The following is a 475047-nucleotide window of genomic DNA, read 5'->3' as shown; positions in this document are numbered from 1 at the left end:
CATTCACACACACACACACACACACACACACACACACACACACACACACACACTCAATTTTAGTAGCTCCAAATAACCTGACTGCATGTTTTTGGACTGTAAGAGGAAACCAGAGCACCTGGAGAAAACCCACACAGCGACAGGGAGAACATGCAAACTCCACACAGAAAGGACCCGGACCGCTCCACCTGAGAATCAAACCCAGGACCTTCCTTATGTGAAGCAACAGTGTTAAATTACACACAGTGCAGACAAAATAAACATAAAAACAAGGATAAATACAAAGACAATATATAAAGGGGGCATTTTTTGGACCTGAAAAGTAAAGGGATGTGATCAAAAGATAAGTGTGGTGTTGGCAAGTACACAGTAGTAATGTAAAACATACTATTACATGCTATTACATTTAGCTATATGTCATAGCTATGGCATAAATTCAGTGGTCTTAATGGACCTCGCTTTGTGCACAAGTGCATGATGAGTTAATAATGGTATGTATGGTATTTTTTTAAATAATACATTTGATATGCTTATTAGCAATAAAATTGTAATTTCTAAACACAGCGATCTGGTCGACACAAACAGAGCTGCTGGACTGGGATCTGGTTACATGCAGGTGGTTTAGCATCCAGTGCGACGAGTCCATGAACAGCAGCAGTAAATCTTACATAACTGATCATTTGCACAAACATGGGACAGAGTTCATGATTTGTTAAAATATTTGACTCATGTAAAAACGAGACATGATTTAAAGATGTGACAGTTAATTATTTTCTAAAAAATGTTACAGAAGTTACACTGCCTGGCCAAAAAAAAGGTCACACACTCTAATATTTCATTGGACCACCTTTAGCTTTGATTACGGCACGCATTCGCTTTGGCATCGTTTCCACAAGCTTCTGCAATGTCACAACGTTTATTTCTGTCCAGAGTTGCATTAATTTTTCCCCAAGATCTTGTATTGATGATGGGAGATTTGGACCACTGCGCAAAGTCTTCTCCAGCACATCCTAAAGATTCTCAATGGGGTTCAGGTCTGGACTCTGTGGTGGCCAATCCATGTGTGAAAATGATGTCTCATGCTCCCTGAACCACTCTTTCACAATTTGAGCCCGATGAATCCTGGCATTGTCATCTTGGAATATGCCCGTGCCATCAGGGAAGAAAAAAATCCATTGATGGAATAACCTGGTCGTTCAGTATATTCAGGTAGTCAGCTGACCTCATTCTTTGGGCACATAACGTTGCTGAACCTAGACCTGACCAACTGCAGCAACCCCAGATCATAGCACTGCCCCCACAGGCTTGTACGGTAGGCACTAGGCATGATGGGTGCATCACTTCAGCCGCCTCTCTTCTTACCCTGATGCGCCCATCACTCTGGAACAGGGTAAATCTGGACTCATCAGACCACATGACCTTCTTCCATTGATTCCAATCTTTATGCTCCCTAGCAAATTGAAGCCGTTTTTGCCGGTTAGCCTCACTGACAAGTGGTTTTCTTAAGGCTACACAGCTGTTTAGACCCAATCCCTTGTGTTTCCTTCACATTGTGCGTGTGGAAAGGCTCTTACTTTCACTATTAAACATTTCCCTGAGTTCTACTGGAGTTTTTCTACCATTTGATTTCACCAAACGTTTAAGTGATCACAGATCACGATCATTCAAGATTTTTTTCCGACCACATTCCTTCCTCGAAGATGATGTTTCCCCACTGTCCTTCCACTTTGTAATAATGCGTTGGACAGTTCTTAACCCGATTTTAGTAGTTTCAGCTTCTCCTTAGATGTTTTCTGTGCTTGATGGATGCCAATAATTTGACCCTTCTGAAACAGATTAACATCTTTTCCACGACCACAGGATGTGTCGTTCCACATGGTTGTTTAATAAATGAGAAGCTACTCACTGCATCAGTTAGGGTTAAATAACATGTTGCCAGCTGAAACATAATCACCCATGCAGTAATTATCCAATGGGAGGCTCTTACCTATTTGCTTAGTTAAATCCAGGTGGTGACCTTTTTTTGGCCAGGCAGTGTATATATAACAGGTGGGATTTTAAACTAAATGTGCTAATTCATACAAAATTGTCAAAAATATCAGAGATGTGATAACTGACTCTCAGTCGGGCTGTGTGTGCATGCAGTGATGAGAATTAGTAATTGCACACTACCAGAATATTTATATTATTGCATCTGTAAAATTGTGTAGATGTAGAAGCACTGAGGCACACAAGAGCAAAAACAATGTTCTGCTGTTTTATTTTGCCATCTGGCGACAATGATGAGGAAGTTGGATATTTTTACAAAAGAAAAATAGCATGTCTCTTCACAAATATGAATATTTATTATTATTATTATTATTATCATTAAAGGTGAACCGTGCAACTTTGTTATTCAGGAAGTTTGTATTGAACAAGTAGCACTTGGTGTCACTTAGTACCCTTGTAGTAGCTCTCATGTCATGTAGTTCCGGTGCACTGCCACTAGAGGACACTATGAATGCATTTTTTTGTAGCTTTTAGTTCACAAATCGAGTTCTACTCTAAATTACTGTGAGCAAAGTGGATAAAAACTCAAATTTTGTCTTCATTTAGCCAAAGCATGATAGAAATAAACTGGTAGACCTATTAAAAGCACATCAAGGAGTGGGTGTTGTAAGAGTTTGTGCTGTGCTATAAGTGTTCATAAGTTATTTTGATGACTATCAACAATACAGGTTTAGTATTTAGGAGAGATGTCCACATACTTTTGGTCAAATTGTTTATATAGTTATTTATGCTTGTTAAAATATGCATGCACCCTGATAACACATTCTTCTTTAATTATAGTTTTAGTGTTGCATTGAGTATTTAGTGTTGACGGTAGTATGCTATTGCGATTAGCAATTAGCCATGACTAAGCATTTTATCTACACATAACCTGGAACTTGGGAACTCATTCTAGAATTGCAGGCTTTATAAAAGCAATTTAATGTCTTGAAAATGAATTTGGAGGAACAAATATGGTCTCGGACATACAGAAAGCTTTGATATACAAGATGAACGCAGCTATACATGACATTTCTACATTTGTCTATCCAGTTCAGCCTTGTAACCTATTAGAAACCATTTTTAATGCATTTTCTCCCGATTTTTAGCGTGTCTAATTTTTACCCAATTGCATTACGCTTCCGCTCTACTGGTGCTGACCCCCGCCCCGATTGAGGAGAGCAAACTTACACACGCCCCCTCCGACACGTGAGCAGTAGCCGACTGCATCTTTTCACCTGCACGAGGCGAGTTCATATGCGGATCAGCCTTGCGTACGGAGAGCCACACCCTGATCGCATTATTCCTCTACTCTTTGCAGATGCCATCAATCAGCCAGGAGAGGTCATAATTGCATCAGTTATGAGGTACCTATCCGGCTCCCTCCCTGGATGAACAACAGCTCAACGTTGTTCATGTAGCCACCCAGCCCAGCCGGATGGCAGAGCTGAGATTCGATACGATGTATTTGAAAACCCAGCTCTGGTGTGCTAGCGTATTTTACCACTGCGCCATCAGAGCGGCTTAAAAACCGATTTTAACCAAAAAATTTTAACTCTTTGCTGCTTCACTACTTTTATAAGGGCTTTTGCTGTGTTGGTTGAACTGTATATGATAGTAAAGCACTGTACCTTTAAAGGTCAACACATCCTGCAGCAAAGCAGTTGTGCTGTTGGTTACAGTAGTTGCAGAAGTTCAACAAAGCTTTTTAGTCACATTTTTCAGTTTTATTTTATTTATTTATTTATGCATTTTCTCCCTTTTTAGCGCATCCAATTGCCCAATTGCATCATGCTTCCTCTCCACCAATGCCGATCCCTGCTCTGATTGAGGAGAACAAAGCTAACCCACGCCCCCTCCGACACGTGGGCAACAGCCATATGCATTCTATCACCTGCATTTTGATGAGTGCAGTGCAGCTCAGGGTTATGTAGAGACACACCCTGAGAGCACTCTTTTCTTATCTCTGTGCAGACGCCATCAATCAGCCAGCAGAGGTCGTAATTGCACCAGTCATTGGAGAGAGACCCCATCCGGCTTAGTCCCGCCCATATGTGAACAACAGGCCAATCGTTGTTTATGTCGCCGCTCAGCCTTAGCCGGTAAGGCAGAGCTGGATTCGATACCATGTATTCGAGATCCAGCTCTGGTTGCAGCGTGGGCTTTTCACCGCTGCGCCACCTGAGCGGCCAGCAAAGTTTTCTTAACTAAAGTTACAGGGTGTAACAGGGTGGGTCACGCCTTGACACTGAGGTGAGCCCTGTACCTGCACAATTTATTTTCTGGATTTTTCCCCTTTATCTCTCCATTTAGTCATTTTCAATGTTTGATTGTGAATTCTCTGCCCCCCTTGAGTTGCACAGGCTTCTGGAACAGTCCAGGATATTGCATATCACAGCGGAAACAAGAAATAACCCAGTCTGACCTTCCCTCTGTAAGAAATCCCGACGCTGACTCTCCCTCGGTGACGCGCTCTCTTAGCCCCGCCTTCTAATCTGCGCGCTTGCCATTCACAGGGTGCGGTTCATTAGTTCCGGGTTCTTTCTTTCTCTATTTAAGGTTTCCGTTTTCACTGTTCGAGTGCGAAGTATTTGATTTGCCGTCATACCGAGCGATACCTTTTCCAGTTACCTTTTCTCCTGCTATTTACTTCCGTGTTTATCTACGTCGGGTGAGTGTGTGCGTGTGTGCGTAGTGTGTTCAGTTTTACGTTAGTCTGTGTGTTTCCCAGCGTTCTCCTACACGCGCGCCCCTTCTCCTTTCCCTGTTCTCCTTAGCATTAAGTTAACCTGTGTTTAGGTGTGTGTGTGAACTGTCCTGGTCTCTGTATTGTTGCTCCAGTGTTTTGTTTGTTTAGATCCATAGGTTTCTCACTCCTTTTCCTCTTCCTCTATCGCTGTTTGTTTGGAGCATTGTTTGTACTCACAGGTGTTTTGTGTTTGGCCGGCTGGGGCTGAGTTAGGTCTCACCCTAGCCCGCTCCTCCGGCGCGTCCCTACCTGTGCTTGTGTAGTTCGTCCTGTTTTCTTTTTTCGTTATCATTAACATTTCTCTCTTTCCTACTAACATCTTCTCTGTCGGTGAACTAACGCTCTCTCTATCTCCCCCTACTAACTCTCTTACTTTTTTCCTATCCCTCGCTCTCCCTGTACTTCTCTCTCACTCTACTTGCTCTCGGTCCCATCCGTTGGCCGCCTCGTTCAGTTCACCACCTCTCTGTCTCTTACTGTCCTATCTAGGTTTTTCTGTTAGTTCTTAGTAACATTGTTTTTTTTTCTCTCCAGTATTTCCTCTTTTCTCTCGTCATCCATTTCTTTGTTATTTTTTGCCCTACTTCCGCCGACCGTATTCTTTTGATTCCTGTTGTACCCTAATAAACATTACGTGTTCTGCATCCTCGTCTCCAGACCACTCATTAAGCAGTATTTGACACCCTCCCTCAAACATGGCAAATTGTGTTGGTGTAGATGTCCGGCCAGGTCCGCAGACCTGTAACTTGGGTGGGTCCTCCAATTTTGTACTGATAGTTAAAGGGACTTGACTGTAAAGCATTACCGGTATATCTACATTTCTGAAAATATGTGTTAATGATGTTTTGTATGTTGTTTTGTGTTGTTTTTACCAGTTCATGGTAAAAAAAAAGCCTTTCAGTCCCTCTTGCAGGTCCTGCGGACTGTGCTTGTGTAATACATCAGTGATGACTAATATTCCTGTATTCTTGTCTGTGTGGTTTAGCCTTGCAACGGTCACGTCCCAATCTGTATTTACACACGAGACACACAGCCGATATCATTGTGCAGCAGTTATTCTAGTGTGTCTCCTTGTGTGATTAATTTACACTGGATCAAGTTTGCTTCTTAAGCCGCTCACGGGCGGCACGGTGGCTAAGTGGGTAGCACTGTCACCTCACAACAGGAAGGTCCTGGGTTCAATCCACAGGTGGGGCGGTCTGTGTGGAGTTTGCATGTTCTCCCCATGTCTGTGTGGGTTTCCTCTGGAAATTCCGGTTTCCTCCAACAGTCCAAAGACGAGCAAGTGAGGTGTAATTGTGTAATGAGTAACTACCTTTCCTGTCATGAATGTAACCAAAGTGTAAAACATGACGTTAAAATCCTAAGCTGCCCAGGTGGCGCAGTGGCAAAATACGCTAGCACACCAGAGCTGGGTTTCCGAATACATCGTATCGAATCTCAGCTCTGCCATCCGGCTGGGCTGGGTGGCCGCATGAACAACGATTGGCTGTTGTTCATAGTGTCAGGGGCAAGCCGGATCATAGGTCCTCATAACTGGTGCAATTGCGACCCCTGCTGGCTGATTGATGGTGCCTGCACAGGGCTGAGGAATAATGCTGATCAGGGTGTGGCTGTCCATGCACAGTGCTGATCGGTGTATATGAACTTGACTCGTGCAGGTGAAAAATGCAGTCTGTACTGAGCAGGGGCATGTGTCAGTTGAAAAGCGTCCTCAGTCAGCGGTGGAGGGTTGAATCAGTGGAGGATGCAATTAGGGTAATTGGACATGACTAGATTAGGAGGGGGAAAAGGTTGGAAAAAACAGAAAAATTAAAAAAGAACGAAAAAAAAGTTTGCTTCTTCAAAGTGTCCTGCCTTCAAAGACCCCTGATTAAAAAAAAAACACACACAAAGTTAGCTTAGTTTAAATATGCCATTCACATCCTGTACCAGACCCCAAACTTACAAATACTCTGAACGTTTGACACATACTAAAAGTGGAAGGAAGTATCAGTTTGACAAGCAAGCCCCTGCTGTAAGAAAAAAGAAAAGCGGTTTGGGGAGGAGCCTATTTCATGTGAACACACACATAAAATAAAGTGCTGCTCCGCTCAACAAGTAAAACTGATCAGACAAGTTTAAAAACAACTAAAAAACAGTTAAACCATTTTTAAAACAATGGCATCCCTCTATACAAAACGTTATCATGGGGCAAACCCGCCTCTCTCTTTCTCTCTCAGGGACGAGGGAAAAGTCCATATTCATAAGTTTCTTCCTCCTCCAGGTTCTCGTGTTCTTCACTTTGTAGATCTGTGGACAGAAAGTAGGTTTTGAACAGAACATCAAGGTTTTCATTATAGAATCATTACCTGACAACTATGTCATCAATAAATTCCATTAAAGGAGTAGTTGTATACCTGTGTACAGTTTTGCTTTTGCTCCAAGTATAGTCAATAATACACCACAATAATTTCATAAAATTGCAGGCATATACTTTATTACAAATGTAAGTAAAATGGTAATACGAGAGGCATGTATGAAAGTTTTTAACAAGGCGTGTTGTTAAAAGGACATGCTAAGCTGCTCAGGAGCAACAGCGGTCTAGCACTCAACAGACACAACTGATCTTGTCTGAGGAAGGAGTCCTACTGTCTGGTCAAGGCGTCAGGACAAGTAACGAAGAAGGTAGCACGGTAGGGTGTTGTGCGCACTCTAGCTTGCGGCCCGTCTTGGCCAGTGAGGAAGGTGTGCAGCAGACAGGGGTCACCAGAGCGCACAAGGGAAATAAACATAACTAAATCAGGTGCCAAGAGGGGGAAAGCAAGCAGAAAGGTGGCACATACCTTAGTTAATCAGCAACGTTTTCTTAACACATGAAATTACTATAAATTTTAGCTTTCGGAGTGAAATATTCAAATCATGTGAGGAGTTAAAGAAGTTAGGAAAACAAACATGAACTCTGAACATACCCACATGACTACATTTGGCTAATAGAGAACAATACACCAAACTAATACTTGTACTAAAACTGTCAGTCTGCTACAGAATAACTGTTTCTGTTGATTAATTACCTCACAATGTATTTATAGTGTGTGTGTGTGTGTGTGTGTGTGTGTGTGTTAATGCTCTCACCCTTTTTGCTGATGAATGACAGATTAGCGCTGAACCCCCGGGCGGAAACACTGCTGTCACTTCTGAACTGCACCAGCATCACTCTATCATAGCTCAACACCGGGGGAGGAAGGATATGTCCACACACCAGTACTTTAATCATACACAAACCAGACAACTACATTACCCATTACCAATGCATTGTTTGATATCAACTTAAACTATAATTGTGTATTTTAGTTTTATAATGATCGGCTAATTTGCTGCTCATTAAGCACAGCATGAGCTAAAGCTACTTAGCGATGCTAAATTACAACAAAGGAAATGTTTCAGTCTTGTGGAGTTACCACTAGCCACATTTATGCGCATGTTTATCCTGGATTTTTCCGGACACTGACCAGCATTTATGTTTTGGAAGTGTTAATCCGGGGTTTTGCTGGTCACTTGTTTTGGACGTGTTTATCCTAGATTTTGCTGGTCATCAACCAAGGGTTATTATGTTTAATCCTGGATTCTGCTGGTTGAGACCAGTGTTTGTTTTGAACACATTTATTCTGGTTTTTGTTGGGCGATGCCCAGCATTGTTATTAGTTAAACACATTAATGCTGGTTTGTAGGTAGAGCAGTATTTGAGAGGAGAAACCAGTTACCTAATCTTTTCTGTGTTGTATTTCTCACAGGCAGTAGTTATAGTAGATTATAGACCATCATTTCATTTCATATCTTTAATTTAATGAATTGCTTAATCCTGGTCAGGTTTGTGGTGGGGCTGGATTCCCCGGGAAGCAGGAACACCCTGGACAGAGAATTCCTGCGAGACAGTTCCTGCGAGAAGCAGGAACACCCTGGACAGAATGCCAATTCATTTACATTTACATTTTTGGCATTTAGCAGACGTTTTTACCCAAGGCCCCTTACAGTACTGTGACAGTATACAATCTAAGTAATTGAGGGTTAAGGGCCTTGCTCAAGGGCCCAACAGTTGCAACCTGGCAGAGGTGGGGCTTGAACCGGCAACCTTCTGATTACTAGTCCAGTACCCTAACCACTAGGCTATCAGGTCTGTGTAGATGCCCAGCAACAATGAGATTCAAGCCTGGTTCTCAGTGGTGGTGGGCAAGCATGACAGACAGTTGCGTCACTCCAGTGCCTCAAAGTTCATCATGTAAGAAGCAATGCTGATGCTTCACACACAATTGTAGAACTACAAAGTGCTTTTATATGGTAAGTGGAGCTGATAAAATGGACAGTGTGTGTAGAAACAAGGAGGTGGTTTTAATGTTATGGCTGATCAGTGTACACTGTTGCTTGACCTTTACTGTTCATTTATTCGATCACCAGATTTCAGTACTATAACATGAGGAGAGGAAGAGCAGTTTCTGATAGCTTGGTACTTTACCCAGTTGTTCTCTTGCCTCGAAGTCTCCAAACACAGACAGTGAGTCATATTCACAGCCTTCAGAGTCTTCTACATCAAAGTCAGCAAAGTCAAGCTAAACAGAGACAAAAACATAAACTCTCTGTAAATACAACACTGTGTTCTTAATATCACCATTAATCATGACTGGATTTTACATTTACATTTACATTTTCGGCATTTAGCAGACGCCTTTATCCAAAGCGACTTACATTACAGTTACAGTATACAGTCAGAGCAATTGAGAGTTAAGGGCCTTGCTCAAGGGCCCAACAGCAGCAACCTGGCAGTGGTGGGGCTTGAACCAGCAACCCTCTGATCACTGGTCCAGTACCTTAACCACTAGGCTACAGCTGGCCCCAGATGCAGATCACATGTCTTTTTTTATATATATTTTTTTGTTTATGCATTTTCTCCCTTTTTAGCGCGTCCAATTGCCAGATTGCGTCATGCTTCCTCTCCACCAATGCCGACCCCCTCTCTGATTGAGGAGAACGAAGCTAACCCACGGCCCCTCCGACACGTGGGCAGCAGCTATATGTATTTTGTCACCTACACTTTGATGAGTGCAATGCGGAGGGTGTACGGAGAGACACACCCTGACAGCACTCTTTTTTTGTCTCTGTGCAGGTGCCATAAATCAGCCAGCAGAGGTCGTAATTGCATAAGTCATGAGAGAGTCCCTATACGGCTTTAATATCCCACCCCTATCTGAACAACAGGCCAATCGTTGTTTGTGGGGTTGCTCAGCCCAGCCGGCAGGCAGAGCTGAGATTCGATACGATGTATTCGAGATCCCAGCTCTGGTGTTCAGAGTGTGTTTTATCGCTGCGCCACCTGAGCGGCTCCAGATCACATGTTTTTAAATGACTAATAAATAGATAACCTATTAAGAACATAATGATAACACAGAAAAATGTGGAAAAAAAACAGATCTTTATCATTTAGTCATGTATTTAATTTCAGTAACTGCGTTATTCTCATCATGGTGGTGGTGAGTCTGGCCTATGCAAAAATGGCAGGAATACTCCCCAGACAGGCAGCCAATTTACTGCAGTACAACATGTACTTACACTATAACTTAATCATTTATTTACACCTTTCACATGTTTTTGAGAGGTGAAAGGAACATGGAGTTGTGCAATGACCTCACCAGTTGCTGCCAAAACATCAATTCTATGTAGGAACGCCACTGAGTTCTCTGGTCTGAGCTCATCTCAGATGGACCAAGGACAATAGAACCAACGTGCTACGTTTTAACCCGTTTTCAGGGTAAAAAAAAAACATTGAGTTTGCCATGCCAATGACTATATGGGCCATCCAGGCTGTTATCAGTGAAAGGTGAAAAGAGCCAACATCAGTGATGGTATTGGGGTGAAGCTGTTTTAACATCTTTTGTCTTTTGAGTTCAAATGCTCTTTTCAATAAATGGTTACAAGCTGCCACAGAGACACCCTGCAAGCTTTATGAAAAGTCTTCTCAGACATGAGCTCTGAATTCACAAATTGCCTTTGGTTTTGAGATAAAATTTCCAAGAAACTCCTGGTTGGGTGGTCAGGTGTCCAAACACTTTTGGCTGTATAGTGTAATTGTCTTGCAGTTACACTGTCAATTGAGCGCTGCATTATTAATGAAACCATGAATGGAATCAGATCAAATGTCTGTGAATCTTCAGAATGAACCACATTAGCTGTGAAGTAGGGATGTTAAAGTATGCAAACTGATCGAGCTGGTAGTGCTAGTGCTGTAGTACTTAGAAAAGTCTGTGATGTACCAGAGCTTTGCAGTGTACACTATATGAACAAACGAATTAAGACCTTTTGCTGTTCCAGCATGATTGATTATAGTCATTTCTGTAACCATTCATATATATTCTGCTCTCTAATAATGCTCCGCACGCGATGGATAAATGTTACAGCCAGCTTTCAGCATAGTGATGAAGCATCACTCACTACTCCCTACACCGTTTGAAATTCACTTCATTTGAACATTTTCATTACCTTTGGATTGGATTCTCACTTACGTAGTGCACTTCACAGGAACAACTGGGGTGAATGGAACGCTGCTACAGAATTGGCGCGAATGGTTGAAATACCATTCGCGATAGAGACGACTCGGACTCTAGCTTAAAGACTTGTGACTTGACTTGGACTCTAGCCTAAAGACTTGTGACTTGACTCTGACTCTAGCCTAAAGACTTGTGATGACTCGGACTTTAGCTTAAAGACTTGTAACTTGACTTGGACTCTAGCCTAAAGACTTGTGACGACTCGGACTCTAGCTTAAAGACTTGTGACCTGACTTGGACTCTAGCCTAAAGACTTGTGACTTGACTCTGACTCTAGCCTAAAGACTTGTGATGACTCGGACTTTAGCCTAAAGACTTGTGACTTGATTGGACTCTAGCCTAAAGACTTGTGACTTGACTTGGAATCTAGCCTAAAGACTTGTGACTTGACTCTGACTCTAGCCTAAAGACTTGTGATGACTCGGACTCTAGTCTAAAGACTCGTGACCTGACTTGGACTCTAGCCTAAAGACTCGTGACTTGACTCGGACTCCAGCCTAAAGACTTCTGACGACTCGGACTCTAGCCTAAAGACTAGTAACTTGACTTGGACTCTAGCCTAAAGACTCGTGACTTGACTCAGACTCTAGCCTAAAGACTTCTGACGACTCGGACTCTAGCCTAAAGACTAGTAACTTGACTTGGACTCTAGCCTAAAGACTCGTGACTTGACTTGGACTCTAGCCTAAAGACTCGTGACTTGACTCGGACTCGATTATTGCACTGTGCAATCCTGCCTGACAGCCACAAGGAAACACTGGGCACAAGGCAGAGGTCCATAACCATGCTTAAACACTCACACAACACAGTTTTTCACTTCGCTTCTCTTTCTGGAGTATTTAGAGGAGAAAATAAACCAGCTTGTTTTGGAAGGTGTAAAGGAACCAGAGTACCTAGAGGAAACCCACACTGACACAAAGAAGAAGGTGAAACTCACAGATCGATGGAGAGGATTGAACCCAGGGCCTTGGTAACCGTGTGTTATGCAGCACCCAATTTACCAGTAATAAGCTGCATGACTTGGAAGGATTTGAGTTCAGTAATTACGTAGTATGTTCTGGAACATCTGGGACGATGTTGACGATGTTGACTCTAGTGGAAACTGATATCTCGTTCCCTCTGACCAAGAAAACTGATCGCGAGTCTCCACTCTTACTGCATATTCAAACAGCCAATGAATGCATTCATGAGCAGGTGTCCAGACTTCAACTGAATGTGCCTGGCCCAAACCCTTTATACCAACCAGGCCCCATTACCTTGATGATGTGACCCTCGTGGGCATAGAATAACCAGCGGCAGTGGGCGTTGTTGCTGTAGGGTTGTGGGTAGTCAGGACTCCAAATGCCCCCCTGGGACTGAAACAGTGCCACGGTGCCACAGTCTGGCCCTGAGCAAACACAAAAGACATGGCATTGGTGAAGTCACGCATGGTAACACACACACACACACACACACTCCTGGTGTACAATGCCAGCTCCTGTGCAATACAAACAGGGCCTGGTGTTGCATTTCTTTCCGCCAGGGGTCACGCAGAGGAGAGAGGGACAACGTGGAGGTTGTGTTTTGATCTCCTGATCTCAGGGGACATGAGTCCCTTGTCCTCTGGCACTGCTGTCGTTATGGTGGAGGTGCTGCTGGCACAAAGTCTCAGGAGACCAGTTTGAGCCCTGGCACCTTAGATACAGTGTGTAGAGCTAACCAGGATCCCTCCAGATGCCAGACATCCAACTGCCTGGAGAGCCTAACACAATATTAAACCACATGCTGGGCCACAGCAAGTGAAATGATAATCAGCACTCCAGATTATCCAGAAAATGTTAATACCTTGAGAAACAAATATGATATGTAGTGTTTTAATATACTGTCAAGGACATAAAGTCTATAAGACATCTAAAGGAGTCCTGTAGTATCTGGTTACCAGGACATTACCAGAAAGTCCTTTAACTTCTGTATGTTGTGAGGTGGATCATCCTACAGTACGGCCTGGTGCCTTGACCTACACAGGCCATCCATATAATCTTGAAGAACACAGGATTTGTTGGACCATTTGACCTTTCAATGCTCTGATGTTCAGTGCTGATGACTACATGCCTACTGTAGGTGCTTTAAACAGTGCAGGAGTTAAAACGGTCACTTTGACTGACCTGTGATTATGCAACTCCATACACATAAAGGTTAAATACACTGTGTTGTGCCACATACACCTGTTTACCCACCTGAGGTTAAAACCTGTAAGTCAAGACTGCTGTGCAAACATTGTTGTTCCTTCTAGATATGACAGGAATCTGGAGCCCAAAAGTCTTGGCTGCCCAACAGTTTGTGCCTTGTCCTCCTCAGACCACTGCCAGTGGGTACAAACCATCAGCTTGTGAGCATGCTGTGTTTTTTTGGCAATAATTTAACCCTAGCCTAGCCATAATGATTTGGCCTTAATTAAAGTCACTCAGATGTTTATGCTGCTCATACCTGCTGTATTCAACACGTGAACTATGAGTTACTACAGTCAACCTGACAAATAGTATATCCCTGACCATGGCATGCAGAAATGTTATGAAATATGCATCACTGTGTACATTTTTGTCTGGTGGTCATAATGTTTTGGCTCATTAGTGTATAGATTAATAGGGATCGCCTGCTCTTCAAAGCATGTACAAGTCATATACTGTTGTCTCGTCTTTCATATTTGTGAAAGCTCTTTGTAAGAATCCAACACTGGCCGATGTAAAGATGCGGCGGGCAGCTTTCACGTGTCAGAGGAGGCGTGTACTAGCCTGACGCCCTTTTCAGCTAGTAAGATGTCACCAGAATGCACATGAGAATTGAGTACAGTCATACCTTGTGACTCGACGTCCCTAAACTCAAAATCTTTGAAACTTGATGCCCTTCGTCTAGAAAGGCCGTGGCAAGCACAAAAATCACAAACGCAACGCAGCAAAAGTTTTCCACACTCAGTAGGAAACAATGGCACAGCCAGCACTAAAGCGGTGTAGTTGTGTAGTTTTTAGTGTAAAAGCAACCCTGTTATTTTACATAAGCCTAAAATATATGCAGTTCCACGGGACCACAGGTTTCCCATACATCCTTATGGAAAAAATACCTTGAAACTCAACGTCTTTTAAACTCCACGCCACTCCCAGAACCAGCTGAAGTCAAGTTTCAAGGTACCACTGTATATTCTAACTGGGACCAAATAAAAAGTAAAACCAGTCAGTAAATAAAAATTTGGCTCAGCTTTACCTAAATGCAGGCGAGTGGTTTGGTTATTTTTTGTCTTAGTGCCCCAACTGGTATAAGCACCCAAATTGCAACTCACCCAAAGTGTAGTCATCCTCGACAGCTCTGAAATGGATGGAAAAGCCTGAGCCAAACACACTGAAATCAGACACGAACTGGAGCTTGGAGGTGTTGGAGTGAATGAGCAGTGAAGCAGGGGGCTTGTGACCACACAGTCGACCTGATCAGGAATATAAAACGACATAAACATACACATTTACATTTTTAGTACTTAGCAGACAGTGCTGTTGGCTGGATGTTTTGGGTTGGTGGACTTTTCTTAGTCCATCAGTGACAGTGAGGTGTTTAAAAACTCCATCAGCGTTGCTGTGTCTTATCCACTCATACCAGCACAACACACACTAACACATCACCACCATGTCAGTGTCACTGCAGTGCTGAGAATGATCCACCATCTAAATAATACCTGATCTGTAGTGGTCCTGTGGGGGGTCCTGACCATTGAAGAACAGGGTGAAAGCAGGCTAAAAAAGTATGTAGACAAACAGATGGACTACAGTCAGTAATTGTAGAACTACAAAGTGTTTCTATATGGTAGGTGGAGCTGATAAAGCAATTAAGGGTTTAGGGCCTTGCTTAAGGGCCCAACAGTGTCAACCTGGCAGTGGTGGGGCTTGAACCGGTGACCTTTGGATTACTAGTCCAGTTCCTTAACCACTAGGCTACAACTGCCCCCTAATAGATGTATGATTAACAGTATGTGGACATCTAACCATAAGTTTTTGGACATCCCGTTGGCATTCATGTAAAGTTGCCCCCTCCACCCCATTTGATGTTGGAACAATCAATCTGCCAACTCACCCACAGTAATAAAACTATTAGGATTTTAGGTGCAAAGGAACTTTTGCCTTTCCACATCTTCCTCACCAACAGGTAGGTCTTTTTCTGCAAACACCGTGAGGTGGTCACTGTGGCACAGTGGATGATCCTCTATGTCAAACTTGATAAATTCCAGAAGAATTATTTTGCCGTCTGGCACCCTAATAAACCAGGAACACATCCTGTCCACAAAATAACAGATACGATTCAGTCATTCTGAACATCTTATAAAGAGAAGAGCAGTCTGAATGAGAAACTCACTTTGTGGACTCACTCATTGTTCCTGTAATGAAGACCTGGATGAGCTGGGTGTTGGATGATTCCCTCTGTGCCTCTTAGAACTTCACCTCCCATGGTGCACTGGAAGCCTGTGTTTCCTATAAAAAGGCATTAAAGAGCTAGATGGCAAATTTTTCCTGTTAGCGCTTTTTCACCAAAAGAACCCTGGTTCTTGAACCGGTTCTGTTCAGGTTTCTTCAAACCTTGGTGTTTTGTAGAGAACTGACCCACGTTTCCACCAGTTTTTGGGAACCATAAAGAAAGAAAAGAGCACTAACATGATGGCAGAGCATGCAGATGAACTGCAAGCATTTGTGTTCTTGTTACAGATGTTTGTTATAATGCAAAAAGCATCGATCAGCTATTGGTGATAAGAAGACGTAGACGTGTTTGTCGCAGTTGTTGTTTTCTTCAGTTCATTGATGTGAGAAGCGTTTAGCTGATTTGCTCAGCGCTCGGCTTCAGAGATAAACATCACTAAAGTTCCACGACACGAACATCCGTCTGTGTGTAATAACCATCAAACCCAGTCTTAAATACAATACATGTAATATGTACTGTATAATATGTATCTATGTTTAGCTGTGTTTACTTCACATGGCAGAACCAGTTCAAAATCAAGTTCGCGAACCGGAACGGTGCCAGATCCACGTTGGTGGAAAAGGGGTATGTGAGAACCAGGCCCTGTGTACTGGGGCGTGTTTAATACTAAGCTGAGGTGAACCTTTCTGGAGCAGCCATTCAGTGAACTGAAAGACGTGAGTAAACACTGCAGGAGAGCTTCTTCTTGTTGGCGGTTTCATCCCGTTGTTGACCCAGCTACGTCCGCACCCTTTGCCCCATGATGTGATCCCAACTGCAACCCAGCGACCATTGGACCGCTGGCACACCAAGGGACCACCTGAGTCCCCCTATGACACAGACACAATAATTTTCAAAACAAAATGTTCAACAAGCCAGGCAACATAATAGAGTATGAATTTTATACAATATTAATGATTAGAATCATTTTTCAAACAGAGTAATGTTTACATTTCCAACAATCAACAGACACTTTTATCCAAAGTGAATTACAGTTTTGACTAAATACGATTTTAGCAATTGAGGGTTTAGGTGGTGATTGGGCTTTAAAAGGCAACCTCCTGATTACTAGTCCAGCACCTTAACCACTAAGCTACCACTGCCCTTAGCTAACACTGCCGTGTTATTAAACTGACAAGCCTGAAGTAAACAGTCCTTCTATAATGTCAATAGTTGCATTTTAGTTTTTGTGAAATTACATTATATGCCAAAAGTATGTAGACACGGCCGCTTAGGTGGCGCAGCGGTAAACTACGCTAACATACCAGAGCTGGGATTTCGCATACATCGTATCCGGCGGGGCTGGGCGGCTATATAAAGACTCGTGACTTGACTCGGACTCTAGCCTAAAGATTCGTGACTCGACTCTGACTCGTATTTTGTGACTTGTGAACATCTCTGCCACATAGTTTATGTAAAAATAGGTGTCTACCTGGCAGGCATCTTTCCCTCCTCTCTCTGGTCCAGCACACAGTGCTGTAAAGTTCTGGAGTCCTGGTTTTACAATCTGTAAAACATGCTGGCAAATAGCTGGATCCACCAGGTCTAACTGTACCTCATGAAGAACTGCAGCCATGTGGCCTCCTGAAAACAGAGGATCCCCCAAATGGAACAAAAATTAAATCATTATAACCTGTCAGTTGTTTCAGGTTGTACCAAAGTTTTGGTTTCCTTTTCTTACTTTCTTTTCTCCGGCCCCATCCAGCAGCGGTGCATGTGGTCTTCGGTGGGAAGATCTCACCAGGAAGAGGGAGACATACAGGCTGAGCAAAGTGACCTGCCAGTGATATGCAGTAAAAATTAATACAACAAATCAATTTGTTCTGCTTTTATTAGTCAGAAAGTGTAGCTTTGTAGCATTTTCGGAAAACAAAAGCTCTCATGTAGATCTGGTCAAACTGAATAAAGAGTGTGTTGATGTGAAATTTACTGAAGTGGATGCGTCCCCGCAGCTCCAGCAGAGCGATGTCGTAGTTCATGGGAAAAGTGTGTTGATACTGCTCATGGATTATCACTCGCTTCACCTCAAACCTCTGCTCCCCCCTGTCCACCACCCTCTGATCATAATCACCCACAACTGCAGCCACACCCTGCAAGAACCTGCTGCAGGAAGTAAAAAAAAATACAGCACAAATCAGAAAAGTATTTATAAGTACTTATTTTACCCGAGTGGCCATTATTATTATTGTTATAATTATTGTTGTTGTTTAATACTTATTTTTTACCCGAGTGGCCATTATAATAATAATAATACTAATTATTATTATTATTATTATTATTATTATTAATAATAATAATAATAATATTATTGTTATTAATATTATTTTGTTATTATTTTGTTATTATTATTTTCACCCGAGTTGCCATTATTATTATTATTATTGTTATTATTATTGTTATTACTTATTTTTTACTCAAGTCACCATTATTATTATTTTTACCTGTGGCCATAATAATAATTATTTTTATTAATATTAATTTTATTATTATTATTATTATTATTATTATTATTGTTGTTGTTGTTATTTACTTATTTCTTACCCAAGTCACCATTATTATTTTTTTTACCTGTGGCCATTATTATTATTATTATTATTATTGTTATTATTATTGTTATTATTATTGTTATTATTATTTTTATTATTATTACCAGAAATTATATTATTATTATTATTATTATTATTGTTGTTGTTGTTGTTGTTGTTGTTATTATTATTATTGTTTTTATTATTTTTATTAATATTACCAAAAATTATTTTTTTATTATCATTATTGTTATTATTATTATTTTTATTATTATTATTATTATTACCAGAAATGATATTATTATTATCATTATTATTATTATTATTGTTGTTGTTGTTATTTACTTATTTTTTACCCAAGTCACCATTATTATTTTTTTACCTGTGGCCATAATTATTATTATTATTATTATTATTATTATTATTATTACCAGAAATGATATTATTGTTATCATTATTATTATTATTATTATTATTACAAGAAATTATATTATTATTATTATTATTATTGTTGTTGTTGTTGTTATTTACTTATTTTTTTTACCTGAATCACCATTATTATTATTTTTACCCATGGCCATTATTATTATTATTATTATTATTATTACCAGAAATTATATTATTATTATTATTATTATTATTATTATTACCAGAGAGGATATTATTATTATTATTATTACTATTACTTTTAGGCTGTTGTTTTTATTATTGTTATTTTTAGTAGTATTTTTATTACAATTTGTTTTATTATTACTGTTATTATTTTCGTTGTAGTTGATGTTGATCATGATAATACTGAGAGTAAAAGATAAAACGGCAGCACATACTCAGTGGCAGCAGAGAAGCAGTGAGCTGCAGTCAGAAGCCAGAGGTCAGTCAGTACAGCGGCTCCACAGAAATGTGAGCCTTTGTATTTGAGAGATACCTGTGTAAGTAATCACACAGAACAAACACATTATTCACCTGTACAGACTTCTGTACACAACCTCACTCAAACACTTCTTATTAAAATATGTAATAAATACATGCACTTTCTATTTATTTATCATGTTACATGATCAAACAGATACATGCCAGCCAGGGGTGAGAGCCATAGGGCGCCTGTGAGCCTCCAACAATCCTCAGATGTTGATTGAAGCTGTTTTTTATCTGTGGTGAGCCACACTTTGTTCCTAAATAAAAGGTTTGTAATGTTTTATTAACATTCTGTACTATAATAAGCATTAAAGATCTAAATGATACTGTTGTTAAAAGCAAGATGTTCTTACCGTTAATTATGTTAAAGAAGCTGGAATGTGAATGGCACACTAGATAGAGAAGTGCAAACGTCCAGAGGGTTGAGAGAGCCATCCTAGATCCTTAGTGAAATGCCTCCACTAAAACTGGAGGCATTTATATAGGACTTGGGGGGTGTTAAAGTGGCTGACGTCTCTGCTATTAAACTAGTAACACAGAAAAGCCAAAAAATACAATTATACTGAGAAATGGAATTAGATTACATGAGATTAGATTCTGATGACATAGATCTTAAGCAATATTAAATATATATTTGTATGTATTATTAGTGATGTCACAGTTGTAGAATGGGACAGATTTAGGGGTAGATTGGGTGTCACAGAGCAACATGTGTCTTAAGGGCCTGGGTTTACCCCTTGCCACAAGTTCCTCTCTGTGAGGAGTTTTGCATGTTTTTCATGTAATTTACTGGATAGCCCAGTTTGCTACCATCTCCCACCTCTAACCTCTAACCACATGCAGTAGGTCAAAATGCTTATCTGAATTGCCCCTGGGTGTAAGTGAAAGAGTAAATACACGATCAGCCATAACATTAAAACCTTGTAAACCTTGTTTCTACATGTTATCAGCTCCACTTACCATATAGAAGCACTTTGTAGTTCTACAATTACTGACTGTAGTCCATCTGTTACTCTGCATGCTTTGTTAGCCCCCTGTCATGCTGTTCTTCACTGGTCAAAGCCACCACAGAGCAGGTATTATTTAGGTGGTGGATCATTCTCAGTACTGCAGTGACACTGACATGGTGATGGTGTGTTAGTGTGTGTTGTGCTGGTATGAGTGGATCAGACACAGCAGCGCTGCTGGAGTTTTTAAATACCGTGTCCACTCACTGTCCATTCTGTTTGACTTTACATCTAGTTGGTTCACCTTGTAGATGTAAAGTCAGAGACGATCGCTCATCTATTGCTGCTGTTTGAGTTGGTCATCTTCTAGACCTTCATCAGTGGTCACAGAACACTGCCCATGGGGCGCTGTTGGCTGGATATATTTTTGGTTGGTGGACTATTCTCAGTCCAGTAGTGACAGTGAGGTGTTTAAAAACTCCATCAGCATTGCTGTGTCTGATCCACTCATACCAGCACAACACACACTAACACACCACCACCATGTCAGTGTCACTGCAGTACTGAGAATCATCCACCACCTAAATAATACCTGCTCTGTAGTGGTCCTGTGGGGGTCCTTACCATTGAAGAACAGCATGACAGGGGGCTAACAAAGCATGCAGAGAAACAGATGGACTACAGTCAGTAATTGTAGAACTACAAAGTGCTTCTATATGGTAAGTGGAGCTGATAAAATGGACAGTGAGTGTAGAAACAAGGAGGTGGTTTTAATGTTATGGCTGATCAGTGAATGGGTAAATGTGTAAACATTTCACACCCAGATTGTTAAAAGGTTGATAAACATACATGACTCAATGAATCATTATATAAATAAATGAACTAATGAATAAAGGATTCAGGACTAATTTCTCCCCGAAAGTTCATTACTATGCGCGGCTATTCACAATACAGGAAGCTGCGAGCACCCATTAAAACCCAGACAAAACACATGTGGCCAGGAGAAAATGCCCGTGGGCTTAAACACACCAGGAGAGATTTTAATGAAGGTCAAAGATGGAACGTGATACACTCCGAGTTTAAGTCTTAAACTGGTTAGGTTTCACTCAGTCAGTAAAACGGAGAGCTGATGGACGTCCACTTTTACCACAGCCTGTGATTCAAAAGTCTTACAAAGACAAGTCAAGTTAAATCAACTTTATTTATATAGCACTTTTTACAATAGACATTGTCTTAAAGCAACTTTATAAAATCCATGACCAACAGATACAAAAACCCCTGTTGAGCTAGCCGAGGGCGACAGTGGCAAGGAAAAACTCCCTTAAAATTACAGGAAGAAACCTTGAGACCTTGTTTAAAAAAAAAAACCATTGTAAAATGTATTAAATAAATTGTTGGTCTAATAAAATACACAATAGGTTTTTCTTTCAATCCAGTGTGAATAACATATAAACATTTACGACATTTAGCAGACACTTTTTTCCAAAGCGACTTACAATTATAACCCCCTAACCACCTGGAGAACATTTGGAAGCTCCTTCACCAGGATTAATACATATTGTGTAAAAATCTTTCCAACAATGGCAATACATTTTCCCAAACCAGATTAGATTTTTTTAACTGGTTATGAAACTTTAATGTTCATTTTTAACCAAAGTCAGTTATGTGATAAGTAGTGTAGATATTGTACATTATTAGTTTAAGTTATTTGTTAAGCCTTACTAACAATGCAAACATCTGACACAAAGTGACTGATATAATTTGTTTAGAGTTGACAACAAATTGACATTTTTGGATAAACTATTACCTTTAGAATGCCTATTACCCACGAATGCCAACTTTTGTTGTCTCAAAACAACATATTAATAAAGATTTATTACATCACACATTTATTTTCAAACAAACACCTTGAAACACTTGAAACTTTGGAAAACTTACCAGTGCTGAAGTTTGTTCTATCATGGCGTTAATGTGGGTTTTAATTCATCTTTCTAGGTTTAGCTGCTGAACAACAAAATAAAATGTAGCCGAATGTTGCCTGACCTTCAAGTGTAGCATCTGCAGGACTGTCTGTCCATCTACAGTCATAATGTACATCCAGTACAGTGAGTATAGATTCATCCCATCAATAGACCAAAATACTAACCATCACTACCCCTTGGACATGCACTTTATAGACAAAAGTATGTGGACATCTGATCGTGAGCTTGCTGGACATAACATTACAAATGTATAGGCACTAATAATAACCTCTTTTGTAACTATACCAGCCTTCACTTTTTACAGAAGACATTCCACAAAGTATTGTAATTTGTCTGTGGAAATTTGTCCCCATTCAGTCAAAATAGCATTTGTGAAATTAGGCAGTGATATTGGTTAAGAAATCCTGGCTCGCAAACAAGAATGCAATCCATGTCAAAAGTGTTTATTAAGGTTGAGGTCAGGGCTCTGAGCAGGCAGCTGGTGTTCCTCCACACCACACACCTGATTGCCAAAACATTGGAAGCATACAATTTATTTAATATAATGCTGCTTTATACATCTTAGCAGGTGGTTGACATCTAAATGCAATAATTAGAAGTGGTGTCTGTGTATGTAATAAGCTTAGCTTGTATGTAATAAGCTTGTATGTCTGTGTATGTAATAATTAGCCAATTAAAAACTGCATTTAAGTTCTTCTAGTTGCCTGATGTTTCATATGTGTCCTGCTAACTGATTTAAAACCAAGTTATCAGTTTACCTTCTTATTTGGAGTGTTTCAAAATGGTGTAACTGAAATATTGTTTAAACTCTTTATTCTTTTGGCCCTGTTTTATTTTTGAGTAAGTTGCAGGCAGCAAATGTGTTAATTTGTTTGTTTAAAGTTGGGACATTTTGTAAAATGCCATTAAAACAATAATCTGGGATGTTATATTTCTTAAACCTTCATTAAACTGACAAAAGCACAAAGAAACTTTAAGACTTTTAATCTTTTGGCTGATCAACTTAATTGTATTTTGTGAATATAATCAAATGTAGAATTTGATTCCTGTTGTGAGGTAATCTGTCCATGAGACTAAACACTCACTGTTCTGTACATTGTATTTAAATATGTATTATGTATAAAAAATAATGGCTGGTTTGTAATGTATATTTTAATTAAACCTGGGGATGAATATCTGGTAATAAAAACCTCAGTTCAGTGCATGTTGGGTATAGGGTTTCTTTTTTAACTTAAATTTTAACTGGTTTATGGTGTTTACACCTCTACCTCACCCCGACCAGACAGGAGAAAGAACATAAAGTCATGGTGACGCAAAATATGGTGGTACATAGGAATGTACTGACAGGTTCTATCAGCAGTGACGCAGCTCTGCCTTATTGTCTCTACATGAACCGCTTTACATGCTAAACTCTCCAGGATAACAGTGGCGTTAGACACTCCTGCTGTAAACAATGATCAGCTCGTCCTGCTACCATATCCAAAAGGAATCTCCAGGGTGACGTTACCTGGCAACATCACTAAACCTCTGTAGTGGTAATTATGGACTTCAGCAAAAGCTAAGAAATCTCAGTTAAACCCACACAGAAGGTCTGAATGATCGTTAGAAGAGCTATTTAAGTATTATAAACTAAAGTTAAATATCATCTACACTCCTATTCAAAAATAAAAAGCAGACTCTACCCAAAATATCAAAACCTCCTGCTTCTGCTAGTCTCCACAATGAATCTTTAGTCACTATTGAATTAAACACACACACAAGACCTTGACCACTCTCTCTCTCTCTCTCTCTGTAGCACCATTTCTTTTCAACTTTTGCTGCAGTTAATTGTCTAAGAAAAGCTGAATACTGTGCACATGGAAAATAATTTATATAAACTTTTCATACATGAGTAACAGTGTGATGATAATAAAATGTTTAATATAAAATATAATATTTTTTTCTAAATAAGGTGGCCAGAAAGAAAGAATCTGGAAATCCCAAAGCTATACCAAGCAAAGCTGACCACTATTAGAAATGTACAGTCCTCAAGGGCAGTTAAGAAGTGTAAAAGGAATTTAAAACCTCAAGAAACAAGATTCTTTTAAAAACAGATGTCATCAAAATGTTGTCTTGCAAGTTTTCTGTCCAGAAGATGTGTTATTTCTGATGGTTTCTCCTTAAGAATAACATCAAGGGCAGAGTTTTTAACAGAATATAAAAAATTTGGTTGCAAATGGTTTGTATGGAGTAATGAATTATAATTTCAATTATGTAGTGGTGCTTCTGAGAGGTGTTTAAAACCCCTGTATATTTTATTGTGTAATGTCTGCCATATAGTGTCCATATCTTTTACAGACCCCCACCGCACACTGGCTGCACTCACCAGGTCGTTATTATTATATTACAATATTTTTGTTAAGTAAAATATTAAAAGTGAGGTAGTATCTATAATATACTGTATATATATATATATATATATATATATATATATAAAATTTAGCACACACCCCCCCTTTGAAGGAGCTCAAAATGTTCTTTGCACTGGGGCCCATGAGCTTCTAGTTACGCCACTGCATGCTAGCCTATTAAAACCAGCAGATTCGTGACAGTGGTGTGAATGTATTTGTGCTTTTTATGGTTGCTTGTTATTGCTTTTTTGTCTCGCTAAATGATCTTAGGACATCTCAGGAATCACTGGGTGCAATGCAGTAACACAAGGTCATCGTTCTCCCAGAGATGGGAGAATCCACCTCTGGGGATTCGACTCCTGGATCCCAGTGGTAGTGCCACTCAAGTACCCACATCATCCAGTTCACCAAATCAAAATATATATTTCACACCCTTTTATCTGCATGATACAAGTAAGCAGTGAACATCTGCTCTTGCCATCTAAAATCATGCTCATCAGGTGCAGGTGACATTGATTTTGCTTTACAACTTGTCCCTTGAGGTAAACCAGCATTTTTCTGATTAGTTCTGTTATGAGTGTATGATGTATTACTATTGTTACTATCACCTTCTCTCAACCTCATGTTTAGCTGCAGGTCACTTTGTGTTTTCTGCACTGATGTATCTCACACTTGTTTCTGGTGAGTTTGTGGAAACTTGTAGCTCTTGTATCAGTGTATCTTGTATCTTGTATCAGCTCCTCCATCAGCCCTGTGGGTAAACGTACTTTTGTATGTCACATGGACATCTTCCTCGCTTTGGTTTTTATCGCTTTCTTGAACTGATGACTTAGAGAGCAAGCAGGCGACGTGGAGCAATTATACAGGGCTTCATGTTTTGGACCGGTTTAACTATACTGTATAGCACAAATAATGTTAACATCCTTACAGGTTTTTCAGCCATCTGATAAATGATACGCTGTCAGCTTCATGACAGCAGTTCTAGAAAGGCTCTTTCCTGTTTCAGACTGCTGTACTTAAAGCAATGTCTATAAATACATGCTTACATAATTCAGACATATATAAGTACTGAGTTCTAATGAAAACATTTGGGATGAATAAGAATGATGATTATGAACCTGGGCTTCTTATTTAACATCATTGCCTGAAATCCATAGACACTAAATCAATAAACTCTAAAATCTTGTAGAAGGAAATATTAACTCCACAGTAATGGAAGAGGATGTCTAACACGCTCATAGTCAAGTGTCCACATACTTTTGGTCATATTGTGTATCTTTATTTTTAGTTATTCATTTTCACTATTCGCTTCATCCTGGTCAAGGTCACTTTGGGTGTTATTCTCGTCCAAGCATTGAGGTTGACATTGAGATGTTTGAAAATCCCAACAACACTACTGCACCTAAAGCGCTCATACAGGTACAATGCACACTGAATGTGTTGTTTCTTTTATTAGGATTTTAACGTCATGTTTTACACTTTTGGTTACATTCATGACAGGAACGGTAGTTACTCATTACACAAGGTTCATCAGTTCACAAGGTTATATCAAACACAGTCATGGACAATTCAGTGTCTCCAATTCACCTCACTTGAATGTCTTTGGACTGTGGGAGGAAACCAGAACACCCGGAGTAAACCCACGCAGACACGTGGGAGAACATGCAAACTCCACACAGAAAGGACCCGGATCGCCCCACCTGGGGATCGAACCCAGGACCTTCTTGCTGTGAGGCGACAGTGCTACCCACTTAGCCACATTGGCACCCCACACTGAATGTCATTACCATGTTTGTGTCATTGCAGTGCTGAGAATATGGTCAACCACATGTATAAAAAAAATCTGGTCAATAGGGGTCCTATGGGAGTCCCTTTTGAATGATAAATGGGGTAATAATGTACAGACCAGCAGTAACTGAAAACCCACAAAATGTAACTGTATTGTAGGTGTAGCATATAAAACAATCAAGGAATGAACAAAGCAGATCGGTACAAGTAGGTTCTTCATTCTTCTTCTTCCTTGGCCTTTGTCCCGTTCGGTTGCGGGGTCGGCTCTCGGCAGATCATGATTCGCATTGATCTGGCACAATTTTTATGCCGGGTGCCCTTCCTGACACAACCCTCCCTATTTTATCCGGGCTTGGGACCGGCACTACAATGCACTGGTTTGTGCATTTTAGCGGCTAGGTGCATATAGGGCAATTCAGTGTCTCCAATTAGCCTGGCTGCATGTTTTTGGACTGTAGGAGGAAACCGGAGCACCCGGAGGAAACCCACGCAGACACGGGGAGAACATGCAAACTCCGCACAGAAAGGACCCGGATCGCCCCACCTGGGGATCGAACCCAGGACTTGCTGTGAGGCAACAGTGCTACCCACTTAGCCACCATGCCGCCCACTTAAGAAAGTGCTCATTGAGTGTATAAAAACAAACAAAAAAGTGCTTTCACCTATGTGGCAACAGTTTGGGGAAGTATTATCCTGTTTCAGTATTTTGGCCAGTTTGGCATAAAGTGAACTGCTTTTTAAACATTTCTGAAGGAATTGAAATGGACAGGCCAGTTAGACCAGGCCAAACATTAACGTTAGAAGTGTATGCTGTGGTTGTGAAGCATTTACCACTGAAGTGTTAACGTGTTAAACTACTTTGGAAGGAAGGACTTTAGCAAGATCCTTTACTTTCATCATAATTACTACCTGTTGCACAACCAGTGGCAAGTCTTTTGTATTAAAACCAACTGGAATTTCCATAACTTGTTTTTTTATATAGTCTTTTAATATAGTCTGAATATTTTTTTCACTAATCAGATTGTTTTTTAATCATGTTTGTTTATCCATATGAATGCCCATGTCATTATATGACACTCACATTATGTTACTTATGGTTTAAGGACCGATTCCTGTATTTGGCCACATAAACACATTAATTCTCTCTTATTCAAAACAAGACAGACATGACAATGCTTATCTATGCATGTTATCTATGCTGAGGTGCTCGTCTGTTCTTCATCAGACAAAGATAAGGGGGGATTTTAAAACCTTAAGCATCATCTGAGAATGCAACACCTGTTATATTATTAAACATTAGAAATACACTTCTACTGGCTTCTATTCACATCTCTGGTCAGTTCCTGTGAGGGGTTTTGCATAGTTTTTCTGCACAGGTTTCCTCTGGGTGCTCCAGTTTCCTCTCACTTCCCCAAAACTGGTCAGTAGAAGGACTGGTTTTTATATTGTGCCTTATAAGGATTTATTTCTGTCTTGCTCTGAGTGTTCCTGGGTGGCTCTGGGCCCACTGTTGGGAATGAATAAAAAATAAATGAAATCCAGCACAAATACACAAATAAGCGGGGTGGCGGGGTGGCGGGGTGGCGGGGTGGCGGGGTGGCTCGGTGGGTAGCACTGTTGCTTCACAGCAAGAAGGTCCTGGGTTCGATCCCCAGGTGGGGCGGTCCGGGTTCTTTCTGTGTGGAGTTTGCATGTTCTCCCTGTGCCTGCGTGGGTTTTCTCAGAGAGTCCAAAAACATGTAGTCAAGGTTAATTGGATTAGGGTTAATTGGTTAATTGGTCCAGGGTGTTACTGTGTGTTTTGCGCCCACTGAAAAGCTGGGATAGGCGACCCTAATTAGATAAGCAGTTAATAAAGTGAGTGAGTGTTTGTGTTTATTTATTTATCTGAAACTTTTGGGGTGGCATGGTGGCTCGGTGGGTAGCACTGTCGCCTCACAGCAAGAAGGTCCTGGGTTTGATCCTCAGGTGAGGCGGTCCGGGTCCTTTCTGTGTGGAGTTTGCATGTTCTCCCCGTGTCTGCGTGGGTTTCCTCTGGGAGCTCCGGTTTCCTACTACAGTCCAAAGACATGTAGTCAAGGTTAATTGGATTAGGGTTAATTGGTTAATTGGTCCAGGGTGTTACTGTGTGCCTTGCGCCCACTGAAAAGCTGGGATAGGCGACCCTAATTAGATAAGCAGTTGATAAAGTGAGTGAGTGTTTGTGTTTATTTATTTATCTGAAACTTTTGGGGTGGCATGGTGGCTCGGTGGGTAGCACTGTCGCCTCACAGCAAGAAGGTCCTGGGTTTGATCCTCAGGTGAGGCGGTCCGGGTCCTTTCTGTGTGGAGTTTGCATGTTCTCCCCGTGTCTGCGTGGGTTTCTTCTGGGAGCTCCGGTTTCCTACTACAGTCCAAAAACATGTAGTCAAGGTTAATTGGAGACACTGAATTGCCCTATAGGTGAATGTGTGTGTGTGTGTGTGTGTGTGTGTGTCTGCCCTGCGATGGACTGGCACCCCGTCCAGGGTGTTACTGTGTGCCTTGCGCCCATGGACCCTAACTGGATAAGCAGTTAATAAAGTGATTCATTTATTTATCTGAAACTTTTGGGGCGGCACGTTGGCTCGATGGGTAGCACTGTCGCCTCACAGCAAGAAGGTCCTGGGTTCGATCCCCAGGTGGGGCGGTCCGGGTCGTTTCTGTGTGGAGTTTGCATGTTCTCCTCGTGTCTGTGTGGGTTTCCTCCCACAGTCCAAAGACGTGCAAGTGAGGTGAATTGGAGATACACAATTGTCCATGACTGTGTTCGACATTAAAAACTTGTGAACTTCGGAATAATTACCGTTTCTGTCATGAATGTAAGCAAAGTGTGTAAAACATGACGTTAAAAATCCTAATAAATTAATTAAAATCTGTAACTTTTTGGGCAGGATCGTGACGTCAGCGCTGGCTTTACTTTGCATTGGCTGGCAACCCGTCGGCGGTGGCGGTTGCGCTGGTTGAAGCTAAGCTAATGCTAACAGTAGAGTTGTAGCGGATGGATGAGCGAGTAACTGAGAGGAATCATCGGTGCTGAGCGGAGCTGCGCCGGCTGCAATATTCAACGCTGTGGATTTTGTGTATGTGAGGTAAGAGTTGCGCTGTAAACCGGGTTATTTTGGGCTGAGGGTTGATGTTGGTGTGTTTTATGTGTATATATTGCGTTATATATTAATAAACGGAGTGATTGAGCTCTGTACTGTGTAACGTTACTGCGGTAAGAAAAAGCGACGCCTGTGACACCAGCGCTGCAATTATCACCTGAGCTAATGAGGCTAATTACTGCTCCTAAAGTTTATACTCATCTCTGAGAAAACACTTCAGAAACACACACACAGCAAACTCACACACATCATTTCACTCATATTAAGTTTATTACTAGAAAAAAGTTGGAAGCGATATTAAACGGTATGAGAATTATCGCGATACTTGTTGATTTTGATATAATGTCTCTCAAATATCGCGATATTTAATTGCTAGGGGTTTGCAAACATATACAGTACAATAAAAACTACTACAAAAAGACCTACTGCTTCATCTATTTGTATTATAGTTTACATTAGAACCACCTCCTTGTTTCTACACTCACTGTCCATGTTATCAGCTCCACTTACCATATAGAAGCACTTTGTAGTTCTACAATTACTGACTGTAGTCCATCCGTTTCTCTGCATGCTTTGTTACCCCGCTTTCATGCTGTTCTTCAATAGTTCTTCAGGACCACCACAGAGCAGGTATTATATAGGTGGTGGATGATTCTCAGCACTGCAGTGTCCACTCACTGTCCACTCTATTAGACACTCCTACCTAGTTGGTCCACCTTGTAGATGTAAAGTCAGAGACGATCGCTCGTCTGTTGCTGCTGTTTGAGTTGGTCATCCTTGAGATCTTCATCAGTGGTCACAGCACGCTGCCCACGGGGTGCTGTTGGCTGAATGTTTTTGGTTGGTGGACTATTGTCAGTCCAGCGGTGACAGTGAGGTGTTTAAAAACTCCATCAGCGCTGCTGTGTCTGATCCACTCATACCAGCACAACACACACTAACACACCACCACCATGTCAGTGTCTCTGCAGTGCTGAGAATGATCCACCACCTAAATATTACCTGATCTGTGGGAGTCCTGACACTTGAAGAAAAGCATGACAGGGGGGTAACAAAGCATGCAGAGAAACAGATGGACTACAGTCAGTAATTGTAGAATCACAAAGTGCTTCTATATGGTAAGTGGAGCTGATAAAATGGACAGTGAGTGTAGAAACAAGGAGGTGGTTTTAATGTTATGGCTGATCAGTGTATATTCTACTGTTACAAACATTTAATAAACTATGATATGGGGGACATTAATTCGTAAAAAAAAATGTATGGGGGCAAATCTTGTAACTATTCACCTTTTAATTTATTTTTTAGGATTTCTAACGTCATGTTTTTCACACTTTGGTTACACCCAGGACCATTGTGCTGTGAGGCGACAGTGCTACCCACTCACCCACTGTGCCGCCCCCTACCTATTTACTGAAACAAAAGTGTAAAATAAAGCAGCACTACTGCAAAAATCACCTGTTCAAATGATAGAACTACTTAACTGTGTTCTCACATCTGTGATGGTTCAGAAAGAACAGACATCAACATTAAATTTTACTGTCCTAATCATTTTAGACCAGAAATATCTTGGGAAAGTTGGCTTATTAAAAACAGCTATTTTTATTATTTGGTGACAGTGTTCCATATGTTAGTAATGCATCATCCTTTGCCGTCCTTCTGTTTGTGGATTTGAGCTGAACCTCATGTCAGTGTTCACACTGTGATATCTTGACTCATTTCAAAATTTCTGACCAACTGTTCATGGGGAGCCAAAGATTGTGTCACATCATGTGTTACAAAACCACGATTCTTTCTCACGACCGAAGAAAATGTTTTACACTGAATAATTTTGTCTGACAGGAAAAGCCGGTCGATTTCAAGTGCAGATACCAAACGATGCCTGACAGCAGTTAAGACTTCTGCTTTATTTGATTGGTTGGATTGGTTCAATAATCGATTTAATTGGATTTTCTTTCCAATTGATTCTCATTCAGTTCCCACCAAGTGTTTGTTTGTTTATTAGGATTTTAACGTCATGTTTTACACTTTTGGTTACATTCATGACAGGAACGGTAGTTACTCATTACACAAGGTTCATCAGTTCACAAGGTTATTATCGAACACAGTCATGGACAATTTAGTATCTCCAATGTACCTCACTTGCATGTCTTTGTACTGTGGGAGGAAACCAGAGCACCCAGAGGAAACCCACGCAGACACGGGGAGAACATGCAAACTCCACACAGAAAGGACCCGGACCGCCCCACCTGGGGATCGAACCCAGGACCTTCTTGCTGTGAGGCGACAGTTCTACCCACTTAGCCACCGTGCCACCCTCCCACCAACTACCTGAGCCTCCTCGCCACCCTCCCACCAACTACCTGAGCCTCCTCTATCACATGACCTACCAAGATGGAAGGGAAAGGGCTAACACATGCTTCCTCCTAGACATACACTGTTCAAAAAATAAAGGGAACACCTAATCATTACAGTTTAACACCAAGTTAATTGAACTTCAGGGATTTAATCTGTCCAGTTAATAATCATAAGCATTGGTAAATCGATGTGATGCAAATTAAAGTGACGGCAGGTACACTGGAGAGGCAACATCAAGACAACCCTCAAAAAGGGAATGATGGTCCACATGGTGGCCACAGAAAATTACTCTCATCTCATCCTTCCTGACTCTTCCTGATTCTTCTCTAGTTTTGCATTTTGTTGTCCTTGTCACTATTGGTAGGATGAGGTGGTACCTGCAGCTCATTCAGGTTGCACGAATAGTCCAGCTCCTCCAGGATGGCTCATCCATAGCCGCCATGGACAGGCCCATAGAAGGGCATTAACCCAACAGCAGGACCAAAATCTGCTTGTTTGTGTAAGGATACGGAGAACCCTTCAAAATGACCTCCAGAGCCCTACAAAATGACCTTCAGCGGGCTACAGGTGTGAATGTTTGTGACCAGACTGTCAGAAACAGACTTCATGAGGGTGTCATCAGGGTCCGACATGCTCTAGTGGGACTATCCGCCGTCTTATCAGGAGCACGCCCAGACGTTGACGGAGTGCATACAGGCACATATGGGCCGTAAACACTGGGTTGCTTTGATGAAATTGACGCACATTGGATCAGCCTGTGATTTCAATTTTTTACTTAGATTTTTGGTGTAAGTTTGAATCCAGGCCTATTGATTGATGATGTTAGTTAAGCAATAGAACACGAGAGTTGTGTGTTATCGCAAATAACATCACAGCTATGATGATCTACAGCACTCGCCTTCAGCTCGTGCCTGCGACCAAATCATAGCCGTGATGTTATTCGCGATAACACACGACCTCAAGTGTTCTATTGCTTTTATACAACAGTTTTTACAAAATAAAGAAAGAAAATAAATCAAAGAAGCCCTGAATTTCATATTGAATATGCTTTAATATTGACAATACCTTCCGCCAAAAAGTAGTTCCACAACGAATGAGTTGCTGCTATGCAACTGTAAAAATTTCCTACCCTGCCTTAACATAGTAGGCTAAAAAAGGCATATAGTTTAACACTACAAAGTAACGCTAGTTTGGAATAAAAATAATAAGCGAATATGAATAAGCGAAGATGAAAGGAAATGATGTGCGTTTGCTGTGACACTCTTCTTCAGAGTCTGGCCAAACGGGCTGCAGGTCGAATGTTATCTGAAAGTCATCCATTTTTATCAATTTCTGGATGTGTATGAGCACAAATAGGCCGACAAAACAACCGGCGGCTTGTGTGCATGAAGCTTGTCGTTACTGGCAACTCGTCAGCGGAGTAATACAGTTGTGGTGTGAAAAGGCCGTGCTGTTATCACGAATATCAGCACAGTTAGAACGCTTCTCAACCAATCAGATTGTAAGGTCGGAACTAACTGTTGTATAATTTGTATTTAAAGTATGACAGTTTTTAGCAGTATCACTTTTGTTCATCGGGATCTGACGTGTAATTTAAGAGCTCCCTACATTTTTTGAGTAGTATATCAAGCTAATTGCCCTGTTCTGTATAGACAGATGCTTGCTGATGTTGGGTTCATTTATAGGGACGAGAAAAATGCAAGTGACCTAGTGGCACAGCAGTGTATGTGTCAAACAATAATCATGGTCCTGGGAACCTGGGTTCAAGTCATGCGTTGATTCACTGTCTGTGAGGAGTTTGGCCTCTTCTCCTGTGATTGGGTTTTCCTTTGGTAGAAAGATTGGCTACTGTAGACAAGGGTCCCAGATGTTTGCATGTTTAAATTTTTATAGTAAACGTTCACTGAAACTAAACTATTAAATAAAGGAAATGACAGAAACTATATACAGTGCCTTGCAAAAGTATTCAGCCCCCTTGAAGTTTTCAACCTTTTGCCACATTTCAGGCTTTAAACATAAAGATATGAAATTGTAATTTTTTGTGAAGAATCAACAACAAGTGGGACACAATCGTGAAGTGGAACGAAATTTATTGGATATTTAAAACTTTTTTTAGAAATAAAAAACTGAAAAGTGGGGCGTGCAATATTATTCGGCCCCCTTGCGTTAATACTTTGTAGCGCCACCTTTTGCTGCGATTACAGCTGCAAGTCGCTTGGGGTATGTCTCTATCAGTTTTGCACATCGAGATACTGAAATTTTTGCCCATTCTTCCTTGCAAAACAGCTCGAGCTCAGTGAGGTTGGATGGAGAGCGTTTGTGAACAGCAGTTTTCAGCTCTTTCCACAGATTCTCGATGGGATTCAGGTCTGGACTTTGACTTGGCCATTCTAACACCTGGATACATTTATTTGTGAACCATTCCATTGTAGATTTTGCTTTATGTTTTGGATCATTGTCTTGTTGGAAGATAAATCTCCGTCCCAGTCTCAGGTCTTTTGCAGACTGCAACAGGTTTTCTTCCAGAATGGTCCTGTATTTGGCTCCATCCATCTTCCCATCAATTTTAACCATCTTCCCTGTCCCTGCTGAAGAAAAGCAGGCCCAAACCATGATGCTGCCACCACCATGTTTGACAGTGGGGATGGTGTGTTCAGGGTGATGAGCTCTGTTGCTTTTACGCCAAACATAACGTTTTGCATTGTGGCCAAAAAGTTCGATTTTGGTTTCATCTGACCAGAGCACCTTCTTCCACATGCTTGGTGTGTCTCCCAGGTGACTTTTTATAGATATCTTTGAGAAATGGCTTTCTTCTTGCCACTCTTCCATAAAGGCCAGATTTGTGCAGTGTACGACTGATTGTTGTCCTATGGACAGATTCTCCCACCTCAGCTGTAGATCTCTGCAGTTCATTCAGAGTGATCATGGGCCTCTTGGCTGCATCTCTGATCAGTCTTCTCCTTGTTTGAGCTGAAAGTTTAGAGGGACGGCCGGGTCTTGGTAGATTTGCAGTGGTCTGATACTCCCTTCATTTCAATATGATCGCTTGCACAGTGCTCCTTGAGATGTTTAAAGCTTGGGAAATCTTTTTGTATCCAAATTTGGCTTTAAACTTCTCCACAACAGTATCTCGGACCTGCCTGGTGTGTTCCTTGGTCTTCATGATGCTCTCTGCGCTTTAAACAGAACTCTGAGACTGTCACAGAGCAGGTGCATTTATACGGAGACTTGATTACACACAGGTGGATTCTATTTATCACCATCAGTCATTTAGGTCAACATTGGATCATTCAGAGATCCTCACTGAACTTCTGGAGTGAGTTTGCTGCACTGAAAGTAAAGGGGCTGAATAATATTGCACGCCCCACTTTTTAGTTTTTTATTTCTAAAAAAAGTTTAAAATATCCAATAAATTTCGTTCCACTTCACAATTGTGTCGCACTTGTTATTGATTCTTCACAAAAAATTACAATTTCATATCTTTATGTTTAAAGCCTGAAATGTGGCAAAAGGTTGAAAAGTTCAAGGGGGCTGAATACTTTTGCAAGGCACTGTATAGGCAGTTGTAGCCTAGTGGTTAAGGTACTGCACTAGTAATCAGAAGGTGTCTGGTTCAAGCCCCATCACTGCCAGGTTGTGGCTGTTGGGCCCTTGATCAAGGCCCTTAACCCTCAATTGCTCAGACTGTATACTGTTACAGTACTGTAAGTACTTTGAATACAGGCATCTGCTAATTGGATACTAATTCCCATGTTTCATTTCTTTTGCCGGTATCACCACCCTCACGCTGGTATAGACGTGTAAATGCACAGCAGGGGTCGCAATTCCACAGCAGCAAAAACACCCATTCGACCTCCATCCCTCAGTCACGAATATTTTGAACTTGAGAGCTCAGGATCTCAGCAGAGGTGGGTTAGATTTGGGTTTGCTGGAAGTTTGAAATGATGCTTAGCTTGTTATGGACTAATCCTTTCCCCTCCTCAAGGGGCGGCACGGTGGCTCAGTGGGTAGCACTGTCGCCTCACAGCAAGAAGGTCCTGGCTTTGATTCCCAGATGGAGCGGTCAGGGTCCTTTCTGTGTGGAGTTTGCATGTTCTTCCCGTGCCTGCGTGGGTTTCCTCTGGGAGCTCCGGTTTTCTCCCACAGTCCAAAGACATGCAAGTGAGGTGAATTGGAGATACTAAATGGTCCATGACTGTTTGATAATAAATTTAACTGATGAATCTTGTGTAAGCAGTAACTTTCTGTCTTGTCATGAATGTAACCAAAGTGTAAAACATAAATTAATTCCCCTCCTTAAGTAAGTGTGAGCTTTAGAAAGTCTGTTGGTCTGTCCAGGCTGGTTTCGTGCTCCTCATACTTAAGACTTTTCCTTCACTTGAAGATCACGACTGGTGCTTTGGGAATATTTGTGTTCTAACTTTGTGCTTATTATGGAGCTGTACTCATGATTCCTATTTTCATGTTTCAGCTCATTAGTTGCTCCTGTAACCATGACGATAAAGCTTAACTAATCCGATTTCGCCCTTGCTGTATTTTTATTTTTCAAGGTTGTCAGTTTGTGTTTTCCTCACTAGTTTCACCATGCCTTTTTTACTAGTACACTTTTGAACCAGAAGTATATGGACTATATATAAATTCTGGAGTTTTTCTGGAGGAAACCCGACCTCCCAGAGGAAACCCACACAGACACGGGGAGAACATACAAACTCTACACAGAAAGGACCCGGACCGCTCCACCTGGGAACTGAACCCAAGACCTCCTTGCTGTGAGGCAACAGTGCTACTCATCGAGCCACTGTGCCGCCCCTTGAGGAGGGGAAAGGGTCCATAACAAGCTAAGCATCATTTCAACCTACCTTTGGCCAAAGTCTTGGTTTAAAAAGACTTTTGAAGAACCCTGACTTCAATCTTAATGAAATCCAACCCAGCCTTCTTGCCCTACATCAATGTTTGACCTTACTAATTCTGTTTTGACAAATTAGGAAATGATTCGTCCATCTGGTGGAAAGTTTTCCCAGAAGAGTGGAGACTGTTATAGCAGTAAGTGTGGGGCGTATATTTATATCTGTGGTTATGAAATGGTAGTCCAACAAGCTCAATGTGTTTACTTTTGACCCTATAGTGTATATCTCTCTTGCTGCATCTCCTCTTCAGTAAACCTTTCCGGTGAACAGTATCCGTCGCTGCCAGAGTCCGATTCCCAAGTGACTCTTCGTAGCACCGTATGCATATGTTGCATCAATTATTCAAATCTAGGACGTGGAATCCAGGGCCAATTTGCAGCCACCGATCTGGTCGCTTCCTAAATCAGCTGCACTGACTGTGGTTGCACTGTTATGTGTGTGGAGATGAGAGTTGGTGATGCTGGTCAGACCCTTATGGAGGATATAATGACTTTTTGTCTCAGACTTTGTCCCGATTAGGCGTGCTTAATGCCAGTGTCGCTGCAGAGGAAGCTGCCCCGCCTGCATTCTCTGAAAAGATGCTGAGTGGATTTTTGGATGAGAATCACATTGCACAATGCAGCCTCGGTCCGTACCTGCTCATGATTTGCTTCAAAATTGCTTGTAAAGATACACTTTGTAGAATTTTTTAACACTACAATTCTATATATGTGTATGTGTGTGTGCTATGAACAGTTTCTCCAACTCATGTCTATTATGTGTCTACTAATTCTGATTGTAAAGCAGGCTTGGAAGTAAAATGCTTTCATGCCCGAATGGGCACAAATTCCCACAGACCCACTCACTAAATTTTCATGAAAACTCTTCCCAGAAGAGGATGGGAGAGCAGCGCCTTTATAATGCCCATGGTTTTTGAATGCAATGTCCAACAAACTGATGGTCAGGTGTCCACATACTTTTGTCCATAAATTGACATGCATGTGCATAGAACAGAGAATTTGGACCCTCTAATTGTACACAAAATGACAGTTTCTTCTTGACCCTGGCAAGTGACCCCTACTCTATGTCTGCTGTAATAAGTGCAGCCAAGCAAACCCTATTTATATGAGCACCAAATAGTCACCAGCTGTAGGCAGTCATAATCACTTAATAATGAACAGGTCATGCTGCATCAATTCCTTGGATATGCTTCCAACTTTGCCGATACAGTTTAGGGAAGGCCCTTTCCTGTTCCAGCATGACTGTACCCCTGTGCACAAAACAGCTCGGCTTAAAGAAACTCCAGTGACCTGCACAGAACCCTGACCTCAGCTCCACTGAACAGCTTTAGAATGAACCAGACCATTAATCAAGGCTTTTTTGACCAACATGTGCCCAGCTATACAAATACTGTTTTGACTGAATGGGCACAAATCCCCACAGACATAATTCAAAGTCTAGTGAGAAGCCTTCTTAGAAGAATTGCTGTAGTTATCAATGAAAAGATCACATAAAGATCACGTTTTTAAAGATAAAGAACAGATTTTAATACCTTTTTTTTATGGAATGTCCATCAAGCTCATGATCAGGTGTCCAAATACTTTTGGCCTACTATACTATAGTGTTAAAATATGAGATTTATCACAGAAGTTACTTAAAGAGTCTGGACTGCACTGAAAAAGTTCAGATTCTAGATTAATTGTATAAAAAGGCTTTCAGGCCGTCCATACTGCTTGTATTATTTACTGTACAAATTACATTAAGGAGGAAATGAACTCCCACAGCAGAATGAGCTGCAGTAAGTGCAGTCGGGATCTCACTCATTTTAAATCTCACTAATAAAGTCAGGCTGTGATCTTAAAGTTTTTACTGAACGACGTGTCACTCGAACGTCATCGTTTTGTGATGGTTGGCTGCACAGACGGGTCAGCTTTCTCCACTGCCCTCTGTCTCATGTCACTTGTAGCAGGCTAGTCACTGATAATACAATCCACATCGTCTTGTTCTTATTCCAGCTTATTCGTGGTCTTCCTCGTCTTCTTTTCTGTCCTGTCATAACATGTAACTTGTAGGACTTGATGTGCTTCAGTAGGTGTTTTTCTGTTCTGACCATCTTGTGAACTTAAACACTGACACTGTTAAAAAAATTCAGATGACTTAATTAAACAGTAGTAGCTCAGTGGTTAAGGTACTGGACTAGTAATCAGAAAGTTGCTGGTTCAAGCCCCGCCACCACCATGGTGCCACTGTTGGGCCCCTGAGCAAGGCCCTTAACCCTGATTGCTTGAAATGTATTCAGTCACAACTGTAAGTCGCTTTGAATGAAAGCATCTGTTAAATGCCGCAAATGTAAATGTAAAAAGGGTTTCAATTACAGTAGACCCTTGAGTTACGAACGGTTTACCATATGAACATTTCAGGTTACAAACGATCTTTTTCAACTTAATGTACGAACAAATTTCGGATTGTGAACAGAAATTCGCGAAACACGTGACGTCACGAACAAGTTCACTCCAACCGTGAGCGAACATTCGGACAGCAGACGATGTTTTCTTTATATTTTGTAAAATTTAATATTAAAATGTCCCCAAATAATGTGCAGAGAGAGCGTAGTGTTGAGAAAATGAACAAATCTATTGCTATTTGTTGTGTTGTATAATTACTCCTGCCAGTAGCTGTCACTGTGTATCAGACAGAGGGGACAGTGAGTGAGAGAGAAGAAGGAATTCTGCTCAGTAAAGTAATCTTTCTTTCGTGTAATTACATCTACAAAATACAACACTATTGAAATAAAGAAGGAAATAATAGAGAAATATGAGAGTTATTGTTGTTTCTGGTAGATACAATTTATATAAAAAGAAGGAAATGTATTCTGGTGTATGGTACAGCACACGTACTGTACTGAAATGTGATGTGTGTTTTATGTACAGTACTACTGTGTATTGTTGTTTATTATTATTTATTACAGGAATGTCTGTTCTATAATTTAAGGGAAAATATACTTGTATTTATAACAAAAAGAGCATTTAAGACATTAGAAAGGTTAGGTAAGGGGGGGGGGGTTCGGGATGTCTGGCACGGATTAATTCTATTTACATTATTTCTTTAGGGAAAAATAGATTTAACTAACGAACATTTTGACTTAAGAACAACCCTTCGGGACCAATTAAATTCGTAAGTCAAGGGTCTACTGTATATTTGTCTGAAAAAGCTATAAATCCATTTCTTAGTCTTTAAGACTCCACCAAACCACAGTGAGAGCTCTTATCTCCAATAGGGGAAAATATGGCCAGTTTGTGCACATGTATTCAAGGGCTCAGTGACCACTTATCTGAGAAGTCACAAATAATCTACATTAAGTGTCAAAAGAGGTGCAGATGTATTTTGCCACAGCTAAGGTCACAGTACCACTAGGTAGAATATGAGATTAATAGGAGGTTAGCAAGAAATAAACCACTGCTACACAAGAGAAGCATCAGCTTTTAGAGCAATCAAAATTTGAAACTTGAAACTAGATTCCTGTTGTTTGCTGAAATGGAACCTCGCCCACTGGTCCACTGTTGTTGTAGCCTGTTAGCTATAAGACTGTATGTTCAACTATTTAGGTTACTGTATCCATCCGGTCAGCTCAGACCAGTCTGGTCTTTCTCCCCCTACTTTTTTCTTTAACAAGGTGTTTCCACCCAGTGAACTGCTGCTAGTGTTGGTTTCTGATCATTCCACCTTGTACACCCCATTTTTCTCAATGACAAGGTTCCTTTCCACCCTATAAATTGCTGCTCACTGGATGTTTTTTCAACATTCGGTGTACATTCTAGTAACCACTGTGTCACTAGAATGAAGCAGCAATTTCTGACCAGCCCTGTTGGCACAAAAGACCATGTGGCTATAAAACACCCCCCACCCCCTGTCCTCGATTATTATGTTTGATATGAAAATCACCTGAAGCTCTTTACCCCTGATGGCTCATTGACTCTCTACATCATTACATGAATAAACAGATATACAGATGTTCCTAATAAAGTGGCCAGTGAGTTTGTCATTTATAGTACTGTTTGTGAAAGTGCTCGAGCTTCTCAGCCTTTACAGAGAGAAAGTTCAGGTCATCCAGTTACACTGCTGGCATTACATATCTGAGACCGGAAATTACACCCAGCGTTTCAGACGTGACGGAGCGTTTCAGTTACATCTTCCTGGATAGCATTCAGTACAGCCTGGACGCCGCTGTTGTTGGGTCTAGTGCTGAATTAGAAGCCTATTAGCTAATCTATTAGCTAGCTTAAGTTTCAGTAGCACCTTTTGTGGTTCATGCTTATGCTGTAGGCTGATCATATGCTAAAACAGTGGTCCCCAACCACCGGGCCGCAGACCGGTACCGCACAGAAAGAATAAATAATTAGAGATCGCTACATCAGCAGTGAACACACTGCTTTCATTTCCAACACACTGGTGTTTATCGTCTCATATCACCCCCAGGTGGAAGCAGCATCTCGCTGCAGCAAAAAAGCTCATTTGTGAGCAGTTTAGTTATTCTATTTTAAATCCTTCCGCCCCGCCAATCTGTGAAATTATATCTTGTATGAAACCTGTGCGTGGTTTTTGCTGTGCTAAAACAATATGAATATTTTTTATTGGATAATATTAAGTTTTGTAGTGCAAGCATTTTGTTTTCATTTACGTGCAAATCGAAGTATGGGAGAATAAGAAGGGATTGGTAGGACTGTGCACATGTCAGAGGGAGTGTGTGTAAGGTGAATATACACCCTCCTAGGACGTCGGGGTCCCCAGCATTGGATTGGCTACGCTAAATAAGAAGATAAAGGGGTAAAATGCATAAAAAATATATAATTACGCATTGTTTTTTTCTTTTTTCTAACCTGCATTGTAATGAATTTTTGAAACATCATTGTTGATTAATGTCCTGATGGAGACACAGTTTGCTGTAATTTTATGTATACCATTCATGCTATATAAATGTTATGTGAAGCAGCAGAATCACACTGTCCCAGTTTAAACGTACTAAATTTCACTGTGCCTCTGTCGGATGCACAACAACCTCGCTGGCTGAGGACGGCTGTGGGCTAGAACACACCTCCTCCTCCTTCTCTGTAGTTGTCTTTTCTTTAAATCTCTGTGTAGGAGGAAAAAATTACATTGTAATTGTAACATTTTATTGGTATTGGTATAGACATAACTGATTGGCACAGTGGCTCAATAAGTAGCAGTATCGCTTCACAGCAAGAAGGTCCTGGTTTGATTCCCAGGTGGAGGGGTCTGGGTCCTTTCTGTGTAGAGTTTACAGTTTGTAGAGGATGGCTGTGGGCTAGAACACAGCTCTTCTGAACTGTGTGAAGGCAATCGAGCGCCATAGTCTTATCTCATACAGAAGACCACTGCGCCACCTAATCATCCATGTCAAATTATGTTTTATATAAAAACTAAAAATGAAAAACAGCTAAACATCATTTGAAGAAAGTAATTTTATGGTAGCATAATATATCAAACTAAAATAGGCCTTAAGGTTGCCAAATAAAAAAAATACAGCAGAATGTTTCTTCTTCAATGTATAGCAAATTAATAGCAGCAATTTGGGCACGGTGGCATGTTGGCTCAGTGGGTAGCACTGTCGCCTCACAGCAAGAAAGTCCTGGGTTCGATCCCCACGTGGGGCGGTTCAGGTCCTTTCTGTGTGGAGTTTGCATGTTCTTTACGTGTCTGTGTGGGTTTCCTTTGGGAGCACAGGTTTTCTCCCACAGTCCAAAAACATGCAAGTGAGGTGAACTGGAGATATAAAATTGTCCAGGACTGTGTTTGACATTAAACTTGTGAACTGATGAATCTTGCTTAACGAGTAACTACCGTTCCTGTCATGAATGTAACCAAAGTGTGTAAAACATGAAGTAAAAATCCTAATAAATAATAAAAGCAGCAATTTGAAATAGAGACCTGGACTGTACAATCTTCCATGTGCCCAAAACCCCCCTTTCAGTTTACTTCTGGCCTTGGTCGTCCTCACAGATGCAGCCGCTGTTTGACAGTAAATACAGTTTTACTTCTGTGTCAGCCAAAAACAAGCTGCTAAAACAGCACATTTGAAATAGGCCTGCAGAACCTGTTTTACCCAGAATGCTTTATTACTTCTTACACCTGGTATGAGGACGTTTTTCTTAGTTGTAGGTGAAGAAGTTTTACAGCTGTAGAATCTTTACTTGCCTTGTATTAGTGAACATTTCTCTCCAGAAGGAATGTATGAATTGTGTTTGTCTGACGTATCAGTAGTAGCAAGTGGAATTCTTTTTTACCTTGACCCTGTCCATCTTACAGCAAGTAACAAAATTGAGAGCCCTCGTCATCAAAACCAAAGTCTGTAGTTTTCTTTAAAGCTCTGTGCAGGACATAATTGTAATTGTAAAATTTTTTTGGTATTCTGACAATGCAGTCGTTTCTTCAAATGTTACCATTTTCATGCAGACTTGACGAACTCACAACATCTAAAAACCTTTTTTAAATACAGTGGTACCTTGTAACTCAACGTCCCCTAAACTCAAAATCTTTGAAACTCAACGCCCTTCATCTAGAAATTTGTACCCTTAAAATCAACGTTTCCCATAAACTCAACGTGTTCACCTTTTTTTTTCTTTTTTTAAAAATTGATTGATTTTATTTCAAATTAACAATGAACAGCCACTTTTTTCAGCGCTTGGCTTGAGCGGTGCAGTGAAATGTCATCTAAGTATGAATATGAGATGAATCTGCATTTGTGTGAAATGACTGTCAAATCCAGTCTGAAAGCTCCACATAGTCTAGTAACGTTAAGCAGGTTACACAGATTCCCAAAATCCCTTGCTGTGCACTCACTGTGTAGTGTGATTACATGCATTCTGATATTTTATTGTCTTTTTGTTATTTTTATATTTTACTTAACGAAAACATTGCCGTGTTTTTTTTTTTTTTACTTTTGTTATCGCGGCACTTTACCGCTAGCATTAGCCACTTGCTACCGTAGAGGGTCGGCTCACCTAGCCGCTGTCCGGTGGGGATGTTACGGGTCTTTTGCTGTGCGGTGGTGGAGGTGTGGGAATAAACACACACGACAGGGTAGAGTCACTTTAACTGTTTAGTCAGGACTAGTTACAGCACTTTAGATCGCCTAGTTCCAGAACCCCAACTTCAATGCTGGGACCATAAGGCGAGACTCATATACAAAACTAACTGCAGAACGTCCGAACGCACATGTATAAACCTGGTGCTGCATTCTGATTGGCTGAGCTGAATGTCACTCACATACTAGCTCTAACGTTCACGTTGCTTAACTGAAACCACCAATCAGAATTACGGCAGCTCGTTTATCTGGCCAATCAACAGTCAGAAATATGAATAACGCGTAAATGATTTTGTAAGCTTCCCCATTCTTATTAACCAAAATAACTAACAAAATAAATAAAAAATAAAACAGCCAATCCGGGGCCCTCAATTATTCGGGGCCCCTGGGCTGAAGTCCAGGTAAGCCCGTGCATTAAATCGCCCCAGCCGATACCGATACCAATACCTATTTAGAATGATGGAGTTAATGAGTTGGAGGTTAATAAATATTTTTGCAATGTTGGTGTTTTGTTGTTATGTTTTGTAGAGAACGATCAGGTCAGAAATACTGTAAAACGTGTGTGTGTGCCGGTGTATTCTGATATAAGCTATATTATCCCCCTGTCCCACCTGTTTTCACTCCTCTCCTGCATTTCCCCTCACACCGTATCCTGCGTTCTCATTGGCTGTTCGACATGTCACTCATTCGCAGTCGCACATCTCAGATCAGATATCTGACGTGCTAGAAAACTCGAGTGCTCGGTGAGCCGGTCGGATCGAGTTGTTGGATAGTTCACACTTTTTGATCAGTTCAGCCGAGTTTTGATCGCCAAGCGAACGCCGAGTTGCTCCCGAGCCGGCAAATCTAGCGCCGACCAGTCGCCGAGCGAAAATCAAGGCAAAAGTCGTGTAGTGTGAACCAGGCATAACGCAGCAACGTGCACTAGGCTCACGGTATCGGATGTTTAGTATCGGAGCCTCGTTTGCGAGTACGAGTACAAGTTAATGAGCGCGGTATCGGGCAAATACCCGATACCAGTATCGGTACTCATGCATCTCTAGTTATGATGATCATCCCATAATTTAACTGGGGCTCAAAGACGTTCATAGCGAAGAAGAAAGATGGCGGAAAATGTTATGATTAAGTACAGCCCTAAATAACGTTATGAGTAACTTTGTGAAGAACAACAGAATTAATTCTTATTTTAAAAATTGTTATACCTGTGGCGATGTGACGTCATGCATCACATGACTGTGGTAAGTTGGCAGACATAGTACGTCTGAGATTGCGTGTATACTGCACGCTTCCATACTGAAAGAGCGTACTGCTTTACCGACTGAGCAGTGCACACTGCCTCCAATCTAGTACGTGCTGTTTAAGTATAAGATTTTGGACACAGCCAATGTCTGTGGACAGTGTCAGCTTTGTTCCTGCATATCTAATTATGACAGACCTGTTTTTACATCTGACCATCTGGACAAACTTACTTTCAGCACGAGGAGTGATCAGTGGATCACAATATGTATCACATTATTCATACTAATTATGTTGGCACATTTTGGCTGCCACTTTTCACTGGTATTTTTTGTTGTTGTTGGATTTTTTTATTCAATACATATTTGTTCTCTGCTGGACTGTCAGATCTGAATGTATTTGCTGGTGCTGGTTTTGGAAAGTTGAACTGTTAATCCCTGGAATTGGATAGTCTGCTTTTTGCTGGTCTTGTTACAGGGCCACTAGAGAAGCTGTGTTATTGTGGCCATGCAATTAATTGCAGGCAGTAACATCACTCTAATATAATCCAAATTTTTCCTCTTTCTGCTGCTGCTGTATTTGGAGGTCGCTACAGTGGATGATTCTGGTGTGCGTACTTAATTCGGCTCAGTTTTTACTAGAGATGTATGAGTACCGATACTAGTATCGGGTATTAGCCCGATACCGCACTCATTAACTCGTACTCGTACTCGCAAACGAGGCTCCGATACTAAACATCCGATACCTTGTGCCTAGTGCACGTTGCTGCGTTAACGCAGGGATTTTCAACCTGTGGGGCGCGAGTGCCTGACCGGGGGACGTGACATTACGAGATTTTTTTACTTCTAAAACTAAAGCAATTCATTTTTCACCCACGGGAGACAGATTGAATTATTCTCACTGACCACGCTCACACGCACATTTAATGTTATTTAGTTCCGTTTGACAAAAAAAAACCCTTCAAAATAGAGCTCACAGTGAAGATAACCGGTTACAAAAGCGTTAGTTATATTACAAGTGTTATAGGACGTGTTTGTGTTCAATACTCTGTTCACAGTGTCGATACAGGAGTCGACTCATTTTAAGCGCAGCATAAGTTTCTTTTCTCAGTCATCTCTCCGTGTTTACTGTTATAATAAATGATGCGGTTGTAAATAAACACCAACTACTACAGAACATTTTGTGTGACTCGCTTACCTGATAAAGCTCAGGCTTAATTATACTGGTTATTACCACAGAGTGGGAGCCGACTCAGAGTCGTTTACGATTTACCGAGGTGAACCCACGAATGGATGTGCCGATAGAATCGGCTCAGATGGGATCGGACTGTATTATCTTTTTAAAGTAAATATTTCAATCAGCAGAATCGCATCGCATGTATGATGTGCACAGCGTTAATTACGTGCGTTTATTAATGATGAACGTTTACGTTAGCTTGTCAGAAGCTTTCTCAATGATGTCTGTGCAGTGTTTTTTTTTTTTTTTACAATTAGTGATGGCAAGCAACTGTTCCACTGCACTATTTTACACTAAAAACTACACTATTCCATAATGCTCCAGATTGCATCATTTTAAATAGGTATCGGTATCGGCGAGTACAAAAATACTTGTACTCGTACTCGGTTGGGAAAAAATGGTATTGATGCATCCCTAGTTTTTACACTGGATGCTCTTCCTGACATGATTTTTATCCGGGTTTCGGACAGGCACTGAGAGCGCACTGACGAGTGCATTCGTGTCAGTCAATCACGTCTCTTTGATAGCACTGCTGAGATTCAAACACAAGTGGTGCAATTAGTGGACAAGGGTGCGCCACTTGAGCGCCCCTGGTGTTCTTAGTCTACACAGGGATGGTCGAACTGCGAAGCCACTTGTCGGTGCTGGTCCTAAGCCCAGATAAAATAAGGTGGGTTGCTTCAGGAAGGGCATCCAGCGCAAAACTGGGCCAAATCAGGTATGCAGACCAGACTGATCCACTGTGGCATCTCCTAAATCAGAGAGCAGCTGTATTAGCGGAGCTATGGTACAATAGTTTATAATGACCAGGTTAGGTTTATTCTGGTTGTGTTGTAAAGACTGTAAATGTATAATATCTATGTGAATAGGTGCGTTTCTGCTTCTATTTACTATCAGCACTTGGAAGATATGAACTGGAAACCTGTGAAGAAAGGAATAAAATGGTTTATTAAATAAGTCTAGCTATGGTTTGAGTCTCGGCTCTGCTATTGGCCGGCTGGGGGCCATCTAGCGGGCACAGTTGGCAGCGCCTGCAGCAGACACAAATTGGCCACCGTGTCTGCTGGGTGGGATGACCAGACTAAGTGGTCGGGGTCTTCGAACACTGCGCAAGGACCCTGCCTAGCAGACAGAGAAGGGGTCCGCTAGGACTGCACACGCGTCGGAGGACACGTGAGCAGCATGATGCCCTCCTCGAACGCAATCAGGGATCCAGGGAGCAGCAAAAGAAGCTTAGTTGTTAAGGTACTGGACTAGTAATCAAAAGGTTGCCGGTTCAAGCCCCACCATCGCCAGGTTGCCACCGTTGGGTCCTTGAGCAAGACCCTTAACCCTCAATTGCTCAGATTGTATACTGTCACAACTGTAAGTCGCTTTGGATAAAAGTGTCCACTAAATGCTGAAAAGGTAAATGTAAAACACAAATTGACTACGCTGAATCTGGAGAAAAAGAAAGAAAATGCATAAATAAATAGAAAAGAAACATAAATAAATCAAAAAAAATTTTTTTATGCCGTGTTCTTGCAGCCAGGCTTTTTCACTCCAGATGTTTTTTCCAGCTGATCAGCTTTATAAAGCACAGACCAGCTGAGACGAGAGTAGTGTGGCCCATGTTCATCTCCAGTGCTGGAGGAAGTTACTCGATCAAATATTTCACCAGCGCTTGTGAAACGGACTGAGAGCATGCCTGGTTTCATACCGTGCGCCACTTTCCTCTCTACCGCTTTACTTTTTAAAGCGCCGCTGGGCAAAAGTGACTCGCTTCACTTGCTAAGCATACAGAAAGGCTAATAATTGTTATTTAGGGCCTCAAGCAGATGGAAGAAAAGGTTGCAAACTCGCCTTTAGCAGAGCAACGATTTGATCAGTCTGGTGTTGTAGTGATTTTTAAGTGCATTTGGTTTTACAGAAGCACAGCTGTCACATAAACACATTATTTTTATTATTTATATAATTAAACACAGCAGATCAGATATGATGATGATTTCATTTATTACAGTATACACCGATCAGTTATAACATTAAAACCACCTCCTTGTTTCTACACTCACTGTCCATTCTATTAGCTCCACTTACCATATAGAAACACTGTAGTGCTACAATTACTGACTGTAGTCCATCTGTTTCTCTGCATGCTTTGTTAGCCCCCTTTTGGCCCTGTTCTTCAATGGTCAGGACTCTCCCAGGACCACTACAGTGCAGGTATTATTTAGGTGGTGGATCATTCTCAGCACTGCAGTGACACTGACATGGTGGTGGTGTGTTAGTGTGTGTTGTGCTGGTATGAGTGGATCAGACACAGCAGCGCTGCTGGAGTTTATAAATACCGTGTCCACTCACTGTCCACTCTATTAGACACTCCTACCTAGTTGCTTCCTCTTGTAGATGTAAAGTCAGAGACGATCGCTCATCTATTGCTGCTGTTTGAGTTGGTCATCTTCTGGACCTTCATCAGTGGACACAGGGCGCTGTTGGCTGGATATTTTTGTTTGGTGGACTATTCTCAGCCCAGCAGTGACAGTGAAGTGTTTAAAAACTCCAGCAGCACTGCTGTCTTATCCACTCATGCCAGCACAACACACACTAACACACCACCACCATGTCAGTGTCACTGCAGTGCTGAGAATGATCCACCACCTAAATAATACCTGCTCTGTGGTGGTCCTGTGAGAGTCCTGACCATTGAAGTGCAGAGAAACAGATGGACTACAGTCAGGACAGTGAGTGTAGAAACAAGGAGGTGGTTTTAATGTTATGGCTGATCAGTGTATAATAAATCAGTTAGATAAAGTTGGTGATATGTTTACAAGTTTGCAGCAACAGTTTAGGGAAGCTCCTTATCTGTTCCAGCATGACTGTACCCCTGTGCACAAAGCACGCTCTATACAGACATGAGGAAAAGCTTGGTTTAAAGACAGTGTCTGTGTCAGCCATGTTCCAGCAATATCTAATTATGCCGGACCTGTTCTTACTGCTTCCTGGATTACATCTGACCATCTGGACCTAAATTACTTTCAGCACAGGGAGACATCGATGCACATGAATCCTCATGTTAACCCCGAACACCTTTGGGATGATTCGGAAGGCCGATTGCGAGCCAGGCCTTCTTATCCAACATCGGTGCCTGATGCTCTATTGATTGAATGGGCACAAATTTCCACAGGCACACTCCAAATCTTGTGGTAAGCCTTCCCAGCAAGGTGAAAGTCCAAATAACTAAATGGTTTAGGTAAATAGGATGTCTAACGAGCTCATGGTCAGGTGTCCACATACTGTGAATTTCAACAAACACTACAGTATTTGGACACTTGACTATGAGCTTGTTGGACGTCCCCTTTAAAAAACAAATGGTATTAAAATAGAGTGACCTTACTGTAATAATTTCAGCTATAACAGCAGCCACTCTTATGAAAGGGCTTCTCACATGACTTTTGTATGGGGTGGCTCGGTGGGTAGCACTGTCGCCTCACCGCTAGAAGGTCCTGGGTTCGATCCCCAGGCTGGACAGTCCGGCTTCTTTCTGTGTGGAGTTCTCCCTGTGTCTGCATGGGTTTCCTCTGGGAGCTCCGGTTTCCTCCCACAGTCCAAAAACAGTCAGGTTAACTAGACACTGAATTGCCCTATAGGTGAATGGGTGTGTGTGTGTGTGTGTGTGTGTGTGTGTGTGTGTGTGTGTGTGTGTGTGTGTGTGTGTGTGTGTGTGTGTGTGTGTGTGTGTGTGCCCTGCGATGGTCTGGCACCCTGTCCAGGGTGTTACTGTGTTCCTTGCGCCCATTGAAAAGCTGGGATAGGCTCCAGCACCCACCTGATGTTGGTCAAGAAAGCCTCAGTTGATGTTCTAGTTCATTCCAAAGCTAAATGCATAGGGCAGTCATGCTGGAAAAGAAAAGGGCCTTCCCTAAACTGTTGCTGCAAAGTTGGAAGCATATAATTTCCTTTAAATAATTGTTTTAATACACCTGTTAGCAACTGCTGTAGTTTATACACACAAATTTAGTAATTAGAAGGGGTGTCCCAATACTTTTGTCCATATAGAGTAGATTCACTAGGTACTGGTTATTAAATGGTATTGTTAATGGTAACAGATCACCAGTTTGGTAATGTAAGGTTGCCGTTGCTGGTTCTCTGTAACAGTGTTCCTGATGCTCTTTGTTTCAGGTGTGTGACCAGGTTGGGTCAGTGCGCTCAGGATGGTCACCATTCCAGAGTACTACACAGACAAGAATGTGCTGATCACTGGTGCTACAGGCTTCATAGGCAAAGTGCTGCTGGAAAAACTGCTGCGCTCATGTCCCGCCATCAAATCCGCCTACGTCCTCGTACGGCCCAAAGCGGGCCAGTCGCCCAGCGCTCGGATCACAGACATGATCAACTGCAGGGTGAGTACAGGGCGGCGCTGGCTGGCTTCAGGTTTCTTACTCGGACGTGAGGTCCGACTGGAGCTTTTAGAAAGTTCTGCAGTAGGGAAACAATTGGGTGTAGCATCAAGATCCAACCATCATTCTTTATGCTTCTTAAATACACTACAGTATATTGCCATACGTATTTGGACACCTGACCATGAGCTTTTTGGACATCGCATTTTAAAAACAAATGGTAAAAAAAATAGACTGACCTCTATAACAACAGCCACTCTTTTGAGAAGGCTACTCACAAGACTTCGAAGTATGACTGTGGGGATTTGTGTCCATTCAGTCAAAAGGGCATTTGTATTGCTAGGCACTGATGTTGGTCAAAAAGACTCAGTTGATGTTCCAGTTCATCCCAAAGCTGTTCAGTGGGGCTGAGGTCAGGGCTCTGAATTTTTTAATTTTCATTTCTTTATTTATATTTTTGCTATTTTGTTTATGCAGGCTACTAACCAAGGTCCTTACACAGTGTCGAAGACCCCACCCACATCAGTCTGGATTTTTACCCTCCCGGCAGACTTTAAATGGCCAATTTTTTGTCTGCTGCAGGCACTGCCAATTATGCCCGCTAGAGAATGCCCAGCCGATCGGCAGCAGAGCTGAGGTTCGAACTCGGGAGTTTAGAATCTCTGCGCTGGTGTGCTAGCGGAATATCCCACTGCGTCACCTGGGCTCCCGACTAGAATTTTTTTTTAACCGAGCACAGGGGTACAGTCATGCTGGAACAGGAAAGACCTTCCCTAAACTGTTGCTGCAAACTTGGAAGCATATAATTTCCTTTAAGTAATTGATTTCTTACACGTTAGGGATTGTTGTGGCTGAAACACATGAATCAATAATTAGACAGGGTGTCCCAATACTTTTGACCACATACTGTGTATAAAGATTAAACCCCAGTGTTACTGATGTGCGGCACCAGTATGACAGAGCACCCTGAGGCTTTGTTTGCATTTACATTATATACGCAGGTTTTATCAGGGTGGGTAAAACCAGTATTTCTGGTTTAGTTAACTGAAGCATTTTCTGGTTCAAATGTAAACGCATGAAGGTCTTTGGTTTCCTTACACATCCTAACATGCAGAAGGTGTATTGGCTATGTTGTGCCTAGCTCTGAGCGAGTGTAAATGAGTGTGTGCGCAAGTTATATTCCTGTCCAGTGTGTATTTTTGCCTTGTCTGGTATGCACCAACCACGATCCTGACCAGGATGAAGTGATGAGTGTAAACAAATAAATGAAGGTGGTTGTTCTATTTTGGCTTTTAACAGCAACATTGCTCATTTAATTTCATTCTGATCAACTGTTTTATCCTGGTCAGGGTTGCTGTGGTTCTGGTTCCACTGTAAACACTGGACGCAAGACAAGAATACCCTGAACAGGGTGCCAGTACATCACAGGGCTTCGGCCATCCCCCGCTTAGCCATAGCCTATGATGTCTGTGTAGATGCCCAGCTGGCTGATAGTGGTGGCCTTGTGCACTGAGCGCCAGCACCATTGTATTCAAATTTAAGACAGTTAAATGCAAAAAGCAGTTAAATACACTAAATGGCCAAAAGTATATGGACACAATACTCATGAATAAATGTATTTCTAAAAGGTATAAAAATCAACTATGTAAAATAATTTAATTACTACAGACATTATAAAGAGGGCTTTTAAGTGTTCCAGCATGGCTGTGGTCCTGTCCACAAAGCATGGTTCATAAATATATGGTTTGATAAGTTTGGCATGCACTAAACCCTGACTTTTCGATCCTGGTCAATCCTATTCAGTGCTTGGACAATTAATTGGAAAACAGACTGTGGGTCAAGCCTTTCTGTTCAACTTCAGTCACGTAATTTACAAAAGCTGTTTTGACAGACTGGGCACAAGCTTGTCATCATACTCCAAAATGCTGTGGAAAGCTTTATCAGAGAGGTAGAGGCTGTTATCGCTGCAAAGAGGATCCAACTACATATAAATGCGGACGACACATTTACATTTTCAGCATTTAGCAGACGCTTTTATCCAAAGCGACTTACACAATGAGCGGAACACGATGAGCAATTGAGGGTTAAGGGCCTTGCTCAGGGACCCAAAAGTGGCAACTTGGTGGCGGCGGGGCTTGAACCGACAACCTTCTGTTTACTAGTCCAGTACCTTAACCACTGAGCTATTACTGGCCCTAACCACACGGTGGCTAAGTGTGTAGCACTGTCGCCTCACAGCAAGAAGGTCCTGGATTCTTTCTGTGTGGTGTTTGCATGTTCTCCCCATGTCTGCGTGGGTTTCCTCCCACAGTCCAAAGACGTGCAAGTGAGGTAAACTGGAGATACAAAATTGTCCATGACTGTGTTTGATATAATTTTGTGAACTGATGAACCTTGTGTAATGAGTAACTACCGTTCCTGTCATGAATGTAACCAAAGTGTAAAACATGTCAATAAAATCCTAATAAACAAACATATGGACGTATATGTATGTTTATAGAATAGCAATTGTGTATTTAACATTATTAATGTCTGGATCCAATCAAACAGCTTTATTTCAGATGATAGATCCAATCTTGATTTAGGGATCTACTTTAGTTCAACATTATGAATGTAGATTTTAAACAAACATCTTTTAAATAAAGATGCTGCCAGTATCTTAAAGCTCGTCCTGACAACATTAGTGTCAAGACCGACAGCCACTGTGGTTCTGATGTTATACAGGGACAAGATGCAAAACATCCAAATAATTTTTGTTGGAAAAATAAACATTTCCATGCAAATCAGCGTCTGCAGATTTTAACAGGCAGTCAGACTTCACGCTGATGCAAAACAGCTTCGCCGCTTGTTTTTTTAATGCCTGCTTGTTCCGTCGTTCATTATTTATATGATACAGAGGTGTGATTTATTTTCACCTGTTCGGGTTTGCGCTCTGCGATGTGTAAACAGAACTGGCGCTGAGGGTGGTGAGGGTGAGGTAGAATTCTGCCTTCTGTAGCGTCACTCTCAATTCAAATGAAATGTCACCTGTTGGAAATTATGAAAATGACTTTTTTTTTTAACCAACAGCATTAATTGATTGACGACTTTTTCATCTGTCTTTACTTCATTAACATCTTTAGCATCACTAATCAGAGCCGGTTAATTCAAAATATAATGTGGCACTGTTATCTAGATTAAGTTGAGAAAAAAAGCTGTAGATACCTGCAGTGAAACACTTGGTAAATAAAAAAGGAAATAGTTAATCTGAACCAATAGTAAAAAGTATTCTGATCAGGACTAAGGCAAAACTAGACTGAATAATCTTTGTGTACACTGATCAACCATAACATTAAAACCACCTCCTTGTTTTTACACACACTGTCCATTTTATCAGCTCCACTTACCATATAGAAGCACTTTGTAGTTCTACAATTGTAATTCTACTACTAGTCCATCTGTTTCTCTGCATGCTTTGTTTCATGCTGTTCTTCAATGGTCAGGACTCCCAGGACCACTACAGAGCAGGTATTATTTGGGTGTTGGATCATTCTCAGCACTGCAGTAATGCTGTTGGAGTTTTTAAACACCTCACTGTCACTGCTGGACTGAGAATAGTCCACCAAACAAAAATATCCAGCCAACAGCGCCCTGTGGGCAGCGTCCTGTGACCACTGATGAAGGTCTAGAAGATGACCAACTCAAACAGCAGCAATAGATGAGCGATCGTCTCAGACTTTACATCTACAAGGTGGACCAACTAGGTAGGAGTGTCTAATAGAGTGGACAGTGAGTGGACACGGTATTTAAAAACTCCAGCAGCGCTGCTGTGTCTGATCCACTCATACTAGCACAACACACACTAACACACCACCACCATGTCAGTGTCACTGCAGTACTGACAATGATCCACCACCTAAATAATACCTGCTCTGTAGTGGTCCTGTGGGGGTCCTGACCATTGAAGAACAGAGTGAAATGCTGCTAACAAAGCATGCAGAAAAAAGTCAGTAATTGTAGAACTGCAAAGTGCTTCTACATGGTAAGTGGAGCTGATAAAATGGACAGTGAATGTAGAAACAAGTGGTTTTAATGTTATGGATGATCAGTGTATGAGAACAAGTTATTACTTTTGTATTATTGGTATTCTGTGGATTACATGAGTTTTGTTTTGAACCTTTTATATAAGCACCACATGTAAGCACATACTAATGTTAATTACTCAGTTAGTCCATTTAATTGTATGTTAGTTTAAATAGTTGGTTCCTTTTGTATACAGTGGATATAAAGTATCAACACACCCCTGGTAAAATATCAGGTTTTTGTGATGTAAAAAATCTGATTTATTTTCATCTTTAATGTGACCTATGACCAGTGCAATTCAATAAAAAAAAAAAAAGAAATACAATTGTTTAGAGAGAAAAATAAAAACACACACATCTAAAATAACGTGCTTGCATAAGTGTGCACATCCTCTTATAATTGGGGATGTGGCTGTTCTGGGTCAGAATAAACCAATCACATTCAAGCTCATGTTAAGTAGGAGTCAGTGACACCTCCCATCATATAAAGTGAATCTTAATATCCCCATATGCAGTTTAGCTCTTCTAGTGGGATTTTTATGTTGTTTATTTATATGCATCTTATATCAAACGTCACACAGTCCGCAAAAAGCTTACAAAGAACCAAAGTGATCTTCTTGTTGAAAAGTATCAGTCAGGAGAAGGATATAAAAATTGTTGCATTTACCATGGAAACACAGAGACGACGTCCTCAATTGGATAAAATGTGGCACAACTGTGTCGTTACCAAGAACTGGACGCCCCTCCAAACTGATGAAAAGACAAGAAGAGAACTGGTCCGGGAGGCTGCCAAGACCCTACAGCAACAGTAAAGGAGCTGCAGGAATTTCTGGCTTGTACTGGTTGTGTAATACATGTGACAACAATCTCTCCTGTTCTTCATATACTTGGGCTGTGGGGTATGGTGGCAAGAAAGAACATCCAAGCCCTGCTACATTTTGCAAAAATCTACATTAAGGTTGCATGTGGGAAAATGTGTCACGTTCTGATAAGGCCAATGTTGAACCTTTATTATTAATTCCAAAAGCTATGTTTGGCACAAAAAGGAGTTCAGGAGTACTTCAGAAAAACGTTGTCACTTAACACAGTGTACACTGCATGGCTATCAGCAAAAGCTACAAAAGTTTACATCTGTCATGACATGGGGATGCACCAGTGCCCACAGCACAGGGTGGCATGTACATGTCTGAAGGTTCCACTGATCCATTCAGAAGTATATATTGGGATTTTAGAGAGCTGCTATTAAGGTTTTTCCAGTCCACTATTATTTCAGTAAGACAGTGCCAGGCTATTATCTGTAGAGTTGTGGCACTAATAGTGAAGTGCACTGATGAGGACTGAGGTGAAAACTGGACTGTAATTCCATTAAAATAAAAAAAACATGTTTTTATGGACTATTGGCACAATGTTATGGAGTTCATTAATTATTGGTATTGCATTGTGTGAGTTTTATTTAGGTTAAAAGTTGTTTAGCTAAAATCAATAAAGCTTTAGAGCATTTTATATTCATTCCATTAGTTTACATTCAGTGTGAAGCTTTATTATATTTTCTTGTGGTTTATTAGCTGTTACAACTGTTACTGCATAGATGGAAAAAAATCATGTTTTCATGGCTGACCTGGCTGGACTATAGATTATTGAATGTGCTCTTTACTGTGCATGCCTCAGCTCTTCGACAGATTAAAAGTGGAGCAGCCAGATTTTGCAGAGAAGATCGTGGCGGTGAACAGTGACCTGACACAGCCCGACTTAAACCTGAGTAAAGAGGACCAGAACACGCTGACTGACTGCATCAACATTGTGTTCCACTGCGCCGCCACCATCCGCTTTAACGAACCCCTCAAGTAAGACGTGACCTTTTATATTTCTTCATGTTCTCGCCCTGTCACTGTTTACTAACGAATTTACTGTTGATCAAGGTCATCTCTTCTGATTAAAGTGTAAATAAAAAAGACAACCAGTATAAACGAGAGACAACGGAAAAGTGAAGTGTTTGTTTCAATGCTGCTAAAGGTGGTAAAACAGGTTATTCATTTCAGGAGGTGCAGGGGGGTTTGTTGGTGGTACAGGGTTTGAATAACATTAATCCCTAAATTAATAAATTAATTGTTTTAAATATGTGTTGTGCTTTTTTTGGCAGGGATGATGCTAAACCCAATTAAAATGATACCCTTCTTCATTAAACCCATAGAACAAAACAGCCAGACTTTTTATGTTAGTCTAACTTGTAAATTATCCTATATCTATTTAAATTATAGTAAAACAGCTTTTGGATTGCAAATACTCAATAAACTTTATGGATTTTTTGTAAAAATATGCTACTATTGGGTGGCGTGGCAATTTTTTTTAATGCACAGCTTTAAATGAGATAATCCAGGTTTAGATCTCAGCAGTGTTATCAGTCGGTTGGGCAACTACACAGACATGATTGGCATATGTCTGGGTGGCTGAAGCCTTGCAGTGGATTGGCGCCCTGTCCAGGGTATTCCCGCTTTTCATCCAGTGATTCTCATTGAAACCGGACCTGCTGCATTCCCGACCAGGCTAAAGCATTTGATTGAAATGAAATAAAAATACATGCAAATTCCTAATTTGATGCATGCAACACTTTCCAAAAATGTCGGGGCAGTTAGTGCAGGTTCTTCAACCAGACAGCAGAGGGGACATTTGCACACAGTTGCGGCAAAATACTTTTCAACCTCCCTCAGGCACAGACAGTTGTGCCCGGCCAGGCCAGTAGCTCTGGTTCCCCTTTAAAACATGGACATAGTTGAATCATGTATTTAGCTCAATAATTGCTCATTAGTGCTCATTATTTGGAAATTAATAAGAATCTGTTTCAATTTAGACTTTGTGCAGTCCAAATCTTAAGCTATGTTGACCTGATAAATGTTTGTGGTACAGGTCCGTATCTTGTATCCCCCCCACCCCCAAAGAGTCTCCACATTTATGTCTTTATGAGTTCAGCTCCTACTATTAAAGCTTTGCAGTTAGAATTGTGTTTGTGTTGATTAGAGACGCCATGCAGCTGAACGTGCTGGCCACACAGAAGATGCTAAAACTGGCACACAGGATGAAGAACTTGGAGGTGTTTATTCACGTCTCCACGGCCTACGCTAACTGTGACCGCGAGCTCATCGAGGAGGTTGTCTACCAACCACCTGTCGATTACAGAAGGCTAATAGACACACTGGAGTAAGTCATTCTTAAAATATCTACATATTTCTTCTCTTTTTTTCTTACAAATTCAAAGAACTTGGGGCTGAGAGTAAAATGCAATAAAAATGCATTTTACATCATTCTACGTGCGGCCCCCGAGAAGAAGACATGTCTCTGTTCTGATACTTTGCTGCCTACTAAGGTGCATTATTTCGAAGTGATAATCTGACTGAATAACGAGGGAGCATCTGATGCTTCCTTAGCGTTGAAGGCAATCCCAGCATTCAGTGCAGCACAACTTTTCTCACAAAAATGACAAATATGGCAGATGAATGCAGAGCAACCAGAGGAGTTCTTTTCAAATGTACAAAAAAATTCTAATTGATTTTTAATGAATTTATTTGCAAATCCAGGCTGGTCAGTGACAATTGACCATTTTCAGTACACAGAGGGAGATGTTAGCTGCCATGCTAGCTGGTTGTGCTGCCTCACCCCATTGGTTTGAATGACCGGAGGCTAACAGTACTAGCTTAGTAAGCGTAAATGTGGTGATGTAATCACCTTCAAGGAGTGCATCTAAATAATCTGACTTGTAAGTTAGGCAGCTGCCTAGGCAGTAGGCAGCAGGCAGCAAGGCAGCTCACTAGGTCTTCAGTGCAATATATAGCAAGAGAGAACCCAGTTAAGCAGCTAAAGTGTTATTTCAAGAAGGGATTAATAAAAAACAAATTCACTTACAACAACCACAATTGTTTTTTTAATTCCCAAATGAGTCTCAAAACTTCCACAAAACATGTGACCTTTAAAACTGCATTTACACTCGCACACACAGCTTAACTTTATGACTGAGAATGCACACTTTATGACTTTTGCTCTGTATGAAATGTCATGTGCAGTCTTGTGTTTTCTGTGCAGATGGATGGACGATGAACTGGTCAGTCTGATCACCCCAAAGCTGCTTGGCGAACGGCCTAACACATACACGTATACCAAAGCCCTGGCAGAGTACCTGGTACAACAGGAATGTGGGAACCTCAACGTAGCCATCGTCCGACCTTCCATAGTAGGAGCCAGCTGGAAAGAGCCCTTCCCTGTAAATATCTCTCACGCTGCTGTCACCTCATACCATGTGACCTTGGCATTACTAGAGCAATACTGTGTGTCTGTGATTGTTGTTGTGATTCTGGAATTCGTTTCCACGTTAGGGCTGGATAGACAATTTCAACGGACCCAGTGGAATCTTCATAGCCGTAAGCGGTCTTGTTTTATTTATTAGCATGATAATGGTGAGCTTCCTGTCAGATTTTCAGTAGATCGACTGACACTGTGAGGGCGTTTTTGTAAATCTGTTGTGTTTGTGCAGGCAGGGAAGGGCATCCTGCGCACCATGAGGGCGTCCAACAGCGCCGTCGCTGATCTCGTGCCAGTCGACGTGGTCATCAACACCACCCTGACCGCCGCTTGGTATTCAGGCTCACAAAGACACACCAGGTCAGTGGAACGCCTGCACACGTAATGATCATTATTTTCACAGTCCTCCCTTTACCCTTTCCAGCTAGGAAGAAACCAAACAACTGCCTTTGCCCTTTGATTCTCGTTAAAGCTTTGGAGCTTCAAAGGGCTCTGAAATAAAGTTTTTTTTTCAAAGTGAAGAACACTTGCCCACCCCGCCCTCATCGCTTCAGTGCTTCTCATATAGACCGTTTCAATGAGGGTAAACAATAACAACGCTACTGCGCATGTCTGGTCCTTTCGCCTTTCCGGTAGCGCCACTTTTAAACATCCATCCAGCTGTCAACATGACGAGCTCGTACTTTGCGAGTCTCCCGAACGCGGAACAAACGCGATATAAGCAGAAATTAATGATAGATCATCAAGTATCTTTACCAGCCCCTTTTGAGGAGAATTTAAGAAGACAGTGTTTTTCTGCTGACATAAAACGTTTGCCTGAGGTAACATTCATGTAACATACCCAGCCGTGTGTCACTACCTTGTTGAAACGGAGCGTGTTTACACCAGAGAGGCAGTGAAAGCATACCGCAGTTTGAACGCATACAATTAATTATTAAAATAATTATTGTGTCATCTCCCCTTTTGTGTCTGTTGAGCTAAGAGCTATTATAATATGATAAAAATATGACAAACCACAGTGAATTACGTATCATCTGAATTAGAACATATTAGCTAATGCTAAAACGATTTTTTTATAGCCTAACTGGAAATACATGAAATATTTTACAGTAAGCACAATGAATTCATAAATAGTATGTTTACTTTTTGTATTACAAAAGTAGAACAATGTTTCTTTACAGGTCTGCGTGTCATTTAATAATTAAGCTAAGCTAATTATTGCAGCTAATTAAGCTGTTAATTTAATTCCATATAGTGACATTTACCCAAAATATAGTCCTATAAAGTTATGGCTTTTAAATCGTATTCTAGGGAAAATGTTAACTTTTTAAGGCTAATGTTAGGTTCATGTTTATTCTGTTCTATTAATACAAATATTAAGCGCCTGCGTATTTTAATACACGTAAGCTAAACGTCAGGGACATTTATTATGTATATATTATTTATTATGAAATAATATATATTACATTTATTATAAGAGTTGATGGTGGGTATCCAGTCGTCTCTATTTACAGCAGCAATCCAAGCGTTTCGCTGTGCGTTCTTTTTGAAATCTGTTCACCTTAATTTCTGAAAGCAAGTTTGTACCTGGCCTGAGGGAACATCCGCCAACCGAACAACACGGTCCTAACTTTAATTTAGACATACTGTCAATAAATCAGACCTGAACTAACGCAAAAGAATGGAAGCAGTTGTGCTCAATCGCTGTTGTTCTGAGCGCTGTTTACCACCAAGCGGAAGCGTCTTAGGAACATCTACGTCACTTCCTGGACTCATGAATATTCATTTGAAATGGTCTATAGTGAGTGAGTGAGTGCGTTATGAACAAGGTCCATAAGGTGCATCTACAAACCTTTACTCTCATAACACAAACACACGCTGCATCTCCAATTGCAGGTACACAAATCACATGGACCATGTTAAGATTTGCATGTTGTAGCCCACTGGACTAACAGTAAGAGAATCAAACAACCATGGAGCAAAACAGGGTTTAAACAAAGTCAATAACAACCCAACTGAACAAAATTTTTTGCAGGCCGAGAAGTCTGTTGGTGTACAACTGCACGACTGGGGCAATTAATCCATTTCACTGGGGAGAAGTCGGTAAGAATTCTCGTCATACTTCAGAGTTCACTTTGAGCATTCATGTGCTTATAATACTAGTGTACGTAATACCTGTGAGTGAGTACTATGTGCAACTTCATTCGTTTACAAAGTATTTAACCTTGGCTTTGAAAATAAAAGCAAAAGCAGGAAAAGTAAGGCCAGGGGAAAAAAGAAGCAAAATTCAAGACCCACTACTGTCCTCGGATTTCGAGTTATGATGCCAAGTTCAGGTATTCATCTTGCACTGAAACAGCGAGCTTTTACACCTGCGTGCACAGACGAGGCTGAATCATAAAGTCTGAATAAGATAGGACACTCACTGTCGGTAAGCAAACAGCTATTCATGAGCAGGTCCACTCTTCATGCATTCTGATGTGGGCTGCATTCTTTTGAGTTCTCATTTCTTTTTATAGGTGAAGCAAACAAACCGTGTCCTAAATTTCAGTTCTGAGAGTGCTGACGTGTCTCACAGAGGAGCTGTTTGCTTTGTGGTCGTCTTTAAAATGACAAAAGCTACATACAAGCTCACAATGTATATTTACTGACTATACAGAAACTATATCCTCCCAACCATTAGCTTGTTGGAAATCCCAATTCAAAAAATAGGCTTTAATTAACAGCCACTCATATATTTACCATAAATACCCAATGTGACATACACCGATCAGCCATAACATTAAAACCACCACCTTGTTTCTACACACACTGTCCATTTTATCAGCTCCACTTACAATATAGAAGCACTTTGTAGTTCTACAATTACTGACTGTAGTCCATCTGTTTCTCTGCATGCTTTGTTAGCCCCCTTTCCAAAAGTATAAAACATGACGTTAAAGTCCTAATAAACAAACAAACATATAATTGAAAGTGTATTATTTATTTTAAACACCTGTTAGGATGATGTGATTAAACATATGAACCCGATTATTAGAAGTCAAGTCAAATTTATTTGTATAGCTTCTTTTTTTTTATTTTTTACAATAGACAGTCTCAAAGCAACTTTACAGAATCCAGGACCGACAGACCAAAAACCCCTGTTGAACAAGCCAAGGGTGACAGGGCAAGAAAAAACTCCCTCAAAATCTCATCTTATCTTATCTTGAGAGGTACCAGACACAGCAGGGACCTCCATCCCTCTATCTTGGGTGGACTGGAGAATGATTTGAATGAATTAGATTTACACAAATCATACATACCCAAAAGTAATTTAAACTAAAAGTTCTAATTAGTGAAAAGAATAAACAAGCAATTGGAGAAAGTGTCCGCATACTTTTGGCCATGTAGTGTACATTTGATGGGTGAAAGGTAAAGTCACACTAGGATGCTAATGTGTGACAAAAGTTGAAAATGCAGAGCTCAGACCTGCGCTGGGTTCTGCACTTTCGCTCTCACTGTGTCTCTCATCCTGTCCCACATGCTCCTGTTTAAACGTTGTACTGTATTTCCTCTCTGCAGAAAACTGTATAAACATGACATTCAAGACCAACCCGTTAGAGCAAGCCTTCAGACGGCCCAATGTTAACCTGCGCTCCAACCCCTTTACCAATCGGTACTGGACGACAGTGAGCCACACCCTTCCTGCCCTGCTGTACGACGCCTATCTGTGGCTTACAGGGCAGAAGCCTCGGTAAGATCCCAGAGCCATGACGTTTTGGCTACTTTTCTTTTTTGTGGTGCATGTGTGTGTGGTATAGATTTACCAGCTGTTTAGAATCAATCGTCCAGCTTTTTTGGCTGCGTAGTTTCATAGTGTTAATTTGATGCTGGTGGTGTCATGGAGTAATGCAGGAGGATGCTTAAGGGTTTTTTTTTACACAGTATTCATAATGCCATACATGTAACCCAGTGTGTTGACATGGGGTTAAACCTTTAAATAAACAAAACAAAAACAATTAGGTAGTAACCCTTGTTTTACAGTTACATGCTGGTGTTGGTCTGAAGTCGCTTGTGGTTTATGGAAGCAAAGATTCCTAAGAGCTCTAAACTGTTTAAATCATTACATTATCAGATCTGATGCATGATGTCAGAACTATTAAAATTATTATCAACATCATCCATGGAAAAATTCACTTCTTTTTGACTACAGTCCAATTCTTCCGCATTTCTACACAGCATGAACGTACTGTCAATTGAAGTAATCATGCATGGAGTATGGCGCAGATGTAATGGGATTTTAATGGAAAGTTCCTGGGGTTGAATTTCCTTTGTAGTTGTTGTGCTGTTTCTCAACATTTTTACCATCAGTTTATGTTCATGTGCCATGAGAAGACACGATTGTTCTGGTTGTTCTCTAAAACCGTTTCCCTGGTGATGCAGGATGATGAAGACGATCACGCGCCTTCACAAGGCCATGATGGTGCTGGAGTACTTCACCAGCCACTCGTGGGAGTGGAACACGGACAACGTTGCCATGCTCATGAACCAGATGGGAGCTGAAGACAAAAAGGTTTGTGATATACAGACACACACACACACACACACACACACACACACACTCACACACACACACACACTCACACTCAGTCAGTCACAATAACATGCAGACCCATTCATTCAGCACACAAACACAGTGTGTGTGTTCATACAGTGTGTTATTGTCAGTGCTGAATGAGTTGTGTAAGAGGTCTTTATACAAGCAGAGCTGAAATGGCATACTTGGAATTCCATACAGAGAAATATCTGGAGTGTGTTGTTAACGGCACACACACACACACCCTGAGTTTCACTACATGAGTGAAAGTATTTGGACACCTGACCATGAACTTGTTGGACATCCTATTTTAAAACCAACTGCTATTAATACATTGACCTCTGTGAGCTCTTTTAAGAGCTGCTTTTCAGAAGACTTTGAAGTATGTCTGTGGGAATTTGTGTCCATCCAGGCAAAAGAGCATTTGTATGGCTGGACACTTATGTTGGTCAAGAAAGCCTCAGTTGATGTTCCAGTTCATTTCAAGGTTGTTAAGTGAGGCCAAGGTCAGGGCTCTGTGCAGGCTACTGGAGAGGCCTTCCCTAAACTGTTGCTGCAAAGCATCATTTCCTTTATATAATTGATTTATTACACCTGTTAGTAGTAATTCTTTTTTTCTATATACAACCCCTGGCAAAAATTATGGAATCACCACTCTTGGAAGATGTTCTTTCAATTGTTTAATTTTGTAGAAAAAAAATAAATCACAGACATGCCACAAAACTATCATTTCTCAAACTGTCAACCCTCTGGCATTAAGAAACAATAAAAAAAGAAACAAATATAATAGTTGTGGTCAGTCACAATTGCTTTTTTTTAGATCAAGTAGAGGAAAAAAATATGGAATCACTCAAATCTGAGGGAAAAATTATGGAATCATTAGAAAACACTGCACCATTATTACTTTGTTGCACCACCTCTGGCTTTTATAATGGTTTAAACTCTCTGAGGCATGGAGTTAACTAATGACAAACAGTATTCTTCATCAATCTGCCTTCAACTGTCTCTTGCTGTTGCCAGATCAGCTTTGCAGGTTGGAACCTTGTCATTGACCATTTTCTTCAATTTCCACCAGAGATTTTCAAATGGATTGAGATCCGGACTATTTGCAGGCCATGCCATTGACATTATATGTTTTCTTGAAGGAAAGTTTTCACGTCCTTTGCCCTATGGCAAGATGCATTATCATCTTGAAAAATTAAGTCATTATCACCAAACATCCTTTCAACTGATGGAATAAGAAAAGCGTCCAAAATTTCAATGTGGACTTTGGCATTTATTGAAGACCATCTCCCCTGTGCCTTTACCCGACATGCAGGCCCATATCATCAACAACTGTGGAAATTAACATGTTTTCTTTAGGCAGTTATCTTCATAAATTTCATTGGACAGACACCAAACAAAAGTTCCAGCATCATCACCTTGCCCAATGCAGATTCGCGATTCATCACTGAAGATCACTTTTATCCAGTCACCCACAGTCCACGATTGCTTTTCTTTAGCCTACTTTAACCTTGTTCTTTTCTTTTTAGGTGTTAATGGTGGCTTTTGTTTGGCTTTTCTGTATGTAAATCCCATTTCTTTTAGGTGATTTCTTACAGTTCAGTCACAGACATTGACTCCACTTTCCGGCCACTTGTTTCTCATTTGTTTTGTTGTGCATTTTCTGTTTTCAAGACATATTGCTTTAAGTTTTCTATCTTGATGCTTTGATGTCTTACTTGGTCTACCAGTATGCTTCCCTTTTACAACCTTCCCATTTTGTTTGTACTTGGTCCAGATTTTAAACACAGCTTACTGGGAACAACCAACATCTTTTGCGACATTCCACAATGATTTATCTTCTTGAAGGAGTTTTATAATCCTCTCATTTGTTTCAACTGACATATCTTGTGTTGGAACCATGATTCATGACAATCTGCTTTGTGCAACAGCTCTCCGAGGTGTGAGCACTCTTTTTAAACTGAAGAATAATTAGCAAATCTAATCTGCTGCAGATGTTTTGTTTTTAAACTGCAAATTACAGAGTGATTCCATAATTTTTTCCTCAGATTTGAGTGATTCCATATTTTTTTCCTCTACTTGATCTAAAAAAAAGCAATTGTGACTGACCACAACTATTATATTTGTTTCTTTTTTTTATTGTTTCTTAATGCCAGAAGGTAGACATTTTGAAAAATGATAGTTTTGTGGCATGTCTGTGATTTATTTTTTTCCTACAAAATTAAACAATTGACAGAACATCTTCCAAGAGTGGTGATTCCATAATTTTTGCCAGGGGTTGTAGTGTCTCTGTTGGTGTCAAAACATCATAATATTTGTTTAATAATGGATAAAACGGCACCTGGATGGCACAGCGGTCTATTACACAAGCCTACCCCTCACTGAGACCCTGGTTTGAATCTCGGTGGTGCTTATAGGCTGGCCGGGCATCTGCACAGGAATAGTTAGCTATGCCCTGCTTTATGCCCAGTGTTTGCAGAAGAAACCGGAAATTAAATAATCCATAAGAGGCACTCGGCTAGCTCACCACCACCGACACCCGGGTGTTATCTCGGTGTTATTAGCCAGCTGGACGTCTGCACAATCATGATTGGCTGTGTTTGTGAAGTGATGGCCGAAGCCCTTTTGAAGGATTGGTCCCGTGTCCAGGGTGTTCCTGCCTTGTGCCAAGTGTTTCCCCGTGAAAAAGGACCTGCTATGACTATGACCAGTATAAAGCGAATGATAAAAATGAAATGAAATAATCCATTAAGAAATCTGACTTTGGACAGTTGGGATGGTTACGTGTTTGTTTGGTGTGAAAGTTATTATTTTAATCAAGATTTGTTTGAGGCCTGAATGTGAGATTTTGTGTTTGGTTGTGTGCAGATGTTTAACTTTGATGTGAGACAGTTACATTGGGCTGAATATATGGAGAATTACTGTATGGGAATGAAGCAGTATGTGCTGAACGAAGAGTTATCAGGTCTACCTGCTGCACGCAAACATCTCAACAAGTAAGTAACAACTACCACTAGACTGGATGAGGATTATTGGGGCCACCCACCTGCAGTTCTGGTCAGTGTTTACTTCATGCTGAAATTTTAAGCCCTTTTTGACCAACGTGGAACTGGTTCCATTCCATTTTGCAAACCTAATTTTAATGCATTTAGTGCATTTTCACTCAAATAAACGTTTCTAAAAACAGGGATGTTTGTTTGTAGATGGAACCAAAAAATAGTAGGTTTTTTAGCATGAACCGAGACATCTCTGGGCGTGTTAAGCTGTAGAGGAAAAGGTCTTGATGATGGTATAAAACATAACCCTAGACTTTCTTACTAAATGACTAAACAGTTTAAAACTTATGTTAGAAAGAGGAATCCTGATTTGACGCTCTAGTTCACCTTTAATCATAACAGCCGTGCTATCGGCTGGCTGGGCACCTACACACAGACATGATTGGCTAATGTCTGCCACAGATACGATTGGCTAACATCTGCTGGGTGGGAGGGCCAATGGATTCCTCATCACTGCTGCAATTACAGCTTTACAGCTGCTGTGGAGAAAAGTAGTTAGATATGACGTGTTTGGGAGAAAAAGGGAAAAATGCATAAAATAGAATAAAAAATCACAAGAGCTAAAATTCTACAACATTCTGCTTAAAGAAACCTTTTTCGATTGTAGTATTCGTGATGTAATAAAGTAATTCTGCCTTCTGAGGCCGCTCAGGTGGCGCAGCGGTAAAAACACACTCTAGCGCACCAGAGCTGGGATTTCGAATACATTGTATCGAGTCTCAGCTCTGCCATCCGGCTGCCATGGGCTCAGCGGCCACATGAACAACGATTGGCCTGTTGTTCATATAGGGGTGGGATATTAAGCCGGATAGGGACTCCTCAAAACTGATGCACTACGACCTCTGCTGGCTGATTGATGGCGTCTGCACAGGGCCTTGATCAGGGTGTGTCTCTCCGTACACAAGGCTGATTCGCATATATGCACTCGCCTAGTGTGGGTGACAAAATGCATACGGCTGCTGCCCACGTGTCGGAGGGGGCGTGGGTTAGCCTAGTTCTCCTCAAATCAGAGCGGGGGTCGGCATTAGTGGAGAGGAAACGTGACGCAATCGAGCAATTGGACGTGCTTAAAAAGTCGGGAGAAAGAGGGGAGAAGATGCATAAAAAGCATATTTAAAAAAAGGAATTCTGCCTTCTGTGCTACAATCTCACCTTTAACCTGTCCATAGTCAACATTCCAGAAGTTAATTCACATTGTTACAGCAAAACAGGGAAAAATTTCAGACATTCTAGATGTTTTCAACCCACCTGTGTTCTGGCTCATCTCTCTTTCTCATCTCTAGATCTTCATTTCCAAAATGTTTACAGTAATGAGCAGGAACTTTTATTCAGTTTTATCTCGGAAGGCAGCAATATTCACATGCCAACACACTGATCCTAGACGGTAGGGGTTGAGGGATTTAGGTAGCGGATTTGCTTGCCTTTAGGTTTATTATTGTATAGCTGGTGTTCCACCTATGGGGACAGTGGTAGCCTACAGGGTAGGGCTTAGAGCTATCAATCGAAAGATTGTCAGTTGAAATCCAGGTTTTGCTATGCAGCCACTGTTGGGCTCTTGAGCAAGGCCCCTAACCCTGTCTCATCCAGGGGCGCCGTACAATGGCTGACCCTGCGCTCTGACCCCAGCTTCCAAACAAACTGGGATATGCGGAAAAAGAATTTCATTGTACTGTACACCTGTATATGTATACATGACAAATAAAGACGTTCTTCTTTTATTATATGGATGTTCTTGTCAGTAAACAATGTCTTAAATCTAGGAGATGCCAGCATGAGGTCACTGTTGCTCTGTTTTTTTTCCCAGGTTGAGAAACATCCGCTACACCTTTAACACAGTCCTGGTGATCCTAATCTGGCGCGTCTTCATCGCCCGCTCGCAAATGGCACGCAACATCTGGTACTTCGTAGTCAGCATGTGCTTTAAGTTCCTTTCCTACTTCAGGGCATCCAGCACTATGAGATACTGACCCTGCTCCAGCTTTTCACCGCGTCCCTCCTCCCTTCGTCCTTTCTCACTCCTGCAATAGCTATGCATACGGCTAGAAAGCTCCACGGCTACACTGCTACAGCTGGTACCCTGGCTCTGAGCGCCCCGGTGAGATGGCCTGTATGACAGCTTTGTGGAAAACATGGTGTGTCTGGGGCTCGAGGATTGTTCTCTGATACAGTTTACACGGATCCATGAGTCGGTTCCTGAACTTATGACCTTAATTTATCAAGCACAAGATGGGATGGTGGGACGTGGTGCTCTGTGCCTAATTCTGATTACGCTAAGTAATTATAATGCTCTTGCACTCTCAGAGATCTTTAATTACCTCTAGATCAGCAGCACTCTATCTTTTTGTTAGTAGATTTATTTATGTATACGTTTGTGTGATAGGAATGAAGTGATTGTCGTGCTGGGACAATCGATGGGTGAACTAACATGCTAATCCTGAGGGGATTTTGTATCGCTGCATATCTTTCATTACTCGAGTTTTTGCCATAATTAATTTCAGTTTTGTGTTTTGTAGCTGTAAATAATCTGTCCATCTGGCTTGATGTTTGTTCCATTTATAGAATATAGCTGTGAATGACACAATCTGTTAATCCTTTAAAAGAAACCTGTACTGGTAAGATCTGGTAAGTTGTGCAACCCCCCACCCATTCAGTTTTCCTCTCAGTCTAGTCGTATCCAATTACCCATTTGAATTTCCTCACCTCTGCTGCTGCATAACTACTCCTGATTTAGGAGAGCCGCGACCATCACATGCATGCACCGATCTCCATTATCCCCCGTCTATGTCAGAGGCCATGGATCAGCCAGCAGAGGCTGTAATTACAGTAGTTCAGTAATCACACTATAGAACTTTGTATTACCAAAATAATAGCAGTGATTTCGACTGTCTGGTTGAGGTGCCAGCACGAGTGGTGATGGAATACGTAGGGCAATTACTGACTGTAGTCCATCCGTTTCTCTGCATCACCCTGTTCTTCAATGGTCAGGACCCCCACAGGACCATCACAGAGCAGGTATTATTTAGGTGGTGGATCATTCTCAGCCCTGCAGTGACACTGACATGGTGGTGGTGTGTTAGTGTGTGTTGTGCTGGTATGGGTGGATCAGACACAGCAGCGCTGCTGGAGTTTTTAAATATCGTGTCCACTCACTGTCCACTCTATTAGACACTCCTACTTAGTTGGTCCACCTTGTAGATGTAAAGTCAGAGACGATCGCTCATCTATTGCTGCTGTTTGAGTTGGTCATCTTCTAGACCTTCAACAGTGGTCACAGGTCGCTGTCTGATAGTTGCAACAAAATAATCAATCATATTTTTTCTAATATATTTGTGTACTGTAGATTATCAGAACTTAGTCTTGCTACATTAGCACTGAGCGAGATTTATTGATGAGAGGAAAAGGCTTTAGGAAATCCCATGTATAATGTATGTTCTACAGTCGCACACGCTTCATGTTACTGTCATTTTCAGTCAGATCACGTTTCTCTGAGGCCGAGACGCTGTAACGTCATACTGGACAGTGCTTACTGTGTGCATGGTTTAAGCTCTTAGCGTTCACTTGTTCACTTTTTATGAAAACATGATGTAAAATTGGAGCTTCTCTCATTATTACGTCGTCTGTCGAAAAACACTGAGCTAGTCAGACTGAACCTGGAAATTCCAGGGTTTCAAGGTACCACTCATCACTTCACTAAGGGAAATTCACCTGAATGAAATCCTCAGGGTTTGAAACCTATGCAGTAAATACCAGCTAATACCAAAGCTTCATTTGAAACGTATGTCAGAGCAAAGTGGCAGCGTGGTGGCACAGCTGGTAATGAGGGAGCGGCGCATATCCAGGGTCCAGGAGTCCTGGGTGGGATCTTTGCCCTGAATCATTGACTGTGTAGAGTATGTGTGTTCTCCCTTGGTCTGTATGGATTGGTTCGTCCACCTTTCAAAACATGCAGAAGGTGGATTGGCTGCTCTAAACTCTCCTAAGTGTTTTTTTTTCTATTTTATTTATGCATTTTCTCTCAGTTTAGTGTAGTCGGTTTGTCTTCCGCTGCTGGGGGATCCCTAATTTCAGTCGAGGTGGGTATATTGCTGCTCACGCCTCCTCCGACCCGCACGCAGCCGGAAATTTTTCACTCATGCACTCTGCACAGGCGCCTCTTATCTGTCAATCAGGGTACTTACACAGCGTTTGAAGACCACACCCACACAGTCAGGTTGTCCCGCCCTGGCAGAACTGTGTCTGCTGCAGGCACTGCCAATTGTGCTCGCTAGATGGCGCCCAGCTGACCGGTGGCCACGGCGAGTTTAGAACCGAGGAGTTCAGAATCTCGGCACTGGTGTGCTAGCAGAACCAGAACCCGCTGTGCCACCTGGGCGCCTTCTCCTGTGTGTTTTGGCCTGCAATAAATTGCTACCTATCAAGGAGATTTTTTTTTTTTTTTTTTTTTTTTTTTGCACCCTGTTTTGGGTGCCGACTCTTGTCAGGGTTAAATGACCCCAGCCCGGACCCCAGCCCTTTAGTCCTTGTCTGTGGTAGTCAGCGTTTTCAGGTGGTGCCAGCCCCACTGTTACTCTTACCAGTTTAAAGCATTTATTGAAAATGAATGAATGCTGGTCCAGTACAATTCATCAGTGCCCCTATGTGCTGACCATCTCTGCCACACACACAACACCCACTTTGGCTATAGAGTGTCACAGGGAAGCAAAAGCCTCTGACACTTTGCTTAGAGCTTAGGCTCATACGTAGGAACACGCTATGCTTTTTCTATATTCCACCTTTATGTGCTCTAAGTGTTTTGGCCTGCAGGAAATTGCTGCCTATCAAGGAGGTATTTTTTCTTTGCACCCTGTTTTGGGTGCCGCCCAACTCCGACCAGGATTAAGTGACCCCAGCCAGGATTAATTGTTAGACATAACAGGGCAGCACAGTCATGTGTGGTAGGTACAGTGGGTACCATCCTGGTTCAATCCTTGCCTTCAGTCCCTGTCTGTAGGAGTCTGTGTTTTCAGGTGGTGCTAGCACCACTGTTACTCTTACCAGTTTAAAGCATTTATTGAAAATGAATGAATGCTGGTCAAGCATTTATTTTACAGTACAATTCATCAGTTCCCTAATGCACTGACCATCTCTGCCACACACACAACACCCTCTTTGGCTGTAGAGTGTCACAGGGAAGCATGACGGAGAGCTTCGGCTCACACGTAGGAACACATTATGCTTTTTCTATATTCCTCCTCTGCTCATGCCGTTTGGTATGAAGGTTCTTTAGTGGCCCGCAAAAAAACCCTGACCTCAACACCTTTGGGATGAAGTGGAATGTCTTTTGTGAGCCAGGAGTTTTAATTTAGCATCAGTGCCTGACCTCACAACTGTTCTTTCAGATAAATGGCCACTGATTTCCCACAGACAGTCCAAAATCTTGGAGAAAAAAAAGTTTTCCCAGAAGAGTGGTGGCTGTTATAGCAACTCTGTAATAACGCACAAACATGGGTGACATTTCTCTGGTGGAACTGATGCTCAGCTTGTTTTTCTGTGTTCTCTGATCTCGTTCTGTCTGTATGTTTGTCACACTGTTGAATGTTGAATGTATGATGGGTGTTTTTACAGCTGCGATGTTCACACAGCTTTTTCTCCTGCTGCTACAGCATGCTGATCAGATACTGAGGCCTTGTCTAATCTAATACACACACATTATATTTCAGCTTAAAGTGACAAGATGAAGAGTTTCTAAAGATGATGGTCAGAACCATCATGTTACAATACCTAGACATTAATATGGATCATTATGGATTATGGTCATTTGATTTTCCAACCATGTGCCAGTGAATTATACACCGATCAGCCATAATATTAAAACCACCTCCTTGTTTCTACACTCACTGTTCATTTTATCAGCTCCACTTACCATATAGAAGCACTTTGTAGTTCTACAATTACTAACTGTAGTCCATCTGTTTCTCTGCGTGTTTCACTGCAGGGACAGTGACATGGTGCTGGTGTGTTAGTGTGTGTTGTGCTGGTATGAGTGGATCAGACAGCAGCGCTGCTGGAGTTTAAATACCGTGTCCACTCTATTAGACACTCCTACCTAGTTGGTCCACCTTGTAGATGTAAAGTCAGAGGCTCATCTATTGCTGCTGTTTGAGTCGGTCATCTTCTAGACCTTCATCAGTGGTCACAGGATGCTGCCCACAGGGTGCTGTTGGCTGGATATTTTTGGTTGGTGAACTATTCTCAGTCCAGCAGTGACAGTGAGGTATTTAAAAACTCCAGTAACGCTGCTGTGTCTGATCCACTCATACCAGCACAACACACACTAACACACCACCACCATGTCAGTGTCACTGCAGTGTCACCTGCTCTGTAGTGGTCCTGTGGGGGTCCTGACCATTGAAGAAAAGCATGAAAGGGGACTAACAAAGCATGCAGAGAAACAGATGGACTACTGTCAGTAATTGTAGAACTACAAAGTGCTTCTATATGGTAAGTGGAGCTGATAAATTGGACAGTGAGTGTAGAAACAAGGAGGTGGTTTTAATGTTATGGCTGATCAGTGTATGTTCCAGTGGTTCCACATTTAAAAAATAAATAAATACATAAATAAGTATAGGGTGCTTGAGTGTCGCAACGTCCATTACAGAGTGTTTAAATGCAACCGAACCACTGACCGCTGATAAATGCGATCCCTGGGACTGGTAGGGGGGTGAAGTCACATGGAGCTTAGTGTGGCTCTCCAGATGTGATATGACTCTGTGTGAACCACACACTGGCAGGTGATCAAAAGCAGCCGCAGATTGGACACGTGTCTCAGGGGCGTCTGGTGATCTGGCTCTCTCACAATCAGGAATCGAAAATGATTAGATTGAGAGTAGGGGGGGGGGCGGGGGGCTGCAACCTACCCAAAATTGTAACATCCAGTAACTTGAAGTAATTGCTGACTATATTTAAGTTTCAGAAAATGTAGTGCAACCTGATTTATATCATTGTCGTGTTGACATCCCTCGGATCCGGTGAGCAGGTTTCTGAAAGTCTTTATCTGACTGTATGATGTTTCCTGTGGACGATGATATTATTGCCACAGGTTCATGTCTTTAGGAAAATCAATGGGTGCCTTGTGTTTGTAAACCAAAACTGGAATCAATAATGTAAACTCTAGAACTCTGTGGGTTTTAATCTGGTTTTAAGTCTTTGCTGTCCTGTATGAACTGTAAGTCATTTGTAAATGTGATACATGGAGATTAAAGGATGACCACGACCAGAATAACTTCTGATGAGTAAATCAGTAATGATCATCACATGCTGAAATGGGATTTAATCCAAATCAACCATGTGATGTGACTGCGTTCCCACGTGTTGTGTTTATTAGGTCGTCCAATACTGCCCTCTAGGGGACATCAGAACTCTTACAGTCACAATACGGTGACTTTACTGTATAAAACACAATAACTAAAACGAGAAAAATATATTTTTAATATGTTAAAACAAAATACTGATCATACAGCATTGTTAAAAATCATTGGACAGTCGCCCTTCTTTTTCTTTTGGTAATTTGTCACAATTAAATGTTTTAACGTACAAACCAGGGGTGGGCAAACTTTTTGGCTCAAGGGCCACACTGGGGTGGCTAAGTGGGTAGCATTGTCGCCTCACAGCAAGAAGGTCCTGGGTTCAATCACCAGGTGGGGCGGTCTGGGTCCTTTCTGTGTGGAGTTTGCATGTTCTCCCCGTGTCTGTGTGGGTTTTCTCCGGGTGCTCCGGTTTCCTCCCACAGTCCAAACACATGCAAGTGAGGTAAATTGGAGATACTAAATTGTCCATGACTGTGTTCGGTATAACCTTGTGAACTGATGAATCTTGTGTAACTACTGTTCCTGTCATGAATGTAACCAAAAGTGTCTGTCAAATTCAAATCCTTTAAAATCCTAATAAACAAACAAACAAACAAGGGCCACACTGGGTTTTAAAATTTGACAGACGGGCCATGAATTGATATAAATTACATGTGAAACTCGTTACCTAAGTACAGATTACCTTACCAGACCTACCTTATTCAATTCAAACGTGAAGAATGAATATCTGTGTGTAGGGGCGACAGACGGGTGGCACGGTGGGTAGCACTGTCACCTCACAGCAAGAAGGTCGGTAGTGTTTGGATTGCGCCATCTAGTGGAATCAAGACTCAGGGTATTGCTGGAAAAAAGGCAGTTGTCTTTAGTATTCAGAACAATTTTGTAAATACTCGACAAGCAGGATTAAACAGCCTAATCCAGTCTAATAAAACCTGGTAAAAACTATGCTTAAAGCAACAAACAATATTCTGACTGGAAATGAATCAGTAGAGTCATGAAACAGAGTCATTTTCTTTTATTTCTTTTTTAAACAAATGAAAAAAGACACCTAATTAACAACTATTAAACATACATTGACATAAATGGAGTCATTAAATCAGCAGTTTTACAGAAACTTACACAAATCTAATGTCTTAAACAAATTAGTTTCTATTCCAATAAATAGAATGAATGCAGAGAAACTTGACCCGATGAGACAAATATCAGAGGTGGAAAGTAACAAATTACATTTACTCGTGTTACTGTAACCGAGTAGTTTTTTTGTGTACTTGTACTTTTAAAGTAGATTTTACAACCTGTAATTTTACTTTTACTTAAGTTTGTTTTGTATTAAGAATTGTAATTCGCTACATTTTAAATAACATCCGTTACTGAGTAACTGGGAAACTGCTGCAGTGAATTCTGGGATGGGAAATAAACTGGTGCTAAAATAAAGGAGCTGTAATCTAGGTATAAAGTAGGGAGGGAAGGGTGATTTTAAAAGTTTAACATGTTTGGAGTTTGATGTTTCGTTATTTGACAACATAGTCTGATGTCAAAGAATGGCAAAGTTTTGTCTGACATCTTGAAGGTTTTCTTTGGGTCATTTAGTGAAAGTCACAACACTTGTAACCTTGACTTGTTTAGAGTTATGAGATTTGCAGTCTGACTGTTGTTTGGTATTTGTTGGTGATGAAAAGAAGGCTGGTCTATAGAATCCACAATTAATGCCAACTTCAGTCATTATACAGTCTGAAAAAGTTTTATGGGATGGTCTGTACTAAAGTGACACATTACACATCCCTAAATGTTTTAAATGTTGTATCAACATGTTTTTTTCTATTATATTTAAATTAAAAACAACTATTGTGAGATTTATATCCACTTGTCCTGTTTGCATTACACAGGAGAGACACCCCCCCCCCCCTCCTTCTGTTAAAAAAGTAACTAAGTAACGTTTACTCTGAGTACATTTTAAATGAGTTACTTTTTACTAGAGTAGATTTTAGACTAATAATTTTACTCGTACTTAAGTAAAAATACTTGAGTAAAATATTTTAGTACTCTTTCCACCTCAAATACCCACACTATCATTCAAAATGTTTTATCTACTGTCATCTATTATTCAGACATATTATCATTTAATAATGAGGGTGTTGGCCAGTGATGAATTAGTGCCCTGTCTGGGGTGTATTCCTGTATTCCTTGCACCTATTGTTTCCATTTGACACTGGACCCAACGTGACCCTGACCAGGAAGAAAAGGTTGTTGAAAAATAAATAAATAAATGATTAACATTATTCCTAATGAGTGCAGTACATAATGCTGTAGACATATCTCGATCAGTGGTGCTCAATGAGAAAGAAACAGGACAGACACACTCTTAACACTAGGTGGGGCTATACATCGAACAGGGAACTGTGGTGTGTATTATGGTGGTATAAGTATCAGGTGCAACAGTGTTGTTGGGTTTTTAAAACACAGTGCAAAAGTAGGTGTATGTAATAAACCAGGCTATAAATATGCCGAGTTTATTTTGCAGAGAGCCGGAGCATAGCTGGTATATGGAGTCAGATGTAGCTTGAAGAATCTAAATTCTAAGTTTTATTCATACAAAAAGTCATTTACATTCTGAAACGTTACCTTGCATAAAAACACAACAGTATGTGCAGCATTTTAAATAAGATCCACTATATACAGGGCTTATAGATGCTCTCTCTCTCAGGTAGCAGTCAGTTCTGATCTCTGTTTGATCTCTTCTGCTTCAGGCACACTGATTTTTGGCTAGGGGGAAAACAGGAAAAATGCTCTCATTATTTATTTTACATATTGCATTACTGTAATTAACATCAACTGTAGACGTGCCAGATATGAGAAAGCATACTAAACATACAAATCCCATTATCGTTAAACGTGTCAATTCATTTATAGCTTCAATTAACTGATAAATGTACAAAAATTTACTTTTAACGTTTCCTCTGGCCAACTGGACTGTGTTTTGTAAATATAAACACATTTTACATTTGAAAAAAAAGTTGGAACAATGAAAAAATGTATAATATTCAAGCTGCACTGTTTTGAAACACTCACAATATGCAGGTGAACTGGTAACAGGTAAGGGAATCATGATTTGGTCTAAAATGGGAATCCGACAAAGGCTCATTTTTTGCAAAGATGGTTGTGGCTTACCACTATCTGACAAATTTTGTAAGAGAATTGTTATTCAGTTCAAAAAAACATTTCTTGCAACGATTGCAAATAATATCACCATCTACTGTTCAAGATATCGTGAACAAATTCAGGAAATCCAGAACTTGGGGGCTTAAGAGTACTAAGAAGTCAGCAGCTGCATCAAGAACTGCAACCTAAACCCTATTACCAAGAGAAAGCTGTACATTAGTTTCATGCAGTAATGCTGAAGTTCCCTGGGCCTGAGCTCATCTCAAATGAACCAAAAGACAGTGGAAATGTGCTGTGGTTAGGTGACTCATTTTGCCTTGTTTCTGAGAAAAATGGATGTCGAGTTCTCTATCTCGAAGACTAAAGAGGCCATCCAAACTGTTCTCCGTGAAAGGTGCAAAAGCCAACTCATGGTATGGTGGTGCATCAGTGATCAAGGCATGGGTGACCTGCGTACGTGTGATTTTAGAGAGACATTCTTCCATCAAGGCAACATATTCTCTCCCTTTTTTCTCCCTTTTAGGGTGTCCAATTGCCCGATTGCATCATGCTTCCTCTCCACCAATGCCGATCCCCGCTCTGATCGAGGAGAACGAAGCTAACCCACACCCCCTCCGACACGTGGGCAGCATGCCGTATGCATCTTATCACCTACACTTTGACGAGTGCAGTGCAGCTCAGCACTGTAAACGGAGAGACACACCCTGAGAGCACTCTTTTCTCATCTCTGTGCGGGCGCCATCAATCAGCCAGCAGAGGTCGTAATTGCATTAGTTATGAGAGAGATCCTATCCGGCTTAGTCCCGCCCATATCTGAACAACAGGCCAATCGTTGTTCATGTGGCCGCTCAGCCTTAGACGGCAGGCAGAGCTGAGATTCGATATGATGTATTCGAGATCCAGCTCTGGATCTCGTGATATTGGACATTTTTGACAGAGATAAATAGAGAAGAAAATACTTGTTCTTGTATAAAATATTCCAACTTTTTATGGTTTGTATGAAAGTATTAACATTTTTGTGTCCAGTCATTCATTCACAGAAAGATAACCTTTGTGAAAGTCATTAAAATTCCAAGACTGTCATGATATACCTGTTCGTTAAAAGCTTATTTAAACTTTAAATTTGACACCTGACACTCAGATCACACTGGAAAATGTATGAAACCTTGCAGTCATTCTGGATAGCCAGCTATCACTCTTGGCTTATGTTGATAACTTAAATTCAATTATGTTTTTTCCTCCTCTACAACATCAGAAAGATTTAGCAACTCAGATTCTTGTCCAGACTTTTATTATTTTATCCTGGACTACTGTAACTCCTTCATGACAGGTCTCCCCATGTCCACTATCAGACCCTGCTGTAGCTACTGTGGCTACGGTGGCTAAGTGGGTAGCATTGTCGCCTCACAGCAAGAAGGTCCTGGGTTCAATCCCCAGATGGGGCGGTCCGGGTCCTTTCCGCGTCTGTGTGGGTTTTCTCCCACAGTCCAAAGACATGCAAGTGAGGTGAATTGGTGACACTAAATTGTCCATGAGTGTTCGATATAACCTTGAGAAGTGATGAACCTTGTGTAGTCAGTATCTACCTGTCTTGTCATGAATGTGACCAGAGGTGTGAAACATGAAGTTTAAATCCTAATAAACAAACAAACAAACCTGTAGCTACTTATGTACATATGTTCAGTTTAAAATAATCATGCTTTCTAAAAGCAGTTACCAAACACTGTACCTCATACCCTTTACACAACAAGTCTGGCTCTTATTGATCCACCCCACAGAACTCAAGAAAAACAGGCATCAAGGATCTTCTCTGTACAAGCACCCAGATGGTGCAGTGAACTTCTCCTGTCTGTTCAATCAGACTCTTACTGTTTTTAATAAATTACTCAATATATGTATAAGCAAATGCCTAAATGGAAATATCAACCCTAATCTTCACTGTGTGTGTGTTTAGTGTGTGTGTGTGTGTGTTCACCCCACATGCTTGTATTGCATATGAGACACTTCTCCAGTGCACTGCTGAGCGTTTCCATCTGCTGTGCTGCTAAATCAGGGCGAGGGAGTCGGTAGGAAAAACTCTGGTGATGACAGAGAGTGACGCACTGTTCCATGTGTATATCTCACATCCTGGTACTTTCCATTACTGAACCAAGCCAGAACTTCCTCACCACAAGTGATTCTATGAGGTGGCAGGTAGGTGTATGTGTGTTGGGGAATGGAACAGGGATTGGGGTGTTTGGATCACTGAACGCTTCACTTAAATGCAGGATGTGTTGACCTTAAAATAATTACATACACACTGGTCACTTTCTGTATACACACAATGCCAAGGCAGCACACTAACACACTAAATAACAACAACAAAAAGGAATTTTCTTGTTGGCCCCATGTGAACTTCATAAAATTATCGTCCAAGATGTTTGGAGAGAAAATTAGGAAATTAGTAATTACTGGTTTAGATTTAGGAACAGATCCATTTTAAGAACTGAATGAAAGCAGAAGAATCTGTGATGTTAAAAATTTAAATTGTTACAGTTGATGTTGAAAGTTTACATACACCCACAAGGCCGTAATCACGATTTCCCAATATTTGGATTTGCTCAAAATAACCCCGCCCCCATGGCCACCCAGTGTAGTAATGTAAAAATGATAATTATAAAACGGATAGTTCCGGTCCTAAAATCTGATTGGCTGAGCCGCGTTCAAAGCCGTTGTAAAATCCCCGATAAACGCACACCTATGACCACCTCACATCATTCCATATTAATACGCCACTGAAAAGAAAAAATTAATGTTATTTTCGCCCTCATGTTGCCTAGCAACAATACAAAAATGTCATCCCCGTGCTAAAATCACAGTAACGCACGGCCTCTCGTGGCTTATTGCTTTAATAAACATATTCCATTCACTAGCTCTGTGTAATGTCATGATCCCTCAGTGTTCCCTCTAGATTTCAGTCATTTTTCTCTTCAATCAACTGTCTTTTTCTGTGACTAAATTATTGAAACACATGCTTCTTTAATACTTGATTAATTGCCCTGTAGGTTTGGTCAGCTGTGTATTATTTTTACATGGTGAATCTCTTACGCACTTCTTCTATTGTAACTGATGTTAATGAAAAGTTAGCCTGTTATTTAAAGCCAAAGCCAATTATTAAACCTGCAGCAACATTATTTTAGTTAATTAATGTTTATTATTAATTGATTTTAAGAAAAGGCAGTGTGGATACACAGTAACATGGCCCATGAGTTTAGAGCACGTGTCAAACTGCCAAATCCGGCCCGCCACATCATTTTATATGGCCCGCGAGAGCTTAAACGACGTATGATTGTCTTAAAACACACTGTAAAATCATACATAAACTGCATCTCCCACAATGCATGCCAATTTTGTGACCCGCAAGGTGACCACATCCCACCACTAGATGGCAGTGTATACAAGTTTGTGCTTCAAAAAGAAAAAACAGTACGTCTCTTGTGTTATGAGGCCGTGTCTGTGGTAAAGGAGTACAATATAAATGTAGATATACATTATAAATATACAGTATAAATTTGGCATTTTGACACCAAACACAGAATTTAGCCTCCAAGAAAAACAACAAATTGTCCAAGACTTAAAAGGCAGACTGCAATCACAGCAGGATACGTTACAATCGGCACTTTGAGGGCCACCATAATGCAGATGTGGCCCTCTGTGAAAAATGAGTTTGACACCCCTGGTTTATAGGATATCCCAAATCCTCCATCTTTTGTAAGTGAGTGTTTCTCTAGATGTGCAGATTTCAACTGTCTTTTTAATTTGTTTAATTGTCCCTTAATCTTATCATGTATTGGTCATTTGTTTTGTTCTATAGTTGTTGTTTCCATACATTAATTAACACCGTAAAGGTTAATAAACTCTGTATAAAGTAAAATGTCTTTAAACTCTGGACAGAGCCATTAAAAATGTTAGTGACCTACTAATAAATTTGAATAACAATAAAATATTAATAATAATTTTAAAATGGTTGTCTGGTCACCTATTGTTGTCTGGTCACCTATTGTTGTGTAGTCACCTATTGTTGTCTGGTCACCTAGTGTTGTGTAGTCACCTATTGTTGTCTGGTCACCTAGTGTTGTCTGGTCACCTAGTGTTGTCTAGTCACCTATTGTTGTCTGGTCACCTATTGTTGTCTGGTCACCTACTGTTGTCTAGTCACCTAGTGTTGTCTGGTTGCCTGCACACTAGCAGCACTCTACACACACCTGCCACCAGGTAAGACTTGAGAGTCTTGCACGTGGGTTTACTCCGGGTGCTCTGGTTTCCTCCCACAGTCCAAAGACATGCAAGTGAAGTAAATTGGAGACACTAAATTGTCCAAGACTGTGTTTGATATAATCTTGAGAAATGATGAACCTTGTGTAACTGGGTAGAGTGACTACCGTTCCTGTCATAAATGTAACCGAAAGTGTAAAACATAACGTTAAAATAATAAACAAACAAACTGTCACTGTTCATATTTTTGTATTTTATTATTGTTACTATTTGCACTGTTTTTTCTTACGTTATATGTATATCTGCAACTTTTTAAAATATATTGTACAGTATATTTATTATTGCTATTGTTTTCTCTTTATTATATTTCCTAAATATGTAACTAAGCTTTGGCAATACGGATGTCTATATTTGTCACACCAACAAAGTTACGTGTTATGAGTTTGTGTGTGTGTATGTAGTCGTACCCCAATAGTTGGCACTCCAGTCCTGCAGCACATGGACAGTGCTCATGAGGAGCTTCCTCGTCCCACATCAGCAGATCCAGCAGCTGGTTTGGCTGATCGCGGCAGCTCTGGCGCTCCTGAGGCCGCGGCCTACAGACAGGATACAGCAACGCTACACAGAGAGAGAGACAGACAGATCTGATTAGTCTGATCATTTTTACTTATGGTACCTCATTTAAACACTTTTAAACATTTATACACGTTATGTGAAAATTATTAATGCTGTCAATTTATATAAACCTAAAAGTGAATGTTAAAGACAAAACATGGATGAAAATGTAATAACAGGGTGACAGGATAATTAGAATTATACTGTATGGGATTTAAGTATCATGTTTCAGAGTAATAAGTCCGTGCACCAGCAGTCATGTTACCACATTTAGACACTTCTGTCTTTACACATTTTGAAACAGACACTTTCGTCCACCGTGACTTTAATTGTGAATTAATGCAGTGAAAGCAACTGAGGGTTAAGGGCCTTGCTCAGGGACCCAACATTGGCAACTTGGCTGTGGTGGGGCTTAAACCTGTGGTTTTTCATTTCCTTTTATTTTCAACACTGAGCACAAGGCAGGAATATTGTGGACAAGGCGCTAATCCATGGCGGGGCTTCAACTAAGAGACTCTCTGACTTTACATCTGCAAGGTGGACCAACTAGGTAGGAGTGTCTAATAGAGTGGACAGTGAGTGGACACGGTGTTTAAAAACTCCAGCAGCATTGCTGTGTCTGATCCACTCATACCAGCACAACACACACTAACACACCACCACCATGTCAGTGTCACTGCAGTGCTGAGAACGATCCACCATTTAAATAATACCTGCTCTGTGGTGGTCCTGTGGGGATCCTGACAATTAAAGAACAGGGTGAAAGCAGGCTAAAACAGTAAGTAGACAAACAGATGGACTACAGTCAGTAATTGTAGAACTACAAAGTGCTTCTATATGGTAAGTGGAGCTGATAAAATGGACAATGAGTGTAGAAACAAGAAGGTGGTTTTAATGTTATGGCTGATCAGTGTATATTGGTATATATGTAGGTGACTTTTCTGTGTCCATATAAATATTGACTGCACCCATTAAGAAGTACTTGAGGTTGCTTAGATAGTGCAGTTGTCTAATAAGATAGCCCAGCCCTGCTGAGATCTCAAGCTTTAGAGTTTGAATCTCATGTGGTACACATTTAATAAATGGCTAGCATTTGATGCTACTATGATTGTAGGTGGAAACATGATCTGCTCACCTCAAAAACACTAGAGCCAAACTTTCACTGAATGCACTGTCAAAACAATGCAGTAAAAGAAACATCTGCATGAAAATTTCATTTCTCTAAGGGAGGAAAGAAAAACATCTGAAAGACATGAAAAGGAGGGCAATGACAGGTCGAAAAACACAGAAAGGGAAATAAATTGTAAAAGAAGATAAAGGTGGATGGTAAATAGAGGGCAGACGATCTGGAACCACCACAGATTTGTGAATGTAGGAGTGCAGTATTGTTGCTCCAGCTGTTAATCTTTTCCCACTGAGCTGAGGCCAGTACCAGGGGACCAGTTTTTAAGAACTGGCAGCATTTATACACTTTAAGAGCCAAGTAATTACATCATTATATGTAGGAGATGTGATGGATGACCTCCTTGTTGAACTTACAGTTTCAGGAATACAGTCAAATTAGTTAGTCAAATTAGCTCAGGTGGCGCAGTAGTAAAAACACACACTGGAACCAGAGCTGGGATCTCAAATACATCGTATTGAATCTCAGCTCTGCCTACCGGCTAAGGCTGACCAACCACATGAACAACGATTGGCTCTGCTGGCTGATTGATGGCGCCTGCACAGAGATAAGAAAAGAGTGCTCTCAGGGTGTGTCTCTCCATACACAACGCTGAGCTGCACTGCACTCGTCAAAAGTGTAGGTGATAAAATGTATTCGGCATGCTGCCCACATGGGTTAGCTTCGTTCTCCTCAATCGGAGCAGGGATCGGCATTGGTGGAGAGAAAGCATGATGCAATCGGGCAATTGGACGCCCTAAAAGGGAGAAAAGGGGAAGAAAATGCATAAACTAATATATATATATATATACTGTATATATAATTTGTTAGATCTACATTATAGAGCTAAAAGTACGTGGACACCTGACTGTGAGCTTGTTGGACATTTCCCCATTGTTAAAACTTTGGTGTTTATATTGTGGGAGCCAAAAGTCTGAGACAGCTAGTGAACATGATTCTATGTAACATTTTTCTTCAATTTAAAACAATGTGTTTTATTACAAATCACATAATCACAACATTTTGGGTGAAAAATTGAATGGAAGAGAATGAATTCATGAATTTTGAATCTTGTTAGTATTTGGTGTGCCATGTTTATAATAGATGAACAATTGCTGGAAATATACGAGCTTCTGATGAATAGATATGAGCATGCGCTTCAATGGCAGTAATCAGATAAAAGGAAATCCGAGCGTTTGTATTAAGGGATTGATGTTGTCCATTTCACAAATGTGCTTACTTGCTGTTCAGTAGTGCCAAATACTGCCCGCTCAGGTGGCGCAGTAGTAAAATACGCTAGCACACCAGAGCTGGGATTTCGAATACATCGTATCAAATCTCAGCTCTGCCATCTGGCGGGGCTGGGTGGCTATATGAACAACGTTTGGTTGTTGTTCATTCAGGGAGGGAGCCGGATAGGGACCTCATAACTGGTGCAGTTATGCTGGCTGATTGATGGCGTCTGCACAGAGTCGAGGAATAATGCGATCAGGTTGTGGCTCTCTGATGCTCTCTGATGTGCACAAGGCTGATCTGCATATGAACTCGCCTCGTGCAGGTGAAAAGATGCAGTTGGTTGCACATGTTTTGGAGGGGGCGTGTGTCAGTTTGCTCTCCTCAGTCGGGGCGGGGGTCAGCATGCGCAAAAAATCAGGAGAAAAAGGGAGAAAATGCATAAAAAAATTAATAAATAAAGTAGTGCCAAATTCTCAAATATGTGGATTTTTTACATTTAAATTTACATTTTCTGCATTAAACTCTAAGAAACTCTTATTCAGAGCAAATTACAGAAAAGCTTTCACAGTAAACATTACTTTACTCCAGTTCAAGCAGAAAATGGTCCATGGATACAAATCTGCTGAAACCCTGTTAGAACAAAGGAACAGGTGGGGCAATGGAGCAGAAACGTAATGTAAAATAAAAACATTTTCATGGTCTCAGACTGTTAGCCATCATTGGACGTATAGCTGCCCCTCCCCTCACCCCTGCTTTTGGAAAACATTGGGCGTTTGACGTCTCGTTCCGTGTGTGGTACCTTTGTGCATGGCGCAGCAGTGCAGTGGGCTGCAGTCACTCTGGTACTGGCAAATGGTACCAGATTGTCCTCTGGTTTTATTTAGTGTACAAACCCCCCACACACACAGCTGCTCAGCACAGCACTCCTCATCCTTCACACACTCCTGCAAACACACGGACGGCAATAGTAAAAAAAAAAACACAATAAGAGTATGACATAGTGCTTCTGAATGTGAAGACGTCTCTCACCTCGTTGGTGGATTTGCAGGGGACGCACTTAGACCTGCTGATCTCATAGAGACAGTAACTGTCTTTCTCACAGTCTTCATCGATTAAACACTTCTGAAGAGAGACAACACACAAACACACTGTGCTCAGGACTTACAATATATGGACAAAAGTTTTGGAACATCTTTTCTAATTAAATTTTGCTTTGCAGCAACAGTTTAGGGAAGGCTCTTTCCTGTTCCAAGATGGCTGTGCCTATAAAGACATAAAGAAAAGCTGGGTTTAAAGGAACACCAGTGCCCTGAACAGAGCTCTGACCTCAGCCTCACTGAACGGCTTTAGAATAAACTGGAACTGAGGCTTTCTTGACCAACATCATTGCCCAACCATACAAATGCTCTTTTAACTGAATAGGCAAAAATTCCCACATTTTGCTCTCAGAAAAGTTGCTGCTGTTATAGCTAAAAAGGTCATATAGAGGTCACTCTATTTTAATACAATTTTCTTTTAGTACAATTTACTCATGGTCAGGTTTTTAAATTAGTCATAATAGGCTTGCAAAGAGTTTGCCATGTTCTCTCTCACTCAATAGGGTTGTTCTTTAAGGACTCCAGTCTCCTCCCAAGACTAAGGTAGTAAATGGATTGGCTACTGTAAATGGTCTCTAGCTGAGAGCAAGTGAATACAGGTGAGTGTGTAATGGATTAGTTGTACAGGGTGTATTCCTGTCATGCACAGCCTGCCCAGTGTTTCCACATTAGGGTCTGGACCCACCACATTTCTGATCAGTATCAGCACTTATTTAATTTTAATAAGTAGATGAATGATTTTTGCACATTTGGTCTCACACTCACAGCAGTAAAGTACTGTGTGTGTGTGTGTGTGTGTGTGTGTGTGTGTGTGTGTGTGTGTGTGTGTGTGTGTACACAGTCCAACGCCCCTAGATCAGGAAATTCCAAAGTATCATTTCTCCTCCCAAGCAAAATGGAGTGAGTCTCAGTCCAAAACATTTCACTTTTAATACCTGAATCCACCTATTAAGCCTGTAATAATAATAGTAATATCAACAACAATAATAATCATAATAATATTAATAGTAATAATAATAACAACAAGTTTAAAAGTGAAACAGTGAGAAAAATCCATATAAACACAGATACATGTGGAGCTTTCAGAGTGAATCTGACGGTTATGCAGATTCGTCTCATATTCACACTTTGATGATGTACTACCTCACCGCTCAAGCCGAGCGCTGAACAAAGCGACTGTTCACTGTTAATTTGAAATTAAATAAATACATTTTTAAAAAACAAACTGAACACTGAGTTTAGGGGACGTTGAGTTACAAGGTACCACTGTACTTCAAATCACACATAATGATTTTTGACTTTGTACTTTGACATACACAATATGGACAAGAGTATGTGAACACCCTCCCAATATGTGTGCGTTGCCTTCACCCCAGACAGGGTTAGTATAAAGGGTTATATGAAATTCAACTTGTAGTAAATTAGCTTAATCTCACACTAAAAAGAAAATTAAAACCCTACCTTATTTGAATTCATTTTAATCCCAGAAAAAAAATCCATCATCAAAAAATGTATAATTTTTAACAAAACCGCGTGCCACAATTATTGCTGTTGCTGTTTACCTAGTGCCAAACATTCCTGTACTTTGTGCAGTGGGGGGAAAATCACATCTAATCAGAATTTAGCATCACATAGTTGTTGCCAACTAGAAAAATACAGCTGTGGAACACTTATCAGATCTACTCTGACTGAACTCGGCTTGATTATAATGTGTTCTGCCTGCATGTGGTTTATATTAAACTGTTTGTAGGCCATTACAGACAGGAACCGAGTCAACATACAGCCATGATCAAAGCCTGCTACAGTTTGGACTGGCGTGGGAGGCTTTTCTAAATAACTTACCTCATGAAAAAGAGACAAAACGTGAACAGTCTGGCAAACATTTTCTGGACACCAAACACTGTCAAGCCAATTGTCAACTAAAAAAAGTAAACAGCATCTCTGTCAAGTAGAGCTTCAGTCCAGTCATTTCTGGATAGAACGATTCAGAATTCAAAGGCCTTAACAGTAAAACATAATCCCTAAAAAAATCAGATTTTCTGTTATTACTGAACGTGCTCTAACAACTGATGCCTCTGTTACAAATCTCAACATTTTAAGCCAATATGGTTGATATCATGGTCCATCTAGATCTCTTTCTGAAATGTTGGAAAAAGCTGAGACCAATACTGTTTAGAAACTGTTTGATTGTTATACATCAAGTCTCTTTTTATTTTTTCTTTCTGTTCTACTCACAAGAAGGTCCTGGGTCCGCCCCAGGTTGGGCGGTCCGGGTCCTTTCTGTGTGGAGTTTGCATGTTCTCCCCGTGTCTGCATGGGTTTCCTCCGGGTGCTCCGGTTTCCTCCCACAGTTTAAAGACATGCAAGTGAGGTGAATTGGAGACACTAAATTGTCCATGACTGTGTTTGATATAACCTTGAGAGGTGATGAACCTGATGAGAGGTGATGAGTAACTACCATTCCTGTCATGAATGTAACCAAAAGTGTTAAAAACATGACGTTAAAATCCTAATAAACAAACAAACAATCCTTTTCTACTCAGAAGTGTAAAAAAATAAAATTAAGCTAGATTAAGTACCCACTAACAGTGATCTGAGGAGACCATGAACCAATGACACCCAACTCACTGATGTCAAAGTACTTGAAGAGTACAGTGCCTAGTACTGACCAACAGGAGAACCACTGAGGCTCAGATTGCAGATGATTGTAATACTGGTGATGTGGTAAATGTGTGACACCACACAGTACATCAAATCCTTTTGTGTATGCAGCTACGTTGTTGCAGGCCAGTCAGAGTTTCCATGCTAACAACAACAGACACGCAGGCATTGGAACTGGACAGAAGGAGCAATAGAAGAAGGTTGACTGGTCTGACAAATCCTGTTTCCTTCAAGATCATGTGGACGGCCATGAACCTTCATCATGTATCATCATTTATCCGTGTAAGAGAAAGCACCAGAATGCACTGTAGGATGATCCACCTTGCAACGTACAGAAGTTGAAGGACCTGCTAATAATGTCCTGGTACCAGATAACCACATACTTTTTCAGCTGTCTTGTGGATACCATGTTTCGGTGGGTCAGAGCTGTTTTGACAGCATACACCGACCAGGCATAACATTATGACCACTGACAGGTGAAGTGAATAACACTGATTATCTCTTCATCACAGCACCTGTTAGTAGGTGGGATATATTAGACAGCACGTGAACATTTTATCCTCAAAGCTGATGTGTTAGAAGCAGGAAAATTATCAAGCATAAGGATTTGAGCGAGTTTGATGAGGGCCAAATTGTGATGGCTAGACAACTGGGTCAGAGCATCTCTAAAACTGCAGCTCTTGTGGGGTGTTCCCGGTCTGCAGTGGTCAGTATCTATCAAAAGTGGTCCTAGGAAGGAACAGTGGTAAACCGGCGACAGGATTCGAAATTTCTGAAGATGTTAATGCTGGTTCTGATAGAAAGGTGTTAGAATACACAGTGCATCACAGTTTGTTGCGTATGGGGCAGCAAAAGGGGGACCAACACAATATTAGGAAGGTCATAATGTTATGCCTTATCGGCGTATTAAATGAGTGGTTCTAATGTTTTGGCTCATCAGTGTTCTTACACCAGGACTGAGTAAGATCCAGGTTCACTTCAGACACCTCATACACACTATGGTGTAATTATTAGGCATGTATGTTCCTGCAAGATGACTTAAGGTAGGGCTTAGATGTTTGGTTTGATGGAATGTGGTACTTGGTCTGAAAAGTTTGAGAACCACTTTCCTACAGGAAAACATACCCCCATGGTAAAACAACAGATTAAATTTGATTAAATAAAAAGCAGTGAGGGGTTATAAGCACATGGCTCAGAAAACCTTCTCAATGTTAGAAGTCTATTAAATATGACTGGAAATGATCCCACTGGCACCAGCTTTAATGTAGCATTTTTTTTTAATCCCTTCACAATAATTATTTCATGGGTTGATTTTGGTTGAGTATGTTGTCCAAACTATACATATTTATATACTCATGTGACAGATGGGGTGTGGTTTAGCTGAGGGCTGCAGTAAGACACAGATTGGGGGATGAATGTCATGTTTAATCAGTGGTTACACGTGGTGGCTCTAATAACCAGCCCTGTTTAACCTGTGCATTTATCCTCCAGCTTCCAGGTTTAAGCACCAGTTTAACTTGAGTGGCAGCAAGGAGAACCACAGACTCTTAAGTAAGCTTTCACAATTTCTAGCACTTCATTAACACATAACAAACTGGAAAGCCAATTTCTTTTTTGTGGTTTACTTTGAATCCACTAGAGCCAAATGCACCTTGATGTTTGTGATTTATCTGCCGTGGGCATAAACATCTTGCATTTTTAAAACAGAAAGGCTTAATACTCATTTAGTCTCAGCCCCCACTTAGTGTAAACAATAAAAAGCTAAACTGGTGAGCAGACCACCCAGTGACAGCTATGAGAAACAGGACCATCTTTGGCATTACATTTTTATTGCCTGGTGTTGGTGGAATAATTCTATTATTAAAAATATGTCATGCTGGAAAAGACTATAAAACTCTGCTTTAAATTAAGGCTTGCTGTGCAGTGCTGTGCTATCAAATCCACGTTGGTAACGTGGTGAAACTGTTGGCGCCATGTGACCATTTTGCCATACTAATCAAACCTGAATCTTCATGCATTCCTTCCAGACTGCCTAATCACACCACAGCCAGAGACGTACCACAACAAAACCACCAACAGCTGTACTGGCACCGCTCACATGCTCTGTGGTAGCGTAGGGCATTATTTACTGCTGATCCACTGTATATTGCTTTCTTTGGTGTAAAATGGAACACACAAAATGTAGGACTGTGTATGGCGCTTGGCTGATTTGGCGGCACATGTAGGAACTATTAGGTGACTCATGTCTGCTGGCGTGTTAATAAATTTCCCTTGCAGTTGTGTTTCTGACCCAATAAAGTTACTCAGAGTTTACAAGCAGCGTTCGCACATGGTACATGGTACAGGTCAAAGGCTAAACCAAGCACCGAATGACTCATTTTTAAAAATCAGGGCAGTGGAAAGTGTGGGAGTTCTGAGTGAACAGGGGATCGAGTTCAAACATGCACCACTGGCATGCTGGTTCAGAGTTATAGCTCCTCGCAGCGTGTACATGCGGTTTAATGGAGCAATTTGGTTACTGCTGACTGATCCTCCAGTGATATAAACAACTGCCCCCGAAAGTTCTGAAATACAGTGTAACGTCCCACTGATAATGGAAATGTTCTGCATAATGGAGTTTGAATAAATAAAAAGTAATGAGGGGTAATAAGCACATGGCTGCTCAGAAAACCTTCCTCAATGCTAGAAGTCTATTAAATATGACTGGAAATGATCCCACTGGCACCATCTTTAATGTAGTATTTAAAAAAATCCCAGACATTACTTCATGATTTATAATGAACAGTTTTGGTTGCTTTACAAGAACTGCATATTTTAAATTTGAGCACATACACACATTAACATTTCCAGCATTTAGCAGAAGATATATAAAGTATGTACAGTGGTACCTTGAAACTCAGCGTCAATTGGTTCTGGGACTGCCATTGAGTTTAAAAGGTGTTGAGTTTCAAGGTATTTTTTCCCATAAGGATGTTTGGGAAACCTGTTAATGTGCTCCATGGTCCCGTGGAAATGCATATAAAATTATGGGGTTGTTTTTGACACTTATACACTGAAAAACACAAATATAATATAAAAACTAAAATAAAAAGCTGATTTTCACAATTTCTCAGAACCCCGAGCTGTAACACAAGTTTAAAAGTGAAACAGTGAGAAAAATCCATATAAACACAGATACATGTGGAGCTTTCAGAGTGAATCTGACGGTTATGCAGATTCGTCTCATATTCACACTTTGATGATGTACTACCTCACCGCTCAAGCCGAGCGCTGAACAAAGCGACTGTTCACTGTTAATTTGAAATTAAATAAATACATTTTTAAAAAACAAACTGAACACTGAGTTTAGGGGACGTTGAGTTACAAGGTACCACTGTACTTCAAATCACACATAATGATTTTTGACTTTGTACTTTGTACTTTGTACTCCCAATATGTGTGCGTTGCCTTCACCCCAGAAAGGGTTAGTATAAAGGGTTATCTGAAATTCAACTTGTAGTAAATTAGCTTAATCTCACACTAAAAAGAAAATTAAAACCCTACCTTATTTGAATTCATTTTAATCCCAGAAAAAAAATCCATCATCAAAAAATTTATAATTTTTAACAAAACCACGTGCCACAATTATTGCTGTTGCTGTTCACACTTTGTACAACCTCCCTTTGCCAGTAAAATAGCGCACTTAGTCTTCTCCTATAGCACCCATAACAGCTCACCCCACAGGCGAGGATTTAGATCAGGGACTAAGATAATCATGGCAGAAGTGTGGTTTTACGTTCACTAAACCATTTTTGTGTTGATCTGGACATATGTTTTGGATCAATGTCCTGCTAGAAGATCCAACAACAAACAGTTTTTAGTTTCTTGGCAGACAGATTTTAATTAAAATATCCTGGTAGGTCATGCAGTCCACGATGAGGTTACCAAGGGCCACTGGATGAAAAAATGCACCACAACATTGAAGATTGAAGACCCTGAACTATACTTAATTGTGGGCATCAGGTTCTTCAGTTCATCCTTCTTTTTAAAAATCTTGAACCATGTTCTTTTATCTCGTCTGACAAAAGAACATGTTTCCAGTAAAAGTTACAGTTGCCTTTAACAAATTCCAGGTGCCTACATCTGTGGATAGATGACAGAAAAATTGTTCTCTGGTGGTAGTTTTGGAGACCTACTGACCCCAAGATGCTAATCTACAACACTAATTGCCAGGGATTTTTTGTGCTTTTTTAACATTTTAACACCACTGTTTTGGTGCAAAACAAACTTGGGTCCTCGTCCGGTCACAGTTCAAACTTTTTTACTTGTTGCACTAACTGTAGATTTGGTAGTTTTTAGTTGAGTAGCTCTTTTCCCACTGTTGTATGACAGTCAACACATGTTTTGTTTATATAAATTGTCTTTGACCTTTGACACAGTGCAGTTACCTGTGTTTGTGTGTGTGTGTGTGTGTGTGTGGAGGGAAGGGTATAAATGGTTCAGTTACATTCAGTTTTTTGAGCAAGAGGATTGCATTACGCTTCCTCTCTACTGATGTTGACCTCCACTCTGACTGAGGAGAGCCGTGACTTATGCACACCCCTCTGACACGTGTGCAGTAGCCGACTGCATCTTTTCACCAGAAAGAGGTGAGTTCAACAAGCCTATCGTTGTTCGTGTAGGCATCATCCTGCCAGGTGGCAGTGCTGAGATTCGAGCCAACGAGTTCGAGATGTCACCTCTAGTGTACTAGCGCATTTTACCGCTGCACCACCTGAGCGCCTATTTGTGATTATTTCTCATTTCTTCAGTGTGTGTGCTATACAGATATCACTCCTAACTATCACTTAAAAGTAGAACATTACAAATGTTTCTAAAACAACAATTAAATGAGAAATCCAAGACCTGAAAGCAGCAGGAACAATGTACAAGATGCAGTAGATGTACGGTAACATGAGCATTAACACAACAGCATTTATGGTCTTACATCCACACATTTGTTAATGCTTTTACATTTAAGTACAAAGTCAAAAGACATGATGTGAGCACCTAAAGTCTAATTAATGCACGGAAAGTCAAATTAATAACAATCATAATTTTTTTCCCCTACTCTATATATCAAATCTTTACGTATTTTGTTTTGCATTAAAAAAGTTAACACAGACTTTTGTCTAAAGGAAAGAGAAATGTGTAGATTTTATTTTCATGTACTCACATGGTCGATCTCATTCCAGCTGCTCTCCTGAATCAGAGTTGTGAAAGAATCAGAACCTCCTGACTCACTGCCTGTTTCCTTCAGAGGGAAAAAACAGTGAATAAATTAAAATCAGCAAAAGTTGGCACTCATTAGGGACATTTCATGAGCCAATTGGAAAAAAAAGGTTGTATTTTGAGATCATTCATACTTGAGCTAATCTGTGTGCAGGGACATTTTTTCTACAGATTTAAGAACCATATTACAGTATAACCATAGGGTTTTATTGTATGGAAATACCATTTACTGTCAGAAAAAGTACTGTTCAGAGAAGTGCACATGTGCATTTCACTCATTAAACATTTTCTTTTCTATTAGCAACATTTGAAAAACCCAATTCTACTAAGACATAAACTTTTGAACAACAATATAGGCCATAATTACAAAAAGCACAGTAAACAGGGTTTTTGATTGTTCTAAAAAAGGTAGATGCTTTAATGAAAAGGTGGGTGTTCAGTCATAAATTAAAGGCAGCTGGAGACACTTGGTGCTAGTCCAGAAAAGAGCTCATATTTTAACCAATGGGCAGTGGTAGCTCAGCAGTTATGATACCATACAAGTAACTGTACAAGTAAATTACCCACTGTGGGGCCCATGCGCAAAACCCTTAACCTTCCATTGCTTGTATTTTATTAAGTTCTAATTGTAAGTCTCTTTGGTTAAAAGCATCTACTAAATGGCACAAATGTAAATGTGTAGAAAAGGTTTAAAAGTGCTTTTTTTTCTATTTTATTTATGCATTTTCTCTCATTTTCTTCCAAGTTAGCATAGTCAATTAGTCTTCCGCTGCTGAGAGATCCCTGATTGTAGTTGAGTATATTGCTGCTCACGCCTCCTCCAACCAGCGCGCAGTCCTTTGCGGAACCCTTATTCACCTATTACGGTCCTCCTAGCGTTTGAAGACCCCACTCACATAGTCCGGTCATCCCGCCCTAGCAGATACGTGTCTGCTGCAGGCACTGCCAATTATGCCTGCTAGATGGCACCCAGCCAACCGGTGGCAACGCTGAGTTTTGAACCAAGGAGTTTAGAATCTCTGCGCTGGTGTGATAGCGGAATATCCGGCTGCGTAAAAGTGCTTTTAAAAAGATGGAGGCTAGTCCATTCAAGGCTTTGTATAAAAGTACTGTTTTAATATGATGCAGGCAGTTACAGGAAGCCAGACGAGAGATCTAAAAGACAAAGTAAATTACGTTATCGGCTCACCTTGGTTCCTGTCTTGTTTTGGATGTGGTACTCAAAAGGCAGAGGGTCTCCATACAAAGATTTGGAAGTCTCGTTTATCATCTAAACATGGTGCACACAGGAAGACAAAAGATAAGTATGTATGTACCTGTATGTATGAGCAGTGAAAATAGCAACAAGGTCAACACAAAACATACTGGTTTATTCTACAATAATAAAATGATACCAGACTGTCAAACCACATGATGGCAAATTTACATTTAAATCTCTGAGCTTTTTAATTATCTTGAATAATATGTTTTTCAAGTCACTTTCTGTATAATATTGGTGGTTTTGAAGTGAATAATAACTGTTATTGTCTGTTAGTGTTTACCTGACCTGCACTTCCACTAAATCAATGTCATTTCTTGCTTTTTTACTCCTCATAAGCAGTAATCAAAAAGAAAAGCTTACCCACTTGGGTTAACATAGGAAGGAAATTAAAATAGAGTTAAATAATATACATTTAAATAAGAATGATTAAGACCTTGTGTTTTCCATGTGCACCAGTCATAGAACTTTAAAGAGATGTAAACATTGTACAGCTGAAGGTTTACATACACAGGAACATGTACTGTCATACCAGTCATTACAGTCTTGGGATTTGTATTATTTATGTTTTATTTTTGTGACTAGATGATTGGGACACTTCTTTATTTAAAAAAATAGAAATTTGAGTAATTTTAGAAGTTTGGGTTTCTGAAAATATACAAACAACAGACCTAATATTTGGTTATATATCCATGAGCTTGTTTCACCTTGATCAGACATGTTTAAAAGCAAGTTTAGATTGTTTGGACAGCAAAACTTTTTGGTTAGTTCCTTTATTACTTTTGACCTTTATTACTGTTAAATACTTAAATACTGTTCCATATACACTGATCAGCCATAACATTAAAACCAACTCCTTGTTTCTACACTCACTGTACTTTATAGTTCTACAATTACTGACTGTAGTCCATCTGTTTCTCTGCATACTTTGTTAGCCCCCTTTTATGCTGTTCTTTAATGGTCAGGACTCTCCCAGGACCACTACAGAGCAGGTATTATTTGGGTGGTGGATCATTCTCAGCATTGCAGTGACACTGACATGGTGGTGGTGTGTTAGTGTGTGTTGTGCTGGTATGAGTGGATCAGACACAGCAGCGCTGCTGGAGTTTTTAAATACCTCACTGTCACTGCTGGACTGAGAATAGTCCACCAACCAAAAATATATCCAGCCAACAGCGCCCCATGGGCAGCATCCTGTGACCACTGATGAAGGTCTAGAAGATGACCAACTCAAACAGCAGCAATAGATGAGCGATCGTCTCTGACTTTACATCTACAAGGTGGACCAACTAGGTAGGAGTGTCTAATAGAGTGGACAGTGAGTGAACACGGTATTTAAAAACTCCAGCAGCGCTGCTGTGTCTGATCCACTCATACCAGCACAACACACACTAACACACCACCACCATGTCAGTGTCACTGCAGTGCTGAGAATGATCCACCACCTAAATAATACCTGCTCTGTGGTGGTCCTGTGGGGGTCCTGACCATTGAAGAACAGGGTGAAAGCAGGCTAAAAAAAGTATGTAGAAAAACAGATGTACTACAGTCAGTAATTGTAGAACTACAAAGTGCTTCTATATGGTAAGCAGGTCTGATAAAATAGACAGTGAGTGTAGAAACAAGGAGGTGGTTTTAATGTTATGGCTGATCAGTGTAGTTTGTTTGTACAATGAACTTGAGGCCTTAAGTTGCACAAAATAGCTTTTGTAAATTTGTACAGAACTTTCTAGACTTTCCTGATGTAATAATTGTGGCTTAACTATGGGTGCAGACAATCAAGCTATATTTATTGTATTTATTTGGACACACAAAGTCATAAACTGTGGTCAATCATTGCCATGACATTATAGAACTTCAGACACAAATTCATAAATTTGCTGTATGTACATTTTTGCTCAAGTACTTTTTTTTTATTAAACCCAAAACAAAGCACAGTGGTACCTTGTAACTCAACGTCCCCTAAATTGAAAATCTTTGAAACTCAACACCCTTTGTTGAGAAATTTGTACCCTTAAACTCAACGTGTTCAATATATATATATTTATTTAATTTCAAATGAACAATGAACAGTCGCTTTGTTCAGCGCTCGGCTTGAGCGGTGCGGTAATACGTCACCAAAGTGTTAATATGAGACAAATCTGCATTTGTGTGGAATAACCATCAAGTCCACTCTGAAAGCTCCATGTTTCTGTGTTTATCTGGATTTTCCTCACTGTTTAACTTTTAAACTTGTGTTACAGCTTGAGGTTCTGAGAAATTGTAAGAATCAGCTTTTTATTTCAGTGTTTTTATATTATACTTTTGTTATTTTTAGTACATGTGTCAAAAACAACCCCATTATTTTACATAAGCCTAAAATATATGCAAGTCCATGGGACCATGGAACACATTAACAGGTTTCCCAAACATGCTTATGGAAAAAAAAAAACTTTTTTAACCCAACGCCAGTCCCAGAACCAACTGACATTAAGTTTCAAGGTACCACTGTAAATACATATTTTCCTTGTTTAATTAGGCTTACTTAAAATGCCCACTTGTTGTATGGGCTAGAAGGGAGTATGGAGGCACAAATGACTGACAGTGCCATTCCCAGTAAACAACACATAACAAGGAGTCTAATTAAGCATTATTAGCTTCAGCCATAGGGGTCCTTTATGTACCAGCCTTGTGACCCAGTTTTTTTTTCCTGTCCTGTCATTTCCTTTACACCAAGATTGAAGCCAGGATCAGGGCCTGGACCTGCGTGGCTTCTTGCTGAGTTTTTTTTTTTCGTTTTCTTGTTTTTATTTTCCCAAATGAATTTGGTTGATTTCTGTGCAACATCACAGGTGCTGGGCTGCATCTGACACCTTTGTGGCAAGGCTTTCACGACCCTGTTACATCTTATCACTACAGACTGTGTCAAAATAATATGTTTTGGCTGATCCTATATGCTTAGGGTGAGGAAACAATTCTAACATTTTATATAGAACTACTTTTCTTATGTGAAATATACTTGTAACAATGCAGTACAGTCAGTTTACCTGCTCTAACAAAAGTAAATTTATTCTTACATAAGTGTTTTTTTACTTTTGTGTCCTCAGAGGCACTTAATCCAACCAACAGATTTGATTCAATGTTAAAATGAGCACAAACCTGTTCTGACCGTGTTAGATAAAGGATGAAAAGTTGGTTTCCTACCTGATGGACAGCCTCCTCCAGTTTCTGCTGTGTGTCCTCCATCAGTTTCACCACCTCCCTAAACATTTCATTTACAGTTACTTGTCCCAGAGGTACTCGAGCAGCCAGGGTCTCACTAAGGTCCAGACGACCCTTCTGATCTCCCTTGGTAAGACCGATACAGAGGGACAGAACAGTGAGGAGCAGCATTGCTGTGGTGGAGCAGAGAGACTCAGTTCGTCCTCGGCAGGGTTTCACTGGAAACTAAGTAAGAGAAGAAAAAACGAGACAGGAAAAACCCTCTTGGCTTCCAGAGCAAGGTTTAAATGCCTGGGTTATTAAAGCGACAGAGCACCATTCCTGTGTCCCTTCTGTAACAGGACCTGTTAAAGTGTTACAGATCACAGCATTTGAGTTCAGGTCTTTCATCCACACATTTGTTAATGCTTTTACAAGCCAAAGACAAAATACTTGATTTGTACACAGTCTTATTAATGCACTGAAAGTATGATATAGAAGCACTTTGTAGTTCTACAATTACTGACTGTAGTCCATCTGTTTCTCTACATACCTTTTTAGCCTGCTTTCACCCTGTTCTTCAATGGTCAAGACCACAGGACCACCACAGAGCAGGTATTATTTAGGTGGTGGATCATTCTCAGCACTGCAGTGACACTGACATGGTGGTGGTGTGTTAGTGTGTGACCAGACACAGCAGCACTGCTGGAGTTTTTAAATACTGTGTCCACTCACTGTCCACTCTATTAGACACTCCTACCTAGTTGGTCCACCTTGTAGATGTGAAGTCAGAGACGATCGCTCATCTATCGCTGCCGTTTGAGTTGGTCATCTTCTAGACCTTCATCAGTGGTCACAGGACGCTGCCCACGGGGCGCTGTTGGCTGGATGTTTTTTTGGTTGGTGGACTATTCTCAATCCAGCAGTGACAGTGAGGTGTTTAAAAACTCCAGCAGCACTGCTGTGTCTGATCCACTCATACCAGCACAACACACACTAACACACCACCACCATGTCAGTGTCACTGCAGTGCTGAGAACAGCATGAAAGGGGGATAACAAAGCATTCAAAAAAAAAGATGGACTACAGTCAGTAATTGTACAAAGTGCTTCTATATGGTAAGTGGAGCTGATAAAATGGACAATGTGTGTAGAAACAAGGAGGTGGTTTTAATGTTATGGCTGATCAGTATACATTTACATTTTGGCATTTAGAAGAAGCTTTTTTATCCAAAGCAGCTTACAGTAGTGTGACGGTATACTGCTTAAGCAATTGAGGGTTAAGGGCCTTGCTCAAGGGCCTAGCAGTGACAACCTGGCAGTGATGGGGCTTAAACCAGCGACCTTTTGATTACTAATCCAGTAACTTAACCACTAGGCTACAACTATATGTCTCTGGAAGTGTACTAGTAATATGAAACACTATTGTCCCAAAATATAATTGTTAATTTGGTGTTTTGTTGATGATGATGACGATGATGATGATAGACAGAGCTTTTTAATACACCAGTCCAAAATCCTCTGTTGGTGTTTAGTTAGGTTAGGATATAATGACTGCAAAAGACATGCCACAGTTATTATCATCCCATCATCTTTACACTTTTCAAACCATTCAGTAAGCTCTCATGCCACATAAATAGGGGTCGTGGAGCAGCCTCGTCCTCCCCAATCAGGAGCAGGGACCAGCATTAGTGAGAGGATGATTGACGGGTAGAAATTGGATGCGCTAAAGTGGGAGAAAAAGCTTGTGAACTGATGAAGCTTGTGTAACCAGTAACTACCGTTTCTGTCATGAATGTAACCAAAGTGTGTAAAACATGACTTTAAAATCCAAATAAATAAATATTAATATACAGTGTATCACAAAAGTGAGTACACCCCTCACATTTCTGCAGATATTTAAGTATATCTTTTCATGGGACAACACTGACAAAATGACACTTTGACACAATGAAAAGTAGTCTGTGTGCAGCTTATATGACAGTGTAAATTTATTCTTCCCTCAAAATAACTCAATATACAGCCATTAATGTCTAAACCACCGGCAACAAAAGTGAGTACACCCCTAAGAGACTACACCCCTAAATGTCCAAATTGAGCACTGCTTGTCATTTTCCCTCCAAAATGTCATGTGACTCGTTAGTGTTACTAGGTCTCAGGTGTGCATAGGGAGCAGGTGTGTTCAATTTAGTAGTACAGCTCTTACACTCTCTCATACTGGTCACTGAAAGTTCCAACATGGCACCTCATGGCAAAGAACTCTCTGAGGATCTTAAAAGACGAATTGTTGCGCTACATGCAGATGGCCAAGGCTACAAGAAGATTGCCAACACCCTGAAACTGAGCTGCAGCACAGTGGCCAAGATCATCCAGCGTTTTAAAAGAGCAGGGTCCACTCAGAGCAGACCTCGCGTTGGTCGTCCAAAGAAGCTGAGTGCACGTGCTCAGCGTCACATCCAACTGCTGTCTTTGAAAGATAGGCGCAGGAGTGCTGTCAGCATTGCTGCAGAGATTGAAAAGGTGGGGGGTCAGCCTGTCAGTGCTCAGACCATACGCCACACACTACATCAAATTGGTCTGCATGGCTGTCACCACAGAAGGAAGCCTCTTCTGAAGTCTCTACACAAGAAAGCCCGCAAACAGTTTGCTGAAGACATGTCAACAAAGGACATGGATTACTGGAACCATGTCCTATGGTCTGATGGGACCAAGATTAATTTGTTTGGTTCAGATGGTCTCAAGCATGTGTGGCGGCAATCAGGTGAGGAGTACAAAGATAAGTGTGTCATGCCTACAGTCAAGCATGGTGGTGGGAATGCCATGGTCTGGGGCTGCATGAGTGCAGCAGGTGTTGGGGAGTTACATTTCATTGAGGGACACATGAACTCCAATATGTACTGTGAAATACTGAAGCAGAGCATGATCCCCTCCCTCCGGAAACTGGGTCGCAGGGCAGTGTTCCAGCATGATAATGACCCCAAACACACCTCTAAGACGACCACTGCTTTATTGAAGAGGCTGAGGGTAAAGGTGATGGACTGGCCAAGCATGTCTCCAGACCTAAACCCAATAGAACATCTTTGGGGCATCCTCAAGCGGAAGGTGGAGGAGCGCAAAGTCTCGAATATCCGCCAGCTCCGTGATGTCGTCATGGAGGAGTGGAAAAGCATTCCAGTGGCAACCTGTGAAGCTCTGGTAAACTCCATGCCCAGGAAAGTTAAGGCAGTTCTGGGAAATAATGGTGGCCACACAAAATATTGACACTTCAGGAACTTTCACTAAGGGGTGTACTCACTTTTGTTGCTGGTGGTTTAGACATTAATGGCTGTATATTGAGTTATTTTGAGGGAAGAATAAATGTACACTGTTACATAAGCTGCACACAGACTACTTTTCATTGTGTCAAAGTGTCATTTTGTCAGTGTTGTCCCATGAAAAGATATACTTAAATATCTGCAGAAATGTGAGGGGTGTACTCACTTTTGTGATACACTGTACGTAGAATAAATCATTTATTTGTTTTCTCTTACTGTTTTTTGCAAAGCTAACCTTATAACTCAGACAGGGTGCCAGTTAATCACAGAGCAACACACCTACATATTTACTTACACCCAGGGGCAGTTTAAAGCAGCCAGTTCACTTTCTGCATGTTTTGCCAAGTTGACAAAAACTGAAGTACACAGATGAAACCTATGCAGACACGGTGAGAACATGCAAGGCTTCTCACAGCAACTGGAGGCAAAAATCAAACAAGCTGTCTATGATCCATGCTGCTGTGTGGCACCTACACTATTACCTGTTCCATTGTGCTCAGTCACTCACTTGTTTATCCTTATCAGGGTCGCGGGGGGGTGCTGGAGCCTATTCCAGTTGTCAATGGACGCAGGGCACATTCACATCTACACACACACAAACAAACATCTACGGGCAATTTTGTATCTCCAAATAACTTGACTGCATGTCTGTGGACTGTGGGAGGAAACCTGAGCTCCCAGGGGAAAGTCATGTGAACACGAGGAGAACATGCACACAGAAATGACCCGGACCGCTCCACCTGGGAACCATACCCAGGACCTTATTGCTGTGAGGCAACAGTTCTACCCACTGTGCCACCCAGACACTGTACTGTCTATTATTATTGTTATTATTATTATTATTATTATTATTATTATTATTATTATGGTGAGCTCAGGCAGTATAGTGATGAGAGCCATGCTGCTGGTAACAGCAGTCCCTGAGTTCTGAGGGTTTAAATTTCAGGCTGGGCTCACAAACACAGAAGGTACATGGTGTTACGAGAACCTAGCCAAAGGTCCAGGGGGACATATCAGTGCACCCTTAACACCAGTGCCAAGCCCAGATAAACAGAAGGGTTTTGTCTGAAAGGGCATCCAGTGTAAAAACTGTGCCAAATAAAATATTCGATTGAATGATCTGCTGTGATGACCTCTAATGAAAGCAGCCAAAAGGAATCATTCATTCATTATTAATAGCAGGTGATTAGTCAGATTAACTTTGCATTGATTTGTAGAGACTCTGCCTTCAAGCAGTGGCAAGTACACCCAAACCAAGCCAAAAAGAAACGCCTCCTACTAAAAAAAAACAAAGCCAAGCATTTAGTACTCCTCCGTTCTATTGGTGTGTGCCAAACGTGCACTTTTCCACTTAGAAATATAATGACTTAAGGCAGATGTTATTTTCCACATCTGTATACACCAGGGCTTGTTGTTTTTGCACTAGTTTTGTTCAGAATAAGGGGGGTTTGCACTACAACCCTATCTCATTCCTCCACTCTGTGTAGTTGTTGATGGACTTATCTTACTAACAGTTGGATTACATCCTGCATTGGCATTTTCAGTCAGTTTCTCTATTTATAAAATGTTTTCCTCTTGCAGCAGCCACATTTCTGCTCATAATTGCCTTAATAGTTAACAGCTATTAAAAGTTAAAATAAGTCTGGACCTCAGCTCAATATGACGAAGACAAAAGTCATGACAATAGGAAAGACCAATAACTTTGCCATTGATTATGAACATGTTGATGTGGGCAGCTTTTGCTTACTTGGATAAATAAAGTACACCAAAGGATCCAGGTCTAGAAATACACTATATTGCCAAAAGTATTCACTCACCCGTCCAAATCATTGAATTCAGGTGTTCCAATCACTTCAATGGCCACAGGTGTATAAAACCAGGCACCTAGGCATGCAGACTGCTTCTACAAACATTAGTGAAAGAATGGGTCGCTCTCAGGAGTGCATGTGCAACAAGTCCAGTCATTAAATTTCCTCGCTACTAAATATTCCACAGTGGACTGTCAGTGGTATTATAACAAAGTAGAAGCGATTGGGAACGACAGCAACTCGGCCACAAAGTGCTAGGCCATGTAAAATGACAGAGCGGTGTCAGCGGATGCTGAGGCACATAGTGCGCAGAGGTCGCCAACTTTCTGCAGAGTCAATCGCTACAGACCTCCAAACTTCATGTGGCCTTCAGATTAGCTCAAGAACAGTGCGTAGAGAGCATCCAAGCCTTACATCACCAAGCGCAATGCAAAGCGTCGGATGCAGTGGAGACGCGTTCTCTGGAGTGACAAATCATGCTTCTCTGTCTGGCAATCCGATGGACGAGTCTGGGTTTGGCGGTTGCCAGGAGAACGGTACTCGTCTGACTGCATTGTGCCAAGTGTAAAGTTTGGTGGAGGGGGGATTATGGTGTGGGGTTGTTTTTCAGGAGTTGGGCTCGGCCCCTTAGTTCCAGTGAAAGGAACTCTTAATGCTTCAGCATACCAAGAGATTTTGGACAATTTCATGCTCCTGACTTTGTGGGAACAGTTTGGGGATGGCCCCTTCCTGTTCCAACATGACTGCACCAGTGTACAAAGCAAGCTCCATAAAGACATGGATGAGCGAGTTTGGTGTGGAAGAACTTGACTGGCCTGCACAGAGTCCTGACCTTAACCCGATAGAACACCTTTGGGATGAATTAGAGCGGAGACTGTGAGCCAGGCCTTCTCGTCCAACACACCTCACAAATGCGCTTCTGGAAGAATGGTCAAACATTCCCATAAACACACTCCTAAACCTTGTGGAAAGCCTTCCCAGAAGAGTTGAAGCTGTTATAGCTGCAAAGGGTGGGCCGACATCATATTAAACCCTATGGATTAAGAATGAGACGTCACTCAAGTTCATATGCGTGTGAAGGCAGACGAGCGAATACTTTTGGCAATATAGTGTATGACACACACACTTTGTAAAGCAAGAATAAAAGAGCTGGTAAAGATCTTCAGATATGATGATTTGTCACAACGATCAGAAATATCCAGATTACTGTCTGCTCTGTGGTTCTTTATGGATGTAAAAGCGAAACAATAAAAAAGCAGGACAGAAAGAATATAAATGTTTTTGGACTGTGGTGCTGGCGAAGACTTTTATAAGAACCTTGCACGGCAAATAAGAAAATGAAATGGATCTACCACACAAAAGTGAATTGGTTGTAATTGTAACTGTAAAATTGTCAATCAGAACATGCTACTTCACAGCTCGACCGCCAGATATCACCATTTAAAGGGTACAGCATTGATCTGACGACATCTGCCGGTAAAGTAATGAAACAGCATGTACACATTTTTCCTTCATGTTTTACCACCCTGGTCAGGGTCCCACAAGGAAGCATTTACAGCTGTTATAGCATCTTGTTATGAAGATGCATTTTAGCTGCAAGGACTAACAATCTGGTCTCTTCCCGTGCCTTTACAGACTCGTTATTACTAACTAAACTCATTATTAATAACCAGAACTGAACTGTTGTTTACATGCCACACTGCACTTTATACATACTGTACATTGCTATAATTTCATTTGAAGTTTTTATTATTTATTTATCTTTGCTATTTTTTTATTTTCTGTATATTTACAAAATTCTGTCTAGCGTGTTAAATTTGTACATTATCTGCAGAGTCTTGTCTGTATATTGTATTGTTTGTATATTGTAGAGAGATAACAACAGCTGAAAATAAATTCCTTGTGTGTGTAAACATACTTGGCAAATTAAGCTGATTCTGATTCTGCTTACCTCAAACTGAAAACTTCTATGTTATCAGTAAAGGATTATGGAGCTCAAACGCTGCCATAAGTATTTGAATCTGAATTTTATAAATTTGAAATATTTCAATCTGAATTTTATACATTTGAAATATTTCAATCTGAATTTTATAAATTTGAAATATTTAATGGCGTAATTTATAAATTTGAATTTTAACAATGCTTTTTTTGTGATTTGAACTTGTGAGGTGGTGAAATTTGCTGTTGAAAAATTTTCATTTCAAAATTACAACTTGCAATTTTCAGATTTTAAAAATTCAGATAAAAAAAATTCAGATCTCACAGATTCAAATCTCAGAAATACGAATTCAAGTTTGAGGTGAAACATCCGGGTTTCCCAGGAAAAGTAAACTTTCCAGAGCGATCGAACGCAGCATTTAACCAATCACAGCGCTGCCTCACCTGCGTTCATGTCTGTGGAGGAGAAATGAATCCCAATGAGGTAAGTGCATCCAAAGTGTCAACCTCAACTGACCAGATTAGTCGAACCAGGTGTGTTAGGTAAATGAGGTAAAGACTGAACTCTGAAGTGCTATACGGCACACCAGGAAAGAAGTTTCACAACATTTCTGAACTCCCCGTTTTAATATGTGCAAGCAACGGAATATCCATGCCTTCCTAAACTCAGACCAGCTCGTGCCAAGCAAAACTCTTAGCTAACCACTACCAACAAGCTAGCTAACGCTAACTAACCTTACCCCGCGCGTTATCACGCCACCAGCGTTACATAACGCAAAATATAAAACTTGCCGTAAAGCACGTTGAGTATTTACCAGAACTATAAATAATTAGCTGACTGTGGATCTGAAGAACTTTGGATGCACTTTCCTCATTGGGATTCATTTCTCCTCCACAGACATGAACGCAGGTGAGGCAGCGCTGTGATTGGTTAAATGCTGCGTTCGATCGCTCTGGAAAGTTTACTTTTCCTGGGAAACCCGGATGTTTCACCTCAAACTTGAATTCGTATTTCTGAGATTTGAATCTGTGAGATCTGAATTTTTTTTATCTGAATTTTTAAAATCTGAAAATTGCAAGTTGTAATTTTGAAATGAAAATTTTTCAACAGCAAATTTCACCACCTCACAAGTTCAAATCACAAAAAAAGCATTGTTAAAATTCAAATTTATAAATTACGCCATTAAATATTTCAAATTTATAAAATTCAGATTGAAATATTTCAAATGTATAAAATTCAGATTGAAATATTTCAAATTTATAAAATTCAGATTCAAATACTTATGGCAGCGTTTGAGCTCCATAAAGGATTCTTTACATAAATTGTTTTTGAATAGCACACTGGTTATGATTGATCCATGAACAATGACTTCAGATGCAGGCACTGACTTCTGCAACTCTAAATGACAACAGACCAAGGTTAAGCAAATATTAAATACTGTTACTCTCTCCACCCAGTAAATATTGCTATCACGGCCTTGCATTTGAAGAATGCCTTTATTGGTCATATATAAACATACAGTTGTAAAGTACAACAAAATTCTTTCTTCGCATATCCCGGCTTGTTTGGAAGCTGGGGTCAAAGCACAGGGTCAGCCAGTGTATGGCGCCCATGGAGCAGAGCTGGGATTTGACTTGGGAGGAAAATAGTCGAGACAAAACTCTCCAAATGTGTAGAGCAGGCTTTCTACATCTACAATAAAAAATAATTGTCTACAAATGTATGAGGCATTATAACTTTCAATCTGCAAATGTGACACTATTTGCACATTTCTTTATCACTGCCTTCAACCTTCTTGTGTATCATATAAGCATATTTTAAATCTTCTAAGTTTGTTTGTAATACCTATTTGTGTTCTGTATTTTTATTATTTTTTGTCCTGAATTAAAGAAATCAAACTTAAGAAGTTTATTTAATACAGCCATAATGCACTTCAACATTTGTAGCGTTAGTTTGCATTAGCTAGTAAATGATGTTTGAATACTTTTTATTGCTATTGGTGCTAAGTATTTATTTATAGATTAAATGATATATTCAGAAAGAGGTTATAAAAATCATACAAAACTACAGTTCACGTTTTTAGATAGTCAGGTGAAAGTTCACACATACTGGACAGCCTTGGAATTAAAACTCTTCTTATTTAATTGAAGATTGTTCGAAAATAAATTGGTTACAACATACAAACAGCATGCTAAATTACACATTCGGTGGTAAACGTTCTGTAATGTACATTGTGGCATTGTGGTTGGAACAGCTGGTGACTTCTTAGTACCAAATTAAATAAGGCTAGTTTGGCAACATCAGGCAGAAAACCCAAAGTGTTGCCCTATGCTAAAAAGTATGATTCTCTATGGAGGGATGTAATCAAAGAACTATCAAATACAAGTTTGTCTGGAATTAAAAACCGCCAGAATTCTGTACAGTCAAGCAAGTTTTACAAGAGTACTGTACTTTCTGTATTACCAAATTATTATTATTAATCCCGAAGGAAATTAAGGACTCAGTGGCAAGTTACAAAGATCAAAAGTAATAATACACACTATAAAGATTCACATTATACAAACAAATACCTGCACAATCACAACAACAAACTACAACAGCAGGGCCTGTGGGTACATATGGAGATGTTATTTTGGTATACAAGGCTGGTATAGATTGTATCAACTGTAAAGTATAAATTATAAAGTGTACAGTGCAAAGATAAAAATGTGTATATGGGTGTGCAAAGAGGGGCATGTCTGCCTGTCTGTGCACAAATGTGCACACACACACATACATGCTGTTTGAGTTGGTCCGCTTCTAGATCTTCATCAGTGGTCACAGGACGCTGCTCATGAGGCACAGTTGGTTGGATGTTTTTGGTTGGTGGACTATTCTCAGTCCAGCAGTGACAGTGAGGAGTTTAAAAACTCCATCAGCGCTGCTGTGTCTTATCCACTCATACCAGCAAAACACACACTAACACACCACCACCATGTCAGTGTCACTACAGTGCTGAGAATGATCCACCACCCAAATAATAGCTACTCTGTAGTGGTCCTGGGAGAGTCCATTGAAGAACAGCATGAAAGGGGGGTAACAAAGCATGCAGAGAAATAGATGGACTACAGTCAGTAATTGTAGAACTACAAAGTGCTTCTATATGGTAAGTGGAGCTGATAAAATGGACAGTGAGTGTAGAAACAAGGACGTGGTTTTAATGTTGCTGATCGGTGTACATTGTCACAATAATAATAATGTGTGTACATGATTTCTTTCTAATGCAATGCATGTAAACATTTACTGAATGTTCAGTCAGTATTGTGGACCTTGTTTATATTAATCTGAAGGTTTAGATAGACGAACCTGCCCAGTGTGTTTCGTTTTAATTATTACTCCAATTTAGACTCAATGCATTCTGTAGGAATTTTATCCCTAATTCTGATTGGATGTGCTAAGTTTAACCTCTTTTTTGATTGGACACGACACACTCCTAAGTCCCGCCTATTCATATAAATAGCATGCAGGTTGGCTTTTGCTGACTATAACGATATGTGTAGCTGAGTGTGAGGTAGCACTGCAATTACCAAAGTTCTCTCACTAGTTCTGTTTAAAAACACTCACTAACTACAAAAAATTACGGATTTGCACGAAACCCGACAAAAACAAAGGCACTGGATTAGAAGCTAAGAAGGAAATAAAGTTACAGGTGGGTAAGTTTAACCGAGATAAAACTTCCTCAGTGTTTTATAGTGGATTTAAAAAGCCGTTTGCTAACATGAACGTTAAGTCCGTTATTAACGGCTCTCTGAGGTAAATTTAAAATTACATTATAACACAACTAATGTCAAGGTTACTAAATAAAAAGCCTTAAAATACCATAAATTACATGCTAAAGTAATACTCAATGTTTAGTATTGTTGGCAGTATTAATCTGAATATTTGAACCGCAGGTGTACAAACATGTACAGGCAGGTTGACTGAATTATTTAATAACTTATTTTTTAGTAGTATTTATACGACTGTGTGAATATTTCCTCTTATATAAACCTTTGTACAACTCTAAATAAATTTTTGTGGTATGTTGGTTTTATATGTAACAGTTTGTCTACACACACTTTACAGGAACTGGCATTTTCCCTTATGTAAAACAAAATAAATGCATTAATACATAGATTAATAGTGAACTGTAATTTCACACTTTATACCTTACAAAAGAGATTATAAATATATTGTGTTTAATGTGTGAGTGTGTGAGATATCAAACGGAATGCTGTGGGTTAGAATCCTGGGCATGTTGGACCCCTGAGCAAGGCGCTTAACCATCATTGTGTAGCACAGTCAGCTCACAGCGAAAAAGTCCTGGGTTTGATTTCCAGGTGGAACGGTCCAGGTCCTTTCTGTGAAGAGTTTGTATGTTCTCTCTATGTCTGTGTGGGTCTCCTCCAGAAGCTCCATATATCTCTGTATCCTAAAACCCCTTTCATGGTTTTAACGTCCTTTAATAAGTGTTTTAAAACGTACAAATGGCGCGCCATAGAGATCTAAATACAGAGCTTATAATTCCAATAAAACTCAACCAACCAACCAATCAGAAGCTTTAGTTTCCTCTCACAGTCCAAAGTCATGTAAATTAGGTAAATTGGAGGTACAAAATTGGCGCTGATCGTGCCCGACACTGGATTTGACCTGTTGATTCATGTGTAACCTTTAACTACTTGTCCTGTCTTGAATATAACCAAAGACATGACTTCAAAATATGACGTTAAAATCCTAATAAATAAATAAACTCTTGTCTCCAGGGCCGCCGTATGCTTTGACCCAAGCTTTCAAAACAAGATGGGAATCGTGAAAGGAACGTTTCGTTATACTATGCATGTGTGTATGTATGTATGATGAATAGAGGCATTCCATCTACCCATGATGGATCCATTTATCCGGGACATATTGTGACTTAATACATCTAAGCGGGCGGCACAGTGGCTCAGTGGGTAGCACTGTTGCCTCACAGCTAGAAGGTCCTGGGTTTTATCTACAGGTGCAGCGGTCCGGGGTTTTTTCTGTGTTTGCATGTTCTCCCCGTGTCTGTATGACTGTTTGACATTGTGAATTGATCAATCTCGTGTAACGAGTAACTACCATTTCTGTCATTAATGAAATCAAAGTGTGTAAAACATGACGTTAAAATTCTAATAAATAAATAATACAACTGAGCAATTAAAAGCTTTGAGTTAAGGGCCTTGCTCAGGAGCCAAAAGTGGCGGCATGGTGATGGTGTGTCTTGAACCAGCAACTTTCTGATCATTAGTCTAATCAGTATTGACATTAGTGTGTCTAAAACTGCTCAGCATATGTGTTTTGGGACTACTTTAAAACTTTCCAACCGGATGTAGAGCAGGACAAACGTGCAAGAGAAATGAATTTGCATAGCACATGATAAACAGACTTTTAACACACTGGTACATAAAATTGTGATTTCCTAAAAAATCACCAGACATGATTCATTACTGCTCAGTCACAATTAAAGAAAAATTTGAGCTTCATTTAGATAAAAAATGCTTTTTTGTACAGTGTTTTACACAGATTTTTGTGTCCTCTAACAGCTGGTCTGAAGATGCACATGAGGGTGGATACTAATTTTAAACTTGCTGTTATGGGTATTTTTTTTGCATCTAGCGTGAAACTGGTTAGAGACAACCCGCTCAGGTGGCGCAGCGGTAAAAAATACGCTAGCACACGAGTTGGGGTTTCGAATACATCGTATCGAATCTCAGCTCTGCCTTTCCAACTGGGCTGGGCGGCAGCATGAACAACGGATTGGCTGTTATTCATAGGAGTAAAAAGTCGGATCATAGGTCCTCGTAACTGGTGCAACTGCGGCCCCTGCTGGCTGACTGATGGCGCCTGCACTGGGCTGAGAAATAATGCTGATGGGGGTGTGGCCCTCCATACACAGTGCCCGTCCGTGTAAATAATGCAGTCTGTACTGACTGTACGTGCCGGAGGGGGCGTATGTCAGTTGAGAGACGTCCTCATTCAGCGGTGAAGGGTCGAATCAGTATAGAGGACGCATTCAGGGTAATTGGACACGACTAGATTAGGGGAGAATATTGGGGGAAAAAGTGGGAAAATGTAGTGTGCTTATTGCGTAACTGGAAGCAGTTTGCTTTACTTACTTGTACTTTCTTAGCCATGTACCTGCAATGCAAAACCCAGTCGTTAAATGTCTTGACTGATACTTTTTCTTTTGTCAAACGAATGAACTTAGAAATGTTTGGAGGTCCTCTAGGAATACATAAACTCTTTATCTCATATGAAGTAAAGCACACATAGCTCTCCATAGCATGCTGCTAACTTCTAGAAGACATGTTGCATGTCACCGGTGAGGGCGAAAAAAATATACCAGCACAGTGGCCTTACGGTCACATCCAACAGCAGCGTTTTACCCTCCATGAAGAGGGAGGGCTCTCTAAGGGAGGGCTTTGGCTCTGTGCTTAAGGTCACAATTAGTGTTAGTCAGCTGCGGAAGGCAATAAGCTCTTGTGGAAGCCTCATAGCTGTCTAATTCGACAATTGGGGACCATTCATCACTTGGTCAATTATGAGTCTGTCATGTACATATACGTAGATTACTGTATAGATTAACTTTAGAAAGTAGATCTCTAATAACCTATAATACTCATCCAGCAACTTGGGCATGTTGTTGCAGAACTAAAATAGACAACAAAGAAAAAAAAACCTAGTCTAGGCAGCTGTTTGGATGGAACACTAAAGGGTGTGGCATATTTGTTTGGACTTTGAATTTTAAAACAGCTAGTTAAATAAACGTCGGCAAAATTGCTGGCTATACCATAAATACAGATTATAAGAGAAACTGGAATATTGTAAGACTACCGTTCAGTCTGAATCAGAGGGAAAGCTTTACACCGTTTGGCTTTTTTACTCTTCAAAGTTTTAGGTGTGCCAGTCAACACATTGCTGTTGGCCAAGCAGGCAGAGGCACAACTAAAAACATAACACACATAGTTTGAATTCAATAGGTTACCTGCACTTGTCAGGAACACGTATGTCATGGCAGTCTTCAGTTGTTCACTATATTGCTGTAATTATTGCTTGGGTGATGCAGCAGGAAAATACACTAGACCACTGTTGTGGAGAGCTGAGGTTTGAATCTCAGTGGTGCTGTTGGCTGGTCGGGCATCTACACACACGATTAGCTATATCTGGGCAGTGGGGTTTGAACAGCCTGGCCATTGGGAGGTGCCAGTCCCAAGCCTGGATAAAAGAAGCAGTGTAGCATCAGAAAAGGCGTCCTGTGTAAAACTGTTCCAGATCATATGTGCCGACCAACAGGATTTTCTGTGCCGACCCTAAATTATGGGAGCAGCTATGGGAAAAATAAAAGTTAAGTGAATGTGGTATAATGGATGAGAAAAAGATTCACATTTGGTGTTTTGAAGCTGTGAAGAATTAGTAAGTAGCTAGAAATTAAATGCACAGGCATTAAAGTCAGATAGATCATAACATGAAATTTATAAGCACCTAAACTAGGTTTTACCTTATTTTTGTTTTAACTATATAGATTTATGCAAATATATGTCCGTTTCTGAACTGCTGCATGCAACACTTTCCAAAATGAGACCGGGACAATGTAGGATGGGAAGTAGTTATAAGTTGTAATGTCACTACAGACTGCATTAGGCTTGGGCACAAAAAATACTCGTCTTGTTATTGACCTGAACTTAGGCTCCAGTCATGCAGTTGAGTCTGATCTGTCTTGGCTTATGTAAAGTATTGCAGATAATTCCTGATGGCCCTGATGCTTTGTTGGTTAGTCCTGTTTTTGTGACTTGAGTGCTTACTGCAAGGACAGCTTAAATAATTCAGCATTTAGGATAGTTATTGTCCCTGCTGTTGGGACTTGTAACCTAATCCTCTTGTGCATGTGTTTGTTAGTGCCTGGGTGCACAACTACAGTTTTGTAATTGTCTTTGTGCTAACTAACCTTGTGCTGGTTATTTAAAACTTGCATTGGAGCAAATGAAATAAACACTGGAACAAGTTGCAATTTGGGCCTCTGATGCTGGAGTATACCTCTGATTCACTCAGTATAAGGAGGTTGGCCCCTGTGCAGAAGGCTTTATTGTGGTGCATTTACCTGTGATGCATTTCATGTTGCTCTTAGATAAGCTTCACTTGTGTTAGTCCTAAACTAGAACTAGGAACTCGGCATCATCATCATGAACTGTTGCTGTTGAGTCTCCAGTTAAGCAAATGCTGTCGATTGGACAAGATTTTTTAAACTTGTTTTGATCACAATCCCAAGTATGAATGTGTAAATGTTTTCGTATGTGTTTTTACTGTTCCAGTAGTCGCTTGGGCTGCATTTCCCATGAGACTTCAAATCCACCTTTAGCCTCCAGACACAGTGTAGAATGATCAGGATCACGTTTAAACGTCTCAGCATACCGAAAAGACCAAAATCCGAAGTTAACAAACATTGCCTTACCCTGCTGCCACCCTGCCAGTTAAACAGGACAGGGTTACATTGGTGGTTAAGGTACTGGTCTAGTGATCAGAAGGTTGCTGCTTCAAGCTCCACCAGTGCCAGGTTGCCACTTTTGGGCCCCTGAGCAAATCCCTCAACTCTGCTTGCATTGAATATGCTCACAATTCATGTTGCTCTTAATAAACATGCCTTCTAAATTCATTAGAAGTTAAATGCCATGTTAACCAAGATCTTTAGTAGGAAAACAGGATCAGTCAGTTCGATATGTCACTCAAGCACCTTTATGATTAATATTATTATTTTGAAAACATTAATCTGTTGTTAAGACTTAAATGTAAATAATTGTGACTGCTTTTGTAGTATAATTGTATCATGTTTTGTTTGTTTTTTTCTCTTTAAGTCCTAAGATTGTTTACTTTATAAGTGTTAGGGCTTTAGTCTGAACCTCCTGTAGGCTGGCAGACGGCTGAGCGATCACACCCTACTGGAAACTGAAATATGAAGCTCTGCTATTCTGAGCTATGAGACCACCTAAAGGCTCCAACATAAGCCAGTTCTAAAACTGAGGGCAGTGCTGTGGCTAGGCCCGTCACATTTATTACCATTTTCTTGATGGTTAATTGTCACAACCATAATTAAGATTAAGATTGTTAATTTAAAGTTTCTATATTTTAATTATACGATATTACACGTTTAGTCAGTACTAACGCTCATACATTTAAAATGTCGTTAATCAACATGAACTATTTTAATAGGAACGCCTACAATTCTATCGTGAACAACAAAACTATGGTTGCAGATTGTTCATAGTTTAAAGGCATAACCAAAATTTATTAGCTTTCAAACCCCCCGGTAAGTGCAAAAAAACAGCTTTGCTGCATTGATTAGAGAATGTTGAGCAGACCTGGGACACTCTTGTAAACACATGCAATAATGCACCACCCTGTAGACCCATGTTCGAATCTCAGTAGGTCACGACCTTGCCTGGTGCTTAAAGACGCTTGTTTGAGAAAAAGAAGGCAGGGTAGTCAGGTACCTGGTGAAGGTATACATAGAAAACAGTGTGGTCCTTCCTTCACGTTGGAGCTTGAAGTAAAAATCCACTGTTGGCCGATGACAGCTGCACATGTTTTGGAGGAAGCACTCGCTAGCTTCGGCTCAGCCAGTGTAAGTGTTGTGTGTGCAGCTGGTGCTGTGAGATCAGTTTGGAATTCTCAAATACTTCATTACTACATTGGAAGAAATTAACATGAAGGCAGGTTAGATTATTAGAAATGTATGGAATGTGTATGTGCTGCTGCTTGCTTAACTCATTCAGCGTTTTACATAAACAACTAAACTAGTAAATTTACTGTGTGCAGGTAGGTTGATTAATTTCGTTTATATGAACTGTTCTTATTTATATTACTCATCCTACTGTGCTGTGCTGCGTTGGCACATCACTGTTCCAGCCAAGCACCCATTTCCATATCATCAGATACATCGATTAAGAACTTAATCCCCTAGAGACATTGTTATGGACCATGAGTATAAACACTTAGTGTAATGACGTAGAACCTTTACCGTGTCTGGGTTAAACTTTGTTTCTTTGTGTCTGGTTCTTATTTGGTTTCTATTAGACAGATTTCTCAGAACTTAGTGATATGTGGGCAGCCAGATTGTTGACAGCAGTGAAATTTATACTTTATGTCCAGAGCACTCTGACTCCTTATTCACCCACAGAGTCTCAGAAAACAAACAAAACCCAGAGTTTATTTTGTCTGAAAATAATCTTGGTGCTCTGTTATGTAAAATGGTAACCCTTAAAGATCTGAAGACGGTCATAAAAGACCTGGAGACAGTAATCGAGATGGAGTTGCTTGTTTGTGTTTTTATGCATTTTAGAAACAAGTTGTGCAGCTTTGAGTTCTAAATGATTATTTAGACAGAACTGAATACAAGCATGATTGTTGTCTTTACAAATACATTGCTCCAAATAATAATACGTACACTATTAATACGTACGCTATTTCCAAATTGTCTGGATTTGAATTATTTCTGAAGCGTTCTGATCTTTTTTTCTTGCTGCATGATTGGAATGTATTGCTTTGCTAAAAAAAACAAAAAGAAAACTTTTATTAAGTCTACTGGTTTAAATACAGTATATTTATACACTGGCTGGCATGGTGGGGCAGTGGGTTGCGCGGTCACCTCACAGGGTTTTCAGTGTATCGTTTGCATGTTCTCCATGTGTCTCCAGGGGCCAGCTGGAGCTACTAATGTGTGGGCGTGTGAATGTTAGTATGTGTATCTGCTCTTTAATGGTGTTTCCTGCCTTTTGCTCAATGAATGAGAGCCGTTGTGACCCTTACCATGATAAAGCAGTGGTAAAACGGGCAGAATCACTGAACAACATTTGGTTCCAGAATGTCATTTAACTTTGGGGCATGTGTCCTCACATCCTTAACTTTATCTCTGAGCCCAATATGTTTAGAACCTGGTGTACATGGGATCAGCAAGATTGTTATTACAGGACACTCAAACTCCAAATGTGTTTAGTGGGTTATTTATTTTTTAATTAGCTTGGAATAAGGCAGATTGAGTTTTGCTGTGTATAGTGTATTAGGTGATCAGGTCATTTTTCTTGCACTTTATTTAAATTGAAAAAGGGCAACGATATAAAGATGCAAAAATGAAAGATCCTATTAAAATGCTTTAACATAGCAGCTGCCATATGGTTCATAAGTCTTTAAAACTTAAACATAAAACAGTAAAATGTTTACAATATCTTAATTTGTTAATATATGTATCTAACCAAAATTTTACACAGTGTAAAAGCACACATATGAAGACAGACAAAACAAAAACTGGACAAGAAAGACTTTGATCTGGTCTTTTATATATATATATATATAAATATAAAAAAGAAAACACTGAATGATCCTGCCATGAATGTGACCAATGTGTCGACATGGTGTTAAACCAGTAAACAAACAACAAACTTTTGGGCGGCACGGTGGCTAAGTGGGTAGCACTGTCTCCTCACAGCAAGAAGGTCCTGGATTTGATCCCCCAGGTGGGGCGTTCCGGGTCCTTTCTGTGTGGAGTTTGCATGTTCTCCCCGAGTCTGTGTAAGTTTCCTCCTACAGTCCAAAGATGTGCAAGTGAAGTGAATTAGAGATTAAATTGTCCATGACTGTGTTTGATATAACCTTGTCAACTGATAAATCTTGTGTAATGAGTAACTACCGTGTCTGTCATGAGTGTAACCAAAGAGTGTAAAACATGACGTTAAAATCCTAATAAACAAACAAACTTAAACTTTTACACAGTTTATGTAAGTTCGTGCAGAACATTTTTGAGTGGTCTCAGCATTGCATTAGCATTGTGATTGTTTCTCATAGCACAGCATGTGTTGGTTTTGCTATAATAAAATGTTCCCTGGAATCTGCACCAGTTTAATCTCTCTGTTTTTCTCAGTTCACGCTTGTTGGCCACTTGTCAGCATTCCGAAGTTCATACCAGCTTAGCTTTCCTCCTCTTTTTCTCCTCTGGCTTTTTGTTCTTGGCTGCTGGTGCAGAAAATGGAATATCATTATTTATTATTTCTTTTTTGAAGGGGAAAAAAGTTGATTTTAGCTGTTTTAAAAACAGCATTTTTTCCCATCCTTTAAAAAATGTAGTCCTCCAGCTTGATATGGACACATTGCTGTTTTTCTGACTGTTTTGGCTTTTATTTAATTTATTGGGTTTTTTGTTGTTGTTGTTCTGACATTGCAGAGTATATTGTAATTTCTCCATATACTCAAATTAAGAATCCCCACAAAAAACACGTCTGCCAAAAATAAGAAACCTCTAGAATACGTGCATCACTGTTTAATCAGGACAGCTTTGTGTTTTGGTTGTTCTTGGCTTTCACATGTTTACCTGGACAATGTATATAACTTATACTGTATACATTCTGTAGGAGAACTTTAGGGAGTGTAAATGAGTTCAGCTGTTCTGTCATTGGGGTGCATTTCTATTGCACGGGTGGCACGGTGGCTAAGTGGGTAGCACTCACCACAAGAAGGTCCTGGGTTCGATCCCTGGGGGGCGGGGGCGGGCGGTCCGGGTCCTTTCTGTGTGGAGTTTGCAAGTTCTCCCTGTGTCTGTGTGGGTTTCCTCCCACAGTCCAAAGACATGTAAATGAGGTGAATTGGAGACACTAAATTGTCCATGACTGTTTGATATAACCTTGTGAACTGATGAACCTTGTGTAATCAGTAATGATTGTATTCTTCAGATATAGCCTTCTAGTTTGAAATGCTATTAACAATAAAATGAACAAAAATTTTAACCAGTGCCTGAGTGCTAAAATTATTGTTCGTTGTTTGGGGCAACATGTTTATTATCTGCTTTACTTCTAGGTCAGCAGGCTATCAGTTGTTGTTAGCCTGAGCTGATGTAATCTAACTCTTTCCTTTAGACAACAGCATGCATGGTTCATGTTGGTCTCGGATTACATTTGTTTCATCCCACACACTGTACCTTTAATATTCAGGTAGCATCCCAAGCCTAGACATTGAAGCTTTATGTGCATTACACTACAGCCCTTCATATTAAAGTGGAAATATTTGTCCTTCTAGGTGAGGTCACAGGTTTTGCCATGTTAGCGCTCTTGTCATATGTGGACATAGTCTTGGTGCTGAATTGATGAACTGTGCAGGGGTGTGTACAGTTCTTTGATGGGAAAACCTCAAAGTACAAAGTGATGCATATAGAAAGATCACAAAGGGCTGGAAGTGAAAAGGTGCTGTGCTGCTGACAGGTGACGTCGGTGGCATGTCTAAGTTCGATAATTCACTGCAAACTCGAGAGTTCTTTATTGACGATCATGAAAATAAAATGACTTCTCAACAAAGTCTTGTCCAGCATTTATATCATCGTTCCATATGTGGTTAGTTGATTGACCAAGATTGGTACATCTATTGGTGCTAATATGTAAGAAGGCTTGTAGCCTTTTATATGTTCCTCCATTCATTAATTCATTTTAAATATGCACTTAATGGCTTTATGGATATTCCGCTAGCACACCAGCATCAAGATTCTGAACTCCTCAGTTCGAAACTCGGTGTTGCCACCGGTTGACTGGGTGCCATCTGGCGGGCATAATTTGCAATGCCTGCAGCAGATACTAATTGGCCACCGTGTCTGCAGGGTGGGGGCCGGACTATGTGTAGGTGGGTGGGTCTTCATACGCGGAAGAGACGCCTGTGCAGGATGCAGGGGCGAGAAGAGGAGGGCTGTGCACGTGTCGGAAGAGGCGTGTGCAACGACCTGCTCTCCTTGGATGCAATCTGGTATCTCTCAGCAGCGGAAGACAAAATTGAGTGCGCTAAATCGGGAGGAAAGTGGGGAGAAAATGCATAAAAAAAAAAGCACTTTATGAACCTGCTGGATGCAAAATGGATACTCCAGACAGTGTCTCAGTTTATCACAGGCCATCAATCATGCATTTTCCCAACCCTACCACCACCTAGGCACAGTTTAAAAGCAGTACATCTACTAGTATGTTTTTGGGAGGTGGGAGGAAGCCAGAACACCCACATTGATGGTAATCAGAGGTCCAGTTCAGTCCAAGGTCCCAACAACTCCCTACACCCTAATGTTTTGCTGCACCACAGTGTCACCCAAATCAATTACACTTACTGCTTAGGCTTTTATTTAGACTGGTCATAGAATAATAAAAAAAAAACATTTTCACCGGAGTAGCAAATGTTGAACCTGAAGTACGATGATTCGATAGATTCAACAGGTTACGGCCCGTGGCGTCTGATGTTGTCTCTTGTGAGTACAGTCCTCATTTGCAGCACGAGCAGATTGTAAGCTTGCTTGCTGGTTCCCACGTTGACATATTTGGGGTATGTTTAAATATAGCCGTGAGCACTTTCCCAGGCTGAACTCGCTGCTGGTCATCTGTGAAGTTCATACATTAGTGAGTCTAATGTAAATGCACTTGCAGAGCATTTGGTTGAGGTTAAATTAATGTTAATGCTGATGAGGGGTAGGATGGTGGGGGGGGGGGGGGGGGGGGGGTAAGGGGGGTAGAAATGAAAGCTGAAGAATGTGCTGAGATGTAGAAGGGAGCAGCTTTATGTTTAGGTCTTTGCTGCTAAGTAAGATTTCACTGTGGGATGATGATACTGCAATTCTATATTAGAAGCACCACAGCAATGAAATGGTCAGTTAGTTATAAGGCCTTGCAGTTCATTTTTCACTGGGACTGAGAGCAAAGTGCCAGATTTGTAGCTTTAATCATGTTGAGAAATAGCTATAGCTTCAACAATAAAAAAAGAGACTGGTGTATTGCATCTACTAGTACATTTTTTGTGTTGCGCAGCGGTAAAAAAAACTCTAGCCCACCAGTGCTGAGATCTTGAGCTCTCAAGTTTGAGTTTCGGCTCTGCTATCAATCGACCGGGCACCTACGCAGACACAAGGTTGGCTCTGTGTCTGTAAGAGGTGGGACAATGGCTGAACAGGGTTTTCTCATAACTACTACAATTACGGCCTCCGCTGGCTAATCGTTGGCCTCTGCACACATGTCGGAGGTGGAGTGTGACAGTTGTGACCCTTCTCGGTCAGGAGTGGAGGTCTGCAGCAGTAAAGGTGAAGTACAGTCAGGTTATTGGAGACGACTAGATTGGAAGAACAACTGGGAGAAAAATGCATAAATACAAAATACAAAAAGAAGACTTTGCCTTTATTCCATGATGTGTAATCTGACATTGGAGAGGAAGTCTCTGTTTGATTCCTGATTAAATATGTTTGTTCTTTACTGATTACTGTAATCCTATCAAGCATGTAACAATATTAAGCTAAAATGACTGACCTAACAAACAAATACCTATTTTGTGGCTTGTTTTTGTGCAGAACATGCTGTGCTGCTGCTGATGTTTAAGTCGTGTGGACAGGCTGTACCCTGAAACACTTGATACGGTTATTAATACACTGCTAGTCAGCCTTGTCAAGTTGTATGATCTGTGGCTGGTAAAATGGTGTAGCTGAACAGAAGCTTTATTTTTGTTATTTGTGTAAACTGTTTGAAATGCAATATTATAAATGTTGAAATGTAGAATAAATGTAGAAATGCAATATTATAAAAATATTATAAAAAACCAGGCTCGCTCGACTTGAGCCTCCATCCAGGACTAAAGGAAGACGAGCATCAAGGCTCTTCTCTGTTCTAGCGCCCAAGTGGTGGAATGAACTTCCTCTGTCTGTCCGAACATCTGAGTCTCTTGCTGTCTTTAAAAAGCGATTAAAAACCCACCTCTTTACTAAGCACTTAAGCTGACTTGTACTTATTTACTAACATCTTGTTCCATCCTTTTCCATTTCCAAAAAAAAAACACTTATAACAGGTTTTAGCAGATTTGTGTTCTTCGACTGTTGTTTACCTAAACTCTGGATAAGAGCGTCTGCTAAATGCTGAAAATGTAAATGTTTTTTTCTAGTGACCTGTAAACAGTGGTGCTTTTTAATCATCCTTCAGCATTGTTAACTGTAGAGATTAGTTAAGCCATAACATTCTAAACTGTCCAGTATTAATCAGCGCTCAGTAAGTTCTGTTCCTTCTGCTTTTGTCATCATTATCAGTTCTGTACGTCAGGAGCTCCAAAAACAAAACAAAAAACATGGACACAGTTTGTGATAAACAAATAATCTTGATCATTAACTGTCAATTACGTTAATTTACTTTTGCAGCATTTAGCAGAAGCAACTTACATTTATGTAGAAATTACATGTATACATTTATGCATAAAGCTTAGATTTCCTCCACTTGCTCTCAGCTGCCTTTAATTCTCTTCTGTTGCTGCGCAATGCGTCTGAAAGCCAAGGAGCAGGGTGGGAAGGTTTTCCTCGTTTGAGGGAAAGAGGACAGAGATGTTAAAAGAGAAAAGAGTAAAGTATTAGTAGCAGAGTTGAGTGGAAGGGTAGCAAGCATGTGCAAGCATCAGTGAAGAAGAGGATAGAGAGTGAATATTTCGGCAAGTTGGAAGAGTGTATGAAGTTTCCCAATGAGGCCTATAGACCACAATAATAGGAAGGGTTATTGGGAAGGTAACAGCATGAAATTCAAAGGATGAAATGTTTAGATGAGAGGTTATTATATAAGGAATTATACTGTGTTTATTTAATAAAGTATAAAGTCGTTTGACATTTTTATGTGATGCCATGAGCTTGTTGGTTGTCAGTTATACGATCACCTCACGACCCATTCCCCCCAGAGACGCCTTTCCAAATATCTTCACATTCTTTAAAAACAAAAGGCAGAATGAATGGGACAGTAAACCACAAAACAAACTGTACGAAATAGAGCCAAAAGTAGGACAAACATATACTAGAATGGACAGTCGGCTAAACCAAACCATCCTCACAAGATGCCGAATCGGACACTCTAAGCTAACGCACAAGCATCTCCTCACCAGGGAAGATGCTCCAACCTGCCATCGATGTAAAGAGGGACTAACAATCAAACACATACTGATAGACTGCAAAACACTAAACTCAGAAAGACGAAAAACGAGACACAAAATTTGCTTAAATCTACAGCACCAGGGAAAATAATTAATTTTTTTACATATTTAAATCTAAAACATCTTTTACTATTTGTTTTGAATGACACAAAGTGAAGAAGCAACTTGAGTATCGCCGTATAAATGACCCCAGTGTGTCGGTACGGCGCTAAGACTAATCAATCATATTGGTTGTCGGTTAACCAGTGACTAATGATGGTTGGTTATCAGTTGAAAGAAATTTGCATCCCTAGTTAAAACATTTTTTATCATACTTTCCCTATTTGCTTTTTATATTTGACATGAAGATTTTTAGTTTTTAACCACCCTAATGTTAACTGTTTTTAATTTTAAAGTAGAGATGGGACGATCGGGGTTTTTGGCACCGATTGCGATCTCCGATCTCCTTTCAGGGCAATCGGACGATAGTCGATGCATGCAATTTTTAGCGCAAAATCAGCAGTAAATAATAAAGTAACCAAACAATTATTTTTTTCACCCACAGGAGACATATCTTATTAGTCTAACTGACCACACACACACACACACACACACACACACAGACACAGACACAGGTTTAATGTTATCCAGTTTAGTCTGAAAAAAACTTAAAAAGAGCCTCACAGTGAAAATAAACCGAAAGCAACAGCGTGTGTGTGTTTCTTTAAAAAAAACGCTTTGTTCACAGTGTCGCTTTAAATGATTCTGATTCAGGAGTCGAATGTGACGCGTAAGTTTCTCTCTCCGTTTTTACTGTTATTAATAAATGCTGTGGTTTTAAATAAACACCAGCTACTACAGAACATTTTGTGTGACTTTCTTACATTAAAAAGCTTCATTAAAAAGCTTAATTAAACCGCTATTACCACAGAGCGGTCACTGAGTCAGACTCGTTCCGTCTGTGGAGCTAAAAGTTCTGATTACCCTAAAAGTTTAGCAGATGATCCTGAACTAACGAATTTTGTAATGAATAAACTTTTGCCTCTGATTGGCTCTGTAACGTTTTCTGTTCTCATCTACATCACAAGTAAGAACCGCTTACGATTTACCAAAGTGAACCAGGAGTTTATATAACGTGCTGATAGAATCGACTCAGATGTGACCGGGTTGAATTATCTTTTTAAAGTAAATATTACAATCAGCAAAATTACATCGTATGTATGATGCACAACGTTAATGATGTTATTTTAGGTCATGAAGAGCTTTCACGATGGTTTCTGTACGATGGTTGATGAATGGTGATGTGATGGTTGGTGCTTCGTAGCTCAAAGTCTGGATCAATCCACTGAGCTGTTAACTTAACGTGATCTTTATATATCACACGATCGGATCGGCTACTTTTAGGAAATATCGCCGATAGCATATTTTGATTAAAAATCGGCCGATACCGATTCATAGCCGATCGATCGTCCCATCTCTATTTTAAAGTTTTGATGATAATAAATCTTTTGGTCAGTAGATATACCGGCAACATTGTGAAGTTGGGACAGGTCTTGTTTACCACTGTTGCATTATCTTTTCTTTTAACACCACTTGAATTATTTGAGAGCTAATAAAACAGTTGATATTTGTTAAGATTGTGAAATAAAATCTGTACCTCTAATCTGCAGGTGTGATCTAATTATTCTGTAAATCTATTTTCTCTAAGGTATTTAATATTGTTGCTTTTGTTTTGTTTGTTTTCTCTCTAGCACCCTCCAGTAATGCCAGCAGCAGCAGTCTTTTCCTGAACGAGCTCCCTCACTGCCAGGGACGAGCAATGGGCGAGAATGAGGACGAGCGGAGCAGTCAGGCTACCCAGCTCTTTGAGACATTTGTTCGGGCCTCCACTTGTAAAGGCACCCTTCAGGCCTTCAGCTTGCTGTGCAGACAGTTGGAGCTTGACCCAACCAATCATGGAGGCTTTTATAGCAGCCTAAAAGCAGCAATTACCTCCTGGAAAGCCAAAGCACTCTGGACCAAGCTGGACAAAAGAGCCAGCCACAAGGAGTACAAGAAAGGCAAAGCATGCCCAGATCTCAGGGTACGTCAGTGCTACTTAACTTACTAAACTTGGGTTTGATTTACTGTAATAAATGGCTTTAATGGAGTGTATGGGAGAACTTTAAAGATGCTTTGGTGGGGAAACGATGCAGTTTTAGCTTGTGTAACAGAAATATGTAAAGAACTAACTAAATTAAATAAGTGAGCACACTTTCTGGGTGGTATTAACTTTTGTTGTATTGAAGCTCTAATATCAAATACCCATAATTGGCTCTTTTCGACTGCTGTTTACTATTGTTGTGCATTGTGGAGCAAATGTGGGCCAGTTCTCTGATTTAGAAACAAGGTTCTAAGAAACCTGATTGGAACCAGTTACAAATATTGAGTTACACCGATCAGCCATAACATTAAAACCACCTCCTGGTTTCTACACTCACTGTCCATTTTATCAGCTCCACTTACCATATAGAAGCACTTTGTAGTTCTACAATTACTGACTGTAGTCCATCTGTTTTTTTTACATACCTTTTTAGCCTGCGTTCACTCTGTTCTTCAATGGTCAGGACCCCCACAGGACCCCCACAGAGCAGGTATTATTTAGGTGGCGGATCATTCTCAGCACTGCAGTGACACTGACATGGTGGTGGTGTGTTAGTGTGTGTTGTGCTGTTATGAGTGGATCAGACACAGCAGTGCTGCTGGAGTTTTTGAAAACTGTGTCCATTCACTGTCCACTCTTAGACACTCCTACCTAGTTGGCACTCATCTATTGCTGCTGTTTGAGTTGGTCATCTTCTAGACTTTCATCAGTGGTCACAGGACGCTGCCCATGGAGCACTGTTGGCTGGATATTTTTGGTTGGTGGACTGTTCTCAGTCCAGCAGTGACAGTGAAGTGTTTAAAAACTCCAGCAGCACTGCTGTGTCTGATCCACTCATACCAGCACAACACACACTAACACACACCCACCATGTCAGTGTCACTGCAGTGCTGAGAATGATCCACCACCCAAATAATACCTGCTCTGTGGTGGTCCTGTGGGGGTCCTGACCACTGAAGAACAGGATGAAAGCAGGCTAAAAAGTAAGTAGAGAAACAGATGGACTACAGTCAGTAATTGTAGAACTACAAAGTGCTCCTATATGGTAAGTGGAGCTGATAAAATGGATAATGTGTGTAGAAACAAGGAAGGTGGTTTTAATGTTATGCCTGATGGGTGTATTTCGGTCAAAAAAAGCTGAGACTCTTTTTAAAAGCATTAATGCCTTTAAGGTGAGCCATTCATTATTTCAACTGTAAGAAATGGCCTTTTACATTCTCTGCTTCCTTAATTTTCCGTTAACATTGCTTATTGTTATAATCACAATTGTGGTCAGTTAAGACACGTTCTCAGGTGAAAGACTTGTCAGTACCTGTTCTGACCACATATGTGCCTAAACTAAACCTTACTTTACTCTGTGTGACGTGAAGCGCTAATCGTCTAAACAGAAGTCAAATTTGCAGCCTAATTCAAATGAAACAAATTTTCCTTCCCTTATTTGACAGTTGAATCAGTTTGGCACGATACAGGCGATCTAATTTGGTCACTTCCGTGTTGTTCTGTTTTCATGGACATTTATTGTAAACAGGTCAGAGGTCAGAAGTTACCATGCAGTGGTTATTAATATGTAAAAAAAGTTAAAGTTTTTTTCTAACAATCTTAGTGTTATTATAAGATGATGAGCCGATTTCTACCCTTATACTGGGACGTAATTATGTAATTATGAGTTTAAAATGTAGTCTGCCCTGAGACTGACACAATCTATATATTTATTAGTATTATTAATATGAAAGTTATAATAAATATCATACATCTAGTTAGTGCTGGACAATAATTCAATATCGATATACAGTATGTCGCGATAGAAAATGTTTCAATAACGGTGATATGATTTTTAAACAAATTCGATCGATATACATGACGTCAGTGCGTGATTACGTACGCCACAGGCATGAAGGCCAGTGCTTAGCGTTACCGCTCTGATTACACTCCGCTACCTACAACACGGTGGATATTAGCAGCAGAATGAGTTCAACAGCTGTGAGTGAACGAGCATCCAGTCAGGGGCGGAGCCAGGGGGTGGTCAGTGGTGGCGGCCAGTGGTGGCCAAGGCCACCATAAATGAATCTTCGGCCGGCTCCCCCCACCACCGCTTTGCTGGCGTTACTTTTTTTCGGAAGCATTTTTGCTCGCAGGTGTTCCCACAGGGACGCAATTCAAGAGCGCACCTCAAGCAAGTAGTTCTCCACCAAAACAGTGCAGTAATACACTCAACATAAACGTCAACCACCAACACTATTACAGAAGAAGTACTACTGAGTACTAATACTACTTAGTAGTTGAGGCGCACTACGAGTTAAAGGCACGAACAGGCTCTGCGCGTTCCAGTGTTGCCAGATTGGGCAGTTTTCCTCTATATTGGGCGTTAAAAAAAAAAAAAATTTATTAGCAGTTAAATAACACTTCTATTTAAAAGAAAATATTCAGTTTTAAGAAGCCCCAGCATTGTAGAAGGATATTAAAAGTAAAGTCAATTTTCAATGCTGATTTGGCTTAATAGTGTTGGTCAGTCTGTATCATATTCTTGAAAGAAAATTAAAATGTGTTTTCCATGCATTCACACTAGCATGTTCTGGGGTTCAGATGAGTCTCATCAGTACACACAAGTTTGCAGTCAAATGATCAAGTATTGCAAAGGAATATCTTTGAAATTCTTCTTCGTAATGTTAAGGTTATAGGCTATATTTTAGTTTTTCACTTGTCAGGGAAAATGAGAAAAAATAAAAAGCTTATTATGCTAATTCTACATGGCACTCACTGCCTGTATAGGTAAACGAGTGAGTGACCAAAACATTACTAGATCCACAGCAACTTGCCACATAATAAAATAAGGTATCAGACAGTTTCTGTGCCACCCCTGTGTGAGCAATGGTCTCAGTCTGGCCACCCCTATGAAAATTGTCTGGCTCCGCCACTGTCCACAGTTGAAAAAAAACAGATGAAATAGCTGATAAGAGAGGAAGGACTAATTCATTGGTGTATTCAGCTTTATTTCTTGCCAGAAACCTGAAAAGAGGTTTGCAGGTACAGGCATCCAATTTTTGTGTTCTTGGCAGTTTTTCTGACATCTGTATTATTCATATCGATATCGGCATTATATCGTATCGACCGAAATAAGAGTTATATCGTGATATAAGTTTTAGCCATATCGTCCAGCCCTACATTTAGTAAAAGGTTTTCCTGATCAGGTTAGAACTGCAGCTCTCTCACTGAAAGCTGCTGAACACAAAACGGGTACAAATCATCGTACAACTCATCGTACATTGAAAAGATCTGTAGATCAGCTTTTAATTCACATCAAACTTTGCATTGATCCAGTAATAGTTCCTTTACAGAACAGATATACAATAACAATAATATGCAATAGAAAAGCTAGATATACAATAATTAGCTTTTGATAAACTAGCAATATTATTTTGCTGCTTCTTCTTGGCCTTTACTTATAAGGTCATTTTTTGTGGTCATATTTACATAGTGTTCACATGACTTTCCGAGGTTTTGTTAATCAGATAATGTGGTTATAAAACAATGAAGTCTTAGAGAAAGCAGTCTCTCTCTCTCTCTCTCTCTCTCTCTCTCTCTCTCTCTCTCTCTCTCTCTCTTTTTTTTAATTAATTCTTTTGTAATAAATAAAATAAAATGTTGCATAAAGCTGTGTATTGCTAATGTATGCCAACTTTGGACCATCGTCATAAAGAATTGTCATTTCTGATTGGCATGTAGATGTGTGTTAGGTTTTATAGGTAAAAGGTTCAGAAGTAGATTGAGTCAAAAATCGATCACAGTTCCAAATCAATGCATGTAGCTGAACGTAACCATGTTAAAGTAAACTGAACATTATTGTCCACATTCACATTTTTCATTTGCTTAAATTAAAATAGGATAGGATAAGTATAGTTAACACTAAGAAATGGAAAGGACAGGACCTATTGTTTAACAGTAAAATGAAACAGTAATATAAAACCAGCAAACCTGAAAACAAGTGCAAAGATGTTTCTGCATCTTAATGCATATTTGGTAACATACTCTTTAGTGTTAAAATAGATTACACAAATAGTAACGGTAGCTTTGTTTAGTAAAATGCATTATTTCATTTCCTCAGTCATGTTTTTACTCTTCATGTATTGGACAAATTACGAAAAAATACTTATAGACTCGAGTGAACTCAAGTGTGCTTGATTTGTTTACCTGCTAGGTTTGTTTAATTACTATGTTCTGTTTATCTGTTAGTGGCCCTATATAAAAGATCATCTATGTAGCCAAAAGCATGTGGACACTAGTTTCAGACATGTACTTTACTACAAGGTGTATAAAATTAACACTCTTTTAATGGCTGTGGTTGTAGAATAGAAGCTCTAACAAGTTTCTAATTATGAGTACATATGGATATTTGGCCAGATAGTGTACAACCTCAGTGCAGTTAAAAACATGAAAGTCCACATGACCTGCCGTTATCTCCCAAGAACCTCAGGACGTCAGAGAAATGAATGGCATGCACAAATGGCCTTCGTAGTGCTGATAACAGCTGTATGATTAATAAAAAAAAAGTCACACACAATTGGCATATTGACTGATGTGTTTTTTGTTTGCTTATGCCACATGGTTTATGGACACTTGGATTCTGCAGGTGTACATCATTTCCTTAAAGGATTCCCAATGCCTATGTATGGTGTTGCCATACACTCGCCAGTCTGCCACACCTATCTAAGTTTAAAGCCATATTTGGTAACATATTTTGAAATCTTTTATTTTATTGATGCAGCTGCCATGTTACAGGGTGAACAACACTGATGAATCACACCATAATCATACACACACTCCCTGTAGAGTTAATCATAAGATCATACTGATTACCCTTTGTTAACTACCTCTGAAGTGTGTCTGCAGGTGATGGAACTGTTACCATAATGTCTGTTTATATTATGCAGTCAGGCTTGGTCCACATTGACATTTAAATGTTGCGTGCAAGACCTGAAGCCTTTGGGAAATAAACATTATGGGATTATGAACTTGTACTAAATATTAAAAATAACCAATAGACCTCTCGTTGGTTGCAGTACAGTGTTCTTTAATACTCATGGACAGACACGTCATGTCAGTCTTGTTCAGTTTGTTCCAAAAGCTTTGATTCAAACCTGATTCAGCATTCCAAACGCAGTCTTAATTAGGGTTTTAAGTCAATCCCTTGATAAAACACCCACTTGTGTCTACGATTTATTATTCTGACTAGTATTTCTGCCCTGAGCGTAATACCGCCACAATTTTGAACATTAGTACAAGGTTTGGTTTAAAAATGCATCACCTTTTCTAACCCAAACTATTTTTGGTCAGTATGGCAGGACAACCTCATTTGTTTTCTGTGACCAGAAAAAAAAAACCTCTCCTTTAAAAGCCTTTTTTACTTTGTCCAGATAATCAACAACAAACTGCAGTCCAGCTTTAAAGTGCTGATTTTGGAGCAGGGGCATAGCAGTATAAAGCCTGCTTGATTGTAGACATTGACACCTGTGTACCAGCAGCTCAGTTATGGCAGACCCGACTCTTGGTGGTGCTAACCAGACAAAATTTCTTGTAGCATAAAGTAACTGGGTTTTCTTGCTGACTGTATGAATGCTTGTGGCTTTGGAATAGCATGTCCAACAAGCTTATGGTCAGATGTCCATATAATTTTGGCCATATAGTATACATTCTACCTTACAGGTATATGTAAACTCTTTACTTTAACTGCTTTAACTATATATATATATATCTATATATATATATATATATATATATATATATATATACAGTGTATCACAAAAGTGAGTACACCCCTCACATTTCTGCAGATATTTAAGTATATCTTTTCATGGGACAACACTGACAAAATGACACTTTGACACAATGAAAAGTAGTCTGTGTGCAGCTTATATAACAGTGTAAATTTATTCTTCCCTCAAAATAACTCAATATACAGCCATTAATGTCTAAACCACCGGCAACAAAAGTGAGTACACCCCTTAGTGAAAGTTCCTGAAGTGTCAATATTTTGTGTGGCCACCATTATTTCCCAGAACTGCCTTAACTCTCCTGGGCATGGAGTTTACCAGAGCTTCACAGGTTGCCACTGGAATGCTTTTCCACTCCTCCATGACGACATCACGGAGCTGGCGGATATTCGAGACTTTGCGCTCCTCCACCTTCCGCTTGAGGATGCCCCAAAGATGTTCTATTGGGTTTAGGTCTGGAGACATGCTTGGCCAGTCCATCACCTTTACCCTCAGCCTCTTCAATAAAGCAGTGGTCGTCTTAGAGGTGTGTTTGGGGTCATTATCATGCTGGAACACTGCCCTGCGACCCAGTTTCCGGAGGGAGGGGATCATGCTCTGCTTCAGTATTTCACAGTACATATTGGAGTTCATGTGTCCCTCAATGAAATGTAACTCCCCAACACCTGCTGCACCCATGCAGCCCCAGACCATGGCATTCCCACCACCATGCTTGACTATAGGCATGACACACTTATCTTTGTACTCCTCACCTGATTGCCGCCACACATGCTTGAGACCATCTGAACCAAACAAATTAATCTTGGTCTCATCAGACCATAGGACATGGTTCCAGTAATCCATGTCCTTTGTTGACATGTCTTCAGCAAACTGTTTGCAGGCTTTCTTGTGTAGAGACTTCAGAAGAGTCTTCCTTCTGGGGTGACAGCCATGCAGACCAATTTGATGTAGTGTGCGGCGTATGGTCTGAGCACTGACAGGCTGACCCCCCACCTTTTCAATCTCTGCAGCAATGCTGACAGCACTCCTGCGCCTATCTTTCAAAGACAGCAGTTGGATGTGACGCTGAGCACGTGCACTCAGCTTCTTTGGACGACCAACGCGAGGTCTGTTCTGAGTGGACCCTGCTCTTTTAAAACGCTGGATGATCTTGGCCACTGTGCTGCAGCTCAGTTTCAGGGTGTTGGCAATCTTCTTGTAGCCTCGGCCATCTTCATGTAGCGCAACAATTCGTCTTTTAAGATCCTCAGAGAGTTCTTTGCCATGAGGTGCCATGAGGTGAACTTTCAGTGACCAGTATGAGAGAGTGTGAAAGCTGTACTACTAAATTGAACACACCTGCTCCCTATGCACACCCGAGACCTAGTAACACTAGCGAGTCACATGACATTTTGGAGGGAAAATGACAAGCAGTGCTCAATTTGGACATTTAGGGGTGTAGTCTCTTAGGGGTGTACTCACTTTTGTTGCCGGTGGTTTAGACATTAATGGCTGTATATTGAGTTATTTTGAGGGAAGAATAAATTTACACTGTTATATAAGCTGCACACAGACTACTTTTCATTGTGTCAATGTGTCATTTTGTCAGTGTTGTCCCATGAAAAGATATACTTAAATATCTGCAGAAATGTGAGGGGTGTACTCACTTTTGTGATACACTGTATATACTTATGTACTTATATACTTATATACTTATATACTTTTATTTTATTTATTTATATTTTTTACAGTGTCTGATCATTGGCGCTGGCCCGTGTGGATTGAGGACGGCTATAGAGTTAGCCCTTCTTGGAGCTAAAGTAAAGGTCATTGAAAAGAGGGACACCTTCTCCAGAAATAACGTCCTCCATCTGTGGCCGTACACTATCCACGACCTCAGAAACCTTGGTGCTAAGAAGTTCTATGGCAAATTTTGTGCTGGAGCCATAGACCATATCAGTAAGTGCTAGTTTGCAATCAATTGGCCTACTACATGGTCAAAGGTATGTGAACAGGTGCATTAGCTAGACCCATTGCTAAATGATGTTAATATAAATATAAACACCCTGTGTTTTTACGTTTCTTGAGTGTCTTGAGGTTGCTTTCAGCAATGAAATTATTGTCTGTCTTTTTTTTCCTGCGCAAATAAGACCACGCCTCACAGCAAAATTATGTAAAATGTGTCTCAGGCTGGTGGTAATGCAAATATATTAATTCCATGAGCAGTCTGGGTCATTACTCTGGCTGTACTGTAGTAAAACAGTCAAATATCAAATCATATCAAATCCTTAGCCTTTGTTACATTAAACTTTACATAAATGAAGTCTAACCAGCTGTATTTTATGCCTTAAATATCTTTATGGCCAAGATTGGACTAAACGCCAAACGCCTTCACAGACACACGATTGGCTGTGTATGTGTATGGGTAGGAACAGTGGCTGAAACTTGTTTCTTGATGCTGGTACCGTTAGTGTGGCCTCTGCTCACTGGTCGAAGTGTCTGCATGGGGGGGGTGCGGACAGCCTCAGCCCTTCTCTATGTGGGTGGTGGCAGCAACAAGAGGGGATTAATAAAGGATTGATCAGGAATGTAAATGTTCTCAAGTAAAATCTGAAGGTAGAAAACTAGAAATCTGTTTACATATTTCAGCAAATCTTCTCAGGTTGTTCTTGTATCTAAAACATTTCCCAATGTGTGGTGCTTTTGTTGTTGACCTGTTGCTGACTGGTTCTTTGTGTTTTTTGTTCTGTGGTCAGGTATTCGTCAGCTTCAGCTGATCCTGTTGAAGGTGAGTCTCATCTTAGGGGTGGAGGTGCATGTCAACGTCGAATTTCACAAACTTCTGGAACCACCTGAAGAACAAGACCGTGATGGTGAGCAGCTTAAATGGTTTGACAAACAGTTTATAAGGATTTGATCCTCAGGCTGGGCGGTCCGAATCCTTTCTGTGCAGAGTTTGCATGTTCTCCCCGTGTCTGTGTGGGTTTCCTCCGGGGGCTCCGGTTTCCTCCCACAGTCCAAAAACAAGCAGTCAGGTTAATTTGAGACACTGAATTGCCCTATAGGTGAATGGGTGTGAGTGTGTGTCTGCCCTGTGATGGACTGGCGCCCCATCCAGGGTGTTACTGTGTGCCTTGCGCCCATTGAAAAGCTGGGATTGGCTCCAGCACCCCAACCCCCACCCCATGGATAAGCTTGGACAAGTGGTTAAGAAAGTGAGTGGAAAAAAAAATCAACAAAAATCTGTATTATTGTATTAATATTTCAATTTCATTTTACACCAGCTGCTTTATGCTGCTCCGGGTCTCATTGGGTCTTGTTACATTCATACATGGACATGGATGCCAGTCCATCACAGGGCTTTGACGAATGTTCTTACAGTTTTTAACAGCTTGAATACCATCTCCCCCCATATACCATATACAAAATATCAAGTGAGCAGAAATTCATTTACTCTTTTGCGTATTTCATTGCAGTGAATATTTGATTCGCAAATACTAATAATATCAGACACTTTTAAACTTTTGGCTCTTGAGTTAATTTGCACTTAAGTAAAAGTACTGATACCTTCCTGAGAAATAGCTCAAGTATGAAAATTACACTAATTACTCGGAACATTCGGGTGGCTCAGTGGGCAGCACTGTCGCCTCACAGCGGGAAGGTCCTGGGTTTAATCCTCAGGTGGGGTGTTCTGGGTCATTTCTCTGCGGAGTTTGAATGTTCTCCCTATGTCTGTGTGGGTTTCCTCCGGGTGCTCCGGTTTCCTCCCACAATCCAAAGACGTGCAAGTGAGGTGAATTGAAGATACAAAATTGTCCATGACTGTGTTTGATATAACCTTGTGAACTGATGAATCTTGTGTAACTAATAACTACCGTCTCTGTCAAGAATGTAACCAAAGTGTGTAAAACATGACATGAAAATCCTAATAAACAAACTAGGAACATTCTCATCTAATTTGACATTGCATGTTTCTCTAATAAGCAGCCAAGACAATTATAAGCACTTATAAACAGACATTGACTGAGAATTTGTTTTCTTGCTTAGGCTTCTTGGCTCAGGCAGACTGGAAATGAAGTTTGATATTGCTCGTTTACGTGTGAATAGTTTAGAAATGACTGTACATGAGTGGCTGCAGCTCTGACCGTTCGAATGTTTGAATGGCTATATGTACACCAGCTTTTCAGAATAGCACAGGATGGATTTCTTATTTTGTACGTGACAATATTTTAACTGTATATAGCCTTGTCACCAATAGTTTATCAGCTATTTACTTTGCTTACAAAGACAACCACATACAAATTAGCACATTGGCATTATGTCAGCAGTGTTTGATATATGGTTGCATAATTTGTGCAGCTAGTCCTGCAACCTGTGTGTTAGCTTGTGTGTTACTGTAATACAAGCTGGGGCAAAGGGTAGAGAGAGTTTAATATCGGGGTGTTTGAATCTGTCCAGCTTTAGAGATGTTTTTACCAGACACAATATGTGTTCTACAGACGTGTGTTGTCATAGTATTCTAGTGTTTGTTTTTTCCAGGACTTCAGTACTTTAATTAAATATAATAATTAAAGTATAAACAGGGATCCCTACTTCCTCAAGTACTTTACTGGACACTACACTACGTCGTGAACACCACCAACACCTGGACTGCACACTGGACCTATTATTTATTATTCATCATTTATCATTTGCACTGTTAATACCATCAACACCCCAGATTACACACTGGATTGTTATTATTTATCATTTGCACCTGCACTTTACACAACTGTCATATCTATATCTGTCTATATATACTGTATACACACACACACACACACACACACAAGATTCATCAGTTCACAAGGTTAAATCAAACAGTCATGGACAATTTTGTATCTTCAATTCACCTCACTTGCACGTCTTTGGACTGTGGGAGGAAACCGGAGCCTGGAGGAAACCCACACAGACACGGGGAGAACATGCAAACTCCGCAGAGAAATATATATATATATGTATAGTTTAGTTATAGTTATTTAGCATAGTTACAGTTGTATAGTTATTATTTACACATTTTTTATTTATATTACTATTATGTAATATACCCAACTAATCTTTTATTATTATTACTGTTGTTGTTATAATACATACCCATTGTTTATTCATATGCTTATTATTATTGCTATTATGTATATAGTACATGTACATAGATATAAATTCATATATGTAAATAGCTATAGTTATAACTATATATTCATATTCATATTTATTATAGATATGTTTACCCATATTCTCTGCTTTTCATTGCACAATGCTACTATTTGCATTTTTGGTAGATGCTAACTGCATTTCGTTGCCTTGTACTTGTACTGAGCAATGACAATAAAGTTGAATCTATCTATAAACATAATAATTATTAATATAAACTTCAGTACTATCCTTAATTTTTTTGGGGATTATTAAAGTATCTAATCATCTATCTATTTATCTAAAGGCTTCATGGAAACATGCCTCCATTCCCACACATGCATCACTGCATGGTTTATGATAATAGTGAGAAGGTTTTCATCGCTCTTTGGCGTCATTGCCACTCACTGCTGATGTACTGTGCAAATGATAAGCTTACCACTCTGCTCTATATATAGACTTTTGGCTATCGGGTACATACAGCAACTCTTAACTGTCACTTCTGTCAACTAAAGGCAGTCCTGCTTCTGTTTCTTCATTACCGTCACACACGCACCTCTATTTTCCATTAAGCTAATGTCACGTTCAAGTCCTTAAGCTCTGGAATTCTCCAGAACACCTGAATGATGATGAGACAACAACAACAGTTAGTTAAAAATGAATGAATATAAAAAAAATCTAACAAAACCTGTATAATTATTGAATTTATATTATTATTTAATTTTTATCCTGGTCTGGATCACAGTTGGTCTGGTTTTATCCAGGCTCATGAATACACCCTGGACAGGGTGCTAATCCATAGAAATGCTACTGCCCTTTCCTCAGACATAGCCGTTCAAGTTTGTGTAGATGCCCGTCTTGCCCATGGCATCCCTGAAATTCAAACCCAGGTCATATCTGTGGTGGGCCAGCATAACACACCAAGTGAACTTGTCTTGGTTCTGTTAGGATTTTCCATGACACTTTTTGGGTAAAAAAGGGTTTTGATCATCACGGTAGGCTGTGACGATAAAGAATCATTGACCTACCACAGTCACCTGCCCCTTAGACATAGTGCACACTACATGAGTTTGATTTAAACTTCTTGGTGGTCAACTCATGCCTAAAAGTGCCTAAAATTTCCCTTAATCAGTTTAGTTAATGTTTGTGTTTGTTTGTTTGTTTGTGTTTGTTTGGGTTTGTGTTTGTTTGTGTGCATGTGTGTACATTAATTGTAGGGACTGGATGGAGGGCAGAACTTCGTCCTCTGGGTCATCCTATCTCTGACTTTGAATTTGACGTGTTAATAGCATCGGATGGACGGAGAAGCACACTTGACGGTAAGCCTACACAATAAACTTGCTATTTCCAACACTCGTAACTTCACAGCCATCAAACCAGCATCCTGACCAGCTGCCAACCCCACAGTCCTGATTATCTAAAGGTCATGATAGTCTACTCCTGCACTTGAATCTAACATGTCAGAGTCACATTTTGGGCAAAAAGATAACATGGACTCTATATACTGACCTGAATATAGTTGTTAAATGATCACAAAAACATAAAATAAAATGTTTACAGAACCTGTAAATCTCTCTCTAATATATACTGTTAAAGCTTTTGCTGTTAATTCTGGTAATACTTGATGTGGAACTTCAGATGTGTTTGCAGGTAAAGCTTGACTGTAAGACTTGTACAGTGGGCACTTAAGTGAAACAGTAAAATGTGCCAGCCCACCAGTGCTTGCAAATCTCATGTCTGTGCCTGACTGGCCTGTGGTGCAGTCAGCAGCAGTAGAGGAAAGATATAACCATTGTAACTGGTTTCAACTAGACTGGGATAGGAAGGGAAAAAGTGCATACATAGTATAGAAAGATGCCCAGCTGGCTGATGGCACCATAAAGATTTGAACCCGGGCAAGCGTAATAGATCGCTATGCCGATCTAGTGCCTCAATATTAACCAGAAAGACACTAATTTAATCTTCTAATAAAATAGCTGTTTTCTTGTTATATTGTTCACTGTTATGTTGATACAATCCTGAAGAATTTAATGCATTTATAACCTTTAACCCCTCAACACTAAACTCTTTAACTGCATAATACAGGCAGTAAATTCCTAAAAAGCACCTATTTTTTTTGTATTGTAATATTCACATCCATTTTTATTTGTATGTATATATTTTTTTTTTTCTTGTTTTTTTTTCTTCTTTTTTTTCTTATTCTTAATCCTTCCTGTGGATTTTCCTGTCTTTTTGCCTTGACTTCAGGATTTAAGAGGAAGGAGTTTCGGGGTAAGCTTGCAATTGCCATTACAGCCAACTTTGTGAACCGCAACACAACAGCAGAAGCCAAAGTGGAGGAGATCAGTGGTGTGGCCTTCATCTTCAACCAAAAGTTTTTCCTGGAGCTCAAGGAGGAGACTGGTGAGTTAATCTTTTTGACCAAACCTCTGTTTACTGATAAATTAATGACATGCCCTGATTTTTGTATTAACAAGTTGAACTGCAGGGCGACACTGGTCATCGCAACAGAAAGGGCCTGGGCTCGATTCCCTGGTCGTGCAGCCAGGGTCATTTCTGTGTGGGGTTTGCATGTTCTTCCCATGTCTGTGTGGGTTTCCTCCGGGAAGTCCAGGAAGTCCAAAAACATGCAGTCAGGTCAACTGGAGCAACTAGAAACCGACGTGACCTGTGCATGGGTGACCTGTCCGGTGTGTATTATGGCTTCTGACCAATGACTCAGACCCACCGTGACCCAGACCAGGATACAGAGGTGGTATAACAGACAGTGAATGAATGAAAAACTGCAATACTCCTTAAATCAAATTAAAGTTTGGCAATTCTAGTGTTTCACAATCAAAAGGTCACGCCCTGTAGCTCTGTCTCATGCTAGCATGAATACATGCCTTTCAGAATGAATGCACTAATTATTTCACTCTGTAGTTCCCTAAAGCCATGTATTCAGTGCACTTTATGTAACCAAATGAGTCATTAGGCTTGTTTAATGTAAGACGGCTCTAAGATTAAATTCCCCCAGACACCATGAAAGATTGTTAAATGTTATATTTTCTTTGATTTTTAAACAGGGATTGATTTGGAGAATATTGTGTATTACAAGGACAACACACACTACTTCGTTATGACTGCAAAGAAGCAGAGTTTACTGGAGAAGGGTGTGATCAAACATGTAAGTAATAACACAGTCTCGTATCACTCTAAGCCTCTGATGTTTGAGAGCACTCTTTACAAGCTAAATGGAGAATTTAATGAGAGGAATTGAACCCTCTCTGATTACCCTGGTTATTGCATATTTGTCACAGTGAATCATTTTGGATCATTAGAATAAATGTAGGTAAAATATGCTAGCCCACTGCTGAGGTCCAGGGGTTTAAATCTCAGCTGTGCTGTCGGCCGGCTGGTCAGGCGTCTCTACAGCAACCCGAACCATTGCGAAGTGTACTTGTCATTGCCCTCTTGATGGCCGTCTCAAGCCCAGGTAAAAATGAGGAGGACTGCATTGTGAAGGGCACCCTGTGTAAAACTTGTGCCAAATCAGGTACGCATGCCTGAATGATCAACTGTTTCGACATCTAAATATGGAAGCAAGAAAATTATCAGACAGTCTTCATATATCTATAGAAACGCTGCCTTGATTTACAAAAATTCCAAAAGGGAAATATACAGTCGAATCCGGTTAATTGGACCACCGGTTAATCGGACCAGCCGCTTATTCGGACCGAATCCTAAAGTACCGAAACAAATCCTATTATGTACGTGTAATGTTATTCGCTTATTTGGACCAAAATTCCGTTTAATCGGACCAAAGAACGTGAGAGCGAATAAGAAAAAGAAGCCACAAGTCGCCACTTAGAGCGGCTGCAAAGCGGGTCAGCGAGATATGGGAGGATTCCTGGTTGTGTTGACAAGAGCAAAACCAGCGGGAGGTGAACACGCCCACCACTTTCTTTCCCACAACGAAGCACCCAGTAGCCAGCAGCGGGGTTATTGGATCCATCTGCATCTCCGCTTTTTTCGGCGAAATGATGTCAAGCGTAAACAAGAGTGCAAGGAATTCCCTCCTGTCAATCACGATTAAAGTCTACACGAGAAAGCTATCATTCCACTATCATTCCTTGTAACATAGGGCGTGTTCGTGTAATCGGACCAGCCGGTTATTAGGACCAAAACGATCGCGTCCCGATGTGGTCCGATTAACCGGATTCGACTGTAATAAGATATCAGTATTTTAAAGGCTTCAAAAGGATCTCTAACGCTCTAGAACTACACCCACCAAGCCACAGTAAGCACAGGCACTCTGAAGAGTGGTCAATCCACCCAAAAATGGTTTGCCTGCTGAAATTTCTCAGACGCCTCATTCAGGAAGTCACACAATTTCTCTGGAACACCATTTAAAGAATTACAGACATCTCTAGTTTCAGCTCAGGTCTGTGTTAAAACTTCACATAAACTCCACTAGCTGTTTTTTTCTGGCTAATTGACATTTACAGCTCAATTTTTATTAGCCTCACTACAGTTGAAAACTGTCCACAAGCTTCCGTCATGTCTTGTGGACCATTTGCTCTCCAAGAAAATTTGAGGGAATAAGCAAGTGGTGTTAAATGAAACTTGATCTAAAAAGACCATCATTCCACTAAAGCTCAAACAACCACCTCCAGCTGCTACTGCACTCTGGGGGTTTAGTGTCAGAGTGTAATGATTGCCTTTTCTTTCATTGCTTATAAGTTCCCTACACTAAGCTTGTTGCTGACCTTTCATTCTTATTTGGAATGTAAATATGTGTTTTTATTTTTTAGAAGAAACCAGCATTTTAAATACCAAAATGTATCTAACCGAGTCGATCTTTAATCCAATTTTACCACCGTCTTTGGTTTTATAAGAATGTGGTACATTTACAGTGTTTAGCAGATGCTTTTATCCAAAGTGACTTTTCCAAAGCAATTTTTAATTAATACAGTTTAAGCAATAGAGGGTTAAGGGCCTTGCAGGGTTAGTCAGAATTGAACCAGCAACCTTTTGTCCAGTATCTTAACTGCAGAGCTACGACATCCCCGTGTCAAATAAGCGCTAATTTAGGATAGCTCTAGAAAAACTTTTATTTCATTCATTCAATTTAATCAACACTTTATCCTGGTCAAGGGTCATGGCAGGTCCAGCTCCACCAGGAAACCCTGAGTCCATTGCAAGAACACCCTGGACCGGGTGCCAATCCATCGCAGGGCTTCGGCCACCCACCCTTTCTATCTTTAGACATAGCCAATCAATTCAGGGTATAATGAATGTGTGTCATGTCAAGGGTGTATTCCTGCTTTGCACCCTGGATTTTTAGGTGGTATCATACCCACTGTGACCCTGACCAGAATAGAGCACTTGGTGGAAATGGGTGTGTCCTGGTACATTTATTGTGTTTATTCAGGCAATGTTTCATCTGTCTGGTAAAATCATAAATGTGCTTCTACTAGGACTCACCCTAGCTCAGCCTCACTGACCAGCTTTGGAATGAACTGGAAAATCAGTTGAGGCTTTCCTGACCAATGTCAGTGCCCAGCCATACAAACGCTCTTTTGACTGAATGGGCACAAATTCAAAGTCTTGTGAAAAGCCTTTTCAGAAGACTGGCTTTTGTTATAGCTGAAAAGATCACATTGACACACGTCACTATTTTAATAGCAATTGTCTTTGAAACGAGATGTCCAGCAAGCTCTTGGTCAGGTGTCCAAGTACTTTTGGCCATATAGTGTACCAGGTAATGTGTATGAAACGGGTTATTGGTTCATTCTTAGAAACATTTCTAGTCCATAATAATTTTTCTAGATTTGTTAGATGAGTATTTCCTGAATGTTTATTAGCACTGGCTGAAAATCATGAACAAGATTTCTGTCCTTCCAGGACTACATTGAGACTGAGAGACTCTTGCATAGTGACAATGTCGATCAAGAGGCTCTTCTCTCATACGCACGTGAGGCGGCTGATTTCGGCACTAACTACCAGCTGCCATCACTAGACTACGCCATCAACCACTATGGGCAGCCTGATGTGGCCATGTTCGACTTCACCTGCATGTATGCATCAGAAAACGCTGCGCTCATAAGAGAGAAGAACGGCCAACCGCTGCTGGTGGCTCTGGTCGGGGACAGTCTGCTCGAGGTGGGTGTTGTTGCTCTATTATAATGGACACATTGGGTCTGTTCGAAAACATAGTGAGCTGCTTTCCTAGGCAGCTGTCTGAGTAGAGAGGATTCTAATAAGATATCGAACTCATAACACAGGTTATTCAGACACACTACTTAGGCAGTCATTTTTCCGAGTTCACCTCAGTTTTTGCTTACTAAGCTAACACAGTTAGCCTCAGGCCATTTAAACCAATGGGCTGAGGCAGCACAACCCGCTAGCACACCAGCTAACTTCTCCCTTTGTGTACTGAAAACTGTTAAACTGTCACAGACACACCCAAATTTGCAAATAAATGACACTTGTACACTGTTATATCAATTAAAAATGACATTTTATGAGAAAGTTGTGCTGCATTGAATGCTGGGATTGCTTTCACTGCTAAGATAGCATTGGATGCTCACTTATTATTCAGTCAGTTTATAGCTTTAAAATAAGCACCTTAGTAGGCAGCAGTGCAAGCCATCTAAGAATTCGGACAGCCCTCTTCTTTGGATGACGTAAAATGCTGTTTTTGTAGAGAGATCACTAGGTTTTCGGACAGACCCATTGACTGTAAGGTGCTGGAGATATAGTAAGGTGCTGCTCATATATCATATCATAGTTGAGCCATTAAAACTGCCATTTGTATAGATAACTAGCTATGATTGTGATTCGCACACACACCCCCACACACACAGCACTGTTTAATCTCACATCATGTTACACTTGGTGCAGAGATTTTGTGTCCGGTTAAAACGTGAATTCTGTTTCTCAGCCCTTCTGGCCGATGGGGACGGGATGTGCTCGAGGTTTCTTGGCTGCATTTGATACTGCGTGGATGGTGCAGGGTTGGGTTCAGGGAAAAGCCCCTGTGGATGTGCTGTCTGAGAGGTCAGAATAATCATTAACTGCCATAAAAAATATGCCACTAAAATCTTACCTTTGTATAGAGTAAAGCTTTTAACAATGAGTGTCTTGAAGTGTGCAGTATTTCTAATGAAGTGTTAACCTTTGACTTAAACTACTTATTTCCCGCTATTGCACGCCAGTTCAGTCTTGGCCAATTGGAACTTAACTTTCTCTCATCGCTGCCGCCACCTCCACTGCCGGTTGCTGCTCGCTTCTTTTCACCTGCCAGGGGCAGGGTCTCACAGAGTGCAATATTGCACACAGAGGGCCTCACACCTCCACCCCCTGTGCAAGTGCCTCGACCGGTCAGCTGAGGTCACACTTAAACCAGTTACAAGAAACCCTGTTTCAGCCATTGTCCCGAGCAGGCACCAACCTGTCAATTCTGTGGTACTGGCTGATAGTGGAGCTGACATTCGAACTTGAGAGCTCGAGATTTCAGCAGTGGTGGGCTAGCGTGTTTTACCACTGTGGCACTCGAGCTCCTTCTTTAAACTACTTTTAATAGATACATACAGTAGAAACGGTATTTTTAACAGCAGCAGTGATGCAACCAATGCATCATATACACAGATGTTCTATAACCACTGCACTCAGTAATAAAGGTCCTCTTCCTGTCAATTCCCAGGGAGAGCATTTACCGACTGCTGCCTCAAACAACAGCCGAAAACATCACCAAGAACTTTGAACAGTACACCATAGACCCAGCGACCCGCTACCCCAACCTCAACTCTGCCTGTGTCCGACCACATCAGGTCACTTCTCTCATCTACACTGAGCAATTTTATTTATTTTTTTGCATTAAACCAAATAAACTTTGATCTTAACCATGTTTGGTTTTTTTTCCCTTTAATCCCTCCACTAGGTTCGGCATCTGTACATTAATGGGGAGCAGGACTCTGGATCTTTAGAACATGGTGGACCAACACGCAGATCTGTTAATATTTCTAGAAGGGGTAAGCCTTTTTATATCAAAGGAAAAAGTCTCTGGGTTGGGCAGCGCAGCAGCCTAATCCACTAGCTTACTAATGCGACAGCAGTGCTGCTGTCCAGGCAGGGTGTTTAACAGACACAGTAGGTTAAGTCTGGTTTCTCTTACAGTTTCTTTCTGTATTTTAAAGGATTAAAGGACGTTTTTCCATGCCACTGTTGCCCTTGGCTTGCTCAACTGGGGTTTTTGGTCTGTCTGTCCTGGATTCTGTAAAGACAGAGACGGTGTCTATTGTAAAAAAAACGCTATACAAATAAACTTGACACAGTTGGCATATTTAAGAGCTGAAAGGATGGATTATGGGTTTTCCGCACTGCCTTGCGAATTGTGTTGGGGGATTTCACGTGAAGCATAGCATGACTCTAGATATGTTTGAGAGTCTCTGTGTGGTGGTTTTCTGCTGGCTGGTGAAAAGAAACGGCCAGCGACTGCACCGTGCACTATGAACGAGGGTAGAAAAAGGGGCAGAGGAATTACAATAGGGAACTGAAAACAACTATATTGGAAGACAGAAGGGCAAAAAAGAAGAATCTGGACTAGAAATCCCAGGCTTAGGTGCAGCTTGGCTGCTCAACACAGTTGGTATTGTTTCATATATAAAAAACAGACACACAAGCCTAAAGGCAACATGCAAAGCTAGCTTATCTACCATGTACGTATGCATATGGGGGCGAGACGTACATAAAGTATAAAAAACATTTATTTGACTACTTATTTAGCAACCTGGCAGTGCTGGGTCTTGAATCAATGACCTTCCAATTGCCAGATCACTAATACCTAAACCACCTGTGTTATTTTTCTGACAGTCTAATGCCTAGTTCACACTACACGATTTTTGCCCTGATTTTCGCTCGGAGACTGGTCGGCGATTGATTTTCCGGGTCGGGAGCAACTCGGCGTTCACTCGGCGATCAAAACTCGGCTCTCAGTCGCTATGTGTGAACTATCCAACAACTCGACCCGACCGCTCGGCGACCGGATCGAGTTTTCTAGCACGTCAGATATCTGATCTCAGATGGGCAACTGGGAATGAGTGACATGTCGAACAGCCAATGAGAACACAGGATACGGTGTGAGGGGAAATGCAGGAGAGGATATAGTTTATATCAGGATACACCGGCACACACACATATTTCTGATTTGATCGTCCTCTACAAAACATAACACCCACGCTGCATTGCAAAATTATTAATTAACATCCACTTTACTGCAGAACAAGCCATATACTGTTTGTGTTGCCAAATCCACTCATTTATTTATTTTTCCTGTTTGATTTTACGCTGCACATCAGACCACAAACACTTTGATCACTCGCTACTTGTTGACGTGCATTTTTGGACGTGGTGTCATTAAAACCCTCCTCACTTCTCACATGTGTTTTTGTTTAAAAGAAGAAAAAAAGGAGACCAGAGAAGCTCACCTGCGATTCCAGTTGGTGATGGATCGTGTAGTGTGAAACCCCCTATCGCCGATCAGTCGTGTAGTGTGAAATATACACCGACTGAAAGACTCCCGGGTGCAGAAGATTCAGTCGTGTAGTGTGAACTGTACAGCGACCTGACGACTTGGAAAGTCGTGTAGTGGGAACTTGGCATTAATGTGAGCTCCTCATCTATGCAGTTTGATTTGACTTGTGCATCTCTTCCATCCTGCAAGCTGTATGAAACTGTTCTTAGAATTATATTGTTTTAATGGGACGTCTGCTTTAAATTGAACATTTGATTAGAAGGTCATACCTGCCCTGTTTAATGGCAGTTTTCTGTTTATGCTTAACCAACTGTGATTCAGGGGTGTGACTACCAGGGGGCAGGTGCACTGGGGCCCATGGCATTGTAGCGGCGATATGTGAGTGACATTCAGCTCAGCCAATCAGAACGCAGCACTCGGATTATACATGTGCATTCGGACGTCCTGCAGTTAGTTAGTTTTGTATATGAGACTCGCCGTATGGCCCCAACATTGAACCCAGTAGGTAGTTCGGGTGCTGGAGCTAAGCAGTCTAAAGTGTTGTAACGCTCATTGAAGTCCTGACTAAACAGTTAAAGTGACTCTACCTTGTCGTGTGCCTTTATTCCCACACCTCACACCTCCACCACCGCACAGAGCAAAAGACCCGTAGCATCCCCGCCGGATGAGCAGCACTCGCAGTGGCTAGGTGAGCTGATCCTCTACAGTAGCAAGTGGCTAATGCTAGCAGTAAAGTGCGGCGATAATGATTTTTGAACACCAAGATTTTTGTTAAGTAAAATATTAAAACAACTAAAAGACAATGAAATATCAAAATATACAGTGAGTGCACAGCAAGGGATTTTGGGAATCTGTGTAACCTGCTTGATGTTACTAGACCAGTATAATAAATATAATGTAATATATGAAATTTGTTGAGAGGGGCCCACATTTTTTTTTGCACTGGGGCCCATGAGCTCCTAGTTACGCCACTGCTGTGATTCATTCATGTTGTTATGTACTTTGGCTCTATGACACTCCATTATACAATAATCCTGCCTCTAGGCATCAACAGCCATTTCTAACCACTCCCAGACTCGGATGTCCTGATGTTTCCTCTTTTCTGCCAACATTAATATCAAATCACAGATGAAATGAGTTCACTGTATTTACTGTTATTGGTAATTGGCAGGAGTTACTGCCAGCTGCAAAACCAGTTATCTTGTCAGTAGCAGGCCCTGGCTCTTACACCTCTGCCTGCACCCCCTCCAATCATCAGAAAGGATGGTTAAAGTGATTATCTTTGCTTATCTTACTTAACTACTGTATGCGACTTCACTATACTCAAACTTGTATTACAGCCATAACATTAAAACCACCTCATTGTTTCTACACTCACTGTCCATTTTTTCAGCTCCACTTACCATACAGAAGCACTCTGAAGTTCTACAATTACTGACTGTAGTCCATCTGTTTCTCTACATACCTTTTTAACCTGCTTTCACCCTGTTCTTTAATGGTCAGGACCCCCACAGGACCACCACAGAGCAGGTATTATTTAGGTGGTGGATCATTCTCAGCACTGCAGTGACACTGACATGGTGGTGGTGTGTTAGTGTGTGTTGTGCTGGTATGAGAGGATCAGACACAGCAGTGCTGATGGAGTTTCCACTCTATTAGACACTCCTACCTAGTTGTTTCACCTTGTAGATGTAAAGTCAGAGACGATCGCTCATCTATTGCTGCTGTTTGAGTCGGTCATCTTATAGACCTTCATCAGTGGTCACAGGACGCTGCCCACGGGGCGCTGTTGGCTGGATGTTTTTGGTTGGTGGACTATTCTCAGTCCAGCGGTGACAGTGAGGTGTTTAAAAACTCCAGCAGTGCTGCCGTGTCTTCCAGTCATACCAGCACAACACACACTAACACACCACCACCATGTCAGTGTCACTGCAGTGCTGAGAATGATCCACCACCTAAATAATACCTGCTCTGTGGTGGTCCTGACCATTGAAGAACAGCATGAAAGGGGGCTAACAAAGCATGTACAGAAACAGATGGACTACAGTCAGTAATTGTAAAACTACAAAGTGCTCCTATAGGGTAAGTGGAGCTGATAAAATGGACAGTGAGTGTAGAAACAAGGAGGTGGTTTTAATGTTATGGCTGATCGGTGTATATATTACACCTGTATCCCCACAGTGTGCAGATATTCACTCATTTAGAGGAAATTTACTAATTTTTACAGAAATTGGTAGCTAATTGAAAATCTATTGCCAAGCCCTCTGTTTAGAATATTTTTTGACCTTAGAGGTTAGCTACTGAAAAAATATATCTCACTCTTTCCACTGTTGCAGTGCAAAAGCTCTAAAGCTCCACACTAAGTCAGACACTAGCTGCAGAACCAGCACTACCTAGAAACCTTTTTCCATCAAAGTTGTGCCAGTCAGTGATGGTGAAACTGCTTTGTGTTGGCAGAGTCAGAGGTGCGGCCCAGCCGGCTGTTGCTGTGGTGTCAGAAGCAGACGCAGGGATACAGAGGAGTAAATGTTACTGACCTTACAACATCCTGGAGGAGCGGCCTCGCCCTGTGTGCTCTCATTCATCGCCACCGCCCAGACCTCATGTAAGACTAAAACGCTCACGTACACCTACTCCTGTTCTTTATTGTATCCATAAACTGGTGAATTTTATATAAACATTCTTACCAGGAGGGAAATGAGTGAGCAGAATCAGAAAAGTAGAGAGCTGCTGTTTCCTTCCAACATACACACCCAAGCTTGACATCAAAGTCTGGCTATGTAGCACATACCTCAGCAGATTTCACATTTCCTTTTCAGGCCAAGAGACTGTTGATGTTATTCACTCACACACAGATCTTAAGTTAGATCATTTCTTAGCTTTATAAGACTTTATTACTTATCTGTCTGGCACATAGTCAATCATATAAGTCCAAGCAACAGTGTTGTGGATGTTATTTATACACTCATTTTACCATGTCAAACAGTTCAGCAATTATTGTGATGGAAATGTTTCACAGACACCAGTATTATTTACTCTGTTTCCAGAAAAGTTGGGACATTTTGTAGGAGGCAAAAATAAGAATTTGTGATTTGTTTATTCTCTTGTACAAAGAAAATAATTCCAATGTTTTGACTTATCAGTGCACCAAACAGATGTAATTTATAATTATATACTTACGAAATACAATTCAGTTGGTCTATTATGAGACTGAATCCCAGCTGTGCTATCAGTCGGCCGTTGTCTAAACAGAAATGATTGGCTATGTCTTTTGGCTGAAGCCTTGCATTGGATTGGCCCCCTTTTCAGGGTGTTCCTGCCTTGTGCTCAGTGTTTCCCAATGCCACCAGACCTGCCTCAATCCTGACCAGGATAAAGCAGTTGAAATAATTATAAATGACTATACACCAGCGAGGCATAACATTATGACCACTGACAGGAGAAGTGAATAACACTGATTATCTCTTCATCACGGCACCTGTTAGTAGGTGGGATATATTAGGTGAACATTTTATACTCAAAGTTGATGTTAGAAGCAGGAAAAATGGACGAGCGTGAGGATTTGAGAGAGTTCAAGAGCATCAGTCAGAGCATCTCCAAAACTGCAGCTCTTGTGGGGGGTCTGCAGTGGTCAGTATGTATCAAAAGTGGTCCAAGGAAGGACCAGTGGTAAACCGGCGACAGGGTCATGGGTGGCCAGGGCTCATTGATGCACGTGGGGAGCGAAGGCTGGCCCGTGTGGTCTGATCCAACAGACGAGATACTGTAGCTCAAATTGCTGAAGAGGTTAATGCTGGTTCTGATAGAAAGGTGTCAGAATACACAGAGCATCACAGTTGCAGGGCTTTTTGTGGCAGCAAAAGGGGGACCAACACAATATTAGGAAGGTGGTCATAATGTTATGCCTAATTGGTGTATATAACTTTTAAACTGATCACAAGACCACAGCAGTGTTGAACCTGAGTACAGAGAGGTGAATTTGACCCTTTTTCGTCTTTCTTCAGTGATTTTGACTCCTTGAACGAGGCAGACAGCGCTAAGAACAACCAGCTAGCATTTGAGGTGGCTGAGAAGGCTCTTGGCATCCAGCCACTCATCACAGGGAAGGAGATGGCAGCAGAGCAGGAGCCTGACAAGCTCATAATGGTGCTCTACCTGTCCAAGTTCTATGAGATGTTCTGTAACTCCTCCCTGCCTCCTTTGGGTAAAACATTATCTGTACTGTTTTATACACTCACTAACTGGGGTGAAATTTTACCATGAACTAGCAGACTCATTTAGAACTTATGGTGACAAATTATGGAAAGCAGATATCAGGTTCTTGTATCTTGTAGCATTTCTGGGATTAGTTAGCAGTTAAATTAAGTCTTTCTCATACTTTTAAATTAGGGCTGTTAATTAACGCGATTAACGTGTTAACATTTTTATCGCGATAAAAAAAAATTGAGAATACAATTTTTAATCAAATGATTTTTATTGGGCTGTGTTTGTGCCACTTTAAACATGCGTCACTGTGGTAATTTGCGCTGCTTTAACACAGCAATATTGTGTTTATACTGTATAAGGATAACACGAGTCCTTTTCCAGTTTGCGGTCGTGAGTTACAAATTACTCAACCTGCTGCTACTACATATTGTGAAATGTAGGGTGTTTCTAATAATAATAATAAAATCACCACTAGACAAAATGACAGTTATTAAGTATCATCTTTGGTCAGAGCACGCCTTTGTCTCGTCAGGCGTCTGCGCGCACGGATACGCGTTACAAGCAAAATGAGCTCAGACTCAGTGTAACTTTATTTCAGATGAATTTGGATGGAAAGCCCATGAACTTTAGACGTCGTGGGAACATTACAAACACTGTCATTAAATGGGTCGCAATGGACTGTAGACGCTTTAACATAGTTAACGATGTGGGTCGACATGACGTTACACGTGTTGCATCTAGAAATGGTTCATTGTAGTACCCTGAGCTCCTGTTTTCAGGAAAAGATCCTCACTTTTGCCAGATAATGTAAACAGACTTGTAATAACTTTAAATAACTGGCTAAAAGCTGGGTAGCTGTTAACAACTCTATATAGGCATTGGCTGGCTTTCTAAAGATAATTTAGATTTAATAATTTTTTTCATTTTATTTCATTCTTGCTTATCACGATTAATTTGGTTCTTTAATCACGATTAATCTCGAATAAAAAAATTTGATTGTAAATGTATTTGTATACCTAAGACACTTGATTATGTGGCATTATATGGCCAGGGTGCTTCTCTCAGATTTAATGGCCTGCTGTTTCAGAAAGTAAAACATTTTTTTTATTTCTTCGACTTTAATTAAAATTCTCACACAGATTTTGATGCAGTGCCTCATACTGTTAATTTTCTTGTAATTATTTTTGAATTTCAAAAATTATTTCTACACTGAAGTATACGCTCCTGTTTAGGAAAAAGACAAACCTGTTGGCACTGACTTAAATTTAGAAGCTCAGCCAAAATGCAGGACCAATGCAAACCATCTAACTTTGTTCACAGTTATGCTAGAACAGGAAAGGGCCTTTCCTAAACTGCTATAGTTTATAGGCATATTAATTTTTACAGCTGATTTAATTGTCAGCAGTGATTATGAAACAAAGCATAAACTCGGTCATTTGGAGATGTGTAGCACATGGTGTAGCAGTGGTTTTAAAATCTGAATCTAGAATCCAAATCAACTTCTGGTTTTAATTAAACCACTGTTTAAACTTGGGTATAGGAACGTTCTGTTCTCTTAGGCTGTGGTGGGAACTAGATCTGTTTTTTCCCCCAAAAAGATGGAATGAAATATTTTGTGGCTGAGGTTTAGCTCTGGAGAGTAAGAAAGCATTTTAAAAATGTGGACTCAGTGTGATGGCCAACAAGCACATGCCTCAGCTTTTTCTTATTGTTTGTAAGGCCTAATTTTAAAATAACAAATTAGTCTTTAGTGCTGTTAGTGAGCTGGTCTGGTGTTATGGTACCAGCAGTGCCTGAGTTCTGGGGGTTCCAAGCCAGGGCTGGGCTCACACATACAGAAGACATCTGCTGTTACTTGAAGCTAGCCCATATCAGTGCACCCTTAGCGCCGATCCCAAGCCCATTTAAATAGCAGGGTTGTGTCTGAAAAAGCAGCCGACATATGTCCAGATATTTGTCACAGTTTATATGATCCACTTTGGCGACCCCTAAGAGGAGCAGGTGAAAGGAATCATTCAGTTTGTAGTAATCTGACAATGATGCTGGTTCTTGGGTTACTACTTGCCAGTATCAGTTTGTGTGTCCAGAATCCCCCCGTCAATGTATTATATTTCAGTAAATTATAATAGTCATTTCACTATACCGTTATTGCTGTGCGATGGTTGGCTGCACAGATGGGTCAGCTTCCTCTAATGCTTTTTGTCTCGCATCACTTGTAGCAGGCTAGCAACTGAGAATGCGATCCATGTCGTAATGTCAGCTTCTGGGTCCTTCCACAAGTCCTGTCATAATCATAATACTACCTGTAATGTTGTCATGTGGGTGCCTCATCACACACCCAAAGTAACGTAACAATTGTCAAATATTAGGCTTTTTTTTAACCCATCATAAATTATTATGGTTTGTTTATTGATATCAAACACCAGACACTAAACAGAATTGTGCTCTTGCTTGGCTTACAGGTGCTCAGAAAGAAACGACTAAGAACAACGATGGCTATTTATCAAAGCCCAACAACTCTATTTACAACTTCATAAACTCAACACAACCAAGGAAGCGCATTCCAAAGGTAGCCTTACTTTCATAAACATATCCTTGGCTGTGTCCGAAATCGCATACTTCCTTACTGAACAGTACGCGAAAGCAGTATGCGAGAGCGGTTAGTATGTCCGAATACGTAGTATACATTAAACAGTACGCGAAAAGTACCCGGATGACTTACTGCCTGGGCAGCCATTTTTGAGTATGCAAATGATGCACACTTACAGTCCGATAATCTATCCCATAATTCAACTGGAGCTGCAAAGGCGTTTGTGGCGAAGAAGATAGATGGCGGAAAACGGAGTAACACTTTTAACGTTATGAATAAGTACAACCCTGAATAACGTTATTAGTAGCTTTGTGGAGAATGGCAGAATTCATTTTGTTCGTTTTTAAAATTGTTATAACGCCGCTCAGGTGGCGCAGCGGTAAAGTACGCTAGCGCACCAGAGTTGGGGTTTCAAATACATCGTATCGAATCTCAGCTCGGCCTTCCGACTGGGCTGGGCGGCTGCATGAACAACGATTGGCTGTTGTTCAGGGTTAGAGGGTAAAAAAGTCGGATCATAGGTCCTCATAACTGGTGCGACTGCGACTCCTGCTGGCTGACTGATGGCGCCTGCACAGGGCTGAGGAATAATGCTGATGGGGGTGTGGCCCACCGTACACCGTGCCCGTCAAGTGTATGAACTCGACTCGTGCAGGTGAAAAATGCAGTCTGTACTGTGTGCCGTAGAGTATGTCAGTTGAGAGGCGTCCTCAGTCAGTGGTAAAGGGTCGAATCAGTATCCGCTTGTTAAGTGGCGACGTGTCGACCTTATGATACGTCACATCCGGGTCCAAGTTGAGTCCCTCGTATTTTCAATATGCCACAGTGCTGTGTCCCGTACTGCTTCAACAGGTCCGAGTCGAAAAAAAAACTACCCAACTGTCTTTTTACCGCTTTCCTTGTGATTAGATATCATGAAGTAATATTTTTGTTCATAATTCAATGTAAAAACGTAAACTGTCATTGTATATTCATTACACGTGTTTCAAGCTTTTTTTTTTTTATTTCATATAATAATGTGAGATTCTGGAATAGTACTATATAAGCTATAAGCTATACTGATTAAAAGTAAAACCAGAGTTAGAAATGTCAGTTTTCATGTAATGAATTAAAAATATGATCGCTTACCTCTTGATGAGGTGACATGAAATGAAATAATGACATGAACTTTTCATGATATTCTGATTACCTGAAGCGCACTAGTGTACTGCACATCTTGTCTTATTTGTATCTTAATGTATGTTTCTAATATACTGTATATATAATATATGTATATAATAAGACCTTTTCTCGTCCAGACCGCTATTGAGAAGGACTAGACATTTATGACTCGGGTAATGTTTGTAAATCCAATTTCCAACGACAGCAACACGAGTTCCTTAAGTTTTCCACAAACAGAATTTATTTTAACTTTCTTCTTACATTGACTTATCCGTTAATCCAAGTTTCTTATAAAAACTCACTATGTTCGCAATTGGCGTATAACAAACAAAACTACGATCATAAATCTGTTGCTCCACGTCCTCTTTCTTTTCGTATATTTGATAAATATTGTCGGTATATAGAGTCAGTACAATTCTGCCCCCCCGCAGGCTCCACCGAAGAGGACTAATAAATAACAGCATACACTGATTACCAGGAAAAATCATCAATAGCTGAAATACCAAGTCACCTCAAATAAGTATTATTTAACCAAACAGAAAATATTTATGACAATAAACATAGATCATTACAATTAGTGCAATATGGATCTTACAATATATATATATAAAAAGGTTCACAGGTTTAGCCATAGTTGTTTGCGTTTGCGATTAGGTTCGCTTGGCCCCGGAAATGACGCGTGACGTCACACTTAACAAGCGAATAGAGGACGCATTCAGGGTAATTGGACACGACTAGATTAGGGGGGGAAAATTGGGGAAAAAAGTAAAATAGAAAATTCTAAATCGTTATAACTGTGGCTCTGAGACGTCACGTGACGTTGGTAAGATGGCAGACGTAGTACATACGAGGTTGCGTGCATACTGCAGCACTTACGTACTGAAAGAGCGTACTGCTTTACCAGCCGAGCAGTGCATACTGCTTTGAATCTAGTACGTACTGCTTAAGTATGCGATTTCGGCCGCAGCCCTTGTTTTTTTGTTTTTTTACACATCTGACTGATGTCTACTTGTGGGTGTGTCCTTACATGCACACTTATAAGCTCATTTATGATCCAATTGAAACCATTTTTTACATCAACAATTTTTCTTTACAATTTCTATTTTAATTGTCATGTAACACTTTTTTATTCAAAGGATGACAAGAAGTCTGACATTGATAACGACAAAAAGAGAAGAAAAGCCTTCAGCTACTTGGAAGAGGTGTGTTTAAGCAAGCACTTGCACTTGTAGATGTGTCTTCCCTATGTAATCAAGTTTGTTCCTCATATCACATCTCATATGTAATTCTGCTTTGTAGCTGTCCTGTCAGGGAGGTCTGAGCACAGAGGAGAACGGCGAGCACAAGGAGAATAAGGTTCGCTCCATGGCAACACGTCTCCAGGCCAAGTTTGAGGAGAACGCACCCAGCTCCACCCTGCGTCGACAGGTAGCTCTTTGATGATGCAGCTTTTAACTAAACCAGATCTTTATTATGTTTTTAAATGTTTGGATGTAGCACTTCTGCAGTAAATGCATGCTGTTAATGATCATCAGCAGCACATTAGGTCATCTCTTGAACTGGAACTGAATTGTCCAGGGCTGAGTCAGTGATGTAAGTAACCAGTAATGGACATCCAGTCAGTATCACAAAACAACAATGGAGAGTTTACTTTTAGCCCCTTTCATCCAACGTGTAATGGGTTCCGTTTGTGTTTGTGCAAATTTGAATCCTTTGGTGCATTTTCACCAAAATAAATAGGTTCTGAACCGGAGATGTTTATTTCCAGCTGAAATCAAAGAATATGACGTTTTTCAGCATGAACCATGACGACGTTTGTGGGCGTTTGTATTGTTTACTTGTGTTGTGTGTTGAGAAACACCCTGCATTGATGCTGCATCCTTGGTTCCAGTAAAAACTGGGGCAAACACAAACTGATCCTTTGAATAGAACCAAGGTTCAAAGAAACCTGGACAGAACCAGTATAAGGGTTATTTTGATGAAAAATATCTGTCCGTAATCAATTCCTGGGCTTAGTGTTATGCTAATTAATGGTCTTTGCAAAACTGGTACCTATATATATAGAAACATACAATATGTAAATAAGTACTCAAACTAACAGTATTTTGGGAACAATTGTGCGTATCCATCTTTAACCAGACTGGTATAAGAAGCTTTGTTCAGCTATGCGGTTTCAGCAAACTGGTATTTCCTGACTCTAAACAAATGCTGCTTATGTTTGATCAACTGGGAAGGAACTCTTCCTAATTCATTCACATTAATGTGTGGTAAACCACTTATCCTGCTTGGTGGTGGCAGGGCTTAAACTAGGGATGTCCCGATCCGATCTTTGAGAATCGGGGCCGATCAAGGCATTTTTTAAGTGATTGGTATCGGCCTTACTAAAGCCGATCCTAATCCAGATCCTTCGTTTTACGTCAGCATGTCTGTCCGCTGTGTGGAAATCCTTTACGTTGGAAAGTGAAACAAGTCCAACAGTGAAGTGTAATGTCTGCAATGTGAGCGTTTCACGAGGCGGTTGTAGCAGAGCTGCGTTCATTACTGTAGAATTTTACTGTTTATATGGTGTGTGAGTCGAGGATCACACCGGTTTACAAAACAATAACTTTTAATCCGAGTATGAAAACTTCAGGACCACAACATACAGCTTTTACGAGTTTACGTGTTACAAGACTGAACGACATCTCAGTATCAAGCACTCTGATTGGCTTAGTTATGTAACCGAGCGTCGTAGTGATGCACTTACTTAATAAAGAAATAAATACACGGTATATTCACAAATTGTCGGGAGCAGAACACTTTATTAACTTCTTCTGTTACGGTACTGAATAGTGGACAGCTAGTTATCGCGTTAGCCAAGCACGCTATTCCATGCACTATGGAAGCCTCAAAGGGTCAAAACACACTCACTTCGCGTAGAAACGTCCATCAAAACATTGTCACTTCATTTTGAGTGTTCTAGTTTTACTACTACAATGCTGCACTAAGTTTGTTTACTTTTATTTTGTACAAATAAAAGAACATTAAGCAATAGCTTGGATGCAGGCAATTTGTTAAACATATACATTGGATTAATTTGAATAACTGTAATGTACTTTAAGTGTGAACTGTGTGAACAGTATTATCTAGTTCTTATCTAGACAATATCTAGAAAATACAAGTATCAGTTTGAGACTCGCTATCGGATCGGGATCAAAATTAATGATCGGGATCGGGAACAAAAAAACGTGATCGGGACATCCCTAGCTTAAACCCGTAAACCTTCTGATCAGTAGTCCAGAAACATAATGACAAAGCAATGTGTTAAAAAAAAAAAACAGATCACTATATTATATAATGTAATAATACTATTAAACACTATAATACCAAAAGTATTTGGACACTTGCCCATGAGCTTGTTGGACATCCCAGTTCGAAGACAAATAATATTAAAATAGAGTGACCTTTGTGTTATCTTTTCAGCTATAATGAGAGCCGCTCTTTTGAGAATGCTTATTACTAGACTTTGTATGCATGTGGGAATTTGTGCCCATTTAGTCAAAAAAGCATTGATGTAGGTTAGGTTATGTTCCAGTTCATTCTAAAGCTGTTTAAAGGGGCTGAGGTCAAAGCTTTTCTTTATGTATTTATAGAGCCTGCTTTTTGCTCAGGGTCAGAGTCATGCTAGACAAGGGAATGGATCTTCCCTAAACTGTTGCTGCAATGTTGGAAGCATATAATTTCCTTTATATAAATCATTCATTACACCTGTTAGCAACTGATGTGGCTGAAACTCAAGAATGAAAAAAGAAGCAGTGTCCCACCCAATACTGTTGTCCATATAGTATATTATATATTATTAAATCAAAACTAGATAGGGTGTATAATGTAGAATTATTACTGAATCAATTTATAGATTTGTTTAACCAACTTTGCACTTCAACAGTGTTCAAGTATATTAGCAAGCTTCCCATTATTAATAGGGGCTAATGAAACCGGGTAGGGTTGCAAAGCGAACTTGTGTTAAAACAGTTTGCTGAAATGTTTAGCAATAATAAAAATCTCCTCCTCATGTCACAGTAATCTCCATTCAGACAAACAGCCAGCTGACTGCTACTTATCTCAGAGCTTCATAATACCATGAGATTACAGGATTGTGTATAATGCCTAATATAAAGCTAATCGTTTACTTTGTGCTGAGGGTTACGTGAAGGCAGCTGCTGTTAACACATTACTGGTGATGTCAGCTACTTGTCATTATTTGAAATAATTGCAGTATTTCAGTACAACAGTTCTTGTGTTTAATGGTTTATTAACTGTGTTTTTATGCGTTCATGTGTAAGGGCATCTCGCAATGCTGTGTTGTGTAAGCCTGCTATGTTTGATTGCTCTTTCAAGACTTTTTCTTTAGGGTTAATCAAATGATCACATTTATAAGCTGTTTGTAGACTGTGGCTAAATGTTACCTCTGGATATGGAATACAGTTTGCATTCAACGTTCATAACTGAATTGTTGATGTTTATAAATGATCATTGTAGTCACTTTGAGGAGTTCAGCAAGTCCACCAAATTGTGCTGTACATACAAGAACTGTAGTGGACAGTTAGTTGTCGTCTCTATGTACTATGGTGTTTGCGGATGACATTGTAATTTCTAACGAAGCTGGTTGAGAGGAGACTTTAAAGATTGAGGTAGGTTTGAGAAAAGAGGAATAAAAGTTAGCAGTAGTGAAATGGAGTACAGGTGCATGAATGAAAGGGAGAGCGGCAGGAAGGTTAAGTTGCAAGGAAGTTGAGCTGATTAACATGGACGAGTTTAAATAATTATGGTCGAGTGATGGAGTGTGCAGTAGAGCGGTGAAGAAGAGAGTGCAGGCAGGGTGGAGTAGAGTGACGGATGATTTGTGATAGGGATCTGATAGAGTGAAAGGCAAAGTATACAAAACAGTAGTGATGCTGCTGTGTAATATGGCTTGTAGGCAGTGACAAAAAGACAGGACAAGGAGCTGGAGTGGTGGAGATGAGGATACTCTGATTCTCGTCAGGATTGACAAGGATGGACGAGATTAGAAACTAGTTTATTAGAGGGACAGCCCAGGTAGTATGTTTGCAGACAGTGTTATGGGTGCCAGATTGAGATGGTTTGGGTGTGTTCAAAGGAGGAATGAGTGGGTGCTCAGGGGTGCTTAGGATAAAGCTGCCAGGCAGGAGGAGAGGAAGACCAAAGGGGAAATTTATGGATGTGCTGAGAGGACATGCAGGTGGTTGGTGTGACAGAGAAGGATGCTCAGGACCTCAGATGGGAGACGAACGATTCGCTGTGGCCACATCAGTAAGAAGCCAAAAAGATGAAATTTCAATGCTGCGTGATATCTTTACTGCTTTAAACCTGGAGGCAGGCTTGCAACATATGTGTTGAAGATCACCTAAAGTCTAAATATGTATAATTTTAGTTTTGCTCTAACCCCCTAGACCCCTACAGTGGATTCAGAAAGTATTTTGCTGCCATATTTGCCTATTTGGCCTTCCTCTCCCTCTGCTGCCTGGCAGTTCCTCGTCCCTCCTTTGCACATGCCCAAATCATCTTAATCTGGCATCCCTGTGGATGGATGGATGTAACCCTATGGATGGAGCTGACACTCAAATTTCCTCCATGGGGATCAATAAAGAAATCTTATATTTAAAAATGCTTGTCAAGTTTTAGTTCCACCTGTCGTCTTCAGCATTATAGGAAGGTCCCCTATAGGAAGGTCCCTTTTTTTATGGATGGATTGATGCTTTAATATGTCTCCTTTTAGACAATGCATTTACTTCAACACAGCCTACCACAGCAAAAGTAAGTTTCCCAGTATAACAGTAGCTAATTATTATCTCACACTTTATTAGCTAAATCATATTGGAGCATAAAAAGGAGAACAAACTTCAAATGAAATCCTAAGCGTTAAAATCATGCAAAAATCACCACTGTTTGTCTAAATGTATTTTTCTTTTTTTCATTTACATCTCTGTCTTTCCTCTCTGTGTCCTTCCCCTCTGTATCTGCTTGCTCTGTTGGCTTCACAAACCAGTCGGAGACTGAGTCTGATTCTTCTTCTGCTGAAAAACCTCTTTCTTTGGACATGACTGAAAACCCTCGCTTTGCTAAGCCCACAGTTCAGCCCCCTCCCCCACCCAAACCAAAGTGGCAGGTATGCTCAGTCTAGGATTACACCCACACTCAACCAGCAACATCAACTTTTATTAGTTTATGGAAAGCCGGGATTTCACTACACGACTTATAGCTGAGACGATAAGAACAGGGCAAAGTCTACAAAAACACTACACACACCTTATAACCAGTATATTATATAAATACAGTTAGGCTCAGTTAGCTTACACCAATAGCAAACTTTTATGGGAAGGAATCGTAAATGTCAAAACTGAAACTTGTGCTTAAGTAGATAGTTTGTGGTATAGTGATGTAATTGGCCCTGGGAATCTCCAATGACTACATGAACTACATCATGCACTAGGGCAGGGGGTCCAAACTTTTTTTGTTGGGGACCAGGTGTAGAAAAAAAATGCAATAACAGGCCACAAACAAATTATTACTTATTAGTGAGTAATATTACTCAAGGTAGTATTACTGAGTAGTATTACTCACTCAAGGCCTACTTGATTACTATAAATGACACGTCCGTTTTACTGGAGTGACTAAGTGATTATCTTTGTCAGTCTTGTGTAAACTAAGATCTTACTCACCAGTAAATAATCCCAATGAGAACATTAATTTATCAGGAAACACTTGCTGTTATGATGAAGTGTAATAAACAAAAGGAAGTTCAGACAAATGTGTGTAGGTGTAACATCGTTATTTTTATACTGGGAGTTATGGGGAAAGCAGATAAGTAGCTTTTTAGATGTGACAGCGACATCCAGTGTTCCAACTAGAAATGTCCTTTTTGAACATGCTTAACAGTGGTGCAACTTTCATTTAAGTTTTAAATTGCCTCCCGGCCGTTTCAAAAGTGGTAACTGGCAGAAAATGGCCGTAGTTTGGACACCCCTGCACTTGGGTGCTGAAGCCATTATTTTGTACTGTATGTAATGCCCAGTTAGTACAGCTTATTGAGACACACTTTGGGATTCAGTCATTTGAAGTCATTACCATAGAAACCAGTGTTAATGCGTTTGTGTTATTCATGTAAGTTGATTCAGAAATGTACAAAAAAAAACACTGCCTTAGTTTAAGGCCCGACTTTCCTAGTTTAAAGGCCAAACGTGTGTTTTTTCAGACTTGCTGCTGATTTGGTACAGTTAGCATTACAGAATGTAGCTTGCTTGGTGGGAAACAACTGCACCTGATTGCTTAGATTGATTTTAGTTGAACAGTTTATTGCTTTAAGCAGGTACTACCCGTTAACTTTATCCAAAATTCATAATCGGATGAAGCCTACACTGCCTGTTTCTAGTCTGTAATTTTTTGTGGCCGTTAAAGTCAACAGTTAGCAGTTAGAGCTTAAAAAGTAAACACATTAATGTGATCAAAGCTTCCTAAAGTGGTTTACAGGTACATGAAACACCTTGGGGTGGTACCCAGGTGACCTTAAATGAAAATACAAAAATTCACACACAGTGGTACCTTGAAACTCGACGTCAGTTGGTTCCGGTACTGGCGTTGATTATAAAAAGCGTTGAGTTTAAAAGTATTTTTTTCCATAAGGATGTATAGGAAACCTGTTAATGTGTTCCATGGTCCTGTGGAACTGCATATATTTTAGGCTTATATAAAATAATGGGGTTGTTTTTGACATTTATACACTGAAAATAACACACATATAATATTAAAATACACTGAAATAAAAAGCTGATTCTTACAATTTCTCTGAACCCCAAGCTGTAACACAAGTTTAAAAAAAGAAAAATCTAGCTAAACACAGATACAGTGAAGCCCGAAATTATTCATACCCCTGGCAAATTTTGACTTAAAGTTACTTTTATTCAACCAGCAATTTTTTTTTTTACCAGAAATGACACAGGTGTCTTCCAGAAGATAATAAGATGATGTACAAGAGGCATCATTATGGAAAAAAATATTTCCCAGCTTTTATTTACATTTGAACAAAAAGTGGCATGTCCAAAATTATTCATACCCTTTGCAAACTGTCACAGTCTATGGGAAAATCCAAAGTTCTATACCATTCCAAATAGTCCAAGCTGTTCTAAAGCATCCTAATTACCCTGATTCATTGGGAACAGCTGTTTTAATCAACTCAACAGGTGAAAAACAGCAACTCTCTGCAGTTGGTTTGTGGACAGTCATGGCTAAGACAAAGGAGCTCACTAAGGACCTGCGGCTGTGCATTGTGGCAGCTCACAAGTCAGGAAAGGGCTATAAGGCCATATCTAAATGTTTTCAAGTTCCAGTGGCTACAGTGCAAAGTATTATTAAAAAATACAAGACATTCCGCACTGTGGAAAATCTCAGAGGACGTGGTCGGAAGCCAAAAGTGACACCTGTGCTGGCCAGGAGGATAGTGAGAGAGGTGAAAAAGAATCCAAGGATCACCACCAAGGCCATCCTGGTGAATCTGGGCTCTGCTGGTGGCAACGTCTCAAGGCAGACAGTCCAACGGACACTGCACACTGCTGGGTTCCACGGACGCAGACCAAGGAGGACGCCACTTCTCCAGAAAAGGCACACAAAAGCTCGCTTGGCCTTTGCAAATGCTCATCTGGACAAAGAAGAAGACTTCTGGTCTTCTGTTTTATGGTCAGATGAAACAAAAATTGAATTGTTTGGCCACAATGATGTATCCTTCATTTGGCGTAAAAAAGGAGAAGCCTTCAACCCTAAGAACACCATCCCCACTGTCAAACATGGTGGTGGGAACCTAATGATTTGGGGGTGTTTTTCAGCCAATGGACCAGGGAACCTAATCACAGTAAACGGCATCATGAAAAAAGATCAATACATCAAGATTCTCAACAACAACATCAGGCAGTCTGCAGAGAAACTTGGCCTTGGGCACCAGTGGACATTTCAGCACGACAACGACCCAAAACACACAGCAAAAGTGGTGAAGAAATGGTTAGCGGACAAAAACATTAACATTTTGCAGTGGCCCAGCCAGAGTCCTGACTTGAATCCAATTGAGAATCTGTGGAGGGAGCTAAAGATCAGGGTGATGGCAAGGAGACCCTCCAACCTGAAAGAGTTGGAGCTCATCGCTAAAGATGAATGGGCAAAAATACCAGTGGAGACACGCAAAAAGCTGGTCAGCAATTATAGGAAGCGTTTGATTGCTGTAATAGCCAATAAAGGCTTTTCTATTAATTATTGAGAAGGGTATGAATAATTTTGGACATGCCACTTTTTGTTCAAATGTAAATAAAAGCTGAGAAATATTTTTTTCCATAATGATGCCTCTTGTACATCGTCTTATTATCTTCTGGGAGACGCCTGTGTCATTTCCGGTCCAAAAAAAAAATTGCTGGTTGAATAAAAGTAACTTTAAGTCAAAATTTGCCAGGGGTATGAATAATTTCGGGCTTCACTGTACATGTGGACGCTTTCATGATTTAATGATTAACCAATGACTATTGGAATAAAATGGATTTACCAAATACAGTCCTTGCTCTGGGGACCAACAGTGGAAATTTGGCTGTAGTGTGGCCTGACCCAGCAACCTTCTGATTACTAGTCCAATACCTTAACCATTAAGCTGTCACTGCCATGGTACTGTATTGTCTCAAAAAACAAAACTGCACATGCTCAGCATTTATTTACCTTTTAGTTTCTGTACACAGATTGGTCTAATGCTACAGTTCCAGTTGCAGTCTGAAACATTATGCAAATGTTTTGTAAGACATTCTTCTTCCCAGATCAAGTAATGAATTTATATTTAACTGGAATATTATCTAGGTTGTTTTCAGCCATGAGAGCTAACACATTTATAGAAATTATTGGTCAGCAGATCACATCCTATATGCTACGTAGTGTGGAACTATACAGTTAGTAGTGCACCATTCATTATTATTTTGAGCTCTATATTTAGAAAGCACAGATTTTTTTTTTTTTTTAATTACTGGTTGAATTGATGAATTGGTTTTTAGGTCGTGTGGTGAATTCACGGCTTTATACCCATTTTGTAATTATATTGGCATTGGTTATGCATGCCATGTTTGAAGTTATTCTTCTCTTTTTGTTAACTTTTTCTTTTCAAAGCAAACTGGTACCTCAATCCTGTGTGAATAAATGTTATTGTGTGTGTTCGCTGCCAGCCATCTCCTTACTTAAGACTCCTTGAGTCTCAGATCCAGCCTGGTCACAAACATGTACGTGATGACGTCCAGCTTCCTCACCAACACACTCAAGTCCACTCGGCTTACTCTCAAACGGCTGACCATCCTGCTGATCAGATGTCAGAAGCCCACTTTACTTTGCATTTCACGAAAACCCAGTCACACACTCAAGCTTCTAAACCTCAGTCTACCTCTCAGTCTCCCTCTCGGGCTTCAGAACCTCGAACCAGTTCTGCATGCCTTTCTGTCTCAGCTACTCAGCTTGTGACTCTGAGCCATGTCCTTCAAACCAGCCAACCTTCAGACACCTCTAGTTCCCCAGAACCCCTCCTCTCATCCACATTCGCTTTAGGAGGGATGCTCCAACGGCTGCAGATACTAGAGGAACAGATCACTCAGGTGAATGGCATGATGGATGATGATGCATGCACTAATGAGAGCCATTTAGTAACTGACCAATCTAAAGTCATGCCTCAGTTTAATCCCTGCTTATCAAGCTTTTTAGCTGATGCTTCAGCATTTTTGTAATATTTTTAATAAACAAAAGACACCGTTGGTGGGAATGCAACACATGATAAACTAGAGGAAGCTTCTTGAACTAATTTATAGTTTATCATTTCTTGTCTTTTTTTTTATTCATGTAGTTTGCTTTTATTCTAACAAGTAATATTGTACAGTTGGTTTATTTTTTTTGCTGAATGTCCCTCCTGACAACCTTCCTGTTTTTATCTGGACTTGGGAATGGCACTGAGAGCACAATGACATGTCCACCTCCCAATTGCTAAGCTGTTGCGTCTATTAGCAGTAGCCAACAGCATTGGTGAGATTCAAACCATGGACTCCCAGAACTCAGCAGTACTGGATTAGTGTACTTTACCACTGTGCCATCCCAGCAACATATTAAATAATAGTATTAATATTTAAGAACATTTAATATGATTTTAGAAGTTTTTTGGTGCCTTATTCTTACATTTTGCTCGTCTTTTTCTTTATAATTTCCTTTTTCCTTTTTTGCATGGGGTTTCTTTTAACTCTTTCACCTCAGATTTCTCCTTATTTTTTATTCTTTATCATTTTGTCTTGCTTGCTTTATCCATTCCTTTAAATAGATAAAAGTTTAAGCTTTCTTTACTATGTCTTTGGTTTGCTATGGTTTGATTTGGTTTGCTATCCTATACTTGGTTTATCATCCTAAACTTATGCCTAGTTCACACTACATGATTTTCGCCCTGATTTTCGCTCGACAACTGGTCGGTGCTAGATTTGCCGGCTCGGGAGCAACTCGCCGTTTGCTCTGCGATCAAAACTCTGCTCTCAATCACTGTGTGAACTACTCAACAACTCGAGAGCCACTCGGCGACAGAAGTTAAATATCTAGCTTGCTAGATATCTGGATACGAGTCGGCTGACTGGCAATGAGTGTGATGTCAAACAGCCGATGAGAACGCAAGATACGGGGTGAGGGGAAATGCAGGGGAGGAGTTGTGAAAAGGTGGGACAGGGGCACACACTCGCGTCACTTCTCGCATTTGTTTTCATGAAAAAATTTACTTTGGGAGACCGGAGAAGCTCGTCTGCGATTTCAGTTGGTGATAGATGGTGTAGTGTGAAACCCCCTATTGCCGATCAGTCGTGTAGTGTGAAAGCCACATCGACTTGAAAGACTCCCGATTACAAGAGATCCAGTTGTGTAGTGTGAACTGTACAGCGACCTGACGACTTGGAAAGTCGTGGATTGTGAACTTTTATGCATTATGTAATATCATTTATGTATATAAAAAGTTGAATTACTCTGGATTTTCCTGTGACAGCCAGCATAACATCTCCTGTATTTGTTTCCTAAAAGTTAACCTTTAGATTAGTCAGTTTGAATTTGGCTCACAACTCCTCCATTTAGAATTAAACGTCAAAGAAAAATCACTGCTGCAGGTCCCAGCTGTTTGCCTCACGATACCAACGGTCAATTTATGCATGCAAGTTCCTGAGCTTTTGCTGGCTTTGATTTGTCCTTGAAAGAACATGTTTGAAAGGTTTATTAAGAAGTGCATTCTCTAACTGATCTTCTGTGTCCTTGCTGTACTGTAGAGAAGAGCTCAGACTGTAAGTGCTGGAGAGTTCAGTAGAAAGTCTATAAGAGAGAGAGCAGAACAGCTCAGCTTCCTCTTCTCTGGAAAAGTTCCTCAGGTGATAGTCAGGATACAGTTTGCACCAATAGCAATTTGTAATCAGGAGCAGCTGATGTTACTGTTTGCATTGTTGCGTCTCTAACTAACCTGTTCCTAACTAAGCTCTTGTGCTTTTGGGTTCTGTGTGAGGCACAATTTTAGCCTCCGCACGTCAAGCCTGATCATTGCACAGGATTGATTTTATTGTTCAACCAGATATTTAATTTCTGATTAAATGAACAGTCAAAAGAAAAGTTAGGAATGTTAGAAACAAACGGCAACCTTGTGGTTACAAGAAGGCCGGTACTTTAACCACAGAGCCACCACTGCCCCCTTTTTGTGTCTTAACCCTTTTTTTTTTATAGGTGCTTTGTGTATTTTAATTGCGAATGTCGTAACTAAGATTTTCATTTTGTGCCACTCTGTTTATTGTCTAAATCACATATGCTAATATCAAGGCCCGCAGGCCAAATCCGGCCTGCCATGTCATTTTATGTGGCCTGTGAGAGCTTAAAAGACGCACGATCGTCTTAATACACACTGTAAAATTGTACATAAACTGCATCTCCCACAATGCATGCTGATTTTGTGGTCCGCACAATGAACGCATTCCACATCAGTTTTCCATCAAGTGATGTACATTATAAATATACAGTATAAATTTGGCATTTTGACACAACACAGAATTTCGCCTCCAAGCAAAACAACAAATTGTCCAAGACTTAAAAGGCAGAGAGCAATCACAGCAGGATACGTTACAATCGGCCCTTTGAGGGCCACCATAATGCAGATGTGGCCCTCGGTGAAAATGGGTTTGACACCCCTGGTCTAAATCATCAATGCCTGTTTTTGATTTAATTACATACTGAATGAATTCTCACTCTCATCCTCTCAGTCGAGCATAAAGGCATGGGAGTGTGTGTGTGTGTATGTGTGTGAGCATTTTCTTCTTTGAACAATACTAATGAATGTATGAATACTACAGATGCTAAAAATGCACAGCCAACTCATTAATAGTCCAAACTTCCATTATTTTTATTTATTTTATTATTTTTGTGTCATACGAGGATGGTTAAAAATTAACTTGTGTTTTAGAATTGCGGTCTTGGTGTTTTGCATGATTACATTTTGGTGTTTTTATTTTATTTTATTGTCATTACTTCTCTATTTTATTGTCCTTTTTATTCATGCACATGCCTTTTCAGCTTTCTATTTCTATAGTTAAAAAAAATCATTCTGTTCATTTTGCTACATTTTTTTTTGTTCATTAATCCTTTTTGAACTTTCTGTCCTTTCATAGGCAGATAGGTCTTGTCCTGCTGCTGTTAAACCCCTTTCATCCCCCTCTGTCCCTGAGCATTCGACCCTTTCCTGTGTGCTTTCTCCTCTTCCTTCAGATCAGCACAAACAGGTAACCCTAGAACCTTCCGAAATCTTTCCCATTGCTCTGTTTAAGTCTGACTGGATCAGTGCTCAGGTTTATATTTAAGGTTAGGTTAGGTGTTAAGCCGTGCCAGGGCTGCATAAGGGCACAGATGGTACTGTGTGGGCTAAACAGGTCTAAGCTCCTGGAAACTCAAGTTAAACCTCGCCTTTAATCAATTTCTTCCACTTACTCATGTTACCTCCCACCTCCCAGAGTCATGTCTGTCTGTAGATTGTTACTTTTAATTGCCTCTCTGACGTGACTGAGTGAGTTGGTGGATCTGTCTGTAATGAAGTTCCACACCAGCCATGATCAGAACCAGAATCCGATTATAGATGAGGAATGAATGTAAGAAAAAAGTTGCCTATTCATGTTCAGTAGATGGTTTGTTGTTTTAGATAAATAGGAAGCATTTGCCTGACTCTCTCGGTTCACTTTACTGTTATTCTTTCTTTTTCTTTCTGTTTTTTTCTTTTTTTCCTATTTTCCTTCCGATTTAGCGCACTCAATTTTGTGTTCCGCTGCTGAGAGATACCAAACTGCATCCGAGGAGAGCACGTTGCTGCACACGCCTCTCCCGACACGTGTACAGCCCTCTTCTTCTCGCCCCTGCACTCTGCACAGGCGTCTCTTCCGCCAATCAGGGTCCTTACACAGCGTATGAAGACCCCTCACACATAGTCCGGCCCCCACCCTGCAGATACGGTGGCCAGTTAGTCTCTGCTGCAGGCGCTGCCAGTTATGCCCGCTACATGGTGCCCAGCCGACCGGTGGCAACACCGAGTTTCGAACCGAGGAGTTCAGAAACTCGGTGCTGGTGTGCAAGTGGAATATCCCGCTGCGCCACCTGGGTGCCCTAATTGTTATTCTTTATATTTATAGCAAATGTTGCAGACCAAAGTAAGTTAAAATTATGACTACAATTTGAGCAATTAAGGGTCTTGCTCAGGAGCTCTGTAGTGGCAACTTGGCAGTGCTGGGGCTTGAACCTGCAACCTTTTGACTGCTACAACCTTTACTCATAAGCTCTCATTTTTTAAAATTGGGTGTGTATGTTATGCTTCCCATGTGAGTTGTTCATTGGGAACTGAGGTGTACAGATAATCACAAGAGTTCTCCACTGCTTTAGTGTGTCTTCCTGAAGTACTGTTACTTGGATAATTGTGCTCGTAAATTGCTTAATGATTAGGATTTACAGTCTGTTGTAGTGAAGCTTCAGATTGTGTCTCCTGTTTATTTTAGTGTAATGGACATTCTGAGTCACAGCAAGCGACTCACGATCACCACGAGTCAAAAAGTCAGTCTGAAATCAAACGCATAGAATGCCTTGATCCCTCCAAACAGGTATTTGTTTTTAAGTGAATTGCATGGTTGGTAAAAGACTGTTGGACTGATCATATACGTTTATGTAGGCCTCTTGATGCATGCTCAATAATCCAGGTACACAAATCCACAAAGTTGAATCAGTTCATCTGGACAAAAGTTTGTTGTCGAGAATGTAGGTATTATGTAGGTATTAAATTGTAACTGGGTAGGCGTGTGCCTGTATGCTTGAGAGTTTCATTAATTTCATCCTTTATTTCACTTTTTAATTTTAAAGGACAATACAAGCAACACTTTAGGTGTTCGAAATCCTAGTAATTTATTTACTTTTGAAAATAACTTCTCTCATTGTGTCTCTGCACTGTCTGCCATATTTTTTTATTTTTCTGTGAGAAAAGTTGTGCCGCACTGAATGCTGGGATTGCCTCCACCGCTAAGGCAGCATCGGATGCTCCCTCGTTCTTGAGTCAAAATAGCGTTGAAATTTTAAGATACCTTACTAGTGAGCATGTTAAGGCATCTAGGACTTCGAACAGCCTTCTTCTCGGGAGCGCGCACAGGATGACGTAAAATGCCGTCTATGTAGAGAGATCACTAGGTTTTCGAACACACCCATTGTGTAGTAAAAGACACGCTTGTACTTTAGAAAACTATATAACATCTACTTAGTTTAAAATAGGATGTCTTTACTATGTTGGTTCATATAGACTCTGCATGTTTATACACTTTCATTTCTAATCCTCTTACACATGTCTGTGCATCTCTAGATGTTTTCTTTCTCTTGTCTCTTAGCTCTTTGAAATGTTATCCTCTTGTTTTGTCTCCTTCTCATTTCTTTTTCCATCCCTACTGGGCTAGAGGACAGTAGGAAAGGTTTCCTCTGTGATAGGGGTAAAGGCTGCCACGCTGGCAATTCTTTATGAAACTGATCACAGACCCAACAACCCACATACCCTCTCACTGGTAAGCATCTTATAAAAGGTCCTGACTGCACTCGGGGGAAAACACTGCACATGGTTCACAACTACAAAACTGGCATTATATTGTTGACTCTAAGAAGTAATTAGATTTTCCTTATCGAGAAATGATCTGTTGGTGATTTCCTTGAGCAATATCAGGAGCTGTTTTTAAACTGCTTGATTGCCTAAAGACATCACATCAGACTATCATTATTCATTATAAGAAAATGTGGTTGCTTTGTTTGTTGGCTGTCTTTTAGCAATAAATCTGCTATGATCTTATATACTGAAAGGAAAATGTCTTTGTATATGACAGGTGCTCGCAGTAGATTTAATTAGGGCTGCCTCGATTGGTCGACCTAGTTGATGACGTTGACACATTTCTATATTTTAAGTCAAGTCAACTTTATTTATATAGCGCTTTTTACAATAGACATTGTCTCAAAGCAACTTTACAAAATCCAGGACCAACAGATACAAAAACCCCTGTTGAGCAAGCCGAGGGCGACTGTGGCAAGGAAAAACTCCCTGAAAATTACAGGAAGAAACCTTGAGAGGAACCAGACTCAGCAGGGCCCCATCCTTCTTGGGTGGCCTGGAGGATATTTTAACTAAATACACGATTTACACAAATCATACAAACACAGAATTAAATGATCTAAAAGTCATAACTGGTAATAAATAATAGTTGTTATCCGCTCTAGTCTTCAATAAAGTCTGTAGTGATTTCTTGTCGTTGCAATTACTCCAGACCAGTCACATCTGACAGGAGCAGCATCGTTGTCCCGGCAGTCCCGACTTTAATCCTTAACCTCGGCGGGTAAACAGGTTTCCATCAGAATGCCCTCGGGGTAAAACAACAGAGAATGTAGTTAATAATGTACAATGCTAGTTGACAAACAGTTTTACAGAGAGTTTTAGACTCCGGCAGCCCTAATTATTACAGCATAACTAAAAGGGAGAGCAAGCAGGTAACAAGGTCATGAAGGCTTTCACAGGACATCAGCGCCCATCTCCCCACCGTCATCAAACCTGAGTGATCGGATAAGAGAGGCAGAACGACAGCAACCCAACATCCCTGATCACCACAAGTTTCTATGACCAAGAACCCCCAAGCTCTGCGCCTTTGTCTATACTAATCAAAAGCCTGAGAAAATAAATATGTTTTCAGTCTAGACTTAAACATTGAGACTGTGTCCGAATCCCGAATAGAGGCAGGAAGATTATTCCAAAGTTGTGGAGCTTTGTAAGAAAACGCTCTTCCACCAGCCGTGATCTTTTTAATTCTAGGAACTATAAGTAACCCTGCATCTTGTGAACGAAGTGGACGCGCTGGGTTGTAGTGATTAATAAGTTCACTCAGATACTGTGGAGCCAGACCATGTAGCGCTTTATAAGTTAGTAAAAGTATTTTGTAATCAATGCGAAATTTAACTGGCAGCCAGTGTAGAGATGATAGAACAGGAGTAATATGGTCAAATTTTTTAGTTCTAGTTAGCACTCGAGCTGCTGCATTTTGAACTAATTGGAGTTTGTTTAAGGATCTACCAGAGCATCCTGTTACAAGAGCATTACAATAATCTAACCGAGAAGTTATAAACGCATAGATCAGTTTTTTGGCGTCATTAACAGATAGTATATTTCTTAATTTAGAAATGTTACGCAAATGATAGAAAGCAACTCTAGTAATATTATTAACGTGTGTATCAAATGAGAGATCTGAATCTATTGTGACACCTAAGTTTTTTACATCTGGGCTGGGAGTAACAGAGAACGTGTTTAAGTTTAGCACCAGGTTAGACAACTTGTCTCTTGCAGCTTTACAGCCAACAAGTAAAACCTCAGTTTTATCTGAATTAAGTAAAAAGAAAATTACACGACATCCAGTTTTTTATGTCGTTTACACAATCTTCTATCTTACTGATTGTGTCAGTATCATTTGGTTTGGCTGATACAGTGTATCACAAAAGTGAGTACACCCCTCACATTTCTGCAGATATTTAAGTATATCTTTTCATGGGACAACACTGACAAAATGACACTTTGACACAATGAAAAGTAGTCTGTGTGCAGCTTATATAACAGTGTACATTTATTCTTCCCTCAAAATAACTCAATATACAGCCATTAATGTCTAAACCACCGGCAACAAAAGTGAGTACACCCCTAAGAGACTACACCCCTAAATGTCCAAATTGAGCACTGCTTGTCATTTTCCCTCCAAAATGTCATGTGATTTGTTAGTGTTACTAGGTCTCAGGTGTGCATAGGGAGCAGGTGTGTTCAATTTAGTAGTACAGCTCTCACACTCTCTCATACTGGTCACTGAAAGTTCCAACATGGCACCTCATGGCAAAGAACTCTCTGAGGATCTTAAAAGACGAATTGTTGCGCTACATGAAGATGGCCAAGGCTACAAGAAGATTGCCAACACCCTGAAACTGAGCTGCAGCACAGTGGCCAAGATCATCCAGCGTTTTAAAAGAGCAGGGTCCACTCAGAACAGACCTCGCGTTTGTCGTCCAAAGAAGCTGAGTGCACGTGCTCAGCGTCACATCCAACTGCTGTCTTTGAAAGATAGGCGCAGGAGTGCTGTCAGCATTGCTGCAGAGATTGAAAAGGTGGGGGGTCAGCCTGTCAGTGCTCAGACCATACGCCGCACACTACATCAAATTGGTCTGCATGGCTGTCACCCCAGAAGGAAGCTTCTTCTGAAGTCTCTACACAAGAAAGCCCGCAAACAGTTTGCTGAAGACATGTCAACAAAGGACATGGATTACTGGAACCATGTCCTATGGTCTGATGAGACCAAGATTAATTTGTTTGGTTCAGATGGTCTCAAGCATGTGTGGCAGCAATCAGGTGAGGAGTACAAAGATAAGTGTGTCATGCCTACAGTCAAGCATGGTGGTGGGAATGCCATGGTCTGGGGCTGCATGAGTGCAGCAGGTGTTGGGGAGTTACATTTCATTGAGGGACACATGAACTCCAATATGTACTGTGAAATACTGAAGCAGAGCATGATCCCCTCCCTCCGGAAACTGGGTCGCAGGGCAGTGTTCCAGCATGATAATGACCCCAAACACACCTCTAAGACGACCACTGCTTTATTGAAGAGGCTGAGGGTAAAGGTGATGGACTGGCCAAGCATGTCTCCAGACCTAAACCCAATAGAACATCTTTGGGGCATCCTCAAGCGGAAGGTGGAGGAGCGCAAAGTCTCGAATATCCGCCAGCTCCGTGATGTCGTCATGGAGGAGTGGAAAAGCATTCCAGTGGCAACCTGTGAAGCTCTGGTAAACTCCATGCCCAGGAGAGTTAAGGCAGTTCTGGGAAATAATGGTGGCCACACAAAATATTGACACTTCAGGAACTTTTACTAAGGGGTGTACTCACTTTTGTTGCCGGTGGTTTAGACATTAATGGCTGTATATTGAGTTATTTTGAGGGAAGAATAAATTTACACTGTTATATAAGCTGCACACAGACTACTTTTCATTGTGTCAAAGTGTCATTTTGTCAGTGTTGTCCCATGAAAAGATATACTTAAATATCTGCAGAAATGTGAGGGGTGTACTCACTTTTGTGATACACTGTATATACAGCTGTGTGTCTGCTGTATTTCTGCTGTGTGTCAGCTGTATTTTAAGTCTGCATCGTTTTTAAAACTATGTTTATAAATTATCCTTTTTAATTTCTACAATGTTTCCATTCATATAACCATTCATATGATTCCCTCAGCACTACTTGCTGCGTGCATGACCTAAGTCGTATTTGGTCCAGTCACTGGTTGCCGGCATTAAGCGCAGTCTTAAAAAATGCCATCTGCAGCAGTCAGAGGCCGATTGTAAAGAACTTTCAAAAAAAAGTTTTCAATGACCCAAATCATCAAAAGTTTGGGAATACTTAAAACAAAAGGTGGTTTGTACACTGTGCAAAGCTTTCATGGTACCACAGCAGCACTAGCTCCATGTTGCACATCTATATTGTTTCATTAAGCTTCTTAATCGCAGAGACCTTGGAATACCATATTCCTTAGCGAGTTCAGTTAGGGCGCATGAGACGCCGCAAAACTTTTACTTCTATATTGTTTCATTACGCTTCTTAATCACGGAGATCTTGGAATATCGTAATTCTTAGAGAGTTCAGTTAGACCGCCGCACACTTTGCTCAATATTAATACAAATACAGCCTTGTAGTTATACAAAATATAAACACTGTATATAAAATAAAAGAAGCTTAAATAAGAGTCCGAATTAATTTTTTGGAGGAAAATTAATTGTTTAGATTAATCGACTAATCGATAAAAGTCTATAGATTCATCAATAGAAAAATAGTTTAGTGGCAGCCCTAGATTTAATTAATCACCCTAGAAGGAATTGGGTTGCTTTGAGTCTTTGAAAGAACTGAATTAAGAGTTCAGCATGATAGAAGAGAAGCACAATTATGTTTCGTATGTATTTGAGAGGTATTTGTAGGTTGAGAAATTATTTGTATCTGTTTACTGTTGCTAAGAGTGAATTTCACAACGTTTGAACTGTTAACTTCATTAACATTGCTTGCATGATCGTTCTAAGCTGCAATACCCATTCCAGTCTAATAAACACATCCTCCTGGTTTTTCTGTGTGTGTGTGTGTGTGTGTGTTAATGGCAGGGTAACCCAAGGAAGGAGTTTGCTTCAGGAATGGGCGGCAGCGACACCTGTCACTTCTGTAAGAAGAGAGTGTATGTGATGGAGAGACTAAGTGCAGAGGGCTACTTCTTCCACAGGGAGTGCTTTCGCTGTGACGTCTGCAGTGCCACACTGAGGCTGGGCGGTCACGTGTTCGACCAGGGTACGCTACCCACACCAAAACTTCCAGATGTGCTACATAGTGTGTATCTATATACTGTATATTCTATAACTATAACTTCCGGTGATTGAAAGACTGTGAATCACACTCTGTACTGTAATTGTAAGTTATAAAAGATTGGTGTCTTGCCAAGGTCAGAAAGAAACCTCAGACTGTCCTTTTGTGGTCGAATTTGATCCAAGAATTACAAAGGAAATATACACCATTGTTGACCCCATTAGAGGTTTAATATCACCATGAGCTTAGAGGCTGGTGTGAACCAAAAACTCAAATTTCTGAATGCAAAAGTATCTACACCCTTTGTTCAGTACTTTGTTAAAGCCTGTTTGGCATCTATTACATCTGCGGGTGTTCTTGGATACATCTTTACCGGCTTTGCACACCTGGATTTGGGAAGTTTATCCTATTCTTCATGGTGATCCTTTTTAGCTCAGTCAGATTGGATTGCTCCCAACCACAGTTTGTTGTGCCACAGCAAAGCATCTGAATGCTTTTGTAAATAAGAGACTCAAGTTTTTGAGATTTAATAAATTTTAATAAAACATTTTGTCATTACGGGGAATTAGTTTAGACTGAGGGTTAGTAAGTAAATGGGTCGGCCAGGCTTCTTCATAAACTACATCTCCCACAATGCTTGTAACCCACAAAGTGACAGTATCCCGCCACTAGATGGCAGTGTTTCCACATCAGTGTTCAACTAAGGTGGTTTTCAAACAAGTGGAGTTGAGAAATATCTACATATTTTGCCAAAATGTCCCTAAGTATGCACAGTTTAGCCTCCAAGAAAACAAACTGTCCAGTAATTAAAAGAGAGACTGAATTGGCAGCAGGATATGTCAAAAAAATGAGTTTGACACCCATGTATTACAGTTCTCTTTGGGGAAAGAGGAAATGAGTCCAATCATTCCAGTACTGTTTCAGAGCCTTGGACAGTAAACTTGTAGAATCTGTGCCAGGATGAATAGAAGCAGTTCTGATGTCTTGTATCAGTCAGACACCTTGCCAAGGCATAATTTTGGTTTCCTTTTTAATTTGTCATCCATCTGTACATATATTTTGTGTATTAAACTATTCTCTGTGTGTATTAACTTGCCCAGGAATTATTTAAGGCTTCATTTTTATTACATTATCTCACAATTAAAAATGCATCCTTTTGAGCCGCTCAGGTGGCGCAGCGGTAAAAAGAAACGCGCTGCAACCAGGGCTGGATTCTGAGAAGCGTGGTATCGAATCCAGCCTTGCTTTACCGGTTCGAAGCCGAGTGGCTATATGAGCAACGATTGGCCGGTTGCTCATGTGGGGGGTGGGACAAAGAACCGGATGAGGGTCTCTCTGTCAGAATGCGATTGCGTTCTCTGCCGGCTGATTGGAGGCGCTTACACAGAGATGGGAGAGGGTGCCCTTAGGGTGTGTCTCTCCGCATGCAACGCTAGGTGGCGCCAAACTCGTCAATGTGTGGGTGGCAAAGATGCATCTGGCTGCTGCTCGTGTTTCGGAGGGGATACGGGTTAGCTTCAATCACCGTCAGGGCAGGGTTCGGCATAGACAGAGAGGAAGCACGATGCAAATTGAACAATTGGATGCGCTAAAAAGGGGAGAAAAAGGGGTAAAAATTTAAAATAAAAATAAAAAAATGCATCCTTTTGTTGAAAATGGGGATGACCGGACTATGTGGGTGTGGTCTTCAAACGCTGATTAAGGACCCTGATTGGCACATAGAGAGGCGCCTGTGCAAAAAGTGCATGGGTGAAAAAGGGTTCCGCTAAGGACTGCGCGCGGGTCGAAGGAGGTGTGAGGTGCAATATACCCACCTGGACTGCAATCAGGTATCCCCAGCAGCAGGAGTCAAATTGACTACGCTCTATTGGGAGAAAATGAAAGAAAAACGCATAAATAAAATAAAACGCACAAAGAAAATAAAATGCCCACTGACGCAATTTTTTTCTTTTTGCAGGTAAATTTTATTGCAAGCTGCACTTTTCTCAGCGCAAAACCAGGCTCCGAAAACAAGAGGTGATATTAATTCCTGCCATGCTCTTCTTTAATCAGTCTCCGACCAGCTGTTTTATAGCTGCTAAACTCTCTGCTGTGATTCCTCCAGGTCCACAGAGGTCACGTGTCCATGCCTGATAGCACCGATGGCTACTCATCCACCAGCAGCCTCAACAGACATGCTTCAGGTACCCTGAGTTCCCTGTTTAGAATAAGGCGGCACGTGGGCCGTCTCGCCCGCTGGATGCATGGCACTGCCCGGGCTTTACGCTTACACCTCAGAGAGCGGCAGGACGACTATGCCTTCCTCTGTGAGCTGTTGGGTCTGGGTGTACCCCTGCTGTTTATGCTGCATGATATAGCAGACCAGATAAGCCAAGAGGGGAAGTGCATGACTTTAGCATAAGAACCAGCATAGTATTGAGCAGACTTTTTTAAAAAGCTGGAAAGATTCTGCTGCGCTCTGTGTATTAAGGGTTTCGGGTTGGTTAAGATGCTCGTCTTAAACCCTGTAGTCTTGCTAACTGAAATGTAATCATTTATGATCCGCAGTTATTTGCAGTGAAGTATTATGTCATTTAAGCTGAAAACCCTGACACAGGGTTTTGCTATTATTATTATTATTATCAGTATTACTATTTAAACTTATGATTATTATTATTTAAAAGTTAATTGCAAACTACAAATGTACTGTTAGCTTTTATTATGGTCAGAAACGTTACCTGTGTTTGTGTCCACATGTGATTAACAAAGATCACTGTGTTCACTACCACAATTCTGTCTTAAAAGTATTGATTTTAAAAGTGATGTATTTCATTTACAAGCACTTTATCCTGGTAGAGTCGTGGTGGGTCTGGCTTCCCTAAAATCACTGGGCACAATTTAGTAACACACCCAGGACAGGAGGCCAACAATCACGGGGCCTCTGCCACCCCCCTCAGACATAGCCCATCATGTCTGTGTACAGACACCTGATTGGTCGATAGCTCTGCTGTGGATTCAAACCCTGTATTCCAGCAATAGTGCGTTGCCTGTGCGCCCAGGAAAATAACATTTTAAGGACAAAACAAATACAGTTGTCCATGTTACAATTCATACATCTGATGTTTGATGGGAAAAAAAACTAAACGCTTGAGACACAAAGAAAAGTTTTGTCTCTGATTAAGCTTTGTGATTTTGCCAAAGCCCTTAGTGTATTCTCAGATGCCACGCCTCTTATAATCAGAGGCCGTAAGTTATATATATTATATATAATTTTTATACCAGTTTTAGTATTTGGCCAAATCGACGTATTAAAGTGAAAATGCACTGACAAATCTGATGCTGAATTTCAGTACCTCAGTAGCCGACGTTTGTAGCCAAAACGCTGGATTGTATTGGGTCAGGATCCAAACTGATCATGTGACATATGCTGTTAATATAATAATAATATATTTCTTACAGTACAATCTGCTTTAACTAAACACTTTTTGCTCTACAAAAGATATATTTATTCTGCACATTTGTTTTTGTGACGTTATCTAATGATTGGATTGAATACATAACTATATCTTTCACATCGCACTAAACATAGTATTTAGAACTATAACATGATTTAGGACAAAGCCCACTTTACCCGCTATTATTACTTTGTCATTGGCTCAGTTCGGCTTATGAAATTTAAGCTCAATGTTCGTCTTACATTTGAATAATTGAATGATTTGTTTTGGCTTCTCCTATTGGGGTCACCAGAGCAAATCATCTATCCGCACATTTAATAAGATACAGCACATTTACGCTGGGTGCCTTTCTTGATGCAACCCTTTTATTTATCCAGACATGTGACCAGCACTAAGGGTGCACTTATATGCCTCCCTCACCCGTTGGCTTGGTTCACATAATACCTTTCACCATAAAACACTTGTGTGTTTCTTTAGACGTCACAATTAAGTAACTATATAATAATTGTAACCATAATATTGACTTGTCCTACAGTTATTCTTTCTCTGTTAAAAAGGAAGTATTAAAACAAAGTGGTGCATCCTTACTTTCATAAGCTGATACGTCTACTCTGGTGTGGGTTGCATGAATCTGAGTAGACAAAAGCTACAGGACCAGTATTGTGAACCACTTCTCTACAGGGTTTAAGACCTACCCGTGTGTCTGTATTAATACTTCTAACACGGTGTTGTGTTGACTGAGTGTTTACAGATTTGAGGTAACCAGTATTGAAGCTACTGAAAGCACTTAACTGTGAGGAATCATGTAGGTCAGAGCCACCCTGGTACGAGGTCTGTTATTCAGGCTCTGACTTGCTTTTTTCCTTCAGCCTGTTGTGTGCAATGGAAATGTCAGACAGTATTTATATGCTTTGTTCTTCACAATGATGAACGAGTTGGGATTCTTTTTGACAGTGTATGATGCCTGTGCAGTATTCAGCATAAATTCTATTTCTAAATCTTCTTCCTTTTTTCCTCATTTCACTTTTTCCATTCTCTTTCACCCCATACATTAGTCTGTTTCAAGTTTCCAATGCTCCAACCCCTGATCGGCTGAACCGTGGCTGCAGACGGTGATTCACTGCATGAGGCAGGTGATCAGGGTCTCTTGCTTGTTAACCACTTACTAAACATGTCTCTTCCAGATGTGCCGTGGGTCTCCTGTATGAACCACTTGAAATCATTTTTGAATGTCTATCTGCCCATAGTTGCACACATGTGCCCTGTTACTTGCATAGCTAACTTACTAACAGAAGCACAAATGCCCTTTAGCGCGCAGTCATGCTTGTGTAACACGTGAAAGCATGAAACTAAACAGCATGCCTCCATGCCAATTATATTTCACGTGGCGTAACTCCCCACTTTTTCTTGTTCTTCTGTTTGTCATGTTGCTCTCTGTTGCAGAGGCTGATTTACTATCCAAATCCCACTCTAGACCTCTGTCTTGTTCTGAGGTCACCACGTAGCAGAAGATCCTAGTGCTTTAATATTCTTTAAGGATGAATTTATTTTTTGTAAATTTAGTGCCATTATGATTCCCTGCAAATCTGTACATTTATGGCACAAGACAAATGTATTTTTTTAATTTCTAATTCAAAGCGTGTACGTATGAAATAAATTTATTTTCAACGAATTTCTGCTTCTGACTTTTGTTTAACAGTACTTCAGTGAGCAATGAAAATAAAGACAGTAGATGTATTTAGCAAAGCATTTGTGATGCTTGTTGGAGAGCATAAATGGGCTAAAAAGGGCACTGTGCCATTTTTCATCTGCGCAACAATATACACTTACCCACAGGGCCAATAAACATTACCCACATGTACTACACAGTGTAACCATTTCTGTTCCTTTTTTAGAAGACTACACCTTCACAACAGCCCGGAAGTGTTAGCTGTATGGGCACTCGAAGGCCCATAAAGCTCAAAGTCGTCCATACTTTAGACTCAATGCTAAACTCCATCTGTGGTCTAAAGGGTTTTGGGTCTTTTCTTTGGGTCTTTTGGGTCTTTTCTATTCTTTGTCCATTCTACAGTCGTTTTTTAATTGTACTTTTTATCACTGTGTCCAAAAAGTGCTTTTAAAAATGTTGTTCTTCAGGAAATATGACAATCTGCTGGGTCAGAAACATACAACAGCTTGGATTTGTTAATAATAATTAATAATTATTACGCACTAAGAAATCTATCTATTCACAACCAAAGAAACGATTTGATCAGGTGATCTGTACCAGATGCCGCAGTTGACACACACGATTAATGCATTTATACCTTGTAAGAGGGGAGGCTTTTCCATTCTGTGATACCTTCAGAATACCTCTTACTATTTAACACATGCTGACTGGGTGTACTAAATACTCACAGGAATAATGACAATCTCTTGCAGTACCAAAGACCATGACAAAAATCTTTAACCAAGCCAAAATAAAAACAATTCTTAACTTCTTGATGTTCTCGCATTTAAAGAACAACATAATAACAGGACTTGACAAGAATGTTAGACTGACGTGAGCATTGTGCACTCTTCTTGCTGTGAATATAACCACAGTATAAGCTTGGCGTATAAATAAATAAATAAACCATTCATCAATAGTATGCAGAAATGCCACAGAGTCTTGAGGCTTGATCTCAGATTTGCCAAAAGACAGTGAACACGTGTGCTCTCGTCACGAGTCAACGGTTCCGCAGATGTCGAGTTCTCTTTGTCGGAGACAGTGAAATCAGTGAAAAGCAAACATCCGTCATGGTATGGAGGTGCTTTGGTGCTCATGGTATGGGTGACTTGCATAGGTACCATTGACACAGAGTCGTATATTGGGAGTCAAGTGAGACCCATTCTGCCGTTAAGATGAAGTCTTTCCCAGAATCATTCTGCAGAGTTTGTGCTTGACTGGCCTTTCTGCAGTCCAGATCTGTCTCCAATTGAAAATGTATGGTGCTGCATGAAAAGGAGAATCAGATAATGGGGACCATGAACTGTTGAGCAGCTGAAGTGTTCAAGCAAAAATGGACACAAATTCAACTCGCAAAATGCAACAGTTAGTGTCCTCAGTTCCTAATTAAAAAGTCGCTCCAATAGGAAAGGTGGTAAAACACTGGGATAAACACATTTCCATCCCAACTTTTTCTGTGTAGGGAACAGGCATCAAATTCCAAATGTGTTTATATGTATGGAATACAATGATCAGTGAAAACATTGGATTTTCTTTCTACTTCTGTCAGTTAAATGAAGGTTTAAGAGAATTAACAAAGATACTAAAGTGTAAAACATGACTGCAATAATCCTGTTAAACAAACAAAATAGAAACAACAGTCATCGGACAGTGGTGCTGCTGTGCTGTACAGCTGTTTTTAAAGGAAACACATTTTAAGCGAGCCACTCTATATGCAATAACCACGCTATTAACGGGCTGTTAGCCTGTCGTGCAAATAGGCCACAAATAATTTAGAAAACTGATCGTTAGCTTATTAATATTTCAGATAAAATTAAGTTCTAGATGATTTACACAAACGAACCACCTACACGTCATCAGCGATTATCTGCGCAACCATCACTGGACATCTAAAATATTCCACCCCATTTTATTTATTTTTTTGTTTTCTTAAATGCTTATTTAAAAAAAATGAATTTATCATGCCTTCACAATCACAATAAAAGTTCTGCACTCAAAGCTGGGCAAAAGTATTGGGACATCCCTTTTAATTTTTTAATTTCTGTGTTTTAGCCACAACAATTATTAACAGGTAAAAAAAAAAGTTATATACAGGAGATTATTTGCTTCTTGCTTGGAAGTTTAAGGAAGGTCCTTTCCTATTCCAGCATGACTGTTTTTGAGCACAAATCAATCTATATAAAGGCATGAGTCTGGTGAGAAGCCTTCTCAGAAGAGTGACTACTGTTATAGCTGTAAAGATCACATAGGTCACTCTATTTTTATGCAATTTGTTTTTTAACTTGGATGTCCAATTTGCTCACGGTCATGTGTCCAAATACTTTTGGCCATGTAGTGTATAGAAGGTTTGTTTCTGTGAAAAGGTAAGATATGTTCCCTCAAAAATAATGTCAGCTTTATGTGAAATGTGAGCAGCGTTCGACTTTCACCTTAGACTGGAGACTTCTGTCAAGTCAAAGACGTTTTGAATGACATTGATTTTACTCTGTACCATCATGTAGTGCAAATATTGTGTGTACATGTGTGTGTAGAAGCATTAGAGGTCTGTGCATCGAACAAGACGGAGAACAACCACATCCAGAATGGTTTGGTGGACTGTGAGAGTATGAGCGAGAGTTCAGCTGATCCTCGGCTTTCAGATCTTCCAGACCTCATCAGCAACAGGTTGATTTGCTGCATCATTTTGCATCATGTCTAGTACACTTATGTTTCATAGTTTACTTAGTTCAGGTCCTGAGAATCAGGAACATGATAGCAGGCTAATACAAACCTCTCCAGGACAAGAAGTGTCACTTGCTCCTGGGCTTTAAAAAAAAAACTGCTATCATGTATGCCTTAAGAAAAAAATGTAAAAATAAATTTTAAAAAGTAGTTTAAACCAAGGATTTAATGGAAAATAACTGTAAAATGGAAAATCAGTGTAAAGCCTAAGCTTTTTACGCTGCAACGAAACGCTGCTCCCACCTAGTGGTGATGAGTGACAATAACACCCGAAGAGTATCGGAAATTTAATTGCTCTTGTAGCAATCTCTAATTATTTATTCTTTCTGTGCAGCCCAGTAATAAACAAGGAGGCAAACCCATTAGTAAGGTTGTATGGTTGGGTGGGGTTAGAAGGCTAGCATGTGCTTTACTATTAACATGTTTACACCTCCACCTGTCTATAGGACATGTGATCCTTTAATTAGCTAAACACACACTGATCTATATTCGTTTAGCCCACATGGAGAGAGAGAGAGAGAGAGAGAGAGAGATTTGATTATTATGTCTATAACAGTAGAGTAATTTGTCTTGCTTTTCATCAGGGTTTGTGATTCTGCTGTTCAGAATCCTCCAAGGGAGTCACTTCCTCCAACCTCTACTCAGCTCAGTAAAGGTAAACATACATGCACCGCAACTCCTCTCCCTCTCCTGCATAAATTACACTCTGTTAATTCATTTTTATTCCAGTTCCAAATTTGTTGTTATTATTACAGTGGTACCTCGAAACTCAACGTCAGTTGGTTCTGGAAGTGGCGTTGAGTTTCAAAGATGTTGAGTTTTAAGGTATTTTTGCCCCATAAGGATGTTTAGGAAACCTGTTAATGTGTTCCATGGTCCTGTGGAACTGCATATATTGTAGGCTAATGTAAAATAATGGGGTTGTTTTTGACACTTATACACTGAAAATAACACACATAATATAAAACACTGAAATAAAAAGCTGATTCTTACCATTTCTCAGAACCCCGAGCTGTAACACAAGTTTAAAAGTGATAATCCAGATAAACACAGAAACATGTGCAGCTTTCAGAGTGAATCTGATGGTTATTCCACACAAATGCAGTTTCGTCTCATATGCACACTGTGATGACGATTTAACGCACCGCTTTAGCCGAGCGCTGAACAGAGCGACTGTTTGTTGTTAATTTGAAATTAAATAAAAACATTTTTAAAAAACAAACTGAACATGTTGAGTTTAAGGGTACAAATTTTTTTGACGAAGGACGTTGAGTTTTAAAGATTTTGAGTTCTAGGGGACATTGAGTTACACGGTACCACTCTTTTATTATTACTATATAGTTAAAATAATAAGTATTATTAATACTAACAAAGTACTAACCCTAATGTTATTACCAAACCTCTTCAGTACCTCTTCTCTTAATCATACATCTTATATTTGTTGTTGTGTGGTAAATTTGGACTTTATTCAGGGATTAAAACTTTATTTAAGGCTATAAAGAGTCAAATGTGACTGATGATTTGTGAATGATGATGATTTGTGTTTTGCAGCATTACCTCCGATTTTGGTTAAGACCTACACCACTGATCAGGCAGCAGGCGGAGACCCTGCTCCAGCAGAAGAAGAGGAAAATTCTGACTTTGAGGAAATAGATGCACCTGTAAGAGAGCTGAAACACACACACACACACACACACACACACACACACACACTGGACAACTTACCAAAACATTAGCTATTTTTATTAATTCCATATCAAACCTCATTTCTTTGATCTCACATTTTTAAAATAGATTACACGATAAATTTGGTGTTGCAGAATCAAGTGCGACATCGCTCCACCACTAGAGGGAGCCAGAGTGTATGTTAACGGTATAGCTGTAATTGATGCTCGATATGGATTCAGCTCGCAATCTAATAAAACGGTCAGGACGTTGGTGCAGCTGATGGTGTCACAAAGCAGCAGGGGAGCTGTAAGCATTTTGGGCCCCGTCACCCCCAAGGCCACGCCAGCCTTGAAAATATAACACTGTGCATACAGTGGAATTTGTGATGCAAGACAGGTACTCTTTACAAGAAAAGTGCAATTACATATAGCATCCCCCGCCTGGGGATCGAACCCAGGACCTTCTTGCTATGAGGCGACATGCTGCCCCAAAAATATTTTTGTGAGTGACTAACACAGGCTTTACACAGGCCTCACATGCTGGACTTTTAAAGCATGGTAACCTATTAAGAAATTGTATAATTTGTGCACTATTATACAATACTCTACTGTACTCAACTGTACCCAATCAGCCATAACATTAAAACCACCTCCTTGTTTCTACACTCACTGTCCATTTTATCAGCTCCACTTACCATATAGAGGCACTTTGTGGTTCTACAATTACTGACTGTAGTCCATATGTTTCTCTACATATCTTTTTAGCCTGCTTTCATGCTGTTCTTCAATGGTCAGGACCACCACAGAGTAGATATTATTTAGGTGGTGGATCATTCTCAGCACTGCAGTGACACTGACATGGTGGTGGTGTGTTAGTGTGTGTTGTGCTGGTATGAGTGGATCGGACACAGCAGCGTTGCTGGAGTTTTTAAACACCTTGTCCACTCACTGTCCACTCCTACTTAGACACTCCTACCTAGTTGGTCCACTTTGTAGATGTAAAGTCAGAGACGATCGCTCATCTATTGCTGCTGTTTGAGTTGGTCATCTTCTAGACCTTCATCAGTGGTCACGGGACGCTGCCCATGGGGCGCTGTTGGCTGGATATTTTTGGTTGGTGGACTTTTCTCAGCCCAGCAGTGACAGTGAGGTGTTTAAAAACTCCAGCAGTGCTGCTGTGTCTTATCCACTCATACCAGCACAACACACACTAACACACCACCACCATGTCAGTGTCACTGCAGTGCTGAGAATGATCCACCACCCAAATAATACCTACTCTGTGGTGGTCCTGTGGGGGTCCTGACCATTGAAGAACAGCATGAAAAGGGGGCTAACAAAGCATGTAGAGAAACAGATGGACTACAGTCAGTAATTGTAGAACTACAAAGTGCTTCTATATGGTAAGTGGAGCTGATAAAATGGACTGTGAGTGTAGAAACAAGGAGGTGGTTTTAATGTTATTTATGCTATTTCTAGACGCATTTTGCTAAAACTTTGAAGTAAACTTACTTTCCTGTTTTTCCAGTATAGTGAAATGTGACGTTATTGTCTATAATCTCCTATAAGCTCCAAATGCAGTAAACTGAGATCAAAATGTTGGAGTGGGACATTATCAGATTGATCATTTGTTTTTGCACTGATTAATCAGACTGACCGTTTAGGTTTAGTATGATGCCACCTTTAGTCATACTGAATTCATTTTGCATTCCACAACCCAACAGGAACCTGTGACGACGCCTAACACCCAGGATTCAGACTCTCACTGCCCTCCACAGGACAAGCCAGAGAAACCAGACTTGGTTGATTTTCCCCTCTATCGCACTCATGGAATTAAATCCTCCCTAAAACCCAGCACTGCCTCCACAGAGGAGCGTCCTGACGATCAGACCTCTGTCAGCTCTAAAAAGAAGCTCACTCTGTCCTCTCTGGAGAAGGAGAGGCTGCTTAATTGGGACCTGGCCACTCCCGGTCACTTTTCAGCCACTGCTAAAGCCGTAGATCAAGTACTGAAGCACAGCCAGAGCAACGGAACACCTGAACATCTGAGCAAACCTCAGAAGAAGCCAGAAGCTCATCTGGAGCAGAGGTCAATCCCCACTGAGGCAGACAACAGTGCTTCACTTTCAAACTTCCAGGTGTTGACTAGCTTCATGAGGAGATCTTTCACTGGAACAACGGACAAACCCAAAGTAATCAGGAGGGACCTTCCCCTCAGAGCCAGGCCTCTGTCCGAGGGTTCTTTCAGCTTCGCCTCTGTGTATAACGGAGCGGAGAGCGGAGAACAGGAACAGATGCGCTCAAGAGCAGCTACTGGAGAAAGCCGGACCAGAAGGAGTGAGATCACCGCCATGCTGGAGCAGGTTACGATTAGCAACAGGCCATCAGGGGCTTCCAAAGATGACATGGCCTCACTGCCACCGAGGAAGCTCAACTTCTTCTCATCTATGCGGCTGAAGAGGAAAGAAGGAGCGGACAAGGTCAAGACGGACAACCAGGAAAAAGACATCTGGACCGTCCTCTCCAAATTACGAAGTAAAGGTGAGGAGACTCATTTCTTGTTGAGTGTAGTGAAGTTACTCTGCATTACAGACATGTAATGGAAGATTATGAACAAGTTTAAAATATAATTACATTTCAGGATCATTTTTCTTTCTGAGTTGTTGGCTGCTGTTTTTACTGCAAGTTTTGGGATGTGCAGACTGCCATCATAGAACCTTCCATCACAGCACTAAGCTGGAAGGAGATTTTAGGTTTTTTACTACAGACTTATCAAAGTGATTGCCAGCCTGGTTGTGAGACTGGTTTGTTAGCTTCTTGAAGGCAATATTGTGTAACTGTTGTTGCTTCTGCAATTAGGTCACTTGTTGAAAGTGTTGACTTGTTGTTTTTTATTAGTCTTTTAGCACACTGTGAAATGGATAAGAAGATTCATGGATGTTCAAGGTGTTCTCTGTGGCTTTGAACCTGTTTAATAAATTTGTCCCTGAAATCTTTTTACCATCACAAAAATTACAGCTAGATGTAAAAGCTTCTCAACCAACAGGATCTTTTATAATAAAACCAGGTTCAAATTGCCTAAGTTTTTTTTGCAAGCAGTATTCATTATTAGAGTATTCATATATAGAATTCAATAGTATTCATATTGTCCCTAATCACCACTAGGTGGGATTCACACTGATTTTTCGTTCTATAGTTATTCTATTTTAAATCTTTTCGCCCCCCCGCCGGTCCGTGAAATGATGTCTTAAATGAAACCGGTCCAAGGTGCAAAAAAGGTTGGGCACCGCTGCATTAGATAGTCTATCATTATAAACACTTGCTAAACACTACACCTATCTGGTCCGAACATTCATTAATTATTTTAAAAGCTATTTTATAAGCTGAACTTTGGATACATAATTACTGATGGTAGCTCATAGTTTGCTCTTAAAAGCCAAAAGTGTCTTGTGATCAGAAAGTGTACACTGATAAAAGACTAGAGGAAGATTAACACATTGAGACTAGAGCAGTTTTCCTTTTTATGCACAAAGTGTCTATCTGCAACTAGTGTAAATAGGGTTTAAAGTTCAGTAAGTTTAAACAGCATTTAAAAATCCCAACAGCACTGCTGCACCTGCTACCATTATCCCAGTACAACAAGGAGTTGTGGATTTTGATTCCACTATAATTGCTAATTTTATTAATTATCCATAATGTACAAGTGAAAACTTGCTTTTAGGGTTAAGAAAATCATTAAAAGTCAATAACTGAAATACATTATATATATACGTATATATTCAGACCTCTTTGCATATTTTTCACAACAAAAATCAAACCATTAAGTCCTAGGAACTGTCTGTGGACATACACAATTAAATTGTGGCCAGGCAAAGATCAGGGCAATGATATTAAGCAATATTTAGAATTTAAGGTTTCCCAGGCCCACGCTGACCAGAATCATTTTGAAATGGAGGAGTGGGACATCCAGCCAAATTAGGAATCCAGGCAAGAAGTGGCTTGGTCAGGGAGGTAAGAGAGAACCCAATGTCCAATAAACTGATTGGTTCTGGAGATTGCATTGTAAAGTCCAGCAAAATTAGGGGAATTAGGGAACAAGGTCAGTGATTACATTTTTGACATTTTTGTTTGTGGGCTTTTCCTGCATCTATGATTACAGGAAATCACTGGTGAGAATCCAAAAGTTGTTCTGAAGTGCGTGTTCATTTTTCTGTTAGTGACACTGACATTAGCTCAGTCAGACCTGCCAGCTGCAGCGATGCCAAAGCAAGACCTAAACTGCATAGTTAATCTTTCTCTCACTAAGTAGACATTGTGTCTGTTGTATTTCTTAGGCTCTTCGCAGCAGCAACTGGAAGATGAGGATTATTCTTCCAGTGAAGAAGACCAGGAATCCAACTTTTTCAGGGTAAAGACTTTTTACAATTATCATCCTTCAACCATCGTTTTTGTAATAAAATCAGATTCTGCAGTTAGTGGCCAGACATGCCCGCTTTATACATAGGCATGTTATATGGGCGCAGCAGTAAAATACACTAACCCACTACCGCTGAGATCCAAGGAACAAATCTCAGTGGTGCTGTCTGCTGGTCTGGGCCTCGGCCAACCAACTCCCCCCACTTCCCAGCCAAACGTCACACCTGATTATGTTTAACTGAAAATCGTGAACATTAGTTTCTTATTTGTATTATTATTTTTCACTACTTAACTTCGCAGTAGCTGTTTTTATGTTGAACCATCCCTCTGTGTATCATTTCTCTGTTTTGTGCTGTTTCTAGTCTAATGCCGAGAGACGGAGGAAGCAGCAGGAGAAAACCTTAGTCCTGCAAACCAAGAGAGATCAGCTGAAGCGTCTTCATAGGGCTCAGGTACTTGCTTACACCCTCCTCACACACCATGCGAGTGTTTGCTGTGCATGTTGATGTGTCTAACCGTCAATGTTGGTGTGTGTAGATGATCCAGAGGCAGCTGGAGGAGGTTGAGGAGAAGCAGAGGGTTTTAGAGGAGAGGGGTGTAGTGCTGGAGAAGGTCCTCAGAGGAGAAACTGGTAAATCACACTTTCTTTTCCTATGTACTGTGTTGCATTACAGGCTATAGGATTTTTGCAGAGGAAATAGGACAGTGTTGGATTAAAAAATAGAAATAGAAAAGTGCCTTGTGGTTGGCATTTTGGAATCTCAGTTCTGCTACTGGCCAGCTAGGCGCCTGTATGAACAATGCTTGGCTCATACAAGGGTGGGAATGCTGGAGGGGATTCCTCATAACTGCTGAACTTATGACCTCTGCTGGCTGATCAGTGGTGCCTGCACAGAGACAGAGGATAATGGAGATTAGTGTGGCTCTCTATGAGTGATGCGAATCACCTCATGCAGGTGAAAAGAAGTGGTCGGCTACTGCACGTCTGACATTTTTTCTAAAAATTGGGAAAAATGCATTTAAAAAGAAATGAATTAAAAACAATAACAATAAAGACAACATTTTTGTAAATATACAAGTTTTAAATATTCAAGGTAAACATACAATCAGCCTTGGATACAAAAAGGAACTTTCAGGAAAAGCCCAGTCTTCATGAGGGTGGATGGGTTCCTGATTTTTAATTATTATTGATGTCACATTTACAGGTGAGCTGGTGATATCGTTAAAAGATTTGGGTAATCCAAAGAAATCGCATGTGTGTGAATCTCCAGGGCCAAATCTCTTACATAGCACTGGCGCACCCAGGTGGCACAATGGGATTTTCCGCTAGCACACCAGTGCCGAGATTCTGAAGTCCTCAGTTCGAAACTCGGTGTTGCCACCTGTTGGCTGGGCGCCATCCAGCGGTCATAATTAGCAGTGCCTGCAGCAGACACGTTTCTGCTAGGGAGGGATGACCGAGCTATGTGGGTGGGGTCTTCAAACGCTGTGTAAGGACCCTGATTAGCAGAAAGAGAGGCGCCTGTGCAGAATGCATGGGTGAAAAAGGGTTCTGCTAAGCACTGTGCACGGGTCGGAGAAGGCGTGAGCAGCAGTATACCCACCTTGACTGCAATCAGGGATCCCCAAGCAGCGGAAGACAAATTGACTACACTAAATTGGGAGAAAATGCAAAAATAAAATAGAAAAAAACTGCCATGCTTCAATGATATCACCAATAATTAATATTTAAAATTTATTAAGCATTGTTTTAAAAAAAAAAAAAAAAAAAAACCTTGAGAAACGTCTTGCAGTCATCAAATTTGAAAAAGCCTATGTTTATGTATAAAACAATATAGGGAAAACATCCGAACATATTTTACTATCTTCAGTTCACAGAGAAATTACAAATCACAACGTTCTGTATTAATTTTACATTCTGTTCCATTATTACTATGGATTGAGGTTTGTACTCCAACAGCATTATAAACCAAGTGGTATTTCAGTGGTTAAGGTATTGGATTAGTAATCATAATGTTGATAGGTAGAAATTTAAAGCAGGAATAGTGTTCATATCAAACCTCTCTACTAATATTTCATGTGAAGTTTAGTAAATTAATACCTCAGGGTTAATACCACTAATTAACCTAGCTAATCCATGTTCATTGTTGTCTCAGCCATTAGTAATCGAGGTGAATAAAAGTAGAGAATGCAATTTTACTGGCTGAATCATAAGCACTTGAACAGCCTTGATGTTTTTATAACCGTTTAGCTACTATGAAAACAGCAAGGTTAACGTTTACATGGATTTGTCCTTCCTTTCCTTTATCTTCTTGTTTTTGTACGTAGCTTAACCATATTAACCAGCGCCGTACACAAACTGTGCTTCAGTGTGTGGGGGTTTTAAAAGAGGGCAAAATTAGTCATTTAAATAGTCGTGGTTTGTATTCACAGCAAACGGCCACTTAGAGTGTAAATTGGGCTGAAATGACTGTAAAGATAATGGGTTTTGTAAATAGGTTGGAAATAGAAAAAGTGTCTCCAAATGGTCTGAAAATGTGAAGATTCATTATTTTAGCAAATGTTGACATACGTGTGGGTTATTAAAGCTCACGATTCTTCCGGATTGAAAAAGGTAACAGTGCCTGTCTGTGTAATGAGGTTCTAATCCCAGCCATAAAGGCTGACTGTGTTTGTCTAAATGCAAATTGAATTTTTAAATCTTGTATATACACGTTATATGGCCAAAAGTATGTGGACACGTCTCCAAATGATTAAGCTTAGGTGTTTTAGTCACACTAATTTGTACCAGGTGAATTAAATAAATTATATAATTATATAGAAAAGACAGCACCCTTGTAAACAAAGTGAGGTCCAAAAACACATGGTTTAACAAGTTTGGTGTGGAGAACATAACCTTTGAAAACCTTTAGAAGTTATTGGAACTGCTAAGAAGCCAGTCATTCTCACCTAACGTGTGTCAGACCTCACAAAAGTTCTTGTCTAAATGGGTACAAATTGTAAGTTTTTTTTTTTTTTTTTTTTTTTTTTTTTTTTTTTATAAATAAAAATTACTGCAGAGAAATGTATTTACCAAAGATTATTTCCGGTAAGAACAGGCCAAAATAATTTTCAAGCATTTCACATGAAAGAAGAGAGAAAATGGTTTGGACACATTGTCGAGAAGCACAAACCAAAATCAATGTAGACGATTTTAATCACACTTAATTGAGTGACTTTTCTCAGCTATCCTGTTTTATTTCATTGGTCAGTTTTGTGAGTGAGAGTGATGGCAAATTGACGCCACCTTTAATTGCAAAGTGCTGAACCAATCAGCTCCTGGGCATGGATGGCTTACAGCACACATGCAGCCTTTAAACTACTCGGGGGCCACGATCATGAATTTCTAGTTTTATTGTTTTGCTCTTTAAATTAAAGATTGTGTGACATCAGACTTTTTTTATTCTGTGTAAATAATCAGTCTGGAATAACTAAAAATGCTTTAAGCTGGTTGGACAGGCTCTTAGATTTCTTAGTATCAGCTAATACACATTTCATACTGAGTAAAAAGAAAATGTAGGTATGTACAGGGGTTGGACAAAATAACTGAAACACCTGTCATTTTAGTGTGGGAGGTTTCATGGCTAAATTGGACCAGTCTGGTGGCCAATCTTCATTAATTGCACATTGCACCAGTAAGAGCAGAGTGTGAAGGTTCAATTAGCAGGGTAAGAGCACAGTTTTGCTCAAAATATTGCAATGCACACAACATTATGGGTGACATACCAGAGTTCAAAAGAGGACAAATTGTCGGTGCACGTCTTGCTGGCGCATCTGTGACCAAGACAGCAAGTCTTTGTGATGTATCAAGAGCCACGGTATCCAGGGTAATGTCAGCATACCACCAAGAAGGACAAACCACATCCAACAGGATTAACTGTGGACGCAAGAGGAAGCTGTCTGAAAGGGATGTTCGGGTGCTAACCCGGATTGTATCCAAAAAACATGAAACCACGGATGCCCAAATCACGGCAGAATTAAATGTGCACCTCAACTCTCCTGTTTCCACCAGAACTGTCCGTCGGGAGCTCCACAGGGTCAATATACACGGCCGGGCTGCTATAGCCAAACCTTTGGTCACTCGTGCCAATGCCAAACGTCGGTTTCAATGGTGCAAGGAGTGCAAATCTTGGGCTGTGGACAATGTGAAACATGTATTGTTCTCTGATGAGTCCACCTTTACTGTTTTCCCCACATCCGGGAGAGTTACGGTGTGGAGAAGCCCCAAAGAAGCGTACCACCCAGACTGTTGCATGCCCAGAGTGAAGCATGGGGGTGGATCAGTGATGGTTTGGGCTGCCATATCATGGCATTCCCTTGGCCCAATACTTGTGCTAGATGGGCGCGTCACTGCCAAGGACTACCGAACCATTCTGGCCGCAAAAGGAGGCCCTACACCATACTAATAAATTATTGTGGTCTAAAACCAGGTGTTTCAGTTATTTTGTCCAACCCCTGTAGATGCCCAACAGGCAGATAGCACCACTGGGGATTTGAACTCTGGATACCAGTGGCAGTCGGCTAGCACAGTTTACAGCTGCAACAAAATGTTTCAATACCATCAAATGTTTGTACAGCACGATCAAAGCTTTAATATCGATTCAGCAGTAATAAAAAGTCAAACGGTTTATCCACAAGATTCACAACAAATATCCAGTGTTTGGTTGATTAAGTTCATAATCTCTAGATGATAAAGAAAAAACTAGGACCATACAGTTGAGCCATAGTACTACATCGTACCTTTTATTAGTGTTTTACCATTTTGTGTTTTGTGTTTCAGAGGACAAGTCTGAAGATGAGGGGGGGGCACTCCTGCAGACGTGGTTTAAACTGGTTCTGGAAAAGAACAAACTAGCAAGATATGAATCAGAACTCATGATTTTGTAAGTACTTTTCTATGTCTGTAAAGCATGGGTGGAGTTGGGATGAGGGTGACATTCTGTAGCTCATCAGTTTTATTTGTTTCGATGTGCATAGATTAACTTGGTGCTGTTAGAACTTGAGATTATTGCAGTTACCCGGGTGGTGCAGCAGTCTAATATGCTGGCCTGCTACAGTGACAGCCTCAACCCTTTTTGAATGGGGGTGGGTGTGGCGGCATTTGAAAGAGAGATATAATCCAGATGGACATGACTGGATTTGGTAAAAAAGGGGAAATCAATAAATAATTGAACAAAAAGGAAACACTGGAATACGCTGGACATGTTGCCAATCTATCACCGGACTCCCCCTTCCCCAAACATAGTTAACACCAGCCAGCCAATAGCACAGCTGAGATTTGAACCAGGATTTTGGCGGTGGGCTAGCGTAAAATGCAAGATGAAAGGATCAAAAGCTCGGCTGCATCAGGGACATCCTGGCACAGAAATCACTAAACAGTACTGCACATCTCAAAGTGCTTCCAAACAATCTTATATAAAAAATATGCATAAACCTGAACAGCTTCAGCTACAGTATGTTTAAACAAACTCACTGAGGGTTCAGAGTTTAGATCCGAGGTTCTCCTCTCATCTTCAAATGCAATATTTTGTGTTTCAGTGCTAAGGAGCTGGAGCTGGAGGACAGACAGAGTCGACTGCAGCAGGATCTTAGACGTCAGATGGCCAGTAAAGGTGAGGAGAAACTCCCTCCTCTTTACACTTCTCTTTATTGTCTAAGCACAGTAACACGGTCTGGTTCTGCTAAAGAGGGAGATGTGAAAATTGTTCAAAGCAGCACTCACGTGTACGTTACACATGCTGTTTCTCTCACATGAGCACTGAGTGAACATAATTAAAGAAAGTTGATGGAGGGGAGGTATGAACCAAGTACCCTTATACTTTGTGGGACATGCACTATCAGCTGAACCACTCTGAAATATTAACAGATACCTGGGGGGCCATTTTCAGTCACTAAATTATAAATCCATATATGTTGGGTGCTCAGGTGGTGCAGCAGTCTTACACTCTATCCCACCTTGAACCTTGAGTTCAAATTGTTCAAATCTCAGCTCTGTTATCATCCAGACAGGCACTTACACAGACTTGATCAGTCGAAGAGATTCATCATTATTGCTGCAAATGCAGCCTTGACTGGTCGATGGTACTTGCATGGAGATGGTGTATGATAAAGATCATTGTGTGATTCTCTGTACTACACTCTTTGTAAACCTGCCTTGTGCAGGTAAAAGAAGCGATTGATTGCTGCACATATTTCAAAGGGCGCACATGTTAGGTATGGCCCTCCTCTGTCAACTGAGTTATTGGAGAGGACATGCTGCAAATAAAGTAAGTAAAAGTGTGATGGCCGAGGTATTACTGCCTTGTGCCCAATGTTTCCCAGTAAAACTGGACCTGTAAGATCATGTACATAGTCTGCTTTTAGAGTGCATGGGGTAGAATGTAGGCTCTAGTAGCAGCAAACCTTTAAATGGGAAACATTTTCAGTCTCTATATTATAAATGCATTTATGTTGGGTGCTCGGGTGGTTCAGCAGTCTAACACTATCCCACCACTGCTGAGTATTCAAACTCTTAAATTCAAATTGTTCAAATCTTAGCTCTGCCATCGGCCAGCCGGGCACTTACACAGACGTAATCAGTCGAAGTAATTCCTCATTATTGCTGCAAATCTGGCCTCTGCTGGCTGGTTGACTGTACGTGTATGAAGCTGGTGATTAATGGAGATCAGTGTGTGACTCTCTGTACACCATGTGCCTTGTGCAGGTGAAAAGAAGCAGTTGCTGCTGCTTATATTTTAGAGGGGGAACATGTTGTAACAAAGTTATTGGAGAGGTCATGCTGCAAATAAAAGAAGTAAAAGTGCGATGGCCGAGGTATTCCTGCCTTGTGCCCAATGTTTCCCAGTAAAACTGGACCTGTCTCGACCCTGACCAGGATAAAGCAGTTAATCAAAATGAAAAATTAAAAAATAAAACTAAATAAGATTGTTACACAGTCTGCTTTAAAGGTGCATAGGCTAGAATTTATGCTCCATCCTTCATGTTTTAATTGTAAGCAGTAAAGTTGGGGGTAAAGTGAAAGACTCCTAGATGTGACTCTTTGTGAATAGAAGATGGAATGTAAACAATCTGGTCGTCTTTGGTGTGTTTTTGTGTTAATTGCTATATTTGCTATATTTGCTTTGACTGAATGATTAAACAATTTGTTTAGTTGCTCAGAAATTTCTGTCTATATTACGGTAGTGATAAAATCTTTTTTATAAAACGGATAGTTCCGGTCCTAAAATCTGATTGGCTGAGCCGTTCGAAGCCGTGGTAAAATCCCCGATAAACGCACACCTATGACCACCTCACATCATTCCATATTAATACGCCACTGAAAAGGAAAAGTGAATTATGTTCGCCCTCATGTTGCCTAGCAACACTGTTAACGAACTACCTGGGGTCGCGGAAGAATGCTTTTTGTAAGTGTTTTTATAAATTAAAAACATTTATAAATTGAACATTGTTGTATTTTATTATATTTTATGTTGACCGCCGTTTTATAAAAGCAATAAGCCACTCGAGACCGTGCGTCACTGCTATGATTTTATCACGGGGAAAGACAACCTTCCCCGTGATAAAATCGCAGTAACGCACAGTCTCGAGTGGCTTATTGCTTTATTTCTGTACACATGGAATTTTACTTGGGAAAACAGAGTGTGTTGCATTTACAGATTAACTTAAAGCCCTGGAAATAAAATGTATTGATACATTATTGTTCACAGTGGAAGAGAAAACCTGTTACTGTTTAAACATCAAGAAATCTTGGTGCTCTGATCTTGTACTCCAGTGTTGTAATATTAATAAGGTTTACCTTTTTTCTTGTGCAGACTATAAAAAGAACTCTGGGGACACAGTGGAGGAACAAACTCTGCTGGCGGAGGTGATGAAGGTGGTGGAGGAGAGGGATCAGTTGGTGAGCTTGCTTGAGGAACAGCGGCTGCAGGAAAAAGCAGAGGACCATGACCTTGAGAGTCTCATCCTCTCCAAGGGTTATCAGTTTCACTGGACCTAAGAGAGAGCGTCATTCATGAGGAAAGAGAGAGTAAGACTGCTTGTACTAAAAAATTGATTCATTATTTTTTTATGCTGCTTTCTTCTTGATTGTACTTGTAAGAGGTATCACCAGTGTGAAAAAAAAAAACCTGATAGAAAGGTTAAGTGTTTATCATGTTTTTTTTTAAATGCTTTATCTTGGTCAGGGTCGCGGTAGGTCCGGCTGCCACTGAGCACAATACAGTAACACCCCAGACAGGACACCACCCCATCCCACCTTCCCCTTCCCCAGCCAATAATGTTTGTATGTAGACAACTAACTGGCCAACACCACTGATGGATATTCAAACCCAAGCACCCAAATGCTCATCCTGGCTGTTTTGCAATGGCTGTGCCACTTCTTTGCTGCTGTGCTACATTGAGTGGCGCCCACACACAGATTTACCACTTTGACACTTGTTTTTTACCACTTGCCACAAATGCTCTGTTGTCTGAATGGGCACAAATTCTCACAGACATACTTCAAAGCCTTGTGAGCAGTCTTAAAAGAAGAGTGGCTGCTGTTATAGCTAAAAAGATGACAGAGGTCACTTTATTTTAATTCCATTTGTTTTTTAAATGGGATGTCCAACAAGCTCATGGCCAGGTGTCCAAATACTTTTGACTTAATAGTGTACATTCTCACAATGATCTATTACTACTAATTGTGTTTAGGAGAAATGTCTCAAAGGGTCTCGTTATGAATGTGATGATAATATATTAGCCTGGTATCTCAGCTGGTAGGTTGAAGTGTTGCCCCTTTAATACAGCGGTTCCTAACCTTTTTTGCACCATGGACCTTTCATATAAGATATAATTTCACAGACCGGCACGGGGATTTAAAATAGAATAACTATAGAATGGAAAATCAGTGTAAATCCTGTGCTTTTTTTTTTTCGCTGCAATGAGACGCTGCTCCCACCTAGTGGTGACTGGGGACAATAACACCCGAAACGTATTGGAAATTTAATTGCTCTTGTAGCGTTTCTAATTATTTATTATTTCTGTACGGCCCAGTAATAAACGACCCATGGACCTGTAACGGTCCGCAGCCCGGTGGTTGTGGACCACTGCTCTAATACACTTCATTTCTCGTCAATGCTGTTTTAAAGTCTGTTTCTTTTTGTTTGTAAACAGATCTCTGCTGGACGTTCTGTCTGAACAGGACGCGTGAAGGTTTTTATGCTGTTAAGACGAGCTGCAGACAGACATCACGTCATCCATTCCTACCGTCAGAAGCACTGACTGAAACAACTCACTTTCTTTTCACCAGGGAGTGACATAAAGAATCCTTACTGCCGATAAAAGAATGATCTGAAGTGCCTCGTTCTGAACCACATGATGGGTTATTTTTGTTTTTATAACTTTTACATTTATTAAATTAAAATTAGCACTAAACCACTTTACACTGGAAGAACAAGCTGTCTCTGTAGTGATAAAAATAGTTGATTTTCACAAGGGTGCAATAATAATGAATAATAATGTATGTGTTGTTGCTCTGTTTTGTTTGTGTTTGAATGTAAATCTTAATGGTAATTGGTTTTTTGTGTTCACTCAGTCTGTAATTAATTTATAATCTGAATGCAGCCAAATGTTGCACAGTTTCACTGAATAAAGGCAGCAAGCATTCCTTGCTAATGTTTGATTTTAAAATCAGCTGCAGTTGTCTGATTCGAACTTGGGTAGTCCTGCAGACTCAAACTTCGACTAAATTAAAGTCTGGAGAATCTGTCAGGGTGTTACAATCCTTTTCTAATTCTCATCAAAGTTATTGTACCTTGTTCGACTCTTTTAGGATCTGAAGAGTGAATGATGCTTTTGGCTGCTCCTGTTAGGGGTCGCCACAGTGGATCTGTTATATCGGCAGTACGTCCATTAGTACTGGATATAATAATCAGAAGGAGACCGAGATGTACAGTTAGCGCAACAGGTGCATGTTTACTCGCGTTTTCCACAGTTTACAACCACTGACGAGGAAGCGAACAACATATCCCAGCATTCAGTGCATTACCACAACTACGGTATAACAGAAAGGTCAAAGCTTACAAAATACATCACAGGATCCTATGTTAGCATATTTGATTTTGCATTTTTAACATCGGATGCCCCTCCCTAGGTTTGGGACTGGTGCTAACGGTGTTTCTCCTCAATGGCTTAATTCGTGAAACACCATACACCTCCTGTATTCTGTACTTCTGCTTTTAGGAGCCAGTAGTGTGTCTTTTACCATTATGCCACACAGTGGTAACCCTAAATATGCGGTCGAATTATCTGCTGTGGGGAGCCCCAAATACAGGAGCAGCCGAAAGGAATCATTCATCAACAGCTCTTTTCTGGTCAGAATCTTAGCTGGGCAGGTTTCACCAGGAAACACTGGGCACCAATCTATCTCAGGGCTTTGACCATCACCACAGACATAGCCAATCATGTCTGTGTAGACATGTAGCACTGTTAAGATTCACACCCACAAGCAAACTACATAAAATGCAAAGTCTTTTTTCTGAAAATATGTACTTTCAAGCTTGGCCATTTAGGTTTTAAGACATTTCATGTATGTTATGGAATGAAGAACTCTGATTTTGATGCAGGTGGAAAAGTTCTAGGTTTGTCTGAAGTGAGACTAGTACTTGGAAATGCAACAGGACACAGACCACTATCACTCTACCTATTTTAAAGGTAGTAGCAGCAGCAGCAGCTCAGCAGTTAAGGTACTGGACTGTTGATCGGAGGTTTAAGCCCCACTACAGCAAATTGCCACTCAACAAGACCCCTGACCCTCAATTCACTTGCGTTGCATTCGGTCACAGTTGTAAGTCCCTTCGCATGAATGCATTTGCTATTCTGAGCTGGTGTTTTTTTTATTATTATTATTTCTCTTGATCTTGTGTTCTGTCTTTAATGACAGTAAAAGTAAGTGAAAGCAAATTAAATCCTTAGGAAAAAAAAAAAAACACACAACGTTGCCTAAAATAAATGTACCGAATTTAGAGCCACTAAGGGGGGCAGGTTGATGAGAGCCTGGAGAGGTGCAGGTATGCATTGGATAGAAGGTGAAAAGTTAGTTGGAGTAAACTGAGTTCATGTGCATGAATGAGATAAAGGACTTTGGTTTTGGAAAGGTAGAGTTGCAAGGAGCTGAGGTGATAACAAGAATGAGTTTAGATATGTAGGGTGGAGTCTACACAATAATAAGAGTGTGGTAGCGACGTAAAGAAAAGAGTGCAGACAGGGTGGAGTAGGTGGTGGAAAGATTAAAAAAAAAAACATCCAGACTGTTATTAGGTGCAAATGCCAACATCTGTTATGGTATGAGGTGCATCAGTGCCCTTTGCATGGGTCCATAATTATTTCAGCAAGACTGCCTTGTTTTGTTTACAGTACAACAGTGTGGCTTTGTAGACACAGAATGTGTGTGTTTAACTGGCCTGCCTGCAGTCCATATCTATCATCTTTTAAATGTATGGTGCATCGTGAGGAGGAGAATCGGACAACGACGACCACAGACTGTTGAGCAGCTGAAGTCTTGTATCAAGCAAGAATGGACAAAAATTCCTGTTATTAGTGTCGTCAGTTATCAAACCATTAAAAAGCTAATTACTAGGACATGGGTAAACGGCTTCTGTCCCAGAATTTTGGAGTGTGTTGCAGTCATCAAATTCTAAATGTGTTTCTATTTATAAAATACAGTGAAGTTGATCAGATTAGTAAAAATATTTTTCTTTCTATTTTTTCAGTTAAAGATTCAAAAGAACAAATAAATCAGATTTTTTTATTTTATGGAGTTTTATAAAACGTCCCAACTTGCCTGAAAATGGTGGTTGTATAGCCTATACTACAATATACCATAACTAGGGCCCTATTAAATTCACAGAAAAATGTGCTTAATTTTAAGCATGGACCTCGTTTTTTAAAAATCACAGATTTCACAGATTTTTAAACAAAAGTGCCACATTTCACGGTAGTCATTATTTACAGATCCGTAAATACTCATCCATGTTTTGACACCCCCACCCCAGCCCACCCCAGTGTCCACATAATCAGTTGGGGGTTTTTCTTAGTTAGTTTTGTCTAACCGATTGCAAATGAAACCAAGCTTCTTTACAGTTTGCTATGTGCTAAGTTATAAAGGAAGAAATAAACTCTACATAGACAAACTATTAGGAGCAAAATACTTTACTGTTTTTTGTAAAGCGCACATTACACAGAGATGATCACGTGTGTAGAGAAGCAGACTTTTCCATTGATTATGGAATCCCCAAAGTGACAAAATGCACTCAATACGTAAACACACACATCAAACATTGTCAGCACACTGAACCAAAGAAAAGTCTGTTACACTAACTTATGATGCCGTAATGTTGTGTGATTGCTAGGATTGTCTCATACTGCGCCTCGTATTTCATATGCTACGCAAATAAAAAATTTTACATCACTGAAAACAATTCTTACATTTTCAGTTTCAAAATAAATTGCATACTACACGGAAAGCGCTTCATGGACGTGGATTAAGTACTAGAGCTGGGCGGTTCCTGAATCACCCGGGTTAATGATTCGAATCTTTGTACTGAATCAGGAATCGCGAGTCCCAAATCTCAATTAACCCGCATCCTATGAATCCTCTGAGCTGCTGCTAAGTACACAAGGCAAGTGAGCCGACTCACCGGAAACACAGCGGACTCACTCCAGTCCGTGAATCTAAGTAATAAGCTAAATATTCCAATAAACAAGCGCTTAAACACACTGGTGTTCGTTATGTGGCTGATTTTATGCACATGCTATTATTATTATTATTATTATTATAAATATTTTCTATTATTATTATTAATATCAGTAGTAGTGGTAAAGGTTAGTAATGCAGCATATTCTCTTGTAAGCAAAACAACAACAAAATATAGTTATATTATAATTAAAATGCAAATGCTTACAGGCTACTTTAGGACTGTACCACTTAAGGAGTATCATCCCAGCTAACAAAATTATGTTCTGAGAACGTTTCCCAAACGTTCCATTTTGGTTGTGGGAACGTTGCATTGGAATGTTCCCTCAACGTTATTTTGTCCAGTTTTCTTGATGTTCTCAGGGCGTCTCTGCATTCTCCACCTGCAAAGTAAACAAAGAGGTTTTTTAAGTATTTCTGCATATTTATCAGTACATGTAAAACATTTTACACTGTGACCAAGTCATTCTGGGCAGCTAAAATGCAAAGCTTCCTTGAAGTTATGTTGCAGTCTTTAATTTAATTTAAGTCTTCAATGTGCAAGAGGTGTCTGTGGCTCTTTTTTAATGGTTGAATTACTCGTATGTGTGATTTTACAGTGAAAATCATGAAATAGCATTATGGCGGTATTTAATATGCCATAAAATAATTAAGTAAACAAAATTAAGAAGGGAAATCATACTAGTGTTGTGGATGTTTTAATATTTATTTAAATATTGATTTTTTGTAAATGTTGTTTCTGTTTTTGTATTTTAAATAATCCAACTAAGCAATTAATCAAAAACATAATCACCAGATTGATTAGGAAAATAATCGTTAGTTGCAACCCTACATGTGAAGTGAAGCATTTTTGTTTTGTGCATACACGTTAGTTTAGGATTATAAACTGTTCAGACAAATGTAGGATATATGTCACATTAAAAAGCTATGTGTTAATATTTTTATGTAATTAATCTTCTTTTTACTGAGAATAGTCCACCGGGTAAAAGTGTCAGTATAAGAGTTGTAGTATGTAATGTGTAGTATGTATGTTGTTTTGAAGCAATTTGATGAATATTTTAAAAGCTATTGAAGTTATTAATCTGCTGAATACTTTAAATGCTATTGAAGTTATGAATAAAAATCTGTTTTGTATTATGTAATAAAGGGTAAAAGTGTCAGTATAAGAGTTGTAGTATATAATGTGGATTACACTAGATAAAATACATTTTGTTTTGGAGTAATTTAATGAATATTTTAAAAGCTATTGAAGTTATTAATATGCTGAATACTTTAAATGCTATTAAAGTTATGAATAAAAATCTGTTTTGTATTATGTAATACAGCGTAAAAGTGTCAGTATAAGAGTTGTGGTATGTAATGTGGGTTACACTTGATAAAATACAACTTGTTTTGAATGCATGTGATGCATATTTTAAAAGCTATTAAAGTTATTTAGACATGTGGCCATTTTCCTGGAATAAAAAAAAAACTGTTTTTAATTTTATATTTTAAACCTGTAGTTAACAGAATGCTACAATAACTAAACACAATGGCACAAATGCAGGGTTTTACCTGGGTTGTTGGTGGGCTTAGGTGGTTTAAAGCACACATATAACCTATTATTTGAAAGAAAATGTTGGACCTCCAGTATTTTAAGTGTAACATGCAGGTTAACGTCCACATTTAATTAATGTGTACCGATATGTGTATAGATTTGTCATCCTAGGTGAATTGTGTTGTAAGAGATGTTAAAAGCATTTACAAACTTCTCTATGTTCATTTCTAAGTAATATTATCTGTAAACCTAAAATCATTAAAAGTCATAAGTTTATAATAGAGCAGTTCAGCACAATAACAGCACTATAAACTAAGCAATTGCACCAGTCTTAACAAGCATTACTAAGTATTTAAAATGCACAGTGAGAAAGCTAATGTTAACGGTTAGCTAACGTCCCAAGTTAATTTGAAAACATTTCATGCTGATACCTGGGTTGTTTTCGACTTTCTACAATGAGCACTTATTTTTAATAACATTTCAGAGATAATATAGTTTTTCATGTTTATTATTATTATAAACTGTTGAAGTTTAGCAGGGCATGACAAACGTCTTTTTTTCATTTCTCACTGTAAGTAGACGACAACAGTTTAGCCGTCGGTGAGATCTTCTCAGATTCTTTTGACCTTCAATAAGTACTGACTCAATAACACATGTGGCAGGAATTTCATCTTCACAGAAGTACACAAGCACGTACTTTGGCAGACTCATGTTTCAGAGTAAAATAACTGAAAACACGACATTTGTGTTTCGCTTAAAGTTCTGTGTCGAGGCAGAGACGGTGGGTTAAAATAACGGTCTCAAGTCCAGTGCGGATGTGCGCATGTGCAGAACGAGGTGTCCGACTGTCCGTAGATGGAGACTGATGTGCTGTGTAAAGAAGAGAGGTTTGTGCAGAATAGACATAATAAAAGGCGCTATAAAGTCATTAACTGAATGATATGTAATGTAATATTTGTCCTGTATAGATGGGTTCTGATAACCGCAGTTTTTAGTGCAGTTTTTATAAAATCATGGAAAATAATGGTTTATCTTAAATATATTATTAAATCAAATATTATATAAAGCAAAACTGTTCAGTAGGAAGCAATGAATTCAGTCTTACAGTGGTGCATCTATATATATATATATATATATATATATATATATATATATATATATATAATTTTTCCTAATATGTATCTAAAGAATATCACACACATACTCCTTTAAAATTTTGTTTAAAAAAAAACATTAAAACAACGTTCATATAACATTACACATTGAACAGAATATTTATCAAGGTCACATAACGTTTATAGAATGTTCTATTAACGTTATTGTGAGAACGTTTGCTCATAACATTAGGAGAACTTTCACGTAACGTTAGTGAAAGTTGTGGGAACGTTCCCTGTTAGCTGGGATAGCCCCCATGGAAATTTATTGACTGTTTGTTTTGGTGCCACTGTGGCTGCCTGATTGGGTGAAGTTACCAGTTACCCTGCAGCTTGTTGTACCGATCAAGATTCTTCTTTAGGAGCAACAATGTCTAAACTTAGTTTATTATTCAACATTTGTCTGACATTCGGCATTCCGATCTAAATAAGTGCTTTAAAAAACACATAAGACTTATTTTATAATTTCTTACACGAATAAAAATAGTCAACATACTACAAAAACAATTTTATGTTAATTTTAAGATTACGTCTATTTATCTAAAGAAAGGTTATAATGAAACCGTTTATCAAGCTCCCACTTCATCTAATGAGTTAGGGACCGTCATCAAACTAACTGAGAAACGTAGGAGACATTTGCTCTGCACTTATCCAGACTAATAAATCCATTTAAATCTTGTATATAATTTGTATATTTGAAATATAAATTTATTACAGATTTATTGATCTTTATTTAAATGTAATGTAAAAGAAATACTATGTTATTTAAAAAAAATAAGGTGTGTGTAGTAGGTGAGAAACATTGATGTGTTTGTGTAAAAATTGTTTGACATTAATTCATCAAATCATACAAGATTTAAATGGATTTATTAGTCTGGATAAGTGCAGAGTAAATGTCTCCTACGTTTCTCAGTTAGTTTGATGACGGTCCCTAACTCATTAGATGAAGTGGGAGCTTGATAAACGGTTTCATTATAACCTTTCTTTAGATAAATAGACGTAATCTTAAAATTAACATAAAATTGTTTTTGTAGTATGTTGACTATTTTTATTCGTGTAAGAAATTATAAAATAAGTCTTATGTGTTTTTTAAAGCACTTATTTAGATCGGAATGCCGAATGTCAGACAAATGTTGAATAATAAACTAAGTTTAGACATTGTTGCTCCTAAAGAAGAATCTTGATCGGTACAACAAGCTGCAGGGTTACACAAACTACAGCATCATGCATGTGTGCAAACTGTCTCTCCATCAGCAGATACGCTTCCATCAGCTATGCAGCATCTGAGGTAATGAACTTTTCTCGTTTTAACGACATCCTTTTCTCGTTTTAACGACATCCTTTCTCGTTATAACGACATACTGACGGTATTTTTTATTTTATCTGTGTGGCAGTAGTACGCTTCCGTAGATACTACTGTATAAACTACAAAAAGTTAGCTGCGAGAGTAACAATATTGGATGAGAACAGATTTCTGTGTAACAGCGGTTCTGTTGTAGCATGCTGGAGCGTGGTAACAGATTTCGACGGGAACATATTTTAGTGTAATCAGGCGCTGAATTCTGTATCCATGACGCGGCGTTCACATGCGCGCTTTGGCCTTTGGAAATAGTGGGCGTGGTTAAATCCATATAAGGCCAGACCATTGTGAATCTCTGCCGGAGGGAGGGGGGCGATAATCCAGGTCTGAAGGCGTGGCCAAATATGTGGAATTCCGTTTCCGTTTCTGGGATTTTTTTCCACCCGAAGCAACAGTGTGAGAAAGTGAGATAATAAACATTCATTTATTTCTTTATAAAAGTTGAGTTTGTTTGTAAGAGGTGTTTGTAGATGATGGCGACCTCTCCACAGAAGTCTCCCTCCTCTCCCGGTCCGCTGTCTCCCTCTCAGAGGAAGAAAGATGAAACTTTCCTGGGGAAGCTGGGAGGGACTCTGGTCAGGAGGAAAAAAGCTAAAGAAGGTAAAAACACACCACAGCTGCTTTATTATTATTATTATTATTATTATTATTATTATTATTATTATTTACAGTGTTTTATTTACTGTGTTAGAACACAGATATACACCGTTATTTAAACAAATGTTTATTTGTTTATTAGCATTTTAACGTCATGTTTTACACTTTGGTTACATTCATGACAGGCAGAGGTGGAAAGAGTACTAAAATATTGTACTCTTAGTAAGTAAAAGTACTATTACTTTAATGAATTTTTACTTAAGTAAAAGTAAAATAAAAAAAAAGTACAATTATTAGTCTAAAATCTACTCTAGTAAAAAGTAACTCATTTAAAATGTATTCAGAGTAAACGTTACTTAGTTACTTTTTTAACAGAAGGAGGGGGGGGGGGGGGGGGGGGGTGTCTCTCCTGTGTAATGCAAACAGGACAAGTGGATATAAATCTCACAATAGTTGTTTTTAATTCAAATATAATAGAAAAAAACATGTTGATACAACATTTAAAACATTTAGGGATGTGTAATGTGTCACTTTAGTACAGACCATCCCATAAAACTGTATAACCACTGAAGTTGGCATTAATTGTGGATTCTATAGACCAGCCTTCTTTTCATCACCAACAAATACCAAACAACAGTCAGACTGCAAATCTCATAACTATAAACAAGTCAAGGTTACAAGTGTTGTGACTTTCACTAAATGACCCAAAGAAAACCTTCAAGTTGTCAGACAAAACTTTGCCATTCTTTGACATCAGACTATGTTGTCAAATAACGAAAGATCAAACTCCAAACATGTTAAACTTTTAAAATCACCCTTCCCTCCCTACTTTATACCTAGATTACAGCTCCTTTATTTTAGCACCAGTTTATTTCCCATCCCAGAATTCACTGCAGCAGTTTCCCAGTTACTCAGTAACGGATGTTATTTAAAATGTAGCGAATTACAATTCTTAATACAAAACATACTTAAGTAAAAGTAAAATTACTGGTTGTAAAATCTACTTTAAAAAGTACAAGTACACAAAAACACTACTCAGTTACAGTAACGCGAGTAAATGTAATTCGTTACTTTCCACCTCTGATGACAGGAACGGTAGTTACTCGTTACACAAGATTCATCAGTTCACAAGGTTAAATCAAACACAGTCATGGACAATCTTATATCTCCAATTCACCTCACTTGCATGTCTTTGGACTGTGGGAGGAAACTGGAGAACCCGGAGTAAACCCACATAGACTCGGGGAGAACATGCAAACTCCACACAGAAAGGACCCGGACCGCCCCACCACCTTCTTGCTGTGAGGCGACAGTGCTACCCACTTAGCCACCGTGCCTCCCATGATGAGAAGTTTGTGAGACTCAGTACAGTAACTTCACTCCAGACTCAAATCCTCAACCACACACTGTGTGTACTCAATTTACATTTTACATTTTTCAGCATTTGGCAGACACTTTTATCCAAAGCGACTTACAGTTATGACTGAACATGATTTTAAGCAATTGAGGGTTAAGGGCCTTGCTCAGGGGCCCAACAGTGGCAACTTGGTGGTGGTGGGGCTTGAACCGGCAGCCTTCTGATTACTAGTCCAGTACCTTAACCACTGAGCTATCACTGCCCCTAGAGTCCCACAGTTCCTCTAGATTCACACAAACACACATTTCTAATTATATCGTAAGAGAGTTACACATTCTTTAAATAAGATAAGATAAGATTCCTTTATTGATCCCCATTGGGGAAATTCGAGTGTTACAGCAGCTCCAGCACAGAGTAAATAGTAATTAAAACAGAGTAGACTAATATAAAAATAAAATAAAACTTTATATATACACTGATCAGCCATAACATTAAAACCACCTTGTTTCTATCAGGTCCACTTTTATCAGCTCCACTTACCATATAGAAGCACTTTGTAGTTCTACAATTACTGACAGTAGTCCATCTGTTTCTCTACATACTTTTTTAGCCTGCTTTCACCCTGTTCTTCAATGGCCGGGACCACCACAGAGCAGGTATTATTTAGGTGGTGGATCATTCTCAGCACTGCAGTGACACTGACATGGTGGTGGTGTGTTAGTGTGTGTTGTGCTGGTATGAGTGGATAAGACACAGCAGCACTGATGGAGTTTTTAAATACCATGTCCACTTACTGTCCACTCTATTACTCCTACCTAGTTGGTTCACCTTGTAGATGTAAAGTCAGAGACGATCACTCATCTATTGCTGCTGTTTGAGTTGGTCATCTTCTAGACCTTCATCAGTGGTCACAGGACGCTGTTATTGTATTATTGAGAGCTGGGGTTTGAATCTCAGCAGTGCTATTAGCCGGTTGGGTGTCTACTCAGATATGATTGGCTATGTCTGTGGGGGAGTGGCCAAACAGTTTAGCCATTGGGAGGTGTACTTGTAAATGTGCTTTCAGTGCCGGTCACAAGCCCGAACAACAAAGGAGGTTTGTGTCAGGAAGGGTATCCAGAATAAAACTGTTGCTAAATCAGGTGTGCAGACCAGAATGATGCACTGTGGCAACGACTAATGCAGGTACAGCTGAAAGGAAGAATTATTAATATTGTTTTATAATTATTATTATTACTCATTGTGTAGTAAAGGGAAACAGTCATGTTTGTGTAAATGCTGTGTAATGCCAGCCACAAACCATTTATAAGCAAAAAAATCTAACCAAGGCTTGAGGTAGTTTAGCATTTGTAGTTACAAGCTGAACTACAGCAGCAGGTCCTCTTTTTGTGTAAAATTCTAGTCATGTAGCAATTGGGATCTACCATGTTTTCATTTTAATGTTGCAAAGCTGGAGCGAAAGGGCTTCTGGGGGCATTTCTGTAATGTGTCTGTCATCAAGAGTGTAAACAAGCCAGTCTGTGTTTTCAGATGCTGTTTATTAAAATATATGATTCCAGTGTTCACATTGTTTCAGTGCTCTTGTTACAGTGCTGTATAAAGTAAGGTCCAGTGGTGGAGTATGTGTGTATTCTAACCATGTAGGGTAATGCTGGGTGTACAAGCTCTCGGTGCTAATGATCCACAGCTGAGGTACAAGATGTGACAAGCTGTATATTCACACTCCTCTTATTTAGGACAACTTAAGCACCATTGAGATTAAGGTTTAAATGCTGGCATTTAAAAAAATAAATAAATAAATTGAAAAAAACACCCTGCTGTCTTCAAATTCAATAAATCTATCTATCCACCTTCCTTTCTACTCGTCTGTCTTTTCATCTAGGCTTCTCATCTAGGCTATATATCCACCTATCAATCCACCCTCCTGTGTTGAGCAACAAGTACTTTATACCATACTAAACTTCACACATAAAATAATTCAAATATAATGATGAACCTGGTGCTTACCAGGGAACGACAGTGTAGGATTGTAGAACATGACGACTTGTTGTGGTCACAGAATATTGTAATAAGATGATTATGTAGTAATTCTGTCTGGGCTTTGCGTAATGTATGACAATTTCCTAAACTGAGTCACAGTGACTTGTCAGCGCTAACTGCAGAATTAATATGCCAGGTTGGATCTGCCTGGTTTACCAGCCCTGAAGTGCATGTACATGACCACTCACACACTGCTAAATCTTGCAATGGTGGTTTTTAACCTGAAAACTGCACTGGTACTGTAAATATAGATGGACCGAGACTGTACGTCAGTAATCTTTATTAATTTTCTTGTTGTTGTGTTCGCTACTCAGCTTGTGTTGCAAAGCTGATAGCAAAGGTCCTGCTGAAAACTACCAGGAAGTTTGGGGAGGGGGGAGGGGGGGGGGGGGGGCTTAGGTGTTACACAGCAGTGTTAAAAGCATGTCATGCATGCGGATGTCAGTGTTGACACTGAGCTGAGTCTGAAATGGTGTTGATTGCAAGGATGTGATGCTCACTAGGAGGATTTGGCGATCCAGCACAGAATGTTTCCTCTTTAGGCATTGCTGCAGTAATGCATGCTGGGGAATGGCAGGGGTGAAGAGCTCACAGCCTTTAGACGTGTTATTGACAGGGGGGTGTTTTGAACATCGGCCTCAAACTGCTCCTTTTGTTAAAGTAATAAGTGTTGCTTGATGAGAGAAGTCTGAGTGATGTGTATTGTTTTCTTACATTTTGTCATGTACCAGGTTTATAATATCATAATGTTGCATTTAATATATTTCCTAACTGTTATTTGACTTTTTGAATGGCAGGCTAAGTTAAAATAAACCACATATTTTAACATAATGAAAATAATAATAGAAGTAGTAGTAGTAATAATAATACTAATATTGATAACAATGTCACATTTGGGATTAATTGATTGTGAGCCAGACGTCCTACATCAATGTCTTCTTAAATGCTACTTTGACTGAATAATCACTTATTTCCTCACTCCAAAATCTTGTGGAAAGCCTTTTATAGATATAATTGTTACATTTTCACATTTATATATTGTTTTAGTGCCACATTTATATAGCTATAAATGTAAATCTTTACAGTGTGTACTATACTTTTGATGTATGTAACAAGCTACTGAGGCCTTAATTTTCTATCTATCTATCTATCTATCTATCTATCTATCTATCTATCTATCTATCTATCTATCTATCTATCTATCTATCCTCTATCTATCTATCTATCTATCTATCTATCTATCTATCTATCTATCTATCTATCTATCTATCTATCCTCTATCTATCTATCTATCTATCTATCTATCTATCTATCTATCTATCTATCTATCTATCTATCCTCTATCTATCTATCTATCTATCTATCTATCTATCTATCTATCTATCTATCTATCTATCTATCTATCTATCCTCTATCTATCTATCTATCTATCTATCTATCTATCTATCTATCTATCTATCTATCTATCTATCTATCTATCTATCTATCTATCTATCTATCTATCTATCCTCTATCTATCTATCTATCTATCTATCTATCTATCTATCTATCTATCTATCTATCTATCTATCCTCTATCTATCTATCTATCTATCTATCTATCTATCTATCTATCTATCTATCTATCTATCTATCTATCTATCTATCTATCCTCTATCTATCTATCTATCTATCTGTAGCCTAGTGGCAAAGGTTGCTGGTTCTAGCCTCACCACTGCCAGGTTGCTGCTATTGGGCCCTTGAGCAAGGCCCTTAGCCCTCAATTGCTCAGACTGTATACTGTAACTGTAATGTAAGTCGCTTTGGATAAAGGCGTCTGCTAAATGCCTAAAATGTAAATGTAAATATCTATCTATCCATCTATCCATCCATCCATCTATCCATCCATCCATCCATCCATCCAACCATCCAACCATCCATCCATCCATCCATCCATCCATTTGTAGTTGGTGGGGGGAATGTTGCAACTTATGAATAATGCAGTTTAGGATGCCCAACAAACTTATATTCAATATTATATTCAAACTTATATTATGTCCACATACCTTTGGCCATGTACTATAAACAATGACCTATGAGATTGGATTTAATATTGTCTCATCTAATCCTGATTGGAAAGGTTCAGTATCAGATCACTACCGAGTTCCAGACAGTAATGAAAGCTTTTATACTGGTATTGTAAAAGAAAATAGCAAAAAAGTTCTGCATTTATTTATGAGGTTCTACTTAGTCATCAAACACCAAATGACATCATGAAAAGATGCACAACAAACACAAAACTGGCATAAATTGTTCATATGTAATCCCATTTGTTGACACAATTTCTTGTCCTGCTATATTTTCTGTAGTGTCCGAGCTGCAGGAGGAGGGCATGAATGCCATAAACCTGCCTCTAAGTCCCACTCCATATGAGCTGCATCCGGAGGACACCATGCTGGGTGAGTCAAGCTCAGCATCAGCACAAACACACTCGTGTAATAAAACACACTGTGTTTCCATTCCTTGTGACGCCACTTGTATCATGTAAATTTCACCTACATGTACAGCATGTGGTTTCTACTTTGTGTCCTGCTTTACAGTCATTGAGTCTTTGTCTTTATCTGTGTTCCAACAGAAGAGAATGAGGTTCGAACCATGGTGGATCCTAACTCCAAGAACGATCCCAAACTACAGGAATTGATCAAAGTTAGTATGAGAAATGCCTAGAAAGGTTTGCATTTTAAATGCTGATAAAAATTCAAGTGAGCTGTACTGTACTCTTGAGGAATAAACACTCATTACAAATTCCTACAGGTCTACAGTCAGCTCCAAAATTACAGTGGATATAAAAAATCTGCACACTCATGGTACAATGCCAGCTTTTTCTGATGTAAAAAATAAGACCAAGATAAATCCTTTCAGAACTTTATTCAGCTTTGATGTGACCTATTATTTGTACAATTCAATTAACAAGCAAACTAAAAATCATTTAGAGGGAAAATTAAAATAAAAACCTAAAATAACATAAGAAGGTGAAAATAAATCAGAAATTATTTATATTGATCTGATTTTTTTTATATAAAAACCTGGCATTTTACCAGGAGTGTGTAGACTTTTTATATCCACTGTATGAGCACTGTTAGATAAGAGCACGTATGTATTATATTGTCCTGCTGAAAAATTTAACCATGACCATGTTTTAGATTCCTGAGGCTGTCAGGTTTTCTTTAGCAATCTCTTGGAACAATCATGGAGTCTCTCATGCCATAAATCCTTAAAGTGTTTTCAGCACCTTTTGGTGGAAAAAGCAGCCCCAAAACATCATAAGTATCAAATATATAACTTTTGAACTACATAATTTGCCTTTAGAAATGGTCCAAGCTGCTGTATCATCTAGTAAACTTTAGTTGCTTACAAAGGCTTTCTTCTGACATGCTTTTTTAAAAGAGAAGTTGCCTGTCATCAAATATTTATACCTCATGGAAAGAAGTCATCTTGTATTATCCTTTAAGAGGTCCTAAACACTTAAGATGTAAGTTTTATGTCAATTTTAGTCATAGTTTGTTCCACTTTAGATTACAGCATGGCATCACACTGCTGGAAATCTTTTAAGTGACATTTAGATTCAACATGCCTGCATTTATCAATATTGAGTGTCTAGTTCAGTTATCAATATCATTCGGTTAATCGACATTGTTCTACTGCTTATAAAAATAACTTGACTGCCAGTTATTCGTTTAATCACATTTTACTAACATGTCTCAATCAGGTGCTCATCGATTGGATCAATGACGTGCTGGTTGGTGAGAGGATCATTGTAAAAGACTTGGCGGAGGATCTGTACGACGGACAAGTTCTGCAGAAACTCTTTGGTGAGCGTCAACTCACTCTAAATCAGGACTGAAAGACACCAAGCCAACTGCTGACCGCTGACTAATTTTGCCTGTAGTTTTTGTGGTGTTCCCTCCTGCCAATAGCACTGTGTGCTAGGCCAGCATTTGTTTTGTGTTGGGGCGAATAGGGGAATTGGCTTAATCCAAAAGATGGAAAAATCCCAAAAATGACAAACTGACACAGAAAAGGCTTGGACTCAACAAGACCTGAGAAGATGGGACAGAGCAAATGTTTGACTTGTATATTTTAAGGTATGACCGACCACAACTTCACCATTAGTGAAGTAAAAATCTAATCAAAGTTAAGAGCTTATTACATGACTTTTATTTATTTATGCTGGATGTGTCAGAGGAGGAAGCAGAATGTGTAGAGTACAAGGATTTTTTACTGATCAAATATAACCTACTAAATAATAACTCAGTGTTCTTATTCTGTATTCATATTGTTATGTGTTTTGTTATGTGTATCTCAATCTGCAGAGAAGTTGGAGGGGGAAAAGCTGAACGTAGCAGAAGTAACACAGTCGGAGATCGCTCAAAAGCAGAAACTGCAGACAGTTCTGGAGCGCATCAATGATGCTCTCAAAGTTTCCACCAGAAACACCAAGTGGAACGTTGACTGTACGTTTCTTCATTATTTCTGCACATTTGTAAATCAGAAATGCAAGTTGTGCAGGTGTGTAATTATCAGCTAGTCTGTAAATAACCACAAGATCTTGTTTTCTCTATTCCTGTATTAGCTGTTCATGCTAAGAGTATGGTGGCAATCCTGCACCTGCTGGTGGCGCTGTCTCAGCACTTCAGAGCTCCAATTCGCCTTCCCGAACATGTCTCCATACAGGTGGTGGTGGTTCAGGTAGGAATTTTTGCTCTTACTTTTTGCGGTGTTATTTAAGATTATCGTGCTGTTAATTCCCCACTCACCAGAAACATGGTGAAAGTAAGTAAACTGCTCTAAACTAAATGTGAATATTAGTATGTGTTGACAGGGCTTGGTGGTGTTTTGATTGGCGAGGATTTGTGCCCTTGGCCAGTTTGTATTGGAGCCATAGTTCCCAGGTGGCACCAAACCCATTGGACACTTGGCCAAAATGAAGCGGTTTATACAAATAAATAAACACAAATAAATAATCTTGTCTTCAAGTGTTGCAATAGTGGATCATTCTGGTCTGCACACCTAATCTGACACCTTTCCTGACTAAACCCTCCTTTTTTTCATCTGGGCTTGAGACTGGCATTTAGAGCACACTGACAGGTGCACCTTGCAATGGCTGGGCTGTTCAACCACCCCTCTCAGACATATTCAATCTGTCAGTGTAGATGCCCGAATAGTCGATAGCACCGCTGAGATTTAAACCACGGATCTCAGCAGTACTGTTATTGCGTATTTTACCCCTGCCCCACTAAAATAATTCTTTACTCTTTAGGCTATGAACACCACAGCCTGACACTATAGTTAAGCTCTTCTTCATGACTTACTGTTTGACATTTAGAGTGTCAGGCATTCATGAGATCACCCAGATGTTTCCTGTCTTCTCTCAATGCTTTTATTCAGTATTATGTGTTTTTTGCTTTCTAAATGTCAGAAGCGGGAGGGAATTCTGCAGTCTCGTCAGATTCAGGAGGAGATCACAGGCAACACTGAGTAAGTACTGAGAGTCAATGGTTCTCGAATCTTTTTCAGTCCTGTCCATCTGAGACTCAAACCCTAAACCTCCTGCTCGATACCAGAATAGTAAACATGGTCTTGATTCATATAACCATACCGTCTAAGGTAGATGTTACATGTGCTAGTTAAATCTGTGTACATGTGCACAATTCTAAATGCACTATATGGTCAGAAATATGTGGACAACCTTCTGATTATTGAGTTCAGGTGTTTTAAACACGCCCATTGCTAAGAGTATAAATTTGATTCTATCAAATAAATGATATTCTTCTCTGTAAACTTTTATGTGTATCATCCAGAATCTAGATTTTTACATTTTGTTGGCTGCACAAGTGCAGTTTCCTCAGGGCATAAGGCTACTTGGATGCAGCAGCCTGTAGCTCAAATGTGATGTAGATGTTTTCTATTAGTGAATGTAATGAAGTAAATTAAAACTCAAAACTCACCTGCTGCACCATTCAACATACACCTAAGTCTATGTGTACGCCAGTGTGGGAAATAGGACTCTGGACAGTTCTAGATCATACTCACATGTCACTGTGTTTTTTGTTTTTTTTAAAGGCCATGGGTCATTTTAAACCTCTATACACAGTTAAGTCAAAACATTAGGACCACCCACCTAATGCGCTTTCAAAACAGCTCTGACCCACTAAGACATGGACTCCACTAGACATCTGAAGAAGTCCTGTGGTATCTGGTACCAGGACATTACCAGCAGGTCATTTAACTTCTGTATGTTGAGATGTGGATGTTTTACAGTGCATCCTGGTGCTGTCTCTTCCACGGTTAAGGGATGTACATGCGCTACCAGCAGCCCAACATTTAATATATCCCTGACCATGGCATGCATAGTTAGTACAGTGAGCATTTCATGTTTTGGCTCATTTGTGTTTGAAGCTTCTAACAAACAGTTGTTGAGAGGATATTGCCTCTAGAGGTAGTGTGGTACTTGGTAGTTAGTCTCAGGTCTCATTCTAGCTTCTTGTCTGGAGATTGTTTTGTAGCTGAGCTGTTGTTGCTCTTCAGCATTTCTACTCGGCAGCACTTGCAGTTGATTATAAGACTTGATAAATAGGTGGCACCCCATTATTATTGTACAGTTTATTGCTGATGTTACATACACAGCTTACAATAAAACATTTAGTCCTGGAATGTATCATTTATGACGCCGAGAGACAACAGATTCCAACAGCAAAGACCACTAAGGCACTATTCAACAACACAAAAGCAAAGCACTCCTAAAATTCCTGTCAATAACAAAACTAAAGCAACACATATGATGCACGTACATAGACAATAAACACAACTTCACAAATTAAACCAGAATAGAGAATAAAAGACATATCACGATCTTTCCTGCCTTGAACATGGCCCAAGGGCAGAATTAGCTAAACTAAACACTAAACTAAACTAAAAGAAGAAAAACAAATTGAACCCAACGATGTGAGAGCTTACACTTCTGACAGTGTAGTGAATATACAGGGGTTGGACAAAATAACTGAAACACCTGGTTTTAGACCACAATAATTTATTAGTATGGTGTAGGGCCTCCTTTTGCGGCCAATACAGCGTCAATTCGTCTTGGAAATGACATATACAAGTCCTGCACAGTGGTCAGAGGGATTTTAAGCCATTCTTCTTGCAGGATAGTGGCCAGGTCACTACGTGATGCTGGTGGAGGAAAACGTTTCCTGACTCGCTTCTCCAAAACACCCCAAAGTGGCTCAATAATATTTAGATCTGGTGACTCTGCAGGCCATGGGAGATGTTCAACTTCACTTTCATGTTCATCAAACCTATCTTTCACCAGTCTTGCTGTGTGTATTGGTGCATTGTCATCCTGATACACGGCACCGCCATTGGATGCACATGGTCCTCCAGAATGGTTCGGTAGTCCTTGGCAGTGACGCGCCCATCTAGCACAAGTATTGGGCCAAGGGAATGCCATGAAATGGCAGCCCAAACCATCACTGAACCATCACAAACCATCACTGATCCACTGATGGTACGCTTCTTTGGGGCTTCTCCACACCGTAACTCTCCCGGATGTGGGGAAAACAGTAAAGGTGGACTCATCAGAGAACAATACATGTTTCACATTGTCCACAGCCCAAGATTTGCGCTCCTTGCACCATTGAAACCGACGTTTGGCATTGGCACGAGTGACCAAAGGTTTGGCTATAGCAGCCCGGCCGTGTATGTTGACCCTGTGGAGCTCCCGACGGACAGTTCTGGTGGAAACAGGAGAGTTGAGGTGCACATTTAATTCTGCCGTGATTTGGGCAGCCGTGGTTTTATGTTTTTTGGATACAATCCGGGTTAGCACCCGAACATCCCTTTCAGACAGCTTCCTCTTGCGTCCACAGTTAATCCTGTTGGATGTGGTTTGTCCTTCTTGGTGGTATGCTGACATTACCCTGGATACCGTGGCTCTTGATACATCACAAAGACTTGCTGTCTTGGTCACAGATGCGCCAGCAAGACGTGCACCAACAATTTGTCCTCTTTTGAACTCTGGTATGTCACCCATAATGTTGTGTGCATTGCAATATTTTGAGCAAAACTGTGCTCTTACCCTGCTAATTGAACCTTCACACTCTGCTCTTACTGGTGCAATGTGCAATAAATGAAGATTGGCCACCAGACTGGTCCAATTTAGCCATGAAACCTCCCACACTAAAATGACAGGTGTTTCAGTTATTTTGTCCAACCCCTGTATAATGCCCATGATTAATACAATTCAACCAAAGATGCAATGTTCTCATTTTTTGTGTGTGTTCTTTCTTGTAGGGCATTATCAGGCAGACATGGTAAGTGTTAATAACATTTTATTACCCACATTTTCCCTAATGCTCATAATCATTGATAAGCTTTGCAGTACATTTTTTATCCTAAATGAAATCCTGATTCATCTTCACAGAGCGTGACGCATTTGATACCTTGTTTGATCATGCACCTGACAAACTCAGTGTGGTGAAAAAGGTACTGTGGCATGTCATGACTATACATTATAATTAATACTGTAAAGCCGATAGCACTGAATCAAGCTAAAACGTTTGTATTTGTGTGCAGACACTCATCACTTTCGTCAACAAACACTTGAATAAGCTGAACTTGGAGGTGGCCGAACTGGACACGCAGGTACCACAACCCAGCTACTAATTGGGTTCTTGATGAAATCCTTTATGAACCATTTCATTAACTGTTGAGTGTGTTCAGTTTGCAGACGGTGTGTATCTGGTGCTGCTGATGGGACTCCTGGAGAGCTACTTTGTACCACTTTACAATTTCTTCCTCACTCCTGAAAACTTTGAACAAAAGGTGAGAAATCAGAACTGACTCACAGAGACTCACGTTGATTCATCTTGTACTAAATTTATATTATGTAACATAAGAAATAGTCTGTAACCTGTCTGGGGTTTCTGCTTTGTGCCCTGTGTACTGTACCCACTGGTACAGTGGCTCGGTAGGTAGAACTGTCACCTCAGAGTGTGTGTGGGTGTCTGTGTTGGTTTCCTCCGGGAGCTCCGGTTTTCTCCCACAGTCCGAAGACATGCAAGTGAAGTGAATTGGATATACAAAATTGTCCATGACTGTGTTTCACATTAAAACTTGTGAACTGATGAATCTTGTGTAACCAGTAACTACCTGTCCTGTCATGAATGTAACCAAAGTGTGTAAAATATGACATAAAATAAAATAAATAAATAAAATAAAGTGGATCCGCTGCAACTCTGACCGGGATAAAGTGGCTGATGAAAATAAAATGATAAAAAGGATAAGTGTTTAGCTACTCTAAATGAGGAGAGTGCACTGAAAATGTCCAGCAAAAAAAATCAGCAGGTACACCAGACCATGTGGGTGCAGACTTTTGCTGTACAGCTGTAATCTGCATCTGCACAGGAAATGAAAGAGTGACACACAGATGAGTATTAAGTTGAAGAAAATGTCACTCGGGTTGAATCGAGATGCAGGTTTGAATATTTACGTACATTTATGTATATGTATATGTACAGTTTGAGGATGTCAGGGAACAGCAGTGCTCTATTATGGTAGCCTGTCACTGCTGAGACCAGGATTCAAATCTCAGTGGTGCTATCGGCTGGCCTGGTGTCTTCTTGGAATAAAATATATACTGATGTGGTTTCTTCATAACAGGTCCATAACGTTTCATTCGCCTTTGAGCTGATGCAGGACGGAGGTCTCGAGAGACCCAAACCAAGACCAGAAGGTAAATACAGCACTTAAGATGTCAATTTTAAAATTGGTTTAATTTAGAAAAAAATTAAGTTATTACTTTAAAATTACTCCTTGGTAATACACTGCATGGAGATTTTTTACTGTTGCTGCTTTAATGTATTTTCATATGAAATGATATTTTAGTTACTTATTTTAACCATTGTTCAACTAATCACATGGTTCTGCCTGGGGAAGGGAGGTCAACTAAGGTTCATTGCTGTTGTTCAGTTGCAAGCTATGCTGTCTGGTTGAGGTGCCTGCACTAGTGGTGGAGCACTATTACACAGAGCTTATAGCATGTCTCACCATAAATGTTACTTCTCTTCATGAGACCACACCACTGACCGCTGAATAAATGCAGCCAGCAGCCAAGTTGCCATTGTAAGGCCCCTGAGCAAGGCCCCCAACCCTGAAAAGCTTGCATTGTAATTGTTTACAATTTACAAGTTGCTGTGGATAAATGCATCTGCTGAATGTTGTAAAAGTCTTTTTAACTAAATCAAAGTTGCTTTGGATTATGCTGAAAGACAAACTTTCCTCCTAGTTTATACATTGTGGTCGAACGCAGCACATTTTTACCAGAGATTTGTCTGTCCTGTGCAACATTCATGTCAATCCTAAGCATAGTCAGTCTCTTCTACTGAAAAGTGTCCCAAAACATGATTCTACCAACACCATGTTTTACCGGGGTGATGATGTTTCTCGGCTGACGTGCCTTGTTCAATTAATTACTGTAAAATTTTCCAGTATTAGGATTCTTTCAGAAAGAAGCGAATGTTTATATTGTAAAGATTTTTGTTTGTTTATCTTAGACATTGTGAATTGTGACCTGAAGTCGACGCTGCGAGTTCTGTACAACCTCTTTACTCGGTACAGACACGTGGAGTGAACAGAGAACCTCGGCGGAACCTCTGACCATTTCCAGAATCATTTCAGCTAATCAGCCCTACAGGACTCTATAATGGAGTATTGTGTGAGCTGTTCAGTAGCTTTGCTAACACTATGTTGCATATAAAAGCTTTATATATTAAGAGTGTTGACTGACTGTAGGTAAAATATTTATGGTTCTAGCATTCATGTGCAGAATTGCATTCCATGGTGCCAGGGTTTGTGCTTCTTTATTCCAAAGTGCCTGAAATGTATTGAACTTCACAGTTTTTCTACGTCGTTTTTATGAAGCAGTGTTGCTCTGATGAAGCAGTGTTGCTCTGATGAAGCAGTGTTGCTCTGATGAAGCAGTGTTGCTCTGATGAAGCAGTGTTGCTCTGATGAAGCAGTGTTTCATGGAGACCAAAACATTTCAGGTCGTCTTTATCGTAATTTGACTGAACGTTATGTACACAGTTCAAACAATAGCAAAGATCCAGTTATATATTTACAGTATTTTACATAAGATGTGTTTGTGGCTTTAGTTTTGCACTAAAACTACGTGGCTAAATTAGCTAATAATTATATGCAGAGGTTTTTTGTTTTTTTTAACAAAATGACGTTGATTTTTCTAACTGAAAAGAAGCCATTTTTACAAGTAGCACATTCAAACACTACACGTTTCTTCTAATCATATGATGCAGTTGCTATTTATTTGCACATTTAAAAGAATAATACATTAAGGGTAATAATCACAGTTTAGGCACCTCCTTTAGGTAGAACTCTTTTATGTCTTTATACATTTCTAGCAGCTAACAGTTTGTATTTTTGATTTGTGCTTATGCAAAAATTTATTTTCTTTTTAATAAGGAAATTAACAAAACATGGTTTTATCTATGGGTCCCAGACTAATCTAATTTCTTCACCGCTGCTTTAGAGTCTTATCACATTTCAAGTTGTTTTAAAAATCAAGAATGTTGCATTTATGTCCAAATGTTAAACCCGACCCTTAACCTTGCACAAACCAATTACTGAAATAAACTTGATAAAAATGGACTAAAATAATAAAAATCAAGGAATCTCTATCAGTGCTAATCTTTTTATTTAGCAGTTTTATACACTATATAGTCAAAGGTTTGTATTGCTGTTAAAGTAGTTGATTTAAAAAATTGGAATTAATAAAATGCTTCTTATATAATCAAGGTCAGTAAATATGTGGTTTCATGTGTTTGTTATGAAGGAACTCCAGTGGCCTCTCCGTTCCTTCACCTCACACAAAACTGCTCTGCTGGAGGGGAAATGGGGAAATGGTCTGCTCAAAAATTAATCCATAATGCTAATTATTTACTACTTTAGAGGTATCAAATCTGCTAACAACGGCTTTACAGCAAAATACCTGTTATTAATTTGTGCTGTTCGAAAACTTTTTCCTTTTAATTTATGTTTATTAAACATATTTTCACATGTACATACATATTCTTACCTTTTTTGTTCAAATTTATAGTCAAAAGACATGTATAAATATAAACTTAATGTATACACTAAAGCATCCACTTCGAAATCTATAAAATAGGTTTTAGATCAGCAGATTCCCCCCTTACTTCCCAATCTGGTCACTTCCACTCCCTATTGTGATTCTTCTTCCATTTGCACCACCCTCGTTTTTGCTTGAGAGAGCAGCAAATTTTCACACGTCCCTCGACATGTATGCATGGCTGCTTCTTTTTACTACCCAGCAGTGACTTACATTTACATTTTCAGCATTTAGCAGACACTTTTTATCCAAAGTGACTTACATTGTTAAGGGTTAAGGGCCTTGCTCAAGGGCCCAACAGTGGCAACCTGGCAGTGGTGGGGTTTGAACCAGCTTCTGCTTACTAGTCCAGTACTGCCCACTAGGCTACAGCTGACTTCCCACACAGTCATGCTATGCATCATGTGAACCAGTCCAAGAGACGGTATATCACAGAGAGAACAATCCCCATCCGACCTTCCCTCGATCAGATACGGCTACCTGTCTCAATTGTAAAAACATGCCGCACTGGTGAGTTAGCATAGTAGTGCCCCTAACATTTACATCATATGTAAATCAAGTGTCAACAGGATTCCACAAATTGTTAGGGTCAGGCAATCAAAAATAATGTAGGATAGATGGATAGATGGAATGCCTGTATTTGCCATTTATACATATACTAATAAACAGAACAATGAAATTCTTCAGTGGAACAGGGGTCAGAGTGCAGATTTGGATTCAGACCTTGCCATCAGTCTGTAAGGAGTTTGACCCTTTCTTTGTACTCTATCTGCATGAGTTTCATCTTGATACTTTGGGGGTTTCTGCCCACCTTTCAAAACCATACAGAAAGACTCACCCAGCTTCAAATACTTTACCATGAATAAGCCCAACATAAAGTATGATTTATTTGGTGCAGTACATTTGTGCTAATGCGTCTGACTGGCACTGACGATGTGAAAGACTGTGAAAAGACATCAGACTGATTGAAAAGTGGTTGTTTGCTACTGGAAATGTTCTGCTCTCCGTTGCTTTCTGTGGTTGACAGGATGGATCTGTGTTGTGGAGAAATCTGTCAGAATGCATCTGATTTCATTTGTGCTCTTGTTCAGCAGAGCAGAGATACAATCAAGAAACAATGAAACACTGAGAGAAAAGGACTGTCTTTGTCTTTATTTCTTTTCTTGGTCTGATGTCTGAGAATAAAACTGAAAGACTGTGTATTGCTTTATTATGTAAAATATTTATTATACTGTATTATTATAACATATAGTCAATGTGTTTTAAATACCATTAGTCAAGGTCAAGTAAAGGTAAACTTATTTGTGTTTTTTGTCCTCTGGAAGTGCCAGCTCAGCGATTCTGAGGACTGTCAGGGAACGTTTGATCAATAATGATTATTTAAAATTAGGGGTTTTTAAACTGATTCCAGGGAAAGAAGAAAGTGGAGGCAAAATCTAATACCTCTTATCATTGCAGTAAAACATTTATTACTGTAGGGCAATCAGAGACATTTTTAAGTGACTGATACTCAAAAACTGTAAAAATGATCAGTAAAAAGTCATTTTGGATGTGGACTAACAATGTAAAAACTATTTGATTTCATGTTGCCTCTAAACTAAGGACATCTCAATCTGATATCACTTGTACCCCTGACCGACTAGACTATCAGGTACTGTTTTGGCACCGCTGGTCACAGCATTTCCTCCATTCCTTCCTCGATCTTGCCAGTCTTCTCCATGTTGGTCCCATCCGTATTCTTATCTCGTCTTCCCATCGTCATGGAGGCCTTCTGAGTGGCCTTTTCCGCTCGCGCGGGTACCACTCAGCAACTGCACAGGTCCACCTGTCATCAGTGAACCGTGCGACGTGTCCGGCTCATCCGAGCTTGCTCTTCCGGTACTCTGCGATAACGTCAATCACTCCACTTCTAGCTCTGATCTCCTCGTTCTGGATGTGATCTCACAGCGATATTCCCAGCATACATCTCTCCATGGCCCTCTGCGCCATCACCAGCCGTTGTTCTTCTCTCTTCGTTGTTGCCCAAGTCTCGCTTGCGTATAGCATTGCAGGCAAGACTGTGCTGTTGAAGAGGGCAGTGCGGGTAGCCGCATCCAACTTTCCCTTTAGCACATCCTTGATCGAGTTGAACGCTCTCCATCCTGCTCTTATTCTGCGTGAGATCTCCTTCTCCATGTCACATCTCATATTCACCTCCTGTCCCAGGTAAACGTATTCCTCCACCTCCTCTATTTCTTCGCCTCCTACTCTTATCTGGCCCAGCGCTACTTCTTCAGATCGCATGAACTTGGTTTTCATGCGGGTGATCTTCAGGCCGACTGCTGAGCTTCTGGTGTTCAGCTTACCCAGCATGTTCTGTAGCTGGCCGGTGCTTTCTGCGATGACGACGATGTCATCTGCAAACCGGGGGAGGGTTAGTAGCTCACCGTTAATACATACGCCTCCATCCCAGTCGATGTCTCTGATGACCATTTCGAGACAGGCTGTGAATAGTTTTGGACAGATGTACTGATCTGATATACTGGTCTTAACTGGTATTTAACAAATTTTGCAATCTGATCTACTGATATTTTATGCCGTGATGCTGACTAATATAAATCTAAAAGATTAAGAACACAAATTGTTTCAAACCATTAGTTTCACCATCACATAAGTTGGCTTGTTTGATGTGAAGATGCCAGTATCAGATCAGTATCATCTGATACCCAGTTCTGATATCAGGATTGGATTAAAAGTGTCTGTCTGAGGGAGGGAAGGTCAAATTCTGATATTGAGAGGTTAACATTACTACTAATCATTTTTTAAAATATTTTGGCAGAACTGGAGTTTAGTTTTCTGGTGCACACTTGACTTTTTAGTACAGCTCACATGTTCTTAATAGAGTTGAGGTGAGGACTCTGGGAAGTCTGTTCCGAAAGCTTAATTTTAACCTGATATAGCCATTGAAAAACAGTTTTGTTGTGTGTTTGGGGTCATTGTTTTGCTGAAACAGCCAATTGTGCACCAAATCAAGAAATTTTAATCTTAACCTTTATCCATCTAGTGAAATCTTACACCGGCCCACAGAAAACCCAATAAATTACCAAACGTCAGTCTATAAATAGCTACAGGGAGGACACACTTCTGTAGACGTCATTTGAAAGATTGTGACATTTTGAAATGTGTTTTGGGTTTTTACCATGAAATAAACAGCTTATGTTTCTTGTTTTTTTGACATTATTACATGAAACCAAGCTTTTTCAGTTGGCTTTCAGTCTCTTCTGTAACAATTTTACACCTGTGCACAGAAATAATTATTAATATATCTTTGTTTCATCTGACCACAAAACTCTTATCCAAAAAGCTTTTTGCATTTTCAAAGGTGCCAACATTAGAGCAGCGGCTTCTTTCTTGCATGGCTTTTTACCATCCAGACCATTTTTCTCTCTAGCATTTCACTAACATCACAAGATGCCCTTTGGAATATTGTAAAATCACGCTGGGATTACATGAATTACCAGATTTTGCACAAATCTATGTAGTCCATGCCATTCGATGTAGTCCAGATTCAACTTTTTACTGTAATTGTCATGCTGACGGAAAGAAAAAATATTGTATTTGTGAAAAAAGCAAAACAGAAGTATGTTCACCAGTGGACCTTGACTTTTGACCCCACTCTATATCAGGGTATTTTTTACCTTTACATTTTGTAATGCGTTTTGGGTTTTACCATAAAATAAATTGCTTATGTTTCTTGTTTCTTGTTTCTTGTTTTCTTGACATAAACAGCTTTTTTCAATTGGCTTTCAGTCTCGTTAGCATTCGTTTCCTTGTGATGTGTGAAGAGCATTGTGCATCACGCGTACGCGCTCCACACACCTCTCTGCACCATGCGGTGTGTTTTCAGAGGAAAAGCTGCATTAACAAGTTACCAAGCTGTTTTGTTGCTCATTCTTCAGAGCCAATTACAGAGCTAATTGCACACCTCCATCTCAGGCTCACTGTGAAAACGAAAGCAGCATTATTGATTCTTCAAAGCTTTTCACATGACTCCGAGTTCACAGAATTCAGTAAGCTGTTAGATACACACATACTACAGAAAATATGACATGTATTAGTTGTAGAAATAGAAGGCCACAGGGTTTTTTTTTATTTCAAAATTAAATTAACAAGCGGTAAAGTTTATAGCAGACTAGTCCATAATCAGAGTCAGACAGGCTGCCAGGGGTCAAATCCAAAACTGACTGAAGAACAAGAAACTAAAGAACCTAATAGCAGATCTGAATTATAGCTTTAATAAATGCAAAACTGCAAGAAAAAAAACTATCACTAAGGTATCAAAGTAAAAATACTGTCTCTTCAAAATATTTACCCAAATAAAAGCACTGACAGTGACACAACCCATTTTCTGAAAAAGTTGGGACATTTTGTAAAATGCAATTAAAACGAACAATCAGTTATTAGTGAATTCTCTCAATTGAATCTTTATTTAATTAATAAAAGTAGAAAGAAAAGATTTCCAATGTCTTCACTGATCAACTTCATAGTATTTTGTAAACAAAAACACATTTAGAATTTAATGCTTGTAACACACTCAGAAAATTGGAACAGGTTTGTTTTCCACTGTGTTCTATCACCTTTCCTATTATTGGGACTTTTTAATAGTTTGGGAACTGATTGTTGCAGTTTTGTGCCTACTTGCTTGATTGCTTAACAGTCCATGTTCTTTCCTTGTTGTCTTTTTCTCCTCTTTATGATGCACCATACATTCTGATACATGATGCGCTATGTTCTTTTCTTCTTTTAATGATACAATGATGTGCTTTACAAATAATAACCAATTTGGTCTCATCTGTCCACAGGAAGCTCCCAAAAGGATTGTGGCTTCCTCAGGTAAGTTCTAGCAAACTTCAGTCTGTCTTTTTTATGTCTTTGTGTGAGTAGTGGGGTCCACCTGTGTCTCGTTCCATAGCATCTCATTATAGACGGATAGTTTAAGCTGACGCTGTTGTGCCCTGCATCTGCAAGTTCTTTTTACACTATTCGAATAATCCTTTGTTGCAATCCTCCATTTTTTCTCGTTTGGCAGCGTCCAGGGAGGTCAGCTGCAGTGCCATGGGCAGTAAACTTCTCAATAATGTTGCACACAGTGGACACAGGAACATTCAAGTTTTCTAAAGGACTTGTAGCCTGGACTTGTTTATGCTTGTCCTCAAATTGACAATCTTTGGACATTTCCTTGTATGTACCGCACTGAACATGGGTAAAAGAAAGGAGAGCAGACACCTGGTTTCTATATTGCCAGCATATGTTACTTCAAACAGAGTGTAAGTACAAATGAATGGAGTATCACATGACTGAAATCCAGTACAATTGTTCTTATTATTCCTTACCATTTTGAGAATGTGCCAATAATTTTGGCCTTTAGCCTTTTTATGAAAGAAGTGCAGAGGTGCCTGTATTTTTGGCCATGACTATATTTACACAGGGTGTATTCCTGCTACATGCAGTTTGCTGCTTCACTGCAAAAGGTACAGAGGTATTACACATCATAAGGGTTTTAACTGATCCACAGCCCTAAACATAAAGACACAATAACTCAAAACTGCTTTCTGAACAATAAAGGTTATAGTGCCTGCATACAGTATCCAAGCCAAACGTTTGGCTTGAACTCTAAAGAGACTTTAAAATGGCAAATTCATCGGTCGTACTCTTATGACCTTGGAAAATCAAAGCAAAAAATGGACCAAAATTGAACCACAATGCTGCAAAGAGCTAAGAAAAATTTACTGCAGATGTCTTAAAACTAGAACTGCTGACAACAACTTCACTTCAGTTGAACAACTTCAACAACTTCCATTTGGGATGTTTTAGTGGTCCCCATCAGTTTGTTATGTTTTTAAATAAATAAATTTTTTCTCTTCGTATTTCCAAGTACAAAGTCAGATGCCAGACCACCGCTGTAAATCCATATACTTTGTAAATCTGTTCTTGCTGACATTTAAGGTGGAATAAAGTCATTTGGTTTTAAGTAAGAAGTGAATTGTCTAAGCCTGGTTATGTAAATCTGATCTGAGTTGATATATTTAAAAGTATTCTTCTCCATTTGTTACATTCAGGCAACCTCAAAACAAATAACTCTAATGGAATAAAATGAAATGTAAGTGATTCGTGCTGTAGGAAATAAAAGCCTGAAAATGGAAGCTTATCAGTCAACATGGCACTAAACTGGATTTCTGAATCTCAGTGGCTCTGCCGGTCAGTTTCTTGAAAGCATTTTAATGTTGTGCATTGCTGTATCATCCTGGGTTATCCTATTTACTGCACTCAGCCTCGGGTCCCTCTGACCACAGGGGGGCAATCCTTTACCCAGAAACCCTATTCTGCTTTAAAAAAAAAAAAAAAAACCCCATTAACCGTAAATTCTTTGTTGCTGGAGAGAAATGAATTCTATCATTCAGGAAAACAAAGGATTATTGCAAACTGATACTTTGTGTGTGTGTGAGTGTGTGTGTGTGCTCACACAATGACTACCTCTTTACAAATAAGGACAAACACTCATGTCCCCACTTGTAAAACGGCTATATAAAATATATTATTTAATAAATCATTCTAACACACTTTGTTCTCCATCGACCTCAACTACAAAACATCATTATGGCAGTAATTGTTCACATCTAAAATAAATCAGCACACAATCAGAGCTGCACAGAGATGAAAAACAGCATTTTAAGACTCTTAAGAGGTTCATAACTGGATTTCACCTGTTAATGCTGTTTTGGTTTTTCAGTGCCCCCAGTTTAGGACTTTAATGGAGTTAAAAATAATGTCAGTGCCGACAATCCTTCAAACTTGAACAGGTTTTGTGTACTGTTTAGTTAGCATTTGTTGTCTTAAACTGATATCAATATCAGTTTGACCCCAGTCTGGCCATTGGTGATGGTGCACATGGGCACCCCCTGTCCAGCCAGTGGTGATAGGTGGGCATTCCTGGTGCTTCCGGTGGTGCGCCACAACAAATTGTTGAGCAAACAAATATGATGTTAATCTCTAACCCCTTGATTTCAGCCAAGCCAAACAAAAACATTAAAGAAGTTCATACATTATATTTATTGCCACAGCCTGTATGTAAAGAAATCATTATGGAAACATGAAGAACTGCACAGTGAAGCCAAGGGATGACCAGAGATCTTAAGGGAGTAGAAAACAAGTCTGATCCCTTAGTGTTTTTTTTAACACCGATAAGTCATGACTTCAGTAAAGTCTTAAGGAATATCAGTCTGTCACATGACCTGTGGTAAAGTCTCTATTATTGTATAGAATGACAAATGCATTTGCAACTGGGTGAGCATTTAGTTTAGTGGGTGAATGGGAATGGGATTAGATCAGAGTAAACATGGCAGTAATTGCCATGCAAGACTTCTCCAAGAAGCGAGAAAGAGGACCCCACTGAGAAGGATGGAAGGCCTCATTATCCCTATCAGATTTCCAAAAAATATATCTGTAAACGCTGTTTGTGCATCTAACGAACAGAAAAACTCATACCACATTTTATCTCTGGTATTCAAACTGGGTCATTCACTTCAAAAAATCTGCAGTGTTGTGGACTGAAATGGCATAATTGGTCGAAATCATAACGTAGTAAAGTGGATGGAATTAATGCATCTCTGCAAGAGCTATAAAACATAAAAATAAGCTAAATTAAATACTGATCTTTATCCAGGATGTCAAACAACTTCATTTCTATTTGGAAAAAGAAAGAAATTGAAATAATTATTAATAATATTAATAATACTAGGCCCTCAAAGTGCTGTACTGTACTGTGTACTGTGCAAAAGGTAGGAAACACCCAGAACAGGTTGCCAGTCCATCACAGGGCAAACACACAGGGCAATTTTTAGTAGCTTTAATTAACCTGACTGCATGTCTCTGGACTGTGGGAGGAAACCAGAGCTCCAGGAGGAAACCCACACAGACATGGGGAGAACATGCAAACTCCACACAGAAAGAACACAGACCGCTCCACTTGGGAAATCAAACCCAGGACATTCTTGCTGTGCGGTGACAGTGTTACCCACTGACTCACTGTGCCGCCTCCATAAATTTTTTTTTTTTTACTTTTTTAGTTTTACAAAAAAAAATCTGTCACAATCAATTATAATGAGTAAAGGTACAGTGTATCACAAAAGTGAGTACACCCCTCACATTTCTGCAAATATTTTATTATATCTTTTCATGGGACGACACTATAGAAATAAAACTTGGATATAACTTAGAGTAGTCAGTGTACAACTTGTATAGCAGTGTAGATTTACTGTCTTCTGAAAATAACTCAACACACAGCCATTAATGTCTAAATGGCTGGCAACATAAGTGAGTACACCCCACAGTGAACATGTCCAAATTGTGCCCAAAGTGTCAATATTTTGTGTGACCACCATTATTATCCAGCACTGCCTTAACCCTCCTGGGCATGGAATTCACCAGAGCTGCACAGGTTGCTACTGGAATCCTCTTCCACTCCTCCATGATGACATCACGGAGCTGGTGGATGTTAGACACCTTGAACTCCTCCACCTTCCACTTGAGGATGCGCCACAGGTGCTCAATTGGGTTTAGTCCATCACCTTTACCTTCAGCTTCCTCAGCAAGGCAGTTGTCATCTTGGAGGTTGTGTTTGGAGTCGTTATCCTGTTGGAAAACTGCCATGAGGCCCAGTTTTCGAAGGGAGGGGATCATGCTCTGTTTCAGAATGTCACAGTACATGTTGGAATTCATGTTTCCCTCTATGAACTGCAGCTCCCCAGTGCCAGCAACACTCATGCAGCCCAAGACCATGATGCTACCACCACCATGCTTGACTGTAGGCAAGATACAGTTGTCTTGGTACTTCTCACCAGGGCGCTGCCACACATGCTGGACACCATCTGAGCCAAACAAGTTTATCTTGGTCTCGTCAGACCACAGGTCATTCCAGTAATCCATGTTCTTGGACTGCTTGTCTTCAGCAAACTGTTTGCGGGCTTTCTTGTGCATCAGCTTCCTTCTGGGATGACGACCATGCAGACCGAGTTGATGCAGTGTGCGGCGTATGGTCTGAGCACTGACAGGCTGACCTCCCACGTCTTCAACCTCTGCAGCAATGCTGGCAGCACTCATGTGTCTATTTTTTAAAGCCAACCTCTGGATATGACGCCGAACACGTGGACTCAACTTCTTTGGTCGACCCTGGCGAAGCCTGTTCCGAGTGGAACCTGTCCTGGAAAACCGCTGTATGACCTTGGCCACCATGCTGTAGCTCAGTTTCAGGGTGTTAGCAATCTTCTTATAGCCCAGGCCATCTTTGTGGAGAGCAACAATTCTATTTCTCACATACTCAGAGAGTTCTTTGCCATGAGGTGCCATGTTGAATATCCAGTGGCCAGTATGAGAGAATTGTACCCAAAACACCAAATTTAACAGCCCTGCTCCCCATTTACACCTGGGACCTTGACACATGACACCAGGGAGGGACAACGACACATTTGGGCACAATTTGGACATGTTCACTGTGGGGTGTACTCACTTATGTTGCCAGCTATTTAGACATTAATGGCTGTGTGTTGAGTTATTTTCAGAAGACAGTAAATCTACACTGCTATACAAGCTGTACACCGACTACTCTAAGTTATATCCAAGTTTCATGTCTATAGTGTTGTTCCATGAAAAGATATAATGAAATATTTGCAGAAATGTGAGGGGTGTACTCACTTTTGTGATACACTGTACATTAAGTGAGTGATCGGTAAGTGACTAGTGTGTGTGAGTGAATGAGTGAGTACTGTATATAATAGTGAGTTAGTTATATGGTGAGTGAGTTAATGATGAGGTGAGTATTGTATATAATAGTGAGTGAATGAGTGAGTGAATTAGTGAGTTAGTATTGTATATAATAGTGAGTAAGTGAAAGTGAGTGAATTAGTGAGTTAGTATTGTATATAGTGAGTGAGTGAATGAGTGAGTTAGTATTGTATATAATAGTAAGTGAATGAGTGAGTAAGTATTGTATATAATAGTGTGAGTGAATGAGTGAGTTAGTTAGTGAGTAAGTATTGTATATAATAGTGAGTAAGTGAATGAGTGAGTGAATTAGTGAGTGAGTATTGTATATAATAGTGAGTGAGTGAGTGAGTGAGTGAATGAGTGAGTGAGTGAATGGGTGAGTTAGTATTGTATATAATATTGAGTGAGTGAATGAGTGAGTGAATGAGTGAGTATTGTATATAATAGTGAGTGAGTGAATGAGTGAGTGGGTGAATGAGTGAGTATTGTATATAATAGTGAGTGAGTGAATGAGTGAGTTAGTGAGTGAGTATTGTATATAATAGTGAGTGAGTGAATGAGTGAGTGAGAGTAAGTATTGTATATAATAGTGAGTGAGTGAATGAGTGAGTGAGAGTGAGTGAGTATTGTATATAATAGTAAGTGACTGAGTGAGTATTGTATATAATATTGAGTGAGTGAATAAGTGAGTGAGTATTGTATATAATAGTGAGTGAGTGAGTATTGTATATAATAGTGAGTGAGTGAGTGAGTGAATGAGTGAGTTAGTGAAAGAGAAAATGTGTGTGTGTGTGTGCGTGAGCGAGTGAAGGTGCTGGTGAGTGAGTGAGTGAGAGAGTGAGTGTTGTATATAATATTGAGTGAGTGAATGAGTGAGTGAGTATTGTATATAATAGTGAGTGAGTGAGTGAGTGAAAGAGTGAGTTAGTGAAAGAGTGAATGTGTGTGTGTGCGTGAGCGAGTGAAGGTGCTGGTGAGTGATTGAGTGAGAGAGTGAGTATTGTATATAATATTGAGTGAGTGAATGAGTGAGTATTGTATTTAATAGTGAGTTAGTGAGTGAGTGAGTGAATGAGTGAGTTAGTGAAATTTTGAATGTGTGTGTGTGTGTGTGCGTGAGCGAGTGAAGGTGCTGGTGAGTAAGTGAGAGAGTGAGTGTTGTATATAATATTGAGTGAGTGAGTGAGTGAGTATTGTAAATAATAGTGAGTGAGTGATTGAGTGAGTGAATGAGTGAGTTAGTGAAAGAGTGAATGTGTGTGTGTGCGTGAGCGAGTGAAGGTGCTGGTGAGTGAGTGAGTGAGTGAGAGAGTGAGTATTGTATATAATATTGAGTAAGTGAATGAGTGAGTGAGTATTGTATATAATAGTGAGTGAGTGAAAGAGTGAGTTAGTGAAAGAGTGAATGTGTGTGTGTGTGCGTGAGCGAGTGAAGGTGCTGGTGAGTGAGTGAGTGAGAGAGTGAGTATTGTATATAATATTGAGTGAGTGAATGAGTGAGTGAGTATAGTATATAATAGTGAGTGAGTGAATGAGTGAGTTAGTGAAAGAGTGAATGTGTGTGTGCGTGAGCGAGTGAAGGTGCTGGTGAGTGAGTGAATGAGTGAGTGAGTATTGTATATAATAGTGAGTAAGTGACCGAGTGAATGAGTGAGTTAGTGAAAGAGTGAATGTGTGTGTGTGTGTGTGTGCGTGAGTGAGTGAAGGTGCTGGTGAGTGAGAGAGTGAGTTTTGTATATATTATAGTGAGTGAGTGAGTGAATGTGTGTGTGTGTGTGTGTGCGTGAGCGAGTGAAGGTGCTGGTGAGTGAGTGAGTGAGAGAGTGAGTATTGTATATAATATTGAGTGAATGAATGAGTGAGTGAGTATTGTATATAATAGTGAGTGAGTGAGTGAGTTAGTGAAAGAGTGAATGTGTGTGTGCATGAGCAAGTGAAGGTGCTGGTGAGTGAGTGAATGAGGGAGTGATTATTGTATATAATAGTGAGTGAGTGAGTGAGTGAGTGAATGTGTGTGTGTGTGCGTGAGCGAGTGAAGGTGCTGGTGAGTGAGAGAGTGAGTATTGTATATAATAGTGAGTGAGTGAGTGAATGAGTGAGTGAGTATTGTATATAATAGTGAGTGAGTGAGTGAGTAAGTAAGTGAAAGAGTGAGTTAGTGAAAGAGTGAATGTGTGTGTGCGTGAGCGAGTGAAGGTGCTGGTGAGTGAATGAGAGAGTGAGTATTGTATATAATAGTGAGTGAGTGAGTGAGTGAATTAGTGAGTTAGTGAAAGAGTGAATGTGTGTGTGTGTGTGTGTGCGTGAGCGAGTGAAGGTGCTGGTGAGTGAGAGAGTGAGTATTGTATATAATAGTGAGTGAGTGAGTGAGTGAGTATTGTATATAATAGTGAGTGAGTGAGTATTGTATATAATAGTGAGTGAGTGAGTGAGTATTGTAAATAATAGTGAGTGAGTGAGTGAGTATTGTATATAATAGTGAGTGAGTGAGTGAGTATTGTATATAATAGTGAGTGAGTGAGTGAGTATTGTATATAATAGTGAGTGAGTGAGTATTGTATATAATAGTGAGTGAGTGAAAGAGTGTGTGTGTGTGTGTGTGCGTGAGCGAGTGAAGGTGCTGGTGAGTGAGTAAGTGAATGAGTGAGTGAGTATTGTATATAATAGTGAGTGAGTGAGTATTGTATATAATAGTGAGTGAGTGAAAGAGTGTGTGTGTGTGTGTGTGTGCGTGAGCGAGTGAAGGTGCTGGTGAGTGAGTGAGTAAGTGAATGAGTGAGTGAGTATTGTATATAATAGTGAGTGAGTGAGTATTGTATATAATAGTGAGTGAGTGAGTATTGTATATAATAGTGAGTGAGTGAAAGAGTGTGTGTGTGTGTGTGTGTGTGTGTGTGTGCGTGAGCGAGTGAAGGTGCTGGTGAGTGAGTGAGTAAGTGAATGAGTGAGTGAGTATTGTATATAATAGTGAGTGAGTGAGTATTGTATATAATAGTGAGTGAGTGAAAGAGTGTGTGTGTGTGTGTGCGCGTGAGCGAGTGAAGGTGCTGGTGAGTGAGTGAGTAAGTGAATGAGTGAGTGAGTATTGTATATAATAGTGAGTGAGTGAGTATTGTATATAATAGTGAGTGAGTGAGTGAGTATTGTATATAATAGTGAGTGAGTGAAAGAGTGTGTGTGTGTGTGTGCGTGAGCGAGTGAAGGTGCTGGTGAGTGAGTGAGTAGTGTGTGACGTCACTGCTCGAGCGCTGAAGCTCCGCCTGGATTCGCTCGTTCACCGTGAGCGCGTTCATTTCATTCCTCTCTCATTCCACACATAGTTCACATCGCTGTACAATAACTCACTGTTTACAGCGTCTAACTCGTCTGATAGCTACTTTATATTTACTTTATATTTACTTTAATTCACTTTATATTTACTTCACTGCAGATTAAAGCGCGAATAAGCGCTCAGAAACACAGAATCGTGAGTTGTGAGGTGAGTCCGATACTACAGCTGCACTTCTGAGCTCCTGCTGTTTTATATGAGAGGGAACAGTCAGCTTTATTCTAATGGTTGTGTTTACAGTGCTGGATTATAATTTATATTATATATTAGTAGTATAACTATGTGATGTGTTTACAGTGCTGGATTATAATTTATATTATATATTAGTAGTATAACTATGTGATGTGTTTACAGTGCTGGATTATAATTTATATTATATATTAGTAGTATAACTATGTGGTGTTGTGTTTACAGTGCTGGATTATAATTTATATTATATATTAGTAGTATAACTATGTGGTATTGTGTTTACAGTGCTGGATTATAATTTATATTATATATTAGTAGTATAACTATGTGGTATTGTGTTTACAGTGCTGGATTATAATTTATATTATATATTAGTAGTATAACTATGTGGTGTTGTGTTTACAGTGCTGGATTATAATTTATATTATATATTAGTAGTATAACTATGTGGTATTGTGTTTACAGTGCTGGATTATAATTTATATTATATATTAGTAGTATAACTATGTGGTGTTGTGTTTACAGTGCTGGATTATAATTTATATTATATATTAGTAGTATAACTGTATGATGTGTTTACAGTGCTGGATTATAATTTATATTATATATTAGTAGTATAACTATGTGATGTGTTCACAGTGCTGGATTATAATTTATATTATATATTAGTAGTATAATTATATATTAGTAGTATAACTATGTGGTGTTGTGTTTACAGTGCTGGATTATAATTTATATTATATATTAGTAGTATAACTGTATGATGTGTTTACAGTGCTGGATTATAATTTATATTATATATTAGTAGTATAACTATGTGGTGTTGTGTTTACAGTGCTGGATTATAATTTATATTATATATTAGTAGTATAACTATGTGGTATTGTGTTTACAGTGCTGGATTATAATTTATATTATATATTAGTAGTATAACTATGTGGTGTTGTGTTTACAGTGCTGGATTATAATTTATATTATATATTAGTAATATAACTATGTAATGTAGATTGTGTTTACAGTGCTGTATTATAGTTTAATATTATATATTAGTAATAAAACTTTATGTGATGTAGATTGTGTTTACAGTGCTGTATTATAGTTTAATATTATATATTAGTAATAAAACTTTATGTGATGTAGATTGTGTTTACAGTGCTGTATTATAGTTTAATATTATATATTAGTAATATAACTGTATATGATGTAGATTGTGATTACAGTGCTGTATTATTAGGTTTAAGTTATATATTAGTAATATAATTTTGTGATGGTGTGTTTACAGTGCTGTATTATAGTTTTATATTATATATTAATTAAATAACTTTGTAATGTTTATTGTGTTAGCAGTGCTGTATTATAGGTTTCTATTATATATAGTAATATAATTGTGTGTAATGTAGATTGTTTTGCAGTGCTGGATAATAGTTTATATTATATATTAGTAATATAACTATGTGGTGTTAATTGTGTTAGCAATAACACTGTATTATAGATATACATTATATATTCGTAATATAACTATATATGATGTAGATTGTGTTTACAGTGCTGTATTATTAGGTTTAAGTTATATATTAGTAATATAATTTTGTGATGGTGTGTTTGCAGTGCTGTATTGTAGTTTTATATTATATATTTGTAATATAACTATGTAATGTAGATTGTGTTAGCAGTGCTGGATTATAGATGTAGATTATATTTTAGTAATATAATTTTGTAATGTAGATTGTGTTTGTGGTGCTGTATTATAGTTTTACATTACATATTAGTAATTTAACTATGTGATGTAGATTGTGTATAGTATTATAGGTATATATTTTAATGTGATTGTATGTTTACAGTGATAATTACAAACATGCTCAGGTTAAGGTTTGCTGAGGATATGTATCTTTACTTTAAATCAGGCTGTTGTAAACAATAACTCGTACTTTTAAGCTAGTTTTTCATTCATTCAAGTTTTTCTTGTCTTTACAGCTAACTGGGAGTTCATTACTTCACTAACTATACTTTCAGATATTTTTCAAACGTTTCTTTTTTAAACCCTGGATATAAAATTGGATAAAAAAGACCTTCAGTGAAAACTACAGGTGGTTTCTTCTTTCTCGTAAGTTACTTTCTTTTATATATTATTTAAAACTGTAATTGTAAATCTGCTTTATTATAGTTTAGTCAGGTCTATGGTGTTACTTGTATCCATGTTTGTAAAAAGATCACAGAATAAAACTTGGATTTTCCTAACTATTTATTTATGGTTTTCCATATTTAATAAGTGAATCATAAATAATTTTATATAAATAAATAAATAATTTAACTACCTAGATGGCTGAATTAATTACCTTAATAAAATTATTGTTATATAATAACAATAACAAAGGTAATTTAATAACAATGATTATTTAATAACAATGATAACAATGAAATTCAGTAATAAAGGTTATTGAAATTGGGAATTCAAAATTGTTTTATATGTATTGTTTTATATGGTAAATTATATCTATAATAAATTTGTGTTTGAACAAATACCTCGTACCTTCATAATTACATTTTAATCTTATTTAGATAGTGTACAGACTGTATTTTCTGTAAGGGCTGTATTGTGGTTAGGGTTGTAATGAGCTTGGGGCCCATATCGGAAACACTGGATGCATTGTAAGAATGCACTCTGGGTAGTCTCGCAGGCCATTATTCATCCACCTACTTTTCACTTACTTATACACTGTGACTGAAAACAGGGACCTCTGTTACTTTGCCCATAAATCTGGCAAATGCTGATTAATTTTCAATTGTATTCCACTGTAGCAGCACCAGATCATGTTGAATAATTCAGACTGACGTTTGGCTAAGTCCAGTTTTCCTAGAAATCTGATGTATTTACTGATAGGTCAGAGGTTTGTCTTTGTGGCTGAGCACCAGCTCTTGAACTTGCGCTATGTTGTCATTGGTGTGTGTGCTTTGGTCGACTGTGTTGCTTTCGTCTGTTATAGCTTCCAGTTTCACAGATCTTGCGTAGCAATTTAGAATTTTTGTTACGAGGTTGATCCTCCTGCGGTGAATCCTACTGGTGGGTAAAGTTGCACACGTGTTCAGCTTGAGGAAAACACGATTCATCAGACCAGGCCTAGTCCTGTTCCAGGGCCTGTGTCCTCGTTATAGTAGATGTATTCAATACTGGTTAGCATGGGCATTTTGACTGGCCTGCCACTACACGGCCCCAGAGAGAGTAGGATTTGATTTGTTAATGTGTATTGTGACACGTTAACCTCATCACCAGTAATAAATGATCTGCAATTTGAGCCGCAGTAGCTCCTCTGTTGGCCTTCGTATCCTGTGGCATCAATGAATGCTGGCTGGCCAACAGCCTGTTAGGGGCTCACAGCTTGTCCCCAAGTGTCCCAATATTTATTAAATATCAGTCTGATCAGTTGTTTGGAAGTGAAAATGAAGAAATTGCCTGATTGTTTGCTAAAAGTGTATCATGGTGTTAAAATATTAGATCATTAATATCGTACCATATCACACAGCTTTACTGTATTATTACCAAGAGTTATTAAGAAGTTGGTAGTGAGCGTTTTAATTAAGTTATTTTGTGTAGAATTTCATAAAATATAATTTAATAAAATAATCAAAGCAGTAAAAGAGAATTATCTAACTCCTCTACAGGAGTCCCTGTGAGAGCAGAGTACTGTGGAAAATGGGGGAAGGGAAGCAGCCTTATTGTTGCTCTCTGAGGGTCTGAATCACTCCACAAATAGCTCTTTTCTTCTGCTGACATCTGGTTTGGTGTCAAAGACTAGTGTTGAGAGAGCTGCTGTGTTCAACATGCTGCTGTGTTTAGAGAGCTGCTGTGCTTAGTGCTGCTGTGTTTACAGCTCTGTGCTGTGTATAGAGCTCTGCTAAGTTTTGTGCTGCTGAGTTTAGTGCTGCTGTATTCTATGTATACTATGCAGTGCTCAGAGTGCTGCTGTGTTCAACATGCTGCTGTGTTTAGAGAGCTGCTGTGCTCATAGCATTGCTGTGTTTAGAGCTGTGCTGTGTATAGAGCTCTGCTAAGTTTTGTGCTGCTGGATTTAGTGCTGCTGTATTCTATGTATACTATGCAGTGCTCAGAGTGCTGCTGTGTTCAACATGCTGCTGTGTTTAGAGTGCTGCTGTGCTCAGAGTGCCGTTTTGTTGAGGCTCTGTGCTGTGTTCAGAGTATTATGCTGGGCTCAAAGTGCCTTTGTGTTTAGAGCTCTTTGCTGTGTTCAGAGAGCTGCTGAGTTTAGTGCTGCTGTGCTCAGGGTGCCAGTGTGTTTAGAGCTCTGTGCTGTATATAGAGCTCTGCTGAGTTTAGTGCTGCTGTATTTAGAGTATTATGCTGTGCTCAGAGTGCCGTTGTGTTTAGAGCTCTGTGCTGTGTTCAGAGCGCTACTGAGTTTAGTGCTGCTGTTTTGAAAGTGCTGTGCTGTGTAAATGTTCACTGTGTAATGTGTTCACTGTGTTGCATGCTGTGCTGCATGCTCACTGTGCTGTGCTCACTGTGCACTGTAGTTACTGTTCTGAAAGCTCACTGTGCTGGGCTCCCTGTGCTGGGCTCCCTGTGCACTGTATTTACAGTGCTGTGCTCTCTGTGCACTGTATTTACAGTGCTGTGCTCACTTTGCTGTGCTTACTTTGCACTGTATTTATTTGCTGCATGCTCATTGTGCAGCGTGTTTGTGGTGCTGTGTATTTACTGTGCTGCATGCTGACTGCTGTGTGCGGCCTGAGCTGCATGCTCACAGTGCTAAGTGTTCACAGTGCACTGTATTTACTGTGCCACAATTTAGTGTATAAAGTGGCATAAAAAATCGAAAGAATAAATAAATATTTATTGTGCTATGTGCTCACTGTGTACTGTATTTGCTGTGCTACGTGCTGACTGTGTACTGTATTTACTGTGCTACGTGCAGACTGTTTACTGTACTTACTGTGCTACGTGCTGACTGTGTAGTGTATTTACTGTGCTACGTGCTCACTGTGCTAGGTTTTCACTGTGCTACGTGCTCACTGTGCAGTGTGCTTTTGTCCGATCAGAGCAACATGTGTTTTTTGTTCTTTCTGTTCAGTGTCATGCCGGCAGCTGGCTTGAGCTGTGCAGGTGCCAGATGGTGTGTGCTTGCTATCTGCTAATTTAGCTTATCAGTTCCATTATGGTCGGTTTCTCTTTAACGTCTGTGTGTACAGAAAGGCCGGACGGTGGAGTCGTGCAGGTCTGGGATACGAGCGAGTGTAACAAGAGCCGGCAGAATAAACATGATTGTGGTGTTGGCCTGTATTACAGAGGGTTCGGGTAGAATGTGTTTTTGTTTGTTTTTGATGGAGGAGGTTTAGAACATCTGGCTGTTACATGTTGCAGAAATGTCATGAGTTGTGAATAGACAAACCTGAAGGAGATGGGCTTAGGGTATTTTCAGGGTGTCACTAATCTCGTGAGGCCCATCGCCGTTCTCTTTATGATACTTGCATCTGGGGAATGTCCAAGCCAAATACTTCATTAGGTACATCTAACTGGTAAGCTACACCTACTATAGATCTCACTCAAGGCCCAAATAACCAAACTATAGCTCTCTTATTTTGCACACATTATGAGAAGAACCAATTTTTGGAAGAAGCCATTAAGAACCATTAAGAAGCCTGGAGACCCAAACAGTTTGTTTGTTTGTTTATTATTATTTTAACATCATGTTTTACACTTTGGTTACATTCATGACAGGAATGGTAGTAACTCATTACACAAGGTTCATTAGTTCACACAAGGTTATATAGAACACAGTCATGGACAATTTTGTATCTCCAATTTACCTCACTTGCATGTTTTTGGGCTGTGGGAGGAAACCGGAGCACCCGGAGTAAACCCACGCAGAAAGTTTGCATGTTTTCTCATGGGGAGAACATGCAAACTCCACACAGAAAGGGACCCAAACAGAAATCAAATGTTCTGAAGAAACATAATCCTTATAGACGCCAGGAGTTTAATCAACTTGACAGCACTTAATAATAAGAAGAAGAGGAAGAACGTGGTGCAGCATCTATTACACTAGCCCACCACCGCTGAGATCCGGGTTCTATAATAGACGCCCGACTGGTTGATAGCACTGCTGAGATTCAAACACTGATCTCAGTGGTGGTGGGCTAGTGTAATAGTGTGCAACCATTCCTTAGATCACACAATTTTATGTTCTGTTAACTGTGACAGACCTTGCTGTAGCATCATCAGGTTCTGACAAGGCTGTAATCACAATATCTATTGAAGAGGACACACCCTTAATTTTCAGACATGTTTAAAATGCCCCTATCCGGCCACTCAGGAGGCGCAGCGGTAAAATACGCTAGCACACCAGAGTTGGGTTTTCGAATACATCATATCGAAACTCGGCTCTGCCATCCGGCTGGGCTGGGCGGCTGCACGAACAACGATTGGCTGTTGTTCATAGGGTTAGGGGCAAGTCGGCTCATGGGTCCTTATAACTGGTGCAATTATGAAACCTGCTGGCTGATTGATGGCGCCTGCACAGGGCTGAGGAATAATGCTGATCAGGGTGTGGCTCTCCATGCACAGTGCTGATCGGTATACATGAACTCGAGTCGTGCAGGTGAAAAATGCAGTCTGTACTGAGCACGTGTTGGAGGGAGCTTGTGTCAGTTGAGAAGCGTCCTCAGTCAGCGGTGGAGGGTTGAATCAGTGGAGGATGCAATCAGGGTAATTGGACACGACTAGATTAGGGGAGAAAATTGGGGGGAAAAGGTTGGAAAAAAAGAAAAAAAATGCCCCTCACCAATATACTGATAAAAATATATAAACAAAAATTCACTTACTAGCTTTGTGTAATGTTATAGTCGGTCAGTGTTCCTGTCAGCTGTTGATATGGCGGGAATGTTTTATAATGGCAAGGAACCCCCCTTCACCCTTCCTGGTAGATTCGCCCCCACCCCAAATCATCAATTCATGATTCTGAACTTGTGATCTCCCAACAATATGACCAAACCTAAAGACTGCTCCGCTACTCCAGAGCCCCAGTGTTGGGTTTCTGGTTTTGAGGATACTATCTGTACTGATTGATTGGCGTTGGTTTCGTAGACCTTTTCACCACCATGTTGGCTGTTTGCCTGCGATGTCTTTGTACCGTTTGATGCTTCAGTGCTGCACTTCAGACGAGCTCAGAATCAAAAGCTCCGTCGGCCTTTAATTCACACTCGGGCTTCAGAGCAACAGCTGCCTCGTGTCTGCACTACAGGGTTAGCCTTTCATTTCGGATTAGCGCTTTATTTAAGGGGTTCAACGGAGATCAAGACTCGACTGATCATCTACAAGCCCTGGATTTAAAGTGCAGAACCATAAAGGCAACAGGGCAACTTGCAGCGTTTTGGATCGCTTATTAATTAGAACTTACTGAAGCTAATCATCAATGAGACAGTTTGTATTTATTTATTCATCTGTTTAGACATACTTAATACCTCCTTCATACATCATTAGATTAGAATTTACAGTGTGTGTAGTGTGTTCTTAGGAATAAAAACCTTGGCTGACACATCACTACTGAAAAGATCACACCACTGGAGTTCAGTGCTGCACCGCTGGGACCAGCGTGTAGCTTTTGTTGACTGCTTAATTGATGGAAAAACGACGTAAAAGCAAAGAACACTGGAGATAAAAAGGTTTCACTATTTTAGGTCACGTACTATAATGATATTTTTCAGTTAATGTTCAATGACAACGAAAGCCTGCTGGTCTTATTATGCCAAGTTCACACTACACAACTTTCCAAGTGAGCAGGTCGCTGTACAGTTCACACTACACGACTGGATCTCTTGTAATCGGGAGTCTTTCAAGTCGGTGTGGCTTTCACACTACACGACTGATCGGCGACGGTGGGTTTCACACTACACCATCTACCATCAGGGCTGGACTGGGAACAAAATTCAGCCCTGGACTTTTTTCTTGACCAGCCCACTACAAGCACATCGCGCCACACATATCACCCATAATCAAATGTTAGATGATTGATATTAATAGTTTTCATCTTGCCACTAAAGTTAATAACTCACTATAATAAAAAATTAAAATAATAAAAAAATAACTACAAACAAATATACTGTATATATTTCCAACACTTTCCTTTGGGATTAATAGTTCTATCCATCTATCACACACATAAATAAATACAATTTCTTAAATGGTTCTATTGGATTTCCCCATCCTGTCTCATTAAACCGCAAGAAATAAAATTAAACCTTTCTTTCATTAAACCTTTAACACTGGTAAATATGCTTTATTCGCACTTTTATTCACACGTGATTCACGTTTGTTCCAAATTAGTGCATTGCTCCGATGAGCAAAGAAATAAATACTTTATATGTTGACAAGGGAAATTAACCATGTGAGCTATACACATAATCACTCTAAAAAATGTACTGAACAACTGCATTTTCCTTTCTGTATTATAGAGGACAAGATAGTGTTTACTTTTTCTGAAGAGCAGAGACTAATGGTACCATCTCAAATTATATCCACCGCCCTATATAGTGCACTATGTTGGACATGACATCATAGAACTTTTACAAAAATCGTCCTTAAAACGGCTGGTTTAAAGCCCCTGATATCCAACAGTAGCTTAGATAACTACTTATTAATCATTCAGCGACTGTTAAAAGAAATGTTTTGTACTGTTAGGAAGTACCCTAAGTAGGGCATAGGCGACATTTGAGATGGGCCCACAGTCTCTCCTTAAACGGCGTTACTAACGAAGCAGAGTCACTGAACACTAACTTTTCCTTTTCTGCTCTCTGGCTGTGCTGTAGTTCCTCACTGCCAAACAGATTGTCCAGTTTCCTGCACTTTTCTGCATCTGCTTGCAGCTTTTTCTGTTTTTTATCACGGGCTTCTTCTGCACCTCCTTTATGCTTTTTCGACCCTTTCTCTATCTCGCACTCATTCATAGTTTTTGTACCGGTGGTTGTGATTACGGTTTATCCTGGGGGAGGGACATTTCTGTGATTGGCCAATGGACATGCAGTGAGGATACTGTGGTGGGCCAATGCACACTTCAGGATTATTATTCAGGAATATTAAAACAGAATTAATTTTTCACTCTCTCTCAGCGGCCCACATACAGAGCGGCCCACCGGGAAAACTCCCGACCCTCCCGATGGCCAGTCCATCCCTGTCTACCATCAACTGAAATCGCAGGCGAGCTTCTCTGGTCTCCCAAAGTACGTTTTGTCACGAAAACAAACGCGAGAAGTGACGAGAGGTTTAATGATACCACGTCCAAAAATGCACGTCAACAAGTAGCGAGCGATCAATGTTGTTTGTGCGCTGATGTGCAGCGTAAAATCAAGTAGGAAAAATAAATGAATCCGAGTGGATTTGGCAACGCGACCAGCAGGGATTGTTTTGTTCTGTAGTGAGTTGGAGGTTAATAAATATTTTTTGTAATGCAGTGTTGGTATGATGGTTTGGCGTGGACGATAAGTTCACAAATATTGTAAAGCTTGTGTGTGTGCTGATGTATTCTGATAGAAACTGTATTATCCCCCTCACCGCACTCATTGCCAGTCGCAACCGACTGATCAAGATATTCAACATGCTAGATATCTCTCCTCAATCGCTCGGATCGAGTTGTTGAACAGTTCACACACAGCGATTTAGAGCCGAGTTTCGATCGCCGAGCGAACGCCGAGTTGCTGCCACATCTAGTGGCGACCAGTCGGCGAGCGAAATTCAGGGCAAAAATCGTGTAGTGTGAACTAGACATTATAAAACGGATAGTTCCGGTCCTAAAATCTGATTGGCTGAGCCGCGTTCGAAGCCGTTGTAAAATCCCCGATAAACGCACACCTAGGACCACCTCACATCATTCCATATTAATACGCCACTGAATAGAAAAAATTAATGTTATTTTCGCCCTCATGTTGCCTAGCAACACTGTTAATCGAACTATTTTGCGTCGCGGAAGAATGCTTTATTGTAAGTTTATACACAATAAATACATTTATGAATTAAACATTGTTGTATTTATTATATTTTATGTTGACCGCCATTTTATAAAAGCAATAAGCCACTCGAGACTGTGCATTACTGTTATGATTTTAGCACGGGGAAAGAAGTTTTAGGCACTCCACTTCGCGTCGTGCCAAAAACGTCATCCCCGTGCTAAAATCACAGTAATGCACGGCCTCTCGTGGCTTATTGCTTTAATAATAAATATCTAATGTGTGCTTGAATGAAGCTGCTTATGGAGTCCTGGGTACGCCTGGCTGGTTGATAGCACTGCTGAGATTCACACACTGATCTCAGTGGTGGTCGGCTAGCGTAATAGTGTCCGAGCATTCCTCAGATCACACAATTTTATGGTCTGTTAACTGGGACAGGCTTTGCTGTAGCATCATCAGGTTCTGACAAGGCTGTAATCACTTTATATTTTGAAGGGGACACCCCTCCCCCCAATAGTCAGAAAATACCCCCCCCCATATAAAGATATAAAAATATTTAAAAAATGCACTCACTAGCTTTGTGGAATGTATGTTAGTCCCCCCCCCCCCCCCCCACACACACATATTGATATAAAAAATCTAAAAGAATGCACTCACTGCAGAATGTTAGAGTCTGTCAGTGTTCCCGTCAGTTTTTGATATGGCGGGAATATTTTAAAATGACTGGGGACCCCCCCTTCCCTCTCCCCAATGTTCAATTCATGACTACAGCACTGGGTTCTGAACTTGTGATCTCCCAACAATATGACCTGGGTACACACCAACACGGGGTGAATAAGGGGCGTCAGACACATTTTACTGAGAGGTTGTATTAAAGAGTTTTGTGCTATCAATCAGAAGATTGTCGGTTCAAATCCAGGCTCTGCTATACAGCCACGGTTGTGTCCTTGAGCAAGGCCCCTAATCCTGTCTGCCTCTGGGGTGCCATACAATGGCTGACCCTGTGCTCTGACCCCAGCGTCCAAACAAGCTGTAATATGTGAAAAAATAATTGTATTGCACATGTGTATACACTTATCAGCCATAACATTAAAACCACCTCCTTGTTTCTACACTCACTGTCCATTTTATCAGCTCCACTTACCATATAGAAGCACTTTGTAGTTCCACAATTACTGACTGTAGTCCATCTGTTATTCTACATATCGTTTTAGCCTGCTTTCACCCTGTTCTTCAATATTCAGGACCCCCAGAGGACCACCACAGAGCAGGTATTATTTAGGTGTTGGATCATTCTCAGCACTGCAGTGACAATGACATGGTGGTGGTGTGTTGTGCTGGTATGAGTGGATCAGACACAGCAGTGCTGCTGGAGTTTTTAAATACCGTGTCCACTCACTGTCCACTCTATTAGGCACTCCTACCTAGTTGGTCCACCTTGTAGACGTAAAGTCATAGAAGATCGCTCATCTATTGCTGCTGTTTGAGTCGGTCATCTTCTAGACGCTCATCAGTGGTCACAGGACGCTGTTGGCTGGATATTTTTGGTCGGTGGACTATTCTCAGTCCAGCAGTGCTGCTGTGTCTGATCCACTCATACCAGCCCAACACACACTAACACACCACCACCATGTCAGTGTCACTGCAGTACTGAGAATGATCCACCACCTAAATAATACCTGCTCTGTAGTGGTCCTGTGGGGGTCCTGACCATTGAAGAACAGCATGAGAAGGGGCTAACAAAGCATGCAGAGAAACAGATGGACTACAGTCAGTAATTGTAGAACTACAAATTGCTTCTATATGGTAAGTGGAGCTGATAAAATGGACAGTTAGTGTAGAAACAAGGAGGTGGTTTTAATGTTATGGCTGATTGGTGTATGGCAAATAAAGGCGTTCTTCTAAATCTACTGTTAGGGTACTTAATGGGTACTTCAATTCAATGAGATACAGATTAAATGTTGTTGTTTTATGAGCGGATGTACATGTGCTATATTTTTAGATGTAATTACTGTGAGCAAGAGTTAATTATTAAAGCAAATTATTAGTCAGCTTTATTTTAAAATACATGATGCTGCAGTAATGATGACCACAAATGTAAATTCTAAGTCGAAAACAATTATTTAACATGCTTGTCTTATTTTTTCGTCAACCCAACACCCACTGCTACAGGCCACTAAGCAAACGTGAAACATGCAAACATTTACTGGCGTCAGATAAGGAACAGGGTCGGGGAAAATTCGTATGTAATGAAATTTGGGCTGGCTGTTTGTCAGCGTAACAAAAGCCCAGTAGGAGTGTTTGTGTGTGTGGCAGGGCTGCGGGTGGCCGTCTTTGTTTGAGGGGATCAGGAACAATAGTGTGTGCTGAGTGGCCCCGGGCTACAGGAAGCCTACGCCGAGACCGGCTTACTGACAAAAAAGTCTTTAGCCTCGCACACGCACACACACACACACACACACACCAAACCCGCCTAACATAAAAATAGGGACTGAATAACATGTATACTAACTTTGGGGACACAGTTTTTATAGAGATATAAGATAATTATTGATCTGTTATTTAGAGAGTAAACAATATAACTATTATTTAATTAAAATGTCAATACTAGAACTCTAAAGTGCAGTAAAAAAATTAAGGTCCCACATTGGGACAAAGTAAACCAAAAATTGCTGAACTTTTAGGTCTTGATGGTCACACTGGACACATGTTTAATAGAAAGTGCCTACAGAATTATGATCTGTATGATATTTATGTGCCATTATGTATGTAAATGTATCGTCAGAGACGATCGCTCATCTATTGCTGCTATCTATTGCTCATCTTCTAGACCTTCATCAGTGGTCACAGGACGCTGCCCACGGGGCACTGTTGGCTGGATAATTTTGGTTGGTGAACCATTCTCAGTCCAGCAGTGACAGTGAGGTATTTAAAAACTCCAGCAGCGCTGCTGTGTCTGATCCACTCATACCAGCACAACACACACTAACACACCACCACCATGTCAGTGTCACTGCAGTGCTGAGAATGGTCCACCACCTAAATAATACCTGCTCTGTAGTGGTCCTGGGAGAGTCCTGACCATTGAAGAACAGCATGAAAGGGGGCTAACAAAGCATGCAGAGAAACAGATGGACTACAGTCAGTAATTGTAGAACTACAAATTGCTTCTATATGGTAAGTGGAGCTGATAAAATGGACAGTGAGTGTAGAAACAAGGAGGTGGTTTTAATGTTATGGCTGATCGGTGTATATTAGCTTATGGTTTTGACATGGCTGTGTCCAATCAGAAATGCGGATCAGATATCAGATTTACACACCGGATCGGTGGAGGCCCAGGTTAACAGCAACCTGAACAGGACAGGGCACCCCATCACGGGGCTTCGGGCATTCCCACATCAAACATTCATGCCAATCGGGTCTTCGTAGACACATGATCGACTGATGGCACTGCTGAGATTCTAACTTGGATCTTGGTGGTGGTGGACTGGCGTAATTTTAAACATATCTTTGTTCATGTCCATAAATATGAACAACATATTTTAGTTGCACCCTCTCACCCCTGGATTGCATAGTGGAGTGTAAATCCAAATAGGGTGGTAAAAAGGCCTCTTGTATTGCTTATCTCTTACACACTACATTTAAAATTTGGATAAATTTGTTTTTATCAAATTTGTGTGCCACATTTCATAGACTTCTTTAAGTAGTCTAGTATTTAGTCTAGCAGCCTCCCTTGCTAAGGAAACAGCTCAAAGTCTTCTCCTATAACACTTGATGAGAGTGGAGAACACATGGCAAAGTATCTGAGGTCGTTTCTCTATACAGAATCTCTCCAGATCCTTTAGATATACAGATCCACGAGTGTGGACTCTCATTTTCCCAACTGGTTTTCTTTCTGTAGAGAGATTTTTTTCATCAGTCATCAGTTTATGATAGAACAACGTTGTGTCACTGCACATTTGCCATTTGCCAGCATTTTACCATCTAGTGAATCTCAGCAGCTGGGCAGAAGCACACCTGTACACAAATCTCCCAAACAAGGATACAAAAGCCTGTACCATGCTTCCATCTCAACGGTCTTTCTAATGGTCAGATAGGTGCTTTAGGTTGGGGGTTGAGACTTTTGGAAAATAGTCTCTGTTCTGGTTCAGAAAACTCACCTCGCCCCTCTACAGTGATTGGTTAGTAAAGGTTTTGCTGTGACTGTGACTACAGTACCAGGGTTATGGGGACCTGGGTTTTATTCCAGCCCCCGGTCTGTCCACAATGAAATCGGTTGGTTCAAACTGCCCCAGCTGTAAGTGAGTGAATTTGGAAAATAGTGAAAGTGAGTGTGTATGCGAGGGTAGAAGTGTGTGCTTGTGTAATACACCGATCAGCCATAACATTAAAACCACCTCCTTGTTTCTACACTCACTGTCCATTTTATCAGCTCCACTTACCATATAGAAGCACTTTGTAGTTCTACAATTACTGACTGTAGTCCATCTGTTTCTCTGCATGCTTTGTTAGCCCCCTTTCATGCTGTTCTTTAATGGTCAGGACCCCCACAGGACCACTACAGAGCAGGTATTATTTGGGTGGTGGATCATTCTCAGCACTGCAGTGACACTGACATGGTGGTGGTGTGTTAGTGTGTGTTGTACTGGTATGAGTGGATCAGACACAGCAGCGCTGATGGAGTTTTAAAACACCTCACTGTCACTGCTGGACTGGGAATAGTCCACCAACCAAAAATATCCAGCCAACACGGTACACGGTATTTAAAAACTCCAGCAGCGCTGCTGTGTCTGATCCACTCGTACCAGCACAACACACACTAACACACCAGCACCATGTCAGTGTCACTGCAGTGCTGAGAATGATCCACCACCTAAATAATAGGAGGTGGTTTTAATGTTATGGCTGATCAGTGTACGTACACTGGTACTTGTATCTGGTACTGGTACTGGTACTGGTACTGGTATCAGATGGTGGTTTGAATTTTACGCTGTTTCCTCTGTGATCATTTTTTTTTGCTCAGCTGGAGGTCTGTTTCCAGCTAAGAGGAGAAAGTTCAGAATTTACGGTTGACAAGCCCCCTGTGTGTGTGTGTGTGTGTGTGTGTGTGTGAGTGAGTGTGTGTGTGAATCAGTTCCCTGGACTCACTAAACCTCAGAGTTCCAGCTAAGCAATGAAGTAATCACACATTCAACAATTTCCTCTTACAGCCATGACAACCTTTCTGCTGTAAACACACATGAACGTGGATGTTTTTCAGAACATGACTGGACATGTGGTTCTTATTATTGGAGAAATTCAGTCTTTGTAATCGACTCTTTTATTGCAAAATTCTTTTTTATTAATATATATATATATTACACAATAGAATTAACAAATTCTAACACAATGTGTAAAACACATTTTAAAATGGCACAGCGGTCTATTATGCTAACCCACCATCACAGGTAGTCAAGCTCGGATCCCAGAAGTGCTATTAGCCAGCCAGGCATCCACACAGACATGATTGGCTATGTCTAAGGGGAAGTGATGCCTGAAGACATGTGATGAATTGGCGCCCCGTGCAAGGTATTCCTGCCTAGTGCCAGGAGTTTTCCTGTGTAATCGGGCCCACTGCAACCCTGTCCAGGATAAGTGGATGATAAAATCAAAATTAAAATTATTATAAACCTAATTAACCAGTTCACCCAAACTTACTGATAAGTGAATTCAGCTAATTAAATACAGTCAAATCAAGGACGTGTAACTAACCTAGAACCTAGGAGGCCACCGAACCACAGTAAGAGCCATTTTCTCTGTATAAGCTCCACTTACCATATAGGAGCACTTTGTAGTTCTACAATTACTGACTGTAGTCCATTTATTTCTCTGCATGCTTTGTTAGCCCCCTTTCATGCTGTTCTTGAATGGTCAGGACCCCCACAGGACCCCCACAGAGCAGGTATTATTTGAGTGGTGGATGATTCTCAGCACTGCAGTGACACTGACATGGTGGTGGTGTGTTAGTGTGTGTTGTGCTGGTATGACTGGATCAGACACAGCAGCATTGCTGGAGTTTTTAAATACCATGTCCACTCACTGTCCACTCTATTAGACACTCCTACCTAGTTGTTTCACCTTGTAGATGGAAAGTCAGAGACGATCGCTCATCTATTGCTGCTGTTTGAGTTGGTCATCTTCTAGACCTTCATCAGTGGTCACAGGGCGCTGCCCACAGGGCGCTGTTGGCTGGATCTATTTTTGGTTGGTGGACTATTCTCAGTCCAGCAGTGACAGTGAGGTGTTTAAAAACTCCATCTTATCCACTCATACCAGTGTGTGTGTGTGTGTGTGTGTGTGTGTGTGTGTGTGTGTGTGTGTGTGTGTATATGTATATTTATAAAACGGATAGTTCCGGTCCTAAAATCTGATTGGCTGAGCCGCGTTCGAAGCCGTTGTAAAATCCCCGATAAACGCACACCTATGACCACCTCACATCGTTCCATATTAATACGCCACTGAAAAGAAAAAGTTCATGTTATTTTCGCCCTCATGTTGCCTAGCAACACTGTTAATCGAACTATTTTGCGTCGCGGAAGAATGCTTTATTGTAAGTTTATACACAATAAATACATTTATGAATTAAACATTGTTGTATTTATTGTATTTTATGTTGACCGCCGTTTTATAAAAGCAATAAGCCACGAGAGACCGTGCATTACTGTTATGATTTTAGCTCATGAACGAAGTTTTAGGCAAAACAACCTTCCCCGTGCTAAAATCACAGTAATGCATGGCCTCTCGTGGCTTACTGCTTTAATATACAGTGTATCACAAAAGTGAGTACACCCCTCACATTTCTGCAGATATTTAAGTATATCTTTTCATGGGACAACATTGACAAAATGACACTTTGACACAATGAAAAGTAGTCTGTGTGCAGCTTATATAACAGTGTAAATTTATTCTTCCCTCAAAATAACTCAATATACAGCCATTAATGTCTAAACCACTGGCAACAAAAGTGAGTACACCCCTTAGTGAAAGTTCCTGAAGTGTCAATATTTTGTGTGGCCACCATTATTTCCCAGAACTGCCTTAACTCTCCTGGGCATGGAGTTTACCAGAGCTTCACAGGTTGCCACTGGAATGCTTTTCCACTCCTCCATGACGACATCACGGAGCTGGCGGATATTCGAGACTTTGCGCTCCTCCACCTTCCGCTTGAGGATGCCCCAAAGATGTTCTTTTGGGTTTAGGTCTGGAGACATGCTTGGCCAGTCCATCACCTTTACCCTCAGCCTCTTCAATAAAGCAGTGGTCGTCTTAGAGGTGTGTTTGGGGTCATTATCATGCTGGAACACTGCCCTGCGACCCAGTTTCCGGAGGGAGGGGATCATGCTCTGCTTCAGTATTTCACAGTACATATTGGAGTTCATGTGTCCCTCAATGAAATGTAACTCCCCAACACCTGCTGCACTCATGCAGCCCCAGACCATGGCATTCCCACCACCATGCTTGACTGTAGGCATGACACACTTATCTTTGTACTCCTCACCTGATTGCCGCCACACATGCTTGAGACCATCTGAACCAAACAAATTAATCTTGGTCTCATCAGACCATAGGACATGGTTCCAGTAATCCATGTCCTTTGTTGACATGTCTTCAGCAATCTGTTTGCGGGCTTTCTTGTGTAGAGACTTCAGAAGAGGCTTCCTTCTGGGGTGACCGCCATGCAGACCAATTTGATGTAGTGTGCGGCGTATGGTCTGAGCACTGACAGGCTGACCCCCCACCTTTTCAATCTCTGCAGCAATGCTGACAGCACTCCTGCGCCTATCTTTCAAAGACAGCAGTTGGATGTGACGCTGAGCACGTGCACTCAGCTTCTTTGGACGACCAATGCGAGGTCTGTTCTGAGTGGACCCTGCTCTTTTAAAACGCTGGATGATCTTGGCCACTGTGCTGCAGCTCAGTTTCAGGGTGTTGGCAATGTTCTTGTAGCCTTGGCCATCTTCATGTAGCGCAACAATTCGTCTTTTAAGATCCTCAGAGAGTTCTTTGCCATGAGGTGCCATGTTGGAACTTTCAGTGACCAGTATGAGAGAGTGTGAGAGCTGTACTACTAAATTGAACACACCTGCTCCCTATGCACACCTGAGACCTAGTAACACTAACAAATCACATGACATTTTGGAGGGAAAATGACAAGCAGTGCTCAATTTGGACATTTAGGGGTGTAGTCTCTTAGGGGTGTACTCACTTTTGTTGCAGGTGGTTTAGACATTAATGGCTGTATATTGAGTTATTTTGAGGGAAGAATAAATTTACACTGTTATATAAGCTGCACACAGACTACTTTTCATTGTGTCAAAGTGTCATTTTGTCAGTGTTGTCCCATGAAAATATATACTTAAATATCTGCAGAAATGTGAGGGGTGTACTCACTTTTGTGATACACTGTATATATATATATACTGTATATATATAGCATAATATAATATAGTATATATCACACCTTAGGTAGTGCATTATGTAGCAAATAGGACTGAATTTAACATGTATCTGGTATACTCAAGTTACCCTGGAGTCGATTAATGACTGAACTGAACCACCTGTGGCTGTTTAATCCATTCATATTTTGCCTTAAAAAATATAAATATTCTTATTTTTTTCAATTTAGACATAGCACTTGCCCCTTGGTAACTGATTACCTTTTTTGCTTACAAAGATTTTTGTAAGAACTTTGCTTTGCTCTGTGTGTTCCTCTATCTCCTGTGCTGGTGCCTCAACAAGACAATAGGAGTCACAGCGGCAAAGTGGTTACCCTCCCTCAGACACGCCCAGGTTGGTGACAGTGCTGAAATTCTGCCTCTGCTCTCAGTGCTGTTGGGCGAGTTATGAGATCGTTTGCTGCCCGAGTGAAGCGTGTTTTTGATTGTATGTATATATTATGTGTAAACAAATTTGACTAACACATTTGTTAATTAATCATTTCTATGTGCAGTCACATATTTGTATATTTTGTCAGAACGTTTATTAAAATGTATATTTATTATTATCACGTCATACTATAAATAGTTCAAATTTTGTTGCAGCTCCTCCAGGAAATACGTAGCCTAAAAGTAGCACGAACCGTTAATAAAAGAGGACAGTCAGAGTACACAGGCTTTGTGGGAAATGACTGTACTCTGAACGCTCAGAGAAGGTTATGAGTAAGTCTTGGTCACGCTGCTCCAGAGGTCATGCCTATTTGGACGTGTCATCACCTCCATTTCCTGTAGGAAGAATTGTAAGACGGCGTGGAGTGAACAACCTTCTCAGGAAGGCTTCACATAATAGCGGGGTATGAGTCTGCGAAAAACAGCCTCAGTACTCGTGGGATATATCAGCTTCACAATGCTGTAGAGGAAGTGCTGCTCTCCTCTGGGATTGTTTTTGTACAATGCCTGAAGGAAGTGCACTTTGTGTAGGGGTTCTGGAATCGGATTTAACACGGTTAATGAATTGAAAGTGGCCGGGATTGCAGTGACTGATTCAGACAAACATGCCACGGTTTAGAGAAATAGAAGAGAACCTGATGTCAGAACCAACTTAAACTTAGAGGTGTGTATAATTAATAATAAGGTGTAAATAAGATATTATATATATACTATATATATATAGATATACACCGATCAACCATAACATTAAAACCACCTCCTTGTTTCTACAGTCACTGTGAATTTTATCAGCTCCACTTACCATATAGAAGCACTTTGTAGTTCTACAATTACTGACTGTAGTCCATCTGTTTCTCTACATACATTTTTAACCTGCTTTTACTCTGTTCTTCAATGGTCAGGACCCCCACAGGACCACCACAGAGCAGGTATTATTTAGGTGGTGGATCATTCTCAGCATTGCAGTGACACTGACATGGTGGTGGTGTGTTAGTGTGTGTTGTGCTGGTATGAGTGGATCAGACACAGCAGCGCTGATGGAGTTTTTAAACACCTCACTGTTACTGCTGGACTGAGAATAGTCCACCAACCAAAAATATCCAGCCAACAGCGCCCCATGGGCAGCGTCCTGTGACCACTGATGAAGGTCTAGAAGATGACCAACTCAAACAGCAGCAATAGATGAGCGATCGTCTCTGACTTTACATACGTATACAAGGTGAACCAACTAGGTAGGAGTGTCTAATAGAGTGGACAGTGAGTGGACAAGGTATTTAATAACTCCAGCAGTGCTGCTGTGTCTGATCCACTTATACCAGCACAACACACACTAACACACCACCACCATGTCAGTAACACGGCAGTGCTGAGGATGATCCACCAATCAAATAATACCTGTTCTGCGGTGGTCCTCTGGGGGTCCTGACCATTGAAGAACAGGGTGAAAGCAATCTAAAACAGTATGTAGAGAAATAGATGGACTACAGTCAGTAATTGTAGAACTACAAAGTGCTTTTATATGGTAAGTGGAGCTGATAAAATGGACAGTGTGTGTAGAAACAAGGAGGTGGTGATGTCTTACCGCACCGCTCAAGTCGAGCACTGAACAAAGGGACTGAAATTAAATAAATACATTTTTAAAAAACAAACTGAACACTTTAAGGGAAACGTTGAGTTTAAGGGTACAAATTGCTCGACAAAGGGCGTCGAGTTTCAAAGATTTTGAATCTAGGGGACTTTGAGTTATAAGGCATCACAGTATTTAAGCTCCACAGGTTGTAGGTAATCACGTCCAGTAGTCAGATTATTAGACGATGAGTGGAACTTAATTTGGTGCAGCTTTATTTCCTGTCTGGGTTCAAGTAGATTGAAATTAGCCTGTGCGCTGAGAGAACACAGCAGCGTTAACCGCTACAATCTCCCTCTGTGCTAAAAGCCTGAAGAGTTCAGATAAAATGAAGGCCTTCTTATAGGAAGGGATAATAAATACGTTTTCTCTGCCCCTGGCTGCCGTAAGTGATTGTGGAAAGGCTATTATTTACTCCGCTCGTACCACTGATACGACATGCACACACAATGCTGTTAGTCTCAGTATTAGACTATCATCAGGCAGGAGATTCAATTAAGAAAGATCTAAAATCCCTTTCAAACCTCTGGGAGAAAAAAGCCTTATCGGCATGGCATTTTCAGCTGGTGTCATTTTACTAGATGAGGCTGTTTCGTTTATTTGTCAAGAGCATGTCAGAAAAATATCTGTTTATATACACTGATCAGCCATTTCTACACTCACTGTCCATTTTATCAGCTCCACTTACCATATAGAAGCACTTTGTAGTTCTACAATTACTGACTGTAGTCCATCTGTTTCTCTGCCTGCTTTGTTAGCATGTTATTCAATGGTCAGGACTCTCTCAGGACCACTACAGAGCAGGTATTATTTGGGTGATGGATCATTCTCAGCACTGCAATGACAGTGTCACGTGGTATGAGTGGATCAGACACAGCAGCGCTGCTGGAGTTTTTAAACACCTCACTGTCACTGCTGGACTGAGAATAGTCCACCAACCAAAAATATATCCAGCCAACAGCGCCCCACGGGCAGCATCCTGTGACCACTGATGAAGGTCTAGAAGATGACCAACTCAAACAGCAGCAATAGATGAGCGATCTTCTCTGACTTTACAAGGTGGACCAACTAAGTAAGAGTGTCTAATAGAGTGGACAGTGAGTGGACACAATATTTAAAAACTCCAGCAGCATTGCTGTGTCTGATCCACTCATACCAGCACAACACACACTAACACACCACCACCATGTCAGTGTCACTGCAGGGCTGAGAATGACCCACCACCTAAATAATACCTGCTCTGTGGTGGTCCTGTGGGGGTCCTGACCATTGAAGAACAGCATGAAAGGGGGCTAACAAAGCATGCAGAGAAACAGATAGACTACAGTCAGTAATTGTAGAACTACAAAGTGATTCTATATGGTAAGTGGAGCTGATAAAATGGACAGTGAGTGTAGAAACAAGGAGGTGGTTTTAATGTTGTGGCTGATCGGTGTAATGCGCTAAAATGAAAAATTATGACAGATAAAAGTCCTTTTAAAATTATGAGTTGAACCACTAAATGGTAACAGCACTGACGTTGGTGTACTCTATTTATGTACACTATATAGTCAAAATAAATATAAATGTGTTAAATAAATATTTGCTTTTAACTGTAACATTTTGGGGAAGTCCCTGTCCTGTTCCAGCATGACTTTGCCTCTGTGCCCAAAGCGAAATCCATGAAGACATTGGAGTGACTTTAAGCCCATGGAGCACCTTTGTGAGGACTTGAAATGTTGATTTTGAGCCGGGCCTCGTCTGCTAACAAATGCTCTTCTGATAGAATGGACACAAATTCCCACATGCACACTCCAAAATCTTGTCACAAGCCATAAGAGACATGTGGACGTTTACATAAATGTAATGTATCGGCTGCTTTAGTAGGACTGTCGCCTCACAGCAAAAAGGTCCTGGTGGTTAATTCCCAGGTGGAGCAGTCTGGGTCCTTTCTGTGTGGAGTTTGCATGTTCTCCCCAAGTCTTTGTGGTTTTCCTCCAGTCCAAAGACATGCGGGTGCGGTGAATTGGAGATACAAAAATGATCTATGACTGTGTTTGACATTAAACTTCTTGTGTAACCAGTAACTACCTGTTCTGTCATGAATGTAACCAAAGTCTGTATAAAAAAAATTTAATAATAAAAATAGTAATAATATTGAAAACAAGTTGTGACTGTATACAGTCCAAGCAATTGAGGGTTAAGGACTTTGCTCAAGGACCCAACAGTTGTAACCTAACAGTGGTGGGATGTGAACCAGTAATCTTTCTATTACTAGTCCACCACTCAGCTACCACTAACCAAATGTTTTATTTTCACTTCATTTTCGTCAAACGCTTTATCCTTGTCAGAGTACATGACAGGAGCACCCTGGACAGGGTACCAGTTCACTGCAGGGTTTTGTGTTTGTGTAAACACCATGCCAACCATTACCACCACCAGGATCTTGGTAGTGGTGAGCTAGAGTAATAGACCACTGCCCTTTCTGATTATTACTTACTATTTAGTTTCCCTAAGGGTTAAAAGAAACTCTACTGTACTCTCACTTCTTGGTTAAAATACTATAACAGGCCCATCTGCTGTGTTATCGGCAGCAGGGCATGGTTACGAAATCATGTCCTTTTTTTTCGCCAGATATGGTCGGCAGATGGACCATGAAGGTGCAGATGATTGACGTGTTGGTTCCTCTGACCATCACCTGCACCTCATTGAGCGCAAATACGTTCCAGATGGAAGTGTTTCTATTTATCATGGTTCCTTCACATATTGGCCAGCTCCTCTGTTTGACTGCTTTTCTCTTGAGACCTGCTGCTGGACTGATGCTGTTGTATGATACTGATGCCAGCATACTCTCAGTCTTTCTGGGAACTCAACCTGTACATGTGACATGTCATAAGAGAGCTACCCTAAACCAGCAGGCTGCCCCAGAGGTGGCGTGACAGCTTTTTTTCCCGGAGCAGGCCCCACATTTTGACCCATGCTGGGCATGGGCTGTGCCAGTTGGTGGGGTGCCACTCGTGCATCGCTGTCCCTGGCTTGCTCTGGGTTTCCTTTCTGTACTCTATTTCCAAGAACTTGATTGTCACAGGCGCCTCTGAGCAGCCTGCCGTATTGTTACAAGCAGTTATTTTTGCTCTGACCCTTTTTTATCCAGTTTCTCCGTTGCAGGCTGTGGATGGTTTTGTGTTTTTTACTTGTTAATTTGTTTCTGTTATTTTGGCCAGCACTTTGACTTTTACTGTTTTTACTTTTTAACCACAGTGTTGGTTAAGCATGCTGCATTTTGGGTTCTTTTTTAATCCTTGGGGCTACACATACATTCCATTATTTATTAACATTAACTCACTCACTCACTTTTTTAACCGCTTATCTAATCTGGGTAGCAGGGGGGGTGCTGGAGCCTATCCCAGCTTTTCAATGGGCGCAAGGCACACAGTAACACCCTGGACGGGGTGCCAGTCCATCGCAGGGCAGACACATATACACACACACACACACACACACACACACACACACACACACACACACACATACACACACACTCATTCACCTATAGGGCAATTCAGCATCTCCAATTAACCTGACTGCATGTTTTTGGACTGTGAGAGGAAACCGGAGCTCCAGGAGGAAACCCACGCAGACATGGTTAGAACATGCAAACTCCGAACAGAAAGGACCCGGACCGCCCCGCCTGGGGATCGAACCCAGGACCTTCTTGCTGTGAGGCGACAGTGCTACCCACTTAGCCATCGTGCCACCCTATTAACATTAACCGATGTATTGAAATAAGAATTATAACAGTATTAATCATTATGATTATCATTACAGTTATTATTGTGTTTCAAAAATCTTAGGGCTGTATCCTAATCCCCTTACTCTAGATCATTTATCACTCTTGTCACTCATTCTAATGCTTAATACTGTAATATAGAAACAAACCTCAGTGCTGTTCTGATTAAAGACGCAGCAGACGGAGGCCTGACTGAAACCTGCACTGTTTGTACTTGTCTCTTTGGGAATTGCCTGAATAGAAGATTGTGGCTAACGCGTGGACGAAAAGCTTGGTCCTTCGATTACTACTTAATTTACTAATGAAGTGAGATTAAGAGGCTTCCTGCTCCTCCGCTTTATTGAGAGCAGCATGGGGCCGATACAGCAGGCTCAAGATGTTCTCCAGCTAATGCCGTCAATCGCCTTTTAATAAAAAATCCATTATTAGCCCTTGCTGTGAGGTACACAGGTAACAGGGTTAATATAGTTATTTAAAAACAGAGGACGGTAGTGGAGCTTTTCTGTTTCTCAGTAATAAAACATGAATGTCGCTATGTGTGTCGCCAGACTGATGTTGCTTATGCTAATTCCTGTCTAGCCGTCGCTGTTTATTTACAATGCAAATATGTCGGCTTGTAACACGTAGTGTTCCCAAACAATCAGGTTCCCATTGCTTCTCAGGGTTTATGTAGAGTGAAGGGAACATGGCATTGCTAGCACAGAGCTTAAATCTGGAATCATTATGTACAATTTATTTTTACTACCATGGTTTCCTGTTTGGTCGAAGCAGAATCACTGGGCGCAGTGCAGTACCACACTCCGGACAGGACGCCATTCTGTTGTGGGGCTTTGACCACAACCCCCCCACGGGGTGCTGTTGGCTGGATGTTTTTGGTTGGTGGACTATTCTCAGTCCAGCACTGACAGTGAGGTATTTAAAAACTCCAGCAGCACTGCTGTGTCTGATCCACTCATACCAGCACAACACACACTGACACACCACCACTAAGTCAGTGTCACTGCAGTGCTAAGAATGACCCACCACCCAAATAATACCTGCTCTGTAGTGGTCCTGGGAGAGTCCTGACCATTGAAGAACAGCATGAAAAGGGGCTAACAAAGCATGCAGAGAAACAGATGGACTACAGTCAGTAATTGTAGAACTACAAATTGCTTCTATATGGTAAGTGGAGCTGATATAATGGACAGTGTGCGTAGAAACAAGGAGGTGCTTTTAATGTTATGGCTGATCGGTGTATATGATATGCAGTCAGTGTGTTATTTGTGTAAATTACGAAGCATTTTCACACATTACTAAATGCACACTATGCGATTTCATCTGCAGTTTCCCTTCTACTGACAGACTGTTTGTCTTTTTGAATTGATGACTAATTGCCGTGCAGGTTTGTTATGACCTCTCATTAAAAGTGTGGGCTGCTGCAAAGTCACCCGTACATGGAAGAAACTAGAATTTCAGTTTCCGTTCGCATCATTATATTCTCAGTGAGTGCTTTTCCATGCACACTAATAATCCGATCATAAGCAGATTTCTGCGCTTATCCGATTATTAGTGGCCGTGTAATTAACATGGTCTGAGAATGAATCGAAGCGTGGATGTTGTCCCGTTTTAAGAAATGTGCTTACGTAGGCCGGATTTTAGCCTGATAACCAGGTCTACGCAATGTTTGTAACCTCTAGTCTTGGATATTGGTCTGTGTGGGATCCAGTGACCTGCCGATGGGCCGGGACATTCATAAAAGTTGGGTGTTGACTTGTTAAGCTGGACTAATTAATATGGCTCACTGAATAGAGCTGAAATGCCCTTCACCAGTTAAAACACTAAATGTTGAAAAGTTCTATGTAGGGCACTAAATAAGGGATATACGTAATAAGCCAATGGTGTTATTAATATGCTCACATACTACTTGGTACACTAGTAAGTGGGTAGCACTGTCGCCTCACAGCAAGAAGGTCCTGGGTTCGATCCCCGGGTGGGGCGGTCTGGGTCTTTTCTGTGTGGAGTTTGCATGTTCTTCCCGTGTCTGTGTGGGTTTTCTCCGGGGGCTCCGGTTTCCTCCCACAGTCCAAAGACGTGCAAGTGAGGTGAATTGGAGATACTAAATTGTCCATGACTGTGTTCACTATAACCTTGTGAACTGATGAATCTTGTGTAATGAGTAACTACTGTTCCTGTCATGAATGTAACCAAAGTGTAAAACATGACGTTAAAATCCTAATAAAGCAAACAAACAAACACTAGTAATTGATTTGGAACGCTGCCTTAATAAAGCTGTTTGAAGCAGGATGGCATTGTGTGTTGTTTTCCACCATAATGAAAGAAACAAAAGTGATTTAAACATTGACATAACTTTCATTCTTACATTCATTTATTCATTTTCATTACCGCTTTATCCTGGTCATGGTTGTTGTGGGTCAGGTTCCACAAGGGCACCAATCCATATTCCCAACATGACCAATAATGTCTCTGTAGACTCTTGGCTGGTCAATATTTATTTAATATGATTTTAACATGTTTTACACTTTGGTTACATTCATGACAAAACAGGTCATTACTGGTCACACAAGATTCAAGTCCAATCTCCAAATCACCTCACTTGCACGTCTTTGGACTGTGGGAGGAAACCCACACAGACACGGGGAGAACATGCAAACTCCTTACAGAAAAGACCTAGACCTCTCCAGGCATTTGGGAATCGAACCCAGGACCTTCTTGCTGTGAGGTGACAGTTCTACCCACCGAGCCACCGTGGCGCCCGTGTGGACACTAGTGACCTGCTGATGGGATGTTCAGGGAAGTTGTGTAAACAAGTGAAAGTTGGGTGTCGACTGGTTAAGCCGGACTAATTAAAATTACTCGCTGAAAAGAGCTGAAATGCCCTTTACCCGTTAAAAACACTCAATGTTAACAAACTTCTATCTAGGGCACTAAATAATGAATATAATAAGCCAATGGTGTTATAAATAAGCTCACATACTACTTAGTACACTAGTAATTGATTTGTAATGCTGCCTTAATGAAGCAGTTTGATGCTGGAACACATTGTATTGTTTTCCACCATAACGAAAAAAACAAAAGTGATTTAAACAGTGACATAACTTTCATTCCTATGTTTATTTTATTCACTGCTTTATCCTGGTCATGGTCATGGTGGGTCAGGTTCCACAAGGGCACCGATCAATAGCAGGGCATTGGCTGTATTCCCAACATAACCAATAATGTCTCTGTAGACTCTTGGCTGGTCAATATTTATTTAATATGATTTTAACATGTTTTACAATTTGGTTACATTCATGACAGAAACAGGTCATTACTGGTTACACAAGATTCAAGTCTTTAATGTCAAACACAGTCATGGACAATGAAAAGACCTGAACCTCTCCAGTCATTTGGGAATCGAACCCAGGACCTTCTTGCTGTGAGGCTACAGGGCTACCCACCGAGCCATCGTGCTGCCTGGCTGGCCAATAGCTCCACCAAGATTTAAACCTGGGTTTCAATTTTCTATGCATGGAGAGGTTTAGAAATAGGAAGGTTCTCTGAGGTGCTAGCTCTGAGGTTTTGAGGTAGCGAATTCCAGGGTTTGGGGACACTGGCACTGAAAGATTTGGTACCAACAGATGATAATTTATTATGAGAGAAAGCAAGAAGACCTGTGTCAGGGGATCTCAGTGAATGTGCTGGTGTGAATGAGACTAAAAGTTCAGAGAGGTAATGGAGCGAATCCATGCAGTGATTTATTACAGCTGTTAGCAACTGTTGTGGCTGAAACACATGAATTCAGTTATGATTACTGAAAAGACCCGGACCTCTCCAGTCATTTGGGAATCGAACCTAGGGCCTTCTTGCTGTGAGGCGACAGTGCTACCCACCGAGCCATCGTGCTGCCTGGCTGGCTGATAGCTCCGCCAAGATTTGAATCCAGGTTTCAGCGGTGCGTGTAATTCATTCACCTACATCTTGTAATGATATGAACTATTGCAGCTCTGCTGTCAGCTGATAGAAATAAATCTAAAAAACATGTTTAACCAACAGCGTTTATTAAACAACGATCTTCTTTATATATACAGTACATATACAGTATATACGTATATACTTTTTTTTTTGTTTTGTTTATGCATTTTCTCCCCTTTTTAGAGCATCCAGCTGCCCGATTGCGTCATGCTTCCTCTCTACCAATGCCGATCCCTGCTCTGATTGAGGAGAACGAAGCTAAACCATGCCCCCTCCGACATGTGGGCAGCAGCCATATGCATTTTGTCATCCACACTTTGATGAGTGCAATGCGGATCAGCACTGTGTACGGAGAGACACACCCTGACAGCACTCTTTTCCCGTCTCTGTGCAGGCGCCATCAATCAGCCAGCAGAGGTCGTAATTGCATTAGTTATGAGAGAGACCCTATCTGGCTTAATCCCACCCCTATCTGAACAACAGACCAATCATTATTCATGTGGCTGCTCAGCCCAGCAGGCAGGCAGAGCTGAGACTCGATGCGATGTACTCGAGATCCAAGCTCTGGTTCCAGCGTGTGTTTTTACGGCTGCGCCACCTGAGCGGCAAACAACAATATTGTTTGTTGATTATTTCTTAACTGGTTAATTACTGACATCCCAACCAGAAATACAAGAAAACAGCTTAGTAAAGTGTTTACAGAAAAAAAAAAACAACTACAACAATTTGTTATGAATAAAGACACATTGTGGTATAAATATGGGTTAGCTTTGTTCTCCTCAATCAGAGCAGGGATCGGCATTGGTGGAGAGGAAGCATGATGCAATCGGGCAATTGGACGGGCTAAAAAAAAAAAAGGGAGATGAAGGGGAGAAATTGCATAAAGAAAAAAAAATAGAAACCTGTACGTGCAGTATAAATGCATGTCATTATGTTTAATTACAACTGGTGGCGCAGTTCCAGCCTGAAGCTCCGCACACACTCGCACTGGTACTGACTGAAGGCAGGAAAGCAGCTGCCCGCGGTGGCCTGGTGCCTCCCTGTTTGGACCGAACGACCGCCGCTTGGCCAAACGGCTGCCTGGAAGTCCAAGTGTGACCAGAGTATACAGCTGCATGACTAATCTTCCTCCACCATCTGTCTGTGTGTGTGTACACCCTCCTCTTCAGCATTTACCAATGCTGCACTGCACAGCCTCAACATCCTGGCTTCGTTCCTCAGCATGAGAGCAGCAGTGTGCACGGGGCCCGAGCTGAGCGTTATACACACCGACATGTTAGCACTCGTAACCAAGCGTTTAGATTCACGCTGACGTCCAAGAGCTGTTGGAAAGCTCCTCTGTATTTTTAGCTTCACTGTTAAATGGGATTAGTTTGTGAGTGAATGTTTGTTTGCTGAGAATTGTTGTAATGCAGATTTTAAGTGGATTGAGCAACACAGCCATAACATTAAAACCACCTCCTTGTTTCTACACACACTGTCCATTTTATCAGCGCCACTTATCATATAGAAGCATTTTGCAGTTCTATAATTACTGACTATAGTCTGTTTCTCTACATGCTTTGTTAGCCCCCTTTCATGCTGTTCTTCAACGGTCTGGACCAACACAGGACGCCACAGAGCAGGTATTATTTGGGTGGTGGATCATTCTCAGCACTGCAGTGACACTGACATGGTGGTGGTGTGTTAGTGTGTGTTGTGCTGGTATGAGTGGATCAGACACAGCAGCGCTGATGGAGTTTTTAAACACCTCACTGTCACTGCTGGACTGAGAATAGTCCACCAACCAAAAATATCCAGCCAACAGTGCCCTGTGGGCAGCATCCTGTGACCACTGATGAAGGTCTAGAAGATGACCGACTCAAACAGCAGCAATAGATGAGAGATCGTCTCTGACTTTACATCTACAAGGTGGACCAACTAGGTAGGAGTGTCTAATAAAGGGGACAGTGAGTGGACACGGTATTTAAAAACTCCAGCAGCATTGCTGTGTCTGATCCACTCATACCAGCACAACACACTAACACACCCCCACCATGTCAGTGTCACCGCAGTGCTGAGAATGATCCACCACCTAAATAATACCTGCTCTGTGGTGGTCCTGTGGGGGTCCTGACCATTGAAGAACAGGGTAAAAGCAGGTTAAAAAGGTATGTAGAGAAACAGATGGACTACAGTCAGTAATTGTAGAACTACAAAGTGCTTCTATATGGTAAGTGGAGCTGATAAAATGGATAGTGAGTGTAGAAACAAGGAGGTGGTCAATATGTTATGGCTGATCAGTGTACATTGAGGTTTCTGCAGCTTTTTTACTTAACAATTTACCTTTCACAATAATTCCAACCTGCTATCCGGAGTTAATCACATGGTTATTTTTTTCTTTAAATATTATGTTGTGTTTATGTACATTTAAATCAAAGCTTGGCATCTCTTATAATCATTTTTAACTTTTTAATCTGATGCGTTTTCCTTGTATGTGCTGTTTTGCAGGCGCTTGAATAATCCTTTAATTATTATAATAAAAATATACAGTATAACAACAACTAAGATGGATAAGCGTCCTGTACTGGGTGTGTTACTGCACTTCATCCAGTGATTTCAAGGTAATCTGATTCACCGCAACCCTGACCAGGATGAAGCCGTGCTAAAACATGAAATAAAATCAAAATTAAAATGCAGAACCTCCTGTAAAGTCCAGTATTTTTGATATTGTGATGATATTTGATATTTTGCCCATACCACGGCTACAGAGTAAAATGAGCCAATTGTGTTTGTGTAGGTGGCCAGCTGGCCGATAGCACTGCTGGGGTTAGGGAACGGCACCGAGTGTGTATCGACAAGTTCACCTTGCAATAGATATAGATATAATAGATATAATAGTTTAGCCTTCCACTCCCCTTTGAGGTAGTGAATTCCAGGGTTGGGCACCACTCACTCTCACTCACTCACTTTCTTAACCGCTTATCCAATTAGGGTCGGGGGGGGGAGGGTGCTGGAGCCTATCCCAGCTTTTCAATGGGTTCAAGGCACACAATAACACCCTGGACGGGGCGCTAGTCCAACGCAGGGCAGACACACATACACACACACACACACCCATTCACCTATAGGGCAATTCAGTGTCTCCAATTAACCTGACTGCATGTTTTGGACTGTGGGAGGAAACCGGAGCTCCCGGAGTTAAACCCACACAGACACGGGGAGAAAATGCAAACTCTGCACAGAAAGGACCCGGACCGCCCAGCCTGGGGATCGAACCCTGGACCTTCTTGACAGTGCTACCAGCTGAGCCATCACGCCACCCTGGTTTGACACCAAAAGATGATTATGAGAGAAAGCAAGAAGACCTGTATCAGGGGATCTTGGTGAATGTGCTGGTGTGAATGGTAATAGAGCAAATCCATGCAGTGATTTATTACAGCTGTTAGCAACTGTTGTGGCTGAAACACATGAATTCAATTACTAGAGAGGGGTTTCCCAAAACATGTGTCCTTATAGTGTAGTGTTATAAGTTCCAGCCCATCATGTGTACATGTTAATTTTTTATAATGAAGGTAGTCAGAAGTAACTTGGTAAACCAGTTTGATTGATGTTACACACTGTGGTTGTTCTCTAGTCATGGTGTTAACCCTTTGATGCACAACCTGGGTTAAATGTGACCCAACTGAGTTTTTATTTTCTATATCTTTGCAATAAATTAATTTCGTCATTCAAGCTTCCATGAATTTTTCAATTAACTTGTTTTTGATCATCACAAATCCTTATTTCAGTTTTATATTTTTTGCTTTTTTAATAAAAATCATTTTTGTATCACTAATGCACAACATGGGTCAAAAATGACCCTTATGTATTTACTATGGAATTTGACAGAAACTACTGACATTTGTAAGTGTTTGTAGTCAAAAACATATTTACTGATCTTTTAAAAGACAACCAAAGATTAGGCTCTTGAATCTTGAATATGTCCAATACTATTTGCTTGCTAGCTGTTTACATATTCTAGTATAGATAGCTTTTATTAGCTAAGACAGCAAATACATGAATAACTGACAAATGTGCATATGAAAATATTCTTGAATGGATGAATATGGGTCATTTTTGACCCATGTTGTGCATTAGAAGGGGTTTGCTTAGCTTGTGCATCAAAGGGTTAAAATTGTTTCTGTGGTTCTCAGCTTGTATCATTTATCGTACAATTTTGATAGCAATGTTTTTCATATCAGTTCAGTTTATAAACCCCACCAGAATGACTCATTTCGAAAGGACACCTTGGAACGGGGTTTTTTGGTCATAAGTAAAGTGTTTCTTGTTTTATACATTTGGTGGATTATTTTACATCTGCTGGAAAACTCCAGATCTCACTAGGAGTCCTGGCCAGAAGCCACAACACACACAGCCGTGTACTGGAAGTGATTATCGCCTGAGTTCATCTTCTAGTCAGGACGATGACGTACACTCCAGCACTTTAATACGCATTTCCTTTTTTATACTGCTCACTACTAATTGTTTCAGTTTGGCATTAATATGGAGCTGGATTCTCATATATGGCAGAAATAACCTTTGTTTTTTGTGGGCAGGCTTTCCATGTGATTTTGGAATGTACCTGTAGGAATTAGAGACCCACATTTTGGGATTCGGTCAGAAGAAAAGTTGAAGTTAAAAGCATATAATTCATTTTATATAATTGATTATTGTACATCTGTTAGCATATGTGTGCTGAACTTAATAATAAAGAGGTGTGTAAATACAGTGTATCACAAAAGTGAGTACACCCCTCACATTTCTGCAAATATTTCATTATATCTTTTCGTGGGACAACACTATAGACATGAAACTTGGATATAACTTAGAGTAGTCAGTGTACAACTTGTATAGCAGTGTAGATTTACTGTCTTCTGAAAATAACTCAACACACAGCCATTAATGTCTAAATAGCTGGCAACATAAGTGAGTACACCCCACAGTGAACATGTCCAAATTGTGCCCAAAGTGTCAATATTTTGTGTGACCACCATTATTATCCAGCACTGCCTTAACCCTCCTGGGCATGGAATTCACCAGAGCTGCACAGGTTGCTACTGGAATCCTCTTCCACTCCTCCATGATGACATCACGGAGCTGGTGGATGTTAGACACCTTGAACTCCTCCACCTTCCACTTGAGGATGCGCCACAGGTGCTCAATTGGGTTTAGTCCATCACCTTTACCTTCAGCTTCCTCAGCAAGGCAGTTGTCATCTTGGAGGTTGTGTTTGGGGTCGTTATCCTGTTGGAAAACTGCCATGAGGCCCAGTTTTTGAAGGGAGGGGATCATGCTCTGTTTCAGAATGTCACAGTACATGTTGGAATTCATGTTTCCCTCAATGAACTGCAGCTCCCCAGTGCCAGCAACACTCATGCAGCCCAAGACCATGATGCTACCACCACCATGCTTGACTGTAGGCAAGATACAGTTGTCTTGGTACTTCTCACCAGGGCGCCGCCACACATGCTGGACACCATCTGAGCCAAACAAGTTTATCTTGGTCTCGTCAGACCACAGGGCATTCCAGTAATCCATGTTCTTGGACTGCTTGTTTTCAGCAAACTGTTCGCTGGCTTTCTTGTGCGTCAGCTTCCTTCTGGGATGACGACCATGCAGACCGAGTTGATGCAGTGTGCGGTGTATGGTCTGAGCACTGACAGGCTGACCTCTAACGTCTTCAACCTCTGCAGCAATGCTGGCAGCACTCATGTGTCTATTTTTTAAAGCCAACCTCTGGATATGACGCCGAACACGTGGACTCAACTTCTTTGGTCGACCCTGGCGAAGCCTGTTCCGAGTGGAACCTGTCCTGGAAAACCGCTGTATGACCTTGGCCACCATGCTGTAGCTCAGTTTCAGGGTGTTAGCAATCTACTTATAGCCCAGGCCATCTTTGTGGAGAGCAACAATTCTATTTCTCACATCCTCAGAGAGTTCTTTGCCATGAGGTGCCATGTTGAATATCCAGTGGCCAGTATGAGAGAATTGTACCCAAAACACCAAATTTAACAGCCCTGCTCCCCATTTACACCTGGGACCTTGACACATGACACCAGGGAGGGACAACGACACATTTGGGCACAATTTGGACATGTTCACTGTGGGGTGTACTCACTTATGTTGCCAGCTATTTAGACATTAATGGCTGTGTGTTGAGTTATTTTCAGAAGACAGTAAATCTACACTGCTATACAAGCTGTACACTGACTACTCTAAGTTATATCCAAGTTTCATGTCTATAGTGTTGTCCCATGAAAAGATATAATGAAATATTTGCAGAAATGTGAGGGGTGTACTCACTTTGTGATACACTGTATATGATCACTGTGTTTGGGACCATCCGTAGAATATGTGCATGTCACGCCTATTTGATAACAGTGGTGCATGTGACGAAGTAAATTCCACGGTGTCCAAGTAGAAGTGCTGTCCATGGCCTCTCCAGACATCATTTAAACATCATTAAAACATTAAGGAACGTTTTGTAGTTATGGAAGAGTGGACTGTTTGGTCAGAAGTACCTGGATATCTAATAAACAGCTTGATGAACATTCATTATTAAATCCAAAGGCATTAAAAAGAAGGCTTTTCACCAGATTGTTTTTTTTTGTGTTACTGTGGGAACTTGTGCCCACTCACCGAAAGATCACTTGTGAAATCAGGCACTGATTTATGTATTTTTGGACAAGAAGACGTGGCTTGCAGTCGCTGTGTTACACCAAACCATTCACAGGAGCACAGGGACAAAGGGGCACAGTCACACTGAAACAGAACATGTAGTTAAAAGCTTATCGTCTATTTTATTTATTTTATACACCTGTTAGCAATGGGTGTGGCTAAGATACCCACATTAAACAATGCTGTATAGTGTAGCTCTTCACCTCCTTCATATTTTGAGATACGCTCCAACACACTTTGACAAAACGTTCAGGATTCAGGATTTGCATGAGAGCATTCTGATAAAGAAATAACGCCGGAGGAAGAGCTGGACGTCCCTTCACTGATTTTTTTTTTTGTCCAACAAAGTCTGATACGTGTTCCGATCCAACAGGAAACACATGGAGCACTTCAAAGCCTCACTGTTTCCACTCGCCATTTCCCTGGAAACATCTGTGCCAGTAGTTTGATCTGAACACATCTGTCGTATTTTAATCAGCACCAACAGATTATCAATTTGTTTGTGCCCATATGGTAATGGTTTTGCTCTGGGCTGGACGTGTAACTGGGTTCACTGGCCAGATTCTCTATTTTAAAGAGAAACAGCTTTGCCAGCGGGTTTGCGTGTGAATGTAAAGGTTTATTGGCAGTACGTAACCAGTGCAACTACACTGGTTAGCTAGCTAGTTTTCCAGACAACAGACAAAGGTGATTTACAATAGAGGCGGATGATGCATTGAACAGCGGAACGTTACAACGTGTAACAAGTTTCGCTGACCTGTTGCTAACAAGGTGCTAGCAAAATACAAGAGCAACACTTACATTCAAACTACATTCAAAGTCTAAGTTTCAGCGGCCTGGTCATGTCGCTGCCACAGACTCCTTCTGGTTGGTTGGTTGAGGAATACTGGTGGTGTTGTGTGATCTTCTTTCCGTTAGGGATTTTTGTAATAATTCACTGCATGCCGGTAACTGGTTGACACATGGAGGAGGCCAGCCTCTGACCCTCCCTGGCCGGCAAGGGTGCCATGTAAGTGGCAACAGTGTCCAGAGTGCACAGGGGAATTAAATATGTACAAACTGGGACGATGCAGACGCCCATCATGGGGCAACCCAAGCGCCCCAGCTCTTTATTTTAATGACCTACATTATGGCTTATTAACATATACACACTGCATAAATAATGCACACATACTGGCCACTTTATTAGGAACACATGTACGCCAACTCAAAGATGTAATTATCCAATCAACTTGTAATACTGACATGAATCAGAAGCTTCAGATGAAATTCATGTCAAAGACAAAATTAGAAGAGAAAATATGATCTAGTTGACTTGTGGTATGATTGTTGGTGCTACATGGACTGGTTTAAGTATCAGCAGATCCTTGGACAGAAGCAGCTTATTGATTAGAATGATCAGTGATCAACTGCACTGGTTTGAGTCCACCACCAACACCAAACTAATCATCTCAGTTGCAGTTTGTTTTTAACCCCTCCCTTCCCTTTCTCTCCTAATTTAGTCATATCCAGTTCTTGATTGTAACCCCACTGTCTCTTGTACCACCTCAATTTTAGCCAAGGAGTGCTATAGACCATAACGCGGCAGCCGTTTCTTATCACCTGCCTGCACTGGTTTTCCACATAGAGCCGTATTGCATATGGAGAGCCACGCTATGCTTTATGAGATTTTCCCCCTCCCCACTAATGCAGGCGCCCGGACCAGTCCTGGAGATCACATAATGCAGCGGCAGTGACCCTGTCCGACTTTCCCTCCCTTAACTCTTGTACTCTTGTACCGCCGCACAGTTTACGTTTTTGACCAAGATGTTGCCATATTTTCAGAAAATTTACAATAAGCTTATATCAGAGTACTGAGATAACAGATGACAAATAATTATGTGCTCCAATTTATTATTCTACAACTAGTATTATTTCTTTGCTTGGTTTTTTTTTTGTTTTCTCTATTTTATTTATGCATTTTCCCAATTTTCTCCCAATTTAGTGTAGTCAGTTTGTCCTCCACTGCTGGGGGATCCCCGATTGCAGTCGAGGTGGGTATATTGCTGCTCACACCTCCTCCGACCCGCGCGCAGTCCTTAGTGGAACCCCTTTTCCTTCAAACGCTGCAGAGTGCACAGGTGCCTCTCTATTTGCCAATCAGGGTCCTTACACAGCGTTTGAAGACCCCACCCACATAGACCCAGGTCATCCCACCCTAGCAGAACCTTGTCTGCTGCAGGCACTGCCAATTATGCCCGCTAGATGTCGCCCAGTGGACCGGTGGCAACGCCGAGTTTCAAACCGAGGAGTTCAGAATCTCGGTGCTGGTGTGCTAGCGGAATATCCCGCTGCACCACCTGGGCGCCCCTTTGCTTGTTTTAAAACTCTGAATAGATGCTATGATGTTAATTCTTACACACACGAAGCACAGAATCCAAATACAAACCCGAAGGTGTCAAACGTGGAAAAAATGAGCAGTATCTATCTTGTCATGTACAACTAAGCATGAACAGGACAAATTTATTAAAAAATTATTATTTAGAACTGAGCATGAATGGAGGGCTCATGTTGGTGTGAATCAGCAGTACTTTGTTGTGAAGTTTGTTGATGTCACTGACGTGGTAAAACCAGCTGTTCTGGATTAACTGCTCTTCCTAAATTAGCTTGTAGATTATGTGTGTTCCTGTTTTACAGGCTTTCAGTTCTGGTCGACCCTGGTGAAACGTGAAGTCGTAGATACACTATATAGCTAAACGTATGGGCACACCCGTTCCTATTCTTAAGTTTAGTTATCTTAGTCACACCCGTTGCTAATAGGTGTTCAAAATCATTGATATAATCTAGTTAATAGGTAACTGTGTGAAAACCCCTGAGGAGTGCCCTTGTTCCAGCAAGATCATCCCTAAAGACATGGTTTGACATGGTGCTTAGGGGTTGCACCACTGACATGACCAGGCATCCAACAGATACGTTTAAGGAGGAGAGGTTCCATGGCGTTACCTTCACTCCTGCTGGTAAAATGTGGCCTCCAGGTCAGGTTGAAATGCCGGAATTGGGGATTTGCATTTCGGTATCCACTGCTGGCTGGTGTAAAAGAAGTGCACTCGACAGCACACAGTGACTGCACTAGTCTGCAACTATCTTCGGCCGGTGTTCGGGTTGTAAAAGTGGCAGAGGAATTTCAAGAGGGAATTGGATTGGAGGAAAAGGGGGAAACTTAAAAAAACATTTTAATGAGTTTGATACAGAGGACCTCCATATTGTGTGGTTGGTCTTAGCCCAGCACACCTTTGGGATGAATCTTTCTTGTCCCTCATCAGTGCCTGACCTCAAAATGTTATGTACTTAATAATCGTGTGTTTACAGTAGTAGTAGTGGCACCATAGGTGATGTACTAGTATGTGATTTGGGACACAGCCAAGTATGTTGATGCGCTATTATTCTCCCTGCTTCTGTTTATCTTTTACTGGCTATTGCACATTGCTGTTCTTAGAACTTTTTAATAAAAGGTCACACTACGTGACTATTTAGTAACATGTTCAGACATGCATTGAAAAGCAGAGCCTCCAGGACTCATCATTAACTGGGGTGATTGCATTGCTAAACTATTCATAGTGCTCAAGTGTAGCGAAGTACAGAGTTCACGACTCGTTATATTTCTTCCGTGATCTGCTACATTTCGATAAAGAAAAAAAGTATTGTCTTCCTCTTCTCTCCTCCTCCTGCTCTCCCTGTCTATAAAAAAATATGTAATATAATTTAGAATGGTCGAGGGTGTCCGAAAGCCTGTGGTAGATTGGTACCTTGTCTTGCGAACCAGTTTTTTAAAACTGGGTTTAACCGGACATGCTGCCTGCAGCACTGACCAGAATAAAGGGGTCGATAAAATGAAATTAAATGAACTTCTTTGCTTTTTAATTGGGAGACAGTAAAGTGTTTAAAAAATGGGTCAATGCTTAGATGACCCCATCAATGGCTTTTATAATGCAAACTCATAACCTTCCGGGTACTATCATAAAACCACATCTACTATGCATCATTTCTATTTTATAAGTTTAAATGTGTATTTTTGTGTGTGTGTGGTAAAATCCATCCTGAAAATGACTTTTTTCTCTCTCCATGGTCCATCGTGGCTCGTGTGGTGTTTCGGTGGTTGAAGCTGAAACCATGGCAGGTGTAACCATGGACGCGGGCAGCTGGAGCGGCAGTGAGAGTGGCGGGGAGGAAATGGAGAGGATGAGCGACTCTATGGAAAAGCACACGGACAACGAAGCGGAGGGAGTCTGGAGCCCCGACATCGAGCAGAGCTTTCAGGAGGCGCTGGCCATCTACCCACCCTGCGGCCGCAGGAAAATCATCCTGTCTGATGAAGGAAAGATGTACGGTGAGTTGAAGAGCGCTGCATTGTTTTACAACTTTATTTTATTTAGAATTTTATTTCATTTGAGATTTTTAGATTCAGTTTTTCTAATGAATATTTAAATCAATTGTTAGTGTAATAGAATGTTCGTTTCTGTTACTAACTCCACATGTTTGTAATATTTGTATTTTTTTCATTTGGTGGGTGCTCTCGAATGATGCAGTGGTCTAGAGAAGTTTCTAGAACATTTGTTGATCTTATAACTAGGGCCTAAAGTGCCACATTTCATGGCAGTCATTAAATTACACTCATAAATTGAATAATAGAAAAGGTAAAAGTAGGCGCCCAGGTGGTGCAGCGGGATATCCGGCTAGCACACCAGCGCCGAGATTCTGAACTCCTCGGTTCGAAACTCGGTGTTGCCACCGGTCGGCTGGGCACAATCTAGTGGGCATAATTGCCGGTGTCTGCAGCAGACACGTTTCTACTAGGGTGGGATGACTGGACTATGTGGATGGGGTCTTCAGACGCTGTGTAAGGACCCTGATTAGCAGATAGAGAGGCGCCTGTGCAGAATGCATGGGTGAAAAAGGGTTCCACAAAGGGCTGCACGTGGGTCGGAGGAGACGTGAGCAGCAATATACACACCTCGACTGCAATCGGGGATCCCCAAGCAGCGGAAGACAGATTGACGACGCTAAATTGGGGGAAAATGCAAAAATAAAATAGAAAAAAGGGATAAACATCCAGCAACGGTTCAAGGCTCCGTCTCAAATATGAAATTTCTTGTCTTCCTGCGTCCACAAAATTTGTTGGGAGTTTTCCAATCTCAGTTACCCGAGTCGTGTTTTTAGCTGCTTTATATTTTATACTACATCTTGGACATTTTGACTAACCGACTGCTAACTGAATTGCCGTAGGATTGCTTGGACCGCCTCATAGTGCAAATTAACCAGTAAACGTGCGGCACTTGAACGCTACTTGAATTAAAAATATTCTGAATTAAAAATTGCTAAACGGCCGCTCAGGTGGCACACCGGTAAAAACACACGCTGGAACCAGAGCTGGAATCTCGAATACATCGTATCGAATCTCAGCTCTGCCTGCCGGCTGGGTTGAGCGGCCACATGAATAACGATTGGCCTGTTGTTCAGATAGGGGTGGGATATTTAAAAGCCAAATAGGGTCCCTCTCCTAACTAATGCAATCACAACCTCTGCTGGCTGATTGATGGCGCCTGCGCAGAGACGGGAAAAGAGTGCTCTCAGGGTGTGTCTCTCCGTACACAGTGCTGAGCTGCACTGCACTCGTCAAAGTGTAGGTGATAAGATGCATACGGCTGCTGCCCACGTGTCAGAGAGGGTGTGGGTTAGCTTTGTTCTCCTCAATCAGAGCGGGGATTGGCCATCTACCCCTTGGTGGAGAGGAGGCATGGTGCGGTTGGGCAATTGGACACCCTAAAAAGGGAGAAAAAGGGGAGAAAATGCATAACAAAATATATAAAGTGACATGATTTTCACGGCCGTGAATTAGGTAGGGCCTTGGCTATAACACATCTGGTTAATTATCAAACCACCTGTAAGCTTTAGTGGACCATTACAGCCTAAAGCATTGTATCATTTTCAAACCCAACACACACACAAGAAATATTTTCCAGCGGATGATGAAGTGACCTTGTAGCTTAAAGAAAGTTCATTTCCAAAACGTCCAGCAGTTTTTTTAAGCTTGTATTTATTTTATCCTCACTAAGAATATAAAAGTATCCTTTATCACTGAGGTTTGGTCGAAAGCTCGGGTTTGTGTTTGTACTCCTCCATAGTGGAGCTCTCGCCCCTGAGTGCACTTCCTGCTTATCAAATGTAATTAGCAACCATCTCTATAGCAACCTGCTTTCACTTCAAACAATGTGCTGGTTCTTTTATGCCCTGCTGTACAGGGGTTTATCACACTGTGTACCTGACCGGCCAGGCTTAATTCTCTGTGTACCTACACCGTGCCAAAATCAGACTCTGAGTCAGCGTTAGTGTAGTGCACACTGGAAATGATAAACTAGCCACACAGTGCCGTGAATACTGTTTCTCCCTCGTGTACCTCCTTTCTGTTGCTTTCTTTCACCTCCCTGTAACCTTCCAGTAGCCCTCTGTCTTCCAGTCGTGAACATATTTCATGAAGTTTGTTTTTCCATCCACACTGGAGATGAGTGCATCTCCTCTGTAAACTCTCGACTCCACTACTGAACACTACAGTTGTCCTGTTATTGTAAGTGATTTACCCAGGCGTAGAGAGTGAGCATGCCTTAATTAGATTTGACAATCTCCTACTGAGCTTGATGAAGGACTGATTTAATCTTTCACTGGAGAACTGAACCGCCCTGGGAGGAGCCTCAGCTGGGTCACGGTCGCATCTGATTGCACCGAGTGGAGTCGAATAAGAACTAAATGTTGAAGAAAAAAAAGTGTGTTCTTCATATTGTGAGACTTGAATTTAATTTTTAAGTATATTCATACAAAATCCAAATATATAAAACACCTCCAGTGCTGTTAGTCATTTTCCTTTTGCTAATTTCCTCTCATAGTTCATATTTGTTGGATGATTTTATAAATATTTTGTTTATGCATTTTCTTCCCTTTGTCTTCCCTTTATCTGGTCACCTACACTTTGACGAGTGCAGTGCAGATCAGCACTGTGTACGGAGAGACACACCCTGACAGCACTCTTTTCCCATCTCTGTGCAGGCGCCAGAGAGGTTGTAGCCAGCAGAGGTCATCATTAGTTATGAGAGAGACCCCATCTGGCTTAATCCCACCCCTATCTGAACAACAGGCCAATCTTTGTTCATGTGGCTGCTCAGCCCAGCCGGCAGGCAGAGCTGAGACTCAATACGATGTATTCAAGATCCCAGCTCTGGTCCCAGCGTGTGTTTTTACCACTGCGCCAATTTTAGGCCTTTAACCAAAACATAATATTGCACGAAGAAGGCTTGAGTAAAAGCAGAACATGTTTCATAAAACGTTATTGTAGTGGCTCGGTGGGTAGCACTGTCGCCTCACAGCAAGAAGGTCCTTGGTTTGATTCCCAGGTGGAGTGGTCTGGGTCCTTTCTGTGTGGAGTTTGCTTGTTCTCTCCGTGTCTGTGTGGGTTTCTATATAATGTCACTGTACTGTAAGTCGCTTTGGATAAAAGTGCCGCTAAATGTCGAACATGTAAATGAAAATGTAAATACAAAATAACATATTTTGATTCTAAATATTCACAAAAATGTTCACTTTTTAAAATAGGACATTTTAAGATTTAAAACTTTAATATATTTTAGCTTTCTCATCATGTTTCCTCAGTTTTCTCCATGTGGACTGACGGATTAAAGAGAAAGTCTTGCTGTGTGGGACAGAATAATAGAAAGCTGTATGCAGAATTGCTTTTTGATCGAGGCCACATTGTGCTGTGATTTTTTTTTTTTTTGAAGTAACTAAAGAAGTCTTTACCTTTAGAAATGGGCCTCAGGGCCGTCAGTGCAAGCGTATGTAGATTCAGCATGTCAGTAGTTGGTTGTGCTCTGGCTGCTTTGTATTGTAAAAAAAAAGGTCAGCCGGTAGGTGATGGTCTTCCATGATTTATTTGCTTCTTATAAATTGCAGTTTAATCTGTGAGAGATCTTTTGTGAACCTGGAAGGTCTCTTATAAGAAGTTGTGTGTGCTGTGGAGACAGAACTGCTTCTGTAAATGCTCTTCTGATACAGAATGTTGGAGAAAGATGTAGCATTGCTAAATGCTTTGATGTTTATTAGAGACCTGATAATATATGAGAGGATATTATAGTGATTGTTGTTTAGCAATAATGGTATATTACAGTGTATCATACTGGGTTACATCATTAATATACGAGGGATCTTCAAAAAGTTTCCACCCTGTTATATTTTGGTTATAAACGATGAGGGTGGGAGGAGTATAATCGTTTGTGTCTAAGAGACTGAGAGAGCTTATAGTCAGCCACCTGATTTCCACCTTTTTGGACGCACAAAGAAGCTTTAAGGGGAAGAAGATTTTCAAGTGATGATGATGTGAAAGCAGCGGTGCATCAGTGGCTCAACCAAAAACACTTCTTGCTGATGGCATTACAAAGTTAATACAATGCAAAATGGGAAAAATGCATTGGAAGGTGACCATGTAGAAAAGTGATGTAATTTTTTTTTTTTTTTTTTTTAATAAATCGAGTGAAAAAAAAATTGCGGAAACTTTTTTAAGAACCCTCATAATGAATTATGTTTACACCATTGTGATCAGGTGATTCCTTCAGCTAGCTTCACTAAAAGCATAGACCAATCAGAAATGATAGAAAGCTGTGTTGCTACAGTGTTGTCATGAACTCATAAAATAAAAGAAAATAGTCCACCTGACCCCAAGATTGTTGGACATCCCATTCCATAGTCCACCCATGGATTTTGTAGTGGTTCTCATCATTTCTGTCAATTTGTGGCCATTTATTATCATCATTTTAATTGTTACTCCCACTTTATCTTAGTCAGGATGGTGATGTCCAGCCTGCCCAGATACCCACACCCTGGACATGGTGGCAATCCATTGCTGGGCTTTGGCCACGTGTCTCTCAGACATAGCCAATCTTGCCTGTCTAGGAACTTGGTCCAGACTGATTCAAACCTTGATCTTTGCAGTGGTGGGCTAGTGTAAAAGACCACTCCACCACCTGAGCGCCTGTGCCCATTCAGTCAGGACAACAACAAAAAACGTCTGTGAGGTCAGGGGCTGATGTTGGACGAGAGGTTTATACTTTCTCTCTTTATTGGGGTGAAATAGGCTGGTTAGGTGGCACTCTAGCACCCTTAGTGGACAGAACACCCCTTCTACAAATGTTCTTTCTAAACCTGCTACACTTGTCTCATTGTGGTCAAAAGCCACTTGCCATGTCTGGGTTTCAGTAAGCAGCATAAACAGACTTGTCATGTTTGCGTTTCCATTGCATTGCAGTGATCCTGGTTTGTGATCATCATTACAGTAATAACAAGAGATCATTGTGACCTGTTGCCACATGGCTCATCATCTCTTGTCACCCACTAACGGCTGAAATAGACGACTGCCTACAGGTCGCTGAGTGAAATAGAAACTAAAATCTCATTACAAACAACTGTAATTTCTATCTTATGTGTCATTTATGTTTGTTTGCTTTTCAATTGTTTTATCTTGCGTCCTGATCAAAACTCATTTTAACAGGTATCCTGAGGTCTTTTTATGACCATAAAGAATGGCTGTATGCTGCTGGATTTCTAAGCATAGTTTGTAATCCATTTAATCTAATAAATCTCATGCTGCCCTCTGAAAAGCCTTCAAATTATTAGGACATTTTCTGTTTAGATGTGATGTACTAATATAAAGGGTTTGCAGCTTTTGTTTGGGATTTTCCACCTGGAATTTCCAGCAAACTGGTGCAATGTTTCCACTTAGTGTCTTAATGTTGGTGCACACGTACATGCAGGAAGCATTTCTAATCACTGCTTTTGAAGAACATAGCTCCAAACCAACCATTCACTCCAAGTGCCTGTTGTTTAACCAAACGAGAGTATTTATTTATTTATTTATTTTATTAGTATTTTAACATCATGTTTTACACTTTGGTTACATTCATGACTGGACAGGTAGTGACTGGTTACACAAGATTCATCAGTTCAAGTTTAATGTCAAACGCAGTCAAGGATTTTGTATCTCCAATTCACCTCACTTGCACGTCTTTGGACTGTGGGAGGAAACCGGAGCTCCCGGAGGAAACCCACACAGACACGGGAAGAACATTCAAACTTCACACAGAAAGGACCCGGACCGCCCCACCTGGGAATCAAACCCAGGACTCTCTTGCTGTGAGACGACAGTGCTACCCACTTCGAGCAAAAATGATGTCACCAAATCTGAGCTGCATTGATAAAGATTCACGACTTAAATACTTTTAAAAATATTTTTTGTGGCTTGTATTTCTTTACATTTCTGAGTATTTTTAAAAAATAATTTACAAGGAGTTTAATAAAAGTTTTATTATTCAGTTGTATAACATCAGTTATACTACCTAGTGGTTCAGAGATGCAGAGCTGATCAGCGGTAGATCAGAAATAGGTGGAGATAGAAATGAAACAATGGCTTTTTATTTATTAAGTTCATGCATACATACATTTATTCATATTACTTTCATTTTCATTCATGTTTCATTCGCGTTTTCCACTGCTTTATTGTGGTCAAGGTCAGGTTTTCTTGGAATAAGGCAGTAACACACCTGCTTAATTACTCTAAAAGTTAAAGGAAGTTTGTGGGTTTGCTGGTGTTTGAGAGGTTTTAGGTGTGTGTCCATCTGTATTAAATGTGTTCTGGTGATTCAGTTGTGTGGACAGTGTGTATGGAGTGTTTTCAGCCTTGCACTGGAGCACTGAGGACTTCCCGTCACGGTTTTGTACCATCTGGCTTTGTAAATGCGGGAGGTGGATGGAGGGGTGTTGTCATGTTATGGGCTCCAGTGCTCACAAAGGACAGCTGCTTAACGCTAATCAGATGCTGGCTGGCTTGTGTGTGTGTGTGTGTGTGTGTGTGTGTGTATGTATATGCAGTGGGACTGAAGTTCATCAGCCTAAACCAGTAGGTCTCAGTAAGGGGATTGTTCATGCCACCATCTGCTTTATGAAGTCGAGCTTTACATGTAACCATATGCTATTTTTAGCTTCACTCTCTCTCAATGGGATTGTTTGCACAAAATCAACAGGTTGATAAAATAACCGTGCCAACACGATCTGCTCCAGTTTGCTCTTACCTGCATCAGCCGAACCCCTAACCCAAGCCAAGCTTCTATCACGTCTGATTTTAAGCATGGTGATTGGCTGATATTTTAAGCTCCTGCCACAGCTTTTCATTAAAATTTAACTTTATACTTGAATAAACTGTGTTAATCCAAACCCTGAGTTTGGCCTTAGATCACTGACTGATGACCAGACACTTTCCTTCAACATATCTGGTAAAATAAGATAAGATAAGATGAGATAAGATATCCTCCACTTACCATATAGAAGCACTTTGTAGTTATACAATTACTGACTGTAGTCCATCTGTTTTTCTGCATGCTTTGTTAGCCTCCTTTCATGCTGTTCTTCAATGGTCAGGACTCTCTCAGGACCACCACAGAGCAGGTATTATTTAGGTGGTGGATCTCAGCACTGCAGTGACACTGACATGGTGGTGGTGTGTTTGTGTGTGTTGTGCTGGTGTGAGTGGATCAGACACAGCAATGCTGCTGGAGTTTTTAAACACCTCACTGTCACTGCTGGACTGAGAATAGTCCACCAACCAAAATTATCCAGCCAACAGCGCCCCGTGGGCAGCGTCCTGTGACCACTGATTAAGGTCTAGAAGATGACCAACTCAAACAGGAGCAATAGATGAGAGATCGTCTCTGACTTTACATCTACAAGTGGTTGTAGCCTAGTCCCTCTTTTGTCCTGCTGGTGTTGATTTGGAGGTCGTTCTGGTCACGAGCAGAATTAATCGTTTATTGATTTTTTTTTTTTTTTTTTTTTTTTTTTCCAAAAGTGTAATTTAGTTTAATAAACCGAACCAAAAATTACATATAATTTAACAATAACTTAACATTCCATGCCATTATAAAAAATAATCTCTACAGTCAACAGAGGGGGGCTGATTTATTGGTGTTGGGGGGGGGGAGTGGCTGCTTAAGGGCAGGGCGAGTCGCCCTAATTGACAGAACACGTAATTTGCTCCTTACCAGAAAATTTTCAGTCACCATCAATGATCTAAAGCCAAACGTTTGTCCACCTCTGAATGACTCAAAATAAACTAAATTCAGGAGTTGGATTAACACAGTTCACTCAAGTTGAAATTGAAATTTAGTGAAATGCTGTGGCAGGACTCTAAACTATCCCTCAGTGTTGCTGAATTAAAACAATTCTGTAAAATGGTTCCTCCACAGCAAACTGGAGGTTTTGGGGGGTAATTACTTTCTCACGAGCATCTTAGAGGTGTTGTGTAACAGTGTTCATTAAAAACTGTCTACCACCAACGAGACCCAGGTTTGAATCTCGGTTTGAATCGGCAGTGCTCTCAGCCGGCCGGGCGTCTACACAGACGTATCTGGGACTGGGAGGAGGGGCTATTTCAGTCGACCAGCTAGATTTTGTCCTCGGGCACTCTAAGTTGAGATCAGGTTAAACAAGGTCATTCTGGGTCAACATGGGGTCATCAATCAGCGCCAGGTTTTGACTCAGAACAGTGGGAGTTCCTCAGGGCTGGATGCCACGCCCCTCACTCATTGCTGAACAGGCAGATCTTTGAGTGCTTCTTTGTGCTTTCCATGTGATCTTTGACTCTTCACATATTGAACAGCTCTTGCTGTTCATCCACCACCTGCATGTCCTCGACTCACAGCTTTCACTCTTTTAAACAAACCAAATGTAGTGCAGAGCATCCCACCGGTGCTGCTTCACTACACTACGGTCACTACTTTATCATCTTATCTGGTCAGTTTGACCACGTTTTGGTCCTGTCTTGTTTTCTTTAACCCTTAGTTGTCAGCAATTCCGGCTTGGGGTTTGTGTGTTTGGTGTAATGTTCAGTCACCCTGGTGCGCCGAGCGCCAGAGACCTTCAGCACTGAATCAGAATTTTGAGTCATCTCGACCACTGCTGGATTCCAGTAACTCAGTAAATTGCTGTCCAAAATCTTTACTGTCATTTACGAAGTACTTCTTACTGTAACACATCAGATAATGATCAGACTCAGCCTCTGGACTGTGTAATAATATTTATTCCAAAAACTTTACTCTCAGCTGCTGTACTTTTCAGTCTATGGCAGCGTTTTTTAAAGTTTTTTAAACTTTGCATTTATGTGGATTAACTATCAAATCAACTCTGAAAGCTCCACATGTATCTGTGTTCAGCTGGATATTTTTCCTGTTTTACTTTTAAACTTGTGTTATAGCTCGGGGTTCTGAGAAATTGTAAGAATCAGCTTTTTTGAGAGAGTCTAAAATGCTTATTTAAAAAAAAAATGTAAGTTAATGTAATAAAAGAATGACATAGAAACACTAAACCTCTCTTAATTATTACTGCTTATTTGTTCTCTCCACTAATTAAGAAGCATAAGGAAACAATAAAGAAGTAAAACTAAAGTGCAGGTTTTATTGTATTCTTGATTGATTTTAACTTTACATTTTTTAAATTGTATTTTAGTGTTTTTGTATAATATTTAAGATAAGATTTCTTTATTGATCCCAATGGGGGTTATTTTTAGTGTATAAGTGTCAAAAACAACCCTATTATTTTACATTAACCTAAAATATATGCAGTTCCACAGGAACGCATTAACAGGTTTTCCGTACATCCTTATGGGAAAAAAACACCATGAAACTCAGCGCCTTTTAAACTCAACGCCACTCCTAGAACCAATTGACGTTGAGTTTCAAGGTACCACTGTATTCTTAATTAATGAAAAAGGGGGCAATCTGGTCTCATTGTGGTTTACAAGATTTAACGTAAAGCCTCCACAAGGGGGCTTTCATGTATAAGTTCATTTCGTGTTTGTTGATTTAATTATTATTATTTTTCTCTGCAACCCCTACCTGTGGGAAGTTCTTCCAAAAAAAAACCCATTTATTTAATCTTTTTTTTGTTTGTTTGTTTTCTAGTTGTTGAGTCGGTTTGGTAAAACATATGCCACAACATTGAGTAATATACACCCCAGTTTTTGGGACATCTTGTAAAATGCAGTAGAAACAAGCATGTTTTTTAGCGGTTGAAAGGACTGAATGATGCAGAGGCGAGCATGCTTTCAGCCAGCTGTTTGGTGGCTCTTTGATCTGAGTGCAGAGGGGAGCATGAATACCTGTATTGTGGTGCTGCTGTGTGTACTTGGTGTGAGTGGACGTGTGTAGGGAAGAACAAGAGTTCTGTGCTATATGAGATTGCAATACAGGTGCATCGGGTGATGCAAAGAGAGAAGAACATGCTGTCGATTCAAATCCCCAAACAACATGCTGTCGGTTCATTAGTAAAAACTGAAACTCAACAGTCAAGTTGCTCATCACACGTTACTGTTCTGTCTAAATCGAAACCTTCATGTGCATTTGCATGAAACATTTTGGGTGGGATGGTAACTCGGTGGGTAGCACTGTCACCTCACAGCAGGAAGGTCCTGGGTTCAATTCCCAGGTGGAGCAATCTGGGTTGCCCTAGATGTGTGTCGGGAAAACCAAACTGTGTTTATGGGGGAGATTTTAGTCAGGATAGACATCTAGCCAGATTAAAATGAGGATTTTAACGTCATGTTTTACACTTTGACCTGTAACTACCTGCCTGTCATGAATGTAACCAAACACCATCACAGACAATTTTGTATCTCCTGTGGGAGGAAACTGGAGCTTCCGAAGAAAACCTACACAGACACTTCTGGAAATTAAACCAGGACCTTCTCACTGTGATGTGACAGCACAACCCACCAAGTCACTGCGCTGATAGATCAGCTGAGATCAGGAAAGATGACAGGTTGCAGCCAATCGCCTTCTTAGAACAGCAGATGATGAGCTGTAGTCTGCCCTTGTCCTTAAATCAGATAGAGTTCCTATATGAATATGAATGATTCTGAACCTGCCATAATTCCATCACTAAAATGATTCTGAAGAACAGGTTCATCTTTGGGCACTCGCTGCGTGTTTTTTTCCCAGACATTTACACTTTCCTTGTCTTCTCTCTACAGGTCGCAATGAACTGATAGCCAGATACATCAAACTGAGAACTGGAAAGACAAGAACGAGAAAACAGGTATATGTGTTTCTATTTTGTTTGATTCATTAAAATAATCCTTTAGTAAAATATAACAACTGTAGATGAGTATTTTTTGAAGTCTGTAGTAGTAAAACAGGTAGTAAAACCGTATAACCGATATAATCTTAAAAAATATCAGAATAACCTTAGAATCTCTCACATGTTTCAGTTTTAGCTGTCATTGACAAGTGCTGTTGTTGAGGTGTTTAAAAAGCTCTCTAATACCATAATAAATTAATTGTTTAAACTTTTAACAAATGATTTAATGGATCGTATGTAATTTAGTTGTTTTTGTGAATGTGTGTGTGAACAGGTTTCCAGTCACATCCAGGTTCTCGCCCGGCGGAAGTCCAGAGAAATTCATTGTAAACTGAAGGTGTGTAAACGTTTCTCTTGATAAATGATGTCTCAGTTATTAAAGTTCAGGAACTAAACAGTAAAAAACTGGAAATAAGATGTTTATTACCGAACACTCTTCCAGCTAAACTATAAAGCAAATCCATTCAGTGTGTATTTATGAATGTGTGCGTGAATGTGGATGTGTGTGTGAATTTGTGTTTGTGTGTGTATTTCCGGATGTGTGTGTGTGTGCCTGTGGATGTGTGTTTGTAATTGTGGCTGTGTGTGTAACTGTAGGTGTTTGTCTGTGTGTGTCTCATTTTGGATGTGTTAGTTTATTTGTGCATTTGTGTGTGTGTGTGTGTGTGTGTGTGTGTGAAATTGTGTGTGTATTTGTGGAAGTTTGTGAGTGTACTTGTGGATGTGTGTCTGTAATTGTGGCTATGTTTGTAACTGTAGGTGTGTGTGTATATGTGTGTAATTTTGAATGTGCAAGTGTATTTGTGCATTTGTGTGTGTGTGTGTGTGAAATTGTGTGAGTGTGTGTATTTGTGGAAGTGTACTTGTGGATGTGTGTCTGTAATTGTGTTTATGTTTGTAACTGTAGGTGTGTGTGTGTGTGTGTGTATGTGTGTAATTTTGAATGTGCAAGTGTATTTGTGGATTTGTGTGTGTAATTGTGTGTGTTTATTTGTGGAAGTGTGAGAGTGTAATTGTGGCTGTGTGTGTAACTGTAGTTGTGTGTCTGTATTTGTGGATGTGTGTGTGTGTGTGGATGTGTGTGTGTGTGCGTATGCTCAGTATCCACTCGACTGGCTCCAGATTTTCTTTCTGCTGAGTGTTTGTCTGTCCCTCTGTTTCCTTCCTGTCCTGTACAAAAGTGTGTTTGGTTTGAATGTAAGAACAAACTCTTCAACCTGAAGTGATTTTAAACAACCAACCCAGGAGCAGCACTGAACTGAAAAGTGTCAGAAATGACTGGAAAAGGAACTGAACTGAATATAAAATCATGTGTGCTCTTCAGCACAAAGTGTCCAACATGGTAGTGTCTGGATTTTCTCTATATGTATTTATTGTCTGGAATAATCATGGCTTAGTTCTGTATTTCCACCTCTAATGGAATCGATTAGCTTATTAAGTCCTTCTAGACAGAAGCCCGATGTGTTAGCTGCGATGATCTTCCAGAACTTCAGATGGACTCTGGGAAAACAAGACCAGGGTTTTTTCTTTCTCACACCTGTTTATTTGATTTGAGCCTCCTTTGGTTTGTGAGCTGGTCACAGTATTGGCGAGCATTATCAACCATGTGTTGTTACTTGGCTGCTTATGTATTGAGCAAGTGAAAAGCACAAACTCATTAGCAGTGCAAGTGTGTGAACACCTCTGCTAATAACTGAATTTGGCTGTTTCTGTCACATCCACTGCTATTGTGTATGAAAATGATAATAGGAGGCGTCCAGGTGGTGCAGTGGGATATTCCGCTAGCACACCAGCACAGAGATTCTGAACTCGTCGGTTTGAAACTCGGTGTTGCCACTGGTTGGCTGCGCGCCATCTAGAGGGCATAATTGGCAGTACCTGCAGGGAGGGATGACCGGAATATGCGGGCGGGGTCTTCAAATGCTGTGTAAGGACCCTGATTGGCTGATAGATCTGCCTGTGCAGAGTGCATGGGTGGAAAAGGTTTGGAGGAGGCTTAAGCAGCAATATACCCTCCTCAAGTTCAATATACTGTATATATGTGTGTGTGTGTGTGTGTGTGTGTGTGTGTGTGTGTGTGTGTGTGTGTGTGGAAACAGTTTGAGGAATTCCCTATTTTCTTTTACCATTATTATGCCCCTTACAATAAACCAGGGTCTATAAAGACATGGTTTGGCTAGTTATGTGCAAAGGAACTCAAGTTGCCTACACAGAGCCCTAAACTTAACCCACTTCAACTCAACAATTGTGGGATGAATTAAACTTAGATTGCAAGCCAGAGCTTCTTTTCCAGCATCAGTACCTGCCCTCACTCTGCCCTGACTTCGTTAAGTGAATGGGAACAAATTCCCTCAGGCACACTCTTGTAGTCTTGTAGAAAATCCTTCCAGAAGAGTGGATGCCATTAAAGCTATAAAGCAAAAAGAGAGCAATTCAATATAAACGTCCATGGTTTTGGAATAGGATACTGAACAAGGTTATGGTCAGGTGTTTCAATATTTTGTCCATATATTGTGTTGTACTGTATAATTTTTACGCAGCCCAGGAAACACAAACAATGCATCTTACTCTCTCTGCTCTGCTCTGTATAGTCTGGTTCCACTGTGGTTTACAAGATGTAACATCAATCCACAAGGGGCGATCACGTACAACGTCGTTTCTTGTTTCTGTGCTGTTAAAATTGGTTGATTTAAATATTATTATTTTTCTCTGCTACCCATTTTTTTGGCATGCAACCCACCCAAGGGTCACGACCCAGTGTTTAAAAAAAACCCTGCTGTAGCACTCCTACAAATTTTAAAGCCGCCAACTTCTAATACAAAGAAAGAAATGTCATCTTTAATTCTAACCTAATTCCTCGGTGTTAGATCCCTGGTGCGCAGCCAGCCCAGATGCTGTCGTTAGATCAGTGTCTAAATAAAAGAGCCTAAAATACTGCTGAGTTAGGCCTCAGGTGAATTGACTGCATGCCCGCCCCACTTCCTGTCGCTGCATGCGGGTTGTGTGTGTGCTGTTAATGTCTGTATGTCTGTTCCTGCTGCATCCCTTATGGAATCACACACACACACACACACACACAGTGCTTAAAACCTTGTTTCTGTCTTTGCTGAAGGATCAAAGCGTGAAGGACAAAGCACTACAGGGCATGTCTGCGGCTCATATCGTGTCGGCCACGGCCATCCACAACAAGCTGGGGCTGGCAGGCCTCCCTCAGCCCAGCTTTACTGCAGCTCCAGGGGTAAGAGACACTCGTAACACACACAGCAACACAAAGCATATCCAAAACGAAAACCCAAAACAAATAAAGTCTCTCCATGTTTGTCAAAATCTAAAATTGGCTGCTGGCTGGTAAGAAGCTGGTAATTGCATTAGAGTATCAGAGAAGGCGTGTGCTATCCTGCGGCCCACCTCGGCCACGCCTTTTAGTCATATAGAATAGAATAGAATGCTTTTATTTGTCATATATAGATATACAGACGTGATATACAGTATACAGTACAACGAAATTCTTTTTTTAGTATATCCCAGCTTGTTTGGAAGCTGGGGTCAGAGCACAGGGTCAGCTATTTTACAACACCCCTGGTGCAGAGAAGGTTAAGGGCCTTGCTCAAGGGCCCAACAGTGGCTGCATGGCAGAGTTAGGATTCGAACTCTCAACCTTTCAATTGATAGCCCAAATCTCTACCCACTGGGCTACCACTGTCCCAATATAGTGAATGTATCAGCACATTGACCTGGGTAATACTAGAGCATGGTAGTTTTGCAGTGTGTTAAACCAATAAAAAAAACACAGCAACAAAATGATATGCTAGTTTTGCACTTCCACAGGAAATTAGGAGAACATGCCAGCTTTGAAACAGTAGCCAGGGTTTGTTCCACTGCTTTATGTGGTGTGACTGTTCTTTTGTGTGTTTGTTCCGCTTCTAGTTTTGGCAGCTGCCGATGGGCCATCCAGGATCCTCACAAGAGTGAGTAACACTTCTCTCCGCTCCTTACGTGCCATACAGATTTAATTAGGTTATAAGGTGTAATTTGTTGTGTGTTACTTTGTCTTGTTGAACTGGTACATGATCAGGACTCATTAAGTTTAGAGCTTGTTTGCAGCTGTAGAAACTTTTGCATCATTTGGGCCAGCAGCCCAGACCAGGATAAACCTAATTCAACACAGAAAATGTATTTATTATGGAAAGACCCTGTTAAGAGTGTAATTTAGTTTGAGATGAGGTGGAAAATCAGCCCTGCATGTTTACAGAGGATTGCTAACAGCTAACATTGTGTGTGTGGTGTGTGTTTCCTCAGCATTAAGCCATTCATACAGCAAGCGTACCCCATCCAGACTGCTACAGCTATATCAGGTATGCTGAAATGTTCATATACACTCATACACAATGAATCGATCAGTGAACAGAGTAGACGGAGTAGATGACCTCCGTGTGTTTATCTCCGTTAGCCTACGAGCCCCCCAGAGCTCCTGCGGTCACTCCTCCAGCATGGCAGGGGCGCTCCATAGGGACCAGCAAACTGCGGCTCGTCGAATTCTCTTCGTTTTTGGAGCAGGAAAAGGATCCGGAGTCTGTAAGTTCACTTCCCAACACTCAGATATACATCTGGATTAGTCAACCTCTAGTTTTTATTTGTTTTGTTTTTTTTGCATTGTGCTTTGATAAGTAAATCCTTGGTGGCTATTCCTTTCTAAAACCCAATTCCTAACCCCCTACTCCATTTCCCCAAAAGCTTCACCCATTTTTGTTTTTGGTTATAACACTAATGTTGATCAAGTAGGTTTGGCTCGCAATCAGTGTTCCACTTCACCTCAGAGTTGTTCAGTGGGGTTCAGGTTGGAGCTCTGTCTCATAAAACCATGTCTGGACATCCAGAGTTTAAAATTTGGAGGCATAAAATGTATTGTATGGTGCTTGGGTGGATCACCATTGAATTAGGCTAGGTGGGCGTGTACATACAGATGTGATTGGCTTTGTCTTGGGGGGCTGATAAGACCCTGCAGGGTGTGTCTGCATTGCACCCAGTGCTTCTGGGAAAACCCAACCCACCACAAACCTGATCATTTCTATCTACATTTTCAGCATTTAGCAGACAACATTTTTCCAAAGCGACTTACATTCTAAGCAATTGAGGGTTAAGGGCCTTGCTCAAGGGCCCAACAGTTTGCAACCTGGCAGTGGTGGGGTTTGACCCAGCAACCTTCTGCTTACTAGTCCAGTTCTTTAACCGCTAGGCTACAACTGCCCAGAAGATCAGGAGAAAGTGGTGACAAAATATGAAAATGAAATTACAAAAAGGATTTATGTTATTAAGTTATTTCATTCACATATATGTAGGTGTGGTAAAAACCATCCCTCTGAGAGCGATGTCCACATACTTTTGGCCATACAGTGTAGCAAATGGTATTAAAATAGAGTGACCTTTGTTTGATTTTTTCAGTTACAACTGCAGCCACTGCTTTTCTTCAAACCGAGCTTTTCTTCATGTCTTTATAGAGTTTGCTTTGTGCACAGGGTTACAGTCTTTCCCTAAACTCTGAATTGATTTACTACACCTGTTAGTAGTTGTTGTGGCGGAAACCCACAAATTCAAAAATTAGAAAGAGTGTCTCAATACTTTTGTCCATGTAGTATATTTAAACTGACACTGTCTTCATCGATCCATTTCTTTGTAGAAATCATAAAATGGTTGCTTTCTGAAAACTAATAAAAGTGTTGAAGTAAAAGAAGCTTTGGATTTTTGTGCTGTGAGTTTTTACTCGTCTTGCTCTTACAGCAGACCTGAGTGATCCATCATTCTGGCAGATTGTCTATGAACCAGTTTTTATACCCTGATGCTGTGAGACAGCAGCTATCAATCAAACATAAACATCGATCAGCCATAACATTAAAACCACCTGCTTAATATCGTGTGTGTCCCCCTGGTGCTGCCATAACAGCTCACAAGCCCTCTGAGTGTATCCTGTGATATCTGGCACCAAGACATTCACAGCAGATCCTTTAGGTCGTGTAGATTGCTAGGTGTGTCTCTGTCTCCATGGATTGAACGTTTGTCCAGCACATCCCACAGACTGAAATCCATTGCAACAAAACCATTCCCCAAACCATTCCTGAACCATTTTTACAGTGTGTCAGGGCACATTACCATGCTAAAAGAGGCCACTGATATTAAAGGACACTGTTGCCATCAAGGACGATACTTGGTCTTGAAAAATATTTTGGTTAAGGTGAATCGTCCTGTTAATCGCCCTGTTAAAGCTGAGCACAATTTTTGATTGACATCAATATACAAGGGACATGTATCCATCCATATGTTGTGGGACGTCAGTAATTTTTGTAACTGCTCTTTTTTGTGACTAATAATTCTGACTCATGGCTGCACACAGAACGGTTTGAGTTATTTCTACAGTTTTTGTAAACATATGACAAAATTTACATACAGATTATTTATTTGTTGGTATAGAAATTCAATTTAATAATGCAATTTAGTAGTCTAACCTCCTAATTTGTCAGCAGTGGTAACGACTTCTCAGTGCCCACGTATATAAAGCAGTTTGACTTCCCTCATAACAAAGTACCTAAAACAGTGGTCCTTCTTAGACCACTTACTAATAATACACCAAGGTTGGGTACCTGTTGCCTCAATGTTTTTATGCAATTATTGGAAGCAATGAAGAAGATAAACAAGCAAAATAAAAAACTTTTTTCGCTTGGGTGATGCCGTGGTCTAATGTGCTAGCCCACCACCGAGTTCAAATGTTAGCTGTGCTGTCAACCAGCTGGGCAGCTACACAGATATGATTAACTTTGTCTTTCAGAAGAGGTGGGTTTTCATTACTGCTGCAATTGTCGTTCACATAGATGGTAAATAATGGAGATCAGTGCATGACTTTCCATACACCATGCTTTCTGTGTGAATTGCAAATGTGAGGAAGCATGTGTTTGGTATGGTCCTGCTTGGTCAGGACAGGGGTTTGCAGCAGTAGAGGAAAGAAACAACTGGGTAATTGGATATGACTAGAAAATAAAAAAGCAAGAAAAACATTTTTAAATGGTAACTATAACATTATGATAATGTTGGTATTTATTGTTTGTCTTTGCAGTACAACAAACATCTGTTTGTACACATTGGGCAGACAGGCCACTCGTACAGCGACCCGCTGCTGGAATCGGTGGATATCCATCAGATCTACGACAAGTTTCCTGAGAAGAAAGGAGGCCTTAAGGAGCTTTTTGCAAAAGGACCTCAAAACGCCTTCTACTTAGTCAAGTTCTGGGTAAGACTGTGGTACTCATTACATCTTACACATATCACAGCAGAGTGCCTGTAATGTATTGATACTTAACATTATTAAACAATTTGGAAAGGCAGAACAATCCCTGTGCCTAAAGTAAATGGCTACAAACAATAATAAATGCTCGTGACATTTGATCCCTCAGAAACACCACATTAAAAACTAAAATGCTTCTGTAAAGAATGTAACCACATGGGTTCAGGAATACTACTTGTTAGTATACACAGTTCATCACTGTACCTGCCAGTGCAAGTCAAGACTCCACCCCAAAGTGGAAGCCATGTATCAACAACAGCTCAGCAGAAAGTTTACAGTTATAAATCCTTAAATCCCTAATCCTAATACTAAATTTATACTGACATCAGGAGATGAATATACGTCACCTTTAAACATCCTACTACTATTGCTACTGTAATTCAATAAACCATCTTTTAAAGTATGTATACATTACACACACAAAATATATATATATATATATATATATATATATATATACACCGATTAGCCATAACAATAAAACCACCTCCTTGTTTCTACACTCACTGTCTATTTTATCAGCACCACTTACCATATAGAAGCACTTTGTAGTTCTACAATTACTGACTGTAGTCCGTCTATTTCTCTGCATGCTTTGTTAGCCCCCTTTCATGCTGTTCTTCAATGGTCAGTACTCTCCCAGGACCACTACAGAGCAGGTATTATTTAGGTGGTGGATCATTCTCAGCACTGCAGTGACACTGACATGGTGGTGGTGTGTTAGTGTGTGTTGTGCTGGTATGAGTGGATCAGACACAGCAGCGCTGATGGAGTTTTTAAATACCGTGTCCACTCACTGTCCACTTTATTAGACACTTCTAACTAGTTGGTCCACCTTGTAGATGTAAAGTCAGAGACGATCGCTCATCTATTGCTGCTGTTTGAGTTGGTCATCTTCTAGACCTTCATCAGTGGTCACAGGACGCTGCCTACAGGGCACTATTGGTTGGATGTTTTTGGTTGTTGGACTCTTCTCAGTCCAGCAGTGACAGTGAGGTGTTTAAAAACTCCAGCAGCGCTGCTGTGTCTGATCCACTCATACCAGCACAACACACACTGACACACCACCACCATGTCAGTGTCACTGCGGGGCTGAGAATGATCCACCACCTAAATAATACCTGCTCTGTGGTGGTCCTGGGAGAGTCCTGGCCATTAAAGAACAGGATGAAAGCAGGTTTTAAAAGTATGTAGAGAAACAGATGGACTACAGTCAGTAAAAAAAAAACTACAAAGTGCTTCTCCTGTATATGGTAAGTGGAGCTGATAGAATGGACTGAGTGTAGAAACCAGGAGGTGGATTTAATGTTATGGCTGATCGGTGTATTAAATATATTATAAGTTGTTCTTTTGTTGAAGTGTGTATACATGTTTGGCCTCCTCTGTAAATACACACATGCAAACAAAATAAAAGCTGCTTGGTTGGAACATTAAATAGCTCATATTTAAGTTAAAATGAATGGGTGTTCTTATTTACATATATCTCCTGTCCTAACTTTTTTTAATTGAGGTTCTGGTTTTACCCGGGATTTGAGCTAGTAATGTACAGCCTTGTGTGTAAACTCTGTATCTGTCAGCATGGTTGAGAGAAGCTGAGCTGTACTGAATTGTACCTTATTAAAGGCCTGATGGTGTGGGTGTTACACACGCTTTGTTTAAACACCTGCCTTTCTAAAGCACAGGTGCTGCACATCAGGGACCCGGGAGTAACACATGCTCTCTTATTCTTCCCTCCACCTCTTTGTCTTTCTGCCTCCTTTCTCCTTTCTCCAGCCCTCTCCCCCGTACCTCTGGCTCCTTTCTCAAGAGATTCACACTCATTATATGTTCAGAGTGCAGCCTGACCTACAGTCCACACTTTTGTCGATATTTTCTAATGTTTTTAATTCAGCCAACGTAATATGTCACAGAATACAATGTACTATACCAAACGTACACACACACACACACACACATATCTACATGAATAACACACATGGAAGTGTTAGTTGGTTATACACTATATGGCCAAAAGTATTTGGACACCTGGCCATGAGCTTGTTGCTATAAGAACAGTCATGCTTCTGAGTTTTTTTAAACCGAGCATTTCTTTATGTCTTTATAGACCTTGTGTTGTGCACTAGGGTGCATTCATGCTGGAACAAAAAAAAGAACCTTCCCTAAACTGTTGCTGCCAAGTTGGAAACATGAATTAAAAAAATTAGAAGGGGTTACCCAATACATTTTACATGTTCGGCATTTAGCAGACGCCTTTATCCAAAGCAGCTTACAGTACAGCTACAGTATACAGTTTGAGCAAATGAGGGTTAAGGGCCTTGCTCAAAGGCCCAAAGACATCAACCTGGCAGTGGTGGTGCTTGAACCAGCAATCTTCTGATTAATAGTTCAGTACCTTAACCAGTAACCTACCTTGCGCAATACTTACATCCATATTTGAGATTTTGAAAATGAATTTTATGTATTTGGGTTTTGAAATGGTTTAGGGGCGGCACGGTGACTAAGTGGGTAGCACTGTCGCCTCACAGCAAGAAGGTCCTGGGTTCGATCCCCAGGTGGGGCAGTCCAGGTCTTTTCTGTGTGGAGTTTGCATGTTCTTCCTGTGTCTGTGTGTGTTTCCTCCGGGTGCTCCGGTTTCCTCCCACAGTCCAAAGACGTGAGGTGAATTGGAGATACAAAATTGTCCATAACTGTGTTCGACATTAAACTTGTGACCTGATGAATCTTGTGCAACCAGTAACTACCTGTAACTAGTCTGTCATGAATGTTAATTTCCCCAGGGGATCAATAAAGTCTTATCTTATCTTAAAGTGTGTAAAACATGACGTAAAAATTTTGAAATTGTATATTGTGTTTTGTATTATTAGTGTTTACCTGCCCTGTGACAGCAGACTACCTGTGGTGCAAGGCATCTCTTCTCCTCTGAGGTTAATGCATTTTGTGCATGGTCCCTGACAAAATAAACAAACAAATACACTAAATGACGGAAAATATGTGGACATTGGACCTATTTTAGCCCCCCTTTGGCATTTGGTCATGACACTGTGTGATACACCGACGAGGCATAACATTATGACCACTGACAGGTGCAGTGAATAACACTGATTATCTCTTCATCACGGCACCTGTTAGTGGGTGGGATATATAAGGCAGCAAGTGAACATTTTATCCTCAAAGTTGATGTTAGAAGCAGGAAAAATGGGTTTAACATGTACTAAATGGTGGTAATCCTTTGTGTTCATCAGGCGGATCTAAACTGTAATGTACAGGATGATTCGAGTGCTTTCTACGGTGTGACCAGTCAGTACGAGAGTTCTGATAACATGACTATCACCTGCTCTACTAAAGTCTGCTCCTTCGGCAAACAGGTGGTGGAGAAAGTTGAGGTGAGATATTTATCTGCTGCACCTTTTGTTACTGAGTTAAACATTCAAAACTGCTTATAAACACTTTTGTTTTTTATCAGTTGGGCTGAAACAATGGCTCAGCTTTATTAGCAGTATTAGCAGTATGGAATCTTTCCATGGGCACAGGATTACTTCTAAAACTTTGGGTGTACTGCAAAATTATGCGTCCACTGTTACTGTAAGAAAAAAGTGCAGTATGGAGTGGACTGGACATGTGAGTGGGCAGTTCATCAGTCTGGTGCCCTCTGCTGTTGGACTATTGGAATTGCACGTTGACATACTTTCCGCCATATATAGTGTAGATTCAAAGCATACACATTATTTACTTTAAATCAAAACTCTATCTTGTATGTATTGTCTGTATTCCTAAACACAAAGATTGTTTGACATGTTATTACCTTGGTAGGGGGTGTCAAAAACAGTAGTCTGTGGGTCTGTTCAAAAACCTAATGAGCTGCCTTGCTGCCTACTGCCTGCCTACCTAAGAAGAGAGGATTTTAATGAGACATTGAACTTATAAGGTGGATTATTTAGACACACTACTCAGACAGTGATTACTTCATTGCAGTTTTTGCTTACTAAGCTAACACAGTTAGCCTTAGGCCATTCAAACCAATAGGCTGAAGTGGCAAAACCCAGCTAAGCCATGCCATCTCCCTCTGCGTAAAGAAAACTGTCACTGACAAGCCTGCATTTGCAAATAAATTACACTTGTGCACCTTTATACAAATTAAAAATCAGTAAGAATTTATTTACATCTGAAATTAACTCTGTTGGTTGCTTTACATTCGTCTGTATTTGTAATATACAAATACCCCGCACTGAATGCTGGGATTACCTTCACCGCTAAGGAAGCATTGGATGGTCCCTTGTTATTCAGTTAGTCCAAAGCTTCAAAATTAGGCACTTTAGTAGGCAGCATTTTAAGGTAGCTAAAAATTCAGACAGCCTTCTTCTCGGGAACGTGCATAGGATGACATTAAATTCGTCAATGTAGAGAGATCACTAGGTTTTTGAACAGACACTGTCTAGTGATGTCTGGTCATTTACCCCATCCCTAGTGGCATTCCATATCTTCTTTTTTTTACAACACCAATGTATCTTAATCACTCCTAACACATTCTTACCGTTTCTCTTCTCTTTTCCTCGCCTTACAGACGGAATATGCCCACTTCGAGAACGGCAGATTTGTGTTCAAAATAAATCGCTCACCGTTGTGTGAGTACATGATCAATTTCATCCACAAGCTCAAACACCTGCCTGAGAAGTACATGATGAACAGCGTGCTGGAAAACTTCACTATCCTACTGGTGCGTCTACTATAATATGTAAATCCTAGAAATAAAAAAAATGCCAGGGATTACGATTCTGTTCAACTAAACTCAGCAAAAGCAATCAAAGCACTCAAGGAATACAATGAGACCACTAAGGAACACACTTTTATATAACACAAATTCTCCCAGACAGACCTGCCAGCTTCTCATCGAGGTCGCAGTGCTTTCTTGCCTAACTATGGAACCGCCTTGGGAGAGCAAATTGCCGTGCCGCCTTGGGAGTTACCGTAATGTCTTTTTTTGAAGTGAACACACCTGTAAATCCACATAGCTTGGTGGTTTTGGGGTGCCGCTTGTGCATTGCTGTCCTCAGCTAGTTTTTTTTTTGGCAGGGGAGTTTTTTTTTGTTCTGAGGAGATACGTGTGCAGTAGCCGACTGCATCTTTGCACCTGCATGTGGCAAATACATTTGCAGATCAGCTAGATCAGCTTTGTGTACGGAGAGCCACACCCTGATCCACATTATTCCCTGACTCTGTGTAGACACCATCAATCAGCCAGCAGAGGTCAAAATTTCATCAGTTATGAGGAATTCCCTCCAGCACCCTGCCCTTGAACAACAAGCCGATCGCTGTTCGTGTAGGCGTCAGCTGAGATTCAAACCAACGAGTTTGAGATATCCGCTCTGGTGTGCTAGCGTGTTTTACCGCTGTGCCAGCTGAGTGCCCATCCTCAGCTTGTTTTGAGGGTTTCCCATTCTTTCTCTCTACCTCTGAGAACTGGGTAGTCATAGACAGCCAGAGCAGCCTGTCATATTGTGACCTCCAGTTCTCAGTTGTGCACTATCCCTGTTTTGTCCACTTTCTCCGTTGTGGGCTGTGGATGCTTTCATTTGTTACCTTGTTTTTGTTATTTTGGCCACCCTGTTCATCTTTTTTTTTGTTCTACCTGGGTTAAGCATTTTGCACTTGGTTTTATTTTCATTTTTGCAGGTGTGGGGCTTTACTACATGACTCAGTTGGAAAGCACAACCTGCCCTGTTTTAGATAATCTGCATCAATGTGAAGCACAGCTGTGCCATCAATCGCAGATGTGAATTCGCATGTCGAAGTTCAGTATATTTGATCTCTGCACACAATTTTTACTGTTTTTTTCTTGTCAGTTTTAGTGTTCCAGGTCTCTCCACATTTGAACAGGTATGAGCCTGGACTTGTAATATAAACTTATTGGGATTTTGCTGTGTGTTGTGTAGGTGGTGTCGAACAGAGAAACTCAGGAGACGCTGCTGTGTATGGCCTGTGTGTTTGAGGTGTCGAACAGTGAACATGGCGCTCAGCATCACATCTACAGACTGGTTAAAGAATGAAACACCTCTCCAATCCCTCACTCAATAAAAACACTGAGCCTGCTGCCCTGCTGGTCAGAGAAAACCACAGAGACCCGGCGTGTCTTCAGTGGATTCAGGATGAGCTGCACTGCTGACCGGCTCCAGGAGATCTTAAAAATTGTGAACTTTTTAGATATGGCTGTGCCTCTGTGAAAACAATAACCCATCCAGGTGGATGAGGACAATTATTATTTACATCTGATACTGTAGTCCTAAATGCTCTGTATTTTCTGAATCCACACGGGTGTGAGGGACGGTTAGACAGAGGTACGTTTGTTATTTTTACATTTGATATCTATACTTCTTTTCTATTCTCTTATGAAGAACACTGTGTATTTTATAATAGAACATGCCATACTACTTATTATAAATGAAACAGAAAATGGCTCATTTTGTTTCCTGATTTATTTTGTTCTTGTTTGAGCATTAATATTGAAGTTATAGCCTAGAAACTGGACCAGAGAAAAAAAATCAGGCTTTTTAACTGGTGTTTTTTTTAAATATAGCCTAACCCTAATACATTTGGGTAAAGATTTCTATATTTTATTATCAATTCAAGCTCTGTGTACTGTTTTTACTGCCTTTACTCATAATAAACACAAAAGCAGTTAAAAGGAATGCAACAGCTTAAAATGAACGAACCTTTACTAAATGTAGTCACTCAGCCAAGACATTTAGTGTCCATTTGCTTTGGTTAATGTTGGGTCCACATAATGACGGCGTATAGACTCCGGTTTAGCATCATATAAACAAAATCATTTGACTTCTTTCACTGAGGTGCCCTGTTTGTTATTATTTTACATTTATGGAATTTAGTAGACGCGTTCATCCAAACCAGCTGAATGCAATCCAAGCAATGGGGGTTAAAAATGGGGGCTCAAAAGCCACGCAGTGGCAGCCTGGCATTAATGAGGCTTGAACCAGGAACCTCCTGTTTACTAGTCCAATATCTTAGAGCCATCATTGCTCTTATACTTTTCGTTCGATTATTGAATACTTCCACACAAGCCACATCCAGTAACGGAACCGACTCTCACAATCCCAAGTCACAACAAAATGAATGAACCTTGTGTCCATTTGCTTTGGTTTTACTCTACTACGTCAATGTTGCTTCCTCTGGTTTAGCATCATGTAAACAAAATTATTTACCTTCTTCATCTGATAGTTAGTTGTTGCATTAAGCTGCCCTGTTTGTTATTATTTACATTTACATTTATGGAATCCTTACAAACCAACAAAATGCTGTCCAAGCAGTTGGGGGTTAGGGGCCTTGCTCAAGAGCCACGCAGTGGCAGCCTGGCATTAATGGCGCTTGAACCAGAAACCTCCTGATTACTAGTCCAATATCTTAGAGCTTTTATACTTGCTTTTATTGCTTTTATACTTTTCTTTTGATTATTAAATACTTCCACACAAGCCACATCCAGTAACGGAACCGACTCTCTCAATCCCAAGTCATGCAGCACAAATTAATCGGCATCATTTAAGACCATTTTTTACAGAAGGGTCCAGCTCAGCCCCTAAATGACTTTAGAGATGACCACAGAGATGTTTGTGGTCTCTTCTTTCAGACCAAAACCAGTTCATAAAAATACTTTTAATATGCTTATTTTCTGCGAAGTTGAATTTGGTTTGTTTAACCAAGCAGTTAAAAGGAATTCCTCAACTCAGAATGAATGAACCTTGTGTCCATTTGCTTTGGTTTTACTCTACTACGCCAATGTTGCTTCCTCTGGTTTAGCATCATGTAAACAAAATTAGTTAACTTCTTTAACTGATAGTTAGCATTGAGCTGCCGTGTTTGTTATTATTTACATTTATGGAATTTATCCAAACCAACCGAATGCAGTCCAAGCAGTTGGGGGTTAGGGGCCTTGCTCAACAGCCACACAGAGGCAGAGTCTGGCAGTGATGGGACTTGAACCAAAACCTTCTGATTACTAGACCAATATCCTAGAGACACTATTGCTCTTATAATTTTCTTTTCTCAAGCCACATCCAGTAACCGACTATCATAATCCCAAGTCATGCAGCACAAATTAATCAGCATCATTAAAGACCATTTATCACAGAAGGGTCCAGCTTAGCCCTTGAATCACTCTAGCCCAACAGAGATGTTTTTTCTTCTCTCAGAACAAAACCAGTTCATAATAATGCTTTTAATATGCTTATTTTCTGATAAGTTGAATTAGGTGTGTTTAATAGGGTAGAATGCTGACAGCTTTGATTTAACTTGACATACAGTGCCTTGCAAAAGTATTCAGCCCCCTTGAACTTTTCAACCTTTTGCCACATTTCAGGCTTTAAACATAACGATATGAAATTGTAATTTTTTGTGAAGAATCAACAACAAGTGGGACACAATCGTGAAGTAGAACGAAATTTATTGGATATTTTAAACTTTTTTTAGAAATAAAAAACTAAAAAGTGGGGCGTGCAATATTATTCAGCCCCTTTACTTTCAGTGCAGCAAACTCACTCCAGAAGTTCAGTGAGGATCTCTGAATGATCCAATGTTGACCTAAATGACTGATGGTGATAAATAGAATCCACCTGTGTGTAATCAAGTCTCCGTATAAATGCACCTGCTCTGTGACAGTCTCAGAGTTCTGTTTAAAGCGCAGAGAGCATCATGAAGACCAAGGAACACACCAGGCAGGTCCGAGATACTGTTGTGGAGAAGTTTAAAGCCGGATTTGGATACAAAAAGATTTCCCAAGCTTTAAACATCTCAAGGAGCACTGTGCAAGCGATCATATTGAAATGGAAGGAGTATCAGACCACTGCAAATCTACCAAGACCCGGCCGTCCCTCTAAACTTTCAGCTCAAACAAGGAGAAGACTGATCAGAGATGCAGCCAAGAGGCCCATGATCACTCTGAATGAACTGCAGAGATCTACAGCTGAGGTGGGAGACTCTGTCCATAGGACACAATCAGTCGTACACTGCACAAATCTGGCCTTTATGGAAGAGTGGCAAGAAGAAAGCCATTTCTCAAAGATATCTATAAAAAGTCACCTGGGAGACACACCAAACATGTGGAAGAAGGTGCTCTGGTCAGATGAAACCAAAATCGAACTTTTTGGCCACAATGCAAAACGTTATGTTTGGCGTAAAAGCAACACAGCTCATCACCCTGAACACACCATCCCCACTGTCAAACATGGTGGTGGCAGCATCATGGTTTGGGCCTGCTTTTCTTCAGCAGGGACAGGGAAGATGGTTAAAATTGATGGGAAGATGGATGGAGCCAAATACAGGACCATTCTGGAAGAAAACTTGTTGCAGTCTGCAAAAGACCTGAGACTGGGACGGAGATTTATCTTCCAACAAGACAATGATCCAAAACATAAAGCAAAATCTACAATGGAATGGTTCACAAATAAATGTATCCAGGTGTTAGAATGGCCAAGTCAAAGTCCAGACCTGAATCTGTGGAAAGAGCTGAAAACTGCTGTTCACAAACGCTCTCCATCCAACCTCACTGAGCTCGAGCTGTTTTGCAAGGAAGAATGGGCAAAAATTTCTGTCTCTCGATGTGCAAAACTAATAGAGACATACCCCAAGCGACTTGCAGCTGTAATCGCAGCAAAAGGTGGCGCTACAAAGTATTAACGCAAGGGGGCTGAATAATATTGCACGCCCCACTTTTCAGTTTTTTATTTCTAAAAAAAGTTTAAAATACCAAATAAATTTCGTTCCACTTCACGATTGTGTCCCACTTGTTGTTGATTCTTCACAAAAAATTACAATTTCATATCGTTATGTTTGAAGCCTGAAATGTGGCAAAAGGTTGAAAAGTTAAAGGGGGCTGAATACTTTTGCAAGGCACTGTATAGCAGTTAGCATTACAGTGAAGTAGTCGAGTAAAGTAAAATATTAATGTTACATTCTTAAATCCAGTGGTTCAACTTAATATCAGTGCCAACCTTAATGGGTATGAAAGGTGCTGTTTTGAAATGTTGATAAATTGTTCCCCGTGATCCAGAATGGTCTAGAACTCTTGGCAGAAGCTACGACTTTTAAAATTTGAGGTTTGTTTTATTAAGATTTAATGTTAAGCAAATGGATGTGTGCAAATATAAACTGGTTGTTAAAAATGTATTCATCCTTAAAATAATGTTTACTTGATTACTAATGAATTTTAAGTCCATCTGGCAAATCTCATTGCAATAATACAGCTAACAAGCTGTTCATGGTGAGTGAAACTTTTCGGCTGCTCCTGTCAGGGGTCACCACAGCAGCTCATTTGTCTGCATATTTAATTTTGCTTTGTTTTTACACCTGATGCCCTTCTTGACACAACCCTCCTATTTATCCAAGCTTGGGACCTGCAGGGTGCAGGTATGTTTGACCCCAGTGACTAGGTTGACGTAAAACCATAAATCTTCTGTATTTGTGAGCCTAACCTGGGATTTGAACCCCAGAACTCAGGCACTGTGTGGCTCTTACTGTAAAACTACTAAAGCACAGAGTTACATAAGAACCAAACTGTTTGCATTGGTGAATTGCTTGCTAAGTAATGCTCCAAATTTATGAACATGTTTTTCTGTGAGATGTTACTAAAGCAGTATTCAGAATATGCATTGATGTTATATTATTTATCAGTTGATTTATCGGTTGTCGATATTATTTGATTTGGGAGACACATAATAATCCTTTAAATCTGTCCAAAACAGAAGCAACCGGTTTTCTTTTTGCTGGTTAAACATGCTGACTCCCCAGGTGTTGTTATACTGTACTCAATAACTATACAACTACTACCACAATAGCTAGAACAAATATTGTAATACACAACGGGGCCAGTTATTAAAACAGTTTAGCAGGATTTAAGAAAGTTACAATATCAGCACTGAGTACTCAGCATTGATACTTCAACACATTCCATCACTTTTGATAAGCCTCTCTCTACATTTAAAGCTGTGAATTCTTGTCACGTTTTTGGACATGAATAAATGAAAATATACACAGCAACATTACCAAAGTTGATCAGTCTATAGTGCCTTAGTAAGTTTTAACTCTCAGTCTGTGCAATTCTGTTCTGATGTCTGGTGTTTTTTATTTAAACATGCAGTATTCTACAGGATATAAGACCCCCTCCGGAGACCCCGGATATCTCTCTCCATAATAAATTAGTTGTTCCCACTGGTAAGTGTGTATTTTCAGTGTCCATGGAATTCTACAATGTCATTAAACTGGATGAAGCGGTAACTAAGGATGAATAAATAAACAGCTGTATACTGTACAGTACATCTGAAAGGCTACAGCACAGCAGTAGTGGCATGTGACAGATTGTTAGTGCTGAGTATGTAGGGCCCTAATAAATTCACGGGGAAATGTGCTTAATTTCATGGACCTCGTTTTTCAAAAATAACAGATTTCACAGATTTTTTAAGAGAAGAGCCACATTTCACGGCACTCATTAAATTACACTCATAAATACACAACACAGCCTACCTTAATAGTTGAAAGATGAAAATACTCCTCGGGGAGGTCCAGGTCCTCTCTGTGTGGAGTTTGCATGTTCCTCCTGTGTCTGCGTGGGTTTCCTTTGGGTGCTCCGGTTTCCTCCCACAGTCCAAAGTCGTGCAAGTGAGGTGAATTGGAGACACTAAGACACTTATTGTCCAAGACTGTGTTCGATATAACCTTGTGAACTGATTAATCTTGTGTAATGAGTAACTACCGTTTGTCATAAATGTAACCAAAGTGTAAAACATGATGTTAAAATCTTAATAAAACAAACAAAAACCTCAAGGAGGTTAAAACCACAAGATGGCGCTACTGCTGCTTAAAACGACCATCCTGAAAACGTGACCTGTCTCTGTCAAACCTAAACAGTAGCTCGCCATTAAAGTAAGTTAGTATTATTTGGTTACACAGACAAAAAAGATAAATGAGGAAAAGGTCATGATTAGTCTAAAGTCCTTAGGTAAAAGAGTTCATCCTCCGTTTTCCCATTTTCCGTCAGATAAAGATATTTTTATCAAAAACGTTCTCACATTTACCTGACATCAACAATTCATAAGAATTAATTACTTAACCAAGTACTCGGTTGCAAAATATTAGCAGTTGCTACAGCCAGACAAGTCTAAATAACTTTTACACAAAGCAATTTAGCAATTTTAGCTCAAGATAGATGGAAAACGGCAGTGTACAAATCTGAGGCCTCTTTACAGATAATGATTAGGACTCTGACTGGGACATGTCAGGTTTTTATTTGAGTCATTCTATAATTTGGGGTACATTCCATGTCCAATGATAATAATTATATTTATTCTAACTATTTTCTTTAAAAATGTCATATTTTACCTATTAATGGAAAACATGTTGTAATATCACAAAAACATTATGTGCATTCTATGCTTCATTTAGCTTGAAATTTGTCATGATGTTCCTAAATGAACAGTTTTTGCTGTGTCCGTTTTTTAAGTTGAGGGTGCCTTGGTTTCAAAATAATGAATAAAATTATTAAGGGCAACAACATCTATTTTTTTTATTTATTTCAATAGTTTAAATACTAAAGAAAAATAATATTTTTTAAATTGAGTTTCTCTTTTAAATAATTTAAATATATTTATTTATTAATGTCCGCAAAAGTTCTGTCAACTATGTTACTAACAGAACTCCACTCAGCAACTCAAAAATGGTTTGTTCTAAAACTATGTGAGCAGCATTACATGATATAATTTTTCTCTGTGGAGGGCATATTGAACAAACTGTGGTGAATGTTCTCTTATTTTTAAAAATATTTTATCTATAATAGAACATTGTCAATGAGTATATTAATTGACCGTCAACTATGTTACATACATTATTATGGTTACAATTTTTTTTATAATTTTAATTCAAATGTATGTTCAAATTAGACATTACTCTGTTCAAGAAATGACATGTGGTCAGCCAGGCAAGGTCTACCACTGAAGTTATGGGTCAAAATAGGGAAATTGTCAAGTATGTTACCTGTCAACTAAGTTACCTAGTAGTCTACATCTACTGTCCGTTTAAAATAAAAATAATAATAATGTTTAAGTTTTGCAACTAGTGGATATGTTACACTAAAGGAATATATTAACTTGAACCACTGATTGTTCTGTTAAGAAAGAACATTGTTTTTGTACTTTTTGGTGATGTGAAATGTACCCCAAATTATAGAATGACCCATTTAAGATCTCACTGTACTGTGTATTATTAGTTTTTAAATGAATCCTGACCTGACCTTGCCTGGTTAGACTTATACCACACAACATTTTTAACTCAAGATGAAACCTTTAGTTTACTTTGGTCTCATCAGGCTGCAACACTATATTGCCATTATTTATAGAAGTTAATAACATAGATAGAATAGAACACCTTTGTTTGTCATATATACACGTGTACAGTACAACAAAAAATTTTCTTCACATATCCCAGCTTGATTTGGAAGCTGAGGTCAGAGTTTGTTTGTTTGTTTATTAGGATTTTAACGTCATGTTTTACACTTTGGTTACATTCATGACAGGAACGATAGTTACTCATTACACAAGATTTATCACTTCACAAGGTTATTATCAAACACAGTCATGGACAATTTTGTATCTCCAATTCACCTCACTTGCATGTCTTTGGACTGTGGGAGGAAACCGGAGCACCCAGAGGAAACCCACGCAGACACAGGGAGAACATTCAAACTCCACACAGAAAGGACCCGGACCGCCCCACCCGGGGATCGAACCCAGGACCTTCTTGCTTTGAGGCGACAGTGCTACCCACTTAGCCACCGTGCCGCCCCTGAGGTCAGAGCGTAGAGTCGGCTATCGTTGTTCAAGGGCCCCACAGTGGCTGCATGGCAGAGCTGGTATTAGAACTTTAATCCTTTCAGTTGATAGCCCAAGGCCCTACCCATTGGATTACCACTGTCCCCAGTAACACCAACATAGTTCATGTAAAAAAAGAATTGGCCCATTGTTTACTCAACTTGTTTACCAAACCTATTAAGCTAATTAATTAAGCAATTAAGCTAATTAATCAGAACCTGTAAAACATGAATCTTATTTACCTTGAACCTTTACCACTGAAGTCAAAAAGTCATTTAAAGTTTCTTTAGGAACACAATGCCACATAGCCTTGACTTGAACACAGAGGAGATGCTGATGTGAGACCTAAAGCAATCAGTTCAAGACTAATTAAAGCAGTTCTGCAAATGAGGGTGAACTACAATTCCCTTAGTTATTTTAATTAAAACAAATATTCTACAAAACAACAACAATAATCAAATCATAGAAAGTCTTTAGATGGAGTCGGTGATGCTCCCTGTGTGTGGTGCAACTAGTTGTAAATCACGTTGATGTTCGTCAAATTCAGTTTTAAATTCAGTGTTGTTTTTATTTAAGTTTTTTGTATTATATCATACTTTGTTTCATTATGTAAAATCATTAGTTGTGACAGATGTGCAGTTGTGTTTTTTTCACATATTCATAAGTAGTTCTTATTCTTTCTCTACTTCTTCTTACTATTATTATTGTTGTTGTTGATAATAATATTAAACAATAATAACCATCTAATGATTAGTAAATTATCATTAATACTACTGCAATTATTACTATAGCTGTTATTATTATAATATTATTGCTGTGTATTTTGCAATTATAATAATAATAATAGTAAATAAAAATAACAATAGAATAGAATGCCTTTATTTGTCATATATACATATACAGATGTATATGGGACAGTTGTGGCCTAGCGGTTAAGGTACTGGACTAGTAATGGGAAGGTTGCTGGTTCAAGCACAACCACTGCCAGGTTGTCACTGTTGGGCCCTTGAGCAAGGCCCTTAACCCTCAATTGCTTAGACTGTATACTATACTGTATACTGTATACTTAGACTGTAAGTCACTTTAAATAAAAGTGTCTGCTAAATACTGAAAATGTAATGTAAATGTAAATTCTTTCTTCACATGTCTTAGCTTGTTTGGAAGCTGGGGTCAGAGCACAGGGTCAGCCATTGTATGGCACCCCTGGAGCACAGAGGGTTAAAGGCCTTGTTCAAGGGCCCAACAGTGGCTACATGACAGAGCTAAGATTCAAACTCTCAACCTTTCAATGGATAGCCCAAGGCCCTACCAACTAGGCTACCACTGTCCCTAATATTAGTCCTATAATTATGATTTTATTATAATGGGATTTTAATATAATATTGCTATTATTTGTGGTTATTGTTTGAATATTATAATGCAGTTTCTCTACGTGTAAACGTCTGCGTGTGTTTTGGTGGTGTCACGTGATGAAGACGAGTGTGTGTGTGTGTGTGTGTGTGTGTGTGTGTGCGTCAGAGAGAGAGAGAGAGAGAGAGAGAGAGAGTTAAAGGCAGAGCAAAAGTGTAGTAGACACAGAGCGTGACAGGTAGGAGAACAGGACTTAAAATCCACACCTCCACAAACACACACACACACACACACACACAGACTGTCACGCAACTCCAGGAAACTCCAGAGAACTCCAGGGAACTACACAACCGGTAGTTTTGTTTTCATGTGCACTTGGAATCGTTGATTTGGGTAAACCGAGTGGAACTGGTCGCGTTTTAATCGTGAGATTCCCACGGGACGTTTTGCAGAATGTGAGTGGGCTGGTGGGGTAGAAACTCACCCCGGAGCTGGAGGAGTAAAACAGAACAGAGTTCTGGATGAGCTAGAAATGAAGAATAAATAGAGGAGGATTTGGGGATGGAGACCCAGGAGCTGGGGGAGATCTCGGTATGGGTGTGCCGGGAGGAGAAGCGCGTGTCTGGACTGACACGACGCACGAGCTGCGGAGACGTGGTGCGCGCGCTGCTGCAGGATACGGGCTCTCCTGCGCTGGCCGGGTCCGCGCGCTCGTACTGCCTGGTGGAGAAGTGGCGCGGGCTCGAGCGCGCGCTGCCCAACAGGACCAGAATCCTGCGGCTGTGGAGCGCGTGGGGTCGCGAGCAGCAGAACGTGCGCTTCGTGCTGGTGAGGAGCGAGGCGGCTTTACCGAGCAGCGGGCCGCGCAGTGCTGAAGCCCGGGTAGTGCAGAGCAAAGAGAGCCGCTGTGCTGACAAGGACCAGAGTGAGTACCACCGCAGTGCATAGGTTTACATTACAGCTAGCTGGATACGTTTTACTGGACTATAGGTAGAAGTCATAATTAAACTGGGTATACATTTACATTTACATTAACATTTTCTGCATTTAGCAGACGCTCTTATCCAGAGCGACTTACAGAAGTGCTTCCATAGTGAACATATCATTTCTCAAGTTTTAGTAAACAACAGTCGAAGAACACAAATCTGCTGAAACCTGTTAGAACCAAAGTGTTTTTTTTTGTTTTTTTTGGAAATGGAAAAAAATGTTAGTAAATAAGTACAAGTCAGCTTAAGCACTTAGTAAAAAGGTGGGTTTTTAATCGCTTTTTAAAGACAGCAAGAGACTCAGATGTTCGGACAGAAAGAGGAAGTTCATTCCACCACTTGGGTGCTAGAACAGAGAAGAGCCTTGATGCTTGTCTTCCTTTAGTCCTGGGTGGAGGCTCAAGTCGAGCGAGACTAGTGGCTCGGAGGTTGCGTGGTACAGAGCGGGGTTTGATTAGACCGCGAAGGTAGCTTGGGGCTGGTCCATTTTTGGCTTTGTATATGTATATGTTTGGGTATAGTTTTAAATTAGTCTGAATCTGCATTATCCACTATATGCAAGCCATAGCCTAGTGGTTAAAGAACTGGACTAGTAATCAGAAGGTCACTGGTTCAAGCCCCACCACTGCCAGGTTGCTGCTGTTGGGCCCTTGAGCAAGGCCCTTAACCCTCAATTGCTCAGACTGTAACTGTAATGTAAGTCGCTTTGGATAACTGCGTCTGCTAAATGCTGAAAATGTAAATCCACTATTTTTTTTATTTATTAGGATTTTAACGTCACGTTTTAAACACTTTGGTTACATTCATGACAGTTACTGGTTACACAAAATTTATTAGTTCACAGGTTTAATAAAAAAAAGGGCAGTGACAGCTCAGTGGTTAAGGTACTGGACTAGTAAACAGAAGGTTGCCGGTTCAAGCCCAGCCACCACCAAGTTGCCACTGTTGGGTCCCTGAGCAAGGCCCTTAACCCTCAATTGCTCATCGTGTTCAGCTCATTGTGTAAGTCGCTTTGGATAAAAGCATCTGCTAAATGCTGAAAATGTTAATGTAATATCAAACACAGTCGGACAATTTTGAATCCCCAATTCACCTCACTTGCATGTATTTGGACTGTGGGAGGAAACTGGAGCTCCCGGAGGAAACCCACACAGACACGGGGAGAACATGCAAACTCCACACAGAAAGGATCCAGACCACCCCACGTGGGGATCGAACCCAGGATCTTTTGCTGTGAGGCGACAGTGCTACCCATCGAGCCACTGTGCCGCCGCATTATCTACTAATAAGGCTAATAAGGTACTAAACTAGTAACCCACTAGTAAGGTCACTGGTTAAAACCCCACCACTGCCTGGTTGCCACTGTTGGGCTCTTGAGCAAGGCTCTTAACCCCCAATTGCTTAGACAGTGTACTGTCACAGTAATATAAGTCACTTTGAATAAAAACGTCTGCTAAATGAAGTAAATGTAAATGTAAATTGTTCTTAATATTCCAAATAGTCAGAAACATCAGAAGAACACAAAAAATGTTTAAAACAAAGTGTTAAATGCCAATATATCTTAACATAGCAGATTCCCCTGTTAATTAGTTCTTATGACTAGGGGAACACAATCTGCTGCTGTAGTTTAACTTAAAACCATCAAGGTCATAATTGTACCCCATGCACCTTCAAAAAATTCATTTTATTAATTTCAATTTCATTTTCATGTTGAACCACCACTTTATACTGGTCAGGGTCGCAATGGGTCCAGCTTTCCCAGAATCACTGGATTCAATGCAGAAACATGAGGCCTTTATCCCCCTCTGGCATAGCCAGTGTTTGTATGTAGTCACCCGACCAGCTAATAGCACCACTGGGGATTTGAACCCTGAATCCCAGCGGTAGTGGGCTAGTATAAATTACAGCTGCACCACCCGAGCTCCCACTGTTTAATAATTCCTGTTAAATAAAAAAATAGCTTTTAATATTTTTAAAACAGGTTATGTTACAATGTCTGGAGATAAATTGAAGGAAAAGAATCATAAAACATCTGAACAAAGCTCTGTGTTTTTTTTTCCAGAAGATCTTTTCTCATTGGTGTCAATCTTACAGTCTTATACAAAAGTTTTGAAGCTCTGATGAAACTGAATTTTTATATTTTACAATTTTACAATATTTTATATTATACAATATTTTATATTGTTATATTTCTAGGTAAAAATGTTAACACATCTAGGAAGAACAAACAGCTGCACATTTTTCTGCACTGTTGATGTTTTTTTGCTGAATCTACCTTACATTTACATTTTCAGCATTTGGCAGACGCTTTTATCCAAAGCGACTTACAGTTATGACTGAACATGATTTTAAGCAATTGAGGGTTAAGGCCCTTGCTCAGGCCCTTGCTCAACAGTGGCAACTTGGTGGTGGTGGGGCTTGAACCGGCAACCTTCTGATTACTAGTCCAGTACCTTAACCACTGAGCTATCACTGCCCTTACCAAATAAAACAGCACATTTAATATTTTATGTTTTTGTTAAAATGTGTTAGTGAATATATAAAATGTGCAGTAGAATTAGCGTGAAATGATCTTATTTAAGCTTATTTTAATTTAGAAAAAAATTTAATTTGGGAGGGAGAGGTGTTCAAAGCTAAGCATAAAACTATTTTATATTATACTTTATATTTAAACTTACTATATACTTGGCCAAAAGTATTTGGACACCTGACCATGAGCTTGTTAAACGTCCTATTTCAAAAACAAATTAAATTAAAAGAGAGTGACGGCTATGTGATCTTTTTAGCTATAACAACAATCACTCTTTTGAAAAGGCTTCTCACATGACTGTGATGTCTGTGGAAATGTGTGCCCATTCAGTAAAAAAAAAAGCATTGGCTGGACACTGATGTTGGTCAAGAAAGCCTCAGCCTGAGGTCAGGGCTCTGTGCAGGTCACTGGAGTTACTTTAAACTGAGCTTTTTTTCATGTCTACATTTACATTTTCAGCATTTATCAGAAGCTTTTATCCAAGCGACTTACACAATGAGTGGAACACGATGAGCAATCGAGGGTTAAGGGCCTTGCTCAGGGACCCAACAGTGGCATCTTGGTGGTGGTGGAGCTTGAACCGGCAACCTTCTGTTTACTAGTCCAGTACCTTAACCACTAAGCTATCACTTGGTCTATATGTCTATAGACCTTGCTTTGTGCACAGTCATGATGGAACAGGAAAGGGCCTTGCATAAACTGTTTGCTGCAAAGTTGATGACGTTAGCAACTGTTGTGACTGAAACACATGAATTTAGTAATTAGAAGGGGTGTCCCAATACTTTTGTCCATATAGTGTACTTTGTGTAGTGAGCAGATGCAAAACCAAGCCCTTTAAACTTCAGCAAAAATGAGTTTATATATTTTTTAAGTGAAGATTAGGTAATGGCAGTCAACCATGGGTAAATAAACAAATGTAAAGCATTAATGTGCACAATAAATAAAAAATAAATTAAGTTTGAACTTAAAATGATAAATTTAGAGATAAATATTATTGTCTCCATTATTTTGGAGCATTTATTTTTTATGAAGAAAATTTTAAGTACTTAATAAAATAAAAAAATAATTTTGTTATTTGTCCATTTCTGATAAAGGTGACCCTGTGACAGAAATCTCTCAGGAGAAACGGAGGCGTGTGGTGAGGAAGGCTTTCCGTAAACTTGAGAAGATCACCCAGAAAAAAGAGGAGAGCTATGCGGAGCAGATGGAGACACTGGTGCACTTGGTCCTTTCTCAGGATCACACCATCCGGCAGCAGACACAGCGCATCCACGAGCTGGATGGGGAGATCGAGAGGCACGAGGCCAGGGTTCATACGGACCGCATTAGACAACATGGGATTAATTACGTGCAGGAAACATATCTGGCAGACGCGGATGCGGACTCTGAAGGGAGCTCGAGCGCTGGAGCAGAGCTACCTGTGGAGGTCTTGGCCCGGTTTGAGGAGTATGAGGAGCAGCTTGCCGAGCAGCATGGACTTCTGGAGAGACTTACAGCTGAGATCCAAGAGGAGCTCGACCAGAGGTGGATGATACGAAGGCAGGAGGGAGGATCTACTGAAAGTTCTGTCGTGGAAATTGAGCTCACTGAGACAGACAAGGAGCTCACAGACCCCGTGTCTGAAAGTGAGCTCCAGTTAGAGGAGGAGCGGATCAAAACACAGCTGGACACTTGCTCGTACATTGGGCTGCGGTTAAACACGGACCTAGAGGCCATACAGACCGAACTGGACGCAAGCCTCGATATATGGGAGGCCAAAGAGCAAGAACTGAAAAATGTACTAGAGAAATTAGACTCTTTACGTACAAACCAAGGAGAAACTGGGTTTACAGATGACATCCAGCCACAATCATGTGTAGAACAGAACGATGGCTGGGTCGAACAAGCCCGAGGACTTTCAAAAACTAGCACGGGTGGGAATGATGATGATTCGGATACAGGACTGAGCTCAATGCACAGCCAGGACTCAGATAACCCAGTAGTGTGTGAGTCATTGGTTTGAGAAATAAAAAATAGAGAAATAAACTGAACAGTAGTAATGGGCAATACAATAATCAATCAATTCTTGTTTGAGTGAATCAGTTTGCTGGCACAAATAACAGACAGTAGTCTTGGCAAAGATCATTATGGCTGTGATGTAATTTTATGGTGGTTAAAATCTCAAGCATCTGCATTTACACCTACATTACCATGGTAAGATCAATAGGGAACAGAAGTTACATAGAATAAGCTTGTTCACGCAGAAAAATGGTTGCAAGTTAATTGTAGTCAAAAATTGTATGCATTTTCAGCTGGTCACCCTTGTTTTACATTATTTTAACATTTAGTTTGCCTCTTTTTAAACATTAAGCAATTAGTTCGTTTCTTTTGGTTGTTTTTTTCATTTTCATCAACCACTTTTTTGTAGGTCAGGATTGCGTCGGGTCTGGTTTCTGATACATTGCAGGGATTTGGCTACCTCCCTCCTTCAGACATAACCAATCATGTCTGTGTAGGTGCCCAGACAGCCAGTAGTACCACTGAGATTCAAACCTGAATCCCAGCAGTGGTAACCAAAGGAAAAAAAAAATCATTGCACCACCCAAGCGCCTGTTTTGGTTGAAATGTTTGTCAATCGTCAACACAATTTACCCCCCAAAAAAACAGAACTGCATTCTATTGTATAAAATAGATTATTATCACTTAAAAAAATAATTGTCACAAAAACTATGACTTTGCCGGACAGGTAAACTAGATACACCAACCAGGCATAACATTATCTCTTCATCACGGCACCTGTTAGTGGGTGGAATATTTAAGGTAGCAAGTGAACATTTTATCCTCAAAGTTGATGTGTTAGAAGCAGGAAAAATGGACGAGCGTAGGGATTGGAGTGAGTTTGACAAGAGCCAAATTGTGATGGCTAGACGACTGGGCCAGAGCATCTCTGAATCTGCAGCTCTTGTGGGGTGTTCCCGGTCTCCAGTGGTCAGTATCTATCAAAAGTGGTCCAAGGAAGGAACAGTGGTAAACCGGCGACAGGGTCATGGGCGGACAAGGCTCATTGATGCATGTTGGGAGCGATGGCTGACCCGTGTGGTCTGATCCAACAGATGAGCTACTGTAGCTCAAACTGCTGAGGAATGCTGGTTCTGATAGAAAGGTGTTAGAATGCACAGTGCATTTCAGTTGCAGGGCTGTTTTGGCAGCAAAAGGGGGACCAACACAATATTAGGAAGGTGGTCATAATGTTATGCCCAGTCGGTGTAAATAGACAGTATATCTGACAAAGACTAAATAAAGACTGAGTTTATTATCCTTAAAGCATCTTTCCTCTGCTTTGTGGGTGCCTGACTGATCAAGAAAACATGATACCCAAATATTTCATAGTGAATTACTGCATGCAACCTGTTAAGGAGTCCTAATACATTTAGTTCTCATTTTTTGTAGACTTTTAGAGTCTTTCAGCCACTCTCTGTATCTCGCAATTATTTTTACATAAACTGTATTGTTTCGGCACCATTTCAGGCACATAAAAAGTTTCCTGTTTATTTCTGAACAGAGTCTGGACTAAGTAGACATTTACATTTTCGGCATTTAGCAGACGCTTTTATCCAAATCGACTTACAGTACTGTGACAGTATAGTGTTTAAGCAATTGAGGGTAAGGCCCTTGCTCAAGGGACCAACAGTGACCCCTGGCAGTGGTGGGGTCTGAACCAGCGACCTTTTGATTACTAGTCCAGTACCTTAACCACTAGGCTACAATGCCCAGTAGACCCTCTTTGTTTTTCGGGTTTCTTTTCAACAACTGATCTCACAATCTGTGCTCCCCTGTGATTACAAAATAACAATCGCAAGTGAATAAATTGTAAAGTGTGCACTGGTCAATCATTAACAGTTTCGAAAAATCACAGCCTGCAACATGCAGCATATAAAAGTAACAGATTACCTGTGGAATCAATAAATGACTTAACATACGGAAGTCACAGGATTTAATATTCAAGTATTATGTTTGTGTATGTTAGGATGTTATGTTAGGATTGTGTTTCGTTAGTATTAAGTATTAACCTGACCAGGTTCTATCATTCATTCATTCTCAGTAACCATGTATTCTAATAAGAGTGCTCTTAGATCTGGTGTCTTTCCTAACAAACTTAGATCAGGTCGGCGTGCCTCCAGGAATGAGATTAAGAAACCCTGCTTGAAAAAACTCAGTTCTGGTGTGATTTGGAAAGTTGGGTGGACAAAGTACTAATGTTTTTCAAAATGCAGGCTTGAATCTGCTATAATGCCCATCACTGCTGGACAGCTTTTGCTCAGGGAATGTACAACCAGCTGAAGCCCAAATTCCTGTGACACAAGGACATGCAGCAACACTTTCTATGTGCCGTGCTTATAATTAGTAGATACTGATCTACTACACTTTATGGCCAAAATTATGTAGAACCCCCACTGATTATTGAGTTTAGGTGTTTAAGCCACACCAGTTGCTAACAGGTATGTGAAACCAGTAAAATAAAAAAGATTTTATGCTTTCAAAAGTTTGAGAATGTTCCAGCATGACTGTGCCCCTTTGCACAAAGCTAGGCCATAAAGGCATGGTTTGGGCCCCCACAGAGCCCTAGCCTTCTTGTCCCTAGCCCTAGCCTTCTAAAGTGATTTAAATTCCTGAAGATACACTCAGAACTTTGTGGACAACATTTCCAGACTAGTGGAGAGGAGGGGCAACTTCATATGAATACCCATGGCTTGGAAATCCAAGGTGACCTCTTATCTTTGGCCATATAGTGTATGTATACCATGAGACTTCCTTTTGATCAGGGTTGCAGCCCAGCTGATAAAAAGCTTTAAGTACACTGTCCTATGTAGTTCAGTTTATGTCTATTATGAAGCATTTGTGATTCAGCCAAAGCCACAAATGACTTGTGAATGCATTTTGAAAGTATTTAAAATACAGAATACAGTGTATGTAACATTGCGAATTCACTGCTTCTAATGTACAAACAACTACTAACTAACCAACGAACGTTGTTTATTGTTACTAGACCTAATTTCTGATAGGCCTATATATTGATGTATTGTGTATAGTAACAGAAGACAATGAAGACTGCTGGTCTTTGCTAATAATGTATCACTGTGCTACTGAATGATCATATTTATTATAGAAAATTAAAACTGACTGCAATGTCCTGCAAAGATGAATTATCAAATAATGTCAGATGGGACATTTACCATGTTATAAAATTAAAGTGTCACGTGGTGAATTCCACATGATGAAAGTAACTTTTGTTGTTGTGTCGTGTTTGAAATTGGTGCACTTTGCCATCGACGTGATAATATAGGCTTCTAGTCATGAGATGTGAAGTCTTCTTCAGGCTTTGCTGTATTCACACATACCAACAAATTGAGGTGTTAAGTGGATAGTGAAAAATCTACATATGGTAAAACCATACATATGAAATTCAGAGCGAAAGTGAGCACTGGTTGATTGCAGATGCTCAGGAATGTACAACTACTTGTTTCTTTTATTCTTTTTTAATGCCCTATAATTTTCTTGTCATGCTGTTTATTAGGATTTTAACGTCATGTTTTACACTTTTGGTTACATTCATGACAGGAACGGTAGTTACTCATTACACAAGGTTCATCAGTTCACAAGGTTATATCAAATACAGTCATGGACAATTTAGTTTCTCCAATTTCTTCCACTTGCACGTCTTTGGACTGTGGGAGGAAACCAGAGCACCTGAAGGAAACCCACGCGGACACGGGGAGAACATGCAAACTCCACACAAAAAGGACCCGGACCGCCCCACCTAGGGATCGAACCAAGGACCTTCTTGCTGTGAGGCGACAGTGCTACCCACTTAGCGCCCATGCCACTTCTCTTGTCATGCTTTAAAGAAATTAACACCAGCATTTGCTAATTGTTATTCCAGCAGATTCCATATGCTCTAAGAATATTTATTATTTAACAGTAAAGATCAATCCCAGTGCTTACAAGTGTTTGTGCTCCTCAGACTTTATCAGCTGTAAGTAATAAAATATTAAACTGAAGGAACATTTCCCCATAGGGATGCAAAAAGCCATCCTGAAAAAATTCAACCTAAGGAAGTTCAGGTCATGCCTTGCATGCGAATTCAATCCTGAACAAGATAAAAGAACAATCTAAAAATAAATCATTTATAGCTTTGTGATTGTCATTTTACTGTGATTGTTTTTTACTATACCGGTACTGTTTCCACTACTGTAACCTGCTAACTTTACATGTAAAAAGGTTTAGCACACAGTTTAGTTGGTGGAATGAGTACACTGCTTTTACTTTGACCAGAAAAAACCTTTTGACAGGTCAAGTTGCTGTATAATCTCTTAGTAAGCAAATTGGCCAACCAGGAAAAATACTAAAAACAACTAGGAGATGCACAACAGACCACAAGATAAAGACAACCACTTGCTGAATGTAAATCTAATGTAATAGCCAGCATCATCCAACATTCACCATATGGCCACCACTTCTAATTATTGAGCTCAGATGTTTCAGTCAGATCTGTTGCTAACAGGTGTATGAAATAATGTGATATGCTTACAGGTTGTGGCAACGAATGGGAAAGGTTCTTTCCTCTACCCACATGACTGTGCACCCTGTGCACAGTTCAAAGACATTGCTCGCTTATCAAAAAGATTGTATTTGTGTTTGAGAAGATGGGCACAGAATCAGCATTTTTATAAACGGGTTGTGTGGCATCTTCAAAGGGACCTGGATAATACCATTCACTCACCTCAATCAGCACAGGATCATTACACAAGCGTAATGGACCTAAACCTTACATTTTGGTAGTTATGATCAAAGCCACGTCATTCTAAGAGCTTTTTTAAGTCTTTAAATGATGCTGCATAATGAACCACCACTAACAGCAGGATAAAAAGTTCATTTTGAAAGAGCTTGAACATGAGTTAAATGTGGTGGTTCATTACAGTGATGCTGCATGAATGAGGAACATCTGTTGAAAACTTAGTCATGAAAAACAGTTGTTCTAAAACTGCACCAAAATCTGATCAAATTCCTCTTTATACACGTTTAGGTACAACTGCTCCTGTTTTTCCTCAGCAAGCAGACATACAACAAGGCCGCTACGCTACAGGAGAATGTTGTATTGCTACATCCATTATACAGTCAAATGATGTGTATTGAGTTTAGGTGTAATGGCCAAATCTAATAGGTATATAAATTTAATTTCTTTTTCTTGTTTTACCACTGCTTTATTCATCAGGGTAGGGTTAGGTCCAATTTCCCTGGAATCACTTGACATAATGTAGTAACACACTGGACAGGACGCCAATCCACTGTGGGCGCTCTGCCATCTTTCTCCCCACCACAGGCATACCCAGTCAGGTCTGTATGTATATGCCTGACTGGCCAATAGCACAGCTGGGGGTTCAAACCCTGGATCCCAGCACTAGTGGTATAGCATCATCAAGGGAGGGTTGAAATGGGATGACTCACAAAATTGTGTTTCACATAATTTTGGCCATATACAGTAGTAAAAATGTATACCAGTGTATTAGAACTGTTTGTTATGTAAAAGGTAACTGTTATGCCGACCTGCAGTGTGGGAATTCAAGTTTAAACCCCAGGAAGTTCAGTATGTTGGGCAAATGACAAAAAACTCTTAAAGGAATAGTTCACTAAAAAATTTACTTTACACTGCTTCATTCCCATGCTAAATGTAGCCCATCATTCAATACATGTCTGATGTCTTTTTTTGTTTTGTACTGAGGATACAAGACTATTAACAACAGAAAATCTCTGTCAAATCTTAATCTTTATTAATGGCAAATAAATTAATTTGATATTATTGCTTAGGGGGTGTTTAGTTGGTAGAGGTTTGGGCTCAAATCCCAGTTCTGCCATGCAGCTATTGTTGGGACTTTGAGCAAGACCCTTAATCCTCTCGGCTCCAGGAGCACTGTACAATGGCTGACGCTGCGCTCTGTTTCCAAACAAGCTGCGATATGCGGAAAAAGAATTTCCTGTACACGTGTATGTATGTGATATATACAGTATGTGATATAAGACTTTATATTAAATTCTCATTCTATTCTATTCTCAGTTGGTGATTACATTTAAGCACAGTATTTCCTCTAGGTCTTAAACTTTCAGAATTACAGGTTGAACTGTACGAGTCAATATGGCTATTATAGCTGTTTTAAAATGTATTTGAAAATGACTAGCAGATATCATGGTATCATGTAAAGCATGTAATGCCACTCATGTCTAATACGAGTATGTGGTAAAAAATAATTATTTAAATTTAAAATCAGCATAGATTAGAATAACTTTTGGAATTTTTATAGTTTATTGTGTAAAAGCAAAAGTGTAAAAGTGTAAAAACAGAGTTCGTGTCACTATTTAAGATACCAACCCAGTTGTTTCAGCACTTGATTTCTTCACTTCCTCATGTCTAATCCAGCTAACAAAAGCAGTAAATCCCACTCATTTTAGGGTGCTTGGGAAAGTGAATGTAGATAATAATACAGGTGAAATTCCTTGACTGAGAAGCTTTTCAGGAACAGCCACGATGACATGAAAACGTCATATAGGGTCCTGCCCAGATTGACTCCATCTGTCTTGTTCATTCATATCAAACCTACTCTATACGATCAGAGTCACACCATAAGAGCTTAAATTAATATTCTGAGAAAGTGATGATGATACAGGTGATTATATACATACATGTAACAGAATGGAATTCATTTTTACCTATCAATCTACATTTAATAAACCATAATGATGAAGTAGACACATGTTTTTAAAGTTTCTTAAAAAATAATTAAAAATTGCAAAACTTAAATCACAAAAGTATTCCGACCCTGTGCTGTGGAACTCATTATTTGCTCAGGTACACCCTGTTTGCTTTAATTATCTTCAGAATGTGCCCAGAACCCAATCAGAGTCCATCTGTAGCCATCTGAATTGATCTGACATTGTTTGGAAAAGCACAAATCTGGGTCTGTAGGGACCAACAATATACACCAATCAGCCATAACATTAAAACCACCTCCTTGTTTCCACATTCACTGTCCATTTTATCAGCTCCATTTACCACATAGAAGCACTTTGTAGTTCTACAATTACTGTTCTTCAATTGTCAGGACCCCTACAGAACCACCTCAGAGCAGGTATTATTTAGGTGGTGGATGATTCTCAGCAATGCAGTGACAATGACATGGTGGTAGTGTGTTAGTGTGTGTTGTGCTGGTATGAGTGGATCAGACACAGCAGTTCTGCTGGAGTTTTTAAATATCGTGTCCACTCACTGTCCACTCTATTAGACACTCCTACCTAGTTGGTCCACCTTGTAGATGTAAAGTCAGAGATGATCGCTCATCTATTGCTGTTGTTTGAGTTGGTCATCTTCTAGACCTTCATTAGTGGTCACAGAACGCTGCCTACGGGGTGCTGTTGGCTGGATGTTTTTGGTTGGTGGACTATTCTCAGTCCAGCAGTGCCAGTGAGTGACAGTGAGGTGTTTAAAAACTCCATCAGCGCTGCTGTGTCTGATCCACTCATACATTTACATTTTCAGCATTTAGCAGACGCTTTTATCCAAAGCGACTTACACAATGAGCAATTGAGGGTTAAGGGCCTTGCTCAGGGACCCAACAGTGGCAACTTGGTGGTGGCGAGGCTTGAACCGGCAACCTTCTGTTTACTAGTCCAGTACCTTAACCACTGAGCTATCACTGGCTATCACTGGCTATCATACCAGCACAACACACACTAACACACCACCACCATGTCAGTGTCACTGCAGTGCTGAGAATGATCCACCAGCCAAATAATACCTGCTCTGGGGTGGTCCTGGGAGAGTCCTGAAGAACAGCATGAAAGGGGGCTAACAAAGCATGCAGAGAAACAGATGGACTACAGTCAGTAATTGTAGAACTACAAAGTGCTCCTATATAGTAAGTGGAGCTGATAAAATGGACAGTGAGTGTAGAAACAAGGAGGTGGTCATAATGTTATGGCTGATTGGTGTACAATGCACTGTTAGTACAAAAACAAATCACAAAGTCTAAGGAACTCTCTGTGGATCTCAGTGATTAAACGGCCCAGCCAAAGCTTCAAATTAATCTTCAGGGAACATCTGTGGAGAGACCTGAAGATGGCAGTTCACAGACACTAACCATCCAAAGGCTGAGTGTAGATCAGACAATGTTGCTTAACAATAGAGGGAAGTGCAGATGTTTCTCTGCATGAACTAACAGCTCTTAAATGTATGTATCAGTAGGAAAGGATAACACAGCTACCGTTAACCATTACGAGATCAGTTTTATGCAGCAGTGCTTAGTAAAGGGTCCTGAGTGTCTGTGCCAGTAGAGTCTGTTCCTAGAGTCTAACGCAGAGAGTTACACATTTACCAGTGTAAACACATCCGGTCACTGCCTTGACCTTTCCTACACTGCTAAAGAAAAAGAACTCCACTGTTTTACTGAAACCCAGAGTTCCTTCACACGACTACATGCTGATAATGAACCTGCACTCTCTAACAGGCATGTATATATGTGTGTGTGTGTGTGTATAGATGTATATGTACACATACTGTATACTGTATATATACATATGTTTTATATGTGTGTGTGTGTGTGTGTGTGTGCGTTTTATATACTTGCCTATAGTTAAATTCTTTGGTTCAACTGTTGGATAGTGTTGATTTATGACTGTAAATTTACTTTATGTGCATTGACTGACCTCTGCAACTCAAACACACCCAACAATTCCACAATACTCCACAATACATAACATACGTTACACAAAAAAGAATAACTAATTGCACCCTTTCTCCTGCATTCTAAAAATACAAACAATAATAAGGTTACTCATTGAAAAGTTTCATGATTCATGTGAATCTTACCATTCAAGAAACATGTCACGCTATATACAGGTGCAAGTGGAAATACTCAACACCTTAAAAAAGGATTTAAAACACTTGTGTTACTCTTCTCGTAACACTTTTTTATATTTTGCTTTTAATAAAGTGTTTAATCAGTAGGCTTCACAATGTAAATGATCATTTATTAGCTTACACCTAATTGCACAATAAGTTAATATATACTGGATACATTTCTTGCACTACATTCTGCTTATTTACTTTCTAAAGCCCTAGATCTTAACTTTTTGGCCACATTGGTTACATTCATGACAGAAACGGTGGTCACTTGTTACACAAGATTCATCAGTTCACAAGTTTAAAGTCGAACACAGTTATGGACAATTTTGTATCTCCATTTCACCTCACTTGCATGTCTTTGGACTGTGGGAGGAAACTGGAGGAAACCCACGCAGACACGGGGAGAACTATTAATGTATAGTAATAACAGTCCCAAATTTTAATCACTTTTCAAAATATTTTCAGGCTGTGGGGGAAAATAGATTGTAATAATAATAATAATAATAATAACATATAATGACTGTTGGAAACCTGATGGTGGATGATTTTGTGCCATATCTTTAAGCAAATACAAGACCTGACAGAAAGTTCACTTATCTCATTGCAATAGTACAAAATGTCTTGTTTAGCTCTTAAACTCTGAAATCAGAATTTTCTATTTCAGATTGGTACACAATCAAAATCAATTCATTCTTATACAATTCAGATTCAAAGACTTCCAGACAGCACAGTATGTATGCAAACAACAAACTCGTAGCCCTAATTAAAGATTACATAATTATAAAAAAGGTGTTACATATGCGAACTGGTCCTGTTGGTCCTGAACCCGGATGTAAAAAAAAAAGGAGGGTTTGGCACTGGGCCAGCAACCCAGCCCTGTAAAAACAATCCTGTCGCAGAAACTTTGAGCGGGAGACCAGTGCGATGAATCTGGCTCAACCTCTGAGCTTGCAGCTATCATGTCAGACTGTCTGCATAAAAGAGAACTTGTTGAGTAAAGTGCCCTACAGCACAAATGAAAGAAATAAATAAGAGAAGAGGAAAAAATATCAAATATGATGGTACATCTCAGGCTGGTTGTATTAGTGAATGAATGTAATGAGGTGTGGAATTTAGTCTGTTGTTTTTGTCTCGGACATTACAACATCCACACGAGAACACTGTGGCATGAGATTACAATGAGAAGCTGCAAATAAAAAAACATCCAGACATCTCAGTCTCAGTCAAATAACGAGACTTTCATGACTCACAGTAATTATATCAGGCACAAAACAAGTCGAACATATTTGTGTCTCGCACAGTAAACCAGAAAGTGAGCGAACAGGTTCTGCGGTAAACAAGTCAGGACTGTCACACAGAACATGTTCCATAGCGCATGTTCAACTGCACCATCTGCAACAAAGCTATTCAGACAGTACCGCCACACTGCACATACTGCAGCCAGGTATGCTGGCGAAGTATGATGGGTATGCGTTTATCACCTAGCTTTGTACTATTCTAACAATTTCCGAGTACTCTGTACCTTTATACACTCCCTGAGCATGTCAGTAGAAAGACCTGTCATGAATGTACATGAAAGGTATGAGCTACACCTTCCCTTTAGATCAACTTTATGGGTATAAAATTTCAAAAGGGCTTCCATAGGACCCCCACCAATGTTTTTATTATCTGGGTGATGGAACATCCATGCATTGCATTGACATTAATATAGCAGTGTGTATTGTTCTGGGAAAGGTGCATCATGTGCTGCACTGTTGTCAGCATGTTCAAATGTTTCTAATACTTAATGCTTGAAATACTCATACTTGAAAATCCCAACAACACTGCTGCACCAGCTACACTTACTGCACCAGTACAACACACACTACCATGTAATTACCTTGTTAGTAACATTGCACGCTGAGAATTGCCCACCACCCATATAACATATGATCAGTGGGAGTCCTGAGGGTCCCTTTATATTGATTGAGGGGGTAAGTGTTTTGACAAGGTTTACAGAGCAAAAGATGGATAAAAATCAGTAATTGTATACACACATGTAACAACTACATGATAGGTGTAGATCATAAAATGTCCAACAAAGGTATGTTCAAGACAGATACAGTGGTACCTTGAAACTCAATGTGAATTGGTTCTGGGACTGGTGTTGAGTTTAAAGGGTGTTGAGTTTCAAGGTATTTTTTCCCATAAGGATGTATGGGAAACCTGTTAATGCGTTCCATGGTCCCGTGGAAATGCATATAAAATAATGGGGTTGTTTTTGACACTTATACACTAAAAATAACACAAATATAGTATAAAAACAATGAAAGAACAATTTCTCAGAACCCCGAGCTGTTACACAAGTTTAAAAGTGAAACAGTGAGAAAAAATCCAGATAAACACAGACACATGTGAAGCTTTCAGAGTGAATCTGACAGTTATTCCACACAAATGCAGATTCGTCTCATATGCACACTTTGATGACGTTTTACTGCACCGCTCAAGCTGAATGCTGAACAAAGCGACAGTTCATTGTTAATTTGAAATTAAATAAATACATTTTTTTTTAAACAAACTGAACACGTTGAGTTTAAGGTAAATGTTGAGTTTAAGGGTACATATTTCTCGCTGAAGGGCGTCGAGTTTTTGTTTTTGTTTTTAGCTCTACACAGATAATAAGAGTATTTTAAACTATTTGCATTACAACCATACATCATACATCAGGCAGTGGAATTAAATAACTTTAAAAAGTGTGTTAGTCACAACTCTCCTAGGTCAGGAGTGGAGGTCTGCAGCAGTAGAAAATGCTAAATGAGATTGGGTAATTGAGTACGACAATATTGCAAGGAAAATTGAGGGAAAATGCATTACATAAAAGCATTAATCCAGGTGTAACTGTTTACATCATACAGTTTAAAAATGGTCATGCTGTACTTTCTATCTCAGGAAATGTGGGTGTTAGCATATGCCGGATGGTGCTGTCAGACATCCCAACTCGAATCTCAGGAAGCAGATGGCTCCTCTGCCCCTTCCTGCAAACCGTTCCCACAAACCAAATGCCACCCCCCCCACACACAGAGAACATCATCATCAGAACTGCTGAATCGGTGTGAAGGATGATTTGAACCCTTCGTTAGGGTTCCTAGGTTGTCAGAGGTTTATGTTTTGCCCGGGAACAAAAATGGTTCAGAGGAGGGTAAGAAAAAGAGAAAGTACCTATAACATTAAAACCACCTCCTTGTTTCTTCACTCACTGTCCATTTTATCAGCTCCACTTATCATATAGAAGCACTTTGTAGTTCTACAATTACTGACTGTAGTCCATTTATTTCTCTACATATCTTTTTAGCCTGCTTTCACCCTGTTCTTTAATGGTCAGGACCCCAACAGGACCACCACAGAGCAGGTATTATTTAGGTGGTGGATAATTCAGAGCACTGCAGTGACAATGACATGGTGGTAGTGTGTGTTGTGCTGGTATGAGTGGATCAGACACAGCAGCACTTCAAGTTTTTAAACACTGCGTCCACTCACTGTCCACTCTATTAGACACTCCTACCTAGTTGGTCCACCTGTAGAGGTAAAGTCAGAGACGATCGCTCATCTATTGCTGCTGTTTGAGTTGGTCATCTTCTAGACCTTCATCAGTGGTCACAGGACGCTGCCTACAGGGCGCTGTTGGCTGGATATTTTTGGTTGGTGGACTATTCTCAGTCCAGCAGGGACATTGAGGTGTTTAAAAACTCCATCAGCATTGCTGTGTCTGATCCACTCATACCAGCACAACACACACTACCACCATGTCATTGTCACTGCAGTGCTGAGAATGATCCACCATCTAAATAATACCTGCTCTGTGGTGGTCCTGTGGGGGTCCTGACCATTAAAGAACAGGGTGAAAGCAGGCTAAAAAGTATGTAGAGAAACAGATGGACTACAGTCAGTAATTGTAGAACTACAAAGTGCTTCTATATGGTAAGTGGAGCTGATAAAATGGACAGTGTGTGTAGAAACAAGGAGGTGGTTTTAATGTTATGCCTGATCAGTGTATAATTAATAAACTCATTAAAATCCTTCATATTCCAGAATGAAAAAGTATGTGAAGTAGTTTATTCAGTACAGAGTGCTCTCTGGTCCAACTTGAGGATGGCTACATCAGGTATGTTGGAAGTAGGGAAAAACATGAAACCCAAGAGGACAGTGGTCCTCCAGGACAGACACGATCTATCACCAACTGGAATCGCAGACGAGCTTCTCTGGTTTCCCAAACTATGTTTTGTCACGAAAACAAACGCAAGAAGTGACAAGAGGTTTAATGATAACATGTCCAAAAATGCACGTCAACAAGTAGCGAGCGATAAAAGTTTGTGCACTGATGTGCAGCGTAAAACCAAGGAGAAAAATAAATGAATCTGAGTGGATTTGGCTATGCGACCAACATGGATTGTTCTATAGTGAGTTGGAGGTTAATAAATATTTTTTGCAATGCAACATTGGTGTTATGTTTTGTAAGGAACAATCAGGTCAGTAATACTGTAAAACTTGTGTGTGTGCCGATGTATTCTGATATAAACTATATTATGCCCCTGTCCCACCTTTTTACAACTCCCCCTGCGTTTCCCCTCACCCTGTATTTTGCGTTCTCACTGGCTGTTCGACATAGCACTCATTGCCAGTCGGCCGACTCATATCCAGATATTTGACAAGCTAGATATATCCGCTCGGATCGAGTTGTTGAGTAGTTCACACATAGCGATTGAGAGCCGAGTTTCGATCGCCGAGCGAACGCCGAGTTGCTCCCGAGCCGGCAAATCTAGCGCCGTCCACTTGGCGAGCGAAAATCAGGGCAAAAAACGTGTAGTGTGAACTAGGCATTAGGTGAATTGAAGATATGAAATTGTCCATGATGGTGTTTGACGTTAAACTTGAATTGCTGAATTATGTGTAACCTGTAACTACCTGTCCTGTCATGAATTCAGATTCAGATTCAGAAAACTTTATTCATCCCCGAGGGGCAATTGAGGAAATGAATGTGACCAAAGTGTAAAACATGACAGTAAAATTATTATAAAAAATTAAATAACTACTATATATCAACTGGTGAATTCCACTGTATGCACAAAGCCTAAACATTAAAAACAAAATGCTTTTTATTTTTTAATATATTTTATTGTTTGATATTGTCATTAACATTTACAGAACAATCAAAATAAATCAAGAAAGAAGATCAGTCTAAATCATCGGTCAGCTTCGGAAACATAAGTTTCTGCTGTTTAGGAGGCATATCTGAGGAAGCTGAGCTGCCACTGAGAGAATACTTTGCTGGACGTATGCCACATCCTACATAGATGAGTCGATTGCCATATGATGACTTAGGCCGGCAAGATCGAACCCTCATGGTAAGTGGCGGCAGCCTCCTTATTGGAACGCCTGGTAGATGCGTGTATTTAAAAGACTCCAGAGAGGGAGCAGGCCTCACATCAAAGAGAGCAGGAACTGATGGGCTCTTGCAGCTCTGAATAGGAGGTGGACAGGCATCTAGTGTAAAGCAGACTTTCTTCACTGATGTGAAGGTCAGCTCTGTGTTGGTCATTTCCTCATCGTTAAATAAGCTGGCACTGGAGAATGAGGATGACTCCAGAGACATCAGATGCTCAACTTTTTCATTTGATTCAGACTCCAGAGACATCAGAGTCAGATCATTTTCAATCATATCATCAGTAAAAACTGAGCTGTTTAAGGAAAGTGAGGAGAAAGACTTCACAGACGTCAGAGATGGATCTTTCTCATTAATATGTGAGCTGGTTCTGACAGATAAAGGCCCAGCACATATCATATTATCAGAGGAGCCTGCTTGAGTCTTTTCCTTTTCAAAATCCTTTGAAAATCCAGCAGATGAGCTTGTGGTGTGGCTGGATTTTGAATTTTCCCTCAGAAAAAAAGATTTTATCCTCCGAAATGGTTTGAGCAGAGCGGCCAGAAATCGGTTTTCTTTCTTTACCTCCTTCACCTCTTGCTGCCCTTCCTTGCTTGTTTCAGGTGGCAGTGGGTGGATTTTCGTCTTTTTTTAATTCTCTAGCCACTGGTTTAAATATTAACAATGCTCATGATGCTCAACATTGTTGTATTACAATTAGTGCCAATTGTTAGTATTAACAGCCAATCACTTGTAACCAATAAATATCCAGACCACTTGGACAGTAGGTCACTGTCTATTTTATCAGCTCCACTTACCATATAGAAGCACTATTTAGTTCTACAATTACTGACTGTAGTCCATCTGTTTCTCTACATACTTTTTAGCCTGCATTTACCCTGTTCCTCAATGGTCAGGACCCCCACAGAGCAGGTATTATTTAGGTGGTGGATCATTCTCAGCACTGCAGTGACACTGACATGGTGGTGGTGTGTTAGTGTGTGTTGTGCTGGTATGAGTGGATCAGACACATCAGTGCTGCTGGAGTTTTTAAATACCGTGTCCTCTCACTGTCCACTCTATTAGACACTCCTACCTAGTTGGTCCACCTTGTAGATGTAAAGTCAGAGACGATCGCTCATCTATTGCTGCTGTTTGAGTTGGTCATCTTCTAGACCTTCATCAGTGGTCACAGGACGCTGCCCATGGGGCGCCGTTGGCTGGATGCTTTTGGTTGGTGGACTATTCTCAGTCCAGCAGTGACAGTGAGGTGTTTAAAAACTCCATCAGTGAATCATGTCTGATCCATACCAGCACAACACACACTAACACACAACCACCATGTCAGTGTCACTGCAGTGCTGAGAATGATCCACCACCTAAATAATACCTGCTCTGTGGTAGTCCTGACCATTGAAGAACAGCATGACAGGGGGCTAACAAAGCATGTAGAGAAACAGATGGACTACAGTCAGTAATTGTAGAACTACAAAGTGTTTCTATATGGTAAGTAGAGCTGATAAAATGGACAGTGAGTGTAGAAACAAGGAGGTGGTTTTAATGTTATGGCTGATCGGTATCACTGCACCACACCGCACCCTTAACCTGGATCTTGTGGGTGGTGGGTCAACACAATCCTCCTACATTGCCCTTTCGGGCTGAGTTCTGCGGGCTGTCCAGCCACCAGGTGTTTGCTGTCGGACACTACCCCCCAGTAGTCGTGTCTGGGAAGTAGAAACACTGCTAATGTTTTGGTCATGTCTAATGTTTCAAATGACTTCTCAATCAAGACTATGTTTATGTTATGTTTGATTGAAAGATTTAACCACAACAAAGTTTAGCTTCTTGGCATCTGCATACTAGAAGCATGTTGATATTAGGTATGTGGGTTAAACATCAACAGCAGTGCCAACACATAGAGCAGGAAGAAACATCTAAGCTGGATATTCACAGTGACATTAGGTAAAGAACGAGTAGAGGTGCTAAATGTAATGCTAGATATGCCAGATCACGATATTTTGATAATACTTGTTGATATTATACATGGCGTGTGTCGCAATGTTTTCCTTCAGAGAAAAGCAAGTCCTAACTTGCACAAAAGCAGATTCACGTTTGACAAGCAGTGTGTCATTAAAGTGACATTTCGACACTTTGACGATGTTAGTTTCATAGTAAAACACACAGTACATCTATCAGCACTTCATTGCTGTTGCCTGAACACCCTGCCTCAGCGCAGTAAACAGACTTGATGTTTTTTTAATGTTCACTGTGCTGGCAATTATAAAAATGAATCCCAAACACATTAACGAGCAGGTTAGATAACACGGAAAGTACCAGACTGGAACATTTGAAAACCTAAACTGAGCATCTGACGTCAATCCGTCTGTCTGAACCTCTGTCTCAGAGCTCCTCGTTACCTCGGGGCCGATTCTGCCCTCGAAACAACGATGTGTGGCTTTGATCATGAACTAGTGGCAGTGAACCGTTACAAGGTTGACTGAACTGAATCAAAGCATTCCTGAGCTTAATAGGTCACTACACTAATAGCTTATCCGCGGGGGGGTTGGGGGGGGGGGGGATACGGGCAGGTGTGCACTATCAGTGAGGAGTAAACATGAGAACGACAGGAGTCTCACTCGGGGGAAAAAACAGGCACATTAGCTTAGAGACTCTGGAACAGAAAGCTCCGCATTTGTTAAGTAAACTGGACGACTGTCAATTCAATTTGATACAAATATATAATTACACTTAATCTCTCATTTAATTAACCATATAAAATCTCAACAGAAAATGTTTAAAATTCACACTGAATGAACTAAACTGCTGTAAAGAGTATGACACAGTTTGGGATTCTGCCATAAAACCATACAGTGATGGAAAAATTAGTATTCAACCAAAAGCATTTAAACACCTGAACATGAGCTTTCTGAACTTCCAATCTCAAAAACAAACAGTAAATTTAACTATAGGTTTAAACTTACATATAACATGTTGATTTGTAGCATTTACATTTACCGCATTTAGCAGACGCATTTATCCAAAGGGACTTACAGTACTGTGAGAGTATACACCGATAAGGCATAACATTATGACCACCTTCCTAATATTGTGTTGGTTCCCCTTTTGCAGCCCCATACGCAACAAACTGTGACGCACTGTGTATTCTGACTCCTTTCTATTAGAACCAGCATTAACTTCTTCAGCAATTTGAGCTACAGTAGCTCGTCTGCCTTCGCTCCCCACGTGCATCAATGAGCCTTGGCCACCCATGACCCTGTCGCTGGTTTACCACTGTTCCTTCCTTAGACCACGTTTGATAGATACTGACCCCACAAGAGCTGCAGTTTTGGAGATGCTTCTATATGGTAAGTGGAGCTGATAAAATGGACAGTGAGTATAAAAACAAGGAGGTGGTTTTAATGTAATGGCTGATCAGTGTATGTATTATTATAGGTATATGTATGGGTCTCAAACTCTGGGGTACTCAAAATACTCTAATCTAATGTTCAAAGGTTTAACCTTAAAGACAAAACTAAAATAAGTGAGGCTGATTGAAATAATGTAATGTTTGAGACTGAGGAGAAAAAAAAATCTCTAACCCCTGAACTGCTTTTTGTGGCACGGCTGACAGTTTGGCAGGAGGCAATACATTACACAGCTGACCTCACAATCACTGTTAGACAGGAAGCAAAACACAGAGACACCAAGTAGGTGGATACGGAAAAATACAAAAATACGTGACCCTCTAGGCTGAAAAATATTGTTGTCCTCCCAGTGCAGGAGATAAGTAAAGATACAAGGAGACAAGCAGGAACCGGCTCTTCCACTGATGATAAAAAAGTCATGTGACTTCAGTGTATAGACCTTCAATGTGGAGGTGTTTGTGTAAAAAACTCTTCTTGATAATTACAGGCCCAGGTCTCAGGACACTCCCTCTATCACTTGTACAAAGGGTACATGTCTGATATGTGCCGTCACCATCCTCCACCACCTCCACAATTAAATTACATTTATTTAAATTAATCAAAGCAAACCACTTACACTGGAGGTACAAGGCCAGTGTGTTCATTTACTCTATTTCAGTAACTGTTATTTTCTGATCAGGGTCAGGATGGATATGAAGCCATTCAAGAAAAATGCATTACATATAAACACTGATCAGCCATAACATTAAAACCACCTCCAGGTTTCTACACTCACAGTCCATTTTATCAGCTCCACTTACTATATAGAAGCACTTTGTAGTTCTACAATTAATGACTGTAGTCCATCTGTTTCTCTGCATGCTTTGTTAGCCCCCTTTTCATGCTGTTCTTCAATGGTCAGGACCCCCACAGGACCACTACAGAGCAGGTATTATTTGGGTGGTGGATCATTCTCAGCACTGCAGTGACACTGACATGGTGGTGGTGTGTTAGTGTGTGTTGTGCTGGTATGAGTGGATCAGACACAGCAGCGCTGATGACATTTTTAAACACCTCAGTCACTGCTGGACTGAGAATAGTCCACCAACCAAATATATCCAGCCAACAGCGCCCCGTAGGCAGCGTCCAGTGACCACTGATGAAGGTCTAGAAGATGACTGACTCAAACCGCAGCAATAGATGAGCGATCGTCTCTGACTTTACATCTACAAGGTGGACCAACTAGGTAGGAGTGTCTAATAGATTGGACAGTGAGTGGACATGGTATTTAAAAACTCCAGCAGCACGGCTGTGTCTGATCCACTCATACCAGCACAACACACACTAACACACCACCAACATGTCAGTGTCACTGCAGTGCTGAGAATGATCCACCACCTAAATAATACCTGCTCTGTGGGGGTCCTGACCATTAAAGAACAGGGTGAAAGCAGGCCAAAAAAGTATGTAGTGAAACAGATGGACTACAGTCAGTAAATGTAGAACTACAAAGTGCTTCTATATGGTAAGTGGAGCTGATAAAATGGACAGTGAGTGTAGAAACCTGGAGGTGGTTTTAATGTTATGGATGTTCGGTGGATATACAGTATATACAGTGTATCACAAAAGTGAGTACACCCCTCACATTTCTGCAGATATTTAAGTATATTTTTTCATGGGACAACACTGACAAAATGACACTTTGACACAATGAAAAGTAGTCTGTGTGCAGCTTATATAACAGTGTAAATTTATTCTTCCCTCAAAATAACTCAATATACAGCCATTAATGTCTAAACCACCGGCAACAAAAGTGAGTACACCCCTAAGAGACTACACACCTAAATGTCCAAATTGAGCACTGCTTGTCATTTTCCCTCCAAAATGTCATGTGACTTGTTAGTGTTACTAGGTCTCAGGTGTGCATAGGGAGCAGGTGTGTTCAATTTAGTAGTACAGCTCTCACACTCTCTCATACTGGTCACTGAAAGTTCCAACATGGCACCTCATGGCAAAGAACTCTCTGAGGATCTTAAAAGACGAATTGTTGCGCTACATGAAGATGGCCAAGGCTACAAGAAGATTGCCAACACCCTGAAACTGAGCTGCAGCACAGTGGCCAAGATCATCCAGCGTTTTAAAAGAGCAGGGTCCACTCAGAACAGACCTCGCGTTGGTCGTCCAAAGAAGCTGAGTGCACGTGCTCAGCGTCACATCCAACTGCTGTCTTTGAAAGATAGGCGCAGGAGTGCTGTCAGCATTGCTGCAGAGATTGAAAAGGTGGGGGGTCAGCCTGTCAGTGCTCAGACCATACGCCGCACACTACATCAAATTGGTCTGCATGGCTGTCACCCCAGAAGGAAGCCTCTTCTGAAGTCTCTACACAAGAAAGCCCGCAAACAGTTTGCTGAAGACATGTCAACAAAAGACATGGATTACTGGAACCATGTCCTATGGTCTGATGAGACCAAGATTAATTTGTTTGGTTCAGATGGTCTCAAGCATGTGTGGCGGAAATCAGGTGAGGAGTACAAAGATAAGTGTGTCATGCCTACAGTCAAGCATGGTGGTTGGAATGCCATGGTCTGGAGCTGCATGAGTGCAGCAGGTGTTGGGGAGTTACATTTCATTGAGGGACACATGAACTCCAATATGTACTGTGAAATACTGAAGCAGAGCATGATCCCCTCCCTCCGGAAACTGGGTCGCAGGGCAGTATTCCAGCATGATAATGACCCCAAACACACCTCTAAGACGACCACTGCTTTATTGAAGAGGCTGAGGGTAAAGGTGTTGGACTGGCCAAGCATGTCTCCAGACCTAAACCCAATAGAACATCTTTGGGGCATCCTTAAGCGGAAGGTGGAGGAGCGCAAAGTCTCGAATATCCGCCAGCTCCGTGATGTCGTCATGGAGGAGTGGAAAAGCATTCCAGTGGCAACCTGTGAAGCTCTGGTAAACTTCATGCCCAGGAGAGTTAAGGCAGTTCTGGGAAATAATGGTGGCCACACAAAATATTGACACTTCAGAAACTTTCACTAAGGGGTGTACTCACTTTTGTTGCCGGTGGTTTAGACATTAATGGCTGTATATTGAGTTATTTTGAGGGAAGAATAAATTTACACTGTTATATAAGCTGCACACAGACTACTTTTCATTGTGTCAAAGTGTCATTTTGTCAGTGTTGTCCCATGAAAAGATATACTTAAATATCTGCAGAAATGTGAGGGGTGTACTCACTATTGTGATACACTGTATATAACTTGGATTAATATTTTGGTGGTTTACAAGGTTCCCTTTAAACACTAAATCCTTGTTAGTGCTTATGGTCGACTACAGCTTGTCTTTTAAATACTGCTTACTTCCAGAGTACACAATATACATAAAGCAGGAGTCACTTCGACAAGGTTGAAATGTATATCTAAACTGTCCCCCTATAGTAACAGAAAATGTGTCCAGATGGACAAACGTAGTCCAGGAACCAACAAAACCAGATCCATCATAAATTAGACGTTGCTGAAACAGAAGTGACACTGTCGACAGTCAAACAGGCTTGACATTGCCGTAAGCTTTTTCTTACTTGGCAGCCTCTACACCTACAGTAATGTAAAGCTATCTCGGCTGTAGACAGAGTCACTTGTATTCCAGTAACGTGTAAAAACAACAGAGTAATAAAACCTGATGAAGATCAAGCTTTTTCATAAACCCAACAAACCTGTAGCACACTGTAGCAGAGTTTAGACAACAGACCGGTAAGGATCTGACCCAAAGTCAAGACAGCATGAATTAATGATGGGAGGCTATTAACAAGATCATTCATCTTTAATACTCAATAAACAACCAGATGTTTCTATACATATTACAAGCAAGGGACATAAAAATACAATAATACAAATTGTTAATCCTTTGTTAGGAGGCAAAGTACATAGTTTAAACATCCCTATAGCTACAATATACAACCATAAACTTGTGGATACCTGACCACAACATTGTTAAACATTAAATTCTTATTCCTATATGACTTTTCTAAAACAGCTTTAATTTTTTGGGAAAGCTTTCCACAAGATGCTGGAGTGTGTCTAAAAATGGCTTTATTAAAAAAATAAAATAAAATAAAAACTGTGCGGTCAGGTACAAATGTTGGATAAAATCTGTGTTCCAATTCAGCCCAAATGTGTAATGAGGTTAAGGTCAGAGCTCTGAATAGGCTACTAGAGTTCCTTTACACCAAACCTATCAAATCATGGACTTCAGTTTGTGTGCAAAGGGCTCCGTCATGCTGAAATAGGAAAGAGGCTTTACTAAACTTTTGCCACAAGATTAATACATATAGTTGATTGCATGTACCTGTTAGCAGTGGGTGTGGCTGAAACTCAATAATTAGGTCCACATACTTTGACCATCTTGTGTATGTGGAGTTGGGTAGGGTTATGTAGGGTGTGAGTTAATAATACATGTAACATTTATGAAATATGTAATACCAGAATGAAGTATAAAAAGTAGCATTTTAACGTCTTCAAAACAGAGATCAATACGATTGATGCGTCTCTCAGATGAGTTGAGACTCTCGTCCCTGAGTTACTGGACTGTAGTCGATGTTGGTGTTGCTCTCAGACAGTGGGGCACATTTTGGAGAGGAGATCCTTGGAAGAAAAACAGAAGGAGGGTAAAAAAAAAAATTAATAAACACTGCAGTCCAATTTAAGTACATCAGGATCCATTCACGTAATGGTCATGAAGACTACTGCTCAGCTCTTTCCCCAGTAAAACTAAGGTTTCTTTCTTGTAGTGACCGATTTACAATCAGTGCTAAGTTGCAACAAACATTTCCTAAAAACACTTTAGCACCCCTACTCCAATACACCATTGCAATACCTCTGCCGCTTGCACCACCCTTAGAATGGCCAAGGAGAGCCACAAACTAGCACCTTCACCCTTACACGTGTGGCAGCTTCTTTACACCAGCCAGCAGTGGATCTCAAAGAGAGTGGTAGACAGCACAGGTCACTGTTGCAGCTCTTTGCTTGTGTGACCTAGCATATTGGTTTAATAATAACTGCATTTCCACAAGTAAGATATGTCCCATCTAGTGATTTCTAAGAAATTTGTGGTCCCAAAATCAAAGTGTGAAAAGAAGTGATCGGGGACTGCGCCCGTGTTGGAGGGAGCGTGTGAAAGTCTCCACCCTACCAATCGAGGCTAGGAGTGGCAGTGACAAGAGAGAGATAAACTCCAGTTGGTTACAACAGGACTGGGTTAAAATGGGGGGAAAGAACAATACAAAATTTGATTTTATATAAATTCAACATAATAGAGGAACTGCATCATACAATTTTCAGTGTTTACAGTGTTTTGCTGTATTCATAAATTTAATAGTCTATCACAGCATATAGTGCTTTTCACACACAACCATGTATCATTAAACGCTAGCCATTAAGCAAGAGAGTTATTATTGTATTTGTAAGCTGTAAAGATTTGGGTGCTAAGGCTTTTTGGCGGTGTCTATGGGTCTTACTGCCTACATATGCAGCTGCCTAAGTAGAGAGGATTCTAATAAGTTATTGACTTATAAGTCAGGTTTATTAGACAGCAATTCCATCAGTTTTCGCTTACTAAGTTAACGCATTCAAATCAATGGGATGAGGTGGCACAAAGCGCTAGCATGTCAACTAACATCTATCTCTGTGTACCGAAAATGGTCAAATTCGCTGACACTTGTACACATTTATACAAATTAAAAATCGTTATTTTTACGTTTGAAAATAACTCTTCTCCACACCGTCTGCCATATTTTTATTTTTTTGTGAGAAAAGTTGTGCCGCACTGAATGCTGGGATTGCCTTCACCGTTAAGGCAGCATCAGATGCTCCCTCGTTATTCTGTCAAAATAGCGTTCAGATTTAAGGTGTCTTAGTAGACAGCATTTTAAGGCATCTAGGAATTCAAACAGCCTCCTTCTCGGGAGCACGCGTAGGATGATGTAAAATGCATCTATGTAGAGAGATCACAAGGTTTTCAAACACACCATAAAACATCACTGGGATGAGGAAAGTAAACAACCCAAGTGCTGTTTTCTCAGTCTGATGATGCCACTATTTCAAATTCTGTTAACTGAACCAATTCAGATAATTGAATCAATACAACCATAACGTTTTAGCAAAAATTATTAAATAAACAAATATAATGTCTTCTGGTCTCTAATGCCACAAAAACAATAACCTGGAAGACCAATGACCCAGACTAAGACAGGGCAAAGTAAATATACCAATCAGCACAGAAAAGCAGGAAAGCATCCTGCGACCAGACTTACAGTGTATCACAAAAGTGAGTACACCCCTCACATTTCTGCAGATATTTAAGTATATCTTTTCATGGGACAACACTGACAAAATGACACTTTGACACAATGAAAAGTAGTCTGTGTGCAGCTTATATAACAGTATAAATTTATTCTTCTCTCAAAATAACTCAATATACAGCCATTAATGTCTAAACCACCTGCAACAAAAGTGAGTACACCCCTAAGAGACTACACCCCTAAATGTCCAAATTGAGCACTGCTTGTCATTTTCCCTCCAAAATGTCATGTGATTTGTTAGTGTTACTAGGTCTCAGGTGTGCATAGGGAGCAGTTGTGTTCAATTTAGTAGTACAGCTCTCACACTCTCTCATACTGGTCACTAAAAGTTCCAACATGGCACCTCATGGCAAAGAACTCTCTGAGGATCTTAAAAGACGAATTGTTGCGCTACATGAAGATGGCCAAGGCTACAAGAAGATTGCCAACACCCTGAAACTGAGCTGCAGCACAGTGGCCAAGATCATCCAGCGTTTTAAAACAGCAGGGTCCACTCAGAACAGACCTCGCGTTGGTCGTCCAAAGAAGCTGAGTGCACGTGCTCAGCATCACATCCAACTGCTGTCTTTGAAAGATAGGCGCAGGAGTGCTGTCAGCATTGCTGCAGAGATTGAAAATGTGGGGGGTCAGCCTGTCAGTGCTCAGACCATACGCCGCACACTACATCAAATTGGTCTGCATGGCTGTCACCCCAGAAGGAAGCCTCTTCTGAAGTCTCTACACAAGAAAGCCCACAAACAGTTTGCCGAAGACATGTCAACAAAGGACATGGATTACTGGAACCATGTCCTATGGTCTGATGAGACCAAGATTAATTTGTTTGGTTCAGATGGTCTCAAGCATGTGTGGCGGCAATCAGGTGAGAAGTACAAAGATAAGTGTGTCATGCCTACAGTCAAGCATGGTGGTGGGAATGCCATGGTCTGGGGCTGCATGAGTGCAGCAGGTGTTGGGGAGTTACATTTCATTGAGGGACACATGAACTCCAATATGAACTGTGAAATACTGAAGCAGAGCATGATCCCCTCCCTCCGGAAACTGGGTCGCAGGGCAGTGTTCCAGCATGATAATGACCCCAAACACACCTCTAAGACGACCACTGCTTTATTGAAGAGGCTGAGGGTAAAGGTGATGGACTGGCCAAGCATGTCTCCAGACCTAAACCCAATAGAACATCTTTGGGGCATCCTCAAGCGGAAGGTGGAGGAGCGCAAAGTCTCGAATATCCACCAGCTCCGTGATGTCGTCATGGAGGAATGGAAAAGCATTCCAGTGGCATCCAGTGGCAACCTGTGAAGCTCTGGTAAACTCCATGCCCAGGAGAGTTAAGGCAGTTCTGGGAAATAATGGTGGCCACACAAAATATTGACACTTCAGGAACTTTCACTAAGGGGTGTACTCACTTTTGTTGCCGGTGGTTTATACATTAATGGCTGTATATTGAGTTATTTTGAGGGAAGAATAAATTTACACTGTTATATAAGCTGCACACAGACTACTTTTCATTGTGTCAAAGTGTCATTTTGTCAGTGTTGTCCCATGAAAAGATATACTTAAATATCTGCAGAAATGTGAGGGGTGTACTCACTTTTGTGATACACTGTAAGTCCTCTAGCTGCTTTATTTACATTATATTTGCAGGACTTTCAACAATGTGCATGTGCTTTATGTTTCCTGCTCTAGAAAAGACTAAGAAATCACACACACCAACACATGCAGTGGATTGTTCAATTGTGTTTATATTGGCGACACCGCTCGCTCTCAACAACAGTGAGGAAGCAGTAAAAGCATTAAACTCTCTGAGATTTCCTTCCAGCTCTCTCTCGCTCTAATTTCTCTGAGTCAGCTTCACTTTCTGTCGTTTCCTCTCTTTCTCTCCACTCTCACCTCTTATTTTAGAAATACAGTGTTCTGCATAGGAAACATGCTTAGGCCTCATTATCTGCTTTTATACACATATCAGTGCAGGACATGCTATTGTTTGTGAAGCAGAAACACGCAGAGAAACCCACACAAACAGAGAGGTCCTATTTTACATGTAAAAAAGTCCAGTGAAGACATATAACTTTATGAGATGATTATGATTCACTACAGCTGTTAATTTCCTTGTGCCCATATAAAACTGCAAGCTTACTGCACTATTATTAAAATACATGGAACAGTAGACTTCTGTCAGGGTCAGGTATAAAACCAAACAGTTACCTTAAGCTGACAGGAAAACTTTGTGAAAAACATGTTTTCGGCTTTTTATTATGGGTGAGAAGTATAGATTAAGGGGTAAAAAAATATAAATCAAATCCACAACACAGTCAGTAAAAAGTCAAAGAGGTCTGAATTCACTGTACATCCTTTACACTGTACTTTACGAGTGTGTAAACCCTTGACTTTAACTGCAGGTATTATGATTATCTTAATTGCAGGTTTGTCTGAAGCACACAAACAGTTCTGCATTAAGCAAGCTCTGATTAAAAAGTCTCCTACACAACATGCTTTATCAGCCTCCATAGAGACCCGGTGTTCGCTCGACCAACACTAACACCTGGTTCTGCAATCTGCGCGGGTAACAGCTGCTCCCCTCCACACACTCTCTGCAAACCCTTTACTGCCTGCTGCGACTCTGTAGAGGAGATTAGCCTGAAGAGTTTAGGTAAGCTGAATTTAAACTGGACGGCGGCTCTGTGAAAAACTCGGAGCCCGCAGTGAAACATTGAGCCATGAATCGATGCCCACAATAGATACCGCCAAGTGGAGACAGCAGCTCCAGACAGGCTGTGCAAAAAGGGGCCTGGCTCTTAAAACTGAACTGAGAGCTAATCCTGACTGACAGGGTTCTGGCCGGGCACACCATGATGCAAATAAACAGAGAGGGGATTTATTAAGGGGGGTTGATAGAAATAAGATCATAGGAAGGTTAATGTTGTTTGACAGAAATAAACCTGGCACTACGGCTGGCACAAAGTAGGGAAAACAGAAGTGACATTATATTCCACTTCTCAGCCAAATTCCCAATTATTTTTCTCATCCACACCTCATACATTGACATTTTGCAACTGCTCCAGCTAATATAAAAAGTTCACACAGCTCTGTAACATGACCTAAATCAGAAACATTTCAGAGCAATAAATGAAAAAATTAAAACTAAGCATGAATGTTTTTGATGGTTCTACAATTACTGACTGTAGTCCATCTGTTTCTCTGCATGTTTTTTTTAGCCTGCTTTCACCCTGTTCTTCAATGGTCAGGACCCCCACAGGACCACTACAGAGTAGGTATTATTTGGGTGGTGGATGATTCTCATCACTGCAGTGACATGTATCATAAAACGCTAGCCATTAAGCAAGAGAGTCCATTATTAGTGTATTTGTAAGCTGTAAAGATTTGGGTGGAGCTAAGGCTTTTTGGCGGTGTCTATGGGTGTGTTCGAAAACCTAGTGAGGTCCTGTGGGGGTCCTCAACGAAGGGCGTTGAGTTTCAAAGATTTTGAGTTTAGGGGACGTTGAGTTACAAGGTACCACTGTATATTATTTTCCTTTTTAATCACTTAAAAGTGACAATCACATTTACCAACAGCTGCACAGCTTAGTTCTGTTAGATTGCTAATAATTAACAGCACATATAAGCTTCTAAAGGAGGTTCTAACACACATATTATATCTAAGATTTTAAAGCAACATAAAGCAACTAACAAAGTTCCAAAAGGCCCAAATTGCAGGTGCATTACTCACAAAAACTAAATATAAAATTTTTTTTTTGGGAGTGGGGTACATGCTGCAGAAATATTGCAATGAGGTACTGGAAAAAAAACTGAAAACAATAGATGGGAAAAAGCCAACGTTTCCAGTGTTTCTACATGGATTTATGGTTTATTGACCCACTTGCTGGCAATGAGTCAGTACAGTGAAGAACAATACAGTAGACCCTTGACTTACAAATTTAATTGGTTCCGAAGGGTTGTTCTTAAGTCAAAATGTTCGTTAGTTAAACCTATTTTTCCCATAAGAAATAATGTAAATAGAATTAATCCGTGCCAGACCTCCCAACCCCCCCCCCCCCCCTTACATAACCTTTCTAATGTCTTAAATGGTCTTTTTGTTATAAATACAAGTATATTTTCCCTTAAATCTTAAATTATAGAATAGACATTCCAGTAATAGACAATAATAAACAACAATACACAGTAGTACTGTACATAAAAAAAAAAAAATCACATTTCAGTACACTAAATGTGCTGTACCAGACACCATAATACATTGTATCTACCAGAAACAACAATAACTCTCATATTTCTCTATTATTTCCTTCTTTGTTTCAATAGCGTTGTATTTTGTAGGTGTAATTGCACGAAAGAAAGAATGCTTTACTGAGCCGAATTCCTTCTTCTCTCTCACTCACTGTCCCCTCTGTCTGATACACAGTGACAACTACTGGCAGGAGTAATTATACAACACAACAAATAGTGATTATTTTCATTTTCTCACCACTGCGCTTCTTCTGCACCTTCTCTTTAATACTGAATTTTACAAAATATAAAGACAACACCAAAAAAACACTGTCTGCTGTCCGAATATATATAAACAGAGAGAGAGAGCGAGAGAGACGGTTGGAGTCAACTTGTTCGTGACGTCACGTGTTTCGCAAATTTCTGTTCGGAATTCGGTATGATCCTACGTTAAGTTGAAAAAGATCGTTCGTAACCCGAAATGTTCGTATGGTAAACCGTTCGTAACTCAAGGGTCTACTGTACTAGTATGAGCAAAATAAATAGGTCAAATAATTGCTATGGCTGGAGGTATAACAGCCAGGTGCATCCTACAATGGAAACACTCTATCCTGATAATGTTTTAAATACCAGGACGTGATTGTTTTCAACTAAAGAATGCTTTTACTAAAGATCCACAAACCATGTAGATGTATTAACAACCTGATAGTATGATTGTTGTGACAGTGATCAGACTCAGACGAGCCGTCAGTATGTGTGTAACCTTAACAGTCATTCAGTTTATCCATCATTCATGTGGTAACAATGAAAGCAAAAGAAGTGGTGACTCTACACCTGGCTGAACAGCACAGAAGCCACCGTCAGGATTAGAGAAACCTGTAATTAGTCTCTCTGAGAGAAGCAGAGTTCTGCATAATTTAAACGTAATTGTATGAGAAGAACTCCGAGCCTGGGACGCTTGGTTGAACAATGTTACAGGAGTTCCCAGACAGGCTCACAAAAGTAAGCACTGAAAACACAGGTAAAAAAAAGTGGATATGATGAGAAACCCTCGACACATGCCTGAAACAAAGAAACGATCATATTGGTAAAACCAGTGCATAATTCTTTACTACAACCCCAAATCAGAAAAAGTTGGGACAGTATGGAAAATGCAAACAAAATAAAAATGAAGTGTTCCTTACATTTACTTTGACTTTTATTTGATTGCAGACAGGATGAACCTGAGATATTTCATGTTTAATCTGCTCAACTTTATTTCATTTATTAATAAACATCCATTTCTGCATTTCAGGCCTCCAACAGGCCTGCAGTCCTGACCTGTCCCCAATAGAGAATTTTGAAAGGAAAAACGCTACAACGACGACCTCGTACTGTTGCACATCTTAAGACGTGTTTGCAGGAAGAACTGGACAAAATAAAAGCTGAAACACTAAATCACTTGGTCTCCTTGGTGCCAAAACGCCTTTTAAGTGTGGTGACACGGAATGGCAACATTACAAAAAGGTAAATGCTTTACTGTCCCAACTGTTTGGAATGTGTTGCAGGCCTGAAATGCAGGAATGGATGTTTATTAATAAATGAAATAAATTTGAGCAGACAAAACATGAAATATCTCAGGTTCATCCTGTCTGCAATAGAATGAAAGTCAAAGTAAATAACTGTATTTTTTTTTTAATTATTTGCTTTTTCCATGCCGTGCCAACTTTTTCTGATATGGGGTTGTACTACTGACTGAGATGTCTGTGTTAATTTTGGTTCCTTGGTAATGCACCATTAAGGAAAGGCATACTCATTACAAAACAGGTAAGCACAATCAATCATGTGAGGAATGTGGAGATACAGTACTCAAAAGGTACATATATTCAGTAGTCTACAGGAAGCAGGAAATAAGGGTTTAGCTATAGTAACCTATAAACCTTTTTTTGCATGTAAATAGAAAAGAAAAGAACAGAACAGAATAAAATACTGTACCGGCATCCTGATGGTAATTATTCAAATAAAAAATTAAGAGAATGCAGTGTGTCATTTTTATGTATACAGTCCCTGTACGAATCTTTATGTATTTCATTTCTTTTTACTTATTTACTGACAATGCATTTTTTCCCATTTTCTCCCAATTTAGTGTAGTCGATTTGTCCTCCGCTGCTGGGGGATTTCTGATTGCAGTGGAGGTGGGTATATTGCTGCTCACGCCTCCTCTGACCTGCACACAGCCCTTTGCGGAACCCTTTTTCACCTATGCATTCTGCACAGGCGCCTCTCTATCTGCCAATCAGGGTCCTTACACAGCGTTTGAAGACCCCACCCACATAGTCCGGTCATCCTGCCCTAGCAGAACCGAGCCTGCTGCAGGCACTGCCAATTAAGCCCGCTAAATGGCGCCCAGCTGACCGGTGGAAACGCGGAGTTTCGTTTTAATTCACATTTAAATACAATAAAAAAACCTGGTAATTATTTAAAAACAGTAAAAATTAGACCTACATGAGTCTTAGTGATGAGACTGAATGGTCTGGCACTCGGCCATGACTAAAAAAACAAAGTTCCTGTCATTTTCATGTTTTAACACTGCTTTATCCTGGTCAGGGTCTCAGTGGGTCAGGTGTGCAATGCAGTAACTCATTCCGAGCTAAATACACCACCAGCCTCATTATGCTTAGTCAGTTCTGGATGTGGGACAATGTGGACATGCTGGACCTGCACTATTTCAGCTTTCATATATTTTGTACAAGCAACACATCTAATTAAGAATGACATGGGAATCCACAGAATCGGGTATCTAGTACACTGCCCTTAACACAGCACCCGGCTGACCGGATATCTGGCTGGTTAGGACGTGGGTCTCATATATACAGATGGTTACAATCAAAAAATCAGAATATATAAGCAGAGACGTACATATGGAAAGTCTGTTGGGGGGTTTAATTATTTAGAGGAATAAGTTACTTCACAGTTTTTCTGCCTGATCCTTTGATCAAAATGATTAGAGAAGGTCTGATTTAAGTGGACTCGTCCAGGTACAAGGAGACAGTGAAGACTTTGCTGAGTAAGAAATATACACTGATCAGCCATAACATTAAAACCACCTCCTTGTTTCTACACTTACTGTCCATTTTATCAGCTCCACTTACCATACAGAAGCACTTTAAAGTTCTACAATAACTGACTGTAGTCCATCTGTCTCTCTGCATGCTTTGTTAGCCCCCTTTCATGCTGTTCTTCAATGGGCAGGACTCTCCCAGGACCACTACAGAGTAGGTATTATTTAGGTGGTGGATCAATCTCAGCACAGCAGTTACAATGACATGGTGGTGGTGTGTTAGTAGGTAGCCTAGTGGTTAAGGTACTGGACTAGTAATTAGGACGTTGCTGGTTCAAGCCTTGCCACCACCAAGTTGCCACTGTTGGGTCCCTGAGCAAGGCCCTTAACCTTCAATTGCTCAAAAATCGTGTTCAGTCATAATTGTAAGTCGCTTTGGATAAAAGCATCTGCTAAATGCCAAAAATGTAAATGTAAATGTTAGTGTGTGTTGTGCTGGTATGAGTGGATAAGACACAGCAATGCTGATGGAGTTTTAAAAAACCTCACTGTCACTGCTGGACTGAGAATAGTCCACCAACCGAAAACATCTAGCCAACAGCATGCCATGGGCATCATCCTGTCACCACTGATGAAGGTTTAGAAGATGACCAATTCAAACCACAGCAATAGATGAGCGATCGTCTCTGACTTTACATCTACAAGGTGGACCAACTAGGTAGGAGTGTCTAATAGAGTGGACAGTGAGTGGACACGGTATTTAAAAACTCCAGCAGTGCTGCTGTGTCTGATGCACTCATACCAGCACAACACACACTAACACACCACCACCATGTCAGTGTCACTGCAGTGCTGAGAATCATCCACCACCTAAATAATACCTGCTCTGTGGTGGTCCTGACCATTGAAGAATAGGGTGAAAGCAGGCTAAAAAGGTATGTAGAGAAACAGATGGACTACAGTCAGTTATTGTAGAACTACAAAGTGCTTCTATATGGTAAGTGGACATGATAAAATGTTGTGTATGTGTATGACTGATCAGTGTATGGATTATGTTGTTAAAAAACTTAGTTCAGCTGAACCTTTATCTGAATTTTTTTGGCTGTTCTCTACCCCAACATTAAAACCCCATCTGGGTATCCACTAGGTTTTGGCCATATAGTGCATGTTTAGTACCCATGAGGTTGTCTTGCATCCTGCTGAATGGTGTTTTTTTTCTTGCTCTTATACACAGGTGTTGTGTTTTTAACAAAATAAGTGAAGCGGTGAGATAATGTGTGGATTAAATCAAAGCTAGTTTTACAGCAACAATGGATTTGAATACCTTTTAAATCTTAGGATTTGGCTTTTTTAAACTTTAAGACATTGTTTTATGATCAACTGAAAACTGATCTTAAAAGAAAAAAACTAAACATCTTTGTGGTTGAAAATAAACCATAGCATAAATGAACCCGGAAAAATAGAGAGATCAAAACTGTATAAACTGTTTGTATAGCACAAACCACACACCAGGTGAAAAGTACAACCACAAATCCTCCGAGAGTTCAATCATATCGAGTTACACAGAGCTACTGCTTCCTTACAAAAAATAAGGAATGGCAAGACAACTCCATTCATCATGTCACAGAAAGCATGAAGAATGATCAAGTGAAAGCACTGTTTACTTATCAAACCTAAACCTAACCTATCTTCCTCTAAAGTTAAATACAAGGGACAAGCTTAGTTAAACACCAAAAGGTTTTATTTGGACACCTGAGCTTCCATCCCATTTCTCATCCCATTTAAAAAAATTCAAATGGTATTAAAACAGAATAGAGTGACCTCTATGTGATCTTTGCAGCTATAACAGCAGCCACTTCAATGAGAAGGCATCTCACAAGACATTGAAGTATGTCTGTGGGAATTTGGGCCGAAGGCCAGGGCTCTGTGCAGGCAACTGGAGTTTAGTAATAGAGCTTGCTTTGTGCAGAGGGGCACAGTCATGCTGGAAACTGTTGCTGCAAATTTAGAAGCATATAAACTTCTTTATAATAACTGTATGTATATTATTTACAGATTTATATTTATATTATTACACCTGTTTGCAATTGTAATGGCTGAAACACATGAATTCCAAAATCAGAAGAGGTGTCCCAGTACTTTTTTGTCCACTTTAAATTCAAACACAGTGTCTTTGAAGAAATAGGAAAATAGCTTTTTGCAGCATTTTGGTTCAGTTTTGGCCTATTTCTCTTTGAAAACTATCTTTTAATTCAAGATTGCAAGGCCCCCCTGTAACCCTTTTCAGTAACCGACAGCATCTCAGTCCCCTCTTTTTATTCTGATGAATGTGTGAAACCTTGTGTACCGCATCTATCCAGGAACAATCTGGTTCCATGAACTTGCCCCTTGCAGAATGTTCAACCGATTGCACTGACAGGGATGTTTTAGGTGTTTTGTTGTGTGTTTGTTTTATGACTTTTTTCAGTTTAAATTTGATCATTTCAAATACGTATACTTCCCTAGTATTATTATTGCTATTCATTGAAATTTTCTTAAAAACATAAAAAAAATTTGCATATCAAACTACTGTATATGCAATTTGCACTTTAAAAAAATTGCATACATAAAAGTTTAATAAAGCAGCTTTTCACATTCACACTGAGAACTGATTCTGACAAATATTCTCTCATTTTTTTGGTAATCTGTGCAATAAAAGTATGCCTATAAATACTCTACTGTAGAATCTTTGTCAATATATCATTTTAAATGACAATCATATATTATAAGGACAAATGTATTTATGTCATCATTAGTCATTAGTTGTGAGTACTCGGGTACACCGGAACTCATGCCTGATATGTGAATCATTAATGCTAAATACTCAGTTACCAATCCTAGTCCTCATAACAGACTAATAATCATCCGAATATTGCACCACACTGCAATCAGCTAACATTCTTCCTGGTGTTGGTTTAAATCTTAACTGGAATGTGAATGTGTTTTAGTATAAATGCAGTCAATGAGAACTTGAGAAAATGCGGAAACAAATGACATTATGATGAAAGGTCACAGATATGGGATGGGTTCTTTTATTTTCATTTATTGAATGATGCGTTACAAGATTGTCATGTGTTATTTACTAAAAAAGAATTTGTCTATGTGTTCTTTTAAAACATAAATGAAGGAGAGACTACTGAAGATGATTACATAAACTAGTATTTAATGTACTGTTAGGAGCATTTCCTCTGAATTTTGGAAGAATTTCTGTTGGTTAGTAGGAGTGTTTTGTGACTAGTGACAAATGTCTAGTGGTATTATTCTGCTATAGGACTTCTCTGGGAAGGTCAAAAATATTGCTTGATATTGCAGAGTAGATCTTATTTATTTAGATCTTATGCAGTGGTTATACTCAGAGTAAATCTGATGGTATGAATCCAAGGCCTGGTTTTCGTCTACACGTAACCTGCACTTGAATCAGTTGCCTTACATTTACATTTTCAGCATTTAGCAGACGCTTTTATCCAAAGCGACTTACAGTACAGTGACTTTATATTGTCTAAGCAATTGAGGGTTAAGGGCCTTGCTCAAGAGCCCAACAGTGGCAACCTGGCAGTGGTGGGGCTTGAACCAGCAACCTTTGGATTACTAGTCCAGTACCTTAACCGCTAGGCCACAACTGTCCCTTATCATTTAATTAGTAAAATCAATGATGTGTATAAAGGAACAAAAACAAGTAATATTAGAACATGATATCACCAAGCTGTACTGAGCCCTGGGGTAGAACAGAACTGTCATGGATGCTCAGTTGGTGCAGTGGTCTAACAAGCAAAGGAAAAGTCAAAAAGCACACAGCAGGGCTTTCTGTACATAATACAACTCTGTGTGGGAACCAAACACTGGCAGGTGATAAGAAGTGGCTGCAGATTATACACGTGTTGAAGCGGTGCAAGTGCAAGTGACAGCGGATTTACAATCGGGAAGTGGAAATAGCTAAATTGGGAGAATCAGGGGGAAACATACAAGGGGAAAAAAAGAACACCACTGTCACTTTCCATACTGTGTGTGTGAGAGAATGTCAGGGATGAGGGCATCAGGGACCTGCAGAGGATACGGGGGCTTTGAACATTATCTTTTTTAATCATGACTGCTGCAAACTAGGCTTCTGTTGTCTTTCCACCATACCTACCAGGTTTGCTGGCTAGTTCGACAATGTGTGTGTGTGTTGGGGGAGGGTTAGGAACACTGGGGTGTGTATTATTAAAAAATGTAAAGAAAATAAAAGCAAATAAAAAACAGCACCTTCATTAGAAAGAGTGTGAATCAAGCTCCAGAGAAAGAAGGCGGAATCGGATCTTGATCTTATTAGCACCTGCAGCTTTCATTATCATGTTTAGGAATTTTAGTAATTTAAGCCTTTGATGGCGACATTACAATATACACTGATAAACTAAAATATCAGGACACCTCTTCAAAGAAGTCGATGCCGGTTGGGGGTATATTAAATGTTAAGCTGACGGTAGTTACTCGTAGTTTACGTGTTAAATGCAGCAGAAAGGCCAGAGCGACTGTTAAAATGCAAGAGGTGCTCACAGGCAGCCCTGATAAGTACCCACACACAGTGGTCTGACGAGGGACGAGTCGAGACAAATTGTTGAAGCACCATACTAATACAGTTCAGAACCATCATTGCTCTCAGAAAAGCCTTAATTCTTTGCAGTATGGATTAAACAAGGTGTTGTAAAGACTCCTTTGGTCCCATGTTGCCATAATCACATCCCATCGTTTCATGAAGGTGCTTCACTTGATAAAGATCTGGTGACCTGGGGGGCTTTTTCAGTTCACTGAACTCATGTTGCCTGCATTCTAATACACACGTCTATCAACACAGAGACCCTGGTTGGTATCTCAGAGGCACCTCTGGCCTTGTTGGGCCCTCCACAGACCCAATGGTGCCCTTTAATAACCTAAACTTACTATATGACATTTTACTGGACTTTCAGCCATAACATTAAAACCACCTCCTCGTTTCTACACTGTCCATTTTATCAGCTCCACTTACCATATAGAAGCACTTTGTAGTCCTACAATTACTGACTGTAGTCAATCTGTTTCTCTACATACCTTTTTAACCTGCTTTCACCCTGTTCTTCAATGGTCAGGATCCCCACAGAACCACCACAGAGCAGGTATTATTTAGATGGTGGATCATTCTCAGCACTGCAGTGACACTGACATGGTGGTGGTGTGTTAGTGTGTGTTGTGCTGGTATGAGTGGATCAGACACCAATGCTGATAAAGTTTTTAAACACCTCACTTTCACTGCTGGACTGAGAATAGTCCACCAACCAAAAATATCCAGCCAACAGCGCCCCGTGGGCATCATCCTGTCACCACTGATGAAGGTCTAGATAAACGATCGTCTCTGACATTTTTACATCTACAAGGTGAACCAACTAGGTAGGCGTGTCTAATAGAGTGGACAGTGAGTGGACACGGTATTTAAAAACTCCAGCAGCGCTGATGTGTCTGATCCACTCATACCAGCACAACACACACTAACACACCCCCACCATGTCAGTGTCACTGCAGTGCTGAGAATGACCCACCACCTAAATAATACCTGCTCTGTGGTGGTCCTGTGGTGGTCCTGACCATTGAAGAACAGGGTGAAAGCATGCAGAGTAACAGATGGGCTACAGTCAGTAAATGTAGAACTTCAAAGCACTTCTATATGGTAAGTGGAGCTGATAAAATGGACAGTGAGTGTAAAACAAGGAGTTGGTTTAATGTTATGTCTGATCAGTGTATTTACAAAGGAGCTATTAGTTTTTCACACCACTGCAGCTCTGAATTGGTTAAAGGAACCGGCTGCATTATTACGTTCATTTAAAGTGTTGACATTTGGGTTTCAACAAAAAATGTAGCCTCAAGGAAAGAAGCCGAACCAAATTAAATCAGGATAAATACTGTCAGGTTTAATCATGATAAATTGAAGGGATTAGTCTGTGATTAAGCTCTGATGAGGACAGACTTTTCACCAAGCATGGCACCTGCCAACCCAAAATTTAAATGGGTTTAATTTTATCCAGCTAAAGGAAATGATCTGTTGTGCTCGTCTGTTTGCATCTAAATGAGAGAGACCACCATCAGTGTTTTTGCTCTGTGTCTATTCCAACCACATCCTTCATGACCATTTTTAACCTGAGTGGAGCTTTCACAATAAACCATACATCACTGTGAGCTGAATGGAACATGGAATGAACACAGATACACACACATTAATCATCTATTAACGCTTTTAATGCTTTAATCCAGGTACCTCCCAACATACCTGTGAGGGGATTCCCGAGACTCCTCAGTGTCCTTGTTTTGGCTTAGTTTTGAGGAGACGCTGCTTTGGGTTTGCAGAAGGGGGGATTTCACTCTGGTAGACTGGGAACCACTGCGTCTGCGCGCCACTCTGCCCACGGGGCCCGATTGAAGCCTCCGAAAGTGCATTTGGGAACTACAGAGAAAGAGACTTATTAACAGGTATAAAATGACTGGAGCAAAAGTAAAATACATGGAAAAATAGTATGTGGACACTTCACTTAATTATAGTGTAGGTGTTTCTGCAACACTAACAGGTGTATAAAATATATATACACTGATCAGCCATAACATTAAAACCACCTCCTTGTTTCTACACTCACTGTCCATTTTATCAGCTCCACTTACCATATAGGAGCACATTGTAGTTCTACAATTACTGACTGTGCATCTGTTTCTCTACATACTTTTTTTAGCCTGTTGTCACCCTGTTCTTCTATGGTCAGGATCCCCACAGAGCAGGTATTATTTAGGTGGTGGATCATTCTCAGCACTGCAGTGACAATGACATGGTGGTGGTGTGTTAGTGTGTGTTGTGCTGGTATGAGTGGATTAGATACGTGTCCACTCACTGTCCACTCTAGACACCCCTACCTAGTTGGTCCATCTTGTAGATGTAAAGTCAGAAACGATCACTCATCTATTGCTGCTGTTTGAGTTGGTCATCTTCTAGACCATCAGTGGTCACAGGACGCTGCCCACGGGGCGCTGATGGCTGGATGTTTTTGGTTGGTGGACTATTCTCAGTCCAGCAGTGACAGTGAGGTGTTTAAAAACTCCATCAGCATTGCTGTGTCTGATCAACTCATACCAGCACAATACACACTAACACACCACCACCATGTCAGTGTCACTGCGGTGCTGAGAATGATCCACCACCCAAATAATACCTGCTCTGTAGTGGTCCTGGGAGAGTCCTGACCACTGAAGAACAGGGTGAAATCAGGCTAAAGCAAGCATGCAGAGAAACAGATGGACTACAGTCAGTAATTGTAGAACTACAAAGCACTTCTATATGGTAATTGGAGCTGATAAAATGGACAGTGAGTGTAGAAACAAGAAGGTGGTTTTAATGTTATGGCTGATCAGTGTACATAATGAATATATAAATGAAAATAAATCCAATGCTTGCAATCTGTGACTGGGAAAACAGTAATGCCTGTGGTTTTAAAATGGGATGCACACGAAGCTTGTGGTCTGGTGTCCACAAACTTTTGGCTAAGTAGTGTATTAGTTACTTTTTAGTCAACTCCTTTTATATCTGCAGCTTGTGTTATTTCATTGGCATAATGAAAAGCGTTTCAAATCTGAATATTAAGGCTCATTTGGACCCAATGGGAGTAAAAAAGGCATCCTTCACCCTTGCAGTCAATAAGCCCATAGAGCCAAATTATAAAGATTAATTACAAAGCTTTATCTGGGAAGAAAGTTACTCATCTTGGCCTCAAACCTTTCTACCAAACCATGGTGTGAAACCATGACGTCAAACACATGAAATGTTAGTATAACTACAACAGTTAACAGTAAACAGCAAAGTCCCAAAGAGCAACATTCTTGAAGTCCTGTTCAAAAATAACACTTCAATACTGCATTTAGTTTGGTGACCTATGACATTAGATCTCAACTTTGGGGTCAGGACTTCACATAGGGCTGCCTGAGACGCAGATGGGTCTCAGTAGATTTTTAGGCAGATAAATCTAACTTTGATATTTTTAAAAACAATTTATTCTGGTTCATCTGTAATTTTATCAGTTTAGGATGTTTATTTTATTCAAAGCTTTTCTCACACATAATAGTATCAGCTTTATAAAATGTAATCATTTCATCCCTCTATGTATAAAATAATAACATTCTTCTGTCAAAGCAACAGTCTCAGCTAACATTCTGCTGAATGTACACATCTTTACAGTACTGCACTGTGATAATACACTGATCAGCCATAACATTAAAACCACCTCCTTGTTTCTACACTCCCTGTCCATGTTATCAGCTCCACTTACCATATAGGAACATTTTGTAGTTCTACAATTACTGACTGTAGTCCATCTGTTTCTCTGCATGCTTTGCTAGCCTGCTTTCATGCTGTTCTTCAGTGGTCAGGACCCCCACAGGACCACTACAGAGTAGGTATTATTTAGGTGGTGGATGATTCTCAGCACTGCAGTGACACTGACATGGTGGTGGTGTTTTAGTGTGTGTTGTGCTAGTATGAATGGAGCAGACACAGCAGCGCTGCTGGAGTTTTTAAACATCTCACTGTCACTGCTGGACTGAGAATAGTCCACCAACCAAAAATATCCAGGCAACAGTGCCCCGTGGGCAGCGTCCTGTGACGACTGATGAAGGTCTAGAAGATGACCAACTAGAACAGCAGCAATAGATGAGCGATCGTCTCTGACTTTACATCTACAAGGTGAACCAACTAGGTAGGAGTGTCTAATAGAGTGGACAGTGAGTGGACACGGTATTTAAAAACTCCAGCAGCGCTGATGTGTCTGATCCACTCATACCAGCACAACACACACTAACACACCACCACCATGTCAGTGTCACTGCAGTGCTGAGAATCATCCACCACCTAAATAATACCTGCTCTGTAGTGGTCCTGTGGGGGTCCTGACCATTAAAGAACAGGGTGAAAGCAGGCTAAAAATGTATGTAGAGAAACAGTCAGTAATTGTAGAACTACAAAGTGCTTCTATATGGTAAGTGGAGCTGATAAAATGGACAGTGAGTGTAGAAACAGTGATGTCACTTAATCCATGTTGAAAGCGTTTAACACCAAACAAGCCCTCATCAGTGTCTGTTCAACGGTAATGACTTAAATCCTCAGACTGTTAAACGACCAAGTGCTAAAAACCCAAACAGTGCATTTATGGCGACGTCATTTCATTATCCTCTTTTCAGGACAATCCACACACTGACCCCTGTCACACTGGAGTGGTCTGAGGTCCTTGGCACTAATGTGGGAGCAGTGGGGAATGACAGGTATGTAGCCATTTCCCACAGACTCCTGCACACAGACGTCATCGTTACATTTAAAAGATACTTTTACAAAGAGAAGCAAACAAATACAAATTCGACACGTATTAAACAGATGTTTTAAACCTGAGGGTTTTGAGAACATATTTTTCGAAGAACTAAAAAGCATGTAAAGCCAAAAATATATTTTTAGTATAATTTACTAATGTACTCCAGCAACAAGGTGTACAAATTCAGTCACTTTATCAGGGTTAGATCCCATGGGTTAGATACCATGTTCTCCCCGTGTCTGTGTGGGTTTCCTCTGGAAGCTCCGGTTTCCTCCCACAGTCCAAAAACATGCAGTCAGGTTAATTGGAGACACTGAATTGCCCTATAAGTGAATGGGTGTGTGTGTATGTATGTGTGTCTGCCCTGTGATGGACTGGCGTCCCGGCCAGGGTGTTACTGTGTGCCTTGCGTCCATTGAAAAAGCTGGGATAGGCTCCAGCACCCCTCCGCGACCCTAACTGGATAAGCGGATAAGACATAAAAATGAATGAGTGAATGAACGTTTTACATTACGGTCATGATCACTACATTTTGCTGTTTTTTATAAATTAATAAAAGCATGTCTGACCTCTTGATATGAAACTCAGTAATGTTTCTTGTATTTTGATGGGACCCAATAAGCTTGACGGTTATTAATTAAAAAAATTGTCAAAATTTGCATCCCTACACCACACTGATATATAATATACAGTATATGTAATACATATAAATATATAAATTATATATTTGATATATAAATCACTGATATATAAATTACTGTGTCGCGTTTTTCTACAGCAAACACTTTTTTTTGGCAAAGTAGTGTGTTCCAGTTACACTAAAGTACAACAAACATTTTTCTATAATGTAGACTTTTAGTGAAAGAGTGCAGCAAAGGAAACTAGCAAATATAGGAACTGGCTAAATTTGTATTAATTTTGTAACTGCAAATGTCAGGATAGACTGAATCTAGTGCTTGTAATTTGCTGCATTAACAGCTTGGATCTAATTGTGGTAGGAAAACCCTGATGTCACTACAGTAAAGAATCCAAACCTAGTGGGTGATTCCGTTTCTATAGGTGTGTTCTCAGATGACGCATTCAGGGACATACAGTACTACAAAAGCTGTAAAAGACATGCCATTTGGACTTGGCATTAACTCAATTTTCCAGCGCGCGCACACACACACACACACAGAGACAGACAGACAGACAGACAGAACTGAGTTATATGAGTGTCTCCCTCCCTCCCAGCTAATTCCCACAGTCAGTGTGAAGACCGTGTGCTGGCTGCAGGCAGTTCAGTTCCAAACTCATAAATAATACTGTTATGACTGCCATCACTTCATTTACTATGTACAAATGTGATTAACGACAGGTGTATGCGCAGGCAGTCGGTATGAGACGAGTGTGTCCTGTTGTGGTTCAGACACTAAATAATGATGATGAGCAGGGTGCACAGGTGGTGCAGTCATTACAAACACTGCTTCATTAACACAATGACCCTTTAAATTGGGTGTGAGGCGCTCATTTTAAGGTGTTCTGCAATCTAAAGTATTCACGCACTCACACAGACACACACACGCATGCACGCACACACACACCTGTCCTCGGTGGCACCTCTGTCAGGATTCTGAGGGGTAACCGGTCCTTTTCTGGACCCACCCACAGATGCATTCTGGGACTGCCTTCTTTGGCTCCTCCGTTTCTGAAACACACAAAAAAGCACCTTATTTACTTTAGTTAATTTTAATACCAAGGTATTTTGAATGATCATTCACAATTTAAAGTGATACTACTAAAAGCATTTTTTTTAGAAATCCCTGTGGTGTGGTTTTCACAACATTTAGGTCCAAGATGGACAAATAATAGTACAGCTTTTTTTTAGGTAGACCTGGAATGTGGTTTCACATAAAGTGAACACGTCACCACTATCAGTGATTAACCAATTTGAGAAATTGTTTAGCTCAGTAGTATGTGGTTTGGGACACGCCCTACCAGAAGCTTTTTTTTTTTAATCTACGCCCACCACAATTAATAGTCATGATATGCTAGCATCACGAATACCAAAATAACAAGCTTGTTTAAAGTTCAGCCAAATGAGGGCACTTTTTTTTTTAAATGCGTTTTCTCCCCATTTTCCTCCCGATTTTAGCACACTCAATTTTTGTCTTCTGCTGCTGAGGGATACCAGACCGCATCCGAGGAGAGCACATCGCTGTACACGCCTCTTCCGACATGTGCACAGCCCTCCTCTTCTCGCCCCTGCATTCTGCACAGGCGTCTCTTCCGTCAATCAGGGTCGTTACACAGTGCATAAAGACCCATCCACCCACCCACACATAGTCCGGCCCCCACCCTGCAGATACGGTGGCCAATTAGTATCTGCTGCAGGCACTGCCAATTAAGCATGCTAGATGGCGCCCAGCCGACCGGTGGCAACACCGAGTTTCGAACCGAGGAGTTCAGAAACTCGGTGCTGGTGTGCAAGCGGAACATTTTTTAAACTGGGATTCAATTAAACGATACAACAAAATGTTTACCTGTGCCAGGGTGAAAGGGGCGGAGGTTCTCTTTTTCGGCAAACGAGCGGCAGCAGGGCTGTTTTTAATGGATGGGGACTTGGCCTAGATCAAAGCATGTAGAAAGATTATTTCAGAATATCTGACATTTTACAATTTTCACAATTTCTAAAATAATACATAACCCAGATAGTTTTTTATATACACTACCACTCAAAGGTTTGGGATCACTGTGAAATTTTCTTGTTTCAATGAAAACACACATGAGATTAGGAAATATAGCTAATAAACAGGACATGCAGACATTGTCTGAGTTAAAAAAAATTATTTTGATGGAAATGATGACTGTGTACTTCAAATTTAGCCTTTATCAACAAAAGCCACCTTTTGCAGCAATTACAGCCTGGCAGACCTTAGGCATTCTAGCTGTCAATTTTCGAGGTAATCTGATGTGATTTCACCCCATACTTCCTGGTGCATCTCCCATGACATGGATTGGCTTGATGCAGTCTTCCTCCGTACCATACAGTCCAGCTGCTCCCACAACAGCTCAATAGGGTTCAGATCCGGAGACTGTGCTGGCCACTCCATTACAGTCAAAATTCTGGCTGACTTCTTATTTCTTAAATATTGCTGACACATTTTGGAGGTGTGTTTGGGGTAATTATCCTGTTGTAGGATGAAATTGGCCCCAATCAAGTGCTGTCCACAGGGTATGGCATGGCGTTGCAATGTCTTGTGGTAGCCTTCCTTCTTCAAAATCCCATTCACTCTATATAAATCTCCTATTTTACCACCTTCAAAGCATCCCCAGACCATCACGCTGCCTCCACCATGCTTGACAGCTGGCATTAAGCATTGGTCTTGCATCTTTTCATTGTTCCTGTGCCTCACAAATGTTATTCTGTTTGATCCAAAGACCTCAAACTTGGACTCATCTGTCCACAACACCTTCTTCCAATCTTCCAGTGTCCAATGTCTTTTCTCTTTGGCCCATCGCAGTCTTTTCTTTTTATTGGCCAGTGTAAGGTATGGCTTTTTCTTGCCAATTCTGCCATGAAGTCCAGCATCCTGAAGTCACCTCTTCACCGTTGATGCTGACACTGGTGTTTGACGGGCTCCATTTAGTGCAGCTGTCAGTTGACAACCTGTGAGGCGTCTTTGTCTCAAACTGCACAGTCTAAGACGTTTATTTTCTTGTACAGCTGTGCATCGGGGCCTCCCACTCTTTTTTCTGTCCTTATTAGAGCCAGTTTGTGCTACTCTCTGAAGGGAGTAGTTAACAGCATGGTAAGATATTTTAAGTTTCTTTGCAATATCTCGCATTGAGTAGCCTTCCATTCTTAACACAACAATAGACTGACGAGTCTCTAAAGAAAATTGTTTCTTTCTGGCCATTTTGAGCCAGTAAGCAAGCCAACAACTGCTGATGCTTCAGATACTAAACTAACCTAGAATGTTGTGCTCCCTTTTATGCTCCCTTATTAGTATAATGTTTTTCAGCTGTGCAACAAAATTAAAAAAGGGTTTCCTAACAATCAATTAGCCTAATAACATTCTTAACTTGGATTGGCAGCCAAACCAGGAGATTGAGGCAGAGGACTAAGAATGGCTGATAATAGGACTATATGCAAAATAGGCCTCTATACAAAAATAGGCTTTAATGCAAACATTTTCATTCTTCAAAAATCATCTGATACATTTAAAATAATTGTGTAATGGACTAAATTGTTTGTGAATTGCATGAAAATGTGTTTTTCTTTGGAAAAGAGGGAAATTTGCAAGTGATCCCAAACTTTTGAGCGGTAGTGTATATTATTAAACTGTAGAAGATTTCAGTATTTTGACCTCCTTCAGCATGTGCTTTCCTACCCTGTTAAAAGGTAGAAAAACACAAATACAGCAGATATTCTCTTTTTAAAACTTTATTTATTTATTAGGATTTTAGCATCATGTTTTACACACTTTGGTGTGATTCATGTCAAACACAGTCATGGTCAATTTAGTATCTGCAATTCACCTCACTTGAATGTCTTTGGACTGTGGGAGGAAACCGGAGCACCTGGAGGAAACCCATGCAGACACAGGGAGAACATGAAACTCCACACAGAAAAGACCCGGACCGCCCCACCTGGGGATCGAACCCAGGACCTTCTTGCTGTGAGGCGACAGTGCTACCCACTGATCCACTGTGCCGCCCTCAAATTTATTTAAAATAATACATAATATCAATAATACAATATATCAATACTGTGGCCTCATTAAACATGAAACAGTAAAAATGATCTTAATTAACATGGAAAATCAAATCCAACTCCACTCATACCTATAAATAAGCTCTTTATAATATTACAAAATTCTTTACTTTTATTGGACTCAGTGCTATTATTCTCAAATGTACAAAATTCTAGCCTGGTCATTTCTAATGTGACCAGATAACCATACACTTGTACTGAGGCGTACCTTGCTTATAGCGCTCTGCTTGGTGGAATCTGCCAGGTATTGCTGGGCTGCTTTTAGTATCCGTGCAAACACATTTTTACCACCTGAACCTGCAGCCTCTGTAAGATAAACATATTAAATAAACAAAGCTTTTAGTCTACTTAGTGCCCATTTTTACAATTAGTGAAATAGTGGTTGCTTCATACTCCAGTCACATGAATCACAGAGAATAATGGACACTGTTAAAGGACTGTGTTTCCAGTGTAAATGTCCTTTTTTCCTAAAATACTATGTTTAAGTCCCGCTATCTGTCAATCCTGACAGATGCTTTATTGAAAGGACAGGATACAATGTGAGCAACTGGGGGTTAAATGCATTTTTTAGAAGTCCAAAACTTGTGAAGGATGTGCATGTCATGAGAGTTCTAGAATTTCTTACCTGCAGTTGAATAATTGAAACACACCTTGTTCAAAAAGTATCAAAAATATACATACAGCACTTTAGATTATTACTTTGGTGTTGTGAACGTTTAATAGTGTCATTTAACTTTGTGCCATGGCCTCCTTATTCATTTTAGTCATTATGAATGACTACTGCTTTACCGCTAGTGACTTCTCATTGACCATGTAAATAGAGCTACTTTGACTGCACCTAAAAAAATAAAAAATAAAAAATAAATAAAAAAGCACATGGATCAGTAGTCTCTTTGTCTATGTCAGGAAGAAATGTAAACATGTATCCTACACTGAGAGGAAATTTGTCTAAAATAATACACTGATCAGCCATAACATTAAAACCACCTCCTTGTTTCTACACTCACTGTCCATTTTATCAGCTCCACTTACCATATAGAAGTGCTTTGTAGTTCTACAATTACTGACTGTAGTCCATCTGATTCTCTGCATGCTTTGTTAGCCCCCTTTCACCCTGTTCTTCAATGGTCAGGACCCCCACAGGACCACCACAGAGCAGGTATTATTTGGGTGGTGGATCATTCTCAGCACTGCAGTGACACTGACATGGTGGTGGTGTGTTAGTGTGTGTTGTGCTGTATGAGTGGATCAGACACAGCAGTGCTGATGGAGTTTTTAAACACCTTACTGTTACTGCTGGACTGAGAATAGTCCACCAACCAAAAAATATTCAGCCAACAGCGCCCTGTGGGCAGCGTCCTGTGACCACTGATGAAGGTCTAGAAGATGACCGACTCAAACAGCAGCAATAGATGGGCGATCGTCTCTGACTTTACATCTACAAGGTGGACCAACTAGGTAGGAGTGTCTAATAGAGTGGACAGTGAGTGGACATGGTATTTAAAAACTCCAGCAGCGCTGCTGTGTCTGATCCACTCATACCAGCACAACACACACTAACACCACCACCATGTCAGTGTCACTGCAGTGCTGAGAATCATCCACCACCCAAATAATACCTACTCTGTAGTGGTCCTGACCATTGAAGAACAGGGTGAATGCAGGCTAAAAAGTATGCAGAGAAACAGATGGACTGCAGTCAGTAATTGTAGAACTACAAAGTGCTTCTATATTGTAAGTGGAGCTGATAAAATGGACAGTGAGTGTAGAAACAAGGAGGTGGTTTTAATGTTATGGCTGATCAGTGTATAAACCTCGGTTAAACTGGATAAAATCAGTGGAATTGAGAAAGTGACCCAAATATTAAAGTGACATCATCATGCTAAAATGAAGCTTGTCCCGACCTCAACCTTAACAAGAACTTGCCATACTATGTATATTTCTTATTAAGAATATGTTGTATTAAAAGGTCTGAGCCAAAAAACTAAATAATTGTATTACATCAGACCAATTCCAAGTTACAGCCCGAAGCTTAACAATTGCTATTTAAAAAAAAAAAAGGACTGATTGAGGTAAATATGGCTAAAAAATCAAATACTTGCTGTGCTGTATGTATTTTTAACCCAGCAGACCTGGTCATATTTTAAGAAAGCCCACAATAGATGTACAGTCTGTTGCCACTGGTCGGCTGGGCATCAACTAGTGGGCTTAATTGGCAGTGCCTGCAGCAGATACTAATTGGCCACCGTATCTGCAGGGTGGTGGCTGGACTATGAGTGGGTGGGTGGAACTTCATGCGCTGTGTAAGGACCCTCATTTGCAGAAGAGACACCTGTACAGAATGCAGGGGCGAGAAGAGGAGGGCTGTACACGTGTCAGAAGAGGCGTGTACAGTGACGTGCTCTCCTCGGATGCAATCTGGTATCTCTCGGCAGCGGAAGAAATGCATTAAAAAATAGATGTACAGTCATTAGGAAAGAGGGGCTGGATGCTAAACTGTGTCTCTAATCTGGCACCATAGGGGTGGTCTAAGAGGCGAAGGAATATTAGTGGAGAATAAGAGGTGACTAGCTTGATAGCAGAAAGGATTTAATGGATTTAAAACGGTGTAAACATGCTTAAAATTGCAATGTACCAGAAAATATTTAATATTTTAATATAATATTGCCTAATTGTACTGTTAATTATTCTACAATGTTTAGCGACATGGCAGATGTGTAAGTCAGATGAATCAGATGTGCGAATAGATTTTATGGTAAATTTTTTTAATGGAGACTTAGTTAATTAGCTTGCTAGAAGTGACTTGAACAGACAAGGCAGTTTGCCATCAAACACCCAATGTATAAAACTTTGGTCCTAAGTAAATACTCTCAGTCTTTACCTGGAAATGACATGTTTCTGGTGTGACTGGGGCTTTGCGTTTTACTAATTGGTCAATCTGTTACATTTCAGTGAAGGGGGACGTTTTTTTATTTTTTTTTTCTATTTTATTTATGCTTTTTCTCCTATTTTAGCGTAGTCAATTTGTCTTCTGCTGCTGGGGGATCCCCGATTGCAGTGGAGGTGGGTATACTGCTGCTCATGCCTCCTCTGACCCACGCACAGCCCTTTGCGGAACCCTTTTTCACCTATGCACTCTGCACAGGCGCCACTCTATCTGCCAATCAGAGTCCTTACACAGCGTTTGAAGACCCCACCCACATAGTCTGGTTCGCCTTTATCCAAAGCGACTTATATTACAGTTACAGTATACAGTCTGAGCAATTGAGGCTCAAGGGCCCAACAGCAGCAACCTGGCAGTGGTGGGGCTTGAACCAGCGACCCTGTGATTACTAGTCCAGTACCTTAACCACTAGGCTACAGCTTGCCCCTACAAGCCTTATTTTGGCCAAAATATCATCTTACATTCTAAAGCACTGGTGATTGCACAGATCACTACAAACTGATGCTAGATCAGTCATACAGTAGTTTTGATCCATACAAGCAGTAAAATAAACACTCCTGATTCAACAGTGTGAATTTCACACAGATAGTGCAAGCATGATTTACAAAGATCTGTGCCATCCCATGCCAATCTCACAAACCAGCAGATTTTAAACAATGATCCTAACAGACAACAGTTTAAGAAATATGGGCTGTGTTCCATTTCACAGCCTGCCCAGAGTTTGCACAGCTGGATAAACCATAGGGGAATTATTCCAGCTGTAAAGGGAGGGGAATTAAATTAGGATACAAAGCAGATAATAAAACATTTCATCTAGGATAAAAGATTGTGGACAAGTGCTAACATTGGAGTGCCACACCTAAAGCCTATAAGCTGTGTGTCCTGTGGATTTCTCTGTGTTATTATTCAAAGCTGTCAGTAGTATTAATACCTCAAATCCTTTCTTTTCTTTTTAGGGTGTTTTTATTAAACTGTGGTAACACTAGGAGTACCTGAAGCTTGCACAGGTGGTACTTCAGATAAAATCATATAGTTGATAAAGTTGCACTCTGGCAAGCTTGGTCTGCTGCATAATACACTCGGCAGTCAAAGTGGACTGTACGCTAGCACATGTGAAGCTGCCGGCCTCATCTTTACGTCTATTACAGAGATCTTTACAGCATACAGATGACAATGCAATTCTCTTATTTTTATTCACTCTTATTCTTATTTGTATTCACCATGGCTCATGTTGCCTATTTCCCCCAGAATTAGCATGTTATTAGTGTTGAATAAAATCTGAAAGTTGTGCAGACATCATTATTACAACCAAATGTCATGGATGTTATTTTGTCTTAGAACCTGCACAACATAACTTCTCTTTCTAGACCTACCAGTTTTACCAATAAGCTTTTTACTCCGTTTTTAACTCTTGTTGAATTATTGCCTACTTTATTTGACAGAATTCATCCATTCTTTTAGTTTTCTGGCTGCGACTTGATTGTATTACTACAGTCTAAAGTTGAGGTCAGAGCTTTGTGAAGGCCCCAACAAAAACTTATTGTTGCCCAATTGCATGATGCTTCCTCTCCACCAATGCCGATCCCCGCTCTGATTGAGGAGAACAAAGCTAACCCATGCCCCCTCCAACACGTGGGCAGCATGCCGTATGCATCTTATCACCTACACTTTGAGGAGTGCAGTGCAGCTCAGCGTTGTGTACGGAGAGACACCCTGAGAGCACTCTTTTCAGAGGTTGTAATTGCACCAGTCACAAGAGAGAGACCATCCCCCAACCCAGTCCCACCCATCTGAACAACAGGCCAATCGTTGTTCATGTGGTCGCTCAGCCTTAGCCGGCAGGCAGAGCTGAGATTCGATACGATGTATTCGAGATCCCAGCTCTGGTTCCAGCATGTGTTTTTACCGCTGCGCCACCTGAGCGGCCGTGTTGTGTCAAGTTTTAACCTTCAAACAAATTTCTGGTCTTTCTGACTAAATAACTTAATGTTATGTTTTGTCTGACCACAAAAACCACTTTGACGATTCCATGATGAAAGCAAAAGAATATAATATTATACCAAAGTCTGTGTTTAAACAATGTGTTTACACAAGCATTACCGTACAGAAATCTGAATTCAACCAAGCACAGATACCAAGCAGCAGAGCCTTCAATTTAAGGGGGATTTATATAATGATTATTATTATTAGAATGGTGAATAGGGTTTAAATTATACCCTGTGGCAGTGCAATTGCACCCTAACAGTAAAGCTATGCAAAAAATTACTAGCAGCCATCTGACTGTTACGGGTCTAAATAACAAATGTACAGAAACCTTTAACACTTTATGGTCTTACCAAGAAAGTAATGTTTGGATATTTTAACTAGTGCACACAGTATTTATTTAATGAGTTGAGAGGATCACAAAAATAATGCAACTTTTCATGGATGATTTTTAAGCTGCTAGCTTCAAATTGACATAAACACTGATCAGCCATAACATTAAAACCACCTCCTTGTTTCTACACTCACTGTCCATTTTATCAGCTCCACTTGCCATATAGGAGCACTTTGTAGTTCTCCAATTACCGACTGTAGTCCATTTGTTTCTCTGCATGCTTTGTTAGCCCCCTTTCATGCTGTTCTTCAACGGTCAGGACCCCCACAGGACCACCACACTAACACGCCACCACCATGTCATTGTCACTGCAGGGCTGAGAATGATCCACCACCCAAATAATACCTACTCTGTGGTGGTCCTCTGGGGGTTCTGACCATTGAACAGGGTAAAAGCAGGCTAAAAAGGTATGTAGAGAAATAGATGGACTACAGTCAGTAATTGTGGAACTACAAAGTGCTTCTATATGGTAAGTGGAGCTGATAAAATGGACAGTGACTGTAGAAAGGTTGTTTTCTTAAAACCACTTTTTTTTTTTGCTATGACACATTACCCATTAATCCCCCCCTGACAAGTTTGACCTTTTTTAGATGCTTTGTCCTCTTCTGGCTTTTCCACTGGAGGTCTCAGGTCTTTCTTCTCCTCAATGCTCAGAGAAACACCTTCTTGACTCGTTCTTTCTGAAAGTGAAGAGGTTAGGAGATGAAGCAGAACAAAACTATGCTAATAAAAGGCTGAGCTGTATGCTAACAGAGGTAAACATGTAGCACTAACAAACACAGGGATATAGAGAGGAACAATAGCATAATAGTCTGATTTCATTTCTGCAAGATTTATCACTTTGCTGCAAATCAGTGTGTCATGTTTAGCAACACTGAGTCAACAGAAACTTACTTCTAGTTCAGTTGCAGTATTAGCAGAGTATTAACCGGGGTATCCAAAAGCTAAACCCATGATTAAAAGAAAAACATAAATCTGCTATCTGTTTCATTCATGGAAAGATTTTAACCCCAGCTTTAAACTCATCACAGGCACCAACACGCACAAGTCCTGTACAAAATACAGATGTGCGCATTGCTTTAACCTGTCTCGTTTAAGTAAATAAAGGCTTTTAAAGCTGGACTTAAGCTAGGTTGGGGTGCTCTGCAAACTAACAAGCTAAAGGCAAAGGCTTGGTCAGGCATTTAAATGGCAGAATGGACGGCCTCTCAGGTGGCGCAGCGGTAAAAACACACGCTGGAACCAGAGCTGGGATCGTATCGAATCTCAGCTCTGCCTGCCGTCTAAGGCTAAGATAAGGGCGGGACTAAGCCGGATGGGGTCTCTCTCTGTCAGACTGGTGCAATTACGACCTCTGCTGGCTGATTAGAGGCGCCTACACAGAGATGAGGAAAGAGTGCTCTTAGGGTGTGTCTCTCTGTACACAACGCTAGGTGGCACAACACTCGTCAATGTGTGGGTAATAAGATGCATACGGCTTGCTGCCCACAGGTCGGAGGGGGCCGTGAGTTAGCTTCGATCTCCTCTGTCAGAGCATGGATCAGCATAGGCGAAGAGGAAGCATGACACAATTGGGCAATTGGACAAGCTAAAGGGGGAGGAAAAAGGGGAGAAAATGCATTTAAAAAAAACTAGCACCATCTGTTCAATATATACATGTAAAGTTACGAATGTACAGATATACAGCATTAAAGTATAATCTAGTGTGAGAGAGTGAAATTCATTCAATAGCACCTTCCACAATGAACACCGTCCCAAATCAACTCCACAGAATCCAGGACCAACAGACCAAAAACCCCTACTGAGCAAGCCGAGGGCGACAGTGGAAAGGAAAAACTCCCTTAAAATTACAGGAAGAAACCTTGAGAGGAACCAGACTCAGCAGGGACCCATCCTTCTTGGGTGGCCTGGAGGAATTCTTCATTGTTCAGTCCAGTCTGTGAAAAAGTCAGTTGTAAGTTCTGGACTTTTTTGGTGCAAACACGTTAGGTTCCCATCCCGTCTAGTAGGAGCAGCATTGTTGGCCCTGCAGTCTTGACTTGCAGTCTTTAACCTCGAGAGGGGTAAGCTAGGTTGGGGTGCTCAGCAGTCTAACAAGCTAAGGGCAAAGGCTTGGTCAGGCACTTAACTGCCAGAATGAACAGGGAGAATTGGTCGAACTGGGAGAGTTCAAAAAGTAAAAAAACACACAGAGCCAATCAAGGGAGCAATTACATTTCACTCAAATGTACTTATAAGACAGGAGTAGCATTTTCTAATTGTCTAGTCTTTCCTATGTCGTCATATTCCTAATTTTAGATCACAGGTGTGTCTGTGACTGTAGGTTTTTTTCTCTTGGTGTATTCTGGTTTATTGGGCTGTTTGGTTAAACCCTGTGATTTGAGTCAATTAGGAGACGTGCGCTAGCCTGCTGCCCCACCACCACCCGCGAGAACGCCAGCAAAACTGATTTACACACGTGTTCACTGGGTGAATGCCTCTGTCAGACTGAAACGGCGGAGGTTATTATACAAAGGATGACTACAGTGTGACTCAGAGGATGCCCAGAAGTCAAGGTCATGTTACGTAACCAGCTCTAATGTTAATAACAAGTTATTTTCCAGCGCTATATACAGAAAGGTTGCTGGGTCGGACGTAGCTGTGACGCGCTACAGCTATTGGGAGCGTCAGCCTAAATAGTGTGTGTTCTTTTATCAAGTACACACAGTGAGCCACTTCACCAGTCTGCACAGTCATGCCCATTCAACCTCTGACTGCCAGCCAGAAAGAAGCTCAGGAGAAAGAGATCAACTCATTAGAGTGAACGCAGATCCAGCAGATGTGTGGGTGTAAATGATGTGAGAACACAAAACTGCTTACACCACACACACACACCTTTACTAACATACACTATATTGCCAAAAATATTCGCTCGTCTGCCTTCACATGCATATGAACTTGAGTGACTCCCATTCTTAATCCATAGGTTTTAATATGATGTCGGCCCACCCTTTGCAGCTATAACAGCTTCAACTCTTCTGGGAAGGCTTTCCACAAGGTTTAGGAGTGTGTTTATGGAAATTTTTGACCATTCCTCCAGAAGCGCATTTGTGAGGTCGGACACTAATGTTGGACGAGAAGGCCTGTCTCGCAGTCTCCGCTCTAATTCATCCCAAAGGTGTTCTATCAGGTTGAGGTTAGGACTCTGTCCAGGCCAGTCAAGTTCTTCCACACCAAACTCGCTCATCCATGTCTTTATAGACCTTGCTTTGTGCACTGGTGCGCAGTCATGTTGGAACAGGAAGGGGCCATCCCCAAACTGTTTCCACAAAGTTGGGAGCATGAAATTGTCCAAATTCTCTTGGTATGCTGAAGCATTAAGAGTTCCTTTCACTGGAACTAAGGAGCCAAGCCCAACTCCTGAAAAACAACCCCACACCATAATCCCCCCTCCACCAAACTTTATACTCGGCACAATGCAGTCAGACGAGTACCGTTCTCCTGGCAACTGCCAAAGCCAGACTCGTCAATCGGATCGGCAGACGGAGAAGCGTGATTCGTCACTCCAGAGAACTCCGCTGCTCTAGAGTCCAGTGGCGGAGTGCTTTACACCACTGCATCCAACGCTTTGCATTGCGCTTGGTGATGTAAGGCTTGGATGCAGCTGCTCGGCCATGGAAACCCATTCCATGAAGCTCTACGCACTGTTCTTGAGCTAATCTGAAGACCACATGAAGTTTGGAGGTCTGTAGTGATCGACTCTGCAGAAAGTTGGCGACCTCTGCGCACTATGTGCCTCAGCATCCGCTGACACCGCTCTGTCATTTTACGTGGTCTATCACTTCGTGGCCGAGTTGCTGTCGTTCCCAATCACTTCCACTTCATTGTAATACCACTGACAGTTGACTGTGGAATATTTAGTAGCGAGGAAATTTCATGACTGGACTTGTTGCACAGGTGGCATCCTATCACGGTACCACGCTGGAATTCACTGAGCTCCTGAGAGCGACCCATTCTTTCACAAATGTTTGTAGAAGCAGTCTGCATGATTTTTATGCTTGGTTTTATACACCTGTGACTATGGAAGTGATTGGAACACCTGCATTTAATCATTTGGATGGGTGAGTGAATACTTTTGGCAATATAGTGTAAATATAATATATGCAGGTGACGAGGCACATTGTGACTGTGTAACCTGCACTTACATGGAGTCCTGCATTAACATATAACTTATTAAAGTTCCTCATGCAAACTGTGTGTAGTATTGCCTGCTAACTGCATTCCACCTGAGGCAGAAAGTAAAAATAGTCAACCAGGAAATGGGGAAAACACTTCAAACTAAAACACCAGTGTATATACAGTGTTAATGGAATTAAAAATTGTCCAATTTTAGAGGTTGACAGTTGTAGTTTTTGAATTTTTTTATATTTCACTAGCACACCAGCACAGAGATTCGGAACTCCTCGGTTCGAAACTCGGTGTTGCCACAGTTGGCTGAGTGCCATCTAGCGGGTATAGCTGGCAGAGTTTGCAGCAAACACGGTTCTGCTAGGGCGGGATGCTGGACTATGTGGGTGGGGTCTTCAAACGCTGTGTAAGGACCCTGATCGGCAGATAGAGAGGCGCCTGAGCAGAGTGTATAGGTGAAAAGGGGTTCCGCTAAGGGCTGCGCACGGTTTGGAGGAGGTGTGAGCAGCAATATACCCACCTTAACTGCAATTAGGGATCCCCCAGCAGCGGAAGACAAATTGACTACAATAAATTGGAAGAAAATGAATAAGTAAAAAAATAGAAAAAAATACTTCCTCTCTTCTGTTCTTTCTTTTTTTATTATTTTTGTTTATGCATTGTATCCCCTTTTTCTCCCGACTTTTAAGCGTATCCAATTACCCAATTGCGTTATTCTTCCTTTCTACTGATGTTGATTTTTACCCTAGTTGAGATGAGCTGAGACTGACACACTTTTCACCTGCACAAGGCGAGTTCATATGCGGATCAGCTTTGTGTACGGAGAGCCACACCGTGATCACATTATCCCTTGTCGTAATTATATCAGTTATAAAGTCAAAGTCCGGCTCCACCCTGTATGAACAATAGCCAACCATTGTTCGTGTAGGCGCTCAGCTTGCCGGATGGCAGAGCTGAGATTCAAAGCGACGAGTTTGAAATCACAGCTCTGGTGTGCTAGTGTGTTTTACTGCTGCGCCACTTTAGCGCCACTTTAGCGCCACTGCAGGAAAAACATACATGCAGCAAAAAGCAGCACAACAGACAGAAATTCTCATGGTTAAGTTCACATGGTTAACCTATATAATCTATAAAAATTCATTAAACAATCACTAATGTAAATATAAAGATCCAATAACATAAAAGCTTGTCGTGAATAGCATAAAAAAAACTGCATATTAAAAGACACACTGATTGGCTACTTGTGATCATTATAATACATAATCAAAGTTGTAAAAAAAAAAAAAAAACGCCAAATTATTATCCAGAAGCAAAAGCAATATTTTACCTTTCCCATGGTTATAAAGTAACTCAACAGAAAACTCAGGGAACTGGTAATCGCTCTCAGTACCAGTACAACCCCCGCCCTTCCCGATTTGCATGTGCATGAAGAAGTAACATTCATCTCCTCATGTAATGGTCTGAACTGCACCTTTAGGCTAATATGCCAGTATCACATTCACAACAACACGCAGATTTCAATTATCAAGTAAGGTTTACTTTTAAATAAACTATTTATGCCCAGAGCAGCTCTAATAATATGATCACGATCACTATGTGTGGACTACTCAACGACAGGGGCATAATATAGTTTCTATCAGAACATATCGGCATACACTCAAGTTTTACAGTATTTGTGATCTTATCATCCTCGCCAAACCATAATACCCGTGCTGCATTGCAAAAAAAAATTATTAACCGCCAACTCACTACAGAACAAACAATCCCTGCTGGTCGTGTTGCCAAATCCACTCAGATTAATTTATTTTTCCTACTTGCTTTTCTGCTACACATCAGCGCACAAACGACTTTGATCACTCGCTTCTTACAGACGTGCATTTTTTGACACAGTTTCATTAAACCCCTCGTCACTTCTCGCGTTTGTTTTCATGACAAAACGTAGTTTGGGAGACCAGACCGACTCATCCTGGTGAAAGATCATGTAGTGTGTGACCCCCTGTTGCCGATCAGTGTGAAAACCACAACGACTGAAAACCACAAGACTCCCGAGTGCAGTTCCGAGATCCAGTCCTGTGGAGTGAACTCTACAACAAACTGTGTTTGTTGCTTTAACTTTGGGAGTATGCTTGATATACTTAAGGAGTATGCTATTGAGATACTGCTTCAACATCTCCATTTAATTTTTCTTCCTCATAATGCCATCTATTGTTTCCACGTGCTCCAGTCCCTTCTGCAGCAAAGCACCCGCACAACATGATACTACCGCCCCCATGCTTCACGGTTGGAATGATGTTCCTTGGCTTGCAAGCTTCCCCCTTTCCTCCATACATAATGCTTTTCCTCCATAACTTAGTTCCCATGTGCAGTTGGAAACTCTAACCTGGCTTTTAAAAGCAGTTTTGGAGCAGTGCTGAGCAACCTTTGAGTTCATATAGATCAATATAGGACAGGCTTTACTGTAGATATAGACACATACAGTGTATCACAAAAGTGAGTACACCCCTCACATTTCTGCAAATATTTTATTATATCTTTTCATGGGACAACACTATAGACATGAAACTTGGATATAACTTAGAGTAGTCAGTGTACAACTTGTATAGCAGTGTAGATTTACTGTCTTCTGAAAATAACTCAACACACAGCCATTAATGTCTAAATAGCTGGCAACATAAGTGAGTACACCCCACAGTGAACATGTCCAAATTGTGCCCAAAGTGTCAATATTTTGTGTGACCACCATTATTATCCAGCACTGCCTTAACCCTCCTGGGCATGGAATTCACCAGAGCTGCACAGGTTGCTACTGGAATCCTCTTCCACTCCTCCATGATGACATCACGGAGCTGGTGGATGTTAGACACCTTGAACTCCTCCACCTTCCACTTGAGGATGCGCCACAGGTGCTCAATTGGGTTTAGTCCATCACCTTTACCTTCAGCTTCCTCAGCAAGGCAGTTGTCATCTTGGAGGTTGTGTTTGGGGTCGTTATCCTGTTGGAAAACTGCCATGAGGCCCAGTTTTCGAAGAGAGGGGATCATGCTCTGTTTCAGAATGTCACAGTACATGTTGGAATTCATGTTTCCCTCAATGAACTGCAGCTCCCCAGTGCCAGCAACACTCATGCAGCCCAAGACCATGATGCTACCACCACCATGCTTGACTGTAGGCAAGATACAGTTGTCTTGGTACTTCTTATTAGGGTGCCGCCACACATGCTGGACACCATCTGAGCCAAACAAGTTTATCTTGGTCTCGTCAGACCACAGGGCATTCCAGTAATCCATGTTCTTGGACTGCTTGTCTTCAGCAAACTGTTTGCGGGCTTTCTTGTGTGTCAGCTTCCTTCTGGGATGACGACCATGCAGACCGAGTTGATGCAGTGTGCGGCGTATGGTCTGAGCACTGACAGGCTGACCTCCCACGTCTTCAACCTCTGCAGCAATGCTGGCAGCACTCATGTGTCTATTTTTTAAAGCCAACCTCTGGATATGACGCCGAACACGTGGACTCAACTTCTTTGGTCGACCCTGGCGAAGCCTGTTCCGAGTGGAACCTGTCCTGGAAAACCGCTGTATGACCTTGGCCACCATGCTGTAGCTCAGTTTCAGGGTGTTAGCAATCTTCTTATAGCCCAGGCCATCTTTGTGGAGAGCAACAATTCTATTTCTCACATCCTCAGAGAGTTCTTTGCCATGAGGTGCCATGTTGAATATCCAGTGGCCAGTATGAGAGAATTGTACCCAAAACACCAAATTTAACAGCCCTGCTCCCCATTTACACCTGGGACCTTGACACATGACACCAGGGAGGGACGACGACACATTTGGGCACAATTTGGACATGTTCACTGTGGGGTGTACTCACTTATGTTGCCAGCTATTTAGACATTAATGGCTGTGTGTTGAGTTATTTTCAGAAGACAGTAAATCTACACTGCTATACAAGCTGTACACTGACTACTCTAAGTTATATCCAAGTTTCATGTCTATAGTGTTGTCCCATGAAAAGATATAATGAAATATTTGCAGAAATGTGAGGGGTGTACTCACTTTTGTGATACACTGTATGTACACAGCATCTTTATCAGGTGATTTACTGTTGTTCTTGGATTGATTTGTATTGTTTGCATTAAAGTACAACAGTACAAAAACAATGCCTCTCTTTCCTAACCAGAAACTTGGATATTATCATTTGAACAGATGAACGTGGTACCTTCAGGAGTTTGGAAATACAACCTTAAATCAGAAAAAGTATGTTGGGACAATATGGAAAATGCAAATAAAATGAAAATGCAGTGTTCCTTACATTTACTTTGACTTTTATTTGATTGCACACAGTATGCATGAAATTGAGCAGACAAAACATGACATATCTCAGGTTCATTCCATGCATTTTTTAGCAAGACAATGAAAAACCACATGCTGCACACATTACAAAGGCATATCTGTGGAAGAAAAGGGTACAGGTACTGGACTGGCCTGCCTGCAGTCCTGATCTGTCCCCAATAGAGAATGTGTGGAGAATTTTGAAATGAAAAATACGACGACCCCGTACTGTTGCACATTTTAAGACGTGTTTGCAGAAAGAACGGGACAAAATAAAAGCTGCAACACTAAATCACTTGGTCTCCTCAGTGCCAAAAAAATGGCAACATTACTAAGTGGTAAATGCTTTACTGTTCCAACTTTTTTTGGAATGTGTTGCAGGCCTGAAATACAGTAATGGATGTTTATTAGTAAATGAAATAAAGTTGACCAGACAAAACATGAAATATCTCAGATTCATCCTGTCTGCCATTAAATAAAAGTCAAAGTAAATAAAATAAACTCTGTGTTTTATTTAATATTAGCATTTTCCATGCTCTCCCAACTTTTTCTGATTTGGGGTTGTAGATCCCAACGATGCACTAGGCTTGTGGAGGTTACAATTCTCTTTCAGATGGCTGAGGCAAGTGGGCCTTAAAATACTGCCATACATCGCAAGTTAACTCAAATTAGTCAATTAGCCTGTCAGAAGCTTCTAAAATCACGTGTTTTTTTTTATTTTCCAAGCTTTTAAAAGCACAGTATTGTATTTTGATATAGTGAATTATAAGTGAAATGATCTTTAGACTAGTCAAGTCACGAGTCTTTAGGCTAGAGTCCGAGTCAAGTCACGAGTCAATATAATATACACAAAACATATATTGGAAGCGTTATAATTATAATATATAAGCGTTTCATTGACACAACATTTGTGTGATGCAAACTGAATAAATGCAAATAACAGCATTTCTTACTAAAAATTTAAATCAGGTCTGATTGGTCTTTCAACCATTAGCACCAATTTCCTAGGAGTGTTCCATTCGCCCCAGTTGTTCATGTGAAGTACACTATTGATGATAACCATTGATGATAATAATTACGATAATAATAATTATATATGTTAACACATGCTGACGCTAGCAACTGTTCACGAGTCATTTTTTTTGCCATGAGTCGAGTCATTTGAAACGAGTCCGAGTCGCTGTGTGTGCGACTTACGTGCGACTCGGACTCGAGTCACAGACTTGAGTCCCCATCTCTGGTACAAAGTAGATATTTTAAACAACTTGCTAACATTGGCTTTTACATAAAATTTGGGTGTTTAATGACTTTAACCCAAGTGTATGTAACAGAGAGAGGATTAAACTTGTTTAATATAAGGGATTTTCTGTCTTTACCTCAGTGATTAAGCCAGGTGTTACATTCTGTACTAGCTGTCATCTTGATAATAAAGATAAAAGCATGAATCCTTCTCTGCTAAATTAAAGGCAAGTTGGAAAAAGCTGCTTTTAACAACCAGAGTAAATGGACTAAACCAGACGTAGTTAAGTAATTGTTAGAAATGCTAAGTTTGTCTTGCCTTTCAACAATTGACAACAGACTTCATAATGCTTCTTTGGTCTCAGACTGTTCTCATATGAATAATTAAAACCAAACAATGGTGCTAAATTCGAGTGATTGCCTTACAGTCAGCACACCTGTCTGTAAACAGGCTTAAGAGACAGAATTCTCACCTTTGTTATTCAAAGCCCTAAGGTTACTATATTCTACCTCTAAGACCTCAAGAATCTTCTACCTAGGACAATGACACACGGTGCAGTTTGTTTATCAGACAAGATTAATCTGACAGCAGCTATGAAAACAAGTTTCCAGCTAAAGGTCATAAATAGATTATTTACATTATTGTCAGAGGTTGAAAAAAAATCTAGGGTGCTCGAATGGTCCAACAGAACAGTATTTATCATATGTTTGTTTATTTATTAGGATCTTAATGTCATGTTTTACACACTTTGGTTACATTCATGACTGAAATGGCAGTTGCATCAGTTCACAAGTTTATTATCAAACACAGTCATGGACAATTTTGTATCTTCAATTCACCTCACTTGCACGTCTTTGTACTGTGGGAAGAAAACCAAAGCTCCCGGAGGAAACCCACACAGACACGGGGAGAACATGCAAACTCCACACAGAAAGGACCCACCGCCCCACCTGGGGATCAAACCCAGGACCTTCTTGTTGTGAGGCGACATTGCTACCCACTGAGCCACAATATTTATCATAACATTGAGACAGCACACGTTTAAACCCTGAACTTGTGACATAGTCTTGTTAGGCCATGTGCCCTGAGTGCATAACACATATTAACCCTCACATTTCTACACTGGTAGCTGTGATGTTACAGGTGAGACTCAAATTAGTGGATCTTTTCCCCCCCATTGGATCACAAAACTCGCAAATTGCCATCTAGCTAATTTTAGGTGTCTACTCTTTCCTTGTCTAACGTCTCATTTGATATTCAATCATACTCAGTCACCTGATGTTAGAGTTTGGTTAATACTAAATACCTGGCACAATGTCCTGATAGAAAAGCATATCCAATCACCCATAAAGTCCCTTTCACTTTCTGATTTACTAGACAGGAGTTCCAGTAAAGAGACTTAATCAGTGCTGGAAAGTCTCCAGTTAAACACAGCGCAGCAGTTAAAGTAAACCTTTACTTCCTCTGACACACACCATCAACAGAAACATTGTTCTCCTAGCATTGATCCCACTGGCATTTACACACAGGAACTCTGGGAAAGTGAGATTAAACTAAACTTGGTTAAGACTATTAGGAAAAAGAGTAAATTCAGCATTATTCCTTGGCTCTGAACATGCAGTGTTTCTGTACAAAGGGAACATTTGGGCAGTAAAAATTCCAAGACTGGCATAACATACACTGATCAGCCATAACATTAAAACCACCTCCTTGTTTCTTCATTCACTGTCCATTTTATCAGCTCCACTTACCATATAGAAGCACTTTGTAGTTCTACAATTACTGACTGTAGTGCATCCACCCCCACGGGACCACCACAGAGCAGGTATTATTTGGGTGGTGGATCATTCTCTGCACTGCAGTGACACTGACATGGTGGTGGTGTGTAAGTGTGTGCTGTGCTGGTATGAGTGGATCAGACACAGCAGCGCTGCTGGAGTTTTTAAACACCACACTGTCACTGCTGGACTGAGAATAGTCTACCAACCAAAAATATTCAGCCAACAGCGCCCTGTGGGCAGCGTCCTGTGACCACTGATGAAGATCTCAAAGATGACCAGCTCAATAGATGAGCGATCGTCTCTGACTTTACATCTACGAAGTGGACCAACTAGGTAGGAGTGTCTAATATAGTGGACAGTGAGTGGACACGGTATTTAAGAACTCCATCAGCGCTGCTGTGTCTGATCCACTCATACCAGCACAACACACACTAACACACCACCACCATGTCATTGTCACTGCAGTGCTGAGAATGATCCACCACCTAAATAATACCTACTCTGTGGTGGTCCTGTGGGGGTCCTGATCATGGAAGAACAGGGTGAAAGCTGGCTAAAAAGGTATGTAGAGAAACAAATGGACTACAGTCAGTAATTGTAGAACTACAAAGTACTTCTATATGGTAAGTGGAGCTGATTAAATGGACAGTGAGTGTAGAAACAAGGAGGTGGGTTTAATGTTATGGCTGATCGGTGTACATGCCCCTTACAAGTGTACATAAAATCCTGACTGGAACTAATTATTATTAAATGTAGATTTATTATCATGGTTAATAATTTTTGTAAAGTACTTTGAGATGAGGCTTCTTTCAAAGGCCTAATCCTAACAGTCCAGGTTAACATGCATACAAAAAGGAAGCTGTCTGAACATATCTCCTATAATCTCTTATCTGCAGTCCATCTGTAACATCAAAGCTTTGGTTACTGCACCCCTTTCCACTTTCCATCATTCTTCCTGAAGGATGTGCAGGTGCTCCTGCTTTCAGATCAGCTCAATCAGCACAAAACACTTCACATGACCCACAGCTTGGGGAGAGGGGGCTGGGTGTTTTTTTTACATAGACTTCCTGAGAACTTTTCACCAGGGCAAGTGAAGAAGATATCATCAACTAAACACAAAGGCCAGAAATGGAGCGATCAGGTTCATCTGACTAAAATCTGATGTTAACAACAAGGTAGACATCAAATAAGCATTTTAGAATGCGGCAGAGTAACAGGTTTACTGTCACAGTATTAACTGATAATAACATACAGCATTTACATCACTGATTAAAGATTAGTGTATTCAAAAAAAAGTCAAAGAATTGCATGAAGTTTCAGTTACACTAAGAATTAGAAATACAGAACAATGGTTTTACATGTACCACAATCCTATTTATATATGTCTTCGAATATATTAAGTAATAATTCAAATCTTTAAAATTATAGGCCGCTCAGGTGGCGCAGCGGTAACACACACGCTAAAACACCAGAGCTGGGATCTCGAATACATCGTATCGAGTCTCAGCTCTGCCTGAGAAAAATAAGCCTGACTGAGGTAGTAAAGGTAAAAATCAAGAACAAATGAAATGTGTAAGTGTTGGAAAACTTCTTTTTTTCAATAAATGAAGACGTGGAGCTTTTTGAATATTAGCTGATCTACAGCAACTGATGACCGCAGCATATTCACTTTTAGTTCATTATGTAAAAGCAGGAATGTGTAGTCAAGATCAACACAACACTGGTGTTTAATTACTATATCCACCATTAAAACATGTTATGCTAATATTAGACTATCATTGTAAATATTACAGTGTAAGTGCTAATTTACCTTCTAAGAACTTTCTAGTTTGAAGCTGATGACATCTATAAGCTGTTTGTCAGAGCAGTCCGTGCTGCTGGAAGGTTACTGTCTGAGGTATTAAAATGAACACTAAATTTACTCTCTCTTCACTGGTGTATGATATACACTGATCAGCCATAACATTAAAACCACCTCCGTGTTTCTACACACACTGTCCATTTTATCAGGACCACTACACAGGACCACCACAGAGCAGGTATTATTTGGGTGGTGGATCATTCTCAGCACTGCAGTGACACTGACATGGTGGTGGTGTGTTAGTGTGTGTTGTGCTGGTATGAGTGGATCAGACACAGCAGCGCTGCTGGAGTTTTTAAATACCGTGTCCACTCACTGTCCACTCTATTAGACACTCCTACCTAGTTGGTCCACCTCGTAGATGTAAAGTCAGAGACGATCGCTCATCTATTGCTGCTGTTTAAGTTGGTCATCTTCTAGACCTTCATCAGAGGTCACAGGACGATTACCATGGGGTGCTGTTGGCTGGATGTTTTGGTTGGTGGACTATGCTCAGTCCAGCAATGACAGTGATGTGTTTAAAAACTCCATCAGCATTGCTGTGTCTGATCCACTCATATCAGCACAACACACACTAACACACCACCACCATGTTAGTGTCACTGCAGTGCTGAGAATGATCCACCACTCAAATAATACCTGCTCTGTGGTGGTCCTGTGGGGGTCCTGACCATTGAAGAACAGCAGGAAAGGGGGCTAACAAAGCATGCAGAGAAACAGATGGACTACAGTCAGTAATTGTAGCACTACGAAGTGCTTCTATATGGTAAGTGGAGCTGATAAAATGGACAACAAGAAGGTGGTTTTAATGTTACGGCTGATATAGTGTACAATATAGTGGAACACCAATATCAACTACAAAGAACTTGAGGAGAAAGGACATTGCTTGTGCTGGTCAGAATGTATATGTGATAATTACATTCATAATTTCTTCTGTATTAAGATTTGTGAATTTCCTGGCTGTCAGTCAGGTGTAAGAAAACAAAACTGTGCTACAACAAAAACCTGGCAAGTGTAAAGTAATTACAGTTCTCGTACTGGTGTGTACACAGTGCTGTTGAACCACAAACCTGTTGGATACTCTATTCTGTATTCATTGTTAGCAGTTGTTTGAGTTTGTGGGGTGATTTGGAAGAATGACAATGCCATGAAGTTGATTTTGCGTGGGCGAGCCCATTCTCTAAAAAGTAACAGACTAAAATTTGCATTGGCGTCTGATATCTGATAACAGACCGAGTCTGATAAGTGGTGGAGCTTTTCTGGCTAATCTAGTCAGATTCTGATCTGTGTCGCACTGTGCAACATCATACAGTATGTCCTCTGTGTGTATTATGTCCAGTAACAGATTTTTATGTTACTGTTATGACAACACTGACTTCAGCTCAGTTTCAGCTGTTAATGGAGCTTGATTAGATCAAATACCAAGTAAGTTGGGACAGTAGGTAAAAATGCAAATAAAACAGGAACCAGCGTTTGGTACCTTTACAGGTTCTTAATGGAAAACTGCAAAGAAATATTTACAATTTTATTGTATCAGATTTACTGATTTGCAAATAATTGTAGCCTGTCCATTATTGGGTCTTGGGTTGTAGTTCATGCTCGAGATTGTCTCTTGCATAAGTGGAATAAAGGAAGTAAAGAAGTTTAGTTGTTTGAGGAAATTTGCATGAAAGTATGACCATTATATAAACATATCACAATCATTGACTGGCCAAGTCTAACCAAAGTACATACTGCAAGTCAAACAAGTTATATTGTTAAGTCCTTGATTGTTAAACTGTTTGGTAAAGCTGAAGGTGCCGATACATACAGTGAACTTACACCGATCAGCTATAACATTAAAACCACCTCCTTGTTTCTACAATTACTGACTGTAGTCAATCTGTTTCTCTGCATGCCTTTTTAGCCCCCTTTCATGTTGTTCTTCAATGGTCAGGACCCCCACAGGACCAGCAGGTGTTATTTAGGTGGTGGATCATTCTCAGCACTGCAGTGACACTGACATGGTGGTGGTGTGTTAGTGTGTGTTGTGCTGGTATGAGTGGATCAGACACAGCAGCGCTGATGGAGTTTTTAAACACCTCACTGTCCCTGCTGGACTGAGAATAGTCCACCAACCAAAAATATCCAGCCAACAGCGCCCCGTAGGCAGCGTCCTGTGACCACTGATGAAGGTCTAGAAGATGACCAACTCAAACAGCAGCAATAGATGAGCGATCGTCTCTGACTTTACATCTACAAGGTGGACCAACTAGTGTCTAATAGAGTGGACAGTGAGTGGACACAGTATAAAAACTCCAGCAGCACTGCTGTGTCTGATCCACTCATACCAGCACAACACACACTAACACACCACCACCATGTCAGTGTCACTGTAGTGCTGAGAATGATCCACCACCTAAATAATACCTGCTGGTCCTGTGGGGGTCCTGACCATTGAAGAACAGCATGAAAGGGGGCTAACAAAGCATGCAGATAAACAGATGGACTACAGTCAGTAATTGTAGAACTAAAGTGCTTCTATATGGTAAGTGGAGCTGATAAAATGGACAGTGAGTGTAGAAACAAGGAGGTGGTTTTAATGTTATGGCTGATCGGTGTATGTCAATTATGGTTCTGAATAAATCAGAAGTTTATGATCTTGCTTTGTAAAGCTAAATTGGAGATTATTTTATGATATGATCTCAGTTTGGTTTGGTAATCTTTTAACACAGCTAATGAACAAACTGACCTTCGTTGTAAAATGCCTGGGAAATCACTGGTAGTAATCAGCACTTCTCACCTTCTCAAGAGGGCAGTTTATTAGCAGTCGGTCACAAGGTTGGCAAGAAAATTGTTTCTGATCCTGTTCTGTTCTCAGAGTACCAGCTTCCTTCTAAGGCGATTTAGAAGGCCAAAGTAAAGGTTCAATCGGTTTAACAATTATTTTGTACCCACATCTATTACATTTCTTAATTCTAACTGAATAGCCTAGACAACTGTGTTGTATTTGACTCTCAGCGTAGAGTTCAGTAAGTTCTCTGATAACATTGGTAATGCTTTCCCACCTGAAGTATATTTAGTTTAGTGATTAAAAAGCTTTTAAGCTACAGTATCTAAGATAACATTCTCAAACAATACAGCACCTTCACTTTTACTTACATATATGTTCTGACATCTGCGTTCTGTAATCTAACAAGTGTTAATGTTTAGAATAATATCTATTTATTAAATATTCCAGAACTGTTGTTGCCATGTATAAACAGTATTTATCAAAGCTGTGATATAAATGTACAGTTTAATAACAGTTTAATGCCCTTTTGAATCAAATGCTTGCACATTTTATATGCTCTTATCATAATGTAGCCAAGTCCAGATTAGTAATTTAACCTGTGTTTTAACACGATAAGTGTAAGAGAATTTGGGTGTTTCAATAACCATCTATTAATGGGTAAAATGGCAATTATAAAACAGATAGTTCCGATCCTAAAATCTGATTGGCTGAGCCGTGTTCGAAGCCGTTGTAAAATCCCCGATATACGCACATCTACGACCACCTCACATCATTCCATATTAATACGCCACTGAAAAGAAAAAGTACAAAATTGGTTAAACACTATTTTAAGTCATGTACTATACATGGAAATGTCCAGATTAATATAAACAGTAATCCTAATCATTAGTCCAGAAAACAGTGTAATAGTGTTTGTGGAGGAATGTTTATTGCGAATGTTATGTTCGCCTAGCAACACTGTTAACGGACTACCTGATTTCGCGGAAGAATGCTTTTTGTAAGGGTTTTTGTAAATAAAAACATTTAAAAATTAAACATTGTTGTATTTTATTATATTTTATGTTCACCGCCGTTTTATAAAAGCGTCGTGCCAAAACGTCCTTCCCCGTGATAAAATCGCAGTAACGCATGGTCTCTCGTGGCCTATTGCTTTATTATATTCAATAAAAATTAAATCCACAAGTGCACAAATACAAAAAGTCTTAATATTTTTTAATCAACTGTATAAAAGAGTGTGTAAGAGACACACTTTCTTATATAAAGCCTTTTTTAAAAATATAAATTCTTATATAAAGAATCAGACAGCAGCAACTACAAACTGTTGAGCAGCTTCTTATGTCTTATGTCAAACAAGAATGGGCAGGAATTTTACTTCCAAAAATAAATTATTATTATTAATTAGTATCCTCAGTTCCCGAACAACTAAAAAGAGTAATTTACAAACAAACATGATGTAATACACTGATCAACATGCCTCTGTCTTTATTTTTGAGTTGGTCAGTGAATGCAGTTCAAAATCACAGATTCTATATTGCATTTTACAAAATATCTCAACAAAAACGGTTATACTTATACTTATTATACTTGTTTTCCTTCACTCATTTTTCTGTTTTTAGCATCTGAAAATATCCTATCATTAGAGCTGGTTAGGTAACAGGACTTTGACTTGTGGGCATTCTCTAACCTCAGTCATTCCAGAGTGACAGAGAAAGTCAATGAGTGAACATCTGCACAAATTAGTTCAGACAGGCTGAAATCTAGTGGGTAGAGCTTTGTGCTATCAACTAAAAGGTTGAGAGTTCGAATCCCAGTTCAATACAGTCACTGTTGGGCCCTTGAGCAAGACCTTTAACCCTCTCTGCTCCAGGGGCGCCGTACAATGTCTGACCCTGTGCTCTGACCCCGGCTTCCAAACAAGCTGGGATATGCATTGTACTGTATACCTGTATATGTATACATGACAAATAAAGGCATTCTAAATCATCACAAAGTTTAAACAGCCCGACATAAACCACAATACATCAGGGGAGCAGTCTCTTATGTAAGTAACACTATCAACTGGTTGGGTTATTTTTTAAATAATATATTTGATTATGTTTAGAAGGACATATTCATTCATCATTTGTGTTAAGCTGCTTTTTATCTGAGCAAAAAGCAAGCCAAGCCCAGAATGGTACGTCGTACAGCTTTTGAAGGATAATTAATCTTTAGTTGGTAAAGCAAGAAAACGAACACAATCCAAAGGTAATAATCCAATTAGGGTAATAATGTACACAAAAGGATGACGTCTTATAAAATGTACACTTCTCAAAGCCTGAAAAAGCCAACTAAAAAGTCAGAGAATTCGAGACATGAAAAAACAAGGCTTGATCAAGAACAACAATAATCAGAAGGTCGTATGCAGGTTTTTGTCTAGAAGCTGTGTTCAAAAGCCAACAAGAACTAAAAAAACAACAAAAAAATATGGAGGGTGATTCAGAGTGGTTAAGCAGAGGTGTGTGGAGTAATGATTTTTTTCCCCCTTTTTTCTCCCACATTAGCACATCCAATTTCTGGCCGTCAATCATCCTCTCGCTAATGCTGGTCCCTGCTCCTGATTGGGAAGGACAAGACTGCACCACGCCCCCTCCGACACGTGCACAGCAATCGAACATCTTATCACCTACACTTGACGAGTGCAGTGCAGTACAGCGCTGTGTACGGAGAGCCACACCCTCTACCGCACTCCTTTCCCATCTTCGTGCAGGCGCCACCAACCAGCCAGTAGAAGTCGTAATCGCACTAGTCTGAGAGAGAGTCCCCATCTGGCTTAATCCCACCCCTGAACAACAGGCCAATCGTTGTTCATGTGGCTGCTCATCCTCAGCCGGCAGGCAGAGCCAAGATTCGATACAATGTATTCGAGATCTCAGCTCTCACCGCTGCGCCACCTGAGCGGCATAAAGTCATGAATTTGATGAATTTTATTTAAGTTGCATGGCGATGCTCTAGAAATACGTCTTCAAACACCTGGTAATAATAAGTACAACAGTGACTGAACTTCTACCACACATACAAAAAAGTGTTGTGACATCTGACTGCCTTTCAAACATCTCTTTATGGGTGGCAACTCGCACCCTGAGATCATATGTGAATAAACTAAAGTGTTTTTCCTTCTTGCAAAAACTCATTCAACGTAAACTGTCACTGTTTCTCTGGTCTCAGTGGAGATCTTAACAACCTCCATATTTCTGAGACTCTTGTCATAACCAGATTATTGAACTGTTTAACTTTCTGTCTGACTGTGTTTTATATCTTCAAAACAGACCATCTTAAATGTATCTGCTTGCATAATTTACAATGTACTGCAGCTCTATTATGTAACTCAGTTACCAAACAGCATTTCTAAATGTTGTGTTGTGCTCTGTGTCACTGTTCTGTTTTGTGGATCTACATAAGAAAGGAATAAAAAAGCTTTGTCGCTAGCTACTGTAAACAAAAAAGAAATGTGGCAACAGTTTTTTTTTTTTAAATTTTCTATTTTTCTCCAACCTTTCCCCCCAATTTTCTCCTCTAATTTAGTCGTGTCCAATTACCCTGATTGCATCCTCCACTGGTTTAACCCTCCACCGCTGACTGAGGACGTTTCTCATCTAACACACGCCCCCTCCAACACGTGCTCAGTACAGACTGCATTTTTCACCTGCACAAGTCGAGTTCATATATACCGATTAGCACTGTGCACGGAGAGCCACACCCTGGTCAGCACTATTCCTCAGCCCTGTGCAGGCACCATCAATCAGCCAGCAGAGGTCGTACTTGGCCCCTAACCCTATGAACAACAGCCAATCGTTGTTCATGCAGCCGCCCAGCCCAGCTGGATGGCAGAGCTGAGCTTCAATACGATGTATTCGAAAACCCAGCTCTGGTGTGCTAGTTTTATTGGTGTGCTAGTCTATTTTACCGCTGCACCACCTGAGCGGCCAGCATACAGTTTTTTTTTTTATACAAACTTAAATTTGAGTAAATACATAGTGTTTTTAAATAAAACTACTTTTACAAGTGTGAATGTGATCCTCCTTTCTACTCACAATCCAGTCTCTGAGGTATTTCATTAAGGGTTTTTCCACCACATAAGTAAAATTTTTGTAATTGTAAATATAACTAAATGTTGTATGTTACTACAGTTGGTTGGAGAAAAGGTCATACAGAAAAGCTCAGCAATTTCATAGAAAGCCAACTCTCCACATTTCTAAGTTATGATCCTCACAATCTTACAGAACTGTTTACAGAACAGAACAGTCTGTCGTCTGTTATAACCCTTAATTTAAAGTTTTGAAGCTTGAGAAGCTTTATGGACTGAGTTTGCTTTGTCAGGATTTGCTCCACAATCCTAAGATCACCATGTGCAACACCAAACATCAGCTAGTGTGCAGCAAGATGCCATTTAACTGTGAACTGTCTGTTTCATTCTGTTAGTTCCCATGAATGAAAATTAAATGCTTTAGCATAGAAATATTCCAGACTATTCTGCTTTCATGTTAGCATCAGGTTCATTTCCCTTTCAGTATGTACAAAGCAAGTGTGGAAGACTCTGGACAGAACCCTAAAATCTTACATATTTGGAATGACATGAAGTGAGCTTAATGTCCAACATCAGTGCCCAACCTCAGTCATGCTTTTATGGACAGATGTGGTGAGTCTCTACAGTCATATTTTAAAATCTAGCATACATTCTTAACAGAAGAGTGGAGACTGCTGTAGAATCCATGCAAGATACAGTGCTCAGATAGTGGGTGTCCATAAACGTTTGGTCATGAATGATATATCTGAATGGTGAAATGCTGAGCAGGATAATCCTCATGCTGACTTCCCGACTTAAGTCTCCATCATCTTCCGTAATTTAGGACTCTGATTCAGGTCTGATCTGGAGTCAGTCGTGTGTTTCTGATCCTCTCCCATCCATCAGTTATTACTGTCAGCAGGTCTGCACTAATGACTCACAGCCTGGTCTGTAATTTAGCTGTTTAGCTGACTTTTTGTTTATTATGATTTAGAACTGCAACAGTGAGCAGGTTTAGGAGGTTTTATCCAAACACACACCTTCTTAAAGGCTCAGTGTGGAGACTTTTATATTTGGGATGCAATTAGGTGTGTTTGCAAGGTTAACATAGTTAAAATAATGAAGGGAAAGAAAAAGTAAATGTGTGAACACTGGCTTTACACCATTTAGCCAAAAACTGTAGACACCCCTCCTAATTCGTGTTTAAGAGTCATACCAGTTGCTACAAAAAATGTATTCAATAAATCATATGCTTCTAATTTCACGAAAACCAGAGTCCAGTTCCAAAAACTCCTTATGAGTACACGGAGAGTTAGTTTGTTTGTTTGTTTATTAGAATTTTAACGTCATGTTTTACACTTTGGTTACATTCATGACAGGAACAGTAGTTACTCGTTACACAAGGTTAATCAGTTCACACAAGGTTATATCAAACACAGTCATGGACAATTTAGTATCTCCAATTCACCTCACTTGTATGTCTTTGGACTGTGGGAGGAAACCAGAGCACCCGGAGTAAACCTGCACAGACACACATGCAAACTCCACACAGAAAGGACCCGGTCCACCCCACCTGGGGTGGGGTCGAACCCAGGACTCTCTTGCTGTGAGGCGACAGTGCTGCCCTGGGGTCGAACCCAGGACTCTCTTGCTGTGAGGCGACAGTGCTGCCCACTTAGCCACCGTGTCGCCCGAGTACACTGAGAGAGACAGAAACAAGGAAAACTCAAACCTTGAGAGGAAGCACACATATTAAGTTCATGGCTGAATGTCCACATACATTTGGCAAAATAGTGCATTAACTCATATTGTAAATGTATAGCTTGATTGGTCAGGTGGTTGGGCTGATAACCCAGCAACACCATATTTGGGGTGTGGACCTAAAACGGGCAAGTTGTGAAGATGTTCCATACATTTCTTCATGAAACAGCAAACTGGATCAAAATCATATTTAATATAGCAGCATAACATTATGACCACCTTGCTAATATTGTGTTGGTCCCCCTTTTGCTGCCCCATACACAACAAACTGTGATGCACTGTGTATTCTGACATCTTTCTATCAGAACCAGCATGAACTTCTTCAGCAATTTGAGCTACAGTAGCTCGTCTCTTGGATCGGACCACACGGGCCAGCCTTCACTCCCATACGTGCATCAATGAGCCTCGGCCGCCCATGACCCTGTCGCCGGTTTACCACTGTTCCTACGTTCGCCCATTTTTCCTGCTTCTAACATCAACTTTGAGGATAAAATGTTCACTTGCTGCCTCATATACAGTGTATCACAAAAGTGAGTACACCCCTCACATTTCTGCAGATATTTAAGTATATCTTTTCATGGGACAACACTGACAAAATGACACTTTGACACAATGAAAAGTAGTCTGTGTGCAGCTTATATAACAGTGTAAATTTATTCTTCCCTCAAAATAACTCAATATACAGCCATTAATGTCTAAACCACTGGCAACAAAAGTGAGTACACCCCTTAGTGAAAGTTCCTGAAGTGTCAATATTTTGTGTGGCCACCATTATTTCCCAGAACTGCCTTAACTCTCCTGGGCATGGAGTTTACCAGAGCTTCACAGGTTGCCACTGGAATGCTTTTCCACTCCTCCATGACGACATCACGGAGCTGGTGGATATTCGAGACTTTGCGCTCCTCCACCTTCCGCTTGAGGATGCCCTAAAGATGTTCTATTGGGTTTAGGTCTGGAGACATGCTTGGCCAGTCCATCACCTTTACCCTCAGCCTCTTCAATAAAGCAGTGGTCGTCTTAGAGGTGTGTTTGGGGTCATTATCATGCTGGAACACTGCCCTGCGACCCAGTTTCCGGAGGGAGGGGATCATGCTCTGCTTCAGTATTTCACAGTACATATTGGAGTTCATGTGTCCCTCAATGAAATGTAACTCCCCAACACCTGCTGCACTCATGCAGCCCCAGACCATGGCATTCCCACCACCATGCTTGACTGTAGGCATGACACACTTATCTTTGTACTCCTCACCTGATTGCCGCCACACATGCTTGAGACCATCTGAACCAAACAAATTAATCTTGGTCTCATCAGACCATAGGACATGGTTCCAGTAATCCATGTCCTTTGTTGACATGTCTTCAGCAAACTGTTTGCGGGCTTTCTTGTGTAGAGACTTCAGAAGAGGCTTCCTTCTGGGGTGACAGCCATGCAGACCAATTTGATGTAGTGTGCGGCGTATGGTCTGAGCACTGACAGGCTGACCCCCCACCATTTCAATCTCTGCAGCAATGCTGACAGCACTCCTGCGCCTATCTTTCAAAGACAGCAGTTGGATGTGACGCTGAGCACGTGCACTCAGCTTCTTTGGACGACCAACGCGAGGTCTGTTCTGAGTGGACCCTGCTCTTTTAAAACGCTGGATGATCTTGGCCACTGTGCTGCAGCTCAGTTTCAGGGTGTTGGCAATCTTCTTGTAGCCTTGGCCATCTTCATGTAGCGCAACAATTCGTCTTTTAAGATCCTCAGAGAGTTCTTTGCCATGAGGTGCCATGTTGGAACTTTCAGTGACCAGTATGAGAGAGTGTGAAGCTCTCACTACTAAATTGAACACACCTGCTCCCTATGCACACCTGAGACCTAGTAACACTTACAAATCACATGACATTTTGGAGGGAAAATGACAAGCAGTGCTCAATTTGGACATTTAGGGGTGTAGTCTCTTAGGGGTGTACTCACTTTTGTTGCCGGTGGTTTAGACATTAATGGCTGTATATTGAGTTATTTTGAGGGAAGAATAAATTTACACTGTTATATAAGCTGCACACAGACTACTTTTCATTGTGTCAAAGTGTCATTTTGTCAGTGTTGTCCCATGAAAAGATATACTTAAATATCTGCAGAAATGTGAGGGGTGTACTCACTTTTGTGATACACTGTATATTCCACCCACTAACAGATGCCATTATGAAGAGATAATCACTTCACCTGTCAGTGGTCATAGTGTTATAATATACGTATATAGAGAGAGAGAGATAGATTAACATAATAAATGGTCTGGTCTGGATATGTATGTACAGTATATATGTGGATTTGTTTATTCAAGAAGCTCAGTAGTGGTTTTACAGAACTTAAGCTTAATTAATTTTCAACTTAAAGGATCTTATAGCATGTACACAAAGACAAGCTACAGTAAAGTCCCCGGATAAAAGGCATTTCGTCAAATCGTGAAGTTGGACCAAAGAAACCTGCACGACAAAGTAAGGTCTGCAACATGTGCCAAGTACATCGTAAAAGCTTTCATTTTTGGCTTAAGTTACTCTGAAATCCTGCTGCATGACACGATTCCCTTAAGGTAGAACACTTTCAAGACATATCAAATGAAAAGAGACTGAAGAGAGAGCCAAACCCTCTCAAACAGCCTACGGGTTATTTTGTCAGTTTAGAGCTCTAACGTAAAATTAGATTAAACAGGAGAAATTACACCAACTCAGACACTAAACATGAACACAAACCCTAAAAAAAAAAAAACACACAAAATGCAAAGCGGACAAAAGTCCCAGAACGTCTGATGCATCTGCTGATCAGAAGCTGAGAGGTTATTTGATTATGCTGTTCCACTGGGAGGTCTCCAGTTACTAAAACATCAGCCTTCAGCAAAATGCAGCTGAGGGGCAGAAAGTCGAACTTGAAAAGGTCTGATCTGCTCATTCGGCGTGATCATCAGGCAAAATTGCTGGGAGGGTTTGCACACGTTACAAATTTTAAGGTGGCCAGATAAGCAATACTTGGATGAAGAAAGCTGATGCGATGTGTTTACTGAAAGTCAGAGGCATCACTAAAGCCAAATGTTGCTGCGCCTCAGTGTAATCACAGGCAAAAACTGTCAGATCAGAGTCAGCCTTACATATTTATCATATTTACTTTATTATTATTCATATTATTATTATAAACCACTAATGGATTCAAGTATTTTTAATACATCGATCAGCCATAACATTAAAACCACCTCCTTGTTTCTACACACACTGTCCATTTTATCAGCTCCACTTACCATATAGAAGCAATTTGTAGTTCTACAATTACTGACTGTAGTCCATCTGTTTCTCTGCATGCTTTGTTAGCCCCCTTTCATGCTGTTCTTCCATGGTCAGGACCCCCACAGAGCAGGTATTATTTGGGTGGTGGATCATTCTCAGCACTGCAGTGACACTGACATGGTGGTGGTGTGTTAGTGTGTGTTGTGCTGGTATGAGTGGATAAGACGCAGCAATGCTAATGGAGTTCTTAAACACCTCACTTTCCCTGCTGGACTGAGAATAGTCCACCAACCAAAAATATCCCGCCAACAGCGCCCCGTGGGCAGCATCCTGTGACCACTGATAAAGATCTCATAGATGACCAACTCAAACAGCAGCAATAGATGAGCGATCGTCTCTGACTTTACATCTACAAGGTGGACCAACTAGGTAGGAGTGTCTAATAGAGTGGACAGTGAGTGGACACGGTATTTAAAAACTCCAGCAGCACTGCTGTGTCTGATCCACTCATACCAGCACAACACACACTAACACACCACTGTGCTGAGAATGATCCACCACCAAAATAATTCCTGCTCTGTGTTGGTCCTCTGGGGGTCCTGACCACTGAAGAACAGGGTAAAAGCAGGCTAAAAAAAAAGTATGTAGAGAAACAGATGGACTACAGTCAGTAATTGTAATAAATAATGATAAAATGGACAGTGAGTGTGGAAATGAGGTGGTTTTAATGTAATGGCTGATCGGTGTATGTTACTTTACATTTTGTTGTTTCAATATTTAAATCAGAATAGGTGAATCAGTATAATAAATGATACAGAATTAATAAATAAATGGGTGCTTGTGTAAAGCAGCAGTCTGATGCACTAGCCCATCACCACCACAGAAATTCAGGTTCAAGTTTTAGCAGCGGATGCATTTGGTTGGATGCATCAGCATTGGAACACATTGGTTACATTTATGGCAGGATCCTTGAGTATTTTCTTTTTGCATTAGCAATGCAGACATACAGAGATCATAAAATGTTCCTCCATACATGTTAAAGCTCCCAGTAAAAATAACTGGCAGATACCCACATTGGAGGACCCAGCCTGCAAGCCCTTTGAGTGCAGTAGGACATTGGATACGTATAAAGAGTAAAGAAGAAAAAGGACCAACAAACAGTGTAAAACAAAACATAAAATATACATTTTAATGCAAACAATAAGTAAATGCAGTTAACATGAATTATATCAGACATTTATTTATTTATACCCCTATTTCTACATACAGGGGTCAGTTGTTTGTCAGTTTAAGAAATATGTTTTTATATACTAGTGTTTATAAGATAATGTAAGATACTGTAATATTTACAGTGTATTTTCACTACTAAATAAGTAAATATAACAGTATTACATCAGGCAAATTTGTTCTGCCTGTACTAGTAGGAAGTGGGGCACGATGGCTAAGTGGGTAGCACTGCAAGAAGGTCCTGGGTTCAATGCCCAGGTGGGCGGTCCTGGTCCTTTCTGTGCAGAGTTTGCATGTTCTCCCCGTGTCTGCGTGGGTTTCCTCCGGGAGCTCCGGTTTCCTCCCACAGTCCAAAAACATGCAGCCTATAGGTGAATGCATGCGTGTGTGTGTGTGTTTGTCTGCCCTGCGATGGACTGGCGCCCCGTCCAGGGTGTTACTGTGTGCCTTGCGCCCATTGAAAAGCTGGGATAGGCTCTAGCACCGCCCTGATCGGATAAGCGATTGGATAAGCGGTTAAGAAAGTGAGTGAGTGAGTGAGTGTACTAGTAGAAATGATTCCAACGTCTGCGGTCGGATTTATCTCAGGTGGGGCTTTATTTTGTGCATGAGTCGGTTAAGCACAAATCATTCAGATTATTGTAAAAGACAGAGCACATTAACTTTTAAATACAAAAGATCTGAAAAATCTGATTTGAGCAAGCCTTTAGCAATATTAGTATTCATTCATTCAGTCTTTTCTTTATTCACTGACTGTTTAACTACTTTTGCTTGGGCAGGGAATCAAACCCAGGCCCTTCTTGCTGTAAGGCAACAGCGCTACCCACTGGGCCACCATGCCAACCAGTGCTGAGCTGACTGTTTATCATTTGTATGGATTGCCATATGTTTGGTAAAAAATGCAACCAGCAGTCTAGAAACACCCCTGCTGGGATTCACAGTGCTGCTCACTTTTCAGATGGAATTTCTGTGACCTCTGTGCAAATTCCGGCACATAGATCCCACTAATAAAGAGAAAAAGGTTGCCAGATCCATTAAAGGACTTGCTAAAATTGTTTATTTATTATTTATTTATTTATTTTGGGGAGGGGGGGGGGGGGGGGGGGGGGGGGTAGAAAGTATAACTTTCTGACAGAGCGTGTAACTTCGTGACATGGCCTTAAGATTCTTTGCTATGGTTGACTGACTGTAAACAGGGAGAGTTTGACAGCACACAACTGCTGCCTTTTGCTGAGAGAGATTTTGTGCAGATTGAATACAAAAAAGTCCACTCACAAAAAAAACGGGTCTGCCATAAATTAAAAGCTGCTGAAATGATCAACAGTTAAGCAAGCCAAAGCAAGTCCCTGTGACAGTGACACATTTGCATTTTACTACGGGTTTTGGATTAATGTTCTCAAGCAAGTTTTACATAAACATGTGCTTAGAGGCGGCTGTGTGATAGAGAGGAGAGGCGGCTTGCGCCAACAGCTCAAATTAAAATTGCTGGTGATCACATGGGAAAAGAAGAAGTCTTTTGGAGGGAGGGAGGATTCTGAACTCCTCGGTTTGAAACTCAATGTTGCCACCGGTTGACTGGGTGCCATCTAGCGGGCATTATTGGCAGTGCCTGCAGCAGACATGGTTCTGCTAGAGGGGGATGACCGGACTATGTGGGTTGGTTTTCAAATGCTGTGTAAGGACCCTGATAGGCAGATAGAGAGGGGCCTGCGAAGAGTGCATAGGTGAAAAAGGGTTCCGCTAGGGGCTGCGCGCGGGTCGGAGGAGGCGTGAGCAGCAATAAACCCAATCTGCAATCGGGGATCCTCCAGCAGCGGAAGACAAATTGACTACACTAAATTGGGAGAAAATGGGAGAAAATGCAGAAATAAAATAGAAGAAAAATAAATAAATCAAAAATAAACTAATGAAAAACCCTCAAAGTTGTGAATATATGTTTAGGTAAATTATACAAAACTTACAAACTATACTAAAGTACACAGTTATTTAGCATGTAATTAGTTTAGAATCTTAAGCATGTAAACTCTTTTTTTTATGCATTTTCTCCCCATTTTCCTCCCGATTTACCGCTGCCGAGAGACACCAGATTGCATCCGATGAGAGCACGTCGCTGTACACGCCCCTTCCGACACGTGTATAGCCCTCCTCTTCTCGCCCCTGCATTCTGCACAGGCGTCTCTTTCGCCAATCAGGGTCCTTACACAGCGTATGAAGACCCACCCACCCACACATATTCCGGCCCCCACCCTGCAGATACGGTGGCCAATTAGTATCTGCTGCAGGCACTGCCAATTATGCCCATTAGATGGAGCCCAGCTGACCGGTGGCAACACCGAGTTTCAAACCCAGGAGTTCAGAAACTCTGTGGTGGTGTGCAAGCGGAATATCCCGCTGCGCCACCTGGGCACCTGTAAACTCGTTTTTAATTGTTTTCCATGATGTTCAACTATTGAATAACCCCATGAACCCTTTTGGGTGCAATATGAGATACTTTTAGATTGATCTTCATTGTCACTGTTCAAAACAACGAAAAACCATTTAGCAACTCTGGATTGACAGCAAGGGTAAGTATACATTAAGTCACAAGGACACGCACAGGGACGGCAGATATAAATAAAGCTGACAATAAGCACATAATAAGTATAAGACGGCCAACAGTAAGCTTAGTGCAAATGCTTTTAAATTCGAATATATGTTGATTTCAATCTGGCAACCCTGTCTATGTTCATAGCCACCGCTGAACGTCACACAGCCTCAGGAAGCAGTGAGATACCAAAGTACAAAAAACTGAGTCGAGATCAAAGAGCGGGAGAGAAAGGTGCTGTTAAGTAAACCCACTGTAACCACGGACGGCAAGCCATGAGCTGCGGTCATTCTGTGGTTTCCCCCCTCAAGAGGTGTTTTACACACAATGATTAGTAGGTTGAGTGAGTGAGTGAGTGAGCAAGTGAGTGAGATGACTCAAAGTGAATCATAGTGTCTCTGCCTAGGAGCACAACACGCATAAATGAACGCACAAATCACACACCGGAGCCTTCAATTAACTCTACACCAGCAGAGGCTATGACAAAACAACTATTTGGTCTAAAGTATGCGGACACCTGAAATAGAGCCTGTTAGACATCCTGTTTCAAAACCATAAGTATTAATAATGAGTTGTTTCCACAGCAATTTAAAGAGTTGAAGAGCCTGGTGCTCAATTAACATTTCAATTTACCTTAAAGGTCAGGAGTTCCTGAACGCCACACTTATGTCTTTATTGACCCTCATCTACATTTCTACACACAAAAGAAGCTTATAAAAAGCTAAATGGCAAATCAAAATGGTCAGATGAAAAAACATGGCAATGATTGAGCCAAAGAAATGCTGCATGTATGGTCCCAGGTACACCAAACGCATATTGAACTAGGAAGGTGGCAGCTTTCCCACAAATGGTGATGGAACATGTCACTAATGATGCACCGTGGTGGCGCAGAGGCAAAACACGCTAGCACACCCGAGCTGACATTTCAAACTCGTCGATTCAAAACTCAGCTCTGCCATCCGGCTGGGCTGGGTGCCTACATAAACAACGATTGGCTGTTGTTTATACAGGGCGGGAGGCCAGATAGGAACTCCTTATAACTGATGCAATTATGACCTCTGCTGGCTGATTGATGGCGCCTGCACAGTCAAGTCGAGGTATAATGCTGATCAGGGTGTGGCTCTCTGTACACAAAGCTGATCCGCCTTGTGCAGGTCAAAAAAGATGCAGTCGGCTACTGCACACGTGTTGGACAGAAGGGGAGTGTGTCAGTCTCACTCTCCTCAATCAGGGCGGGGATCAGCATCAGTGGAGAGAAAGCATAATGCAACTGGGTAATTGGAAAATATGTAAACAAAAATATAAAAAAAAAAAAAAAAAAAAAAAAATTAATAAACAAAAACAAATGATGTACCGTAACATATTATAGGAAAGAGCTTAATCAGACAGACACACAGAAATACAGTGGGGCAGTGTTAGCTCAGTGGTTAAGGTACTGGACTAGTAGTCATGAGGTTGCCAGTTCAAGCCCAACCATCTCCAAGTTGCCACTGTTGGGCCCCTGAGCAAGGCCCTTAATTGGCACCTGAGCAAGGCCCTCAATTGCTTAAATTGTATTGCGTGATAAGTGTAAGTCACTTCGGATAAAGGTGTCTGCTAAATGCCGCTAATGTAAAAAAACACACACACAAACGACGACACACTCACATGAACACACACACACACACAGACGAACCTACACACAGCCGCAGGGAGTTTCTCTTGCAGAAAGAGGCACTGAGTCACTGAGGCCAGATAAAGAAAAGTGTGCGGCTAGACGTGGATTGTGTAAGCTTCAGCTATAAATCAGATACCGGGGACAGGAAAGGATAATAAATGTCAAACTGTTAATAAAATTATGAGGCACAAATGTGATGATAAAGGATTACACTGTGTGTGACTAATGATCTGGTTTATATAAAAAAAACTGCTGGTTATAATAAGCTGTATTAGATTATAATAGACATTATAGACTAATGGAGAAACGCACAGTCAGAATTAGCCAAGACTGGAATCAGCATTTTTTGCTCCAAATAGCCAACTGCATTTCTTTACATTTTGCAGCCTCTGAGCCCGAGTAACAATAAGCTTGCTTATTACATCTGTGGACGGTGTCAACCAAGTTTCAGCAGCTTTTAAATAATGGCAAAATTGTTTCTCATACATTGTTCTTTACATGCAGCTTTAAATTCAGTGGTGGAAATGAGACCACTGTTCCATGTTCTTTGTAATGGGTAAAGTCAAACTAGTCCTATTAGGTTAAGCACAAAGAAGTCTCTAGGTGGAGTTTGAAGGCCATGTCACATGGGTTTCTGTTTGTTTATTGGGGGTTTAAGTGTTTGGAAAGTGTGTGTTCCAATAATTTAGTGACTAAATTGGGAAGCAACTCCAGTGCAGTGGTAGCTCAGTGGTTAAGGTACTGGACTAGTAATCAGAAGGCTGCTGGTTCAAGCCTTGCCACTGTCAAGTTGCCCCTGTTGAGCAAGGCCCTTAACCCTTAATTGCTTGAATTGAATTCAGTCATAATTGTAAGTCACTTTGGATAAAAGCGTCTGTTAAATGCCACAAATGCAAACGTAAATTCCATAGTATGATGCTGCCACCACCATGTTTTACCCTAGGGATAATATTAGCCAGGTGGTGTGTAGTGCCTGGTTTCATTTCCAGAGTTACACAAGACTTGTAACTAAACTTCCAGTCAAATCCCAGGAGAAAGTGATTATAAAGTTCTACTTATATTTCCAACATACATTAATGCATGAAGTTCTTAATTCTATATACACATACTATATATATGTGTATAAATGTTCAAACATCAGCAGGTAGCTTTAAACATCTGTATGTTTCTTACTCTACATGCCTGTGTTTGTGTACCTGTATGATGTTCTTCAGCAGTCTCTTCCAGTATGAGGCTGTTCATGCAGTTGATCTCCCACTCTTGCACCTCTGTACTCCACACAGCTGGAATAAGCACACGGTACTCTGAGCTGGAAGACAAACACACAAACATTTGTTAAACTAAATTGAATCAGGGTTACTTGTGAACTGAAGTCATGTGTCACTAAAAGCAGGTCTTCAGCCAGAGGCTGTTAAACACTATAGGTCCCACAGAAGCTTTGACTTCTAGAGCAGCTCGATTCAACTAGAGCAGAAAAGACGGTGTTTATTTTCTATTTAGCACCACCGTTTGAAAAATAAACACACAGCTACAAGTTAAAGTCAAAAGTTTATATAAACATGTAAGAGATACTGTCTACTATCAAGCAAGCTTTACATTATAATATGATTAAATACTGCTGTGCAAGAAAAACAACCCCACTCTGCTTCTTTCAGTTAAGTTTAAAAGTGCCGATTTCAGTGGGATATTCCGCTAGCACACCAGTGCAGAGATTCTGAACTCCTAGGTTCAAAACTCTGCGTTACCACGGGGTGGCTGGGTGCCATCTGGCGGGCATAACTGGCAGTGCCTGAGAGATACTAATTGGCCATCGTATCTGCTAGGGCGGGACAACCAGACTGTGTGGGTGGGATCTTCATACGCTGTGTAAGGACCCTGATTGGCGGAAGAGACGCCTGTGCAGAATGCAGGGGCGAGAAGAGGGGGGCTGTGCACGTGTCGGAAGAGGCGTGAGCAGTGACGTGCTCTCCTCGGATGCAATCAGGTATCTCTCAGCAGCGGAAGACAAGTTGACCGCTAAATTGGGAGAAAAATGGGGAGAAAACGCATTTAAAAAGTCACTTTTCTTGCTAAACGTCCGACCATGTCACAGCAGTTTCTTTTCTTTCATTTTTGGCAGCCCTGTTTCATGAGTTGCAAATTTCTTCTCAACAAGATGTGACAGTTTGGGTTTTCTTTCTCTTTTTACCCTTGACAAAGAGACCACCGTTCCATGTGATTTTTAAACGTAATTAAACCAGCTCATATTTATAGCTTTAGGAAGTAGAAGACCATTTCACAAAGAGAAAAAGTGAGATGATATTAGAGAACTTTCTTTCAACTAACCGATAAATGTGTATATTTTTAACAGTGTATATATATGCACTGATCAGCCATAACATTAAAACCACCTCCTTGTTTCTACACTCACTGTCCATTTATCAGCTCCACTTACTATATAGGAGCACTTTGTAGTTCTACAATTATTGACTGTAGTCCATCTGTTTCTCTACATACCTTTTTAACCTGCTTTCATGCTGTTCTTCAATGGTCAGGACCCCCACAGAGCAGGTATTATTTAGGTGGTGGATGATTCTCAGCACTGCAGTGACACTGACATGGTGGTGGTGTGTTAGTGTGTGTTGTGCTGGTATGAGCGGATAAGACACAGCAGCACTGATGGAGTTTTTAAACACCTCACTGTCACTGCTGGACTGAGAATAGTCCACCAACCAAAAATATCCCGCCAACAGCACACCGCGGGCAACGTCCTGTGACCACTGATGGTCTAGAAGATGACCAACTCAAACAGCAGCAATAGATGAGCGATTGTCTCTGACTTTACATCTGCAAGGTAAACCAACTAGGTAGGAGTGTCTAATAGAGTGGACAGTGAGTGGACATGGTATTTAAAGACTTTCGCAGCGCTGCAGTGTCTGATCCACTCATACCAGCACAACACACACTAACACACCACCACCATGTCAGTGTCACTGCAGTGCTGAGAATGATCCACCACCCAAATAATACATGCTCTGTGGTGGTCCTGACCATTGAAGAACAGCATGAAAGGGGGCTAACAAAGCATGCAGAGAAACAGATGGACTACAGTCAGTAATTGTAGAACTACAAGGTGCTCCTATATGGTAAGTGGAGCTGATAAAATGGACAGTAAGTGTGGAAACAAGGAGGTGGTTTTAATGTTATGGCTGATTAGTGTATCTCAACATGTATTTTGACTTTTTCAGTCACATTAGGCTTATAAAATTAAGTTTTTTTTCTTTAAAGGAATCTTTAAGTTACAGAAAAAGAATCGATGCAGAAATTTAAGTAGAGGCTTAGAATCCGGGATCGGACATGATGATCGGTCATGTTCAAATCCGGGGATCACCACAGCAGATCTGGTCTGCATACACGACTTGGCACAGTTTTTACCTCTCTATGGCTAAGCTGTTGTGACTATAGCATTTCTTTTGGAAAGAATGTGCAATTGAAAAACAAACACAATGACTTTTTTAATAAGCCCTGAGTTTTTAAAATATAGTTTTTAGCCATTTTCACTGCAGATCTGAACATCAGGTGCCAAACGGTTAAAAAATTTTCTTGGAAGAAACTGGAGAAAGCACTGGTAGTGATCCAATCTAATAATCTTAAAATGTGTTGGCAAGGACTAAATGGATTTCAAAACCTTTTAGGAGGCCACATTAGTTATACCATCAGACAGACGCATAGACAAAAACAAAGTCTTAGCCGCCCCCACAGAATTGTAAAAGGCTGCGGTGAACAGGTCCAAAACAGCCCTCAGACTTATTATTACTGCCACACTCAGAGTATTATGTAAGCAGAATTAGTAGAAGAAAAAGAAAGTGAAGAAACACAATGTGGCCTTGCTACTAAATAGCAACAAACAAATTAGTTGTCAGACCCGTCCAGAGGGCAACGGGTTAACAAGTGAATAGGAAACAGAGGGGGGGGGGGGGGGGGGCAAAACAGTGCCTCTTTAGAAAAGAGTGTGTTGTTGCCAGAAGGTTCTGATGTGACCGACAGACAGACAGCTGGTTGAGACTTCGGTCATATTTCTTGGGTGAAACTGCTATGCTACGACCCCTGACGTCCTCTCTAATTTAAAGTTAAATATGATTACAAAGAAACTTGAGCATACCACATATGTCAGGACAGAACCAGTGTGGACTGATACCTATAACCAGCACTAGTCCTTTATTGCTTTAATTGCTCTTTGTTCCAGAAACCAGACAGATTTGGTCTCCAATCTGCTTAATTCCTAAGAAACAGTAGAACAGAAGGATTGGGGCAGTGCCAGCACAGCAACGTGAAGCCTATCGTGTATGTGTAGTGCCTTTGTGGAAGTTGGTATCTGCATGTCAATGGCCAAAACCCGCGCCCCCCCAGCACAGAATGTGAAACTGACAAAACTTAACAAGCAGTTAAAGAAACCAGCACTGCATGCTATATGGACTTGGTCATGTTCCCACAGTTACTGAATTTTCTTGACAATAACAAGGACATGTTGCCCTCTAGCAGGTGATGCGGCTTATAAGAAGAACTTTTTAGGACATACAGTCTTATATAGGAGTGTGGAGCTCCCAGATTTATTCTTTTCCTTCCAATCTCCAAAAACTATACCTATACTATAAGCTGGGACATTTTGTAAAATGCTAACAAGGATCCAAAGAAAATATTTATTCCATAAATACACCGATCAGCCATAACATTAAAACCACCTCCTTGTTTCTACCCCCACTGTCCATTTTATCAGCTCCACTTACCATATAGAAGCACTTTGTAGTTCTACAATTACTGACTGTAGTCCATCTGTTTCTCTACATGCTTTGTTAGCCCCCTTTCATGCTGTTCTTCAATGGCCAGGACCCCCACAGGACCACCACAGAGCAGGTATTATTTAGGTTTTTAAATACAGTGTCCACTTACTGTCCACTCTATTAGACACTCCTACCTAGTTGTTTCACCTTGTAGATGTAAAGTCAGAGACGATCGCTCATCTATTGCTGCTGTTTGAGTTGGTAATCCTTTAGACCTTCATCAGTGGTCACAGGACGCTGCCCACGGGGCGCTGTTGGCTGGATGTTTTTGGTTGGTGGACTATTCTCAGTCCAGCAGTGACAGTGATCAGCACTGCTGTCTGATTCACTCATACCAGCACAACACACACTAACACACCACCACCATGTCAGTGTCACTGCAGTGCTGAGAATAATCCACCACCCAAATAATACCTGCTCTGTGGTGGTCCTGTGGGGGTCCTGACTAGGGCTGGGTATCGCCACCAATTTCCTGGATCGATTCGATTCCGATTCACCAGGTCCCGATTCGATTCAATCTTCGATTTTCGATTCGATTTTCGATTCGATTTTCGATCCAATTTCGATTCAACACATTTAGGCATATTTGAGTTACATTAACAGGTTTTGTTTACATATGTACAGATGTTCAGAGAACGAATGTGATAATTGTACAAAGAACACTCATTATTAAAAATATTTGTGTATTTTGTTTACATAAATAATTAATCCAAAACAGAAAACAGTAACATTCAACAGCCAGGTGTATGTTTACATTACATTTACAATGTTGTAGCATGTCAGACAAATGAAATAATAATAAAAAATGAATGTTACTGTTTTCTTCCATTTGTCTGACATGCTACAACATTGTAAATGTAATGTAAACATACACCTGGCTGTTGTACAGCTTATGCCAAGTTTACACTACACGACACTCTGATTAACACGTGGTCACTGTAATGTTCACACTACACGACTGATCGGCGATGGGGAGTTTTACACTACACCATCCATCACCAGGGGGAATCACAGGCGAGCTTCTCTGGTCTCCAAAACTACGTTTTGTCACGAAAACACACGTGAGAAGTGATGAAAGGTTTAATGATACCACGTCCAAACATGCACATCAACAAGTAGCGAGCAATCAAAGTTTGTGCGCTGATGAAATAAATGAATCTGAGTGGATTTGGCAACACAAGCAGCATGGATCGTTCTGTAGTGAGTTGGAGGTTAATAAATATTTTGTTTTGTAGAGAACGATCTCGAGTGTGCTGATGTATTCTGATAGAAACTATATTGCGCTCCACCACCTGTTTCCAACCTCTCCCCTGTGTTTCCCCTCGCTGTTTCTCACATTGATTGAGAGCCGAGTTTTGATCGCAGAGCGAACACCGAGTTCCTACCGAATCCAGAGCCGAGCGAAAATCAGTGCAAAAAGTTGTGTAGTGGTCATAACTTGAGCTTCTGCCATGCTAAACTGATGTGCAGGTCAGATCTCGTTGCATGAAAAAAGAGTGGCTGGTCACGCGAAATTAAAGGGGGTAACAATAGTAATAGATTTCCGTGTGCACCGTAAAAAGGGGCGTATTTAAAAAATCGATCTCGCATTTATATGAATCGATATCGGATCGTTCAAATAAAGATCGATTAAAATCGAAAAATCGATTTTATAAACCCACCCCTAGTCCTGACCATTGAAGAACAGCATGAAAGGGGGATAACAAAGCATGCAGAGAAACAGATGGACTACAGTCAGTAATTGTAGAACTACAAAGTGCTGATAAAATGGACAGTGTGTATAGAAACAAGGAGGTGGTTTTAATGTTATGGCTGATCGGTGTATATACAACTTTAAAATTGTATATTGAGGCATGTGGACCTCTGTGCCACTATTGCTGTTCCTTTTTAATCATTTGGAAACACCAACTGTTGCAGTTTTGCAGGTGTAATTTTTGCCCATTCTTGCTTGATACAAGTCTTTAATGGCTCAACCGTCTGTAGTCAAATATATCAAATAAATAGAAATCGTGCTCAAACATAAGAAGTTTAAAAGACGTTTAAATGGTTAGTTTAGATCAATGGTGATATTTTGAATAATTTGTTAGCATTCCCATTTTGGTTTGCTGCAGGACGACATCAAAGCAAAACGCTTCTGAACAGCATGGGTTAAAAAATATTAATTAATAAGATAATGTGATGCTTCATCTCTGCTATACTGAGTTTTAATTGATAAAAAAAAAACACTGAATAAAAGGTAGCAGTAATTGTACTATGACAGGAACACTTACATATCAACAGGTACTCGCAGCAGGATGGGCAGCACGGCCGCCTCCTCAGTCATGCTCATGAGCCGAGACTCCAGCAACTGGAGGATTGTTAGAGCAGCACGAAATACTGCCAGCAAACCTGTAGCGAGAAAGTCAGAGAGAGAAGATATTTCGACTGCAAGTATATAGATTTTATGGTCTAGCTTTGCAGCAGGCTTGGGGAAGACCCTTGCCTTTTAAAGCATGACTATGCAACTGTGCACAAAAAAATGCTGTTTGATGAGTTTAAAGTGGCACAGACAACTGACCTCAACCCAAATGAACACCTAACTGGAATGACGATTGGCCATTTTTTAAACTCCAATTGGCTGCCATACGCCTTTTAAGTAACTGTGACTCAGCCATAAAACTGATTTATGCACTGCTCTTGTACAAGTTCTTCAATCTCTGCACAGAGCTGTTGGAGCTCTTTTAGAGTGACCACTGGGTTATTTCTTACCTCCCTAATCAAGACTATTTCTGCCCAATGTGGCCAGATCCAACTCTGAAGAGTTTTAAAGGTTGTGCCAGGCTGGGAAAACCCAAGGCCTTACTGTTTCATATTCCTGCCCTGATCAATGTTTTGCCACAATTTAATCATGAAGATTCACAAGCAATTCCTTGGACTTCCTGACTTGGTTTTTATCCTGGCAGTGTGTGTGCCTTTCCAAACTATGCCCAATTAATTCAAATGCAAGATGTTGCCTGTAATTGAGTTTCTTCACACTTTCAAGTATAGTTACAGCAAACAGGACGCACCTGAGCACAATTTGGAGTGCCACGGCAAGTGGGTCTAAACACTCTTGTGAATAAGAGATTCAGTTGTTGAATTTGAAAAACTCTAAGAACATGCTTTGACTCTCATCATGGGTCATTAAGTGTAGACTGATGGAATACACAGTGCTGCTACACCTAGAGGGTCTTTATGTAAAACATGTAAGGATAAAACCTCTTACTGATAAAAAATTTGCAAATCCCCAGGACAACTTCACAACAAACTGGAAGAAAGTCTTTCAGTCTGAGGAGACCAAAGTTGAACTTTTTGGCTTAAGTGGTGTGATTGATACAAGTTCTCCATATCGGACAGAAATTGTCCACACAGTTAAGTACAGTAAGAAATACAAAGCTGGATTTCAGGTAAGTTTATCAAATAATTAAATTATTTTATTATACAGTGAGTGTTCAGTAGTGACAGATGTTATTCAAGACCAAAAAATGGGTTCTGACCACATGTTCAGTAGTACAATAGCATTAGGTTTCAACTGGGAGCAAAACCCCCAAGCTCCTGATCGGCAGCCAAGTTCTAAAAATGCAGATCTACCAGTCTAAAACCTTTGAGTTCTCACCATCCTGTTATATGGGGCAACATGCACACACACACATACACACACAGTGCAGGAGTACGCAGTGTTTATACCATGGAGCAGGAAAAGATCCCAGATGGCCAGCACGGAGTCCCAGCACGGCAGACTGGTGAAGAGAGTCATGAACCACTGCATGATGAAATGGATAGAGGACACGCCCAGTTTCTCCTGGATCAAAGAAAAAGAATGACATTATGTTAACCATAATTTCACTGAAGACCAATACACACTTTCACATGCTTTGTTTTAATATGAGAGAAAACCAGAGCACCCGAGGAAATCCTACACGAAGCAGCAATAACATACAACCAGAGCGAGGATAATCACAGGTCAAACACGTGTGTGTGTGTGTGTGTGCTAAATTTACTGCAAGGTCAGGCCAAAGAACTGACCATAACCACATCCAGTGCTCAAAATATGTAAACAGATTTGCTGATATAGTTTAGGACAGGAAGTCCTTACATATTCTGTTGCCTTGTCCTGAGACCTATTTGTCAAAGAGTTTGTTTGTTTTTGTAATGCCATGTTGTCATACCTATGACATTCACGGCAGGAATCGATGTTTCATGCTAGTTTTATTTGTTTTGCATTATATATATATATATATACAGTGTATCACAGAAGTGAGTACACCCCTCACATTTCTGCAGATATTTAAGTATATCTTTTCATGGGACAACACTGACAAAATGACACTTTGACACAATGAAAAGTAGTCTGTGTGCAGCTTATATAACAGTGTAAATTTATTCTTCCCTCAAAATAACTCAATATACAGCCATTAATGTCTAAACCACCGGCAACAAAAGTGAGTACACCCCTAAGAGACTACACCCCTAAATGTCCAAATTGAGCACTGCTTGTCATTTTCCCTCCAAAATGTCATGTGATTTGTTAGTGTTACTAGGTCTCAGGTGTGCATAGGGAGCAGGTGTGTTCAATTTAGTAGTACAGCTCTCACACTCTCTCATACTGGTCACTGAAAGTTCCAACATGGCACCTCATGGCAAAGAACTCTCTGAGGATCTTAAAAGACGAATTGTTGCGCTACGTGAAGATGGCCAAGGCTACAAGAAGATTGCCAACACCCTGAAACTGAGCTGCAGCACAGTGGCCAAGATCATCCAGCGTTTTAAAAGAGCAGGGTCCACTCAGAACAGACCTCGCGTTGGTCGTCCAAAGAAGCTGAGTGCACGTGCTCAGCGTCACATCCAACTGCTGTCTTTGAAAGATAGGTGCAGGAGTGCTGTCAGCATTACTGCAGAGATTGAAAAGGTGGGGGGTCAGCCTGTCAGTGCTCAGACCATACGCCGCACACTACATCAAATTGGTCTGCATGGCTGTCACCCCAGAAGGAAGCCTCTTCTGAAGTCTCTACACAAGAAAGCCCGCAAACAGTTTGCTGAAGACATGTCAACAAAGGACATGGATTACTGGAACCATGTCCTATGGTCTGATGAGACCAAGATTAATTTGTTTGGTTCAGATGGTCTCAAGCATGTGTGGCGGCAATCAGGTGAGGAGTACAAAGATAAGTGTGTCATGCCTACAGTCAAGCATGGTGGTGGGAATGCCATGGTCTGGGGCTGCATGGGTGCAGCAGGTGTTGGGGAGTTACATTTCATTGAGGGACACATGAACTCCAATATGTACTGTGAAATACTGAAGCAGAGCATGATCCCCTCCCTCCGGAAACTGGGTCGCAGGGCAGTGTTCCAGCATGATAATGACCCCAAACACACCTCTAAGACGACCACTGCTTTATTGAAGAGGCTGAGGGTAAAGGTGATGGACTGGCCAAGCATGTCTCCAGACCTAAACCCAATAGAACATCTTTGGGGCATCCTCAAGCGGAAGGTGGAGGAGCGCAAAGTCTCGAATATCCGCCAGCTCCGTGATGTCGTCATGGAGGAGTGGAAAAGCATTCCAGTGGCAACCTGTGAAGCTCTGGTAAACTCCATGCCCAGGAGAGTTAAGGCAGTTCTGGGAAATAATGGTGGCCACACAAAATATTGACACTTCAGGAACTTTCACTAAGGGGTGTACTCACTTTTGTTGCCGGTGGTTTAGACATTAATGGCTGTATATTGAGTTATTTTGAGGGAAGAATAAATTTACACTGTTATATAAGCTGCACACAGACTACTTTTCATTGTGTCAAAGTGTCATTTTGTCAGTGTTGTCCCATGAAAAGATATACTTCAATATCTGCAGAAATGTGAGGGGTGTACTCACTTTTGTGATACACTGTATATATTAGGGCTGTCAAACGATTACAATTTTTAATCGCGATTAATCTCAGAATTTCATATAGTTAATCGCGATTAATCGCATTAAAAAAAATCTGTGTAAATGTTATAGAAAACAAGGATTTTTAAGCGAAATGTTACAATTAAAATGGTGAACACATTTTATGCTAAATGTACTTATGTTAAAAACTGCTGGGACAAGAGAAAACTGTAAGGGAGTTTTATTCACTCACATACTAGGCAGTAAATGTCAGATTGTAGGTTAGAATTTCTCCATCAGCAAACATTGTAGATCAGCGGTGCTTTAGGTGGGATAAGGCGTAGTTATTGTATCAGACTTGTCTGTGGTTGTATCGTGACGATGGTTTGATGGACGTTTCTACACGAAGTGAGTGTGTTTTGACCCTTTGGGGCTTCCATAGTTCATGAACTAACGTGCTCGACTCAGCTTTCCGGTATTCGTTACAGAAGAAGAAGTTAATTAAGTGTAATAAAGTGTTCTGCTCCCGACAACTTGTGAATATACCGTGTATTTATTTCTTTATTATGCAAGTGCATCACTACCACGATCGGTTACATTATGTTAACAAACCGCAAATGAAAAACGGTGGCAAGTCCGACATTAAAACGTTTGTTCTACCAGTCAAGTGTCAACATGAACTAGAATTTGCGTTAATGGCACTAATTTTTTTAATCGCGTTAAATTGAGGTCGCGTTAATGCGTTATTATCGCGTTAACTTCGACAGCCCTAATATATATATATATATATATATATATATATATATATATATACACACATATATATACAGTATATATATATATATATATATATATATATATATATATATACAGTATATACAATATATATACAGTATATATATGTATGTATGTATGTATATATATATATATATATATATACACAGTATATATATATATATACAGTATATATATGTATGTATATATATATATATATATATATACAGTGTATATATATATATATATATATATATATATATATATATATATATATATATATACACATATACATACATATATATATATACATACAGTATATACAGTATATATATACATATACATATATGTGTGTGTGTGTGTGTGTGTTCAGTTATATATTTTATAAGGTACTTTAGGATTATTTCTGAATTATCTTGAGTAAAGATTTTTTTTAATGTATTGGGGTTTGTCAAAGAGACTAGACAAGATTAGGGACAAGATTATTTGAAGGACGGCACAGGTAGGATGTTTAGGAGACAAAGTTAGGAAGGCCAGATTTAGAAGGTTTGGGTATGTGCAGAGGAGGGATGAGACTCATCAGGAGAGGAACTGGAATTGAACTATAACTCTATATTAATCTGAATTTAAAAGGTGATTCAGAAGCAGCTATTTATACAGGACTGGATTTAGAAAATTAAATGCAAGAGACTAAACCATAGGGCACATTTAGAGTTGGTATCTAAATATTAAGCATAGTATTAAATAAATGAGACTTAACAAAAAAGGTAAGAATTAATTATTAAAACCTTGGGTACAATCTACATTTATTAACACAGCTAAGAAACCCAAAACATGAACACAGTTCAGATGAGGCCTTACTGAAGCTGGAAGATGATAAAAGAAGTCTGATATAAAAGGATTATAACAGATTACACTAAAAGTTTCGGCTAAAGCAGAACTGTATTATAAACAACCTTTAAATTTGTGCTGACCGAATAATACTGGCATAACTATAAAGGTGCTCCACAGAGTTATATTTATAGCTGCATAATTACCAGATGCTGGAAAAGCTGTGGTTTCCTGTGCTTTAGTAACTGCTGAAACACCAGCGCTTGATGTTGGATCCTGAAAACATGATACAAAACGGCACTTTAAGAAAGGGAATGTGTGTTTTGTATGTAAAGGATTCTAGAGCAGAAATGTATGTACAGTGAGAGGAACCAAATATCCGATTCATATATGTTGTTTATTATAGTGTCAGTGCATATAACCATTATAAATACACACATCTTCTAACTTTGTATTTAATATCAACAAAAACACACATATTCATTAGAATAAACAAACGCACTATACACCAGACCATGAGCTTGTAGGACATCCCATAAAAATAGGGTCAAATTAAGGGACACCCTCTTAAAATTTAAGTCTTAAGATTTAAATCACAGTGTCCAGAAAGTTGAACATCCTGCTGGTATGAGGTGTTTGATTAGTTATCAGATGCACTTGAATTTTCTGGGGTTTATTTAACAATTAGCATTGTGGACTTCTAGCAGTGTTAGGATTTTGAACTACAGTACATCTTGGTCACTAGAAACTTTTACTTTTACTGGTGGGAAGACTTACTTTTTAAGTGAGGAGTCAAACAACTCAGACAAGTACTTGGGTTTTTCAAGAAGAACCACCAAAGCCCAAAAAGCTTCCTCCTCACCCAGGAGCATCAGCAACACTGCAGCAATGTAGGACATCCCTAATGAGAGAAATTTAAAATTAAAATTGTAAAAAAGATCAAATGCAGTAAAATCTAATTGCTACCACATATAAGTCAAACTATGTATTAAAGTCAACCGTAGGCTTTAATATTATTATAAAGCATGCTTTATTAGACTCCAACGTGCCTCAAAACCAGTCTATCAACTACAAAATAAACTACATTTACTTATTTAAATTCATAGAATCATTTTTTATGGGTAGGTGGCTCATTAACCCTTTAAAGTTATTCAAGCTGCAGCAAAATACAGGAGCATCACAAAAGTGAATCTAAAGAGAGCATGTAAACTCAGACTGGGATGACTGTATACCTTTCAACACAGCAAGCGCCTAAAGCATACAGTCAAAACAACACTGGAGTGGCTTCAAGGATGTTCCTGAATGTCCTTAAGTGGCCCAGCCAAATCCCAGACCTAAAACACTATTAAGCATCTGAGTAGAAACCTAAAGATGGCAGTTTACAGACCTTCTGCATCCAATCTGACAGAGCTTGTAGAATGAAATTTTACATGAATGCTTCTTAGCAGACACACCTACAAATGTGACTGAATATGATACAAGCAAAAGTTGAGGGCCTGGCTTAGGGACCCAAGAGTGGCAACTTGGCAGTAGTGGAGCTTAACCCAGCCACCGTCTGATTACAAGTCCAGTACCTTAACTGCTAAGCTACCACTGCCCTAAAAGTGTAAACTTCCCAAATCCAGTGGTTAATGGTTTAAAAACCCTAGAAACGTTTTCACTTTGTCATAATGGGTGCCTGCAAGTGGGCTAATGGGTCAATTCAATTAAATCAATTTCAAATCAAATCCACAGCACAAATAAGTCAAGGGGTTTGAACACTTTCTGAATCCACTGTATGTATACATGGCTTGTGTTGTATTAAGGGTCCAAAAATTACCCACCTCCATGTTTCCCAGCAGAATAAACTCCCTAAATAATTCATATAAACAAAAGTTATATTTATACATTTATATGATTTAGAAATATTATCAGACTGGGGTCCATAAGATCCTTGATTCCTTTCGGCTGCTCTTGTTAGGAGTCGCCACAGTGGATAGTCTGGCCTGATATTTAAGCCAGATGCCCTGTGATACACCTCACGTATTTATTCTGCCTTGGGACTGGCATTAAGAGCACTAACCAAGGCTCTTAGCGTTATACTACACAAGCAACACAGAACCATTTCTGACTAGATGGTGTAGTCAATACAAGACTGCCATCTTGTGGTGAACAGGTCCAACCCTTGACGTTGCAGACTTCATATTCTTGTAACTATTCAAAGAACCAATAGCAAGAAGTAATACTAAAACTACTTAAATCTGTTCTTTTAATTTCTACATAAAATTAAACATGTTTTTACACAATCAAGTGTTCTGCTACAGCACACTGTTACCTTGGCAGTACCCAATATGAGGGTTATACTTGGCATAGGCAGTGAGTACTCTGAAAAGCTTGGCCTGGCCCTCAATGGCTTCAGGACTGTCTCCCATTAGTGAGCGATGTGTTGGAAAAGATCTCTCTGCAAACACACAACACTTCCACTTAGATATAACATACAGTGTGTGGACACCCCACACCTAAACAGAGGTTTGTATGAGTGTTCTTTAAACTAGTTTCTGTAACTCACGCAGATCCAGAGCGATCTGTCTGAAGAGAGCAGCGTCCCCACTGAGTGATCCAGTACCAGCTGAACCCAGCTCGTTCTCTCTTTCCCCCAGTGTACTGATGGCTGATATGACGCTGTATTCACTCACACTGAGATCCACCAGAGGCTTCCTGATCTCCCTCAGACACTCCTGAAAACAGAAGCAGGAGAATTTCTAGAACATTTCATTCAGGGACTAAAATTACCCAACATGCAACTCTTCCATGAAAAAATTGCATGAACCTATTGTTCCCACTGTGTTAACAAAAAGCACCATCTCAACAACTGAAGCAGTGACTGAAATCTACCTGGTAGTTAAAGTCACTTGCCACTCTGACTTTATCAATATCCAGCAGGCACTTCCATACTCGCCCACGCACTGCTGGGGGGATTCCAATACGCATAAAGCGCTCAATCTGAGATCAAAAGAAAGATAAAAAGACTGCATTAAATGCATATTAATAAAAAGAAGACATTCATATCAGCATTTTAAAAATAAATGAATTAAACAATGCACTTGGTAAAAAGAAAAAAAGTACCTGACTTCTGCAAATAAAACTGGACCCATTCCAGTAGCTGAGCAGTTCACACAGTTCTTTGACTTTAACAGCATTGGGCTGAGGGTAGCTGAAAACACCAAAGATAAATTAACATTAAAGAAGCGCTGGTCAGTATTTAATAATATAATAATAATACTGGACGAGTCATAATTATGTTAACACTAATGGATCTATTTCCTGCAAAATGTGTGTCCAGGCTTTAAATGGTACTGTTGCTCACTGGTTTTTGTGTGTTGAACGTGATGGCAAACAGGTAGAGACTGTTCTTTAAATCATCTCACACATATGAAGTATGTTTTGTGAATAAATGGTTTCCGCCATTCAAGTGTTAACATAATTTTGACTCACCCTGTACTAAACAATATTAAATTAGCTGGAATTATCTTACAAACACATTAAAACAGAATTATTAGTTTATTATAAGTTTTTCCCCCTCAAATCCACAGTACAATAATGCAGGCAAAAAGTCAAGGGGTCTGAATACTTTCTGAATCCACTGTATGTACACATGGCTTGTGTTGTATTAAGAACAAAAAATGACCACCACTATGTTTAACAGCAAAATGTACCCCCTAAATAAATTATATAACCAAAAATTATTTTTATACATTCATAGGATTTTAATATTTATATATTAGGTTGGGGTCCATAAGATCCTTGAGACGCCACAGCTTGAGGGTAGCACCCCAGTGACCAGTACTGCCATTTTTACAGTTTACCACAATATTAGCAATTAATGATTCCTATCGGCTGAGGGAGGGAGGGATGGAGGGATGGAGGGATGGATGGATGGATGGATGGATGGATGGATGGATGGATGGATGGATGGATGGAGTTCATTAATAATCTCATGAACAAACAGGGAGCAAAATCCAAAATCCTGTCTTGTGTACATTTGAATAGATAAACAGGCAAACTAGCCCTAATTATATGGACTACCAGGAGTCACCAGTTATAGTCAGAAACCCTAACAAGGAATTAGGATGTAACGCCACAAAGTTAAAGACTTTTTTTAGTTTATGTTTCTGTTGCAAATTTGATTAGAAAAACCAAAAGTCAACTTGTAATAAAACATTTGCCAATATCTTTGTATAAAGAATTATGTTCCAATCATTTAATCACTGAAAAGTTTACAAGGATTACTGAAAACCCAAGACTGTCATGACAAACAAGTGTAACCTCTTGACTTGAGTGCTGTAAGCATGAAGAAGTACTGACCCTTAAGATTTGTATTTCTAAAAAACCTGGTGTGAAATGTTGTGACTGAGTTGTTGTTGCTCCCAGAGTTTTTAGTTGCATGAACTGCACATAAAGTGACCAGGGCCTTAAGCAAGCTTGAATTTAATAAAGTAATCGTTAGTAAAGTGGCGTCCTACGAAGGTGAGATGTTTAACGTTTCTAAACTCTCAGTCTCATTCTACTACCAGTGATTTTCAATGGAGATGATCATGTATGCATGAACATATGAACGTTAGCAAATGATGTGATTGGAATACATAATAATTAAAGTAGAAGTGATGTCTACATACTTTTGAGCATAATTCAGCTTCTTTAAGCTTGAGATGAAGAGTCAGTAATAAGACTCACCTGTAATCATGACACCTGTGCTGTAGTTTTCTCTCTCTTCTCTTGGTGACGGCAAATCCAAACTCATCAAAACTCAGAGTTCTGCTCCTCCGCCTGCCTGAAGCTTTATTACTGCTGCTTCTTCTCCTCATCATCATTCATTAACACACTCTGTACTTCACTTAATCATTTAAACCTCATTCATTCATTTTATTCATGTTTTTATCTCGTCGTGCCGCGAAAGTTTGGTAATTATTTTTGAACTCACCGCCAGTTTGGTACAAACATGTCCACCATGATGGTGGTACTTCAAAATAAAGGTTCTGTAATTCCCCCGTTTCCCCATCATCTCAACTTTCTAAAGCTAGTTTCTGTTCCCCTTTATGTTTCTCTGGTGAATTCTTTACGAAAGAGGTTAAACGAAATGCTTTACATCATTTGATGTATATTAATAAGGAGTTGGATTTGGCGTGTGATGAGTATATATATTGAAGATCTGAAAACTTTGCAACCTATATTAGTTTTTACTAACTGCTTCGTCTTAGTCGATGTAAAAGTGAGTCCAGTGTGACCTGAAAACACTGGGTGCAAATCAGGAATACATTCTCAATATTCCAGGATGTACATATATGGGGTGGCTCGGTGGGTAGCACTGTCGCCTCACAGCAAGAAGGTCCTGGGTTCGATCCCCAGGCGGGGCAGTCCGTGTCCTTTCTGTGCGGAGTTTGCATGTTCTCCCTGTGTGTGGGTTTCCTCCGGGAGCTCCGGTTTCCTCCCACAGTCCAAAAACATGCAGTCAAGGTTAACTGGAGACACTGAATTGCCCTATAGGTGAATGTGTGTGTGTGTGTATATGTGTGTCTGCCCTGCTATGGACTGGCGCCCCGTCCAGGGTATTACTGTGTGCCTCGCGCCCATTGAAAAGCTAGGATAGGCTCGAGCACCCTCCTGCGACCCTAATTGGATAAGCAGTTAAGAGAGTGAGTGTACATATATGTAAAAACCCAGTGCAGTTACATTTGGCAAACCATTTTTCAATCATGATCCCATTCATAGTGGTTGGTGTACATTTGAATGGGCAACAGATCTGGTCTGCACAATTTTTACACAGTAAGCCCTTCCTGGCGCAACCCCCCTATCCGGTCTTCCATCTGGTCCCTAACCCTTCTTTCCGGTCTTGGGGATGGAATTGAAAGCACACTGACAAGTGCACCTACCAACTGCTAGGCTGTTTTAGCCATCCCCCTTACCTCAGACTTCAGCCTATCATTGCCAGTAGCACCGCTGAGATTCAAACTCTGGATTCCAAAAGTAGTGATTGACCATGTTTTCTTTTACAAACAATCAATATCAATCAAGTAACCCGTAAATGGAAACAGAACCATTTCTACCCACCTACAAAAAGGTAAATACAGAGTAACAGCTTCTCCACATTCATCCCATCTTTAGGTGTGTGTATTTTTCTTGTTGTTAGTTGATCAGTTTGATTTTTAAAGTGTTTTAATATGAAAAGAACAGATGTACTGTTCAGACCCACTGTAGTCAAATTTTATTCTTTATTTTCACTGTTTAGACAAACAGCACTTAGCATATTAAGGATTAAACAATTACACTGCTCAGTCTGTTGCTTAAAAAAAAGCTTGGAATGAAGTCAGTGGTTCATTATAGGTGTGGCGTTCACCATGTCCTGAACACAAAAGAGAACATTCTTAGGTTAGTCTGACTTGCTTGCCTCAAACACAACAGTACTGACAGTCCGGTTTAAATAAAATGCAGTATGTGTCTTATATCTCTCTTAACTAAGCAGTTATTCTATTCTCACGTGATCAGCCCTGAGAAAGGAACCTTGACTACCCACTTTTTACTTTAGCTGACCCATAGTTTAATGTCGGTCCAATATACAGTAGATCATATCTAATTACTTGTAGGACATAACTGTCATTTGACTTTTTCACATTTTATTGTTTTGAATTAAGAATTGTACAATTATCATTAAAAAATTTATATTGGCACATGCCGTTTTTAGCTTTCCTATCCTGGGGTTGTTCACTGCTGATTGAATCCAGTATTTTGTTTCCTCCAGATACGGCAGACTCAACCACAGCATGTCTTTCTCTCTTTCCAGCTCCTGCAGTTTCTTTACCTGAAAAATAACCATGTTATGAAATAATCAGCGATCAGGACATGTTTTATATACAGTATATGTGTGTGCGTGTTTGAGTCATTTCTTCAGTAGCCTTGGCAGCAACTTTGGCCTAGTAAGCCGAATGCAGATAGACTGCAAACTTTGTTAAAGAGGTGTGAACTAGAGGCAGCACTTCAGAAGCTGCATGGGAATTCAGCAATTGTTTGTGACACTGAGGAGCACCATCATGTCATAAGATACACATACAAGTTAAACATCTTACATTTTCAGCATTTAGCAGACGCCTTTATCCAAAGCGACTTACATTGCAGTTACAGTATACAGTTTGAGCAATTGAGGGTTAAGGGCCTTGCTCAAGTGGCAACCTGGCAGTGGTGGGGCTTGTGCCAGGAACCCTCTGTTCACTGGTCCAGTACCTTAACCACTAGGCTACAACTGGCCCAAAGTTAGGCTACAAAGTTAAACACAGCAACATGTCACCAGTAAATCTAAAGTTAATGTGTATAACTGTTTAGAGATCTGTGCAGTTTTCATTTTATCTACTCATAGTTTGACACTCAACTAACAGTAAATTAATTAAAGTAAATATATATGGCAAAGGAAATACTATTCTGTATTAAACTATTAGCATCAATTATGTTTTTTGTTATCTGCAGCAATAGTGTAGTGAGGTCTGATATACGCACTAAAGACCTAAGCAAGAATACACTCTCTGTGTAAAGATGTAGCCGATGGTTACATGCACGTCTACCCGGCTAGAGAAGGTTGTGAAAAAACAAAATTAAAGTTATCAGTTACTACCGGCACTGTATTAAACTGAAGGTCTTACTGTATCTCTGAGTGTGTATAGTATTGTGGTCTTCTGAGCTGTACTCAGGCTTGATTAATTTGGGTAGAGAGGTGAGAAGTGAGGTTGGTAAATTCACTTACCCAGAGGAAGAATCGCAGGGCATCCAGACCGTTGATGCTGCTCCTCAGAGGAACGATCGCTACTGTGTAGGATGCCATTAAAAGTGCAAACAAGTCAAACAACACGCTGTAAACACGGATCAGTATTTACTTAAAGTTCTACCAAGCAGAGAGTGAGATAGAAAATAGAGATGAGTCTCGAGGAGAGAGATTTAGTAGGGGAGTGAGAATGGAAGAGGTCAGAATGATGAGACGGCAACAGAGTGCAGTCTGAGCTCAGTGTGCAAAATGGCTTGTAATTTAACTCAACAATTTTTTAATAAAATGTAAAGAATAAAGACATTTATTTCAATTCATATACAGAAACATGAATTTAAACATTTAACCATATAATAAACAATCATCATTATTATATCAGCACTGTTACAAAAAAAAAAGAAACTCGAAGATTGAAGGAACGACGTAAAAACATCCTGACAAACTGCTGTAACATTAAAACCAACCAAACTTTAGACCATTTTCTCTGACCAAAATTGGAAGTAGCCATGAGTAAATTGCCATAGCTTTACTCTGGGTATGAAGATTAATAAAATCTTTAAATACTAATGTAGTGTAATATGTCACCACTATCTTAAAAATGTGTTTTTATTCAAGTTGTCCTGATATAATATCTTCTTTTGTTAAAATGTCTCATATTGTTTATTGTGGGAAATGCGCAATTAAAAGAGGGGCTCAAAAAGAAGGGCCATTACTTTTATACCACCATATTGTTAGATAACCACAATAACCAATGCCTTTGTAACTAAAGTGCCAATGAGTTATGGGTTCCTGTCTGCCGTCAACATGGCAGGAGTTTTCAGTCTGAGAAAAAACATTACCTCAGAGTGAAGTCGCTCGACTGGATTTCTTTAACAAACCTCGTGCCATAGCTTTTACTTTAGCTACCAACATAAACACAGTCTTTTTCAAATTTACAACTGGTAATTTGTGCTGGCCATATTGTTTCTGTTACAGGTTTGAATAGTTCTATGCTAAAGATGACCCATGTGAAATTAATACAAAACCTGGATGTATATATAATATGTATATAAAATTGTAATGCATGAACATCCTCCAGTCAGAGTGATGAAAGTTGTCTTATCAATTCCAATTTCTGAACATAAAAATCTCAAACATTTCAAAAAGTGTATTAAAACAGTAAAAACCCTCGATGAACAAAACAACTGCTCAGATTTAAAAAGTTTTACTAATAATTATCCCTTTCCCCACGTCTTCCTGCTTTACATCCGCTTTCCTTTGTCCTACCAGTCCTGATCATTGAGGGGATACGGAGTCAGGTCTAGCGAGAGAATGCGGCTGAACATGCACTCGTTAAACTGTGGGGCGACAAAGAGGAACACAGAAGGTAAGAACAGTCACAGGTTGTGACACAAGCTGTGTGACTAAATTGTATCATTTTATACGGCATTCGACAATAAACCAAATGATTTGGAAAAAGGGAAGCAAACGAGGCTTCTGGTGTGAACTAGGAATTTTTTTCACCCAACTAAATGTAACTCATTAGTGTGTATGTCTGAGAACCTGTGTGTACCTCAGAATAAACCCCCAGCAGAGCATCTGACCGGGAATAGAACTCCTCCTTTAGTGAGATGACAATGATCTGGGAGTTTCCTCTGGATTGCTCCCTAATAAAGCTTGTCACCTGTCAAAAAAAACAAACTAACATGTCTCCTACTGCTTTATGCTTAATTTCTATTTAAAAGCTGCTTTGTGTAAAAACAATTCTCGCCTGTAATGACCATGGTACTGCAAACATCTAAATGTATGGCTTTTGGCAGTGGCCATTAATACTGTATACTATAGGCTTGATATTAATGTTCCTTTGGGTTCTATGCAGGGTGCATTACTGCATGCAGCCATGAAATGTCCATTAACAAACACTGGCAGGCAGTAAAATTGCTCATAAAGAACTTGGTGACGTTTACCATCATTTTGTTGCATTTCTGCCATGCATTTACACTAATTACGCACTTTATTAGGTACATCTGAAGTACATACTTTGACTGGTACGTACATTAATTCATAATTTTATAAGCTACACTTACACATACAGATACATTTTGTAGGTTTATATTTGCTGACTGTTACTCATTTGGTGCTTTGTACACTCGGTACCCCATTGATACTGGTTGATATTTGAGTGCAATCAATGCAGTAGCAATAAAAAACATGGTTGTGTGCATTGTACTAGTATGAGTGTAGCATGTGCACCAATGCTGCTGGGATTGTTAAACACCTCAGTGTTAATGCTGAGAGGATAATAGCGCTCCAACCAAAAATATAAAGCCAACAGCGTCCTGTTATCAGAAAGTGCCCTTGTAACGTGGCCATGTAACGTAATGCAAATTTGAAATTTAGAGATATTCTTTGTTTTGGGAATGTTAAAAGATTGGAACGGTAGTGAGGCGTTTCTTGCCTTGCTAATGTTTGTGTTATCCAAAGCAGCATCCACCTCATCCAGCACAAAAAAAGGAGCAGGACGAAAGCTGAGACAAAAGAGACAAAAAAGGGAGTCAGAGATTTAAAGGGAAAAAATAAAATGATAATCATTTTAAAATATAATGATTAATCAGTCCAAGGTACAACTTCTATAAAAAAAATAGTTTAATAAATATTACTATACAAATAATTCAGACCCCTTCCGTATCTGACAATCAATCACCTGTGGATGGCAAAAATCAGTGCAAGGGCTGCAATAGACTTCTCTCCTCCTGACAGGTTGTCCATGGCCATGAATCTTTTACCAGGAGCTATGCAGTTATAGGTGATACCACCCAGGTATGGCTCGTCAGGATTCTCAGCACTCAGAATTGCCTAGTTACATACGCAGATAAAATATATGCAAGTTAAAAAAACGTCCAAAAAGATCATTTGTATAACCTTTCAAGTTTAAAGTCACAAAAACTTTACTAAACTTGTTTTTAATGCTTTTGGGGGGAAAAAATTAAAACACAGACTAGTCAAACTGAGAAAACAGTCTCGTCCCCCCCAGACATAACCAGTAGGTGTCTGTGTAGACGCTCAAAATTCAAATTTTTTCCTCTTTTCCATGATTTCTGTTGTCTTATGACATTTTTTCTGAAACTGCCATGTAAAACAAATATAAAATGTCTTTGGGTTACTTAACAAGTGTGTGGCTGCAAAAATTATTCCTGTGAATGTGTACATCTACACTGTGGCACAGAAGGTATTTGACATGTTCCCTCCACGTTCTCTCCATTTCTGCTTTCTGCATGGTGCCGAAACCACTATGACCCTGACCAGTATGAAGATGAATGTATGAATACACTTATGTGTTTATATCAAAGAGGAACAGAGAAAAAAGAACCATGAGAAACATAAGCACCTGGGCACCGTCATTCCTGCAGAGGTTTTTGTAGATCTGGCTGATGGCGACGGCCACATGTTCGAAGCACTTGCTGAAGAGATGGAAGCGTTTGGCTTTTACCTGCTCAAACTCCTGATGACATTTCTTTGCTACACTTGTGCTGGCCTCAAATGCTTAAACAAACACGAAAACAATAGGGTATAAATAAGGTTCAGTTAAGAACAGGCTCATAGTGGTGGACATCCAACAAGCCCTGTGATGGATTGGCACCGTATCCAGGGCCTTGCGCCCAGTGTTTCACAGGCAACAACAGTCTCTTTCAGAGGTCAGAGAGGAAGCTTATCCATTCATATGGTCAGATTTGATTTACAAAGGAGCAAAAACAGAACTTGCATATACATGGGTGGCACTGTCCACAGTCAACCGAACTTTATATCAGCATAGTCATACAGGCTAACCGATCCTGATTTTCTGTCCATGTGATAAGCAGTAAACTAGTAACCAATAGCAGTTTTATGTAAAGCTTGACAGTGTCACCAATGTTCTACAATTGTTTTGTGAATCTTAAGTGACAGTGTGGCTTTAACCCCAAGTTTGGCAAGATACCCAGGGATACATATGTAGTATGTATCCACATATATAAGTAGTATGTATCCACATATATAAGTAGTATGTATCCACATATATAAGTAGTATGTATCCACATATACAGTGTATCACAAAAGTGAGTACACCCCTCACATCTCTGCAAATATTTTATTATATCTTTTCATGGGACAACACTATAGACATGACACTTGGATATAAGTTAGAGTAGTCAGTGTACAACTTGTATAGCAGTGTAGATTTACTGTCTTCTGAAAATAACTCAACACACAGCCATTAATGTCTAAATAGCTGGCAACATAAGTGAGTACACCCCACAGTGAACATGTCCAAATTGTGCCCAAAGTGTCAATATTTTGTGTGACCACCATTATTATCCAGCACTGCCTTAACCCTCCTGGGCATGGAATTCACCAGAGCTGCACAGGTTGCTACTGGAATCCTCTTCCACTCCTCCATGATGACATCACGGAGCTGGTGGATGTTAGACACCTTGAACTCCTCCACCTTCCACTTGAGGATGCCCCACAGTGCTCAATTGGGTTTAGTCCATCACCTTTACCTTCAGCTTCCTCAGCAAGGCAGTTGTCATCTTGGAGGTTGTGTTTGGGGTCGTTATCCTGTTGGAAAACTGCCATGAGGCCCAGTTTTTGAAGGGAGGGGTTCATGCTCTGTTTCAGAATGTCACAGTACATGTTGGAATTCATGTTTCCCTCAATGAACTGCAGCTCCCCAGTGCCAGCAACACTCATGCAGCCCAAGACCATGATGCTACCACCACCATGCTTGACTGTAGGCAAGATACAGTTGTCTTGGTACTTCTCACCAGGGTGCCGCCACACATGCTGGACACCATCTGAGCCAAACAAGTTTATCTTGGTCTCGTCAGACCACAGGGCATTCCAGTAATCCATGTTCTTGGACTGCTTGTCTTCAGCAAACTGTTTGCGGGCTTTCTTGTGCGTCAGCTTCCTTCTGGCATGACTACCATGCAGACCGAGTTGATGCAGTGTGCGGCGTATGGTCTGAGCACTGACAGGCTGACCTCCCACGTCTTCAACCTCTGCAGCAATGCTGGCAGCACTCATGTGTCTATTTTTTAAAGCCAACCTCTGGATATGACGCCGAACACGTGGACTCAACTTCTTTGGTCGAACCTGGCGAAGCCTGTTCCGAGTGGAACCTGTCCTGGAAAACCGCTGTATGACCTTGGCCACCATGCTGTAGCTCAGTTTCAGGGTGTTAGCAATCTTCTTATAGCCCAGGCCATCTTTGTGGAGAGCAACAATTCTATTTCTCACATCCTCAGAGAGTTCTTTGCCATGAGGTGCCATGTTGAATATCCAGTGGCCAGTATGAGAGAATTGTACCCAAAACACCAAATTTAACAGCCCTGCTCCCCATTTACACCTGGGACCTTGACACATGACACCAGGGAGGGACAACGACACATTTGGGCACAATTTGGACATGTTCACTGTGGGGTGTACTCACTTATGTTGCCAGCTATTTAGACATTAATGGCTGTGTGTTGAGTTATTTTCAGAAGACAGTAAATCTACACTGCTATACAAGCTGTACACTGACTTCTCTAAGTTATATCCAAGTTTCATGTCTATAGTGTTGTCCCATGAAAAGATATAATGAAAAATTTGCAGAAATGTGAGGGGTGTACTCACTTTTGTGATACACTGTATAAGTAGTATGTATCCACATATATATGTAGTATGTATCCACATATATATGTAGTATGTATCCACATATATAAGTAGTATGTATCCACATATATAAGTAGTATGTATCCACATATATATGTAGTATGTATCCACATATATAAGTAGTATGTATCCACATATATATGTAGTATGTATCCACATATATAAGTAGTATGTATCCACATATATAAGTAGTATGTATCCACATATATAAGTAGTATGTATCCACATATATAAGTAGTATGTATCCACATATATATGTAGTATGTATCCACATATATAAGTAGTATGTATCCACATATATAAGTAGTATGTATCCACATATATAAGTAGTATGTATCCACATATATAAGTAGTATGTATCCACATATATAAGTAGTATGTATCCACATATATAAGTAGTATGTATCCACATATATAAGTAGTATGTATCCACATATATAAGTAGTATGTATCCACATATATAAGTAGTATGTATCCACATATATAAGTAGTATGTATCCACATATATATGTAGTATGTATCCACATATATAAGTAGTATGTATCCACATATATAAGTAGTATGTATCCACATATATAAGTAGTATGTATCCACATATATAAGTAGTATGTATCCACATATATAAGTAGTATGTATCCACATATATAAGTAGTATGTATCCACATATATAAGTAGTATGTATCCACATATATAAGTAGTATGTATCCACATATATATGTAGTATGTATCCACATATATATGTAGTATGTATCCACATATATAAGTAGTATGTATCCACATATATAAGTAGTATGTATCCACATATATAAGTAGTATGTATCCACATATATAAGTAGTATGTATCCACATATATAAGTAGTATGTATCCACATATATAAGTAGTATGTATCCACATATATAAGTAGTATGTATCCACATATATATGTAGTATGTATCCACATATATAAGTAGTATGTATCCACATATATAAGTAGTATGTATCCACATATATAAGTAGTATGTATCCACATATATAAGTAGTATGTATCCACATATATAAGTAGTATGTATCCACATATATAAGTAGTATGTATCCACATATATAAGTAGTATGTATCCACATATATATGTAGTATGTATCCAAATCAATTAGTCAAAACAAAGGCTTGACTCTGACAAGACTAAATGGCTTTGTTTGAGGTTGTGTGTGTGTGTGTGTGTGCGGTGGCTTTTACCATCCACTACTCCACGAAAGCTGTCATTAACCTCCATCATTTTCTCCAGAGCCTTCAGGTTGGGAGGTTTGGACACCTGGATCAATCTTTCCAGAGATGACACTTTCTCTTTAAGCACCTCCAGCTGAGACTCCACCTCCTGCTCCTCAGTCAGTCTCTGTTTACAAACACACACACACAATTCCACACTCATATGTAAATCACACATGTTCACATGCATCTGTGATTGTCATTGTCTTGAACCTGCATTTAACATTTCCAATATTTTACTGACCGAAATGATTGCATTATTACTAGTACTACACAGACTTTTCTCTAAGGTCCTTACTCTTTTATGTATAGTCTATATTATGCACGGCAGATGGTAAAAATGATAAAAACCCAAATTATTCGAAATCTGGAAATTATTTTTAAACTGATTGGCACTTCTGTTGTAAAGTTTGGCACAAAGTGCTGAGCAACGATCCATCATTGCTTGTAAAGAGTGATCCTTTGGTGGATCCTCCTTTTATTATCAAGCTTCCCTCACCTGTCACCTTGTATATTCTTTTAACTTTTTACTCTTGTCCCAGAGTGTATTGCCGGCATCAATTCAAAACCTCAATACAATTAAGTTGGTCAGCCAATACATACAATTCATTTCTTTGTTCTTTTTAAGAGAATTAACAAATCAGACTCTAGTATTTTTTGCATTCTACAAAATGTCCCATCGTTTCAGGAAATGGGGTTTGTAAGTGTGTTTGTTTATGTGCTTAGCCTCACCTTTAGGTCGTCTCCCAGCAGTTCATAATCAAACACCATCTGTCCCTCACGCTCATAAATGTCCAGTGTGCTGATAGTCAGGGACTCTGAGTCGAGCTGATGTTGAGAAACAGAGAGCTTCATTTATTGACTGTGCATTATGAGCACATTGCACAAAACTCTTTTTAATTTCATTTCACATTTTACCACAGCTTAGTCCTAGTCCATACTGTCGGTTCGGTCAACTACCGATGAAATAATCATGGCTGGGTGGGCGTCTGCAAACGTACAGACAAGATTGGCTATGTCTGAGAAGTGTTACTGCAAAGTGCCCAGTGATTCTGGGGAACTGGGCCCACCACAACCCTGACCAGGACAAAGCAGTGATAAAACATGAAAATGAAATAATAACAATAAAAAAAGGAGTTATTATGGAGGTTGTAGCCTTGAGTGGACGTAGGACATAATCACCTAAACTGGAACACAGCCAGGCTGACCAAATTCACCCCTTGCTGACCCAAAATGCAAGTCACTTAGTTAAATTATAATGTGATTGTATTGTTTATACTGTATATTTACCTCGATTTCACTGATGTCATCCAGGGATCCTGAAAGCAGGGTGAGGGGTAGACCATCTATTTTGCAGTTCAGCAGTAAGTTGTGCTTACAAAGCCTCTGCTGCTCCAAAGCAGTCTCCACAGAGATCATCTCTTTCTGCTGCTTTACCAACTCTCTGAAGAAGGCAGTTAAAGAAAGTTGACACAGTTTCTAGTTCATTCTTACTTGTAGGTCGTTTCTTTAAACTCAAAAAACTGAAATTCTTATTAAGGAAGATGACTTCAGCAAGTTTACAAAACAGACAAGCAGGTACTGAAACACATTGACATTGAAGTTACATTACTTTGGGCATGATGCATCCACATGACAACATTGAAAGCAGTGTTATGACAGGATTGTGAAAAGACTCAGAAGATGAGGAAAACCAAAAATAAGCTGGATTGACATCACAATATGGATTGCATTATCAGGGGCTAGTCTGCTACAAGCAACACAAGTTACAGGGCAGTGAAGAAAAGTGACCCAACCATCACAAAGTGATTGCAGTAAATTGGCGTGAAGTACCTGTGTATAGTGGGTGAATTTCACTGGTAATGATTCTTTATTAAGACTCTTAACTTGGCTTACTTATCCTCGTTGTTTTAGCCATTAAAATGTTACGTTTTCTTCTTTTTGGGATTAGCTTTACACAACAAGGTAAATAATTCTTATTAATAATTTTAACAGTGTAAATAATTCTTATTAATAATTACCAGTGTACAATTACAACACAGTGTCTGTAGAAATACACATCTCATATGGACTGACATGCAAAAGATTATTAAATGTCATATAAAGAAGACATTTGTGCACCAAGTGAAACCTTTCAGAAGTTGCTGTTTGTTTGATCTGTCTCAGACATACGTGTAAACACTAGTATATTAATGGAGAACGTTCAGTAAGCTTAGGGACAGATGAGTGTACGTTGTGTTTCTACTGGGGATGTTATTAATTAATCAATAAAATCAATAAACCTGTCACCTGTCAATAAACCTTGCTTGCTTAATTCTGCTGCTTAAATGTCATTTAAAATTTCTATTTTCAATTTCCAACATCTATTAATTTCATTAATTTATTAAACAGAACTACATATATCTCTAACACACACTAGCAGTACACTTGTTGGGTGTTGAAGTATAATGCATCACGCAGGAATATGTTAAAAATGGGCTAAATGGCTGCATCATGTTGCTTATTTACATTGTTTAGGAAAATGAAGAATAAAAAAATAATGACAAAAAGAAAGACGGATCCATAGTACAATCAGAATGGGTATCAGTCAGGGAACATAAAAACCCCAGCCCAACTCCTCAACATGGGAGCTGCAAATATTTTTTTTAATAAATACACAAATGATGACAGTAAACAGATACCTGGACTTCTCCTGAAGACTCTTAGTTTTCCTATCAAGCTCAGCTTTTGCATCATTAACGTAAGCCTTCTGTCCAACCAGCAAGTTCTTCAGGTCCAAGAGCTTGGACTGAGACTCATCTACAGCAGCCAGCAGCCTCTCCTCCTCCTGAACAGCTCAGAAATGTTACTTACGGTTTCATAAATGTAAAGGTACTAGTAAAACTAAAGTACTACTGTACTATTATGTTATACACTGTTAAGACATTGATAAAAGACAAGACATGCAAAAAAAAAAGATTAAGCTGACTTACCGCTTTTAAGGTGCGAATGGCGTCTTCCTCTTTGCTAATGGACTCCTCGATTTTACTGATGAGCCTGCGCTGTTTGTCTAGCTGCTCCTGCTCATACTCAAGCTGTGTGTTCAGCCGTGTGCGCTGGGACACAAACTGAAGCCTTAAAAGAAAAGGTTAATATTGATACTTAATACTGTCAGTTAATACTGCTTAATTGTTTAAATCGTTTCTATTTACAAAAAGAACGCAAGGCGCTTGGTTGGCATAGCAGTCCACTACGGTAGGCCACCTCCGTTGAGATCCAGGTTCGAATCTCACCGGTGCTACTGTCCAGACGGCTATGTCTGAGGGGGAGGGCCCAAGCCCTGCAATGTATTGGTGCATTGTACGGGGTTTATCTGCCTTGTACCCAGTGCACCCAGTAAAACAGGCCCTGTCGCAACCCTGGCAGAGTAAAGCGATTGATGTAGATAGTTTAATTATTTTTACCAATAATGTCATTAGTTAAAGGTTAACCAGTTCCTGACAACCTTATATTGCAGCCCCTCAAAAAAGACACAAAATGTGTCACCACAGCCTCGGGGATACATCTGTAAATAGGGTACATGGTACTGTAACACCTGTCACATGTGCACTAAAGGAGAGTGATGGTAACACAACCATGAAGGCTATCAACAACCCTTTACCCTGGGGTCTGCGAGTTTCTTTATTTTGCGAAAGTCATACCGTTTATTCTCGAGCTCCTCTTGCTGTCTTACGTAGTCCTGCTCGTACTCACGGATGTTGGCCACACCAATTTCAGCACAGAAGTCTAAGAACACCCTGTCTTCCATCTACAATAAACAGGATGGCACATTAAATACACTTATAACCCTAAAAGTGTTTTTGTGAGTGTAACACTGAAACAAGAAGAAGGCACTTGAACAGTGGTGGCCTGTTTGGATGTGGCACAGGAATGCAATTTTTTTAATTTCCTGTTTATTCGTTTTTCTCCTTCTTTACCCAATTGAATTCGACCCGATTGGTTGAATCCCTGCAATGGATTGGCGCTATGTTCAGGGTATTCCTGCCTTGTGTTTGCTCGCCACGACCCTGACCAGGATAAAGAGTTTAAAAAAAAATTGAAATGCAAAATGGAAAGAGAGGCTGTGCTGTGTGTCGGTCACCTGATTGACTTGATTTTGAATGGCCATCATTTCACTGTCCTGTAGTTGCACATTCATGGCTTGCATCTCAATCTGAGACTGAAGGTTTGAGAGTTCACTCTCCAGCCTGGAGATTTCCTGCAGCATACATAAATCACCAACACAGTATAAGTAAGAAGGAAAGCTCAATGCTAAACATTCATCAAAACAGATCATGTATCATGCTCAGTTAGGTGTAGCTGGACAGGAAAAGCATTCCTTGCACTTCATCAAACGTTACACACTACACCTGGAGTTCACTTTAAAGGCATAAATTGGACTCAGCTTTGGGCTTAGTTCTCTTACTGGGTTCTTTTACTAGTTCTCCTGCTAGGGCTCTCCAGCTTTTGTTTCCAGTAACTTCATTGGTAAATGGTTGCAACATTCTAATTCTGTAGCTTTCACGGACAACCTTCTGTCTCAACTTTTGTCTAGGGATGGCATGGCAGCTTTCTGGTTGTTGCAGTTGATGGCAGTGTTTCCGCTTCAATTATTCAGTCACCTATCTTGAGTTTCATTAATATTTTCTTGTCTCTTGTTTATGTGACTTTTGAGCCAAATAAATACTTGTAATAAAGCTTACAGCCTGACATGCTGGGATGCTCCTCTTGCGGATGGTCTCCAGCTCAGAATTAGAATACTTAAGGCGAGTCTGGACTCCCTGCACCTGGGCTCTTATCTGATTCAGCTCAGCCTCTTTTCGTCTCAGTTTCATTAGTTCCTGTTACACACAGTTCTCACACTTCAATTATACACATATTTATAGTTATTCTTTTAAATAAATATTTTAGAAATGCATAAAATGCTCTTTAGGCTTTGTTTGTAGTGTACTGGTAAGTGGTACTAAATAAAAGCAAAGCAAAAGATTATTGTGAACCACAAAGCAAGAACTGAGAATTCTATCTGAAAATCGGAATGATTTAGAAATCTTTAAAGAACGTCCTAGTAAAAATGGTACAGTGTTGGGTGTACAGTACTGACTGTAACCATCTATGAGTCAATTACCTTAAATTTACATCATGAATGCAACTCAGCTGTAGTAAAAATCAACAAGGCCAATGGTTCAAACCTCCTTTTTTCAAGGTTTTCACATCAAATGTAGCAATGTGTTCTGTAATGTATAGTCTAAAAGCTACAACTGATGGCAGTACATTAAAAAATAGCTTAACAATAATGATCTGGGTTTGTATGCAAAACAGACTTTAGTATGTAAATATCGGTTTCAATTCTTACTTAGTAGCCAGCCACTACTGAGATCGAGTTTGAATCTTAGCTGTACTAGGCAGCTGTGTGCCTACACAGAAATGATTTGCAGTGTCTGAGACAGCAGTGTGTAACTCTCTGTACATGATAATGATCCATGTAAAAACCTGCTTTGTGCAGGTGAAGAGAAGAATAGTAGATGAGAGATACAACTAGGTAATTAGATATGATTATATGTGGAGAAAATAGGAAAACACAGGAACAGAATAAGAAACAATGTTAGGTTATATCAACACGTCTATTTAAATAGAAACAATTCTTAATCTGCGCTCACCCTTAGCTCAGCGCTGAGCTTTTCCTTGCGCTCTTTTAGGCCGCTCATTTCCTTCTCCTCCCAGCGTCGTGCTTTGAGGCTCAGTTGAAAAGAGCCACCGGAGATCACACCCGACTTTGAAAACAAAGTTCCATCCAAAGCTACAGTCTGAAAATTTTCAGAAAATGCAGACCATACCGTTTGTGACCACAAAGAACAGATATCTGAGTTCTGTAAGACTGTACAGGCCTGACAAAAAGTCACCTTGCGGCGTTCCGGTCCATCAAAAGCAACATGGCGGGCGTCTTTCAGGGTCTCACACACTAGCGCATTTCCACACACAAACTGAACCACTCTTTTCAGCTGAGGTGCATTTTGCAAACACTGCACCACGTCCACGACCATCTTGGCTCCACGCACCTCCCTTAGACGCTCATTTAAAGGGTTTACCTGACACAAGAAAAGTATGATGCATGCTGGTAAACATTTAAAGAACCATTATTACATTTCTAAACTGCATTCACTCATTTTTATTATCTGCTTTATGTTCAGTGTAGGGCTGCAACTATCGATTATTTTTGTAATCGAGTATTCTATCGATTATTCCAGCGATTAATCGAGTAATCGGATAAGAAATACTTTTGCTTTAACAAAGAGCAAAAACAAATACACATTAGATTAAATAAGACATGTTTCTTAAACCAAACTGTACATTTGTATTCCTTGCATACAGGACAGTTTAACATTTTTTAAATGCAAAATTAAATAAATCAAAAATAAATCAATTTACTAGAGATGGGACGATCGTGGTTTTTGGCACCGATTCCGATCTCCTTTCAGGGACATCTGCCGATAGCCGATTGCGATCGGGGGGGGGGGGGGGGGGGGGGGGGGGGGATAAAATAAAGCAGTAAATAAAATAAATAAACTTAAAAAGAGCCTCACAGTGAAGATAAACCGGAGCAGCGCGCGTGTTTGTGCCTTTAGAAGAGACGCTTTGTTCACTGTATCGCTATAAGTGATTAATTGATCATTTTTCGTGAAGCGTAAGTTTCTCTTCTCAGTTATCTCTCCGTGTTTACTGTTATTAATTAAATGTCGTGGTTTTAAATAAACACCAACTACTACAGAACATTTTGTGTGACTCTCTTACATTAAAAAGCTTCATTAAACTGCTATTACCACAGATCTGTAACCGACCGTCAGACTCGTTCCGTCTAAGGAGCTAAAAGTTCAGCAGATGATCCTGAACTAACGAATTTGCTAATGAATAAACTTTTGCCTCTGATTGGCTCTGTAACGTTTTCTGTTCTCATCTACATCACAAGTAAGAACCGCTCACGATTTACCAAAGTGAACCAGGAGTTTATATAACGTGCTGATAGAATCGACTCAGATGTGACCGGGTTGAATTATCTTTTTACAGTAAATATTACAATCAGCAAAATTACATCGTAAGAGCTTTCACGATGGTTTCTGTACGATGGTTAATGAATGGTGATCTGATGGTTGGTGCTTCGTAGCTCAAAGTCTGGATCAATCCACTGAGCTGTTAACTTAACATGATCTTTATATATCACACGATCGGATCGGCTACTTTTAGGAAATATCGCCGATCGCATATTTTCATTAAAAATCGGCCGATACCGATTCATAGCCGAACGATCGTCCCATCTCTACAATTTACTTTTAAAATGTAAACAGGCAACCTGAAACATCAGGTCATCAAGTCATAAATAATAATAAACAAAAATACATGAACATAAGCCTGTAATTTGTGCAACTTTCAAAACTCAAAGTTTCAGCTACAGCTCACGCAGAACATAAAGCTTTAATATTTAGTTGGGAGGTTTTGTGGTGTTTGTAGGGGGATAAAAAATCTGTCAGGATTGTGTCTCTAGATGAGATAGATCTGGTGTGTGTGTGTGTGTGTGTGTGTGTGTGTGTGTGTGTTTGCCTAAATCTTCATCAAAGCCTGTGGTGGTTGAAACGAAGTAAAGTCAGTAAACATGAGTAAAGTAAACACGACGCTCTGATGGTGTGGATGTTATACTGAGTTTTAGTTTTATCAGCTTAAAGATATACTTTATTTTGTCACTTTTCTCTCTGTATTTTGCAGTCCGCGCTATCAAATCTCGGCTGATACGTTCAGTTCGCAGGAGCGGCGAACGTGTCCAGATACGTAGTGTTCATTAAACTGTCCGCAAAAAGAACCCGGATGAAGTCCTGTTAAGTTCTGTTTATGTTTAAGATATTTGGGACGCAGCCCTCAGATTCTTCACGTCACCTGCACACAGCGTTAAACACGCTGCGCAAAAGTGAAAGTCGTCCGTGTAAAACACCGTGAGCTGTATATGGTTGCGCGGATTAAACGATTCCTCGATGCAAAAAATTTGAATCGATGATTTTTAGTAATCGATTTACTCGAGGAATCGTTTCAGCCCTAGTTCAGTGTCACAAGGGGTCCGGTTTCATTTAAAATTACTGGGCGGAAGGCAGAAATCGCAGTCAAACCCTTGTCCCCCACCCAGGTTTACCTAATTATGTCTGTGCTGCCTAGCCGACAGCAGTTCGGAGATTCAAACTCAGACTATTTACTGTTTATTTAACTGCACTTTAATAACTAAATTGATTAAAATACTCTCAACATTTTGACAATTTGTTAATTAGTCACAATAAATACTAGCCTATTCTCCTAACAAATAAAACTGAGTGCATCCTGCTGATGCTAAGATAACGAGATTTTCTTACTCACATCCAGGTAATCAATAGGAAGGAAAGTCTCTGGCTCAGCTCTCTCCTCTTTTAAAATCTGAATGCAGTCACGGGCCACCTTTGCTGAAGCCACCACTATAGCATTCATGTATCTGCCAAACACCTTAGTCACAGCAAGCTGGTATTTCTTGTGGATAGGCTGGCACAAGTTTACCAAGCGTCCATACTAGACATAAGAAAAAATTAGGGTCAAGATCTTCACTACTACAGGTACTGTTTACCTCACATACCCAGACCACCCAGAATGTATTACCCGAATTACAGCATTAGCCAAATTACAACATAAACATTTTAAAACAACTAATTTAATAATATCCTGTAATGCCACTACATTCCTGAAAAAAAACATGTAAGGTGCACATCAGTAAACAAACCTGTTTTTACTGACCAGTTAAAGCTAGGTACTGAAACTATACCTTTTAACATTTATGCTATTCCACAATTCTTTCCGGCTGCCCCCATATTTAGGAGTCTCCACAGATCTGTCTACACACCAGACTTGGCACAGTTTTTGATGCTGTACGCCATTTCTGATGCAACTTATCTATTTTTATTGGGACCGGCACTATAAGCATATTGGCTAGGCTGTTTCAGCCATCCACCTCCATCTGACATAAGCCAATCAGGTCCATGCAGGCATCCGAGCGGCACCACTGAGATCCGAACCCCGGAACGGTAGTGGGCTAGCGTACTTCACTGTTGCACCCTATGCTATCCCACAATTCCCACTATCCCAAAAACAGTATGATTGCTGGTAAACATGAAAAAATAATAAAATAATAATCAAATATACAAAAAGGAAAGAAAAACATAATTAAAAACAAAGAACTCTATTAATCAGTTTTTCTATTAATCAGGTGAATGAGTCAGTCAAGTTCAAAAATATATCAATTAAATTTTATTTGTATAACAAATGATCTTGTTCGTTAAATAACCACGCCTATCCATAAATATAAATCCAAAAATACAACCAGCATAACAATAAAGCAGGTTACTCCTGATGTTAGGTTTGCTGTGTGAGTGTTTGCTAATACCACAACATCGGGGTAGAGTCTGTGCAGGTTCTCCAGCATTTCATCTAGTTTCTGCTGCCGTCGATTCTCATGGCTGTCTATGCGAGCATTCTGCAGCTCGCTCAGCACTTGTGTCAGCTCCTCATTCACCTCATGCAACCGCACTCGGCCACGCTCCAATTCCTCTGCCAAACGTTCCTCCTGGCCACATTGTTTCTCCAAAGCTTTGCTGTCAATAACAAAAACAAAAAGTGGTAATGGATCGGATTGATTGTTTTGCTCCTACACACTAATGTACATTAGCTTAGATTTAATGCTGTCATTTTACAGTAAGTACACAAAGAAAAATGCAATCACTTAAAATGATTAAACTTACTTAGAGGAGATGGCATATTCATCCAGTTTTCCTGCCCTCCTGTTCAACTCATCCAGCTGTCCCTGGCAATGTTTAATGTTTGTCTGTATGTACAGACAACATATTGAACATCTTAATTAGTGAACATTTTAAAGTAGGCAGATTAAACATTATATTATATGCAGAATTATAACATGGTTTTGCATTTTCAGAAAAAAAGAACATCAAATTGTTTTATCAGCAGCAGCATGTAAATAGTTGTATAAACAAACTAGCACACACCCACCTCAACCTCACTTTTTCTCCTTTTATCAAACTCCAGCTTTTCTCCATCCGCCTTCACCTCCCAGTGTAGTTTTTCAGCCTTCTGGATGAACACAGCTGCCTTTTTCCTAGCCAATTCCTTCAGCTCCTTATAACGCTCCAGCTACAGCAAGATACAACTTTAATGTCTTATTTAACAGATTATTATGCATTAAATAAAGAACTCCACATTATTGACTTACTTATAAGCCACCACTGCCTAATATGATGGCACATTAGTTATTCATTCTGAATATATTAATGTGTATATCAAGCCTTTAGGAACTCGAGTGTTGCAGATGGCCCAACACAGCTGAAATCCGGGTTTGCATCTCTGGTTCTATATCCCTAGATATAAATGACCAGCCGATAATTTCCGAGTACTGTAGTACTTTCCATACTGGACTATTTTTTGTACAATTATTCATGTTGCATCGCCTCAAAGCAACAACACAACCTTCTACTGAACAGGAACTCTACAGTCAGCTTTATGAAAAAGTGTCTCTCTGTCTCTAACCTGAGCTTCCTCCAGCTCTACATCCTCTCCTCTCTGAGCGACACGTTCCTCCATCTCTTTTTCACAAGCTCTAAATGCTCTCTCAAGTTGATCCAGCTCTTCGTTTAACTCCAGCAGCTCCTGCTGTTTTTTGGCCCACTGTTTTTGACTCTTTTGTAGGCTGCTGCGTGCCTCCTCAGCCTTGCGACAGTGATGAGTTGTATTCACTTTAGCCCTGATGTATTGAGGCCTCTGCTGGCAGAGGATCTCCTCCTGGCACCTAAAAGAGTTGTAGGTGTGACAAAGAACATTTTTAATTTTTTATTGTATGCATTTGGGGTGCTGTCCTGGGTTGCCATTCCCAACTACATGAGTATTAAAAATATTCATGTCTTATGGCTTCATAAATTTGATTCAGACTACACTGCTGCTGTTCCCAGAGCACTCATATGGTAATATCTTGCTGAGTGGAACTTTTTGATTTGATGATGTTAACCAATTTCTATCAGAGCATGAACAGTAAAATTCTGGTTGTGTGTCTGTCTATTCGTGTAAGCATCAAAACCAAACCTGAAAGTGTTTCAGTAAGAAAATCTAGTAAGGAATTTCTCAACATCTTATTAGCTTATTAGTTCACTAACAGGGCGAACACACACATCTAGAGTAACTTTAGTAGCTCCAATTAACCTGACTGCATGTCACTGGACCAGAGTTCCCAGAGAAAACCCATGCAAACACAGGAAAAACATGCAAACTCCACACAAAAAGGACCTGGACCGCTCCACATGGAAATCAAACCCAGTACCCTCTTGATGTGGCGACAGTGCTACCCACCGAGCCACTGTGCCGCCCTGACCATATCATTTAGCACCTAACGTATGACATTTGCTTGGTATAAAAAGAAATAATGGCATATGTACCAAATAAAATCCATCATTCACATTAACACTGGCCTGTATAAAAATTGTCAATTTCATTACAATGGTCCCTATTTAACACTGTCCCTACCAAGTTCTCTACTGCACTCACTTAATCTCCTTCTCTAGTTTCTGAAGCTCTCGGTTAAGGCGTCCATGCTCTTTCTTTTGAGCCTTTACAGCCTGCTCCCACTCCTCCAGCTGGCTTTTCTTTACAGCAACAGCCCCATGTTTGTCTCTCAGGGACTCAGACAATGTGTCAATGCTCCTCTCATTATGGTAAAGCTGAAAGAGACTGAGCTGGAGCTTACTTTCACTGAGCTCGTCTACCAGTTCCTGATATTTCTTGGCCTAAACAGACGACAGCATGTCAACTTATTATTTCAACCTACCTGTAAAAACCAAGTGTGCTTAACCTTCATGTTCTGTTTATTAGTTACTAATTGATGTTTCAGTGGTACCTCATCGGTTAAGGTACTGGACTAGTGATAGGAATGTTGCCAGTTTAACCCCCACTATTGCCAAGTTACCACCTGTGAGCAAGGCTCCTAACACTCAATTGCCTGCACGGTATTTGGTTTTAACTGTAATTCGCTTTGGAAAAAAGCATCCGCTAAATGCTGTGAATGTCCAATTGACTCCGAACATTTTCTTAATTTTATAGCAATACTGCAATCAAACCTCACTGGTGTTTGAGTGGCTCAATACTTTATTTTTGTGAGATTTGTGTTCAGGGGTAATTGACCGAGGACGCATGGGGAAATTTGTGTGTGTGATACGGGGCATTAACTTCCTCGGACCAGGTGTTTCTCCCACCGGGAACCGAAGCTGCCGCAACCCCTACCAGGATAAACTGATTGATAAAAATGAAAACAAAATGAAACAGAGCACGTCTGTTGAATGCATTTAGTTATAATTTTGTGCTGAACAGAACATGTGGGTTAACGGGAAGGCAACTTCAAGTCTCAAATACCTCATTTTTGTCTTTAGAGACTTGTTTCTTTTCCACCATGGCTGCTCGTTTGCGATTAAAGTGGAATTGGGCGTCCTCTTTTGCTTTCTGAAGCACTGCCGACTTACTGTCATATTCATTAGCCAGGTCAATTGAGTTACTGATGCGCTCAAACATTTTTACACGTTCCTTCGCATTCATCATAGCTATGGATTCCACAGCTCCCTGTAAAATAGAGACTAGGCAGCTTTGTAATAAGAAATGAAATCAAAGTAAATTATTAAGAAAATTCCTGCCATTCATGCCAAAGTCCTAAGTAAATACACTATATGGCCATGAGTGTGTGTATGACACTTGTTCAATGAGCTTGTTGGACATCTCATTTAAAAATCTAGAACATTAATATGAAGTTATGCCTTCTCCCCTCCCTTCTACTCCATTCTCAGCAATAACAGCCTCCATTTTTTTCAAAAAGCTTTTCACAAGATTTTGGACTGTGTCTATGGGCATTTCTGCCCATTTGTTTATTCATACCAAAAGATTTGATAGGGTTGAGGTCAGACCACTGGAGTTTCTACACACCAGATATCTTAACCATATTTGTATGGAACTTGCTTGAGCCTTACCCAAACTGTTGCCACAAAAGTGAAAGCGTATAATTTATTCTATAATTTATTCTATAAACCAAACCCAAATTGTTTCAATAGAGGAAAATGTTAACTACAAACTTTAGTCATCCCTGTTCAAAATGTATGCATTTATTAACAGATTAACATCGAGTTTTTATATATGTTTTATTTCCAGGGCAGTGGTAGCTCAGCGGTTAAGGTACTGGACTAGTAATCAGACGGTTCAAGCCCCACCACTACCAAGTTCTTTCTCACTGTTGGATCCCTAACGCCCATAACCCTCAATTGCTCAACTTTGTCCTTGTAAAATAAACTGTACGTACAGCAAAGGTCTGAACATTCAACATCTACAGTCCATGCTGAACACAAACTGACACTGAAATGTGATCATTGGAATTTGGCTATGCAGGTTACTTAAAGCAATGCAAATCATTAAGAACCTGAAACACGAGACAGTTCCTGGCTTTCACTATGATGCCTATCTTTTCCAGCTCTCCTGTGTACTTGGCTAGTGTCACCTGCCTACCGTCTACTCTGTACTCGGAAGAGTCACCTCAAACAAACAGTAAAAAATACAAAGTTACCTTATTTGTTAGGACATTACAGCTTAATGTTTTGTTGACTTCTGATCTGTACATACCTGATATGGTTCTGCTGAATGTGGTCTCTTTGTCTTTCTCGTTGCAGAAGCGCATGGTGACTGAGGCAGTGTTGGAGACGGGTTTGCCAATGTGGGCACCATGTATTAGGTCTTTGGTGTGCTTTACTCTAAGACTGGATGCTCTCTCTCCCATCACAAACCCCAGAGCATCCATCACATTTGACTTACCTTTAAAGACCATAAACAATTTGATCATAAATAACATTAAAGATAAAAAAAACAACAATAATAATTAATGAAACAAATTAAAAATGAACTGTCAACAAAACAAATAAGTTCTTTAATTTTTGCATAGTTGTCACAGTTGTATATATAAAAATGCAGAATCTGATGCCACATTCTAAAAATAAATTAAATACAGCTGCAAAGTCATTGAAATCTACCAGTCTGGAAAGGGTTACAAAGCCATTGCTAATGCTCTGGGACTCCAGCAAACCACAGTAAGAGCCATTTTCCCAAATGACAAAAACTTGGGACAGTGGTGTATGGTGGGTATGGCTGTTTTACGACTTTTTATGTTTTGGAGATACAGACAATCAAGTCATTTCACCATAATGATTAAGGCACTCAGGTATACAGACTTGCTGCATTTAACACAAACTACAAGTAATTACATCTACTAGTTTAACATTTAATACATCCCTGACCATCACATGCACAACTGTTAACAAATACCAATTATTACCAATATTACCAATATTATGTTATTGCATTTTATGCCTAAATTTAGCTTTACTCACATTAAAACTAATTAAAGAACAAAAATATAATAAAATAAAAACATTTACATCAAAACTACACTTATTAATAAATAATATGTTTGTTTTTTTATAAGAGTAAGCGTAAGGCAAAACTTCCCACCTTAAAATGGTTAGTTTTTATTATTAATTTATGTAGGTCAATAAAAATGATTATCTTTACAAAATTATTATTTATGTGAGGTGATAAAACACATCTAATTTATACAAAACGTAATAGATCAAATCTGCCACACTTACCTGAGCCGTTAGTACCAACAATGCAGGTAAACCGTTTAAACGGTCCAATTGTCTGTTTTCCACGCCATGACTTAAAATTTTCAACCTCTATCTGTTTTATATAACTCATATTTATTTTATAGTTGAAGTAACACTGTAAAATTATTAAATAATTAGTTTAACTGACTAAAAATGGTGATTGTAAAAAACGTCTTGACCTAACTGGCGAGCCAACCGTTTTTTTACCTCAGACAAAAGAGCGGGAAATTTAAATACATTCGAGTCTCGACCAATTAGCAAAGACTTTATTGTAAGCGATATCCAAATCACACCACACTCACTACCTAATATAAAAAAACGTAGGGGACATCAATGCAATATTACGTTTAATACATACACTATGTAGTGTTTTACAGTGTACTTTAAAACACAGCCAGGCCAATGTCAAAAATCTACTTACATAACGGAGCAAATGCACTATTCATGTGCTTTGAAATTTACTGTTATTAAGAGTTTCCCCACCTGTCTTGTTGAAAAGAAATGCATTTAGTAAAGTAATAAATACAATTAAATGTGTTTGTTTGTTGCTAATATTTAACAATTTGGTGTTGCTGAAAGTGCAATTTCAGTAAAATAAGTGCATTTTAAAATTAAATTGACTTCAGTTCAAATCTTCTTATCTAAATCTTAATATCACACATTTTAAAAAATCCATGCTATTTTATTTTTGTGTTTTCCTCATGTGTTTGGAATAGGTGCCCACATTATTTTGACCTTACAGTGAATGTTTTGGAAAACAATATTCTAACTGTTTACTACAGTGGGGGATCCATAATAATATAGGCAGTTTTTGTGAAAAAATATAAAAGGCAAAAGTTGCTATTTTATAACTGTATGACAACAAGTTTGACATTATCAAAGATTTAATGAAAATTCCTGGAATGCAAACTGTTTAGTAAAACTGCCTCATTCCTCGAAGAATTCTCCAACATACCACCACACATGATTCAGGATATTTTATGAAAAAAATACATAAGACAGGAAGATCAGATGTGATTTTGATTATCTTTATTTCAGATGCTTCACATTACTTTTTTACCTAATAAGGGTGATCACGAACATATTCCATGATGTATTTAAGAGCCAGCCATGTCTCAGATGCTGTTGGAATGATCTGATTGGCAGGTAAGAGGAAGCCATAGCGGCCGGTGTCCCGCAGCTCGAAGGCAAAGGAGTATTTGATGCCAGTGTTGTAAGTCCAGTCAATGCTTCCACCACTGGCTTGATCTAAAGTAACAGAATAAACAACACACATAACACAATAAGACACATAAAATTGTATAATAAAAATTTGGGAAAATATTCATATTTATTACATATTAATTATTGTACTGTGCATTACAATGCTTTATTCTGCAGTCACTTTTCAAATAATTAAACATTTTGCTAAAAAATGTCTTTCAATTTGAGAAGGGGATTGGAATATACGTATATTGTCAAACTTATTTTTAAGTATAAATGAAACCAGAAATACATACATGACAATGAATGTGAGGTGGTGTCAAGAAGTTCACCAATTGCTTGAAAATTTGACCCAATGCACCTTTAAACAATTTCTTCGTGCCCATATAAGTAGGGCTAGTTCGACTGAATTAATGAAAAAGTATATGGAGCAATGATTGTTATCCCAAACTGGCCTGATGAACAGATATAATAAAAAACACCAAAAACAGGACTGCTATATATTTGGTGCTGCTGGAACATTGGTGAAAATATCCTCATTTAATTAAGCTTTACTTTGCGGTAAGTAAAGGCTGCTAAAGTTTTCTCTACTTTAATGTAAATTGTTTAGACATCAGTTTGCTTTGAATTTGTTTTAACTTTCTATGAACAAATGTGACATTTCTCTGCAGCTGCAGGCAATTGGCATAATATTGCCAGAACTCATCAAATCTGCATGAATTATGTTGCCTACAAGATAGCAAATTCTTGAAGACACTACAATTTATAATGTAGAATAATGACACCTCTGCAGGGTATGTGCACTTACAGATGATTTTGCAGATGCTTCCAACTTTGTAGCTAGTTCCATATAAAGAGCTGAGAGCCTTCACAGCCTTTCTGCCCACTAAATCCTACAAAAACAAAATATGAGGAAAAATGATAAACATAGACCACAGAAAAGCTAAGAAATAGACAAATTACACATATTTTTTTAATATAAACACCAAACATTATAAACAAAAACAGTAAAACTCCTACTATTCTTGTTTCAAAAGCTTACCAGTTCAGCTTGGTGAGAGACAGCAGTACAGCTGTAACCATATGGGTACATGAGGAGCTGGGAGTAGGCATGGATGGAGATAAAGGCCTTGAAGTTGCCATGGCTGTTGACCAAGTCCACTATATTCTTCACTTCAATCTCAGAATGTGCAGATGAGCCATGGTAAGAGTCAGAACATGGGTTGTTACTTGCACCAGGACCTGGAAGGGCATGCAGGGTCAATGTATAGTCAGAAACTATATGCACTTATAAGAATAATGATCATTACAGGTTATGGAAGTGGTTGTCAGTTGTTTTATACTTAGTCAAAAGAAAAAGTAAAACTACAAAAACATTTAAGAAAACTTAAATAAAATATACTAACATTAATTAACGGGTTAACGCTAATTAACAAGTTAATTAAAAAAATAGATGTCACAGTTAAACTGTTCTCATTCACATTTACATAGTGTACTTGTATTGATGTTTATATAGCAAAACTAGCTAAGATATCTACATAAATGTAATATAAACTCCCACAGTGCACTCGAGTGGCGCAGTGGTAAATTTTTCGAGACCCAGGTTTGAATCTCAGTGGTGTGATTGGCTGGCCGAGCGACTTTACCGACATGATTGGCTATGTCTGAGGGGGTGATGGCCGAACCCCTGCAATGGATTGACACCATGTCCCAGGACTGTTTATGCCTGATTTGGAACTAGACTTGTCGTGACCCTGACCAGGTTAAAAAGATTCAATAAAATGAATTCTACACATCATTTTAATGATATAACCACAGCTAACAACTTACCACCAAAGCCAGCATCCCAGTTCCTGTTGGGGTCGACACCACGGCAGATGGAACCAGGGTTGATAGAGCGAGTCTTACGCCACATGCGATCCTGAGAAGTAAAAATGGTAAAATGAATCTTTTCATAAACAAATAGCAACCACATAAAGGTCACAATTATGTATTATATCCCAATCCATAATCAAAGCCCTGCAAATGAATGGTGAATATACACTGATCAGCCATAACATTAAAACCACCTCCTTGTTTCTACACTCACTGTCCATTTTATCAGCTCCGCTTACCATATAGAAGCACTTTTTAGTTCTACAATTACTGACTGTAGTCCATATGTTTCTCTACATACCTTTTTATCCTGCTTTCACCCCTTCTTCAATGGTCAGGACCACCACAGAGCAGGTATTATTTAGGTGTTGTATCATTCTCAGCACTGCAGTGACACTGACATAGTGGTGGTGTGTTAGTGTGTGTTGTGCTGGTATGAGTGGATCAGACACAGCAATGCTGCTGGAGTTTTTAAATACTGTGTCCACACACTGTCCACTCTATTAGACACTCCTACCTAGTTGGTCCACCTTGTAGATGTAAAGTCAGAGACGATCGCTAATCTATTGCTGCTGTTTGAGTTGGTCATCTTCTAGACCTTCATCAGTGGTCACAGGACGCTGCCCGCGGTGCGCTGTTGGCTGGATATTTTGGGCTGGTGGACTATTCTCAGTCCAGCAGGGACAGTGAGGTGTTTAAAAACTCCAGCAGCGCTGCTGTGTCTTATCCACTCATACCAGCACAACACACACTAACACACCACCACCATGTCAGTGTCACTGCAGTGCTGAGAATGACCCACCACCTAAATAATACCTGCTTTGTAGTGGTCCTGTGGGGGTCCTGACCATTGAAGAACAGGGTGAAAAGGGGAACAAAGAAACAGATGGACTACAGTCAGTAATTGTAGAACTACAAAGTGCTTCTATATGGTAAGTGAAGCTGATAAAATGGACAGTGTGTGTAGAAACAAGGAGGTGGTTTTAATGTTATGTATATATATATATATATATATATATATATATACACTTAAATAGGTATGGGTTTACTTACATTTGTGTGGGTGTAGACATAGCCATCAGGGTTGGTCACAATCAGCAGATAAACATCCATTTGGCTCAGAAGAGAGGTAATAGAAGGATCATCTCCAAAATCTGTGGCCATCTACAGAATGTAAAAGGATTTAAAGCGTAAAGTGTTTTCCCTATTTTATTACAGAAAATGTCTGAATATATAGAGGAAAAACATGTAACATGTAACATTATCCCAGTAAATCACTAACCTTGTTAGCCATCCACACAGCGGAGGCCACTGAGACCCATTCTCTGGAGTGGATTCCAGCATCAACCCAGATTGCAGGTCGTTTGCTTCCTCCAGTGCTGAACTGAAAGCATACTTAATTTTACATTTAGTACATTTAGAAAATAACACAACAGTATTAAAAAACATAAATAGTTTTCTTACCTTCAGTACATACATGGGACGATTCTCATAAGAGTTGCCAATATTCAGTTTAGAAACTAAATTAGGGTGATCAGCCACCAGGGAGTCAATCCATTTGTAGATCTGTAAATATAATATTATATTTTGGGGTGACTTTGGGGTATGTTTGGATAACTGTATTAGTCTGTATGTTTTCTGAATGGGTACTCACAGTTTCCAGAGTGTGGTATGCAGCAAAGTTGATATTCTTTGCACTACGCTGGTTCAATGCATTTTTCACCAAATCTTTCTGCTCCTCATTCAGGAGGTCCTGATACACATCAAATCATATTCATTATTAAAAAGCATTCATTCTTTCTAAAATACTTTAACAATTTTAATGTTTTGCTTTATTAAAAGAAATATTCAAAAAAGTCTATAAAACATGTAAGTCTAAGAGCAGTTGTTGAAAACTAAATAATCTATGCAAAACACAACTTATTCTATTATGAATTGTTCAGTTAAAATGTGTTTATAAAGGTAATCAAGTACAGTAGACCCTAGAATTACGAACGGTTTACCATACGAACATTTTGGGTTACGAACGATCTTTTTCAACTTAACGTCCGAACAAATTTCGTACTACGAACCGAAATTCGTGAAACACGTGACGTCACGAACGAGTTGACTCCGACCGTCTCTCTTTCTATATATATAGAAAGGTTAGATGGGGGGGGGGTTGTGAGGTCTGGCACGGATTAATTCTATTTACATTATTTCTTATGGGAAAAATAGGTTTAACTAATGAACATTTTGACTTAAGAACAACCCTTTGGAAGCAATTAAATTCGTAAGTCAAGGGTCCACTGTAGTTTGTTTATTTGTTTATTAGGATTTTAACGTCATGTTTTACACACTTTGGTTACATTCATGACAGACACGGTAGTTACTCGTTACACAAGATTCATTGTCATGGACAATTTTGTATCTCCAATTAACCTGACTGCATCTCTTTGGACTGTGGGAGGAAACCGGAGCACCCAGAGGAAACCCAAGCAGACACGGGGAGAACATGCAAACTCCACACAGAAAGGACCCGGACCGCCCCACCTGGGGATCGAACCCAGGACCTTCTTGCTGTGAGGTGACCGTGCTGCCCCCTTAATCAAGTAGTGAAGCAGTCTAATGCTGGGACATCAACAAGAAGACCTAATACTGCTGTCTCTGAGAGAGAGAAGGGAGGATGGCAAAAGACAAATGTTGATTAGACTTCTTGTCTTAGCAGAAGTGACTTCTACTGTTAAAAGCATAGTCTTCTGTTGTAAGTCTTTCAGTAAGAAACTGGCACTGACTGGTGTAGAGTTGTGTCTAGTATTTGCATCCTTGTCTCAGAAGGCATTTGGTACACTATGGCCCAGTGTTGTGAAAGGGTTTGCTAGTTCAGACAGTGTAATAAGAATCTTTAAAAAGGGCTTTAGGGTAAAATTTAAAAATGAAAACTTAAAACTTTATCCTAAATACATTATATGGCTAAAGGTATGTGGACAGCTGGCCATGAGCTTTTTTGATACCCGATTGAAAAACCATGGGCATTAATACAGAGCCCCTTTTTACTGACATATCAGGCTCCTCTCTTCTGCAAGGGCGATCTCTAAAAAGAGCATTTGTGAGATCAGTTACTTGTTTTTCATTTTATTCCATTAATTCATTTTGTTTTTATTGATTTTTATACACCTGTTAAAAAGGGAATTGGTGAGGGATCTTCACATACTTTGGCCATATAGCAAATAATTATATAGCAAATATTCATATTCTCTTTTGCTTTCATCAAGTTATGTTTTACCTGCAAATCATTGATCATGACATGAAATGGGATCTTGTTTTGCTGAAGAAAGGTCTTGACAGTTCCTAGGCTGGTATATGGAACATGAATGTCCACAGGCAGGTCTGTTGAGACAGGATGAGTCCAGAAGTCCAGCTAAATGGCAATAGAATTAGTTAATATATGTCAATGATTTTTCTAGCTTTCTGGCAGTAATTATATATCACAACACTTGGTAGAGGCAGCCATACCTTTGATACATAATCCTCCTCTAACCTCTTCAAGAGCTGAATTTGTTCCTCAGATTCTGCATTAATTCTAAAAACCTGGTCTCTGTTGGGAGTAAAACGTTAAAATGAGGTTCTAAATTACATTTTTATTTCCAAAAATATTTTGTTGTATAATATTTAACTGTCTTAATTAATTTACTAACATGTGCACAGTTGTCTCTGTAAATGCTCTAGCATTTCTAAACCACACTGGTATTCTACATAACTATAGTTTCTCTACTACATTGTACATTGACACAGCTAAAAAAGTAGGTGTCACATAGCTTCAAGGGTTCTGGGAGCTGGGGTTCGATTTTTACCCACTCATCACTGTCTATTAAAAGTTTTGCATATCTTCAACGGTATCCTACAGGTACTCTGGTTTCCTGCTGCCTCCCAGTGTTGGAGTACCCAATCAACCTTAGTGCTTCACATTGAAACACTAAGCCCAAAACAGAAATACACCCTGAACAGGGCATCAGTTAATTGCAGGGAAATACACACTCATCAACGAAGCCAGTCCACCTACTAAATGTTTTTGGAGAATTGGGGAAACTGAAGAACCTGTAAGAAAACCCATGCTGATACATAAAGTACAAGCAGAACCCCTCTCAGACAGTGACCAGAGGTGAGAATCCAACCCAGATACCCAGAACTCATGTTGCTGTGCAACACCAACTTTGTAAACTGCAATTTTGCCAGACTGTTCTTTATGAATCATACTTAAACTTACCCAATAAAGACCTTGCGGCAATGTGCGGCCACAAAAAGGGCAAAAACAGCTAGCCAGACTCTCATGGTCTTTCTCACTGAAATGCTTCCACTTACAGGTTTTCTGTTGACTTTCAGAGCTTTTATAGTCTATCGAACACATGTTCAGTTCTCAGTACTATTATAAGGGAAGTGTTAGCCAGTTTCCCTTTTTTTTCTGTGATACAAGACAGCCTTGACATGGCTGTTTCCAAATACCAGCTGGGTGTTGCAACCTGTTTCCCATACATGAAGCTGAAGTAAACTGAAGCTGATTAGTAAATCAACTGGCACCATAGAAGTTGGAATGGGGTAGGTGACTACAGGGAATGCATAATGTCTAGGACTAAAGGTAGTAGAGACAATCAGAAAACAAAAAAAGTTTTAAAAAAAATAAAGTATTAGGAGTGCATTGTAATGTACATGAAATTCTTCCCCAAACTGAAACATTTACCCTTAGTAAGCTAAACATGAAGCAGAATAGAGCATTTTACTCTAAAAAGTGTACTAAATAACGTATTTGCCAATGGTAAAGTTACTATTTTAAGTACACTGTCTAGTAAATTAAAAAACAAAACTAAATTCCTGCAGTAGCACTTCAACCTCTCCATTTTAAGAATTCCTAAAATCTTGCCACAAAAATCCCAAGATTGTACTAAAAATCCCAAATAACTGAAAATGACAAAATTGTGAAGATTTATATAACATATTTTCACAATTATTCACAAAACAAAAATCCTAAATAAGCAGGATCATTATCAGTATTAATATTTACAAATTGCAATATTAAAAAAAATATATTAATGTCTTTTAAACCCAGAGAGTGTCCTGTCTAATCTGATTCTCTATCACTATTGGACTCCGAAAGTCCAGTAACAACATTAATTGTTTCAAAATGCTGCTGCTGTTTCTGTTGTTCAGTGTATCGTGAATGGCATCTTCCCTCCATGACATCCTCGACAAGGGACTTGGGGGTAGTCCATAAATGACAATCTGCTCTGCAATTGCCTGTTTTGCCAGAATTCTGTCCGTAGCTGTGCGACACTTCATTTTGTTTGACTGTTTTGTTTTTATGAGGTTAACTCGCGTCCAAGAAAGTGTAAGTAAGCAAAGAAGCAAATGTACAGTAGCTGTATAAATGGCCAGAGACAACCAAAGGTTATTATTTAGCTTTGTCATTCCTAATTTATGACTGGAGGCCATACAATTACATACGTTTAATTGCTTGAGTGCAAATTGAAAATTCCAAGATTACTTGGGATCCCCAAAACCCAAGTCGATCCCCCATATCCCAAGATCTTGGGGAAAATCTCGAGAAGTGGCAACACTGGTGGACCGTCCGAACACCCGTGAAGTGTCTGCGCATGCGCTAATGGCACAAGAGCGGTAGAGAGAACATAATGGCGACACTCCCATAGGGAACCGTTGTGAAGCGGGCGGGACATTTTTTCTGCGCAGCTTCCGCATCGTGGGCTGCTCAAAAGTTCCAAACAACCCATAGAGCCCCATTCATTTTCACTACTTAGCAAGCATTTTCAGCTGTATGTTGCTTTGTTTTAAAAAAATAATGAATTTGATGTCATTAATATACTTCATCCTGTTATTGTTGAGCACTTGCTCAGCACTAAATGTTACATGTTTATCTTAATTAATAGGTATAACCGAATTTAACTTCAGTTAAGCTTAATTAATGACACTAGAGTCTTTTTACCTAAAATGAGTTGATTAATCAAGAGTCTTGTTACAGAAATGATCATAAAACATTAGAGCCATAATAAATCATGCTACTTTTACTTTCATACTTAAGTACATTTGAAGGTAAATACTTTAGTACTTTTACTCAAGTGGAGGTAAAGAGTATTTTTACTTTTACTACTACTTTTACTGGAGTAATATGTTACCTTGGATATCTCTACTTTAACTCAACTACATGGTTTGTGTACCTTGACCACCACTTACATTAGACAAAATGAACTAGTGCATATTCATAATGAATTAATTAATGTATTACATGCAGGAATCAATAATTAATCACTCATGAAATAAGAGATGAATGAAGCTATTTCATGTACCTGCACTATAATGTTTTTGGTACGGTATTGTGTTTATCAATCTGTTCATTCAGTGCAGGTAAACCTTATGAATCCAGCACATGACTTAGTGTTTAGCCAAAATGATTATTATTATGAATCCTCAGGAAAGTGAAGGGATGTTAATTTATGTTAAAAACAAAACATAAAAAAACTCTTTAATGTCTGTACTGTATATTGTCTCTACTACTTAATGATATGGCATTATGTAATGTATGCTAATATAATGTACTGTGTGTTAACAAGAACGACCTATTAACAAGTCATTATAAACATCAGTCTTCCACTTTATATACCAAATTGACATTAAAGCAGATGCAGTAAATGTAAACGCAGTTGAAAATACCCAGAAATTGTACAAATGTTTATTATTTGCCGTTTAATATTTCATTCCCTGCTGCCTGTCCCATAGGAGAACATGACAGCGCCGGGTTTGTTTGGAACTATTGGAGGGTCACATGAACCACGTGACCGCGTAGCGGCGAGATGAAGGAGTGTCGCAACTCCCTATCTACGGCACTAGTCTGAATCTGCTGGCCTGAACCTGTTGTCACCCAGCCTTCACGGTTAAACTCCGCCTACTTTATGTCACGTGATAACACTCATCTCTACCGGTCACCTGACAGCGCTCTGTGTACTGTCAGCATTAGCATAGCTGCTCTCAACAAATAAAGTTTAATCGCTTTAACGGTCTTCTTAAAAAAAAACAACTTTTAATTATTTTCACTTTTTCATCTTTTGTCGTAGCTTTTCTGCAGTAGGAAACAATCATGGCTCTCAGTGACGCCGATGTTCAGAAACAGGTGAGATAAACTTTGCTAACACTGTAACTGCAGCTGTGTACATGAACATGTCACTAAATAATAAAACAAACTAAATACTGATATCTGATGGCAGAGGAAAGTCCACAATACTTATGAGTAACCATTATGCTGATTTGTTATTGCATGCAAAACTCAAAAACCTCAAAAGTAATTTAAATTATATTTTAATTTATATTATTTAGGTTTATTACATAATTAAACGATCCACATTTTGTAATATGCATGTGTGATGCTGACTGGCTTAATACAAGAATTGGAAATTAAAACAAAATTACAATCCACTGTCATCAGAGTTGATTCATTTTACATGTAATGCTTGCAAAGGATTGGATTGGTAACTGTGAGATATCAAAAATGTAGGTGGGATCGGGACATTCCTTAGTAAAAAGGGTCAAAAAGATTGTCCAATGTACTCATATTCCACAGATGTGGGAGAAATAGATTGAAAAAGCTTTGCATCATACTAATATGACAAATATAGCCACGTGAAGGCAGGAGTACTTCAGAAAACCATTGTCACTTAACACAGTTTACAACTGCATCAAGAAATGCATCTCTAAAACCCAGAAGCGCTGCTGAGTTCTCTCGGTCTGATTCATCCTCAGATTGTAAAGTTTACAATCCACTGTCATCACATCTTAACCATTTTACATGTAATGCTTGTAAAGGATTAGACTGGTAACTGTGAGGTTGTCAGGCCTTTCGTAATATTAAAAATGTAGGTGTGATCGGGACATCCCTTAGTAAAAAGGGTCAAAGTGATTGTCCAATGTACTTACTCTTATTCCACAGATGTGGGGAAAATAGATTGAAAAAGCTTTGCATCATACTAATATGACAAATATAGCCACGTGAAGGACAGTTTTTAACTGCATCAAGAAATGCATCTCTGAAACCCAGAAGCGCTGCTGAGTTCTCTCGGCATTCCTCAGATTGTAAAGTTTACAATCCACTGTCATCACATCTTAACCATTTTACATGTAATGCTTGCAAAGGATTGGATTGCTTTTCAGACCTTTTCTAATATTAAAAATGTATGTGTGTTTCTGAACTCCTCGGTTTAAAACTCGGTGTTGCCACCGGTCGGCTCGTCGCCATGTAGCGGGCATAATTGGCAGTGCCTGCAGCAGATACTAATTGGTCACCGTATCTGCAGGGTGGGGGCCGGACTATGTGTGGGGGGTCTTCATACGCTGTGTAAGTACCCTGATTTGCGGAAGAGTCGCCTGTGCAGAATGCAGTGTGGATGTGTCGGAAGAGGAGTGTAAAGCGATGTGCTCTCCTTGGATGCAATCTGGTATCTCTCAGCAGCGGAACAAAAAATGGAGAGCGCTAAATCGGGAGGAAAATGGGGAGAAAATGCATTAAAAAAATTTATGTGGGATTGGGACATTCCTTAGTAATAAGGGTTAAAATGATAGTCCATGGTAAGCTTTGCAAAACAACCTCCTTTAACCTTTTTGTATGCATGCATGCACAGTATTTGTCAAATTCACAATGACAAGCTTCATAATACGATGTCATTTGACTTTTCCACCAGACTGTACTAATTAACAGATCATCTCTTTCTAGATTAAACACATGATGGCCTTCATAGAGCAAGAGGCCAATGAGAAGGCAGAGGAAATTGATGCAAAGGTAACGTTACTGTGCTATTATTAGTTCAAGAACTAATTTTACCTAGTGGTCTAATGTCCTTGTTTTCAACTGGTGTTCATTTTGTCTTGCAGGCAGAGGAAGAATTTAACATTGAGAAGGGGCGCCTTGTGCAGACTCAGAGGCTCAAAATAATGGAGTACTATGAAAAGAAAGAGAAGCAGATTGAGCAGCAAAAGAAAATGTGAGTTAGTTTAACCTTCTGAAATCACTGTGGGTTTTTTCTCCCATCTTTCCCAAACCTTACTGAACTCTTTCTTTGCATCTTTGCAGTCAGATGTCCAATCTGTTTAACCAGGCCAGACTGCAGGTGCTTAAGGCTCGGGATGATTGGATCATGGTATAAACCTCCAGTTTGTGTTTCTAAAGTTGTTGGTTATTGAATAATAAAGACGCATTGCATTTGGAAATGCTAAGTAAAAATAGGATTGGCTTACTGATGCACATATACAATTAAGGTCCAAAGTTTACAAATACTTATAAGGTCATATGTACTGTGGGAGTCAAAAGTCTGAGTTTACGAGTAAAAATGGCTTTTTGTCTGACCCTTTGTACAAAGGAATCGACATGGTTAACTTCACAAATGTGCTTACTTGCTTGTCATTAGTGCCAAAAACTAGGGGACTTTATTTTTCAAGGACTTAAATTGTTGAGTTTATCATATTATCTGTAATGAAAACCGCTGGAACACTACAGTCTAATAAACCTGGCTGCAGTCTAATAAACTTGATATCACAGTAAAGGCAAGGCGATTTAAAGCCATGTTCCAATATTTTTACAATATTTTAAGTAATTACAGACCTGTGGTGGTGGTGGTTCCTGGATTACATGTACGCATTCCCGATTCCTCTTAGCAAAAGCTTACAGTTTGGGTTTTCTTTCTTACCTTGGGAAGAGATCACTGCTTCATGTATGTTGCAGTGGGGTGCAGTCAAACTACCACAGTTTATATGAACACAGAGAGGTCATCAGTACTTCATTATTAAATGACTTTATGGATTTTTCTACAACACCGAATTAATAGGTTGCTGTAAGTATTTTAAATGCATTATTCCCAGTTTACCCAATTTACATATCAGCCTCTACTACTGCAGACCACCACTCCTGACCGCTTCTTTTCACCTGCGCAAGACGTAGAGGTTGTAATGTATTTGCAGAAGATTTAATCTTGAGCATGTTTTAGACAGAGCGCTGTTGGATTTATTTATCTGAGCAAAGAAAGGTCAAGACTGTCATGATATAAATGTTTCCTACTAGCAGATGTAAACATTTCACTGCACTTCTGTCTTTACTCTTAAAATACTTTGATTTAGTTTGTAGAATCCCTATTATTTTAAAAACTTCAGTTGAGTTTTTCTTTGAAATTAGAAAAAAATTGTTTGTTTACACTCCATCAAAATTTTACTTTTGTAGGATCTTTTAAACGAGGCACGTAAACGGTTAGCAGAGATCGCCAAAGACCCATCCCAGTACTCATCTCTGCTAGAAGGATTAATACTACAGGTATAAGCTTTATTATTTTATTACTGACTAATATCAGTGACACCACTTCTTAGTAAACAAAGCCTTGTAATTATATTACTCAAGGAAACATAATATGACAAATTTACATTTTCAGCATTTAGCAGACGCCTTTATCCAAAGCGACATACAGTACTGTGACCGTATATTGTCTAAGCAATTGAGGGTTAAGGGCCTTGCTTAAGGGCCCAACAGCAGCAACCTGGCAGTCGTGGGGCATGAACCAGCGACCTTCTGATTACTAGTCCAGTATCTTAACCACTAGGCTTCAATGTCAATGTAGCAATGAATGTGACAAAAGTTATTGTTTATGTATTGCATTTATATACACGACATTTACACCATCTTTATTTAGCAGAGGCTTTTATCCAATGAAACTTTTACAGTTGTGACCAGTACAAAATGTATTACCATATAACAGTACAGAATTACAGTATTTCCATCTTATTTTTATCAGGGCTTTTATCAGCTGCTTGAGCCCAAGGTAACAATCCGCTGCCGAAAGGAAGACGTGGCCATGGTGGAGGTCAGCGCTACTCATTATTTATGTTCTATAAAACTGTCATGAAGTTCGTATGATAACTGATAGTTTGTACAGCCATCACAGGTGGGTAGCATTGTGCTTTATTTACCCCATTACATTTATTTGCCTTCTTGTTTAGGCTGCTGTCCAAAAAAATATTGCCATCTACAAAGAAACAGTGAAGAGTAAAATTGAAGTCCACATTGACAAGGATCATTTTCTCTCACCTGATTTGTAAGTCATCACCTCTTTGCTCTTCAGCTCTGTTTTCTTAATGAATTGTGTAACTTAGAATGTGTATTGTAAGATGATTTGGGCTTCGTATTTCTTATAACCATTTTCTTTATTGAGATTTTCTTATGTCAAACCAAAGCATGCAGTACATTTCAAGAGATAAAAAATAGATTGACAATACGTTTATTCAACAACAGAGACTGTAAGAAAGTAAAGCAACCCTGTATATATAAAAATAATATTAATAATAACAAGTAAATAAACAATTAAATTGAAATAGGTAAATAATAAAAAAATAATAGTAAAAAAATATAAATAAAAAAACCCCCACAATTATTTGTGTGTGTGTGGGGGGGGGGGGATCTCTCCTCTTCTCAGGGGTGATGCAGTAATCCGCAATGGTATTAAGGACAGGCGACCAGGTTTTATGAAATGTTTGTAGTGAACCCAATCTGTAAGCACGCAGCTTCTCCAGTTTGACGTTACTCAAAAGCTCCTGGAGCCACCAGTTGTGTGTTGGCGGAGAGGGGAGCTTCCCTCTCAGAAGAATGGCACGTCTGGCCATTCTGAGCTGTGGAGTAATGAAGTATAAATGTTTTTTGTGCAGATCTGGCGGTGTGGAGGTGTATAATGCTAACGGGAAGATCAAAGTGTCCAACACACTGGAGAGCAGACTGGATCTTCTTGCTCAGCAGGTACAAATGTTTTGGTAATGTAGAGACTGAGAGATGTGATGCTTTTACTAAAATTATTAGAAAAGGTCACCACATTACCTGTTGTAAGATACAGAATCAAGTCAATAACTAACAGAATTGGGATAAACTGACCTGATCACTGTTGTTTCATTGAGCTCCCACATAGCTGCAATTAATTTGAGAATCAAGGTTCAGTATGATGTCTAAAACTTGTTTTTGTGCACAGTTATACACTTAGTCAGACACTTTATTAAATACACCTGCATTGTGCATACATTCAGTAGTAGTTTGTAGTAAATGCTACAACTAGCTTATAGATGGATCTCTGTTACCCTCCTCTACACAATCTATTACTTGAAAGGGACCACTATAGGACCCCCCAGTAACCAGATATTATGCATGTTTAGCTCTGCAAAGACACTACCATAGTAGTGACATGGAAGTGTGTGTTGTATTGATATGAATGTACAAGGTAAAGCAGTGTTGTTGGGTGAGTAACTGCATTGTGCCCAGTGAGTAACCAGTGAGTAGGGCGGTTGTAGCCTAGTGGTTAAGGTACTGGACTAGTAATCAAAAGGATGCTGGTTCAGACCTCACCAGGTTGTAACTGTTGGGCCCTTGAGCAAGGCCGTTAACCCTCAACTGCTTAGACACTATACTGTAACAGCTGTAAGTCGCTTTGGATAAAAGCATCTGCTAAATGCCAAAAATGTAAATGAGTAACCAGATGCACTGCAACTCTACACTAAATAAAGCAGTAAAACTTAATTTCTAAAATTACTAGATGCTTTCTTACTCTTACAGAGGACCCCCTGAGTGTCTTTGATGCAGTATTAAAATAAATGTTGAAATTAGCCAATAAAAAGATGATATATGATACTAGGCAGTACACACATCGCTTGCTCAAGTCCAAAGTCATCTGCCATTTCTAAATAGGTAGATTAGGAAACAGTAAAATACATAAAACAGGAAGGATGTGGATTCTACTGGTAGTAACTGTTCACTAGAGGACAGACTTATTTCTGTAAAACAGGTTATTTACAAAACCCACTTCTGGAAAAATTAGGACATTTTGTAAGATGCAATAAAAGAGATTCTGCCATTTGTTATTTCTCTCAAAACTTTATTTAACTGACAAAAGCGTAAAAAGATTTTAAATGTTTTCACCAAGCAACTTAATGGTAGTTTGTAAAAGGAAATGATCATTTTCATAAAATTTAAATTTGATGCCTGAAACACACAAAAAGGGACATGGGCATGTTTACAGTCACCCTTCAGCTGCTCAACAGTCTAGACAACCCCAGTACCAAGCAAGTACTCCCGAGCCCATATATGTGACTATATTTATTACAGGAACATGAATATTTCTCATGCAGTACCATCTCAGGGTCATGGACATTTACCAGGGGTTTCTGGCCTTGCCCAACACAGACTGAGATTATTCCAGATTCCCTGAATCTTTTCACAATATTATGTATTGTAGGCAGTGAAAGATTTTCAGCATTTAGCAGACCATAGTGCTTCCATAGTAGACATTACCTTACTCTAGTTTAAGTAAACAAAAGTCCAAGAATATAAATCTTTTTTTTTTTGCAAGAAATGAATAAGAGCGTTAGTAAGTAAGTACATGTCAGCTTAAGTGCTTGGTTTTTAATCGTCTTTTAAAGCAGCGTTTCCTAACTTTTTTGGCACCACGGACCGGTTTCATATAAGATATAATTTCACGAACGAGACACTGCTCCAACCTAGGGGTGACAATAAGACAATAACACCCGAAATAGAAGCAGTGAAAACTGCTTTTCTAGCCATCTCTAATTATTCATTCTTTCTGTGCGGCCCATGGACCGGTACCGGACCGCGGCTTGGTGGTTGGGGACCACTGTTTTAAAGACATAGAGCGACTCAGATGCTTGGACAGACAGAGGAAGTTTGTTCCACCACTTGGGTGCAAGTACAGAGAAGAGCTTTGATGCTTCTCATTCTTGAGTTTTGCGTAGAAGTTGAGCGAGAGTAGTGGCTCGGAGGTTGGTTGTTACAGAGCGGGGTTTGATTAGACCTCGAAGGTAGCTTGAGTGTTTTAAACTGAATGTGTGCAGCTACAGGAAGCCAGTGAGGAGAATGCAGCAGTGGGGTGATGTGGCAGTGTTTAGGTTGGTTAAAAACCAGGCCAGCAGCTGCATTTTAAATCAGTTACAGAGTTTTATAGTGGACATAGGAGCACCTGCCAGGAGAGAGTTGCAGTAGTCCTAAATTATTTGCAAACTTGCAGTGAGGAGTGTTCTTTTTGAACAAAGTGACAAAGTGGGTGTCCATAACAGCCTAGCCATTGGGAGGTGTATTTATCAGTGTGTTTCCAGTGCCAGTACCAAGAAATAGAAAAAAGAAATAGGAGGCTTGTGTCAGGAAGGGCATCCAATGTAAAAACTGTACCAATTCTGGTATGTGGACCAGATCTGCTGTGGCAACCCCTAAATATGGGAGCAGCCAAAACTGTATCCTCAACAATGTTTACTGGTTTGATGATGATGCTTAATAACTTGATCTCATGCTAACCGTCATGTTTTTTATGCTGTCTGTCTGACTTGTCTACTTCTCATTTGCAGATGATGCCTGAAATCCGAGTTGCTCTGTTTGGTGCTAACCAAAACCGCAAGTTTATGGACTAACATGCTGTGACCAAAGAAGTAAAAAGGACAGGAGTTGAACTTAATAAACTATGCAAGGCGTGCAAGAACTTATATTTTTCTCATTTGAATTTTATAACTTGTTTATTTCTTTTTCTCTTGATAAAGGGACTGGAATAAAAAGTGTAAGTGATTTTGTACTTGTTCATCTCAGACAGTTTTGTTTAGAACCAGAATGTAAAGAAATACTTTAGTTTATTCTTCCACTTGTATTAAATGTAGTTAATCACATTGACTGAATCTAAGTCACTGATTATAATGAACTGAAGGTCTGTTTGTGCCTTTACCCATATTTTGTTCTTAAATAATGCAACACAGACTTGCTGACGTGGTTTGGGACACAATGCTATTGGTTTGTCTTTACTTATTTATTTTGGCTAGAATTACAGAGGGTAGCTTCCAGTTTCACCAGTGTGGAAAGCAAATTTGTCACTGGAAGCTGAAAGTTAAGCGAATAATCAGTGAAATTCCACTTTTAATTCATAAATATCTTTCTTATATTATAAAAAATCCGTAATTTGAGTATGTGTATTTTTATAATGCTGCTTAGTAGGGATGTAACGATTCACCACAATACAGTTAATAACCGATTCAAAAATGCCACGATTCGAATCGATTTCATATGTATAATGAATCGATATTCACTTTAAACAGCAGAGGGCGCTGGCGCTATACACCTCGCCTTGATGACTTCACAGGCGCTATACGCCTGGTTGCCAAATTAATTCAAAATTGTTTTGCATAGTTTGTACCTACCTCAGAAAAAAAAGGGCATTCATTATTTTGATAAATAAAAGATAAGGACAAATACAGTATTTTATTTTATTTTTTTAAGAGAAATAATAAAAGGAAACTTTGTCATCATTTGTCTTCAATATCAGTAAAAAAAAAAACCCAGTATCATGAATCGCATCGTATTGTGGGTAGAGTGTATCGTTACATCCCTACTGCTTAGGCTTTCAGCTAGTGTGGTCTACTATGCTAGCCCACTATTGTAGAACTTGATCCTTGGGTTTGAATCTCAGCAATGCTTATGGCCTGGTTGGGTGCTCGACAATTGGTCATATCTCTGGGAGGGAAGGTTTACTGGGTTTCTCCTCATTGTCACTACAAAAATGTGAACTCTGCTGTCTGGTCGAGGCACCTGAACGAGTGGTGGATTATTCAGAGGGCATAGCGTGGCTCTCTGTACACGATACAGCTCTCTGTAAGAATCCACTGCTGCCTGGTGTAAAATAAGCAAAGTGAGATTACATGCATGTTGAAGGGAAGGGGCACACGCTTGTCTGCTGCTCTCCTCGGCCAGAGTCGGGTGATGAAAGCAGCAAAGGAATTGCATTCAGGAATCAGAAACAACTAGATGGACATGTATTTGTAGAAAAATTGGGGTGAAAGACTTCCATGGCATGTTTGTTGGTTAGATTACCTTTTATCTGTTAGCTTTAGTGTAGAACTAATCCAATCGGACATCAGACACGTCTAAACTGATTAACTACATTTTATGACAGTAGAAATCTGTTTAATGAATGGTTTGCCTTATTTTTAATTTACATTGAGTGGTCTGTTTGTCTTTTAATTGAATCATTTTTCTTTTGTGTGTGTGATTCTGGAAACAAAGGAATAAACCAAAAATTGTATTTGTTTGAAGCATTTCAGTACAGGCAGGAAGTTATTAAAATTGTTACTTTTATTGTTACACCATAAACATTTACGTTTCTTTCATTGTCTGATATTGGAAGATTAAACAAAAATGACAAAGAACGGAAAAATATTCACATACAATATTTACATCAAATTAATCAATCATTTATGGTGTTAATGCTGGACAAACATTGATTCAAATCATCGTAGTGTAACCAGGCATGTTCTCATCGGCTGTATTTGCACCTGGGTGGTGCAGTGGTAACCGTCATGTTAACCATCATGGTAACCCCCCCCCCCCCCCCCCACTACTGCAGGGATCTAGGGTTCGAACCCCCAGCAGTGCTACTGGCCGGTCCAGTGTCCACATACAGACATAATTTGCTATGTCCGATGGGGGATGGGCAAGGCCCCATGATGGATTGCATTTATCAGCTCCACTTACCATATAGAAGCACTTTGTAGTTCTACAATTACTAACTGTAGTCCATGAGTTTCTTTACATACTTTTTTAAGCCTGCTTTCACCCTGTTCTCCAATGGTCAGGACCACCACAGAGCAGGTATTATTTGGGTGGTGGATCATTCTCAGCACTGCAGTGACACTGACATGGTGGTGGTGTGTTAGTGTGTGTTAGTGCCGGTATGAGTGGATCAGACACAGCAGCGCTGATGGAGTTTTTAAACACCTCACTGTCACTGCTGGACTGAGAATAGTCCACCAACCAAAAATATCTAGCCAACAGTGCCCCGTCGCCAGCATCCTGTGACCACTGATGAAGGAGCGATCGTCTTTGACTTTACATCTACAAGGTGGACCAACTAGGTAGGAGTGTCTAATAGAGTGGACAGTGAGTGGACACGGCGTTTAAAAACTCCAGCAGCGCTGCTGTGTCTGATCCACTCATACCAGCACAACACACACTAACACACCACCACCATGTCGTTGTCACTGTAGTGCTGAGAATGATCCACCACCTAAATAATACCTGCTCTGTAGTGGTCCTGTAGGGTCCTGACCATTGAAGAACATAAAAGGGTTAACAAAGCATGCAGAAAAACAGATGGACTACAGTCAGTAATTGTAGAACTACAAAGTGCTCCTATATGGTAAGTGGAGCTGATCAAATGGACAGTGAGTGTAGAAACAAGGAGGTGGTTTTAATGTTATGGCTGATCGATGTAAGTGCCCAGCCATATAAATGTTCTTTTGACTGAGTGGACACAAATTCCCACAGACATACTTTAAAGTCTTGTGAGAAGCCCTCTCAGAAGAGTGGTGGCTGTTATGGCTGAAGAGATCACATAGTGGTCACTTTATTTTAATACCATTTGTTTTTACAATGAGATGTCCACAAAGCTCGGGTTAGGTGTCCAAATACTTTTGGCCATATTGTGTATGTTAAACACCCACAAGGTGGCACCAGTTAATCATGTTGTGATTTTCTGACAGTATTTGATCTGTCCACATTTTTTATTTTTAAACTTTAAATTCAGTATCTGCATACATGTACATTCACAACTGTGCTTTTTTATTCAATTAACTACAATGACATTAAAAGTACTGGGATAGTAAAAGTATTCCAATTTATGTATTTAAAATTGTATTCAGATAAATATTGATTACTATTGTATCTAAAAGTAAGCTTACAAATACAGCACATTTACTTACCAAGGTAAAATATTTTTTTTTAAAGTGTACCACCACAGTAATGTGATATAATAGTTTATATTTACACATTTAAAATGATTACTATTGAAATTATTAACATCAGCAAAATTCCTTTATAAGGTTATTACAGAAAATTATGAAGAATATTTAAATACTCTGAGTGCTGTATTGTTTAACAGCCACTGATCTTGTGTCACATTTAAAGTAACACATAACTTACACCTTCAGGGTGTAGTAAATCCAAGGCTTTATTACCTTAGCGACATTAATTACACCTGATTATTTTTAGTAATATAAAAACAAATAAAATTCATATTACTCCAGCTATGTGCATACACATTACATGTAGTTCTGTATTTTTTGTAGAGGTCTGGAGGGGAGGCACGGTGGGTAGATCCTGGGTTTGATTCCTGGTCCAGATCCTTTCTGTGTGGAGTTTGCATGTTCTCTCTGTATTTGCTCAGGTTTCCTCCAGGTACTCCGGTTTCCTTCCACAGTCCAAAAGACATGAATGTTAGGTGAATTGGAGATACAAAATTGCCTCTGCCGGTGTTTGACATTATTGTACAGTTAAAAAAACTTGAATGTAAACTGTGTAATATGCACTTAGTGACCAGTATATTAGAAACTCTACATTACCAAAAGTATGTGAATACCACTTTCTGCTATTGAGTTTTGGTTTGTTTATTAGGATTTTAACGTCATGTTTTACACTTTTGGTTACATTCATGACAGGAACGATAGTTACTCATTACACAAGATTCATCAGTTCTTACAAGATTATATCGAACACAGTCATGGACAATTTAGTACCTCCAGTTTACCTCACTTGCATGTCTTTGGACTGTGGGAGGAAACCGGAGCACCCGGAGTAAACCCACACAGACACGGGGAGAACATGCAAACTCCACACAGAAAGGACCCGGACCGCCCCACCTGGATATCGAACCCAGGACCTTCTTGCTGTGTGGCGACAGTGCTACCCACTTAGCCACCATGCCACCCTATTGGGTTTTGGTGTTTCCAGCTACATTCATTGCTAACAGGTATATAACAATCATGTCCAACTTTATGGCAGCAGTTTGGGAAAGAACCTTTCAAGTTGCAGCAAATTCCCACAGACACATTCTAAAATACTGTGGAAAGGCTTTGGAGTGGAAGTAGAGTTGCAAATGTAGGCAACTTGGTTTTGGAATGAGATTTTCAACTGGGTCATGGTCAAGTGTCCACATACTTTTGGCCATACAGTGTACCTTTTATTCCCACTTAATTACTGTACCAACAAGTCCTCTGATATAAGTCAAGGCCTACAATTACTTTCTATCATCCGTCTCTACCTAAGCCATCAGTGGAAAGTGACAACCACCACTGATCAGATATTATTTGTTGGCTTTTACTTTTGGCTTGATTTGTTTATTTTGGATGGTGGACTAGAAACAAGTCACACACCAGCACCACTGCTATTCTCAGCCAGCCTGTGCATGTGGTACAAGTTTTTGGAAGTGTGACTTAAGGAATTTGTGCCCAAACTGTTTAAAGAGCCATTCTCAATTCAAACCACTGTAAAATGTTTTGTTTAATGTACCAACCTGTAATCGCATGCACCAACACTATGTGGTTTTCATATGCCCCCCTTGTAGTGTATTTTATATAAACTTGTGCATTTATTTATCTAGTTATACTAGTTACACACCCGTACAGTCAGTCATTATCATATCTTACCTTGGGTATGTTTTTGGAAGGAGGGAGGAAGAGAAGTACCTAGAGAAATCCATGGAGAACTTACTGATTCCCTGGTGCTGTGCAGCACCCACACTACCTGCTGCACCTCTCTGCTGCTCATTTTACACAAACAATAAATGAAATAGAGAAATCAAGGGCAGCAGTCACTCCCTGATCTGGACTCTAATAAGCCGGGATGACTAAAGAAACACAGAGTGCTGATATTGCTTTTACAGGCGTTCATAAAAGCACCCTTACTTTTTGGTTAAGTAAACAGATGTTACCTCTAGGGCACCACAATAGCACAGCTGGTAGAGCGGGTGCCAAATTGGGTGCCAGGGTTTGATTCTGTGCTTCTGTGTTTGTTTTATCCGAACAGCCCTATGACCCACTCGCCAACACCTAGAAAGTAGACACCCTGGGCAATGCCAAAGAGTGGTGCAATAACCAGTGCTCGGCAAGTTGCTCCTTTAAGAAAGGCTGATGCTCCCTCTCGACTCAGAATGCGCCTGTTGTTGTCAAAAAAGCAAAATGTGAGTTAGAATTAAAACTATATATGAACAAAGAAAATAAATGAACATTTTCCATGTCACACCAATCAGTAATTATCTAAACATTTAACCTTGTGCAGTCGATGATGCCCCTGTATGAATCTTCTCCTTCTCCCTTTTGCAAGGTCTGAATTCGAGTCTTTATGACTATAAAACAAAAAACATACAGATTACAGGCTGCATTTAGTAAAATGTGGACACCTGAGTATGAGCGTGTTGGACATTCCATTCCAAAAACATGGACATTAACATGATGTAGTGCACACCTCCCTTTTAGCAATTTCCAAGGCATGGGGGCCACACTTGCTCCCAACATTTCAGATACAATTTTATACTCCAATTCACCTCACTTGCATGTCGTTGGACTGTGGGAGGACACCGGAGAACCTAGAGTAAACCCACACAGACACGGGAGAACATGCAAACTCCACACAGAAAGGACTCGGACCGTCCCACCTTGGGATCAAACCCAAGACCTTCTTGCTGTGAGGTGACAGTGCTACGCATTTAGCGACCGTGCCGCATTGTCAACAGCTAATAAATAAACACTCTCTGACTCTGACTCTCTGTAAAAATCCAGGTTCTGAGTTCTGTAAATTGGTGGTTGGAGGGTCCCTGCTATTCTAAAACATTCCTCCACACAACAGATGGGAACACTGACTGATTATAGAAAGCTAGTGAGTGGAATATGTTTAATTATAATTTTTACATTAGTACGTTGTGGGTTCATTTAATTTATTTATTTTATACTTTGTTTATGCATTTTCTCCCTTTTTCTCCCTTTTAGCGCGTCTAATTGCCCGATTGCGTCATGCTTCCTCTTCACCAATGCCGATCCCTGCTCTGATTGAGGAGAACAAAGCTAACCCACGCCCCCTCTGACACGTGGGCAGCAGCCGTATGCATTTTGCCACCTACACTTTGACGAGTGGAATGTGGATCAGCACTGTGTACGGAGAGACACACCCTGAAAGCACTCTTTTCCCATCTCTGTGCAGGCGCCATCAATCAGCCAGCAGAGGTCATGATTGCATTAGTTATAAGAGAGTCCCAGTCCGGCTTAATATCCCACGCCTATATGAACAACAGGCCAATCGTTGTTCATGCGGCTGCTCAGCCCAGCCGGCAGGCAGAGCTGAGACTCGATACGATGTATTCGCTGAGTGATATTTTACCGCTGAGTGGCCTGGGGGTCATTTTGAACATATCTGAATATTGGGGGATGTGTATATTGTGATTACGGTCTTCACATACTTGTCCATTACAATTAAATTAAAACTTTGACCTCAGCTGTAAATAAAGAATACAGGTTCCTCGCTTTCTTGTTGTGTCTTACCATCCAGTGGCGTAACTGCCACAGCCGCTACTGAACCAGCTACACACCCCGCCATGAAGGACTGCATAAATGGAGCTCGTTCTTGAGGGTTATCATTCCGACCCACTGCATTTAGTTTGGCAAACAGCGGGAAGTAGATCATAGAGAATGGTACATCCCTGAGCAGAGGACAGACAAAAAAACATCATTAACGTCATTATAGAATAATTTATTACATAGAATGGAACTGGATATCTGTTCCCATTGCCAGAATTTACCAAACAACATTCTAAGGCACATAACCAAATTTTAGATGTGCTCTCTGTATGACTTTATTTTTTGACTTAACAGATTTTATCATATAACTGAAACAGTAACAGTAGTAGAAATCATCAACATCTATAAACTGTTGACATACACTGATCCATAACATTAAAACCACCTCCTTGTTTCCACACTGTCCATTTTATCAGCTCCACTTACCACATAGAAGCACTTTGTAGTTCTTCAATTACTGACTGTAGTTCATCTGTTTCTCTGCATGTTTTGTTAGCCCCCTTTCATGCTGTTCTTCAATGGTCAGGACCCCCAGAGGACCACTACAGAGCAGGTATTATTTAGGTGGTGGATCATTCTCAGCACTGCAGTGACACTGACATGGTGGTGGTGTGTTAGTGTGTGTTGTGCTAGTATGAGTGGATCAGACACAGCAGCACTGATGGAGTTGTTAAACACCTCACTGTCACCGCTGGACTGAGAATAGTCCACCAACCAAAAATATATCCAGCCAACAGCACCCTGTGGGCAGCGTCCTATGACCACTGATGAAGGTCTAGAAGATGACCAACTCAAACAGCAGCAATAAGATGAGCGATCGTCTCTGACTTTACATCTACAAGGTGGACCATCTAGGTAGAAGTGTCTAATAGAGTGGACAGTGAGTGGACACGGTATTTAAAAACTCCAGCAGCGCTGCTGTGTCTGATCCACTCATACCAGCACAACACACACTAACACACCACCACCATGTCAGTGTCACACCCAAATAATACCTGCTCTGTGGTGGTCCTGTGACGGTCCTGACCATTGAAGTACAGGGTGAAAGCAGGGTAAAAAAGTATGCAGAGAAACAGATTGACTACAGTCAGTAATTGTAGAACTTCAAAGTGCTTCTATATGGTAAGTGGAGCTGATAAAATGGACAGTGAGTGTAGAAACAAGGGGGTGGTTTTAATGTTATGGCTGATCAGTGTACGTTTCCCTTACAAATGTACTTATAATGTTTTACGTCAGCGTGGTACAGTATGTTAGTACAGGTGCCACAAAGACCATACCAATGTTTATTGTTTATTGTTGGCAGATGACAGGTGAAGGCTGACAGGACAGCAGGTTACAATGATATGGTGCAGGATTACATCACCCTGTGTGGGAGTGTGGGGGGTTTAAAGAGGTGGGTGTACTTGTGTGGGTGGTTGTCATGGTACTATATTGGTCTTTTCAACAGGGGAACAATTGGTTTACTTGAGGAGCATAACTGGTTTTAAACAAGCTCTATACAGTGTAGGTCAATCTAAAGGACAGTCATTTTGCTTTATGGCCTTTTAAAGCATCAGAAGCATAGCAGGTTATTATGAGCCACTGCCCCCTTTACAACAAGCTCCAGGAATCTTGGTAAATCCTTTCTAGCTGTGGGCTTCTAGAATTACCACCATGTTCACCCAACTAGCTACGGCTATGGATATAGTTTTAAAAAACGCAATAAAAGCTGCTTTGATCAGATGTCTATATATGTCCAAGCTGGTCTCAAAAAGACTCTGATGCTCAGAGTTCCTCTATGTGTCTTTTACCTGAGCAAAGTGGCCCCTGTGCCCCTGTAAAGGCCCCGAAGGCCCTGCGTCCTTAGCAGGTCCAGCGTTATGGCCGTGGCAGAACGCCGCACTGTAGTGTGAGTAGATGCCAGGGAGGCTGAGGCTGAGGATGCAGGTGCAGTGGTTGACACAGATCTCTGGGCTGCTGTAGTGACAAATTAAATATAGGTTTATTAACCATGTAATTGATAATACAGTGCTTGTCTAAATAGTTGTTTTTATAAGACTACTTTACATGCATTTAGGATCAACCTTTGTAAATAATTCAAAAGACACTATGTTAAGTTGTTTATGATAAAGATAAAGTATTAGCAAAGAGAAACGGTGGTCACAAGTGGAACCACGGTCATACATTTAGTCTGAAAAATTTAGTCTGGCGTGTGTGTGTATGTGTGTCTGCCCTGCGATGGACTGGCGCCATGTCCAGGGTGTTACTGTGTGCCTTGTGCCCATTGAAAAGCTGGTATAGGCTCCAGCCCCCCCCCCCCCCCCCCCTTACTTTCTTTAGAAAACTTTTCATTTTATTCATTTCATTTCGAACATTTCCATCATCAAAACAATTTTACTTTTGTGTAATTTAAAATCATTTTTGTGTCTCCAGCTCTCCAGTAAATTAACAATTCACTTTAGCAGAAGCAGCAAACAGTGGCACAGGTTTTGAGTTTTGGGAATACCTTTGGTTTAATTCATTTAATAGTTATCTGTTATTAAGACCATCAAATCTTTTGCCATTAATGGCTTGCCCTATTTTCTGCATGGGAGTGTACTTTCTCCCTTAAAAGAACAAAAAGATTTTTTCTTTCAGCATGCTCCAACAATCCGTTCAGGAATTGTATTACAGCATTCCAAGCCAAATGTAAGCTGTTCTGAAAGCAAAACAAGCTCTATAAATTACCTGTTTCTTATACAGTCAAACCCCATGTACATATACAGTACATGTTATAATTAAATAAACTTTTTTATGGATTTTGCTCATTTTGCTTCATTAATGCAGAACTTTATCTTATTGAGTTTAATTTTTGGAAAACAAAGAGACCTAGAAGCAACGAGATAAGAAGAATGGATAAAAAGTGCACTGAGGTAAAAAGGAAATGCTGTTGTCCCACCCACCCCCATAATGTTACAGTGTTTGGCTACATATTTTTGGTTGAAGTTTATTGATTACAGTAAGCATATTGTGTCCGTAACCACATCAGCAATTTTGTAAAGCAGGCTGATTAAGGTAAATATGAAGCCATGTAATGACGTTAACGTGCATTATGCTGCACAAAAAAATGTAAATTGTTTTTTTACTCTTTTTAAAAAAAATTTTTTATGCTTTTTCTCCCCATTTTTCTCCCGATTTAGCGCACTCAATTTGTCTTCCGCTGCTGAGAGATACCCGATTGCATCTGAGGAGAGCACGTCGCTGTACACGCCACTTCCCGACACGTGCACAGCCCTCCCCTTCTCGCCCCTGCATTCTGCACAGGCGTCTCTTCCTCCAATCAGGGTCCTTACACAGCGTATGAAGATCCCACCTACACATAGTCCGGCCTCCACCCTGCAGATGAGGTGAACAATTAGCATCTGCTACAGGCACTGCCAATTGTGCCCGCCAGATGGTGCCCAGCCGACCGGTGGCAACGTCGAGTTTCAAACCGAGGAGTTCAGAATCTCAGGACTGGTGTGCTAGCTGAGCATCCCGCTGCGCCACCTGGGCGCCACTCTTTTTTAAACACTTTTGAGTCCAAGTAAAGTTCCTTTGCACATAATTACAACATTTTAGACACTTAACACAATGCTACATATTTTCTTTCTCTCCTAAAAAACTAGCTTTGAAAATAAATGACTCTGTAAATACAAAATGTAAGTTTTCATTTGCATATGTCAACACAGTCTTGCAATGTTTACGGACAAACAACATTATGGACAATTTTGTATCTCCAATTCACCTCACTTTCATGCGTTTGGACTGTGAAAGGGAAACCAGAGCTCCCAGAGGAAAGACTCGGGGAGACATGCAAACATGCAAACTCCACACAAAAAGGACCCTGACCACTCCACCTGGAAATCAAACACAGGACCTTCTTGCTGTGAAGCAACAGTGTGACCCACCAAGCCACCGTGCCACCCGGTCTTTCTGTGACTAAACTTTTGGCTCAAAGAAACCTTTTTTAAGATTTTTTGTAAAGTTTGCTGAGACAAAAATAAACATATAATAATTAAGAATCCTTCTTCAGTAACAGTTTGGGTTTTTCCCCTAATCTAATCTAATCTAATCTAATCTAATCTAATCTAATCTAATCTAATCTAATCTAATCTAATTACTATTAAAAAATGTAAAGGTCATGCCATATAGTTGGTATTATAGAGGTTTCTACACCACCAAATTAATTATATAAATTGCTGTATTTATATTTTTGACCCAGATTTTTCTGAAATTTGATAAAAACTATTTTCTGGTTTAGTGAACACATATGAATGTGTTACAGTCATTTAGTTTCAGATAAGAACAGTTGCAGTAATCACTGAAATTCCAAGACTGACACAAAAACCACGTCTCTTACAAGTGTGTGTAAATTTTAATTTAAGTGTAGTTGATTATTACATCACAAACACTAAACCAAATTAGCAAAACCCAACATGACCAAATCATGTCCAGTGCCAGGGCACCAGTAATAGACTTGCCCAGTGTTCCTGTCCTCCGTGTTTTCCAGACAAGGGCTTAGCAATAAAATGACTTTCCAGCTTACCCAACCTGCCGGCATCCTGCAGCTGTATTTTTAGCATCTCCATGGGGGTGGTTACTACCACCTGACAGGTCCCAGCCCCACAGCCTGCGAGGATTTCCCCCCATAAAGGCAATTTCCTACAGGCCACACAAAAACAACATGAGCTACTCAGCGATACCAAGTTTTTTTTGTTATGTGTATATTTTTTTAATGTATTTTTATATACTTTTTATATACCATTATACTAGTTAACAGATTCATAAGAAATCATAAGAAATCTGAGGGGGTTATATAAGTACTTAAGATGTACAAGTATTTAAGATGAAATGTATGTGAGATGACAAAACAAATGACATATAAATTACATAAAATAAATATTCTTGTACTGATCCACCATTGTTGATCACTCAAAGTCATGCAAAACATTTCACATGTTTTACATATTTTAAACATCATACATGTTCACAGATCACTTTAATAAGATGTCAAATGAGCTTTTTTCTAAGGGCGTAAAGACTGTAAAGTGGTAATCAGATATTATCAACTGTAACCTTATACAAAGCTTTTAATTTTATAACACACAATGGACAGGGTGTTAATCCTACACAGTTCACCACCCACCACTTGTTCACTTTTACATCAAAGCAGTGAAGTTTGTCTTTGACATGGAAAAGTTTAAGACTAACCCATCTCTGGAGAGCTTCTGTCTGAAGACGTCATTGGCTGCAAGTTTGATGGCTTTCTCTGGAGTTACGAGTGTGAGGTTCACTGCAGCACCTGTAAAATTTTGCATAGTGGAAGACAAGTATGTAAGCTTAGTAATCTTATTAAAAAAATACAAATAATCCAGTTATTTAAGACTAATAGGAATGGGTTTCAGCCCAAACATGCAAATCTGTATGTATATTTAATTAGGTCTTATGTCTTCAAATACTGTAACTCTAGGTTGTCATTTTAGGAATAAGTATTATAACAGTGGCATTGAATTATGGGTATTTAATGAATACAGTGACATAAAAGTATTGCTTTACACAAGTTTACACAAAGAGAGAAAGTTTAATGAACATCATACCTCTATACATGCCAAAGTAGCCCTCTGACCTAACCGTCTTGATCAAACAGTCCACCCTTAAAAATAAAGGAAAACTATTTCAACCAATAGAATAACAGCTAAGCATAATTAGATCTCACATGGAATAAAAATTTTGTCTTTGTTGAGCCAGGAACACAATTCCACCATGCATAAAACTTGGGTTAAACCTAGGTTACTGCTTATGCCAAGTTCACACTACACACATTTCCAAGTCGTCAGGTCACTATACAATTCACACTACACAACTGGCTCTCTTGTAATCGGGAGTCTTCCAAGTCGGTGTGGCTTTCACACTACACAACTGATCGGCGATAGGGGGTTCCACACTACACCATCTATCACCAACTGGAATTGCAGGCGAGCTTCTCTGATCTCCAAAACTATGTTTTTTCACGAAAACAAACGCAAGAAGTGACGAGAGGATTAATGATACCACGTCCAAAAATGCACGTCAACAAGTAGCAAGCGATCAAAGTTCAAAGTGCAGCGTAAAATCAAAGAGAAAAAATAAAAGAATCTGAGTGGATTTGGCTACGCGAACAGCATGGGTTGTTCTATAGTGAGTTGGAGGTTAAAAAATATTTTTTGCAATGCAGCGTTGGTGTTCTGTAGAGAACGATCAGGTCAGAAATACTGTAAAACTTGTGTGTGTGCTGATGTATTCTGATATAAACTTTATTATGCCCCTGACCCACCTTTTTACAACTCCCCCTGCGTTTCCCCTCACACCGTATCTTGCGTTCTCACTGGCTGTTCGACACAGCACTCATTGCCAGTCGGCCGACTCATATCCGGATATTTGACATGCTAGATATATTTCTTTAGTCGCCGAGTTATTTCTTTCGCCAATCAGGGTCCTTACACAGCGTATGAAGTACCCACCCACCCACACATAGTCCGGCCCCCACCCTGCAGATACGGTGGCCAGTTAGTATCTGCTGCAGGCACTGCCAGTTATGCCCGCTAGATGGGCCCAGCTGACCAGTGGCAACACCGAGTTTCGAATCGAGGAGTTCAGAAACTCGGTGCTGGTGTGCAAGCGGAATATCACGCTGCCCCACCTGAGTGCCTACAATATATATTTTCTAAATCATTAGACAATAAACAAACATTCAGTGTGATATGTATTGTCTCAGAAAATGCATTGTCCCAGCATACCATTCGTCAAAAAAGACCATACATGGTGGATGCATGACTCAGAACATCCAGTGAATTATGCCAATAAAACATTTCCTTCACTGAAAACAGCTCAGTGTTAAAGGGGCAAAAACATGGCAGCGAGCCCTTTCCTCTGTGGTCACTTAGGTATTCACTGGGATTCTCATGCGAGTGAAAAGTAAAGCCTAGGACGCCAAACAAGCGTCACTCTGCTGCCACTGTTCTCTCTTTTAATGTCACTACACAGCGAGCTAGCTCGTTGCTGGATACCAAATTAAAACAGCAAAAACACATGAATTTCTCCAGATTCCTGCGTGAGTCACTGCCTGACCCAGATTATAAAATCTTCTCCAGAGCAGCTCTCCACCCAGGCTGGTTGCAAACAACCCTAATGAATCCCACATGCACCACATGCAGTCTTTTAAACTTGAAAGAAACGTTTAGTGAAAAACAAAAATTAAAACATTTTCCACTTATTTTAATGTAGGTAAGACATGTTTGATGTTCTTGTGCAGACAAGAACAGGAATCTGAGGCTACAGTGGGGACAGGCTTCTCAAAACTGGACAGTCAAAGATTGGAAAATGTTGCCTGGTCTAATGAATCTCAATTTTGCTGTAACATGCCTGACAGGAGTGGAACCTGATGTGGTATTTTGCTGTTATAATTCATCCATCTAATGTTTTGTACACACTCACTCACTCACTTTCTTAACCGCTTATCCAATTGGGGTTGCGGGGGGTTGTTGGAGCCTATCCCAGCTTTTCAATGGACGCAAGGCACACAGTAACACCCTGGACAGGGCGCCAGTCCATCGCAGGGCAGACACACATACACACACACACACCCATTCATCTATAGGGCAATTCAGTGTCTCCAATTCACCTGAATGCATGTTTTTGAACTGTGGGAGGAAACTGGAGAGGAAACCCATGTAGGCATGGGGAGAACATGCAAACTCCACACAGAAAGGACCCGGACCTCCCTGCCTGGGGATCGAACCCAGGACCTTCTTGCTGTGAGGCGACAGTGCTACCCACCGAGCCCATGTTTTGTACATTCCTAGATTTTTTATTGTTTACCACAATCGTAAAAAGGGGTCATCTCTCAATCTGTCTTTTGTTCCTTGATCTCTGTCATCAACAAGACACTGCTGCAGAACTGCTACTCACTGGATGTTTTTGTATCATTCAGTGTAAACTTCATACTGTTGTGCATAAAAATCCCAAAAGCAGTTTCAGACATACATACACCAGCCTGTACCAAAATCCTCTCCATTCTGATGTTTGATTTAACATTCTTAAATCAAACAGATTCTATGTTGTAGTGAAACAGATACTTACATGCCATTATATACACGTAAACCCTGCTGATTTTGAAGCCGAGTCTTAGCCAGATCGATAGGGAAGACACAGGTAACACCCACCAAACCTGCCACACCCCCATTAATCAGCTTAGCTGGGAGGCTGCAAATGACAGCAAAAACAAACACATTATTGGTTAAGTGAAGCTAAACTATTTAAATTAAATACTCTATTTACATGTGGTTGCTTCTGTATTATTAGAATTATATTTACTAAGTGGGATATTCCGCTAGCACACCAGCGCCGAGATTCTGAACTCATCGGTTCAAAACTTGGCATTGCCATCGGTCGGCTGGGCCCCATCTAGAGGTCATAATTGGCAGTGCCTGCAGGGAGGGATGACCGGAATATGTGGGCGGGGTCTTCAAACGCTGTGTAAGGACCCTGATTGGCGGATAGAGGCGCCTGTGCAGAGTACATGGGTGGAAAATATTGGGGATCCCCAGCAAAAAAATGTAGATGTAAATGCACTAAAAATTTTATTATTTCTCCTTAAACCAGTTTTGGAGAGCCAAGACACATTATACATTTACTTTTATCTTTATGCCACATCCAAATGACCAAAATCTCTATTATTAAATGAAGTTGTGAATAATCAATGACTTAAGTTGTCAGTTTCAAGACAATTTGAAGAATCGTGTTTTTTTAACCACATTTTTATTGAATGATTCAACAAATTATTTTCTGCTGCAAAATTTTGCTTCTAATTGCAAGTTGTTTTTCAGGAACCAATTTATTTTGTCAAAAGAACATTTATATGTATATTATTGGTTTACATTTTATATATTCAAAGAATAAAAGATTTACCTTATTTTCTTCTCAGGCATCCTGTACAGCACAAGCGGCCTTCTGTTCCCCAAATGTGCCTCGTTCTTCCCTCTTCTTATCTTCTCACACGCTGAAGTGTAGGTGTGAGAACAAACCTATCAAAAGACTAAAAAAGTAGATAACATAAATAAATAATGCAGACTGCATAAATCTAAAAGCAAGCTATTAAGCTTAAGTCAAGTCTCCCTTCATATATAAAGTGAAGGTATTGTATGTTTAATGAAACTGTGACTTACATTTGACTTACATCCAAGTCTAGGACACAAGTAATAAATCATTTTAGCAATTTAGGTCTGTATCATTATGAGACCAGCAGCTTATTGTAAACTATCTACAGTCTACAAGAATTAGTCCTGGATGTTTAATCTTGCAGCTAATAAGGTTATGACCTCTTGAATTTGCAGTAAGGGGCGAGTGAGGAGCTTACTAGCTTCTGTTTTCTGTGCCCCACACCGAATAAGAAAATGTCTAGTTTAAGTAATCCATATGCAGAGAAGCAGGCTGTCAAAGACAGGGCAGTTCTGATTTGACGAGTACAGGCCACACCTTTAATTGTAGTGAATAAGGAGATTGTGGTGATTGCAGTGATTAGGAGATTGTAAAGAAAATCTGAGAATGTTGGTATGGAGCTCAGGTTGGATCCCTCTTTGTGCTGGGCAGCCACCCCCACCCTTTAAATTCATGTATTTAGGAAAAATGTGTAGAGCTGTGGAGGAAATGGGAAGAGGTGGGTACTTCCATCAAAGAGGAAGGAAGTGAATTATGGGTAAGGTGGTTAATTATGAGTTGGGAGGAGTTTTAGCTGTGTTCTTTCTCCCCTCTCTTTTATGTGTTACTCATCAGGTTTTATACAAAAGCTTTAGATTGTAATTATGAAATAAGAACAAGTAAGAAACAACAAAAATAAGATGGTGTTTAACAAAAATACCTGGGTGTTCACCTCAATAACAAACTGGACTGGTCTAGCAACTCGGATGCTCTATATAGAAAAGGCCAAGGTCGCCTCCACCTACTGAGGAGACTAAGGTCCTTTGGAGTGTGTTGACCACTGCTTAGATCCATTTATGACACTGTGGAAGCATCAGCCATATGCAGTGGCGGAGAGAGACAGGAAAAGACTGAACAAGCTGATCTAGAAAGTGAACTCTGTCTTGAACTGTTCTCTCGAACCTGTAGAGGAGGTGGGAGAAAGGAGGATGATAGCCAAGCTGTCATCCATCCTGGGCAACACCGCACATCCACTGTAGGGGTCCTAACAAGCTCCTTCAGCACCAGACTCCTCCACCCCCTGTGTAAGAAGGAGCGCTACCGCAGGTCCTTCATTCTTCAATAATAATATGTAATATGTGATGCGTCTCTCATAATTACATTTACACATCTATGGTGCAATACAAAAAGTGCAATATGTAATAAATTACAATAAGTGCAATATGTAATATATTCTTCATATTTTTAATATATATCACTGTTCTTAAAGGGAATATTTTTTAGAGTAAATAACTACACACTATGTGTGCAATATTTTTCACTTAGTTGTATGTTTTTCTGTTTTTTTTCCTGCTTTCATTCTGCTGTAACAAGTTAATTTCCCCAAGGGGATCAATAAAGTCTTATCTTATCTTATCTTCTCTTCTCTTCTCTTCTCTTCTCTTCTCTTCTCTTCTCTTCTCTTCTCTTCTCTTCTCTTCTCTTCTCTTCTCTTCTCTTCTCTTCTCTTCTCTTATCTTATCTTATCTTATCTTATCTTAAAGGTGTAATACTTGACTAATGGTGAATGGAATGTAACAAGACAATGTCTGAACATCCTGCACTATACTACATGAGTATTGCTGGATTAAATGCTGGCTTTTTTTTTTACACACATTAACCTTTAATTTATTTCATACCCCCTCCTTGGGTGTTTTATCCACACCCAGTGCAGACAGATGTATACAATCAATTATATAAAATACATTATCTGCTTCCAGCTAGGTATGAATAGTTTGAGGAAGGGTTAATTTCCTGAAGTGCATAAATACTGTACATTGATGAGTTTGGTGTGAAGGAACTACAGTGGCCTGCAAAATGCCCTGATCTTAACTCCACTGAAAACACTTTGGGGTGAATTGGAACATGGATCATGAGCTAGATCATCAGTGCCAGATCTCACAAACGCATGTTCAACCAAATAGACACAAAATCCACATTTAATAAATAGAAACAAGTATAGAATTTAGGGCACATTTACTTCTGTGTTTCATCATCTTTTATATTAAGAGACTTTTTAATTGGACCCAAGTAATACATAATTTTAGCAATTTAGATTTGTCTAATTAGACAAGCAGCTTATTGTTAATCTTACAATCTACAGGACTTTTCAAGAATTAGTCCAGGATGTTTAGTCTTGCAGCTAATAAGGCTATGACCTCCTGAATTTGCAGAAAGGGGCGAGTGAGGGGCTTACTATCTTACAAGTGAGGGGCTTAGTAGCTTTCACATCATCATCACATGAAAATATTCTTCCCCTTAAAGCTTTTTTGTGTGTCCAAAAAGGTGGAAATCAGATGGCGCTGAATCTGGACTATAAGCTCTCTCTCAGTCTCTCAGACATGACCAATTTCTACTCCTCCCACCCTCGCCGTTTCCAACCAAAATATAAAAGTGCGGAAACTTTTTGAAGATCCCTCATATTATTGCTTTTATTTACATAATAATTTTTTGCTTTTTTTTTTATTATTGCCAGTCATATTTTTATGCATCAATTAAATAAGCATTGAAGAAGTGTATTATTTACACACTTCAACCAATGATGTTTGTACTTAAAATGCCTAAGAGGTTGCCAGATTTCTAAAAGTGTTGCATTCACAACCCAGTGAGCTGTTTACAGAGATTTAGGTGACAACTTGAAACATGATTACGTAAAGCACAGTGACCCAAATGTTTTGTCACACCTCGCTGAGATATAAGTGCAATGGAAACAAATTGAAAATTGCATCCCTTTTTGGAATTTTCAGTAGCAACACAGCATAACCAGAATACCAGCATGAGATTACTGATAAGACTGTTGATGTGCTGTGAGTTTTAATTATTCAGCACCTGTAAAAGCAGGTAGGATAAGGTTTGTTGGAAACATTGTTGTCATCCAGTGTCTTATTGCTACTTGTTCCTTGTTTTGTGTGTTCTCTGGTGTGTTTGTGTTGTCTCACATTTTACATTCAGTTGGCTGCTCACCTGGTAAATCCCTCGTGCCTGCTTACAACTGTAAGTAAACTGTAATGTAATGTAATGTAAACCGTATATTCACTGATCAGCCATAACATTAAATCCACCTCCTTGTTTCTACACTCACTGTCCATTTTATCAGCTCCACTTAAGAAGCACTTTGTAGTTCTACAGTTACTGACTGTAGTCCATCTGTTTCTCTACATACATCCTGTTCTTCAATGGTCAGGACCCCCACAGGACCACCACAGAGCAGGTATTATTTAGGTGGTGGATCATTCTCAGCACTGCAGTGACACTGACATGGTGGTGGTGTGTTAGTGTGTGTTGTGCTGGTATGAGTGGATCAGACACAGCAGCGCTGCTGGAGTTTTTAAATACCATGTCCACTCACTGTCCATTCTATTAGACACTCCTACCTAGTTGGTCCACCTTGTAGATGTAAAGTCAGAGACGATCGCTCATCTATTGCTGCTGTTTGAGTTGGTCATCTTCTAGACCTTCATCAGTGGTCACAGGGTGCTGTTGGCTGGATATATTTTTGGTTGGTGGACTATTCTCAGTCCAGCAGTGACAATGATGTGTTTAACAACTCCATCAGTGCTTTTGTGTCTTATCCACTCATACCACCACCACCATGTCAGTGTCACTGCAGTGCTGAGAATGATCCACCACCCAGATAATACCTGCTCTGTAGTGGTCCTGGGAGAGTCCTGACCATTGAAGAACAGCATGAAAGGGGGCTAACAAAGCATGCAGAGAAACAGATGGATTTCAGTCAGTAATTGTAGAACTACAAAGTGCTTCTATATGGTAAGTGGAGCTGATAAAATGGACAGTGAATGTAGAAACAAGGAGGTGGTTTTAATGTTATGGCTGATCGGTGTATCTTGCCATTTTTAGATGATCTGTGATCATTATTTGAAACACTCAGTACTTATAGTCATTGACAAAGATGAATTTAATCAAATTTATTCTAGTCTTTAGCTCACTTGTGGGTGCAGTTCTTTCTTTTCTAATGAGTGAATGCACAGCTCCAGTCCTGAACCGTTGAATTCTAACATACTTTTCTAATTTCTCTCATTAAATACACTTTATTTAACCTAATTATTTAACAGGTTTAATCAGTGTGATGGTGCAAGGAGGTTAATAAGCTGTCCTGGAATCTGGCTTTTGTTTTGCCCTTCTGTCTCTTGGGTCTACTCTAATCTCTCCTAATCTCTCCACCTCCATTCCTTCTTTGGTCTATTTTTACATCTGTGAATCTACTACACATCCTTCTTTAATCCTAAGTGCCAAAGTATAAACAAAGTGCCAAAGTCTTGTAATGTGAACTTACCTTAGTTGTGCTGGAGTATTAGTCTTTCCCGGGCAGAATCACATCCTCGTCTCTTGCTCTACATTTGTGGAGCTCTGGTGCATTTTAAACATGCCTTTCTCTCAGTTCTCTCTCTGAGCTGGACTTTCCTTTCAGCTTCACTTCTTTTATACTAATCTGCTGCCAAACTTTACACAGCGACCTCTTTCCATCTCTTTCTTCCCTACATCCAGTTTTCCCAAATTACCCCAAGCACTTTTCACTCACATTCACACTCCCACCCATTCTCTTTCTCGAATCAGGCTCTCATCAGTGCTTTGAGTTTAGAAGTCTGTTATAGATAAAGATTATAGATTAGTGTTCTTACCTCTGTTGGCACATCCAGCCGGACTGGAATTCACTTTCTGTCACTTTGACAACGTGTGGAGCAAATGTAGCTAGGAAAAAAAAATTAAAGCAACAGAGGAAGAGAGGGTGAGAAAGGGAGAGGGTAAAATAGGGTGAAAGAGTGAGCCGAAAGAGGCAGCCGGCACAGAGGGGCTGTTACATAAACACATAAACATAAAGTCCCTCCCTCTACTGGAGACACAGGCCTGGACACACAGCTTTACACTAATGCAATCTGACACCACGCACAACACTTCATTAATCCACTCAATTCTCACGCTGTACAGTAAATAAATGAATGTACAGATGGGTAACAAATGACTAAATAATCCTAAATAATAAGGAAAGAATTGTTAGTGCAGATGCTTGTGAATCCTTGCAGTTATCAATGGGACATTTTCTGTGACTTGTATACAATGATGAGCGGGGGATTTGAGCCTCAGTAATGCCTCGGGCACTATACTGGACAGGCACGTGTGGCCCTGTTGGAAGTGAGAGGCCGGATAGAGAATGATCTTCTTGTCAGCAGCTTCATTCTGTCTAAATTGTGAGCAAAAAGTGAGAAAAAAGGTTCAGATTAAAAGCCTTCACCAAAGTGACATTTGTGTTTAGATTTATGAGAAGGACGTCACTGAACATGGTTAATGATTGTGGACTCATCAATAAGCATACTGTTTGTGCATGATATGATGCACCTTTGAGAGTTCAGTGGTGCAAAAACCCTAGACACCAGTCTATACAGATGTAAAACAAAATAAATGGATCAGATAAGTTATCCTTTACCATATTCATTATAAGTGGGCAAGTGCATCTCAGCATGTCTGTGAGATATCTCACAATGGATGTCAGCTCATCATCTAAAACTCAATCCCAGCAAGACAGAGCTGTTACTTATTCCTGGAGATCAATCTCCAACCCAGGACCTAGTCACCTCTCTTGATGACTCCCAGATCAGACCATCTGATAATGTAAGAAGCCTTGGTGTTGTCATGAATAACCAGCTGACCTTCTCTTCTCATGTAGTCAACATGACAAGATCGTGCCGGTTCCTCCTCTACAACATCAGGAAGATTCGTCCATTTCTCTCCATGAAAGCTACTCAGATTCTTGTGTAGTTACTTGTAATCTCACGGTTGGACTACTGCAACTCCCTGCTGGCAGGTGCTCCCATGTCCACTATTAAACCCTTGCAGCTCATTCAAAATGCAGCTGCCCGTCTGGTTTTTAACCAACCTAAACACTGCCACGTCACCCAACTGCTGCGTTCTCTTCACTGGCTTCCTGTAGCTGCACACATTCAGTTTAAAACACTGATGCTCGCCTACAAAGCCAAAAATGGACCAGCCCCAAGCTACCTTCGTGGTCTAATAAAACCCCGCTCTGTACCACGCAACCTCCGAGCCACTAGTCTCGCTCGACTTGATCCTCCACCCAGGACTTGAGGAAGACGAGCATCAAGGCTCTTCTCTGTACTAGCACCCAAGTGG

At 40.2% G+C, this 475047-nt stretch overlaps 13 protein-coding genes and 2 long non-coding RNA genes across 31 annotated transcripts; 6 read left to right on the top strand and 9 right to left on the bottom strand.

Annotated features, from left to right (window-relative positions):
* Positions 1-6545: 6545 nt before the first annotated feature.
* LOC134319119 (uncharacterized) lies at positions 6546-9314 on the bottom strand. Its single transcript, XR_010013466.1, has 3 exons — positions 9270-9314; positions 7892-8023; positions 6546-7069 (listed from the first exon to the last, which is right to left on the bottom strand). It is a non-coding gene; the product is annotated as an uncharacterized LOC134319119 (long non-coding RNA).
* Positions 9315-49739: 40425 nt separating this feature from the next.
* Positions 49740-68908, top strand: far1 (fatty acyl CoA reductase 1). 5 transcript variants are annotated; one of them, XM_063000121.1, is made up of 12 exons: positions 49740-49794; positions 50522-50694; positions 56421-56596; positions 57768-57947; positions 58827-59004; positions 59117-59161; positions 59275-59390; positions 61075-61145; positions 62604-62775; positions 63465-63594; positions 66490-66617; positions 68482-68908. In XM_063000121.1, exons 1-12 carry the CDS (start codon positions 49740-49742, stop codon positions 68642-68644), a joined length of 1587 nt encoding a protein of 528 aa, XP_062856191.1. In that variant the 3' UTR covers positions 68645-68908. The 5 variants fall into 5 exon arrangements, with proteins under 5 accessions (XP_062856191.1, XP_062856192.1, XP_062856193.1 ...); XM_063000122.1 differs by lacking the exon at positions 49740-49794 and having other exon boundaries at positions 50506-50694; XM_063000123.1 differs by lacking the exon at positions 49740-49794 and having other exon boundaries at positions 50506-50694; positions 59275-59402; positions 61087-61145.
* Positions 68909-76593: 7685 nt separating this feature from the next.
* Positions 76594-98089, bottom strand: dkk3b (dickkopf WNT signaling pathway inhibitor 3b). Of its 2 annotated transcripts, none has more exons than XM_063000117.1 (7): positions 97899-98089; positions 94647-94727; positions 93402-93479; positions 85479-85571; positions 85249-85393; positions 81904-82054; positions 76594-76786 (listed from the first exon to the last, which is right to left on the bottom strand). In XM_063000117.1, exons 1-7 carry the CDS (start codon positions 98085-98087, stop codon positions 76735-76737), a joined length of 789 nt encoding a protein of 262 aa, XP_062856187.1. In that variant the 5' UTR covers positions 98088-98089; the 3' UTR covers positions 76594-76734. The 2 variants fall into 2 exon arrangements, with proteins under 2 accessions (XP_062856187.1, XP_062856188.1); XM_063000118.1 differs by having other exon boundaries at positions 85479-85568.
* A 10418-nt stretch (positions 98090-108507) lies between these two features.
* On the top strand, positions 108508-197096 carry mical2b (microtubule associated monooxygenase, calponin and LIM domain containing 2b). 7 transcript variants are annotated; one of them, XM_063000783.1, is made up of 36 exons: positions 108508-108643; positions 123675-124006; positions 131565-131772; positions 132570-132686; positions 136200-136301; positions 137230-137385; positions 138048-138148; positions 140869-141126; positions 141908-142023; positions 142670-142796; positions 142907-142997; positions 146957-147104; positions 148504-148703; positions 151168-151274; positions 153593-153658; positions 153756-153884; positions 158503-158622; positions 162698-163117; positions 164804-164902; positions 166184-166294; positions 167552-167653; positions 168491-168595; positions 173247-173427; positions 175400-175458; positions 175547-175625; positions 181116-181248; positions 181890-181960; positions 182857-182966; positions 184697-185513; positions 187307-187380; positions 187751-187840; positions 187926-188019; positions 192208-192310; positions 192966-193039; positions 195239-195453; positions 196581-197096. In XM_063000783.1, the coding sequence occupies exons 2-35, from the start codon at positions 123743-123745 to the stop codon at positions 195421-195423; spliced, it is 5217 nt and encodes a 1738-aa protein (XP_062856853.1). In that variant the 5' UTR covers positions 108508-108643; positions 123675-123742; the 3' UTR covers positions 195424-195453; positions 196581-197096. The 7 variants fall into 7 exon arrangements, with proteins under 7 accessions (XP_062856853.1, XP_062856854.1, XP_062856855.1 ...); XM_063000784.1 differs by having other exon boundaries at positions 108508-108647; XM_063000785.1 differs by lacking the exons at positions 167552-167653; positions 168491-168595.
* Positions 197097-204603: 7507 nt separating this feature from the next.
* On the top strand, positions 204604-220320 carry parvaa (parvin, alpha a). Of its 2 annotated transcripts, XR_010013531.1 has the most exons (14): positions 204604-204811; positions 210553-210642; positions 210819-210889; positions 211953-212055; positions 212557-212697; positions 212817-212932; positions 213663-213721; positions 216536-216555; positions 216666-216727; positions 216818-216886; positions 216965-217066; positions 217904-217976; positions 218797-218957; positions 220092-220320. XR_010013531.1 is itself a non-coding variant. In XM_063000781.1 (13 exons), the coding sequence occupies exons 1-13, from the start codon at positions 204682-204684 to the stop codon at positions 218871-218873; spliced, it is 1113 nt and encodes a 370-aa protein (XP_062856851.1). In that variant the 5' UTR covers positions 204604-204681; the 3' UTR covers positions 218874-219015. The 2 variants fall into 2 exon arrangements, 1 of the variants encoding a protein (XP_062856851.1); XM_063000781.1 differs by lacking the exon at positions 220092-220320 and having other exon boundaries at positions 218797-219015.
* A 4910-nt stretch (positions 220321-225230) lies between these two features.
* tead1a (TEA domain family member 1a) lies at positions 225231-297615 on the top strand. Of its 3 annotated transcripts, XM_063000115.1 has the most exons (13): positions 233558-233664; positions 235678-235807; positions 272772-272996; positions 283725-283789; positions 284106-284168; positions 286944-287069; positions 287759-287799; positions 288131-288186; positions 288282-288406; positions 290937-291110; positions 294407-294547; positions 295726-295878; positions 297095-297615. In XM_063000115.1, the coding sequence occupies exons 3-13, from the start codon at positions 272780-272782 to the stop codon at positions 297206-297208; spliced, it is 1275 nt and encodes a 424-aa protein (XP_062856185.1). In that variant the 5' UTR covers positions 233558-233664; positions 235678-235807; positions 272772-272779; the 3' UTR covers positions 297209-297615. The 3 variants fall into 3 exon arrangements, with proteins under 3 accessions (XP_062856186.1, XP_062856185.1, XP_062856184.1); XM_063000116.1 differs by lacking the exons at positions 233558-233664; positions 235678-235807 and adding an exon at positions 225231-225257; XM_063000114.1 differs by lacking the exons at positions 233558-233664; positions 235678-235807 and adding an exon at positions 252494-252579.
* LOC134319115 (uncharacterized) lies at positions 283711-294114 on the bottom strand. The gene is made up of 3 exons (XR_010013464.1): positions 294036-294114; positions 286134-286241; positions 283711-283763 (listed from the first exon to the last, which is right to left on the bottom strand). It is a non-coding gene; the product is annotated as an uncharacterized LOC134319115 (long non-coding RNA).
* A 9133-nt stretch (positions 297616-306748) lies between the features above and the next one.
* Positions 306749-311894, top strand: rassf10a (Ras association domain family member 10a). Its single transcript, XM_063000113.1, has 2 exons — positions 306749-307301; positions 310987-311894. Exons 1-2 carry the CDS (start codon positions 306938-306940, stop codon positions 311892-311894), a joined length of 1272 nt encoding a protein of 423 aa, XP_062856183.1. The 5' UTR covers positions 306749-306937.
* A 21567-nt stretch (positions 311895-333461) lies between these two features.
* LOC134319112 (uncharacterized) lies at positions 333462-401931 on the bottom strand. Its single transcript, XM_063000112.1, has 9 exons — positions 401908-401931; positions 400473-400590; positions 394579-394691; positions 363285-363383; positions 357591-357688; positions 355149-355232; positions 354210-354313; positions 349557-349730; positions 333462-334270 (listed from the first exon to the last, which is right to left on the bottom strand). Exons 2-9 carry the CDS (start codon positions 400529-400531, stop codon positions 334177-334179), a joined length of 825 nt encoding a protein of 274 aa, XP_062856182.1. The 5' UTR covers positions 400532-400590; positions 401908-401931; the 3' UTR covers positions 333462-334176.
* Positions 401932-406461: 4530 nt separating this feature from the next.
* Positions 406462-410663, bottom strand: si:ch211-266k8.4 (USP6 N-terminal-like protein). Its single transcript, XM_062999667.1, has 6 exons — positions 410402-410663; positions 408794-408881; positions 408563-408670; positions 408237-408405; positions 408003-408128; positions 406462-406589 (listed from the first exon to the last, which is right to left on the bottom strand). Exons 1-6 carry the CDS (start codon positions 410536-410538, stop codon positions 406462-406464), a joined length of 756 nt encoding a protein of 251 aa, XP_062855737.1. The 5' UTR covers positions 410539-410663.
* A 1254-nt stretch (positions 410664-411917) lies between these two features.
* On the bottom strand, positions 411918-413720 carry LOC134319549 (suppressor APC domain-containing protein 1-like). The gene is made up of 3 exons (XM_063000780.1): positions 413457-413720; positions 412398-412523; positions 411918-412067 (listed from the first exon to the last, which is right to left on the bottom strand). The coding sequence occupies exons 1-3, from the start codon at positions 413532-413534 to the stop codon at positions 412032-412034; spliced, it is 240 nt and encodes a 79-aa protein (XP_062856850.1). The 5' UTR covers positions 413535-413720; the 3' UTR covers positions 411918-412031.
* Positions 413721-414662: 942 nt separating this feature from the next.
* Positions 414663-435271, bottom strand: smc1b (structural maintenance of chromosomes 1B). Its single transcript, XM_063000779.1, has 25 exons — positions 435145-435271; positions 434126-434314; positions 433926-434038; positions 432878-433081; positions 432017-432255; positions 431009-431267; positions 430475-430615; positions 430210-430292; positions 429855-430062; positions 428801-428986; positions 426310-426495; positions 426067-426213; positions 425113-425250; positions 424512-424628; positions 424072-424178; positions 423364-423505; positions 423073-423218; positions 421682-421835; positions 421124-421219; positions 420362-420518; positions 416842-416996; positions 416158-416309; positions 415912-415981; positions 415027-415137; positions 414663-414811 (listed from the first exon to the last, which is right to left on the bottom strand). The coding sequence occupies exons 1-25, from the start codon at positions 435251-435253 to the stop codon at positions 414737-414739; spliced, it is 3684 nt and encodes a 1227-aa protein (XP_062856849.1). The 5' UTR covers positions 435254-435271; the 3' UTR covers positions 414663-414736.
* A 905-nt stretch (positions 435272-436176) lies between these two features.
* Positions 436177-442565, bottom strand: cpa4 (carboxypeptidase A4). Its single transcript, XM_063000111.1, has 11 exons — positions 442487-442565; positions 441736-441817; positions 441506-441640; positions 439895-439993; positions 439705-439806; positions 439523-439624; positions 439294-439404; positions 438196-438286; positions 437408-437607; positions 437174-437258; positions 436177-436410 (listed from the first exon to the last, which is right to left on the bottom strand). Exons 1-11 carry the CDS (start codon positions 442549-442551, stop codon positions 436223-436225), a joined length of 1260 nt encoding a protein of 419 aa, XP_062856181.1. The 5' UTR covers positions 442552-442565; the 3' UTR covers positions 436177-436222.
* Positions 442566-445233: 2668 nt separating this feature from the next.
* On the top strand, positions 445234-452868 carry atp6v1e1a (ATPase H+ transporting V1 subunit E1a). Its single transcript, XM_063000778.1, has 9 exons — positions 445234-445396; positions 446990-447055; positions 447148-447257; positions 447347-447413; positions 448487-448576; positions 449052-449120; positions 449257-449351; positions 449959-450046; positions 452650-452868. The coding sequence occupies exons 1-9, from the start codon at positions 445364-445366 to the stop codon at positions 452710-452712; spliced, it is 681 nt and encodes a 226-aa protein (XP_062856848.1). The 5' UTR covers positions 445234-445363; the 3' UTR covers positions 452713-452868.
* Positions 452869-456307: 3439 nt separating this feature from the next.
* Positions 456308-473580, bottom strand: slc25a18 (solute carrier family 25 member 18). Of its 3 annotated transcripts, XR_010013462.1 has the most exons (11): positions 473195-473261; positions 468634-468760; positions 467806-467928; positions 465285-465340; positions 464899-464989; positions 464234-464349; positions 461478-461643; positions 459652-459809; positions 458387-458462; positions 458049-458273; positions 456308-456530 (listed from the first exon to the last, which is right to left on the bottom strand). XR_010013462.1 is itself a non-coding variant. In XM_063000110.1 (10 exons), exons 2-10 carry the CDS (start codon positions 468651-468653, stop codon positions 458132-458134), a joined length of 948 nt encoding a protein of 315 aa, XP_062856180.1. In that variant the 5' UTR covers positions 468654-468760; positions 473541-473580; the 3' UTR covers positions 456308-458131. The 3 variants fall into 3 exon arrangements, 2 of the variants coding, with proteins under 2 accessions (XP_062856180.1, XP_062856179.1); XM_063000110.1 differs by lacking the exon at positions 473195-473261 and adding an exon at positions 473541-473580 and having other exon boundaries at positions 456308-458273; XM_063000109.1 differs by having other exon boundaries at positions 456308-458273.
* Positions 473581-475047: the final 1467 nt, after the last annotated feature.

Source organism: Trichomycterus rosablanca, chromosome 8 (genome assembly GCF_030014385.1).
Source record: "Trichomycterus rosablanca isolate fTriRos1 chromosome 8, fTriRos1.hap1, whole genome shotgun sequence".
Lineage (NCBI taxonomy): Eukaryota > Metazoa > Chordata > Actinopteri > Siluriformes > Trichomycteridae > Trichomycterus > Trichomycterus rosablanca.
Note: the sequence above shows the minus strand (reverse complement) of the source record. Positions and strands in the feature narration are given on the sequence as shown.

Excerpts from the sequence above, each read along its gene's own strand:
- far1 (XM_063000121.1), top strand. The coding sequence starts at position 49,740 with ATGACTTTTGTATGGGGTGGCTCGGTGGGTAGCACTGTCGCCTCACCG. Across the intron at positions 49,795-50,521 it reads TGTCGCCTCACCGCTAGAAG|AGTACTACACAGACAAGAAT; the intron begins GTCCTGGGTTCG and ends TCACCATTCCAG. Across the intron at positions 62,776-63,464 it reads CTTACAGGGCAGAAGCCTCG|GATGATGAAGACGATCACGC; the intron begins GTAAGATCCCAG and ends CTGGTGATGCAG.
- rassf10a (XM_063000113.1), top strand. The coding sequence starts at position 306,938 with ATGGAGACCCAGGAGCTGGGGGAGATCTCGGTATGGGTGTGCCGGGAG. Across the intron at positions 307,302-310,986 it reads CTGTGCTGACAAGGACCAGA|GTGACCCTGTGACAGAAATC; the intron begins GTGAGTACCACC and ends TTTCTGATAAAG.
- parvaa (XM_063000781.1), top strand. The coding sequence starts at position 204,682 with ATGATGGCGACCTCTCCACAGAAGTCTCCCTCCTCTCCCGGTCCGCTG. Across the intron at positions 212,698-212,816 it reads CACCAAGTGGAACGTTGACT|CTGTTCATGCTAAGAGTATG; the intron begins GTACGTTTCTTC and ends TTCCTGTATTAG. Across the intron at positions 216,728-216,817 it reads AACTCAGTGTGGTGAAAAAG|ACACTCATCACTTTCGTCAA; the intron begins GTACTGTGGCAT and ends ATTTGTGTGCAG.
- smc1b (XM_063000779.1), bottom strand. The coding sequence starts at position 435,253 with ATGAGTTATATAAAACAGATAGAGGTTGAAAATTTTAAGTCATGGCGT. Across the intron at positions 431,268-432,016 it reads AAACTAGAGAAGGAGATTAA|GTGCCAGGAGGAGATCCTCT; the intron begins GTGAGTGCAGTA and ends CAACTCTTTTAG. Across the intron at positions 423,219-423,363 it reads CCATTCGCACCTTAAAAGCG|GAGGAGGAGAGGCTGCTGGC; the intron begins GTAAGTCAGCTT and ends TGAGCTGTTCAG.
- atp6v1e1a (XM_063000778.1), top strand. The coding sequence starts at position 445,364 with ATGGCTCTCAGTGACGCCGATGTTCAGAAACAG. Across the intron at positions 448,577-449,051 it reads TAGAAGGATTAATACTACAG|GGCTTTTATCAGCTGCTTGA; the intron begins GTATAAGCTTTA and ends TATTTTTATCAG. Across the intron at positions 449,121-449,256 it reads AAGACGTGGCCATGGTGGAG|GCTGCTGTCCAAAAAAATAT; the intron begins GTCAGCGCTACT and ends CTTCTTGTTTAG.
- mical2b (XM_063000783.1), top strand. The coding sequence starts at position 123,743 with ATGGGCGAGAATGAGGACGAGCGGAGCAGTCAGGCTACCCAGCTCTTT. Across the intron at positions 164,903-166,183 it reads TCTCTGGAAAAGTTCCTCAG|GCAGATAGGTCTTGTCCTGC; the intron begins GTGATAGTCAGG and ends GTCCTTTCATAG. Across the intron at positions 185,514-187,306 it reads CTCCAAATTACGAAGTAAAG|GCTCTTCGCAGCAGCAACTG; the intron begins GTGAGGAGACTC and ends TGTATTTCTTAG.
- LOC134319549 (XM_063000780.1), bottom strand. The coding sequence starts at position 413,534 with ATGGCATCCTACACAGTAGCGATCGTTCCTCTGAGGAGCAGCATCAAC. Across the intron at positions 412,524-413,456 it reads CCCTGCGATTCTTCCTCTGG|GTAAAGAAACTGCAGGAGCT; the intron begins GTAAGTGAATTT and ends GTTATTTTTCAG. Across the intron at positions 412,068-412,397 it reads GGATAGGAAAGCTAAAAACG|GACATGGTGAACGCCACACC; the intron begins GCATGTGCCAAT and ends TTTTGTGTTCAG.
- dkk3b (XM_063000117.1), bottom strand. The coding sequence starts at position 98,087 with ATGCTGCTCCTCACTGTTCTGTCCCTCTGTATCGGTCTTACCAAGGGA. Across the intron at positions 93,480-94,646 it reads AAAACAAGACAGGAACCAAG|GAAACAGGCAGTGAGTCAGG; the intron begins GTGAGCCGATAA and ends TTCCCTCTGAAG. Across the intron at positions 76,787-81,903 it reads CTGGAGTGCCAACTATTGGG|CCAAAAATCAGTGTGCCTGA; the intron begins GTACGACTACAT and ends TTTTCCCCCTAG.
- LOC134319112 (XM_063000112.1), bottom strand. The coding sequence starts at position 400,531 with ATGAGCATGACTGAGGAGGCGGCCGTGCTGCCCATCCTGCTGCGAGTA. Across the intron at positions 354,314-355,148 it reads CCCCTTTCACCCTGGCACAG|AAACGGAGGAGCCAAAGAAG; the intron begins GTAAACATTTTG and ends TGTGTGTTTCAG. Across the intron at positions 334,271-349,556 it reads TCTCGGGAATCCCCTCACAG|GATCTCCTCTCCAAAATGTG; the intron begins GTATGTTGGGAG and ends TTTTCTTCCAAG.
- tead1a (XM_063000114.1), top strand. The coding sequence starts at position 252,540 with ATGAGATCGTTTGCTGCCCGAGTGAAGCGTGTTTTTGATT. Across the intron at positions 252,580-272,771 it reads AGTGAAGCGTGTTTTTGATT|CTGAAACCATGGCAGGTGTA; the intron begins GTATGTATATAT and ends CGGTGGTTGAAG. Across the intron at positions 283,790-284,105 it reads AGACAAGAACGAGAAAACAG|GTTTCCAGTCACATCCAGGT; the intron begins GTATATGTGTTT and ends GTGTGTGAACAG.
- slc25a18 (XM_063000110.1), bottom strand. The coding sequence starts at position 468,653 with ATGCCTGAGAAGAAAATAAG. Across the intron at positions 461,644-464,233 it reads GCAGGATGCCGGCAGGTTGG|CAGCCCAGAGATCTGTGTCA; the intron begins GTAAGCTGGAAA and ends TTGTCACTACAG. Across the intron at positions 458,274-458,386 it reads GGCATCATCGACTGCACAAG|GCGCATTCTGAGTCGAGAGG; the intron begins GTTAAATGTTTA and ends TGACAACAACAG.
- cpa4 (XM_063000111.1), bottom strand. The coding sequence starts at position 442,551 with ATGAGAGTCTGGCTAGCTGTTTTTGCCCTTTTTGTGGCCGCACATTGC. Across the intron at positions 439,994-441,505 it reads TCATGATCAATGATTTGCAG|GACCTCCTGAATGAGGAGCA; the intron begins GTAAAACATAAC and ends GATGTGTATCAG. Across the intron at positions 439,625-439,704 it reads GTCCCATGTATGTACTGAAG|TTCAGCACTGGAGGAAGCAA; the intron begins GTAAGAAAACTA and ends GTATGCTTTCAG.
- si:ch211-266k8.4 (XM_062999667.1), bottom strand. The coding sequence starts at position 410,538 with ATGATGATGAGGAGAAGAAGCAGCAGTAATAAAGCTTCAGGCAGGCGG. Across the intron at positions 408,671-408,793 it reads GTTTTATTTGCAGAAGTCAG|ATTGAGCGCTTTATGCGTAT; the intron begins GTACTTTTTTTC and ends TTTTGATCTCAG. Across the intron at positions 408,129-408,236 it reads ACAGATCGCTCTGGATCTGC|AGAGATCTTTTCCAACACAT; the intron begins GTGAGTTACAGA and ends GTGTGTTTGCAG.